General features: G+C 38.3%; 15 protein-coding genes, 1 long non-coding RNA gene and 1 pseudogene across 17 annotated transcripts; 9 read left to right on the top strand and 8 right to left on the bottom strand.

Moving 5' to 3' along the window:
* Positions 1–1209: 1209 nt before the first annotated feature.
* Positions 1210–13020, top strand: LOC139744095 (protein Njmu-R1-like; the record flags this gene model as incomplete). The annotated part of the gene is made up of 9 exons (XM_071654552.1): positions 1210–1311; positions 2660–2785; positions 4106–4261; positions 5568–5625; positions 6402–6518; positions 7855–7919; positions 9414–9616; positions 10844–11018; positions 11989–13020. Coding segments are annotated over 9 exons (1159 nt in total), but the record flags the coding sequence as incomplete, so codon positions are not given.
* Positions 13021–19167: 6147 nt separating this feature from the next.
* Positions 19168–30108, bottom strand: LOC139744105 (dynein intermediate chain 3, ciliary-like). Its single transcript, XM_071654562.1, has 14 exons — positions 30056–30108; positions 28630–28829; positions 27907–28068; positions 27142–27260; positions 26489–26631; positions 25970–26083; positions 25113–25252; positions 24438–24560; positions 23674–23853; positions 22817–22860; positions 22203–22338; positions 20931–21173; positions 19939–20097; positions 19168–19228 (listed from the first exon to the last, which is right to left on the bottom strand). Exons 2-14 carry the CDS (start codon positions 28810–28812, stop codon positions 19178–19180), a joined length of 1797 nt encoding a protein of 598 aa, XP_071510663.1. The 5' UTR covers positions 28813–28829; positions 30056–30108; the 3' UTR covers positions 19168–19177.
* A 225-nt stretch (positions 30109–30333) lies between these two features.
* On the top strand, positions 30334–53663 carry LOC139744104 (AP-5 complex subunit zeta-1-like). The gene is made up of 18 exons (XM_071654561.1): positions 30334–30389; positions 32467–32604; positions 34218–34422; positions 35512–35656; positions 36577–36683; positions 37120–37489; positions 37977–38014; positions 38920–39070; positions 39639–39826; positions 40616–40699; positions 41819–42024; positions 43131–43217; positions 44049–44171; positions 46522–46654; positions 49428–49505; positions 50879–50989; positions 51631–51785; positions 53198–53663. The coding sequence occupies exons 1-18, from the start codon at positions 30334–30336 to the stop codon at positions 53322–53324; spliced, it is 2502 nt and encodes an 833-aa protein (XP_071510662.1). The 3' UTR covers positions 53325–53663.
* A 4341-nt stretch (positions 53664–58004) lies between these two features.
* LOC139744103 (uncharacterized) lies at positions 58005–62695 on the bottom strand. Its single transcript, XM_071654560.1, has 3 exons — positions 61942–62695; positions 58990–59155; positions 58005–58231 (listed from the first exon to the last, which is right to left on the bottom strand). Exons 1-3 carry the CDS (start codon positions 62395–62397, stop codon positions 58035–58037), a joined length of 819 nt encoding a protein of 272 aa, XP_071510661.1. The 5' UTR covers positions 62398–62695; the 3' UTR covers positions 58005–58034.
* Positions 62696–66321: 3626 nt separating this feature from the next.
* On the bottom strand, positions 66322–76167 carry LOC139744094 (cytochrome P450 2J5-like). Its single transcript, XM_071654551.1, has 7 exons — positions 76004–76167; positions 75462–75658; positions 73219–73475; positions 72376–72615; positions 69988–70221; positions 67065–67293; positions 66322–66506 (listed from the first exon to the last, which is right to left on the bottom strand). The coding sequence occupies exons 1-7, from the start codon at positions 76165–76167 to the stop codon at positions 66322–66324; spliced, it is 1506 nt and encodes a 501-aa protein (XP_071510652.1).
* A 6562-nt stretch (positions 76168–82729) lies between these two features.
* On the top strand, positions 82730–127720 carry LOC139744093 (katanin-interacting protein-like). Its single transcript, XM_071654550.1, has 42 exons — positions 82730–82817; positions 83868–83938; positions 84177–84247; positions 85043–85212; positions 85624–85736; positions 86444–86507; positions 87402–87589; positions 89177–89425; positions 91070–91126; positions 91694–91889; positions 92526–92553; positions 92825–92928; positions 96125–96312; positions 96756–96979; positions 97326–97482; positions 97666–97896; positions 99737–99886; positions 100723–101596; positions 102360–102510; positions 104892–104954; positions 106068–106117; positions 107020–107107; positions 107718–107821; positions 110348–110350; positions 110754–111002; positions 111479–111548; positions 112263–112404; positions 113254–113451; positions 114055–114149; positions 115432–115474; positions 116310–116456; positions 117839–118037; positions 118642–118819; positions 120245–120410; positions 121235–121413; positions 122184–122248; positions 123107–123217; positions 124492–124631; positions 125276–125377; positions 126038–126198; positions 126940–127040; positions 127668–127720. Exons 1-42 carry the CDS (start codon positions 82811–82813, stop codon positions 127718–127720), a joined length of 6000 nt encoding a protein of 1999 aa, XP_071510651.1. The 5' UTR covers positions 82730–82810.
* Positions 127721–131161: 3441 nt separating this feature from the next.
* Positions 131162–136280, bottom strand: LOC139744102 (cytochrome c oxidase subunit 6B1-like). 2 transcript variants are annotated; one of them, XM_071654559.1, is made up of 3 exons: positions 136170–136280; positions 133771–133974; positions 131162–131751 (listed from the first exon to the last, which is right to left on the bottom strand). In XM_071654559.1, exons 2-3 carry the CDS (start codon positions 133963–133965, stop codon positions 131698–131700), a joined length of 249 nt encoding a protein of 82 aa, XP_071510660.1. In that variant the 5' UTR covers positions 133966–133974; positions 136170–136280; the 3' UTR covers positions 131162–131697. The 2 variants fall into 2 exon arrangements, with proteins under 2 accessions (XP_071510660.1, XP_071510659.1); XM_071654558.1 differs by having other exon boundaries at positions 131164–131751; positions 136174–136269.
* Positions 136281–145104: 8824 nt separating this feature from the next.
* On the top strand, positions 145105–204410 carry LOC139744108 (ras-related protein Rab-40C-like). The gene is made up of 5 exons (XM_071654564.1): positions 145105–145433; positions 183331–183391; positions 190685–190823; positions 199528–199750; positions 203621–204410. The coding sequence occupies exons 1-5, from the start codon at positions 145280–145282 to the stop codon at positions 203854–203856; spliced, it is 813 nt and encodes a 270-aa protein (XP_071510665.1). The 5' UTR covers positions 145105–145279; the 3' UTR covers positions 203857–204410.
* Positions 204411–216379: 11969 nt separating this feature from the next.
* Positions 216380–241456, top strand: LOC139744092 (chromosome transmission fidelity protein 18 homolog). The gene is made up of 24 exons (XM_071654549.1): positions 216380–216461; positions 218040–218152; positions 218811–219047; positions 219627–219910; positions 221058–221144; positions 221970–222022; positions 222806–222947; positions 223420–223587; positions 224293–224423; positions 225625–225748; positions 226222–226340; positions 227001–227094; positions 228727–228825; positions 229726–229853; positions 230400–230563; positions 231603–231655; positions 232116–232286; positions 233989–234138; positions 235147–235277; positions 236618–236702; positions 237479–237534; positions 237911–238037; positions 239033–239093; positions 241323–241456. Exons 2-24 carry the CDS (start codon positions 218065–218067, stop codon positions 241454–241456), a joined length of 2886 nt encoding a protein of 961 aa, XP_071510650.1. The 5' UTR covers positions 216380–216461; positions 218040–218064.
* A 5973-nt stretch (positions 241457–247429) lies between these two features.
* On the bottom strand, positions 247430–287463 carry LOC139744091 (TPR repeat-containing protein DDB_G0287407-like; annotated as a pseudogene).
* A 2392-nt stretch (positions 287464–289855) lies between these two features.
* LOC139744106 (aconitate hydratase, mitochondrial-like) lies at positions 289856–329653 on the top strand. The gene is made up of 22 exons (XM_071654563.1): positions 289856–289916; positions 293745–293810; positions 294621–294767; positions 295291–295401; positions 298161–298241; positions 299524–299616; positions 302487–302645; positions 303181–303232; positions 310640–310738; positions 311158–311262; positions 312084–312175; positions 312684–312789; positions 313195–313288; positions 314111–314248; positions 316266–316377; positions 318828–318950; positions 320170–320325; positions 321356–321453; positions 321927–322020; positions 325173–325305; positions 326628–326749; positions 328302–329653. Exons 1-22 carry the CDS (start codon positions 289884–289886, stop codon positions 328437–328439), a joined length of 2352 nt encoding a protein of 783 aa, XP_071510664.1. The 5' UTR covers positions 289856–289883; the 3' UTR covers positions 328440–329653.
* Positions 329654–346146: 16493 nt separating this feature from the next.
* On the top strand, positions 346147–351078 carry LOC139744090 (fibrinogen-like protein 1). The gene is made up of 4 exons (XM_071654548.1): positions 346147–346267; positions 348305–348441; positions 350001–350262; positions 350822–351078. The coding sequence occupies exons 1-4, from the start codon at positions 346147–346149 to the stop codon at positions 351076–351078; spliced, it is 777 nt and encodes a 258-aa protein (XP_071510649.1).
* Positions 351079–409412: 58334 nt separating this feature from the next.
* On the bottom strand, positions 409413–423646 carry LOC139744089 (muscarinic acetylcholine receptor M3-like). Its single transcript, XM_071654547.1, has 2 exons — positions 422199–423646; positions 409413–409470 (listed from the first exon to the last, which is right to left on the bottom strand). The coding sequence occupies exons 1-2, from the start codon at positions 423644–423646 to the stop codon at positions 409413–409415; spliced, it is 1506 nt and encodes a 501-aa protein (XP_071510648.1).
* A 10865-nt stretch (positions 423647–434511) lies between these two features.
* On the bottom strand, positions 434512–436053 carry LOC139744088 (muscarinic acetylcholine receptor M2-like). The gene has a single exon (XM_071654545.1). The coding sequence runs from the start codon at positions 436051–436053 to the stop codon at positions 434512–434514; it is 1542 nt and encodes a 513-aa protein (XP_071510646.1).
* A 14160-nt stretch (positions 436054–450213) lies between these two features.
* Positions 450214–458696, top strand: LOC139744101 (uncharacterized). The gene is made up of 5 exons (XM_071654557.1): positions 450214–450513; positions 452767–452872; positions 454430–454536; positions 455846–456018; positions 457278–458696. Exons 1-5 carry the CDS (start codon positions 450396–450398, stop codon positions 457551–457553), a joined length of 780 nt encoding a protein of 259 aa, XP_071510658.1. The 5' UTR covers positions 450214–450395; the 3' UTR covers positions 457554–458696.
* Positions 458697–464189: 5493 nt separating this feature from the next.
* Positions 464190–475895, top strand: LOC139744100 (uncharacterized). The gene is made up of 2 exons (XM_071654556.1): positions 464190–464261; positions 473324–475895. The coding sequence occupies exon 2, from the start codon at positions 473454–473456 to the stop codon at positions 474978–474980; it is 1527 nt and encodes a 508-aa protein (XP_071510657.1). The 5' UTR covers positions 464190–464261; positions 473324–473453; the 3' UTR covers positions 474981–475895.
* Positions 475896–491677: 15782 nt separating this feature from the next.
* LOC139744099 (uncharacterized) lies at positions 491678–495511 on the bottom strand. The gene is made up of 3 exons (XR_011711806.1): positions 495440–495511; positions 492357–492493; positions 491678–491777 (listed from the first exon to the last, which is right to left on the bottom strand). It is a non-coding gene; the product is annotated as an uncharacterized lncRNA (long non-coding RNA).
* Positions 495512–506339: the final 10828 nt, after the last annotated feature.

Below are 506339 nucleotides of genomic sequence, written 5' to 3'. Positions count from 1 at the left end.
CGCTCGTATGTAGTCGTTATGCAATTCTCCTGATGTTGCTGCCAGTAATTACCGGCAGTTGCGCCCGTTGCGCCCACCCCTCTTTTATTTCCAAAGCGAAAAAATATGGCTCCAAATGGCAGTTTTGGGACTGTAAAATGTCAAAATTTCCAAGCTCGCTCTCTTTGCTCGCTCGCATTTAATTATCATGCCATTCACCTGATATTGCTGCCAGTAATTGCCAGCAGTTGCGCTCGGTGCGCCCCCCTTAGTTTACAAAGCAAAAAAAAATATGGCTACAAACGGCAGTTTTTTGGACTGTAAAATGTCAAAATTTCCAAGCTCGCTCGCTCCGCTCGCTCGTATGTAGTCGTTATGCCATTCCCCTGCCAGTAATTTGTCGTTTCACACCGTCATTCCATAATCCATTTATAAGGGATGCAACCCTCTCCGGCACTTCCACACCCTCCTCCCCCCCCCCCCCCCCCCCCGATGAAATCCTAGCTACCGGCGCGCCGTTGCCCTTTCCCCGCTTGGTTTCCCTCAAAAAACAGTAAAAGTCTAGGGATTGAGAGCTTCCTATATTCCAAATGTCTGTCCAAAAAAATCTCGTAAACATTTAGTGTCAAAACGCACCCCCCTTGAAAAAAAGCTGGTGACGCCCCTGATGAATGGAAATCACCTCAAGGAAAGTAGTGCTAAGCTTATCTCAGAAAGCAAAATATAGAGGTAATAAGTAAAGCCATAACGATCATTCGTGAGAATTTGACACTTTGAAGAGCAACAATAGATTCTCTTTTCTTGCCTTGTCAAATGTAGGTCAATTGTACATGGTCCATGGTCTTTTCATTTACCTTTCATGGGGTTTTTTTTTTCCACACACACACACACACACACACACACACACACACACACACACACACACACACACACACACACACACACACACACACAAATTGTTTGTGTATAATAAAAGCATGTAATAGACATATGGGTAGTTAGGAATCAAGCATTCAGATCATTATGTAGACATTGCTGTTCGGAGTAAGAGTTTAGACACTTCCTGGCTGGAGTATTTCACTCGACAAAATGATGACATAACAGCAAAGTCCGCATCTGTGACCTCATAAGTGTACTGTGTCTATCTGGTGGCCTTTACTTCTGTGGGTTTTGTTTTTTTCGTTCTTCTCTACTTCTCATCGCTCATCTCTTCTCTGCATTTCATCCCAGACCCACTAACCAGGAGCTAGGACCGGATGGTGACAAAGACGCCAGGAAAGCCTCGGTGCCAGACTTCCTTCAGAGAGAAGCGACCTCCAACAGAGATTTCAGGTCTTGCCCTGCCCCGCCCTGCCCTTACCCCCTGTTCCTTCCTCCTCCTCAACCACTACCAACCCTCACCCCCCCTTCTTCTCCCAGGAAAAGAAAAAGACAACCCCCTCCCATTATGGCACTGTTTTCCATTTCAGCATGAATGCAATGTTTCATCTGTTTCCACACCATTTCCACACCGTTTCCACACCTGCACAAACCATTTTTGATCCATGCAAGCATGCTCAAATGAAATAGAACTTTTTCCTCACTTCTTCATTCATTCTTTGGTAATACTGCAACAGTAATCATATGCACCTTTTTGTCAAAATGTATTTGGAAGCACCTTCTTATTCAACAGCCTGACAATGTTCTTGAAAACATCTTCAATCAAAAAACAAAAAAAAACCCAGAGCAAAGCATCTTTAGAAAGCATATTCAATATCATCTTTCCTTTCACAGTTTAATAATAAATAGATGTATTTCTCATCAAAAGCACATATTTTCTTGTCACTGACACTTCTGCAAGTGAACATGCAGAATTCCAAACGAGGTGTGAGCAAATTCTGTGCAATGTACCAACCTTGCAGGATGTTTGAACATCCAGGCTGTTAAAACAGACTGCGATGTATGCACACTCTTCTTTTCCCACCCATTGTCCTCTTTTTGTGTTCCAATGAGGTTACCTGTTAGGATCGAGACATGTTCCGTCTAGATTTTGTGTCAGCAGAATTATCATGTGATTTCAGTATAAGTTATACTCAGTACGTAAGTAATGCTTGACTGTCAAATCTGTGTAAAATATGTTTGTTTCTGTCACAATTTGTTTGACTTCTGGATGTGTAAGAAGTTTGATTTTTTAAGAAAACAGGATTATGCATCTTATGGATGTTGAAAAGTTCATTTACCACCAACAGCTCTTATTATTGTTGTCTTCAACTGTAGCCTCTTCAACTGCTGATAATAGCCATGTCCCGTGGTCGTTACTGATTTTCTTATCTGACATGACTGCGTACTCATCCAGCCAAGCAGCATCCTCTCACTTGTATTCTCTCTCCCCCTCTCTCTTTATATTTCTCTCTCTTTCTTCCTGTGCATCTGTCTGCCTACTGATCCATCCATTTACAGCTATCTATCTATCTATCTATCTATCTATCTATCTATCTATCTATCTATCTATCTATCTATCTGTCTATCTGATCTATCTATATATCTATCCATCCATGCATCTATTTGTCTACCTACCTATCCATGGAATTTTTCTGCCTGTTTTTCTATATTCTTCTCTTTGTTTCTCCCTCACTCAAACAGAGATCATCTTGTGACGTCTGATCATTCATCTCTCCATGTTTGCCCTCTTGTTCCATAGCTTGTCTGTCATTGCGACGGACCTGACTGCGGAAGACGAAACCGACCTGCGAGAATTCATCGCCAGGAGACTGTCCCGAGGCACGGTGTACGGAGGAGTCGGCAACGTCAATACGGTGGACATTGGGTCAGTTGCGTAGTGCTAAGACAATTTTGCAGTGAAGTGTGAATGCTGCATCAAATAATGAAATCGTAGTTACATAAGATCACTTGCACAATAAAGTAGATGTCATGTGGGCATCATAATGTGTGACCTGCTACATCAAAAGGATCCGAAAGTCGGGGAAGGACAATTTTCTAAAAATGGCATGATATTATTTCCTTACTCTTCTTTAATTTCATATATAGCACAGCTCATAAAAGTACTCGGTTGCGGAGATATCGATGATTTTATTAGCGCATTAGAGTTTCGAGAAAAAAGCCTTCAAAGTTTTCCTTCTGACGCTATCATGATCAAGGGGAGATGAGACAGTTTTCACCACTTGACAATAGAAGGCATGCTTCTAGCGACCCCTGTGATGTTCATTCAAGCTTAGCGCCAGCGTCTACACACGACCAATCATTAATCAGGATGCCACGCACTGACCAATAAGGTCACTCCCTCGTTGCTAAGGGCGGAGTCTAGCTGCAGCGCTAAATCCAAATCTTCAGACATGTTTCGGTTACATTGAAAGTCGAAAAATCATGGCCCAGAAAAACGCTGATTTCTTGCCTTTCCTTTGATCATTTAGCTTGGAAATTTTGGCAGATGATAGACAAAACATTAGACTACAAACTAATGCCGAAAACAGAAATCCAATTGTTTTGACCAATTTTGATGATGCAACTTTAAACTCGATTTCCTTGGCTCAGCCGTCTGCAACTTTAGGATCCTTTTGTTGTAGCGGGTCACATATCATCAATTGAAATTTCCCATGGTGGAGAAGAGCTCAGACTAGCAATGAGTTGACATAAAGTACCATTCAACAGTAACTTTCGAGAAAAGAAACACAAGCTCTTTAATGCTGCATACTAAATACACAAATACACATGTTTACCAACTAGCACTACGTACAAGAGGTGGTCAGTGGAATTGGTAAGATTGAATATAGGCTGGTAAACATCTTCTAAAGTATGAAATTAAAAGTTTTCATTTTCTGTACTCCATGTAGATACCTTGAGCTAATTAAATTTCTACTTACGAATCACTGAATTATTCAAGTTTCTAATATTTGGTGTGGAGATGATGCAATCTTCAGTTGCCTTAGCAATATACCAGTCAATGCTCTCCTAGAAGTAGATGTGTATTTGTACCAGTATATTATTCTCATTTTGCCTTTGCTCGGCAACTGTCTAAAGGTCACATTGTTCTCAGTGTATCTATAATCTTCAACAGCAATAGATCAAATTGATGTCTTTCTAATCAAGTCAAATGAACTGACTCTGCCTCTATGTCTTATGTGCCCAGGAGCCGTGTGATGGCGTGCTACTACTGTCTGCTGCGTCAGGGGGCGCACCCGGACATAGAGCGGGAGCTGGAGAGCACCATGGACCCAAACTCCTTCTACACCTCACAGGAGTGTGTCATGTGCTTCCTGAGCTCTCCCACCAGTGCACTGGAGCTATATCCTTTTCTCTCTCCTCCTTCTCCCTAGAGGAGCTGGGTTACCATGCCAACCCATCTCAGAATATGATTGGGGGGGGGGGGGGGGATCTATTGCAAGTGTGTGTGGTTGTTGACAGGGGTCTAGGGCAATTACCTCCTGGGCAATTACCCCCTGAGGAATTACCCCGGACCCTTCCCATGACTCTAACCCTAATTGTAATCCTGAACCTAATCATAACCCGAACCCAAATTCCGAACCCCAAAACCTAATCCTAACCTTAATCTTTACTCTAACCTTATCACTACCCAGTATTTAGCTGGGGGTAATTGCCCTGATACGGTTGCTGGATCACACAGTGAAGATTTGTCTCAATGCCCTCTATGGCTGGAAATGATTATGTGTGCCAAGCGTGCGCACGCGCGCGTGTGTGTGTGTGTGTGTGTGTGTGTGTGTGTGTGTGTGTATGTGTGTGTGTGTGTGATGTATAAGTTTGCTGTATTGTATGAATTAACTACTACTAGCTAAATTTGTGGTTGAATCTCATGGATCAGAGTATGGTAAGCCAGCATGTGCAGTGGGTGAGGTAAATTTCTTGTATTTCAAAGTTACATCATGTCTCTTTCCCTCGTATCTGGAACTGTGAAGTTCATAGTAACATTTTTTGATAGTTGCTAAACAAGTTTGTCATATTATCATTTTAGTGTTCATACCGTGGTGAATATCTCTGTCTCAGATTGTGTATATGAAATGAGATGACATGTCAATAGTGATTTTGAACCATCTTTTTCCCCTTTACATGTCAGAAGTTATTGTATTGTGTTGTAAGGGAAAAGAAGCAATGGCTGCTTTAGCCTCAGATATGTCAACAAATTGGATTAGATAAGAGTGTGTTGGTGATGGGCTTACAGGTGGTGCCACATGGAGAAATCTCTGCACATGAATGCGTGCTTCTTTGATTTAGGCTGTGCCATAATATGATATGGATTTGTTGTTGAAAGTGAGAAAAATAGTAAAGGTCTTGTAAAAGACGGAAGGCGTGATAGTATGAAGCCAGTGTATAACACATTGACATTTCACTACCAGTGTCTCTTAGTCTGCAATCAAAGTACATGTTTGTTTCTGTGGTATTTTAGAGGATGTATCAAGACTCTTCTCCATTATAAACAACCAAGTCAGTTATTTTAGAAGTAAGTACTATGAAAAGTGTAGCAGGGAGTAGCTATTTCATTCACTAGTTACAGAAGAAGCAGACAGGATATCTAACATTTACTCTACAAGTGAAAAAATTCTATGACCATCATCCTTAACCATGATGATCTTCACATTCCGACCAGAGCTTGATCTTATAAGTGAGGGTGTTTTACCCCTTATGGAACAGAAGGTAATTATAATCTGACTTCTCAGCGTAATTTGTTTAGGGTGTGGCTTGTCGCTGAACCATGTTTCCTCAATCAGTGCCATTTCTTGTGTCTTGTTTATATCAGTTATATTGCCGTGGTAAGTTGTTCGGTGGTATATGGTGTAAGATAATGGATGAATACAAGCAGATTCAATAGCCTGATCTTTTCCTTCACTTGGTGAGGTAGAGCTGATATGGAATGTAAATGATATAGATGTCACTGGCTTGATACATTCTTCTCTTTTTGTGTCTGCTTTTATAAATCATTCCAGTGTGCATTTTGCAATGAGATTTGTATTGTCTAATTGATATTGAAAGGTATATTCAGAAAAAACAGTCAAGCATGACAACTGCATCATGATCAGCTGATTACCACATATGTACTTCAATAAGCTTTGTTATCATATTTTAAGAGACGTGAAATTAACATTTAATCTTTAATATGCAGCTTCAATTTGTTGCCCTCAGTATAGAATGAGAGGAGTTGACCTGTCTAAAATGGCCGTCATATTCTAATGGCAGTTTAAGCTTTTATGGCGATTCTTAACATCAGAAGTAGGTACTCGTAAATGTTTCCATTGACTTTATCTTGGCTATTGTACATGATGCCTCCATCAGCTTTAAAAAAAGAAAAGATTTTGAATGTTTTAAGGATAGGAGGTTTCAAGAATTATGATGAATGATGATGAGGATCCATGATTTCTCATAAATTTGATCTCTCTTTCTTTATCTCTGAAAAAAATAAATGTGATTTGCAGTCTGCTGATCCAGCTCAGATTCAGACCCATCTAGAGAACTGGTACGACAAAGCCACCCAGTATGTCTGCCGATGTGTGTCGACTCTCAGGGAGGATGTGGCATACCTCATCAATGCGGTGAGTTCTCCGTTTCCATGGTGACCTAACCCAGCCATCAGCCATTGACTAATACCCACCCAGGACTTGGGTGTACATGAAGTGTATATATTGTTGCAGGGATATGCAATTGTATGATTAGTGTCTTCCATGTGTTGATTTCCATTGGGTAACATTAAGAGTGAAATAATCTTAATTGATATCTCAAAACAGACAGTTTTATTAAACTAAAGGAGGGAGGGCAATCTATGCATGTCATGTGTCATATGTAAGTCATGTGTTTGGTCTGTTTGCGTGTTTGTACAAGCGAATAAGGTGTGGTACATGTATTTTCTTTCAGAGATATCATAGTGAGATGAGTATTGCAACTATTTTGATGTTCCCAAGGAAGGCTGTGACTCAATTAATCAACTTACTGGTATTGACGGTCAAACAGCCTTAACCCTAACCAGGCTGGGCTTTTTGGCCTCTTCTGTGGCCGGGGGAGGATTGATTCAACCCTCCCCCCCCCCCACAAGATCTCGGCCGTCGATCTCGCAGTTGCCCTAAAAATTGGCACGTACATTACCATGTAACTTGTCATGTAATCTACCAAACTATAAAAGAAAAAAATTGAATATTTCATTTTTGATATTTTATATTAATTAATATGCTTGAAATCATAAATGTTCCTCTAATTCTGAAGAGAAAGCTAATGGCATCCTAATTTTTGGTGACAATATTCCTTGTAGCATTCCTAACATTGTACTTGAAAAAAATCTGGTATCAAAGTTAGTTTCTTATCTATTCTATAGTTTTATTAATTTCTTATGCACCGGTATTTTTTTGTTTTTCGACCTTCTGTGGTTTGTTTGTTTTTTTGTCTTTTTTTTCAAAATATTTATTACAGAACCTATTTCAAGCATAATTATGCTAAAATTAATTGATTTCAGTTTCCTGATGAACTATATTGTATACTGGGTACACATTTATTTCACAGGTATAATACTGCATATTGGGCAGATATGAGATAAGTTTGCAAAGTGGTTTAATTCCTTTTGAAGAACCACATTCACAAAGAAAGAAGTTATCACTTGTTGAGGGAAAAATGTGTGATTTCCCATCTTGGAGATGATATACTCTACATACAAGATATGGGAGGCATAGTTTTGAAGTTATTCAAAGTCATGACTATTAGTGAACTTGTGAAATTCATTAAAAGAAAATATGCTGGGAATATACCACTTATACAGTACTAATAGTAGATTTGATTCTGTATGATGGTTGATGACTGTTGAATGACTTTTATTTCTTCTCACAGATTGATAAATAATCAAGAATGTATGAATCTTCCTTGTTTAATCTGTTTCAACTACAGGCACTACTTGAAATTCATATCGAGATCGTGGGTGCAGAACAGTCATTCAAGACTGATATTGAAAAGTAAGTAAATATCAGTTAGAACATTTTCCATTGCAAGTAGCATCATGCAGATGAAGGTTTGTGACATACTTTATTACACTTCAGATCAAGTCAAAGTGACAGTGATCATTTTGCCCTCCCTTTTTTTTTCCCCTTGGCTTTTGTTTTTAGGATCAAATGCACTGTGTATATCTTGTGTAATTTAAACATTGTACTGTGATTCCTGATGCTAACATCAGTTGAGAAGCAGGATATTAACTAAACAGATGTTGTTTGAAGCTATTATTTCCTGCTGTAGCACATTCAGATCTGATAAGATCTGAATGAAATATACTAGCTAATATATGTATGTTTCCAGCTGTCATGCATAGCAATTAAAAGCAATGGCCCCAATTCACGAAGGTGGTACAATTGAAACCATGGTTTAAATCATGGACAATTTGTGTGGAGCGCCAAGTGTTGCATGGCCTATTTTGATACAAAATCAGTCATTTCGTTGACAAAATTACCATTTCGTTGATGAAATGTTCGTTTCGTTGACGAAATGTTGTCATTTTGTTAGGAAATGACTGATTTTGTAACGAAATAGACCATGCGACACTTGGCGCTCCATACAAATTGTCCATGGTGTAAACCATGGTTTCAATTGTACCACCTTTATGAATTCGGGCCAATATGTTTGCGTACTGAATATATTGTAGTTAGACATTCAATGCCAAGGACTGTAGACAGTGTGCACAATTCTGTGGGTTTTTTGTACCAATTGACACTCAAAGCACATAAAGGATAAATGAATAGGTACTCAAGGGTATTATTGATAATGAATATGATTGATATTCTTACTTTTTTTCCCACAATGTTCCCTAGCACACTTTTGTAGATGTAATAATGTCTCTCTCAGATCATTTGTTTTCGTAAGTCTCCAAGCTCTTTATTACATAATTCAGGGCTCGACACTAACGGTGGCCCGGTGGCCCGGGGCCACCAGAAATGAAAGTCGGGCCACCAAATTTCAAAAAAGGGCAAATTTGGTGGCCCGCCTCGGGCCACCAAAATTTTTTGAAAAGTATGTCAATAAATTCGTAACTTTTTGCGCCGGATATTAGCAGTTAGATGTGTTCAAAGGATGGATGAAAAGGACTGAATGAATGCCTGAGAGTGAGTGTTGCAAGTTTGTTGAAGTTTATTTATGAGTAGATATGTCCAACTTCTAATTCTTACTACCATAAATCTTAAACATTTGACTCATTAAAAAAAAAGGACTTTTAATGTTTTTTATTGTTTTTTGGGGGGACACCAAATTTTTCTCTCGGGCCACCAAAAATTTGAAATTTAGGATTTTGTTGGCCCCATCGGGCCACCAAACAAAAAAGTTAGTGTCGAGCCATGCATAATACATGAAATTTAGTGCTGGTAAAGCAAGGAATGAGTGTTTGGACGTGAGCTTTGCCCCAGTCACGCTTATGAGATACACTGGTCTCCTCTTGCCCCACCCTGCTCATCCTCTCCTCGTAGATTCATGAAAGCCTGTAGTCTGTCCGACCTGCTTCAGCAATCCTGCGATGCCGCCTCCCAGGCCACGTCTGGAGCATCGGACCCGATCCTCATCGACATCGACGAAGCGGGCAACGCGCAGGCCAACATCAGGTCACCCTCTAGGGCTGCCCACAGGAGCAGGCTGGTGTTTGAAAATGACCTCCACCGCTTCGAAAATGCAGGTGAGGCGCCGGACTGCTTGTCTGATTGGTTCTACAGTGTATCAATATGTGTGCAGGGTGTATATGTGTGTGTTTGTGTATAGTATGTGTGCATGTCTTTACGTGTATGTGTATATTGGAGAATGACTGTCTAGCATTGAGACAACCACACAGCTATCACAACTACAGTCAACCTCACCTATTAAGGCTGATCTAGTACAAGTGGAAGAAAAATTATTCCCTGTATTGATATGAACATGTTAATTATATTGTGTAAGTTGAATTTGTAAAAGTCAGAGGATTTTTTACGGTACCTTTGCATTTGACTTGGGTGTGGTTGAGTAGATATCAGATCTGCCCAAGTGAATTAGTTTGTAAAACTTAGTGGGCTTATCTTTTTACTGTCTGCATGTATTAACCCGTTCCTTACGGGAACCTGGTTTACCAGGTTCCCAAAATGAAGACAAGGGTGCCTGCTTCAGTGGCCTAAATTCATGTTTCTTTGTGTTAAAATGCTCAGAAAAGTGGGTTTTATAAAAAGGTCAGAGTTTATTCTATCAGGATTTGTTCTCCTGCTGTTTAAAAAAAAGGGGTTTTACAGTATTATGTACCTTTTCCTGATTTAGTTTTTTGCTTGTTCTGCTGTAAACTCGTATGAACATGTACATAATGATCAAGGCTGAGATCAGTTAGAAATGCGGGTTCGCTGACCCCAGTCACCTCATTCAGGTACCTGGTTTTGTGTAGAACAAAAGATTCTGAGAGCTCATCAGCGTACGCTCTATTCATACCTCGCACCCGATCGATATTTCCATTGTTCACGGGCACATGTAGTTGACTGCAGAAAGGGGGACACAATGAACCGCTTGACTACCTTCACACAGCTGGATTACCAACCTGTGTGCCTCTCTGTCGACGGGCGAAAAGAATCTCGTTTGGGGGCATTAAAGGCACTCAGAGAATTGCGGAAGGAACGGGTTAATAGGAAAGAAATGTAAAAATGCATTCATTGACTTTATTCTATAGTGCTGTGAGTTTTTTTTCTGAAACCTCAGTTTGATAAGAATATTTCATAAAGGCATAAAATGTAAAAAGTCAAGTTCTTTCTGTCATACTTCTTTTTATAGCCACGTGTCATATCCAAGAGATACACACACATTACTGGTTAAAGGACGTAGTAATACTCTTGGTATCTTTTGGGCCTAATAGATAACCATTGTGCGTGTCATGCTACATCCATTCCCCCAGAGAAGTCCTGGTTCTGTGAGGAGTGGTCCAAGACCCTTCTGAAAGGGGGCGACACGCTGAACCCCGCCTTCCTCCGCCAGGTCATCGAGGACTACAAGCTCCACACCATTCAGGATCTCAACACACTGAAGCGGCTCATCAGGCAGGCTGAGACTGACCACTACGCCCTCTACAGGTCAGTATAGAATATGCATCGCCAGGAGGTGACTGTGCAGGCTATAGTTTCAAACTTGAAGGTTTGTGGTTCTAGCCCCACCTTAGCACCAGTGTCCTTGAGTAAAGCCCGTGATAATTGAATTTCTGAGGTGTGTAGATGGGTGCTCAGTAGGATGGTGAAAGTTGATGTAGTTAGAGTTAGTATGTGTGCATCATAAGATGTGGTCAGACTGGCAAAAGATCAAGAAGTTTAAGATCATGAAGTTTTCACGATCTTTTGTTGTGTGGTCACACTGGCAGCCAAACTTCTCGATCAAGATGGAGAGGGTTGGATCACTAAGCACACTTGCGCAAGGAAGAAGAAAGAGCGCGCCCTGTGATGGCTAGTGATTGTGACATAACGAACACCTGTACATCATAATAGTAGTGCGGTTCTGAGGCGCCGCCGGAAAACAGGTGGTTGACCGATCACATGACAAAGATCGCAAAGTTTCAGTTTTTAGTAGTCACACTTGCAAAAGATCAAGAAGTTTTGGGAAATTTCCCTGGTTTGAGTGAGAAGTTTCACAAGAAGTTTTATAGGAAGTTTATGGCCACACTGGCAAAACTTTGAAATCTTAAAGATCTCAATCTTAAACTTCTCAATCTTTTGCCAGTCTGATCATTTTCAAAAACAGGGTAGAGTATTGCCTTCCGAAGCAAAACTGCACTTTATGCTACTTCCACGGTTGAGAATGGATAATTTTGCTATTAAAAAAAGGATACAGTATATGTTGATACCTATTTGTCAGTCTGTCATTGTGATTTTTCAATTTGGAATTCAATCACTCACAATATTGTCTTCTAATTTTTGAGAATTGTTTACTTGTGAAATAGACAGTATGTCTAATGTTTTCCCTCTCCCTTTACAAATCTCATATAGAATATAACGTGGTACAGTCATGATTGTGATAATTCTTTCTTTTTTTTTTATTTACTCGCCAACCCAGAGCCTACGCTTTCCTGCGTGACTGTGGTTGCGGCGCCATCCTGCTGCGCCACATCTGGAAGGACGAGAACACGGTGTCGGCCAAGGACACGCAGAACGTCCTGAACGTCCTAGAGGAATTCATCTCAGAGACGGACAGTTCGACGTTGGCTGCATGAACGGCGAGGAATGAATATATTATGAACAGAATGAATAACTTACATCATTAGTGCACAACTTGTCTCATGAAGTTCATGCAAGTGTACCAAGTATATAGAAATTAAGTGAGGACAGAAATGAGTTGGAAATGTTCCAGCGAAGCGTAGAATCGGTAGCTGCTGAGCATGCTCCACATAGAGCAACTTGATTAAATTGTGCAGGAACATCTTCTTGTCTGCGATTGTTTATTACGCTTCCAAAATGATGCATGCTACAGCAGCAAGGAGGAAGTGATTTTTTGTTGTTGCATATGAACACCTCTACATCTACTTGTTTATGTGCATTAATGAAGCCAAAGGAGCATTGGAAGTGGTTCAAATTGTCGCAGTCTAGAAATCTTTGCTACGTGAAAAAATACACCGACTGTCAGCATATCTTGCCACAGGTTAGCTGTACTCTTGTACCTGTACTGAAGGTCTTTTAACCATTTTACTTTTAATTTGTTTTGATCAAGCAACCATTCTTTGTATAGAAAGAGGCCAAATGCGCAGTAACAGTATTTATATCAAGTAGATGACTCGGGCATTTAATGAAATATCTTGGTTGCTTTCCTGTATGGATGGAGATAAGACATTGATAATTATGTGTCTTTGTGAGGATACAAGGTGTGTGTAACTGCTGCATGTGGTTCTTGTCTATCTGTACTCTTTACGTTTTTCACCCCGAAACTCTTATATCTGTAGTACAATAATGTACATACATACCATCTATATAGATATAGAAAAATGATTTGTGTAAACGTACTCAGTGAGTCAGTTGTTTACACACTAAACCAGCATAGATGTGCTGTCAGCTTGGAGCAGTTAAAATTTGTGATTTATCATGAATCCAGTGTTTTTAGACCCATTGTAGTGTGATATTTTATGAAGTGTACCACGAAGCGTGCTATTCAAATGCAGTGGACCCTGTCCTTCAATTCTTTCAATATCTACCAGCCTGTATCACCCACCCACACACACAAATTATTTTGTTTTGTATTGTTTTGTTTTGTTTTAGGCATAGAAGTGAACTTTTTTCTTGTCAATATTGATGTCAGACTTGGCATCACTTACGGTATGCAGATCTTTTGATTGTGTTGTCCGTACTGACACTGGGAAATCATGAAAGGGTTCTTAGTCAAATCATGAACACTAGTAATCTGGCATGTGTCAACCTCACACAAATTACTGTGAAACATCACAACAAAAATGTACAACACTGGGAAATTTGAGTTGGACAAGTTGGACAAATGCTGAAGTAATTTAACCTTTTGCGTTCAATTTGATATTGATGCCACTGCCTATAAAGTTGCTTAACTAAACTTTCCTTTTATAGAATATTATCAAGTTTAAAAATGTTTAACAATTCATAGGTTTGTGCTTAATATATTTCCAGTGTGACAAATAGAAAACAAACACACACACACACACACACATACACACACACACACACACATTAATGTGCATATTTTCATTAAATTGCCCCATTAATCAACCAGAGAGATATGTGATGATTCTTTTGAAAGTATATCAGTCAGTATCAGGTTAGACAGTGGATCAAACCAGAAAGATTCATCTCAAAATCCTGAATTGTGTGTATCATTTTCCCCTGGGTGTTCTGCACATCTGCTGTGAGGAGGAGAGACCCACAACAGCACCTAAAAAATGTGCCAAGAATATTCAGTTTCAAGTCAACTAGCGTGGACTTGAAAGTGTTTTTATTTCAACTGTGACTTCTTCTACTCATCGTAGTCACTGGGCGAGCTGAAGACAGGGAACAACAACAAACAGAAGTGTAATAAGATCCAACCTAAAATGAATTTCAGTCGGTTGGACCGAAAGCAGTTCAAGTTTTGGCTATCATAGAATTCAAAATATATGTGATTCATACAAATTGAAGACAGTGAAACCATGTTGTAAAGAGTTTGAATATGAAAGAAATGCTCTTATAGCAAGGTAATTTTGCTGGTCCTAGCTCTTTTTATATACATACATTGTATTTGCACTTGTACCCCGATATAACAAGCTAGTTTTTGTGGCTTTTTGGTCCCTATTAAAATGAGGTTGCCCATACTACAGTCTCCTAACTCTGTCCCATTATTTTATTGACCTAGATTTTTCTCATTATATGGAGGAAGAATATGATTTGCTTTGATATGGAGGTCTCTAAGTGTATTGTGCTCATTGCAAGTGATAAGTTAGGTATTTTTATCACAAAGTATATTTATGACATTCCATATAATATACATGTACTATTAGTTTTTAAAATCAGAATGATCTGAATGCAACCTTCTATAGCCCATGGAGACATTCATACAGATGTACATTTGGTATGTAATTCAACTCATATTGTGCAATGGAATAAAAAAAAAATGTGTACTATTGTTGTCATATTTAAAATGTGTACATGTATATGATCACGTGTTGTTGCAAATGTAAATAAAATCTTAAACTTTCCATAGACATGTGTTTCTGAACCCTCATTTACTTTTTGTGTTGTCTTTACATGCTCACACAGAAAGTTGAGGAACGAGTCTTCTTGTGTATTACAATAAGTGACTTACACGTTTGTCGTCCAGATAGTAGATATGTTGTATTTCTCTCCATAGGACTGCAGTGTTTGCATGTGCATTTTTTTTTTTTTCGTCATGACACAAATGACCATACTGCATAAGTGATGCACATATTTCATTCAGACATGACAGTGACAAGGATTCTTTGGACATTTAGAAGGTTAGGAATATGTTACGGGTAAAATAATGGAAATGCTATCTAGTAGTTATTGTTGAATTTATCAGTGGGTTGTGTTGTGGTAGTCCCTACTACTCCAGGGCTATGTGAACAGAGTAGGTTTTCTAGAGAAACTGAAGGTTGTGAGGAATTGTTCAATGATAAACAGTGAGAAAAGCTTTAATGTATTTTGCTTCTTGTGATGAGAGAATCCCACACAGTTCAAAGAGACATTCTACAGTCTTTATGAGCCAAATACAGTTAAACTCGCCTAAGTCGACGTCGCATATGTCGAATAATCGCGCAAGTCGAAGATTTTAAAAAGTCCCGATTTTTCCCCATTGACTTACGTGTATTAATTCACTCACAAGTCGAATTTTTTAAGTCGAATACTCGCCTAAGTCGATGAAATTCCAAGAACACTTTCACGGAAAAACCATTGAATTCACTGTGCCTAAGTCGAATAAGATTTTATTGTGTAATAAATCACTGTCAAAATCACGAGACGTCAGTTTTTTGTTTACATACAGTATTACCAAAAGAAACTTTTGCGTCAATAAACATTAACGTTTCATTAACGCAAGCGGTTTCACCTGAATCGTTATTAACGCAAACTAACGATCAGGAAAATCAACGTTTGTAGTAACGATGAGTAACGATCCCAAGCGAAAATTAACAATGTTTCGTTGACATTAAAGATAGGTAATGCAAGAACTCACGCGAGATTTTGGTTTCCGTTACCCAGACCTGGTGAAAGGACGACGTAGCCCCTGCCGAGTGTAGCGCGCGATCTATGCCTTATATACTTAGCGGAGTCTTTTCGCGAATCGAATCACGATTTCGCGAATGGTTTTATAATACGCGACCGGGGTCACCAAAAACGCACGCCGGGCCACCAAAAAAAAAAAAAAAAGAGCCGGATGTTTGCCTTCAGTTTTGGAAATGAACAGCGGTAACAATCGGCTCCATAAGATGCTAGAATAAATGTCAGATGTTTGCTCTTCATTTTTGAAATGAATAACTGTAATATTCAATGTGGATAAAGTGTCTTGCTGAAGGGCAAATATCGGGCACACCGCTCCAGCTCTCGGCTCCAGAGTAGACAACATACATGTACATTATACATGTGTACGCGTGGTGTAACTGTAAGTCGATGTGTTTTGCTCAGTCCCGAGAAGATCGACTTATGCGAGTTTAACTGTATTAGCAATGCACATTTTGGTAAGTGGGACGAGAAGTCTGTTAGAGTGATTATTTTTCCAGTAGATGGACAATTTGTAAGTTGGGAAGTGTGTCTTTTTGGTCACAACATACATCTGAACCTTTGGTATTACTAAGTAGGACATGTTTTCTTCAATTCCCAATAATCAATTGGAATTGTTCACATCACTGCTAAAGTAACTATAGTGGGTAATTGATATGCAGATATTAAGGGAAAAGCACTGACATATATGAATGCCTACCCTTTAAGAAATACCTTCCCCTCATTTACACTGCATCTCAAATTTACATTCCATTGATAGTGATGGTGCCCCGAAAGAAATATTCTTAGAAGAGTACATTAACATTGACCAAAGGAATTACATTACCACATACAATTATTGTATGGGTAAGTTTTCTGAAAGCCTGCTCACAAACATGGAGAAACATGCATATGACAAAAATTACAAAATAAGTGGAACAGGTTGCACTTAATCCATATTTATTTGAACAACTGTACAAATACATATTTTCATATTCAAGGACAAGAAGAGTTTTCTTGTACCATTACAGGTAAGTAGTACACACAAAGTTAAATTGTACAGCAGGAGTACAGTTGTACACTGCACACACAGTAAACAACTTCCTCATTGATAATATTATTTACACTTTGTCAAAAGTTTTGTCAAAATATAGCAAATTTGACAGAATCTCACTTCTTTTTCCACTCAGTCATATGGGGTGGTCGGATATTTACACTGGTTCTTCAGTGCTCTAATTATATATATACATTTTTTTTTCCTTGACAAATTCTTCAAATAAACCTTCGAATGTAAATGATGTCTACTTTCAAGGTGCTAGCAGGATGTGGTCGTGGTGCAATTGTTTCCAACACTTTGTCTTTGCATGACTAATTTTTTCTTCGTGCATTTGTGATGTACACACTGTAACTTTCATGTAATTGACTTGCGTCTAGAATACAACAAACAATTAGCAGTAGTGAGCCTGATATTTCAACTGCACTGAATGTCCATTGCAGCGATAAAACTGCATTCAATTTTGCTGCATGACTTTCATACAATCATATGCTGCATGAGTTACAAATAATGCTGTAGATGCGATTCACAGACTCCTGCTATGGTGTGCACGTACAAGACCTTCATTCTTCAAATTGGCAGAGCATTTGGTTGTATGCCATGAGGTTATTGCATGGTTGTCTCAGTGCTTATCATACAATGAGCTATGAAACTCATACAATGAGCGCACGCAACAAGATTATATCAAGATCTACACATTCTCAACTATAATGGCATGCATGCTTTGTTTGTGTACTAGGCAACAGGCAACACAAGACAGGTTTTATACATCAATCTACTGGTATGAAGACATTCATACTGGATGTGTTATCAACATGTAGGGCCCTATCCTTGTTAACAAGTGGCTGAAATTTGGTTGGGAAATTTTGATTTAAAAATAAAAACCCTAAGACTTAACACAATGTTTATCTTAGTTTCTCCATTCCCACACTGGAGGAATGTCATGTAATGGCTTGTAGTTTGTATAAAATTTTGTACGAAGCTTTGAGTTTTTAAAACATTTAACCACAGAGACATCATCACATACTTAAAAACTGGAATTGGTAATTTAATGATACACACTGCAAAAGCACTTGTTTCACTCATTTTGGAATTGCAATACAATCAAACCCTGGGTGTCTGTAACTGACTAAATCACAAGGGAAGGGTTTTACATCAGCATGTATGACTTCAACCCTCTAAACCCTGTATCCCTGGTACTTTACCTACTACGCTCACCAATATGGTTTCTGGCTTTAGACAATATCACTGAACCAGAATGAGAGGGCACAGAGTCTGCAGTTTTAAGAGCTAGGAGGACACTATGTCTGGAAAGGGTTCTTTTAATCCCAGTGTTAACATCCTTCTAGCTCTCAGCAGAAGGCACTAATGTTATGTTGTGTAGGTAATGCACTGATATGAATGTGTGTCTTGGCCATTCATTAAGATATCCACACCACAGAGGAAAAGAATGAGAATGTGCAGCAAGGATGAGAAGACTGTGGTCAACTCTGGCTCGTCATATCCTGGAAGAGAAAGTAACAAATATATCATGAGCCATCCAGTAGTGAGATATATCCTCTAGATGCAATTCTAGGTGTACAATCATCATATGCGGAATAATACAGTGCACTCCCGTTATAACGAACACGGCTAGAACAAATTCCAAGTACAACAAAGTAAAAATTCAGGCCACAACATTATTTGTTCTATGTTTTTTATTGTTTATTTGTTTGGTTGTATTGAAATTTTGACATAACGAAAGAAAACTGCCGGTCCCAAGTACTTCATTACAACAGGAGTCCACTGTACTGTAAAAGTGGATATTTTCACGCGACTAATTTTTCACGCTTGGCCGGTAAGAAGAGTTTTGCGTGTTTTAAATTCCGCAGAATCAAGACACCAAGTACAGGAACATTTGGCAAGCAAAAATGTTCACGTGCTTTTATTTTTGCCCAAGTTTCTGGTTGCGCGAAATGCGCAAAAATTTCAACACCACGAATATTTCAACACCGCGAAAATTTCTACTTTTACAGTATTGCAAAATACTTGAATTATTGGAGCTGTTCCTTGACAGGGTGAATTCAATTACAAGTTATGGCACGCTACATGTATATCAAGTCATAACCTATCATGGAAGTTTAAACACCCCATTTTTTGACTTTTTACATAAAGTGCTTGAAAATCCTGATAGTACACATTTGTCGTTTTTTACTTGACACAGGAGTGTTTGTACCTTAAGGCATACTACCTTCAAAGAAAGTAAATTGACAAGAACACTCTAATGGTCACTGCATATTTTTCACTTAAACTTTGTCACTGCATATTTTTCACTTAAACTTTAACAGCACTCTTGCCCTGTCTTCATTACCTTCATGCATACATATCATCTCCTTTGAAAAGATTCTCCTTTTTATATAAAATCAGTTTCGCTCGTAAGACTCAACATCAGAATTCATGCACTTTTCCTAAAGAAACATATTTTTCTAACCAGGCTTACCTTCCCATCTTATTTGTCCTCCTTTTCACCATTTTCCGTGTCCTTCTTTTCACTGCCATTCTGAAAGAAAAAACCATAAAGTTTCTTGTTTACAAAAATGTCATCACACAAAAATTTCAGAACTATCCTGTTTCTTTGTCCTCGCTCCGTGCCAGAGCAACACTGCCTCCTTTTGATTGGTCAACAATTTGTGCACAGACTGAACTACTTAAAATTGCTTACAAAAAAAATCTGACATTAGACGAGAGTTTGAGCTCACTGAGTCAAGACTCTTATGATAACTTTCATATTTCTAATGGTCTTCCTGATCTTTGCCTTTCAGCTTTGCTTTTTTTTTTTGTAGTGATTTCAACTTTGTGCTTATACACAACTGAATGAACCATTCTATTTGTGCTCACTCCATACAATACTACCACTTCATATTTCCTTCAGCAGGAACTATTACGGCAACAAGCAATCAAATGCGAGTAATGGTCTGCTCATGTGACAGCTAAATCAAACATTTTGTGCGACAATTTGTGTTAGCAATCAGATAACGAGATGTGGCACAAGATTAATTCAGGGTTTGCAGTAGCATTTGACAATGCAGGTTAAAATTTGGAATCTTTACAAGGACTGTTTTGGCCATTCTTTTGTGAAAGAATATTGTCTCCATCCTCTTCTAAATCATTTGTTTTGTTTTGTTTTTCGATGTTTGCCCAAGCGGGTTAGACTCTCACGCATCACCATTAGCCCCCTTTCTGTCTCCGTAACAATGGCAACCAGCTCACCTGCTCTGCAGCCTCTTCAATGGTCTTGTTGTCCTGCTCACTCAGCTTGGCCTGCTTGGCCTCAAACTTCTTCTTGTCCGCCTGCACCATCTTGAAGAAGTCCTCCTCAGCGTTGGCGACGAGGTCCTCCTCCTCCTCTGGTCCTCCTTCCTCATCCTCCTGCATCATTCCGAGAAAGAAGATGTTACATAACTATCACTTTCAGATCCATGCGTCTACAGAGTGCTAAATTTCCATAATTGGCCCTTTGATACTGGTCCACACTGAACAGCACTTCAAATAATTTTCATTATTATATCATACACAGAGACAAAACAAATATTTCCATGCCCATCTTCATGACTTCTTTTGTGGTATATATGTTCTTGTGTTTTTCAGGAGCACTGTCTTTTTGGTGACTTTCAATAAATCTCACCAGCTTCATAGTAGACCATTTTCTCCTTCAGCCCCTGCATGGGACAAAGGTGATAAGTCTGATATATATTGCAAATCTTAGCTGTAAGTTTAATCAAGGTCAAGTACTAGGAAGCGTCACAGCCTACATTGCCTGCTTAATATACAGGATGTAATTATCATACGGTGAAAATAGACCAATTTGCATTCCTATTTTGTCTGTGCAGCACATGTTATAAAGTTTAAATCGAATGTTCAGTCTTACTGCTTCAGTCTGCAAAGCAGCACTAACATGACGTAAAAAAGAACATGACTTAGCCATGATCCAGAAAACCATCTGATATTACAGATTTATTAGATATTGACTAATGACTTGAGGGATTGTTTTTTTTTTTAACAATTCCTCTTTCATGGTCTAATTGAATATTGAAAGACATTTATGATAAATCATTAGAATTAAATTCATCTGATCTCTTGCAACCATTGAATCAATGAATGATTCTATTTCAGATAACCAGTTTATGATAAAAAGATGAGGCTTTTGAAAGGAAATATGATATAGGAGAAATACAGAGAAGGATTAGAGTGATGTCCCCTACCTCATTGCCTTGTCCACTGGCTGTCTGCCTCTTGAGTCTAAGTTCCCTCTGGCGGGATTCCAGGATCTTCTCACGCTTGGTCTCCCTCTCAAACATGGCCGTCACCAGGGCCTTCTCATTGCGCTGCATGGTGCAGAGACCGCTGGACAGCTCCAGCAGGGTGGTGGTGCCCGAGTGGGAACCCGTGGCGATGAGGCGGCCCTGGTCCTGGACACGCAAGCTGTGCAGGGCATCGTCGCTGACCTGTGAATTTCCACAGAAGAAGACATATTAAAATCATATCAATTATATAGACCAAAGTTGTATTTGTCAAAATGAATGTGGTACATTGTCTGCCTGATAATGTCTGCACTACAAAGATAGGAGAGTCGAAACAAAACTCATATTGAGTGAAAGAAAGTTAAAGGACAAATTCACCTTCATAGACATGTGGATTGAGAGAATGCATCAATATCAATAGAACACATCAGCAAGAGTTTGAGGAAAATCAGACAATCCGTTTAAAAGTTATGAATTTTTGAAGTTTCTGCTTAGTCACTGCTAGATGAGAAGACTACTACAGCTTGTGATGTCACATATGTGCTAACGACATAAAGAAAATATAAAGAAAATTCAAGATATTTTCACTTTTCTCGCATAATAAAAGAACATTTGACCTTCCTCTTTCAGAAGTCAAGGAGGAATAATATTACCCTTAACATATGTCAGTGAAGAGTCAAGGAAAAGTGCACTTTTTTTCAAAAAGTTAAATTTTGTTAAATTCTCTTTATATTTTTCTTATATCATTGTACACATGTCACATCACATACTGTAGTAGTCTTCTCTTCCAGTAGTGACTTAGCAGATACTTTAAAAATTCACAACTTTTAAACGGATTGTCCAATTTTCCTCAATCTTTCACTGAAGTGTTCTACTAATATTGCTGCATTCACTCAATCCACATTATATAATTTATGGTGGACTTGTCCTTTAAAGAAAGAGATTATTTTCCAGTGAAGGAATTGGTGTGACAGAACATTGGAAGGCAATATAAGTGCCAAACAAGGATAATCTCATCCTCCTACAAAAGAAGACTATTTCCTACTTTGGTCATCACCAAACATTCTCTTTCAAAAACCCCTTTCTAACCATCATCAGCTAATAGGACTAACTGTAAAAAGTTTAATCACCCATTATTACACTTATCTAGCTCCCAGTCCCATTTTTGCAACCCATCAAATGAGAATACAAACATGATAAAGATGATAATGCCTGGACTTGAAGTGACCGTACCTGCAGGCTGAGGGTCGGGTCTTTCTGCTTGAAGAGGTAATCCCACACGTCGAGGGAGCCGTCCATCTTGGTCGTGAAGAAGACAGCCGGCCTTACAGGACTCCAGCAGCCATCAGTCAGGTAAGACATGTGGTATCTGCAACAGATGGGAATCAGAGGGTTAACAGCCATCACTGGTTTTCAAGATAGGTCTACGCAAGTGTTGAGTTGTGGGCTGCAAGTCACTAGGCACTGAACTGTTTGATTCCTTAGTTCTAGGCTTTACTCTAATTCATTGATATGCTGGATTTTTCAACAGTATATCAGTCCATCAGGGTTCCTGCATCTTTTACAAAAATAAATTCCATGACTTCGATGACTTTTCCATGTTATTTGATAAAATGTTTTCCTTAGAAACAAAATTACATTGCAAACAAAAAAGAGGATCATTAAAAGGCAAAAAAAGAAAAAAAAATTACATTCCCATGACTTTTCCATGATATAAATCTAATTCTACATTTTCCATGACATTTCTAGGCATAGAAAAACATTTTCAAAATTCCATGACTCTTCCAGATTTACATGACCGTGGGAACCCTGGTCCATAATGAGTTAAGAAGTACCATCATACTTACTTTGTCCACATGATAGATGAGTCCCTGATATCTTCAGACCAGATCTAAGCAAGAGCAAACAACAAAATGAGAGAGTCAGTCTGGGAAAAGCTCATGTTCTATCATGTCAAATCAGTCAAAATTTGACCAAAACAGAGATGAAATGTGTCAAAATTTTGTCAATTCTTTGCTCATTGAAAAAAACAAACAAACAAACAAAAACAAAACCCAAACATTTAAAGATCAAGGATACAGTTTTAACTTCAGCAGCAATTGATACTGTAATATCTTCTTAATCTTTCTTGTAACTTTCAGGTCTCAATACCTGTTCATTCATTTCATCAATTAGCAATAAGGACCTGCCAATCAATCCCATTCACCACCATTACCGTCATTTAATCATAAATGCATGCTAATCACCTTATGTAACACAGAATTCACCTGAATGGAAGTGAACTGATACATCAGAACACCACAGAGAATACAAATTTTGGTGAAGTACTTGACCCTGATTGTATTTATTACATGGGTATAACTCCAATGAAGAGTCACACTAGTATTTTCTTTCAAGCGGCATAAAATCAAAGTCTCCGCACATTGATCCTGACAGATTGATTGTGAAACATGAACCTGATTCCACTGTTTTATGCAATCCCTAAAGCATTCTAATTCTATATTTTTGCATGTTCAAGAAGTCAATTGCTGGCAGCAATCAGTGTCACTCATTTTGAAACCCCAAATAAGTCTTCAGAATTACAACCATGGCACTTGTCTTAAAACTTAAAGGGTATATTCAAAGGATTTTATTAAAGTTAGAGCCACATTCTGTTCACGATTCCAACATATATTTGCAATAATGACTAGGCACTGGTTCTTACCCTCGCCGTCCAATCACCAACAGTCAGGAAGTTCTTGGGGAAGAAAGGATTTCTCTGCAGTGAGTAGACAGGGCCGATGTGCTCCCTGTACATGGCTACAATCTTCTCAGCCGGTGTTTTGGCTTTCCTGTTACATGAGATGATGGTGCCTTGCTCAGTACCAACCATGAACTTTGTGGGCTGTGGGTTTAGGAGAGAGAGAGAAATATTATATCAGATGGGACAAATGCAATTCTTGAATTCTTTTCATCATCAAGACATATTTTCTATGGATATCTAAATAAAAACAAAAGATGCCTAATCATTTGAATGGGCACATTTTACTTAATAAGGGTTTACTGTTGCTTCACATAATCATGAAAAGCCAGCAGAACTTTTTTTTTAAATTCCAGGACCTGGTACACAAGTAATTTTGCATGATATCAGAAAAGCAAGAAAAGAGAACCAAGATGTCAATACAATTCAGCAAAATGTGATATTCATTGAGAAGAATCAAACATTTTTTCCAGAAGAAACTGAAGACATATGGTAAAAAAACAGTTGAAGGAAATAGGAAAAGAAACTAAACATTCTTTTGCTGGGCAGGAAAATTTGATAGTATCATGAAATTTGGGCATTGCTTTCCAGTAGCAAAATATATCTACAACCATAATCAGACAAGATTCCTTAAAATGCATTCTTTCATAGTTTGAGAACAGCGAGATAAAAGACATCAGACTTAGGATACATTCTACTGTTTGACTCTAGAGTAGAAATTGGCTTACAATTGTGGGTTCATATTCCAGGGCAATGACTCCTTGTGCATTTTCCATTTTGCCTTTCTTGGTTGGGTCCATGACCAGCTTCTCCGTTGGCTCTCCCAGCTTGCGTGTGTCCCACCATAAGACCTGTGTGTCACAGAAAGAAATGTACATTCAGGTGACTGATAGCTAGGAAGACATCCTATAATAACACATCCATGCTTGATGAAGACTTTCCCCACTTAAGTGTCACCTATCAATGACAGTTTATGTGAACGTAGCTATTGTGGGAAAGGAAAATGAACTACTACACAGTGTGTGTCCCCCAACACGATGCAACTGAGCACACTGAATAGTCTGAACATTGGAAGGTGAGGTATCTTGATAAAATTCATGTACGCTGTCTAACTGTTCATAGGAATGTACGAAAATTGGAGATTGCTTGGGACAATGGAAAGTGAAACACATTCTTGTACATCACACTGAGTTGTTGTTTCATATCTTAGAGTTTGTTATCATCTGAACAAAGGCTCCATCAACTGATATTCTGTATAAATTGCATTATTTCAGCTGAAAGTCCTACACTTAGTTGAGGTTGTCTCTCCTCACATAACAGGTTATTTGGTGTCCAGAGCAAATGTCTGCCATGAAGATAGATTAATAGATAAATGGCATAGACGGGCATGCTGTGTGCCGTACCTGTCCATCTGTGGATGCAGAGAAACACTCCGTGCCCGTCTTGGATTGCAGCCAGATGGTCTTATAGACGGGGTCGTGGTGACTGTGCTCTACCGGTGACATCTCCACTGCCTGAGATCCTTTCCTTGTGTCCCAAAACGCTGTAGGTGACCACAAGAGTATGAGAGATAGAGATTGCAGATTGTTACATGTACTGCTGGCCAAGATATAGTCTTACCGTCAGAAATCTTAATCAATCTTATTATTTTAATTATACAAACAAGCGTAGCCACAAACAAAATATAACCCTAATTTCCCACGCACTTCTTATGGAGTCTAGCATGATTCACTACTGTAAAAGTGGATATTTTTGGCGACTAATTTTTCGCCCTCAGCCGGGTAAGAAGAGTTTTGCATGATTTTAATTTTGCGGAATCAAGATATCAACTATTGGAACACATGTCAAACACAAATATTCGTGTGCTTTTATTTTTGTGCTAGTTTCGAGTGGTGCGAAAATTTCAACACCGTGAAAATGTCCACTTTTAGCAGTTTTATTAGAATAAACGAGCAACTGCATACATTGTGCATGCATTCCCGACAACAGAGCTTATTACATAAAATCTCTTCATCTATGTACATAGAATTTTCTCGTCAATATTAATGGAGTTACTGTCCCTCGTAAATTAAAACAAAAAGCGACCTGATGTTCACGAATTGCAATTTCTAATTCCCATCATTTGATACAGTGTGAATGACAACATCATGCGAATGTAAATTTATCAAAGCTTGTCTCCTAATAACATAACTCCTTGTTATAGCAAGAAATGACGTAATCAACAATCGGCATGGCAGGAACCATTCCCTCTTCCACTTACCGACTTGTCCATTGTAGCATCCTCCGATCAAGACGTGGACATCTTTTGGGTTGTATTCCAGGCAGACAAGGGGTGATACTGGCTTTAGTACAAACTCTGGCTTGTTAGGGTTTTCTGGTGGCAAAACGATGAAATACACAGAAACACAGGGTGAAACATTCATCTAAGTTCTGAAATTGGCACATTGATAGTACCATTTACAGGGTTTCCAGTGTATGAACCAGAAATGGTTTTAGGCAATTCACACGAAGAGAATCCAAGACGTGATTCACATCACATACTGACCATCATTTCATACTCCTGGTACAGACATGGAGAAAACTTTGTACCATGATTGGCAGTAATATGCAGAAAAACAAATGAAAGTTAACGAAACGAAAGGAAATGCACTTCAATATAAAAATGCTTTAATCAGTAGGACTACTGTCAATGAAAAAGAAAAAAAAAACACTCTTGTTTCTACATATAGATCTCTCTTTTCATATCAGATGATGACATGAAGTGACATGGCCAACATACCAATGTCCCAGATGTATGAGTCGAGGCTGGTATCTGGCGATGACCTCTGGAACTCGAGACTGGAGTAGGCTACGGCTAGTTTCTTTGGTCCATCTGGATACCAGGATAGGTGAGTGGCTGGCCTCTTGATTTCATTTGGATCTCTGCAGCAGAAAGCAAAAAGAAACGTGTACAATACACATGAAAAACAGGACTGTGATGGCAGATCATCAATTTCATTCAAACGAAGAGATGTTATGCACTAACAGAAGATAAAAAGGACATAAACGTTATGTATCCATCACTAGTACAGCTGTGGTAACTCAGTACTTTGAGTAACATGATTTGATATGCTCAATATTGTTTTTTGAAAAAGGTTAAAATAGGGCAAGGCAAAGTTTGCAGATACAATTCAATTCACTTTATTGATAATCACAAGAACAGAAATATATACACAATGTACAATGTGCCAAGGAGTTCACAAAGAAAGCCAAAGGCTTAAAACAAATGTGATCCCCTTGTGACAAATGAGGCAATAATCAACCTTCTCATGGAATGTGTATACACCTAATCAGTAGATAGCTTTCATCTTCACGATCAATGAGAAAAGAAAAAAAAAAGTGATTCCGGAAAAAAATCCACAGCAAGTTAAATCTTCTCCACCACTCACTTACCTGAAAACATTGATGGTTTTGGCAGATGGCGTCTCTTCTACCTCCTCAATCTCCAGGTCTGCAAAGTAGTCTTCATAGATGTCTATTGCATTGTTTTGTTGAATACAGTGTTCCATAACCTGTGTCAGAGAGAGAGAGAGAGAGAGAGAGAGAGAGAGGCATTGTTAATTTGTTTACACAACTTCTACACTAGTCATAGGTAACATGTGATTATACTGCAACTAATGCCATGGGGACTGAAGATCCCATATCATTTTCCCTTTATTTTAAAACTGTCTGGTTCCAAAGTGAAGTTAATTATTATAAACAATCAAGGCAACGCTTGAAAGCTCTGTATTTATGGCCTTATTGTGTTGATAACATGATTATAATATCATGCAAGATACAGATGGAAGAATATTACTACCTATTAAATATAAAAACAGCAACAAACTATGAAAATGCCCACACGAAACAAAGGAAGGAAACAGAAAATTACAAGTTTTTTTGCCAAGACATGCATAAACATGCCTGGGCTTCACTTCTGCAATGAATTGTAATTCTGAATCACCCTCAAGCCACTTTGACTGGCTTGATTTTTCCTCGAAATGGAGCTAAACTCGACATGTACTGTGAATATGGAAAATAGAAATATGTTGAGAGGAAATTTGCATCATTCCTTCGCATATTGTGATGAGAAAAACTTATAACCAATACTCTGATTCCCATCTACAGTCCAAGTATACTCAGGCCTACTACTTTACAACCAAAGAGGGCAAAACTTACACTGGCCAAATTCAGGATGGTGTTGATGTAGTGCTCATCCTTCTCCACCTTCTTTCTGAACCTGATGACCTGCTCCACCTCCTGTGGGTTGATGTCCTTTGGCCAGCCACCCTCGGAATGGTTGATCCCTCGACTGTCCGTTTCAAATCGCTCTGTGTTCACCTGCATGGGCAATTTACATGGAAAGCAGTGCATTATGAAGAGACATCGAGACATTTTTTTTCTCTCTCTCTGTCTCTTGAATCTGAAATATCAGTACTGCATGCGAGAGGCTTTTATTGTAGATGAAATCTGTCCCACTTTGAAGAACTCATTGACCTCTTCCACAAAATCAATTCTTACCCTGTTTATGGAAATCTAAACATTGTGCTATTTGAGAACAAAATGTTCAAATGTTTATATACACAGTGAACAGTGGACTACAAAAGGTTAACAATCTCATTAGCTCAGTTGTGCCTTTAGGTCTGGTGAGCTGGAGATAACAATAATATTTCACATTCACATCCCCTGAGATGGGTCTAAAGCCTGACATGCTAACAACTAAAACATCAGACACAGCAACAGAGAGCATTATCAGCATAACAATGTCAAGAACCCTTGCTACAACACAATCCTAAGTCTCTGAAAGAGTATTTGGCGACCTTATACACATGGAATTTTGTTATATGATTGATAAACAAATGTCAGTAAAGTTTACCAAAGTATGATGTTAAATGCACTCACATCATGCTCTGACATTTCCTGCACACATTGTATCCCCCTGTCCACTGGATTCTTCTCTATGAAGTTTGTCAAGAGGCTTTCATCTGGAAGGATGTCCACATGAAGCTCAGCTGGGCGATCAGAGAAGTTGCACTGCCGCCCAAACTCATTTCTCTTTTTCGTGTACACGTACACGATCTCCATGGTGCTACCTTAGTTCGCTGCAAAAAGACATCAAGGGTTGAAACATGAAATAAAAATATACTCAATCCAACTACAACAACCTCTAACATTCACAATTCATGAGACTTTAACTAACTAACATTGTATAAAATACCGGACAGCATGGTAATTCAGGACATGCACATTTTGCATAATGACATTCAAATAATGCGCACAAGACTTTGCAGATGAGCCTCACAGAACGTTGTATGGACCAAAATCGCAAAAAAAAAAGAAAAAAAAAATAAGAATGTGACATAAACCTGTAAAAACGCGAAGAAATTCACATTACACCTCAGATTTGGAAGGAGTTATCAATTTTTCACAAGGTTTTATCATGTGAACTGTTAGAAATGTTCAAGTAAGACATTTTTTTACCGTAAGATACGGAATTTGAGCCTCATTTGCTGATTTTTTGTCTTTATCGTCCACTCAGTAAGAATGTGTACAGTGAATGGAGGGTATGAATTGTGAATCTGGTGCAAGAACAAGGTGCGAAAGATGTTGATTATTCCATTACAAGAATTGTGCCCGGAAATATTATGAGATTTCACAAAAGAAAAGACTTTTTAGTTTTTCTTTTGCAAAAGACGAAAAAAGAACAACTTTTTGGAAAGGGGTGTATTTGAAGTCTTTTTTCCCAAAAATTGGAGTGAATAATTTTCATAATTTTGCCAAATTCGTAATTTTCAGGACTTTGTGAATAGCTGGTGCCATTTTTGGCCGAAATGTCATCCTCAGAGTCCTAGCCAAGAAAAAAAAAGCGTCCAGTGATACGATCAACTCTCCTAGACCTTAGATTCTTAGAACTCGAGAAGCCTCCTGACTTGTTGTCGTAGGGATCTGGCATTTTCTTTTTAGATAAACTAAGCATAATCATATATACTGAAAATCAAGGACACATAGGAATTTAGAAAAACATTTTTTTAGACCTAATGTTATAGCTATGCATTAAGTTAGCATTCTCTTCGTGACTGAGTGACTCCATACCAGCATTATTGTCGCATTTGATTGAGCATCGCCGCCATCAGCATCAATAGACCCTATTCATCAGCCATGGGGCCGTGGCTGTGCTGTGCACAGTGCCAGCGACCACAAACAGAACTTAAATATGTGAGTCTTTTAACTAAAATGCTACTTCGATACTGTCTACGAATGTTATGAATTACCAACTTATTCCCCGGATAGGTGATAGTGAAAAGATATACAGATGACAACAATTTACCTTTGTGTAATTGGTAGTAGAATTAGTATCTCCCGTCAAAATCTGCATCAAAGCTTCGCTGAAGCTGTTGCCAGGGTACAGCGGCAGTCTGAAGAGCGCATGCGCACATGACCTTTGCTAAAACTAAAAAATGATAAAATACTTATATACAATGAAAAGAAGAAATATGGCATTAAAATAATTGTTTTGATTAAAAAAATTATTTAAAAATTCTATATTTACTTAAATTTATAATACCGTCCATAATTTTAAAAGTAATATGAAAAGCTTAAAAGAAAATGGCAGCGCCCATGCAGAGAGTAGAGAGAGTCCAGTCACTGCTCTTAAGAGAACGGTGAGACATTAATTTCTAATATCTGTGTATGTTATATGTGTGATCACTTAATTAAGTAATTTTAACAATCGATTAGCTATCATTATTGGCGATATATTGGTAATAAGATTGCAAACAATTGATTTTTCAAAGGCGAATTGCTTTTGTAGTCCCACTAACTTCCTTCCATGTTATTGTTCAATTCTCACGTTCTTGTACATAAACGTACGCATAGCTAGACTAGAACCCTACATAATAAGATATTTATATGGTTGTCGTGTCGTACGGATGAACTGAATTATCTTATGAATCCAACAGATGCCCGGTCCTACTTGTACTCTAAAGAACAACTGAAATTGTTATTTATGCTTCTGTTCTCAATGTAGATCTAGACCTAAACTTAAGTTAAGTAGACTAGTTCTAAGATCTAATGACACGTTAGAGTAAAACCCCCAATTTTTCGGCCGGCCTCCAAAATCCGGACAGGGACTACATAGGACTTGTCACTTATCACACGCCAGCAAATTCTACCATCACAACACACGCATATCACATCGTTTCACATACTGGCACACTCATTCACTACAGGAAAGTGCCTGAGTCACCTAAAAAAAATCTATCTAAAATCCCAAATTTTGCCGTCAAAAACACAGAATTGGCGCAACTTTTCCAAAGCACACGCGAATTGGGTCCCGTGTAAAGAATCAGGGTCACCGAAAAGCGCTAAAAATTGAAAAATTACACCGTTCTGTCACGAGATTGTTTGCTTATCGCAAGCTCAGAGTTTGATGGTATCCTCAAAAACACAAAAGAAAAACAAAATCTACGTACGTGCTGATGCAGTGAATAGATGTACAGGGGCTGAATGCAATTAAGTGCCGAGTCACCAAAATTCAGACACGAACGGGTGCCGCAATGTCCCCTATGCAACCTTGCGCAAACAAGGTATGGCGCGCACTCATTTTTCAGCGGCCTTGTGTGCGTATCTACATTGAACGCGCACAGCGCGTGTCCGAATTTTGAAGAGGCTATCCGAATTTTGGGGAATTGACAAGGTTATGATATTTAGGAATTTTGTGAAATTTTATGATGTATTTTACAAAATCAATATTTGGAAAAAGTAGGTTGATGTATTTAACATATATTGTTATAAATTATATAATTTTGTAGAGTATTATTTGAGTTGAGAAAATATTGCAGAAAATCTGAAGTGTCCGAAAATTGGTGCTTTTTACATTAAATATAAATCATAGAATAGCCTTTGCCCTTTCTATTAAACTTTAGTCAGACGGAAAAATCTGTCTCCGTCTGTCCAGAGGAGTCAATGACGTTTTGAATTTTTACTTTATCGGCTCTCATAGCTCTCCTCCGTGCCCGTGGAGGGGATTCCGTGGAGCCAGACGCAGTTTCCCCGTAACATATCCCCGATGACCAGATACAGACCAATCTTTCGGTCAACGTCTCTCAAATTCTAGACCTAGATTAAACTTAATTAGAAATGCTTATAAACTGACTTTATTGATCATGACTGCAGCTGTAATTAAATGGCCAGTGCAGTGTCAGTGGTGGATCCAGAGGGGGGCTCACTGGGCGCGCACCCCCTCTTTATTTTTTTGTTAAAACAAAAGTGAAAAGTAAAAATGGGGGGGGGGGGGGTGTGGGCGCCCCCTTTACGGAATTCCGCCCCTGAGTGTCTAGCTAGTCGAACACTACTCCCACTAACAAAAGTAACACTGTGTACAAGTTCTACCCAAGAGAAGTGTCAGACCTAGCATTGCTTCTGGCATGTCTGGGTCTATTCTAGAGTAGACTCGTATTTCTACTTCAAGATCATGAGATTGGCCATCATTGAGATGACTAGAAGTAGAACTAAACTTAGATAGTCTAGTAAAATTTAGTAAATTTAGTGCATTACAATAGACCTATTTTTGCTTACTAGGTACAAGTATGTGTATTTCTATTTTACTTTAATGTACATGTACCTGCAGTCATTCTCAGTTTGTGGTTGCTAATATTCACTGAAGGTTTTAATTAAATTTTATGTCCAGTACAATTCACAAAATAGTTATGCTCTGTTGTCACTCTTTCCTTTTTTCAGAGGTTTGACAAAGAGGGAGCTAGATAGCATTTACTCTGAAGCTCACCGTGCCTTACTGCCAGGTACCCCAGCTGCCCAATGCATCCAGAGCTTGAGAAGACTTCTCCTGACAATATCATGCACAAAACATCACAGAGAGTACGTAAAGTCCTATGTCTTCATGCTTGTAAAAAAATAAACATTTTTACAGGTGCATCTGAAACTGTTTGCACTGTATGTAGATAATTGAAGGGTGACATCATAGACATTCATTGCCGTGAAAACTGGTTCAAGACAATTTTGTGTGGCCTGAATATCTGTGAGCACCTTGGTTGCTAACCATACTCAAACAAAAGACTGTAACATCGTCACTTCACTGCTCTATAATACACCATTATTTGCTTTGCATTTATACTAGAAAAGGCATAAGGGCAATTCCATGAAAATGAAAGTTTTCTTAAACATAAATCTGCAATGATTTGAATAATGTATGAGCTACAGGGACAAATTTAGTAATAGTATCAAATTGTAGAACTCGTCAAGTTCTTTTATTTGAGTGGTAGGCATATTTTGATACAATTGAAGTGCAATTAATCATTCTTTTCTTTAAAAAAAAACACATTTGGGGGCAATATTTTTTATATTTTTGTAAAAACATAATCTTTGACTCACATTGTTCCATATTCATCAATACTTCAGAATTTATTTCAAAAGAAAACACCAGTAATAGCCTTGTCTTAGATAGATACTGGTACTGTGTTTGAATAGGAATATCAGGACTGTAAAAAGTGGACAAGGTTGTAATGTCTCTCATGCTAAAATTGTAATGTCTGTAATGCTACACTTGTGAACCTGTAGACTAAATGCTGAATCTGTTGTACACAATTATCAATCTACAACTTGAACAGGACCTAATCACTCATTTCAGAAAAAAATAACTTGTTCTTCATGCTCAATTTCATAAGTTTTTCAACACATCCAAATGCAAGTGAATGATTATGTCCCAAAAAATATGATGTCCATAATGGCAAGCATTTTTGGGGCTATATCTACCAAATGATTTATAGTGGCTAACCAAAACTCAGACTGTTAACACTTCAGGCTGAACGCTTTATAACAATACCATGAATGGGTTCAGAATGATCATGTTGAGTTGTTAAATAAGCCCACAAATTCACAAAAATATTCTTTGAATGTAATGTCCGTAATGCTGGAATTGTCTGTAATCCAGATTTGTGTGTTATCACTATGACTATCGGTACATCGTATCATATAGTGCAGATAATGTTGATGTTGATATTGAAATAATGGTCAAGTTTTACTTGTGCATTGTTAATGAGGTTGCTGTAAATTGAATGTAAGCTGTTTTTAAAATCTGTCTATTATGAAATAAACTGACACAATGTTATTGTACATATTTTTTTTTTTTTTGGGGGGGGGGGGGAACAAATTCTCTCTTTACTCAGTGCAAGTGCTCTGCAAACTCATCTTTATACTACAATGTACAATAGTATTGCTACTGTGATATCAAACAAGAAATATAGAAATAAGATCAAGCACTGGATAGTGTTAACTTCATTCATATGAAAGAAGCTTGTATGATGTTTCCACTTACCACATTAGATTGCTAAAAACATTTATTTTATGCCTATGGTATATTGAGCAATATAAATTGTTGAATGAGGATGAAACTCCAAATGAAATGAAAGTGTTTGATTGATTGTCATTCTTTGTTTGCTTGTTTTCATTTTCCATCTGATTTCTTGCTCCAGATTGCCCAAGAATCTCCTGCGTGCCTTGTGCATCGTTGTTCTTGGCACCAACACGAGCCTTTCCCAGCTGGAGCCTGTGAGTCTGCTGTGCAGTGCAGCTCTGCAGGAGTATGGCCCCAGCCCCCAGCTGGATGTTGAGCTGGGGGCAGGGCAGGCCAGTGACCTCCGACACGTACCATATCTACTTCCTGTCATCCTGGCCCAGGTGAGATGTCCCAGACTAGCAAACAAAAAAGAAAAATGAAAACATCAATTTGCGTATTCTTGGATGTGCTTATCTGCGGACAGTGAGTAGAGAAAATTTGGGTTCAGTTGATTTATTGCTGTTTTGTGTGTTGCAACAATTGGCATTGTGATTCTGTTGGTTCTGTGCCATGGTAAATGATAACATCCTACTGTACAAATGTAAGAAATGTTTATAAAAGTGTGATAGATCCAATATATGAAAAAGAATATGCAAATGGCAACAGAATACCCAAAATGTGAATGATTAAAAAACAGAGACAAAGCAACAAAAAAAAAGTTGAACCATAGATTCAAAGACCATTACCTTAAACATATTTGAGACTGTGGGAGATTTGATCTCATAGCAAAATAGATGTAATGTGATTTGTGTGTTCTCAATCCTATCTATCTATAAACTATTTTAATTTCAATTCTAATAATGATTCATTGGGACAAGAAAAATAATGATATCTGCACCAAGTAAATGTGAAGAAAGAAAACAGCTTTGAATGTGCCTTTAAAAGATGACCTCTCTGGTTTTGTTTACTGGTCAGTTTATTACCCATGAGAAGAAAGAAACTGTCACATATAGAAAAGATAAAACATAAATGCTCTGAAGACAGCCTCATTTTTTTCTTATCCAAATTTGCAATATGTCTGCTGTTGGAAGTGATTCAATTAGTGTTTAAAGCAATCTGTCTGCAGTGATGAAGTTATGCATGAGTCTCAAGGCCATTTTACAATTACTGACCACTGCAAACTATTGGATGGAACACTGTTCTACTAGGACAATGTGAAAACCATTTTGTCTTCATGTCCGTCAGTTAAGAATGATTGAGAATAAAAATAGCTGTGGCTAATCTCAAACATGACAGTAAAAGTAAGAAGAGATTAATTTGTATGTAGCAGATTTTGAATTTTACTCAAGTAAATTTAATAATGTGATGCAGAAATACATGAACTGAAAGACAAAGACAAAATATTTCAAAGTCAGTCTACGGGACTTTGCTGTAATGAGAGTATAGCTTAAATTCTTTTATTGTTAATGCTCTTATCCATCTTCTACCAGGGGAGGAACTACAGCAAGCTAGACAGGCTCGTCTCTCAGATGGTCAAGTGGGTGTCTACTGTGGGATTTGATGTGGAAATACAGAGCAGGGCTCTGGCTGGTCTGGTCACCATAGCAACCCATCAAAGAGATCTTCTGTCAAGTGGTAAGCAAAGTTTGAAAGTCTTGTGTTCATGCTTTGCTTTATAACATGGTTACGTTAGGCAAATGATTGAATGCAAGATGGTATCCCTTCTTTGTACAGCTTAACACATTTCAGAAGAATGTTTATATGTGAGAAAGAGGGAGAGAGAGTGAGAGTCAGCGCCAGTTGAGACTGGACATGGAGTGGCTGACTGAGGCATAACTGTCATGGTAACTTTTGGATGCGGAAACTTCAAACTTGGGCACATTGTGCTGCATCTCACTTCCAGAGCACTGTAAATGCTGATGCCCATTTATACAGAAGTTAGAGTGCTTCAGGAATGTTCTGGAACCTACCAATAAGAGGGACATTCAAACTTTAGAGTGCTTCAGAGCCACATTGTCTGTTTAGACAGAATTTAGAATGCTTCGGGAGTGCTCTTGGAAGGCTCTACATGCTCTGTTTAAATTAGCCTATAATCTAGGCAGAGGATGGAGCTATTCTCTGTGCTGGGTAAATGTATGAGGTGGCGAGATTATTGCCTTTGCTAAGTAGTATGTCTGATGCGGCGAGACTACCAACAGTGGAAGCATCCACCATCTATATCCACTCGTCTTGCTTCAGTCGATAATAAGAAAACAATGACTAGAAGTGAATATAGGCTGGGGATGCTTCGCACGCATCTACTGTTCGTAATCTTGCTGCATCAGACGTATTGGTCACTCAGCAAAGACAATAGTCTTGCCGCATCGGATGTTTAGCGCAACAGTATAAGACTATAGCTGCATCCTCTGCCTAGATTATAGGCTATGTATAAATGGGATATGAATGTCTCTGTTACTGCATACAATACTCTGGTATGTAGACATATATATTGCTTTGTTTAGTTTTCTATGAAATATATATACCACCGCATCTTGCTTCTTTCTCTTTTTCATTAGAGCAAGTCTATGTGGTAGGATCCCAGCTGAGTGACTGGTTGTCCAATGCCAGTACTCTCCAAGCTCCCAGTCCCTACAGCAAGCAGAGGTCGAGCAGACAAGATAGTGTAAGCCTACCTCCTAACTGCCATTTTTCTCTCTGAAGTTGTTGCATGATATCTCATTGTTTGGTTGGCAGTGTCTCTGTGTGAGGCACCCTTCTTATTCATCATGCCCAGTCATTTATTCCATAAGTATTCTCATTTGAAGCTAGCAGTTATCACTGCCAATGTATGTGGAAAAGTGTACTGCACACTGTGTCACATTTTTTTTTTTTTGGTGGTCTTTTAAGTTGTTTACTTTCCTAAGTGCTTTACATCTCCAATATATTTCTTTGTTTATATTTCTCCAATAAAAGGGAAGGTTTGTGGAATCTGACAGTGTTATCACAAGAAATACAAAATAAAAACCATAGGTTTTGCAGGCTTTTGATTTCAGCAATATATGATACCATGTAGCCAATCCTATTGACTGTGAGATGTTGAATTTTGCTTTGTTTGTTAGGTGACAGAGATTGACGGCAAAGACTGCCAGGACTTCTTCACGCTCCTCAGCCTCGCCCCTTACTACGGCCCCGACCAGCGACTCAACATACACACATTCTCCTGCCTCCGATCCTGGCTCCTCGCCACAACTTCCACCGGCACCGGTCAGATGGGCGGGGCAGCTCTGCAGGGACCTGGGCGGAGTCTGGAAGTGGGTGGGCGGGGCCTGCCCAATCTAGGAGAGAGGAGAAGAGTCAGCGAGGGAGGTGCGGCCTCAACCTCGCCAGAAGGAGGAGGAAGAGGAGGGAAGTTTGCCAACAAAGCCAGGAGGGCACTGATTGAGAAAGCATGTGAATACTGCCTCAGGGTCATTGACCTTTGCCACAGAAGTGAGTAAACCCGCTTTTTTTAGTAATTCAAGTCCTTTGGTCTCTTATTCAACTAGTAGTCTATTAGAACAACTGACATTTTATTCCAGTGTTCCAGCTAAGCTCACTCAACATAGAATGTGTGACTCAAGGTATTTGCAGAAAACCAAATGCATTATGCAACTGAAGACAAATTTGCACCTATTTTACTAAGGAGTGGGCAGTTAAGGTAAGAACCGGATAGACGCTTTTCGCAAAAGAAAGGTCATATGTTACCCAATTATGACTTTTATGTGATGAAACATTGCCTAGCAGACAATGCTAATTTTCAAAGCCTCCATCACAATTGAGGCTTTGTTAATTTTGTATGTTGTGAGCTGCTGTTTCTCTGTAATCATATTGGCCTTCCTTAGACTGATCATCAATATGTACAGCCTTGAATTGTATTATTTGAAAGATTAATCAAATTGTTAATACTATTTTATTTGTTACAACTTTTCATGCACAGAACCTGTCAAGAGCCAAGATCAAAGCCTGATTCAAGCAGTGAGTGTTGGAAGTGTGGAAGAGATCTGTTCTCCTATACTTGAGTTGGTTTTGATATTAACTTATTTTCTATTGGTCACTGTATATCTGCTCTTATGGCTTTGTTTGGTTTTGTTGTTTTTTTTCACTCAGTTTGCATTCACATCTTTTAATGTAGAAGATGTATTTATCTCTCTCACATAGATTTGCTGTAAACTTTGATTTTATTTTTGTCAATCAAAATAAGAAACTGACTTCTCCGAACTGCATTAGGGGTCCTCTATTTCTCCTTGCCTGAAATAGAGCTGCCTAGGGATATAGCATATAAAATGCAACAGCAAGTTAGTATAATCAAGCAGTTCAAGATCAACATCCACTAGATATATCCACTAGATTGTACTGTTTGGCAAGGCAAAATGTTCAAAATGTCAAGATGGTATGTCATGCGTATGCCATACAGGTTCATAGAAATGTTGATATCATGTGAAATATTATGTCTTATTCATTATAGGAGATATCAGTCTTGGTCATATGAAACTAGTGTTCAATTCGTTGCCAGTTTATCAGCTGGTTGTAGAATCATTATGATCTTCCCAAAGATATGTTGTTTTAATTCAGCAACCGATGATAGATTTCAAAACATGTTAGAGAAGATACTTCACATCACTGTTATGATGTGTGTATGATATTACTCAATATCTTTTCATGCTTTGTTTTTAACCCAAGAAGTAATAATTTTGCTAAGCAAACACCAAACAAACGCACAAACTGTTTCCAAAGTAGTACCATAGTATTAAATAGTTCTTGCCCTTATCGTATGTTACGAAGCATACAATGTAGTTTTGTCATGCATGACTTACGTATAACATACATTCTGTGTAGCAGTATTGTAGAAGCACACAGTTTTATCTCATGTTGTCCTACAGTGCCTGGTGGAGGCCATAGAAACCCTGATAGTCATCTGTCGGCTGGATACCTCCCTTGTCTCCAAACTCTACCCAGCCATCAAGCAGGCCCAAGCCAACCTCAAGTGGCCCAGGGTGCAGCTAGTCATCCTCCAGTTCTTCCTTGATTACAGTACGTCAGTTCGTGCGAAGCTAACAGCGGGCATTTTGTGAATTCATGTCTATACACTCACAATTTAATTCAGTCATGTTTTTTCAATACTTACACTTTAACCCGTTGAAGACTAGTCCAAAGTCCTCGACTTAACATAACTTGCATGTTTCTGTGATATTGATGTGAGTAAAAAAAGACATGGTGAGGGAACACGCAAGATATGCTCTGTCTCTGGAAGCGTGCATTCCAGTGTCATTTGTTAATCATATCAGTACTTTAGCGATGATTGGCAGAGGAGGTTACAACCAGAATCTTAGTTTGGAAGGTTTTTTGGTGGGCATATCCAAGTAATCTGTGGAAAAGTAGAAGAAAAATTATATTTAAAAATGTGGATTGTTTCTAGATATTCATTTCACAGCAAAAGTTATGTGGAGGGTATCATGAATCAACACAAATTAACATGCATTTATTTGTCATAAAACCTTTAACCTGTGCTTTAAACATGTCAAGGCTTTCCATTCATGCAGTGTAAGCTTTGGACAGTCCTTACCACTCCATTCCATGTCCTGTTTCCACTTATTTTCAGATGAAGCCCTGCACGTTGCCCTGAATCCCAAGGAAACGACTTCTGCCGACCTCTTTGAAGAGGTCATAACAAAGCGCATGTATGACGACACTGTGACCTTTGACATTGTGACCTTTCTTCTCAAGAACCTGACAAAACTCTGCCTGGAGACAGACCTTCTGGAAAGGTTCTTTCCAAGCATTCTCAGGGTGAGTTTCAGGTCAAAAATTAAAAGCAGACACAGTGGTTGGCAAGTTGTTGTTTTTTTATATATACATCAGAACAAAGTGATAAGTGCATGAGTGAAAAATGACTTTCAGCCTTCCTTGCATAGATGATTTTATTACTAATAGGATGTTTCCTGAAATGCTGAATTTGAGGCAAATGAGGGCACACTCTGGCTGACAAATTGTAGTCAGAAAAGGAAATGAAGCAAATGACACAGGGGTCGATTTGATGATGCATTTCCATGGAACTTGTATTTCAGCATTGTTTTCACAAATGGTTAATTTCAGAAAAAAAAATATCAAATTGGAAATCAGGCAGTCAGTACAATGGAGTTTAGGTCAAAGGTTAGATTGTCAATAAAGAGCAAGCAGTTTATCTTTTTTTTTTCTTTCTTTGTTACTGTTGGAGTAGAATGGCTGTGCACCTGTATATAGACTATGGCCTTCCTCTCCTTGATGTTTCAAAGAGGCTTTCTTTTCATATTCCACCACTGTATATTTTGCAATCAGAATCAAGGCAATTCCCCTTGCAAGTAGAACATATTTACATAGAATAAGTGGAATTATGAATAATAAGCCTCTTTTGAACATACTCTCATTTGTGTGTATTTAGCAAGTTTTGGAACATTTCATATGGTTCTTCATGCTGCTTTCAATGTAAAAGTATTAGGATTAATGCATAAGGAAATGTGAGCAGATTCATATTAAATTCTTTGCAATCACAGATGCTTTTGTGGACTTTATTTTTTACGATATTTTTTCATGATTTAGATCCTGGCGTGGAATCCTCGCACATTCCTGTCTGACTTTGTGGAGATCTTGCCAGCCTTGATATCATCGACAAGTGCCAAAGAGGTACATATTGTATGAAAGAAGCGGAGTAGATTCTAGATCATGTTTAACACATAATATGACTGCAGCTGTGAATTGAGGTTAACCCATTGGCCCGAATTCACGAAGGTGGTACAAATGAAACCATGGTTTAAACCATGGACAAAAACCATGGAGCGCCAAGTGTCGCATGGAATATTTCGTTACGAAATCAGTCATTTCGTTGATGAAATGATTATTTTGTAACGAAATGACAACATTTTGTAACTAAATTAAAATTTCGTCCACTAAATGATAATTTTGTTAACGAAACGGTCATTTTGTCGACGAAATGACCAATTTTGTAACGAAATATTCCGTGCGACACTTGGCGCTCCATGGTTTTTGTCCATGGTTTAAACCATGATTTCATTTGTACCACCTTCGTGAATTCGGGCCATTGAGGACAAGTCCCGAGTATACTCGGGTCTGTCTGTCCTCAATGGGTTAAGGGATCCATGCAGTGATGACGCTCAATGGACTAAATGAAACTGTTTTTTGTTTTTTATGTGATTGCATTTTCTTGAACCAATACTAAGTTTGCCAGCCCCAAACTGAAAGCTGTACACCAAGTAATGTGACATTACATTAGTAAGTCCCAAAACACCACGTGAGCAAGTGCGTTTAAATATATAGACTTCACGCATGTTGTGGTTTTGTTGTAGCCTTGAAGTTTGTTGGTTCCACACACAGTTTCTCCTAGCCTGGGAAAGAAGATTACCAGCTAGTATTTTACATGTACATGTGTTTGGATTCATATTCACATCAAATTTCTTTCCCAGTATGATTTTTTTTTAAACAAAAAAATTGCATCAAATCATTGTGAAAATACAAAATATGTAAGCTTATATTTGAAAGTGGCCAAAGAAAATGAGTAAGCGCATGTTTACGTGTAGTTCATGTTCAGTGGCAGATCCAGGGGGGAGCACCCCGGGTGTGCCCCCCCCCCCCTTTATTTTTTGCCAAATAAAAGAAATAAAAAGAAAAAAAATGGGGAGGTGGGTGCGCCTTCCTTTAATTTTGTAAAGGCGCCCCCTCTTTATGGAACTCCTGGATCCGCCCCTAATGTTCAGTGGCATCTGTATGCACTATAATTCTGTTCAGATGCTGCACACCTTGCTGGACCTGCCCTGCACCACAGCAGCCCTGATCCTGTGCCACCGGGAGAGGCAACTCCGGCTGAACCCTTTCCTAGGGGAGCGCCAGCCGTCATGGCTATCCTCCATCAGTATCCTAAGGGAGCAGGCACACCAACCCTGGTTCAACTTTGTGCTGAGGTCCAGGTCAGGGGCCGGAGATACGGTGACAAAGTGAGTCGTGGCATGTGACATAACTGCAACAATCTGTCCGTCTGTTTATCTATCTAGCTAGCTAGCTACCTATCTATCTATCTATCTATCTATCTATCTATCTATCTATCTATCTATCCATCCATCTATCCATCCATCCATCCATCCATCTGTCTATCTATCCATCTATCTACCTATCTATCCATCTATCTATCGATCTATCTATCTTCCTTTCTTTCTGTCTGTCTGTCTGTCTATCTGTCTATCCATCCATCCATCCATTCATCCGTCCATCCATTTATCTATCTATCTATCTATCTATCTATCCATCTTTCTCCCTACTTACCTATCTATCTATCTATCTATCCATCCATCCATCTATCTATTTACCTATCTATCTTTCTTTCTTCATTTCTTTCTGTCTGTCTGTCTGTCTGTCCCTCTCTCTCCTTCCTGGCTGGCCATTTTCTTCTCTCTTTTTTCTTCAAGCACCTAGTCTCTTTTCATTTCAATATAATGCATAAAGAGAACACAAAGACACATATATTTTATGTGTCTTTTCTCATTTACTTTTCATAGTTAGACTTGTAACAAAACATTAAAAATACATGTACATGTTTTTATATAATAATTGTGGTTGTTGTTGTAGAGGGGCTAAATGGTGCTGGTCACATGTAAAGAACAAGTCTTGCAGACTTGAAGTCCTAGGGTGTGCTATTATATTCTGGGGCTGTTTGCCCTCAGAAGAGTTCCCCACTATGAACATAATTTGCATGAAGAATATTTGCATCTTTGCATGTTCACATTAACTATGAGAACCATAGAGGTAAATGGAATGGAGGAGGCCAGCTAAAATGTAAGAACCTAACTCACAAAAACTACACAGAATGTTGAACAAAAGAGTCAGATGTAGGGAATCAAGGAATGGACACATACCGAATAGGAAAGGAATGAAAGTGATGAAAGGAATAAAGGAGAGATCAATGAAAATGGGTAACAACCTAAAGACCTATACAAACTGATCTAAATACCAAATTAAAGCTGGAGGGAAGTTTAGATCAAAAGAACACTCTAATGTCAACTTAGCTGTCTTACATTGTTTATTTCAAATGCTTCCATCATTGCAGGTTGGAATTCTTCTATAAGTTGATAGGTGGACTATCTACCCATCCCCGAGTGGTCATTTGCTCACAAGCTGTCCCCTCACTCATCAGGTATGTAGCTCTGTTGATCACTTTCATGGTCAGTGTCCTTTTGTGATAAATTTGTAGATATTCAATCAAGAGAAAATTGGGGAAAGTTCCCCCCCCCAAAAAAAAAAAAATAAAAAATAAAAAATAATAATAATAATAAAAAATGAAATGAAATGAAAAAATGAATGAATGAATGAAAAAATGAATGAAATGACATGACATGACATGACATGACATGACATGACATGACATGACATGACATGACATGACATGACATGACGTGACGTGACGTGACGTGACGTGACGTGACGTGACGTGACGTGACGTGACGTGACGTGACGTGACGTGACATGACATGACATGACATGACATGACATGACATGACATGACATGACATGACATGACATGACATGAAATAAGTGAACTGTATTTATTTAATGGCAATGCAGTCTAGGCAAAGGGATAGAGGTTTCCCAAAGAGTAAATTGTTTTCTGTTTCAGCAGGGAAAGGAAAATTAGAGCAAGAAAGAATGTTCTGTAATCCTTGTTCTGCAATCTTAAAAAAGGAGGGGAAGACAAAGGGGATAACAATTCACAACAGACATGTCAGTATAGAGGGAAGTGGTCACCAATATTGCAGAGTGTGGCACTTAATGAGGACTTTTCATATAAAAGGAACAGTAAAAGATTGCTGCTTGAGTTTTGATTGAATTTTATGTAAACTGCTGTCCATGTGAGTCTATGTCAGTATTCTCCATGTATAGTATTGTGTGTGTGTGTGTGTGTTTACATACTGGTAGATTTGTATGCGATCAATGCAATATCTCGCCCCTATGTTAACCTTTATTTCAGGCTGTACTTCAAGACTGTGCTCCAACACGCAGATTATGACCTCGTGTCACAGCTTGTTCCCATCATCCTGGAACGATCAGCCATCATATACCCGATAGCTTCATTCTCCAAGGAGGTTAGAGAGTAAGTCGTGCGTATGATATTTATATTACGTTATCATTAGATACGTTTTGTTAAAATATGTTAAAATATAGCCCATACTCGATAGGATCAAATCAGATCAGATCATTGCAGCGGTCTGTAACAAAATGTGAAATTGAAATGAATTGCATCAGATTGGCATGGATTGGATTACATTGAAATGAATTGTGTTGGACTGGCCTGGCTTTCATATTTGTTATGTATAGGCATGGCTCGACACTAACGTTTTTGTTTGGTGGCCCGATGGGGCCACCAAAATCCTAAATTTCAAATTTTTGGTGGCCCGAGAGAAAAATTTGGTGTCCCGAAGAAAAAACAATAAAAAACATTAAAAGTCCTTTTTTTTTAATGAGTCAAATATTTAAGATTTATGATAGTAAGAATAGAAGTTGGAAATAATTATCTCCTCATAAATAAACTTCAACAGGTTTGCAACATTCGCTGTCAGGCATTCATTCAGTCCTTTTCATCCATCCTTTGAACAAATTTAACTGCTAATTTCCGACGCAAAAAGTTACGAATTTATTGACATACTTTTCAAAAAATTTTGGTGGCCCGAGGCGGGCCACCAAATTTGCCCTTTTTGGAAATTTGGTGGCCCGACTTTCATTTTTGGTGGCCCCGGGCCACCGAGCCACCGTTAGTGTCGAGCCCTGGTATAGGCATTACATATGTGTATATCACCATTTTGCCTATAAATCTATGTGTAAAAGAATACTTAACAACTGCCTGCAAGGCTAATATACACTGTGACCTGCAGAAATCTTGTGTCTTGTTATTCTCATTGTGAATCAGAAAGACACTGCAAATTGGCCAATAAAAAGATGGGATTGCCATCTTTTAGAATGTGTCAGATAGATGCAGCCAAGCTATAGTCATAATAAGTCAATTAGAATGCATGCTTTGTTGCACTATTTGTTTGTTTCATTTTCCATCTAAGAAGATGGCTGGATAGCCCATATTCAGCTGCAATAGCTGGTCTTCCATTGGGTCCAGTTGTATGTAAGGCGGGACCACTTCACAGGGCTAAACACCCTGCTCTTTGAGATGAATAAATGAAGTGGGATCTTTTACGTGCATGAGTTTTGACTCTCTCACACACGGGACCTTCATTTTTTGTCCTATTTGAGGGATAGAGTGTTTTGCCTCTTACAAGAGGGGACGGTATGATTACACACAACATTGCTCAGTGGGACCTGGGTATCGAACTGGGGTCCTTAGAATCGTGAAGCAGACGCGCTACCGACTGAGCCAAACCTCCGCCCTACATTATTTATACTGGTCAAGTTTACATTTTTTATTGTTTTACTTTGTTTGTCTTCTGTTTTGTGATAACTTAATTCATGGCAACCTCAATCCCAAGTTGTAATAGTTAAGTATGGTTTGTAATTGGAATTATTTTGAATTGTCCAACATGTCAGGAAAGCTTTGTCCTGTTTCTCTCTTTCTATAACTGAAAGCCAAAGTGAACAAACGATCTAAAAATAAGTCTATCATATGCTTAGAGTAAGTGTGAGCTGTAATAGAACAGTTGCCACCTTTTTTTGACAGTGCTATTGATAGAAGCACAGTGTAGGGGCTGCTTTAATTTGTGTCATTGTTTAGCTGTTCTGCCCCATAGGATCACACAGGGTGGGTTTTGGGGCTTTTCACAGTCTATTGCTCTGTAACAATGCACTGTTCAAGGCATTGAAGACCTCTTTGTGTTGGACAAGAAAAGGTCAAGTATTGATTGATAGAGGGAGTTTTTGTTTACAACTATCTCAGCTTAAAGAGTCCTTTATGCTTTCCATCTTAGAAATACAATGTAGCATGAGAAATGGAATGGTGGTATCATGATATGCTTAAAAGTTTAACTGAATGTTGGAAAGGTTTTTAAGGTGAAAATTTCTTCTTTAAAGATTACAGCGACGGGAGTCTAATTTTACGTGCAGTATATTTGAGGAGCGAAGGTCAAATAGACCTTCCATTCAAACATGTGACATTCATGTTTGTGACCCACAGACATTGATACAGTATTACTATAATATCCATTTGTATTTTTGGAGCTGATAGGTCTATATACATTTTTTTTTAGATGGCCGACATCAACAACACCCCTACTCCAAATGCACTGTATATCACATGCAAGTTAAGAAATCACAAAACAGTTCTCCTTGACATAGATAATACATAATCACTCTATTACCGCCGTTCTTGATTGCAAATTTGACCACTTACAAAATTGCCTCATCAAGTCCCAATATTGCAAAGTATCATGCTTGCAAAACATTGTGCTGTATGCATTATACAGTTATGCATATGCTGGGGTGTTTTTTTTTTTTTTTGGTAGGGTTCTGAGTAGAGAGCTGTTGGAGATCTTCCGTCTCTATCCCAGCCTGGTGGTGGACCAGAAGACTGAACTGCTGGACTTTATAGGTGCTCTGGGACACATCACAGGCAAAGAGGATTTCTTTGCACATGTGGTATGATTTTTTTTTTTTTAAATTCACACTTCATTTCATTTCATCTGTCTTAAAGGTACTGTTTACCATTGGGAGCAGTGATTTGAAAAATGTTTGAGGTATTACATTTGATGCCTATGTGTAGGTCAGTTGTATCACAAAACATCCTGCCATATAAAAATCTTGCAATAAAGCTGAAATATAAGGAGATATCACTCTATTTCTCACTAAACCGTAACTGTAGAGGGTTTAGTCTAGAAACCATTTTATTATACTTATTGTTCACATTTTGTGTATTTAACAATATTTGACATTGATTATACTGAGCAACTTTTATGCACCGGTTGTTTCTATCCCTAACTCACTTTGGAACTATTTTGAGGCACTAAAGCTGGGTTTTTGCTTCATCTGCAAATGGTAAATAATGCCTTTAAAAGGGGATGTTTTTATGTGAGTAATCTTATTGTGCTCGGCCATAGACGATGAGTTCACCTGTTTCTAATACTGCGAAAGCAAGACATGAACTACTTGCAGGGGGACTTGAACCAGGGCCCTTATGATTGACAGTCCCATGTCTTACCACTAAACCACAACACCTCCATCATAATCAGCCACACTGTAGGAAAACTATTATGAGTCACGTGTTCTTGCAAAGCATTAGAGGAATCAATTCACCAAAGCAAATTTCCAATCATGAGCAGTCATAATGCACTCAGTAGCAGGCTCTTCATCCAACTGATTTGATATGTTAAGGAAAAAACATCTTGTACTATTCCAGATCTAGAGGAAGTTCTTTGAATTCACATCCACAGAGGTTACAGGTATAGAGAAATGTGACTAGTATATCCATTTGGCCCACACTTACAACTCATTAGTTTTCAGTCAGTCTGAATTTAGAATGCCAAGTGAGTTTTGAGTTACACTTTGTGATGATCACTGCTTAATACATTACTTTGATGAATTGCCTGAAATAATTTGAGAAGGGAGAGTGCATGATATGCTTACTACCACTGCTCTCCTCTCTTTGGATATCACAGTATTTTTATGCCTCCGCCACGAAGTGGTGCCGGAGGCATTATGTTTTCGGGTTGTCCGTCCGTCCGTCCTTCCGTCCGTCCGTCCGTCCGTCTTTCCGTCCGTCCGTAATGAATTTTGTGGACAAGGTAACTATCAAAACCTGTTGAGGTATCCTAATGAAACTTGGCATGTATGTGTATTAGGGGGTGAAGTTGTGCCTATCAACTTTTGGGTGCACGTGCTCAAGGTCAAAGGTCAAAAGGTCAAGGTCAAATACATAAAATTTCACTATTTCCACCATATCTATGCAATGCCTGAAGATATTTTCTTGAAACTTAGTGTATACATGTATTACCCAATTTAGATTCTCTGGTGAAAGTTTGGGTCATGAGGTCAAAGGTCAGAGGTCGAAAGGTCAAGTAAAAGTATTAAAACTTCTTTTTTTCTCTGTAAATTGGAAAATTGTTCAAGGTATCTTCATGGAACATAGTATATACATGTACTGACTGGCAATGATTATCTAGAGAATGTAGGGTTCAGGGGGTCAAAGGTCAGGGGTCAAAGGTCAAGTGCAACACTTCAAAATTTTACTATTTCCGTCATGTTCATGCAATGCCAGCAGGATTATTTTTTTTTAACACTTTGTGTATGCATGTGTAACCTAATAGAAATTCTCTGGAGAGTTTTTCTTTTTCTTTTTTGCCTCAAAGGTCAGAAGGTCAAAGATCAAGTGAAAGTGCTGAACTAACTTTTTCTTCCATATCTCGGAAGTGGCTCGATTTATCGTGAAACTTACTGCATATTTATGCATGTTCTACCTGAAAGTGATAATCTTATGAATTTTAGGGTCAAAGGCCAGATGAACATGGTAACAATTTACTATTCAGTACAGAAATTGCACTTTTTCTCCATACCGGTACCATGAAAATTACTCAATGCATAAATGTATGAATGGGTCAAAGTCAAGTTAAAGTCCTTAAATCCCCAAATACATGCTCTCCTATTCATCCAATTAAACCAAGGTCAAGGAAGGTGAACATTCAACACATTTGTGACAAACTTGTCATTTCAATATTTTGCCAGTTTTGTGAAAATGTAATCACACATTGTCCACATGTACTATCTACATTAGACCTACTAGGAGAATCATGCATTATGGCGGAGGCATACCAGTCGCCATAGCGACATTTCTAGTTTTTTTTGTAAGTCTGTGATTGGGTAGTCTACTGGCAGAAATGAATCTAAATTTTCTATCTGTCTTTGTCTCTGTCTCAACAAATACCTTTTTGTCTGTTTATCTGTCTATCTGTTTATCTATCTATTTATCTATCTATCTATCTATCTATCTGTTTATCTATCTATCCATCTATCTATCTATCTACTGTATCTATCTATCTATCTGTTTATCTATCTATCTATCTGTTTATCTATCTATCTATCTGTTTATCTATCTATCTATCTATCTATCTATCTATCTATCTATCTTTTTATCTATCTATCTGTTTATCTATCTATCTATCTATCTATCTATCTATCTTTTTATCTATCTATCTATCTGTTCGTCTATCTATCTATCTATCTATTTATCTATCTATCTGTTTATCTATCTGTCTTTCTGTCTATCTGTCTATATCTGTTGTCTCTCTATATATATATTTTTATAATACATGTGTATGTTTCTCTCTCTCTCTTTCTTTCTCTCTGCAATATCCATTGACCAATGTTAACAGAGTTTTGAATCAAATTCACTGTCATTACTTCCCTCATACACATGCAGGTGTGGATAATAGGCCAGTACACAGCATCCATGTACGACAGACGCTGCACTATGGAACTCATCATCATCTACTGTGAGGTGAGTGGAGCAACTTTGCTGGAAAAATACTACGAGGGAAAGAGCGGGTCTATCCTTCCATGATTTCGTTATGTTTCCTATGTCACAGAGATGCTCTTTTTCCCCACTTCTCAACCAGTGGGCTGCACGCTCTCGCAGGTGGGCTGCGATGTTCGCCAATAATGAAATAAACAAGATTTGCATTCAATCTTACAGGACCTCAAAAAATTTTGTAGGGGCCAAAGTTGGCCTCGGGTTGAAAAAGGTTGAGAAGAGCAGCTCAATAACACTGGATGCTCCATTACTGGTGATCTGCTACTTTCACAGATGAGGAGCATTTTTGTATCCAGGTAGATTTTAACATATCAAGTTATATTCAGTGGAGCAGCAACATAATCATCAGGCTTTTCTGGATTTTGGAAATACCATGGGAATAGAAAGAACACATTCACATATGTAATTGTTGGAAACATTGTCCCTACTGTAAAAGTGGATATTTTCGCGCGACTAATTTTTTTGCGCTTGGCCCGGTAAGAAGAGTTTTATGTGTATTAAATTCCGCGGAATCAAGACATCACGCACAGGAACATATGGCAGGCAAAAGTATTCGCGTGCTTTTATTTTTGCGCTAGTTTTTGGTTGCGCGAAATGCGCGAAAATTACAACACCGCGAAAATTTCCACTTTTACAGTATTCAAGATTCAACGGGATACACAATTATTTGATGTCACAAGGAGCATTTTTTGAAGAAATAGCTTTATATCAAGCCATGATGTGCTTTTGCTCCCCAGTGTAGTAAGGAATCCTTCTTTTTCTAACAGGGTCAATCCTGCCAGCCAATGAAATTGATTGACTGATTGTCCAACTTTTATAATCCATTGAGTACAGCAAAGCCGAAGTAATGGATATGTATCCTAATCTTGCCCTGCCTACCTCTCCCTTGAAAACAGAAGTAGCAGGTTCACATGGTATTTAGAATCACAGCAATATAATCTATGGCCCTTACCAATTTTAAACTCATCACTGTAACAACCATATTGTGTGTGTGTATATATATTATGTATGAAAATGCTGTTCTGACATGGATACTTTAATTGTACATGATATATGATAGACTTTTTCTGATGGATTTAGTATCTCATAATTCAGATGATTATTGATGGAGAATATGTCTCTATAATGGTGCATAGTATTTAAAAGCAGGCACCTGGCTCATCTTTTAAAGTTTGCTAACATTGGTCTGTAATCAACTTTATGGGGTTTGTTTGTTTGTTTGTTTGTTTGTTTCACTTAATTTCTCTTGTAGCTGCTGATCACATATATGAACCATGTTGTTGAAGATATTTTCTCTTGGAAATGTAGGTAATGTACTTGTATGATATCTTGATTCACAGTCACTGGAGACCCTGCTCTACGAGGTTTCGGTCTTGGTCCTAGCCTCGTCGGAAGGCACGCCCCCCTATTCGGTCAGACTAATGGCCATCATGATGACCACTCTTGCCAAGGTGAGTGGATGACCGATGGTCAGGCAAAGAAAGGATTTCTAATCATCATAGATTGTGATGCCAGTTTTTTCAGACCCTCCCCCTTCCTTCTATTCTAAGTTCTTGATGTATCTTAGACATCTTGATGCATTTTAGTATTCATTTCCATGGTGTAAGTGAGCACAGAGAATTAAAGCAAAAGGACAACTTTTGCAGTGTATTTTTAAGAAAAAAAAAATTATATGTTCACATTTGACATATCGTGTCAATACAAACTAAAGCAAAAGTTTTAGTGCAAGCTGATGCATGCAGAAATGTGAGGTATTTTAGTTATTTCACTTTGTATTTTTATGCTGATATAATTGTATTTGCCTTAACTTCTTGTTTCATCATGCTGTAGTTGAAACAGTATGAATAATGTTTTTGAAAGAAAGTAAGATAAATATGCATGTATTACCTAGTTGTCTTGCTTCTGTCCACTCTTATACTTTTGGTTTTGTTGTTGTTGTTGTCTTTAACATGGAAAGTCATGCCCAAAAATGATCATGGCATATAAGCTACAGAATGTGAAGCTGATGCTTTTCATATGTGTCTGTGAATGTATGACTCCCATATGAGTGAACACTGGAATTTCCCCCTCTCCTCCCTGGGCTTGGTTCCAGCTGGCCTCCCGGTGCCAGGACCTGATTCCAAGAGTCATTCTCTGCCTGACCAAGATCTCCCAGCAGCAGCAGGCCAAGGGCAAGTTTCCTGAGGACGACAAGGCGGTCCTCCTCGGCCGGGCCCGCGAGCTTGTCAACCTCCTCAAACTGCCTGAGTAAGGTCCTCCCCTTTCTCTTCTCCTCCTGCAATCTTTCCCCTCAACCTCCAGGCAGCCACACCCAACACCCAACACCACTACCAATGCTCCACTCCTCATCTTCCTACCTCTTCCACCATCCCCCTCTCACTCCATCCATCCCCTCCCCTTTCACTCCTTGTACACATATCTGTGCCTTTGCTCTACTGTAAAGGGTCATAAGGAACTGGGAGGACTAGGACGATTGACCTTGACACCCCCTCCCACCCCATCCCGCACCCTGAAAAAAAAATATATATACCGCTTCCCCTGCACTGTGTGATTATTTATCCAAAAGTGCACCATGTGTTACCAGGGGGGTGTTTCATAAAGCTGTTCATGAAGTTACGAACGACTTACGAGCGACTGGTGATCAGTTCTTGTGCTGAATAATGGAAATTCTGATAAGTATAGCACATCAGAACTGATCACCAGTCGCTTGTAAATTGTTCGTAACTTTATGAACAGCTTTATGAAACAGGTCCCAGGGCTGTGTTTATGAAAAAAAAAAAACAGTTTTGGAGAGGAAAATTTATGTAGGTATACCATACATTTTATGTGTGTATATGTATCACATGCATAACTTGTAAGTGTGTTCATGTATTATATTTATAATTTGTTATTATTGACCTCTTAAGAGGAGAAAATGAATATGTAACATTCTGTTTTGCCACTGACAATTGAAGAAATATAGAAGTGTGAAAGTGTACTGAAATTTAAATATATTTCTGAGTTAAAAACAGACACTTATGACTATGCTTAGAAGTGGGTAAAACTTTTCTCTTCCTTTTCAGTGTCTGTGAATGATTTCAGTCATCCAGGTAAAGAAGATCATGAACTATATCAGTAAATCTAGTCAACTGGACTTACTTGTATTTTGGAGTAGCGATGTTTCACCTCCTCTCCAGGACGCTTCATCAGGCCAACTGATCTTTGGCGGCAGTTGGTTGTTGACCAGTGACAGGGTCGGGGAATTTCAGAAAGCACCAAGAAATCTTTTGAGGTTATGTCTAGGTTGTGTTGCAGGCCCCCTCCTTGGTTCATTGGAACCGAGGAGGGTGCCTCAGACACAACCTAGCCGGAGCCTACAATCCGGCAGTTTGGAAGATTCCTCAGCGCTTTCTGAAATTTCCCAACCCTGTCACTGGTCAACAACCAATTACAATCAAAGATCAGTCGGACTGATGAAGCGTCCCGAAAAGGATGTGAAACGTCGCTACTCCAAAATACAAGTAAGTCCAGTTGACTAGATTTACTGATATAGATCATGATCTTCCTTTTTAATCCAAGTGTAATGAGATTGTACAGCAATCTTAGCATGGTCAAATCAATTTGCATCTCTTTCCTTTCGCAGTGATTCCCTTTCTTGATTTTTGCTTATCTCCCTACAGTGTGGCGTCAGCAATACTGAGTCCTCCACCGTCCATTGTAGACGGTAGGTGGCATTCTGACGTCAATACCTCAGTCCCACTCCTACTGAAGGCTGCTAGTCAACTCATCCAACCAGAGACTGCGTGAGGACCAGGAACTCTCGCTCATGGAACAGAATATGATCCCAGCTCCCTCGACAACGAGATGTTGGACTAGGACCAGTTGGCCATTCCAGAAGCGTAGCTCAATCTCAAGTCTTTTTATAGCGACAAATGAACAAGAGGCTATTGTCTCTTCAAAGAATAAAGGCCAATCCTAATCCCCTATTAGTACCCAGAACTGTGGTCTATTTTAAGAACATAGCCCTGTCCACATTCCCTTCAGGACTCAGAGTTGTTCATCAGGTCATTGCCCCATCCCTCTTCCTGTTGAATAATGTGCTAAGCCGTGCATTCAGCCAGAAACCTCACAAGGAACAGAAACGGTGTCCTCAGTTCCAAGAACACATCCTAATACTAATCCCAATTTTCCACAAGGCTTCCTGTCATCTCATGCAGCTAAAACGATCTTTGGAGAGGACCAAATAAAATCATCTGTACCAATGTTTGGTACCTCAACTGCCCAATGTGTTAAAGACCTTGTGAGTTGAAATTTTTACTACAGTATGTTCAAAATATATATTTTGTTTACTGAATATCCTGTCTTGAATTATTCCTGAGCAGGTAGCCTTGATGTGGCTAGATCAGTGGCCTTTATGGCCTTAGCAAGGCACCTTGAAGTGTTTAGCTTTATGCATCCTTACGCAGGCGTCATACTGTCCTGAAATTGAACCGAGATGGGCTCACGCTGAAGAAAATATGCAAATTTGATTCTGATCGTGCAAACATTGTGTTATTTGTAAGGGCATTTTAAGCAATCGCATATGATTTTTCCACATGCTTGAGACCACACTGCCATTTATCTGATGTTCAAGCAGTCAAACAGCCTTGTTCCAGTGGATAGTCTATTAATGCCAGACATGTGCAACAGTTTCCTCACTGCCCAATCTCTCTGGATTACCTTATTGAACTGAATACTCTTAAAGAAGTAGTTTGTCTCCTTGTGTTTTCATCTCAAAGAATTATTGATGTCAAGGTATGCTTCTTTTGAGACAGAGAAAGGACTAGTACATGTTCATTGCAATAAGGTAAATGTGCAAAATCTATTATCAGGTACATGTACATTTAGTCTCCTAACTAGTTTTTTTTTTTCCTTTTTTGTAGGTGTGTGTACTCATGTTCTTATAGTCTTGAATATGCCATATATCCTATTCATTAGGGTACAATTACTACAGAATGTGATGTGTATAGAGGGTATATGAATATACGTCAAATATTATGCAGAAAGAGATGATATTTTTGTATGGTAGTTGAGATATATATAGTGCTGAGTATTGTTCAGAGCTGTTGGCGTAGAGGTCATTTTATCATGAAATACTTTTTCCATAGACTTGTCATTTATATCTCCAGCGATCTTTGTATGCTGTATGTTGATATTCAACTGAATTTCATTGTTCATGATATAAAGCCCATAATGGGTCATGAATCTCAAATTAGCATGAAAGCATAATAATCATTCAATATATTTCCTTCAAGTTTTCAAAAAGTAGTATTTCATGCAGACAAAGGGAAAACACAAAAAGAAAACATGTGCAGAATAAAGTATATGGCATTAACTTTGTGTATTTTTCTTCCACATACTGAACTCAACATACAACAAACACATTTCATCTCATAAGAAGAATGCAAGTTTCACATAAAAATGATTAAAAATATATAATTCTCATCGGCTGATGTACATGTACATTGACATTATGAAGAAGACTTAGTTGCTGCATGCTTGTGGCAGTGGAAGTATTGATTTAAACAAAATCAATTAACACATGAGAGCAGGTTCAAACACTCGATTCAGAATACCTGAAGTGAGTGAAGCCTGGGTGTAGGCAACGTTTCGGGTGCCATAGAATGTGTTTGCAATCCCTGATGCAGACAATAACAACCTAAAGTAGAGTAAAACTTGCCATAGCAACCACCTTTTGTCTGTTATTGAAAACAGCCACTCATGTAGCGGCTAACAAAGCTCCTCAATGCAAGCAAACATTTTCATAACACATCAATCTGTCTATTAAAGTCTACTGCCTGAAATCATCTTATGTTTCCATTTTTCATGGCAACCATTTTAAATAGCTTACTAAATGTTTGTTGTGTTAACGCAAAGTTAACAGCTATGTTTGACAGTGAAAGCATGGACATACTGACTATTACCATTTAGTAGCTCCATGGAAAGAATTTGCCAACTGCAAAGTGAAAATCCTTTTGTGTCACAGAGACTCCAACCCCAAGCACCTTCTGATCTGGAGATTCTCCCGCCCGAAACCCCTAACAAACGGGAGACTCCAAGTTGATGTGTGCGAAGCGCGAAGTTCCTAGGGTTTTAGATGTTCTCTGGTGCTATCTAAGGCTTAGTTTTTCAACATACAATAGCAATAAGTAAGAAATCCTTTCTACCGGGAGACACAGAGCCAGGGCGGGAGAAATCAAATCTCAAACGGGAGAACGGGAGATTTTGCGAAAATGGGCTTTCGGCGGGAGATCTCCCGTCGAAAACGGGAGGGTTGGAGTCTCTGGTGTCATGAACATTAATGCAGTGAAGACCATTCTGCTTTTGAGCTTGTGGCCAGTACAGATTAACAAACACAGTTTCCATCTCTATTCATGTTCCAGATAAAGGTTGTTGGTCATGAATTGTCTATCAGTTATAGCCACTGGATGTACATGTATTGTACTACAATATCTATATAGAGACTAATGCTGGGGAAGAATGTATTGTCTCCATTGGTTTTTATATCATTGATATTGAAAACCCTTCCATATCCATCGTGGCATACTTTGTACTAACAGTATGATGGTGTGTATTTCTTCTGTTTTACTTTGCTTATTTGGCCATGCAGAACAAGCACACTCCCACACAATTTTCATTTATTGAAGCATCGAGTGTGCATTTCAGTATTAAACATACTGCCATTATAATAATATTGTAATTCTTGCTACTGCTCTTCCTCTTCAGAGGATCTTGTGTGGAATAAATTGTAACTTTCCACATTTAAATTTCAGCTACTCATTCATTTTCTTTCATGTTCATGTAAAGCAACAATATTAGACATTCCCTTGGAAATGATAAAGTAAAATAAGTGTCGTGTAATCTGTGTATGAGAACTTCAATCCAAAGACATGAAAGGTGAATGTATGATCAAAAGTTGTGATTCTGTGTGTTGGCGATCAAAGAGTACAGTTAAATTGCTCTGTTGGGTGTTGTGACAATCTGTGAGAATCTGTGGGCATTATGGTATGCAGTGCTCACGGCAGTAATCATTCAAAATTCTTTTCTTTTCTTTTCTTTTCTTTTTTTGACAGTCATGCAAAATGCAAAATGGTATGCCACAATCAAAACACATCATTCCACAATCTTTTTTTTTTTTAGATAACAAGCAAATAGCATTAGGTTTCTTGCAATTACTGTTCATAATCACTGGACTTGGTTCCTATATGAACCTAGTGGCATAGATCTCTTATTATGATGATTTAACTCCACACTTATTGCCTAATTTCTGTGGATGTTTCAATTAATCTTGTTTAGGATATTTTTGTTATATTCCCGATACATATCAACTCCCAAGTTGTATGAGACAAAATTGATGCCTTTGACGTGATCTATTCATAAATATTTGTACACTTGTATCACTATCGAAAAGTCCAAGGCATTACAACATTGATAATGGCAATGTAAGGAGGAGAAGGACATGAAAATGAAGAGAAAAAGAGAGAGGGTGAGTAATAGAAGTGAGAGATAGATAGTTAACAGAGATGACTGAAGAATACAAATAGATATGATCGAGGCAACAGGGGCCACCTTTTCACTGTGAATTGTAGCAGTCATTAAATCAATTGCAGTCTGCCTTGTAGCTTTGCTCTGTCAGAGAGTGTACTGTAGATAGATAGATAGATAGATGAATATATAGATAGATAGATAGATAGATAGATAGATACATACATAGACAAATAGATACAGATACATAGACAAATAGATAGATAGATAGATAGATGGATGGAGATAGAGTGATAGATAAGTACTATGTATATGTTTGCCTTTTTAATGTCTGATACATTGCGATTCACACAAGCGTGAAAAATATTAGTTATCAAAATTGTGACGTAAGCCTCAAACATGTCAAGTCAATCATGAAAAAATTCATTATGTCAAAAACAAATCTTTCATAGTGATCAGTCGCATGTTGCGCCTCACAATGCCATCGAACCCACAGAAAGTGTTCATATTTCCATCGTTCATTCTATGAATCTGGGAGTTAGAGCGGCTCAACTGGATGGGTCCCAATTAAATTCGTCCATGACATGCACCTTGGTGAAGCATTGTGGAATGATTGAAACTTGTTGACCAATCGGCGCCTTTATCCCGGACGGATAGAGGCGTTGTGCAGCACAGCATCATAGTACTGCATGGAGTTAAATCATAAACTTTCTTCCGAGTTCGCCGTAAATACAGGACAGGTGCAGTGGACGGATTTGCGGTATCTTATGCAGTATGAGAGGTATCCCAACTACCTATCACAAAGTAGGCCTACTACGGTTTGACCGCGACCGAAAGTGCAAAATGTACTATAAGAAGTGTCGACGCTACACATTCTGCAGGACACGCGGTACTTTGCAGTACAACGCGGTAGGTTGCAATACGTTGCGTCATCTGTTGTCACTGCAAGCGGTAAGAGCGGTAAGACCGCTAATGAGATAGACCTACGGATCCCTATCTTCTACTGTTGCTTCCATCGTCAAGGTTGCTCATTGACTTGCTTCCCAGTTCCATGTCCTTGTAGCGGTTGTTTCGATTTTGTTTGACCTTGAAGGCGCGCACCCACGGGGCGTCCCTCTTACGCTGGAGTCCCGTCACCTCTGGGGCGGGCGGAGAGCGGTGGGAAGTTCGAGGAGAGTGGCGCACGGCGTCTGCAAAGAGAAAGAAGTAACGGAAGGGGATGTCAACGAATGTCTTCTTCATGGAATCATGATGAATTAATCGAACTGTTCATCTTTTCTAACATTTCGATCAGTCGATTCGATTGATCGATTTCGATTTGACTGACCTTTTGGCAGATATGTCACCTCGAAATCTCTACATCTTTGTCTATGGGTCCCCAAATGAGATAAATCCCAGTTCGTGTGAATGTCCCCATCTGTAACATACAATGTTTAGGCCCTATGTTTATCGTAGCTTTGACTTCTGGCATGTTAGAATTCAACTTTTTGACATTAGAATTTGGCGTCGAAAGGAATGCTTTGTAAGTGACGAATTCAACCCTGCGATGAGCACCATATTCTTTGATTGTTTAGGTGAACTCTTGTCACTTCATTATGAAAATAAAGTGGGCCTATATAATTATCTACTTTTAGTGTTACGTTACGATTTACATTGGACAGCTTTAGATCCGCGACGCTGTGATCTCACGATGCGCCTATACGAAGCAAAACATGTCATGCACGCGCGACGCAGATGTTCCTGATAGAATTCTCATCGTCCGACTGGGAGGAGGCGCGTCGCACCATTTGCATCACATATCTGAAGCTGTCTTAATTATAATATATACAAGCTTGTATGTTCTCAAATCTCAATTACATATACATTTAAATCTTTGCGCTCTACAATCTGTTCTTGTCTTTTCATCTTCCTTTCTGAATGTAAGAAAAGGATGGGTGGTCCTCATCACCTTGAGAAGGAGGGGAGTTGTTGATGCTGAGGCTATCTGGCTGGTTGTTGTTCCGCCTGTGGAGCCAGTCGAGGCTTGGTTGACTGCTCGGTACGCTGTCCGGGCCTAAGTCGGACTGGTACGGGGCTAGCTCCACGCTAAACTGGGACGACGAGGCATCAGGCTCCTGATTTCCGAGAGAGGGATGGGGACACCAAAAATCCAGTTATAACTTTAAAAGTGTTAATAATCAGAGTACACTTCGCAACAACAAAATAACATTCCACAAGAGTAGATTAAAATAATGTTCACAAGGAAACAGTGTTAGCCATATAAGGTATCGTAATATGTTAACAGGTGCTAGTGGATACTATGTTTTATCCATTGCGTTTGTTCATTTACGTATTTACGTAATAGGCCGATAATTGAATATAAACACACTGTGTATATATTTACTTGGCACCGAGTTAACGTCGAAGACCAATGTATTTGTTATAATCATATATTTATTTGATAAGGTAAAATACAGGAGATGAGTGGCACCTTGTAGATTTGATTATCCTATTTCCAACGCAGGCTAATTTTCATCATTCAGTCCCTTCTCACTCAGATTTGGTCTGTGGCGCATACACTATGGCCACATTCATGCTCAGATGTTCCGATTTTCAAAACTGTTCTAACTTTTGATGATATTACACAAAGAGTAGATTACTATCAATGCGCTCTTGTTTTTTTGCCGATACGACGGAGCTTTGAAAAATGACACGAAACAAAAATGTAATATTCAGATGTTTTCCATGATGGCAAGGCCGAAGAAAGGTTTCAATTTCAAATCATTGTGTGTGTACACGTATGTGTATGTGTGTGTGTGTGTGTGTGTGTGTGTGTGTGTGTGTGGTTGTTTTGTTGTTGTTGTTTTTTTATCAAGAGCTGACTAAGAGTCACTTCAATCCCCCACATTGTTACGTATGATAAATGAAACCATATTCACTGTGTTCAATAATAGTCATTAAAAAAGAATCATGGCGTTGAGTTAGAAGAAATCAAAAGTGGTTCAATTCTTTTCATCTTTTATAATAGTGACATATATATAGGAATGAAAGCTAAACTGGAACGTTGTGTTTCTCTTTTTGTAAATCCCTCTCTTTTTTTCTCAGCTAGGCCTAATCAAACGTATCATCACCTCAAAACAATGGTCTAAATTTGGAGATCTCAGCGGGCTCATAATCGATTTATCTGGTTATCTTGTCGAAACAAGTGAACCCATTCAGGCGTCGAATCTTTGGGGTTAACGTACGCTTCACTTTCCAGATGACTTTACAAATGCAAATGTGCATGGTCTTTCAGTAGTTAATGATCTAAATCTATGATTTCAAATTTCTTGAAGAAAATTACAGTTTTAGCTAAGAAGAAAAGAATAATCAAACACTCACTCCCCAATGACTTGGGTATCTCAACGCCTCGAACCCCTTCACGATTCCAACGGTTGGATTTTCCACGACCGAAATAATAATATTATCTATAATACAAACTTCAATATCATATTCCCCTATCTTCAGATTCCCAATACCCTTCTCATTCTAGCTGCTAAATCCGGCTTCTTAAATCCAAAGCTTGTCTGAAGCGTCCTACACATAATAGTATTATATGCAATATCAAATCACCATGGTGATTAACACCCTTCATATTTTCACATTTTCTTACGCATCAGACATGCCTACATCCATCATCCCGACGTCGTTTGTAACCTCTTCTTATCACATCAAATGTATTGTTTACGCATTCACAGCCGTGGTTCCGGCTTTCCTGTTAGTTCCATTGTGTGTGTGTTGTTTTTTTCCAACAATGATCTCACATGGCAAACCTTTTACGCAATTATGGCTTGCTTCAACACACTTACGTAGATCATCTACAATTCTGTATATGGACTTTCTCTTATTACAGCTGAAGCCAATTGCTACAACACTCCACCATAAAAAGTGTGACATCCAGTTCATAATGGAGTACGATACAATGGAAACGACCAAAGGAACGTTTCAAAGATCATATCCACTCAGGCATTTCAAAATGAAGAAGGGGTTCATTCACCTCTGCCTTGGCTCTATTTTGCACGTTGCCCCTGGTTATGACCATTTCATGATATCAAAGTTGCAATCGATTTTTATGGTTCAGTCGCCATAAACAAAGTCCACAAACCATACCAGCGCATCAATAGATGATTGGTACCAATCATAAATCATGCAGGTTAAACTTCATCGCGTCTACAGAAATGAGAATTCGACATACGCAGATCATGTGCGTCTGTTTTATGTGTTTATACTCTCTTTAGAACTGTCGTTTGCTGTGATGTTTGTAAACATTTATCATAACAGTGCTGTAAACGACTATAAGGACGGATGTGCAAGTGTGTTACCTGCATAGTGTGTGTACAACATCCAAGTACATTGCCGCCGATTTTTGGAGCCAAACACATGAAAGTTTGACATGGCCAAACGGCATATTCACCAATTAAACACTTCCGCAATTGTCATGAAGATTTAAAACGCATCTTGTTCCGTTTACAGCTGTTACGGAGAAGATGCATGTAACAGAGAGCAACAGGAACCGCACTGTATTAACTAAGATAGATTCTCATAAATAATACAGTGTATATGACTATATAGTCAGAAAGGGTAGGGCGTATATGCATACTGCGTCGATGCCGATATACATATGCAGCGGTATAGGCCCTACTTCTTCGGATGGCAAAGTAACTATAAAGGACAAAATACTTGTACGTGCAAACGGCGCCATTAGATACTGTGTGAAACGACAACATTACTATTTGGGATTGAGTGGAAAGAATAATAATTGTGTGCCATTATACAGTTTATCACCGTAATTATGCATTGATAGGTGTATACGATAGATGGTGGTTTAACATTCTTGATTTCAGGTATCTGGAAGGATCCTGTTTGTTACCAACACACCTACCTGTGTCCCTGGCTTCGTCACCCATGCGTTGGACATCGGTTCTGCTATGACAAATTTTCCCGCTCCACCGCCCGACTTCATCTTGAGGGGCGGGAAAAATCCATCAATCCCGCGGACATGCATCCTTTCCCGCGGGTGGAGAGGGACATCCCCAAAATCGACGATGTTAGTCTTTGCAGGCTGTCGGCTGGGGCCCGTTCTCGTCCGACCGACGAACTCGTTGGTGACAGCCCCGCCGCTGCCACTTGGCGCAGTCCTCACAATTCTCGGTGACGGGGCCCTATCCTTGCGGGAATTGTATTTGCCATATTTGGTGAAATCCTCGACACCTTGTCCCTGAGCGGGAATGGACCTGTTCAATGCCGTCTGGAGGCTCTGCCGCGCCACGGCGGCGCGGGGACTCTGCATAGATGGGACTGTGACGCGTATGGTGTGCCTCATACTCGATCCATCCATGGCCAATCTCCCCGCCTTATTCCGTCGTCACTCTTTCCATGCTGACAAACTTCAAGTTCTCTATCGGAGTCACGAATTTGTTCTCACAACTATTCCTACGAGAGTGGCAAATAGAAAACTTGATCACACCGCTTGTTAAACTTTGAGACAAATTTGCTCCCCTCTCGTGTTGATAGTTTGGTGAAGAGAACCCCCGGCCTGTGTGTAGGTACATCGGTGTCCCGTTGCCCTGGTACAATGACGCCACGGGATCTCCGATCAGACTCATTAATCTTTCAGGCGTAGCGCTCCTCCTGCAACAATGGCTTATTGACACGGTCTAGCAGTCTGCATGTATCACGAGAGAATCGAGCGAGCGCTGTAACCATCATTTTAACTCCTCTGTTTCTCTCAGGACGAGTTGCAACAATAGCGCCAGGCCTCCTCGGCAGGGGCAATTTACAAAAGGAGTAACACAAAAGAATTTCAGTGCCTCCTTGAGCGCCCGAATACCAAACGTCAATAATTTTGCCTACCGAGAACAAACGGTATCAAAGGGCATTCGTGTAGCTGACAAGTCGAAACAGTGAACGTCGTTTCTTCATTTTTGTAATTCAGCCTTAATTATATCGATTGGCTGGCGAATAACTTAAGGTGTACTCTCACACTTCAATGAAAATTCCCCACAGTGGTGACACGCTCTCATTGTTTAGTGTTAGTTTTGGTTGATAATGAATAATGCAAAAAAAAAGAATAACTAGACTGTGTCCATGATAGTCGGTTTTTACGTCCATAGACAGGCTGTTGTGACCTCGAGCACTAATTGAAGACGGGTGGCAATTTAAGTTGTTGCGTTGATATCTACTATGGTTGATAGATAAAATGCGTATGACAAAGGAGATGCAACATTTATCCAATTATCAATGAGAGAAGGTCAGAAAAGGGCATAAAGAGAAGGGGAGAGAGGTTGCAGAAGAGACAAACATGACCTACAGATAACAAAGAGATGTAGCGTGTTATTACGATTTAAATATTTCTATCCGTATTTAAGCATGATCATCTGCATGAGAGCTGTTGCGGTAATTTCATCTACCAACTGCATGACAATTATAGTAGTCTCAGTAACGGATGAATCCGATTATGCTTGTAGGACATTTATAGACGAAACCTGTCGAGTGCATTGATGAAGCCAAAACAGAACCCGCACATGTCGAATTTTGCTCGCAATAAACACTCCGTCGAGAATGTTTGGCCACGTTGCCATGGAGATGAACTCAGGGGGGGCTTCTCATTCAAAATACGGAGAAAAGACTCCGAACCCCGCACCGCAGCTTCAGTTGAGGCAGTGCGTACGACGTGCGAAGTCGATAGAACGTCGGAAAGTAGAATTGGCTGGGGTCGGAGGGTCAAATTGTGAAACTCGACTGTGGTGTACAGAGAAGGGGAAGTGGATTAGGGTGTCACGTGAGATGTGAAATCATTGAGGACGAATGTTTATAATATTTTGACTGATAATTGTATCGTTGAAGTTCTGTATAATTCCTGCCCAAGGATTTTCCTGGAAGGATCATCTTTTCTCTTCACAATCCTCTCCTCCAATCGTTTTGATAAACTTTCAATCTTCCCTTCTTCATTTTTTTTTTGCAATGCATATATCCTGTCTACCACAGTTCTTTTTCTGTTATACTCTTGCTCTCTCTATTCTCTCTCTCTCCCTCTTTATACACATACACACACGCACGCACACGAATACGCATTCGTCCGTTGTTCTAGATCTATATCAGGGAGGTGAGAGAAAAGTCTCGCCTCCCTGAGCGGAACAAATTCTCTCCCGTGGATTGCCTATACCGTCTGCTGACTATCGCTGAACAGATGGGTCGATTGTATTATCATTTTGATATCATAATAACATTGTCCATATTACCACACTTTGAGAGTCGAAACCTTGTGAAATTAATAACCAGTACAGAAACGATTTCATATTCCAACGTATATTTTATTTCCGTAACATTAACACATTTCAGGCTCTATACGCTCGGTCCCAAACTTTTAGCCCTCTCAGCGAATTGTCTCTATGTGATAAAGCTATACGAACCACCTCCCCCCCTCCACTTCAATGGCAAAACTACCAAGGCAAAACCATACAAATTCCCATGTTGTTGTTTTTTTCATGTGATTCCATTTTCCAAATTTTGCAAAAAAAAAAAAAAATAGTGTGAGGGTGGGGGACTGCAGCCCCATTCTGTCGTCCCTGTTAGTTGCATATGGTAAGTATTTGGGTAAATTTGTCTGTACTGTATTTGTAGAGTAAAGGTAAAACAATACATACTATACATGTACTCGTATTTTTATATGTAACGATATAGTTTCCGACAGTAGTAATTAAGGAAACTCCGTGAAAGACGTTGTTTTAACGAATTTTTGCTCATAGCAGAAACCCTTCGCCGTTTTTCATACATACATAATGTGCGTGTGTGTTTGTATGTATACGTATGATTTGTCTTATTTACATGTAGGGCCCTATGTATTGCACTATATAAACATACTCGTTTGTATAACTTCACTTTGTTGCAGTGTAATGCGAGGGTTCGTTAACATAAAGTCTAGAATATTTCAACTGAAAAAAATAAAAGATCCAATTTGATAAGAAGTTGAGAGGGATGAAATTTACATAATATACGGTATGTAAATATACGTGAATGTAAACAACAGTCCCCAGCTATTTAAATAGGCAAACTCACAATATCGCCTGATTAATTTCATGATAGCCGGATATATAATTTGAAGCATGAAGAGAACTATACATTATCGTTGAAATTATTGTTTCAATTATCGAATTACATGTGGTTGGAAAAGTTAGCCTATGATGCACCAGTCAGACATCAGCAGGTCCAAACAGATGACAGAGAGAGTATGATGAAGTAAATTATTGCTATTATAAACATACTCGAAATCAGCTTGGTACATGGATTGTCATATATTATACTTGGTTTCAGTCGTTGTAAGTTTGAGCAGGCCGAATTGCAAACGGATGATAGCAAACGGTAAGGAAAAAAGACTCTAAAATTCAAACGACAGTAATAAACTGTCATCATAGAGTAAGAGAATCATTAACATGGCATATCAGCAGATAATACTCTACAATATATCCTGTATTCACACAATGCACTACATAGAGTTTCAGCCGATAATCACATTCGAATCGAAGTTTCTTCAATGCCTTTTGAAACTAATTATTGCTAGAAGGCAAATAAGAATACAGGTTTATCTGAAATGCTTGTTAAACTGGTCTGTAATGAATATGATTATTAGAGGGATGGCATATAGCATTGGTTGAGGTGAGGATTAAGTATTTAACTTTCTGCGAAATACTTAGAAACCATTGCACTTAACGAGCTATCAAAGAGCATAGAAATCTAAGAGGAAATCAATTGATGAAAATCAGGTGTGAAATGACCGAGATATAAAGAAGGTAAAACAAAGCGATCCTAATTAAAGACGGCTCCCGCCTTTTATTAGGACCGCTTTATTTTGGATTTCTCAGTAATTTCAAAACCAATTTTCATCAAATAAACTTTGAATTCCTCTTAGAATTATATGGTCTTCGATATTTCATACGAGGTTTCTCATTATCTCAAAAATTCATCATAAAAAAGGAAACGTTAGAAACTTGAAGCCCCATCTCAATCAAAACTATATCTTCCTTATCAGGTACACCTCCACGCCATGACATTACACTTTCTTTGAAATTAGATACATTCGTCACGACTCTATTACACTGTTGTATTTTGTAAGTCATCATATGCAGTGTAATATGTACGTCAGTTCTAACTGTATTTGTAAGACTGGACTGACCAGTTGTCCAGATGGTGATCATCCATACAATGTTAGTCCAAGATCATTATTGACGTATAGAATGGTTTATCCGTCACATCGTCATCTGGTTTAATTTTGTCTGGCGATGACACAAGCTTGGAAGGGCCCCGTGTTGAGGGTGGCACCCAGAACTCCTCGGTGAGAGATCGTGGGCGAGTGGTCCGGTTTCCTGATGGTAAATTGGTGGAGAAGACTGGAGAAAAAAAGAAATGTCTCCATCCGTGCCAGCTGCTCGCCCAGACATACACGTCGTCCTGTAGTGAAAGAGAAGATTAAGCGCAAAATTACATGACGTTGAGCATAAGCATGATCACACTCATTTCCCTATCTGTCGAAGAGGGCGTTTTATTTCTCAAACTTTACAACATTCAAGATCCGAGGACACTGGTTTCACACATCACAATCTTTGGTCAATGCCTACACCTATCCGTCTCTCAAGACCAAACAAATTAAAACTCGACTTAAATATTAGCCTTATTCAAAGTTTGAAAACAACTATTATGTATCTGCATTACTGTGCATTTTACTTGTCTTTGCTTGCACCTTTGCAGGGCTTTAGAGCGACCAATTCATCATGATAAGTTTAATCTATCTGTCATTGTTTAAACTGAAATTGAATCACTGAGTTAAACAATGATATATTAATAAATTTTTGTTGACTACAATAATATTCTGAAAGCAACCTTTTGCAAGCCGATTGCAGACACTATCTCTTGACACTGTGAGAAGGTAATCCTAAATAGGGTTTCATTTTGAAAACAAACAGACAGAAAGTTTTTTTGTTTTTTTGTTTTTTTGAAGATTATTCTCACCTGTGCTGAAGGGAACAAAGTCATCTGGTTTCAGGACACGCCCATCTGGTCCCAGGAACCGATCGGGATCAAATGTCTCGGGGTTATTCCAACACCTCTCGTCGTGGAGAACGTGCCAGATGTTTGCATAGAGAACGGTCCCTTCCGGAACGTGGTAGCCGGCCAGGGTGGTGTCGGCGGCGGCCTTGTGCGCCACACCCAGGGGCACCACGCTGCTGAGCCGCATGCACTATAGACATACAAGGGCAACATAACAGCCAACATTAGCAAATTTCATCACTGTCACGATTACCAATTCAATAACTTCTTCACCATTATAATTATCATCATCATCATCGTCAACATCATCATTAGTATCATTATCCTTAACATCATGATCATTAAAGCTGGTCTTCTACGAAGTATTACACCTGCCTACGTATACGATAGCATGGCTATCTAAACATAACGATGCCAACGGAAAGAAAAAAAAAACGTGATATGACATTCATTACAAGTAAAATGCTGCTCTTGATATTGCTTTGTCTATCGACGGTTTCAATTCTTCAGTTCTCAGTGAGACCAATCTAATGTCCCTCCTTGATTAGGTTTTGTTACTGGTTGCGAGCTCCATGCCCTTTCCGATGGATTTATCTTCTTTATTTTAAAGGTGACAAGACAACTTGAATGTTAAATGAGATACTTCCCAAATCTTCCAGTATTCGCACTAGAATTCATTACGGTAAGAACAATACATCATCGTTTGCCTTGTTTCTACTTTGTTTATTCATTTTGTTTGCTGCGCGTCGCACGTAATTTTTGTTTTGTTCTTTTCACGGCGTCTAGGAAACCTGAGCGTGGTACAAAAGTGCTTCTGTTTTCATCCCTGGAAATATCAAACTGAGTTTATCATATTTGTTTGATAGATACTTTATTTTCTGCAAATCAATATACATAAGTTACATAATCATGAAGATGCAGGAAATATACAAAGTAAATTTTTTATTATCTACATCAATGATTTTCCCAAATCTTCAAATGTTCTTTCTTTTATATTATTTGCAGATGATTCTAATCTTTTCTTTTCTCATTCAAATCCTCATACATTAGTTGATGTCATGAATATAGAATTGAATAAGATAATGCAATGGCTAAGAGCAAATAGATTATCGCTTAATTTGCAGAAAACAAATGTGATGTTGTTTAGTAATACCCTTGATAAATTGCCACATGATATAATTTTTGAAAATGAAGTGATAAAACAGGTTTATTCTGTTAGATTTCTTGGTGTAACTGTAGACAGTAAGCTTTCTTGGAAACAGCATATAGATTGTATATGCCGCACTATTTCCAGTAACATAGGTGTAATTAATAAAGTAAAGTTTTGTTTTTCTGTTAAAAAGTTGCTAATGTTATATTCAACGATAATTTTACCTTATTTAACGTATGGAATTATAGTATGGGGAAATACACATTCAACTTATTTGGATAAATTATTATTGTTACAAAAAAAGCACTTCGAGTAATATGTAATACCTCCAAATATTCCCATACTGACGGATTATTTGTGGAGAATAAGGTTTTAAAAGTAAGGGATTTGTATTATTATTACCTTGGTCAATTTATGTACAGTTTGTATAATAAGTCACTTCCTTCAGTTTTTGAACATATGTTTAATAAGAATAAAAATATTCATAAATACCCCACTCGTCAAACAGATGAATATCATTTGCCCCTTACCCGAACTCTATTTACAAAATCCACGTTTATCTACAGTGGCCCAAAATTTTGGAATTCCCTTGAGAAAGATATAAAAGATTCCATTAGTTTGAAATCGTTCTCTAGTAATTTAAAGAAATATTTGATTAGCTCATATGTACCCCATGATTAGTTTGACTGTTTGGAATTGTTGTTCTTTTTCTTCACCCTGTATCGAGAATGTTGACCTGCCCTTCGCTCTCTCTACTCCCCCTCTCCCCGTCCCGCCCTCTCTTTCCCTACTCTCTTCTTTGTGTGCACAATGTATGTGGATGCATACATGTGTGTGTACGTGCGTGTGTGTGCGTATGTGTATGTGGGTACGTGTGTGTGCTTGTGTGTATGTGTATGTGTGTGTGTATGTGTGTGTGTGTATGTGTATGTGTATGTCTATGTCTATGTCTATGTGTATGTGTATACATGTGAAAGCGTATACACTGTACTTCATTTAACCATCCGATTTGATTGAATGAAAACTGTATACTTTCAATGATTAGCTTGTACGGTACATGTATCGTTGTATTGTGTTATAAAGTCATATATAATTAATGTATTGTAGTAATGTAACGTAAGTGAGGGGACTGCAATCTACAAGTTCGCTTTTTAGCAGCCCCTCAATTTCCATTTCCATGAAGTTCTTTTAAGAACCAATATGTATTATTATGTTCCAATATATGTAATCATGTCAAAGTGTATTACCTGTGTTTGATTGGAAATGAAAATAAAAAAACATGCATGTGAACATGCATGTGTGAAATGAAATGAATGAATTCAACGCAGAGTCGTTTGACTTGCATAAACCACGATACATATAAGTACATAATCATGAACATGTAGGAAACATATAAAATAAATTTAACACAGTCTTTTGACTTGCATAAACAACGATATGAAAGAAATATAATATACAATATGCATGTCTATGCAGCAGTGATAAGAATAACATTTATAGTTAAGAAACGATTATGCAGAGGGCCGCCAGTATAAGCATTGCTTGAAAAGATGGCCGGCCCATCCGTGCCCGCGTGATCCTTAATAAAACAGCATCTGTTATTTTATCACGCTTAAAACGCTGTATCATTCATAGTCGGTTGGATAATTTGTGTGTAATCACAGAATCCGGCATCAATTTTTTTTTATTGAATGTACCTGTATGAAAAGTTAAAAACAGCATTTTGAAACTTGCCTCCAGTATGACTGCGTTTGTGTAAGGTAAAATCTTTCTGTCCTGCAAGGTCGGAAGGCGATTTCTTCCCACAACGAGGTCGAGCTCGCTCTGCACCTTAGACTGGACTTCGGGGTTCTCCATCATGTAGATCATCGACCACTTCAGCGTGGTCGTGGTAGTCTCCGTACCGGCCAAGAAGAGATCATTGACCGCGGCCTTCAGATTCAACAGCGCATTCGACGCTTGGCTCTCCTACATGGGGTCGAAAGAGAAAGGTTTAGATGGACTTGGTTATTTGGATTATTGTGGAGATGAATGAAGGAATGCCCTGCTTCATAAAGAAGTACATGAGGCTGATGAAGACAAATATTAGTCATTAGTGTCGTTCAAATTACTCATTCACCCTTCAGTATACCTTCGATTCCCTTTTGTCTCATGACAAGGACGAAAATGATAAAAATCTAATAAACAAAATGATATTCTATTTATAACAATAACAAAAATTATGAGAAAAGAAGAGACAAAAAGAGATTATAACGTTAACGGGTGTGATGATGATAACAAAGAGAATTTTTGCAACCATAACGACCCTACGGTATTCAGCCAGAGCGTCCTGGCATTATCAACCTCCTAGCAGCAATAGGTCATCCCACGAGCCTGACGGCCAACGAGCTCAGCACTACGCAAATAAGGCCCGTCGACTGGGCTCGACACTACGCAAATAAGGCCCATTAGTCCGACACTAGGCAAAAAAAAAAAAAAAATCCTCGAGACCAATGTTAAGCTCCGCGATGTAAATTCGATCTTTACTGATGAGCCTTTAATGATGAGAGTAGGAGCAGGGAGGTGCCCCCTTCCTGGTAGGAGTCATGGGCCTTATTTTGCGTAATGTCGAGCTGGTGGACCGTATAGCTCGTGGGTCTAAAATTGGGCGCTGAGTGTCTATCTCGTGGGCTGTATGACTCGTGGGTATCGGAGTCAAGACGTACATTCGCAGCCACGCCAGGCAATCATATTATATTATATCTAAATTAATTGTTTTGCTGATGTGACTTTATATATATATACGCTCATTCTGAGCTTCAATGTACAATTTTTATCGATAAAAAAAAAAGAGAACAACACCCATAATGTCTGACTTGCATCATAGTTTAAATTCATGCAAGGTCAGGGTGTTTCTCATTCTCCCTCTCTCTCTCTCTCTTTCTCTCTCGCTGAACTTTTGATTTTTAACCAAATCTCTTGTGTCACGTGGCCCTGATATACTTAAATATCAGTTTGTCTGTTCACGGGCCTTTTAACAACAAACTCGTTCTGTATTCAGTTTACCATCTGCATGTCAAGGGGCGGCTCCAGGAATTCCGTAAAGAGGAGGCGCCTTTAAAGAATTAAAAGGGGGCCCGTGCCCCCCCCCCCCCCCATTTTTTCTTTTTATTTATTTTGTTTTACAAAAAAATAAAGGGGGCGCGCCCCGTACGCTCCCCCTGGATCGGCCACTGATGGCGTACGAATGTCAACAACACATGCTTTCCTGCGGTATCATGCGATGTTGTCACAATCGCACATGCATGTCGTAATCGATCGACAACGCTTACTACTGGTTCCAATCTTCATTACAAAAAAAGAGGAAGTTTATGCAAGGTAACAAGGACAGCTGGGAAAAGAATTATGACGACGACGCTATAGCCCAGATAAGAGGCGTCATTGCGAAACATACACAGTGGGTTGTACATGGTCGCTGATTTATAAATTGATTCAAAGATCCTTCCATTTGTTTGTCAATCACGGCGGATTCGCGCGGTGCCTTTACATCTTCCCCGCATGGACATTACTTTCATCACTTCAATGCAATCAAGCAAAGTCAATTGACACTCAATCGAAAACGTAGAAATGCGGTTGGGCCTGAAATAGCCAGCCCTCCTTCCACCATTCCCGGAGTCCACCGGCCTCTGCACATATCCAATCAGGAGAACAGATCAAGTTTGTTTGTTTGTTTTTTTATAAAATAAAATATGGCCTTCTCTAGTGGTGTTACGACTTCAACCATTTTCTGTATGCTTCCTCCCTTATTTTTTCCACTCTTTGAAATTATAAATTGTATATTGTTACTTTTCGATGAATTTTTCAATTGTGATGATTGATAAAGACCTACTGATCGAAGCCTTACATTTTCCTTGACATATGCTTGATGTGTATTAGCTTAAAATTGCTCAGTTTGTATCCCTCTTTGTCTTTCTTTAAGACAAAAAAAAAATGCTCAATTACTATATGAAAGGAAAAAGTATGATTATGATCATGATTCATAGCATTTACGTAAACAGCCACTGACGTCATGACAGAAAGACCAATAGGATAGGAGAATAGGAAGGAGCTCAACTGCTGGGAGTGACATCATCAAATACTCACGGGCAGTTCGTTCATCCTATGGAGGTAGAGATCGATGAAATCGCGAGTATCGTCTTGATCGAACGTCTGCTGATGTGACCGAATCATCTGCCCGATAAATCGGTCTATATCTCTCATGCACCTCACCAACCGTCGGAAGGGACCCACGGGGAGTTTCGCCATCAAGGATAGGAGTGGGATCTGCGAGGTTGTGCCTCCGGTGCCAACCAGCTCCATTAGGTCCGTCAGACTATTCAGGATCTGCATTTGATTACCAACAATAATCATATAATATGATTATGATATGAGAAGCATTTTGTCATTAATCCACTTGATCTGTCTTTTCATTGATTCACATTTCCATGAGCACTTGACAGAGAATAAAGAATTTTTAATCCAAGTACTACGATGAAATGAAAAAAAAAAACTCGCAAGAATCAATACTCATTATAATTATGATAAATTATGTTAATGATAATCATCACCACACCATTATCACCATCTTCCTCCTCATCATCATCATTTTCATCATCACGATCATTATCATTATCATTATCATTATCATTATCATTACCATCATCATCGTCATCGTCGTCGCCATCATCATCGTCATCATCATCAACACCATCGGCATTATCATCATCATCATCATCATCAACATTATTATCATCAACATCATTATCTTTATTAATATCATCATCAACGCCATCATCTTCAGTAATATCATCATCATCATTGTTGATATTATCATCATTATCATCATCATCATCATCATCATCATCATCATCATCATCATCATCATCATCATCATCATCATCACGACCTTTCTATAAACTGCAATAGCTAAGGGAAATCTTGAATAACCTGACAAAATTCTCGGTCCGAATATGTGTACTGAGTTCCAAAGACCACAGAGCATATTATGTTGGACACGGCGCTGTTTAGGAGCGCATGGGGGTCGAAGGGGCGGCCCCCAAGTTCCTTCATCGCCGCAGTCAATTGCGAGTTCTCTGCCGCTATGATATCTTCGTAAGTTTTCTTCCCCACGCCGAGTCTGCGGAACACGGAATGCACGAATTGCCGCTCGTCTCGCCATGTATTTCCCCTTGAAAACAGCACACCTGAGAGACAGAGAGAGAGAGAGAGAGAGAGAGAGAGAGAACAAAAAATATATATATATATATTTGAGTGCCATCTGCACTTCATGTCATGGGAAGCGAAACGTTTCGACAACCAGAAGAAAATAACGCATTTTGCAAACAACATAAAAAAATGAATTGAAAATAAAGACACAAGCAGTACACCATCTATACTGAAAACCTACAATTTTCTTTACATTCCCATCCCTTCCCCGAATTCGCCATTGCCCCACAAAGGAGAATAGGTACATGAAATGAACAATTATGATTGCATATGTTACAGGTACTTAGAACATCATTGAAAACTGAGTAGACCTACCATCTATACCTGAGCGTATTCACAAGGTACCCGATCTGCCGATATAGGTGTTACATTTTGAAGCAAATTTAATTGAAAGATTTAGTGTGATTATCGTCATGTACTTGTATAAGGTTCATGATCTGGTCAACCTAACTTGGAGAAAATTCATACATTGTGCAAATATGTCCTTGTTGAATGATGTAAACGAATTATATCTACGGAAAATAAAACAAGGGAAGCTATAAAAGCATAAATTCACAGACAAATTATGCGGGTTATTCCCACCACCCCTCACCCTTGCCGATGGGTTCGTCGTTTTTGTTTTCTTTATTTGTTTATTGCATTTAGGGGTTTAACCCCTTTATTTATTTATTCATTCATTCATTTATCAATTTATGTATGTATGTATGTATGTATGTATGTATGTATGTATGTATTTATCTATTTATTTATTTATTGTAAAATTATTCATGTATCAATTCATTTATTCTTTTTTATTGCTTTTTTTTCGTCATCGGATTTGGGGAGAGATCGAAGTAGCAGCAAAAAAAAAAAATAGTAATAGTAATAGTAATGGTTTGTCCTGACCCACCGTCATTGGGTCATATGTCTATCCTGTATTACCATGGCAAAGGCAAAATTTGTTGTCAATAGTTATTTAGAGTAACTCGGAGATATTGGATGGGGTTCTTAGTGTCCCCCCGTCCTCTCTCTCCTCGTTTTTGTTACATTAGGATATGACGAAATAGAATATTGCAGGGATCACGGATGGGGTATGATGGGATAAGACAGAGAGTGAGATAGGACATGAAGTATAGGATGGGACAATCAATAATAATCAATGCGGTGATCAATTAGATTTTTGTCAATTACCAAAATTTGTAAATATCACTACATTTTAACTTGTTCTCTGACAGTTTATCAGTAGAGAAATTATGCAAACAATAGGAAAGAATCAAACAGGATAGGTTAGAATATTGGATAAGATTATTATTTAGGAAAGAGGATGAGATGTGATAAGATATGAGATAGAATAGGATATGATTAGACAGGCCAGGGTATGTAGAATGACCTATAGCAGAGGATTATTATATAATATGATAGAATAGGATATGATAAGATAGGACAGGACAGGATAGGATAGGATTATCAGAAGCGGACCCCCCCCCAAAAAAAAAAAAAAATAAAAAAATCCGGGGACCATTTTTTTTTATCTTATCTTTTTTTTTAAACTTGTAATTTTATCAAATACACTGTAGTGGTGTTTTAGATGCAAGAAAACGCCATTTTCACACACAGATTTTCAAAAATTCTCCCTACTGTGGGAGGGGGGCCACCCCCTCCCACACCCTCCCCCCCCCCTTTATAAAAAGCTAGATCCGCCCCTGATTATGACGGGATAGTATAAGACAGGATAGGAGAATATGATAAAATGAGGATAGGATAGGAATAAGATAGGATAGGATAGGACAGGATGCGATAGGATACGATACGATACGACAAGACACGATACGATACGATACGATACGATACGATACGATACGATAGGATGAGATAGGATAGGATAGGATGGGATGGGAGTGGTAGGATAGGATTGGACGTACAGGATAAGATAGGATGAGATATAGGATAGACTGGATGGGGATGGAATGCGACAGATGCCATACCGTGATTGCTAGTTCCCACGACATCTCGACGCAGCTCGCTGTTCTGTCGGTTGTTCAGGAGTGGGTTTTTAAACGCCTCTTTCATGACGTCACTCGTGTTAAGCAACATGATGTTGGTAGGACCGAACCGGAAGTGAACGATGGGCCCGTATTTGTGGGCCCACGAATCAAACAACGTGAGTACATCCTTTCTCGACCTATAGCATGTACAACAGCAACAGGAACAAAACATGAATGAATTCTGTAGAATTAAGTCTTGGCTCCGTTCAGACTTTGTGTAAGAAAATAATAAATGCGTAATGCCTTGTCATTGTATAGATCATAATCAAAAGGAAAACTTCCGCCGAAATGACATATCATACTCGTGACATCTTACATGTGCAGATCGTTTGTGACACCACGTTAGAGCATATAAACGGTAATATTAGTGTTGTTTCTCAGTTGATTTATGGAAAAAAAAAAGTCCTGACAAAAATATGGGGTGATTGATGTATTGGAGGCATGGACTGATGGGATGTTCATCATTGGGACACATTTTGTACCTGAAGAGTTCCCATGCGACACCAAGGAAGGGTAGCCCCAGCGGGCCGGGGGGAAGGTTCTTGGTAGTTCGCTTCACGCACAGCTTCACAACCCAAGCTACAAACAACACCACTGCTGAGGTCGTCAGTGTGTGAAATAGGCTAGCCGAGGCTATCAGGTACATCTGACAGAAAAAAAAAGAATGAAACAACGATGGATATCACATTTAACCGCTTGCCCTATATCATTAAAGGAAATTGATTTGGTATAGAAGAGGTCACTTGATCGTACATATAATAACAGTGGCGGGTTCAGGCGGGGCGCGCCGGACGCGCGCCCCCTTTATTTTTGTTAAAAGAAAAGAAATGAAAAAATGGGGGGGGGGGGGGGGGGAGGGCGTGCGCCCCATTTTAATTTTGTAGATGCGCCTTCCCTTTACGGAATTCCTGGATCCGCCCCTGCATAAGGAAAGAACATAACACATGTCATATAATTGACTCGTTCGGGATCCGCCCCTGCATGAAAGGAACCAACATAACACATGTCATGTAATTGACTCGTGAATGCGACTGTCGATCAAATTGCTTAGTATATCGGGGATACTTTTAAAGTTCCAAAGTCAGCTAACGGAAATTGTCGTGGTTTTAATTGACATTGAAAGTAATGTCCTTGAACTTCTCTGTGAGTGTAGAATTGTACCCCTCATATTGTTTCGCTCGTGAAATGACACCACCGTCATAATGTCGCGTAAAGAAATGTTCCCTTTTATTTTCAGGGAGTGAACCATATACGTTTTTTTTTTTTTTTTTTTTTTTTGTCATGTACATCAATGCAAAGTGAAATGTATGCATTCGTTTCGCACGTTATGACAAGGAAAACTGCAATCAGATATCATCTATCAAAATGGGCATTAAGTGCCTCTTGAGAGCTATCCACGCTTTTGTTTGTGTGTGTGCTTGTGTGTGTGTGTGTGTGTTTGTGTGTGTGTGTGTGTGCGTGTGTGTTCTTCTGAAATGCATTTCTTCATACAAGAGTGTATAAAGTAAGTTATATTGATGATCGACTTTGTGCACGAGATAAGTGAGAAGTGAGGCGAAAGGAACGACATGGTCACAAACATGACTGGAAAGGCTACCCTGTAAAAGGCTTTACCTGAGAACCGGCCTAGTATAGATAGTGCTACTTTGCTAACAGTCAGGCAAATTGATAACGCGATCATTTGCCCTTCTTGGCAGTTACACCATTCCCTGAGGCCAAGTGGTTTTTTTTAAATATTCAATTCAGTTTTTATTTTTCATCTAACAAAGAGTAAAACAAAATATAATTTAATGCATCGTAGTACAAAGCATGCGTAAAAGTATCACATTGTTTGATTAATTTCAATCAAGGAATCAAAGAAAACAGAAAAGTTGGTGATGTTATACTCCCATCTTTTCTCCCCCATGCATTTCTTGATTATCTTACACACGGACTTTAATGTTTAGTGACCTGTTCGTGGACGGAATGCTTAACATCTGTCATCTCAACTTGTATATGGATTCTATTAGTGATTTTTTTTTTCTACAGTATTTGTAGGCCTAAGTGACTTTCAACCGCTTTGTTCTTATTGACACTGTTAATAGTGTTTTTTTTTCCTGACACAAGCGACTCCCTATACATAGTGATTGCCATGCCCTCCCATCCGAAAATCACACACCAAAATATCCGTTTACTAATTTAGCAGATGAATATGTATAGGTGCTTCTCTGAGTTCGAAAGACAATACAGTAATGGCTTATAGGCCTCACCTTGACTTGTACTGCTTTATTTTTGTTAAAAGTAGTGCGGCCGTTTCGCCTGTGAATACGATATATATATAGGTGCGTTAATTAGTATTGATCCCGAACGTATTTTTCCATTTTTAATTTCTCCTCACTGCGGCCACATTTTGAATGTACAGCACACAATTTTAAAAAGATGAAATGAGTTCGCATAAGTAGATTTCTTTAAAGAATGATTTTGTCACAATTCAAAATGCTTTCACTTTTGAAAGAGCACTTGATTAACAGCTTTCAAAAAGCAGGGGAATACCATTATTACTACCCTTAATATTACTTTGTAAATATCAAGTTGATGGAATGTGTAATTTTCATTAAAAATGATTTTCTTTATATTGTTGTTCACACATAACGTCATGGACTCTAGTAGTCTCTTTATCCAGTGATTACAACACCAAAATTTTAAAAATTGATAACTTTTGCATCGATTGTCTAATTTTCCTCAAACTTTCACCGATGTGTTCTGCTAATATTGCTGCTTTCACGCAATCCATACTGCTCTTTGTGTTTTGGTTTTCTTTAAACGAAATTACCACGTGCTACAGAAGCCTCTTCCCACGACAAGCTGAGACACCAGTCAGTGACATCATATACATTTTGCTTTGTCTTATTAATAATAATTATGCCACTTGCCCGCACCGACTCCATGGAATCATGAACGCTATACAACTGGAAATTGTCTTCTTGGCCAAAAAGTGTTCATCTAGCTGCCTTATGATAGGCCTTTCTTCCATTTCACACTCTCCTGCCCACCACTCAAGATGATACAAGAGAAACTAACCACAACAAAAATAAAACAAAACAAAACAAAACAAAACACAAAAACACAAAACACGAGAAACGAAAAACAAATTTAGAAACAGTATGAAGTTTTATCACTGTCTTGTTTGGGTATCGAAATCTTTCAAGAGCTAGTACAAACGAATACATATGAATTATTATCACCAGTGACTACTGAAGGTTGTTACTATAGAGTCTTTCGCAGTTTCCTTTCTCATACAAGCTGCAACTCATTTTCTTGACGTGTGCAGTCAGACCAGAGTATATTGTTTTGCCCTTGTTCAGAGAGTAAATATCCCGAGTGTAAAAAGTACAGTCTGTCTGCTTATACTACAAAACAATTCCTCCACCATCCCTTATACAGTAGTCCTAAAGTTCTTGTTGCCTACAGGAACAAAATATATTTACTGTACATTATTTAACTTAAGAATGTTTGAGTAACTGGTAAAACTTGAAAGCTCAATCAATTACTAAAAAAAGAGAAATCATATTTTCTGTAGAGATATGTCAGTGTGAATAAACATTCCCTGCACAAAATAACTCATTTTGTCCTTTTCCTGTATGCGTTTCAAAACGTGATCCGCGCGGAACATTTGGATATTTTATTTGAATCGCTGTGTAAGAGATGCTTTATGAAAGCATACGATCTGTCAGTTACTCTTTCCCCCATCCCATTGTGTCATGCTTCAATGGAAATCTTTGGATTCTTCGGACTCTTCGGATTCAGTGTCTTCCCAGGAAACGTAATCATAACTTAGCTTGATGGAGAGATCACGAGGAACAGTTAATATATCTTAATATACCTTTTTCATACCCAAACATTGCCTATATTTCTGGCAGGTTTAGAGTCAAATCAGAAAACCCGTATTGGTCCAACTCAGAGAATATTTTTCGCTCAACTATTAACCTGTAAGCAAACTCACAACAGCACTCTTTAAAATAGATTTGGTTGAGGTGCCACTGAAAGACAAAAGAAAAGAGGTTTGACTCAGAATTGCGGGATCAATTGAAAAAAGAAGCCAGTTACTTACGATTGATGACGGCGAATTGACGGGAACTCTCCGAAACAAAGCTGGACGCAATGATCTGAAGTCACATGGACAGCTGGGCTTTTGTCACCTATATTTATCATCAAGAGCTAGGGAGGGACTCCGTCACTGGTATTATGCCTGTGCGGTCCAAGAACTATTGCACTTTTATAGTACACAGCAATCGTGGTCGTTATTATGATTGGCCCCAATCAAGGAAAACTGAGGGCGATGTAAAAAAAAGTGAGTTTTTTATTCACTTTTATGTTCTTTCGTTCGTCCAGGAAGCGAGGTGTCAAAACGATAGATAAGCCAATAGATGTTGGTAGATCAGTGAGGTGAGCTCAAGGACACATGAGTGAACTTTGTACAGACTTTTAGCCAGTTGTCAAACCTTTGGTGACGTCGCTGTGACGAACTTATTTCCATGAACTGTTTTTTTACTCGTATCTTCCCAAGTATCTTCCCTCTCATTACATAATTTATTTTCAAAGAAATGGAGCTTGCATGATCGCTGTAGAGAATGAATTACCTGACGCACCACAGAGTGTTCGTTGGTTATTTTTTTTTAACCTTATTTATAGGGCTTTACACTCCGATACCGCTTTCCCTGAAAGGCATGATTTACCACTTGCAGATGAAACAAAAGCCCAGCTTTAGTGTTTCAAATTAGTTCTAAAATGTCAGCTGTGGATAGAAACAACCAATGTAAAAAAAAAATCATCAGAAGTATTGTTAGATATACAAAATGTGAACAATAGTTATAATAAAACTGTTTCTTAGAATAAACTCTGTATCAATACAGGTATGGTTTGTAGAGAAAAAAATAATGATATCTCCTTATATTTTAGGTTTTATTTCGAAATGCTTATTGGATTATGGTAGGATGTTTTGTGATACAACTGACCTATACACATATGCATCCAATGTGATAACTCGATCATTTCTTTTTAAATAACGTACTGCTCCCAGTGGTAAACATTACCTTTAAAGGGACATATCCAGACCAGTTTAAAGATTCTGAACTTAACAGTTAAGTATGACGAACACTACGGTGAAAATTTGATCAATATCGGAGTATTAAAAGTATGGAAGATATGGAATTCCAAAGATTAGTTTATTTTTGTACAACAGTACTTGAGCAGCAATTTGGTAAATGAGTGAGCTGATGATGATCACGCGATGTTATCACCGAACAATTTCCCATTGTTCGTGAAAAACAGCGAAAATGTATGTTGTGGTTTTTTTTTTGGCTAGTGTAAAACATAATTATGTATGAGAGGTATTCTTGTCAAGTAACTTCAAAATAAGGACCCTTTAGATAGGCTCAGTGGCGTATCTAGGGAAAACGGCGCCCGGGGCAAGCGCGAAAATTGCGCCCCTAATTTCTGAAAAAGACTAGTGTTCAACCCCAACCCCATCCCGGTAGGGACTCTAAGCAAAGTCCACATGATATGCTTTTCAAGCCCTTAAAAGGGTCTTTTGAGGGTGATTTAAATGTAATGAATTTTGATAAATTTTGGCGAGCGAGCGCAGCGAGCGAGCCGAAAATTTTTGTATTTCAGCTGACAAAACATGGCATTCTTGTCATTTTTTGCTTATCAAATCTTACAATTCTAATCAAGATAGTGACGGCCTTATAGATAACGATTTATCTATATCAACAAACTGAGTACTTTAAAAAATATTCTAAAGGGGGGGGGGCATTTCATGAAGCATTTTGTCATGAAGCAACTTGTCGGACAAAATTTGCTTTCAGCCAATCAGAGGCAAGGATTTCAGTAGCTTTTAACAGTTTGTCAGACGAAATATCTGACAAATTGCTTCATGAAATGCCCCCCATGGACGCGCGAGTGAGCCGAAATTTGTATTTTTATTTCCGCGTCATCATCACGTTTTGTTCTTGATAAATTTTGGCGAGCGAGCGCAGCGAGCGAGCCGAAAATTTTTGTATTTCAGCTTACAAAACATGGAACTCTTGTATTTTTTTGCTTATCAAATCTTACAATTCTAATCAAAATATAATGACGGCCTTATAGATAACGATTTTTACCAACAAGCTGAAGACTTGAAAAAAATACTCTAAATTAGTACGAGCGAGTGAGCCGAAAGTTGTACATTTCCGCGTCATCAGTACGTTTTGTTCTTATCTTGTTTGATTTTTTTTTGGCGCCCCCCCCCCCCCCCCGTATGTTCGAAACCGTTGGCGCCTTCTTTTGATCCAATTAGCGATCGCTTCAGAACGAAAGAAATTGCAGCCGCTGCTCCGTGAAACATTTTGCCTGCTAAATATAAAATGACATGTGTGAGCACAATAGACATTGTCATTTTGTCCGCGTCATCATCACATTTTGTTCTTACCTTCTTCTTCTATATGAAATTTAGAGAGCGAGCGCAGCGAGCGAGCCGAAAATTGTTGTATTTCAGCTTACATAACATGGAATTCTTGTATGAACACAATAAACATTGTCATTTTGTCCGAGTCATCGTTATGTTTTGTTTTTATCTTTTTTTTATTTCGTTTTCTGCCCCCCCCCCCCACCATTCTTCCTCCCCCCCCCCCCCCCCCGTTTCCGGTGAGTTTCTTCTTCTTCTTCTTCTTTTCTTTTCTTTTTCTTTTTTTCTTTTTTTTTCTTCTTCGTTTTTTTTTTTTTTTTTTTTGCGCCCCCAAGGAGTGGCGCCCGGGGCACGTGCCCCCCTTGCCCCCCCCTAGATACGCCACTGGATAGGCTCACATCAGGATTTGAGACGGGGCATAACTGTATTTGATCACAAAAACGGGAAATTTCATGATCCTCCCTCCTACACTTCTGTAGGCCTACTGTGTGGCGAATTGTGAAGGGATGACTCAATTCACTATTTTGCATACGTAATTCTTATTGCCTGCTAAAAAACTGTTCTGTGAAAACTTCACAATATCATAACCTCCTTACAATTTAATCCTGTTATAAAATTCAGAATTTGGTACCGGTATTTCCTTTTATTTCGGGCCTCTACATTTCGAAAAAGCAATTACACAGTGTATATTGATTGTTGATGGTGTTGTTTTTAATTTTTTCTTTCATCCCGTATCTATAGACCATCGCTGAGGACGCTTTGAATTCATTGCTCGAATTCCATACAAACCCTACAGACAGGAGGCAACGAATATCTACCGATGTTTCTCAGCAGTTTGCATCTTCAATGAAGCTTCCGAGCCACTATGGATAGTAAGTTTAGATAAAGCGAAAGATATGATGTGCGACGTAGGTGTTTCCCTTGTGATTTAATTTTCCTACTTGTAAAATATTGATACATTTCAAGCTAATTGATTCGGATTCGCGCGAGATCGTGTATCAGTCCCACATGCTCAAATTTGCGTTGTCTATTATTATGCTTCTATAGGCAGTGCAATGAAATGCGATGCGATGATATGTGCGATGCGATGCCTATCAAATTGTCGACTTGAGACAATTCAATTAGGTATATTTGACTTTAATTAGGTTCTGCATGCGCATAAAACTAAATTTAATGACCGGAGCCAGTCTACAAAGTAACGTCAGCAGCCCAAACGTTGAGGAATGGTAGGAAACGGCAGATCTACCTTTTTGTGAGTATGACGTGTATATCGAGAGTGTTAATTTAATTGGAAGTGTCTTAAATTTACTGTCATCGTCGACTCATGTCGAGGACATGGACCGGACATCACCATGTCCATGCCAAGCAATTTACAATTCCTTGGTTGGGCACTGGCATTAAGTTGGCATTACTGTGTTGATGCTCAGCATTATACGATTAATAATTTAATGTATCCTGACTGGGAGTGAGAAACTGTGATTTAGGGAAGTAACTGAAGGGGGAAGTTGTTTTTTTGTTTGTTTGTTTGTTTGTTTGTTTGTTTGTTTGTTTGTTTGTTTGTTTGGTTTTTTTTGGGGGGGGGGGAGGGGGAAGGAGCGTTCTTCCCCCTGCCCCCTGTGAGCTTTGAGACGTGGCTTTCATTTGCAACTTTATCAGGGTGACGCTGTGATGGGTTAGGCACATTTGGACACACCTCTGAGTCTGAATATTGGCTCTTGGTATATTAAAGTTTAAGGCATTATCACGAGTACAATATCAGAAGAAAGTGGCTGGGAAGGGGGGGGGGGTAGTTATTTAAGTCATATTTTGTTAACAAACTTATGGAAGAGAGATTTATGTGAAAACAGAAGTGACATATGTAAGACTACTGAGAATTAAATGATTTATGACATGTGATTTCCCTTTTTCTGTCTGCTTTCTAGGACCTGGGGGCTATCGTAAACAGTGGCAAAAGGGAGCGCCAAGTCCCCCAAAGATGGCTGATGCAAGTCAGGTAAACTTGGTCTTGATTACTAATGGATACCATCAACATCACTTGAGAGGCAAATTAATAGTGCAAATGAGAATATCTCAATTTGCTTTGAATGATTGGTCATGCTTTAATTCGATCAAAGTCCTTTTGAAAAAAAACAAATATATATGTTTTAATATGAGACCCAGACTCTAAAATTTATGTTTAGTCAACAAAGTGTTTGATGATGAAGATATCAATATGTGTTATCATTTCACAGACCCCAAGGGGACAATATGATGGGCCTGACAAGTATGATGAATACTTGATTAATCTGCAGCATAAAAACAGGTAAGCTTGTTGTAAAATTGATTATTTTCTTGTTATTAACTTGCGAGTTGATCTATATGTTAGAAATAGGGATTTGGGCAAATGATTCATTGAGCTTGCATTAAGATGGCCCCATTGAATAACAAGTGGATTATTGTTTTTGCTGATTATTTGTCGAACAAAAATGATAATTTGATCATGCTACTAGACATAAGACATTATTTAAAAAGTTGGCATTACCCTTCCTATCCATACAATGGGATTTTGAATATTAAGGTGTCTTGCAAACAGATACTCGGGCTGTGAATGTGGTACTTACAGATCATCATTGTGAAATAAAGAATCAAGAAGGAGACAAATATCCTTGTGAGTGACTGGTCAACTTTTGTCTATTGCCCATCAGAAGATTAAACACACAAAAATAGAGTTGATACGAAATGCTTAATGTAAGGCTTATATGCATGTCTTTAAACAGGGCAAGATGAAAATTTCCTACCTCTGATTTCTCCAGATAAACTTTGTGCTAAGAAGTTTGATGAATTAACCTTACAAACAAGAGCAGCATCATTGACAACAACTACAACAACAGCAGTTACATGGGACAAAAACAACAACAAGCAGCAATAGCAACAACAAATCACCTACCTATTTAAAACAGACCAGTGTATATCATAATGCTGGTTGAAAGATACAATATAAATTATAGTGTACTTTTTACTGGCTTGTGTTTGGAAGAGAAGAGAGGGAGGGGGACGAGAGGAATCATTTGTGGGGAGATACACCATGCTTTCAATTTGATTTCAATATGTGTTGCAGGTTGCTGAAGCAGTTAAAAGCCAAGGATCAGAAGCAGATTGATCTAGAGAGGAAGGAGCAGGGCTTTTCCCTCTACGTCAATGGGGCTAACCTGGGGCTTGGGGCTGTTGGGGCAGGTGTGAAGTATTCTCCCAGACGACCAGCCACAAAGAAACCCAAAACAGCTGGAGGTAAGGCTAATCGGCCAAATGTTACACGATTTGTAGACTGACTACGAGAATGTAGTACCTCTTCTTGTTACAGCCTTCAAATACAAGCTAGTCTTGTTTTGATTTAAGGGTTCTATCATGTAGTTTTTGTTTAAATTAAAGCATTATGAAGTGATAGTAAATTTCTTTTTGTGAACTCATAGTGAGTGATAATTTCAGCAGAAAAGCAGTGCGTTTAAAGCTATCTACATAAAATTTGAAATTGAGATTACATATAAGTGAACTGTGAATTCATGTACGTATGCATCTATTAGTATGTCTGCATGCACTTGTACTGGTACGTTTTGTGTTAATGAATGCATACTATGTCACTGATGTATGATGTATTGCCTATTCTACCATACTAAGTAAACCATTCAACACACTCACCAGATTACCCACGCCGAGCTCTCCTTGGTCAGCTGGATGTCAATGAAGAAGGCGTCGCTGACCAAGATCGAGCCAAGACAGCACCTGGGAAAGTGCATCGGAAAAACTGGACACAGGTGAGTTCCCTTTCCTTAGTGCTTAGGATTGTGCTGCTACTCCTGATAACTTTGAAAATTGAAATAGTGTATGAAGAATCATAGATAATGCACTGGTGGTGATGATGAGAATGATGATAGTGATCACATTATCATTTCTTACCATCCTCATCGTAGGGAGAAGAAAAAATTAGGGAAGAAGGAGGATGAGGAGGAAGAAAAAAACAATGAAAGATATTGAAAATATATGGAAAATGTGATATGCTATTATTTTGTGTATCTCGCAAAAGATTACAAACTGAATCAGGTGTTGATTTTGGCATTGTAAGTTCTGTTGTTAGTGTTGATGGCAATCAGAAAATTCCCGATAGAGCTATTCATCAGTTTCATCAAATGGCATATATTACTTTTGTAAAGAACTTGAAGTGCAAGTGCAGGCAAATCAGGCATAGGTTTTTCATCTCTTTCTCTCTCTCTTACTGTTCTCCCTGTGGCTGCTAAATTCTGATTATGTCAGACACTTGGCAATCTGTCAAACATATTTATCTATCTATGTATCTGTCTGTCTTAATATCTGTCTATCTTGCTATCTGCCTATTTGACTGTCTATTTTACTTTCAGTCTGTGTGACTATTTATCTATCTATATATGTAGCGATCTATCTGTTTATCTCACTATTTGTTTTATTTATCATTTTGTTGTTTTTATTTACATTTTCCTGACCACAGGCTTCTGTGGATATCAAGACAGACAGAGGAGAAAGAGTGAAGCTGAAGTCAAGACTAGCTCTTGGTAAGGTCATGTGACTCTCGGGTGTGAAAGGAAAAAAAAAAACTATGTATGAAATGGACTCGGCCTATAAGTATTGCAAAATGTGAAATAGGAATCAAATGGGAGTCCAACAATACTAGACAACGTGATTGGTGTTAAAATCTGTGAAGTATCTGTTGTAGGATTGATTTACAGCTTTCACTGTGTCACATGAGAGCAAACATATACCAATATATGAAAGTTTGATAGATAGAAAAAGTTTTCATTCACAGATATTCCACTGCTTTAAGACTCCTCATTATTCATCATGATGAGTTTCACAAGTACAGCGTCAGTTGTTTGCAGCTCAGCTATATCCCTTCCACCCATCAAAAAAACGTTAAAAAAAAAGGAGAAAAGAAGTAGAAAAGGAGAGAAAAAGAAGACATAAAACCATTACTTGCTCTGCTGGCTGAAAAGAAAACTATCTGACTGATACTGTATGTAAGGCAGGATATCAAAACTCATGGTTGTATCTGTGTAGGTGTATTGAGATTGACTGAATTACCTATGATGACGCCAAGTAAATCAAAGACTTGTAGAGGGCCATTCAAAGGATCCAATCCTGAGCCTGAGGAGTTCAGTGTAATGTATCGATGGAGTGGTCAATTTATGCAATTTGGATTAAATACATCTTACATGCAGTTATGCATGCATTATACATAATATAATTATACACACAGACATACAGACATACAAAATACACGCAACATGCATACATGCCTGTATATATGTATGTATGTATGTGTGTATGTATGTATGTATGTATGTGTATATGTATGTATGTATGTATATGTGTATATATGTATGTATGTGTGATATGTACATGTATGTATGTGTGTGATGATTCTCACTTTACCACTTGTACTCACTTAGCTGCAGATTACTCGGACGACTTTGAAGTCTACGAGAGCTTGATGAGCCAAGGGGATGATGGAGAGGGGGAGGGAGATGATGAGGACGAAGGGGAGGAGGAGGATAAAGGCGAGATGGTTCAGGAAGTAGATGAGGCAGAGGAGGAACTCGATGACGATGAGGACCATAACCCAGATGACTTCGCAAGGGTGAGTGTAGTTGTCTTTCTGTGTGAACATTGGGTGATCTTACCAAAAGATGTAAAAAAAGACAGACCCTGCTGATTCATGTTTGCATGGATGTGTCTTAACAGTACGAAAAGAAGTTATCGTCTCTATGTTTTTGAGGAGCTACATTGAGGAGACCTGGATCTACCTATAAAGCATCGCTCTTTTGTTTAGGTAGGGGTGGCTACTTCCATGAAGTTCATTGGTACATGTAGGCTTAAGTGCTCTGTTATTTTTGGCGAGTGAACACTTGACAAAATAAGATGTGAGCATGAGAAGTAAGCAAATGGCCAGGGATCCATTGTTTAATAGAACTGAAGCTGAATATACTTGAGCTTTATAGCTTCTAGCTTGTTGGCAATTCTCTGAAAATGGCTACCGAGGAGATTTTGAGGTTTATTGTGTGCATTCCTCTTAGAACACTATGTCTCACCCATATATTAAACAGATGTTGACTTTTGTTGTTATTGTTGGGAAAGAGGATACAGAATGTTCTGACCACATGGTTGCAAGCACTATTTCGGGAAATTATGAGTCATGAGAGATGATCACGGGACTTTGAAACTCCCTCAATACCATTTCAAACCCTCCAGGTGGAATATTTTGTAAATTCTCCCCCATGCCAGTCATCATGTACCCATCATAATACAATGTATCACCTACAACCAAGGAGAGGATGTAGCTAGTGCCATCTGGTCTATGTCACAGTACATCCTGTTTGTAGGAATTGGACAGTATGTTCCGACCACGCGGTTTCAAACGCTATTTCGGGAAATTACGAGCCATGAGAGATAATCACGGGACTTTGAAACTCCCTCAATACCATTTCAAACCCTCCAGGTGGAATATTTTGTAAATTCTCCCCCATGCCAGTCATCATGTACCCATCATAATACAATGTATCACCTACAACCAAGGAGAGGATATAGCTAGTGCCATCTGGTCTATGTCACAGTACATCCTGTTTGTAGGAATTGGACTGGCTTCATGATTGTTGAGTTGTGTACTTTAAGGGTCAAAAGTGCAGAGCAGCATGCAAGGCATGCCAGATAATTTCCTGATCCACAAACAAGGCGCAATAAGGGCTTAAGGCCATACATACATAAACAGTTTACATATGTTCTAAAACCTTGTGACCCAATTTCGAATATCAAACAAACTGATTTAGATTTTAAATCACTATAATATCACTGTAATCCAAAACCGTGTTTTTACATTATTTGATTTAAACACTTATGTTATTTTGCAAAAGTGTTTCAAATATGAAAAGGTTTTTTGCTCTCATGAAATTGTAAAATTTTTGAGATGCAAGGCAAGGCTGCACACTGGCACTGGCCCGATGGTCCAGACCAGTAAAAAATCACTGTTTACCAGTAACTTTTTCATGCATGGACTAAAACAACTGAACAACTGGGTACCTACTTGTCCAACAGGGAAAGGTCAGACCAGTGGAAAAATTGGGTTAGAATGCAGCCCCGTACAAGGTTCTTTATAACATTATATGTGTGGATATATGTACAGTATGAAAGACGGTTGATGTGTGTCTGCCCGTCCTCTGATGACCCACAGCTGACCAGAGAGATGACGGTCATCCTAGAGAGGGGCAGCGACGGCGACAGTGATCTGGAGATCGACGCCAGCCAGCACAACAAGCAGCCACCGCCTCGGCGGCACAAGCAGAAGGCGGAGAAGGTCAAGGGTAAAGGTCGGCACAGGGTTCGTGGTGATGACAACAATGATAGTGACAATGAGGAGGATGAGGAGGAGGATGATGACGGTGTGAACCAACAGCTGCTTCTCAGCATTGAAGATGTGAAGGTATTGGCCTTTTATCAGTACAAAATTCAGTGTAGATTTGTAGTACAGTAGACTCCCGTTATAACAAAGTCCTCGGGAATGGCAGTTTTCTTTCGTTATACCGACATTTTGTTATAACCAAGCAAATGAAACAATAAAAAAGATAGAGCATGTAATGTTGCGGCCTGAATTTTTAGTTCGTTGTAACAGGAATTTCGTTATAACCTTGTGAGTTCTAACGAGAGTGCACTGTATAATGGAAAACGCGTATTAAATTCTGTGAGCACAAAGAATAGAGTATTTAAAAGCCATAGTTGGATACCTCGGTCAAGATAACAATAGGGTTAATACGGGAAGCAGTGTCTGTGTGCATCACTGTATTATTTAGTGTAAATACTTGATGTATCAATCATAATAGTCAACAGTATTGAAAAACACTTCAAATGGTCAGAAAATTGAATGCATTGAAATCACGCATCATTTGAATTTAATGGTGAGTGAGGGAAGAATAAGCATAAATACAAGCTGTTTTGAGTACATGTAGATGCTGTGTTGATTACAGCAGCTTATTGACGGATGGTGTCAAAGCTATGACTCTGATTATCCTTTCGGCCAGTCAAAAGATCTATCTCTGCCATGTGATGATGACATTTCCTGACTACAGAACTTGTATGCAATTACCTTGAACATGAAACATGGTGTCTGTGACTCCCTAGTTAACCCTATATTAACTGGGGGAGGGGGTCAAATTGACGCCCCCCTCGACATTTCATGCCGCGATTCTGCAACGCGCAAAGATTTTACCGCGCCATTTCATGACTTTTTTCCTTGAAGTCTCCTGCATATTTTGAGATCAAATTTGCAACGTCTGGGTACACCGTTTTGAAGTTACATAATGTTTTGCATATGCATGTCGACCCCAAAACAGCTAGAATTAATGATATTGTGTGCAAATCCAATGCAAATTGTGTTTTCTTGTTAAATTGATATAGATGAGATTATTTCAACTTTTTGATCATTGGAATTAATCAAATCTAATGTAGATAAGCTTGGAAAAGTGCCTGCAACAAATTTTGGCCAAAAAATAATAGAAAACAAAAGATTGAAAAATCAGTGAAATACATAAGAAATTCACAAAACAATAAAGAACAAAAGAAAATTGAATTTGATTTTGCTATTCTTTTTTTGCACAAAAATTGTTTGACGTGTCTTGAGGAATTCTGACACAAAAATTTAGCAATCCTTCAGTCCTCTTAACAGAGTTACAGGCGAAAATATGATTTCAAGCATAAATTTGCATAATTAATTTACTAAAAATAGAAAATCAATATTTTTCTATTGTATGACCATATAATCTTGTAGATGACATCTGGCTCTATGTTTGGGTGAAATTTTGCAGCAATCGCACCATCGGCGGCCGAGATCTGAAGGGGGGGATCAAAATTGACCCCCCCCCCCCCCCCAGTAAAAACTTAGTCTCAAATAACCCAGTTAGAATAGGGTTAACTCTCTTGTATTCACTGGAAACCACATGCCAACATCACATAGGCAATGAGCACATTTCATGATTCTGCATGTTAATGGGAATTCATAGGGTAGCCTACATGCATCATTCATATCAGTGATTTCTGGCAAAATTCATCCTTTTACTCTCCTTGCATGCAGACACTACGACGGAGTCTGGAAGCTAACCCACACATCCGGCGGAGCATTTGTAAGAAGGTGAGAAATTGTGTGTCACATGACTGATATTTCTAGTCTCTGTGCAAAGTGAGCAGTAATTTTGTTGTGGTCTTGAATTGTTTCATGAGATGAGCTGAAGCTGCAGCCAATAACCCTTACACTGATGCAATTTCATTGCATCGGAAACATTTAATTTTTCTCCATCCTTCCATTGAAACTGATATTTTCTGTGCTGTTATTTTGGTATAATCTTCAAAGGCTTCTTACAGTCCTTGGAAACCCAATGATATTATAGCATAATACCATCATTGGAGAGTGATGTTAAGTAATTTCCAGATGATCACCAAAATGGCATAGTCTCATAGGCTTGTCTAAAACTGGGCAGCTTGATAAAGAAATGAAATAGAGTTTGATTGTTACTTCAATTACCTCTAATCACCTGTAGAGGCCAGTTGGTTTTGGCACAGTGCTATATTAAGTCTTATTGTCACAATTTTTAGAATAGCTGCTAGCTTTAGATATCCTTATAATGTATTCATTACCTGTTGCCTATATGTGCATATTCCATGACGTAAAGGTGCCATTTGATTTTGCTGTGCTGTACAGGGCACCGATTCAGATGATGACTCGTCCAGTTCAGAGGATGACATCGAGGAGGAAGATGAGGAGGAGATTGAAGAGGACATTGATGTCCCCAGTGATGTCCAAAAGGGCAGCACCAATGGCAAGGGGGGTCAGGCGGGCAAGCTGAGCATCGAGCCCGGTGACATGATCGTTCTGGACTTTGCCCCCAGTGTAAAAAGTGAGTCGTTGTTGATGTCATGATGGTGGTGGTGGTGGTGGTGGTGGTGGTGGTGATGATGATGATGATGATGATGATGATGATAAGGAAGATCATAATGATGATGATGATGGTGATGATAGTGATGATGATGATGATGATGGTGATGATGATGATGATGATGATGATGATGAGGAGGAGGAGGAGGAGGAGGAGGAGGAGGAGGAGGAGGATGGTAATAATGGTGATGATAGTCTAGTGATGTTGATTACAGTGAGGATTATCAATATGATTAAGATGAAGACAGTGATGATGATGAGTATGATTGTCATTATTAATGCCATTTGTTTTAATGTTGTCTCATTGTCATCAATGTTATTTCTGCTTCTTCTGCAGGCAGACAATATGTGTAGTACTACCTGAAACAATGCACTGATTTGATTAGGGTTGTTTTGACCGTTCTAAGCCAAAACATGTTTTATGTGCCTTAACCTCGTATATCTACAAAATCTGTGATTCTCTTTCTAACATGAACCTTATTCAAGACTTAAGGAGAATGCAATTTTGGAGGGTTATGCAAAGAATACAACAGATATGCATATGATTTCAATAATACTTACACTCACCGTATGCACTTATCATTTTATTTTTCTACAGCTTCAAAACGACAAGTTCTTGCTGCAAAGTAAGTGATACAAAATATATACATTTGTACTATCATTTGAAATGGCATTAATAATCCATAACCCAAAGGTATGAGAAATCATTTTTATGATCTAGTCATTTGTATTTTTTGTCAATTTACTTCTGCAAATGTTTGCAAGTGTTCACTTTAGGTAGATCATCTCCTGTGTTTAGATCCCTTTTGTGACAGATAGCATTTCAAGTATCAAATGTACAAAAAGACATGTTCTTCAAATTCAGTTAGTAATCTTCTCTTTTTCTTTCAACTTCAGGAGAAAAGATGATGCCGATGAAGTCTATTTTCCTCCAAGGCAGAGTCAAGAAAACCTCAGTAAAGCTGATTCAAGGAAGCACCAGGACATTGTACTGGATGCAGGTAACATTTTTATGCCTCCGCCACGAAGTGGTGCCGGAGGCATTATGTTTTCGGGTTGTCCGTCCGTCCGTCCTTCCGTCCTTCCGTCCGTCCGTAATGAATTTTGTGGACAAGGTAACTATCAAAACCTGTTGAGGTATCCTAATGAAACTTAGCATGTATGTTTATTAGGGGGTGAAGTTGTGCCTATCAACTTTTTGGGTGCACATGCTCAAGGTCAAAGGTCAAAAGGTCAAGGTCAAATACACAAAATTTCACTATTTTCACCATATCTATTGAATGCCTGAAGATATTTTCTTGAAACTTAGTGTATACATGTATTACCCAATTAAGATTCTCTGGTGAAAGTTTGGGTCATGAGGTCAAAGGTCAAAAGGTCACGGTCAAATACATAAAATTTCACTATTTCCACCATATCTATTGAATGCCTGAAGATATTTTCTTGAAACTTAGTGTATACATGTATTACCCAATTGAAATTCTCTGGTGAAAGTTTGGGTCATGAGGTCAAAGGTCAAAGGTCAAAAGGTCAGGGTCAAATACATAAAATTTCACTATTTCCACCATATCTATTGAATGCCTGAAGATATTTTCTTGAAACTTAGTGTATACATGTATTACCCAATTGAAATTCTCTGGTGAAAGTTTGGGTCATGAGGTCAAAGGTCAAAGGTCAAAAGGTCATGGTCAAATACATCAAATTTCACTATTTCCACCATATCTATTGAATGCCTGAAGATATTTTCTTGAAACTTAGTGTATACATGTATTACCCAATTAAGATTCTCTGGTGAAAGTTTGGGTCATGAGGTCAAAGGTCAAAGGTCAAAAGGTCAAGTAAGAATATTAAAACTTCTTTTTTTTTCTCCGTACCTTGGAAAATTGTTCAAGGTATCTTTATGGAATATATTATATACATGTACTGACTGGAAGTGATTATCTAGAGAATGTAGAGTTCATGGGGTCAAAGGTCAGGGGTCAAAGGTCAAGTGCAACACTTCAAAATTTTACTATTTCCTTCATATTTATGCAATGCCAGCAGGGTTATTTTTTTTTTAACACTTGGTGTATGCATGTGTAACCTAATAGAAATTCTCTGGAAGTTTATTTTTTCTTCTTTTTTTGCCTCAAAGGTCAAAAGGTCAAAGATCAAGTGAAAGTGCTGAACTAACTTTTTCCTCCATATCTCGGAAGTGGCTCAAGTTATCTTGAAACTTAGTACATATTATGTATGTCCTACCTGAAAGTGATTATCTTATGAATTTTAGGGTCAAGGGCCAGATGAAAATGGTAACAATTTACTATTCAATTCAGAAATTGCACTTTTTCTCCACACCTGTACCTTGAAAATTACTCAATGCCTAAATGTATGAATGGGTCAAAGTCAAGTTCAAGTCCTTAAATACCTAGATACATGCTCTCCTATTCATCCAATTAAACCTAGGTCAAGGAAGGTGAACATTCAACACATTTGTGACAAACTTGTCATTTCAATATTTTGCCAATTTTGTGAAAATGTAATCACACATTGTCCACATGTACTACATGTATCTAGACCTATTGGGAAAATCATGCATTATGGCGGAGGCATACCAGTCGCCAGAGCGACATTTCTAGTTTTTTTTTTATGCCTCCGCCACAAAGTGGTGCCGGAGGCATTATGTTTTCGGGTTGTCCGTCCGTCCGTCCGTCCGTCCTTCCGTCCGTCCGTAATGAATTTTGTGGACAGCGTAACTGAAAAACCTTTTGAGGTATCCTAATGAAACTTGGCATGTATGTATATTAGGGGGTGAAGTTGTGCCTGTCAACTTTTGGTGCACATACTCAAGGTCAAAGGTCAAAAGGTCAAGGTCAAATACATAAAATTTCACTATTTCCACCATATCTATGCAATGCCTGAAGATATTTTCTTGAAACTTAGTTTATACATGTATTACTCAATTAATATTCTCTGGTGAAAGTTTGGGGTCATGAGGTCAAAGGTCAGAGGTCAAAAGGTCAAGTAAAAATATCAAAACTTCACTTTTTTCTCCGTATCTTGGAAATTGTTCAAGGTATCTTTATGGAACATAGTATATATACATGTACTGACTGGCAGTGATTATCTAGAGAATTTAGGGTTCAGGGGTCAAAGGTCAGGGGTCAAAGGTCAAGGGCAACATTTCAAAATTTTACTATTTTACTCATATTTATGCAATGCCAGCAGGATTATAATTTTTTTTTTTTGCACTTGGTGTATGCATGTATAACCTAATAGAGATTCTCTGGAAGCTTTCTTTATTCTTCTTGTTTTTTGTTTGCCTTATAGGTCAAAAGGTGAAAGCTCAAGGGAAAGTGCTGAACTAATTTTTTCCTCCATATCTCAGAAGTGGCTCAAGTTATCTTGAAACTTACTAAATATTTATGCATGTTGTGCCTGACAGTGATTATCCTATGAATTTTAGGGTCAAAGGCTAGATGAAAATGGTAACAATGAACTTTTCAATACAGAAATTGCACTTTTTCTCCATTCCTCGGAAATTACTCAATGCATAAACATATGAATGGGTTGAAGTCAAGTTAAAGTCCTTAAATCCCCAAATACATGCTCTTCTATTCATCCAATTAAACCTAGGTCAAGGAAGATGAACGTTCAACACATTTGTGACAAACTTGTCATTTTAATATTTTGCCAATTTTTGTGAAAATGTAATCACACATTGTCCACATTATGGCGAAGGCATACCAGTCGCCATAGCGACATTTCTAGTTAAATTTACTTCCTGCCCCCTTGTCCCTCCACCCCCCCCCCCCCCCCCCCCCCCGGTAAACAAAAGGAAAAAAACAACTAATTCTTCATTAAGTTAGATTTTTGTTTGTATTCCATCCTAATATTTCTTGTATTGTCATGTTTGTAGATCTCTTTTGACCTCCTTTGGCAATAGTGCTCTGGTTGAGTTCAATGATGTATATCTAATTTAAGAAATGCTTCATTTTGCTGTTCCTCACCTCTTGCGGTTTTATTTTCCAGTTGCACAAATTCCTTCAGCTCACTTTAGTCTCACTGTAGACATGAGTAATTGGTAGGTGAGACAAAAGACTGTAGCAAAATTTGAGGTTGTTTTTGTTTAGTCTTGTTTAGTTTGAAACATGATGAAAATATGGTGTAGTACATTGTGATCAAGGTATGTTGCATTTCTGTTTCTTCTACCTGAAGGACCCACCCCAAGAAAGTCCACATCGCTCTCTGCGCAGAAGAAGAGGAATGCCTCCCCATCACAGTGGGCCCACAATCCAGCAGACAACGTCTCGGCCATCCAGAAAGCAATGGCGGCAGAGAACAGGGTTGCCACGGCAACCAGAGGCCAGAGTGGTGCGAGGAGTGCCCCAGTGGAAGAGACAAGGGTATGCTTCATTAGATATCTTTGGAGTTATTAAGATATCTTGCATGCAATGATTTCTTTTACCAGTACCTATTGAAAAAAGGGCTACTTTTACTCTTGTAGCTATGTCAAACAGTATAGGTTGGACTTCACATTCTTCTTTGTTGATGCTATTTTTGAAGTATTCTACAATGTTCCAGACTTGTATTTCAAGTGCCTGTTAGATATAACATTGTTTTGATCAGTGAGACTTCTTCCATTGTATCCAATTGTATGGGACCAATAAATGCTAATCCACTGATGCACTATTTGATATCATGAAACAGTGATAAAGGCCAATCATGTCTGAATTAAAAACTGTGACTCAGTAAGTGCTCTTTAGCCACTGATAGAAAATGTCAAATAAATCCACTTGTTAAACCTCATGTTACTTGATGGAAAAACCTCTGTCTTTATTCATTGCAGTCAAAATCACCAGTCCCGGCAGACATGCCCAAACGACCAGCAACGGTCATTCTGCGGTCTGCCCAGGAAAGTGAGAAACACATTGAGGAGGTGGCCAGAGAAGAACCTGCCCACCAGCCAGTGACCTCTGACCCCTTAGAGACTGACCCCCTTTTGAACTCTCAGAATCTTGATGACCTCAAGCTGGCCATGGCTCTAGAGAAAGTCAAGGATATGGATTCTAAGTAAGTTGCACTAAAATGGTGTTTTAGCAATGTGTAGGGCCCTATGGCATTCTTTTGATTTACCATGGGCATAGTGTGACCACCCATATTGATTACAATATGAGTCTCTAGAATACTTTAATTATTTTGATAATTTCCTGAAGAAAAAGAAATCCAAAAGCATCAAGGAAGAGTTGATATTTCAATAATGCTATTGACTTTAAATAGTGGTGGTGGTGAATAATGATACATGTGTGATAGTTGACTGCAAAGTATTTGATAAAGTGGCTCATGTTTATGGTTAGTTTCATGACAGTAAGTGCTTAATATCACTCAAATATTCAATTCATTGCTTTGTAAATATCAGGTCACAGAGGAGACTTCTGAGAGTGCTGGGTCGGCTTGAAGAGTCCACCAGTCCCCGTGCAGGGAAGGCCACTCCGCAGCGCAGACAAGTGCCTCCTGGAGTCGACGCAGGAGACAGTGATATCTTCAAAGGACCCAAGTTGGCGCCTCGATCTAAGGTTAGCATGGAGTTTGAAAAGTAAGCTTGCATATGATCAGATGTGCAATGTACAAGTAGGATGAGATCACTGACTAGAATGCTTTTCATGCTTGTTGTTAAAAATATATAAATGTTTTTATTTCTGTTATGGCTTATTGCAATATTTACAGTATTCTAAAAATTCCTATGTCCTTTCTTGTAGAGTGCAGCCAGCTCAAAGTCCAGCTCTCTAGAGGATTCTTCGCCTGACCTGTTGGAGGTCATCGTAGAAGTTGCCTCAAACTGGGGTCATCCCTTGAGAGTTGGGCTGACCGAGGTGCAGTTCTTTGATGCAGAGGGGCAGAGGATGACCCTGCAGCCGACACATGTCAAAGTTCACAATGGAGATGAACACATTGGGTCGCTCGGCAACATTGTGAATGGGAAAATGAAGGTATGTTGTCTGGAGTTAGTGGCTGCGTATTTCAATGAAACCAGAAGCTGTTTCTTGTGCGCTTAGCAGTTTGGGAAGTGAGGGGCCAAAATCTGACAATGAATTTGATAAGGATATGGCTTTTGTCAAGTGATTGTCATTAAATTATTGCATCATGTCAAGCTGTCAACCCACTTGTTCTATGATTAAAGAGATAAAGAAGTTCTATGCTTTCAAATCTACCTTATACATCTTGTGAAAGCCTACCTTAGTCCAGCCTCAGACTGAACCCAAAGACGGTACAAATGCACCATGCAAAACTTCAGTGTAGCCTTGATGCTACGGTGACCCTAATTCTCTTAATCTCATAGAGTGGGCCCTAGGTCAGCATAGGAATCAAATGCTCAGAATGTTGACCGAGTCGAGGCTTTTTAAACACTGAGTACATTTTTTTTTATACCCCCGCCAAACGAAGTTTGAAGGGGGTATATAGGAATCAGCGGACGGTCGGTCGGGCGGTCGGTCGGGCGGTCGGGCGGTCGGGCGGTCGGTCGGGCGGTCGGTCCGTTGCAAATCTTGCGTCGCGAACTACTTCCTCAGTTTTCAACCGATTCCCATAAAACTTGGCACAGATGTGTGCCTTGGGTTGTAGATGTGCAAGACGTATTTTTTGACAGTACCCAAAAGTACGTTGCCATGGTAACGGCATATTATCGGCAAAAATGGGTACAAATCTTGCGTCGCGAACTACTTCCTCAGTTTTCAACCGATTCCCATAAAACTTGGCACAGATGTGTGCCTTGGGTTGTAGATGTGCAAGACGTATTTTTTGATAGTACCCAAAAGTACGTTGCCATGGTAACGGCATATTATGGGCAAAAATGGGTACAAATCTTGCGTCGCGAACTCCTCCCACAGTTTTTGATCAATTTTTATGAAATTAGGTACAGATGTTCATCTGAATATGTTAATGTGCAAGACACATATTTCCGCAGTGACAAAAAGTGCGTTGCCATGGTAACGGCATGTTATTGGTAAAATATAGGGCAAAATGCTTCATGGCAAAACTGCTTCATCAGTGTTCTTCCAATTCTCATGGAATTCATATTGAATGTTTGTCTTAGGATATAGGTCAGCATGACACATTTCTTGACAGTGACAAAAAGTATGTTGCCATGGTAACAGCTCACATATTATGAGCCAAAATGATGGAAAATTTTGTGTTGCAAACTACTTCCTCAGTTTTTGCCCAATTTCCATGAAACTTGGTACAGACGTGTGCCTTTGGTTGTAGATGTGCAAAACGCATTTTTCGACAGTACCCGAAAGTACGTTGCCATGGTAACGGCATATTAATGGCAGAAGATCAAGGAAAGATCTTGCGGATTTAACTACTTCCTCAGTTTTTTGACCAAAGCTTATCAAATGTTGTTTTGACCAAAGTTTATGAAATGTTGTTTGACGGGGGTATAACCAGTCGCTGTAGCGACATTTCTAGTTTCTTTTATCTATAAATAAAGCTGCAGTGACATTGCATGTTGAAAAGCTTGTGGCACAGGAGTTACAGAGTGCTGCTAAAGCTAGACTAGGTGCACGGCAGTTTTGGGATCAGGAAATGAAAAAATAGCTAGTTCAAATACGTGTATACATTCTTAGTGATTGGGCTATCCTTAGATAATTGACTAATTGTCACTGGACTCCATGAGACCACTTTTATGGTCTTGCTGGAGAATTCTATGAGATAGTGCTCTTTGGAATAGAGTATGCCATTTTGTTATATGCATGATTATCTTCCCAAGAGTTTGTATTCATTACTTGAGATTGTTCTCCTCTGAGCTCAGTTTGGTTGTCCTTTCTTTAGACTACGAAAGAGAGGAACATGTGGAGCTGTGAGTACGAGAAAGGAACACCAGTCTTGCTTCACTTCCAGGTCCCAGTATCTACCTCGCTGTCGTCACCCTGTTCAGCATTCTCTAAGATCAGGATATGGAACTTCAACAAGAGCTTAAAGGTGTGTGTGTGTGTCAGGGATTTCAGTCCACACCAACATGCCCTCCTGCAGATTTTGAGTACCTTGTTCATTTGCTTACCCCAGCCCATTGAGGACGGGCAGATTTTGCTTTAACACGCATATCCCAGAGAAGCTTTACCTGAGTATACTCGGGACTTATCTTCAACGGGTTACTCATTCTAGTTTGTCTGACTGAATACTGGCAGGCTTTTGAAACATGTCTTATGTATGCAATAGTGCATTGTCATGTATTGAGTGATATTCTTTGGAATTTGTTAATGACTTTAATATTTTTTTTCAGTCTTTTTAGTTTCAGAGTATCAACGTCCATTTCCTTCAGACTCAGCCGAAAGTGTTAGCGTCTGTGACTTTCATAACTTTGAAGGCAACAATACTCTTTTGCAAAGGTCTATCTTTCCACAAAATCTCATTTTAAGATGAAAGACTGGCTTATGTGTCAAACTGCCTTGAAGCAACAAAGTCATCGATCTGTTTGAACTTAAAATGCATGTCAATTTAAGCTGCAATAGTTGCTGATATGTGAGGTAGATTTTACATTCTTAGTGTGAATTTTGTGTTGATATCACCTGTGTTGATAACACATCCACCTCAAGAGCTTCCATCATGAATGAAAACAAACTACTTTCTCTCTGACGCCCTTGAGAAAATTTGCTGACATGGGTAGTAGTTCTCAGAGGGAATCAAGATACTGGAGCTGGTGTGCATGTATCAGTTCTTTCTAGGGGTGGCAATTTGGTTTAAATCGTCGGCAACTGGATGATAGAGCTGTTATTATGATGAACCCAATGACATCTGCTGTCACCTTATATCCACAGGATCTGAGCATTGGGATCAAGAAAACCAGGGTATTAGTTGGTGGGGAGGTGGTCTGGGAAGGGACAGTGGATAAAGGCTGCGGCAACCAAGTCTTTGACTACAGTACCACCATCCCCCTTGCCCAAGCCAAAAAGAGTGAGGACAAGTCTGGTACTGAACAATCATCCAGAGTGCAGGATGCCCTGCCAGCTCAGAGACAGGTTAAGACGAAGCAGAGTGCTGAGAACAAACCACTGGAGCGGAGGTTGCCTGAGGCCAGTGACCAGAGTAAGACTAGCAAGGGCCTTGATTGGGAGGGCCCACTGGCAGAGAGGTTGTCATCTCAGATGGGGAATCCAAACAAGAGCAACTCAAACAGCAATGGAGGTGAGGACGAAAATGACGCGGGGCTCCGCCGCAGCATCGCGTTCGAAGTCAGCTTCGACCTGCTCCCTTCAAAGTCGGAGTCTGCCAAATCATCAAAAGCAACGACTGACAAGCCAAACAGAACAAGTGCCAACAAAAAATCTGCTGAAGGTGTTATTACGAACAGACAATCAGCCGTCAAAGTTGATGGACACAGTTCAAGTACAAGTGCAGGGCGTGGTCTCGGAAAAGACCAAAAGCAGACAACGCCCGATTCAGGCTTAGGAGGTGATAGGGATGATTTTTCATCTGCCTCGCTGCAGTCGGAGAAACAGTCTGTGGACTTTTCCAAGGAGCTGAACGTCGAGTCTAGCGTTTCTGCCAGCTTCAACCCAGACGATCCGCGGCAGACGATCCGCTGCGAGACCCGTGTGCTGATGAGATCCACAGATGACCTCGATCTCCCAGTCGTAGATGATTCCATTCAGATCTATGCTACACCGAGATCATCTCTTGCCGCAAGCAGAGGTGAGACTATTAAATCTTACGCTTCTAAGTCTGTCAAAGCTCAGCTTCAATGCCCAGTTAGTAATTTTATCATTATGGAGATGATGGCTGTCTTGAGGGAATGCCTCCATTTTTCATGAAGTTCAACCAAGTGAAAAGTGAAAGGCTTGCTTAGTTTTACACTAAGCAGATTCTTGGTCTGGCCACAAAAATGGTAAAGATTGCAAAAAAAAAAGCTTTGAATTTGTTTTTATACTAGTGCATATCTTGTAATCAAATTCAATTCACTTCCCATGAAAGTGTTGCTTTTCATTACAGTACATGAATGTTTGTAGAAACAATTTTTAATCTCTTGTGAACTTCAACATGTACTACAATCACTACAAGACATAGTTCTTGATGCTCTGTGACATTTTGATTTCTGTTGTATTCAAGAGTAAGAAATCAAAGAGAATGGTATGCCACCATCATTTTGTGTGTGTGTGTGCGTGTGCGTGTGTGCGGACTTGTCCATTGCAAACATGATGGGATGTAGCTCCCTCTTTTCAATTCTTTGCTAAAAATAGAATTGTCAATACACAATGAACTTAACCATAGACATCGTATGTATTTCCACCTTAACTCACTTATATAAATTGTACATCATAAAATACTTAGTTTCAAGAAAAAATATCATATCATCAACCTTTTGGAAGGCATATTTAGTATACTGTATTTATTCCCAGTATTGCCATGAGGCTGTGTCAAAATATGTCGTATTATAAAAAATGTCATTTCAACACAGATAAGACTCCATGCGCTGATGAGACCACGCCCAGGGCTGTTGCCGTGACAACATCAGCTGGTGCGAAAAGAGTTCCCCTTGTGAGTGACCAGGACTCCAGTGTTGATTCTGATGACCAGTGCATGCTTGACCAACTCAAGGAGCTGTCCATGTAAGTACAATGTATGAATAGTTTGATGGTTCCATTTGTTTAAACAGTGGACATCAGTTACCATAGTTCCACTTTGCTGTGTGAAATGTAGCTTTGTCATTGTAGTGTTATTGACATAGATTTCATTCTAACTAGAAGTCAAAATCAGAGCCCTATGTACTGAAAGGACTTACAACATTTTCTGCAGTTGTATGTAAGCCAGCTGTGGCTTTGGCAGCAACAGCCTCAAATGTTCTATGCAGTGTGACATACAGTTGCTATTGGGTTTTTGATTGCTGGATATTATAACTTTGTATTTACCTCTCATGGCATGGGGCTCTGAATTTGTTTTCTCCATCACCACAGTGTGATGACATAGTCTTCCCAGTCAGCGGTTTGTAATGTTTCTTCAGTATACTTATCTCCTGCATGTACAATGTATCAGATGGACTGTGTAGTTGTTTGTGTAGTAGCCCTCATTTGTGGACATATATCTTCCTAAATATCAATCTAATTTCTCATGCACATCAAGGAACTCTGCAAACAAGTGGTTGTAATCAAAGCCATTATGACAGGTTGCCTATCAGATTGTCATTTTTAATCAAAATGCTCCTGCACTTTTGTTTGTTTGTTTGTGTTTCCTATTCAGTTTATATGAACCCCATTTAACTCCAGGAGCATCTTTAAAGTTTGTGAGCAATTACCTTCATATCACGGTTATGTAAATACCAAACCATGACCAAGCATAAAATGTTGATGTCCTGATGAGATGTTATCATTCTGGTTTATTTGAACCAGTTCCTAGGTTTTCAAGTCACTCTAGTTCCAAACAAAATGAGGTGTGCTACATCGTATTCAATGTTCCAACATGTTGTAATGTGTATGATAGTGTTGTTTTAACTTCTTATCCTTTTTATGATGTCACTTACATATCATGAGTAACACAATAGAGTCTGTTAACCCATAGTAGAAAACAAAAGTGTATTATTTTGTCCTCTTTGTAACATATTATGTGTATGTTGCATATGATGTTAGCCAAAGATACATGTATTTGAATATATTGTGTGTAATTTGTGTTCTCTAAACAGATCTATATACATTGCATACCTATTAATGGTCTTTGTGTTTGATGTCCTTTGAAAATCAAGATATGACAATCATAGTTTTAGAAAATAAATCTAGATGGTTGATGTGAACATGTTATCAAATCAAACTTCCATCTCACTTTAATCACAATCAGTAATAACTCATTAGTCATCCATCCTAATTGTCATCAAAGGAATATATCATATGTCAAATGACAACCCATTGTGTGCTTGTATTTTTACTGTGGTACACTTTATCTCTTTGCTTTGGAGCTCACATAGATGTTGCTGGTACTTCTTTTTCAAACTAGAGATTACACTCAAATGATAAGCTGTGATCTCTCTGATGGTTTACTATGTGTTGTGTAGAATGTCCTTCACTTGTAGTACACTCAACCGGGACTTTGTTTTCACTGCCTTGGAGGTTGATCCTCACAGTTGCGATGTCCTCCCAAAAATCATCAGATTTTAACCAGCAGTCCACATCACAGGAGCCATTTCCATTTGCAGAGTGGAGAAAGATAATATTGTTAAAAACAAACTTTTACCATGAGCTGATATCCTGGAAGTTGACATTTCACATCCTTGACCAGCGGAAGAATTAATCCATGAAGACATGGAGGCATTTTACTGCAGAAATTATCTTATTTTTGTCATTACATTGGCAACTCTGAATTTCACTGCATATATTATATCTAATCCATTGAGGATGAGTCCTGAGTATACTCAGGCAAGTATCCAAGGGAAATGTGTGTCGTAACAAAATCACCCCGTCCTCAACGGGTTAAGGATCAACATGTCTACTGGTTAACTGGTAATCAAATTTGCACAAAAATCAAGGAGAATCACTTGATATTGCTATTCAAAGTAGAGCCGTGAACTTCAAATATTTTAGATTTGTTGCTAATTCAAATATAAGTTAAAAATTTTCAAGTAAAAATTCTGCAGCTGACTAAAATTAAAGAACAACTGAAGACTTTTCAAGACTTGTCCTATTTGTATAGATCTAGTCATCTGGGAAGTATTCTTTCTTGTAAAGAGTTTAGTTGTGTGGTAAGTGCCATCCACTTTGATAGAACATAATCAGCTCAAATAGTGGGTAGAGATCAAAACTGAATGCTGATGCAATGCAGGCAAGCTTGTCAACTTACAACAGAAATGAGTAACCCTAAGGCAGTGAAAACAAGGCTCTCTCTTGTTATTTCCTCTGACTTCTCTCTCTCTCTCTCATTGTTTATATTTTCTGTCCTTGCTTCTCCACTTTCACTATCTGACCTCTGCAATATGGTGGTTGTCGTCTTCTCTGACCCCCTCCAGAGGGCGTCCTCCTATTTCAAAGCCTCCATGGCTGACGGAGGATTCTTCCCAAGGAAAGAGGGCGTAAGTCTGGAAAAGTTTGCCCGGGGAACAATAAGCATGATCCCTCTTTTCTAGTGTATATATATTTGTATAAGGATGATGGGCAACCTCCTTTGACTTTAAAATGGATCAAGTGCAAAGTTTGAGACCCCCCCCCCCCCTATTTTCAGACACTTCATGATGCCTCATGATATAACACTTGATCCATGATGATGTCTTCTTACAATGTGTGTAGACAGAAATTACCCCTACCCCCCTAAAAAAGAAAAAAAAAATGAAGAGCAGAATAGAATTCTTAACCCGTTTAGGTCGAGTCCCGAGTATACTCGGGCAGGTGTCTATGGGAAATGCGCATTGTAGCAAAATCAGTCCGTCCTCAACGGGTTAAAAGAGAAAAAAAACACCTGTGATATTAGAACATGATATCAAACAGTTTGTAACAATGGTGGGTCTATAGAATTAAATGTCTTGAGATAATTAAAAATATTTGTTCTATTTGTTTAGCATCAAAATACAAAGTTCTGTATATCTATTATAGTTTTAAGCTACCGTTGTGTTTCAAAGCTACTTGTATGCAGAGTATTCTTAACGTTTCTACGAATTATAATGTCTTCATTTGTTTTCTCTGGTTGATACACTATTGCTGTGTTTTGTGACAAAGAGCATGTACTGATTCAAGGTATCTGAAATGGAATGTAAGTGGGCATTGTGTGAACCAAAGTAGATAATAGTGCAATGCACTCTGATACTACCTTTCGTACAAAGCAGTTGACAGGAAAAGGGTATGGAAGAAGAAAATGAAAGAAACGGTGAACTAAATCTTTGAGAATGTGACAACATTGCCACTTTCATTTCACACCCTTTTTTCGATAATTTCCTGTGCAATGGCACCACATTATCATCTTTTCTATTCATGTGTGTGCATGTTTTTTCTCGCACACCAGTTATCAAACTGTCAGGCGTTTAATCAATCAATCTAACTGTTTTGCATCCTGAAAGCAAGTATAATATCAGCTGTGCAGGAAAGGTCCTTGAAACAAAAAGGAAAGGGGAAAAAATCCAAACCCCAAACATCAGACTGACACAGTAACCCCACAGAAGTTCAATCCTAAGTTCTGGTTCATTTCCATACAGGGGTGCCAAGCCCAAGCAGAAGAGACCGCCATGGCTTGACATTACCACTGGTAAGATTGATTTCATCATTAAGTTTTTAGTGAATATCTTAAACACACCTTCTAAGTGGTTTGATTTGAATCGTTCCTACTACTCATTAAAAACAAATTAAAGGGGTTTGATTTGTAAATTGAAAAAAAAAAGAACACATATTTTGCTGTGGTAAAATGTAAAGTTGTTCTTTTTATTAATCGTTGATATGTTTCCTCTGTTTAAAATTGAGGATCTGCTGGAATTGAAATCAAGAAAATTAAAGTAAATTAAATTAAATGCTTAGCATCTTCACTGCAACTTATGTTACATCCTACTTATAACTTTTTTTATCAGATATCTTGTTAAGAGAAAGAGTTGATTTGGCTTGGATACAGGTTATCATAGACGTATCACCAAGTCTTGATGAAGTCAAAGCTGAGAAAACTAACAAATGCAACTCGTCAAGCACTTTCAATTAGAACATTTTTCTAAAAGTGGTAGAGAATATACCCCCTTACATTCACTCTTTACTTCCTTCTTTTATACAATGTCATGAGTTGTCCCGCACAGAAATAGTATTGTGTGGCACTTGGGCCACCCGGGATCTTTGCCGTATTCACTCCATACAAAAGTACAGTGGTACTCCCATAGTTCTGGATTTATGTGAACTCAATGTACTGTAGTAAAAATTCATCGTTCATGTATGTATTGTGGGGCTCGGGGTCATCAACTTCTTATTACATCTTTAAAGAGAGGGGGCGGTGTCTATTATCATCGACGTAATAGAAACTTACAGTTTTTCTTTAACAATTTTGAAATAAATACTCCACCACCTGACATTTTCTGTAAGTCTTTCATTGCCACTGACAACCAGTTTGTATACAGTTTCAGTGATACACTGCAGTGATGGTCCTTAAAGAGTTAATTGTTTCCCTTTCAGGGGAGGAGGAAAATCCAAGAGTTTCCAGTCGGATAGATCAAGCTGACGATTCACTTGATATAGGCAGTCCATGGCCTGGAACGAGCAGGTGAGTTTGTGTGATAAAGATATTTCTGTATTTGATGAGCCTGTATTCAAACTCGAAGCATTGTATAAAAGAAAAGAAATACTCCCCCAGCAAAAAAAAGAAAGAAAGAAAAGAAACAACACCAAAAACCAACACGTCTTTATTTCATCACTGCATATCCCTATTACCTTGAATGTAATTGTTCATAGCAGGTTTGTGACATTTTATTGTGGCTCGATTCACTTTGATCTTTTCAATGATTAAGAAACTTGAGCTAGTCCTGTTTACCAGAAAGGCATTTGACTCACAGTTTGCAGTAAATTAATTATCAGGGAAGCATTCCATGGAGGATAAGTATGTTTTTCCCCAATGCTCACGTGATAAATCCAAGTGAGTTCGCATTCTACTTTCTACTGTGGACCCATCTGTACCCTTTTGTAGAGGAGAGTGTTGTTGATCAAGTGTCTTGTCCTCAGGCCCAAGTGCCATGGGATTGTTTGAACCCAAGACCTCTTCACTGAAAGCACAGAGCAGAAACCACCAGACCACAACACCTCACACAAGGACATAAATCACATGCATAGATGGAACTGTGACACAGCACACAGTTGTCCTCTAAATCCCCTTTCAGGAAATCCTCTGATGACCGTGTAGATTACGATGACCCTTTGACCGCCAAGGACCCCCCTGGGAGAAGAAGCAGGAACCAGAACCCAAACCAACCCAAGATTTCAGGTATTATGATTGTAATGATGATGATGATGAAGATGAATAAGAATATTTGTTATTTATCAGTATTATTAGTATTGTTCTTGTTCTTATAATTCATCTTCTGCTTCTCCTTCTTCGTCTTATTCTAATTATCATTATTATTATTATTGTTAATATTATTATTATTATTATTATTATTATTATTATTATTATTATTATTATTATTATCATTACTATTATTATTATTATTATTATTATTATTATTATTATTATTATTATTATTATTATTATCATTGCTATTATTATTGTCCCCGCCGAACGAGTTCGAGCAGGGGACTATGAAACGGGCTCCGTACGTGTGTGTGTCCGTGTGTCTGTCTGTCCGTCCGTCCGTCTGTCTGTGCGTCCGTGTGTGATCAAAATGTTCAATTTGCTACTTCTCTGTCATTTATGAGCCAATTTTAATTCTGTTTGCTTTATATGATAGCACTACATGGGAGCTTTGAAACTTCTACACAGAATTTCAGTTGTGACCTTTGACCTTGACCTTTGACCTATATTGTACATTTTGCTTCAAAATGCTACTCCTTCGCCATTTCTAACCCGATTTCGATTCCGTTTGCTTTATGTGATGGCACTAGGTGAGGGCTTCAAAACTTCTACACAGAATTTTGACCTTTGACTTCTTTGACCTTTGACCTTGATTTTTGACCTATATTGTACATTGGCTACAAAATGCTACTCCTTCGCCATTTCTAACCCGATTTCGATTCCGTTTGCTTTATGTGATGGCACTAGGTGAGGGCTTCAAAACTTCTACACAGAATTTTGACCTTTGACTTCTTTGACCTTTGACCTTGATTTTTGACCTATATTGTACATTGGCTACAAAATGCTACTCCTTCGCCATTTCTAACCCGATTTCGATTCCGTTTGCTTTATGTGATGGCACTAGGTGAGGGCTTCAAAACTTCTACACAGAATTTTGACCTTTGACTTCTTTGACCTTTGACCTTGATTTTTGACCTATATTGTACATTGGCTACAAAATGCTACTCCTTCGCCATTTCTAACCCGATTTCGATTCCGTTTGCTTTATGTGATGGCACTAGGTGAGGGCTTCAAAACTTCTGCACAGAATTTTGACCTTTGACTTCTTTGACCTTTGACCTTGATTTTTGACCTATATTGTACATTGGCTACAAAATGCTACTCCTTCGCCATTTCTAACCCGATTTCGATTCCGTTTGCTTTATGTGATGGCACTAGGTGAGGGCTTCAAAACTTCTACACAGAATTTTGACCTTTGACTTCTTTGACCTTTGACCTTGATTTTTGACCTATATTGTACATTGGCTACAAAATGCTACTCCTTCGCCATTTCTAACCCGATTTCGATTCCGTTTGCTTTATGTGATGGCACTAGGTGAGGGCTTCAAAACTTCTACACAGAATTTGACCTTTGACTTCTTTGACCTTTGACCTTGATTTTTGACCTATATTGTACATTGGCTACAAAATGCTACTCCTTCGCCATTTCTAACCCGATTTCGATTCCGTTTGCTTTATGTGATGGCACTAGGTGAGGGCTTCAAAACTTCTACACAGAATTTTGACCTTTGACTTCTTTGACCTTTGACCTTGATTTTTGACCTATATTGTACATTGGCTACAAAATGCTACTCCTTCGCCATTTCTAACCCGATTTCGATTCCGTTTGCTTTATGTGATGGCACTAGGTGAGGGCTTCAAAACTTCTACACAGAATTTTGACCTTTGACTTCTTTGACCTTTGACCTTGATTTTTGACCTATATTGTACATTGGCTACAAAATGCTACTCCTTCGCCATTTCTAACCCGATTTCGATTCCGTTTGCTTTTTTGTGATGGCACTAGGTGAGGGCTTCAAAACTTCTACACAGAATTTTGACCTTTGACTTCTTTGACCTTTGACCTTGATTTTTGACCTATATTGTACATTGGCTACAAAATGCTACTCCTTCGCCATTTCTAACCCGATTTCGATTCCGTTTGCTTTTTTGTGATGGCACTAGGTGAGGGCTTCAAAACTTCTACACAGAATTTTGACCTTTGACTTCTTTGACCTTTGACCTTGATTTTTTACCGATATTGTACATTTTGCTACTAAATGCTACTTCCGGCGGGGACATATTTTACGCACCGCGTAATTTCTACTTTTCCTTGTTATTATTATTATTATTATTGTTATTATTATTATCATTATTATCATTATCATTATGACCATCATCACCGTCATTGCTGTTATCATTGTTATTATCATCTTACTTACATGTACATTTGTAGCATAGTCACAAGAAGTAAAAAAGAAAAATATTCATGGCCTCATTTCATTATGTAATGCACAGTGTATAATGCACAAGAGCCATAGGCTGAGGTGTACGATGGTATTAAGTGACCTGGGTTAAAGAAAAGCCAACTTATGTACCCCAAAGACCTCCTGCACCTTTATACTGATCCAGATGTATCAGAGCCCAATATCCATTCCTTTGAGCTAAGTTTCATGGAAGCTGGTGAGATGTCGTTCAGCATCATAGTTTTACAGGTCCCCATGCCTGCCTGCAATTGGTTGAGATGTAGGTGGGTTATCTTCGCTGGTTCTAACCTCAGGGTAATGGCATGAAATATTGATCTTGATATCCATATCCGTATATTACACCCAAATTCATGTTTTTGCGATGTTTTATACAAGAGACAAATGACCTAATTTAGTTAACCCATTGAGGACGAGTCCCCAGAGTACTCGGGCAGGTGTCTATGGGAAAAGCGTGTTGTAGCAAAATCGGTCCATCCTCAATGGGTTAAGACCTGAAGAGCTGTATGATATGTTTGACAAGTCAAATGTGTTTGCCCAATACTTTAATTGCATGAATGTAATACTCAACAAGCTGTCAACCTCATTACTTTTTAAACCAGTTGCAGATGACTTGGAGGAGCTGCGATGGCGGCAACAGGCTGCAGAGGGCGCTGTAAGTGATGACGACCCTCTCTCACCCCCAGGCCAGCTGGGGGTAGGCGCGATGGGAGGCGGTCCCCACGAGAAACGCCCCCACCAGCTGCGGAGCCACCAAGACCGCAGTCTGGAGGAGTCCTGGACGTCCCTCTCAATGTTCGACAAATCCCAGAAAGGAAGACTGGCCCCGAATGTCAATTTGGATGTTGAAGGTGAGATTTCACTCCCTATGTAGAATCCTTTGTGTGCATATGATACCTGTCAATTAGAAGCTTGTCCATAGATGGTCAGTTGAGAGTAGAATATTGTGTTTTGAATTCAGATCAAATGTCTGCCTATACTAGCTTCACAATGAGAGGTTTTTGTTCCATGATAGTTTGAAGTGAAGGATAGTATTGTATTTTATTGTTGAACAGATTGGAGGAGAATATGTCAGGTTGTGTAATTATTTCCTCCAATTTGAAAATGTGGTCACCACTGATATTGCTGTTTCATGAAAACATGCAAAATTTAAAATTCTATGACTTTCTCATTTATGTCTCATTTTTATGGAACCACTACTTTCCTACATGTTTGACCTCTTCTGTTTTTGTTTTTTTAAATCCAACTTTAGCAAGGTGTGGAATTGCACTTTAAACTTTTGACTCTTGACCTTTGACACAACAAAATTTCCTGCTCCCAATCACAGGTGATGCCCTGGATACCATCCTGTCGGGAAGACGATCAAAGATGCAGGATGAAGCTGATGATGATAGCAGGTGAGGGTGGAAAGAAGTCCGTTTGGATGGTCACGATATTCAAAGGGCGGGGCAACCCTGACATATGTTAATTTTCTTCTCAAGCTCATTGATGTAAGAGTGGGTAAAATTTTGCGCTGGATTGACATCTTTAGTGGGAAACTTTGTATTATCCATGCTGTCACTCCTTCTGCAGCAGTTGAAATTGACCTCATTTTTTAATCTTCTCCCCAGCTGAATTTTATACGACAGGGCAGTGTAATACATGTTAAGATATCTAAAATCACCCTGTTTCATACTCTGAAATATTCTCAATAGCCCAGATATTTGATGTTAATATGGAAGCAGTTCTTTTTTTTTTTTGAAGTGTTGGCAAAGGAATATGTTAAAAAGAGGGAAGGGGGGGGGGGGAGTGAGAGAGAGAGAGAGGGAGAGAGAAAGGGAGAAACAAAGGGGGTAGTGAATGTACAGATATGCTTGAAATGAACTAGATTCTGATATGCTTTTGTCTTTAAAACCTCATGCAATTGTCAGTTCTATTCATTTTATGTGCTCATATTGTGCAGAATATTTTTCCATGCAAAGAATTTTTCTTGATACAACCAGAAGATAAGGTTCATTTTCTGATATATTAATCAGAATAATTGCAGCCATGAGGAGTTATTCTCTACTTTGATAACACATTTGCTGTAACATCCGAAGAGGTTTTTTTTTAATTAAATTTCTCGTCACCAGTGATGAGTTTGAAATTCCTGTCATGCCAATTGGGCAGTGCATGACGATCAACGTAAGGACGACATGGGGCGACCGACACTACGTTGGACTTAACGGCATTGAGGTGTTTCAGAGTAACGGAGAGCATGCACCAGTCAACAAAGTGAGTTAGAGTAGCCATCTTTGCATCTTTTTTTTTAATTGTCTCTTTTGTTTTCTCATATTTGATTTGTATACATTTTGAATTTCAGTCCTTCTGCAAAGAATGCTAAACCCTGATCAATCAAAAGGAGTCACAATAATTTCTTGTATATCTTGATAAATAACTATGCAACACATTAACTGCATATTCTTGTCTTTTAGACTTGAAAGACACCGATAACATTTTAATGTATTCAGTGGATCTAAATGACTCGTTTATGGACTTTGTCGTTTAGATTGGTAGCACAACACACAGACTGAGTTTTCCTCTGGACTTGTTGTCCAAATATTTCTTTTCGTAAATGTGGAAGAACAAATCAGAGTTTCTCTTTAAATCATGCGTCTTCTGTTTCAGTTATGTGACATGAAGTTTTTTGGCCATGCCAGATGGCATTTAAGATATAATGTGATGCTAAGATGAAAACAATAATGACCTCTCCAATAGCTCCTATAGGCTGTTAGATTTGCATCAGGAGGAATTTTGTTCATGCAAAGTATAGGTTCAGATGTTATCATCACATTGAATACCTCTATATTTTGTATTCTTCTTCTGTTGTATGATGCAGTTCCAAAGGGGAGATCATAGCCTTGTAGGTTAATGTCAGAGTTGCTGATATCAAGTTGCTGATGTCAATTTTTAATTGTGAAAAGGTTCTTAAATAAGATGGGAAATATGAGTAGAAATATTGAAATGGGGAAACAATATTCAATAATCATGTGATAGTTGACATTGATATTGATATCTGTTTATAGACAGTATACATTACCTCACAATTTAATTCTCTCTCGCGCTTTCTCCAATACTCCACAGATAACTGCAGAGCCAAAGGACCTGAACGTCCTGCCAGAGTACACAAACGACCCCAGGGTGATTACAAACCTGATTGATGGTGTGAACTGCACCAGGGACGACACACACATGTGGCTGACCCCGTTCACACCCGGTAGAATGCACCTGATCACTGTGACGTTCGAACACCCTGTCAAGATAGCAATGATCAGAATATGGGTGAGTGCAAGATGGATAGACTGATGAGGATATGTATCGTAGTGTGCTTTTGGAGGATAAAAATAATGGTAATGGGTTGTACCTTGTCCATTTTCAGCTATTACCAATGTATTATTCAATAGTTTTGTCAATTTTGTTAGGATATTTACCTCCACTAAGGAAGTTGGAGGTTAAAGTGATCATCGACATTGGTTTGTCTGCTTGCAAAATAACTCAAGAAAGTTGTGAACGGATTGAAATGAAACTTGCATGAAAAGTCAATATTGACACAAGGAACACCTCATTTAATTTTGGTTGTTATCCGGGAATGTGCATGGATTTTTGAAGGATTTGTCATCTTTTGGCATATAAGGTCAATGAACTTGGGGTTCAAGCCGCGGTACTGGAAGTTTACATACGCGCACTAAAGCGCATGCTCTGCTCGGGTGGGCAATTCTGCAAGGTGCCGTGCAAGGATGTAAACAAAAGGCTTCTGTTTTGGGAAGTACATGCATGTGTGTAAGGATCCGGGTGGAAATGAGTTGCTGGCTTGGCTGAAGTCTGTGCTCTCCAAGTGCTTTTCTAGTTTGTTATTGCACTTTGTGTTGTCCTGTTCCTTTTCAGAATTACAACAAATCTAGGATCCATTCCTTTCGGGGAGCCAAGGATGTGGAGATCTCACTGGATGACACCTACATCTTCAAGGGTGAAATAGCCAGGTGAGTCATTTGTCCAACTCCAAGGATTCTGCTTTAACCCGTTGAAGACTAGTCCCAAGTATACTCGGGCAGGCATCTATGGGAAATGTGTGCTGTAGCAAAATCAGCCCGTCCTCAATGGGTTAAAGGGCAGATTGTTTTACAAGCTGTCTACCATACGTACTGTCATAAGGATAGCAGCAGGGCAACAGCCAATCAACAGCAAGCATTCCATTTGTAATCATAGTAACCAACACTGATTGAACCTACGGCAATAGCAGATAATTTTACGATACGGAGCCCAGGTGCTCTTGTCTATTATCATGTGATTTAACCCTAAAAAGACTGGGCTATTTTGGCAGCTTGAAAGACTGGGGGGGCCTCAAGGGCCCCCCCCCTAAGATCTCGGCCGTGGATCGCGCGATCGCCGCGGAACTTTGCACAATGGTACTGTGCGATGTAATCTACAAGATCGTGTTTTTAAATTTTAGAAAATAGTCTTCTTTTATTTTATTTTGATTAATTATGATAATTTATGCAAGAAATCAGAATCTTTCATCTAAATCAGTAAATAAAGCTCCAAAAGTGCTCATTATGGTATAATTACTCTTTGTTGCATTCTTAGCAAATGTACTTGAAAAAAAATTCGGTATCAAAACTAATTTCTTATTTATTTTATTGTGTTTCATGAATTTCTTATGTATTTCTTTGTTTTTTCGACTTTTTGTTTTTGTTATTTTTTGTCCTTTTGTTTTTGTTATTTTTTGTAACAGAATTTGTCACAGACACTTTTTGAAGCATAATATTCCTAAAACAAACTAATTTTAGCCATTGAGAGTTAAAAAAAGCATAGTTATATGAACCATGCGAAAAAACTCAATTTGCATTGACTTTGTACACAAAATCACATTTTTTAGCCATTTTTGGCCTCACGTGCATGTACAAAAGGTCATGTAACTTCAGAACCGAAACCCCAGGCGTCACAAATTTGGTGTCAAAATGTGCGGGAAACTCAAAAGAAAAAAGTCATGGAGCATCGCGGCGAGAGCATTGCGTGTTGCAGAGTAATCGTGCGAAATGTCGAGGGGGGGGGGGCCTCCGAGGCCCCCCCCCCCCAGTGCAGTTAGGGTTAATAGCCATGTGTCTTTCTCTATGTCTGATGTGTATTAACTCATTGAAGCTTAGTCCTGAGTATACTCAGGTATTTATAGGAATTGCATGCTATATCAAAATCAGCTCATATTGAATGGGTTAACATGGGAAGTTCATCTTCTACTTCCATTGATCTTTGTTCATTTCACAGGGCATCAGGAGCCCTCCAGGGAGACCCAAGTTCTTTTGGTGATGTGAGTATTTTCAGCATATTGACGGAAGAATGACCTGTTAAAGGGGCATTCCAGATGATTTTCATGATTTCACTTCATGTAGTACATAAATCGACAGCTCCGTTTATAGATTTGTAGAATTTATTGGGGTCCTTGAGCAGAGAAACCAATACTTTGAAAAACCTTCAACAAATTATGTTGTTGTGGCCACAGTCCTCATAATATGTCAAGCACTCAAATTCACATTTCCATAATTTAGCTTCAGGTATGAGCATACATTGTAGCTTGAAATATCACTTACCCAGGGGTATGTCACACAACTGTGGACACAATTGTAACTGAGACTATGTGGTGAATGTTCTTATATGTTCTTTACTAATATAATCGTGCAAATATGTGAATTGAGTACCAAGTAAGGCAATGGTGAAGGTGAATACCTAATAGCTGTGTTGTGACATTGAATTGCATATTTGCATTCCTTTTGCTCTCAGGTTTGTGTACATCTTTATGTAGTATGTGATATCATTCTTTAACCTTCTGTTTATCCTACACTGTGTTGTACTCTCCATCCATTCATTCATTCATCCATTCATTTAGTCACTCACTCATTCATTTGCTGGTTCATTAGTTCGTTTGTTCATTCATTCTTTCATTTATTCATTCATTCATTCATTTATTCATCCATCCATCTATCCATCCATCTATCCATCCATTCATCCATCCATTCATTTATTCACTCACTCATTCATTCATGTATTCATTTGTTTGTTTGTTTGTTCGTTCATTCATTCTTTCTTTCTTTTATTAATTAATTAATTAATTAATTAATTCTTTCATTCTTTCTCTGTCTGAACAGACCATACTGTTCACAGAAGATGAGGAAATCCTGGAGCTGATCTCCAGGAATGATGAGGTCTTTGTTGCAGCTGAGGAGTGGTTCAGCTCCAGTCTGGATGAAGACGCTGCTCCTCCAACTAGGCCAAGGACTGCAGACATTGGAGAGGTACCCAGGACCCTTTAAAAAATCCCTGAAGATTCTCTGGATGGCTCCTGCAGAAAATTGGCAATCCTCCTTGAAACAAAAATTCTTCTATATGTTTGAACAAATTTATGGATGTGATATTTGAAGGACATGTCGACCTTCATATACATGTGGATTGAGTGAATGCAGCAATATTAGTAGCACACATCAGTGAAGGTTTGGAGAAAATCGGACAATCCATTCAAAAGTTATGCATTTTTAAGGTATCTGCGCAGTCACTGCTGGATGAGAAAACTACTACAGTGTATGATGTCACATGCATAGAACAACATACGGAAAATATAAAGAGAATTTCACTAAATTTTACTTTTTGAAATAAGTGCACATTTCCTAGACTTGTCACTTATGTATGTTAAGAGTAATATTATTCCCCCTGCCTCTGAAAGAGGGAAGTCAAGTGTTCTTTTATTATGCGAGGAAGTGAAAATATGTTAAATTTTCTTTATATTTTCTTTATATTGTTGTACACATGTGACATCACAAGTCTTTAGTAGTTTTTTCATCCAGCAGTGACTGAGAAGAAACTTAAAAAATTCATAACTTTTGAACGCATTGTACGATTTTCCTCAAACCCTCACTGATGTGTTCTAGCAATATTGCTGCATTCACTCAATCCATGTGTCTATGAAAATGAACTTGTCCTGTGAAAGTGATATATGTAAAACTGACAATCTGTGTATAATACATTGTTGTGCTAATATAACAAAGCAAAGGGGCGTGACTCTGGTTTTCAACAGGTCTTGCAAGTAGGCTACTCAGTTTAAAGGGAATCTTAGAATTGCATCTTTGTGATGAAGGATACAATCGCTGTAATATTTTGCCCCATATACTCCCAGATGTAAACTATGAAAAGAGTCACCCGGTCCAGAGTATCCTTGGTAACTAAGTGAAGGATGACATGCAAAAAATGTAATGATATGCATCATGTGCCGTAATAGTCAAAATGTTTTGCCGTCTTCTAGGAGTAAGCTAGACAAAATTTTTGGAGCAAATTACAAGTTTTTAGAGCACGAAATTAAAGTGTTATTTCAAGTTTGTCAATAGATGCACATATCTCTAAACTTTTAAAGTTCTTTTTATGTACCCAAACTCGTATATGCATGTATATGTGCACCTTCAGAAATATTGTTTTGTGTCACATAACATGAACTGGTAAAAGCAACAATAAACAATGTTTTCATCACTTCACCGGTATTCTTGGTATTCACATGCACAGGTAATTCCTTTACTCGATGTTTGTATTATTCTTTGAACAATTTGAATCCTTTGAAGTTGTGCAAAATTTTCTTTTGAAATGATACAAACAAAAATATTTCATACCTGCATTGTCCATCTTTGTCCAGGAAAGACCGATGACCACTGCCCGGCAGAACCGAGCCAGGCAGGCCAAGTCCGAACCCATGGTGGTCGCTGAACAGGTGGACGATGACCGGCACACTCCTGCTCAGGAGTCTGCTGGTGGTCATCGTCTGGTTAATCCTGGTCAGCCTGACATAGCAACGTCCTCACTTCAGCAGCAAGGCGCAGTGTTCACAGCGAGGCGTGAGTTCAAGTCTGACCAATGCCAGAAAAGTAGACCTCATTTCTAAGTGTGCACTCATCCGTCTCAATGTGAACTGTTGTAATGTTACAAAAGTGACGATATTTTCCTCGAGTATACAGGGTTGTAATGTCATATTGTATTAGTTCCTCGAGTATACAGGGTTGCAATGTCATGTTGTATTGACTGGTCGATGCAGATTTTCTTTTCTTTTATGAGATCTAGATTGAGGTGAACTTGAGAGCTGTTTAATATCAGCCGATGCTTTGAACAAAACAGAAGATACATTGACATGTGTAACACCTTCTGCTCATTCTGCCGTGATGAATTTATTAGGCTATGGTTACATTTTTAGAGCAGTGTTTTGGCAGTGGTACTCTCTTTTTTTTTTTCTCCTTTTAGGTCTATTGTGTGACTGCAGACAGTCAATAAATTTCTCGTGTAAAGTGCAGTCCCCATAGTGCTTTTACATTATTGTACTCCTACTACTAATAGATTAATACCAAAGTAATTGAATATCTCTATCGCACATGCCTCTATTCTTAGTGCATACCATTGTTAGTGCATGCCACTTTTAATTTTCTCTTGTTGTTGTTATTATATTAGATGTGCGTCTGAACTTCACTGTGACATGGGGTGATCTTCACTACCTTGGTCTGACTGGGTTGGAGGTCATCGACGTCGAAGGGGACGGAATACCGATGTCCCTTGACATGCTCGATGCCTCACCCCGCGACCTCAATGACTTGCCGGAGTATGACATGGATGACAGGACTCTGGACAAGTGAGTGCCAATGAGGGAAAGTATTTTGTGATGTGACAAACTTGCTAGACACAATAATAGACAATGGAAAAAAAATGTTGGCTTTAGAATTTGGCTGAATGTACCTGGTATACTTGTTTATCAATCATCACATCTTTAAACTTTATAAAAAATAAAAAATAAATTCTCTTCCATGTGCATAGTGTATCAGCACTTATCCCAGTGGCACATTTTTGTTCTCCTTTTTTTTAGTGAATAACATTGTAACAGGACTTGCTTTGGGTGAGTTTTTTTTTTTTTTTTTTTCATTGTCCAGTTGCAATGTTACTGCTGTTTACCTTTGGGAGCAGTGATTTAAAATATGTTCAAGATATCACATTTGATGCACATGTGTAGGTCAGTTGTATCACAAAACATCCTACCATATAAAATTTTTGCAATAAAGCCTAACATATAAGGAGATATCACTTTTCTCATTATACCATAACTGGAGACGGTTTAGTCTGGAACATTTTCATTATAGCCATTGTTCACATTTTGTATATTTATCAATACATAACATTGATTTTACTAGTTCATACATTATTTTTACATTGGTTGTTTCTATCCCTAACTCACGTTTTAGAACTATTTTGAAGCACTAATGCTGGATTTTTATTTCACCTGCAAATTGTAAATTAGGCCTTTAATAGTATTCAATGGTTCTTAGAAAGAAAAAAATTGATTGTAACATTTACTCCACAGTTTGTTCGATATAGACAAGAGGATTTTTTTCTGTAAAAGTGGTGCTGATGACATCAAATTCTGAAATGGCTGCATTCAAAGACAAAATGTGTGTGAAGAAGAACGGCGTAAATCATCAGGTTTTTTTTTTTCCCATTAGCTATGGTCAATCTATGCATACTTTTGTCAGCTCTTTGCGAAGATGAATTTGACCTGAGATTCCCCCTGTCTCTGACTGATCTTTCAGAGAAGGCATGAGAGTGGTGAAATTAATACAGATGTATCTTGAGAAGGAGGAATACAATATGTTTCCCACTGAATTTTATGGATCTATTCATACATTTATCAATTGATACTTTCAGTATTGTGTTTGATCTCAGATTGATGATGATGATGACGATGATGACGATGATGACGATGATGTTGATGATGATGATGATGATGAAGATGGTGATGTTGATGACGACGATGGTGATGATGTTGATGATGATGATGTTGATGATGATGATGATGAAGATGGTGATGTTGATGACGACGATGGTGATGATGTTGATGATGATGACGATGATGATGTTGATGATGACGACGATGATGATGTTGATGATGGTGATGATGTTGATGTTGATGATGATGATGATGTTGATGTTGATGATGATGTATTGATAATCATGATGATGATGATGATTGTCATTGCTGTTATCATTTTTAATCTCTCAACAAAAGGCTCATAGATGGTACCAACGTGACATCATCAGACGAGCACATGTGGATGATTCCATTCAGCGAGGGGTGTGACCACGTCCTGACGATAGACTTCGGCAGGGATGTTCAGATGACAGGACTTCGGGTGTGGAACTACAACAAGTCACAAGAGGACACATACCGAGGGGTGAGCATTGACAGGAGTGATTCTAAAATGTTTCCATCACCTTTGTTTAGTTCATAATCTGTTTAGGGTAAGGGGAGAGAAGGTGAAGGGTTTTTTTTCCAGTAAGAACTTTGGATACTTTTTTTTTCCGTTTATATGCCTGTCTGTACACCCAGGTGTCTGGAAGTTGATAATTCTGCAATCGAGTGATTCATGGTATTGGGATAGGAATACCTCAATGCTCCATTTATTTCTGTATGTTTGGTGTAACAGTCCTAGGCTTGTGATCAGCATTTTGCTGTTGAGTTCAGGAGAGATAGGATTGATGTGACATCTAAAGATCCTTTTGATGAACTGTGATGGCCATGGAAACTTCTCTGAAATTTGTGTGGTGTAATTGCCTGCAGTATTTCAAAATGTGCTACAGGTTGAAAGGGAATTGAACTCTTAATGAATGGTCTTTCAATGGCAATTATCTTGGGAATATTTGGAACGCATCACACAGCTGCTGTGTTTAAAGTCACATAGATGTCACAGCAAGGCATTGTTTATAGAGTACTGAAGTGGGACATCATAGCCATTTCTTACCATGGAAACTGGTTCTAAACAATCTCACACAGCCCAGATATCTGTGAACACAGCAGATGCTAACCAACAATGCCCATACTTGCATTCCAACCCCACTGCCCCAAGTCTTGTGCAAGTATATTTTGTTTGGAACCAGCACTGAGCTTTAACAGCAGACTCTGACATCATCACTTTGGTACTCTATGCACATCAGCAACCTTCATAGCAGATTTAGATATTTCAGCTCATGTGCATGCTTGAATGTTTCATTAATCCAGGCAAAGATTGTCCACGTCTGGCTAGACGGTCAGCAAGTGTCACCGAGTGAGGGCTTCCTCATCCGAAAGGGCCCCGGGAACTGCTTCTTTGACTTTGCGCAGGACCTGAGCTTTGCTAGTCAGACCAACTGGCAGACAGCTGCTAGCAGGAGACACAAGGCTATTCCAGACACTCTCAGGTATGTGACAAGGGGGGGGGGGGGGGGAGGGGGGGGGGGGCGGGGGGTGTTTCATAAAGCTGTTCTTAAAGTTACAAAGAACTTAGGACCGACTGGAACATGTTCTTGGTGTGCTATACCTACCAGAATTTCAATAATTCAGCACAAGAACTGATCACCAGTCGTTCTTAAAGTTGTTTTTAGCCTAAGAACAACTTGGTGAAACACCACCAAGGATTGTTTGTCATTATATGCTCTGTTAGCTGTCTCCGTCACTATCTTTCAGTTTACCACTAGGAGGGGTTAATTTCTCACACATAACTCGGGTCAGCATCACACCTCTTTGCAGCATCTTTGAGTTTACAACTTATTAGTCCTCTGCATTTCACATGACTATGATGCAGGAGGAAACTCTATTCCAGAGAATCAACTTATGCTGAATGACAGCAGTTATTCAAGAGTACAGTGTTATGGAACTGTGATTAATCAGATAAATGATGAGAGTGCTATGATTTTTTTCCAGTGGTAGTCACGCTATCATTCTACAGATATGTTGACGAGATGTTTTCACCAACTTGGTATTGGTGCCATAATGGAACACCTTTTAGGAATTGAATCTAATTGGAATTATAAATTGAAGAGGACTGAGAAAGGAAGTTTACATGCTTTGTATTATGCTGAAGGATTAAGAAAAATACTTTCCTTTATAGAATGCTAATCACATTGAAGGATAGCTACAGATGTGAAAAACATTTTCACAAGCTTTATTTCTCTCCTCTTTCCTGAAACAGACAGAGCCAGGTTGCCATGGAGATTCCAAGCCAGGAGTACATCCCAATGCACATGCCTTGTGGCTGTATCCTTTCTAACATCGTTTTGTGAAGAAAAGAAAAGAAGATTGTTATGAATGTGACTTTAGTAAATGCCTCAGAAGGAACAAAAGATGCAACGTTTTCATACAGCGGGTCCTAGTTGCTTGACAGTGACATGTCTTTTCCCATTTAGTATAATTGAAAAAGCATCATGTTATGCTATATGTGCACATTCTACAAAGAGATGTTAGGTACACAGATATTTGGAGATTTCATTATAGGTTTTGAACCTCTGGATTCTTTTAAACATAGAATGTCATATTTTGAAAGTTTTTACTTTGCGCTCATCATTTCCTTAGCCACTGCACGTACTACACTGTAGGTACATTTATCTCTATTATGAAGAATTTTAAAAGATACAAGTTTGATTTTGTTTCCCGTTTCATCGCAGTTCTTGTGTCCTTTCCTTTCTACTCAGTGATGTGAGTGTGTCTTTTTGGCCCTGAGAGATGAAACATTTGTAGGTCATGTGACAATAGTCAGCCAATCAATGACACCCTTTGTACCAACTCCTGCAGTAACTGACAGGATTAGTGTTTGCTTCACAAGCCCATGTGACTTTTTCCGTACACCGATTTCCATAGCCTATTATTGTACAGCAAGAACAACGTACCAATTTCTTGCTTTTAATAACCTACGTTGTAACCAAAGCTGTAATCAAGCTTGTAACTAATGATGTAACCGAACTTGTAGCCACTGATGTAACTGACTTTCGTTGGTTATCATGATTCCACTAGTTTTTTTTCTTTTTATTTGTTTTCTCTGAATGACAATGTACTATTTAAACAAATATGATTGATATGAGAGTCCAGTTTTCTTTGACTGCATGCAAATGCTCTCAGTTGTGTTTCAGCTCCAGCTGCTGTCTACTTACGGGGATCTCTACTACATCGGTCTTAATGGTCTCGAGTTCTACGACGCAGAGGGAGAAAAGATGGAACTCACAGAATCAAGTATCCTTTTTTTTTCTCAACCTGACACTGGACCTGTCTGCTTTGATAGGAGATGTTAAAGGAAAACATTTTGAATACTCTACCAAGTTGGGGTCTGAGAGTGTGCATATAGCAATATGACCAACTGCCAAGTGTTTGAATCTGTGGTGTTTTAATTGGGAAGATACCTTTTTGTTACCTTTATGATCATTACCAACTTTTTTTTGTTGTAATCTGTTGTGTTTTAATTACCACTGACAAGATGCCCTTTTGTTACCTTTATAATCATATTGGAAATATTTGGAAATGATGGATGAACTTCGCAGCATATAATGGAGCTGCAAGTCTTCCTGATTTTGCAGGAGGTTTCAATATCTCATCATGTCTGGATATCAAAACAGAATATAAAATCTCCTTAATTTTGGGCATTGAGATCCACATAGTATCGCCCTGATTGCTCTATGTAGTCTCCCTGATTTTCATGAGTGAATTTTGGCAGCTGTGATATAACCTGTTACAAAGCTGATGTACTTTAAGAGGCATTATGTGTACAAGTATATTTCAAAGAACTATCTTATAGTGTGATCCAGCACCATATTGGTTTCCATGTTTGAAAGAACCATCCTAATTATCAAATTTAAGATTGAAGCAATATGAAAGAATAAAAGCGTTTTCAAAGTGTTCATGTATAAAATAATTTGTCCAAGAATGTCATTAGGATGACACAGCACACTGGCTATGAGTCAAAGTAAAAGTGTGTGATGAATTGTGGAAATGCATTCATGATGGGATTAAGTTTTAAAGGTGCATAGTCCCGGTGGTGTAGAGGGCGCTGTTGATGATACTGCCGATCACCGTTTGCATTGATACGAAGATTACAGAAGTTGAGCTGTCATCAAGAGTAAACAGCGTAGGTGTTGCTCAGTAACATTGCCTTCGTTGTCTTCTCTGTGCATTGCGCAGTCTGTAGTAATGCCAGGGTGCGTGCATATGTGCTTCTTATTATGACATCACAAAAGAAGTTTGCTAAAGCTGTCATCCCCCTCAGCCGAATCATGAGCCGAACTGTGATCGGACCACTACCTACAGTGAATCGTACTTCTTCGGACTAGGGGAAGTGGGCCAAAGTGTAAGCGCCAAAGGGGAGTCGATAGCATAGGTCTCTATAGGAAACTTGCGCGACGTGCGCCCGCGTACGAATTTGACTAATTAAAACACCGGGACCATGCACCTTTAGTAAAAAGCCAAGCTTCCAGAAAGCAGCAGTTCCTGAACCTCTTGCCACCACCTCCCAGACATTGCCGCCTACCCTCCCAGCGTGAATGTCTTGGAGGGAGTCACAGACGATACCAGGACACCAGACAAACTGATTGATGGGGTCAACGACAAGCCGGACGGTGGCCACATGTGGCTAGCCCCTATACTACCCTCTATGGTGAGATATGGAAAAGAAAGCAAACCTGGTACAATGATATACTTACACAGTGTCATGAGTGAATGGTGATCACTCAAACTGGTATCTCTTTACTAGACAAAGTAATTATTTGATTGTATCGCCAAAACCACAAAAAGATTAAAAGCCAAACTGAAGGATATAAAGTTCTTTTTTTTTTCTTCAGAGTATGATAAATGGAAGTTTCCATGGTAGCAGTTTGGCGAGAGCCAATCAGCAATACATTTGTATTTTGTATTTCAGTTGTCACTCTAGTTGTCTGGATTTTTTTTAAAGTCATAGTCTTTGATGAAACCCAAGTCATGTTTAGTACATGATACAATAAAAGATGTTCTGCCAAAAAATTGTGCGATATTATGTTTTGCAAAATAAATTAATCTGTGGCTATGTATAAGAGTTCTTCATCAAATTTTCCCAACCTTGGAGTACATTCAGACAGACTCATGACTATCAAATTGTGCCACCTGATTAAGCAAGGTAGATAAAGTTTTTCACAAGTTGAGCCATATCATTTTACATGTGGCAATGTAGAATATGAATTCTTTAAACCTTGCATTTTTTTAAAAAATTGAAATTCTCTCCTTTTCCCTACTGTTTTTCTCTTTCATTTTGTCTTTTCAATTCAGATTAACCGAGTCTATGTGATCTTTGATGAGCCTGCCACTGTCTCTATGATCAAACTCTGGAATTACAGCAAAACACCCAGCAGAGGGGTCAAGGAATTTGGGGTGAGAATGTTTTTGTTGTTTTTCGTTTTTCATTTGTCTTTTTTCAGTACTGATGACACCAATTCATAACATGCATGTGCATTCTTCCTGCAGAATGTGTTAAAGTGCCAGAGCCGTTCTGAAAAGTACCTTCCATGGACATTCCCCCCCCCCAAAAAAAAAAGAAAAAAAAGAAAAGAAAAATCAGTTTAATCTTTATGTAAATTCCTCAGCTTTGATTTTAATGTGTGAGGGGGTTTTTTGTGTTTTTTTTCTAAATCATGATTTTCACTGTAAGTTGCCAAGAGTCAATTTCTCCTTTTCTTAGTATTGTCCCTTGCAATATTGTTGTTTGCAAACAGTGTACCAACCTCTATGGGTATCGTATGTGGAAGTCATAAACTCATTTTTATTATCCCCCCCTTTTAAACACTCTTCTTTTTGCTTATATTGACCTTTTTATTGAATGCACTTTTTATTATGAATTTGTTTTGATTCTGAAATTGATGAATACTTGACCTTACGTGGCAATACAGGATCAAACTTGTGCCAATTATTCACCTGAGTGTTCACAACTGTATGTGAATTAGTCCTCCTTTAAAACATTAATATTTGTGGTGCTTTTTGCATTCTAAATAAATGGCGACTTACCATGACTTGATGGAATTATCATTTTGACAGCTCCTTGTTGATGACCTCCTGGTCTACAATGGCATTCTGGGTCAGGTGACCAGTGCAGCCAGGGGGATCCTTCCAAGCCTGGACGTCCCCACTCCTTACCACACCATCCTGTTTGCTGACAATGATGAGCTCAGAAGAAGGGAACGACACACCATTCTGCAGTACGCATTTTTATCAGTGATAGCCTCTTTTCAGGCTTTTCACTCTTAACGATATGCCTTGCTTGGGATGTGTGCTTGTTTTTCATTTGATGAGAAAACCCCTCAGTATCACCAATGTCCATGTGTAAACCCTCAACATTTTCTACTAGTCCTGTTGTCTTGTATGTTACATGATTTCCCCATCATCATTATCTTAGGAGAGAAGAGCACAAATCTTGTGGTTGTATTTATATTACTTATAATATTCTTTTTAATTTGGGGGAAGAACAGTCAAAACAAGTTATCATTCTCTAGTAAGAAATATGCACTTATTTGTCAGACAACTGGGGATACCTTGGAAATACTTTTTGTTGCATGACGATGATGATGATGACATCAATCAAAATGAGACATATGAATGTAATTTCATTCATTGTCTCTTTACAAGCAATGGTAGTATCTTTGCAATTATTACCACTATCCATCAGATACATTCCAGCTATGTCAACCACATGCGTACCTTGTCCACACACTGGAAAGCATGTTGTTGTCAGCTGTTATTAATCACAATCAACATTCTGTATAGTTCCTGTAATTGCATAAATCTAGAGTACCATTATCTACTGACATCTGTGCTAGTAGATTTGTCAATCAATAGAATATCCTTATGTTGAGAAAAACCTGTACCCATAACACTGGTTAAACTTTGTGCAATCTTGGTGTGAAATTTTCCAACATTTGCGGATCAAATTGCCATTTCAGAAATCAGCAACAGGAGCAGGACGTTCAAATGACCGACGACCGCCAGGTGATGGCACACTTCAAGAACCCCAAGAAAGCATCGAGCAAAACTGTAGATCAAGGTAGAGCTCTAGCGTAGTGTAGAGCAAAGGGCGTCTCTTTTTTGCAGTACAGTCAATTGTTTCACCCACTAGATTTTATAGGAATGTGTGGATTTAACTTCGTAATTTGTTCTTGTGATTATTTTCCTGCCTTTTATTTCTCCACTTTGAGCTATTGATTTCAGTGTAATGTTTTGTCATGAGAATTAGAGATGGTTCCATCCCTGTTGGAGAAAAAAAATTAGAATTCCATCTCCTGTGAGTGCCTATTGTGTGAATGTTGCCAATGGACTATAAAACATGTTTTCATTCTATTCTTTTGTTATCCTTAATTTCTTTGTTTTTAGTTTTTATGCGAATAAAAATCCAAAATGAATTTAGTCATTAAATGTACTGTATTTATGGTACATGTACTGTGCATAGCAAATTTAGTGTCACTCTAATCTTTCAGATGGCAACCCCCCCAAAAAAACCAAAACAAACCAACAACCACCAAAACAACAACAACCCAAAGACAAAACAAAACTGAAGATAAATGTTGGAGATAATATATTATGTACAATGATGACTGGATTATGTTTTGCATGCCCCTATTGTGTTTTTGACATGTGTGTTGATGCAATCTTGCGTGCAATCTTTTCTTTCCAGCACTGAGACCGAAAACCAGTGTCCACACTCAAGCAGCGCCTCGCCGAAGATGATAGTGCCTCCCAACCACCATTTTGCCACTCTCTCGTATATGCATCCCATTTATTGTGAGAAATGAATGGTATATGATTGATGTGTAGATTAATTTGTAGCTTGTACTGAAATAGAATGATTACATGAAGGTGCAGCTTATTTTTGTAAATACAATCTAGTTGAGTGAAATTAATGTGTAGAAACAGGTAAAAAATATAGAGGATGATTGCTAGCATACGCCTTGATATTGATAAGAGGTGTGGATCTTGGTCTGGGCTGTTACTTAACTCTTTGGATCCCATGAAGAGAGCATCAGTGTGAGACTGCGATGGATGGTCGGAGAAGATGAACTCTCCAAAGAATTCACTGCAATCGTTTTCAAAGTGGAAATAAAATTTGTTCCAGCAAGGTTGGCACAGATTCAGAGGAAAGATAACCCTCCTCCTCCACCTCCGTGAAGAAAAAAAAGCATAAAAGCAAAATAGTTGGCATATGATTGATTTTTACATTTCATTGGAATGTATCAAACCCATGTAAAATTCAGCAAGATAGGGATAGAGGGTCAACCACAAAGAAATTTCCTCCGAGTTGAAAATGAATAAAAGTAGACAGTTATATGCATTAATATCGCCAGTAGTTCATATTACTCTTCACTGAAAAATCATATGAAGTCGGGAAGTTGACATCAATATTTGCAAATGCACTGCATGCCAGATTTGTATATATTATACTCTAAACCTTGCAATATTATTACTAATGCATAGCAGTTTATTTGAACTTTGTATATACATATATACGTCTATACAGACCTTTGTTATTTATTCAAAGAAAGCTATGTCTTGTATTCAAAACATTTCCAGTATGTATAGTAATGTGTGTAGTCCGTCCGATGTATTAACCTTTTTGACAGTGCATTCAAACTCGATTTTTTGATGCACCCTGTAACTAGTAGTTATCAAGCAAAGGGTAGTATGTGTGTTTTGGAATTGCATTGTGTGTGTGTGTTGTAATCATCACCTAGTCTTTCTCAGTGCATGTGCCTTGTATATAACAAGTACAGTTCATGTTTCATTACTACTCTAAATAAGTGCAAACTATGGATATTGACATATCTCTTGAAAGGACATTTTAACAAAATGAAAGAATTAAACGTGTTCAAATTTTCTAGTTGATTGACTTTCGCAATCATCACGTATCATAGGTGTTCACTCAAAACACAAACTGTGCATTTCATGTGTTTTCATAAAACTGCTTCTATGCATGTATTGCCAGTTGTGTACGCTCAGAACTTGGCACGTGTACTCATGATCCCATAGTTAGCATTCTCTCAGAGGAAATGTCCATTTTATGAATGCAAATACATGACCTGGCAACAACTTGTGAAGGGTAGCCCACTTACCAATTAGCATTCACGATATACAGAGAATTTCACAAATCTGTATGTCATCGTTGAGCATATGAGTGAGACTATAATTATGAATTGGCAAACAGTAATCAATAAATCTTCCTCAGGATTTCATTAGCATATTGTATTCTGGAGCAATTAGTCACAGACTGCTACAGTACACTAAATGAAAACACTCGTCCTTTTTTTTTATATGAAGACCAGAAGGCCCACCGTAGTGTGCTCAATGCATGATTATCTTGTCAAAAATGGCAACTACACTCTACATGATTTGTGTTTCTGTGTGTGTGCCTGAAAACTTGGACAGTATATCATTATGAGTCTACAACATTACATTCATACTCATTTAAGCTTTGCCTATACATGTACAATGTAGTAGTATATTTCAAATGTGAGATTAAAATTGCCTCCTTGTTGGGCAATGAGAAATTGAAGACTGTGCTGATGTTCTTCTTTTTTTTTTATCGTATTCGATGAATGCTTTTTTAGAGTGTCATACACCTTTAGTTGTGAAAAAGACCAAATTACCTGAAAACATGCGAGTCTACTCTGTCAATCATTCAGATTTCAAGCATTTCTCATCATGCATGGCATGTAATATCCATATGAATTGCCATCTGGTTGCACCTCGGACTTCAAATAGTTTTTGGAAGAAGTGATAATAATTACTTTGCACCAAAATTATATCTCTGTTGAAAGAGAATTCACCCGATTGTTTCAAGATCTCAACTGCCCTAGAAGAATGAGGTTGTCTACTTGACGATTACATATGACAAAACTTCATTTTCCTGTGAATGGATGTGAAACGGAACCGTTTTCATTATGTTCAGTGGGAAACTGATGTGCTCATGATGAGCTCGTGAATACCATTCTACAATAATCAAGTGTTGTTTTCCTGAACAAATACACTGTACATGTACACTAGAAAGGCAAATGTACTGAAGTATTTCCACTCTTCTGTATGCTTTCAGCTTCCTAATAAAACTCTACACTGTACTTGTGCTACTGTACACATATGCCACTGCACACACACACACACACACACACACACACACACACACACACACACATAACACACCCATTCCAGAATGTGGTAAAAAGCTTGTGCCCCTCATATACACTAATTCAGCACGTTTCGCAAGTGTCTTCTTTCTCATTCTTCAGTTAGTGGACACTGCAAAGTTCTACCAACACACACCACCACTAGATTCTGAATTCATAGCAAGACAGAAATGAAGCTTTGGAAAGCATGGAGAGTGAATCTGCGAACGAGTACTATTGTATAGCATACTATTGTATGACCACAGCTAAATTCAGCTGTGACATTGGTGTTATCATTGTATGCAGGAAGAGCATTATCAACACCAGCTGCACACATCAATACAAATCTGCATCTACATGCAATCAATATCAAACCCCCCTCCCCCCCCCCCCCCCCCAAAAAAAAAAAAACCCACACAAAAACAAAGAAAGAAAGAAAGAAAGAAACAAACAAACCCTGTGGCACCCTGTGTACACATACATGTACAATACTTGTAGTGCATATTGGTGTCACTTTGTTTGATTAGGCTTATTGTCTAACCCCTTCAGTGAATCAAACAAGCTACAAATGTTCACTGCTATTGTGCTTTATCTGGATACAGTACTGCAAAAGTGGAAATTTTCGTGTAGTAGAATTTTTTTGCACATTTTGCACAACCAGAAACTACCACAAAAATAAGAGCATGCAACTAATTTTTGCTTTGTGTATGTACCACTATTACATGTCTTGATTCTGGAGAATTAAACACCATGAAATCCATCTTGCCCAGCAAAGTGTGGAGAATTACTCGTGTGAAAATACAACTGTCTCCACTTTTACAATACTGCTTTGCATTTTTATGACAAACATATTCTGATGAATGAATACCACGCAAAAGGAAAGAAGATTCATGCATCATTCAGAGCTTCTTTCTTCAAGAGTCAAACTTTATTCAAATACACTTTCAACTCTTTCAAACACAGTCAGATAAATTAATCCAATTTCATGACATCTGACAAAATGCACATTCAGACCTGAAGAAGACCATCCAGTCATACACTGGTTTGGTCAATCTGTCATATTTACAAAATATGGCAACGAAGTCCAATCCTGTTTGCCAGTTAAGCTTAGTTCCAGTAACTACACAATCACAAGCAATTACTCATGAAAAATGCAGTTACATGTAAACCTGATGTAAACTTTATTTCAAGCTGTCAGACAGCATTTTGTAAAGATACGACCTTCTAGCAAGTAAAGTGCCCATTTAGTAGACAAATGGGTCTTGCTTTTGTGGAATATAGAAAATGTTTTGCATCTGAACACCAACGCACCTCTGATTGAAAGAGGGCAAGAACAGAGAAATTATCCAAAAAAAAAAAGAAGGTATTTTGAGAAAGATATCTACATCACATGTTAGACTTCAAGAATTTAAAACCAGTTTCATTTCATGGCGATGGGTACGATGTCTGGAACAGGGACCTCGGGACAGAACCAGTGATGACTCCATGGACAGATGTGGCGATAAAAATCAAGTAGACTATTACAATCTGTATGTACAGGACCACGTCACATCAAATCTTCGAGGCAAAGGTGCCCTCTTCTCTCTGGGTGTCCCAGTTCTCCACCTGCAGGGGATGAGAGGCAGTGGGTAACAGTGGGAGTGGGGGAGAGGATAATTGGAGCAGATGAGCAAGAGACGGGTCGCCATGGTGACGAAAGAATAGGTCATGGAATGACAAATAAAATAGAGAGCGAGAGGCAGAGAACAAATGAATGGAATGAGAATAGGAAACACAGAAAATTAGTGATTGGAAGGGGGGACAAAGAAAGAGAAAAAGATTCAATGTTGGGTGTACAGGAATATGGTAGCTTGAAGCACCCAGTTATGAAATGACATCAATGTGCATTAAAGCAGACAGTCTCACATTTCAACAAACAACCACTCAATCTCCTGTTCAATAGGAATAACTTATCAGAAATTCAGTTAATTGCTGTGAATATCATTGGCTGAGAGGGATGCCAGCAAATATCAATGCACTACTGTATACGCTATATATTTCGCGTGGGTTTTATTTTCGCGAATTTCGCGAGTCGGGAGCTATTCGCGAAATTAACAACACGCGAAAATATTACCTTCCAAAATGAATCCCTTGCCTTGATGATACGAACATTTCAGTACTAGTATACCATGTCACGGCTTACCGAACAGACCATACTGGCTAAGCTTGTTTACGCACGTCCACGTCTACTTACGAATACTGTAGAGAGCCAATCCATTATCGGAAGGGGACCACTCGTCAGAAATCTAGCGCGATGGACTTAACCACTTAAAAAATGTTGAATTCTAACTTACTAGTTCGCAGAGTTTGGTAAGTTTTTTTCATGCTGTGTATAACTAGTATCATTCTTATTTGCTAGTAAGTTGAAAATTCACACTTTCTTTGCCACTTCATATTTTCTCTGGTCCCCCAATCGCGAATTTAACCACTCGCGAAAATGTGTGACAGCGGCAATTCGCGAAAATGTATGTACGCGAAAATTATAGCGTATACAGTATCCTTTTCAATTTCCACAAAAGCTACATTAAAATTTCAGAAACAAAAACATTGCAGCACACATCAATGATTTGGATATCGATTGCACAGTATAACATCAAGTGGGAGGGATATTTCTTCAGTGCACAAGTTTAAGTTCTGGTAAAAATTAGGTAACTGAATTTGCACACTGCAGAATTTTCTATTATGTTTGAGAAAAGAATTCCATTGATGTTGCCAATACTGTATTCCCTTGACACCAAAGGAACAACAACACTCTTGATTAGAATGATTAAGAGAATTATTCAAAGTGCAAGAATAGCTCCTTTTTCATATATCATTGCTTGGTTAATCAAATTACAGTCACGCTTGCTTAAGTCGACCTTGCATACGTCAAATAATCGCCTATAAATGTCAAAGGTCTTTCAAGCCCTCTTCTCTTTACATTCTATAGATTTTGATCCCTCATAAAATTAATTTTTCTATAAGTCAAAGCTATTTCTTCAGTCAAAATAGATTTGATTAATGCAACGTTGACTGTATGTGAATAATGCATGGTTTCCTTTTCCATGTCATGTCAGAATGGAAACTTAATGAAGTTGTGTGTGCACATCAATGGGGATAATAACATCATTATCTCTTCCAATCTGCATATGTAGCTGTAACTTATATCTGTTTCATATAAAAACCCTACAATTTTTAAGTCTTGTAACTTTCTTGTTTCTTGATAGATTGATGAAACTTTTATCAGTCCATTTATTTTACTTTGATTTTGATCATATCATTCTACTCACTTCTTACTAAGTTCTTGAAACTTGAGTACAAAGTGGGATCGCACTACAACATGAACATTGTGTTTATCTTCAAATTTGTGTTTCGCTTACTTGGGTTAACATAATGCTGTCTTCTTGCTGTGGAAGCATCAGGTTTTTACGAGAGCATGCATTACAAGTCTTGGGAGGTGTACCCTGCTACCTAAACAATTAATCATGATTCTCCACAGGAACATTAAAGTGAAATGTTTCCTGGAAGTGTTTCTGGACACTCAACATCATAGCAATGCTGTCTCAAAGTGTACAAGGCAAATGATTATAATGGTAAAGCACTCACCCATTGGATGGGACATAATGACTTGTAGACTCTCCTGAAGTATTCGCATGCCTCAAAGTCCTCCCCCTTGATCTTCTGGCAACGGTGGAAGTCAACATAGTTTTGCCAGCAGTTCTTGGTCTGGTTTGTATTCGGGAAGCGAGCATCAAATGGAGCCGTCTTGTAGTTGTCTAGAATTTCCTTGATGTCACCCATACTGCTGGTCTAATGTAAGAAAAAGAATGGATTACAGGCACACATTCATTTACAATAAATGCCTAAATGCCACAGCATGTAATTCTAATCTTACCTGTAAGTATGTAAGCTGGTAGAATCAACCAATCTAATACAGAATTTGTAACACTGAAGTGGGAACTTGGAATAAATTTTCATGTAAAATTGAGGATTCTGAATATCTAATAGACATCTATTATACTGGGCTTAACTCTTCTTCTTCAGTCCCACAGAAAATATCTTTTCGTTTTCACCATTAAGGCTGCTGACAGTATAAAGTCCTGATATAAAATTGAAAACATTTCTCATTCCAAATTCCCTAGCTCACTTTATTAAGTTTCTTCAAAGTATGTGCAAAGTAAAGTAGATCTATGACTACTACTATGGAATACCACTAGTAACTAGCCAGAATTCGGACACCAATGGGCGCTGCAATGTCCCCGATGCAACCTTTCGCCAACAAGGTATGGCGCAGCGCATTTTTCAGCAGCCTTGTAAGAAGTTGTACTCGCGTACTCGCACTGACATTGAACGTGCATAGCACGTGTCCAGATTCTGGTGGATTATCAGGGTGATAATTTTTTGGAATTTTAATTGTGAAATTTTATGACATATTTTAACAAAATCATCGCGGTGAAAGTAGTTTGATATATTTAACATACATTGTTGTAGATATAAAACATCTAATTTTGTACGTATCATTTGAGTTGAACAAATATTGCAGAATAGCTGCCTTACGCCTTCAGTTAAGTGTCCAAAAACTGGGGCCTGTCTTATAAAGACTTGTGATAGAAATCAATCACAATTTTTGTGTGTGCTGCAATGCAAGTTGCGATTGATTTGGGGACTTGTGATTGATTTGAAGGCTTTATAAGACGGGGCCCTGGTGGTTTTACTCCCCACTCTAAATAATTTACCCTACTGTTGATGAGCATAGTGATAAGGGGATGGATTCTGGCAGGCAGTCAAATGATGTGTGTTTTATTTGTTCATTGCATTAAAGCAAGTGGCCCTTGATTCATCAGGGTTCCATGAATCACCCACTCTTACAAATAAAAATTCACTGAAATTCATGAATAAAAAATGGCCCATATCAAGTGCGAAATTCAAACTATGCAACTATCTCCACACGTGTTCCGAAGAGCACAACAGTGGGCCACGTCGCCAGACCCCCGAAATCATTAATCGAACCCTCCCGAGTCAACTCGCACAAGCAGTTCAACGGGTAAGTACACAGGTGAGTAAAGTTGCATAGCAACACATATAGACTCGTTTCATTCCAAGTTTTGAAGTTACTAGTCCGTTTATTGGCATTGAATCTATACTGCAAGTAAACTTACAGCCATGATTGCATCCGTTTTTGAGATAACTTGAGCGTTTACGCCATATCTATATTTTGCATGCCACCCGTGCCGGCATTTGCTGTATCTCCAGTGTTCGATCGCAACGTGTTGTGAATGCGTTGAATCTCTCGCATAGCGTGCGAGTACATGGATAGTACCGCGCATTCGTAGTGCGGTATAGTACAGTACGTGCGTAGCACGCGCGCTGATAATTCACATGGGTTGGGCGAGCGGACCGTACGTCGCGCATGTTGATCCACGGACATAGGGGGCCGAACAATGCGTACAGGGGGCCGAACGATGGCCACAGCGCAAGCGTTCGGATCATGCACGCTATTTTGCTTCCACTGCTTAGGATGGCGAACATTGGGCCACTTGCTTTACTGTACATATGGAAGTCTTTCCAGTTCCACTGATACCGCATGAACGGCGGCCCGCCCCGGTCATAAATCGCACCCTCGTCGCCTCGCCTCGAATTGCATCATTAAAATTTACTATTTAGGCCTAAATTTGCATCAACATGATCAACAAAGTGGCAAAAGTTTCACACCACGACGACACCCAGGGGCAAATAAGTTTGGTTTAACTTTACGCCCACTTCCAAGGTATAGAAAATATCCAAGAACAAAACATGACTTTCTAGGCTAACTACGGACAGCGACAGAAGAGTATCACTAACAGCAAATCAAAGGAATGGGACTGCACTGAGGAGACCACGTACATACCGGTGTTCCCGTTAACACTAAAAAAAACGCACAAATTCATATCATCTGGATTGAAATACAATTCATTCACTTGAATTTTAATCATGAAATAAAATTCAGATATTAGATGCAGTCATACTTGCCGGTATTTTGTTGATATTTTCACAAAATTAACCAGAGAGTTTTCCTCTCAAGACGTGCTCAGGATGACGGCAAAAATGGCGAAAGGTCAGAGTACTTTGCAGCAGTGCTCTTCGATTGCTCGCTATATCAACCAATCACAGTGCCAGTGGATAGCGTCAAGCCATTTGTTGTGTAAGTCGCAATTCATGTTCAACTCACGTGTTCGACTTCCACAATGTGTTGGAGAGCGGTACATATTAGACTGGAACATGCAGCTCAGGGAGTTGGGTCTCTCCTATTAAGAATTTTACCGTGCGGTGAAGTAGTACTAGCACGGTCACATCAAATCAAATCAAATCAATCTACGATAAACAGTTTTGGAAAAGACCCTATCCTATGGAATAAACATATTACAAGATCCATTTCATATAACGAGATATGTTAAACCTGTAATGAATGACATTGAGCAAAATACTGACAAATTCAATGCTTCAAAATCATCCATTAACTCGCTTGCTACCAGTATTGTTTTGTATTTATAACGTTTTGAATGAAGAATCTCTTTCTGATACTTATAAGACTGGAAAATAATGTATCTGATGCTTCATTGTAGGATTATGTGTTTGAAAAGTAAGATCGCCCTGTATTTGATTTGATCACAAAAGGGCATGAGAAGTATATTAGTGTATAAAGTTTATATTTCAGAGATCACGACTGTGGATCTATCTAGTTCTTCAATGTATTTCTAAAATAGACTAAAACGTAACAAAAATGATAACAATGTATTTGCCAGTAATATAGAACAAATTTCTCCACAGAATAGATACTAACAGTTGTTATCAGTTTCTTTTTATACCTTTACCAATATCAGGCGTTATTAGGTCCAAAAAAAGAAGATATTTTTTTTTAATGAATCTGAAATTGAAGCTATAAAGACATTAACTTTCACATTATTCTTTCAACTTAAATTCCAAAATATTACACCAGTTATAATTATTGTTATTATATTTGCATTTCATATGTTTTCTTTCAATATGATATGGTTTATTTCATTGAATTCCAGTTGCATATTTCTGAATAGATTTCCTTTCAGTGGAGGGTATGTTTCATCATTCTTATCTGTTTTGGTAAAAAGACCCTTTGCACGGCAATTCTATATTGAGCATATTGAAAAAAAAAAAAACAAACATTACCCGCATCCCATTAAACTAGTTTTTTCTCAACTAAATTACATAGGCCTACTTACGATAATTTCATTGTTCTTTACTATTGCATTATCACCAACAATGTTTGACTCTCTGGTCTGGTTCTTAACCATAATTTCTGTACATCTTACATTATGTATTTAGCCATATACTAGGGGCTTTTTTGGGAGTGGGGGCAATAATCATATCATTACTTTTGGTAAAGTCACTCGCCTGACATTCTTCAAGACGCTTCCTGGGTATATGACCTACGCGATGTTATAAACAAGTCTTGATTGAATGAAAGTTTCTAGAAGTTTAGGCATACAGTTTTCCCCTGACGTATATTTCATCAGGTGTCTGCAGCACTTTTCTGATTCTGATTACTAAGTATAGGTTTCTCATTATTTTTAAAACTATTTCATCCGACCAATTTAACTCACTACAATACCTCGACTATGCTTGCTGAAGTATATTTCTAATGATTTTACACATCTATCTGTCCAATACTTTATAATATAACACTATTCGATTGGCCCGTGAAGTTGCATAGTACCTAAACGCGAATTTGAACATTGCAACCGAGCATCAATTTGGAGAGTTTTCTTTCCTGCCACTTTTGAATTTCATAATGACTACCCCTTTCTTTCTCTTTCATTACAATTATTGATTAACACATTCTTTGACATCAGTCCAGAATTCTCGGTTAAACTTTGTCGTAACAGTGAGACGCTGAACCAACCTCAAACTTCAGAGAAAATATCCATCTTGCTGTTATCAATCTTGCCAAACTTCAAAAGAAGACTCCAAAATGGGAAACCCATGTTCGGATTTTCATGTTTCACGTGTTCTTACATTGTGCTCATAGCAGCTACGTTCATTTCATTATTTTGTTGTTTAAATTTCGCCATTTTGTGTGCATGCTTGTGTGTGTGTGTGTGTGTGTGTGTGTGTGCGTGTGTGCGTGTGTGTGTTTGTGTGTGTGTGTGTGTGTGTGAAATTTGTTGATTGCGAGATTATTGATGTTAACAATGATAATGACGGTGATCATGGTAGAACTATGATAATAATAAAAATATGGTAATTATACTGTCAACACTAAGTAATGATAATGATTATAATAATAGGCCTACATGCAATTACCACAACAATGACAGTGATAAGGAGGAGAAGAAAAGGAGAAAAAGAAGAGTATGAATAAAATAAGTCGACAACATGGTGATTTTTTTCTTGATTACATCAAACTGTTCTTTTAATGCCACACCAATGAGGGAATGCTGCTTTTTTTTTTTTTTTTTTTTAAAGTGGATATGTCATGGTGGCCGATAACACTTGGAAAAGGAAAGTCATGTGATGCTATACACATGATGAAATTTTGTATACTTTCTCATTAATTTTTTGAGTTGATACAGTGATTTCTTCTTTCCAAGATTTTCATGCAACTTCAATCATGACTTGATTATAATGGTGCTATTTTTGAATAAAGGTGTTTATTCTTTGTATTTCAATTAACTTTGGAGAAAATTCAAACCCTCGTAATAATTAATCAAGTCTAAAAGACCAAATGAATTAATAAACAAAACTGGACAAGGTTTAAAAATGTTGAAGCTCTGCAGTATACCGAATATCTAAAATAAAAGATTATAATTAACCGGAGGGCCAAACCCCAAAAAGTTGCTTACTTAACGAGTGAGTTGCACTCTCTCTACAAACTAAGTAGACCATGCTTATTTTCAAGTCTTTATTGCAACAAACAACATTCCACTGGTCTACCTCAAAAAATTTGTTGCGAAAGCCTCCAAATCCAAGATGGCGTCCAAGATGGCCGCCATATTTACTGAATTTGTTATTTGAAAGATAGAATTTGATTGAAACATCAGATTTCAACAAATTTGATGTCATGTGAAAGAGAATAAAATTTTCTACAAGTTGATACTATTTTTGTGGGTTATTGTGATAATTGGATTGAGATTTTAAGGAAAAAACACTCATTTTTTGATATTTTTCTGAAAAAAAGGAAAATCATGAAAATGCTTGATTCAGCATAAATCAAAGAAAGACTGAAGGATTATCTTGAAACGTTTCAAGAATTTTGTTTGACATATAATTAATATTTGGAGAAAATTAGGGGTCAGTACCGTTTTCGGTTCAGGAGTTATAATGTCTCAAACTTGAAAACTCACTATGTAAAAATGGCCACTTTAGTTGTGACAAGACCTTGTTGGTCGTAAAAAAAGCCTGCGCGCGCCAAAACTACTACACGCACCACTGCCACTGGCGCTTGTAGCAGTGCCGGTGGTGCGTGTAGTAGTCTTGGTAAACGCAGACTTTTTCTTTGACAAACAAGGGTTTGTGCCTGCAAACTAACTTTTCATACCAAGTGGTAGCTCAGGTGATGCTGATTGCTATTATTTCAAAGTAGATTGTTCTGAAGCAGATGAGATGAAGCAAAAAATATCTTTCAAATAGAGGTAGAAGCTTGAAAAAAACTTGCTATAGAAAGTTTAAAACAAAATTTGGATCAATCACTCAAAAAATTCAAGATTGCAGGCCATCAAAGCTGACATAGTGTATTGCGCCAAAGTAAATGTATCATTTCGATTTTGATACAATTTTGTCTGTTTTGCTGTCTATTTATATGGTTTTTATGTATTCTGAACATTTTAATGCCATTTCAAACCATCTTAGGTTTTTATGGAGACATTTTTCAGAATGCACCATGAATATTTCTCTAAAAAGTAAAAAAAAAATAAAATTAAAAATGTTGATGGAAACCATGCAGAAATTAAAATCTTTCCCATATAATCAATATTTTGAGAAAATTAGAGGTCAGTATTGTATTTGGTTCAGGAGTTATAATGTCTCAAATTTGAAATCCCATTTTCCATAATATGTTATTTTCACGCATCTGTTCCCAAAGACGTCACAGAGGGTCAAATCCAAGATCGTGCTTACTCTTCGAGTTCCACTCTCTCTATAAACAAGACCATACATAATATTAAGCATACTAAGCAATGTTCCGTAAGTACACCTCAGTAGATTTGTTGCAAAGTACAGATGCGGTCCAACAGGGCCGCCATTTTATCGAAATTAACATTTCAAACATAAAATTTGATAGAGACATTGGATTGCAACAAATTTGATGTCATATGAAGGAGAGTAAAACTTTCTAAAAGTTGATACCACTTTAGCTGTGTATTGTGATAAATGGGGGGGGGGGGGTGTTTGCTTCTCTTTTTTGGGGGGGGGGATCCATATTTTTATATTGTTTTGAAAAAAGGAAGAAATGTAAAAATGCATGATTTAGTATTTATTAAAGAAGAACTGAAGAATTATTTTGAAACCTGCGATTGAGATTGAGATTTACTGAGATTGAGGCATAATTCATATTTCTGGAATTACAGGTAATATCATACACTGTTGACAAGTTAACATCTAAAACTTGAAAAAAAATTATATTTATGCATTATAAATTTTGCTTACAATGTGTTTACATGGTCACATGTAATATTGTAATGGTCTAGTGACTTGCAAGTACCTGCAAACTAACTTTTCATGCCAAGTGGTAGGTGACGCTGGTCGCTATTACTGTAGCATTTCATCATAGTAGATTGTTCTGAGGCAGATAAGATTGAACAGAAAGTATTTTCCAAAAAGAGATAGGAGCTTAAAATGTGGCACAAATTTTGCCAATGTGTAATATTTAGCGATAAAAATAGTATCCACACAAAATTCAAGATGGCGGTAATTAATCGAGGTTGTCGTTCAAGGCATTATTTACCATTGTGCACGTAAAACAAAAACCCAGCTTTACTTTATTCCTCAAACTAGTTCTAAACTGTGAGTTAGGGATTAATGTACAAACTTAAATCAGTATAATTAATGCTAAATATTGTTAGATATACTAAATAGATCTGATAAGAATATTTTTTTATGTCAACAGTTATCATGGTTATGGTTTCTTGAAAAGAAATGGTGATATCTCCGTATGTTTTAGGCTTTATTATAATTTTTTTACATGGTAGAATGTTTTGTAATACAACTAACCTGCACATATAAATCGAATGTGATATCTCTCCCAATGGTAAACAATACCTTTAGTGTTTTGCGTCAAAGTTAAATCTCAACTTATAACTTATAATTTGATATGTTTTTTTAATCTTCTTATATTGCTGTCTATTACATGTTTCTATACATCCGAACGATATTGTACTAGTGTAAACCATATTGAGGGTCTTTTTTTTTTGGGGGGGGGGGGGGGGTGGAGCTCATTCCAGTGTTTGGGTAAGGCCCAATCTTTGATAAAAAAGAAATGCTTCTGTATCAAAGATATGCTTTTTTACTTGTATGTTACTCTGCTGTTGTAGAAACGTGAATGATGATGGCTTATGTGTAATAATGTCTGATCCGTAGATGTCCTTGAAAGCCCTTCTGATCCGAACCCCCCCCCCCCCCAAAAAAAAAAAAAAATCCAACCGTATGGCGGCAATTTCTCAACTTTGCTCTTAAATGTGTCGTGCGAAATTACTTTTCAGTATATTGTTCGAATAAAATTGTCTGTATATTCACATTTACAAATAAGCATGCTGAAACTGTATTTTCCGTTATCAGATTTTTCTTACATTGTTTTTAGGCTGATTTCATGTGGGTTATAGTGTCACAATTGATCTGAACTTATGCCATTGGTAGATGCTTTCCTGTATTAGATATCAGGGTCACTCGAGAGTGAAAATGTTCATTTTCATTCCATTTTAGAGTGACCTCGGGGATCACTCAAAGAGTGACGAGTGATCCCTATAAAGGCAGGGCTCGACACTAACGGTGGTCCGGTGGCCCGGGGCCACAAAAAACGCACGTCGGGCCACCAAAATGTCAGAAATGAAGAATTTGGTGGCCTGATCGGGCCACCCAAAAAGGGCCACCAAAAAAGGTCGGATATTTGCCTTTGGGCCACCAAATGTAAAAGTTAGTGTGGAGCTCTGCCTAAGGTCACTCTAAAATGAGTGAAAATAAACATTTTCACTCAAAAGTCACTCCAATTTCACTCTAAATTCACCGTTTTCTGTTATTCACTCCTCACATCCAAAGTAAAAACTTCCACTCGATTTGTTTTTTCTTTTTCGGAGAGTAGAATATCACTGGTTTTAAAAAATGTGTCCATAAAAACTTAAGACGGTTTAAGATAGCGCAACAGACAAATTTGTATCAAAAACGAAATAATACGTTTAATTTGGCGCAATACACTATGTCAACTTTGATGGCTGTCATCTTGATTTTTTTTTTCTTTTTTGAGCGGTTGATCTAAATTCTGTCTTAAACTATCTATAACAAGATTGGTGCCAAGTTTCAAGCTACTACCTCTATTTGAATTTTTTTTTTTTTGCTTCAACTCATCTGCTTCAGAACAATCTACTTTGAAATAATAGCGATCAGTATCACATGAGCTACCACTTGGTATGAAAAGTTACTTTGCAGGCACAAACCCTTGTCTGTCAAAAAAAGTCTGCATTTGTCAAGACTACTACACGCACCACTGGCACTGCTGCAAGCGCCAGTGCCAGTGGTGCGTGTAGTAGTCTTAGCGCGCGCAGACTTCTTTACGAACAACAAGGTGTTGGTCACAACTAACGTGGCCATTTTTACATAGTGAGTTTTCAAGTTTGAGACATTATAACTCCTGAACCAAAAATGGTACTGACCCCTAATTTTCTCCAAATATTAATTATATGTCAAACAAAATTCTTGAAACGTTTCAAGATAATCCTTCAGTCTTTCTTTGATTTATGCTGAATCAAGCATTTTCATGATTTTCCTTTTTTCAGAAAAATATCAAAAAATGAGTGTTTTTTCCTTAAAATCTCAATCCATTCATCACAATAACCCACAAAAATGGTATCAAATTGTAGAAAATTTTATTCTTTTTCATATGACATCACATTTGTTGAAATCTGATGTTTCTATCGAATTCTATCATTTAAATAACAAATTCAGTAAATATGGCGGCCATCTTGGACGCCATCGTGGATTTGGAGGCTTTCGCAACAAATTTTTTGAGGTAGACCAGTGGAATGTTGTTTGTTACAATAAAAACTTTAAAATAAGCATGGTCTACTTAGTTTGTAGAGAGAGTGCAACTCGACCTCTGTTTTTAGCTTTTGGCCCCCCGGTTAAATGGTGACCAACAGAGGGCGACAATCCAATTGCAGACCAGAGCCAATTCAAAGCTTGAAGCTGACGCGAGATTTCCTTTTAGTATTTTTTTAGGATAACTTTTATAGTGGTGTTCTACGGTCTCTTCTAGAGTCAAGGTAGAACACTAAAAAATTTTGTCTCCTTTACATTGGTCCATAGAGACAGATAAGACAGAAGAAAAATACATTGTAAAATGTGATTGAATTTTAGGTGAAGACTCAAGGTTTATCCTACAAATTTTTTGCTCTCCTTTCTAAACAAGCTGCAACTTGGTTGTTTATTACCCGATTTTGTTTCCTTTTTAGTTCACTGATTCGTTAAGACAAACTTTGCTGTATATACATGTAACTGGAAATAATCGTTTTGACAATTGGGAATGTAGGTTCCTACATGTAATTCTAAAGGAGGGAGAGGGGAAGAAGGATGAAGAAAGGAAGGGAGGGGAGCTGCAGATGCGGATGATAGAGTGACTTTTAGACTCCAATTATTATTTTTGTCTGAAGCTAGCTGACATTGCACTCTGTCGAAGAAGAAATAGATATTTTGTCCAAATCATGCGCTAAGTCGTAGATCATGAGGATGAAGCACTGCATTAGCTATGACAAACTACATTTTACATCCCTGGTTTGGCCGGCCCTCCCCGTCAAAAATTTACAAGATACGCACATACTAGTGGTAGGTCTGGAATACAGACTGCAGAGAAGTAGACTCCTTGACAGCCGAATATTCCCCGTCATCGTCAACACTAACGTTTTATTTGGGTGTGAAAGGCTCGGCATGCTAGTGTACCACTGCACCTGTACCTACAGCTTGTACTCGAAATCGTACCCAATCTTGGTGGCGCAACTCAGACTAGGCGGAGACTACGCTATCCTGCGCTTCGTGAAGAAACATATCCGCTACGACTGAAGTGACTTTATGCCTGAATTTGATCGTTTATCTGCCAGCTTAGGACGCCTGTTTCATCAAGGAGAGATGGCGCACGCCATATATCGCAGATTTAGTAAGAGCTAACGTCTACAAGGATCCCTGTTAAAGACCGAATAAACAGATAAGTGGTTTGTGTTGATCTGTTGTAGGTTGTAGCTACCCGCACCACCACACAGTGCAGTGTGTATTACCGTGAATGATTATACTCGACTCGTCACTTCATCACATCACCAGCAGCTCGCGCAGTACAGTAGAGCAGTAGAGGGGCCGGTTGCGGAAGGCTGCTGCTACACACAGTCAAGAGACCGTGTTGGCTGCCTGCTTGTGGTTGTGTTGTGGACAGGATGGTGGATATCTATGCGACGGCTGTCGATTTTAGACGTGGTGCTGGTATGCACTGGTAATCATAAACTACATCTGTACTTCTTGCTGTGATAATAACACTACAGTCTGTATTACTGTATCAACCTAGCAGATTAATACAAAACAAAGTACGGTAGGAACAGAAGTGCACTGAAACACTCTTGTTCATTAGACCACTTCATACTCGTACTTTAAACGCTAGATAGGCCTACCAATACCATACTAACGTTAGGCCCTACAGCTAAAAGTAAAACTACAGTCTACCTGCAGTAAACACTTCGTGGAAGTGGTTTGACTTTGAGATACAATCATGTAGATGGATTGATCATTACTTTTGTGAATTCATTTTATACACACTGTTGTGCTGGATATTGGAATTGCAGCTGCATTGCCATTACACAGTCACGCATCTTCATTGTGAGATAAATTACCAGTCCAGTGACACACCAGTTCTACAATGGATAGCCCACCGAGTTCTCCGTCTGCGAGATCGTATGATTATCTACTGAAATTTCTCCTGGTCGGCGACAGCGATGTCGGCAAAGGGGAAATCATGGGAAGACTCGACAACAGTGAGCCAGGATCTCCATATTATGGCAATCTTGCTACAGGTCAGCAATCAAATCACATTTGATATATTCATGAATTTTATGTATTGTTTTGTGCATTGTTTGTTTTATCAGAGATAATACACAATGCATGGAAGAAATAACAGTATGCACCACACTCTATACACATGTACATGTCCTGATGGTTTAAGTTTTGCAAATTTTGTGAGTCAATTGATATTCATGAAATTACTTTCTTCAGAATCTTCAGAATGTTGACTGGACATCTCTGTCATCAGCATCACGTCCAGACAAGTGTGGACACAATTTAATTTGCTTCCAAGGAGGATTGAAATATTTCATAAATAAGATGGCATATTTTTGGTTTCAATAGGCAGGGTGTTCCAGTCTTTGATGGTTTGTGGCCAGAAACTATGACGGTATGCTTGGGTTCTACACTGTAAGGGTGTAAATCTATTGTTGTCAGAGCTCCTCTTCGCTTTTCATAGGGTGGCATGTCTACCACACTTTCCCTGTGTAATGTTTTATAGAGTAGGTTAAGTCGAAAATGACATCTTTTCAGCTCAAGCGAAGTCGGTTGTAGATCTTGGAGCATGGCTGTGACACTGGAAGTCCAGTGGTAATCATTCTTAATAAATCTAACGAATATTCGTTGGACCATTTCTAATTTGTGTTTAAGGTTCAACTGATGGGGATTTCATACAGAAGATGCCTATATTCCAACTTTAGTCTAACTATTGGGCGAGATATGCTATTTTCTTTACAGATTGATCACACCTGGCGAGATTACATCTGATAACTCTGAGTGTACGGTTGGCATCATTGGATATTTTATCAATATGACTTTTAACAAAGTCAAACTATTGCCTTCTATAATAACAGTTTGAAATACAATTGATATCATTTCTGAGATGAGACATTGTTGAGTATGAGTTTTTTTTAATGAAAAGGGATATTTATTTTGTCTTATTCCGTTACTCTGGCCAGCCTTTGATCACAGATTAAACCATGTGCACAATTTCCTATTACATCGTGCACAGTAAGTCCTGGGCCCCGTTTCATAAAAGATGTTAGGATGTCAACTCTTGCTGGAATGACAACTTCCTATAGCAACAGCCAATCAGGAAGCTGCATTCATGTCGTTACTATGACAATTGACATTCCAGCAAGAGTTGTTATCATATCAACTTTTTATGAAACGGGGCCCTGATTTACAGATAACAAATTTTACACTCAAGTACAATGTTCGTGTAGTGTATTAGTGTACAGTATTGTGTGTAAAGTACAGTACAAAGTGTAAATCATAATACGACTTACAAGTAGACATTTTTTTCTGTTGACGAGTCATGCGCTGCATTCTCATACAAATTGCTTCCAAGTTCCAGTGAGAATGTGTTCAGTAGGATGTTGAGATGTCAAGCTTCATTTGCACATAAATTTTACAAATTTTGTAATATTTATCCCTTGTGTTTGTGTTGTCAACTCTGTGGTACACATTTTGCACATTTTGAATTTGTCCTATGTGTTGCATATTGATCTCTGGGTTGGGCAATTAATAATAATAATAATAATAATAATAATAATAATAATAATAATAATAATAATAATAATAATAATAATAATAATAATGATAATGACAATGATAATGATAATAATAATAATAATAATAATAATAATGATAATGATAATGATACTGATAATGATAATAATAATAATGATAATTTTTAATAATTATAGTAATAATAACAATAATAATACTAACTAGAGAAGCACTCTGAGAGCACAGACCTCTGCCAAGCAGCTAATTTCCACCAATTACACGTATCTTGTTCTTTCATCTGCTGTACGTACGTATGCATGCTAAAAATCGCCCGAATTCACAATACTGTAGTATACATACAATGTACAATTGTACAGTGTAGAAACCTTTTGTTACGTCATAAACCCTCAGCTGCATGGCACGCCTCGCCCTCGCTGAAACTAGAGCACACACTGCGCGTATGAATACCTTAAAAATGCGCAGCTTGAACTCCCAAGTTCATTGACCCTACCTGCCAAAATATCAAAAATCCTTCTATAATCCATAAAAAATTCCGGATCACTACCCAAATCTAATCATCTGTTCCTTGTGTCATTCTCAACCTTTCCTGCAAGTTTCATCCGAATTTGTTCACAACTTTTTGAATTATTTTGCACTAAGACAAACAAACAAAGCAAAGGTAATGAAAACATAACTTCCTCCCTTGGTGGAGGTAATAATAATAATAATAATAATAATAATAATAATAATAGTGTATACTTCTCTAGCGCACAACAATACAGTCAAAAGGTCCTTATGGTGGCTTTAGGCTTTAAGGTTAAAAGGAAGAAGAAGAAAAAAAGCAGAATAAGGGGCATGTGACGTTTTCCTTTTTTTTCTACAACATATTAAACAGATAAGTCCCCTATATGTTTTTAGAGATTTTTTTAATAAATGATTTTTACTTGATTACAATGACTTTCTTTCGCTGAGCCGTATCAGAGCAGACTAAAATGGTGTATAATATTTTCATTGATGGAAGAAGAGTTGGCAGCGATTGATCGGCAAATTGCAAATGATATAAGAACAGTTGAAGTTAAAGTCTCAGAAATTAGTGTGAAAATTCAAGTACAGGCCAAAGTAATATAGCGTACAACATCATACTTGATGTGTACAGCGTAAATCAGGAATTTGCACGGAAAAACAGCTAATGTACTGTACAGTAATGAAGTAAAAAGAAAAGGAGCTAGAGCATCAGAGGCATTATTTGATGCTGAAATGTGTTTTACTGTACTTTTAAACCTGCAGAGAAAATGATCTGCACATATTTGATATCCCATGGAATTGGATATCAAAGTACATGTACAATTGTAGTACCATCTCCAGTGGAATGTAGCTGATGCTACATATTACAGTATGGGCATTTTTAATAGACAAGAACCACAAACCTGTGTTTTACCAGGGGACACCCCATATTAATTATATTGTCAGTCTGTGATAAACGACCACCTTTGGTACCTGGCTTGCGTACATCGTATGCAATCAAATAATTTCCTGTTTCACTCCAGAAGTGTGACTAGAATAACTTGTGAGTGTTCCTTGTGAGTGTTACTTGCCAATGCCAACTTTATTGTCTCTCAAAAAGTAATTAGCCTTCTGATACAAGCCTTCTGCAAGTTGCAGATTGCAGATCCCATCTGGCGATTGAAGTGGCCGTTGAAATTTTACATGTACTGGGATCTCACCTATATGATATCTTGAGTAAATTGAGTACCGGTACCTCTTCTGTAGTCTGTTGTACAAATGTACATTTATGTGCATACATGTGTACATATAGTACATGAAATAAAGTCCATTCCATGTAAAAATTTTTGATGTGGTTTATGTGTGACAGGAAGGATCATAAATTGCTTTCTGTACACTTTCTTGAAAAGAGCAGAAAGGGATCGGGAGTGTGTTTGATACAGGCTCATGTCATCTCTCACCCGTGTTGGGCTGGACAATCAGCCATCAACGGGTCTGCCAAATGACTGAAACAATGTCCTCTGTGTTGATTTTCATGCCATGTCCGTTTTTGTGCCAAGCGAAAGCTAATCTCCGCACTGCCTCCGTTCTTCTGTCTGATTGTTGACATCCTGTTGTGTCCGGCCAAAAATACATGCATCCCCCGCTGGCTGTGGGTTGCATTTGTTTTGGGGAGCTTGCACCTTGAAAATAGACTTGAACTTTACTTTTAATACAACTATATCATGTGCTAATTAATCAACACGGTATTCTTTCTGTCTTGGTGTGTTCATGCTATGAAAAGCTATGGGATGATATGGTTGCTTGTCATATTGAGGTAATCATGAGACCAGGCACGATGCTGTTATATGGCAGTAATATAGAGGGGCCTCCAATAATATGTTTTCATTACAGACAAGGTGGTGGTGTCATCAGCAGTAATGTACGTCAATATCTTTATGCCTACCGTGATGTACCTTGATAGAGGGCAGATTGCTTTTGACTTCATTGAAGCTCATAATGATGTCAGCTTCTTGCCAACTTCTTTAAGTAGGTAGTGTTAGATAGAAGAACTTGACAAACATGTTGACATGAGAAGATGCAATTATCGTGTTGAGCAACTGTATCCCCCCCCCCACCCACCATGATGTACAAGACTACAATGTGTGCTGCACATCAACATTATTATTATTATTATTATTATTATTATTATTATTATTATTATTATTATTATTATTATTATCATCATCATCATCATCATCATCATCATCATCATCATCATCATCATCATCATCATCATCATTATTATTATTATTATTATTATTATCATTATTTATTCGGTATTTGCAAGACAATATAAATGAAACCTGTAGATAAACAGACAAAACAAGCAAAATACAAGGATACCAGATGTCAGGCTTTCCCTGGTGCTGCAAGTATACCTGTACAGTGTGTCTCTAAAAAAAGTAAACCCAACTTCAACGGCAAATTTTCAGAAAACTATAAAATATTTACACATTATTTTTTTCATGGTTGGATAGTCCAATAAGTCCTCTGTCCAATGATACCACGTAGGTTATGTAACTCTCATGCATGACTGAGCATGATTCAACTTAGTGAATGGGTGTGAAATCATCACTGTGGCAAGTTCTGTGATCAGCATACTTTCTCACATTGTACCAGCTGAGATGGCTCTTTTTGTTGGAGGCTGCCTGTCGGGGAACTGCACCCAAAAAGCCTCTTGAACTTCCACGAAACTTCTTGTTTCCTGGTATCGAGTTACTCTCTGCTCAATTGTTAACTGTACCATGTTTGGAAAGCATGTGAAGTGTGCCTGTGTCAGGAACAACCTTTGCTGAAGTTGTTATGTAATCATAGGCCTAACATATGACAAAAATTTAACTTCAAATATGCCCTGAATGCATGACAATAGCAAGAAATAACTTGCCACAGCGACGATTTCACACCCATTCACTAAATTGAATCATGCTCAGTCATGCATGAGAGTTACATAACGTACGTGGTATCATTGGATAGAGGACTTAAACCATGAAAAAATAATGTGCAAATATTTTATAGTTTTCTGAAAATTCGCTGTTGAAGTTGGGTTTACTTTTTTTAGAGACACCCTGTACACTGTACAAAATGTAGTAAGCCACTATACAGTATGATAAGCAGACCTGTCTATCCATTGTGGTCATTGTATGGTCATTACATAGAGAATTATGACCTGGCCTCGAATGATCTTGAAATCTCCCAGGAAGATTTTTGACCCTTGTTCGTTGACAGTGTGCTCTTGTAGAGCACAGCATGTACAACACTGTGTAGTGTGCACTGTTCAGAAACAAAAGGAGAATGTGGAATACTAAGGGTAGTACAAATTTGTACATGTAATGTGTGAACATGGCAACCAAGGAGTGCATCTCTTCGATACATTATTCTTGATGAACAGTACATGTACATGCAGTAGCTTTTAATGATAACAGTTCAAAGTTTTTTGACCCCATCACTCATGTAGAGAGTTTCCTGTCTCTCCCAAGGACAGGGGAAGCTTAATGTTAATGATGTGTGAACACTTTCGCTGGAGAGAAATGTGAGGTACACAGAAGAATACATGTACCTGATATCTTGAAGTTCAATTAATCGTCAGGCTACACACCAAGTTTACCTCATAGAACTGAAATGTTATTCATGTACAGTAGACATTTAACAATTTGATCAATAGGGTGTTATCAAACATTGAAAATTTTAGAGGTTCTATGAAAATTAGACTTCATACATGTATATAAAGTTATGGCATTCTTGATAATTGGTTGCAAGCACATCCACTGTAGGGTCTACACTGTACATTGTACGTATACAATGTACGATACATGTATGTACAGTAGACCTACAGTATACAACATGTAAATGAGATGAGGCGATACATTACCTTACTTTCAATCTCCAATTTACCAACGCAAAGAGCTTGTGCAGCTGTAGAATAACAAAATTCATGATAGAAATGGAGTAAAAAAAATGTTGACTGTGTATACTGTATCCCTTGCATCAAATCAATTGTATCGTAATAACAAACTTTTACACCCTACAAATGTAACAACAATGGCCTTTTTGCAGTAAGAAGTTGTGGTTGCCATGTATTACTGTACAAGTGGACTTACAGTACTGACCAAAAGCTTACTAGATTCTTTTTTGTTGTTGTTGTTGTTTTGTAGGGGTTGTTGTTGCAAAGTTCTTGACCAACAACAGGATACAGCTGTACATTGTACGTAATACTTTTGTGTAAAAACCACTCAGAAAAGGTATGGGACATTGACAGCACCTTTACCACCAAAGTCCTTTTCTTAAAAGAATGGGAAACTCTGGAATACTAAATCACAGTACCAGAGGTGTTCTTTCTTCTCTTTCAGTACACATGTCTCTTTTAATAAAAACAAAGATTGATATGAAGGTGGCATAAAGTGTAGCAGTGCACTTGAATGCAGCATGGGTGAGCATGTATTATGTTTTTGATGGTTCCTGATTCTTCTCCGAGCCTACATACAATGTAAATTAGACCAAAGAAGGTAAAATCTGAACGACCTGCACAAAGAACAAAACTTTAAATTTTATTTTTAGAGGGAAAAACATGTGGAGACCATTAGATTTTGTGTTTGTGCAGTGGATACATTATTGTAAGATGACAAATTCCTTTTTTTTTGGGGGGGGGGGTGGCATAGATGATGGGATTATTTCAGAACTAGGTTAGTGCTACAATGCTGAAACTGATGTGTCCCATTCCATTTGCTGCTCTAGATTTCACAGCTGGTTTGGACAAAAGAGGAATGTGAGCATAGAGGCTGAAATGCTTTCACACTCGCCAGAGAGTCAGTAAAAAGGCTGTAATATCAAACAGCTGACTGTTATTTCAGAGAGACGGGTAAAATTTCAATCATGTTGCAAGTACCCTCTCACTCAGTTCAACTCGGTGTGAGTTTGCGGGCTACAATACACCAGACTGAAGCTCTGTCATGTACAATTGTAGGAAGTCTCATATCGGTTGACTGTGCCAGGAGTGAATACTGTAAAACATGATATCTTCGCGACATGAATTTTTCGCGAATTGGAGCCGACGGCCACTTTTGCGGCATGAAATTTTCGCGAACTGCCACTGGCATTAAATGCATACAGTGTAAACAAGAACTTTCACACGCATTTTAATTTCGCGAATCTTGGCGCTCGCGAAATTCGCGAAATTAAAATGCACGCGAACATTCCTTGTTTTATTGTATGCAGTGAATTTCTCACTTTTAGACCATTTCAAGTGCAGAAACATTAATGTGAAAGCATTTTGAGACGATCTAGTTTCCTGTTTCTTCGTTATTAAGTAGGCCGACTATTAATTAAAAAGAAGTATACATATTATTGTGATCATTTTCATTTGATCATTTTCATCATTATTATTAGCATTTATTTAGTAGAAGTAGTAGTACTACTACATTGTACATGTATACAGTGTACAAGTTGTACATTTATTATTAATAATTCTACTAAGATAATACTAGTGATGATAAGAATGTAAACAAAAGAAACCACATTGATATGTTCACGTGTATGCTAATTTATACATTGTACATAAGTTACTAGTAGCATGTCTTGTGGGTAATAGCAATCATCAGAGACTACTGTAAAAGTCAGAAATTGTCACACATTTTGTGAAGAGCTAAGATTCACAAAATTAAAAGGCATGAACAAGTTGTCGTCTGCCAGGGTGCTAGGTGCTTCATAAGCACTTGCCTTATTGCCCGGGGCAAGTGAAAATCAAATTCAGGCAAGTGTTTTTGAACAATAAGATCAAATGCTTGCCCGAATTGGGCACGCAAACAGTTTTGAAGTTACTTTTTTTTCCACTTATTTCGCCCAACAAACCCACAAAGCCAACCATACAGGAGCCAAAAGAAAATGGCTGTTTAGTAATGCAATGCACTTTCATTTCAGCAGGGCACCTCCCTGATTTCAGCAACTTTCCAACACTTTGTGTACGTGAAGAAGCCCCAATACAATGCAGCAGCAACACTTGATCGGACAAAGTTTTTGTTACTCCATTGTGTTTAAGCGTGCAAATCAATGTGTGCTCTTTATTCCAACGATTGTGTTTTATTATGCCCTTGACTAAACACGTAATTTTCTATATCATTTCCTAATATTTTGGACTTTTTTTGGGCAAGTAAAATTAATGTTCGGGCAAGTGTTTTGCAGCAAATTTGAAAATCTGCTTGCCCGACCGGGCAAGTGGTAAAATGAAATTATGTAGCACCCTGTCTGCACTATGCATTGAATGCCAGTGGCAATTTACAAAAATTTCATGCCATGAAAAAGGCCGTCTGCTCCAATTTGTAAAAATTTTGTGCCGCAAATATTTCTGGTTTTACATACTGTAACATAATGAAATTTGCAACTGTTGTCTCTCATGGCTTTTGTTTAAATACTTCATGCCTATGTCACAGGAAATAGGGGGGGGGGGGGAGAGATCTTAGTGGTAAGAAGTAAATAATGTGTTTTGCCATCAGTTCCCCTGGCCATCAGTTCCCCTGGCAGTTGTCAAACAACCCACAACCCCTGTGGTCTAGGGTGCAGCTCCATGTACACTGTACAGTGTAGCACAGGCGTCAGCGGTCCCACATGTTCTGACTTAATACAGAGATGATATGAGCAAATAAGGCAGCGCAGCTCCTTTTTCCATGGGACCCCCCTTCCTGAAGAAAACAGGTCCAGACAAATGGTACTTTGTGGAAGGTTCTCTGAGCGTCCCTTCATGCTGCCCACAATCATGTGACTGTACGGATGATGATTATCTACTGGAATGCAAATGTAGTTCATTAGGCACATTTTAGTTAATAACAAATGGCTTTCTTGGAGCAAATGTATTTTTGCTTTTGAAGTATTGATAAAAAAGACTTGGAAGATTTGGGAAACAAGGCCCCTTTTCATGTGAACATATGACAAAATGTTTAGGGGGAGCATCATATGTTATGTAAGTTATTCCATTTGAAGGGAGAGATAAAGATGGGTATGTTCCATCAGTGAACTCATACTGAAAACCAATCCATGCTTTGCTGCCTGGCAGCTGTGCTGACCTGGGTGACAGGATAAATACTAGGTATTGCATTTGGTAGGCTAGCAGTGGTACCCAGTATCAAACCTGACAAACTAGAGAATACTAGGTGCCCCTAACCAACTTCAGATCAATGCAACTCAAAGTCCATTTGTAGTGGCACAAGTTTACTGTAGTGGAGCATATATATGAAAAGACATTTTCAATAGCAAGCAATGTGGTACAGTGTACAAGTATGTGCTTCATCATCATTTGTTGAAAATAAGAGTAATAAAATTCTTAAAGATGGCATGCTTTCATGGAACAAAGGTATTGAGAGTTTTCAACTTCATCATACAAGAGATGTAAAGACATGCAAAATACTAGAAGAGGTGCTGATGCTATTGCTTTATAACCCAAGTCTCCTTTTGGCCTGTACCGGAAACTTCTCAGATTTTCCTGATAGTATTTTCACAATATCATTAAAGTGATGTCCAGATGTCAGTGACTACAAAGGACTGCTACAATGTACAAGTGTATGCTGTGTACATGTACAATGTTTCATGAATTAAGTGCACATCATGCATTTGTGTTGAATTCTCTTGCTTCAGTAACTAGATACACATTGTGCCCTTCTCACACAAATTTGTCTAAAATAATGAATGGTGACAGAGCAAAAACATAACCATACAAAACAAGCATATATCACATTAGTATTCAAACTAAAGCAAACGAATAAGCATATTCTACCACTTCATAAAAGTTACCTCAAAGATATACATGTACCGGTACCATGTAGGAATTGTTAGGGCTGACTGACCTGCATTTTACATGATATTAAGCAAACAATAACAGCCTACAGCAGGTAAGGTTCCTGTAAACCAGGATTTGCATATTTTGCATCTTTCCAATGGGTCAATGTCAGCAGTTACAAACTATTGTGATTGAAATTTGATATAAACTGATGGGCATTTACATTTTAATTGCAAGGAACGATAAAACTTTTGAAAGATAATTAAAAGAGTGCAAAAGAAAGATCAAAACATTGGTAAGGTTTTTCTTCCCACGCTAAAGCTATGTATCTACAACTACCCAGTTACTGTGTCAATCTATCACGTGTGTACAGGTGCATTTAAATGTCTGTTTTAGCCTCGTTGTTTGAGTTGAAGCTCACTCCCTTTTGAAAACCAATGGGTTGCATGAATTATTTCTGTCAGTGTTTAATGATAATGACCTTCCTATCAACAATGGCAAGCATGACTAAATTGTGTGGGAAATTTGCTCAGATCTGCTCCCCAGACCACCAGAGAAAGGTTAAAAGTAACCACCTTTTCCACATACAATGTACAATGAATCTGTCAAATCAACCCAGGTTGTATGATGTAGACCTATAATCTGAGGATAAAATTTGATGTCAGAATATTATCATCATGCATCAACGTTTTGAAATTCTAACAGTTTGCCTTGTGCCTTTTTGTATTTGGTTTATAATGGCCATTAATGTGCGGGTGGACTTATCCACCAGGGACCCATTAATATGTCACATACATTGTAATCAATCCTCTACTTTAAATGATGGATATGATCGTTTTGACTTTGATTTGTAGTACACATACTGTAGTTATTGTAAGCTAAAGTGAGCAGCTATTTGTCTTGAGGTCCCCCTTTGTGACTTGGAAATGATGGCTTGTTTATCTCTGAAATGGGCTAATGCGATGCAATTTTTGTGAAATGCACCATTTGTGTTGCTTCTTGTATGTGCTGTAGTAATAAAATGTATAATTGGTGCTCTCAAAGACCATTAAAGTATGAATTGTCAATATTGTACAGAAAGCATGAGTTGCATGGAAATGTTCAAGGCTTTGTACATGTAGCCTAATGATCCATGCTTAATGACTATGAATGAACAAAGTGCACTGGGTACATTGTACACTTATGGTCCACATCTGTCATTGGTTCTACCTACTTGAATTACACATTGTAAGTCGAGACATAATCCCACACAAGTGCAGTGTAGATCATGTAGGACCTACAGTACAGTTCATTGCTGTAGCCCAAAGCTCGCTCTGTGTATCATGTACACATCAATATTTGTGTGCTCAAACAAATATTCCATTACTCAACCAGCCTCTGCCATTATGATGCATTTATTCTGGGATGGGCCGCTGAATACTGGAGTGGAACATCTTGTCTGTCAGACAGTCAGAGGGGGTTTCAGACTACACTGTATCTAGTATTCTTATTTGTAGTCATGTTTGTGATGTACACATTCCTGATCATTGAAATGCTTGTAAAAGTTGTTTCTACAATCATGTTCAGAATTACGGTACCAGTGTTCATACACTGAAATTTGCATTCTTGCTTTGGGACTGCTAACTGCAAACAGAAGGATTAGGCATATCTACATGGACTACAATATCTTTAAAGCTCATAAATGCCAGAGTTCCTAGTATCATTCATTCATTTATTCAGCCATTCAATCAGTCGAATCTCCCTGTATTATACATAATTTTATGTAGGTCTATAGTCAGCCAAGGTACAGCCCGTAAGATGTACAGTTTGTATACCGTCGGTACCATCAAGAGAAAAACCTTTTTTTTCCGCACCTGACTAACCACTAATTTTAATCCTTTCCAATCACGCATTAGGTTTAAGATTTGACTTCTTCTGGCTGCTTTGATGAGGGTAATTGCTGAGTTGCTAAAGGTGAAACATTTCCAGTATTTACAAAATGTATGTTTCCATTGAGGAAACACATTGTATTGTATACGGTGCACATACCAGGCTTCCCTTCAGCAGGATACGGATGAAATAATGTGTCTCCAGTGCCTCGTGAAAGTAAAAATACTACACTTTGTTATTCATGCAGAATTTGACTTGCTGATGCTCATTAGGTTTATATTCATCCAGCCTGAAAGGTCCCAGAGGATTTTTTTTTTTTTTTTGGGGGGGGGGGGGGGGGAGGTGGGGGAGGGGTATCTGTCCATCTCAAGTTTGTCTTCAAGTAACATTAATATTTCAACTACAACAAAAAAGTTACGTTGAGTGGAGTATCTTGTTGCGTTGATGAACTTATTACTTGCTTTGTTTCATTTTATTTTGTAGCATTTTCGTAGTCTGAGTTAACAATACAAAGTTTGTGAAGTAAAAGAAGGAATAGTCATGTTATGTACAAGCTTCCACATGTGCATGTGTAGCATGATCATTCGTATCATGTCTGCAATAACTCTTGTAATTCCTCATCTGTGATTTGAAATGAAAAGACACTCTTGCAGATCCATATTTGTTTCTTTTTGAAATTGTTTGACAGAGCTGTGCTTGACTTGAAGCTAAGAGCTCATCCTGCTAGTGCTACAGTTGCAAGGGGAGTGTTCTTGTAAAAGAGAACTACAGTTGTTACCTCACAAGTATCATATAAGGTTCCCCTAAAGTAAACAGAGATTTGACATCTAAGCACCAAAGCAGCTCCCTTCTAAACCAGCTAATAGTCTCAGTCCTTCCGCAGTTCAAGGAACTACTCCAGCCGGGTGTAATCTAACCCCTTCCTCATCTAATTTCGGCTTAACATGATTGAAATACCTGGCGTGACATCACTTCTGTCAGATTTCATTCCGCCGTGCCTCCGTTCGCCCTCAGAATTAGTGCCACTGACGTCATTTGCCCAGCCGTTTCCACTTGTTTCTTCCCAATCCTGGAGAGCATGCAGTGCCCAATGAGATTATTGTCCTTTGCTTGCACGCTGAATTACAAATAACTTTGACGCTGTAATTTCTGTCAAAGTAAAATTGATGGACAGATTCCGTAGCGACTTGTGTTTACATTAGACTGAGACAGTAACTCTCTAATTGGTAGTGGATGTGTCTCCCTAGAACTAAGTATTAGCAGTTAAAGCCCAATAAACTTTTACATTTCGTGAAGCTTTGCATGCCAGTAGAAGGCTTTCAAACTCAACAAAAGTTTCTCAGAATGATTGATGTTGTTGTAACTGTAAATCTCCTTGCATAATGGGTTTGTTTTGCCTTGCGTAATGTTAACAAAATAAATTATATTGACCAGGGAAATTATCGTCGCAAGGCCTGTTCTCATTGGGAAGTATCACGGCTGTCAAAATCTCAGTGCTTGACCTCTCTATTTACACAGCTATGAAAAATCGCAAAGTTGTGGTACTTCAAGAAAAACTTTTAGTTTTTGCTGCTGGTGATGTGTAGTAGTTGGCTTGGTAGTCTGCTGTCAGCAATTGCCGGGGTCCCATTTCGTAAAACTTGTTATCAGTAAAAACTGCCACATTTTTATGACAAATTTGCTATCAGCAAATCAGATGCAGAGATTTTAGTAGCTTATTCAACAACTATTGTAACTTTATGTATGAAACCCTGGCTGGCTGGCTGGCCGCAAACTTTGTCTGTGGCTGCAGTGAGGGATCCAAACATCCCTCAGAGGTCACATGACCACATTGTCATTGAGAGGTCACATGACCAAATTTTTATTGGGGCAGCAAACTTCATGCAAAGGTAGAAATATCAAATTCTTCAAATGCAGTCATTATTATTATTTCTATTGCATGATGTTTTAGATAGTGTTTGGTACAGTTACCTAGCAACTGCTGTCACAATATTGAGATTTCTCCGTTGTCACAATTTTTCACGGTCAGTATGAATGACACATTACAGCAGTGACTTTGTGGGACAAGGTTCAGATCTCTGTGAATTTGAGAATTGGTGTTGTGGACATCATGTTCCAATCAATTTGATTGTATCTTATCTACGTGTAGGTACAATGTAGGCCTTCACATGTAGGCCTAGGTTAACAACAAAAGGGAGTCCATCATTCTTTGCTGTGTGCTAATACCCAGTGCATTATAGTGTGTCTAAAAGCAAAGCAACAAAAAAATTGCTTCTTGATCATTCATTAACAAACAACTAACGCCATGTAGCCATCTGATTCACAATGCACTAAAAGTAATATCACGATGTGAATTCTCTCTCTCTATCTCTCTCTCTCTATTTTTTTTATGCCTCCGCAACGAAGTGGCCGGAGGCTTTATGTTTTCGGGTCGTCCATCCGTCCGTCCGTCCGTACGTCCGTACGTCCGTCCGTCCCGTTTTGTTTTTGTCGATATCTCAAGAACCGTGTGGTGGTTTTACATCAAACTTGGTATGAGGGTATATCCTTGGGGGATAATACTTTGTGTGGATTTTAGGGTCACAGGGTCAAAGGTCAAAGGTCACAGGTTATTTTGTGAATTTTTTTTGAAATTTCATGTTTTTCTCCATATCTCGCAAATGGTTCAAGGTATCTTCATGGAACTTAGTATATGCTTGTACCGATGGGCAGTGATTATCTAGGGAAGTTGGGGGTCATGGGTCAAAGGTCAGGGGGTCAAAGGTCAAGGTCAACTCCTCAAAATATCACTACTTTCCTTAAAATGCAGTATGCCTGAAGGTGTTTTTTTTAAAACTTGGTGAATGGTATGTATTACCCAATATATATTTTTGGGGAAGTTTCTTGCCAAAAGGTCAAAGGTCAAAAGGTCAAAGGTCAAGTGAAAGTGCTAAATTGCACTTTTCCTCCATACCTCGAAAAAACTCAAGGTATCATCATGAAACTTACATATTTATGCATGTTCAACCTAACAGTGATTCTCTTTGGAACTGTGAGGTCAAAGGTCAAAGGCCAGGTTTAGATAATGCTATTTTCCCATTTGATACTGAAATTATACTTTTTCTCAATACCATGAAAATTACTCAATGCATAAACTTATAAAAGGGTCAAAAGTAAAGTAAAAATCATCAGTTCCCCAAATACCTGCACTCTGACATTTTAATTATTCATCCAATTGAACCTAGTTCTAGGAAAGTGAACATTCAGCACATTTGTGTCAAACCTGTCATTTTAATATTTTGCCAATTGTGTGAAACTGTCATCACACATTGTCAAGACATTGTACTATAGACCTACATTGTATTAGGAGAACCATGCATTATGGCGGAGGCATATCAGTAGCCGTAGCGATATATCTAGTTTAATTTATTTTTGTGTGTGTGTGGGGGGGGGGGGGGGAGGTGTTATTATTCAGTGGTTGATACACAAGTGTACACTGCTTGTCAAGTAAATCTGAACTGTAGGTGTCACTTAGATCAAGAGGAAAAAAAGAAGGGCTTCTGTATCACACTGAAAACCACTTTAGTGCACAGACACATGGATATGTAGGATGTGGGACAATGGAAAAGTTAGAATTTTGTTTGCTGTTGTTGGAATCTGCAATACTGATCAAATTAGCTGTCGACTTCCCCTTGATATTTTTAACCATTAGACACAGAATGTATTTTACGCTATAGTGACGTATCATATCCTTTTGCTCATTCAAACACAATTAGATTTGATGCCAGTAATGCTGACTATGCGATAATGACGGATTCATTAGGCTTGATGTCTATAGTATCCTGCGACTGCAACCTAAAATTGGTATGGGAATTAGTTGTCCATAAGCTGATACCTAGTGAGCAAAGCCCATTACAAGTTGTGGATAATGAAATGGTGGACTCTACAGAAAAAAAAAATAACAAAACAAAAACCAACCGACATAAAACCTGTAAAATTCATTTCGATGAGTTCCTGATTACAATGCTAATTTCCTTTTTTAATGATGCACAGTGTAGAGTGTATGAGCAAAATATGAACTTATTTGGGATGACATGATGAGAATAAACTTGTTGACCACAGACCACAAATACTGAAATGGGCCTGTGAAGCAAGTTAAAGATGACAAGTAATTTTTGTTTGACAGAAGTAGTACTGATTGTAATCACAAGCTGTCATTTCCTTTTACCTTCATGCTACTTTCTCATGTATAGTCAGCAAAGATGTAAATTGATATTAGATGTCCCACCATCTTTCTTAAAAAAGAAATATAATCAAAAGTATAGGGGATGCTTGATATTTTTATTACCTGGTGCCACAATGTTGATGTCTTCATGTATTACATCAAAGATTGTATTCCTCCTCAGCAATGTAATGCTTGAGTTGTAGACATTGAGCCCTTACAGCCACTACATACAAGAAGTGAAAGCCCAGTGTATTGAGGCTGATGAATCCATAACTATTGATTCTCATAACAGCCAAAAGTAATAAATTTGTTTTGTGAAGTTGATTTTATAGTATTTTAAGTTTGACAGCTACATACTAACTTCCTGACCTCCTTTTTACTTTTTATGCCTCAGCCTCGAAGTGTCGCCGGAGCCATTATTGTGTAATCTTAAATCATTGTTCCATTTCTGTGTTCACTGTTGTTAATCTACTTCCTTTTCTTGCTTCATTTTGTAATTAAACATTGTTTGAAAAATTCACATCTTCTCTTCTCTCTCTAATCTCCATGATTTTCCAACCTTCTCCTCCTTCTCTACTTTCTCCTTTCTTTCTGGTTCATCTTTCTCCTTGCACTGACTTCTCAACTGATTCTCACTCTATTCTTCCTGACAATTGCCCAAGTCTCCTATCCTGTCTTCCACTGCTCTTCCACTGTCACTCTTTGTTTTGCATTTTGATAATACACCAAAGAGCTTGCTTACACACTCTTTGGCCTGAATTCACGAAGGTGGTGCAATCTTTGTCCGTGGTTTAAACCATGTTCATGGTTTAAACCATGGACAAAGACCACAGTTTTGTGTGGGGCACCAAGTGTCGCATGGCCTATTTTGTCAATAAATCAGTCATTTCGTTGACGAAATGACCATTTGTTAATGAAATGATAACATTTCATTAATTAAATGATAACATTTCATTAATGAAATGACAGATTTCGTAACAAAATAAGCCATGCGAGACTTGGCGCCCCATACAAAACTACAGTCTTTGTCCATGGTTTAAACCATAGACAAAGATCTTACCACCTTCGTGAATTTGGGCCTTTATGTCACTTCCCTTCTTCCCTCTCCTCCTTTTTGGTTTTTCTTTTGCGAAACAGCGGTCCTTTGAAGGACGACATACTGTACACAATGTTTGAATATATAGCGCAAATCTCTCCACCTCATTTACGTCATCATGAAAGCTTTCAAACAATACACACATGATTTTAATTATTGTTCTTTTAATTTTTTTCCATAGCATAAATGTTTATGATGGTAGATTGATTTTTAGTGTTTCTTATAATAGCAGTTTTCCCTCTACTTGGCGCGGATATGAAATATGATGCCTTCCATTCTGTTACTGTGACATAAAAGCTAAATATAACAAGAAGATATTCAATATATGGTTCATTTCCAAAACCCTACAAGCACTTTTAACCGTTCTAACTCATAATCTTTCTCATGGTAGGTTAATTATGTTTGTACAAATGTAGTTGTCGCTCTCAGCCAATATGAAATTCAATCTTGCCAATTGTTTCATGTTGCTAATTCAGAGTATGACATGTACAAAGTGTACATACATACGTAGTGTACCTGTATATTTGTACATAAATTTGTATTGAATTTTACTTTGTACTGCTTGAAGAAAGTTTCATTAGACACACCATAATTGTACACATTTTTATCTAACCTGTGCTACAGTCATAGTGTGTTGAAATTCTCTTCAAGTCTGTAGTGATTGATTTGCCGCGTAAATGTTATCAATGTTGTTTCAATAACTCTATGTATTTCTCTCTTTTTGGGGGGGTTTAAACTCGGATTTGCCTTAAGGGTGGGATCAGTTTGGTGTGAGATGATTCTCTCCATAATAAAGTAGATTATGACCCCTCTCCCCCCCCCCCCCCCCCCCCGAAAAAAAAAAATAATTGTGAAATCAGAACAGAAGAGAAAAGTGATATTATTCAGGACAAACAGTACATGTAGGTGAGTCATGAGGTGACATCATTGTCTTGCCTAATTTGCACGTTATCGCATATCATGTGATTACATGATAAATACAGGCATGACATTCTGTAGAGCTAAATCTGATATCAGATTTTTTTCTCTTTCAAGTCTGTACACATTTTGCTATTTTCACCTGAAAATGCTGATTTCCAATTTTTTCAAAAAACTTCAATATCATTCAGGCTGTAAATATTGCTGTTTCAAGGTAACACGCTGAATTTAGAAATGCCATCCATGACATTTTAATGGTCAATTCTATTTCAAGAAGCATTGCTAGTCCCATTATATTACCTTTATTCCTATCAAATAATCTTGAAGACAGCTCTCAAGAGTTTTCCTTGCAAACCACACCCTAGATTTCAGTTTGAGATCACTCGTTCAACCATCAATTCCTTGTCAGGCTACAGAACTGTGAAGATTTGAAGGTTGTTTCAGGAGAAAGCATTTTTCCATTGCGGAGATGACAATCTTTGACAGGCAAAAAGAGACTGATGATGCGGTTGAGCCGCCCACATCTGGATTCTAACCCCGCTCTTAAAACAAAGATGAAGACAAGATTGGGGGGGGGGGGGGGTGACAGGAGCTTAAGCCCTGATGCATACTGGTGACACACACATGCATTGGGGTGCCCATCACTCACTGATTGGGATGAAGTTCAGAGATGGAGCCCTTGGTCCCACAGCAATGAATTGTTGTACCCCCCAAGGTTCAGTGCCAGTCAGATGCTTGGCATTCTTCATGGCATCAGTCAAGGACCCGTGGCAAGATTGATCACCGCATCACCGTTGATGCCTGCCTAATGATGGAGAGGGAGGAGACGGAGGAGTAGGAGGAAGAGAATGCACCACCCTGCCCCTCCACCCCACCCCCCTTGAACATGAGATAAAAACCTCAAACATGCAGTTCCATGCCCTGATTAGGAAATGACATTACGTGTTTAAGTAGATAAACCCCAAGTTATAATAGGAACATACTGGCCCAAGAATTTAATTTATGACTGCAAGAATTTATGTACTTATCATTTTGTTTCAAAAATTGCGATTGCTCGCACAAGGCCAAAAGATGTCATTCAATGAAGCACTTTAGATATCCAAACTTGCCTAAGCAATAACTGGAGCATGACCCAGGCACGCTCATTCTAAGCCTAGTATAGTGAGTTGCATCATTGGGTTACAAAATCATGCATTAAAAAGTTGATTTGTGCGAGTGGAAACAATCATGATGCAAAAATCCATCAGTCTTGTTCTTGTTCTACAATTGATGCAATATTTGGTACCCTGGGGTACCAAATGAAAATTCGCCATTTTGTTGAATTAATTATTTTTTTTTCAGCGCTGTACCCTGGCTTACCAAAAAATGTGTCAAAATATTTTTTAGTTTTATTTTAGTATTATTATGCACAAAAATGTTTCCTTATTTGTGATTATGCAACAATTAATGCATGCAACTGATAATTATTTTCTGCTCTGAACCTTTTTCTTTTGCATTTCATCTCTTATTATCGACCATTCGCGCACGCGTAGAAGATTATAAAGATGGCAGCCCCCATGATCAAATTTTGAAGAAATACAGTTGATTTTGGGGTGAATTTTCTGGGCTTTCGGTGATTTTTTTTTTCTGAAAATAAAAGTTACGGTAGATGATGTTTACAAAACGGTGTGGTGCTGGAAATTACTTCGAAAAACACCTATGGTGCTAGTTCATTGCGACGACTTTGCCGTATCCGAATTCGGAATCGGCGTATCTGAATTCGGATACGCATTATAAATAATGGGCATGAGATGGCGCTACACAACGCGGTACCCCGGGTTACAACGGTACCCCGGTGTACGGCGTGCCGAATCAAATGTATTAATCCGTCACAAAACTTTACCATGTGCAGTGTGTATTAACAGCATGTGATGAAAACTCGAGATTTTTATCCCATAATGCAACTCGCTACCCACACCTGGTCCCAAAGACTATATCTGTATATAAAGGTGCTTTTAATCACCGTCCAATCATCATTTAGCTGTACATGGTTCAGAGATGTATCAAAAATGATGTGCTTTCATTCCAATGAGTATTTTTTTTCCCACATATTTATAATGTGAATGCTTGCGAATGAAATTAATTTTTACATCGCAATGCAAAAACAGATAAATCTTGTGTCTTAATGGGCCAATAGAATGCCCTTCCTCTGAGTATGTTGCACACAGCATGTCATGTTACAAACTCCATCTTGTTCCAATTATGCTGTGAGAGCAGCATGCCATGAAAACTTTGCAAGCATACTGCCCCATCGATGCAGTGTTTAATACTGTAAGAGTCCCGATAAAGCAGTGCCGACTGTACTCATACTTGCTATGAAGTTATTTCCACTCAAATGCATTGATTGCCTTGGATGGGATGCCAAGAGAGGCCGCCATTTCTGTCAATAACTCCTAATTAGTGTGTTCCCCTTTTCCTCATCCCATCAGAACAAACAGAACAGCAGGAATAGGAGAAACATTAGAGTCAGATGAATGAATGAATGAATGAATGAATGAATGAACTAATGAATGAATGAATGAATGAATGAATGAATGAATGAATGAATGAATGAATGAATGAATGAATGAATGAATGAATGAATGAATGAATGAATGAATGAATGAATGAATGAATGAATGAATGAATGAATGAATGAATGAATGAATGAATGAATGAATGAATGAATGAATGAATGAATGAATGGAAGAAATGAATGACTGGAAGGATGGAAGAAAAGGGGATGGAAAGGAAATCACCCAGCTTTTGGTTTCATCTTTTATCTGCCACAAATGAAATGCACCTGGTTGAAGTGATTGGGATACGTGATGTTTATTCACATTTTATCAGCTAGTTCCACTCTCCCATAAATCAGGGAAATGGTGACATATATTTATGTGAATATTGAAGAAACAAAACACACACCATAAACATAGAGCTACTCTACTGTACCAAATTCACACCGCAGATGTACCACTACCAGCATTCTCATATCTCCTCAGATCAGGTGTACTACACCAATCTTATAAATGGTGTGGAACATACCATTTTATCTTTAAAAGACAAGGCACTTCTGCTTTCACATTCATACATACATGTACATTGTATGTGCGCGGTTACTGTGGTATGGTATTTTTTTTTTTTGGTATATTTGGAGGACATAGTACAGTGTACAGTAGATGTACAACGTACTCGCTGTAAGTCTTACACAAGGAGATCCATTTGACCACCGGTACAGATAGAAGTCCATTTGTTCATTTGTGCTTTATATTGTGGACTTGCGTGCCAAAATCGTGCCCAATCTAATCAAACAAGACAATATAGCCTCCAGGCTTTTAGGCAGTAAGGACGCTGCCCAATTACATGCGGATTCCACCCGTACGTCCGGGAGATCGGATATTGACCCTATTTTTGTCCGCAGAGCACGGACTGATTTTGACACCCTACTCCTGTCACGTGAGATTCATTGTGGGTAAAATGAAAGACACTCTTCCCCCTCACTCCCTGCCTCCTGATCAATAATTCACTGGGCTGCCAAATATATTAAAAGATAAACCATAAGAATACTCCCCAACATAACAAGAACAGAACTCATAGCTGTAATGCAGTATTGTGTATGTTTGTACAATGTATGTGAGTGTTTGTGTTTGTTTGTATGTGTGTATGTGTGTGTGTGTGTGTGTGTGTGTGTGTGTGTTATCATGTAATGAAAGTAATGAAGCTGTACATTCATTGGACAATTAAGCTTTCATATCATTCAAGCAGGGTCTGTAAAAAAAAAAAAATCTAGGTCAAAGGTTACTGAAATTACCTAGAACTGTCATTTTTCAGTTACATCAATTTAGGAACTCTGATAATGATGTTATTTTGTATGGTGCACACTACAATCAATTTGAAATTATGTCAACCCTCAATTCAGTGGTCAGGATCAGTGAACTTATTCTGAAATATATATTAAGGGCCACGTGGCTGAGTATAGAGTGATTGTGTGAAAAGATAGAGGCATCCCAGCCAGCTGCACCCCAAGTATACTGAAATGCTCTCATCACTTAAAAATATCTACGTATGGCATGTCTTCACTGGCACATACATTTGCTATCCAAAGCAATATACAAATTGTGCCTCTCCCTTTCATTTTTGTGAGTCATCGTCAGTATGTTACAATTATGGGAGGGATGTGAGTAGTTTGGGGTGCCAATTGCAAAATCGTACAGTAACTGTTAGAATTGTCCCATGCAATTGTTGTCATTTGAGATATCGCTGTAAACCACGTGCGCAGAACTGTAGCTGATGATGAAAGTATTGAATTGCTAGTAGAATATTGCCCACACGATTATCAAAGTAATGTTTGAAATGACTTCCTCGTTTGTCATGGTAGTTTTTTGTTTTTTTTTAATTAGCCATGACCTCCACATTCAAATCATAAGGAAACAATCGGAACCTGACAATAATCTATATATAGGTCTTGAATTCAGAAAAAGTTTTAAGTCAGATTGTGAATCCGCATTTGAAATCATATCCATCTGCTCCATGAGTAACATCACATCAAACATGTAGTTTCATTTTCCAGGCCCAGACAGTTCTGTTTTGACTTTTTGGCAAACATGTTGTCAGTGCTTCCCGGAAGTTTTCTCTTTCGTCATCACTTTATATAGCCGTACCCTCATTTTCAACGGCAAGATCATCCATGAACAGTTTGCGTGAAATTTAGATGAATTTGGTCTTCAAACATTTGCATTTGTTTAAATGTGATTAATGCATTGCAGCAAAGAGCATGTGATATGATATTAGACATTAGGCTCCCAGTAATGTACATACATCCTCCAATCAGTTTTTTTTTTTTTTTTTTTTTTTTTTTTTTAAGCTGCGGGTGCTCTATCTACAAGTTTCACCGATATACCCTCGATAGCGTGCCATCCTTTTCTGCGCTAATTATCCCCACACAATCAGCTTCATTAGGGGCTAATGTGCATCCCATTCTGAGGTGAGCTTGCTTGATGAGAGGAAGAGGGGGAGAGAGAAGGAGAGAGAGAAGGAGAACAGAAACAAGGGGAGTTGGATGAGGGAAAAAAAGAAATGCAAATTGATTGTATTGACACAGTAATTTGGACAGGGCCTGTCTGACAAAGCGAAGAGAATGTTTGGCAGGAAGGACAGGTGACAACCTTTTGCCACTGGGGTGCTGGCAGTGTGGAGGGGTTTTCACACTTGCAAGAAGAACTTGTTTAAAGTTACACTCACTTGTTTAAAGTTACACTCCTGTATGAGCAACAAGCTTTTGGATGTGTCTTGAGATTTAATGTGAGTGTAGAATATTCAGGTACATGTACTTTAAAATCATGTTTCTTGTCCACCTGCCCCCTTTCCACCACTTGCTGCAAACAACATTACATAGATTGTACTACAACTGTTCCCTCAAAGTCCATGGTATGTCAATCGAACACACAACTTTACAGTGTAGATCCACTGCTCCCTATATGTAGGCCTAATGTATGCATTGAAGAGATATTGAGCTCTATCATGATTTGGAAATCAATTCGTTCAGACTGCTCCTCCACGCCCAGATGTAAGAAAAATGTGTGTGCTTTATCTTTCATACCATGATTTATCAAACATGATATGAATGACATGTTATGAGAAGATGCTGCCTTAAGCATCGCCTTGATCATCGCGTAAATGCAAACCAACAAAAAATGGCAAGATTAATGTGGAGCATGTGTTCAAACCACAAACAAGATATTTTACCAATCTGAAATGGTTCCTTGACAGGGGGATGGAGGGGGGGGGGGGGTTTGGAGAAAGACCAGGTGACATCATTAAAGGCCACTTGGGTGCCAGCGGTGATGGCATGTGTCTTGAGGAAGGATGAAGTGAGATTTATCGATGTAACTGACGAGATGAGATTTTATTATCGCGTCACAAACGATTGAAAGGGAGACAAGAGGATTCAAGGTAACCAATGCATGGGAGTGATGGGAATTTGGATGAAATGTATGCAGGAGGGGTGGAGGTTAAAGACCCGGCAGCAACGTGGGGATACCACGGAAGTGCGAAGGCTGGCCTGGCTCGGATATATTGGAGAACCCCAGCAATGAATTGTGTACAGCTTAATCACTAAACTGTATATAACTACGCACACAGCCACAGAATCTTGACTGGCATCGACTGTTACTAATGAGCATCCTGATACATGCTTCGATGCCCATATTTTCTGATCGATGCTATTTGAGGTTTTTGAATGTACCCTGGTAGGCAGCGAGTGAATCCAGCCACACATGAACCCTCACGGTACTGGGTCTTAACTCCATATAGGGGAAAAATATGGAGGGAATATATTAGAGACAACGCTGCCCATTCCTTACAAAGTAGGGTTGAAGAGGAGCATATTCTGATTCATACATTATACATAGTATGTGAATATGATCATTCAACTTGATTCACCAAATTGGACATGTCTTGAAATTGATCCATGAAAATGTTAAACAGTGTTTCTATTAGTGATTTGCTCTTTGAAAACTTTATGAAATTTGTATAGGGGGAGTTTACCTACAGAAAATCTGCTGCATCAGGATCTTTCAGGCCTAGAGCAGCAAAAGGTCATTGCATTCACAGTACTTGCAACTTTCTGCTTCTCAGGCAGTGATTTTCCTTTTTCTTTGGCCCTGTATTTTGATCACAATCTTATTCCCAAATGATCAACACACACAGTAGCTGGTAAAGCAATATTGTATCAATGCAGATGTGTTTTGCCTCTGATAAGTAGACATGTTGACAGTATTTCAGAGGAGCAGATGATTTTTTAAATCTTGTCTTGAAATCAAATGACTCTTGAAAATCTGAGTTAGGTTTAAATTGCATTTCTTTCAAAATTTCCTTGGAGGTGGGGTCTGCTATCCTTAAAATGATAATACATTAGAAAAGCAAATGCTATTAGAAAAAAACCCCAAAAGCCTCCAGTTTTAAAACTATGAAATACTGAAATTCCTTCATTTGTCACATCCCTATTTATTTTAGTCATCTTTCTGGTTGTATGAAAGAAGTACAAATGTACACAATTTCTTATGGTAAGCATCACTTTTTATTTATCCAACAAGAATTATTTCATGTATGATCGACAAGAATTAGATTTAATCAATATGATTTCTTCTACACGCTTTTTTTGCTCCTCCCATTTAAATTTCTCCTTACCTGTAAAGTGTAATTGTTTGTGTACATGTGTGTGTGTGTGTGTGTGTATGTGTGACAGGTGATGTGTTATAGCTGCTTCTATATGGGAGGGGGGGGGGGAAGAGAACAGGGTACACATGGATGCAAGGCATGGGGTAATGCAAGCACGGGATAATGTCTGTAGTGCACAGGGTTTAGAACGATGGGATGACAAGAGAATGATCTTTCTCTCCAGAAAATTATGGCAGGCAGTATCTTAGAAAAAAAAAAAAATCAGATATATACTAGCACTTTAAACTCAGGAGGTGGGAGGCATGGGAGGCGGAAATCTCTCCAGAGAAGACTGTTGATGATTCCACCATGCTAGCGGTACCCAAACAGGTAAACAAGTGCTCTTGAAGATACCACAATGTGGATCAAAGCCAGAGTATTGAATCTCCGGGTCACGGTTTTTCGTTGCCGATAAGAGCGATTCCTGTCCGTGTTTTATGGTTTTTCTACAGGTTGTGATGATGGGATTGTCCTTGAAACAGGACCACAGTGATGCATTGTGCATGAAAAGTCTCCCGTTTTGAGGAAAAAGCAAACATACCCTCAATGAAAGAAAAAAAAAAAGAGTGGTATAGCACATGAATATGCACCTGTTTGTTTAACTTTTAAACAAAAGATACACATTTGTGTGTGTGTTTAGAGTTCTGCTTTATTAATGCAGAAGCTGTAAAGATAGTAAAGTGCTTTGGGCTTTTAGTAGTGCATGGTACACATTAGAGGGAATGAAATAGTTGATATGAGAGGTTATTACAGGTGAATCAGTGAGGAACTGCAATCTATAAATATTGATGTGATGATGATTGTTGTATCATACAGTTTTGTATCTGAGTAATGTGGTAGGCCTATATCAGTATGTATGGCAATGATGATGATGCAATAACAGCACATGTCTGCTACAATATTTGTACTACCCTCTTTTACTACTACTGCAGCTACTACTACTACTACTGCTGCTACTACTACAAGATCTACAGCAACAACAACAACAACAACATTACTTTGTAGTGCTGTAGGCATACTGTACAATGCAGTATGCAGTGTACTGTATGGGTGCTGTTCGTTATTCCGAAGGGTCATTAATCCGAAACACGCAAATTCCCTATACCTAGAGGTTCATCAATCCGAAAATGAAAAAGGGTTCGTTAATCCGAAAATTTGTGGCGTTATTCCGAAGGTTCGTTACTTCGAAGATTGGTTAATCTGAAAATGAAATTCGGAACAATGAACCTTCGGAATAACGAATCTTAGGAATAAAGAGCCTTCGGAATAATGAACCTTCGGAATAACGAGCTGTAACCGTACTGTATAGTCAGGATCGATGCTTTCTTGACCTTGTGTGTCAATACATTTTCTTTGAAAGATAATGTGGCCCCACCGGATGAATAATTTACCATTTTGAATGTCTGCCAGGGCAAATAAAGGCATATTATGAGGGGTAATTGTGTGCACACACAGATAAAAATGTGATTGTATCAGGGATCTGTGTGCCCTGAGTATTGTAATATGACACCAGTGCTACATGTAATATCACTTTTATGGTACATGCAAGTTGTATTACATCAAGTGGCTGAAATCATTCACCCCTTTAAGGATTCTTAGAAAGCCTTTATTGACATGACGATTGTAAAGGTTATTTATATTCACTCTGTGGAAGAAAAAAAAGGAGGGAGAAATGAAGTAGGCCTATTGCTTGTACATGTATATGTGCACATCACTGTATGTCAGTATTATTTCATCAAAACTGAAGATTACATTTGGAATAAAGCTTGCATTTCAATTGTCAATTGGTGCTTGCTGATGTGCCATGTATAAATCCTATGGGGAATTAAAACAAAATCTTTGGGGCAGAGGGGTTGATACATGTAGGATGGGTGCTGTTCGTTATTCCGAAGGTTCGCTATTCTGAAGGTTCGCTGTTCCGAAGGTTCGTTAATCCGAAACACACAAATTCCCTAATAAATACCTAGAGGTTCGTTAATCCGAAAATGAAAAAGGGTTCGTTAATCCGAACATTTTGTGGCGTTATTATTAAAGAAGGTTTGTTATTCCGGAGATTCATTAATCCGAAAATGAAATTTGGAATAACGAACCGTCGGAATAACGAACCTTCGGAATAACAAATCTTCGGACTAAAGAGCCTTTGGAATAACGAACCTTTTGAATAACGAGCTGTAACCGATAGGATACCTTGCTTCTTCATGATTCGTGTGTTTTCCTTCCCTCGGCTTGCTTTGTTTTTTTATATATTTGCTTCACTTTAATTCTGTGTGGTCTAAAGGTATTATAAGAGACTTTGTTTTAACTTTTCGAATTTGAATAAGACGTACAGACTGTACATGTGCTTACTGTACGGTCTGCTTCTAAATAAAAGATGACAGGTTAGGGTTATGATAATGAAATTCTTGAATTGAATTGTTTCACATTGCCACTCCAACAAACAGCAATGTATGCTTATAGGCAAGCAACTGCAGAACCTACATTGTATAGCATAAAAGTCTCCTCTAAAAGACTAGGATAAAGTACCTTGCTAATGGGCACAACTACTGCAGCCAGGGGACTTGAACCAGGGACCTTATGATTGATAGCCTGTGGTTTATCCACTGAGCCATGACAGCTACTTGGATGGTTTATGAACTCACTTCTGGCACAGAATTAAGGCTTCCAAACAACTTTCAGCCTGGAGTTTTTGGCAGTTGATAGATGCAAAGCTGTTTTGATTATGGGGTTAGAAACATGTATCTGAAACACGGAAGAAAGCGCGATCGCAAACGCATTTGAGCCAGAAATGGGTTTCTGTAGGATTGATAAATACGAAGTCATTTTGAAACATGTTTATAGCTCGGATCTGCCCTTGCCAACTACACATCTCAGCTTCTTACATCAAACTGTGCAATGGAGCTGCGGAGTAACAAGACCTCCCAATCGACTTTAACACACTGAGTTGATAAATGCAGCAACTTGAGAAACATGATCCGAAAGGTGTTTGTAAATGCATTTTGATAGTGGGTATTGAAACATGTTTCAAACATGGGAAAGGTGATGAATGCAGCCCTTGATAACAGTAGTAATTCTGTACACTGTACATCATAATTTTTTTTTTTGTAGTTCTTATGAGAAAAAGGTGGTAGCAGCTTGAAAAAGATCAGAGATTTGCTGTTTTGGGTATGAACTGTTTACTCTTGACCGTATGTATGTTGGTGTTTTTAGGTTGTTATTTTCATAAAGCCCCTGTGTCGTTGATTCTAAAGAGAGCTTTTTTGTAATAAAATGACTGGTCCGTGAATTTTTTCTCCCTTACGACCGAAACTGCTACATTGGAGCCCAGAGGTGAGCTGAGGAAAAAGAATCTTGTGAAGACAGAGCAGGATTTGGGCTGGCATGTGGGTTGCCTGTGTAAACAAAATCTTTGCCAAGGAATTGAAATAGGAGAGACTGGAAAATGCAGAATGTTTAAAGCTGCATTGTAATTTTGTAAACTTTGTCTTCTCTAAATATGTAGAGCACTTGAAGCTGCACTGCTTTGCTGCATTATTGGATCTGTGAGTTTGATTTCAACAAGTTTTAGATTGCTAGTGACACGTTGCTTTCTATATCGGAAAAGAAAATGTCTTCAAAACATGAGAAAAATGCAATTATAAAGAAGTGTAAACAGTTAAAGAGTCATAGATCATTCCAGGTTCTTCTCTTGATGATTCTAAAGCTTGAAATTTGGCAATATCTGTCTTTTAGAGTTTACTGGTTTGAAAATACAGGTGCCTAGTCTTTCTTTTGTTCATTTTATGAGCATGCAGTGATGGAAGATCTCTCTTCAGATCTTTCTGAGATCGTACCAGTCTCCTTTTGAAATGTTGTTTTGTTTGCTTTTTTTTTTGCAGCATTCCCCAATCAAATTTATGTTTCAAATATCCTAAACTTGAAGCATTTTTTTGGTTTTAAAATTTACGTGAAAACAGTATTTTCTGCATTATGATTCTTTAAAACCAAGAGGATAGTATAACCATGTCAACATGTTTAATACTGATAAGGTTAGTGTTGCTAGATGGTTTATTTCAAGACTACAATAACTTATACACAATATGCAACTTGCTCTTCATCAAATGTAAAAAAAAAAGTGAAATAACAATTTATGTACAGATCAGAGGGGAACTTACATGTACAGTGTATACAATGTTTGTAAACTGCTATATCATCACTTCCTTCAATTTGAATAGTACGTTCATGGTTTAAAGTATCAAATGTATATTCTTACATCGGCGGTGGATAAACAGTCCTTTAAAAAAAAAGGAGCAAAACTCAAGGGAGTTTGTTTCTGTAAGATGAAAGGAGAGAGTTTAATAGTGGATTATATAGTATATTGGATATTTTTTTTTTCATTATGTTTCCCAGAAAAGACTGGATATGTGCAAAGTGATCTGAAACCTGAATGTTGATTAAAACCGATGTGATCAGATTGAGGAAGGCTGTCTGTTGCAGTTTGGGTCTGTGATGGAATGACAAAATATGGGTCGGCGCTGCAAGGGGCAAGTAGCGTGCTCTTCTTCACGAGTGAGAGTGGTCTTGACCCTTGACCTACATCCTGCCTGGCAGACAGGTGTCTGTCATGCTCGTCAGGGTTTCTTTTTTTTTTCTCTCGCCTTCTCTGATGACACCAGAAAGATGATCTTCGGGACAGCATCACCCATCTGGCCTCATGTTGTGCTCTTGGGTGTGAACAGGGACATCATCCCCAGACGAGCTGTGCCAATCTCCGTGGGACATTTGATATGTTTCTCTTTCATATCATACCATCTGTTTTTGTTCTATCTCTCTGCATTTCCTGCATATATCCATCCTTCCATGCTGCTGTCTAAATTATTTGCTGAAATTCAACTTTTTGAAAGGTGTGAAGTGTATGTCCGTCTGCTTTAACAAAGTCTTCCCTGTATTTGATGTTATTAATTTTTCTGTCCATGCATTCATTTCACCAGTCTTAATATTTCAATCAGTCTTCTTTCAGTGTCTTCATCTGCAGCATATCTACTGGTATTATCTATCCATATATGACTTCTCTATGTAGCCTTCTCTATGTCTATTTCTTCATCATACATTTGTACATGTACAAATGAGTATTCATTCACCAGTAGTGTCTTCCCTGTGTCTGACCAAAAAGCTTTTGTGGCATCATTGATGAATAGATAAAAGGGGGGGGGGGCACCATGGGATTCCGGGAATTAGTATTTGCTTCCTGGATCCATTATATAGTATTAGGCTGGTGGAAAGTATGGAATTTCTACAGGCATGTGTATAATCAAGATGATGATAAGGAGAAGGAGGAGGATGACCTTCGTTGGCATGACAACCATGCTGTCTCTGGGAAATGGCAGCATTCTGAGTAACAAAAGCTCTCCTTGCAGCCGTTGGAATCACAAGTTGACGCAACAGTGTGTTTGCATCACAAAGGGAGCAATTCAAATGTGGATGGTAGAGCGTTGGCCGTAAGACTCCTCTTATCAGAAGACGAGTACATGTTCCCATTGTAGTCATATTCTCCTTTTTTCACCGAGCAGACAGGTATATTTGTTTGACATGCAATATCAACCTCATGATGACTAGATATGATTGATGGTACAGATGGTACAGATGGTACAGAAAGTCCTGTTTGCAGGAACCGTGTCCCCCATAACAAAGAAAGTGGTTTACTTGAATCTTGTCTGCTTTTCAGTGTTATCGCAACACTCCCATAACTTTGTCGTTAAGAAAAGTATTAAAGACAAAGAGACACCAGTGGCAATTTACCGCCACTTCCTGTTACAGTCAAGCCATTACTATCATTCGTGTCTAGGGTCTCACAACATTCTGTCCCAGACCAATGTGCCTTGGTTTGATTGATGGCTTTGAGATCAAGCAAAGACTGTCATTTTCAAAGGATTTAGGAAGCAACTATATGTTTTTTGTTTAGAGATCAGTGAATTGCTGAATTCAAGTTTCCTTTACAAGAGGCCCATTATGTTCTTGTCTTCAAATATTGCATTAATAGTTGCCGTATCTATCTTTGTATCATCAAATATTACAATGAAAAATTGCAATGTTGCACTTGATACATATATACAATATGTATAATATTTGATTGTTTTCTTTTGTGTGTGTGTGTTTTTTTACTATGATTCGCAGTAGCAGTTTCCTTGACAATCTGTGGCCTGCAACTATGGCTGTGTACGATGTTCTGCTTCAAGGGACTTTTATATAGGCATAGTTGCTTTGCACCTCTCAATTGTCAGGCAGTATTAGAGTAAAGTGTTTTGTTGTAGTGTCAAGAGATTTGTCTTCAATGCTGTCATCCAGCTGTCATTGGTTTACATCAAAAGAATGTTTAACATCAGGGTCCTGTTTCATAAGACTTGCTATCAGTAACAACTGCCACATTTCTATGACAAATTTGCTCTCAGCCAATCAGATGCAAGGATTTCAGTAGCTTACAACAACTATCGTAACTTGTTTTTGATAACTAGTTTTACGAAACGGGGGCCCAGGTTTTACTGTTTAATCAGTGCAAATCTTCATCTTCATGATTGTATCTTTAGTTGGAGTTATGATTGATTGTCAGTTTTGTACCGAATAGTGATGATTGCAAAGATTGTTTTTGTTTCATTGGTCAGTATGGGATAGAACCGCAAGGCTGTTATCATGTGGACATTTGTTGTGTGCTTGGCAGGTTGAGATGTAACCATTTCCTCTCAGTGACACAATGGAGTAAGAACATACCTGGAATGTATTCTAGCTTAATCATGGCTGCCATTTTTTCTTTCTCCTTGTACCACGTGTTTGTACACGTATTCCAGTAGAATCTATCATGTCAGGTTTCTGAAAATGTGCGAGGTCATCGCAGCATTCGCAGATAAAGTGTTTGTCGTGTTTCCTGTTTTTTTTGCATGGACAATTGTTCTGTCCTAGGAGGGTTGAACTGGACTGTGGTCACATTGAATCATGTTTGGACACTCTTAGTCATCACCTGATAGTGCCCTGGCTGATGCGGTGGGCAAGCTACAGAATGCACTGTACATTATTGTACCTATTTCCTGCGAGGTTGGACATTATCCTCTAAGGACACTCTGATAGGGATTTTGTTTTTGTTTTCAATTGTTTTATTATCACTATTCTTTTAAAGTGACTCAAGTTGTACACTTTGTGTGTGTGTGTGTGTGTGTGTGTGTGTGTGTGTGTGTGTGTGTGTAGGCCTATGTGTATGTGTGTGTTTGCTTGTTTAACCTTTATTACTTTGTTGCCAGCATATTACTTGATGATATTTCACTAAAATGTATAACAATGATGCAGCATGTTTTGACATTTATTCGGTTATTTTGGGGAAAACAATGTTACTATAGATATCATGTCAAATGAAAAGTTATTTCTTTGAAATGTTTCAGCAAAAATTCAGGATATATGCTTAGCAAATTTGGCAAATGTGGTTATGACAGGACAATACATACAATTTCACCTGTTAGCTTTCTGACAAATGTCTGCCTGAGGTCAATTTAATGGTCTCTTTATTTATAATGCATTAAAAGCCCTCTGCTGGTTCACACATTTCTCAAAAGATGTTGTATTATTGGACAAGCAATGCAATGTTTAGCAAAGTAAAGGGAAGGTCTGTATTATTAGATGCCTGCTCATAATTGGGCTGTAACAGCATGATGTGTCAGGAACCAAGATGTTCAATATTTGCCTTCCAATGTGATGCGGCCATCGAGTGATGCTCCTGTAAGCCACGCCCCCACACGGGGGTAATCTGTATTCCTGCTGTGCTTTGTAGACACATGAATTACCCGAAATTGGGGATCGCAAGTGCGAGGAGTGAGTCATGTGACAATTAACGACAACCTCATCCCCAATTTTCCTTGCGGACATTTCATGATACAACCAGTGAACGGCCAGCTCTACATGATAAGGCAGTGCACCCTATGGTAATATTAGATTGATCAAAAGAAGATGAGTTGTGTGTTGGTACGATATTGATAGTCTCAGGCTATCATCATACCTTAGTTTCTCAGAGTGCTACAAGCTTACATCATGTCTGCTTGCTAGCTTCGGCAAGTGAACTAGGTAGACACTTTAAAAGTACCGTACATATTTATAGGGCAAGTGAGATATTTTCATGGTTCTGCCTCAAAGTGGTACCAGAGGCATCATTTTTAGGTTGTGCGACTGTCCATCTGTCCATTCGTTCATCTGTCCGTAATCGATTTTGTGGACAACGTAACTTCAGAACCGTATCTAAATAAGACTTGGCATACATGGGATGTATGAGTAGAGGAAGCTGTGCCTAGCAACTTTTATTTTCTTTTTCTTCAAAAGTGTTGGGCAAACGGCCAGAGTTTTAGTTAACATTATTGGTCAGTTTGAGTATTTCATATTAAGTGAGCATATGAGAAAATGCTTACTTCTGTATCATTAGCATACATAGTATGTATACATGATGTACTCTGCCCAGGTGGAAGCAAAACATTGGATCTCTCTCTCTAAAAAAAAAATGCCTTTTCTTTCTTTCTTTTTTTTCCAGAGAAGTCATGTGATCAAATAAATAGTACTTTTGTCATGTCATGCTGCATTGGATGTTTGATAAATGAATCAGCTCGCTAACTTTGGCAATGTGTTGAAACAATCACAAACGCTGTCATGTCATGTTTTCCGTACGGGGGTCGTGAGTGAGAACGCCAGAAGGGTTTGTGGTAATTCTACCTTGTACCCCTAAACAGAGCTGTCATCTTGTATGTTTGTATGATAATTACCTTTAAATTTTTTTTTCCGTGTTAGAAATAAGAACAAATAAGAAAGCAGTTTTTTTGAAAATGAAATTGTATGTTTTTCTGTTGAATTTTGATATAGTGTGTGTATTAATTCAAAATATGATTTTGTGCCCTTGAACAGATGCAATACTGTGTGTACATATAATTTCTTTTTTTTTTGTAAATTCGTATCTTACTGTGCATCAATACGTTCTGACACCTGCAGAGGTTGGCTAGCAGCGCTCTCTGCATATATTATATTCTCTGCATACCATTTTTCGGTCACATTACCATTAGAAAACTCTGGAGGCATATATTGTGATGTCAGAAATCGTGCATGCTATTTGGTTCTACCAAACTCCCCCCTCCCCACACACATACGTTGATATAACGCACACTCATGAATTATTCGAAGACACATGTTGTTTCTTTTGTTACCTCTGCACTAATGGGGGAGCAAGGTGAGGTGATGTGCCCAGCAGTGATATGAGAGGGTGGTCACATGACCAGTACGGGCTTTCCTCCTGATCTTTGTGGTTGAGTCACACTGTGTCCAGGCTTTGACCCATTATAGGGCTCACACCCGTAAATACAATGGAATGTCCGAAACCCCTTCACAAATTCGTACCAAAGATACCAAAATAAATGAAGAAAAAAATTAATTAAAAATCAATGATGCAGTTTGGCAAAAAACTGAATAGCTGTAGATATTGAGTATGAATTCCTCTACAAATTGCATTTTGGTTAGAAGATGAAAGCTTTTCTGGTGGAATTTGAGGGGACTATATTTCATTGGGTACGTGCACGGAAAATGGGTGACTTTTTGAGTGACAAGAACTCGTAGTCTGGCTTTTCGTACCCCTGAACAGAATTTGAACTGAATTATCCACCCAGAGAATTTGATGGATGAAAGGGTACATCTAACTTATCCAGGTTAGTGAAGCTGAAACACCTCATTTCTCCCAGCTATTTTACAGAATTTTTTGAAATTTGATTTTTAACACACGTCCCTATGGGGAAATATTTATGGGTGTGAGCCCTATAGAGGATGCATGCAATGCACACAAGTCTATGGGAAGTATTCATCCCATACAAATTCTGCTGGTTTATGTTGTTGTATTGTGTCAGATCTCTTCCTCCCTCCCCCCTTCCCCTTCCTACCCCCCCCCTTCTCCTCTACCCCCCCCCCCAACTCTGTTTGGCTATAATTTGTTTTCTTATTATGTTGTTGTGTTGTTGTGGTATAGATAGACCTTTGTACATAGCAGTCATCAGTATCACACAACTTTGAATGACTGTGTTATTTTAATGTATTTCTTTGTTTGGCTACCACTGGAAGAGGTCAAAATTCATAAAGTTAGTCTGTTTGACAGAACAAAGTCTTTTCAAGTATTTTGTAGGCAATAATGTGATGATGACACCCCCATAATCAAAGATTACTGCCTGCTTCTAGGTATTCATCTTATGAAGAACTGATCAACACTACATTTTTATTTCTTTAAAAAACCTCAAAGGGTGTGAGTTTCAAAAGTGTCCCTTTGAGAAGCTTTATAACCCTAGAATGTGTAATTTCCCATATGATGTAGGTGCAAATATCATCAAAAACACATTTATGATGTTTAAAAGTCAAATGAGAAATATGACCTTCACTATAGAGGATGCATGCAATGCACACAAGTCTATGGGAAGTATTCATCCCATACAAATTCTGCTGGTTTATGTTGTTGTATTGTGTCAGATCTCTTCCTCCCTCCCCCCTTCCCCTTCCTACCCCCCCCCCTTCTCCTCTACCCCCCCCCCAACTCTGTTTGGCTATAATTTGTTTTCTTATTATGTTGTTGTGTTGTTGTGGTATAGATAGACCTTTGTACATAGCAGTCATCAGTATCACACAACTTTGAATGACTGTGTTATTTTAATGTATTTCTTTGTTTGGCTACCACTGGAAGAGGTCAAAATTCATAAAGTTAGTCTGTTTGACAGAACAAAGTCTTTTCAAGTATTTTGTAGGCAATAATGTGATGATGACACCCCCATAATCAAAGATTACTGCCTGCTTCTAGGTATTCATCTTATGAAGAACTGATCAACACTACATTTTTATTTCTTTAAAAAACCTCAAAGGGTGTGAGTTTCAAAAGTGTCCCTTTGAGAAGCTTTATAACCCTAGAATGTGTAATTTCCCATATGATGTAGGTGCAAATATCATCAAAAACACATTTATGATGTTTAAAAGTCAAATGAGAAATATGACCTTCACTATAGGGCTCACACCCGTAAATACAATGGAATGTCCGAAACCCCTTCACAAATTCGTACCAAAGATACCAAAATAAATGAAGAAAAAAATTAATTAAAAATCAATGATGCAGTTTGGCAAAAAACTGAATAGCTGTAGATATTGAGTATGAATTCCTCTACAAATTGCATTTTGGTTAGAAGATGAAAGCTTTTCTGGTGGAATTTGAGGGGACTATATTTCATTGGGTACGTGCACGGAAAATGGGTGACTTTTTGAGTGACAAGAACTCGTAGTCTGGCTTTTCGTACCCCTGAACAGAATTTGAACTGAATTATCCACCCAGAGAATTTGATGGATGAAAGGGTACATCTAACTTATCCAGGTTAGTGAAGCTGAAACACCTCATTTCTCCCAGCTATTTTACAGAATTTTTTGAAATTTGATTTTTAACACACGTCCCTATGGGGAAATATTTATGGGTGTGAGCCCTATAGCCATTGACCATCTCTCCATGGTCAACCTCCATGCTGTGAGAATGATTTCATGTTACTGTAGGTATCCACATGTATGCTCTGAGAAAACATAAAGCCCATTCATTCTGGTAGAAGACAATGGCTGTATTATTTATGGTATGCTGACTTCATCGGTGCAGCCCTCTAGCTCTCGATAGCTACCATCATTGCATTTTAATTATGAAAATTCAGGTGGTAGCTATTATTCAGCGTTCTAGTGAATATATCTCTGTGCAAATCAGTTTACTTTTGGACTGTAGAGAGAAAAATGTAGCCCCAGGAATACAGTCCTTTGTCTATCAAACACACATATTACATGAGCAAAAATGTGATCGTTCAGTACAATGCATCTATCTGTGCACTCTTGGAAAAAAAAATGTGCATATTATATACGTGTGACAAATTACAGAAACAAAGAAACAAATTCCTTTTAAATTATTTCAAGGATGTAGTATTATGTATTGATGAGTTATTGTAATCATGATTAAAGGTTTTATTTTACCGCTAACTATTGTGAGTGATCACATTCACACACAAGCTACTGTATGAGCTGAAATTTTCGCGGTGGTTTTATTTTCACGAATTTCGCGAATCGCCTTTGAACCGCAAAAAAAACAACACGCGAAAATAACAACGCACGAATAGCTAAGTTCAGTTAGACCCTCGCAACCGCGAAATTAACAGCATGCAAAATGTCCTCTATGTAGCAATTCGTGAAAATATCTGTACGCGAAAATTTCAGCTCGTACAGTAAATTCTCTTTCTACTTTTCCCTACATTTCCTTAATAGCCTGTCCTACCCAGAGAATTAATATATGGTATATATTGTCTTTGTGCTAAAGTTTGTGATATACAACACTGCAATATTTACTAGTTGAAGCTTAGTTTCTAGTGATGGCTATAACTTACACATGATGCTAGGGTGCTTCCAGTTGACTTTGCACGACATTTCCTTGTAATAACAATCTGATTTTTTGTTTTTATTCTTGTTTTTTTATAATATGGGAATAAGTGAAATAAAATAATACGAAAGTCTCTGTGTTCTATGTAGAAAAGCCAGGAATAAGTGGCAAAGTAATTAGATGCAGCTGATTGTGATTAATAAGCAGATTGAAGTGTGTTCTTACCAAGAAACCAATCAGGTGGAAATATCTCATGTCCCTTTCAATTCTACAAATTGTATCTTGTTTGATTCATCCATTCTAGCCTTTAATATGCTTTTTTATTTTATCTCCTCTTCCCTTTTCCACAGGTATAGACCATAAGACTACCACAATTCTCCTGGATGGGAAAAGAGTGAAATTACAGCTATGGTGAGTGGAGATCAAATTATCCTTTGACGCAGCGAGCCAGTTTCTGAAACATGAGTATCGCACAAGGACGAAAGCTAACGTGAATGACAGCCATCCATTATATATGCTGTTTATGCATCATTCATGGATTAAAGCTTAAAGGAAATCAAAACCCCTCATATTGACTTAACTCCATGTTAGAATTATTTACTTTTCAAGAAAATCAGCGAAGGTATGATGAGTAAACTCATTCAACAAATAAAGTGGTTGCGGCATATTGAAATAGTCTCTCGCTCCAGAGGATGGTTAAACTGAATTGTAGACAAGCTGCAGGCAGCTCTGTGGATTAATTTTGTTAGCAAAATTTTATTACAATTTTATGCCCTTCTGATTCACTTCTTCTCATGGTCAAACTTCATGACTTGTGTAAAGAGTGATGCATTGCTGTATATGCTCTGCATGGAAACTAACGGTAGAGATCATCTCAATCATGAGAAAAGTGGAAAACAAGAAATTTTATGTACAAACACTATGGCAAGTTGTCCACGGCTTGGCATACAATTGTAGTACATTTGGAAATTGTCCTTGGGTGATCGCCAAATTGCTAAAAGCTGTAAATTTCTGATTCCTTGCCCAGTTTTGTTCAAATTTTTCACAGATTTTGTGCCATTTGTTTCAGCTCCGCATTATACAAATTTGATTGTTGCTTCCGGACTGAAGAACTCTGTGCTCTGATGTAATAAAAATAAAAATGCTCCATGCTTGATTCCATGCAAATTTGCCAATCATTAGAAAATCAAGGGGGTGGGGTGGAGATAGGGGTGGTTAGGATTATATTAGCAGCACCCAGAGCAAGTAACATGCCTCCAAGAAGCATTAACAGCACATTGTGGCTTGCTACAACATGATGGCAATACATGCACCTTTGCCGTGCGTGCTTGTTTACATAATATCTCGATCATGTGTGCATTGTCATTGGTTCACGATTTTACTGCATGCACCAAGCACTCCACAGAGGGCAGATGTGCTCCAAAGGTACATTGTAACTACTGTGAGTTTGCCAAAAAAATTCTTGGGAGGGGCTGGTCAACTTTGCTGAGAGTTGCCAGTTGAAGCACCCTCAAAACCATGATGATGAGAGGGCAGCTTTAAAATGCTACTTGATATGGAGGTGATGTTCTCCTTTTATGCTTGCACTGTGCACTGCTAGGGGCAGCTTTGTAGACAGTGACATTCTCCTTTTAGTTTTGGTTGAGATGGAGATTCAGATTCTAACTTTTTGCGAGATAATTTGAAAGCACTTATATGAAATATTAAAGGCATACAATTCTATGATTTCTATGAGGAACTGAAAGTTCATTTGATGAAAATCGGTTTTGAAATGGCTGAGCTATCCGAAAACAAAGCAAAAGAAGGTGTTTTGGGATATAATAGCTCAGCCATTCTAAAACTGATTGTCATCAAAGATATACTATCAGTCTCATAGAATTGTATGCTCTGTAATAATTTTCATATGTGGTTTCTAAATATCTTGCAAAAAGTTCAAACCTGAATCCCCATCTCAACCAAAACTATACCGTCCCTTTAATGCTCTGCTCAAGATGACAAGGAAATGTTAGCCAAGGGCATTGTACTGAGGGAGACTGTCCAATTTTTCAAGCACCGATGAAACCTGATATCTCCCCCCCCCCATCTCTGCACTTCAAGTTTATGCAAATGCCCCTCCCCTTCAACTAGGAAACATAAAAAGAATGAAAATCAGCATAAGATGTTGAAGTTATTTTTGGTTCAGTCCCTTGCCAATGTCTACTCAGTTACAACCTCTGAACAGAAGCATTTCAGCACGATCATGTCACTTGCGTCACTATCATGTCTATGATAATGATTAATACGCTTTTAGTGTTAGCTATAGTGACACTGCAGGTAATCTTATATGCTGTTGCTCTTGAGAGAGATAGTTTGTAAGCTATTAAAGGCATTGTGTACCATTTGCAGATGAAACAAAAACCCAGCTTTAGTGCTTCAAAATAGTTCTAAAATGTGAGTAAGGGATAGAAACAACCAATATAAAAGATTGAATCAGTGTAATACACAAAATGTGAACAGTACATGTAGCTATTATAAAAATGTTTCTAGACTAAACTGTATACAGTTAGTGGTTTATTGAGAAAAATAGTGATATATCCTTGTATTTTAGGCTTTATTGCAAAATGTTTATACACAGGCATGGTAGGATGTTTTATGGCACAACTGATAGATTAGACTACTGTTAGACTATGCGTCAAATGTGATATTTTGGACATTTTTAAAATCTCTGCTTCCAATGGTAAACAGAACCTCTAAAAGCAAACTTTTACAGTGGAATAGTTACAAAAAAAACCCGAACTGTTTATGGAAACATTTCATTTTTTTTTTTTACAATTTATCAATGTGGGCATCCTGTTGAGGCTGACTTTCATGATGGAGGGATTGGATAGGATGAACCATCTCCGATGCCTGTGTAGAAGAGATTTTTAACACACTTATATCATGTGCACCCACCCCTCAAGACTTGATTGGTATACTGCATTAAATTTGCCTTGCCCGCAGTTTGCTCCAATTTGCCTCCAAGCTTAGCATTATATGAGAATTACTGCAAGTTATTTAAGAAGATGGCAAGAAAATTGGAGTGCTCAGTAGACTGCTAATCCATTCTTGATGATACTACTACTCTGGTAATTCACCCCACAACAAGTGATACAGTTGTGCATTTAGCATTGCCTTGGGATTAGTTTCAGATAAGCAGAATGTGTGCTCAATTGCGGTCTGTGCACTTTCTGTGCCTCGGAAATTTTCCACCACAATTTGCAATCGGTCAGTTTGCATTGGCAAGGATCGGCCAGGGAATTGACCATTGCGGCAGGCCGAAGATGAGTGAACTGAAGCAGAAATGAACACAAACCAAGTTTACATCTAGGCCTGATGACTGGCTGTGCACGAATACCTTCCTCAACTACACCCCTCTTCTCCCCCTTCTATCTTCATTATGTTTACTTCACTTCTTTTTACACCTAGTTCTGACTTTGGTTGTTGCTGTGTTTTTCTTTTCTTTACTACCACTTTCATCTTCCACCTTTGCTGCTGTCTGTGATCCTCTTCATTCTACCCCTAATAAGGCGTGTCTTCATTAGCCCGAAGTTCAAACTAGCGGGACATTTTGCGGTCTTAGTACATAGCCCGATACAGCAAATGTGCGTCTTCATCAGCTCGAACAGCCTGCTTCGGGAAAAATTGTCCGAAAATTAACGCATGCGCACTTTACAATATTACTCTGCCTAGCTCGCGGTTTGAAAGTGGATTTCCCTGCTCAAAATCTCCTATATCACCGTATGTACGTACGATACTACAACCAGGGAGGTGGGCGGTACAGCAAGTTCTCTCCAAAGGGATATCAATAACGCTACTCTTTTGTCCAGTGAGGCATCTTATATGAAGTGAACGAATTGCAATGTTTAAACAAATCAAAAATACACACAACCTGCAAGAATCTTCAGCTAAGGAAGAAGTTTACAAAAAACAGCTAGCATGCACGGCACTGAGTTTTATTAGGGAGGTGAGAGAAATCACCTCCCTGGTATTAATGATGTCAACAACAGTAGGCCTATATGTGATCCTGGATGAATACACCGTGCGTGGGGGTAATGTACTATACACAATTACTAGCTTGTACATGCATTTTCCATTGCCAGCTGGCTAACCAGAAGCGTGGAGGGATCGAGAAAATTTCGGGCTGATGGAGACGCACCCAAAATAGCGAGCTATTTCACGAATTAGCGCTCTAGTTGACAAACTAGACCAAGATTTTTGGGGAAATTTTCCTGATCAAATATCGCACTATCTGCGTCTTCACTACACAGATAGCGCGCTATTTTGACATCGGACTAGTTTGGTAACCGCAAGATAGCGCGCTATTTTGAAACTTCGGGCTGATGAAGACACGCCTATAGAGCAGTCCGTAATAAGAGGTTTTCAGGTCTTACGTCAGCCAATTTGAATGTTGTGTGCTGGTATAGGTTGTCAAACTTCAAATGTATACAATGTAGCTACTCAATACGTGGAGTTTGGTGATTATGTTGCAACGTTTTGATTCATGAGTTTTAGCGATTGTTGATTATGTGGTTCCATTTGATTGAAGTAGTGGTGTGGTTTCAATATCATCTAATTGCATTTTGATTGTCAAATGTTTTCCCTGAAATACTGTTGTTTCAAAGCCTTACTCTCAAACCCACAAATGCATGTACATAGTATCTAACCGCAACTACATGTCTGTCTCTATTCCTTTTTTTTTCTTTGCATACTGTATGCAATTGTATGTTTTCATCATCCCCTTCTATTATTTTTTAATCCACTCCTCTCCATTCCTGTCCCCCCATCTCTCCATTATCCAGGGCCCTAACTCTCAGCTGCCCACCTCCTTCCCTCCCCCCTTTCTCCCCCCTTTCTCCCCCTTTTTCCCCCCTTTTCCTTCTCTTTCTCTCCCTCCTTGTCTCTTTTCCTGCCCTCTCTCCTAGCATCAGTCTATATCAGTGTATCCTTTCATTTCCATGGCGATCCGTCTCCCGTGGATGCTTGTCAGGGCATCCACGGGCAAAAAGTGCACCTCTGAAACACAGAAAGTCAACACAAGTAAATGTTAATGCATTGATGTATGCAGCCACCTGCCTGCGAGCTGTGCCACTTACGTGGCCGATGCACCCCTGCGTTCTTGTCTTTTTTTTTAAAGTGAGATGAAACGAAGTATGTCCCACATTCAACAAGGCTCATCTAGAGTGGCCTGAATGTAGAAATAGCCGGGATAAATATTTCATAGATCTACGGGGCTGTGCCTCAACCAGATTCAGCCAGTCAACATAACTATATACAGATCGATCCATTGTTACTGCAGGCATTTATGAGAATGCTCACCATGGCAACAAGTAGATTAGTTATGATTTCTCTCAGTTGTTTCCCTTATGATGCATAATTTAGTCTTGGAATATTTCAGAGTTTGTACCAAGGACATTATGAAATTTTATATTCTCGCCTATAAAAAAGTGGAGGTAGGAGTTAGAGATCTGAACTGCATTGATCAGTCCGTTGTCCATCATCACTCCTTGATTGTCAATCACGTACATTAAAAGTGACATCCTAGACTCTCCTCTGACAAGTGATACCGTATAAGCTGTTATTTTTGCGAGGGTTTAATTTTTGCAAATTTCGCGAATCGCAGTTGGATTGCGAAATTAACAACACACGAAAATGTTGCCATGCACTGGGTTAACAGTGCATTTATGATAGCGTCAGTGTCAATTCGCAAAAAACAACATCTCGCAAAAAATGTTTGCAGTATATGTATGTATACAGTAGTCCAACCAGCACTCAAGGTCTTAACCAAACATGAGACAGGGATGGCACCAAGGGGATTTCCCAGGTCAAAGGTCATTTAAGGTCACATATCAAAGTTCACCTGCTAGACTCTTGTGACAAATAAATATGCAACAACTACCCACTTTTGACCAAAATTTTATGAGACATTATACACTTTGGGGCTCTTTCTGCTATAACACTGTCCAAGGTCACATGCTATCAAAGGTCAAAGGTAATTTATCGGGCAAAATGAAGAACTCATTTATACCTCGCATGATATTTGGAACCTTCTCAAGGAGATTTGAAAGCCTGCCAAAAAAAGTGGTCTCTTTTCTGTTTACACTGCTCGGGCCGCCAGCCCAAAGCAGGACCTGACTTGGTCCATCTTCATTGTAACCGACTTCCCCTCTGATAAACTGCGTGGTCTTTTGAAAAACTGCTTGATTGAGGGCGAAAGTGTGCAAGTCGTGTGGCGTTTATCAGCAGCGGTCAGTCTAAATAGCTGGTTAATTTACGCTAGGTGGCGATGACCTTAAAGGGACGCGAGTCCTCATGAAATTAAAAAAAATATGTTGTTGTTGGTACCTCCAATGAACTACTTTCACCAAATAAGCTTGTAAATTTTGGTTGAAAAAGTGTGACTCTGCATGGTGAATATGCTAATGAGCAAGTCTTGCCGGAGAGTCATACGTCATCGATGCACAACTCTTTCCAGCGGTGTTCTGCTCGTCATGCGTACGCTCCATAGTTATTTATAAATACATGTTTACTATTTATTTTTATATTAATTGTATATAAGCTTGAAATATGTTGTTTGAAATAATAAAACCACATATTGTCACATTTTATGAAAAAATCAGATATGATCATTTTGAACACTTAAATTGGTTTTCTGAGGCACGGCTGTCAACTTGAGAGTAGGGCATCAATGACGTTGCACCTTTTGGCAGGCTCTTACACGATCGCTTGCAGAATTATTTTTTAAAAATCACGTACGGAGACAATTTTTGATGTCCACGCGTATAAATTGGTGAAAGGTTATATTTTTTTACTCTTCTTAATTATCAGTACAGTGAAAATCTCAGGACTGCTTCCCTTTAAGAGATTAAACTTCCAGATTGTCAAAAAAGCCACTTCTCAAAACCTGTAACATTTATACTAAGTACTGCGGAGCCTCTTCAAGGGTGCTATGGGAGGCTGTGAACCACCTCCTATCATAGGTGGTTTCAGAGCCCGATCGGAGTTGATCTCCTTTTCTGCATTCTGTTTGTTTAGAATAGTGAGCTGGAAGACTGCTCGAGGCTGCTTGAGTTGAGGAGGCTTCAGAACACACTTTTGTGTAGTATAGTATATAAATGAAGTAGAAGTATATCTGACAAGTTGATCTTCACTTTACAACTATTGTACTCCAGTTTTGACTGAACTTTCGTCAGGATGTATTTACAATAAATCTGTTTTTACTTCTCTTTGTGCATGTGCTGAACATATAAAAAAAATAGTATAATAAGTAATAAAAAATATAAAACCACATAGAGTTTCTGGGAAACTTCCCCTTTGAAAAGGAATCATGTTCATGTGATGACTCTGTAGCAACATTATTTTAAGATGCGTTGTATTTTAGAAAGTGTCCTTTTCCTCTCCTAGTTTTCCTGCTCTGGACTGAGAAATTTTGATCTAATATTTGCTCATTGTACATGATAGTAAATTAGGCATACCCATGTGATTTTGCATTATCAATTCTTTGCTAAAAATGTCCTTTCAAGCTTCTTGTGTGTCCTTTTACCCCCAAGCATGTTGCAAGTGAATGTTACATGAAAGGTTGTCATGCTTAATATGGGCAGAATTCAAATCAGGATCATGTGATGTATGTATGTTTAGTTCTGTGTTTACGTGTGTCCTTTCGCACTTGTCTCTTTCCATCTTTTGCAGGGACACGTCGGGACAAGGGCGGTTTTGTACGATTCTGCGGTCGTACTCACGTGGTGCCCAGGGAATTCTCCTCGTCTACGACATCACGAATAGGTGGTCCTTCGACGGCATAGACAGATGGATCAGGGAAATCAATGAGGTACTGAAATTAGAACTGTCAACTTGGTTAACCGCGACAATGTGATGAGGGGGGTGGGTGTAATTGTGTTTGCGGTATCACGTAGTGTAAATAAATCTCCTGCAATGTGGCAAAATGTTATTCTTGTAAAAAACTTCCTCTCCTGAGCAGGGCTTATGAGAGAGCACTTTCCAAGTTTCCCAATGTGAGGTAGTGTGTATCCTATATATAAATTTTTTATCATTATTAGTTTTGCGGTCATGCTTGAAACAGTTATTATTGAAGTACCTTTAAAGCTACTTGCCAATTTTGAGCTGCCAGAAATGTAATGAGGGGGATGAGATTGTGGTGTCACGTGATGTGAAAAGATCTCTTGTAATGCTGCAAAATGCTATTCTTGTCTTCCTTTTGTAGATCAAGTAGTTCTCAGAATGAGTAGTTATCCTACCAGAGTGACTTTTATGGAGACATATTTACAGCAGCTGGCCATTATATAAAAGGCCAGCAGTAGATAATAAAGATGACATGGAAAAAGCAACATCATTTGAAAATAGTCATTGATTCCTTCCCCCCGCCATGGCACATTCTTGTACTGTTGGCATTGGCTACATTTAAGCTGCATATAATGTATGTCTCAATGTTCAGAGATTACAGCTCTTTGACAGAAAATTGTGAAGATTTTGAAATTATCCCTGCCCAAGCTTGTTATATAACCTAAAAAACATCCAATAAAGAATGGTGCTACCATTAAATGGATCCCTGAAGGGTCAGTCTAAAGAAAGTGAAGCAATATCTGTGGGGGAGGTTTTTCAATTTCTTTATACTGTAGCTTGAGTCCTGTTACCAGTGGCTGCCTTTTGGCCAGCGGTTCATCAATCATCGGAATTGTTCATACGAGACCAACACCCCTCTGAAATGTGAGGCAGTGTTAAGTGAAAGTGTTGATGATCCTGTCCTGCCCCTAGTTGACCTCCTGGGACACGGGCCTCTGTCGCTCGTGCCGTGATCTCGGCTCTCGAGATCGGTACGCTTTCATTTGTCCATTGCGGTGACGCACATTGCTGTCATATCGCCCTCAATCACCTGATCCAACAACTGATTTCAGGGACTGAAGCTTCTCTGACAGTTGGCTTTTTTGCCTCCGACAAGGGGAAGGGAGAAAATGTGAAAGGATCGAGAAGAAGAAGATGAGGGAGATAAAGATAGAAGATGATCAGTGAAGCAGAGAAAGAGACGGAAGAGGGAGGACTGAGTGGAAGCTTTATGCAAGTTGACGGGATAATTCCGCGGAGTGGGGAAAGCGACACGGAGGAGTTACGCAGCGGCGATTTGTCCTTGTTTACTCGAGATGCCTGCCTCTGCCAATGACATCACCCGTGCAGGCTGTGCGCGGTGTCCTCATTGTTTTACTTTAAGGGTGGTATTCAGTGCATGCGGCATAATATCAGCAAGTGCGATGCATCCCCAGATAATCCGAAGGCCACGCTCGGAACTTTAAGTGCAACCCATCCATCCTTGATAGCAAAAGATAACAAAATGTGACTGTATTGACCTGGAAAAAAGCATATGTTGGGTCACAAGCAATTTGTATTGTTTGTTTGTGTGGTTTTTTTTAAATTCATTGTTCCATATTCCTCATTTCATACAATTTCCCATTCCATTTGTTTTCAAGAGATGAGTCCAGCTCAAAATAATCAATTTCACATGGAAATTAATGAATAAGCAAACATCAGTAATACGCAATATGAGGAACCTACCAAAAAGAAGAAGCTTGTAGAATGTAGGTTTTATAGTGATGATATAAGAGTTGAGTACAGTTTATAGATGATGAAAAATGGCAAACCATACAGGAAGACAGAATGTCGATAATGTAATGTTACCTAATGCACGAAAATATTAAATACAGTGTTCATAATCAAACCTAAGGTAACAAAGCTCAGTAACAATTTGATCAAACAAATCTACTCACCCGAGATGACTACATGCATATCAGGTCCATCTATCTGTTTTTTAAGGTAATGAATAGAAATAATATGGATGGTTGTAATCCCATTTTTCAAGCACCTTTAGTTCCACTCTTTTTCTTCTGGTCATGGCACACACTCTGTGAGATGAGCTTGTGTCAAAGTTCAAGTCCATTTTATCAGTTTCAGGCTGTGAGAGATGAGGCATTCCATGCAAACTGGAAAGTTCATGTAAATCTCTATGGCATTTCCTAGTCAGTGTCAACAAAGAAGCTTTGTCCATATTTGATAAAATGATTATGATAGAAGATACATGTGTATACTTTCTATATACAGTCCTTCCACATCGTTGTGCTTGAAGATCTTTATGACAGATATCAGTTATCATGCTATATTAACAGCATTTTTCGAAAATACATCTTTTTGAGTTACTATCTAAGCCAATCTATTTTTCCCCTCCCCCCACCCAATCTAACATGGACAATACAACATTTGTACCAGTAAGATTCTTGAAAATGACTTCTATGGGTTGATATCCTTTTGATGTTGGCTTTACATACATCCTCCCTCTCACCACAATCGTAGGCGAAGCATTACATCTGTAGAAGGATGCGAGCTATTCTCTCTCACACAAACACCCAAACACACACACACATCACTCGAAGGAACCGGAGAAGATTTGATGAAGATATTCGATTACAGAGATTAAATCACTCAAATTCCACCCAATCGTCCTCTAATGCCAAGTATATTTCACCACGGTGGAGTCGTGTTGCAGGCTCTGATTTGCTCCTGCGAAAGAAAAAAAGAAAAGGAGAGGGGAAGCAAATGATGAGGTGCGGGAGGGGAATTTCATCTCAAGTTTGCATTGTGTTATTACTTTCCAACAGCAGTTGACTTTAAGATGCAAATTGATTGAAATTCTTAAATCAAATCTGAGGGGCTACGCGCCAGTTTTCCCTTGGGTTGGTGTAAGTTTGATACATGGATCTACATGCACATCAGGTAGGATGTTCCCACACCCTTTGGCAAGGAGTGTGTCAGAATAAGGATTTCCCATTCATACAGATGTTGTCGTTTTCGTTTCATTGTAATAGACTCTAAAATTGATGTAGACTCACAATAGAATGACATACTAATGCACATTTGATTCCACTAATTATGCATACAAATTCAACATATTTTTCATTGCACTGGTGTGTGGCACCATTTTGAAATGCACTGTTTATATGAGTGTATGTGTGTATGTGGTTTTATATGCTTTGTATTCCAAAATGATGCCAGGTTCCCTAGATTCTTGTATTACTCATATAAATCTTGGGCATCATCCTAATGAACATCATTTTTCTATCATGTCCAAAAAAAAAAAACCTTTCAAGTCCCCTTGCAGAAACTAAACAAGTGTCAAAAGTCACAAAACTATTAAGTATCACTTCAGTCAATCATTGGGAAATTGAAACATTGGGAAATAAATACCCTGTGACTGGTACTGTACATGTGATCACTAAACTCTGAGACAGTTGTTTTTAAGTTGTAATTATAAAAGTAAGACAGAAAAATATGAGTGCTGATTTGATTGTTCTATACCAGAGGTTACATAGCTCCACTAAATTTGAGAGAAATTGCCCTTGAAATGTGCATAAGTTCCAACTATCCTATTAAAACTCTAGTTGAAGTGTACCAATACCCTGGAAATAGAATTTGTGTACAGCTAGAATACACAAAAGACAACCATAATTCACTTGTGATAGCCCCTGAAAGTATATTTTGATAAATCAGATCATATTTCTATAACATCTTGGCACTTGTGCTCTGTACGTTTAAGTTCTTCTCTGTAGGGACCAGTACTGATGTGTGTGAGCGTTCTAGCTATATACGTGGTTAATGTTTTTTCCGAATAATATCAAGATTCAATATCCATCGGATAGGTGACTGCGCACAGGCATTGCATATCACTATCGTTCGAGGCGTATTTGGAATAACAAATTTGATAGCGTGCGATTGAAGGAATCGGATGATTGACTAATCTATTTCAAGTCATTTATGTTTTTGTATATTCTTTAAAAATTACATTTAAACCCCAGTAAGTAAAAATCAGAGTCACAAAAAATTCTAATATTTTGCATATGGCATGTCTTAAAGGTATTTAGCCCACATTTGCAAACCCACGGAAATCAAAACTGCATGAAACAGGTCCAATATGACTTCAAGTACAAGTTATAACAGTAACATACCTCACCTGTTGCTATTTGTCTATACCATTCGATAAAAGAGAGAAAATCATCGTTTTAAAATCAATTTTCAAACCGGGTCAACCCGACCCAAAATCGAATTACGAGCGCGGGCTAGCTACGTACATGTATCGCATGCATGTAGTACGTACGTGGACTGGACGCTAGCGAGCGTTATACGCATGCATACGGTGCATTTTCATTTATTTTTATGAAAGTAATGGACTAATTGGAATGAAATTTTGCACAGGTGTTACTGCAATCATACCCAAACTCCATGCTAACTATGAGACCAATTGCTGCAGGTTTACAAATGTGGGCTAATACCTTTAAAGTATATTCTACAAATATAGCAAACATAATACTCAGAGTATCGGTATAACCCACTATTAACCCGTTGAGGACGAGTCCGGAGTATACTCAGGCAGGTGTCTATGGGAAATGTGTGTTGTAGCAATATCAGTCCATCTTACAATGGGTTAAACCTATGGAGCTGTAAGACACAGGGGGTTGGTGTCTGGTGCATTGACTGATTTTACATTCAGATGAAAGTGGAAATGACCTGAGGAGCTTTAGAGACAAAAATATTTACTAACAATAGATTGTTTCTTCTCAGGAAATCCTAACTTGAACTAACTAGAACAGAGCTCTAAGGATTGACTGACAAAACCTTTGCCAGCTGTGTGTGCACAGGAGATAATACAGTGTGTGTGCAATGTTGGTCTACATAGTATATGTATGTGTAGACAGTAAAAGGGATACAAAGAAAAAGAATACAGATCTTTTAACTCGTTATAAAATCCATCATTACATCCTAAAATAAGTTTTCTCACAGAAGACATGATGACATAAGTATAGCGATCTCTCCTAAACTTGAAGTCTATTTTAAATGAATATGGTGATACTGTAAGCAGCCAAATCTTTGCAAAATCTGGCATACATGTATGTATGAGAGTGTTTTAGGCTTTATGCACATAATGCATGTTTGTTATTTTGCACAGCCCCACTGTCATTAAAAGTTTCTTCGTCTTCGTAACAGCTTCTGTCAGTACGTTTCAGACATGTTCAGCATGTCATTATTCCAGTATATGTGCCCATTTCAAACAGTCATGAGGTATTAAATTACATCGATGGCAGGATTAAGAACAAAGGATTTAACCCATATTTTGTTAATCAGAACTTAGTCAAAATTTCCATATCCTGTTTCTCTAAATTTTTCTGGTTCTATAAAAAAAAAAAAGATACTTCCCATTGAAATTTCATGTAATTTATCACCACATATTACTCTTAAGTTGTGTTCATTACAATTTGAATTAAACATGTACACATGTAGAGTAGTAAGTATATACTCATAATAACATACAATTTGCTGATTGAATACATTTACTTGTAGTCTCATTCTGGGCCACCTAAAATCCATTTAGCCACCCCGAAACTCCTGCTCAGGTGGCCCGGCTGGCCACCTGGGAAAAAAAAGTTACAGCCATTATAAAGCCCAGGGGGGCATTTCATGAAGCATTTTGTCCGACAAATTTGTCGGACAAATTTGCCCTCAGCCAATCACATGCAAGGATTTCTTGTAGCTTGTAACAGTTTGTCGGAAAAATATCTTACTAAAACGTTTCATGAAATGCCCCCCTGAAAACAATTTGTTCAACGAAGACTTGAAACCTGAAAAGTCGCTGTATCGAGAGATTATGATGGTTTCCTGAAGGGCAGGTGTCATTTCCCTTTCAAACAAAAACAAGGCTTATAGGTCTGCTAGTCCACTGGTCACCAAAAACTGGAGCAAAGTAAAAGCCAGAGGGGTAGCGTTAAATGCTCAAACTATTTGTGTTATCCCAATATATAACCTACCAGTACCAGTTGCTGGTATATATATCTGATTTTCCTTGAAGAATAAAGTTGTTTAATACAATTTGTTGAAGATAACTGTGTATGTAAAAGTGTTTTGAAACTAATGGAGCTCACCATAAAAATTTGTTGCCTCTTTCAAAAAATTTTTCCACCCACATGACGGAAAGATAATCATTATTGACCTGATTTTTTTTAATGCATGGATGTTTTTTTTTTTCTCCTGAACAGATGAGCTTTCAATTTATGGAGTCTGAAATACAGAAATCACTTTGTTTCTCTGTGCTCGCCACAGACCTCGCAAAACATTTGTTTTCACTTTCTGCCGTGCCTCGAGCTTGATCCTGAAAGCTTGATCCCTGAAATTGGGCCCTTCGTCAGGAGGTACAGTACCTACCCAGCTCAGCTGCAGGGACTGGCGATGTTGATGTAGTCCCTTGCGGAGAGCGCATCTGTTCAGGAAATGAGATATGAAAATGTAGAAAAACAAGAAATACAGTCACCAAAAAACTCTCAAGTTTCAGTCATGTAAGCATAGCACAAGTGCTAGTACAAGTACAAGGGCCAAATTTGAATGCCAAGAGTGCATCCGCTGACAAACTAAGAGAGAGTGATGGATGAAGTGGTCAAAGAGTTGCTATTGCAATCACAACTATTTTTAACTGTGCAATTGTGTCACAACCATTTGTATCAATCATGTACATGTGTTCCTGTACTGTGACGATGGCATTTTGAGACATTAATGCTGAGAGGGCTATTGCACCAATACTGTACACAGAAATTCATGCCGTACATTAATTTTTGCATATGTCATGCAAGTTCTGGCTAGCGCAAATTTTAAAACCTCTGAAAATTTCTTCACAATTTCCTCTGCACATTGTGAGGGGGTTGATAATTGCACAGCACAAATTCAGGAACCCGCAAATACAATATGTTTATGAGCAGCTCAGCGTGAAAATTAATCACGCGAAAAAATCAGTGTTTACAGTAAATGTCATTCTTGAGTCAGGGCCATGTTGCATAAAAGTTGAGATCAAACATAAGTGAGATCATCAAACATTAGTTTGTGAATGCTCAATTCTGATTGGCTGATGCAAGATTTACGATTGATTTTCTGACTTACAATATATTTGAGTGCATCTTTTTAATTTATGCAACAGGGCCCTGGGCAAGAACCTTCACTTGTGGAGCCCTACAAAGTGTATTCAGTGTTGACCTGAAAGTTCCATGCCTTGGTGTGCGTAATCATGCCTGAATTTGCCTTGATAATGGTCTTGGGTAATACATTTGTAGCTGTTATTTCAAGTGGAAGTGTGTGGCAGATGCAATAGGCTTGTTATATTGTGAAGGAAGTCAGCTGATTTTACTTTGATTATGACATTTCTGCATACATGTATTTTCTGTGCCAATATATCAACAAAAGGCATTTGAGCTGCTTCTACAGTTTACGAAATAATGCCATGCTTTTATTTCATCTACACAAAACAGTGAAAACAGTCCCTTCCATTTTCTTTTCATTTTGTATTTTGCCACTGATATCTAGCTCAGTGACCAACTTCCAATTTATACTGAAGTATAGGATATTTAATACTCTATTCAAACTCAGAAAGAAATCTTCATCTGTAGGTCTTCCTTCTGTACAGAATTACAATGCTGAGGCTTACAAATATTTTGTTAAGATAGTGGGATGTTCCACATTGTGGTGTGTGAGCAATCATGGGCATACCGCTAGTACAATAAACACCGCTAGATTTCATGCATTTTTGTATACAGTTTTACATTGTACATGATGGTTTTAGCAGGCAACCATGCAGCCCTGGCCCCAGGGGCACAGAACATGGTGGGCAGTGATAAACGGTTGTTTTTTTGTTCGAGCATTTGTACATTATCATTTACTTCTTTTCTTTTTTTCCCTTTTTTGTGTAACCAGACTCTGTGTAGTGTGCTAAATATGCACGCCTGGTATCTCGTGCTTCCAAACAGGAAGCTGTCCTGTGGCTGTCTGTAGCCCCCACAGCCCAGGGGAGTACAGAGATAGAGATGGAGAAAGAATAGGGCAGTTTACATTTCAAAACAATTGTTGTGAAATTCTAAGATTTATATTAGCCTCGCAATCTCGGGTAGAGTCATGTGTGTGAACATACGCTTAAATTTTATACTATGGGGACATTCCTTATGGAGAAATAATGTCGTGTTATTAAAATGTAAATTTCTGAAATATTCTGTCTGTAAATAACAAAGAATGACAGTGCAAATGTCTTGTCTGTTGAGTCTGCTCTGTGTGGGCAGAGTATGCATGTACAACTGTATAGCCTTATCCAATTTGGTATTAAGTTCTTTTAAATTTATAGGCCATTCCAGTTACCTTCTAAAGGACACACACGAACGTTTGAAGAACATGAGGTCTATATGTAACATCTATGACGGAAGTTGTGTAATACCCTGACATCATAATTCATACTACTTTACTTTTGTGAGATACTATAACCACTCCCAAATGATATTATGCAAATAGAGGCTGCTACCCCTCAAGGGTAGTTCTGTTAACAGAAAGCAACTGTGAATGTGAGGTTTTTGTCTCTTGTTCACACTTCCAGTTTTAGTCCAATTATGGTTTACACCACCTTAAAACTACCCACCAATGATTGCTCCCTTGGTTTCATTTTTAAACTCCAGCATGCGCCGGGTGTGCCCAAGATCCTGGTAGGCAACCGCCTCCATCTTGCCTTCAAGAGACAGGTCAGTGGAGAGGAGGCCCAGGGGTACGCCCTGCGTAACGACATGGCTTACTTCGAGGTCAGCCCGCTGTGCGACTTCAACGTGACGGAGTCCCTGACGGAGCTGTCTCGCCTCGTCTTGAAGCGCAACGGGATGGAGAGGTTGTGGAGGACGAATAAAGGTAATGATGATGACATTAAGGGTTTACTACTGGCAATTCTTTTAAGGTTAATAAGACATTTCACAACCTTTGGGAATAGCACTGTGCTTTTTAGCTCACCTGAGCCGAAGGCTCAAGTGAGCTATTGCGATCGCTCTTCGTCCGTCGTGCGTCGTGCGTCGTCCGTCGTCCGTCGTGCGTAAACTTTTTACATTTTCATCTTCTTCTTGAGAACCCCATGACAGATTTTCACCAAACTTGGCAGGTAGCATCCCTAGGGCAATAGGATCTCAATTTGTTCAAGTGGGCACCATACCCCACCTGGGGGGGCCCCAGAGGGGCCCAAATTCCCCCAAATTAAGGAATCTTAAAAAATCTTCTTCTCTAGAACCAGAAGTGATAGAGCTAAGTTAATACTATGAATTAGTACATTGATGACTGTAGTTTCAAGTTTGTTCATGGCGGAATCAGGGGTGCCCCCCTTGGGACCCAGGGGAGGGGAGTTTGGAGGGGTCCTAATGGGGCCCAAATTGTACATTTTCATCTTTTTCTTGAAAATGCCATGATGAATTTTCACCAAACTTGGCAGGTAGCATCCCTCAGGGGAAAGAATCTCATCCCCATCAAATGGTCACCATGCCCCACCTGGGGGCCCCAGGGGGCCTAAATTGGGACCTAAATTGTGAATTTTCATCTTTTTCTTGATAACCCCATGATGAATTTTCACCAAACTTGGCAGGTAGCATCCCTAGGGGAATAGAATTTCAATTTCATCAAATGGGCACCATACCCCACCTGGGGGCCCCCCAGGGGTCCCCCCCCCCCTTAAGGAATCTTTATTTCTCTAGAACCAGAATTGATTGAGCTAAGTTAATACAATTAGTATATTGATGACTGTTGTTTCAAGTTTGTTCATGGCAGAATCAGGGGTGTCCTCCTTCCCCCCCCCCCCCCCCCCCTCCCCCGGGACCCAAGGAAGTGGGGTGGGATGGGTCCAAATGGTGATGTAAATTGTGCATGTTCATAATCATAGGAATCCCCTTCATGAATATATACACCAAACTTGACAGGTAGTATGCCAGCTCTCAAAGCTAGCTCTCAAAGCTACCCTCCACCATTAAGTTTCCAATGTTCTCAGGTAAGAGTCTGCAAAAATGCATGAAAGGTGAACTTGCGAGACTCTGGTGAGCGCGAGACCCCCGGGTCTCTTGTTTAATAAACTTAAACAGTGGACAAAATTGTCATCTGTTCACAAAATTATACAATGCACTACCACATAGACAAGTGTAGTCAGTCTTCTGACTACTACATAAAAAAAGGAAGAGTGAAATTAGATTGAACTTCCACTGGTGTCTTCACCAGAATTCATGGTAATGAGCAAGTAATAAATGTGGAGAACAATATAGGAAGCCTTCTGATCACATTTGAAACTCCAGAGAAAGATGCATGATTTTTACACTGCATCGTCCACCTGCAGTTTAAAGCCCAATTCTTCACTGTGTTTAAGACTTCAGTTTTGATTGTGACTTGAATTACATCTGTAGTAAAATCCCGGCAAACGGAATCAGAGACTCCAACTCTCCCGTTTTCGACGGAAGATCTCCCGCCGAAAACCCATTTTTACAAAATCTCCCGTTCTCCCGCTTGAGATTAAAATTCTCCCGCCCTGGCTCCGTGTCTCCCGTTGGAAAGGATTTCTTACTTATTGCTATGTTGAAAAAATAAGCCTTAGATAACTCCAGGGAGCATCTAGAACCCTAGGAACTTCGCGCTTCGCACACATCAACTTGGAGTCTCCCGTTTGCTAGGGGTTTCAGGCGGGAGAATCTCCAGATCAGAAGGTGCTTTGGGTTGGAGTCTCTGCGGAATGTTAGAGGTTTTATCAATATGAGACCTGAAAGAAGAAAGATACAGAACTTCTGAGTTTCACACATTTTTTTTTTTTTTATTGCTTTCAACCACTCATGCAGAGTACAAGAGATGGTGATGTCATTATCTCCCAACTATCCTTTCACATTTCTACACAAAATTTTAAGAAATTATGTTTTTGCACCATGGTTATAAAACCATCTACCACTTCTTTTCTCCCAAAAAACTATCGGGTTGATTTCATATAAACAAAATAATACGTTGCGGAGGATGCAACTTCATATTGATTTCACACATATGCACACAGAAATTATTGTTGCTAGTGTGTTATTCACACAGATATAACTTAGATACCCATCTTTGTTATAAAAAAAGAAGAAAAATTGCACCATCTTAAGTGTTGACAACAATACATGTAAACAGTTTTCTCCAAATTCCTTTCAAATCACCCAAACTGCAGCCCAACCAAAAGGTGATATCATAACCCTTTTTAGAAGTGTTGGCATAATTTGCTGTGAAGGAATAACCTCACATTGATATGAAAATATGACTTGAGAGAGAAATTTGGAAAATTTTATACAATATGGTCATTGACATGTCAAAAGGTCATCCCTGGCCGTTTAACCACTTCCTGTTGACGTTTAAGGTGCAACAAGCCTATCCATTTTTGTTTCCATCTTTGGATCGATTCTATTTTGATGTATCATCATGCACTCGGCCATTTAGGCTGTTGACAATGATTAAGCTAACTTATTATTAGAGTGGAAGGCCTTCATCGAGCGATATTGTCAAAGCCTCAAGAAGAAATTGGCTTGTTAGCATCTAAATAAATAACAGCTCTTGTGGTAAAAAGAACAGCAATGAAATTGCAGCGTCTATGTGACACAATTTGAGCAATGACGTAAACCATTGTAACCCATGGCAACTTTGAGATCAAAGCATTCAAAGCAAATTAATCATCTCACAGATTACTTTTTGCAGTTCGAAAGGTATAGAGCTTGTTATCTGTCACAGTTTAGGTGAGTCTCCATCAGCTCGAGCTTGAAGAATAGCGCGCTTATGGGGGATCAGAGAAATAAGCCTGAAGTCAGCTGAAATGTGCAATCGCGTCTTCACCAGCTTGAGCTTCAGGCATGGCACTGTCGGGTATATAAGCTCGATGCTGGCGCGAACACACTCTGACCCGAGTGCCTACGTTCCTGCGTGGTGCGCAATGCATGCAGTGCCGATGTTTAAGCTCGAGCTGATGAAGACGCGTTAAGATTAGCGCGCTATTTTGCAAATTAGCTGGCTATTCTGCAAATAAGTCCAAGATATCTTTGGCTTATTTTCCGATCGGAATAGCTCGCTATTTCGGTCTTCATTGCAAAATTAGTGGGCTATTTTCTGATCGGGCTAATTCTTTGGATCAGAAATAGCGGGCTATTCTTCAAGCTCGAGCTGATGAAGACCCACCTTATAGGTGAAAAAGAAATCTTGGATTTATTTGCAAAATAGCCAGCTAATTTGCAAAATAGCGCGCTAATCTTAGCGCGTCTTCATCAGCTCGAGCTTAAACATAGGCACTACATGCATTGTGCACCACGCAGGAACGTAGGCAGTCGGGTGGGAGTGTGTTAGCATTGAGCTTATAGACCCGACCGTGCCTGAAGCTCAAGCTGGTGAAGACGCGATTGCACATTTCAGCTGACTTCGGGCTTATTTCTCTGATCCCCCATGAGCGAGCTATTTTTCAAGCTCGAGCTGATGAAGACCCACCTAATATGAACATATCCTTGGATGATATATGTTCAGTACCCACTACATGTAGCAAATCTTGACGTCTCTTTCCAGCATGGCTTTTGTCTGAGCAGCTGCTTGTTTATCATTTTCATGACAGTATTGGTCATACAAGGCCATTTGAGCAATATAGGTCAATGTTAGTGGTATTGTGTAAAAAATGGATTTTATGTTTTCAGACAGAAAAAGAAGAATTACAAAGGAAATATAAATTTTTTCCCCTCTACTCCTTGCTTCTCTCAGTGTTGAGTCTTCAGGACTGTTGCTGTCGCACCATTGTGAACTGTACTTCGACCTATGCCATTGACAAGCTGCCAATCCCCATTTCTCTGCGATCGCGGCTGAAGTCGTTCGCCGACGCCAACCACATGCACCGGTACATGCTGCCACCGCCGGACATCCGCTCCAAAAAGCGGCGGACGATTCTCAATGCCCAGGACCCGCCGTATTCAGCGCGAAAGAGCTGCGTGGTGTCGTGACGGCCGGAGATGTCCAGTGGTTAACCGCTTGACCCTGGATCCTTGGAGAGCAATGGACTCTTGTCTTGAGAGAACGATTGTACAAACACAGAAGCGAGCCATTTCTTAGTGTTTTGTAATTACTGTTTCCTTCATAGAAAATGCATGTGCTTTGCAATATCTTTTTTTTTTCCTTAACTGTATTTTTTTCTCCATTTCCATCTTATATGGGAAGATGCGATTTCCACAATTTGCCACTTGGGAATCAATCCTGTGCGCTCTTGAGTAGTTTACCCAGGAAGCCTTTGTAGAGCGATGCTGGATTTTGAGACCATGATAGAGCGTATTCTCTGCCACAACATCAAGATGCAATCATCTGTTATATTGAGATATAATTGGAGCATTGTTGTTATAGTGCCCTTCTTTGACATTGTGTGAAGGGCATGTTACTAGATCATGTGCCATTCTTAAGGAGTCACTGTGGGGGCACAGTGTTGAGCTCATTTTGTGGTTGATGTCAGATCATTCATTGTGATGTCATCAGAACCTTTTGTTGTTGTTGTTGTTGTTGTTTTTTTTTTGGGGGGGGGGGTGAGTGTTCTTTGTTTTGTTATGTTGAGAAAACTTCCTCTTTTACAAACCTTCAAAGTTTTACTTAGAATTTTGTAGTGATATTGTCACAAAACTAGGGAATGCCCCTGTTCTATTAAAACCCATCTGAGAATGTAACAGTTCATGATTCTGTCAATATCACACAACAAGGAAATGGTCTGGTTGTCACACATCATACCTGTTGTGTGTACCAAAACATGTTTTCATGCACTGTAATAGCCTGGGTGCCATCTTTTGAATGCCTCAGTCTTTGCTGTGTGGTATCTTCACTCATCGCGTTGCCAATTTGCCAGATCCTTTCAATCATCAAAATGTAATACATTTACGTTAGAGATACAACAGTTCTAGGGCTGAAAGAAAAAAGAAAAGTATGTGCATACCTGCTCTTGTGTAGATAGCATAATAAAATGGGGCAATAAACATTCATTTCACTTGCCCAATGGAGCAAGTGATTTTCATTTGCCAAATCAAAGAGAAATGAAAAGAGATGTTAATGAAATACATCTGGGCCCCGTTGCAAGAAAGTTGCAATCAATTGCAAATAATTGCTAATTTTGAAACAACCATTCTGATTGGCTCAGGGTCTGCCCTATTAAGAAGACATGCATGCAACAATGATTGTGATTGGCCAGTGACAATCAGTTGCAAGTTGCGTTTAAACGCAAAGTTTCTAGCAACGGGGCCCAGAACATGCAAGATGCGCATTGGTTATCACTGCGAAGGGAGATAATGTTAAGAGTGCACAAGTAGTTAACTACAGGAAGGATTACATTCCTCCACTTTCAGACCAACCAAATTATAGATGCCTTTCTTTTCTGTCATTTTATTTATTTATCCTTTACGTAGGATGGTCGTAGCACTACGAACCCCTTCAAAATATGAACAAGAAATAAATGGATGCACAATTTAATAATCAAAGATCCTTTCCAATGAAAGCCTGAAGAAGTTTGAAATGTTTGTCATTGCAATGAGTGAGCTCTTTGAGTCATCATACACATGCACAAGACGCATAGTGTTGTGATTCCAAATGTCGATGTGTGGGCAAAATGGTTGGAAGTTTAGGAGACAGTGCTCACAAAATGCGTATAGGCACATGGACATCATTGTGAAATATGTTGTTTTTACTGTAACAGTAGAAGTAGAAAGGCACATTATAGGAATGTAGCGAGCATTCACATGTTGTATTTTCAGTGACAACCCCAGAAGCAAGCACTGCCAATCATTGCATTGCAGTCTGAAACTTAGGCCAGAGAAATCTTGTGAGGAAACAGTGCTTTTCCCATGATGTTGTGTGACTGCCAAATAAGTACATTGTATGTTCTGTCCCCCCCCCCCCCCCCCACTTGCATTCAGACTTCATAACTCTGACAGTGCCATGTAGACTATCATTTTGTAGACTAGCTCTGTTGCATACCATGCTAAGCACATCTCTTGCCATGCAAAAGAAACAAGCAAAAAAACAAAACAAAAGAAAATTGACAGAAAACAAGAGAGACAATAAAATGTAGTGTGAAGAAATTGTGTGAGTTGCATAAATAAGTAGGCATGAATTCTTGTAGTGTACTGGAGGCATTTAGTGCAAATGAGTACATATTTCCTATATCAGTCCAGAAATTTCGTCACGAATAAAAGTGACCTTTCAGATACTAGTGAAAGATGTGGAAAAAATGTACGAAACAATTGTATGTTCAAAACAAATTTGTTTCTCTGTAAGTGACTGGAATTTTTTTATCTCCTTAATCAGATGAAATTCTTTTTGTTTGTTTGTTTTGTTTATTCTATTATCAGTTGACATCAGGTGACCCGTCATATTGTTTTGGCAGTGAGCCAAGAGTCACCACGTGGAGCTAAACGGGGACTGCTCATTGGATTGGTCTATTATTAGCCTTTCACACAGCCACTTTGAATATGACGCTTTTTAGACTCTGGGGCTCATAATAGACACAAAAAATTACGGCACTACTGTGGTCACAGCTTCAAGTTTGGCAGCTGCAGTTGTCAAGCTCAAAAGAGTCATCAAAATGTTTTACGAGGCCCTGTGGTGTGATGGAGGGGGGCGGGGGGTAGGGATGCAGAACTGAAGTGACAAGAAAATAGTACACTGTATTTTTTTCTTGGTGGATGTCATGTCTATGAATAGAATATTCAGTCATGTGGATTGATTATATCTCTCTTTTTGCTTGTGTTACACTGAAACCAAAATAAATCTGTGGCGTTTACCTTTACTTTTCCTTTACTTTGCCAGACACTCCCATTTTTCCCTCTTTTTTTTTGGGGGGGGGGGTGGATGTTTTTGAGCTGTCAGTGCATGAACATGAGATCAATTACAGTGATGACAATCAGAATGTGATAGAGAAAGGAGTGCCTTTAGTGGTTGCATTCATTTTATTATTTCCATTTGAAAGTTGATATTCTTCTTCATCAACTTTTTTTGAAGTAAAAAAAAAGGTATCTCTGTATTGTCTAACAGGATCAATAAGGAATCAGTGATTGAGGAACTGACGGGTGGAACAACCAAATTTGACAATACATTCTCAGCAATATATTGATACATTGCCTGGTATGAATATTGTCAGTTTAATCAGGCATAAGAAAAAGAATGTTGTCTGTACTTTCCATCCATGTTCTCTTGGCTGTGGAGAATTTGTCACTTGTGTAGAATTTGATATCGATGTTGTGTGATACTTTCCTTTTTTTTTCAAGACATTATTATTCAGGTGGAAATTATGCAAGAGGTTATTTGACAGGGTTCTTGTGAAGTATGAACATAACTTCTGTACGTGCTTTCTTTCTTTGGAGAGTGGTAAACTGAGTGATGGAGAAAGAGAGATTTTGAGATATTTTTATGAGTGGATGAAGTTTTGTGTCGTGTTTATCATCGGAAGGTGGCTTGCATAACAAATGAGTTTTTCCTTCGCCACGTACCTTGTTCATCTTCCTATCGTGTCTTTAGACTATTGCTGGTCCAACATCTCTTGTCTGCATGGATATACTCTGATATCATCTAAATTCTGGATGTCTGGGTTTAGTTTTGTCTCTTTTTCTTGCTTCTTTTATCTTTATTTATTTCTATTTATTTTTTTGCCTTCTGCTGTGCAGACACACAGAGGAACTACTGTATAAGTGGAAATTTTCACGGTGTTGAAATTTTCACGCATTTCGCGCAACCAGAAACTAGCGCGAAAATAAAAGCACGCAAATATTTTTGCTAGCCATATGTTCCTGTGCGTGATGTCTTGATTCCGCGGAATTAAAAACAAGCGAAACTCTTCTGACCCCGCCAAGAACGAAAAATTAGTCGCACGAAAATATCCACTTTTACAGTATTTTAATAGATTGCCTGTCTGTCCTGTCAGTAGGTCTCATAACTACAATAACTTGACATTTGATTGGAACTTGGTGTACGTGTTTACAACCATACAACAGTGAATGGAGTAGACTTTGGGCTAGTATATCAGAGGTCGTGAGTGAAGGGTCAAATGTCGATCTTTCATATTACCAGCAATAATTCAAGCATTTGAAGAAATTGGGACAAACTTTGTTATGAGAACAGGACAAAGACCAGCAATCAAGCATCAAGATTGTATTTTGAACATTAACAACATTTGCCTTACCTTCAAAAATATTTGAGGAAATGAAATTAAACTTGATGCAGTTACAGACAGTAACAGTGCAGTTTTCAGCTTATCGTTGAGACAGATTTGATGATGGTCAAGGTATTTATAGCCGACGGTCAGGGTATTTATGGCCGACATTCAAATTCTGAAATCATCGCAATAACTCGCAAAATGCAAGACTTAATTTGGTCAAGTTCAGTCAATGGTTCTGGTGTGTTGGGGGCCAATGGGAATATTTTGGACAGATTACTCTGATTATAGCTAATTGCTGTCATGTAGCAATGTGACTGTGGGAGTTTAATACCGCATGGTACTAGGGAAGCATGCTAAATCATTATCATGATGTCTTGTAGCGGAATGCCTCTGGTTTTGTATTCATATGGCTCTGTCTGCCAAAACTTTTTTTCTTGTCCCTCCCTGTCAGATTTGCCTTTTTTCGTGGTGGGAACCAAAAGATATCACTGAATACCGGTACTACCTCGGCTGCGGACACAATGTCTCTTTCTTGCTTTTTTCTTATTTCCGCTATGTCAAGTCAGTGGGGACATTTACCATCTCATTTCCTTTTGTTGTCACGTAATGTACAGATCAACTTGGAATGTGCATCTTCACATGTGTAAAGAAATTGTTATTTCTTGGTTGAATGGCAGATTTCGCTTACAATACATTGTATTACATATGTTTTGTTGTTTGTGATTTCGTTTTTGTCTTCGTAATGTGGCCATGATCTGTGTCACTCGTAGCAAAACTGCTAAGGTTTACTATCCACTTGTAGGGCCAAAAGTAAAGCTTGATATATATGAAATTTTTTGATACTGACTTGTATTGCTGTGTAATTACTTTAATAGCGATTATGAGTTGATCTGAGGATTAATTTTTCGTTTGTCAATGTTGAATGAACATTCTTTTTTGCAAAAAGCCAAATACCATAATTGGAGCTCTCATACCTGTTTCCTGTAGTAACCAGCCCTTTTTCAGTTTCCCTTTTCCATGATTTCCACAACCAGTGTTCGTCTCCTTTAGTTTTTACACCCTCATATCGTCGGGTGCCCGTGCATTGGCCGCTAACGCAATACAATTTGTATTGTGTTAGCGGCCAATGCACGGGCACCCGACGATATATACTGCAACATGATGCAATATTATATAAATAGTGCTTGATCTCACATGCACTATACTACTGTAGGTTATATGCACAGCAGATATGTAATAACCCCACATGCCATTCCTTGTTTCACTTTGGCCTTGGATCAAGTGAAATAGCTTTGCATGAGGGTTAATTGCACATATTTAGATGACCATACACTATATAAATAATGTATGATGCAGTAGTTTCTAGAATGCATGAAGGGAAACATGTCTATGCAACATGTGGCGTTCTTGAATGGATTTAAGGGGCAGTCATTTCCCTACCAAAAGACAAATGGTTTGATAAAGTTGTGTGTTTTATGTTAACCACAAGAAACCTAGAAAAAGCCTCCCCCTAAAAAAAAACACTTGTTATACAAGATCTGAGATGTGGCTGTGCATAGTGCTCCCCTATAACTCCATGCCATAGAACTTTGACGAGCTTGCCATGATTTGGGGAATATTGTTGATACGACACTCTTTACTCAAATCTTGATAGATTACTTGCCCACATAGTTATGTTCTTTTTTTCTCTCTCTCAATCCACATGTATATTAACCCTAACTAGGCCGGGCTATTTAGGTAGATGATAGAGAGCCGCCGGGGGGGGGGGGGGGGGGGGGGCCTCCCAAGCCCCCCTCCAGATCTCGGCCGCCGACCGCGCGATCACGACAAAAATCGGCACGCACATTGCCTATGACGTAATCTAAAGTACCATGAAGTTAATTTTTTTTTAAATTGTCATTTATGCTAAATTATGCTAATTTATGCATAATGAGGCGTGAAATCAGACAATTTGGTATAAATTACAAAATAAAGCTCAAAACAGGCACATTTTTTGTGTAAATATTCTCTTTAGTGTCTTTAGCAAATGTAAGAGAAAAAAATTGTGCCATCAGAAAAAAATTCTTAAGTATTTTATTGTTTTTTGAATTTCTTATGTATTTCCTTGTTTTTTCGACTTAATGTTTTTCATTGTTTTTTCAATGAAATTTGTCCGCGACATTGTTCCGAACAAGAAAATATACTATCAATTGATTTTTATCAGTAAAACCCCAAAATAATCATGCTTTTATGAAATTTGCCTGTAAGCACAGTTTGCATTGAAATTGTACACGAATTCACGTTTTTGAGCAATTTTTGGTCTGACATGCACGTACATATTTATGCGCAACTTCGGAACCGCGCACCTGGGTATCGCAAATTTGGTGTCAAAAGCTGCGGGAGACTCGAAAGAAAAAAGTCCTGAAACGTCGCGGCGATAGCTTTTCGCGATAGCGATACATCGCGCGGAACGTCGAAGGGGGGGGGGCCTCGTAGGCTTTTCCTTTAAAGCATGGTTACAAATGCTAAGTGAAACAGACTCACATAATGCTGACAAATATTCACTAATCAGTTGTCACATTTTAACTTTCTTCACACAACGAAAATAGACCCCCCCCCCCCCCCCAGTTTGTGAAAGATGGCAACTATCTGAGTTCAATGCAAATGAGAGTTACAATGTATTAGATTTGTGATGTACCATCTGCACGAACATTTAACATTTTCACCTCACGAATGGCCTGACTACACCGGGGAAGATTGAACTATCAAGATCTAGACAGCAACAAAATTAAAGACTCTACGGTAGTTATGACTGTGAAACATTTTTGTGTGAATGCTTCATCTTTAGATGAAGGGTAAGATTAGGAAAAGCATGTTTCCCACTATGATAGAAACACAACTTCAAAATACATCAAAGGTATCATTAATTTCATTGTCTTGCTTCTCATCAATCAATTCATGATGAACTCAATTATGCAATCCGATACAATTTTTTAAATTTCCAATGCAACATACTTTCATAAATGATGTGCTGTACTACATTGTATCTCTTGTTTTTTACTTAGGACATGTTCACAATGTTGTGCACATAAAGTAGGCCACATCTAATATCTGATAGTTTTAATGCACCATGCATGCAGCACACATTTTTCTGTTGCCGTTACATTGGTGGTGGAAATCAAACGCGAATGTTGTCAAAACTGTAGTTGTAAAAACTTAGACTGTGTTTCAACGATAAACGAGGGATTCATATTTGAGTGTCTAATGCAATGAGGACCCAATTATTATAACCTGCGGTATTGAGAGCTGGTGTTTATGCATTGGAAGATGTTTTGTTTGTTAGTGTTTTCAACTCAAATAGTGATATCTTTAAACATGTCACTAGATGAAGTTGCACATCTTTGACATACTTTAATTTAAATACTCTAGGATTTTGTCAGTTATATTCTGTAGACTTTGCAAAGTATGTTATTACTTTTTTCTGCCATGTGCTTGTTTCTGCAATATGCTTTCTCATGAGTTGATCCTATTGAGATGCAAGGGAAATGCACTTTTTAGGAGAAAGGGAGAAGCAAAATGAAGCCAAATTGCTATGTCTTTGTATCACTGTCATCAAGTGTTGTGTGTTTCATGCCCATCAATTGCCGCTGTGTAAATACTCAATGTCTCTGTTGTTGTTTGTGTTTTATGCGTCTGTCAGTTGTAAAGTGCTAAAGATGTTGCCAGCAAGTAGTATCACATTTGCAAGAAAGATTCAACATGTTATATCATTTCCGCATAGTTTGCGTGAGTGGGGAGACCCACCACTTACATGTTTTGTCCCCCTTGTTCTTTCAAATCTTAAGTCCAGGGGCATGACATGGTTGTCTTTGCGGTCTTTGAGATTCTGCAGTCCACAGTGCTAAAATCTGCACTTCAATCCACAGTGCCAAAATCTACACTTCTCTCTTGTTAAACAGAAATCCTTAACCCGTAAACTGCTGAGGGTATTTTTAGTTTTGGTTAAACAAAATATTCCATTTGACAGTGAGTCCAGAAGGATTCTTCCATTGTGAACAAATATAGAACACGTATCTTGTTCACCATTTTCAGGATGGTTGGTATTCATGTGCATATAATACATCACAGAGTATTTGGATGATAATTCTGTTAGAAACCCAGTAAGATACATGTATGTCATGGTGTGAAATAATGTTGATAATAGTTACAATGATGATGATGATAACAAAAATAAAGATTATATTTATGTAATTCATATTGCACCAAATTTCTCTATAGAATGCTCAAGGCGCACAAATACAGAGCAAAATTTAGACAAAAGCAGAAGAGTTTTCAAATGTTTCATGAAGGAGTCACTTGTCATAGGATCTTGTATTTGACAATCTAAATGCAAATTGAGTTAATTGAACCCTCCATTTTTCTTCATATTCTTTCAACACATCTCCTTATTAAAGATGATAAATAGAACTATAGGTTTGCATGTACTTGTAATATTATCAAAAAGGTCACATTATAAGGTATTAACTAGTAATATGCCCCTGAACATCCCATCCCCTTCCTGGCACCTGCAGTCATTTAAAAGGAATCAGAGTTTAAAATACAGGGTTTTATGTGGTACATTCTTACAATAATTATTATGTTCCAATTAGTGTAAAACTCCTCTTCAAAGTATCATTTGTGCAAAATGAACCTATTGCGTCATGTGTGTGGTGATTTCAAGTAATGGTGTGATTGTGGTTTGCGTATGGGACAGACAGAACAAGCCATCCTACGTTTTGATTTCTGATATGTTAATGGAAAGAGAAGTGCAAGATAATCAGGCTGTCTGCAAAGCTTTTTCTTCTTGAAATGAAATCTCTAAATGTTTGCATCTATGCGTAAAACTGTTAAATGTGCTTGTTGGTGGTTTTGTGCTTTGCTATGCATCTTGTGTTTGTTGCATTTTGCCAGTGGTTATTGTACAGTTAAAGAATGGCCAAATATTTTGTACCATATTAAGTATATAATATGTACATAATGTGAATATTTAAAAAAAATGAAAGAAAACGTTGAAATAAAAAAACTCAAACTGAATTGTTATGATTGCTTTGCTCCAGTTTATTTGTGTATGTGGTACTTTACCATTGAGATGGCTGCCAATGTTAGAACAAGATATAGGCGTGAGACATAGGGTAGTAGAAAAAATTGGATGTGGGTCTGTAGAATACCAAAGTGTGATGTCACAGCCATTCATTGCCATGGAAACTGGTTCTAAACAACCTCACCTGGCCTGAATATCTGTGAACACTATTGTTGCTAACCATGCTTACACCTGGAGCCTGTTTCATAAAACTCGTTATCAGTGACAACTGCCACATTTCTATGACAAATTTGCTCTCAGCCAATCAGATGCAAGGATTTCAGTAGCTTATCACAACTATGACAACTTGTCACTGATGACAAGTTTTATGAAACGGGCCCCTGGTTCCAACCCAAGCTATGACAAAAGACTGTGACATCATCACTTTTGTAGGCCTACTTTGTGTGTGGATGCACAGACAGTGTCTGTATTTTTTGTGATAGAATGATGTGTTGAGGTATGATGCAGCATGCACCATAATATTTTGCTGGGTTTTCGTTTTTCATGAATTTTATGTATAGGATGCTACTTGCAAATTTAAGAACATGCGAAAGTTACTATGATCCTGACATGATAGCGACATGCTGACATACATATAGGGACTTACTGGTATGCAGTATGCAGATTGGTGGCCTTCATGAACACACTCAACGATATGTGACCGTGCATCACAAAACAAACAAAAAGTCGCACCCCTTGATTTTACGTGAGAACTCAAGAAAGGTGAAATAGGCCAACCGAGTCAGTTTTGAGTTTTCCATATTTTCTGAAAGAGCCATTCGTCTTCAACATCATCCCTATGTTTGGGATCATAAATTGAATGTAAAAGCTGGTTTTCAGCAGTTTTTCTACAACCCCCTTTTTTGGTAAAGTAGTGTGATCAGGTTTTTCTTAGAGGCCCCTTATAATTTCTTCAAAATCATTTCACTCTTCACTTTCAACTCTGATAACTTTTGAAAAGATGATGCTACTGCTTTTAAAGTTGAGATTTATTATGAACAGAATGTGTTGATTAAGCATGCTCATTTTCAGCTTAATCTCATAATCCCTTCATTGTTGTTGCTACAATGATTTACATCAAGTTTTTTTGTCCCATTCATGGCACGGGCTGCATGGCTCAGTAAAGATTAGGCACTTGAATAGACCCAGTACTTCACAACCTCTTTTCTCAGTTCAAACTTTTCCAGAGTGTGTGCTTTCTTTCCAATATTTATATAGGTTAGGAGAATCCATTTGACTTGAGTTATACATCATTTTAAAGCTTAGAGTCTGCTCTTTCAGATTCTGCCATAACTAAAAATCCATGTCTGGCAACTTTTTGTGTGTTTTGTGGTGCAGGGTCACATATAAAATTTGTGACCGCCAAGCTCAAAATTCACAAGAAGTCACAGACTAAGATTCTCTATGATAGACCAAAATATGTAATTTGGGTTGACTGACTCAAATATTTCAAGTTTGTCTTACCTGGGAGAGTAGTCTTTCTCTATATGCCTACTGTCCAAATTTTGCATCTTCGAACAAAACAAAAATCAAGATAGTAACAGTTTTTCTGGACCATACTTTTTCAGATAGATGCTGTTTCACTGGAAAATTGATACTTCTGCACAGCTCACCTGAGTGACCCTAATCTTTAAATCCTCTTTTCTTCCTTTGCTATAAAACTGTACATTCTAACTCTCTTATTTCAATCAATATTTGAATGGGTAAGGATGGTCTACTTTACACTAGTTACATATCATTTTAGAACTCGGAGCAAACTCTTTTAATCCATGTAGAAAAATGGAAATTCATTTAAATGAATTTACATGCAATATTTTTGTGGGTTTTGAGCTGGACAATCACATTTAAAGAAGAAATTCACTCCAGAATTTTATCAATTTCATAAAGAGAGAATATTCCCTGCAGAACAGTGCAAAAATAATCAAAATCAGATAATAAGAAAGTTATGACATTCTGAAATTTCAAAACTTTTTGGAAAATACGTCTTGATCCGTCGTTATGAATATTCAAATCAGCAAGTTGATGATGTCATGCTCTCACAATTTCTCATTCATTTTATATACAGAAATGACGAAAATCTTGTATTTCAGCTGTATAACTTTACTCAAAACCATCCAAAATAAAAAGGAACAAATGTTAACTCTCATATTGTTGGGCAGTTCCGATTTGCACAGAATAAGACTTGCTAAATATGTCATGGCTTACAACAGTAAAGTGAGTATTATTGCATGCACCTTTCAAACTCTCTGATGCTACGGGATTCAATTTAGATGTACAACTTATGTATTTTTGTTTCTGTGGTTACAAATTTTCAGGAGCCGTGAATTTGAGTAGCTGCACATTCCTCACATCGGTTGCAAGCACATAGGCCTAAAGGTCAAGCTACGTGAAGAATTTAAACGCAAAGTCCGATATATCCACTTTTATCAACTTGACATATTTGAGATCGTATCTGAGGGAAAAAAAGGAAATAATCAAAATAATTATATAAACAAGATCTTTACAAGTATTTCTCATTACCGGTATGTAATGAGTGTAGTATCATTTGAAAGACATTACTTTTTTTTTCATTTTATGTCGACCTTACTTTAAAAACTTTGAAAATGGCATTTATCTGTTGTTTTTTTTTTGTTTTTCCATTCAAACTCTTCATTATGTTGGTACTTACAACATATCGGGTAATTTTTCCACTCAAACATAAGATTTGGAAAATCATTTCACAAATAATGCACTTTGAAAAATGTCATAAGCAGTGACATCATTTCCCGAAACAGACAGCCAATGTTCTGAAATAGTTGGAAAAAAATTAATCATATCGATCTCTTTCAACCAATTAGAGGATTGATTTTTGATCCAAAATATAACTGTTGTTATGACCTAGTATCGACTAGTAAGAAGGAATGTACTAAAAATCAAGTTTATCGGGAAAAACTGGCCGAGCGAAGTTGACGTCGATAGAGGGCGTTTTAACACTAATGGTTGCGATCATCGACGTACAGTAGCTAGACGGCGCGGGAAATTCATGTGTTAACGCGCGCGGCGGCGGCAAGCGGCATCCGTGCAAAGAATCTCTTTGAATCCGTGGCTCTAGCTCTTTGGTCAGCTAGCTAGCCCTGTATAGACCGGGCCCCGGGGCGCACAGGGCAGGGGTACCGCGTTGACCGTGAGGCAGCAGCAGCAGGTACAGTACGTTTACGCTTACGTATTGTTATCAGCAAGAGATAAATGTCGGCCATTGCATTGGTCAACAGACGCAAAAAAGGGAATTGACATAGTTCTAGATTCCATAGCAAGCTGATGGCAACATCGTATTCCTGATTTCAGCCGTGAGTACAGTTAACTAGTCAGAAAGTTTCCACGTTTTGCTAATTTTGATCGTGTTATACTGTAGCCACAGCACAGGGCTGATTTTCGCTTCATTTCTGCCATGTCTCGCTCGGCTCGGCCCGATGCGGTGGTTGTGTGTGCCCGTTTTGGACTTGTGCACACGTCTGTCTGCATCTGGGTGATGGTTGTATTTAATGAAAACAGCACGAAGTGAAGCAAAGTTTGAGTTTATATGCGCCAGTAAAGCTTCTGCTTTGGCTGTCGGGGACAATTAAGGTAAATGTAACAAAGACTGCGATCATTTGACCACACCTTTCATGTTTATCCAACTAGACCACCATGTAGACGGTAGACCGGTGTGGTAGTGAGAACATTCCATGAAAGCACCTTTGGCCTTTGGGGTTTGCTCTGTACAGTACTAGAACGTTGACAATATTTCTGGTCTAGCTATTGAATCTTTACTGCAGGACAAACAACCTAATAACTTGGCATTGGTGACATCCACCTCCCTGGTATGACAAGGCCCCTGTCAAGATTACATGCTATTCGATGTCTAATGGCAATGCCAATGGCCAATGCTAATATTAATTACTGTCAGTGAATCTGTTATATTTGTCCCATTCATAGATGAGCATGTGATTAGGCAATAACACTGTGTATAACTGTAACAGGCAGATCCAGGAATTCCAGAAAGGGGAAGCATAAAGGGGGGGGGGGGTGCTCATGCCCCCATTTGTTCTTATTATTTCTTTTGTTTTAACAAAAGATAAAGAGAGGGCGCATGCTCGGTGCTCCGTCTCCCCCCCCCCCCCCCCCCCCCCTCCCGCTCTGGATCCGCCACTGATTTAAAGGACAAGTTCACCTTCATAAACATAAGGATTGAGAAAATGCAACAATATTAGTAGAACACATCAGTGAAAGTTTGAGGAAAATTGGACAATCGATGCAAAAGTTATGAATTTTTTTTATTTTTGTGTTGGAACCGCTGGATGAGGAGACTACTACAGCTTGTGAGTCATATGCGTACAACAGTATAAAGAAAATATAAAAGAAAATTCAACATATTTTCATTTTTTCGCATAATAAAAGAGCAATTGACTTGCCTCTTTCTAAAGGCAGGGGGAATGATATTACCCATAACATTTATCGGTAACGAGTCAGGGGAATGTGTACTTTTTTCAAAAGATGGAATTTTGTGAAATTCTCTTTATATTTTCCTTATATTGTTGTACGCATGTGACATCTAAGTTATTCATACACTGCAGTAGTCTCCTCATCCAGCGGGTACTGCACAAAAACTTCAAAAATTCATAACTTTTGAACGGATTGTCTGATTTTCCTCAAACTTTCAATGATGTGTTCTACTAATATTGCTACATTCTCTCAATCCTTATGTTTATGAAGGTGAACTTGTCCTTTAAGGATGAAATCTAAGCTTCAGATGTAGTAGACTAGATTTTAGACCACCTATTTTTGTTTGTTTGTTTTGGTTTTGATGTTAGTATCACTATCAGCTACACGTACCACTCTACCAGCTTCTTAATAATTACCAGAATTTTGTTCTAACTTCTTTGTAGTGCATGTTGATTCAATCCATGCGAGATGGATCCTGCCTTGGAAGCTGAGTTTCAGGATGACTTTGAAGACCGTTTTGCTGATGAATTAGATGCGCTGAGAGACCTTGAAGATGGTAAGACAACTGACAAAATTGAGGATTGGGCAATCATTATTCAAAGAGATTCATGACCAGTCTGATACCATGAAATTTTTAATTCAACTGCTTCTACAGCTGTAGGCCTACAGTAAACTACACTTTCCTTGATTGTTCATGTCATTGGTACATATTTTGATCTAGGATTCGTAATGATTAAGGTGGGTTCTACAAGCAGAGCTGGCTTGAAACTGAAACATTTTGTGTGGAATTAAAAGAATGGAAAGAATGAGCGTAGACCACAATCTATTTATACATGTAGAGTCTCTATACAGTTATAATTGACCTACTATTGAATGTTTGTATGCACTGTATGAACAATCTATGAAGTATGAATTATCAAGTATTGTAGTATAATTTGTGTATTTATGCTGCATTTGTGTAACATACTTTGCCACTTTGTTTTTTTCTCATCATCAAACTTTGTGATTAGTTGCTGTGCTCAGCTTAGGCCATGCTTTGTAAAATGAAAATTTAATCTCAATATCATTTCTACTTTTCTGTTGTCAGTGCTGTATAAAAACTTTTATTATAACTATTATTTGTATGTATTTTTCTATACGAACATTCTACAGCATGTAACACATAGGCCCTGTTGCTAATAAATTTGACTTATATGTAATTCCTGATCATTCAGAAGTGGAGAACACCCAGGGAATTGCGTCCAAACCCAAGCCATCATCGCAGCTCTCGGCTGTGAATTCACAGAGCCAAAGGAATGAGAACCCGAAACCAGCCAGCAACGATGCAAAGACCGATGGCAGCCTGTCGGGCCGGAGTAGCAGGAAGCGTGATATGTACGAGATGTTTGGGATCATGTCAGACAGCGAGAGTGATGGTGAACTCGTCATTGATGCTCCCTCTCCTATCAAAGGTAAATATCACAGAATTACCTGTAAACTTTATGCATGACAAGAATTATGTTCTCTTGTTATAATATCATGGGAGTGATTAAAAAATTGTTTTTTTTTTCTGTGCTCTCAAACTTAATTTTTTTTCACCTGCGCACCAGGCTCTGAACGTTGAGTTTCAGTAGTCATTTATATATCAATGGACCAAAAGAAACTGAAAGCAGATGTTTGTGTAGTGCAACAAACAACACATATTGAAGATGGGGGGGGGGGGGGGGGGGTTGACTGTGGCATAGTGAGTGGATGAGACTCTGGACTTGTTACATTGTATTTATGTGTAAGTCTAGGTTCCTTTCTGAGTACAATGTATATATATATCCTGGGGCAAGATGTTTTTACCCACCATGTCCCTCTTGACCCAGGTGTATAAATGGGTACCAGGCAACAGCTAGGGTGATAATAAAGGCAGAGCCCTGTGGTAGAGCTGTGCTAACATGGGGGAGGCTTCCTGTGGTACTTAAAGTAGTATTACCTTGGTAGCTAAATATCCGTGGATGTCTCTCTCAATCTCTTTCATTTTTGGTTCGCCGTGTTCCCTTCAGATCCTGATCCTAAGCGCCCCAGGAAGACTCTCCTGGACAAGTTCAGGGACAACGCCCTGGAGAGGCGTGGGGAGAAGAACCTGCGTGACCTGGAGATCACTCCCCCACCGACACCAGACAAGGGCCGAGGGGATGGAACTCTTCCCTCCAGAGCCGGAGGGAAGAGGTCCCTCAGAGTGCTGACCAGACAGCCAGAGGGCGAGTCAGTTAAAGTGACCGGACAGGATGGGCAGAGGGTCTTCCTCAAGATGAAACTGGAAGACGATACCTGGAAGAATGGAAAGGTATAATATTTAGATTTTATACATATCTCTGGCTCTCATAGTCTTTAAACGTTGCATTATTAAAACAGGTTGAAACAAGTCCCGAGTATGTACAGGCTGATGCTTTGTTATAAACTTGATTTGTTGAACGTAATATTGAAAGAGAAGTCATGTGAATTGGTATGCAAATGGTTATTGCATGTTTATCGTGTCCAAATAGTCATTAAACTTTTGTTGTTTAACATTTGTTGTTAGCAATGTGATTTTGATTGATAAAGTAGTCAGTTGTAAGAATGAAAGGTAGTCTTACAAATAAATCGCACCTCAAAGAGGGTAGTGCTAACAACTTCCTTTTCCACACATGAGTTGCCAATTTGCTTATTTGTTAGCATTTAAGACTTTCTCAATGTCTCTTATTTCGTGTAGTACTTGCCTTTTACAGAGGAACAATCACTGATTTTTCAAACTCTGGCGTTAATGCACAGTACTTCATTATTTGCTTTAATACATGAATACTCAGGGGAAGTTTAGACCAATTAGGTTTTTTTTTTTCTTGTTGAATCATATTGGAAATGTAATCTCGAGTGCTGAAAAGAACCACAAACACGCAAAAACAAACATTACGACAGTGTACATTGTGCAGTTTCATGTGTGTATTCGATAGTTTGACATCACAAGTGTTAATAGCCAGGGCTGTGAGAGCTCAGATTTTAATCTGATTTCAGACTTTTTTGCTCTTTCCCAAACCCCCCTTTTCAGATTTTTTACAGTTCAGACGTACTGAAATATTTATAGTTTAAGGCATTTCAGACTTTTTTCCATAAGTTTTAGATTTTGTCAGACTTTTTTTGTGGAAGTACTCTCACACCCCTGAATAGCAGACCTCCCAACCATTCTGAATTTGGAGGAAAGAATCTGAATTTTTGCCATTCCCAGCTCTTGTTTCAATAGAAATTTCCTATTTTTCTTGATAATTTTACTACACACTCCTGTGGGAACTGCTCTTTATTTCCTGCTTTTGAGACAAATCATCCCTATTTTTCTGTCAGAAAGGTTGGCAGGTCTGTAATAGGTCTCTTATATCAGTAATTTCAACATACCTGCAAGCTGAGAAATTGATTTTTGTACCTGCATATATGTTGTAATGAATTGGTTTCTCTTTTTGCAGAAGTTTGTCTCAAAGTACAGTACCAACCACACAAAGGGTCTTCTGACATCCTCCTATGACACTCTAATCAGACAGATTGATGATGAGGTATATCCCTTCACTTATTTTTATATACAGTACTAACCTGTTAAAGTGGTTATTTTAGTACGAGTAATTTTTCGCACTCGGCTGGGTGAGATGAATTATGTGTGTTTTTGATTCAGTGGAATCAAGACATTTATTAGTGGAACATATGGCAAGTAAAAATAATTGTGTGTTTTTATTTTCACGCTGGTTTCTGGTGGCACAAAATGCACAAAAATTTCCACCTCATGAAAATTTCCACTTTTTCAGTAAAATGTTTTTCCTTGACCATGTGTATTATCATGGTAATTTCAACTTGTACACATATGCACAGCTTCCATCTTTTTAATGGAAGCAGATTTTTTTTTAATTCTCTATCTCCTTTCTCAGAGTTATCATAACTCTGATGAGATTTTAAGACAAAGATAATGAATTGAACAGCAAATCTGGAGAAGCATTGTAGCATTCACAAAAATAACACAATAAATCTGCCAGTAAAATACAGTGGCTGTACATGCATACACTCTACCAGGGGTGGATCCAGGAATTCTGTAAAGGGGGGGGGGGGGGGGGTTGTGCAACTAATATTTCTGGTGCCACTTCAGGGTTTCATTTCATTTTTTGCTTTTTATTTCTTTTGTTTTTAATGAACAAATAAAGAGGGGGGCATGAGCCGGTTGCACCCCCCTCTGGATCCGCCACTGACTACCATGTGAATAATATCATTGATGCTTGCATGGTTGCAGTAAAATGTAAAAAAAAAAAAAGAGAAAAAAGAGAGAAAAAAAAAGGTTTTTGTGGAGACATGTTGTTGGTGCCTGACATTCATTTCTAATTCCTGCTTCACAGAACCGGAGGAAAGTCATTGAAGAGTCAACAAGGGTCTCAGAAAAACTGAGAAGGTGAGATTAAATAAGTCATTTTCAAGGGAAAACTACATAACACCAACAAGCTCCTTTCTTTGTGAAATAATGTTTTTGCCATGTATTTTGTGAGTTAAATGTTTTGACAAACAAGAACTATAGTAATAATGGACTGAGATGTACAGTAAGGACTATACCTTTTTTGAGGGAAGCTAGTGATTTCTGACGGTGGAGGCGATATACAGCATGTTTGTAATGTGGAAGGTGATATCACGGGGAATTGTTAATTTTGGCCAATAACAGTTGACTTGTGAAATTTGTCAAAATGAAAACACCACCTAGATGTTCAGCAGCAATTGCGCTATTTCTTGTGCATTACTTCTACAGACTTAATGAACTGACTAAAAGTTCTTGTCACTGGCACTGTACATGTGTAATTTGTAGTTTCTCAAGATGGAAAAGTTTGAGATGCGTATCTCCCAATTTATTGATGCTAAATGGCCTGTTACCAGCGTGAATTGTCTTTATCACGCCATACACTACTAATATTAATATTTTTTCAATTTGTTTCCTTGTTTTTATGTCCATGTCTGTTATATTAATGTTACTATTTTTACTTCATTTGTCACACTATTGTTGCAAATGGAAAATATTTTTTTTCTAGCCTTTATGTACCCCAGTGCCTATGTTTGGTGATTATATACCACCTCATGACTGCTTGAAACTAAGGAAAATTTCTCTGCATTTTATCTCTTTGTTTGGTTTCTCCAAACTTTATTTGGCCCTTGTAATCATCGCTGCTTGCTGGAATCCGCCCCTCAGAGAGTTGGCCAAGGAGTATGAAGATGAAGAAAGCGACGAACTGGTGGTGGGGAAGGCACAGGAGGATGATGGGAAGGAGAACAGGGGATTGTGGGTAGACAAGTACGCCCCGAGGCACTACACGGACTTGCTGAGTGACGATGTACGGATGATGTCACAGTTCTCGAGTGTCAAGCTATTTATGCATTCAGCCACATTCATTATCATTACCATTTATGATTGTTTACAGTATCCTAGCTTTATACACTCCTCACTCACAATGCGATCACTTTGTTTTATGGCAATATTGTTTTATCACAAGTTAAAGTTACATGGCTGGAAAATAAACATTTAATATTTGTATATGATCTCTTGATAGTTTTTGTGAATGTGTCCACGTATTAGCAGTATGTAAATGTGCATGTGCTGCAATGTACTTGAGGGAACCTTTAAAATGTCTTTTGCAAAATTCTTACTGCAACCCCCCCACCAAAAAAAAAAACAAAAAACCAGAACAGTCTTATTGAGACAATTTTTCCATGAAGACTGCATTTCATATTTCTCTTTTGAGATCTTTGTAGAGAGAGTTGACCGTACAATGCATTGATGAAACGCAATATTTTGTCTCTACTCAGGGAGTGAATCGCAACCTACTGTTCTGGCTAAAACTGTGGGACTACGTGGTGTTTGGGAAAGAGCTGAAGCAGCCGAAAACCAAGGGGAAACATGAAGGCGGCATCAAGGGAGTCGGGCAGCAGCCGAACAAGTTCAAGAGCAAGTTTCAACCAGAGGAGCTGACTGTGGTGAGGGCGCCAGATCACGTTATAATCCTCTCTGAAAGTGGGAAATTGTCATTTCAAATGATTGTACATGTAGTTGCCTGTTGAAGACTGAAACTAAATAACATAGATTTGTTTTAAACACTCTGACTGTTTGGTAAAGATCATTGTGTGAAATCTTTTGAGGAACACATATCTTATACACAATATCTTTATCCCATACAAGGTATATGTGTGATTTCCATTCTGAAACTCAGTTTAATAAATCATATACAACAATGTTACCTCATACATTGTTTAGTATATTGATAAACTCCAAAACTTATTCTGTAACTTTGTTTGCAATTACGCTGCAGACAGATTTTATGAAAAATACACTGTGCAGCTAGTGTGCATATTTTTTCTCTCTTGTTACTTTCAGTGTTTACTTTCTGACATAATTCATGTGGGTTAGACTGCTTGAAGGACCAGGAATAGACTAGGTTACAGACATGTGTAAAACAGAATGCTTGCATGAGCCTGTCTTGACAAAGCAGCCACTAATGCTTGCAGTGGAATCCAAGTATGGAAATATCATTGAGTGGGAACAGCTGAATCTACAAAAGTAATTTTCCAAAATTGTGGTAGAAACAACATATATTTGAATGCGTGAGTGAGTTGACCAGCCTACTACTGTAAATAAATTTGAAAGCTTTCCAATAAGCAAAGCTCCGTTTGTTTGTTTGCCAGGAACTGGACGAGCAGAAGCGGCCAAGGCTGAAGGTTGCCCTTCTTTGTGGACCTCCGGGGTTGGGCAAGACGACACTAGCCCACGTCATAGCCAGGCATGCTGGGTATAATGTGATAGAGATGAATGCAAGGTGAGTGACGGAGACAATGCGTACAAGTATTTAAGGAGATGGCTAGTAACTGATCAGTGGGAATCAGTGGGAATGCTGGGGGATGATTGTTCCAATCCTTGTGGGATTCATTTAAGAGTATATTATATATCTATTGCTGCGTGAAAATTATTTGCTTCAGAATGGTCTCATATTCAAGTAATGTGCAGTTTAATGTTTCCAGGTTAGCATGCCTGTACTGTGACGGGGCGATCGTTAACAGGCCGTTAAGCCACCGTATGATTTACACTAGTCCCATGAGCTGCCTTTGTTGTGGACTTCCATTCTCTTTCAGTGCCTACTGACTGTCATAAAATTATCTTACGGTACTTTCCAGAGACTGCTCGAGAACCCGTCCTTGTTATATCCGATATTCATTCTACTGTCAAACATGGAAGGGGCTCATTTTTTTGGTGTAATTTCAAGGCATATGCTGACAATGACTCGTTAATTTACTCTTGCTCAATCAACTCTTCCTTGCTACATCCGATATTTCATTTAAGATAGCATCAAACATGGAAGGGAGTTGCTTTTCCAGTCGTAATTTCAAGGTACATAGGTAGTACGCGAGCACTGCTAACGCGTGAGCATTCTCTATACTGTAGATCATTCAAGAACCCGTCCTGCCAAGTAGCAATTTCTATTAATAGCAGATACGCAAACAATAGCACATGAGCTTGCACGGAATGCTGGAGAACCCGTCCTCGGTAAATAATGACTTTGTTCTTACCCGTTCTGCAAACAACAGTGAGGTTTCCGTTATTCCTCCTGTGTAATGGGAGATAATGGGCCTTTGTTTCATTAAAGTATCCTGTACTAAACTTGAGCAGAATGCCAGTAGCAAAGTTCTGTGGTGCCTTACTGAAGTTTAGTGAGTTTGTGGGGAATAAAACCACATCTCTGAAAGTCAACATTATATCAGGGTCATCAGGAGGTCTGCTTTTTGTATCTTTAAGTTGCGATAATTGCAGTTACTATATATAGCAGCCAAGATTAAAGAAACTATTACTTTTGGAGTGTTTAACACATTGCCAGTGGGAATCTGGTGGTTCCTGCACGAAGTGTATAATGTAGACTTGAGACATTGTGAGATGTAAGGTTTAACTTATATATACCAAGAACCTAGCTTGCCTTCTGTAATGCTTGACCCTGCTGTTGATCGATATTGTCCATCCCTCTGCAGTGATGACCGTAGCCAGGAAATCTTCAAGACACGCCTGCTGTCCACCATCCAGATGACCTCCGTCCTTGCCCCTGACCAGAGACCCAACTGTTTGGTCATTGATGAGATCGACGGAGCTCCACAGGTGAGAAATTTGACACATTCCGTATCTAAAGCTTTGCAAACAATAAGCCTACAGACACTTGCATGAGGAAATCAACCTCTTGTCTCTTAGGTATTATCCATGTTTTATTTTGGTTTGATTGTTTTTTTTTTTTGGGGGGGGGTTAGGAGATCACAAAAAAGCAATTTAAAAGAGGATTATGATGTGAGATAGGTACAATTCTAAAGCTTTCTTGTACATTGTGTCTTTTGGATCCCATTAACTTGAATATCTATATACACAATGCTGGGAACATTGTAGTATTGTTGTTATCATTAGTTAATTCAGAATGCCAAACTTTTTCAACTGTTATGGTTTTGTCTTTGTACAATAAGGTTAGGGTGGTATCCTTTTTTTCATGGTCAAACTTTTGTTTATGGTATTAACTTCACCAAAGTACTTTTCTTCTTATTCCTATCTGTGGTACTTGATTGTTTTTTCTTTTTTTGGTTTAGCCGGCCATCAACTGTCTGATCAATATCATCAAGGCAGGTAGTGATGGTAACCAAGGGGGCAAGAAGAAGAAGGCACAACCTCCTCTCAAGCGCCCCATCATCTGTATCTGCAATGATGTGTAAGTAACAAGGTCTTTAGAGGTTTAGAGCATACACTATACTCTTTGGAGTGACGAGCTCTCCTTGGCTTGGCCGTCAAAGGGAGGATATAATATCCATCTGATGCTTCTATGTCATCACTGATACTTTAAACATCATTATAGTTTTATTCATCAGCATCGTCGTCATTACCATTTGATTGAGATTATCAGGATCATCTTGATTGTTATTGCTTTTATCAACATGTCGCCGTCTCCAATTGTCTAAAATGCTATGGTCATCATCATTGTCATTGTCTTCATTTTCATCACCAACATCATCATCACTACTATCCCTATCATCTTTATTGTCATCACCAACATCATCATCATTGTTGTCGTCATCATCAACACCACCACCATCATCATCATCACTATCATCATTTTCATCATTGGCACCATGGACATCATCATCATCATTGTTGTTATCAGCACCACAATAATCACCATTACCATTATTCTCACGCCAACACCTCCCTCATCATCATCATCATCATCATCATCATCATCATCATCATCATCACCACCACCACCACCACCACCATCTCCATCATCTTCTTCATCACTGTTCAAATGATTTACGCATTTATGGAAAAGATCTCTTGTTCTCAGCCAGTCAAACTCTTTGGTATTTTGTTACAGGTATGTGCCAGCCCTCAGACAGCTGCGTCAGCTTGCCTACGTGACTCACTTCCCTCCCACGGTGTCTGCTAGGCTGGCTCACAGGATGTATGTGGTGAGTTGCCGTGCTATGCGCTGTCCTTTTGCAATACATCCATGGCAAAGTTAGCTCAAAGGGCATGCTATTTGTGATATAACCATTAAAAAAAGTAGCGTATTGATTTAAGTTCAGCTGCGAACCTACGCTGTGAAATGATGATGAGATCTCAAGATTGTTTTGAGATTTATGAAAATTGCATAGTGCTGAGACATAATGGAACAAAGTGAGGTTGGGATATATGACTGCTCAACTCTTCATTAATGTCATTCCATCATGGAACGTATTTAACATCCCTAACACCATTCACAAAACCTCAACCATTCTTGGTGCTGATGTGCCCACTGACCGGGAATGTAGGTGTTATGCTATGCTACATTTGGATGAGAGTGTGGTGTTGATACGTGAATTATGTCACTTGTCAACAACAGACCGGTAGATTCACTGCAAGTATTGTACTACATTTTTATGCCTCCGCAACGAAGTGGCCGGAGGCATTATGTTTTCGGGTCGTCCGTCCGTCCGTCCGTACGTCCGTACGTCCGTACGTCCCGTTTTGTTTTTGTCGATATCTCAAGAACCGTGTGGTGGTTTTACATCAAACTTGGTATGAGGGTATATCCTTGGGGGATAATACTTTGTGTGGATTTTAGGGTCACAGGGTCAAAGGTCAAAGGTCACAGGTTTATTTTGTGGAAAAAAAATTGAAATTTCATGTTTTTCTCCATATCTCGCAAATGGTTCAAGGTATCTTCATGGAACTTAGTATATATGCTTGTACCGATGGGCAGTGATTATCTAGGGAAGTTGGGGTCATGGGTCAAAGGTCAGGGGGTCAAAGGTCAAGGTCAACTCCTCAAAATATCACTACTTTCCTTAAAATGCAATAGGCTGAAGGTTTTTTTTTTAAAACTTGATGTATGGCATGTATTACCCAATATATATTTTTGGGGAAGTTTCTTGCCAAAAGGTCAAAGGTCAAAAGGTAAAAGGTCAAGTGAAAGTGCTAAATTGCACTTATTCCTCCATATCTCGAAAGTAACTCAAGGTATCATCATGAAACTTACATATTTATGCATGTTCAACCTAACAGTGATTCTCTTTGGAACTGTGAGGTCAAAGGTCAAAGGCCAGGTTTAGATAATGCTATTTTCCCATTTGATACTGAAATTATACTTTTTCTCAATACCTTGAAAATTACTCAATGCATAAACTTATAAAAGGGTCAAAAGTCAAGTAAAAATCATCAGTTCCCCAAATACCTGCACTCTGACATTTCAATCATTCATCCAATTGAACCTAGTTCTAGGAAAGTGAACATTCAGCTCATTTGTGTCAAACCTGTCATTTTAATATTTTGCCAATTGTGTGAAACTGTCATCACACATTGTCAAGACATTGTACTATAGACCTATTAGGAGAACCATGCATTATGGCGGAGGCATATCAGTAGCCGTAGCGATATATCTAGTTTTTTTTAAAAAAGGGGGAGTCAAGAGTACATATTCTTGTATGATAAGATGTTTAAAGTGCTTGTCTGTGTCATATGTTCAAGTATACCCTCACTTTCATTATCATGAGATGGTATGGGGGTGAGGTGTTCAGGTGGTTTGAGGAAAACATCATTGCAACCCTCTTGACTCTTGACAGATCTCGAAGCGTAACCAGCTCCAGACAGACCTCACCACACTGATGGCTCTCTGCACGAAGGCGGAGAATGACATCCGATCCTGCCTCAACACTCTCCAGGTATCTGTCTCCTCACTGACGTAATAATGTCATCAATCTTTGTATCATAGTACTGTAATTATGGTAGGAAGGACATTGCTTTTAAAGTTAGCACACATTCTTCTAGGCAGAGAAACATAGATTCATTCTGCACAATTTTAAGACAAGTCATGTTCAGATTTGTTGGTGTTAAGCAAATGGGCAATGCTGCTCTGGTCTCCAGACAGAGATAGCAATTGCAATATCCCCATAAGATGCAGTGTTTGCCAAGGGTCTTTGAACTTTTGTATCTTACAGTAAATGCATGGCCTGTTTTGTTTCAACTTTAACTGCTCTGATGCTATGATTTCATCCTCTTCATGCTATGATTACTCCACTGTATGTGTCATGGTATCTAAAACATCTGTCTCCCCAAGAAAAAATGTCCTCCACCAAATTCCTTTCATGATGGTGGTAATGATGATGATACAATGATGAGAAAGGAAGGAAGGAAGAGAAGAAACATATAATGCATTTTATACTAAAGAATATATTACGAATCACACTTGTCAAACCTGCAAAGGCTCCTTATTATGCAGAAGACCTTATGAAATATTACAGATTTCTTGATGCCGTAACTTGAGAATAAAGAAAAAAACCTTCCTTGATTTGTAAATGATAAGCACCTCTTATTATATGTGTTTATCACACAGATGCCTTCCTAATGGATCCTTAGGGCCTCATTGATTTTGGTGTATAGATACATGCAGCTTTACATTATCATTGTGCTGCAGCCATTGATCTTGTTCACTGCAGAATGTACTTTTGATTTGAATCATGATTGTTTAGTCATCTATTTCTAGATTTGTATACATGGAGAAAGTATCTCTTTTTAAAATCAGAGGTTGTTCTCCTTCTCATTCTTTCTCCCCTGCTATATAGTTCCTCCAGCAGCAGGGAAAGCCAGTAACCCTGAGCCTGGTGCACTCCCTGACGGTGGGCCAGAAGGACCAGCACAAGAGCCTCTTCTCTGTCTGGCAGCAGCTCTTCCAGCTCCCCAAGCCCAAGAAGTGAGCCGTCTCAATCTAAATCGTGACACAAAATCCTAGATTTGGCTATAAATTTGGGTTATGAATAATGGATTTGTATAGAAATCCACATACCGTACATGTATTTTACTAATAAGGTACGGACTAGCAAAACAACAACAATAGGACGTAAGAGAAAAATATGCTGTAAACTTTAATCTCAATGTAAATCGTGGCACAGGATACTAGATTTTGCTATAAATTTGGGTTATGACTAATGGATTTGTATAGACATCCACATATGTCACTAATAAGGTGTGGACTAGCAAAACAACAACAATGGCATAAGAGAAAAAAAGATGCAATAAACTGTTTACATTCATAACTCAACCATTCCTGATATTTATTATGGATATGACAGACAAGTACAGCATTGCTGATAGGAGTGTGACTGTTGGTTAGAAGTTAATTTTGAGTAAAATTAAAAAAAAAAAAGTTTTATTTACAAGGCAGTTATTCCCATAACAAGTAAAAAGTAAATACTCACATTGTCATTGTTTCATTTATGTTGTGTGTGTGTATCTACAGGAAACAATACACCAATCCCCACGACTTGAAGCAGGGGGGAAGGCTGGGGGCGTCACTGGACTCCATGCAGGGCCTCGACGGGGACATGACGTCCCCGACGGCCCGCTTCCACCACATGCTCCATGTCATCCAGGCCAGTGGGGAACACGAAAAGCTCATGCAAGGTGGGATAACAGACAAACAAAGAAACAAACAAAATGACGAACACATACATGCATACAGTGTACATGTACTAACACACATACTGTAATACACACAAATATACGTAAACATAATAGACAGAGAACAAACAAATACTTAAAAAGGAATTTGGAGAGACACGTGATGGATTTGAACATGCTATTTATTTATTTCTCCCAAATCTTTTCGTGAAATTGGTTCTTTTGCATGTGCATAATCTGTCCTATGTTTACAAAATGGCATGTTTACACTAAAAGTCACTGGCATTTTTATTTGCCAGTGGCAGACATAGCATTCTTAGCATTTTTGGCATAGAGGTCTACAAGTGTATTAATATAGATGACCTTTTTCTATCCAATAAGTTAAATTTTTAAATTGTTTGCTTACTTAATGATCCATAAAGGCATTTTAACAGTGGAAATCGGAAGATCCCAATGCGGCTACTACGGTGGATTTTTAAAGTCTTTTTGGTATCAAAGACAATCATCAGTTAGCACAGTGGATGCGGGACAGTCGATTCATTGCAAGTGCTATGAAATATGAGGTGTGCAATGATGACTGCAGAAAGGTGATGAAGGAAGATCAGTGTTTCGGATATGTGTGGTCATGTAGAGGATCTCAAAATAATTTGCATGATTAGAGTTATTCTGAACTCATTTCTCCTTTTTCATGAGCAGAAAACAAAGTATTAAAGATAGCCAACTTGTAGTATTTTAGTGAAAGACGTTTATCCTAGGATGTTACCCTTTTAATACTTTGAGTGTTTTAAATGCTGATTTGCACAGAAAACTCCATGTATATTGTACACACTGCCCAAAGTCCCTGGCTCAGAATGGGTTAAGTAGTCCTTCTATGCTAGTCATTCAAATCAATGGTGACCTATTTCACCTCACCTCATTCCAGTGAACACTAGTCACAAATCATGGTTGCCTTCCAATATTATACCATCAAATGGTAACATGCCTGAAGTTGCTCTGTTTCTGCATTATTTTGTTTGTTTGTTTGCTTGATTGCTCATTTTAGGTGTCTTTGAGAACTACTTGGATGTCAAATTTAAGGATCCGCACATGGATGCAGTAAGTATTATGTCAGTAAACATTGCAGGCGACTGTCAGTGTACAGCGTTTACAATGTATCTTATATCCTGTAGCACTTAGTAGGATTTCAGAAAATATTGCATGACCTGGGCCACATTTACCAGTTTTTTTCATTTGCATTTTTTCAGGGCATGCAGAAAAAAATTATCTGCAAGTTGCATAATTGTTCCTTGATGCCTACAGAATTACAATTTGAAGTAAAAAGTAGCATACATGTTTTGCATTTTGAGAGGTGTAGTATCGAATGAAAATGTTTGTTAGTCTAGGCCATCAATCTATTGGTTGTTCCATGTATTCCTGTCTAATGGTGTGTTAGCTTCAATGCTGCCGGTGACCCTGTGTACATTGACATTGCAGCTTTGCAGTGTGTGCCTTTGAAAAAAAAAACAAACCACCAAGCATTCAAACAAACGAAACTCTCTCTTGTTCTTCTCCCAAGATCAACGCAGCCTGTGATTGGCTGGTCTTCTCCGACAAGGTCCAGACGAAGATCGCCACGACGCAGAACTACACTTTCGGACGCTTCTTGCCGTTCGTGCCCCTCACGTTTCACATGCTGTTTGCCTGTGTCGCATACACCAAGATTCGTTATCCCAACACCCAGTATGAGGTGAGGAAATTTGTGGAATTTTGTTTATTTTCTGTTATCAAGTATTTGGGTATTGAAATCTGATGCAGCACAGGAGCTTCTTAAAATGTCACCATCAAAAAGCACTGAGGTAAAAATTTTGAACTCCAAGAGATTTATACGGAGAAATGCCTACATTTTGTATTCAATATCAGTCACTTCAATACGTATATATAAGACCACATAAGACCTGCAATTTTTTGCTCCTTTTTGGTTGTAATCTCATCTTACAACTATTATGTGAAAGGGCTGTATTTCTGTTCTCGTTACTTGGTAAGTTCAGATACAAAGAGTTTCCACTCCTTTCCATTGTATGTGTGCATCACCAAGTGAAACTGTATTTTCAGTATAGTAGCCTTCTTGTCTTAGTTCACGCAATTTCTTCCACAGTTGGCCATGTCATGTATTAAGTATCAAAAACTACGGTTCCATTTGTCATCAGCTCATATCACATAGTAGAGCTTTGAAGGAGAATTATTTTTGAATTTTACGTGGCTTTTTTTTTCTTCATGCTTACAGCATCAGTCAGAGACTGTAATTTATCAATGTAATGATGCACAGTGTGAGCAAGAATTCATCATAGTGGTACATCAGATACACCAGCTTTCATATCGTTAAACCACAAAGAGCAAGCCTTAATATAGAGACTAATCCTGACATTGTGTGCAGTCTCCAGTCAAAACATGTTACAAAACTGTATAGGAATTGTAGAAGTGGCTATGTAGATGTTCATTTCTAACATTTAACCCTAACTAGGCCGGGGGCCTCCGAGGCCCCCCCCCTCGACGTTCTGCGCGATGTATCGCAATTGCAAAAAGCTATCGCCGCGACGTTTCATGACTTTTTTCTTTCGAGTCTCCCGCATCTTTTGACACCAAATTTGCGACGCCCAGGCACGCTGTTCCGAAGTTACGCATAAATATGTACATGCATGTCAGACCAAAAATTGCTCAAAAACGTGAATTACGTGTACAATTTCAATGCAAACTGTGCTTACAGGCAAATTTCATAAAAGCATGATTATTTTGGTGTTTTATTGATGAAAATCAATGAATAACATATTTTCTTGTTCGGAGCGATGTCGCGGACAAATTTCATCGAAAAAACAATGAAAAACATAAAGTCGAAAAAACAAAGAAATACATAAGAAATTCAAAAAAACAATAAAATATTTAGGAATTTTTTCTGATATCACAATTATTTTTTACTACATTTGCTAAGGACACTAAAAAGAATATTTCCACAATAAAAATGCCTGTTTTGAGCTTTATTTTGTGATTTATACCAAATAGTCTGATTTCATGCATCATTATGCATAAATTAGCATAATTTAGAATAAATGATAATTTTTTGAAAAATTAACTTCACGGTGTTTTAGATTACATCATAGGCAATGTGTGTGCCAATTTTCGTCGCGATCGCGCGGTCGACGGCCGAGATCTGGAGGAGGGGGGGCCTGGGAGGCCCCCCCCGCTCTATCAACTACCTAAATAGCCCGGCCTAGTTAGGGTTAAAGCACACATTATTCACATTTCTGTGTGGCCCAGGCTGAGATAAGGTGACACTTACAGATGTAATTCAGGTTCAGCCATGGACACGAATTTAGCTGGCACATAGAGTGAAGTAAAAGTATCGCAGCAGCTGTAAATGTAACACGTTTTGTGTTGATTATTTCTTTTTGCAGGTGAAAACAAAGAGGGAGCACATCAGTAACCTGGTGGATACCATGTGTGCCGAGAGCACACCCCATGTCCGGCGGGGTATGAACCTGACACTGGCTGTCACCGAGATCCTTCCTCCTCTTCTCATCATCCTCAGGCCAGCCTTCAGACCGGTAAGAGGGATGGGGGATGGGGATGGAGACACTGTGGTCTGTTTGATGGTGGTAGCAGCAGAGGGCTCAGTTGTTTGTTTGTGTGTTTCATTTCCATCTGAGAAGATGGCAGGATAGCCCATATTCAACTGCAGTAGCTGGTCTTCCATGGGGTCCAGTTGGATGTGAGGCTGGACCACTTCACCGGGCTAAACACCCTGCTCTTTGCGATAAATAAATGAAGCGGGATCTTTTACGTGCATGAGTTGTGACTCTCTTACACACGGGACCTCCACTTTATGTCCTATCCGAGGGACAGAGTGTTTTGCCTTTTGCTAGAGGGAATGTTATGATTACACATAACATCGCTCTGTGGGACCCATGAATCGAAATGGGGTCCTTAGGATCGTGAGGCAGACGCTCTACCGACTGAGCTAACTCACTGCCCCTGTAATAGAAGTGCAAGCCCCAGCCAAGACAGAAATGTGCTTTTAAAATGAAACTTTTGACCTTTTTTGAAAACCCTTGTGCTATTGTTAGGGCCGAGAGCAACTAAACAGAGTCAAACACTCTTCCTTTGTGTACACTGTTCTTCAATCAGCCAACACACACTGTCACCTAGGTGGAGAAGACTAGTGAATATAAAGTTTCTTCATCTTAGGCATAAAATGTGTGCATGTTTATACTCTGTATTACGAGCATTAATCTATGTCCAAATGCCTTTCCAATTGACTGTCATGCCTCTACATGACCAGTCAAATAGTATCCACCAAATATACTTTTAACATGTGACAAAATGATGCTACGACTGTCAAAATTTAGCAATTTAACAAACCACCCTAGAATTGGTTATTGCCATGCACAGCATGTGCATGACATGGCTTTTCTCTTGGGGGGATTTCTTAGTAACTGCATATGGCTGATGGCAGCTACAGTCAGATGAATTCTGAAGGCAGGTTTGGCTGTATTTTGTTGAAACTTATTGTCCAATATGATCTAGTGAGTGATTTACATTTGTTTGATATCCAGATCAACACACAGCTGTTCAGTGTGTCGGAGAAGAAACAGCTGAAAGAACTAGTTGACACCATGATAGCTTACAACCTGACATACCGGCAGGAGAGGAGTGCAGAGGGAACGTACAACTACAACTTGGACCCGTGAGTGTTCTGAACTTGGCTCTTGGTCACCGCTGACATGGCGATCAACTGTAATAGCAAATATGTGTCTTGGTCTTCTTACTTTGATTGAGATTGTAGTTGATATCATCTTTACCTTTAGTGAGAAATAAAATAAGAGAATGAAATACATTATGTTTCTTTTGATGATTACAGCAATAATCACAATCACAAATGAGGAATTTCATTCTGTATGATTGCATTGACTTTGCAGCTGTAACAAGGATAATCACTAGAGGGGAATATAAAATGTTTGGGGTATGATTATTTTTGTTGCATACTGGTAATTGTAAATACTGTTTACACCTTATACTCTGAGTATAAAATCTTGTAAATTGGAACTTGAAAGAATTATGCAAGTACAGTGGACTCTCGTTATAACGAAGTCCTTGGGACCAGCAGTTTTCTTTCATGATATCAAAATTTTGTTATATCTGGACAGGTAAGCAATTAAAAAAAAACACACATAGAGTGGATAATTTTGTGGCCTGAATTTTTACTTCGTTGTAACCGGAATTTGGTTATAACCGTGTTTGTTATTACAGGAGTGCACTGTACGGTGGCCCTGAAGTACGCTCGACAACAGGTCATGTGCGCTGTGAATTTTGTGACCAGGTCGCGACTCGGAACACAAATTTCATGACCCGGGACGCAGAATTTGCGTCCTGTGGTCATGAAATTCGCGACTTTGGGTCGCGAAGTTCGTGACCACAGGATGCGAATTTTGCATCCCCGGTTGCCAAATTTGTGTCCCCAGTCGCCAAGTTCGTGTCCCTGGTTGCCAAGTTTGTGTCCCGGGTCACGAAATTTGCGTCCCGGGTGACGAACTTGCCGTCCCAAATCGCGAATTTCGCAACCTGGTCGCAAAATTCACGGCGCACATGACCTGTTGCCGAGCGTACTTCAGGGCCACCATAGCACTGTAGTTCAATTTAATATTGAGAAGCATGTTGATGGAATGAGAAATACTTACATTCACAGCAAAAGAGAGAAATCTCCCACCTTAGAGACAATGTACAATACACGTATAGATTTATTTTACCGTGGGCAATATTTTTGCATGCTCTTAATTTTCTCAATATTGGTCATCTTGTAAAACCCATGAAAGTGAAAATTTGGAAATATTCCGTACCAGCTGGTACAATAGAGTTGCATTCTTCACCCAGAGATTTAGTGGAGATGAAGTGGAAACTAGAGTTGTCTAGATAACTTGACAGATATTATGATATGATGATAATGAGAATAATGATGATCCATGTTTGAAAGAAATGTCGGCTCTCCTCTAGTGGTCTTTGTAACCCTTGAACTTCTTCATCCCACAGAAATCTTGAAGTTGTCACACGGTTCTCAGACTCTCCGCCCGTCAGACCAATCACCTATGCAGCAAAACAGCTCATAGCCAGAGAGGTAAACAACTATTAAACTAAATTCTGTCCAAAATTCATGGCAAGTTGTCAAGTCTCAGATACCACATTTCCATGGTTTAGTGTTGTATCTTTTTACTATGATTTTTACTGTTCATTGTCAGTGTATCATAAGGAAGAGTAAAGAATAAATGTTTGTTTGATGCCCTTTACTTTGTTGTTAACATACAACTGCTTCAGTAGCAGAAGTTTTCGAAAGCCTGTTGATTGCTTCAGTTATAACTGATTGAAAAAAAAAATGCCAACGAATTTTGGAAGATTTTTGAATTCATGTCCTTGTCTCAAATTGTTGTAAATTTCTTTCTGAATTTTTGCAGGCTGCTGATGGGGCTGGAAAGAAATAATGTGTGTTTATGTTGACCACATAATACAACAAATAATGCCTTGTTTGTGGTTGTAATTTTGTAACACTTGACAGTCCCTCAAGAATAATACTTTCTCCTTGAGTCAATATTTCTCTCAGTGCTGCATGCTGTGGGTAAGATATAATCTCTTGGGGAAAATGTAACTCCCTCTGAGATGTTAACCCCTCTTAGAAGGCATTATTATATATACTACAGTGGACTCCCGTTATAACGAAGTCCTCAGGACCGGCAGTTTTCTTTCGTTATATCGAAATTTCGTTATAACTGAACAAATTAACAATTAAAAACGTAGAGTAAATAATTTTGCAAGCTGGATTTTCATTTTGTTGTAACCGAAATTTCGTTATAACCGTGTTCGTTATAACGGGAGTACTCTGTATTATCCATTTTGCAGATTGACTTGGAAAAGATGCGGCGGAGTGAAGCAGCATTAGAAACAAAGAGTGAAGGGTGAGTCCCAAATGATGACCATACATATATAATCCGCTGCAAAACAAAATTGTGCCTGTGAGGGTTTGATGGAGAGTGATTATAGTTTTAAGGATGATAAGGATGTTGGTTATTGTTGCATGAACAGAGGGCTGAAAATTGATGCAAATGTGTGACATTTATATGATCACAAATTAGATTAGATGAAATTTTGGTGGATAAACTGTCATTCCAGAGAACAATTAGCTTCTCTGAGTGGATTAGACCCCCCCCCCCCCCCCCCCCGCCCCGCAAACAAATTACTGACAATTTCAGTCTTTGAATTTGTCTTTTTTTTGTGTAAAAACAACATTCATGACAGTTTTGCTTTTTGTTGATGTCATAATTGTTTTAACAGTTCAAAGACATCGGGACTACCTGTTCAAAAACCAGTCAACGCCAAGGACAAAAACCCCGACACTGCTGTTCCGCGCCACAAGCAGAAACTGCAGGCAAAGAAAATTGATGTGGAAGAGGAAGAAAAGGTGAGTGGACAGAATATTCAGTCAAGTTCAGATTTGTCAGATAAAATATCAAAGATATTACTGCCCTTAGAACTGATGAAGTTTGTGATTAACTTTATATAATTGGCAGAACTTGTACTTTGTGATAATTCATTATTGCAATCCCTTTAAAGGGACTGTACAGTACTAATTGAGGTGGGTATTCATGTTTTGAACATTCCTAAGTGAGATAATGAGAAACCTCTTATGAAATATGAAAGAGCATGTAATTCTAAGAAGGATTCAATGTTTATTTGATGAAAATTGGTTTTCAAATGGCTGAGATATCCAAAAAAGTGATGATAATAGAAGGCGATAGGCCACGCCTTTAATTAGGATCTCTTTGTTTTACCTTGTTTTTGGATATCTCAGCCATTTCAAAACCGATTTTCATCAAATAAACTTTTGATACCCCTTAGAATTGCATGCTCTTTGATATCTCATAGAGTGGTTTCTGAATATCTCGCAAAGCGTTAAAAGCTAAATCCTCACCTCAACCAGAACTGTACACACCCTTTAACAGAAGGGAAAAATCTTGGATATTGGCTCCTGTGTCACCTGGTGAATGAGAACACGTATCAAACCAATGATATTACTCGCAGAGAAGTTCAGAAAATATCTTGTGAGATATGTTTTTGTTCGTGTAGTTCCCCCCCCCCCCCAATACAGGTGTTGTCATTCTTGTCTACGGTTCCCTGGAGTAAACATGCATTTTAATTGTAGTTTAGAGTTGGATCAAGGGCAAACAGGCATTTTACTGTGGTATAGGGTTGGATCAGGGGTGGACACTTGTCTTGTGCTTATGATTATTCAAATGGTTGTGTGCATTACCTCTGGTTGACCAGAAAGTGGACATCTTTGAAATCTTTGAAATCTTTGAAATCTTTGTCATTATCAGTTATTTAACTTCTGTGGCTTTCTGATGGAAGGAGCAGGATCAAGTCCCTATTGATTCCTTTTGATTGTCTCTCTTGCAGCCCATGAGAGATTTCTTTGGAAGGATCATCCAGGTTCCAGCAGGAACAGGGGACGGCCAAGGTATTATAAAATGAACTAGAAATGTCGCTATGGCGACTGATGCCTCCGCCATAATACATGATTCTCCCAATAGGCGTATAGTACAATGTCTTCACAATGTGTGATCCATGACAGTTTCACATAACTGGCAAAATATTGAAATGACAGGTTTGTCAGAAATGTCTTGAACTGGGTTTGCTTTAATTTTCTAAGAGTGCAGGTACACATATTTGGGGAATTGAGAATTTTTACTTGAATTCTGACAGACCTTTTTATAAGTTTATGCATTGAGTAATTTCCAAGGTATGAAGAAAGAGTGTAATGATGGTACAAAATGGATTTTTTTTTTTTTTTTTTTTTTTTTTGGGGGGGCATTGAAACCTGGCCTTTGACCCTTGACCTTTGACCTTCTGGCTGGAAATTTCCCAGAGAATCTCCATTAGGTAATGCATGTATTAAGTTTTGAAACTAATAATGCAAGCATTGCATATACTAGTATATGAAGGAAATAGTAAAATTTTGAGGAGATGACCTTGACCTTTGACCCCTGACTATTGACCGCTGACCCCTATATTCCCTATATAATCCCTGCCAGTCAGTACATGCGTATGTACCAAGTTCCACGAAGATACATTGAACCATTTGCGAGAAAAGTGATATTGCAACATTTTCACCTAACCTTTGACCTTTTGACCTTTGACCTTATGACATGAAACTTTCTCTGGAGAATCTTCACGCAGTAGTTCATGTCCACACCAAGTTTCAAGAAAATACCTTCGGGCATTGCATAGATAGGGGGGAAATTGCAACATTTGTAGCATTTGACCTTGACCTTTTGACCTTTGACCTCTTGCCAATGTCACTAAAATCTACTCAACTAATTGTCCCATCATACATCATCCTTGGACCAAGTTTGGTGAAAGCTGCTTCATCCAGTTTTGAGTCATCACATAAACAGATAAATTTCAGGATTTGACCTTGATCTTTGACCTTTGACCTCTGTCTGATTTCACTGAAAAACTAATAACGTAATTGTCCCATCATACATCATCCTCCAACAAAGTTTGGTGAAATTTGCTCTATCCAGTCTTGAGTTATCGCGTAAACGGATACAATTTCATGATTTGACCTTGACCTTTGACCTTTAGCCGATTTCACCCAAAATCTAATCAAATAATTGCCCCATCATACTTCATACTTGGACCAAGTTTGGTAAAATTCCAGTAAATATTACTCAAGTTATCGCGTAAACGAAAGCGGACGGACGGACGTACGGACGTACAGACGTACGTACGGACGGACAACCCGAAAACATAATGCATCCGGCACCACTTCGTGGCGGAGGCATAAAAACTCACGCACATTGCCGGGATGAGGAGGACTCTTGTCAGATGTCTTACTCCTTAGAGTTGTCCGATTTTGTAAAATTCAAATTTCTCGTGAAGGGATTGTATCAGAGTAGCTTGTCTTAAATGGCTACTCACCCAGCTTTGTAATGAAAGCCTCATTTGCTGCTCATGCTCACCTGAGTCAATACTACGGTGAGCCATTGTTGTGTTGTGTTTTTTCATAATACATCCACAAACTTTTTACATCTTCATGATTTCATTTTCTCCAAGCTTGGCAGGTATTATTCCTAGGACTATAGGATATAATAATGATAATTGTTTTGGATATAAACTCCAAATCTTATTGTCCGAAAATGGAAATTCTTTTTTGCCCAATTGATCTTGGGCCCGGCAGCCACTGAGCAGCGCCAGATCGACGTTGCTTTAACCTTTTCAACTGTTGAATGGCAAACAAGGTAGCAGCAACTCCCGTCTTTTAACGTCTTTTGGTATGACGCAGCCGGGGTTCGAATCCACGACCTCCCGATTGTGAAGGCAGCCGCTCTACTTACTGAGCCAACACATCGGTTTTTTGTTCAAGTAGCATCCCCCTTGGATACAATACAACATTTGTAATTTAGAATAATCAAACATGTAGTACAAGGTATTTAACAGAAAAAAAAAAATCATAGCAACACATTGGCATGAGCAGTAGCTACTTGGTGAGCACAATATTGTTGTTATAGTTCCAGTTGTAGTAGCTTAGAATAATTATCATAAAACATGATTTGGGTGTGTGTTAGGTATCATTTCGTACTTGATTGTTATGAGGTGTCAGTATAGATGCCATTTCAGGAATGGGTGTGACATGTCGCTTTTGATGGATAATATTTTTCTCCGGTAATCTCTGATTTTGATGTAGGAAACGAAACCAATCAGAACAAGAGGCAGAAGCAGCCGGCCAAGAGGCGGCCAAACAAGCAACTCTGGTACAACTTTAACACCGGCTACACCAATGCTGTCAGGAAGCACATCAAGATACAGGAGCTCCTATGAATGACACTGTGTAAAATTATTGGTGTAACCCTAGGAGCACCTAATATATGACACACTCTGCGGTACTACTTTTAACACCAGCTACACCAATGCAATCAGGAAGCACATCAAGATACAGGAGCTCCTATGAGTGGCATTCTGTGTGAAAACTATTAGGTGTGACCCCAGGAGCACTGATGACAAACACTCTGTGTTACAGCTTTTAACACCGGCTACACCAATGTTGTCAGGAAGAACATCAAGATACAGGAGCTACTATGAATGACACTCTGTGTAAAACTATTGGTGCAACCCCAGGAGCACCTATGACAAACACTCTTGTGTTACAACTTTTAACACCAGCTACACCAATGCTATCAGGAGGCACATCAAGATACATGAGCTCCCATGAGTGTCACTCTGTTTGTAACTATTGGGTGTGACCCCAAGAGTACCTATGACAAACACTGTGTTATAACTTTTAACACCAGCTACACCAATGCTATCAGGAAGCACATCAAGATAGAGAAGCCTCTATGAGTAATACTCTGTAACCATTAGGTTAACAGGAGCACCTATGAATAATACTGTGTGTCTTTTAGGTATGACCCCACAAGTGCCTATGCATGACACACTGTGTAACTTTTAGGTGTAACCCAAGGAGCACCACGGGATGTTGGCGGTGTAATAGAATTGAAGGAAACATTCTGATTTCCTATCAACTTAACCTTCCAGAGTCTTTGTGGTGTCAGGACAGCATCCATCACATTTCAGCTCAATTCACATTTTGGGGGTTGGCATTGAAGCACACAAAACTGAAAAATGATCCCAATTGACATCTGTAGAAACACACTGCACTGTCTCGACATTCATATAAAAAATACTGTAAAAGTGGATATTTTTTGAGCGAGTAATTTTTCGCACTCAGCCAGGTAAGATGAGTTTTGCGTGCTTTTAATTCCACGGAATCCAGACATGAACTACTGGAACCTATAGCAAGCAAAAATATTTATGTGCTTTTATTTTCGCGCTAATTTCTGCTTACGCAAAATGCATGAAAATGTCCACTTTTACAATAGTCACCCACTCTTTCCAATCTCTATCTTTATTTTGAGATAAATATTCATTAAAGGGCTTGAATTTGTATTGCAATAGTACTGCTATTCAGGACAATAAAACTTAAGCCCTAGACTGCCAACTCTTCACAATACCAGATTCCAGTTTTGTTTTGTGTCGTCTATTTTTTCAGGTAGAGGATCAGTGTCAACCATGGTGAGTTTAACTCTTTATGTGCCACGTTCACACGCCCGACTCGGTCGACGGCGTGCCAAGTTTGCATATTCTGCTCAAACACACAAACCCGCCCAAACTGATTGATAAATCGCCAAATGCCACAGTACAATGAAAGCTTCGCAATTCCGTTCCTTTCGCAAATAGCTTGCATTTTATGTGGTGAATGACCAGCAAGCGGTGTTCCCTACTGGACTCTGCATTTAAATTATAGGTTTCTGTCACTGTTTTGTGTGCAAAAGTCATGCCTTTACAATAATGTATCTCTTAGTCATTTGAGAGAAAAACAGATTTGTCATACAGTTTACATCACAGTGAAGCTTGGCATTTTATCTACATTACTCACTACATGTCCTGCTTAAAACAGAAATCTATAAAAATTACATAGATTTGAAAAACACAATGTTTTCCCAAAGCATAACGGTGTTGCCGTCTCAGAATAATGTGACACACAGGGGGCGTACACCATGGCACATAAAGAGTTAACCGTCTCCTCGTGTATGGTAGCTACATGTATATAGCTTCTCGTAAAGAAAACAGAGAATATAATTACCCTAATATATCTTTGTCTTTTATATAAGTATGTCTGTAGATTAAAATAAAATGAGGGATCATGTCAGAAGATAGCATATTACATAAATGTTGCTTGTATCTACATGTAAATTTGCATAAATTTTGCATAAATTTTGCATAAATTTCCAAAATAGTATGGAATGTATGAAGTGCATTTGCAAAGATGTATTCTGTCATATGCTGTGTTTTCTATTGTGAACCATGAACCTGCTTGAACATCCATCAGAACAAAAAATGATACACAGAGATATTATTGTACGAAGATATTCCCAGAGCAGATTTTTTTTCCCCCTGTTAAATCCCACATCTGTGCCACAACTCACTTGATAGAGGCATAGAGCAAGCAAATTTTAGAAAAACATAACAAGATTATGAACAAAAGAATTATAACAGATTTTGCTATAAGGAGAAAAATTCTGCAGTCCCGGAGTATCTTGTCATACAGTGTAGTGGCTTTATTGGACCAATATTTAGGACAATTTGACAAGGCATGATCAAGGGGGCATTTCATGAAGCATTTTGTTAGATATTTTTTTCTGACGAATTTGCTCTCAGCCAATCAGGTGCAAGGATTTCAGTAGCTTTTAACAGTTTGTCAGAAGAAACATCTGACAAAATGCTTCATAAAATGTCCCCCTTGGGGAATGTGTATGTGTACAGACTGTGCATCGGTGTTTTTAACAACACATGTTACATGATGTACTTGACTTAAAGAAGAGAAATCACAAGTCAACACAGTGAATACACACTTTCCAAACCAATGCTATTTTCTTGTCTTGCTCTTGAATTTAATGGCTCAGTACAATGTATGTACAATAAGACTCACTGTCCATTTAAAGAGGAAATCCAGTCCAAATATAAGTTAGTCTCACAAAAAAGAGTAAAATCTTATGAGTTCAATGGTAAAAATTTGACTGGAATCGGATGAAAAATAGGGAAGTTATGACATTTTGAAGTTTTGCTAATTTCTGCAAAACAGTTCTTGTACAGTGGATATGAATATGCAAATGAGTGAACTAACATGTCATACCCTCATAATTTTCCACTGATCGTGCACAAAAAAATGATGAAAATTCAATGTTTCTGTAATTGAAGTCTGAAACATGAAATTATTCCTAGTTGAATAACTTCAGAATAGTGATCAGTTAGATATCCGAGGATTTGAGCCTCGGGCATAATTGCGTTTGAATGAAAAACTGGAAATTTCAAAATTTTATGTACAAATTATATGGTAAGTTGTGAGGGAATGACATGCTCACTTTTTCATTTGTATATTCATATTGACTGTTCTGAACTGTTTCCCTCCAAAATAACAAAACTTCAAATGTCATAACTTCCTTATTTTTCATCCGATTTTGATCAAACTTATACACTGTACCATTGAACTTGTAATATTTTACTCTCTTTCTTATCAGACTAACTTATATTTGGACTGGATTTCCCCTTTAAAGGGCTGACTTTAGTTTGTAGAAATGGGACTAAAAAGCATGTGCAATACATGTATTTAGTTTTCTATTTACCTCTACATGTATAACAAAAAATAGAAACTACAAATGATGTGATCAAGGTAGAATTTAGGCAAGATGATTGGTATGACAATATCGTTGTATTTTGACAATCTTATCAATGACATCAAAAATATAAAATGAATTATCATATGGTCGGACACATGTTTATGTATCTGTGCTTGTTGTCGGGTGAAATAATCTTTTAGAAATTTTATGAATAATCCACAATAAAATTCATAGAGAAGTTTGGATTATTAGCAGACAATGATTTGGAGTTAATATAGCAGCCATCGGGAAATGAGTAATCAGCAAATTTTGAGCTGTTCCTGCGGTAACTACAATTATCATAACTCACAATGTAAAACTCCTCTCACAGAATAGGTCCAACTGTCCAAATCTACTTATGATTCATTCACTTTTTGGCAAAATATTACAGGTCACATTAGACAAGCAAATACACGTAACATTCAGGGCCAGGACTCCCGAGAAGCAATGTGTGCTCATAATGGGAGCCCTTATTCTTATCTATAAATAAAAATACATTTTGTTCATCTCGTGTATAGACATTGACCGTAACACCCACAAAGAGATGTAAAGCTAGAGTTTAGTTTGGAGAAAATCTTACTAAAATAAAGGACATTATTACATGATACAAGAAAACAGGAGTAATTGTACCCATACCTAACATTATTACATTAAATCACTTCCAGTAAAACCCCACGAGTTTGTACAAAGATTGTTGATACTACAACTACATTCAGGTTACAACAGTCCACTTTATCGACACATCTACACATCAACAGTAGGTCCTCGGTGTGAACGAACAAACCAAGTACTGTAAAACATGATATATTCGCGGCATGAAATTTTTGCGAATTGGAGCCGAGGGCCTCTTTGGTGGCATGAAATTTTCGCGAATTGCCACTGGCGTGCAATGCATACAGTGTAGACAAGAACTTTCGCGTGCATTTTATTTTCCAAAATCTTGGTGCTTGCGAAATTTGCGAAATTAAAATGCACGCGAACATTCCTCGTTTTGTAGTATGTTCACATGATCAAGAGTGTACAAATATTCCTTTATTTAACCTTTTACATTAATTACTCTTTTTTTGTAATTACTGCATAAATACTAGGGTTATAAACATTCATCCCAATTAACAAAATAGATTTGCATCTGTAGTGGTTTATTTTTATTTCATTGCTATTTTTAAATGAATGAAAGACATTTCTGGGCAGTGCCAGGTGCACAACTTGGACGATTCACAAAGTAAGGCATGTATGTACACTGTATGTACAATAATGGTGGAACTGGGAAAGTTTCTGCCTTAGATAGTGCGATTCCATGGCATCATAAATGATGTCACGCTGATTGTGCAGCAGAGAGTTGAAGGTTTGTCGGCAGACGGGATAATGTTCAATTTCGGATTTTACTAACTGTAACTGCAGAAAGAAGGCAGAAGATGCTCTACATAAACCTTTGCTGAGAGGAGATGTACTCAACATTTAACCGCACTGCTACTTCTGTCTGTATATGTATAAATGTAAACTGGTGATGGGATGTCACGTCACATCGCACTATATTAAGTCATGCTACGCTCTGCTGTGCTACACTATGCTACTTTACAACATTACATTATGTTACGGTACAGTTATAACATCATAATTCAATTTTTTCTTCGAGGAAAAAAGTATACTTACATTACGCTACACTGACAGATATCTGCTGCATAGAATGTTTCACACTTACAACTGCCACACACGGCACAACTCAACACAAAAGTTTCAGCAAATGTCAACATGCCACAAAGAAGTGCACAAAACTACATATTGTACACTGAACATGGGGTATGCAGTGGCAAACATACACGTAACACTCTTATCCCCCAGTCAAAATTACAACTTCCCAAGCTATGCTTTGTTTTTGCTATGACCTCTGCTATGGGACTGTGAGCCTGTCAAAAACAAGTGCTTTTTTTTTTTTTTACTTTCTCATCTGAAAACAACACGTAACAGTCCATGTGCAGGAATATACATGTAGTGTGTTTTTAATATTGCTGGCATTGATCATTGTACTGCAATGTGCATAGATGACATAAGGCAGAGCTTGTAAACCTTTCCAGACTCACAGACAAACTGACGCATGCTAAAAAAAGAAAGAAAAGAACATTGTGACGGTAAAAACAAACATTTGGTTGGTAAATACAAACAGAATTTCAGAAAAGAGAGATCATATCTGTGCCATTACGAAAACACATTTTGTTCTTCAGTGTGGATGAAAAATGAAACATACTAAACATAACACAAATGTGTTTGTTGGCAGCTGTGATAAGGCTGTAGCCTTATGAACACTAATGCAGAGTGAGAAAGGCAGTGAGATACGAGAAAGAGCCAACACCACACCCTGTACATGGGGAGTTTTCACTATAGAGTAGAAGTAGAATCTTAGAATGAAATACAGTATAGGGTTTCTGCTACTATGTAGACAAATTGTGCAATAAGTAACATCAATGCAAATGTAATCAGTTTTTACTTCTCTTTACATAAAATAAATTAGATGAGAGAAGCACTTTGAGAGCGCAAACCTCTGCCAAGCAGCTACTTTTTACCAATGATCTTGTTCTTCCATAGAGATCAGTGATTTCCACCCATATGTATGCATGTTGAAAATCAGAAATTAGAGCATGCACTTAAAACCTATAAAAATTAGCAGCTTGACCTCCCAAGGTCATTGACCTTACTTGCTAAAATATCGAAAATCCTTCATAAAATCTAGAAACCTTCCAGATCACTACCAAAATTTAATCATCTGCTCCTTGTGTCATTTTCAAGCTTTTATGTAAGTTTCATCTAAATCCGTTCCCAACTTTTTGAGTTATTTTGCACACGGACAAACAAACAAACGGTAATGAAAACATAACCTCCTCCCTTGGTGGAGGTAATAATAACATGCAAAATGAAATTCTTCCTCATGAAGCAATACCAAAAATTCCATGACAGTGAAAAATGAATATAGACACTGACTCTTAGAAGATCAAATACCCTCAGTCGAATTCACATTCCCTAAACTAAATTTCACAACTGCACCACACATTCTGAAATGATGAAGTGCCGGAATGCTTAATCAGCAAGGTTGAGGTTGCAACAACAACAACAACAAAAAAAAAAAAGTAGAGAAAAGACTGCTTACACGTCAAATAAAATTTTGTATTTCAGAACTTCATATTTCACACTTGTAATGCATTTCTGGCCTAGACTACGGACGGCTGAACACCAGCTATAAATTTCTTCATAACAGATCAAACAAAAATGATCATTGCACATTTGGCATTCCATGCAAAATGAAAGACAGAGTTGACCATGTACCAATATCACAAGATTCCTCTCACTTCCACCAGAGTGACCTGTTCTCTGAGTTGTATGTGAATCTCCTACAAACTAAACATCACGCTTTACACAAAGTCGCAAGTAGAAAACAGAATTCAAGAATGAAGAGAATTTGACCGCTGATTTGAACTCCAAGAGATTGACTCAGTGTCAAATTCCTTTATTGAATTATACCTCTTGCATTTCTAAGCTAAGTTACACTTCATCTTCTTGGACCTTCTCCTACAAAATCATCTCTTCCATCTTGTGACAGATGAGCTCACAGTACAGCAGTGTACACAGATTCACCACTGATTTGCCTGGACTCTTCTGAGGGGGTTGACATCTTAGCTGCCTGTTGGATTGCCTAGAGTGCTGGCAAGGGATTCGTCAATGACAGCCTTGAATTGCTCCAACTAGATGTGGCATGGAAAAAAAAAAAATTAAGGTCACATGTAACAGTATTTTTTTTTCTTGTTATTTTACCATTCATGCAATACTGTAAAACGAGAAATGTTCGCGTGCATTTTAATTTCGCGAGCGTGAAGATTCACAAAATTAAAATGCACACGAAAGTTCTTTTGTACACTATATGCACTGAATGCCAGTGGCAGTTTGCGAAAATTTCATGCCGCAAAAAAGGCTGTTGGCTCCAATTCGCGAAAAATTCATGCCGCGAATATATCATGTTTTACAGTATACTTCTCATTCCAAACACAATTTTTTCCACTACTACTACAACTACTACTACTACTTCTACTACTACTACTAATACAGTACTATTGTGCAACATTCTTTAAAGAGGAATTCCAGTTATAAGTTGGTCTGATAAGAAAGAGTAAAATATCACAAGTACAACAGTTTAAATTAGATCAAAATCAGATAAAATTGGGGTAGTTATAGAGTTAATCAAGAGTAATAAATGAGGTTATTCCTGGTTGAATAATTTCAAAAGAATAATCAGTTTAATAGATATATCAGGATATGAGACTGGGGGCAATTGCATTTGAATGAAAGACTGGAAATTCTGAAATTCATATGTACAAACTATACGGCAAGTTGTGAGGGGATGACATCATCACTTTACTATTAGCATATTCATATTGAGTGTTCAATAACTATTTCCTGAAAACAAGTGAAACTTCAAAATGTCACAACTTTCTCATTTTTCATCCAATATTGATCAACTCTTTAATTGCAGCACTAAGAAAAATGTTACTCCATCTTTTCAAGCTAACTTTCAACTGCACCAGAATTCTCCTTTAATGTCTAATTGCTACCTCAACTTGGTTAATATAGTACAGGAAAATGCAATAAAAAAGAAAAGATAAAGAAAATGGCAGTGATATAAAAGAATCTTCAACTCCATCATTTATTGGACTTATTTTAATTTGCTGAATGACTTTCATGGAAAGGAATACATCCTGTTTCTCGGATATCTTTTGTAGTATCGGTAGCTTTCTTTTGGCCTACCTGTTCGATGGTCTCAACAGCACCCATCTCAGTGGCTAGAGGTAGACCAACGTCGACCAGGTCCCGGGCCTCCCTGAGCCTGTTTCCGAGCCCTAACATCCGTACCCTCAGTGCCAGCAGGTCCAGGTTCTTGCCATCCACTGCCATGGCCTGGTCCAGGACATCAGCTGCCTTGTCAAACTCTTGAAAGCCACCACACAACTTGGCCAGGTTCTCCAAGACAGTCTATTATCATGGTGGAAACAAGTATAGGAATATTCAAAAAAAAAAAAATTCTTTTGGTGACATATCAGTAATAAAATATTTTACTAAACTGAGCATTTGAAAATACAAACAGAACATTAGATTACTCATCAGATCTATGTCTATTTTGGGCCACAATTTCGTTGCAAATGATTGCTTGCAGAGATATACTGTCTGTTCAGAATGATTTTAACAAGAAAGACGCTATAATCTTGATCAACATTCGCTTGGATGCTGCTAAAACCACGATCTACAAAATACATTTATTGCATAGCCATAAATCAGCCAAAGATTGTAAGGTCTGAAATTCTGCAAAGGGGCAATTGATTTTGTCATTTGTGACCCGCTACAACAAAAGGATCCGAAAGTCGGGGAAGGTCGATTTTCTGAAAATGACACAATATTATTCTCTTACTCTTCCACTATAATTTCATACATAACACAACTCGTAAAAGTACTCGGTTGCAATGATTTTATGAGAGCACGTCGAGTGGTTTAGGAAATCAGCATCTCTAAACTGCCTTCAAATTTTCCTTCAGACACAATCGTGATCAAGTGGAGGCAAGACAGTTTTCACCTCTCCACTAGAAGGTATGCTAATAGCAACGTTACCCACGCGATGTTCTTTCAAGCTTAGCGCCAGCGGTCTACGCACGACCAATCTGACCAGGATGCCACGCACTGACCGATAAAATCACTCCATTGTTGCTAGGGGCGGAGTCTACATGCAGGGCTAAATCCAAATCTTCGGACACGTTTCTGTTCCTTTGAAAGTCGGAAAATCATGGCCAACAAAAATGCTAATATCTTGCTTTTTCTTTGATCATTTAGCTTTGAAATTTCGGCAGATGATAGACGATAATAGGCTACTAAATTGTGCCAAAAACAGAAATCCGATGGTTTTGAATGATTTCGATGATCTGACTTCAAACTCGATTTTCTTGGCTCAACTGACTTTCAGACCCTTTTGTTGTGGCAGGTAACATTTTGAAAGAGCAAGAGAATCAATTTCATCAACTTCAGCTTCTTCAAAGAGTATGATATCCATTTGGAAATATGAAATAACAACAAAAGAAAAATTCATACCGTGTCCTCGGGGAATTTTTCTGCAGCACGTTCCATGATTCTGAGTCCCTCTGGTTTGTGGTCACTCATGACAAAGTCTTGGCAGCACAGGTTGTAGGAGTTGGCCTCAAAATTTCCGCGCTCGAGAACGGCCAGCATCTCCTCTACTCTGCCCTGTGGGGCGAGTTGGGTGATCTTCCGACCCAGTAGCATGTCACTGTCAGGAAACCTGCAGAGAATAACCAATGAATGATTGATTAAATAAAAAAAATAGCCCTTTCTCATTGGGAGCTATTGTGGCTTCCAAAATCACAATATGTGGGCTTACCATTCATACTGCAACAAAATCTTTGGAAGTTATGGCACTACAGCAAAATTTTTAGCTTTTGCAGATATGCACAACTGTCTCAACAGTCTGCTGCAGGCAACTATGATTATCGGGTAAAAACAGCTTGGCTTACATACTTTGACTGTGCCAATGGAGTGCAGAATTGGAAGTCACATGACAGAAAATACAATTCTATTTACTTATCTATTTTTTTTTGTTTTTGTTTGGCAAGAGTTGTCTTTGCAACTGTCACATCAAACTAAAAGTAACGATAGAAAAATAACATTCTGGTCTTTAATTTCAAATATTACCTTTTTATTCGGAGGATGTTTTGAGTGGCTTTTGCGTAATTGCCCTGCAACTTTCTTACAAATGCTTCAATTTGTCCAATGTTGAAACTTTCTACTGGCATGGTTAAAGGCCCTAATTATGTATGTCTCAGAGGCCCTGTGTTGTCATGAACTTCGATGATTTTCGCGGAAGATTCAAGTTCATAATGAAAATAAGCACAAGAAAATGTCTCCCATATTTAACAAGCTATTTTGACACTTAAACCACAAACACCAATATTTCTGCATCAAAAGGTTGTCTAACTTTTCAAGTGCAAAATCCACGGAGTGTTCATATGGCCTGTTGGGTCTCTCGTCCAGTTTGCTGTCAAGGTAATCGAGGGCAGCGTAATCACGGGCCGTTGCAAAGGGAGCATCGACAACCCGCACGAGGGCGCTGTGTGCATCAGGTTCTCGGTCAGTGGACAGGTAGTAGGTGATCATACGGCTGTTGAGGTAGGAGTGTGAGAACATCATGCGGCCCTGCTTGTGAAGAATCTCACCTGTGGATTTAATAGTGCAGACCACACTGTCCATTACACATGGGACTACATCTATGGACTACACCTGTGGACTAGGATCTATGTTTAAAACTACAATTGGTATCAAACTTGCGGATTACACCTGATGATTGCAATGTGTAGATTGGCATGTGTTGATTACATAGTGGCCAGCACCTGTGGAATACATACTTGTGTGTGGATTACATGGTGGCTTACAATATGTACCTGTGGATCACACACTGATAATTGATTACATGGTTGCTAGCACCTGTGGATTACAGTGTAATTACCAGTATGTGGATTACATGTTGGCTAGCTTCTGTGGCTTCCATACTGGCATGTGGATTACATGGTGGCTAACATCTGTGGATTACATAACAGCATGTGGATTACATGGTGGCTAACACCTGTGGATTACATAACAGTATGTGGATTACATGGTGGCTAACACCTGTGGATTACATACCGGTATGTAGATTACATGGAGGCTAGAACCTGTGGATTACATAACAGTATATGGATTACATGGTGGCTAACACCTGTGGATTACACACCGGTATGTAGATTACATGGTGGCTAACACCTGTGGATTACATACCAGCATGTGGATTACATGGTGGCTAACACCTGTGGATTACATACTGGTATGTAGATTACACGGTAGCTAGAGAACACCTGTGGGTTCCATACCAGTATGTGGATTACATGGTGGTTAACACCTGTGGGTTCCATACCGGCATGTGGATTACATGGTGGTTAACACCTGTGGGTTCCATACTGGCATGTGGATTACATGGTGGTTAACACCTGTAGGTTCCATACTGGAATGTGGATTACATGTTGGCTAGCACCTGTGGGTTCCATACCGGTATGTGGATTATAGGTGGCTAGCACCTTGGATTACATACCATGGCCCAATTTTACCAAGAGATATGATCGATTATAAATTTCCTTACCACACAGGCTGCCATAGACTTACCATACAAATCAACTATAATCAATTATAACTCTTCACAAAACAGGGCCCAGTAAGCCTTTGTGATTTACATGATGGCTAACATCTGTGGATATATATTGGTATATAGATTACAGTGTGGCCAGTCTTTATACACCTCCTGATAACATATCTATGTGTATGGATAGCAGCCGTTTGGGACTCTTTACACTTTACACTGCCAAATTCAAGCTCTTTTATGTGAACATAACATGCACATTTATTGCAATGTCTTCATTTTACCTGCTTTGTGGTAGTAATGATGAGCCACATCAGGTTGCTCTTTCTGTAGGTATCCCAAGGCTATATTCTCCAGTATCATCAATGTATAATGGTGTTCTGGCCCATTGGCAATCTACATTAGTGTAAACCGTTGAGAAGAAAGACTCTTCAGTGCCTTGCGGATCAACGGTCATGAAATCAACTTTGTAGCCTGCACTTGTTGGAAGCTGATTTGAGCACTGTTGTAAAATTCTCAGCGATAAAGATGTACCATGAGAAACACTGGTGAAACCTTGTGTTTCTCTCCAAACTAATGACTGTGCAATTTTTGTCAAAGTTTCAGGTAAGCAGACTACCAACATCGAAGCATTTTATTTTTTTCTCCTTTTTCCAGTCAGCAGATCATTTCAGCTGAGGATTACATACAAAGAAAGGTATAAGTTGAAGTTGTAATATCGTTTTTGAAAATAGATAATTATCACAAGAGTGATTTAACATGGGAGAAAGATCTGTTCTTCACGAGCGTTCTTGACTGCACTCTTCTCACACACAATGAGCTGCTTTCTCTCAAATGTTAAAATGCAGTATGAAAACTTGCAATACAGTATTTCTTTGTGTTCCTGCTACTATCTTTCAAAGTGTGAAATTTTGTAATATTTCTTATGTGTGTTCCTGCTATCTTCCACAAAAACAAGCGCTTAAATGATGTACCTTGTTAACTCACAAGACATCAATTACAACTACAGAAATTATATTTGAAGCTGTGTTTCATATTAAGGTTTCCATTTCGAAATTCCTCAGACATTTTGTCATTGAATTTGTAAATAAGCAGACACTTAACTATTACAAATCTGTAAGGGTACTGCTTGATATTGAAGTAAACTTACATGTTGCCATTCTTAGTCTATGTTAATTTTGTCAAAATTCATCTGGGACATTGGAAGATTTCAATCTTATGACTATCAATACCTCTGATATTTTGAGGGCATCCTTGGTCATAGCTAGCGCCCTCTCTAGCTGGTCGATGCGCATGAGATAGGATCCATAGCTCAAGTATGTCTGCGCCACCGTCGGATGATCTGTTCCGAGGGCATTGATGCGGATCTCAAGAGCTCTGTGTTATTACACAAGCAAATGAGAAGAAACGGGTGTGACCCATGCTTTTAAGAGCTAACACAGCACACATTCTACAATCTTAGAGAAGGAACCATACAGAGAGCCTGCACTGTATCATAGGATTCACAAATTGAGAAGATCAAGCTACAACTTGTGATGGATGCAGGAAGGCCACCTCTGCACACCAATAACACACAAAAGAGCAGTTAAAGAAATTTTTTGGAGGAAAAAAATATTTTGGTTTAAAGTGGGAGTAGTGCAGATACTAAGCAGTTTACATCAACTTTCAGAAAAAAAAAAAAACCCAACAGCATACATTCCAGAGACATAATTTATTTCTACAAAAAAAATAGATACTGAATTTTAAACAAAGTATGCCAGTTAGAAGCACTGTGGACGGAATACACAAGTACTTGATTGATAGAATTTAATGACACCTCCAGTATCAAATGTCAACTAGAACTATATTACTGAATTAATGTGATTGATGGAAGATAAAGTTTGTGCATTTACATACTATAATAGGGGTCACATGCGCCAAATTTCAAGTCAAATGCTCAAAACTGAGGTAGTTGGCTCATTACACATATTTTTGTATAGAAAATGCTGTTGCCATGGCACCACAATAATGTATATAAGTCCCAAATTCCAACTCAAATGCTCAAAACCTGAGAGCAGTTGGATCCACAAAATTTTGCGTGATTTGTACAAAAACTGCTGTTGCCATGGCAACAGATTTCTTGATACTCATGAAAAAGGTGTCTTGCACAACTACACATTACACTGATCACCTCTGCCGAATTTCGAATGAATTACTGTACTATAAAAATGAGAGAGCAGTTTCAATTGGTATGATTTCTATGAAAATTTGTCATTACCATGGCAACACATTACTAGATACTGACAAGAAAGGTGTCTTGCACATTTACATATGACAGCAGTCACACTTGCCAAATTTTACATGTAGGTCAATTGCTCAAAAAATGAGGGAGGAGTTTGATCCACAAGTTTTTGCAATGGACAAACTGACCGTCCAACCAGCCACCCAACCTCCAGATGATTTCTATAAGCACTACAACTGTATGTGTGAGTGAGGGTATAAATACGATACATAGTAGCTTCAAATTGAAATCAGTTGTACCCTACCACACTGTAATCAGGAATTTTCTAAACCTTTTATACAGCGGTTCCACGTCTTCCATTCCTTTATCTGCAAGGCGCGCTGAACACATGGCGAAGTTCATGTATGTTCCACCAATGTCGGGGGGAAGCTGGCCGAAGAACACTTCCTCATAGATCTGCAGTTGGTGTGTCAAGCGAGGGCTCTTGTCAAGGATTCGTATTAGAAATTTCTCTTTCGGCATTTACACTGTACATGTACTTGGCCATAGTAAGTAATACTGATATACATAAGATCAGGGAGGCGTCTCACCTCCCTGATAAGATATATATGTGGCATGTCCCTGCACCCCTGCATCATTAAAGGACAAGTCCACCTTCATATACATAAGGATTGAGAGAATGCAGCAATATTAGTAGAACACATCAGTGAAAGTTTGAGGAAAATTGGACAATCCGTTCAAAAGTTACAAATATTTTAAGTATCTGCGCAGTCACTGCTGGAAGAGAAGACTACTACAGTGTATGATGTCACATGCGTACAACTATACAAGGAAAATAAAAAGAGAATTTCACAACACTTTACTTTTTGAATAAAGTGTACAGTTCTTCGACTTGCTACTGACGTATGTTAAGGGTAATATTATTCCCCCTGCTTTCTGAAAGAGAGAAGTCAAGTGTCCGATTTTGCTCAAACTCTCACTGATGTGTTCTACTAATATTGCTGCATTCACTCAACCCACATGTCTATGAAGGTGAACTTGTCCTTTAAACTAGTTTAAAACATGGTTTTTAGATATATATGTGGAAACAAATGCATACGCTTAGAGGGCTTCCCACGTTTTGACAGTTTTGTGAATCTCATATTTTGTGTAACCTTAATGTCAATTCAGTACAATTTCATTGGGCCAATTCTGTTCTGGCAGATTTACCTCTGAGCATGCTGAATAACTGATTCAAGGTGCATTTTCTGTTTTCTCTTTTTATATGTGAAAGTTTTATTTCAAAAAATATGGAGGGAAACAGAACTCCCAAACAGTCAACTAAATATGGAAAGGTCATCTTAAAATGCCACAACATATGCAAATGATTGAATTTGAAAGCATGATTTTGTCCTTCTATAAATGTCATGCAAACATCAATCATTATGTGACAACACACCACTAACAATGTTCTCCTATGGGCAGAATATCCTTGGATGTTCTGCCCATAGGAAAACATTCACGTTAACAACAGTAAGTGATAAGAAATGTGGTGGTTCTTGCCACAAGGTTTTCACATGATGCCAATAGCTTTTTGTTGGACTCGAGGAACTCTTAAAATGTCCACTTAACCCATGCAATATCATATTGTAGTAAAAAGGTCAAGTATAACATGCGTTCTGATTGGTTAGATTGCATCACGTGATTGTATAAAATTTTGGTATAGGGCATGTCTGTACCCTATAATGTTGATTTTGGCACGGTGAATCCCGTGTTAATAAACAGGAGATGAGTCAATTGTTTGATTGCTATCATTTGGGGATCAAGATTTCATTGGAATTTCAGCGTTCCCGGCTTTGAATTTCAAGTTTTTGTTGTTCAGAGTGTTTCAGCATTGAAGAGCTGACATCTGGATTTCGGAGTTCATTTTGTAATTAAGGTAAGAAACTTTTGTATCTCAGATCTAAACAAAATCAGTAGTAGATCTAGTAGGGCCTAGACCTACAGAAAATGCATGTAGATGGAGGGATCTATTTACTATAACAATTAGCACATGTTCTATTGATGCACCAGCACTGGACTACAGAACTTTGAATACTAATAATCCCTTGTGCAGTTCTATTTCACCGTGGCCTGTGGCCTTCGCAAAACAAAATGGCACTCTGGATAATTTAGTATTTTGTTGTTCTATAATCCAGTATAGTGCATGATACAGCATGCACTAACTGTATAACAAATGACTAATATGGGAGGGGACATACAAGATGTTCTAATCGTAGAGTTTACAATGCTTTTCTTTGGAGGCTATTAGTCCCTCAACAGCATTTCAAGTCCTTCAGACAGATCATTCTGTATGTACTATACTGCATGTCCCCCCAAAAAATTAGAACGGGACCCTCTGAAATAATAGCCTTAAAAGCAGTGACTCAACCCAAATACAATTTCAGGGTATGAAACTAAAACTTATTGCCCACATCTTACAAAAGACCCCATCCGATTTGCTTCAGTGGTCAAAGAGAAATGAGGAGTTTTGTAGAGCATATCAGGAATCCCTTCCCTCCAAGTTCTGTCCATTGTGTTCACACATTAATATGCAGTTCCAAGAGCATCTAAGTGCTAAACTTGGAAGAATCAGACCAATGACATGTTTTACAATGATCCATATTTCTCTGTAACCACTTTATCAAAGTGAATGGGGTTTTCCGCAAGATATGATAGTAAGATGTTATGTTTTAAGACCCTGAAGTAGCACTTAGACAGTTTGATCACATTGGAATGTTATAAATGCGAAAATCCAATTGTAATTTTTTTTGGGGACATACTGTACAGTATGTTTGACTTCACTCTATCCATCAAAGCTAATTCGGACATGGATTGGCAATTTAATCCAGTGATCACGGTGGGGGATAACAATGATAAAGATGATCGACAATGTGTTCACTGTCGTTGCTCATAAAGGAAATGACAATCATTGATAATCACAGCAGCAAAAAGATCCCATTACCTTGAGACTCTTTTCCAGGACAGGGTAAGCCCCCTTGTAGTCTTCCTTCCCATACAGCACCATCCCAACGTTGTTGAGGGCAGACGCCACCAGTTCATTCATCTCACCGTGAACTTCTCTGTGCAGCTCTACAGCACGCCCAAAGCAATCCTCTGCCTGCTCATACACACCACAAATTAAGAAAATGTTCCTTGCAGCACAATGCAAATATCCCGGGAACAACATAGATTCACACCTAGCTTTCACGCATATCGAGAGGGCTTAATTTGAAACACAATTGTAGTGACGCATAACAAGAATTGTGTTTCAAATCATCAAAGCATTCTTGCCGTGTGAATGCAAACTGGAATCGCGGAGGGTGATTTGAATCATGATTCCAATCGTGTTTCAAATGACGGTCTGGAGGTGTTTTCCAATCATGTTTCCACAGAATTAAGCAATGAAACAACCGTGAGAACGTTATTGACCTCCAATCGTGTTTTGGGGTGGAGCTTATGTTGACCTTTCAACCACTTCCCCAGAAAGACCCCACTCCTCACATGTTCACACTACAGTCAAAGCATGTGCTAATTATGGCTCAAGAGTTTGATGGGAACTTGTAAAACCTCCCCTCCTTGCTCTGAAATTAAAAACTGCAGAATCTGCAAAGTCTTCCTTGGTCGTATGAACGAAAGATGATTCGAATCGTAATTGCAATAGTGTTTGTAATTCAGCAAATTCAAATTAAGCACTCTCAGTATGTGTAAAAGCACAGTTGGTTGCACAAAACTTTTATAATACACGTTAGAGCTGGGGCATTCTTTCACACTACATTCTCCTTAACTGAGTATCAGTTTTACTGGCTCATTGGATAACACCACATACTCTCAAAACTTGAGTTCCTTTGAAGCAGTGATAAAAATAGACTTACACCATGAAACTCCCAAAATATTCAAGAAGAAATTATAATAATCACAGCTAATCCCATTGCAGGTGATACCAGGAAACTGAGGAAACATCTACATCTACTGTAAAAGCTGTTATGCTCGCAAGGGTTTAATTTACATGAATTTCACAAATCACTGTTAGGCCGTGAATTTAACTACATGCAAAAATACAGCCATGATGCACTAGCGGAGTAAACAGACAAGCATTAATGAACTTAAGAGAGCCTTGGTTTCAAATAGTGAAAACAACATCTCATCAAAAATGTATGTGAGCTCTTCATTTGTAAAAAAAAAAAAAAAAAAATCTGTATGCAAAAATAACAGCTTTTACAGTAATTCAATCTGCATTTCTTTCTGCTGCAATGAATTCTTGCCAGACTGTCTCTACTCAAAGTACCGGGATGCCAATCCTTTAAAACCCACAACCAAAATAATAATAGCTATTCTTCTGCTGTAATAGTTAGAAATAGTTGCTAGTAGTGAATGAAAAAGCTCGAAAGGATAACGGAAAGTAGCCAATTTCTTTTAGTTTGCACAGTCCCACCTCATCAAATTTATGCTGTCGAAGAAAGATGAAGCCAAGATTGTTGAGGGTCACAGCAAGATAGGACTTGCCTTTCTCCACCCTGTCCACATGCCTGCAAATCAAAGTAATCGTTCACTAATGTAAATGTGGAAATACTGTGCATTTCACGAGAGACATGAAACAAGCATAAAATAAAAGTGCACAGATATTTCTGCTTCTCATATCATTAACAATATTCAATCTGTTTCATTCCACGGAAATAAAAAAGTGTGAAAGTCATATTTGTACCCAGCCGACTGCAAAAAATTATTCACACGAAAATGTCTACTTTAACAATATCATCATCATAATCATTTAAACTTATTATTATGATTAATATGATTACCAGTATCTTTACCATTATTGTTACTCTTATCATCATTATTATAATATTTAGTATTTTGTATACATGATAATGTCACTTTGATATTATTATACATAATTATCCTCACAATTCAATTATTATTTTCATCATGGTTACTACCATCACTACTACTGTTACAATTTTTCGGTGCATGTTTTATGAATGACTGCTACCCTCAGATAACACATAAAACCAACCAGCAGCCTACACTGCTTACATGTTCCAAAGGAATATCACTGGACACATTACATTACTATAAAGGTGCCTACTTTGTCTTTTGCACCCTTTTGTAGATGAGGGCTTGTCAAAGAAGTGCCAACTTCTCAGATTTCTTAACAGGGTTCTTGGTTTTTCCTCTGCAGTATGTGACTGCCCCGCTCAAAACCGACAAAAAGTAGGCCAAAATGAATTTCCACCTTCCCACATAGTTTAAAAAAATAAGCTCTAAACTTCAAAATGATGTACAACTAGTTAAAATTGGACTATCTCAATCCATCACAAAAAATGGTTGAAATAAGAGAGAGCATGGAGGTGCAGTTTCATAGAAATGGGAGAAGAGAGGATTTGAATATCATGGTCACTCAGGCTTAATGTGCTGCAGTTTCAATGAAAACACGTTCTATTTTACAGTTAAAGCAGCACCTGTCTGAAAAAAAAGTGGTCCAGAAAAAAATACTGATATCTGGAATTTGGTTTTCTTTTAAGCCACCAAATTTTGACAGTAGGTAGAGAAAAGATTATTCTCCCAGGCAAGATAAACTTTAAACATTTGAGTCAGTCAACCCAAATGACATATTTTAAAGGACAAGTTCACCTTCATAGACATGTGGGTTGAGTGAATGCAGCAATATTAGTAGAACACATCAGTGAGAGTTTGAGCAAAATCAGACAATCCGTTAAAAAGTTATGAATTTTTGAAGTTTCTGCTCAGTCAAGGCTGAATGAATAGACTACTATAGCTTGTGATGTCACATGAGTACAACAATATAAAGAAAGAATAAAGAAAATTCAACATATTTCCATTTTTCTCGCATTTCAAAAGAATACTCGACTTCTCTCTTTCAGAAGGCAGGGGGAATAATATTACCCTTAACATATATCAGTAGCAAGTCGACGAAATGTGCACTTTATTAAAAAAGTAAAGTTTTGTGAAATTCTCTTTTTATTTTCTTTATATAGTTGTACGCATGTGACATCATACACTGTAGTAGTCTTCTCTTCCAGCAGTGACTGCGCAGATACTTAAAATATTCGTAACTTCCGAACGGATTGTCCAATTTTCCTCAAACTTTCACTGATGTGTTCTACTAATATTGCTGCGTTCTCTCAATCCTTATGCATATGAAGGTGGACTTGTCCTTTCATCTGCAATTTTCTGTGGGTTTTGAGCCGGGCGGTCATACATTTATATGCCTACATAATTTCTCAAACAGGTAAAGAACGTGACAGCCTGGTTTAAAGGGGATGGCTAGTAACTGATCAGTGGGAATCAGTGGGAATGCTGGTGGATGATTGTTCCAATTCTTGTGGGATTCATTTAAGAGTACATTATATATCTATTGTTGTGGGAAAACTTATTTGCTTCAGATTGGTCTCATTTTCGAGTAAAGTGCAGTTCAGTGTTTCCAGATTAGCATGCCTGTACAGTGACGAGGCTTTAAACTGCACATTAGGCCAAAAAAAAAAAATTGTTGCATTGGCGTAACCCGCCCGACCCTAAAAATTCCGCCGACCCCATGTTTTTTTATTATTTTTTTACTAGCCATCTCCTTTAACCCTCTCCACAGCAGGGACTTTTGACAGTGTATGGGGTTTTCTGTGCCCATCAGCACACAAAACACACAGAGGGTTAACGTACCTCTCTCTAAGGTCCAACACTTCTCGGTGGATCTTGGAGGCCTCATCAAACCTCTCTGTGCTGGCGTAGTGACATGCTAGCTTGGTCTTCAGCTCACAGTAGGAGTCCAGGGCGTCCACATCCCTCTCCACCTCCTCCATGTTATATCTTGCTTTCTGTCATGAGGTCACAAGATATCGAGAATGGAAGCCATTACTGAATATTCACTCTCTGAAATCACAGTGTGTTATATCTTTTCGTGAATCATACACCATGTTTTCGGTATTAAAAACTGTAAGTGTGACCTTGAATACATACACTAAAAAAAGAAAACATTTGCCACAAGTTGCTGTTCAATAATCTTACTTCAAGGTCAGATCTAGACTTATGAAATCTGGATATTCCTAGTGAATTTAAAAAGGAAAATGTAAAGACCTTTGAAGTCAATGGCCAAATGAAGTGTCCTGTCTCACTCTTCGCTGTACCCACATTACCAGGGTGATTCAATCCACAGCATCTATTACATGAAGGGATCATCAGATCGTCCAGATACTTGTCAAACTCATTAAGCATATTCTACTCGTATCTCTTCTTCAGATCCAAATTTACACAAGTTTTTCTCAAGGTTTAGAGTACATGTTCATACTGTTCACGGACAGAAAAAAAAAGGACACATAGTATGACAATTATTCTCAATATCGTGCAGCACAAGCATATGATTTGTTTTATGGACAAAGATTTAAAATAAATATTGTTAATCAAAGATGTGAATTTCCAGGCCTACTAGAATATCAATCTATACAAACCTTTGACAAATACCCTGCATGTTTGTTTTGTTTTGTATTGTATTGTATTGTAATATATTGTATTAGTTCAGTCATTGTTTTGTTTCCTGTTTGCTGTTTCCATCATAATATATTGTTGATTTTGTAACGGTCTCTAATCTAAGTTCTATTTTTGATATATATATATATATATATATATATATATATATATATATATATATATATATATATATGTATGTTTCATTCAAAACTGTGATTTTAAACTATATTGTAAAGGTAATCTCCATTTCCAAGCCCTAGGCTTTTGCGTGATTTCCTCCTTTGACTCACACATTTATGTAAATATTTTATATGTGATTTTATGAAATGAATAAATTGAAAAATTGAAATTGAAAATGAGTGACTTTTGGTGCATTTCATGAAGTAAAGTTACAACTGATATAACACGTAAATTGTTCCTCACAGCAGCAGTAAATGGATTTTCACTTTGAGTCACTGTAATTATAAAACACACAGCATCTAGTAGCACATATGGATTTTATAGGAGCAAGTTCATCATTGCTAAAAGAGGTGACACTTAAAGAGCACTGAATTCCAACACATAGTGTGGATTGTAAAGAAGGTATAAAAGTGTGCAGTGTGCCACTGTGAGTAGGCTTTCATGATCTTTGAGCAAAATTGCTTTGTGACAATATTTCACAAGTAATGCACTATTTGAAAAAATGCTGAAATAAAATTTGACATCATTTTCAAAGTCTATACCATGGAGTGTCAAACATGCCACCATTCTGAGATAGTTTAAAATACACATGATATTGTGTGAAACTCTTTCTACCAATCACCAGAGGATAAATTTTAGATCCAAAATAGTGTAATATTAATGATAGGTAGATACTGGACAAAATCCCCAATGTGTGGTTTTGGGTGCTTGATGGATTTAGTAAATGGTGCTGAAACATTAGGGCAGACTACATACATGCATCTTGACTAGCCTCAGCAGGATCGGCTCCATGGAAAGGGTGTAACCAGCCTCATCCAGAAAGTTTGTCAGTTCCACCAACACCGGCAGCAGCTGGATAAAGGGACAGAGGAGTAGGTTAACTCTCACTTTACCACAAGAAACAGTATTGCATACTATTGTATGTGTTTTTTAAAGTAAATAATCTCTAATGGGTTAAAGTAACTTTTAACACTCTAAAGTTACTGAGTGAGGTTCTGCTACTATTTTTGCAATCCATGGTATAAGTAGAATTATATGATATTTAACTAAGAAATGTTGCATGGCAGGAGAAAACTACAATGAAACTACGCAACCTCCACAACAGTGAAGGTGTGCAATTTCTCTGTTGTTCCATGGGCTTAGAATTTTAGAAAACCTGATAGCTTTTCCAGTTACAATCAACTTTTCATCTTGTGTTTTACCAACCTTACAAAACTGAAATGAAGCCTTTCCCCCATTGCAAAGAAGAAGATATGACATATGCATACAAAGTGAATGTAATTCACAACTTAAGGAAATAAGGTTCAACACTCTAACACAATTACAATCATGTGTATTCTTCAAAATCTAGCGATAGTTTCCCATGCCACCAAACTCTACACAGTTAACCTCCATGCTACATCACAAGTTCTTGGCACTACATTTCTTCCTTGCCCCTCACCTGTTCTGCTGGTGTCTGCTGGTTGTCACCTGATGCACCCCTTTTCTCTTTTTCCAGGTACAAAAGGGTCACTTGGTCATCTATGATGGCTAGCAGCCGCTGGACAATCTGATCACCGGGCAGACCGGTCGCCATCCAGTACTGCATCAGGTCATACTTGGCTTGACCACTGCACACAATTCAGATACAAAATCTCCTTCATTTCCTTGCAACTTTATTCTATTACGGATATTCAATGAAAAGTTACAGTAACATTACATCACACGATTATAAGAAACCCAATCAACGAAGGGGAAAGATAAATGAAGCTTTGATGTGATTCATGTGGAGATATAAGCAACTTACAAATGGTATGTCAAGACACAAACAATTAAAATAACAACACTCATGTAGTGCATAACACAGTGTAACAACAATCTGCACAGTATAATTTACCACTTCTTCTGATCTGATCAGACAGTTAATGACTGAAGTCGAAAGTGTTTCATCCAATTGTAGCCCTACTCCAAAGAAGTCAGGGAACTATACATCCTACCTATGAAACCAAATCCTTTCCCTGTTATAATTCCTGCCAGATCAGATCTGAATGCATTCTCACGAAAATGACAAGAGGGTTATGCTAATAAGTGAGGAGACCCCTAGTTAGAAAAATCACGAAAAAATGCTAAATTTTGCTCAACAATTACACAGTACCCATACACTATCCCACAGAATGTTGCTCTCCACAGAGTATATACAGTACACTATCAAATTGTATTTGCAATGTGGCTTTGCTCCACAGCTTTTTATCTTGAGATAAAGATCCTTCATGTCCTTATACAAGTTTTGGGTCTTTTATACCTATCGTGGGCTCCCATGGAGGGCCACCTAAACCATTTGAACAATTTTGAATTTCCTGTGACTTAAAAGAATGATTCCTGCCAAGATGTGGAATATGATAATGTACCTCACAGGATAAGATACGTGTCGGACTTTAACCCGTTAAGGATGGGCTGATTCTGCTGCAACACACATTTCCCATAGAAATCTCTCCGAGTATACTCGGGACTCGTCTCCAGTGGCTTCATATATCTTGGGCCCCATCTCGGATGAATTTTAGTGAAGAATAATCAGTAAGGTAAGATGCATGTGACAGGCAGAGCTGCAGATGGTCATGATAATCACATAATATGGGAAAAAAAGGAGAAAAAGAAACTGAAGAGGACAAAGAAGAAGACAGAGAATATGACAAAGAAGGAAAGAAAGAAGAGAAGCAGGAGGACAGAGAAGAAGATAAATGTGACCCTGCACCTCAAAACAAACAAAAAGTCGCCAGACATGAATTTTTAGTTGAGACCATATTCTGAAAGAGCAGACTTTAAATTGCTTTAAAATGATGTATAGCTCAAATCAAATGGACTCTCCTAACCTATCTAAATATTGGAAAGAAAGCAAAAACTCAGGAAAAGTGTGAACTGAGAAATGAGGCTCTGAAGTACAGTGTCTATTCAAGTGCTTAATCTTTACCACACCGTGCTGGCCGTGCGATGAATGGGACAAAAACAGGAAGTAACCACCAGAGTAACAACAATGAAGGGATTATCAGATTAAACTGAAATTAAGCATGCCTCATTAACACATTTTGTCCATAATTAATGCCAACTTTCAAAGCAGTAGCACTATCCTTTCAAAAGTTATTAGAGTTGAAAGTGAAGAGTGTGGAGAAGATTTTTCAGAAATGAAAAAGCGATTCTAGAGACACACCTTATCACACTATTCTACCAAAAATGTTCGAGATAAACTGCTAAAAAAACACACTTTCCTGCCCGTTTTATGATACCAAATTTTAGCATAATGTAAAAGAAGACCCGCTCTTTCAGAAAATATGAAAAAGTCAAGTTCGGCTAGGTTGACCCATTTCACTTATTTTCAGTCCTCATGCAAAATCAGTGTGTGCGACTTTATGTTCGTTTTGAGGTGCACGGTCACAAATACTCAAAAAGGAGAATAAACAAAATATACTTTCCTCCTGTTCTAGAACAGGAGGAAAACTAGAGAAGCACTATGAGAGCGCAGACCTCCGCCAAGCAGCTATATTTCCACCAATGATCTTGTTCTCCCAATCCCTCCATAGAGATCATAGTCCAGTCAATCTAGCGATTTTTAGGGGGTAACCCACCACTAATTGCAACAGTAGGAATTTCACTGTAGTGCAAGTCGTTGAGGCCTCCTGAACACCATACTAAAAGTCCCAAAAAATCCAGCGGGGCAAAATAGTAAAATTTGCATAATATGCAAATTAGCTCCTGAAATGAGAGGAAATTGACAGATCTCAGCTTCCCGTTATCCAATTTTAAAGATTTAAATGTATAAACTTATATTTTGTGGGTCACTGAACACGATAGATGCCTTTTCGAAATGGTCGTACAAAAATAATTTACATAAAATGCAAATTAGCGGTAAGTGTAAAGAGTACATTCATAACAACAGTACTCACGTTGGCATAATGCACGTTTTGCATATGGGGACGCGGGGTTGAGGGGGTAACTTTGGGCGCCTCCCAAGGGACCGCTTTAAATGTGCACCACGTTTTACTATATAAGTATTGTAAAGCAATTATGTCTCCTGTATTGATTACATTGCATTTCTTGAAAACAAAAATACCCTTGCTATAAGGCACGATCGAATTTTGACAGTATGTACGTTTGGAACATATATATTCGCGTTATATGATATTATATGTTTTCTATATTGCCAAGAGGATAAAGGGCATTTCGGGGGCCCACAGGGTCGCCCTTCAATAAGCACCCTCTTTATTGTGTAGATCTTGTAAAGCTAATCTTCTTCTATCATTTTCATGACTTTTCATTTATGTAAGAGTGTATTTGCTGTATTGCTGGACCTACTTTTAAAACCATTCACGCTAGAACAACTGCATTTGCTTTGCAATTATCCGTATTTTGTCATAAGGGGGCGTGAGCGTAGGTGTAAAATTAGGCACCTCCCCAGGGATTACCTTTGCATGTCCACCTTTTTGACAATGTAGTTATTGTAGAGCAATGTTTCCTCTATTAATTAGTTGCATTTTTTGGAAACAAAAGTGCCTTTGCTGTACGGCACGATGGAATTTCGAAAACATGTACGTTTGGAACATATATATATTCGCGTTATATGATATTATATGTTTTCTATATTGCCGTGAGGGTGGAGTATTTCTGGCACATCCCGCAGGGCTGCCGTTTGATGCGCACCCTCTTCAGTGTATAGATCTTGTAAAGTTAAGTTTCTTCTATCATTTTCATAACTTGTCATCGATGAAAATTGTATTTGCTGTATTGTCGGGACTACTTTTACAACCATTCATGCTAGAACAACGGTATTTGCGTTGCTAATGTCTGTGTTTAGTAATAAGGGGGCGTGAGCGTAGATGTGAATTTGGACACTTCCCAAGGGATTACTTTTGAATGTTCACCCTTTTGACAATATAGTTATTGTAGAGCAATGTCTCCTCTATTGATTAGTTGCATTTCTTGGAAACAAAAGTGCCTTTGCTATCCAGCACGATGGAATTTTGAAAACATGTACGTTTGGAACATATATATATTCGCGTTGCATGATATTATATGTTTTCTAAGTTGCCGTGAGGGTTGAATATTTTTGGCACATCCCACAGGGTTGCCATTTAATGTGCATCCTCTTCACTGTATAGATCTTGTAAAGTTAAGCCTCTTCTATCATTTCCATGACTTTTCATTGATAAATAGTGTATTTGCTGTATTGCCGGGACTACTTTTAAAACTATCCACGCTAGAACAACGGTGTTTGCGTTGCTAATATCTGTGTTTTGTCTTAAGGGGGCATGAGCGTAGGTGTAACTTTGGACCATTCCCAAGGGATTGTCCTTTAATGTTCACCCTTTTGACAATATGGATATTGTTAGGGGATGTCTCCTCTATTAACTACAATGTATTTTTGAAAACAAAAGTGCCCTTGCTGCATGGCATGATCGAAGTTTGAAACATGTACGTTTGGAACATATAGTATATTCGCGTTTTCTATATTGCCATGAGGGTGGGGTACTTTGGGGCACATCCCACAGGATTGGCATTTAATGTGCATCCTCTCACTGAATAGATATTGTGAAGCAATGCTTCTTCTATCATTTCCACGACATTCATTGATATAAAAGTGTACTTCTAAGACCATGCACCAAAGAACGTCAGAATTTGCATTCATGGTATCCGTGTGTTGCAATTACGGGGCTTGAGCGGAGGTGTAACTTTGGACACTTCCCAAGGGATTGCTTTTAAATGTTCACCCTTTTGACAATAAAGTTAAAGGGATTGTACAGTTCTGGTTGAGACCTAATTTCAGGTTTCTAACATTTTTAGGAGAGATAATGAGAAATCTCATATGAAATATGAAAGAGCATGCAATTTTATGAGGAATTCAACGTTTATTTGATAAAAATTGGTTTTGAAATGGCTGAGATATCCAAAAAAAGAACGATTCTAATAAAGTGTGGGACCCACACTTTGTAACGATCACTTTGTTTTACTTTGTTTTTGGATGTTTCAGTTATTCCAAACCCGATTTTCATCAAATAAACTTTGAATTCCTCTTAAAATGGTATGCTCTGTGCTATATCATAAGTGTTTTCTTGGTATCTTGCAAAAATTCAAAAGCCTATTTCTTATCTCAACCAAAACTGTACTATCCCTTTAATGTAGAGCAATTTTTTTCTTCTTTTAATTATATTGCATTTCTTGAAAACAATAGGGCACTTGCTGTACAACCTTTGGAAAATTGGAACATATTCGTGCTAAATGATAGTGCATGTTTCCTATATTGCCCTGGGGGTTGGATGATTTGAACACATCCCACTCGGTGGCCTTTGAGTGTACACCCCTTTGACTATATGAATATTGTAAAGCAGTGTCTCTACTATTTAAAAATCATGAAAAGTAAAGTGTTTTTATTTACAACCCGGCAAAACGACTTTCTACGTGCATGTAAAACTGAATTTGCTTTGGCATATAATGCATGTTTTGTTAACCTGTTTTGGGACCACGAAGGTCAGGGTAGGGGTGATTTGGGCACTTCCCAAGGGCTTGCGTTTCAATGTCCAACTTTTTGACAATATAGATATTGTAAAGCAACCTCTCCTGTATTACCTGAATTGCATTTTACGAAAATAAAAGAGTATGTGCTAGACAGGCGGAAGAACTTTTCAAAGGCATGTACCCATGGAACATTTTTTCGCTGTTGTATATACTGCATGTTTTTCATTGCCTTTAGGATGCGTTGGGTTACTTTGAGCACCTCCCACAAGGTGGTCTCTGCAAGTGAACCCTTTGGACTGTATAGGTATTGTAGATCAATGTTGTTATTTTATCTTTACTCCGGCAATCTTTATAGAAATAAAAGTGTCTTGATATGTCAGGAATTCAATTCAATTCTTATTTCATTTTTCGACAAGAACATAATATAGACATCATTTTTTTTTTTTTGTAACAGAAAAATTGAATGAGGTGCGTAAAACTATGTAGGATGAAAAGAATGTTCAATGATTGTAGCACCTTACGATAATTATACAAAGTCATAAAACTCCAGTGATAGTCAAATTAACTCAGGGAACGACCTTTTTTGAGATATGCACTTTTGGAACGACTGTATCTTGTACGCTTAGAACAACGGAAATTGCGTTGGTTGATGCATGTTTTGCAAATGGCCATGGGGATATGATCGATGGGGGTAACTTTGGTCACTACCCACAGAGTTTCCTTTGACTGTGCTATCTTCAATATCTCAAAACCCTCAAGGGTGCAAGAGCTGAATCATCCAGATTCGAATAAGCAACTCTCCAAATAGAGTTCATTAATTACAAAATTGGACAAGTTATAGATGTTGGCAGTTGTTTAAATTCATACTTTGATTCTACGTAATTAATGGATTAAGCTATCATTATCTGTCTGATAACAAACTATTATTCGCTTAAAATTATTCATGCTAGGTTTCTAATGCTGAAAAGTTTGTTTTTGGTGAAGAGAAACTGAAATATCACATTTGAACACTGTTGATATGCTCATATCGGGCACTTTGATTAATTTGAATATTCCGTTGGCTCGGTACCCTTTGCATATTATGCAAATGAGGCCCAGATTATGTACATGGAAATGTTTGCATCGCACTAACTGACATTGCAAACATAGGTTTCAACACTTTCGGTGTTCCAAACTGAAACCTAGAAGCATAGTTTTCATGGAAACACTGTATTTTTATCATTATTGGAGCTAATTTGCATATTATCCAAAATGAGGCCCAGAATATGTACATGGAAATGTTTGCATCGCACTAACTGACATTGAAAACATAAGTTTCAACACTTTCTTTGTTTCAATATAAAACCTAGAAGCATAGTTTTCATGGAAACACTGTATTTTTATCATTATGGGGAGCTAATTTGCATATTATGCAAATGAGGCCCAGATTATGTACACGGAAAATGTTTGCATCGCACTAGCTGACATTGTAAACATAGGTTAAAACACTTTCGGTTTTCCAATCTGAAACCTGGAAGCATAGTTTTCATGGAAACACTGTATTTTTATCATTAAGGGAGCTAATTTGCATATTATTCAAATTTAGCCACTTTACCCATTGGATTTCTTGGGACTTCTAGTATGGTGTTTAGGAGCCCATAACAAGTTGCACTGCAGTGGAATTCGTACTGTTGCAATTAGTGGTGGGTGAAACCCTATTTTGACTGGACTATCAGTGATTTCCACCTATACATATGCATGCTGAAAATCTTCCAATTTCCCAATATAGAAGCATTTTGTTATGTCATCAGCTTCCAGCTGTGCAGCGTCTCGCCCTAGCAGAAACTAGAGCACGCACTTTAGTTCCTGTATATGTATGAAAACCTCAAAAATGCACATGTTGAAGTCCCAAGTTCATTGACCCTACCTGCCAAAATATTGAAAATCCTTCATAATAACACAAAAATTCCTGGATCACTACCAAAACTCAGTCATCTGTTCCTTGTGTTGTTCTCAATCTTTCCTGCAAGTTTCATCCAAATCCGTTCCCTACTTTTTGAGTTATTTTGCACATGGATAAACAAACAAACGGTAATGAAAACATGACCTACTCCCTTGGCGGAGACAAACAGGAGAAGCACAAAAAGAGGACGAAGACCAGCCTTATATGAAGAGTTTATTTGCAAAAGGAGCTACATCCACTTCTAGTACTTTGGAGATAAATTGGTTTGTTTGTGAGAATTTGTACACAAGTGTATGGAAAATCTAAATCTAATTTTGCGATGATTTCTATTCAAACGATTGTCAGGGGTTGAAATCTTCAGTGTAAACAACTCAAACGGAATTCTGTGCGGTGATGCTAATAACTAAATTTTCATCAAAAATGGATCTAGCCCCTTTTACAAATAAGCTCTTCATACGTACAATGTTTTCTACACTCACACTGACAATGCATTGAACATGCTCAAAGAAGACAGGCAGTCCACAAGGTCATTTAGTTGTTCCGTTTTCTGCAGCTGCCATGGTAACTCATCAGCAACCCGCTTTGGCACTTTGGTATCAAATCTCTCATCCAAACCCTGGTGTAAGGACACAGAGTAATTTCAAGACTATTTAATAGGTAAGAGGTGAAATACACATTATGATTGATTTCAACATTCTTGGTCAATCTTTTTTTGTTTTTTTTTGGTCCCGCTGAGATATTCATTATTCTGCATCAAACATATATTCATCTAAACACATAATATATCATAATATTTCAAACAAAGTACTTTGAAAAACAGACCATGAAATATTGTGACACACACCATATCATACATATCAAGAGAACAGGTGTCTAAACAGACATCATTTTTTTTTTCTGAAACACTTGTAGCTTATGATTATTTCTGGCAATAAATTTTTCCTTATCATAACATTTCCTTATACTATCTTTACATAAATCAAAACAATGAATTATTCCTTCTATCTTATAAATATGAATTTCATATCTCACAAGCATAGTGATACAATTCAATGCCGTATTGTTAATACCCCAAAAGACGAATAATTTATTTTCCGTCGTAAATGTTATTTCTAACCCAGCATTAACACTAATCTATTCTCTTACTTCATTTATTCATTTCATCATCTTGGTAAAACTTTGTGTATACAAACTGAATATCTTTCCCCACAATACTTTCTTATCAATTGATGACTCACACATTAACTTCCTGTGATGAGAAGGCAGAAATTCACTGGTACTTTTCAAAAGAAAGAAAAGGAAATGAAACAAAATGAAACAAAACAAAACAAAACAAAACAAAACAAAACAAAACAAAACAAAACAAAACAAAACAGAAGACAGAAATTCACTGGTAGTTTTCAAGAGAAGAAAAGGAAAAAAAAGGAAACAATACAAAACAAAACAAAACAAACAAACAAACAAACAATCAAACAATCAATCAATCAAACAAACAAGCAAACAACATATACCCCAAAAGAACCACAACAAACTTACATTCAGTTTCAGTAATACGTTTGCTGCAGCTAATGGGCAAATAAAGCAGGAGACAGATCCAACTCTTACGGGGTAGGTGCAATATTAGAGAAGCAAAATCTGGCATAGATTGATGAGGAGGACTAATACCACAGATGTCCCGGTTAGCAGCCCTGTCTGAGTTTGTTTAATCTGGCAGACCATAAATCAGCCCTTAAAGACTTTCTAGAGACTTTTCAGGGTTTTAGCATAGCAAGCTGTTTGGCATACGAAACATTTTTCCTTTGACAGATTTATTGCATGCTGGGTGGACAAACATTATGTGGAAGAGGAGAGGTATGTGTGTAGGTTAATTACACTCACAAAACTAGTCATTTTCACATCAATCACACCAAATAGTCAAACATACATACACAGCCAAGGCATTTTTTGTGACAGTCCCCTGTATGTTCTAAAAACAAAACGAAAACAGCTAATGCCATTTAACTGTAATGCCAATGACTCTCTTGTGATCACCATACAGCCCTGTATGCTAGTTTGTTGTATATGTAGACCTCTGCCCTTCAGTAATTCACTTCACCTTCATTTGCACAGAGACAATATTTCCTCATTAATTTCTAAAAATTGTATTGCATGCTATTCTCATTGAACTTTTGTTGTTGAATCTATGACTGGAAAATTATAGTATATTTTTCTACCATATCTGGTGATACTTGACCATCTTACCTCAAATCTCTATTTTCACTTTAATCTAATCTCTAATTCTTTTTGACCATCCTACCCTATCATAGCACATTATTGGACACTCCAGTTCAGTGGCCTTTGACCTTTGACCAAATCATGCATCTTTACTTGATGTGGCAAAGCACCTGCAGCATCATTCCACTGGTTTTGAAATGAATTGAGTTGAAAGGACAAGTCTACCTTCATATACATGTGGATTGGGTGAAGGCAACAATATTATTAGGAAACATCAGTGAAAGTTTGGGGAAAATCCGACAATCCATTCAAAAGTTATAAATTTTTAAAATATCTGTGCAATCACTGCTGGAGGAGAAGACTACTACAGTGTATGATGTCACATGCGTACAACGATATAAGGAAAATAAAAAGAGAATTTCACAAAACTTGACTTTTTGAATAAAGTGCACAATTCTTTGACTTGTTACTGACTCATGTTAGGGGTAATATTATTCCCCCTGACTTCTGAACGAGAGAAGTCAAGTGTTCTTTCATTATGTGAGAAAATTGAGAATATCTTGAATTTTCTTTATACTTTCTTTATTTAGTTGTACTCATATGACACCACAAGCTATAGTAGTCTTCTCATCCAGCCATGACTGAGAAGAAACTTTAAAAATTCATAACTTCTGAATGGATTGTCCGATTTTCCTCAAACTCTCATTGATGTGTTCTACTAATATAGCGGCATTCACTCAACCCACATGTCTATGAAGGTGAACTTGTCCTTTAAGAGAGTTGGGTGACTGAAGACATGAAAAGAAGATGAAGAGGACGATGCCTTGGGCATGGAGGAAGACAGAGATATGAGTGAAAATGTTTGCATATGATGAGATGATGAATTGAGTTACATGTGAGTACCTTGTTGTTTTTATTGTTCAATATTCCACATTCCAACAAATACATAAAACATAGACATTCACAATACAAAAGCATGAATGAATTGTCAAGTGCAGCTTATAAGACAATAAAACATGTGAAATATGAGGAATCTTCATAGAAGCATTGCTTGCAGGGTGTAGATTCCCAGATGCGGATGTGAGATTGATTCTTACTTTGTACATGCAATTGAAGGAATGACAATTTGTGAATTGGAGAAATATAAACGTCGAAGAATAAAAAAGAAAGAGAAAAAAACAAAGAAAACAATGTCCGCGGCCCAAGACTTCTTGAGAGTTGCGTGATCACCCGAGTGAGGTACAAGTCAGATGCAGTGTACAATAGCAGAGATACCAAGATGTGTACAAAAGGAAGTTCAGGAGATAATACAGAAATCATGAGCGAGGCACATGTTACATAATTGATAATGACAGTAATGCGAAGTATGAACAGAGAATGTCGAGGAGGATTGAAGAATAGCTATAAGTATGAATTCAGAAAAACGAGTTTAAGTTTATGCTTAAATGAATTAAGAGACTGAAATTAGATTTTTTTCTCTATCCAACTCATTCCAAAATTTAGGTCCTGTAGTGGTTATTGTTTTTAAAGCAGATATGATCTGTACAGGAGAAAGAAGAAAAGAATCTTTTTGTCTAGTAAGGTAAGAATGAACTTCAGTATTTTGACAAACATCGAAGAAAACACATCAGGGAGACCACCTGAGTTTAACTGATACATAAATGACCCGATAGGACCTGATATACCTTGAAGTTGGACATGAAGTATTTGATGAGGAGTTGCCTATGATGCATTTTACTCTCTGCTGATGGGCAGAATGAGGCTTCAACTGCCGAGGCTAGTTCGCTAAACGCAAATCTGTCGGGGGAGGGGGTGGGGTGACACCCAGACACCGTGTGCAAAAAGAGGGGAACAACCATTCACATGATTAGACGTGCAAACGCTGGTTCAGATCAAACGTTAAAGGGTGTGTACAGTTCTGGTCGAGGCGAGGATTTGGCTTTTAACGTTTTGCGAGATATTCAGAAACCACTCTATGAGATGTCAAAGAGCATGCAGTTCTAAGGGGTATCAAAAGTTTATTCGATGAAAATCGGTTTTGAAATGGCTGAGATATAAAAAAACAAGGTAAAAACAAAGATATCCTAATAAAGTTGTGGCATGTCGCCTTTTATTATTAGCACTTTTTGGGATATCTCAGCCATTTGAAAACCAATTTTCATCAAATAAACGTCAAATCCTTCTTAAAATTACATGCTCTTTCATACTTCATAAGAGGCTTTTCATTATCTCACTAAGGAACGTTCAAAACATGAATCCCCACCTCAACCAGTACTGTACAGTCCCTTTAAGGTGTGATGTTCAATATGAAGTTAAATACACGTCATGCATTGGTGACGTTCAAGCAATATTTACACTCAAAACGGGGGAATGAGATTGGAAAAATTGTATTAATTCAAACCACTGAAAAACAGGATGCTAAAATTCAAGCCCACAAAAATAGGGAAAAGAAAAACATTATGTGAACATAATCCAAACTCTTATTATGATATAAGAAAACCACTGGAAAAGGTGTCAAAATATCAGAATATCAACCTCAAACAGTGTGCAACATAGACTTATTATGAAACTGCAAATTGACAAAAGTGACTGAAAAATGCAATCAAAAGAATTTCAGGGTGACAAAGGGTTAAAAAAAAAAAACTTTGGGGCATATCATTGTATGTGCAAAAGCCTTTTTCACATTGTGAACATACGTACCATTTTTCATTCCAAGTGGATTATATCGTCTCTTTGATAGTTGACAGCTGACACAATGTGCACTTCATATGCACACACACTCATACAAACACCAGTGAATGACACAAATCAAACAAAGGTAAATGTTCGTTAGTATTTCACTTCGATAGACCCAAGAATATTTCTCTCTTCTTCACATCATGACTGGTTGCATCTACAGCAACATGTAAACACAGGGTAGATGGAAGGACCACCTGATCTCTATCACTGGCTACAACAAATTTAATGCATAATAATATCAAGTGCAAAGTAGCAGGTCTAGGAGGGTAAATGATGGATGCAGGGTATCATCAATAGAAGTGAGTATCACCTGTAGAGTCCTTCGGCCTCCAGGAGAAAGTCATCCATGGCAAAGAAGAGTGACGACCACTCCTGGTTGGTCAGTCCTACAATGGCCTTGAGCTCATTCTCCGACAAGCCGCGGTGGGCCAGCAATAGACAGCACATCACCTGTGGAAGACAAGGAGTGGAGTGATCACACAAAATCATTCAAAAGTCTTTCACCATAGTCACCACATTACTGGGCAAACTCCTCATGGCCAACAAATAATACACAGCCATCCATGGTAATTCCTTGGTCTCCACACAACAAATCTAAATCAAAGGGAGGTCGACATATACAATATACTGTCTGGCAATTTGGCATCTAGGTTCAAGAGCCTAACCTTACGGGGACACAATTCTGTTTGACAATCTAATGCAGTCCAAAGTCACTCCGGATTGTTTTCAAATTTGATCTACTGGAATATGAGCATGATTTGATATATGCTATTGCATATCATTACAGGATATCAACAAAAAGGAATTGAACCTTAAATTTTACTATAATCATTCTTCTGCCATAAAAGAGCAAACTGGCAGAAATATTTTGCTTTTTCCCTACACCTTTTGAAGTTTGGTCAAGGGGATTCCGAATAACAAATGAACATTAAAGGCATTGCATCTTTACATACCCCCTTAACAATTTCCTTTCCTTCTGGATTGTAGTCTTTTTCAAGTCGCTGGAGGAATTTCTGAAACAGATCCACAGTGCTATTAGAAAGACAAAACAAAGCAGAAGAAATGATGAAAGGTCAACCAAAAGCAAAAACAAACAAACAAGCAAACAAACAAACAAAAAACATCCTATTATTAATACAAGATAAAAGACTTAGTGGCAAACATTTTATGAACATAGCCATTTTCTGTGGCCATTTTAAGGAGGCACTCTTAAGCCACCACATGGACAGATGGCTCGGAGGTTTACTGTATTTATGAAGCAATTTTAAGTTGCATGGCTTCTGGTCAAAGGATTAGCATGAACTTGGATTCATGGCTTTTTGTAGCATTTCTTAACCTATATGCTATTGTGTAATGGACAATGAGGATAAAGTGTCCTGCCCTTAGGGCAAGACTGCTGCAGCCAGGGGACATGAACCAGGAATCTCACAACTGAGAGTCTGTGGTCTTAACCACTGAGCCGGAACAACTCCTCACTTCCTGGACAAATGAGCATCATTCTTTTCCAGATGGCTTACTTGCAAAGGAAGGGCATTTGAAATATATGATGCATTTATGTGACTTCTAAAGAAAAATATAACATTCAACAGAACATGTCATATCTCACGTGTCTACAGCAACAAATAAAGAGCTTTTAACAACACAATACCTTACCAAAGATCATGTACATACCAAAATAATACAATGAATTAGTAAATTTGAGCAGGGAACACTTGAGCATACTGTAACAGAATTAAGTTCTTTACTACAAGAATACAAATTGATAATCTTCCACAGTTTGGTGCTTTATTTTTTCCCCTTTCTTGCTCCAAAGCTCATCCACTTACATATATCATTTCATTTTTTATAGGGTTGGAGTGGGGGAGTTGAGATGAGTTGAGTAGAATTGAGAAAAATGCCTCTTTTCACAAGATGAAACATGTTTTTCCTAAGATAGACAATACAATTTTCAATTTCACAGCCTGACCTTGCATGGGGAACATATTATGTCATGATCAACAGGCATACCCTGTAGATGTAAGCATGAAGTCAATGTAGTCATCTAGCTCAAAGAAGGAGCCAAAGCTGCACAGCTCCTGGTGACATACAAACAAACAAACAAACAAAACAAAACCTGATGAAACTGAGTATGCTCTGCCAGTAAGGAAAGAAAAATGGTATCCTCCTGGGAATGGGAAACGGGAAGCGAAATCCTTTAAAATGATTGACAAGTTCAAGCAAACAGTTCAGATGGTGCGGACTTGAAAAGCATGATATTCTTAATTCATTTTTAACTAGGGAGACAGAGCTTTACAGATACCATTGACTGCTAAAGTTGTAATTCTAATAACTTCATCCCGTGACTCCTTTCCTGAATCATCAAAATGATTTTATGGTATGGACTGGAGTTTTGAAAATATTGGACGTAAAATGAAAATGCTAAGGGACTTTCTATTTCACATGTTTTTACTGAACAGTGACATTGGGCATAACCAAATATTCAATCAGATATTTAAAGTGATAATGTCACTTCCCTACAGCTCTCCTATTGGTTCGCTCACAACAATATCACAACAACCTCTATTTGATCAATGATTCAGCAACTACTTACTTATCCCCCTTAAAAGTTATCATTGATGGGTTTTGAGTCCAATGTTATTGAACTCGCTGAGTTATTACACAATACTTCGATGTAGCAGACTTGCCTTCTCAATCTCATTTCAAAGAAGGAAATCACTCATGAAAATATGTTCACAGATCAATGGGAGGCTTGCATGGCAATGGCATCATCAACTCATCTCATTAAAGACAGATGACAATGTTGCACAAAGACACAAGTGAAATTCCATACCTTTGTCATTTTCAGTCCTAATTTCATGAAACTCTCATAATTTTGTTTGTATGACATTGCTCTATTAATTTCAGTCAACTTTAGCATGGGATAGTCTTGCAATTCAAACATAATACCGGTAACTATATTATGGAGATTCATTCACTTTTAAGTGAATGACAAGCGTAATACAAAAGAACAGTCACATGGCATACATACGAGGGGCGCAGCCCTTACCTGTAAGAGGATGTAAAGGTAAAGGGGGTTTCCCGTTTCGGCATGGGCCAGCACTTTCTCCATCTGTCCCGGGGACAGCTCCTTTCCCCTCACCAGCAGCATCTTCTTTGTGACCTCTGACCTCAGGTCACGGGTCAGCTGGCTGACCTCCAGGCTATCGTACTGGCGTGCATCGACGAGCTCCCTGATGTTCCTGGTGTCGGTGTTGGTGGTGGAGAGGATGATGTGGGCGCTGGATGATGCCACCTTGGGTAACCAGTACAGCTCCTGTTGGGAGATTACCATATGGGTACCGTAACTATACAAGCTAGGTATGTAACCATTAACTCATCTCTCCTTACATAAAAATGCACAGATGGGATTACGGGCAATGTTGTTGCTTACATGTACACTGTCACAATTTATTTGTATTCTCAACTGTAACCATTTTGGAAAACTCAGCCCTTCTTTGGTGATACTGTCACATTACCTCAGTGATTTTCATTTCTTTCCTTGCTAAATGTGTCTGGTTTATTGTGGCCTCAACACTTGCATCACACCATATTTTGTACATTCTTTATTTTCATTATTTATATCATCTTCTAACTTTTCATTGTTTGTCTCTTTCAAACTGTACCTGAACATCTTTCACTTGAATTTATGGTAATTACAAGCGAAATAAAATTCAGGTGTCTCCAAACCAATGGCTATCCAATGTTATCACCAGTACTCATATGCTGAATTTGTGAATGCATGTACACATTCAATAGTGTATTGTCTAAGGTTTGTAATTCAAGCCCCTGAGCTGCTAGTGTTTACAAAATAAACACAGTATTGTGCAGGATTGTATGGTACCATCTCTCTCAAGTCATGAAAACTTTTTTGCACAGAATCAGCAGTGTCATTTGTGGTGAGTCTGGTATGGGACACACAGAATATCGTGACCCGCTGTGACAGCCTAGCATGACACCTGAAAAAAAAAAAAATAGGATGACTGGAGAAAGGGTAATATCATTCATGAGTTGGTGAAAACTTTTGTGTTATCTATCTGAATGGAACAATGTTCATACTTACTGCAGCAGAGATGGCATAGATTGACAATTGGTAATATTTGCATTCAATCTGATATGAAATGCTGAAAAACAAAACCCTGCAAAGTATTGTTTCATTTTATTATTTCTTTTACTAAATGTGAAGCATCAGCGTAACTCAGAAACCTTCAAAAATATTGCATAAGAAGGCAGAAATGCATGAATTTTGCACAGGAACTCTCAGTTACCTTCACGGCCCGCCCACCAGTGTCCACTTTGTCCAGCGCATCGATGACTATCACGACCCGCAAGCCTTTCTGCGACACATCGTTGATGAGCTTCAGAAGGAGCTTTTGCATGTCTCTTTCATCCTTTGTCTTCTCAGCTTCCGTTTCCCCGTCACCACTGGTGGGCAGACTGCCGCCTCCCAGTGCCATCTCTATCTGGTAGCAAACGTGTCGGAGGATGTCCAGCTCGCCTGGTTTCCATAGCAACAAAAAATACTGTCATATCCAAGTAAAGTGATTTCATCAAACTGCAGTCATATATCTCGTGCTGTTTTCAATAAAGTACACCACCTTCAACATCAAAACTCCACATACTTAGAAACAGCTATTTATGCATTTGCAGCAGGGGAATGTCAAAAGTGAGAAGTGAAGAAGCATTAGATTTTTTTTTTCTTTTTAAATACATACAGTGACTGATGTCTACGTGACCACTGCTGTAAATCATAAATGATGCAGGATATGCAACAAGAGATACATACATGTATTTGGTGAATATAGTTCCTTTGCCAGGGATACAAACTGCGTGTTGGCTAATCATGGGGCCCATTCCATGCTCACATCTTGATATATTGAAGTGACTGCATCACTACTTGATTGCTTCAATATGGTAAACCCTGGGAGAAAAAGAAAGATCCTGTAACAATCACAGATTCCTGTAGAAGAATTCACTTCAGTGTACTAGAGGAGAGATAGTGCTACTTACGAGTGCTGTTGCTGGTGCAGCCAATGAAATGAAAAGCCAAGATGTCATCATCATATTTTCCCAGATGACGTTCCATCCAATTGGCAAGAACGCAAGACTTTCCAGAACCTGGCAGGAGGAAGAAAATTATAATTTTACAAAAAATTGTGAACAATGAAAGCATCAGTGGGGGCCGTCGCAAAAAATAAATAAATAAAAATAAAAATAAACAAGAGACCCGCGGGTCTAGCGCTCACCTGAGTATCGCAAGTTCACCTTTCACGCAGTCACTAATCTAAATTAAAATTTGACCAGGCATTCTCAAGTAGAAGATGAAAATGTACAATAAGGGCCCAATTTTTTAAAGATTCCTTAATTTGGGGGGATTGGGGCCCCCTGGGGCCCTCTGGGTGGGGCATGGTGCCCATTTTGATAAATTGAGATCCTGATCCCCTAGGGATGCTACCTGCCAAGTTTGACAAAAATCCATCATGAGGTTTTCAGGAAGAAGATGAAAATGTACAATTCAGGCCCCCATTTGGACCCTTCCAACCACCCCCCCCCCCCCCTACCCAAGAGGGGCACCCCTGGATCTCCTATGAACAAACTTCAAACTACAGTCATTAATGTACTCACTCATAATATTATCTCAGCTCTATAACTTCTGATTCTAGAGAAGATTTATAAAGATTCCTTCATTTGGGGGGTTTGGGGACCCCTGGGAGCCCCCTGGGTTGGGCATGGTGCCCATTTTAACAAATTGAGATCCTAACCCCCTAGGGATGCTACCTGCCAAGTTTGGTGAAAATGGGTCATGGGGTTTTCAAGAATAAGATAAAAATGTACAATTTAGGCCCCATTAGGACCCCTCCTCACCCCCTCCCCTGGGTCCCAAGGGGGGCACCCCTGATTCTGCCATGAACAAACTTGAAACTACAGTCACCAATGTACTAACTCATAGTATTAACTTAGCTCTATCACTTCTGGTTCTAGAGAAGAAGATTTTTGCGGATTCCTTAATTTTGGGGGGGTTTTGGGCCCCCTGGGGGCCCCCTAGGTGGGGCATGGTGCCCATTTTAACAAATTGAGTTCCTAACCCCCTAGGGATGCTACCTGCCAAGTTTGGTGAAAATGGGTCATGGGGTTCTCAACAAGAAGATGAAAATGTACAAGTTAGGCCCCATTAGAACCCTTCCCCACCCCCCTCCCCTGGGTCCCAAGGGGGGCACCCCTGATTCTGCCATGAACAAACTTGAAACTACAGTCATCAATGTACTAACTCATAGTATTAACTTAGCTCTATCACTTCTGGTTCTAGAGAAGAAGATTTTTACAGATTCCTTAATTTTGGGGGGTTTGGGCCCCCCTGGGGGCCCCCTGGGTGGGGCATGGTGCCCATTTTAACAAATTGAGTTCCTAACCCCCCTAGGGATGCTACCTGCCAAGTTTGATGAAAATCAGTCTTGGGGTTTTCAAGAAGAAGATGAAAATGTAAAAAGTTTACGCACGACGCACGACGGACGACGGACGACGGACGACGGACGACGCACGACGGACGCCGGACGAAGGGCGATCGCAATAGCTCACTTGAGCCTTTGGCTCAGGTGAGCTAAAAAGCACCGTCGATATTTACACTCCTAACAATCATATATAAAACACAAGCAATATTTTGTATAATATATATAATACCATTATACAGTACCCCAACACATATGCATCTCTTATTGTACCTCCAGCCACCCTCCTATATTTACAGAGATTTTTAAAATCAAATATTAAGAGGACTTATTCAGAACAGAAATACACACAAGCACAAATTAAACATGAATATCTAGAGGTACCCTTCACTGCATTTAACACTGATTGATCCACTACTGATCCACATCCATAGCCTAAACAAAGATACTGAGACTACATCATAATCTGTACTTCCAAAAAATTGATTTGTAACTCACCCTTTAAAATACCCAGACACACACAGATACACCCGCACAGATACATACATAAACACACAACTCACTCATATATTTCCCCTTGCCCGGCAGAAGGGCCCTAGCATGAAATTTTGAAACCAAATCGAATTTTGGTTTGTGACATATTTCGACAGAGTTTTGTGAGCTCTTTCATGTGCTTAAATTTTATTCATTTATTTATTTATTTATTTATTTTTTTTGTGTGTGTACGTTTCAAGTATGTAAGCCTTAGGACCCTTCTGCCAGGCAGGCGACAATAAATCAAAATGACACTTAGTAAAAAAAATAGAAAAAAAAGAAATCACCACACCTGCATCACCGAGGAGTAGAAGATGCTTCCCGTTCCCCTCCTCCTTTCCAATGACATGCCGATCTATCTCCTCCAGGTAAGCCTCTCCTCCCACCATTCCTCCCCCCATGCCACGCCTGGTGACCAGGAACGTCTCGTGCTGTGCGTGTTCTTTCTCCATCTCGCTGCTAGCCTGATGAGACTGGCCCAGGATGCTGCTGAGGTGTTCCCGTACCGTCTCAAACATCAGGCGAGCCCCAACCTCAGGAGTTGTGTAGTTCATGTGCACCGCGAGGCACTATAAGGGCAACACAGAAATAGACACTTCGTATATGGCTGTTCTAAATGCTGCCACTTACCACTGCTAATGCCAATATTATTACCTATACGAGAGTATTCCAGACTATTCATATGATCCAAATGCAGTCCCATACATTTATATCCCTGTGCATATGTTTATCAACTACAAAGAAGCATTTGCAAATCAGCTATAACAACATCCTAAAATATGTTTGTTTTGATAAAGAGAAGAACAAATTTCAGATATGTAGGTATTACAAGTGTACATACTAGCTTCATTATTTTTTTTTTTTTTCCTTGGGGTGATCTTTTAGTGAGAACCAATGCAATTTTTCTTGAATAACGTTTACACTCATGAACAAAAATGAAGTGATGGCTTGCTTTGAAGAGACATCATACCTTGTCTTTGGTGTTGTTCACCCTTTGCTTGAGGTTGTCTAGATGCTCTGCCGCTCGTGGCCCATCCGAAGTTGACCGGAACTTTCTCTGACCGCGTTTCATCTCCAAGGGCAATACATTCTGCCAGTTTGGCATCGTCATAGGCCTGGATATTGGGCACAGATATTGGGCAGAAAGGAATGAATCCACTTTCAATGACCAAATGAGTACGTGCATGACATGTTATGTCATCCAGCATGATAAACTGTTCCTCATATACATTGACTTGTACATCACATGTCCAAGATTGTTTGCACTCAAGCAAAGTTGCTATAAAATATAACTTTCCCCAATGTTCAAAAAATCTTTTGATCAGAAAACACTGGAATGCAAAACTTCAAAAGCATAAATTCATAAAACAAACACTAAATCTGTAATACACATCAGTCCATTATATTCATTTACAATGTCAAACTTTACTTTGCTCCATATCAAGTAGTGCACTTAGTGCAGAGGGCATGGCACCACAGGGCCATATAAAATGGGGAAAAATGGGAATAAATGGGGGGAAAAAAACCCTCACCGACGACTTTCTGAAGTTTGGTATGTCCGTACAAGTCTTAGGGGGTAGGGGTACATTAATCCTAGACATCCAAGCCTGCAACACCCAAACCCTAAACAAGGAAAAGTAGATATTACGCGGTGCGTAATATATGTCCCCGCCCAAAGTAGCATTCAGTAGCAAAATGTACAATATAGGTGAAAAGATCAAGGTCAAAAGTCAAAGAAGTCAAAGGTCAAAATTCTGTGTTGAAGTTTTGAAGCCCTCATAGTGCCATCACACAAAGCAAACGGAATCGAAATCAGGTTAGAAATGGCGAAGGAATAGCATTTTGTAGCCAATGTACAATATAGGTAAAAAATCAAGGTCATAGGTCAAAGAAGTCAAAGGTCAAAATTCTGTGTAGAAGTTTTGAAGCCCTCACCTAGTGCCATCACATAAAGCAAACGGAATCAAAATCGGGTTAGAAATGGCGAAGGAGTAGAATTTTTAGCAAAATGTACAATATAGGTCAAAAATCAAGGTCAAAGGTCAGTCAAAGGTCAAAATTCTGTGTAGAAGTTTTGAAGCCCTCACCTAGTGCCATCACATAAAGCAAACGGAGTCAAAATTGGGTTAGAAATGGCGAAGGAATAGCATTTTGTAGCAAAATGTACAATATAGGTCAAAAATCAAGGTCAAAGGTCAAAGAAGTCAAAGGTCAAAATTCTGTGTTGAAATTTTGAAGCCCTCACCTAGTGCCATCACATAAAGCAAACAGAATCGAACTTGGGTTAGAAATGGCGAAGGAGTAGCATTTTGAAGCAAAATGTACAATATAGGTCAAAAATCAAGGTCAAAGGTCAAAGAAGTCAAAGGTCAAAATTCTGTGTTGAAGTTTTGAAGCCCTCACCTAGTGCCATCACATAAAGCTAACGGAATCGAAATCGGGTAAGAAATGGCGAAGGAGTAGCATTTTGTAGCAAAATGTACAATATAGGTCAAAAATCAAGGTCAAAGGTCTAAGAAGTCAAAGGTCAAAATTCTGTGTAGAAATTTTGAAGCCCTCACCTAGTGCCATCACATAAAGCAAACGGAATCAAAATCGGGTTAGAAATGGCGAAGGAGTAGCATTTTGAAGCAAAATGTACAATATAGGTCAAAGGTCAAGGTCAAAGGTCACAGCTGAAATTCTGTGTAAAAGTTTCAAAGCTCCCATGTAGTGCTATCATATAAAGCAAACAGAATCAAAATTGGCTCATAAATGACAGAGAAGTAGCAAATTGAACATTTTGATCACACACGGACGCACAGACGGACAGATGGACGGACGCAGACGGATGGACACACACACGTTCGGAGCCCATTTCATAGTCCCCTGCTCGAACTTGTTCGGCGGGGACAAAAAAAACTGTTCCGTGCCCCCCGAGTAAGTCATATCAAAACTGTGTATAGTGTAAAGAAATGCCATAATGTAGAGAGAAGTCTGATGACCCAGGAGACATACAGTAGCAGCCAGACCTTGTCTCTGAAGAAGAAGCATGCTGGTCTGGTGCCTGGCTTGTTCAGATGGCCATGCAGGAACTCCAGTTCGGTGACGGACCGATCTCTATACTGGTCTAGCCAAGGGTACCGGGGCACCGCGTGGTCGAACGTCTTCTGAAGGAATTCGTCCTGGCTTCCATGCCAACCATAGCGCTGTACATAGCAATAATCGTGCATTGCATGTTATGAAGAGAATTATATCCATTGCTTAGAAGATCTAAAGGTACAGTGTTGCAGCCTGATGCTGTGTTCTCCTCAAATACTCATGAAAGAGAAAAAAGATCACCATTAAAAGGAGAAAATCTATTTTACAGATGTCAAAAGGAGATTGCCACTGCCTCTGTCCTATTATCATGTGATCTGCATCAAAGTCACTTTTAACACTTTTTTTTAAAAAGAATAATTGACATTGAAGTGAAATTCATCAAACATTTGCCTAGCACCTGCACAGTTCTCCTGTTTTGCGTAAGTGTTTTGAATGCAAATGATTGCATTGCAATTACTTTACACACAGATTTTGACTTCTGTACAAAGTCCCTTTCCTCTGGCATCAAAATTTAACAATCAATTCTCATTAATTCTGCCCTTATGACCAATACAACATCAGATATCAAATGTAATTTTGAAAAAAAAAATATATATATGCAAAAAACTAGATACTTTCCATTAAGGCTGCCTTCCTTTAAACTTGTTTGACTTACTGGAGTAAAAAATTACACAATAACTGCATTTGAGTTTGGTCATGTTTTCCCTGCATTAATCCCCTTGTTTGCTGCATCGATGTCATTTTGACATCCTGAGACGAAGGAGGTAAAGTGAAGCCAATGAATACCTGCCCAAAGAACCCAACAATCATGTCAGACCGGTCCAGCTCCCGGAGACAGATGGTGATGGTGGCCGCCTCCTTGGAGAGCTCCGAGGTGATCCCCCAGCGCATGTCGACCGGGCACAAACTCATAGCCAGACCGCTGGCAGAGATGAGCCAGCTCCGGCCAGTACTGCTTGGTCAGAAGTTCACGCTCCTCTTCCAGCCCACCGAATGGGGAGCTGAAAAACACCCGCGCCCACATTTTCCTCCTTCGTGCTCCGAGTCTTGTTCCTTCTGCCTTTCATGCCGGCATCACTTATCCTATCAGAGAAACAATAAATAGTCTATATGTGATTGATCTTTATGGAATTATACAGATTTCTCTCTCTCTCTTTTTTTTAATGCCACAATCACTATCATCATTATTATTATTATTATTATCATTATCATTATTTATTCGGCTTTCAGTCCCAGTTAGTTATGAGTTAAGTGAGGTGTTTGGGGCAGAGGAGAATCATACAACCTTGCCACAAATGATTGACCATTACCGAGATTCCAGTGCAGTGATTGCTCTTACTGTATGGAAAGACCTGTTCTAAATCTAACATTAAAATGTTAACTTCTAGAGCATATTTATCATAATTCAAATTGTCATTTTCAGTGAATATCACGACAAGCACATGACGGCTGATGGATAGATATGGAGCTAGTCCAACTACTATTTTAAGTCTCTTGGTTATTATGATATTCTACCTATCCCTCATTTTTGTAAAACCGTCCTTAATTCACACTCCATCGTAATATTATCAGTAATTCCTAACTGCACCCAGCAACCCAACACGTATGTGTCGGTTACAGTACTGCCTCATGATCAGAGTTAACTCTATCCCTGATGTGCATTGCCCCCCCCCCCCCCCATGACCTATTATAAGCAGAAACATTATTATTGTAAGCATGCATGGCCTGGTGAGCATTGATGAGATGGGGCCTACTACTGCCTATAGTCACCTACACGAGGCGTGTAAGCCTGAAATTTTTAAAGAAAAGTAAGTAGAATCTAACCATGTCCATGGGATGGTAATCACTGCTAACGAGTAATGTTAATTGTCATCTATTCAATTGGGTGCCATCATCGTATCAGAATTGGTAATGATAGGCCTTGGGGAGGTTCTTTTAATCTTGGCTCGAAATAGATGCTCGTGGCCGTGTAGCGTGTCTGCTGAGTTGTGAACATGATGAGCCAAGCAACTGGTAACGTAATCTTTCTTAAGTTAGGTTAATCAATAGCTGAGCCGAGTACATACAATAGGCGTTTTCACATCAGCCTGATAAAAATCCAAGCTCGAAATATTTTCCGCGATTGCGAATTAGAGCGCTATTTCATTTCTTATTCACATCAGCCCGAAGAGGGGGTAGCCCGAATAGTTAAAAATCTTCAAATAGCTAATTCGACAGCTGAGTATGTGCAAACAGCATCAGTAATGTGTGTGCCCTCTCAAAAATTCCTCATGATTTGTGTGCAGTTTTTGCCTCGATCGATCGGGTCACACACGCTAGGCATGATGGTATTCATCGCGCTAATTTCTCGAGTCGTTTTCACATTAGGCGTGTTCACATCCAGCCCGATGTTTCGAAATAGTGCGCTATTTTGCTGACTATTTTCTGCGAAAAATATCTCAAGCTTGGATTTTTATCGGGCTGATGTGAAAACGCCAAGATCTAGCTATGTCCAGTATTATCAAATAGCGCGCTACTAAATCCCGCTACATTTGTATTTCAGAAATTTCCCGAGTTGGAGTCGACAAATTTTCTCGATGAGAGCGATACAATTAGCGCGCTAATTTGTGTTCACATTATCAAATAGCGCGCTATTTCGCTATCGGGAAAATTTCCCAAGTCAGAAAATAGCGCGCTATTTCGAAACATCGGGCTGATGTGAAAACGCTAATAGCTCACTCAGCTCAGAGGCCTTCAGTAGCTGCTTACCCAGCCAGAACTCTGGCGGCACATCAAGTAATGTCCGCTCCACGGAAGCAGCGCCTGTATGTAGCTCTTTCTTAAATGAGTTGATTAACAATTACACTTTCTTGACACCTTTTCGAAACACCTCAGTAGGATTGATAATACTGCTATAAATTAACACATTGGCTAAGGATCATGAGATTCTACGAATGCAATATTTACCGATTTTTTAGCCACGCCAAGACACTCGATATGATCCGCTGCTGTCTCCCCAAACGAGCTCTGAGTCAAAGTATTTTTGCATAGACTTTAACCTAGTTGCTTAGGTATTTTCATTCTTTTTCTAAACAAAACAATAATAAACTAATTGGTATCTACTGGATAAAAAACATTAAAATAGGTAAGATGATCTTAGAAATGACAATTTCTGAAGTCAAAATTAAGTCATGGTGCATTAAATTGTAATAATTTCATCACCTTTTTCCCTTTTCCCCAAATAACGGCTGGTGATTTCTCGACATACCACACTATTGCGTCACGAGATACTACTCAGCGGATGTTGTGTACCCGTCGAGTAATGTACAGGAATCTTCGTACACAAGGCACACACACGGCGTTACGATTGGTGATACACGACACAGTACACGTACGTTATACACAAACGTACAGCTAGGTACGTACACGAATACCGTTGGCTTCTCAAACCGGTGTCACGAAGAGATGGCGTACGCGGTTAGAGCATCTGCTTCGAGGGTAATTTTAGCATTATATTTGCAGTTTTGTAGCTGTATACTTTGAATGGTGGCGTGTGTAGTTAGTGGAGAACTCCAAAATGTGCTAGATGACAGCATTTAGACAAATATTTGAGTAATAACAGCGTAGTGGGAGAGACAAATTTTTCCGTTTTGTCGTGCGTGTTCTGTGACTGTGTGAGTGAGTGGAATGAGAGGAACGTGCTTAGGACTGCACTGGCCAGCCATGGCCAGCCACAGCGCAGTGGCGCAGCTACAGTGGACAACATGTGCAGTGGAGTGAATTGTGAACAGTGAGTGAGTCACAGCACAGTGCTGTGCGAGTGTGCAATAATGTGTTGCTTCTGTCCCCTCCAGCCGGTATCATGAGCATTGGCACCATTGCATTGACATCAGATAATCCCTTTTGGCACCATACTCGGGTAAATTACAGAATACCGGCAGCCAATCACGGAGAGAGCAAATCGCTCTGAAAAGAGCGTAATTACGCTTGCCGATAGCAACCATCTGAAATATTAATCCGATCTGCGATACGGTCTGTGGTTCGGTTGTCAACGATTACATTTGTTTACGTGTGTTTTCTTTGCTCTGTGCAATGAGAAGTGTGGTATTCATACGTTGTTTACGGGGGTTTTTCGGGGGTGTCCCCCGATAGCGATAATAATGTAGTTCTAGATCGTGACGATGCTTGTCTAGACTAGCCGTTAAAATTTACCCAAATTTACGATGTATACTCACGTTTTTAGGAGTCGAGGATAGTCCATATCCTAGAAATCGACAGCAATTTAGGTGAGACTAGAAAACAATCACTTATCTAATTGCTGGTGCTTAGCTTACAGTAGAGCCTACGCACTGTGTGGGTGCCCTTGACAGCCCACCATGTTGACTCTATGCAGTACCCTACACATAACAGCTTATGATGCGTACGTGTGCAGTGGTAGCGCGTATTGAGTCTGCAGAACGCGCGCATGTTTACTAGTACAGTGTACAATACGTATAGCAGTTGAGAGCGCACTTGTCTCTTGACAATACGCGTATACGCGCTGCCTTGCCAAACTAGTGTGTTATCACAGTAGTGTGATTGATCGTGAATGACTTGTGTCGAAAAGAGATGAAGGAAGGAGGATGCCAGCTGTGATGAGTCATCAGGTTTAAAATAGTTCCGTCAAAATCGGCTCGATTTTCTTTATCGACGATTTACTCAAGTTATCTTGATTTAGAGCAGTTTTCCTCTGAAACCACTCAATTTTCATAAAAATTGTGTGGTGAATCTACTTTTTGACGGCCGTTCTGTTCCCGGGCTTTTTGGGGGCCCCAGACGACGGGAAAGACGAATTTCAGCCCTTCGGGCTGAAATTCATCTCTAAGTGAGAGCAGCTGGAGGCGGGGCCGAAGGCCCCGCCTCCGGCGGCTCTTATACGCACCAATATGCTAATTTATATGACGCAAAACCGGTATTCTGTAATTTCCCCCCATACTCCATACACCCCTACTTCTTGTAGCTGCAGATCGAGAAAGATTGACGGCTCTTGGGGATCTTTTAATTTGGGATAGATAGACATATAGCCTAACCAAGAGGGGCAATTTATTGTGCACTTTACGGCCATTAGACTGTATCGGTACCCTACGTCTTTATTCGTCGTATGCCAATTAAGGTGATATCCCATGAACCACCACGCAATTAGCAGCTAGCGAGCTTCTCTTGCTGTATGGAACGCCGTTTGACGTACATACAATTGATACTGTGTAAGGTCACTAAAAGCCCGCCTCACTCACTGCGCTTCTGCGGAGCTAGCCGACACATCGAACACCGTGCGATCGCGATTTTGCGTGCTTTTGGCTGTTCTCAGCTGCAGGATTATCAAGCTTTACATAAATTTCTACAATGTTGCATCACAGAAAATAGCCATGATCACTGTGCAAAGTGTGAGAAAGCTGGCAGTAGTACGTAGTCTGTGTTACTATATAGATTACGTTTTTGAACACCCTAGTTTGCGCCCGCTCGCCACAACAGTTACGTGAATATTTTCATGCCCCTTCATCCATCCCGATCCGACCCCATCACAAATCGCGCAAACCAACCATGTGGGCGAGGCTTGTGTGTGTGTGTCCATGTAGTGGCTGCCCGTAATTCAGTAGAGCATACACACTTCTCGCTTCGCACGGTGTCTGGTAACTGTGTAGACGAAATAAACACTATCAGACTGACGAATCGGGATAAGATTTTTTTTTTTTTAATTTTTATTTCAAAGAATAATTTCGCCAAGGCCGCGAATGGACATATGTCCTCTGCAATAGGTTAATTAGTGATTCCCTGCTTAAGATATAATGCAAAATTCACTCATTTGAAATCATGATTGAAGCACAGAAGTTTACCACTCGTTGTGTTCCGTTGTGTGCCAATGCACAGCATCCTGTTTGTCTGGGGGTCACGCTCGATCACACCGCGCCGCACAGGGAAGGGCGTTAGCGCAACCATGTGGCGTACCGTAAGAGCTTTCATCACGTACAGGAGGCACGTTGACACATTCATACACACACTGCATCTCAACGCGAAATCTCACACACATGTACATAGTGCCAGAAGACACGCTGTCCACCTGTGGTGCCTGATAGGTACTTGAATTCGCAAGCTCTGCTCGATTAGGGTAAAATCTCGCACCGATAATATAGGGCCGTAAAGTGCACAATTTCCCTTAGAGGCTAGACAGGCATAACTTGACTGAAAGATCGGTCTGTATCTTCACCTTGTCATCAGGGATATGTTCCTCACTCGGATCCCTCGGAGCTGAGACTACGTCTATCATACCCTTGTCTGGCTCCATGGAATCCCCTCCTATCTTTGGAGGAGGGCCACAAAATTAAAGAAAATGATTACGTACGGAGATTTTGCTGTTCTTTTGCATTTTTGCAGATACTGTCTGACTCCTAGTCTGAGCTTCAGTTGTGTCGTAGGGTGTGGAAGTGAAACATCTCGCAAGAGAACAATGTATTTCTCAATTTTTTTGTGCTTAATTCGCACACACTTTGGAAAAGTTGATTCTGCATTTTCGATGGCAAAATTTGGGATTTTGGATGGATTTTTGGAGGTGACTAATTTTAAGGGACTTTCCCATTGTGAACGACAGTGCCAGTATGTGAAATGATGTGATTTAGTGTTAAAGGGATAGTACAGTTTTGGTGGAGATGAGAATTGGGTTTTTAACTTTTTGCGAGATACCAAGAAAACACTTATGATATAGCACAGAACATACCATTTTAAGAGGAATTCAAAGTTTATTTGACGAAGATCGGGTTTGGAATGACTGAAACATCAAAAAACAAAGTAAAACAAAGCGATCGTAATAAAGTGTGGGTCCCACACTTTATTAGAATCGCTCTTTTTTGATATCTCAGCCATTTCAAAACCAATTTTCATCAAAGAAACGTTGAATTCCTCATAGAATTACATGCTCTTTCACATTTTATAAGAGGTTTCTCATCATCTCACCAAAAATTGTTAGAAACCTGAAATTAGGTCTCAACCATAACTGTACAATCCCTTTAATTGTGACAATAGAATTTGCTGGCTTGTGTAAAGTTGTGATTAAATTTGTAGTGATAAGTTATTGAACTCCAGTAGGCGAATCAATTGAGGAAAATACCTTTAAACAACTCAGAGCTTTCGAATTCAAACTTATTTGCTAGTGGATCATGTTTGATCATTTCAAATTTTTATTTCATATGTTCAGCCAATGTGATGTGTATAGATTGTCAAAGGGCAAGCATATAGATAATGCAGAAACATGTGTGTCACATTTTTATTAAATTTTTCTCTGTCTTTGTTTAGGTGAAGGCCCTCATGGCTGCCGGCCTTCGGGCCAGGCTGTTTCAGACTTCAGCAGCAGCAAGTCAAGTAAGTCTGATTTCCTTCTTGATTCTTGTGAGTTTGATTATGTAGTAGTTGTGGGTCTACCCCAACAGTAGTTGTGGGTCTACCTAAACAGTAGCACAAAGGAAAGAAAAAGAGAGGTGAACAGCAGTATTGATAGAAGCAGAAACAGCAGCTGGTTTTGTAAATGGGAATTATAGGTCTTTGGACTGTACACCTGTCTGTTTTGATGGCATTAGACCTGATCTATGTATCTATCTATCCATCCATCTCTGTGGCATGTTAAGTGAAGTATTACACTGCTTTATGTTGAAACTGTAAATTGTATTTTTGGTGCACTAGAGTTTATAGGTTTCTTTGAATTCTTGTCAATGATTATATGTCTTTATGTTTGTTTGTGTGTTTGTTTGGTTTTTTTTTTCTGTAAAAAGAAACCAGAAGTGAAAAATTAACATTGAAGCTGTAAAGGAAGACTTTGATATATACAGCTAATGTTTCATACTGCTTGTTTCATGTACTCCAACAATTTTACCAGCATGTGAAACTCTCTTTCCAGCTTTACAGCAATGTTCAAGGCAATGTTATTTAAGCCGTTGAGGACGGACTGATTTTGCTACAACATGCATTTCCCTGAGACACTTGCACAAGTATACTCAGGACTCGTCCTCAACAGGTTAAGTGCTGCTGTTTATGCTTATTCAAGAGTGATCAGAATTATTAGAGAAAAAATGCAAACAAATTGTAATCTTTTAGTACATTTGTTCCCTATGCTGAGCGATTTGATAAATATCAAATGCAAGAAATTGCTTTTTTTTTGTCTTTGGTGCCCTGCAGGTGGCCATGAGCAAATTTGAGCAAGATAAATTCATCAACTATGACAAAGTGGAAGCAAATCTAACAATTGTGAAGGACAGGCTACAGCGACCCCTCACCCTCAGTGAGAAGATTGTCTACGGTCATCTAGACAACCCCAAGGAACAGGTAAGACCAACTTCACCTCCCACCCACTTATCACGTCTTCAGAGATATTGAGTGTTTGATAGGGCAAGATGTCTGTGTTTCATTTAGATTGGATAAGCAGCAATCTTTCATGCAATCTTGCTGTTGCAATTGATCGACAAATTGCCTGATTGATGAATTGCCCTACATCAACGTAAATAAGCACTGAATTAATCAGTGTTTAAGTGGTAGCCATGATAAACAATGTGAGGCAAAAATTTCATTAATTTGAACTTTGCCATTGCTGGTGTTGAAGCAAGGCATTGCTGACCATGCTCAAGTGTACAGCGTCAATGCATGTCTATGTACATGACTATCAAAATTTGATCCCCAAATCTCCTGTTTTATACAGAACCCAATCCACTGTGCTGCAGTGCTCCAAAATGAAGGAAAACCATGCATCACCAAATGAAGTTAACATTTAAACTGCATGCAATAATAGAAACTATGTATATTACTGTTTTTCTGTTGCTCTAATCTTTGTGGTTTTTGTTTTGGATTACAGGATATCAAGCGGGGTGAGTCGTACCTCAAGTTGAGACCGGACCGAGTTGCAATGCAGGATGCCACAGCTCAGATGGCTATGCTCCAGTTCATCTCCAGTGGCCTACCCAAGGTGAGTGACCGAGTGGCCATTATTATACCCCCGCCAAACGAAGTTTGAAGGGGGTATATAGGAATCAGCGGACGGTCGGGTGGTCGGGCGGTCGGTCCGTTGCAAATCTTGCGTCGCGAACTACTTCCTCAGTTTTCAACCGATTCCCATAAAACTTGGCACAGATGTGTGCCTTGGGTTGTAGATGTGCAAGACGTATTTTTTGACAGTACCCAAAAGTACGTTGCCATGGTACCGGCATATTATGGGCAAAAATGGGTACAAATCTTACGTCGCGAACTCCTCCCACAGTTTTTGATCAATTTTTATGAAATTAGGTACAGATGTTCATCTGAATATGTTAATGTGCAAGACACATATTTCCGCAGTGGCAAAAAGTGCGTTGCCATGGTAACGGCATGTTATTGGTAAAATATAGGGCAAAATGCTTCATGGCAAAACTGCTTCATCAGTGTTCTTCCAATTCTCATGGAATTCATATTGAATGTTTGTCTTAGGATATAGGTCAGCATGACACATTTCTTGACAGTGACAAAAAGTATGTTGCCATGGTAACAGCTCACATATTATGAGCCAAAATGATGGAAAATTTTGTGTTGCAAACTACTTCCTCAGTTTTTGCCCAATTTCCATGAAACTTGGTACAGATGTGTGCCTTTGGTTGTAGATGTGCAAGACGAATTTTTTGACAGTACCCGAAAGTACGTTGCCGTGGTAACGGCATATTAATGGCAGAAGATCAAGGAAAGATCTTGCGGATTTAACTACTTCCTCAGTTTTTTGACCAAAGTTTATGAAATGTGGCACACACCTTGATCTTGGTGGGAAGATGTGGAAGACATATTTTTCGGACGTGTCGGAAGCTGCGTTGCCATGGTAACGGCATATAAATGGCAGAATATCAAGGAAAGATCTTGCGGATTGAACTACTTCCTCTGTATTCGACTGAAGCTCATGAAATGTGGCACACACATTGGTCTTGGTGGGAAGATGTGCAAGACATATTTTTTGGACGTGTCGGAAGCTGCGTTGCCATGGTAACGGCATATTAATGGCGGAAGATCAAGGAAAGATCTTGTGGATTGAACTACTTTCTCAGTTTTTGACAAAAGCTTATGAAATGTGGCACACACAATAGTCTTGGTGGGAAGATGTGCAAGACATATTTTTCGGACGTGTTGGAAGCTGCGTTGCCATGGTAACGGCATTTAAATGGCAGAAGATCAAGGAAAGATCATTCCTTGGGTAAGACTGTCGTCACGGGGCGGGGGTATTAATCACCTTAAGTGATATTTCTAGTTCTCTTTGACATTGACCTCCCTCCCCCCTCCCCCCTCCCAAACGATCATGATTTGTATCCATGTGAGTGCTATTAAAGACAATTATTGGCAGGGTACAGCCGAGCAGCTGAGAGCACTTTATATTCTTGCACGTATAGATATTGTGTAGATCACAATTCCTGTTCAGCTGTTCAGGTGGAATGTTCCTGAGGTTCTTTTCGACCATGGGCATAAGTTTGGGCATTTTAGTCACTGCATTGATATTACAGTTACCGTGACTTCACAATACTGCTGACCATTTGTGAAAAGGGCCCAGACTTTTTTTTTTCGTTTTTTGTATGAAGCACAGTTGTAAGTTGCTGGTCCTGATAGCTGTATTGGCTGTGAGGATAAAAGTGCTGAAGATATTTGAAACAGTAATCAGTATCAGTAAGCGTCAAACAAATTGTGACCATGATTATGAGTTCTATCTTTCACTCCAATCCATTGTATTTCTTTTGTTGGATTTTATGTTTGCGTGCTAGGATGGGCAAGACCTACCTGGTGTGTCTTAACCCTAAAAAGACTGGGGGGGGGGGGGGCCTAAAAGGCCCCCCCTCGACATTTCGCGCGATTACTCAGCAACACGCAATGCTCTCGCCGCGATGCTCTATGACTTTTTTCTTTCGAGTTTCCCGCACATTTTGACACCAAATTTGTGACGCCCGGGGGTACGGTTCTGAAGTTACATAACTTTTTGTACATGCACATGAGACCGAAAATGGCTCAAAAATGTGATTTTGTGTACAAAGTCAGTACAAACTGAGTTTTATCACATGGTTCATATAAATATGCTTATTTTTACTCTCAATGGCTAAAATCAATTTGTTTTAGTAGTATTATGCTTCAAAAAGGGTCTGCCACAAATTTTGCTGAAAAAAACAACAAAAACAAAAGGTCGAAAAAACACAGAAATACATAAGAAATTCATAAAACAATAAAATAGATAAGAAATTAATTTTGATACCGAATTTTTTTTCAAGTACATTTGCTAAGAATGCTACAAAGAATATCTAGACCAAAAATGAGCACTTTTGGAGCTTTATTTACTGATTTAGATAAAAAAGTCTGATTTCTCGCATAAATTAGCATAATTAATCAAAATAAAATAAAAGAAGACTATTTTGGAAAATTTAAATATACAATCTTGTAGATTACATCGCACACTACCATTGTGCAAATTTCCGCGGCGATCGCTCGATCCACGGCCGAGATCTTAAGGGGGGGCCCTTTAGGCCCCCCCCCCCCCCCCCCCCCCCAGTCTTTCGAGCTACCAAAATAGCCCAGTCTTTTTAGGGTTAATCCAGGGTTTTTGTCAGCAGGGCTAAATTTTGTTCATAAAGATGAATGAGGCTTGAAATTCAAGTGTTGTGAAACAGGTCTTGGAGTTAATGTTGCAGTCTCACAGACTCTATGTTGCTTTTCTCTCCATCTGTCTAGGTTGCAGTGCCATCCACCATCCACTGTGATCATCTCATCGAGGCCCAAGTTGGAGGAGACCAAGATTTAGCCAGGGCGAAGGTACATCTTTCTACTTCTAACATCACTATGTTGTATTTTTGTCCATCCCATTTTGTCCATCCCATAGAAATCCTCACTGGACTGCTTCAAATATAAAAGCAATCATTCTTGTTGATGATATGGAAAACATAAGGTAAAGAAGAAGTGTGAACCCATTGGAAAGTAGACCATGAGTGTCACATCTGGTAGAGTCTAAAGCCCTGGCAAGGGTCTGTTATAAATACTGTCTTCAGAGAGAATCTGCTAAAACATGTTTGTAGTCGCAATGGTATGGATTTGTCAAACCAGCCAAAATTCAAAATTGCTTCAGACTATGATATGCTTCATGTCAGACCATGACTAGATAAATCCCTGAAGCAGTTCTTTTTGACTGAACTCCATACAATTGCAAACTTACACTTAAACACTACTACACTCACAGATTGCGATATGCAGGGGAGACATTGTGTGGCGTTTGACTTGTTTGTATATTTATTTTCTGTCCTTTCCCTCCTCAGGTGCCATTATCTTTGTCTCTTTCTATATCATTGTCAAAACAAAACACATGCAATATATTTTCTTGTAGTTTCTTTTAACTGTATCGAGTCTTTAGTATGTAACATTTTTGTTAATTTGACATTTCTTCTTCAGGTGTCCCAAAATCTAACTTGTGTAGTTATAAATTTTAGAAATGCTGGTACTTTCACGAAGCCATTTGCAATGTAATGACTCCATGTATTACAATGCTCTGAGATACATTTGCTGGTACTTCTGACGGCAACTTCACAGATCTAGAATGATATAAACATACTTTTATCAGCTCGCTGTTATAGTTCTTGTGGTGTTTTCCCACCCCACCATCAACAACACCCCACCCCAACCTATTCATAGAATTAAGAGGGCAGCATGACCTTTGGTAATTTGGTATTGTTGGCTGCAAATATGTAGATGTAAATTACCTTGTAAGTCAGTAATAAGATGCATTTAAATGTCTTGAATTTAAGTCTCTGAGATACTGTACATGTACATTACTGGTGTGGCCAATCTGGGCTTTGTCTTTTATAGTGTAGCAATCCATTGTTATCAATATCAAATTGCTTTTACTTTGAGTCAGTTTTACAACTCACTTTTATTTTGAGTCAGTTTTACCTATTAATAACTTTTGCAAAATCATGTAGAGAGGAAATGAGACATTTGTTGTCTGAAGTCTTTTCATTACTGTGAATGTTTGTGGACAAAAGATTGCCAAGGTGTCATCATTCTATGTGTGTATATTCACATTATTTTCTGGTTGCCGTGGTAGGAGCTGAACAAAGAGGTCTACAACTTCCTCTCCACGGCTGGTGCAAAGTATGGTGTTGGCTTCTGGAAGCCCGGCAGTGGCATCATCCATCAGGTAAGGGCAAAGAATTGATCAGAAGGATGCAAAGCAAGCGGGATGTTTACAAACTCTGACCTTGCTTTGACTATTGGTACTGCAGTGTAGTGGTACTGGAAGCAATGTATGTTCTTGGGTTGTTCACGCATGCCAGAGGTACAAAATGTACTTCTGGTTTTCCTGGTACCTTAGAGTTAGAATTATATAAGGTATCATACAAAAGTGAAATCCTGCCATTTCACTCCTTTTGTAAGCAGACACTAGTATTTTCTGCTTTTAAAGGACAAGTTCACCTTCATAGACATGTGGGTTGAGTGAATGCAGCAATATTAGTAGAACACATCAGTGAGAGTTTGAGGAAAATCGGACAATCCGTTCAATAGTTATGAATTTTTGAAGTTTCTGCTCAGTCACGGCTGGATGAAAAGACTACTATAGCTTGAGATGTCACATGAGTACAACGATATAAAGAAAGAATAAAGAAAATTCAACATATTTCCATTTTTCTTGCATAACAAAAGAACACTTGACTTCTCTCTTTCAGAAGGCAGGGGGAATAATATTACCCTTAATCATACGTCAGTAGCAAGTCGAAGAAATGTGCACTTTATTCAAAAAGTAAAGTTTTGTCAAATTCTCTTTTTATTTTCCTTATATAGTTGTACGCATGTGACATCATACACTGTAGTAGTCTTCTCTTCCAGCAGTGACTGCGCAGATACTTAAAATATTCGTAACTTTTGAACGGATTGTCCAATTTTCCTCAAACTTTCACTGATGTGTTCTACTAATATTGCTGCATTCTCTCAATCCTTATGTATATGAAGGTGGACTTGTCCTTTAAGTTAGATGTTGCCAATTGTTGTATAGTATATCATAAGAAATTATTGATCGGTCTGATAAGAACATATCTAGAAAAGTTATATATTGCATCTATATCAGAAATACAAAGCACCGAGAACTGCATAACATGTTTATCAATGGAATCAACATCTTGAATTAAGTTCAATCACACAGACATGTTGTGATCAATTGTATGAAGGCATGTTTATAAAGGGAGTAATGGTCTGAATGTTATGACATTCTGGATAATGACTTCCACATGGTGACCAGTGAAATTCCCTCTCTGCCCAGTCTTTACATGCTTGCATGTTGATTGGTACCGTGCACTGAGGAGTTCATTATAGTGTCACCAAGATGAAGGGAGACTGGTGATCAGATTTCACAGTCTGAAGGCAAGCTCTCGTGCATGTGTGTGAGTGCATGCGATGGCTGTGAAAGATGGGGAACCAGTCCAAGGGTAGCTACAGGTGTAGGTTGTGTGACCCACAGACCATGGGCAACCTATGTATGCTGCTGCCTACATTCAATGTTTCTTCTATTAGTGTTTCCCCTCTGTCTGCTTTACAGGGTTTTTCTACTTTGCTTTGACAATGTGTGTACACCCTTTAAATTTTTAACTGATCCATATTTTTCCAAATTGTACACGTCAATGTTCTCAGCAGATGTGATTAACAACAACAACCATAAAGATTTTGAGTAAAATAGAGATTAAACACTCCTTATTAGTTTTGGTGCGGGATTTGCAGTTCATGAGGTGTGTCGATGACTCATTTATCAACGAGATAGGTATGAGTGGAATTGCATTGTGTAATAGATTTAGGATGTTTTGCATTTTGTTTTTATATTAGTCCAAAATATACCATTTCGTACTGAGTTGAAGTATTTCATGTGGTTGATACCAACGTGGTCAATTTATTTTGTTTTTGTTTTGCATTTTCAAATCTGCCTGACACTTAACTTAATCATGATCTGTGTGCATCTGCAGTCTACATGAATGTACCATAAAAGTGGGTATTTTTGCAAAAGTAATTATTCACAATCAGCTGAGTAAGATGAATTTTGTCTACTTTTATTTTTGCTCCAGCTTCTGGTTGTGCAAAATTTCCACACCGCGAAAATTTCCACTTTTACAGTAATGATGTCGTTGCCTCTTTTACAAATTAAAGCGGCATAAATGCTGCCATAGAGTCTGGGTGGTATTTGAAATTAAGGGAGTATGGCATTCAGTCTGGATATGAAATATTGAATATGAAATACATGTACAATTATGACTTGTAATATAATGCTGCTTTTATGTCAGATGACAATATACAGAGGTAAAAAAAAAAAAAAAAAATCAATGCGTAGGTGAAATGAAAGAATGAATGTGTGAAAAACAAGATCAACATGAAACTATCCTTCCTGCCAGTGTGAGGTGCCAAGGGTATCAAATAATGATGATTAGCTTGATGGGCTTTCAGTGCACGCAAATTTTGTCTAGTTTTCATGCCTATAAAAGCAAAATGGACATCAATAAATGATAGCGCTTTTAAACAAGGCGACAAACCCAACAACAAAAAGTATGAATTTCCAAAAAGCCTGGAACCAGCTTAGTACAGTCTGTACTTCGTTTCTTTTGTATTGAGACGGTTTCACAAGTTGATAAGTTGTTGATAGAAAACCATAGCCACAAAATGAGAAATTGAGTGTGACCCCTTTCCAAGAAGCAAAGTTTTATTAGTTAGCAATTTCCCACTTCAATAATGATGGTAAGTTGCATTTGTATTCTCCATTACAGGAGGAAAATATGTTATGTTTGTATGTTGGTAATGGCTATGCAGATATCAGTTCACTTTACAAACTTTGTAAAAATGAAACCACTGTGAAATACATGGTGTGTACAGTAATGAGAGTCTAACTGCATTAATGCTCTCTTGCCTGAAACATGACATCATAAAATATACCAGTATCGAAGTATACCAGTATCAAAGGATGCAGGTACAGAATTCATGTTCACATCACAATGACAATTACCAGAGGCTTGAACACCCCTATTTGCCCAATAGATCATCCTGGAGAACTACGCATTCCCTGGTGTTCTGCTGATTGGCACAGACAGCCACACTCCCAATGGAGGGGGGTTAGGAGGGGTCTGCATTGGCGTTGGTGGGGCGGATGCTGTCGATGTGATGGCTGATATTCCATGGGAACTCAAGTGTCCAAAGGTAAGTGAGGAATTGAGGTTATCGATTCTGCCTTAAAGTGCCTAGATATTAATGGATTTGACAGGATGGAACGCTAGTGGTATCAACTTTGATTCGAACTGCCTCCCCAAAATATCTTGAACTGATGCATTTGCTGTAATGTCACACTCTTTGATGTGGATAGACTGCAGAGACTGAAGATGGACCAGATTATGGATAACAAGATACCAAAGATGGTCGCACACGAAGTGTTCACTCTGCTACATTGGTGTGGTGTTTGGTGCAGTGTGCTCTGTGCTTTTTGCTATGAGAAGCACTGCACAAAGTGAAAATTTGACATCTGCATACTTTGTAGAGCTAGAATTGAAAGTGAGAAATGTTTTAGGCCTCCCACATTGTAGCTTGCAAGATGTCAAATCAATAACCAGTTAAGATATCAATTGCAGTCCTTGATTTCTATTTGCCCAATAGATTTTGTGTTTCTTTACATGTGAGTTGTTGTTTGTCTATTGCACAAAATTGTTGTCTTTACATTTTTGCTTTTACTCTCTCTTAGGTCATTGGTGTCCACTTGACTGGTCAGCTGAGTGGATGGACGTCACCAAAAGGTAAGCCGTCATATTTTGCATTGCAATGTGCTGTTTTTAGGAATTGACATACTGCTATATCACCTTCATGGATGTGGTTTCGATGGACCTTGACAACTTTGTTCCCCACCAATATTTTGATGTGAAGTAGTATGTGATTGAAATGTCTTGACATCTGCACATACTGCTCTTTTTGCAAACTCTAAGCATTTTTTTTTTTTTTAAGGTAATTGATTTTATTCCATAAACTAGGTATTTTTCTGCCCAAAATGATTGATTTATCATTTGACTCATTGAGGATGGGCTAATTTTGCTACAACACGCATTTCCCATGGACACCTGCGCGAGCATACTTGGGACTTGTCCTCAACAGGTTAAGGAAAGTTCTCAAATTGTTTCGAAGGAGCTTTAATGTACTGTAGTTGATGTGAGAATCATTCATGACATAACATGTCCATGACAGGTTGCATTATGACACTTTCTATCAGTGAAATAATATTTAGCATCCCTGTACAAAACAGCAAGGCCTTGTGGACTGTGTACCCTTCATAACTACTGATATTGGGTATGAGTACTTGAGATAAGACATGAAAAAGTAAATATATGTTCACATGTATGATGAATACATCATTGGATTTTGATCATTTGAATGTCTAGAATTTAAAGGCACATTTTATAAGATATCTAGTCATATGCATTCATGTATAATATAGCATTTATGAGGTCAGAGAGTTCAACTGTAAAACTATAGATTAATTTTTTTTTTAAATCCTCCAGAGAGTGGCCTCCAAGTACTTATGCAAACATTTATTTAGATTGCATGTGTCTCATAATAGCATAAGATTCTCAAAATGTGATTTAAATTTGAACAGTTGATCTCTGAGCTGAATAAACAATGTGGTTGTGCAAAGTAGGGGTTGTTCCCTACTGGCTACATGTTTTCAGCTGACGGGTGTATTTCCTTTGATGGGTTTACTGTGCAAAGTATTGTAATACACTATATATTTTGTAAGCTTGCTTTTCCCCCAAATACTGCAGGTTTAACCCTAATCAGGCTGGGCTTTTTTGGCTATGCTATATCTGGGGGAGGATTCCGCCCCCCCCCTTCAGATCTCGCCTATGGAACGCGTGATCGCGCAGAAAATCGGCACACGCGACGCCCGCGACGTATACTATCAAAATGTATGGTTGCTCTCTCCAAAAAAATTTTCTTATATTTTATATTAATTAATTATTGTAATTTATGCATAAAATCAGTTTTGGGCTCTAAATCACTTATTAATGCTGTAATTAAAGGCAATCGGTCGTCGCAGGCGATTCGCAGCTCAGTAGAAAAGCACGACAAGCTGCTCCTCCCGTTATTGTACCCCCGTACGTACCGAATGCCGAACACGACGCTACGCAGCGCACCAGCGAAAACCAGATGGGGCACGAGAGCCGTGCGAGCCGTCCACTGTAATTTCAACATGGACGCCCGAATACCTACCGAATGGGGCCGAATGGGTGCACGCACAAAACCGCACAACAGCCATGTGCATGAAAATCTCTCCTACGGGTCCCCGTCGCGACACAACAGTAGAGCTGTGTGGTGTACGTACGTACGTATCTGGCTGCAGTCTCTGTTTATTTGCACTATGGTGCCAATTTCAGCAATCTAAGCAATAATATTTCAAAATGTCTGAAAATATTATGTAACAATATTTTAAATCATTCATATATTACGTTGTTTAATATTTGGTATTTATAAATATGCTTTGATGAAGAAATATTAAAACTCTAAACTTCATGTATAGCAAGTTGCAATGCTCATGGCCATATGGCGGGTTGTTTTGATCTCATTGGCAATTGTCTGCTGCGTCAGCTGTGTTACAGTATGTTGGGCCGGATCGGAACATAACAAAGTTGGTATAAAGTCGTCGGTACCGGTATGTCAATATCAATAATGTGTGTGGTATGCGTGTACTGTTTCGGATTAGCCTTGGCTTTGGTTTAGTAATGAAACCTCACAATGGAGATCAAAACAGCCGTCCAACTCGAGTAAAACGTATCTACTTGTTTGACGCTATCGACGAGTGGAGAACGCAGAGAGACGTGTTCGTAGCATGCTTAGGACAGGGAGGTTTCCTCTCACCTCCCTGCTTAGGACAAGTAAGAGACCAGTGGCAGAGGGGGAAGCTTCAGCGTCAGCGTGCCGATGAAAAAATTTGCTTTCCACTTGCTGGAGTTGCATGAACAGTTTTGCAGGAATTTAGAATGTGCAAATTTGTGTTACGGCAGGCACGGTGGAATTGTAATGCCACGGCTTACGCCAATCAAGCAACCCCAGCTGACCAAGTCAACAACTTCAAGGAATCCAGATCCAGATGATGTGTAAGTAACGTTAGAAGTCTATTACATGAATCAATGATTGAAGTGGAATGACTTTTTTCTAATCTATCTTTAACTGCTAGGGCCTTTGCGTTTCATCGACAAGTAGGCCTATTTTTCTATGTATAATTCCGCGAAAAACTTCTCTAAGTTCTCATTTATGTCAAATTATGATAACGCCGTAATCGAAATGACATTTGCTGGGTCAGTTTATCGCTTCTTAAAAACTGACCCAGCAGTAGGCAGCAAATGTCATTAGTCAGAGAATCGCAAGTAGTGGTAAGTTTTTTGTCATCACAGTATTGAGAATTTAAAGTATTTCATGTGCAAATGTAGAATCTAGATAGATACAGAGAGGTCACTTTCCTGAGCAGCTAGCGTCAACAATCCAGGTTAAATTTGCATAGCCAGATTTCATGGCTGCGATTCAAATACTGTTTGTCCCCATTGATTTAACTGTATAGCAAAGTCTCCTCTTTCATCATATTTAGGGGCCCTACATTTTAAGTTTGGTTAAGGAATTTTGATAAAGATTGTAATTTTCATAAGCTTGGCAAAAGTTTCAGGCATCTATGTTGCATTTTTAGTCAAACTTCCAATGCATTTGGTCCAATAATTTGAAACCAAATTCAAGTGATCCAGTGAAGTGTACATCTTTTCATGTGAATTTCTACAAGTATGTTGAAATGTAAATTCTGAAGAAAAAAAAATTGATCCTTTACAGTTGAAATTCGTTAAAGTTTGGTTACACCGACAGTGTCAGGTCAGTGGTAGTAAACTACAGAGTTACAGTAGTGTACGTACAATACCCTTGTACGTGAAAGTTACAGTTTTATTTACCTTCACATCTTCATATAGGAGTGGTCTAATAGGGATGTTGATTGGTGTGGAAGTTGTTGATGAACAACAGTTCATAAGAATCCATTGTTTTAATTCTAATACAGATATTGGTCATAGGTCAAGGGGGCAATATGAACCTATCAGTTTCTAACATGCTAATATGTACAGGTATGGGCTTCCATCAAGTACGATTAATTGGTATCCGTGGCACATCCCTTATTTGTTGATCAAAGGTACGCCTCTGATTGGTATTTTAATCAGTGTTTGGTAGAAAGCTAACCCATTACAATGGCTTTGCGATGTTACACTGAGTTGACTATGGACAAAGGTCTACTGTCCGCGATTTTCATTAATTTGTAGTTCATTTTTCACACATAACCTCAAATACTGATACCTGTGATAGGTTTATTTATAATGGTTATCCTTCACACTGTATTGTTGAGACAATAGTGTTCTGTTTGTTTGTGTAAGAGGGAGATAGACAATAATTGTCCCCGCCGAACGAGTTTCGAGCAGGGGACTATGAAACGGGCTCCGTACGTGTGTCGTGTCCGTCCGTGTGTCCGTGTGTGCGTCCGTGTGTGATCAAAATCTTCAATTTGCTACTTCTCTGTCATTTATGAGCCAATTTTGATTCTGTTTGCTTTATATGATAGCACTACATGGGAGCTTTGAAACTTCTACACAGAATTTCAGTCGTGACCTTTGACCTATATTGTACATTTTGCTACAAAATGCTACTCCTTCGCCATTTCTAACCCGATTTCGATTCCGTTTGCTTTATATGATGGCACTAGGTGAGGGCTTCAAAACTTCTACACAGAATTTTGACCTTTGACTTCTTTGACCTTTGACCTTGATTTTTGACCTATATTGTACATTTTGCTACAAAATGCTACTCCTTCGCCATTTCTAACCCGATTTCGATTCCGTTTGCTTTATGTGAGGCTTCTTCAAAACTTCTACACAGAATTTTGACCTTTGACTTCTTTGACCTTTGACCTTGATTTTTTACCTATATTGTACATTTTGCTACAAAATGCTACTCCTTCGCCATTTCTAACCCGATTTCGATTCCGTTTGCTTTATGTGATGGCACTAGGTGAGGGCTTCAAAACTTCTACACAGAATTTTGACCTTTGCCTTCTTTGACCTTTGACCTTGATTTTTGACCTGTATTGTACATTGGCTATAAAATGTTACTCCTTCGCCTTTTCTAACCCGATTTCGATTCCGTTTGCTTTATGTGATGGCACTAGGTGAGGGCTTCAAAACTTTTACACAGAATTTCAACCTTTGACTTCTTTGACCTTTGACCTTGATTTTTTACCTATATTGCACATTTTGCTACAAAATGCTACTTCCGGCGGGGACATATATTACGCACCGCGTAATTTCTACTTTTCCTTGTTTCTTTATGCTCCTGTCTGAAGAAGGCATTACATCTTATTTGTCATGTACTTATCTATGAGTTTTAATGTTCACTTTGTGTGTGTGTGTGTGTCTTTTTTTTAAAGATTATTCACACTAGGCTAAGCTGACAGAACTATAACTGTGAGTTTACCTAGTCAAATGAAAGGGTTTGGGCATTGCTTCTTACATATAGTATATTCCAGGCAGGTGATACAACGCTCACCTTCTTCATATTAGTTAGTAAAACAATGAAGAGTGCAAAAATACTGCATAAATGTGCAGTGCAACTGTGGCCGTTGGCCGTTGGCCCTGCACGGGCACAGTCGCTTCCCCGTCCTGAATTTATGTACACACGCCAGGGCAAGTACATGATACAGGCAGGGTCTCCGACCCAATCGTCCGCGTTCAGAATAGACAACTCGGCGGTAATATCCGCTACCCATGACGATGTGTCATCGTCCATGATGGCCACCCTATCTATTATAATGTGGTCTGCACTCACTAATCTGATCTGATCTGATGATTACAGTATAGTTGACGAGTGACGACGATCGACGATGCGATGAAGAGAATGCGTAGTCGTACGAAGTATACGCAGCTAGCTACTAGCTCATAGATCATGCGAACATCACTCACATTACACAAAACGTACTGTCCCGCGCTCAGCAAGCGATCGCGAGCAATCGAGATACTATAGCGCGATACATTGCTTTAGGGATGTCTTGCGCACACACACATTTCGCTTCGTAGCAACTTCGGAAGCGAGTTTACGTGCTGCCGCCCGCGGCTGAAATATGTCCATGTATCCTCGCGACTGGGTGTCTTTAAGCTAATTTCTTTTTATGCCTCCGCCACGAAGTGGTGCCGGAGGCATTATGTTTTCGGGTTGTCCGTCCGTCCGTCCGTACGTACGTCCGTCCGCTTTCGTTTACGCAATAACTTTTATGAGTAATATTTACTGGAATTTTACCAAACTTGGTCCAAGTATGAAGTATGATGGGGCAATTATTTGATTAGATTTAGGGTGAAATCAGCTATAGGTCAAAGGTCAAGGTCAAATCATGATATTGTATCTGTTTACGCGATAACTCAAGACTGGATGGAGCAAATTTCACCAAACTTTGTTGGAGGATGATGTATGATGGGACAAGTACTTGATTAGTTTTTCAGTGAAATCAGATAGAGGTCAAAGGTCAAAGATCAAGGTCAAATCCTAAAATTTATCTCTTTACGTGATAACTCAAAACTGGATGAAGCAGCTTTCACCAAACTTAGTCCAAGGATGATGTATGATGGGACAATTAGTTGAGTAGATTTTAGGGACATTGGCAAGAGGTCAAAAGGTCAAAAGGTCAAGGTCAAATGCTACAAATGTTGCAATTTCCCCCATATCTATGCAATGCCCGAAGGTATTTTCTTGAAACTTGGTGTGGACATGTACTACTGCGTAAAGATTCTCCAGAGAGAGTTTCATGTCATAAGGTCAAAGGTCAAAAGGTCAAAGGTTAGGTGAAAATGTTGCAATATCACTTTTCTCGCAAATGGTTCAATGTATCTTCATGGAACTTGGTACTGTGTGGCAGGGATTATCTAGGGAATTTAGGGGTCATGGGTCAATAGTCAGGGTCAAAGGTCAAGGTCAACTCCTCAAAATTTTACTATTTCCCTCATATACTAGTATATGCAATGCTTGCATTATTAGTTTCAAAACTTAATACATGCATTACCTGTAATGGAGATTCTCCAGGAAATTTCCAGCCAGAAAGTCAAAGGTTAAGGGTCAAAGGCCAGGTTTCAATGCCCCCCCCCCCCCAAAAAAAAAAAAAAAAAAATCTATTTTGTACCATCATCACTTTCTTTCTTGATACCTTGGAAATTACTCAATGCATAAACTTCCCCAAAATTCCCCAAATATGTGTACCTGCACTCTTAGAAAATTATAGCAAACCCAGTTCAAGACATTTCTGACAAACCTGTCATTTCAATATTTTGCCAGTTATGTGAAACTGTCATGGATCACACATTGTGAAGATATTTTACCATACGCCTATTGGGAGAATCATGCATTATGGCGGAGGCATCAGTCGCCATAGCGACATTTCTAGTTTAAAATGTTTCTTGTATCATTCTCCTGAGACATAGGGTAAAAAAAAATCTGTATCGAAATTAATTTCTTATGTATTTGATTGTTTTTTGAATTTCTTATGTATTTCCTTGTTTTTCGACTTTTTGTTTTTGTTTGTTTTTTGGCCAAAATTTGTCACAGACATTTTTCAAAGCTTTATTATGCTAAAATAAATTAATTTCGTCCATTCTAAGTCAAGATATGAATTTTTATGTGAATTAATTGAAAAAACACAATTTGCATTGGATTTGTACACAAAATCACGTTTTGGAGCAATTTTGGGGTTGACAAATTTTTTTCGAACAGGCGTCGCGTCAAAACGGTACGCGCGGGCGCAACAATTTTGGTCTCAAAAGTTGCGCGATACTTGAAAGAAAAAAGTCTTGGAACATCGCGGCGGGAGCTTATCACGCTGCGAAGATATTGCGCGAAACGTCAAGGGAGGGGGGCGGATTCCGCCCCCCCCTCCAGCCTGATTAGGGTTAATGGACATTATGCTGTTTTTCTCAAATTATATAACTACACATGTTTATTGCAGGAATGGTAAGATACTGTTTTTCCACCAAAAAGATTCTTTTCAGTCCTCAGAACACTGCAGTGCTGTTGGCATCCCTGCCTGTGATGTTCAATGAAATATTTTTAGGCACATTTTTCCCATTTATTATTATTTTTTTCCCTACCAGACGTCATTCTCAAGGTGGCAGGTATCCTAACAGTCAAGGGAGGCACGGGAGCCATTGTGGAGTACTTTGGACCTGGCGTTGATTCTATCTCCTGCACAGGTACAAAAAACCAAAGACAAACTACTTTAAAAAAAACTACTGTTCCTCCAAAGTGCTAAGAACTAACTGATGTAAAATAAATCATTGAAACATATGTTATGCATGCATGACTTTGTTTTATAACACTCAGTTTATTGTAAAAGATAGCATATGATAGGAATGATAATGTATAAAACAAATAACACTCAAAAGGCAATGGAACTTCAAGCAAAGATGTCCAGGTGAGCATTTCTTTATTGTAAAGATGTGTGACTTTTGAATTTTTATTTGTATTCATACAGTTTAATGACTTGGTAGATATAATTATGCTGTACCATTAGTGAGCAGGAAAAGTATGGAAATCTTAGCAGAAATAGAAGTAAGTATTACACATGAGAATGTCTGCAAAGTTGTGACACCAGACTTTCGTTGCTTCCTAGGTATGGGCACCATCTGCAATATGGGTGCTGAAATCGGTGCCACAACATCCATCTTCCCATTCAACAAGAGGATGGAAGACTATCTGGTTGCCACCAACAGATCAGGTAAGTCTACAGTGTGAGTGTGATATTCATCATCATCATAACCATCATCGTCCATTATCATCATCTATAATTACTATCATCGTCTTTGTCACCGTCGTCTTCATCATTGTCATCATCATCATCATCATCACCAACATCGTCATCATCACCAACATCATCGTCATCATCATCATCATCATCTTGCTTTTTGTCTTTCCCTTAATTTTCAAACGCTAGATATATATTTTTTCAATCTGGCTTTGTCTTGTTTCTGTCTTTTGTTCTCTTTTTCTGTATAAGTCATTGTTCAAATGAATACTAAATATTTCAAAGTTCACTGGTGGATAGGTAGGTACAAAAATTGTATTTTCAGTCGACAATTTTTAGATTGATAGTTCTAAAGAGTTCATAATGTATATTCCGTGCAGTGCATCATATGTGAATGATATTGTCATGCTTTGCAAAGATAAAATGTATGACAGTGGTCACTTTTACACAGAATAGGTTTTTGACATTTATAGTTTCCATCTTGTACTTCTTTATGTCAAACCAGTAAATGGTTGGCTGGCAGAGTGAATGTCAGCTATCTCGTCCTATCTGAGCTCCGGTATGGGCCCCGTCGTGTTAGGCATTTTCTATCAATGAAATCTCAGAACAATTGCAGTCACCATGGAAACTATCAGGCAGCAACCAATCAGCTATGAGCAATGTATAAAGTCACTGCTGTAGTAACTGCCAGCACCTGTACCATGATTGTAAACATCTTTATGGAAAGAGGCCCCCGGGATATGCTTTGAGCAAATGTTAACCTCATCTTTGCTTGTTTTATATGATGCCTCCAGATATTGCCAACTTGTCGAAGAAATATGCACACATCCTGACAGCCGATCAAGGTGCGGAATACGACAGCGTCGTCGAAATCAACCTGAGTGAGGTAAGACTGTTGGGAGCTATTATAGTGTCTTAAAGATCAATTTTGATGGTAATTTACAACACATGCCCCAGCAATGAGCAAGGGGATCATGGTGCAATGCTTGTAGAGAGAAGCTGAGCAAGTCTTTTGGTCTCTTCTGTTATAATAGGAGATATAATACTCATTTCGTACGATTGGACATTATATTGAAACAGTATCTGTAGTAAATACACCAGTAAATAACATTCGTAGGTTGCTTGGTTCACAGTAATGTCTTAATGATATACAGCAAAGCACATAATATTAGTGATAGAATTTATTTGTTTCAACGGTGAGTACAAGTATTTTAATGTACAAAAGTTGGCCTTTTCTTTGTGAAATGATGCATTCCATATCTTCTCAGGACCATTCTTCATTGATGCTGCTTGGAGCTCTGCTGATTATGTTTTTACTGTACTTCATGTGCTACTGCGTATTAAAAGCGTGTAGTCCTTACGCATTTCACCCTCTGAATTGATCCGATTGTCAGCTGGAACCCCACATCAATGGACCCTTCACCCCTGACCTTGCAAACCCTGTGTCAAAGGTTGGAGAAGTTGCCAAGGAGAAAGGCTGGCCTCTTGACATCAGAGTCGGTAAGTGCGGCTGTTGTGTGCCAAGTAACTTTCAGTCGGCGAGATTGCATTCTGATCTAAAAGGTGTTAATGTAGACCTTTTTATTTCCAAGATCAGTGAGTGTCCAAGCAGTGCTGATTTGTGAAATGACTGGAAAGGCCTATAAATATGCTAATAGAAATTATATGTCTATGATTCATAATGTATCTCTGCTTTTGGAAGCAGGAGTAGATAATATTATGAAATACATGTATTTAAAATCTGATGTGACAAAACGTTTTGTGGACTATAAATGAGAACCCTCCCCCCCAAAAAACAGACAAACAAAAAACAAAACAAAACGAAACAAAACACAAAGAAGTGACTGCAAAATTGGAGAAAAAAAAATTGAGATGAAACATTGTGTGACTGTGATAATGTTCCAGGTCTAATCGGGAGCTGTACCAACAGCAGCTACGAAGACATGAGTCGGGCCAGCAGCATCGCCAAGCAAGCTCTCAGTCACGGAGTCAAATGCAAGTAAGTAGTCAATATCTCTGGTGATATACCTTACGGATCTGGAAGGCACTTGTCCAAATATGAGACTACTGACCTGTTTTGATATGCAAGTATTGTTTTAGCACTAGAATTATAAGGTGGGGCCAGAACACCATACTTCTTAAGAACTAACTGTTTCTGTTTTTATCTTTCTGGTGTGAAATCATTTGTGTAAATGTGTTGACAACATCGACACCACACTTCTCTTTTGCTTTTGCATTCGTGCAACTATCAAAGGGACACATTACCCCCCCCCCCCCCCCCCCCATACCTCATAAGATGAGAAAGGGAAGTTATTACATTACTCTTTCTTCATTGGATCGAATATATAAAACCAATTCATACAAAGATAAACAACAGAAAGATAAATGTATTATTATATTATTATTGCCGCCCACTAGGGTACAGTGGAAACCGCGTAAAGCGCCGATCATCCATGTGTCTGAGATTATGTGCATCGAAACTCACACTGATCGGCAATGGTCTAGAAGCCTGTCAAGATCCTTCGGCTGTGTGTGTACTCACAAAGAGATCAGTGATAAAAGTTGTACACAATTCATTATGGTGATTCTGAAATAATACTCAACAGGGCCCACCTTTTCACTCCATGAATTCCCATGCTAAGGGGTCTATAAACCTTTGAATTTCCATAATTTTTACATGATAGGGCCTGTTTTAATGAGACCTTGTCATTCTGCTCATCAGATTTTGCTCTCTCTATTAATGTCGATGTCAATGAAACATGACATAGCATTTTACAGTGACGTTTATGTACATTGTGTTCGCTGTGCTTCTGTTTGCCAGGTCTGCCTTCACAGTGACTCCCGGTTCGGAGCAGATCCGTGCCACCATCGAGAGAGACGGACAGGCGGCCATTTTCAGGGACTTTGGTGGCATTGTCCTGGCTAATGCATGTGGTCCGTGCATTGGGCAGTGGGACAGGTAAGTAAAGAATAGGGGGGGGGGGGGGGGGAGAGATGAGCTATCAAGAAAACTTGGTAGATAGATAGGTAGATTGATGGATGGATAAGATTAATAGATGTTTAGATTGATTGAACAGCTGGATAAACAAATGAAAGGAAAGGCGGATAGATGGATAAATGAATGATTAGAAAGTTGGATAGATGTCTACATATAGTTTATGAATAGAGAGAAAGAGATAGAGTGGTAACTGGATGAATTGATGAACTTTGAAAAGAGAGAGGGGGGTAAATAGATTGATTATGGAATAAGAGAAAGAGGAGCAAGAGGGAGAGATTGGTGCAGATTAAATGAGAATGTAACAGTAGTATTTAAATGAGACCTCCGGATGATTTTCAGATTTTTACATTTATACCTATTCTAACGGGGGGTCAATTTGACCCCCCCTTGACATTTCGCGCCGCGATTCCGTAACGCGCAAAGATTTTGCCGCGTCGTTTCATGACTTTTTTCTTTGAAGTCTCCCACATATTTTGAGACAAAATTTGCGAAGTCTGGGTACACCGTTCTGAAGTTATGTAATGTTTTGCGTATGCATGTCAACCCGAAAATGGCTCAAATTCATGATATCGTGTGCAAATCCAATGCAAATTGTGTCTTTTGGTTAAATTGATATAAATTAGATTATTTCAACTTTTAACCATTGATATTAATCAATTTTAGTGTAGATAAGCTTGAAAAAGTGCCTGCAACAAATTTTGGCCAAAAAACAATAGAAAACAAAAGGTCAAAAATACAATGAAATGCATAAGAAATTAACAGAACAATAAAAAACAAAAGAATCTGATTTTGATTGTGCTATTTTTTTACAAGAAAATTGTTCAATGTGTCTTGAGGAACTCTTACACAAAAATTTAGCAATCGTTCAGCCTTTTTAATGGAGTTGTAGGTGAAAATATGATTTCATGCATAAATTTGCAGAATTAATTTACTAAAAATAGAAAATCAAAATTTTTCTTTTTTATGACCATGTAATCTTGTAGTTGACATCCGCCTCTATGCTCAGGCAAAATTTTGCGGCGATCACGCCATCGGCGGCCGAGATCTGAAGGGGGGGGGGGGGGGGTAAATTGACCCCCTCCCCAGTAAGAACTTGGTTTCAAATAGCCCAGTTAGAATAGGGTTAAACACCTATAAAATTAGTTATGCTGAGGACAGAGTTTCAGAATTTGTGATAATTGGGATGAAGAATAAGAATATTTTCAAAATTTAAAACAAATTGCAATGAACAAGGATGATGACATGGCAGAGTCACCATAAGAATGCATGAGTTGGGGCTCAAGGAAGCAGAACAAAAGAAGAAGGCATGCATAGATTATACACAGGGGAACTCGCAAGCAAGCTGTATTGTAATGGAATTACACTGCTACACTTCTCAAATGTGTGAACCTCCTATGTCATCATCCTTGTTCAGTGTAATTTGTTTAAGATTTTTCAAAGTATTGTTTCTCTGCTCAAGAACTACAATAAATTCCACAAATCTACACATGTAGTTGTCGATTTATGTACTACGTGATGGGAAATTATGAAAATCACCTGGAATGTCCCTCTAAGATTGAGTATGTGAATGTCTTGTGTTCAATGCAGAAACCTGTAAAAGAACATTTGTGATACAAGCTGAGTTATAAAGATGTAAGACATAGGGAAGGAGAAAGAAAATGGAATGAAAATCTGGGAAATGAGTGTAATTATGATTTAGGAAAATGACTTTTAGCACTCTTGGCTAGTTTAGCATGTTTTTGTTTTACTGTGAAATCAGAGAGATGCTAGACATACAGCATTGTTCATCTATAAATCAACCAAATTGATATGTTGCTGAAAAATCACAGGGTTTTGCTCTCTGAACATTGCTCAGTTTCATTATTAATACTTGCCAACCTGCATTTCAGTGGAACTTGATGAATGTTTCTGTGCATTCATTTGAAAAAATATTCAAGAAATGATTGCAAGTGTTTTCCTTTGTGTCTTTTGCCTGCAGGCAAGATGTGAAGAAAGGGGAGAAGAACACCATCGTCACTTCCTACAACCGCAACTTCACAGGGCGCAACGATGCCAACCCAGCCACTCACGGCTTTGTGACGTCGCCTGAGGTGAGCAAAGCTTACTGCTTCCATGCAACTCTGTGTATACTGGAGTGACTTTGTAGTGAAGCATACAGATCAATTGGGATGCTTGTGGATTCCTTGAAGAATGGAATCGTTAAAACACAAGCAGCTCAGATTGCTAGGCATAGACGATGACCATGTGCTAATTCGCAAGACAAATTGAATGTGGCACACTGTCTGAGGCAAGCAATGTGGCATGTTGTGGGCTGGTGCTGCTGTAGCTTGAGTAGGTTCATTTCACATGATTACTGAGAGGGAGTATTTTAGGATGTTGCGTAGTCAAAAAATGGAACTGGTCGACAAATTGCCCTCCATCAACGTAATTTGTCAATCAGTTGCAATATATACAACTCAACATGTGAGTGTTGAGTTGTAGGGTTGGACCTACTACTCATCGACCGCCTAATTGTCCCCGCCGAACGAGTTCGAGCAGGGGACTATGAAACGGGCTCCTTACGTGTGTGTGTCCGTCCGTGTGTCCGTGTGTCCGTGTGTCCGTGTGTGCGTCCGTGTGTGATAAAAATCTTCAATTTGCTACTTCTCTGTCATTTATGAGCCAATTTTGATTCTGTTTGCTTTATATGATAGCACTACATGGGAGCTTTGAAACTTCTACACAGAATTTCAGTTGTGACCTTTGACCTTGACCTTTGACCTATATTGTACATTTTGCTACAAAATGCTACTCCTTCGCCATTTCTAACCCGATTTCGATTCCGTTTGCTTTATGTGATGGCACTAGTTGAGGGCTTCAAAACTTCTACACAGAATTTTGACCTGTGACTTCTTTGACCTTTGACCTTGATTTTTTGACCTGTATTGTACATTTTGCTACAGAATGCTACTCCTTCGCCATTTCTAACCCGATTTCGATTCCGTTTGCCTTATGTGATGGCACTAGGTGAGGGCTTCAAAACTTGTACACAGAATTTTGACCTTTGACTTCTTTGACATTTGACCTTGATTTTTTGACCTGTATTGTACATTTTGCTACAAAATGCTACTCCTTTCGCCATTTCTAACCCGATTTCGATTCCGTTTGCTTTATGTGATGGCACTAGGTGAGGGCTTCAAAACTTCTACACAGAATTTTGACCTTTGACTTTTTTTAACCTTTGACCTTGATTTTTGACCTATATTGTACATTTGCTACAAAATGCTACTCCTTCGCCATTTCTAACCCGATTTCGATTCCATTTGCTTTATGTGATGGCACCAGGTGAGGGCTTCAAAACTTCTACACAGAATTTTGACCTTTGACTTCTTTGACCTTTGACCTTGATTTTTGACCTGTATTGTACATTTTGCTACAAAATGCTAGTTCCGGCGGGGACATATATTACGCACCGCATAATTTCTGCTTTTCCTTGTGTTTATTTGCTTGATAAGAATGTTTAACACTGTAATTCACGTAAAAAACTTGACCTACGTGATTGAGAAAATCCAGCTCTATCAAATGCCGTTGTTCCCTTTTCGATTCGAAGTTTCAGTGCAAAAATATCGCCGACGAACTTGCATGGCCTCGTTTCAGCTCCCCGCGGTAAATCGCGTTATTAGGATCGACCGCTGTTTTTGCATTGACAATGCACGCAAACCGAGTTGTATTGAAACCGTGTTGTACGAAGCTTTTTAGAAGCCTTTTAGAAACTTCCATAGACATTACATTGTGCTGTCATTACGATTCGGTGAAAATATTCATTCGAAATTTTGTCCTTGATTAAAACCATTAATGAACAGTGAATTATCGCGTTTTCCCACACCATCCTCATCTAGCATTCAAAGCCAATCCATTTTTATGTGCTTTGCGCGCAGAGAAGTGCGTACTAAGTGTTCAGTGCGCGAATTATACGCGGTCGGTTTAAAAGAAGGTGGTCGATATGTAGTAGGGCTACCATATATATTGACGCCCTGACTGTAACTGTTTCAAAGTTTTTGGTGTTCAGTAATTGTACTTGAATGTGTGAGCTCTTGCTTGTGGGTAGGTTATAGATCCACAGCATGTAATCTTTACATTCATGACTGATGATAATTTAAGACGTTGCAACTGATTGACAAATTGCCCTACATCGACGTAAATAAGCACTGAATTGATCAGTGCTTTAGTAGTAGCCATGATGGAAAAATCATGGGCGTACATACTAGAGCAGGATTCGAACCTACGACCTCCTGATCTCCAGACAGGCGTCATCTCCACTAGACCACCGAGCTTCCGCCCGACAGCAAGTGTTGGTTCTAATCCTTATAGCATGCAGCGGGTACTGCGTAATTATTCAAATTCATGAAATTCTTCCGTCGAGATGTTTTCATTGCAACTGATTGACAAATTGCCCTACATTTCAAACGTGTTAACAATGATACTCCCATCATGCTGAATGTCCACTTTCACAGCTGCATTCCATACAGATACCTATTTTGTCTTCAACGCTATCCCACAGATCACCACTGCCTTGGCGCTAGCTGGCAGACTGGACTTCAACCCGGAGGTTGATGAGTTGGTTGGGGCCAATGGAGAGAAGTTCAAACTGGACAGTCCATATGGCGATGAACTCCCCAGCAAGGTAAACCCTGATCTAAGTGATAAAAATATTAGTTGTATCTGTGAATTTAGCTTCCTGTGAAGATACATCTCTCTTCTTAAACTAATGTACTGTAAAAGTGGATATTTTTAGGCGACTAATTTTTCGCGCTTAACCGGGTAAGAAGAGTTTCGCATGTTTTTAATTCCGCGGAATCACGACATCACGCACAGGAACATATGGCAAGCAAAAATATTCACGTGCTTTTATTTTCACGCTAGTTTCTGGTTGCGCGAAATCGCGAAAATTTCCACTTTTACAGTATAGAATGTGTCGTGTATGTGCAGAGTTCTTTTTGTTTCTTTTACCTTGAACCCTGGATGTCTGCTTGGTTGAATTAATTTGAGGAAAATTGGACAATCGATGCAAAAGTTATGAATTTTTAAAATTTTTGTGTTGGAACCGCTGGATGAGGAGACTACTAAAGCTTGTGATTCATATGCATACAACAGTATAAAGAAAATATAAAGAAAATTCAACATATTTTCACTTTTTTCACATAATAAAAGAGCACTTGACTTGGCTCTTTCTAAAGGCAGGGGGAATAATATTACCCATAACATTTGTCGGTAACGAGTCGGGGGAATGTGAACTTTTTTCATAAGATGAAATTTTGTGAAATTCTCTTTATATTTTCCTTATATTGTTGTACGCATGTGACATCTAAGTTATTCATACACTGCAGTAGTCTTCTCATCCAGCGGTTACTGCACAAAAACTTCAAAAATTCATAACTTTTGAACGGATTGTCCGATTTTCCTCAAACTTTCAATGATATGTTCTACTAATATTGCTACATTCTCTCAATCTTTATGTTTATGAAGGTGAACTTGTCCTTTAAGTTCACATTGTATACAATTTTTGCATTTCTTTGATTTCTCTTTTTTTTTTGGGGGGGGGGGAGGAGGGAGGGTGTCTTGCTTTCCTTTGTCTTGTCTTCATTGTTGTATCATATCATCTCATTGAATATTGTTTGAAACTGTCGCTATGGTTCACTTTCTTCAAACATCTCACAATTTCCAGTTACAAGTATTACAGTTTCTCTGACACCAGCTAGTAAACTGTTAATTGTTTGTGAATATCTAGAGATGTTGCTTTTGCATTGGCAGTGATAGTATCTTTACAAGTTTGAAAAACCGCCTCCCAAAATGTGTCCTAGTAAAAACTTTGACGACACCCCTGCCACCCCATTTCATTGCAGGGCTTTGATCCAGGCCAGGACACCTTCCAACCCCCACCAGAGGATGGTTCCAGTGTCAACGTCGATGTGGATCCAAACAGCAAGCGCCTGCAACTTCTGTCTCCTTTTGACACCTGGAATGGTCAGGACCTCACAGACATGGTGGTCCTTATCAAGGTATGGTCTAATAAACTGGAGAATGATATACACTCGTGTGTGTTTCCAAAGTACGGTTGCAAATGGTTGGAAGTATCACTAACAGAGTACTGTGGAAGAGTAAGCGAGTGATGAGGCAGTGATGAAATGTTTGTAACACTTTCCGACCATAAAATGGAAACTTTATGTGCAATTTATTGTTTTCACATGGCCTACTCCAATGAACTGTCTGTGTAGAAATTTGTGTGAATTTAATGCAACCACAAAATTGACATGTTAGTATTTTCATGAATTCATGAAAAATACTCATGTATAGAGCGCTGTGTAGAGTTAAAGGAAGACAGGACTGTGTTGAACTGCATTTAGAATTTCTGACAGAGCTCTCTGGAAAATTTGATAAAAGACTTGGCAGTGGCATTGTGTTCGTTGTGCCACTGAAGTGGAGTATGTGACCATGGTACACTGTTTGTAGTACCACTGAAGTAATGTGAAGTGTGACCATGGTGTCGTGTCTGTTTTACCCGTGACAAAGTACTGGAAGTTGTGACCTTAGTCGTGTTTGTAATACACTTGTACAACTAACAAGTTCTGTGAGATGTGCAGTTTGTGTAGTAATTCTGGCAAGAAACCATTGATGGGTTGATAAATGTCTGACAGTAATGGAGCAGTTGGCTGTAGTTCTATCATCATATACTGTAAAGAAAAATTGATGAGTAACTTGCCTATGATGAAATGTTTGTAAGACCACCAACAAAATGCTGCAAAGGGTTAACTGTAGTATGTGTCATCGTAACAGTATAATTCAAACTGTTTTGCAGTTTAAAGAGACAGGAACCAATGTCACAATGTAATTGTGTTGGATCCACTTCTTTAATTATGTGCAACCTCCGACAGAATGTAACCTTGTACTGTGTGACGCAAATCCACTCTAGTTCCTTTCATCAACAGAGCTGCTAACTAGGATTTTTTTTTTGTTTAATGAAAATTTGTGACTTGTAGACTAGAATGTGACTGGGCATTCTACACCTTGCTCCTCCTTGAATATTTACAGGTGAAGGGCAAGTGCACCACAGACCACATCAGTGCAGCTGGTCCCTGGCTGAAATACAGGGGTCATCTTGACAACATCTCTGACAACCTGCTTATCACGTGAGTGCAGTTCCTGAACTATATTACAAGCTGTGTTAACCTTTATTAGTGTGTGAAAACTGCACAGCTATTGCACACATTTCCCGCAGTTAGCCTTGACCTGAAGCTTTCTATTACTGATAAAATCTCACTGGGAGGAAAAGAGTCTGTCATCCAGTTTGATTTGAAGCTGTAAATCATCTACCCATGTTTCAGGGTGTTCTCTTTACACTTTCATGTATTTCCTGTTTTAATCTGACTAGTTTACTGTCTGTTTGGGTTGAATTGTAGATAGGTCTGCATCAGTGATTAGAGCCAATAATTTCCGTTTTTGCTCAATCCCTGGAGAATAAAACAAAAAAGAAGAAAAGAAGGAATGAAGAAGAAAATTTGTGTTTTGAGAAAAGTAGATGTAAGCATTGACAGAGACTAGCCAGAGTAGATGAATTTGTTACAAGTGCTGACTTGAGTGTCGTTGCATATTTTATCAACAGAGCCACAAACAGTGAAAATGGCGAGATGAACAGTGTTCGAAACCAGCTGACTGGAGAATTTGGTGAAGTCCCCAAAACGGCGAGGCATTACAAGGTAGGCAGCAAGTGCTAAGTACTTGTACGATGCGAGCATAATGCTGTTTGTTAGATTCTTTGGTGTTCTTTTTTTTTTTCACGATCTGTTCCCTGAATTTTTAAACAGTTTGTTTGCTGCTGTTGAAATATAAATTTTTGCACTTTCACAGACCTTTGTTGTAAGCGAACTTATTTAGATGTTTGCTTGAGAGTAAAAAACGTGCAAAAGGGAATCTGGTGTCAATTTTCATCATGTTGAAATGGCAGATGCTCTCCATTGAAGTGAGTTTTATATGAGGTACATTCAACTTGTGCAGTTCCAGAGTAGAAAGATATCAGGTTGGAATATGCAGAAAGAATAAGTACAGTTCAAGGACAAAAATTCAGGGGCCAAATCAGTATCCAGAAGGAATTTTTGTCTTCTGCTGCCTCCCTCTTGCCCATTTGGTAGTAGACCTTGGGTCATATGGTTCAAGACTAATATTGTTGTGCAAGAAAGTTAGATATCTGTAACTGTTCATATAAGGATTGCGTTCCTGCGTGATATACGTTTACTTTGAAACAAATAAATGTTGATTTTAAATAGAAGGAAATAGACAGTTACATTTATTGCAGGTAAAATGAGCATCAGATAGGCAGCGGAACAAGCGTAGTGAATTCAGTACTATGTAGTCACATTAGTCAGGGCTCGACACTAACGGTGGCCCGGGGCCACCAAAAATGAAAGTCGGGCTACCAAATTTCCAAAAAGGGCAAATTTGGTGGCCCGCCTCGGGCCACCAAAATTTTTTGAAAAGTATGTCGATAAATTCATAACTTTTTGCGCCGGAAATTAGCAGTTAAATTTGTTCAAAGGATGGATGAAAAGGACTAAATGAATGCCTGAGAGCGAGTGTTGCAAGTTTGTTGAAGTTTATTTATGAGTAGATATGTCCAACTTCTAATTCTTACTATCATAAATCTTAAATATTTGACTCATTAAAAAAAAGGACTTTTAATGTTTTTTATTGTTGTTTTTTCGGGACACCAAATTTTTCTCTCGGGACACCAAAAATTTGAAATTTAGGATTTTGGTGGCCACATCGGGCCACCAAACAAAAAAGTTAGTGTAGAGCCTTGCATTAGTGAAAGGATACGATGGCTGATGGGTATGCCTTGTGCCAAAGTGGTGTAATTCTTTTCTTGTCTTATCTTTATGTCAGTGTTTTTATGAATTTGTTAATTCTGAGTGATGCTGTTTCTCAGGTAACATCAGTGTTTTAAAACATTACATTTTCAATGATGGACATGCCCGTCTGATAAATCATCCAATGGACTGTTTCACAATGAAAGATAGGAGTGTTTGCCCGATGTGATAAGATTGATCTTTCGATCAAGCATGATGTAATGGCAGGGTATGAACACAGCTGGCAAGTATCCCTGATTTTATAGGGATCCTTCTGAACATGTCAATACCTCTTTATGTCTTGATATGAGACTCTCTAAAGTACTACCAGCATTGGGAATCATTTTGCTCATTGAGCTGTGTATAACACAAGTATCTCCATGATTGCTATGTGGAATCTGTTGGATTCGGATGTGTGAATGTTGTCAATCCTGATATAACTTACAACTTGAAAAGGACAGGGTAGACTGTGACACTGCACCAACTCTGTACCATATGTGACCCTGCATCACAAAACCGACAAAAAGTCGCCAGACATGGAGTTTTAGTTAAGCTCAGATTCTTTAAGAGCAGACTCTAAGCTTTAAAATGATGTATAAATCAATTCAAATGGACTCCCCTAACCTTGCTAAGCACAGTCTCTGGAAAAGTGTGAACTGAGAAAAGAGGCTCTGAAGTACAGGGTCTCTTCAAGTGCTTAATCTTTACCCAGCTGAGCTAGCTGTGCAATAAAAGGGACAAAAGACAGGATGTAAACCACTGGAAGAACAACAATGAAGGGATTGTCACATTAAGCTCAAATTGAGCATGTTCTATAAACACCTGTCCATGATTAATGCCAACTTTCAAAGCAGTAGAGTTACCCTTTCAAAAGTTATTAGACTTGAAAGTGAAGAGTGCGTAAAGGATTTCAAGAAATGAAAAGGGGACTACTCTAAGACATATCTGATCCTTCCTGTACTCCCCCAAAAAAGGGTTGGAGAAAAACTGCAGAAAACACACTTTCCCATTCATGTTATGATCCCAAACTAAAGAATAATGTAGAAGAAGTATAGCTCTTTCAGAAAATATGAACAACTCAAGATTGATTCGGTTGACCCATTTCACCTTTTTTGAATCCACATGTAAAATCAAGGGGTGCGACTTTTTTGTTCATCATGTGATGCACGGTCACATATGTGAAAAAAAGAAAAGAAAGAAGAACACAGTGGACTCTCTGCCACAATGACTTTAGAAAGAGTGAATCAATCAAGGTGCAATTTCAAGATATGAACATATTACCTACATCTTACAGAAACCCCATTTGGTTTGCTTTAGTCGTCACAGAGAAATGGAGACCTTTGTAGTGCATGGGAAACCCTTCCCTCCAAGTTTTGTCCATTGTTTTAACACCTTACGAATACACAGTTGTTCATTGTGTTTTGTCTGCTGTCATAACACCTTACAAATACACAGTTGTTCATTGTGTTTTTTACATGTTAATATCTCTTTTGAAAGAGTGACTGCTTGATTTCTTTTTCGTTTTGCGTTTTTGACTAACGAAATGAATAATTCGTTAATCAAAAAGAAAGCAAATTTTTATTGAGTTTGCAAACGTTGATAAGGTGTGAAAAATGAATGATTATGGAAAGATGTTGAATTATTAACTCATGGAAGCTTGAGTTCAGCTCGTCCTCCTTTTTCTTTTCTTTTTTTTTTGCTCTCTGTTTTCTATTCTCTTTTCCTTTTCCCCCAGATTTGTCATCAATATCATAATGAACAATATTATATACATATTTATGTATTTGCATATTGATATAATGTAATGCAAGGACAATGATCAACATTTGTCTGTGACCACTTGACCAAATTAAGTGGGGTTTTTCTGCAAAATTTAGGTAAGAAGTTATAGTTTCGTACCCTTAAATAGCTTTCAGATTGTTCAATCAATTTGAAAATCATCAATGCGGAAATCTGATTGTAATTTTTTTTTTGGACATACTTTATGATTGTGTACTATCTTGCAGGCAAACAACACACCGTGGGTGGTGTTTGGAGATGAGAACTACGGAGAGGGAAGCAGCCGTGAGCACGCAGCTCTGGAGCCCAGGCACCTCGGAGGAAGGGCAATCATTGTGAAGAGCTTTGCTCGCATTCACGGTAAGATTATAGGAGGACGTAACGATTGCCATCGCGTTTAACATGTGCTTATGTAGTTTCATTTATGTATTTATGTCCATGTGCAGATATATACATGTCCTGCAAAATATTAAGTATATGAATGGTTGGATCCGCTATTACTGGGTAGTTAGAAAGGCTGGATTTGTATTGGGTGGTTTTTTTTTCACATCCTTTTTGCAATCGCTGAATTGGAATACTGAAAATGTATGAAATAAATGTCACAAAATTGTTGTATTTATGCTTTAGCTGTGATAGAGAATCTGTGTAGATTGTTTTGCTTGATACTATTAAAACTTTCTTTTAGAATGTCTTTTATGTTGTCACGGGCTATCTCTCCGGAACATAGTCGTAGTGGTACAGTTATTAGGAGATTGTGATTGTGATGTACTGGGTCGGAGAAGTGTGAGAAGACATGTATTGTTCCTTTGAGATTCTGTGATAGATGACGTTGGTAGTGGGCCTCACGGACTGTAGAATGGATGTTGAAGCATGACAGACTGCACTAAGACTCAAGATTCCGGTTCACAATGACTTTATTAAAGCAACATGACACTCGCCTGCTCCACATGACGTTCGGTACATGAATAGCATATAGCAACTCTCCAAGACGAATACATGTATACAGTGCAAGAACTTCTCACAAAACTGGCCTAATCTGCTCCGCTCTCTACATCCTAACTCTGGTCTCAATCTGTAATCTCCAATCTGAATCCAATCTCAGAACTGCCTAACAAAGGGAAACGCTGCTCTATTTATAGTGTCCTTGGCAGTGACCATCCGAATGGCTAGCTGTCAATCACGTTTACAAAGCAGATGGTCAAATTAAACACACCAGACTCAGCGTAAACAAGAAACATAGAATAAGAAGGGAGAGGAGGAGAGAGAGAGACTAGATGGGGAACAAAGAGCAACATAGGAGAGGGAAAGAGAGATGGACTGGACGAGAACAAAGAACAACATAAGCGGGGGAGAGAGAGAGACGAGGCGAGAGACAAAGAACAACATAGACAATAGACGAGCTAATTAAGTCGAAGAGAAGAGAAGAGACAGAGAAGACGCTGAGCTGGCAGTGTACCTCGCTTACACAACAGAAACACACAGAGCATATTACCTAGCTTACGCAACAAAAACACAACAGAGTGTATTACCTAGCTTACACAACAAAAACACAACAGAGTACTAAACACTATACTTACTCATATAATGTATAAATGTAAAACCGTTACACTGTCTAATAATGTATTCTGATCAGTTTTGTGATTAATTTTCTTCTCATTTTGCTTTTTTCCATTGGTGCACAGAAACCAACCTGAAAAAGCAAGGGGTCCTCCCACTGACCTTCTCCAACCCTGCTGACTACGACAAGGTCAGACCGGACGACAGAGTGTCCCTCCTCGGCCTGGCAGAACTTGCACCGGGCAAGGTAATTGATGAATCAGATTCAAGTGATTAGCCAAACTAGAAATAAAATGTAAACTCAATATAACGTATCAACTGTTGAGGTCAAACCCCAGGTTACTTTTGGTGGGTTATCTTGAGAATTATCTTATGCTTTCTACTATCAAATGTAGCACATAATTCTTGCATAGGCAGGCAACTTACAGAATCAAATTTCAGTATTGGTAAATCTCTTGTTTAAATGCCTTATAGTTCAAGAAAAGAGTACGTGTGTGTAACATGAAATTGGCATTATCAATATTGTATTACATGGCAAGCTCTTCAGGCAGCTAATGTGTGACTGTGCAGAGCTACTGACACAAATGTCAGTGTAGCATTGACCTGAAGTCAAAATCATGGTAGCTTGCACAGGTGTATTAGTGGATGGTGTGACATCCTAGAAAGTGAAACTTGTTGGCAAACTTAACCCTAAAAAGACTGGGGGGGGGCCTAAAAGGCCCCCCCTCGACATTTCGCGCGATTACTCTGCAACACGCAATGCCCTCGCCGCGATGCTCTATGACTTTTTTCTTTCAAGTTTCCCGCACATTTTGACACCAAATTTGTGACGCCCGGGGGTACGGTTCTGAAATTACATAACATTTTGTATACGCATGTGAGACCGAAAATGGCTCAAAAATGTGATTTTGTGTACAAAGTCAATGCAAATTGAGTTTTTTCACATGGTTCATATAAATATGCTTATTTTTACTCTCAATGGCTAAAATTAATTTGTTTTAGGAGTATTATGCTTCAGAAAGTGTCTGCCACAAATTTTGTTAAAAAAAACAACGAAAACAAGAGGTCGAAAAAACAACGAAATACATAAGAAATTCATGAAACAATAAAATAAATAAGAAATTAATTTTGATACCGAATTTTTTTTCAAGTGCATTTGCTAAGAATGCCATAAAGAATAATTAGACCAAAAATGAGCACTTTTGGAGCTTTATTTACTGATTTAGATCAAAGAGTCTAATTTCTCGCATAAATTAGCATAATTAATCAAAATAAAATAAAAGAAGACTCTTTTGGAAAATTTAAATATACGATCTTGTAGATTACATCGCACACTACCCCTGTGCAAATTTTCGCGGCGATCGCGCGATCCACGGCCGAGATCTTAAGGGGGGGCCCTTTAGGCCCCCCCCCCAGTCTTTCGAGCTACCAAAATAGCCCAGTCTTTTTAGGGTTAAGATGAAGACTGCCCATCTCCCAAAGGACCACTTGAACTAGACCATCAAAGTTTTCCAGGGCTCTGGCAAGCCAACCACTGATTTTAGAGACTTGTGATTTACAGTGCACTCCCGTTATAACAAATACGGTTATAATGAAATTCAGTTACAACGAAATAAAATTCAGGCCGCAACATTATCGGCTCTATGCACTTTTATTGCTTATTTGTTCAGTTATAAGGAAATTTCGATATAACGAAAAAAAAACTGCCAGTACTGAGGACTTTGTTATAACGGTAGTCCACTGTACAATGCTAGAATTTCAGTATCTACTAATTGTCCTTGTTCCTTCCCCCCTTGCAGCCTGTGGAGTGCGTTCTGAAACACAGTGACGGCACCAGTGACACCATTCTCCTCAGTCACTCGTACAACGAGACACAAATCGAGTGGTTCAGGGCAGGCAGCGCCCTCAACAGGATGAAAGAAGCGCAGGCATCATAGCGACCAACTTGATCAAAAACAAAAGCAAAGTCTGTCTTCTGAATTGAACTAAAAATATGCAGAAAATCTGACAAAAAAAATATGAAGTTGTTGTTAATACATAGTAATATAATCATGTGGATTTTCCCTTTATTTTGCTTACTGTTTAGTCTCATTGTTGAGACAAATTTTTATGCATGGGATGTACATTTGAATTCTGTGGTGTGTACCCAACTATTCATTAACTACAGGTCACACCAATATGCCAGGTAGACAACTTTTTTCTCTCTTTTATTTTCTGGTATGTGACTTCACTGAAGCCACTAGATGGGCCAGAAACATATTTACATCGACGGAATATTAAAACCTATCATCCTCAAACTTGAATTTGTGCTATTTGTATTAATGAAAGTTTGTATGCGACTTGCCACACCTTAAACCAATTTCCCATGAACTGTGTTCTGTTCTTCATTCTGATTTTATTTGTGATTGCTATATAAATAGCCTTAATGAAATATGGAGAGAGACAAAAAATGAAGAGAGAATGTATTGCTTGCAGCGAGTATATCTACCTTGAATCATTAGGCACCAATTTTTTTCTCACAAAGTCGTTTCAGGTATGGATTGGTTATCACATGTATGTCTCTGATGAAGTGAAAGTCATTGTCGATATGTTTAGATCCATGTAGTCATGTTCCTTGTCACACATTTGTAATGTGAGTCAACTTCTTTCAATACCCATATGGTTTTGATTTGCGCACAAAATGACATTATTCATTTAATTATGATAACTTCCATCCTACAGTTGTTGAGGACATATGCAGAATAAGCTATGACTTATTACTAATATTCTTTGTGATATCAAGGCACAATGTCAACCTTTCATAGATATATACATTATATCACTGTTTGAGCTCTTCACCTGTTACAATTAATGAATATATGGTATCATTCTTTATACAAGTTTGCTGCAGTGACTTGGTATGGCTGCGTTCGCAAAGCGCATTGTAATGCTCTGCCTTGTTCACACTTGTGCTAGTCTCGGCATGAAAAGTTGGAGAGAAGTTTTACTGTTAACCACTTGAAATAATATTGAGTGTAGCAGGTCCATTGGTATGCTTGGGTGTCAGAACACAGCTTCAGGAAATATGAATGATGCAGAAAGCATAGAAGTGTACATGTACTGATGTGGTCATTATATTTGAAATATATGGACATTAGTCCCAAAAACTATGAACTGACATTATTAGCGTTGCCTGTGGCTGATATGCGTGTATGTGTGTTTCATATTGCGAAGAACAAAATTGTGTTTGGTGTGCAGCTGTTGTTTCGTGTGTGTCATTTTTATACGTCCATATGCTCTGTGACTTCAGTCTAGCAATTGTTAGTTGTTTTTTGTATGCCCTGTGTGAGTGCAGTTTATTATGCAACTCCCTCTCCATCAAGGGTTACAGTGAGATAAAACCGTGCAAAAAATGGAAGAGCTTGGTCCATATAGGGCTACCCATTCAGTTTCTTTGGACTGTAATTTCTCAGTTTACTGTCCCTTACGTTTACTCATGGCCTTATGTTTCACACTGCCACCCCTTGTGTCAATTATCACCTCTGCCAGTTAACATATGGCCGGACGGAGATTATGTTTTTGGTTCTGTATGTTTGTCTGTCTGTCTGTATGTTTGTGTGTACAAAATAACTTGAGAACGGATAAACCAATTTCATCCAAACTTAAGTGCAGGTTGTGTTTATGATGGAGTGAGAAGAACAATTGCATTTGAAGTTATGAGGTCAAAGGTCAACGATCATAGGGTCATAAAGGACAAAATAAACAATCTCCCAATAACTTGGCAATAAAATGGGAATAAAATGGTTTTAGAATTTATACTTGGGATGAAGAATAAGAATATTTTTGAAATTCATAACAAATTGCAATGAACAAGGATGATGACATGGCAGGATCACCAAGAATGCATGAGTTCGGCTCAAGGAAGCAGGACAGAAAAAAAAAGAGAAATATATGCATAGATTATACACAGGTGAACTCGCAAACAAGCGGTATTATAATGAATTACATATTGCTACATTTCTGAAATATGTGAGCCTCCGATGTCATCATCCTTGTTCAGTGTAATTTGTTTAACCCTAACTTACCTGGGGAGGGGGGGGGGGGGCATAATCCCCCCCCCCCCCCGACGAATTCCGGCTATTCCGGCGCGCAAATTTTTTTGACCGCGCCGCTCGCCGACTTTTTACTTTCAAGTCTCGCGCAACTTTTGAGACCAAATTTGTCGCGCCTGGGCATACCGTTCGGAAGCCACGCTCCTTCAAAATATTTTTGTCAACCCCAAAATTGCTCAAAAACGTGATTTTGTGAAGTCAATACACATTGTGTTTTTTCAATTAATTCATGTAAAGATTCATATTTTTGATTTTCATGGCTGAAATCAATTTATTCTAGCATAAATATGCTTCCAAAAATGTGCATGATAAATTCTGCTGAAAAAACAACAAAACAAAAACAAGTTCGAAAAAAGAAGGAAATACATAAACAATTGATAAAACAATAAAAAACAAATTTTGATACTGAATTATTTTTTTACACACAAATGTTAGGAATGTCACTAGGAATATTTACACCAAAAATCAGCATTCCATAAGCTTTTATAAGCCAATTGCATATATTTGCATAATTAATTGATTTAAAATAGAAAATGCAAATTTTTGGAAAATTTAACCTAACAGTCTTGTAGATTACATCCGGCTTTATCTTCATGCAAAATTTTGCGGCGATCGCGCGATCAACGGCCGAGATCTGAAGGGGGGGGGGGGGGGGGGCATAATGCCCCCCCCCCCCCCCGAATTCAAGCTCGCTTAATAGCCCAGGTAAGTTAGTGTTAAGGTTTTTCAAAGTATTGTTTCTCTGCTCATGGCCGTGAATTGTGAATTGTGAGTTTTATTGACTCTTTCGACCCCCTCTCGGGGTATGAGAGTACAAACAAAGAATGTAAACAACGATATGACAAACCAGTGAATACGATTGACTTGCAGATTACACATAATGACACAAAAGATATACAAGATAATGATAGTGTATATGAGAATACAAACATACGTAAAATAAAAAGATACACAGACAATCTACATGAAAATATAGCAGAATACAGTATTACAAATTTAACAGAGGAGGTTGATGCACTAACCTACCGCTACGTGTCCGCGGTAGGACCAACTCTTTTTGTACCATCTAGGCATCTATGGTGCTTGAGCGATTATCTTTTTTTCAGAGTTTTTAGAAAATTGGGACATGATAAGACGAGTAAATCTTGCTAAGTTTTTCAACTGAAAGGTACTTTTGGTATCAAAAAGCTCTGTCATGTGCAAAGGCAAAGCACTTGGAAACCTAATTTTGGTTTACATTTTGGGCAGATACAAACGTCATTCCCTTTGGAAATAAGGACAAACAAAAATATAATGAAACTCATCACCTATGTGAGATGACAAGCAGAATGTGCACTGCATATCACAATGTGATGTGTTCGCATTAAATCGACCATTGTTTACAGGTGATTTATGCGATCTACACCGAAACTTACATAAACTGAAAACATCAGATTTATTTAGGGGGATGAAATAATTTTCAAAGACATGGTTGCATTTAAATATTTGATAATTTGTGCATACACGGTTCAACCATACTGCTGCTTCCCATTCCTGACAAAAAAAAAAATATCATTCAGTCTATGTTTTAGCAAGTTAACATTTAAACACAATCTAATATTTTCGTTTTGGCCTAACGAAACATTTGATAGACCAGCTTGATTACGTGTGTCTTCAATGAATCTTAACCATGAGAAGTTAAAGTCCAAGTTTTCATCTTTATGAATGACGAATATGAATTTCAATAAAACATATAAATATTTATACACTTTACCTCACAATATTAAGAAATTAATAACTCTACACTTTACATGGTTTAAAATCAATCCTCGACCAGTTTCTCCATAAACCATACAGTCTGGGGTACAGGAACCTACTGTTAATTAAGTTCTAAGGAATTTACTATGGGAAACTTCAATTTGCTTTACATCTTCATATCCCCAGACTTCACTACCATACAATAAGATAGGCAATATCAAATGATCAAATAAGCTGCAATGAGTATCAGCTGACAGCTGCATTTGCTTTGCTTTAGTCATCATACTGTATAATAGAGCTTTTCTGGCCTGCCCTACTTTGCCTCGAGATTGCCTTTTTGAAAGACCAATTATAATTGAATTGTACGCCAAGATAAACAAAGTCACAATAGTATGGAAACGCATGGAGTGCGTATTGCCTGCGCTTCTATACTCTTTCAATAATACTGTATCATAATTGGCTGAAAGCTCACGACCGGTTAGTTACGGCACATTTTATGGGTGCACGTCATGAGACCGACACCCACGAGTCATACAGTCCATGAGTTATACAGCTCACGAGTCATGCAGCCCATTAGTTCGACACTAAGCTAACAAGGCCCACGAGACCGACATATTAAGCCCCGTGTTGTATCTGTCGAACTCGTGGGCTGTTTTTACCTAGTGTTGAACTCATGGGCTTTATTTGCCTAGTGGCGAACTCATGGGCTGTATGACTCGTGAGCTGTGTGACTCATGGACCTGTTTTCAGTGTCGAACTCGTGGGCTGTTATAATATAACTCGTAGGTGTCGGTCTAGTGGGATGACCCCCATAACTGTACATTTTGGTAATTTACCAAAATGTGCAATTTACCAAAATGTACCGTAACACGGTCGTGGAAATTTAACATGTCAAATTTCTACGACTGGCACTAAAGCCCGCCGCAAACTATAAACGATCAGACCGGTCGTACGATCTTAAGACCAGAGGTGTGACATCACTGGTCAGCCTTGCCAGTTTCCGGTTGTGCGACTGAGTCTTCTAAACGGGTGCACGTCACGATACCGACATTACCCATGAGTTATAGCCTACAGCCCACGAGTCATACAGCCCACGAGTCATGGACAGTCCATGAGTTATACAGCCCGCGAGTCACACAGCCCACGAGTCATACAGCCCACAAGTCATACAGCCCATGAGCTCGACACTAATACATACCGCCCATTCCACAGATATTTTCTCTCATCGGTCTCTCTCATCGGAGTCAAAGTTCATCGCTTTCGGCCAGCCAACGAAGTGTATCGAATCATCGTCAAATAAATCCAACTTGTGTTGTTCATCTATCAGGTCAGTGTCAGACATGTTGGGTGGTGATCCGCTGAGGCAAAATCGTGCGATTAGGATCACGCGCCACACGTCGTCTGACACTCACCTGATAAGTCGACCAACCGAGTCGGATTCATCAAACTGCGATCCGATACTGAGTGGCAGGAAGCAGCAAACTTTGCTGTGAGTGAGTGAGTGACCGATGACGAAAAAAACACTCTGTAGAATGGGGGTACATGTATAAGCAAGGCCCACGAGACCGACACATTAAGCTCCGTGTGGTATCTGCAGAACTCGTGGGCTGTTTTTACTTAGTGTCGATTCTGTCGAACTCATGGGCATTATTCGCCCAGTGTCGAACTCATAGGCTGTGTGATTCGTGAGCTGTATGACTCGTGGACCTGTTTTCATTGTAAAACTCGTGGGCAGTATGCCTCGTTTGTGTCGGTCACGTGGGATGACCCCGATTCAACGACCTGACTGATAATCGAAGTGGCATCAACAACTACAGTTTTATTTATTCATTTCCTTTTCTTTACGTTGATCTTTAATTATTCACGGACATGAAGTCCGCTGGCATGGCTGGGGTGAAATTAATAGGGTTGGCGACACCAGTGTCGCTGGTCGTGATACGGTGGACAACAACAATGTACAACCGAGTGTATAAGAGCACTCGATGTGCGACAGAGGTTGCACTTTAAACTGATTTTTCGTCAACGCGTCATCATCTCCAACGACACGCCGCAAATCGCCATTAAATCCAGAAGCTTGAGAGGAAAGAAGTTCTAAACAGATGGCAAGATATGAGGTCATCAGAGTTTTCGTCCTTCTTGTCATGCTCCACGACATCTACGGTAACGTCTGCAGTCACAAATAATTTTTTCTTAGTCAATCAGTCCGTCAAAGGCGTTTTATACAACGTCCAAGTAGATCCTTGTACAATGTAATTTGATTGGAGGATTGTTGGTGACGTGATAGTCAATAAGTACTCCATTCAACGCGCCGTGCAATTTTGGTTCTATTTTTGCGTGCAACTTGGTTCGATTTTTTCGTTCTCCACGGTTCGAGAATAGTACGGTACTGCATGTACTGTGTGTGTTGCATATTGAGGATCGCATGCAGCTAGCGCAGTGTACGTGTGCGGTATCATGCGCGTATGTAGGCCTACGTAGTGCTAGTGTACATGAGCGCTAGCTGCTGTGACCTGTATCTACACTGATTGCACAAGCCAGAATCGCAGTGGATCCACATGAAAGTATGGCTATATTTTTCATACATATATAGACTTCTAGTTCTACTTAGACCTACCCAACAATCATCCAACCAAATAAAGATCAACTTGAACGTTGTATAAAACAAATAGTGTATGGTCTTTACTCGTGCAATGGGACAAGATTTCGCACTCGGTGAAAGATAGGGCGCACTACTAGTATTCAACTCGGTTTCGCCTCGTTGAATAGAGCGCCTCTATCTTTCACCTCGTGCGAAATCTCGTACCATTGCACTCGTGACCATTCACTATTTGCATACAATTCAATTCATATATAATTTTTCACTATCGCATTTTTCCTATACAATGACAACGACGTATGAATGTAATGAAAAAATGTATAACATGTACTGAAAGCGGAAGTAAAATGAGCACGAACATGACCTATATGAAACTATTTGTTAAAAATATTAAGTTAATTGAAAAAGTGTTCTTAGTAACGAGTGGCCCACGTAAAAGACAAGCTTGTAGTGGTGTGAGTCACACAATAAATTTAACTTATTTTTTTTTTTGTTAAAAAAAGGTATTTAGAGTAATTGAAATCACAAAGACGTATATGCACACCAGACCTAACAAGTCTCACGCCTACGGCATGAGTCTTACTCCCCAGCTGCAACCCGTCTCTTGCTCACTCTCCCAGCAATCATTTTCTCACGCCACCCAGAAAGAAAATAAAAACAAAAAACGAGGCATGTAAATCAATAATGAACATCGGGCGACAAGCCCGCCATTGAATGCTGAACTGAGTGAGGCAAACATTTTCCTGATCTTCCATTCGTTGGCTTGAAAAGTCATCATGGCTGTGTCTCTTACAGCTATTCGCTCTTCTAAATTAATAATCCAAAGGGGTCTCAAAATTGTGCATCTACTATTATATTACAGTCATGTCTATCATTCATTCTAGAATCATTCATCCTTGGCCAAAATTTTCCCACTCACCCCCCTCCCCCCCCCCCCCCCCCAAAAAAAAAAAACAAAACAAAAAACAAAAAACAAAAAAACAAACAAAACAAAAATGCCCGAAAGAATGTCATGCAGGATCATTTTCCATATAAATATCAATTAATCAATGAAAAGATGAAAAATTTGCAAGTCAATTAGAATCAAGCCAAACTGCATAACTGTGACCTTGCACCTCAAAACAAACAAAAAGTCGCCAGACATGAATTTTTAGTTAAGACCATATTCTGAAAGAGCAGACTTTAAGCTTTAAAATGATGTATAACTCAAATCAAATGGACTCTCCTAACCTATCTAAATATTGGAAAGAAAGCACAAACTCAGGAAAAGTGTGAACTGAGAAAAGAGGCTCTAAAGTACAATGTCTATTCAAGCGCTTAATCTTTACCAAACCGTGCTGGCTGTGCGATGAATGGGACAAAAAAACAGGAAGTAAACCACCAGAGTAACAACAATGAAGGGATTATCAGATTAAACTGAAATTAAGCATGTCTCATTAACACATACTGTTCATAATCAGTGCCAACTTTCAAAGCAGTAGCACTATCCTTTCAAAAGATATTAGAGTTGAAACTGAAGAGTGTGGACAAGGTTTTTCAGAAATGAAAAAAGGGATTCTAAAGACACACCTAATCACACTATTCTACCAAAAATGTTCGAGATAAACTGCTAAAAAAAAACACACTTTCCTACCCGTTTTATGATACCAAATTTTAGCATAATGTAAAAGAAGACCCGCTCTTTCAGAAAATATGAAAAAGTCAAGTTCGGCTAGGTTGACCCATTTCACTTATTTTCAGTCCTCACGCAAAATCAGTGTGTGCGACTTTATGTTCGTTTTGAGGTGCACAGTCACAACTTTTTATTCCAAAATTGAACAAAAGCTCAATACCGTGGGGGATCCACTCCATCCCCGCACCCTTCGGTTGCTTTGCTCCATCACAGTTTCTCACCTCCAGTTAACTGGCTCTCTGGCACACACAACAGGGGCGAATCCAGGAATTCCGTAAAGGGGGGGGGGGGGGGGGGCGCAAACAATTATATTTCTGGTGCTACTTCTACGTTTCATCTCATTTTTTAATTTCTTTTGTTTTAACAACAAATAAAGAGGGGGCGCGCGTCCGGTGCGCCCCCTCTGGATACGCCACTGCACAGGCACAGCTAGGAACCAAAAGACGAAGACAGGACGAAACATCAGGGGACATCGGGAAGGGGCTGTTAACGAGAGAAGGGGGGGGGGTATATTGGAGAGGAATAGGGGAGCGCAGCACATACAAAGCAAATTGTCAGACATTATTCACTGGCATGGGCTCAGTAATTAGCAACAAATGCAAATCATACAAATAAGGTAATAATGAGCAAAAACATAATTAAAATAGTCTTAAGAACCGATAAAATTTTTTCTTTTACTTTTGTGTGAATACCGCGAGACTTTGCATTTATGGATCATCACTTGATTGCATGTTGGCGTTATGTCTGTGTATAATCATAAGAATAAGTGGGTTTTTTTTTTCAACTGCATCAAAGATTTTGGACGCCTGATGTTAATTTACGACTATTTCTTGACGCTTTGACTTTGCTAGTCCTATAACCTGTTAGAAATATTTTTTTCTCTTATTTTTTTCCATCTTCTTGTCCTGTCCGTCAGAATTACATCAAACTATAGATCGGCAAATTGTGGCAAGAAAACTCCTTGATCATACTTTTGCAGAATTAAAGTCAGAAGAAGAAAGATAAAATGATATACTACCATGGACTGATGTAAATTCTTCTCATCCAGTCGAAGTACAAGATCAATAATTAGTTGAATCAAGAAACTGGAAAGCAAACTCACTGTTGCGACGTTTCGCCAATTATCAATTGGCTTCTTCGGGCGAATGAAGCTCCCGATGATAGAATGGCCCTTAAATAGTGCGAGATTGTGCAGAGCGCACTGGACCAAATGTCTCAAGTTGTTAGAGGATAAGAAGACCTACAAGAGCATAGGTTACAATCCAACCAGTGGATATAGAAAATCTGTAACTGGTGTCATCAATAAGATTCACAAGGATGGTGGTTTCAGTGATAGACAAAAATAGTTCTTGACTCCACCTACAAAACCTACTGTATACCAGGAATTTATGGCTTGCCTAAGGTACACAAACCTGACCCCATTCCAGTGAGACCCATCGTTAGCTGCACTGGCTCTGTGACTTACAACCTTGCCAAACATGTTGCAAACATTATAAGCCCACTGATAGGAACGTCACCTCATCACGTGAAAAATAGCCAAGATTTCGTTGAGAAGATTTCACACCTCAAACTAGAGGATGATGAAACCTTGGTGTCATATGATGTAAGTGCTCTATTTACATCGATTCCCGCATCAGAAGCAGTAAATGCAGTAAAGAAATGTCTTACTGGAGATAACAGTTGGAAGGATCGTACTACACTCTCCATAGACCAGATTGTTGAAGCCTTGTCTGTATGTTTGAACACAACCTATTTCTCCTTCAACGAAAAGCATTACATACAACAATATGGATGTGCTATGGGGTCACCAGTTTCGCCCATAGTAGCCAACATTTACATGCAAGAGTTTGAGACCACAGCTCTGAGGACCTACTCCGGACACGTTCCACGTATCTGGCTCCGTTACGTGGATGACACCTTTGTAATCCTTCGTGAAGAAGAGAGTGCTTCCTTCTTCAGTCACATCAACTCCTTGGACACACACATCTCCTTTACACAAGAAACGTGCAAGGATGGGAATCTGGCATTCCTATAAGACGTTGAGGTCCACGTCGAAACTGATGGCTCCCTCTCCACTTCAGTGTACAGAAAACCAACCCATACAGACCAGTACCTGAATTTCCAGTCACATCATCTCTTGATTCACAAACTTGCTGTCATCAGGACCCTTTTCCATAGAGTAGACACCATAGTTCACAGCTCAGCTGAGGTCACAAAGGAAAAGACCAACATCAGAAACGCCTTGGCCGGATGTGGGTACCCTGACTGGGCTTTCTCTAAAGCTGACAACCCAAAGCCACCAAACAAGAACACACGGAGAGCGCAAGGGGTACAGGGACGGAAGGTCACCATCACTATTCCGTTCGTACATGACTTGTCAGACAAGGTCAAGAGATTGTTCCAGAGACAGGGCATCACCACCGCCTTCAAACCCCACAACACATTAAGACAGAGATCGGTGCATGTCAAGGACCGTGTAGCAAAAGAAAAGCAGAGAAACGTGGTCTATGGCATTCGACGTTCTCAGGAGGATTGCAATGACTTCTACTATATGTAGGAGAGACTCAACAATCACTGAGAGCTCGCATGAACCAGCACCGAAGACCCAGCAGTTCAGAGAGTACGTATCCCGGATTCGGCAGTTTACACACATACCAACACAAGCAACCACTCATTTAACACCAGAGAAGTGATTATCCTGGACAGAGAATCCAGATAGTTTGAAAGAGGCGTAAAGGAAGCCATCTGGGAAAGTGTGGAAAGACCCACACTCAACAAGAGAGGAGGTCTCCGGTTCAATTTATCGCACGTGTGGGACCGGGCCGTTCGCAAGATCCCAAGCCGTCTTTAAATCGCGCGCTGGACAAGGTCCAGTGCGCTCTGCACAATGTCGCACTATTTAAGGGCCATTCTATCATCGGGAACATCATTCGCCCGAAGAAGCCAATTGATAATTGGCGAAACGTCGCAACAGTGAGTTTGCTTTCCAGTTTCTTGATTCAACTAATTATTGATATACTAGCATGTCACCCTAATTCTAACACCCTTCAGGTGGCCCTCATCTCCGCCTCCCGCTAGCTCATTAAGGTTAATCTTCTGTAGGCCTACTATAATGATGTTACTACCCCTGGTAAAGTGAGATGAAGTTGAGTGAGCACGTTGGTGATCGTGTTCTAACCCAAGGTTGACACCTTCACACAAACCAACATGCGTGACGCGATTAGTCATGCAGTGGAAATCACAGTGACATAGAATCATAAGTTTTCCTACCGTTTCATTTCCCTTATTTTGACGGGTGCTGTTCGTTATTCCGCAGGTTCGCTATTCCGAAGGGTCGTTAATCCGAAACACACAAACTCCCTATACCTATAGTAGAGCAGATAAGCCCTCAAAATCACGTGAATTGTGCAAAATTTGACTAAAGCATGAAACTTTCACCTGTGTTAGTACATACCATAAGATTTATTTTAAGATCGGGAGGTAAGTCTGATTTGACCTCTGATGACCTCCAGAGGTCAATGTACTTTAGATATCAGAAAATCGATATTTTTAGACATTTGCGAATGATATATGTGGTTATGTTGCACTAAACATGCATTTATACCACAGAGAAATCATTTCCAGATTCAACAGAGCACTGACAGGTTTTTACCTTTGACCTCTGATGACCTCCAGAGGTCAATGAACTTTAAATATCAAAATATCGATGTTTTTAGACATTTGTGAATGATATATGTGGTTATGATTCACTAAACATGCATCTATACTTCAGGGAAACCATTTTCTGATTCCACAGAGCATTGACAGGTTTTAACCTTTGACCTCTGATGACCTTTGGAGGTCAATGACCTCAAAATATTATATTGATCTGTGATGTCATTGGTTAATGGTAACCATCGTTTAGATGTAAAAAACAAGCATATCTGTCTTACAATGAAATTGTCTTTATATTCTAAAGAGCAGACAGGTTTCTACCTTTGACCTCTGATGACCTTGAGAGGTCAATGACCTCAGAATATTGAAGTATGACATCATTGGTGAAAGGTCAAACATGGTAAAGATGTACAAAACAAGCGTATCTGTGTACAATGACATCGTTTTCATATTCCAAGGCACACAGACGAGTTTCTGCCTTTGACCTCTGATGATCTCGAGAGGTCAATGACCTCAAAGTATCAGAATAGTTTGGCATCATTGATTAATGGTAAACATGATGATGTTCTAGAGAGCACTCGTAGGCCCTGCTTATTAACGAGCCATTACCGTTCACCTATGAAAATCACACAAGGTCAAATACCTCGAATGAATTGTGAGGATGTTAATATTGATATTGCGATAGTTAATAGTTGATAATTGTTTATAATGTAGGGCTTACAAACCATGCATTTCTGTTACCAAAAAAGTGGCTACTCATTCCGCAGAACTTATCAGGTAATAATCTAAGTCGGGTATGTGCACAGAGCAAGGGGTGTCGATCTGTTTTCACGTGGGGGGGGGGGACTTGGAAAATATGTAAAAGCAAAAGTTCATGGTGAAAATCAATGAAGCGGAGGGGGAGGGGGAGGATGTGGGTGAGGGATTGGATTTTTGCAGGTTTAGACCTGAAATCAGTGATTCAGTGTAGCTCTTGTTTAATGTGTGCGTCATCACTTATACGGAAGTTGATGGGGTGTGGGCGCATCTCACCTACCCTCCTCCCAAAGACGAAGTTTTTTTTTTTTTTTTTTTTTTTTTTAGAATCTGATGCATACGTTTTGGGGAATATTTGGAAAATTATGGATCACCAAGGTGTACCAAGTCTATATGGATGGGAACCCAGCAAGCGCAGCGTTGGCGAGGGTAGGGTATTCCACTCCCATTCGAGAGAGCTCTTGTATTTTGAGAAATGAGATTCAACGACCTGGCACACAGGCACTTTTGAAGGAATACCTCGAAATTTGTATCAAAAAGGTGTAGTAAGTCAGCCATCTATGGAGAAGGACCAATCAACAGAAGGATGTGGGTGGAGGTATCCCCCTCCCACATTATGGAGCTTTTGCATTCTTTTGTTTGCAATTTAATGATCTCGTGCCACTCTTGGTTGAACTACCATTTAAAAAAAAAAAGTCCATACCCAAATGTGTAGCCATAATCAATGCATGGAGGAGAGGTTGATACAGCGAGAGGAGGGTATGAAAGGGGCTGTCCCCCAATCCTCCCCATGCGAGGGAGCCTTTGCAGTAAGAATAGAAATGTAAAAAAAAAAATCTAGTATACACATTTATGATGGAATATTTTGGAAATTATCAGTAAAAGGAGTGTACCAAATCTAAGGGTAGAAACCGAGGAGGGATTGTTAATTGAAAGATGCACTACCCCCTCCAACAAGAGGGATTTTCTTTAATATGTCGGAACTGAAATTAAAGATCTAGTACATACTTTGTGATGATATAGAACAAAAATGGGACAAAAGCACTGAGCGTATATGGAAGGGGACATAACGAAAGATAGTGTGGGGGAGGGGGTATGCAAAGGAGATTCTGCCTTTTAATCTGGTGCATACTATAGCTGAAATGTTCAGTGACAATTCATTTTCTGTCAAAAAAGTGAAGAAAAAAAAATCCCCATGTCAGGAAATACTTGGAGGCAGAGTTTGATGTCCCCACCATTCCCCCTCCCATATTTTCTCGGGAGGCGGGGCAAATGCCTCTTGCCCTCCAAAATGAACAATCGTGCATATATAGGAAAGCCTTTTCATCTTTGGAATTCAAATAAAAATATCTCTTAAAATTTTTTTTCATAGAATAAGGGAAATTATCATTCCCCAAAGTACGTTATATCTGTGGAAGGAACCAAGCAGGGGGAAGGAGTCTATTGAAAGGAGATATCCCCTCTCACAGAAGGGAGATTTTGCATTTCAGAATTAAATTTTAACAATCCGATGCACACTTAAAGTGAAACTTAAAGTGAAAGTTTTCTGTCTAAAAGGCAAAACAAAAACAAAAACAAAAACAAAAACTAACAACAACAAAACATAGTCCACATCTCAGAATTTAATGGGGTGGGGGTCAACTATCCCTGCCACCACCCCACCCCTCCTCCGAACTGATGCCCCGGTATGTGCATGTGTTTTATTCCACTTGTTGAAAGAAGAGAGAGTTTTAAGAAAAAATATTGTTCAGTGGTCGCTATCCCAGTCAAGTAAATTGTTTATCAATAAGGTGATTTCCTTCACCTGTATACCTTAAGATGATGTAGGCCTGGTATTTGCCTTGCACGTTATTACATCTATTTCTTTTTTAGTATTCTCGTTTATATTTTGATGTGAAAGTTGTTTACTTTGCCACGATTTTATTTGTACATAGAAAAAATAATCCAAGACTGAATATTGAAACTGATACAATATTTAATGATTGACATGATGCACATATTGTGTATTTCAATAGCAATAAAAGTGAGCAATTCAAAAGGCGTGTACTCATTTCATATGAACATTAGCGATGATCCTCTGACCTCCGGAGGATATTGAAAGATATGCATCAAAATGTAAGAATATTGATGTCTGGTCTCATTGGTTTGTAATGGCCAGCTGCTTATGAAATAATAATTATATTTAAAAAAATGCATTGTGTGTGTGTGTGTCCAAAATTGTATGCAGAGTATTCCACACACAGTTCAATTTTGACTTCCATCTAGGACAATGAGCGGTTACTTTTTTCTCAACTACACTGTAATATCAAAATCTATTGGAAAAACACGGTGGCGGCTGGGTCTAACACATTATCATTCCTTTTCGTTGGAGATCCATGCGGGATGGTCAAAACAAACATAAAAAACAGATATCTCAGACCTAATTGTTATAACAAAGCATCATATCCTCATATACCCAACCCAACCCTCTATGCCCAGACAATGTAAACCACCCCATGGACTTACTTGGAGCTTTAGAATATCCTTTGTCAACAGAGAGAGACATCCAAACTTTGCAGTGCCGACTAAGATCTGCCATGGAACTGATTGGTATTGGCACTTCATCATTGACAGCAGATCTCGTTTCCTATTCTTCTTCTTCTTCTTCTTCTTCTTCTTCTTCTTCTTCTTCTTCTTCATTATACTGTGTAATCTTGTAATATTCTGCCATGGAGCCTTTTCTTAATTGGTTAAAGAAGGTATCCAAAGAGCTATATGAAGCAAAAAACAACAAACAAATGCAAAAACAAAAAAAGAGACATATGTATCTTTAATAACAGAGCTGAATATTGAGTATCTCTCTCCTGAAGTGTTTCAAAGAGATACAAGAGACAGTGGCCGAGAGTAGCCGCCACCTTTTTTTGGGAGTATAGGCCTACTTTGTGTTCTTGCAAATGATGCCTGACATTTTTGGTCATTGGCCCTTTTTGAAGAATGCAGCAATAGAGCCACAACTTCCTGCGGAGTGGATATTGTGGGGTTCTTGATGCAGAACATCATCGCTGAATTTGCCTGTGCTGTACTTTCTTACAGGGATTGCCATTGTAGTTTTGTTTTGTTTTGCTTTGTTTTGTTTTTCAAGTGTGGCTGTAACACTGCTTGTTTTGCATATGATGGTCATTGCAGCTAAAGAGTGCATATCTTCTCTGGATCATTCCAAACTTCATTATGTTTCACCTGGGTGAATGGATCCCAGATGATGCATGCATATTCCAGGACATTCCTGAGCGGCATGGAGTAGCAAAACACCTGAACTTTATGATACTCGTATCTTCGTCTGGAGAGAGTTTTTGGTTGAAGTATAACCTTTTTAAGCTGCTGTGGCGATTTGATTCCAGCTGAGCCTCCTATTGGAACTCCAAAATATTTTGCACAATCCGCTTTCTCCATGGTTTGCCATGAATGCTTATCTATTCCCTGGGTAGGTCTCGGATGGCAATAGCTAGTTGCAATACACAGGATTGCTTCATGTGGAATGCATGTTGGGCCTCACAGTATGTCGAAGTTTTCAAGATGGTCCATGATGTCGCAGCTGTGGACTGTATACTCCAGGACCATGAGTCATTCATCGCAGTCATACTGTAACAACCCACCAGCTTTACACTGGCCAATACAGGCCCACCAGCTGGAAACTATGCAAATATCGCCCATGAGCTTGACACTAATAGGCAAACCAGTCCCATAATGAGTCCGACAAATGGGGGAAAAGATCTATGAGACTTACACTGAATAGATTAAACACTCTGTATATCAGTCTCGTGGGCCTTGTTTTCCTCGAGTGTCGAGATAATGGCCATATTTGCCTATATTTGCTAGTCTACATAACTAACCCAAACATAACAGTTATATTTGAGGTCACTGCCATCACTCAAGAAACTTAAGCTTTATTTCTGAAGTAATTGACCTCTCACATTTCAGAGACCTGTTACTATAAACCAATGCTCTGTGGAATGTGCATACATACTTTGATCAAAACGTCAATGCGTGATATGTACATGATTAAGCATTTACGATTACACCAATGAAGCCAAACATCAATACAGGTAAGCCTACACATGTGACCTCAGTGACCTCTCATTGTCCTGAGAGGTCAAAGTTGGATATAATGCACAGGCTAATGACCAATGTTCCATGGAATGACAAGATTCTTCTATTATAGCATAAATGATTGTACATCGGGTATTACAAAGTTGACCATTGACTATACATAGAATATCAATATTCTGATATTTTGAGGTCACTGACCTGTCACCTTCCTCAGAAAACAAAGGTAGAGACACGTGAGTAATTTCTCTTGCTCCGTGGAATAGGAAAACAATTCAATTGTATGAATGAATATAACATCTAAATCATGATTGTCATCAACCAATTGCACCAAATATCAATGTTCAGACATTTTGAGGTCATTGGCCTCATCATAGGTCATCTGAGGCCATCAGAGGTCAAAGGTAGAAATCTGACTCGAAAGGCTCAGTGGAACATTGAGGCAATTCCTCTTACAAAAATTAGTTTTTAGTACATAATTATCGTGTTTCAGTTATGAGTGACGCATTAGAATATCAATTTTCTGACATTTTGAGGTCATTGACCTCTGGAGGTCATCAGAGGTCAAAGGTAGAAACCTGTCAGGGCTCTGTGGAACATAAAGACAATTTCACTGTGACAAAAATTAAGTTTTAGTACATCATTACTGTGTTTATCATTAACCAATGATGCAAAATATCAATTTTCTTAGATTTTGAGGTCATTGACCTCTAGAGGTCATCAGAGGTCAATTCAGACTTACCTCCCGATCTTAAAATTAATCTTATAGCATGTACTAACAATGGTGAAAGTTTCATGCTTTAGTCAAATTTTGCACAATTCTTCGGCTTATCTGCTCTACTACTAGAGGTTCGTTAATCAGAAAATGAAAAAGGGTTCGTTAATCCGAACATTTGTAGCGTTATTCCGAAGGTTCGTTATTCCAGAGATTCGTTAATCCGAAAATGGAATTCGCTAAAATGAACCTTCGGAATAACGAATCTTCGGACTAAAGAGCATTTGGAATAACGAACCTTCGGAATGTATCCATTTTGACAGCACTCTGCGATGTGAAGATGGCGCTACGGGAGCTAGAGCTGGAAAACGGGGAGAAATTTACAGCGCAGTATATCGTGCGGCCTTCGGAGACGTCGGGATGTGTGTCAACGACTAGGAATCTCATCTGTACTATATCCTGTAAGACAAACTTCCAACCTTCAATGAATTAGATGATTAATAAGTAAACGAGTATAGGGATATATACATACATATACATCAGTCACACTTTTCTATAAAGACAGCTCAAGGTAACCGCCAAAAGTGGTCGTTATACACAGGTTCAACCGAGGCGACCATTCAAATCCATCTAACGTTACCCTATGTACAGGAGCTTGTCCGTGGCTGATACCCGATCGCTGAAATGATGACGATCCAAACGCCTTGAATGACTAAATCAATCGATAATTCTCCAAATTTATTTTCTTGATTGACTTTATAAAATCCTACACGATTGCAGTTGCATGTTTGTGTATGTGTGCGTGTGTTTGTGTGTGCGTGTACCAGGGCGACAAATGAATGCTCAAATCTGACATATATATTATTGCCACTTTTGATTTCGATGATCCCTGCTGGATTTGAATGATACAGTACAGTGTGCCACAGTGTGATCACAGTGTGAAATCTCTTCACACTGTTAAATTCGAGCGTTTTAACAGAGTGACCTCGTTGTGAATCATCAATTCACAGTGTGAAACAAAGCATTAGTATGTGAAAACTCTCTGAAAACCATCCACGGTGTGAAATCATCTTCACACTTTAAGTTCGAGCGTTTTCACATAGTCGACTATATGCACACACTGTGAACACATTGTGGGACACTGTGTTCTTTCCAGTAGGGATTATCACTATACATTTTTCGGAAAAAAAAGAGAAATTAATACTCTCTGAACTGCCATATGTAAGTTCCGACAACTTTAATTCTCTTTTGCCTGATTTTAGTCTATTCCATAAGGTTACTTTTAATATGTTGTAGACTGGCGTTGTTTTTGAGTGTGTACAAGGTTCTCCATGGGACGTTGAAACTGTTGTTTTGCCAAATCTGCAAATAAAAATCACAACCATAATATGAACCTTGCGAAAACGAAAATCGATTGTGGGACAAATCAGCAACCTGAGACTAAAAGAAAATCCGAATCTAAAACGTGCTAGACAAAGAGGACACACGACCTAAGCACAGTGTTAGAGACGGGTGCACGTCACGAGACCGACACCCACGAGTCATACAGCCAACGAGTCATACAGCTCACAAGTCATACAGCCCACGAGTTATACAGCTCTCGAGTCATACAGCCCATTAGTTCGACCCTAAGCTAACAAGGCCCAAGAGACCGACACGTTAAGCAACGTGTTGTATTTGTCGAACTCGTGGGCCGTTTTTACCTATAGTGTCGAACTCATGGGCTTTATTCGCCTAACTGAATGTCGAACTCATGGGCTGTATGACTCGTGAGCTGTATGACTGATGGACCTGTTTTCAATGTCGAACTCGTGGGTTGTATGACTCGTGGGTGTCGGTCCAGTGGGATGACCGCATATAGACGAGGTTCCGTGACGTCAAAAGTTTGTAATGGTCAATTTGAACCTCGCGATCACGATGTACTCTATTTGATATTTGCAATTTCAGATGCAGATGTCTCTAGGAGAGCCGAGGATGTACAAGTACAAGAAGGTAAACTTGTTCCGGATAATATGTCTGTAAAGCACTGGGAAATCAGGCAAACGTATGGAAACGTAAAAAGTATAGTAAGCATGTCATCCAAGCTTCATCAAAACAGGGAAAAAGTGCATTGGAGCAAAATATGAAAAGAAAGCAGACACTGATGAAATAATATGTGAAAAACAGAGTAAAAAAGATACAGTCAGACAATTACTTTCAGTGTTGTCAATGATTATGCGAACAGAGTACGTACGAGTACCTATATACCTTCCTCATTATCAACTGACTGTGGCTCGGCGGAGAAGAGTTGACATCATTTAGGTTGGATGAGAAAGCTGATGAAAGTTTAAGAAAAACAATGTATTCCAGAAAGTTGGTTTGCAAACAAGACTTTGGCCGTAAAAAAAGGAAATATCCTTATCCACGAAACCATTTTCTGCATTTTTCTGCTTTTCTCCAGTGTTACCATGCGAGTAACGGGAATTCTTTTTTTTTATTGTTAATATCATACATGACAGACGTGTTTCCAAGGGACTGCTCGGAAGTTGCGAAGAGTGGTCCAAGAGCTAGCGCGAGCTATTTGATCAGGCCAACGGGCATGACACATGCGTTCGAAGTTTATTGCGATCTGAGCACAGATGGAGGAAATTGGACGGTAAATACATGTGATATTTTGTGTGTGTGTGTGTGTGTGTTTCTGCTCACTTCGAATTAAGAAATTAAAAACTAACACTGTTTAAAAAAGTTCAAATACAGGTACTGCATTTTGCTGTCTAGACAGAGAGAAAATATAGGCCTATGTAAAGAGATAGACAAGCAGAGAGGGAGAGAGCAAACTAGAGAGAAAAGAGGGAGCAAGTGTGTGTGTGTGTGTGTGTGTGTGTGTGTGTGTGTGTGTGTGCTTGATATGGAGGGGGGGGGGAGGGCAGAGACTTTGGAATGGTTGGGAGGAGATGAAGAATGGTCTTAATGCCGGGCTATGTCCCAATGATTCCTTCACATTTTGCTCCAGCGACAATGATATTACTTCCATGAAAATTCTACACGCTTCGCACGCTAATCCTAATCCTAATCCTCACACCCAACTAACCTAAAACCGTATAACTCTCACCCTTACCTTAAGTCATTGGAGAAAGTAACACCAGCGCAATTGTGGCAGGAGCTTAATGTCGTGTCATTGTATACCCAATATAATTATGTTTCTCTACTTCCCTCCATCGGGAGACGTCCGTTATTGCAATCGTTTGTTAATTCGAAATGAAATAAGGTTCGCTATTCCGAAGATTTACTTCGAAACACAAACACTCTAGAGGTTTGTTGAATTGAATAGATAAGGTCCCTCGTTCCGATGATTCGTTTCAATCCGACAATGAAATTTGGGGTTTGCTATTCCGAAGGTTCAGAAAATAAAATAAGGTTCGTTTTTCGCAGGTTCGTTAATCTCAAAATGAAAGAAGGGGAGTTATTCCGAAGGTTCGTTATTGCAAAGATTTGTTAATCCGAAAACGATACATAATGAGGTTTCTTATCTGGAAGATTCGGCAATCCGTAAATGAAGTAAGTTTCTTTGATCCGAAAATGTCATACAAGGTTCGGTATTCGGGAAACTGGATAACGATGATGTAGAAGAAAGGGATGATGGCACATGGACTGACGGGAGAGGGAAGGAACATAATAATTCGTTTTTTTAATCAATAATACAATCGCGAGTTACCATCGATTGTATTCCAGTTTGTCAATAGTATGTCGTTTATGTTTGTGTGTGTTGATATACATGTCTGTTTGTTTGGGTGTTTGTGCAAGGGTGTTTTCATTCTCCGTGCATTCATTTTCTGATATCCCGCCTTATTTAAAAAAGAAATGCAACACCGTATTTTTTAAATAAATAAAGTTTATTTCCACTCTCGGAATTATACGAACCTCTTTTCATTTTCGGAAATACGAATCTTCGGAATAACGAAACTTAGATCATTTTCGGAATCGCGATCCTCCGGAATAACCAACGTACCCATTCTCACCATTCAAATTCAGGGGTGATATTCATCGTTTCGAAGATTCATTACTCCGACGTTCACATAGTTGTGCAATAAAGATCAAATTTTGAGGCACCTTGTGTAACAATGATCTATAAACTTTCATACAGTATTCAATTTAATTTCGGCATTTTCAACCTCATGTTTGTTTGTTTGTTGTATGTTTGGTTTCCAAAACCAGCTTTTGCAGCGCCGAAAAGATGGCTCGGTCAGCTTCAATCGCCTGTGGGTCGATTACAAGTTTGGATTCGGCGATGTGTTGTCAGAGCACTGGCTCGGCAACGACAAGATCTACCACCTGACGGCACAGCGTGACTACGAACTACGGGTCGAACTCGGGGACTTCGAAGGGAACGAGGCCTTTGCTATCTACAAGTCTTTCAGGATCGATAACGAAACGCTGAATTATCAGTTACACGTCTCCGATTACTCCGGCAACGCAGGTAGAAACTTACTGTCATTAGTAAAGATGTTCAGGTTTTTATATAAGTAAAGAAATCGGTATGACAAAATGCAGATCATAATGACAACGGCAATCGAAATTTCGTACACCTTTCCTACTTTATATAATTCTTTTCGTTTTTGATTATGCTATTATCATTTTTTCGTCTCTACAATTTTTTTAACGAGTTTTGTACGAAAAAAATCGTATCAGTCTAATTCAATTTTACAACGAGTATAATACCCAAGGCTAAACCACACAAACAGTTCTCGGGTATTTCATGAAGCGTATTTTGCTACATATCTGAAATAAATCATATCGTCACAAAATGTGGGCCTACCCATCAAATATAAACAAACGAACAAAATTTGACCGAACATTCTGCTTACAAATGTTCGGATAGAGGTCTCACTATACAGTACACTCCCTTAACTATTTTTTTCTTTTGCTTTAAAGTCAAACGTCTATGTCAAAGGAGGGGCGCGTGAGGAAGCGTTTGATGCATCCGTCGAATTTATGGTTTCTTGATGATACCTCTATTCTCTCCCTTCCTTTCACAGGAGACTCTCTTAGTGCACACAATGGTCTCCTTTTCACTTCGCAGGATCGTGACAACGATAATTACGAGCTCAACTGCGCTCTGGAACATGTAGGCAGTGCTTGGTGGTACGACCACTGCCTCTTTGCCAATCTGAATGGTTTTTATGTCACGAGCGACGTGGTTACGTCCACTAGCCGCCTTGGAATCAGCTGGTACAACTGGAAACTAAACTACTACTCCATGGAAAGAGCGGAAATGAAAATTCGGCCCACATGACCGTGTTGACTCCCCATCAACTGATTAAAATGAAAATATCACATAAAATTGCCGCCTTGGAATCAGCTGGTACAACTGGAAACTAAGCTACAACTCCATGGAAAGAGCGGAAATGAAAATTCGGCCCACATGACCGTGTTGACTCCCTATCAACTGATTAAAATGAAAACATCACATAAAATTGGACATCCATTAAACCTAACTCTTTCAGAACTACCACACACGAGTTTTAAGTAGTGTTTAGAGTGGAAATTCAAAAAAGATTACAACTTTGCTCAAATTACATGCTGTGTTAAAGGTAGAATCTCGGAAATGACAAAATTTAAGACTTTTGCCCAGTCCACAAAGGGGAAGGTAACAAGAGCAAATTAATGTAAGCACTTTTGGATAAATTCGGGAAAATTCGGCGAAGATTTTACTGACGTCAAAGGATGGACCAACTTCAAATGTAACAGACGACATGTCACAGCTAACATATACCACATGTGCATTCATTGGTACTGAAAAAAGAGGTTAAATCAATTCGAATAAGGCTAATTGTGATGTCCTTCGAAAGAAAAGGTGGCAAAACAAATAAACAAACAAACAAACACGCTAGTATACCAGTGCCCAGCATAGAAGACATCGCTGGAAAGGTATTATTAAGATTTTAGAGTGCAAGGGTCATCGCGTTTTCGAACTTGAAAAGCCCGTCTAACAATGGTGAATTTCAAGGAACAGCAAACCACCCGGTGCAGCAGTGCGGCTGAATAATGCAGCCCTATAACTTAAGCAGTAGCAAGACCAAGCAAATGCTGACAATGACTTTTGCCGAAGTGTTCGGGGCGGGCAAGTGCATGAGAGACATGGAATTTTACCTTTTATTTGAAAGATTGTCGTTACTCTTTAATTCTTTTTAGCAGATCATTGAAATGTCACGGATTTGTGTTAGATGCACTTTAAATTGGCACATCATTTATCCCGGCTAAATATCAATACAACGCTCATCTAGGAAAACAGTTGCACCTTTGAACCTCTGCAATGTCTTTAGGACGTCGTATGTGTTTGCTTCGAAATGAGATAATTGTGATGTTATTCGAAAGAGAAGGTGGGGGAAAAACGCTAGTATACCAGTGCTTGCTGATTCCATTCAGTGTCGCAGATATCAGGCGTGTTCGGCGAGTTTTGTTAGGTTTTCGAAAGAGAACGGAGGATAGTATTCTCCTCGCTTATGTTGCACAAATCTTTTCCGTGAGATCGGGAATCGTACTAACTGGAGTTGCCTTAAACTCTATTTACAATTTCATGAAATATTTTCATGTCTTATATCTTTGAATGTACACTCTAAAGAATTCCTGCTTTGTATTTTTAGTTTTTAATGTATTTTAAATATGAAGGAAAACGTTTGATCACATAGGTCAAACTTAAAAAAGCGATAGTAGATTGGACTTTGAACTCCTCGTAGTGTGGATTTAATCCCAGTTCTTTCTACTCTGAGAACTCATAGAATTGAAAGGGAATAAACATAGAGCGTATACGCTGTCGAATCAAAAACTTATTTGTTTGTTTGCTTGCTTATTTTATGAACAGTAAAACTTCCTCCCCAACTTTTGATTACGAGGAGTTGGTGTCTATAGTACGTAATTTAAATCCACTATCACGATCTGGACCCCGATCTGTCCCGATCTAGCAGATCAGGAGAGAGCGGCAAAAGCGTACGGGGATCGGAAGCATCGTAGCAGCAGCACTTGGTGGTCGGGGTTGGAGCGGGCATGTTTTCAGCTCGGGAAGAAATTTTGAACCTGTTCAATTGAACCTGTTCAAAATTTCTTCCCGATCTCCCCGATCAAAACTGACCTATTTTCAATCGTACGGCAAGCGGGGAGAGCGTAGTGACAGCGTAAACACCGCGGGATGAGCGTAACAACGTCTTTCTGAGCGTAGTAACATCGGCACAAGAACGGGAAGTGAACTTAGACATCAACGTGGTCTCGCTGCTGCGCCGGTCTTTCCTGATCAACCAGATTACGCACGTCTTCCGCTCTCGCCGCTCTAAAAGGGACACAGCCGATACGCTGGACATCGCAGCAAAAATGTCTACCAAAAGAAGATCAAGGAGATCGAGAAGCAAAACTGTTGAAGAGGAGGAGGAAATTGTCTCTGCACCTGTAGGGGCAGAATATGAAGAAGAAGGAGCTCAAATTTTCGAAGAAGAAGAAGAAGAAGAAGAGATGAAGAAAAAGAAGAGAAGAAAGCAGCGAAGCAGCTACCCAAAAGGCGAAGAAAGAGAGACTGCACGTGATGCTAAAAGAGGAGGAAGAGGACATAGCAGAATTTTGAAGAATATGAAGTCATCTACAACTGGAGGAAGACGGACTATAAAAGCAAGGGCATCAGGAAAAAGCCTTAGAAAGATCAGCACGTCTTTGATTATAACAGTGCATTGCTGCAAAAGAACCGTGAGTTGAGGAGCCTCTTCGAGGTCCACAGTATATTACTTTGGTTTTGCATGCTAATAAGTTGACTGACTGCGGATCGACAGTCGAATCGGGTACATGAGAGCACATCGGGCACTTTTCAGCTCTCTGAACGGGGTAACAGCGTGATAAGATCGTATAGATTGTTCAGAGCGTAGATACAGCGTGCATCGATCGGATAACATCGGCAACATCGCACTGACAGCGTAGCTACATCGTTCTAAAGCATAACTGCAGCGGCAGAGATTGTAATGTCTCATTCCCGATCATCGTAGTAAGAGCGTAGCAAGCACGTGGTAGGCGTGCCAGGCGCGTGGGGGCTGACAACTCATAAATTTATCTAAAGGAAGGGCAGAAGTCCAACAGAAAGGACAGAATGTCATTATCTTTGCCGCGCTGACCGCATACGGGGACTGCGAAGTACCTGCGTGGGAGTTGCCTGCGAGGTGCTGCTCAAAACTTGGCTGCGGGTAAATCGGACTTGCGTGCGCAGCTCCGGGCAACTACAGGCTAGATAATTTTCCTGCGTGCTGGAAAAAACCTTACTCGCAACAAGCCCGCGTAGCTTGCCCGGAAGGGTGTGACACGGCCTTTAGGCTGCCGAACTCATTCGGTGGGGACAAAAACCAACTGCACTTACAATTTGTGTTTGTGATGGTTGTGGAGGAACAGAAAGTTACCAAAATATGCCGTCAATGTCCTGCACATTTTGGTAAATTTACCAAAATGTGCAGTTACCAAAATGTGCCGTAACGCGGTCGTGGAAATTCAACATGTCAAATATCTACGACTGGCACTAAAGCCCGCCGCACACTATATACGATCAGACCGGTCCTACGATCTTAAGACCGGAGGTGTGACATCACCAGCCTTGCCAATTTCCTGTCGTGCGACTGAGTCTTATAAACGGGTGCACGTCACGATACCGACACCCAAGTGTCATACAGCCCACGAGTCATACAGCCAACGAGTCATACAGCCCATGAGCTCGACACTAATACCCCCATTCCACAGATATTTTCTCTCATCCGTCTCTCATCGGAATCAAAGTTCATCGCTTTCGGCCAGCCAACGAAGTGTCTCGAATCATCGTCAGATGAGTCCAACTTGTGTTGGTCGACTATCAGGTCAGTGTCAGGCATGTCGGGCGGTGATCCGATGAAGCAAGATCGTGCGATGAGGATCACGCGCCACACATGGTCTGACACTCACCTGATAGTCGACCAACCAAGTTGGATTCATCAGACTGCGATCCAATTCTTTTCGGTGAGTGGCAGGAAGCAGCAATCTTTGCTTCCGGTGAGTGACCTATGAGAAAAAAAAAACTGTGGAATGGGGTACATTGTATAAGCAAGCAAGGCACACGAGACCGACACATTAAGCTCCGTGTTGTATCTGCAGAACTTGTGGGCTGTTTCTACCTATATAGTGTCGAACTCATGGGCTTTATTCACCCAGTGTCGAACTCATAGGAAACGTCACATGGGCGGACTTAAATAATACTCAATCACACTCGTGCCATTCACTTTAATGTACAATTTAATATGACCGTTTGTGGAATATTTACAGGACTGAAATCAAGGAGTTGTGACCAACATAAAGTGCAAAATCAAAATTCTGAGTGAGATAAATTAAATTTCAATACTCTTATATTCGACAACCATGTGAACGGGACCCTGCCTTGGTCCGGTTCCACCTGTAATTTTGGCTTAACACTTGTTCAGAATAATTATAACAGCTTCACTATCAATTCGTTATCCCTGACAATACACTATCTGCTATCAAGCGCAACACTATTTGGTTCACACCACCGTAGTGCTGTAGACCAGCCTGCACGCACGACGGTTTACCGCGGTTGTAACATCTGTCTTCAACTACACTGCTTCCGTTTACCTCCGGGTTCTGTGCTACCCCGCAATTATCAGGGAGTGTATAAATACCAATATTTGAATTATGTTCACATTATATCCATCTTTTTACCAATTTAAGATGACCTTCATCTCTCTACTTCAGCGACACTTCCATGTCATAACCAATCATATCTACAGGGTGTCATGCACCCGCCAGGTTCATCGCTCACGCGTTGTCCACTGAGTCACATGAATTGTCAAACTATTCGCTTCCAGAACATAACTGATTCGTGGGTGGAGCGTCCTTGTATGCGATGTTGCTGTTCCAATTAATGTAAGCACTTTTGGATAAATTCGGGAAAATTCGGCGAAGATTTTACTGACGTCAAAGGATGGACCAACTTCAAATGCAACAGACGACATGTCACAGCTAACATATACCACATGTGCATTCATTGGTACTGAAAAAAGAGGTTAAATCAATTCGAATAAGGCTAATTGTGATGTCCTTCGAAAGAAAAGGTGGCAAAACAAATAAACAAACAAACAAACAAACAGCTGTTCCAGCTCCAAAGTGTTGCGAGGGACCCGCGTTCCGTATTCTTTGGCGTCCAAAGTCCTCCCTAGCGAGGGGCGAACACAGTCGCTCTGCTGCGAATGCGTCGGCCTGGGAGTAGGCTCGACCTCGGCGCCATCTACAAAATTATTTAAATGTAACATATAACAATGGGGTGTGTTCTAATCACACACACACAAAGGTTATCAGCTTAAAATCCTAACATCACAGTGAAAATTTGAGAACTGCATTATTATCCAATTAACATACAAAATTCACATAATGAAATGTTTCAAACATTGGAAATATAACAGTGCATTTTATAGCTTATCAAACATCACCGCATCGTGTGACTCGTGAGCTGTTTGACTCGTGGACCTGTTTTTAGTGTCGAACTCGTGGGCTGTATGCCTCGCTTGTGTCGGTCACGTGGAATATGACCCCGATTCAACGACCTGACTGATAATCGAAGTGGCATCAACAACTACAGTTTTATATATTTATTTCCTTTTATTTACGTTGATCTTTAACTATTCACGAACATAAAGTCCGCTGGTATGGCTGGGGTAAAATTAATAGGGTTGGCGACACCAGTGCATTTTTAGTTATGATGTTACGATCCGTATCCGGGCAATTACCCCCAGAGGGCGATCCCCCCCCCCCCCCCCGGCTAAATACTAGTTAGTGGTAAGGTTAGAGTTAAGATTAGGGTTAGGGTTAGGTTTAGGGTTAGGAGTTAGGGTTAGGGTTAGGATTAGGTTCAGAATTAGGATTAGGATTAAGGCCAGGGGAAGGGTCCGGGGTAATTGCCCAGGGGGTAATTGTCCTAGACCCGTTACGATCATATGCACTTCCGGGGTCGCAAATTGGTATCTTCTCATGGTCCAGCTTCCGTTTAAAGTGAGAAAAGGCCTGGCCGCTTTTGGTAATGTATTTAGCCTTTTGAGCGCTTTCATTGAAATAAAGGCCGGGTTCAGCCCATCATCATTTTTTCTGTAAACAGGGTTTTATAAACTTAAGGCCTATTCAATCCGTTATGACGTTGTCGAGCTGTCGCTACTATACTGGTCACGGCGCAGAGAGAGAGAGAGAGAGAGAGAAAAGAATCCATTAAAAAAAAACCCGCGCACTTACCGTTATATATCACGCGCAGGAAGGCCAGGTGGTATGGTCGATCGATTTGTGTTTTACAAATCTTTCTGCAACGACTACTGAAATGATTTGTTTAGATTCCTCGATTCGTGCATGTAGTGCTCAAAACCATCTTAGCTTTGGTATCGATGCAAAGGCTGTGTTCAATAACTCTCCGGCCAGTATGTGAAGTTGATGGTGTTGAATCGCTCGGACTGCCCGTGGTGTTAACACGGTGTATACAAGACCGGCCACAGCCCACAGTATACAGTGGCGGATCCAGAGGGGGTTAAAACCAAAACAACAACAACAACAACAAGCATGACGAGCATGCAGCGCTTGCATAAGCCTGCAAAATCAACAGATCTGCAGCGGCTCCATCATGTTCATTGAGCCATTAAACCGCCCAGCGAGACGAATCTTTAATGGAAGATTGTAAACAAACTGTATTATCTTTATGAATACCAGAAGTTTAACTATTCACGAATGAATAAAGGATTATAGTGTTATGGCGACGCTGTAGCGTCGTGGCTCGTAAAATTTGGAGGGTTGCAACTCGTATGCCCGAGATTACAGAAGAACTCAGTGCACGACAGAGCAACAACTGACTTTTCATCACTGCCAGACTGAAGATCTCAGACAAAACGCCAAGAAATCAAAAGAAATTGTCACTATCTAAGCTCCCGATGAAAAGAGAGAGGGGTAGAGAGGGAGAGAAATGACGAGACACGTGGCAATTAGAGTGTTCGTCCTGCTCGTCCTCTTCAACAACATTTACGGTAAGTTTCCGGAATTTCATAAGAAATTGAAATTTTGGGTATGTCGACCAGTATCGCGTGTGTCGTCCTCGTGTCTGGAGGATTTATGCCAGTAGTGTATTTTCAGCTGCTCTGTCAAGGCGCCTGACTCTTGGACGTTTTCTAAGCAATTTTGTTCCTGTCAAATTATGATATGTGTTGTATTATTAATGTCTGTCTGTCCTTTCTTTCTGTCTCTCCTCCCCGTAGTTCATTTCGCGCTATTATAAACAATCGAAATAGCACCAGATTTTGGATTGTGAACTTGCTGAAAGAAAAATTGCTTGATGACTATTATTGCCATTATTATTATTATTATTATTATTATTATTATTATTGTTATTTTTATTATTATTATCTTACTCAGACGAGTAAATGTCGAATGGTAGGTTTGCATGGCACCCTAATTCACACACCCTGTTTCTCTGTCCCCTCTCCGCCAAGGTCACTTTCATATCGTATGTAATCAATATCGGCACTCCATGTTAACTCGGAAGTAGTTTATAAGTTGTAATAGTAGTCTTTATTTTCCGGAAAACGATAAAAAAGAAAATGGATGGATTGCCCGTATTTAGCTTGTCAGCATGACAAAGCTGGTCTTCCATGGGTCCCATACAAAGAGTACAAACATATTGTAGCCACTAAACAAATTCAAACCATATATTTTTATGTTTATATTAAGCAAAGACAGAAACTGGTCATAACAGACGAATTACAGAATAGAAATTACCAAGTGCTCATATACCTACACAGGTAAACGACGTTAAGTACGTCTTTGAAATCACTGGAAGTATTATAATGATAACAAAAGATATTATAGGTTTCCCCGGTCAATTTCACACTTTTGTCATTCCAGTTCATGAATGTGCATTCAAATTCACACAACGCACGTACGCGAAAATATTCGGGCATTCAAATTTAGAATCCCAGCGCTCAATTTCATTGATGAGAGTTCTTTTTCGTTTTCGTCAAATCAAATTCACACTTGGCCGTTCAATTTTCAAATGCGAGCACTGCAGTTCCTACTCGTGCATTCAAATTCCCGCGATAGTCATGTGATAGTCCAGACCCGTAGCCAGGATTTTTCAAGGGGGGGTGCGGTCACTAAAAAAACGGACCTTCGGTACCAATACCAATGATCACACACACACACACACACACACACACACACACATTATATATATATATATATATTCTTTGGACGACCGAACTACAAAAGTTGTATAAGAATTTGCGCGCGAAGCGCGCCGCAAATTGTGAATTTTGACTGTTTTAATGACGTTTTAAAGTCTCGAGGAAATTTGTATTTTTGTCTGTTGCATGCAATCGCGTTACGGTATTTCATCTTGGAAATAGTAAAAACTCATTTTGCCAGGAAGTTGCAAAGTTTAATTGTGTTCGAGACTCTGCGCGCGTAGCGCGCCGCAAAATTGAGAATAGTGATTTTCCTGGTGTTGTTTTAACTTTTATTTTTTCTATTGTATACCCGCGTTAGCAGGCCTGAAGCCAGGATTTTTAAAGGAAGGGGGGATTGCGTTAATTAACAAAACGGTCCTTTGATACTGTCCCGGGAGGGGTAGCGACAATTAAAAGGTGGACACCATGCTCATACATGGACTTTCAAAATGGCCCCTAAACGAGTAATGATCATATGATTTTTTCGGGCCTTAAAAACAAGTATTCCTTAAATGTTTCCTGCACCCTAAAGAAGTACTTCATCATGATTGAACAATATACCATTTTCCCAAATTTCGGCCTTTTTGATACCCTTTGATTATATACGCTCGTACATTACACTTTCCATCTAATCCGTGAGAAAAAACGACCCCTATTACGCGTTTTCTTTAGCGAGTATGGTCACGGTGTCCACCTTTCAGTTGGAGTTTTCCATCCCATTGGATGCTGTTTGGAAGATGAAACATTCACTTTACTATACAGCCGTTGGTATGCTAGTTTGTCAAAAACGAAAATAAATAAGAAAATTTTTAAAACAAAATGAATTGTAAATGTGAACCATTTATATTTTGCATCCTTTTGGTAGGATATTTCCAGCATTTCCGAACTTTCAAATAATCATTTTAGATTTAATAATATTAAAGGTAGTAGATCCGATTCGCAAACATCTCCAATATCAGTCAAATGTCATATTAACCATCATGCTAAGAAGGTTTTCTTTGTGAAATTTGGAGGTCAGTGAAATTCAAAAATTAAACATCCGTTAGCCATTGGAAGAAGTTGAGTGCAAATTCAGACCTCAGGCTTAGTGCTCAGATGTTTTCCTATTTGATTTGATCTGTCTTACTGTGCACACTAAGATACATACTGGAATGGTTATTTCTTATTTATTAAATAATAGTAGCATATTTGGTTACTAGCTGTCTCTAGGCATTTTCGAATTTGGGCTGCAAAGAGATCCACTACCTTTAAGTTAGAAGAGAGATAAGTAAATAATGATAAAATAAACAAACAAAAAAGAATGAGTTTCTTTTGTAATGCTATCTGACAAACTTTTTACTTTACCATTTTACTTCATAGCTCAGCACTTTCCATTCTCTCTCATACCCTCTTACCCATTACATTTAAATGAAATACAACTAAAATGAGTTTGCGTGCCTGCATAATACTCTTTGGAAATTATAAGTGAGAATGTTCTTAGGTTTTGGCTCACTTTAAAATGAGAACCAATAGAACTGTCACAACATGAGAAAATGTATAAGTAATAATCAACAGTACATTTCCGAATTTGGCCTGCAAAGAAATCCGCTACCTGTAAGTTAGAAAAGAGATTAGTAAATAATGATAAAATAAACAACAAAAAAGAATGAGTTTCTACCGCCGTATCCAGAACAGAGCCTGAAACGGTGCAGGCTCAAGAAATCGTTTGTACTAATACGTCTTGAAGTACTGTGTGATACTGTTGACTCAGACTTCTACAAAGCTGTAAGTGAGAATTTTAACCCAATCCGGCTCATTACCTGTGTTTTTTATGAAAAATATGAATAAAGAATGTAAATTAAATAACGACGCGTCACAATGCAGTCTAACGCTCTCACAATGTTATCATACATAGGGTTTTTCCCTGACTGTTTTTAATCCGGAGCTCTTGCAATATTCAGGCTTTTGTAATACTATCTGACAAACTTTTTATACTTTACCATTTTACTTCATAGCTCAGCATTCTCTCTCATACCCTCTTACCCATTACATTTAAATGAAATACAACTAAATTGAGTTTGCGTGCCTGCATAATACTCTTTGGAAATTATAAGTGAGAATGTTCTTAGGTTTTGGCTCACTTCAAAATGAGAACCAATCGAACTGTCACAACATGAGAAAATGTATAACTAATAGAGAACTGGAGTAAGACAGGCCTTTCATTTTGTTTTGTCTCTCCTGATCGTTCGTAAGAAATGCTAATTCATGACCACCTTTTCACAATTTGATTGGAGCATGCATTCATAATGGAAAATAGTTGACATAATAATCTATCCCCAGGCATTATCATGCCAACATGTACTTATATATACATGTACTATATCTTTGTGAGACGTAGAAAATGTCTCAGGTTTTCGATTATAGTAATTTCGAGGAAATTTCTTTAATTTTTATCATATATGTAAACTTGAGGCTATTAGATTTTCATCCACTTACCTCTGTTCCTGTGAAAAAATGCAAATGTCAACCTCAATGTCATCCACGAATCGCACGTACTCGGGCGGCCAGTGGAAAAAAAAAAACACCGGTCACACGCGCCAAGGGCCATGGCATGCAGTGCCAATATAATAATAGCTCGCACAAATTGATACATAACATTTGTGTTTGTGTGCATGGGGACGATCCGATGGTTCATACAACAAAAGGGTTTCGTACAATTATTTTTAACATTGTTAAACGTACTCTTCCACATTTACGTAGCATATAATGTGTCTTTATATTTATTTGGATTGTTATCTTGAGAATTGCTAAAAACCCGCGTTATTATGAAAAAGTGGACCTTTCAGAATTTGGGGGGGGGGGGGGGGTGCGTACGCACCCGAAGCACCCCCCCTGGCTACGGGCCTGTGCAGGGGCGTCACCAGCTTTTTTCAAGGGGGGTGCGTTTTGACACTAAATGTAACGAGATTTCTTGGACAGACATTTGGAATATCTATAGGAAGCTCTCAATCTCTATAGACTTTTACTGTTTTTTTTTTTTTTTTGGAGGGAAACCAAGCGGGGAAAGGGCACCGGCGTAGCTAGGATTTCATCGGGGGGGGGGGGGGGGGGTTGTAGTTTGCGAGTGAGCGAGCAAGGGGGGGGGGGAGGGTGTGGAAGTGCCTGTTGTCCCCCCCCCCCCTCCTCCCACAGTGAGAACTTTTTGCATTTTGATGTTGTAAATAGTGCAATTTGATGCAGGCTTTTTGTGTGTTTTTATCGATTCGAAACAGTCCCACTTGTTTAAGGTAGCAGTACATTTTGATGGAAATTGTTGTTGAACGATGTGCCTATTAACTATATCATTTCGATAAACTTCTTGTATTGATTCTTACACAGATGTCATGAACGCGACCGAGCCCGAGCAAGCGAAGCGAACGAGGAGGGGGGAGGGTGCCAACCCCCTCCCACGGTTAGAACTGAAATTGCAATTTGATGTTGTAAATGAGCGAGCGGGCGAGCAAGGGGGGGGGGGGAGGGTGTGGAAGTGCCTGTTTCCTCCTTCCCCCCCCCCCCTCCTCCCACAGTGAGAACCTTATGCATTTTAATGTTGTAAATGGTGCAATTTGATGCATGTTTTCTTGTTTTATCGACTTGAAACAGTCCCACTTGTTTAAGGTAGCAGTATAATCATTTTGATGTAGATTATTATTGAACAATTTGCCTATAAAATAGTATCATCGTAATAAACTTCCTGTTTAATATTTACACTGAATATCATGAACGCGGCCAAGCAAGAGCGAGAGGAGTGAGCGAGGGGGAGGATGTGGGAGGGAGTGCCTCTCTCCCACGCTGAGCTCTTTTTGCATTTTGATGTTGTAAATAGTGCAATTTGATTTGATTTTGCGTGTTTTATCGACTTGAAGCAGTCCCACTTGTTTAAGGTATTAGTACATTTTGAAGTAAATTGTTATTGAACAATTTGCCTATAAATGGTATAATTTGAATAAACGTCTAGTAATAATTCTTATATGTACGTCGTTATACACTGATGTCATGAACGCGACCGAGACTGAGCAAGCGGAACGACAAAGGGGGGAGGTTGTGGGAGGGGGTTGTCCCCCTATAAATGGATTATGGAATGACGGTGTGAAACGACAAATTACTGGCAGCAATATCAGGAGAATGGCACAACGACTATATGCGAGCGAGAGGAGCGAGCGAAATTTTGACATTTTACAGTCCACAAACTGCCATTTGGTGCCATATTTTTTCGCTTTGGAAATAATGGGGGGGGGGGGGCGCACAGGGCGCTCCTGCCGGCAATTACTGGCAGCAACATTAGGAGAATTGCATAACAATTAAATGCGAGCGAGCGGAGCGAGCGAGCTTGAAAATCTTGACATTTTACAGTAAAAAAACCTGTAACTTCATTTTTTCGCTTTGGAATTTAAGGGGGCACATCGGGCGCAACTGCTGGCAATTACTGGCAGCAATATCAGGTGAATTGCATAACGATTAAATGCGAGCGAGCGAAGAGAGCGGGCTTGAAAATTTTACATTTTACAGTCCAAAAACTGCCGTTCTTAGCCATAATTTTTCGCTTTGGAAATTAAAGGTAGGGAATCCCATTTGCACGCCTTAAATGAAGAGTTGTATAAATACAGGGGTATGTTGAAGAGAATATCATTTTAGAAACTCCCATAAAGTATTGAAAGTGGCAGGTAACATTTAGTACATTTTTTTGACGGTTAGATTTTGAATTGAATTGTTTTCGGGGCTCACCGTAAATTCCAGTACATTTCTAGGCTACCTTTGCAGACCCATGTACTGCATGTGTGTCCATCATGTATATTTTGTGAAGAAAGTTCATCAACACTTACAAACATTTCTATACATTCTTACCACACACTCTATATGTTATTACATCAGCTCTTGTACTTTTAGATTTGTGTTTATAGATCACAAATACAGAAGAATGCAACAAAAAGGCTTAAAAGTGTGGCTGACACACAGAACTACTGAGTAGTTGAGTTTTGTGCATTATTCAAATTTTAGATAACTGTTGACTTCCAAATTTCTAAGCAGTGGCCTAAGCAAGTCCCCTGAGGTTCATATTTAATGTTTTGCTGCATTTTGGGAGGTCTGTAAAAGGTATCCCCTACCTTTAAGGGATGGGGCGCACCGGGCGCAACTGCTCGCAATTACTGGCAGCAACATCAGGTAAATTGCATAACGATTCAATGCGAGCGAAGAGAGCAAGCTTGAAAATTTTGACATTTTACAGTCCAAAAACTGCCATTTGTAGCCATATTTTTTCTCTTTGGAAATTTCGGGGGGCGCACCAGGCGCAACTGCCGGCAATTACTGGCAACATCAACTTCAGTAGAATGACATTACGACTAAATGCGAGCGAGCGGAGCGAGCGAGCTTGAAAATTTTGACATTTTACAGTCCAAAAACTGCCGTTTGAAGCTATATTTTTTTTTTTTCGCTTTGGAAATTAAGAGGGGGGGGGGGGGCGCCCGGTGCGCCCCTCCCCTTGGATCCGCCACTGGTAGTCAAGGGTGTCGGTTTATGTTCATGAGTGGGGAAGATAATATTATGACCGGCGAGGTGGCGTCGAAGTGACCAAGCGGGGAAAGGATGTCCAAAATCTGCACTTTAACCCTAATTGTGCGTGTTTGTTTGTGTGTGTGTATTATATACATGGAAAAGTTAGGAATTAGCCTTTTTAGTTAGTCTTTTTATTGGTAATGCAAGACATTTTTATATAGACTAGTATGTAAAGCAACACTGCAAAATCAATGATCTATCTTTGATATAACGAAGCGCAAGGTACAAAGGTGTACATTCTACATCACATTGCGCAACATTGTAGCGACTCTTTTTGACTTTCGGATGTTTTGAGTACACTGCGCACATCCTGCTTACATGCAGAATGCCAACCAGGAATCACGCTGAATCACAATTTTTTGTTGGGTCCGGGCTTTTTGAACAATGTTTCACACTATACCTATTTAATTAAGGTTAAAAAAAATCATAGAAAATATCTTATTTGTTGATCACCCTTTCATTCAAAAGCAGTTTACTAACCCTTGAATTACTATTTTGGTAAGTCTTTTTTTTTTAACCAGCGGATTGGGGGGGGGGGGGGTGGGCACCCCCCCCCCCCCCTCCGTAGTTACACCACTGCTTTTGGATGAAATAATTGGACAGATTCCTAACAAAAAAGCAAGAAAATCTTTCATCGCGGGAATTATGATCATGTGGGGAAAATGGTGCGCTTATACCTTCCAATATTTTTATGGGGGCAATATTTTTGTTTTCTTTCAAAAGCAAGACAATCTTCTCATGTCGGGAATTATTAATTATAGGGGGGGGGGCAACATTGAAATATGCTTGCCCCTCCGATATTTTTTATTGGGGTAACTTTTTGTATTTCTGTCAAAAAAAAGGTAAGAAAATCTTCTCGTCTCTGGAATTATGGAGGGGGGGGGGGTGGGCAAAATGATATGCTTGCCCCTCCATTTTTTTTTTTTTTTTTTTTTTTTTTTTTTTTTTTTTTTTTTTTGTAATGAGGCTAAGGCTCACTCTTGGGCTGGCAGTATGGATTGGTCAGAAGTAACGTACATAGACCCTACATACTTGTAAGTAGCACACGTACATGCAAACGCGTACGTGCTCCGTATCGTACGGATGCACAGTATACGGTCAATAAATAGTAAATACTGTATAGAATACTAGTAGATATGTATCAGTGCTGCCAGAACCAGGGGTGCCCACGATTTTTTTTTTTTTTTTTTTGGTCCCTGGTGCCAAATAAAAAAAAAGAATAGAAAAGAATAATTATTATTTAGCGTCCGGCGTTGAGGTCGCACGCAGACTGAAGTTTTTTGTTTGTTTGTTTGTTTGTTTGTTTTTGTTTTTTTCAGGATCTGAAGGGGGGTGCGTTCGCACCCAACGCACCCCCCTGGTGACGCCCATGTAATGATACATGATTATGAACTGAAAATGGACATAATGTAATGAATGTGAAATCAAACTTTTTGAAGAAGTAAGACCCCTGAGACAAAAATAGTGTGACTGAATTTCTCCTCGACTTAACTAGAACGTCATTACCCAGCATCCGTAAACATGGAAAAAAAAACTTTTTACCGTACATGTCAAACATTATGAATATTATAGATTGGAACTCGGTCCTATTATTTCCTGTAGAATGAAATTAATCTCAATTTTCTCAGATTTTCAGAACACAGGAAATTGCAAAGGGAAAACGGAAATATAGATTATGTATAGAGAGTATAGTTACAGCTCCTTCTTCCGGAGGGTCATTGTTGCCAAGGTTTGTAAATCCAAAGCTGAAACAAGTTTCGTTATTATGAAGGTTCGTTAACCAAAATGGAATGAGGTCCGTTATTTCGAGCGTTCATTGATCCGAAAATGATTAAAGGTTTTATATTTGATTTGTCATTTGTCCCAAATCGAAATAAGGTGCATTATTTCTAAAATGAAATAATGTTTCTCAGTCCGAAGGTTCCTTAATCCAATTGTTTGTTCGCCCAAGAAATTGAATAAACTTCCCAATTCTGAAAATGGCCTAAACTTTAATAAGATGATAAAATCCGGCTTTTTGTTGAGATAAATGACGTGAAATGCAATGAATAACGCCACAAATCTTTTGATCAATGAAGCCCTTTTCTTTTATGAATCAACGACCCTCTAGGTGAAGGGAATTCGTGTGTTTCGGAATAACGAACCTTATTTCATTTTAGGATTAATCCATCACCTCATACTATTTTTGGATTAAATATTCTTATTCATTTTGGGTAGACAAAACTTTCGAATAACGACCTCTATTTCATTTTCAGGTTAGCGAACCTTTGGAATTGCAAACATTCGGGATCCACCACAAATGCTCTTATTAAAGAGCCCTTAGGTATAGGGAACTCATGTCCTTCGGAAAATGAACTTTATTTTAAGTTGAATTTGCAAACCTTCAGAATAACGAACATCTCCAAGAGAGTATGTTGTCTTCTACGAAATATCGAATTACAAACTTATTCCAATGCCTCTGTCACGAAGTGTTGGCGGAGGCATTATGTTTTTTGGTTTGACCGTCCGTCCGATATCAATTTTGTGGACAGCGTAACACAAAAACTGATTCAGTTATCCTAATTAAAATTGATATATATGTATGTAGGGACGAAGTTGTGCCTATGAACTTTTGGATGCACATGCTCTAGGTCAATGGTCAAAGTTCAAGGCCAAAGTTCATGGTCAAATTGTCACTATTTTCCCCTCTATCTATGGAATGCCTGAAGGTGTTTTCTTGAAACTTAGTGTATACATGTCTTAACAAGTAAAGATCACCTAAACAAAGTTTTTGGCCCCGGGGTCAAAGGTCAAAGAACAAGTGAAAAGGCTAAAATTTTGCCTTTTTCTCCGTATCTGAAAATACGTAACTTAACCCATGCATTTGTGTTTTATAAGATATCATCAGAATATCATTAGTTGTCATGGACCTTCCAGACGACATGTGTATGAGAGTCATTTGAATATATCCATGTCTGCGCTGCACTTCTACAATTTTCTGTACCACGGCACCTTATGCCAAAGTAGTGATGTTTCATATATTTTACGAAAATTTCATGTTTTTTCGTCTCAATGTCCTACCTGTAATATTACTATCATTATTAATAAAGAGACAAACTTATCATGACAACAGTGCACTATAGTTAGGGTTTGTTAGAGCTAAGGCCTGATTCGCCCAGGAGTTTGATGCAATAATTGTACATTGCACATACAGTTACTATGAGAACCCTTGCAATTTGTCGTTTTCTTGATATCACTGCTATTTTTGCATCTTACAATAAAGTGCTATGTATGGGATGCTAGTTTTGTTCTACATAAGTAGGCCGTAGATAAATCATTTCATTAGTAAGTAAGGAGATGAAGTTTAGAAAAATAAACTTATTTTTCATGAAACTGTTCACATCCAGGAGTATTGCCTCCATGTTGAGCATCGATCGTGTTTTCTATTGTATCGTACTATGTGTTTGAGTATCTGACAGTGTTACAAGCTCTAGGTTGATATCACGAATAGTTTCTATAAGGTATTCACATTTCATGTATTCAGCCCTACTTCAGTCTAGAAAAAAGAAATTACATTTAAGTCCGAAACTAGAAATCTTATACTTAACCATTTTGATGGAACATTGTGGTTGTTCCGTTCGCAGCGTGACATCATCTGTTGTAATAACTAACTGATAAGTTAAAGGAATACGTTACAAAATATTTGTTTATTTAGTAAATGCAGTGATAGAAGCCAAATAAAGAGAATTTAGAAGAATGTTAGGCAATTTGGTCAAATGTTATGGATCTGTAACGGGTTTATAGTTCCACGATAGATGGTTATAAAGTGGGCAACAAGTTCAGAAGCGATTGCAAAGGAATACGCAAAAGGAATTCCACCATTTTTTTTTTGTATAGCAAAGTGACATAGCACTTGTCTATATTCTTGAGAAGGTCGAGGGAATTTTGGTTTAAAAAAAAATCTTTGTTAATTTTTTTTTTTTTGTATTCCCTAAATGTACTGTTCCATCACAGATACAGACACAGTCTTCATGAAGAGAAGCTGAAGATTTCTTTTCCAGCGACGAATGCACATTTCATTAAATGCAAATTCTGAAACTCTAAACTTTTTAACGGATTGTCCGATTTACCTCAAAATTTTCTTTTGCGTTTTCCATATAATTTTCTACGTTCAGTGATCGCATGTATATGTTTATGGTGTAAACCCTCCTGTGAAACTGCTTTGGTCCGTCTATCACGTTCATTACAATGTCATGTGTCCATATTTGGTAATTTCGGTCACAAAGAGACAAATAAATCGATGAAAAGGAAAAAAAAAGAAAGGCTCAGTTTATTTAATGAAATCTATTATACAAGTAATGCTACAATAGAGGAAATATATTTGTGCCGCAAATATCTGTCTAGTAATTGCGCAATGAAATTTTGTATATATCCATATAAGTACATGCATACATATACTTGTCTATTTATTTATTTATTAAACAAAAAAAAATGAAGCAGATTGCTTTGGGTGACAATAATGGCATAATCAATCTGGTGACTGAGATAATAACGCTATAACCAAAACGGAAACGATGAAACAACATGATTAAATAGCACAGTCTTGTGCAATATCTTGTGTACATAACAGAAATAGATCTTGGATGAGATATGAAACAGAAGACTACTATCGAAGAACAAAACAAACAACTCACAGTTAGAAGGAAGATGTTGGCATATAAACTCTAATAAAAGAATTTCACGCACAAAAAAAAAAAAAAAATCAGTTTAACTTGTGTTTTCCCTTGACAAAGAGTGTATGTAAAATCAATGTTGTACGAAAGCGCAAGAAGAATTGAGAGAAGAACTGTTATTCATGAAAGATCCATATCTTTATAGTTACTTATACATCGTATGAGCGTAATCGAGCTACGCTATCGTTGCTAGAAAGAAAGAGAACATCCTCTTTAATCCTATATAGCCCAAGCTATTTTGACCCCTTCCAGGCCCAAGGGGGGGGGGGGGGGGCACATTGTGCCCCTCCCCCTGTATAACTTCTTTATTATATGATGTATGACCGTCATATTTGGCACATGGGTAGAGCAACTCATACTCTACATGACCCGACATTTGAAATTTCTCAAGGTTATCCACTGAGGGCGCTATTTACCAAAATATAAAGAAATACATTGGAAATATGCTAAAATCATGTTTTTTCTTTTTATTTCTTTATCCCAAGTATATATGTTTCTATTGTATGTCAATCATTTTTATATTTACCATAAAGGAAAAGCAAGTCAACCTTCACTCTATGTAATGGTTGGAATTTCTCAAGGTCAACATGTGGGGGCGCTATTCATTACAATATAAAGAAATATATGAAACCTATGATGTATTGCTTGGAATGGGTACATAAATTGGTATCACATTTCAGATTTCCAAAATGAAATTTTGAGTTTGCAGATTGACAATATGATAAACAAATGGTATTACAGGCAAAGCTTGAGTGAAAATAAACCAAAAATAAAAGGGTAGTCTTTGAAAAATGCTGTATTTTCGATTATTTCTATTATATCTATTGTTTGATGCCTATGTCGTATAAACATAAAGGAAATAATAAGAAGAGCATTTTAGGGCAATTCATAACCATTATTACTTCACATTTTGGTCCTTCAGCAAATTACAGCCAAGAAAACCCCCATTTCATTCATTATTATACTGTTAACTGAAATTGGAACAGAAAATCACGCAAAATCTGACGAACATGGTTGTCAGTTTACGGTTGCCATGGCAACCAGCAATATCGGACATAGCTAAATTATATATCAAAATGTTTGCAATAAGATTCTAGGAAAAGTCACCAAAATTGGTTGAAATCGAGGAAAGGGTGTGGGAGTGGAAAACGAAAATATGGTGGGGGCACAATGTGCCCCCCCCCCCCCCCCTTGGGCTTTATAGGGTTAAAGCATGCATGGCTTTACACGGGAATTAGTGAAATTCAGATTGGGTTATCCTAACTTACTCTCGAAATTAAATCATAAACAGATTCATGTACGATATGAACTGCATCGAACAGATTAAATGATAATTTTTTTTTGACTTTGTAGAATTGCGTTGCAAGCACTGAAAAGTTTGTGGCGCAGAACATAACAAGGATGTTTAACCTCTAAATCTCTACGAGTTAGAGTAAGATAACACGAAATGTATCAAAGAAACATATCACGTGATGAAAATGTATGATCAAAACGCATGATAGTTCTCTTGAACAGTGACACAATCAAATAGTTCCACGGAAAAACATCTTTATGATGTTGTATATCGTATATAAGGGCCTGCGTGCTGATGAACAATCAAGGGATATTATGCATTCCTCAGGCACGATAATACGAAAGATACAAGGAGTATAAACGAGCAATTCAAACTAGCAGTCTTGGACAACAACCATACAAAGATACGAACAAAATTGAAATCGTCATAATGGAACAAAATTGAAATCGTCATAATGAAACAGAAAAAGTAAACAAAATAGAAGATGAAAATCCCACTCTTACCTCTGTATTCAACAGCGGCTGGTGTAAAATATATGATAGCACCTTCTCTGTACCCTCTATAGCGCTTGCTGTACAACTGGCGACAAAGATATTGATATCATCCGCATAGGGTATAATTCTGAAGTTTTGTAGTGTGGGTGTCAGAGTTTGATGGTCACCAAAAATTTACAATTCCAATAGAATCATTTCCTTATAAATGGTGAATTAGTTGAAAGTAAATTAATGGGTTACCCTCTTTTCGAAGATGCTGAATCCAATTCCGGATGAGGCAACTCCTGCATCCTAAGGTTTTGAGATGTTTAAGACTTTTGGCAGTGTTTGGTGGTGATTTTGGCAGCCATCTTGAATATCTCAGAACCCCTAAAATGCAATAGTTTCATCATCTAAATTCGGATTAACCACACCTAAAATAAGGTGAAAACCCTCATAATTATTTGTTTCCAGTTTTCCAATTTTAAGGAAACGTAATAGGAATTTTAGATTTTGGCAGCCATTTTGAATTTCTCAATCTCCTCAAAGGATGCGAAGGTTTCATCGTCCTGATTCGAATTCAGCACGTTCCAAACAGGGTAAAACCATCAAAAAGGGGGAATACGTGAGATCAGCGTCAAGATCAAGACGTATGTGTATGTTAATTATATTTTTGTCTAATGCATAGAATACTTTTAAGTAATTCAGTTGCATAGAGCAACGTGCAGTTTCGTGAATAATGTGCATGAAGTATTTCGATTGGGAAATACCCACACAAAGCATAACCTGCTATTGAAAAAAAAGAAGCAGTTCAAAAGGCGTGTGCAGAGCTCGCGTCATGATTGGGGGACAGTGTAAGGAGTAAACGGGATTCGACTCGTATTTGCTTCCGAAGAGGCCATTATGATAGCGGTTCTAGTGTTTTGAGCAAAGTCTTGTCGTGTAGAATACTAGCTTTAATAATTAACCCTTTCTTTGCCAGGGACTTTGGACAGTGTATACAACGCTACAAGATTTTTTTGTGCCAATTGGTACTCCAAGCACATACGGGGTTAAAAAACTACCGTCCTTGATAAAGTCACTTTAAATGTCACTGCTCTCCTTCCTTTTTTTTTGCGTGCATCATAATCGCAAATATCATACAGCATGAACTACTACCAAGACCACGCAAAGTACGATGAACTGATCATGGAGGAACTGACGGGTATTTTCAATTTCAGATGTTAACAAAAATAATGTAACAGGTGCATTTCAGTGAAGCGAGAGGCCTTTTGAAACAGAAATAGTCAAAATTTTGAAGAAAGTACGGTATCATACAATATATGCAATTGCCGATTGTAATTTCTCGTTTTAAAGAGCAGAGATTGCAAGTTGTTTTTTTTTCTATTTTGTTTACTACATTCCTCTCTCTCTCTAAAAAAGTAAAACAAAAGTCGCGAGTTTAATAACTTGAAGAGGCACAATGAAAACAGACAAAACGAAGAACAATCGAATCGTTACATAAAACGAACAAAATGCTTTTATTAACTTAACTTTTCTAAAAAGAAAAACTTTACAACTTTGTTTGGATGAGAAACGTATATAATCAAGAACCAGGAGATTGTCTTTTTAATGGAAGATTGTAATCTAGTTACCTTAATTATTTACGTGAGTAAGTATTTTAACTATTTATGAACAAGTCTACCTGAGTGAGATTCTCAGTGTCGACAACGCTGCGTTGTAGTGTCGTGACTCGTACAATTATAGAAAACTTTACCAGGTACGCCCAAGATCATAAAGGAATTAAGTCAGAGCATGAAAGAGTTGGAACTGATTCTATTTTCTTTTATCACCGGTCCTACGCAACGCCAAAAATAGAAAAGAAATCAAATCAAAAGAAATCAAAATTAAAAAGCTCCTGAGAAAAGAAAAAGCAGATGGGAAGACACGTGGTAAAACACCCCAGTAAAACCAAGCACATAATAGATATTTTTATTCATTTATTTATTCACGTTTTCTTTAAAGGAATTGTATAGTTTTGGCTGAGACCTAATTTCAGGTTTCTAACACTTTTCATTGTTTTTGGTGAGATAATGAGAAACCTCTTGTGAAATTCCACGAGGAATTCAATGTTTATTTGATGAAAATTGGTTTAGAAATGGCTGAGATATCCAAAAAAGAGCGATTCTAGTAAAGTGTTGGACCCACACTTTATTACGATCGCTTTGTTTTACTTTGTGTTTGGATGTTTCAGTCATTCCAAACCCGATTTTCATCGAATAAACTTTGAATTCCTCCTAAAATGGTATGCACTGTACTATTTCGTGTTTTCTTGGTATCTTGCAAAAAGTTAAAAGCTTAATTCTCATCTCCACCAATACTATACCATCCCTTAAAAAAGGGAGGTAAGTCTGGGGCCTGCTTTTCAAGAGAGCCCTGTAATTATACAGATACATTTTGCGTATAATGATAAAATTATGCGATGAAATAAAAGATGATATAACAAATGAGAATTCAAAATACGAAGGATTAAAGAACTAGACATTGTCAAAACCTTACACAATTATAATATACACACACGCGCATAAATACTCATGCGCGCATGCTTATCATACACACACGCACACACGCAGACAAACAGACACACAGACGCACACACGCACACACACAGACACATACGGACACAGACACATCTGTCTTGAGAAGATATCCATAATAATAGATAATGCATTTCATTAACATGTTACAATATACACTACTGCCAAATGAACTTACTACAACATTAACCTAAATGTATAAAGAGCATAATTATGCTTATGTACGAAAAGGACCGTTTCTTGAAGTCAGCACGCGGGTGCGGAGTGAATACTACGGTAGTGGACTATTGAGGGCGTGTCTGGTATAGTACAACACAGTGCGTCTTTCAACTAGTGGGTTTAAATACGGAGGGGCTAAACCGTTTAAAATTTAAAAACTCTAACACAATACTAGTATTTAATCTCCCATCTACAGACTGCCATTTCAATGAGTTTAGTAAAACAGCTTTTGCAGTAATATAATCGGTTTTCAGAATTAGTCTTTCGTATTCATTTTGAAGCCTTTGTAACTTTAAAATATCACCTTTTGTGAAATTTCCCCATACCACTGCACAGTAATCTATGTGAGATAAGATCAGGAAATAATATAACTGTATGAAAATAAATATTAGGTAAGAATTTTCGAATCCTCCTTATACATGATATAGCTCGAGAAATTTTGCTTATGATTTGGGAAATATGTTGTGACCAGTTAAGATTTTCGTCAAAATATACAACCAAATATTTTAGACCATACACACGCTCTAAATATTGACCTTGGTAATATGATGTTCTTCTATTACAAATAGACCACGCTGCCCTGAATGCGAACTGAATTGTTGAGAAATTACTTTTGTATTATTAATTAGGTCAGCGTGGTCTATTAGTAATAGAAAAACATCATATTCATGAAGAATATACTGGTTTATTTTCTTCTACAGGCGAGAGTTAAAGACTGAGAGTCGTGTAGGTAATATGCGCGACCATAGGACACGGACGATCGTATCTCCGCAAAATTCGAACAACAAATAAATGTACTGTCAATTTTCGATTGACCATCCTGGTGAGAAGTTTGCTATGTTGGGTTCCGAGGATCGTAATGTACATACAGTACATCTCGAAAGTTCATAATCTCCGCAACGAATTGTGGGCAGCTTTTATGCAGCACACGCACAACTGAAGAAATGAAGAGTTGGCCGTTAACATTAAGCGTATGCTCTGGGTCACATTATTATTCGCTGGCGATTTTTTTTTTCCATCACCTGTGCTGGTCTTGGTTCTTCAATGTACGTGACAGCGGTTGGCAGCGACCCATAATGATGGATTCAGTCGAATACCCATAATATCTGACAACCGACTCACCTTAACTCCATCAGGTCCAAGTTTATTGCATAAGATGACTCAATCAAGCAATGGGAATAAGTTCAGAATATTTCTTTTAACTCGGACGACAGATTATAAGATTATGCTTTACAGATCAGAATATGAAATTTCACAATTTTGTTAACTTGTGAGACAATGGTACATCATTACGCACGGCACGCAAAATTTATCGTTATCTTTATTCTTTATCGTTAACATAATCTATATAGCAAACGCTGATCCAGATCTCTCCAGATCTCCTTGTTTAAACGTCATCACAAACTATTGTCAGGGGCGGATCCAGGGAGGACCGCAACCGGCGCACGCCCCCCCCCCTTTATTTTTTGTTGAAACAAAAGAAATAAAAAGAAAAAAATGGGGGAGGGGTGAGTGCGCCCCCCTTTAATTTTGTAAACGCGCCTCCTCTTTACGGAATTCCTGGATCCGCCCCTGATTGTGAAAGTGCATCACAGTCAGTGATGGCATCTTGACAAGTTCCGAAATCTAGGAAAGTACATCTCAGATAATCCACAAAATACATGTAAGCCATTAGTACAAAACTCCGAAACGCTAAAAAGTTCGCAAGAAATGGAAATTGCCCAAGAGTATGCATATTAAATGATCAGGGCACTTTTACATAAGTTGAGATCAAATATAAGTCAAAAAAATTGAAAATAAGCCTTAGGATACTCAATTCTGATTAGGTGATACCTGAATAATGTTTGATTTCCTGACTTGTTTAGTTGCATCTTTTATGCAACAAGATCTAGACACAAGAAAACCCACTTTGAAACAACGCTAGTAGGTCTACAAATGCCGCTACACCTTTGAGTCCCTTATAAAGGACTACTCTCCTCATGTTTATGATAATAGTAACAGTGATGGTTGTTTGTTCGTTTGTTTATTTGTTTGTTCATTTTCCATCTGAGAAGATGGCTGGATAGCCCATATTCAGCTATACTAAGCTGGTCTTCCATGGGGTCCAGTTGGATGTGAGGCTGGACCACTTCACCAGGTTAAACGCCCTGCTCTTTGCGATGAATGAATGAAGCGGGATCTTATACGTGCATGGGATGTGACTCTCTCAAACACGGAACCTCCATTTTATGTCCTATCCGAGGGATAGAGTGTTTTGCCTCTTGCTAGAGGGGACGGTAATACGGTATGATTACACACAACATTGCTCAGTCCAGACTCGGGTTCGAACCCAGACGCGCTACCGACTGAGCCGACTCACCCCCTGGTGATGATGAAGACGAAAGTAATAATGATAGTATTAGTAATTTTGATAAGTAAAAGAAGAAGGCGTTTCGCAGTCATTTTTCCCCTCATAAGACATTTTTATCGACCTCGCGGTGATGCGAAATGGCATCAATAATCACGAGTCCTTTCCCAATTGAAAGCTGTGAACCAGTTATCTGCATTATTTACGTAGATCTTTAACTATTGACGAACTTTCAGGTTACTGGAGGAAAATTCATGGGGCTGACATCAATAGTGTTGTGCAATGACACGTGGAATGATGCATGACGCTGCAATGTGCAACCAGGGAGGTGGTGCAACTGAGACTGTAAGAGTAACGGTGGGCGACAGAGCTTGCTCTTTGAACTCATTTTTCATAACAACTCCACTAGAATGCAGAAAAACTCAAAAGAAAGCGCTACTGTATCAAGGAGGTCCCAAACAAAGAAAATACACATGACGAGACGTGTAGCCATCCGAGTTTTCGTCCTTTTTGTCATGTTCAATAACATTTATGGTAAGTTTCTGGAGTCTCATGAGAAATGCTTTTTGTTATATATATTTTTTTATTTGTTTGGTTTTTGTTTGTTTGTTTGTTTGTTTGTTTTTGTTCATTTGGTTGGTTTTTTTGGTTGTTTTTTTATAATGAAAGTCCGTCTAACGTATAGGCGCTGTTTTGCGTATAACGTACATTACTATATCTATCCCCACCCCCTCCAAAGCGATGTTTTCTTCTGACGGCCACCCCCTGAAGTGTATCGTATCACAGTCCGATGAATCCGATTGAAGTAGGTCGACTATGAGGCCAGTGTCAGGCGTAATCGGGCGAGATCGCCCGACGAAGGAACGTATACCCCCATTCCACAATTTTTTTTCCTTGTCGGCCACTCAATTTTTTATTTATTTATTTTTTTTTTTGCTTCTGGTCATCCGCCGAAGTGTATCGGATTGTTGTCTGATGAATCCGACAAGCGTTGGTCGACTTTCAGATCAGTCCCACACAATGTCGAGCCTGATCCAATGAGGCGAACCAATGAAGGAACTATATGCTCAGAGCTTCGTTCGCCATCGGACGTCACTTCAGGCAGCAAGTCGAGTCACCGTCGGAAAAATGCCGAGTCAATCCGATCAGAGAAGTGGGAAGAAAATTGATGTCAGATTTGTCATGGAAGTACCGTGCGTGTCGAGCCTGTTGAGTCTGTTGAGTGCATCCGATTGCAATTAGCGATCTTTCCCCAAGCAGTGGCAGCCCCAAGCAGTGCCAGCACAAATTCAACCAACACTCCTAGGAGGGCAAACAGTGATATAACGATTTTAAACCTATATACATTTATATCTATCATTCAATACACTGTCCTTCATTTTAAAAATATCACGATAAACATCATCGAATGTAATAATACTTGTAAATCAGCAACTTTGATTACTTCTACAAACATCGATTCTAGAATTGGGTACTGAACAGTAATTTATAAACAATACTGAAGTAGAACCGTTTATGCATATTTTTATGCAAGTAAGTTACTTCCAATTGACTGATAGAGTCATATTCAGTAATTTGAATATTTGAATTGTTTTTAACATATATGGCAACAATTCCATTGTGTCTGTCTCTATCCTTGTGAGTTATTTGATGCAACCTTTATCATTGAAAACAGTTTCATCAAGCCGAGTTTCACTAATGGTTTTACATATCAACATCATTAATATCTAAAAATAATCTAACTGCATCAAAATATTCGACCAAACTAAAAACATTTAAATGTGCAAATTCTAAATCGTTCTGGCTTGAAAAAGATTAAGAGAAATTGAGACCTTTCCCTATTATTTTTCACTGGGTCACTGAATTCATATTCCAAAGTGTCAGTATTCTGGAAAGGACACAGGAAAATATGTATTTACGGCACTGCCAACTTCTGACATTTTCAGTTTCTTCGTCATACACATTTTCAGAAACTCTTGCACGGGGGAGTGTATCAGTTCATATCCACTCAGTATATAATGGAGATCGAGAGAGGGCGCTTGGAGTGTTACGACGCTTTTTTCACTCTCTTCGAACTTTGTTCAACAAAATCGTCCTAAATCTGTAGAAATACTTACCATCGGATTTTAATTTGGAGAATTCTATCGTGTTCAGGAACAAACAACTGTTTTGTGAGGATTGTTTGACATTTCAACCAAAGAAATCGAGACTTATTGGAATACGCCCATGGTGCTTGGTTCTTTGCCTCTCTACCTGTTTTCATCATGACGTATGCTCAAACGGCTTCAAACTCCGACATGTTCCGAGGGCCTAAACCCGTTTTCTTGCAAACTCGGGACATACCCAAAGGAGTGGCACCAATCTCAGGTGAGCAACATTATATCTGCCTAACCAAATCTGTGCAGAGTGATGAAATAACAGGAGTGCAAAGAATTGGTGGATTGTGGCGTATTTACCTTAACTCTCATGACAGTCGTGTGAAAGTGATAACCAAAGGACTTGAAATACGGGGTGCCACTGTACCAGTATATGACACTAACCCGTTCACACAAGCGAAAAATGAACATCTGACCCGTGTGACAATCAGAGATGTCCCCTTGTCAGTTAGTGACGAACTCATATCACAGACACTGTCCAAACTGAAATGTCAAGTACGTGGGGAAATAATGAGGCAAAAGTTACGTGTGAACGGGCAGCTTACTAGCTGCCTGAACGGTGACCGTGTGTGCTTCATTGAACCCCCATCCCAGCCACTACCCAGACAAGTGACTGTTGGCAACATGTTTCACGCCAAGCTTTTTCACATCGGTCAACCACAGTCAACTTCAAAGTGTTCAAAGTGTCTTGCAGACGGTCATTCAGCACCTCAATGCCAGAATCCAGTGAAATGCAGAACATGTCTGAAATCATTCCATATGAGTAGCACCTGTCCCATGCCGATCACTGAGGAGTTACGTAACGCGCATCAAAGTACTTCTGCCAGGGTCCGTGACCGTGACAGTGAGAACACACCTCGCAGCTCATCGTCCATCGATCAGGCAGCCACATCTGACACCATGCGTGACGACTCATCGGCTCCAGCCAATCCATCCACAGGTGCGATCTCTTGACCAGGAGGGCAGTCGACAAGGAGGCAACTCGAGAGACGAGAAGGCCACGACAAGTCGACATCTCAGAGTTTCTTCGTCATGCGAAGCAGACCACCCAACAGGAAAGTAACCAAACACAGGCAAAAGAAAGCGATGTAGAAGACTCGGGAGATAACGATGCAACATCCACAGGGAGCGACAGCGACGAAGCTACCCCATCTCCCCTGTCTCCAGAAACACCAACCCCCCCTAAACAAGATAAAGGCGCCAAGAAAAGGAAACGTAAGAAGCGAGAAGAGAGAAAATGAATTCAATGATGAAACAAAAACCAAGTGAAATAATACCAATGTAAATGGAAAAGAAAGTGATTTTGATGACAGAAATAGAAACGCAACCAAAGGAAATTAAATCACTGGAAAAGAAAAACAATGTGAGTGTTATGTCAACAGGTGAAGTAAAATCAGTGAATATCAAATCAGTGGAAAAGATAACCCAAGTGAGAAAAAGGAATGATCAAACATGTCGCCAAAAAATTGATTGTGGTCAAATAGTACAGTTTCTTGCAATATGTCAATTTGAAATGCCTACTTTTGTATACAAAATCATGGTTAATATGTTAACGGACTTATATCGAGGAGAAAACAAATCATTTTTTGTATATCTCGAGAATATTATAACAGTAAGAACTAGTGTTGATCATAGTATACCGATACCACTTACTTATAATCAACATGAATACTGCAGAAAAACGGAGCATTACATTGTTGATGTCTTTTATGTAGCGTTGCTTAGCTACACACGCATTCCGCAAGGAAGTGATTTGACTCGGTATGGATCAGGTGCACATACATTCCTATTTTGCATCACCCCTCACGCAATAGGTGAAGGATCTGGCTATTTGTGTATGGATGTTTTTGCCACAGCTATTGGCTTTCACATGTTCACTGAAAATCAGCGCGTTTTATGCACGGAACACATATCACGCAGGGAGTTCTCGATGCATGACGTAGTTTGTAATTGTCAGCGTAGTTTGTCACAGGAACACAGAAGACATGAAATATCAACGTTTTATGTTCACTGGTGAGAATCTGATTCATATTATATCTCTTAATGTAAGAGGATTAAGAAACAGAGAGAAGAGAAAAGAAATATTTCTTTGGATGATTAATCAAAAAGCTGACATTATACTGTTGCAAGAGACTTTTTGGACGAAAGATATGGAAAACGTAATAAAATCAGAATGGAAAGGTGCCTGTTACTTTGATAATGGTACAAACCATTCGAAAGGTGTGGCAATTTTGATTGATTCCAAACTTTCGGTAGATATTATATCAGTTGTTGCGAAAGGCGATGGCAGAGCTTTGGCTCTTAAACTTTTCGCAGGGAAAGATGAATATTGTATTATCAATGTGTATTCACCAACGAAAACGTCTGATAAAGACATATTTTATAAAGGTATAATTTCCTGGGTTAACGTTTTAGATATTTCGAAAAATAAACTGATATTTGGTGGGGATTGGAATTGTGTCCAACATGGACAGTTAGATACGCAAGGTATATCCCATCCGTATAAACCCCAAAAATGGTTTCTAAAATTTATTAAAATACTGGATTTGATAGATATTTGGCGATTGGTTCATCCAATTAAAAAACAATTTACATGGCGTCAATTATCGCTCGGTCTGTTTTCAAGATTAGATTATTGGCTTATTTCGTCATCTTTACGATGTGTTGTTCAGAATACTGATATCAGACCATCTGTTCGTTGTGATCATAACGCCATTTCATTGAAAATTAAGATTTGTGATACTACACGGGGAAGAGGTTATTGGAAATTGAATAATTCTTTATTGTTAGATAAACTGTATAGGGAACGTATAATAAATATGATTGGTAAGATGCGTTTTGAATATCAAAATTTTGATTCACAATTGAAATGGGAGATGTGTAAGATTAAGATAAGGGAATTTTCACAAAAATATGCAAAATATAAGGAAAAAATAAGAAATCAGTATTTGGTTAAACTTCAACAAGATTTGAATATGATTGAAAAAAAAGTTGATGAAGACCCTACAGAGATAAATATACTAAGAAGAATTAAAATGAAATTAGAAAAAATATATAGAAATAAATGTAAAGGTATTTTTGTTCGATCCAGAGAGAAATGGATTGAAGAAGGAGAAAAATCAACGAAATATTTTTTGAGGTTAGAAACGCAGAATGCAAAGAGAAAGGAGATTAACGCTGTTTTGAAGAAAGACAAAGTTATTGTTGATGAGAAATGTATTTTAGAAGAGATTTATTTATATTACAGCAAATTATACCACTCAGACAAGTTACATAATTCTTGTGAATATCTGCAAAATTTGAATTTTGTTACTTTGGAAGAGAATGACAGTTTAAGTTGTGAGGGAATCCTTACAGAAAAAGAATGCTTTGAAGCCTTGATGTCGATGGAAAGTAACAAATCCCCCGGCAGTGATGGCTTAAGTGCTGAATTTTATAAGATTTTTTGGGATTATATTAAAGATTTATTGTTAGACAGTCTGAATACAGGGTATAGAAATGGTACATTATCTGATAGCCAAAGACACTCTATATTAACATTGTTGTTTAAGAAGGATGATAAACGAAAACTTGATAATTGGCGCCCAATATCTTTGCTGAATATTTATTATAAAATAGCTACAAGGGCGTTAGCGAAACGTTTACAAAATGTAATTCCGAAACTAATTTCTTTTGATCAAATGGGTTTTATTAAGAAAAGATCAGCAGTAGAAAATATAAGACTTGTACAGGATTTATTAGACTTTTGTTCGCAGACAAACTTACCGAGTATTTTTATTTTTCTTGATTTTAAGAAAGCTTTTGATAATGTCGATCATGATTTTCTGTTTGAAGTTTTGAAACGGTATAATTTCGGAAAATCGTTTATTCAGTGGATCAGAACTATTTACAAGAATGCAGATTGTAAGGTTTTGAACAATGGTTGGTTGTCCAGAACGTTTCCTATTACTAAAGGGGTTCGCCAGGGCTGTCCTCTTTCTGCATTGCTGTTCCTTTTAGTTGTTGAAGTACTTGCAATGAAGGTACGAAATAATGATAACATCAAAGGTATATGTATTCCTCATTGTGAGCAGTCAAATTTAAAAAAAATCAAAATATCTCAATTGGCGGACGATACAACGCTTTTTGTTGATTCTATCCAATCGGGAAATGAAGCGATGAAAGAAATTGAAGCGTTTGGTGCATATGCTGGTCCAAAATTGAATTTTATAAAAACACAAGCTATATGTTTAAATGGAAATTGTGATGACTGTATTGATGGTTTACAATGGTCCGAGGAACCGGTCAAGTATCTTGGAGTGTTTTTGAATATTCATGGTGAAATTTTTGAATATTTGAATTGGTCCAGGAAGATTGAAAAAATGAAACGCATAATCAATATGTGGAAAATGAGAAATTTAACATATTATGGTAAGATAACAATCATTAAGTCGTTATTAATTTCGCAAATAATTTATGTAGCAACAGTGTTTACGATTCCTCCAAGCTGTATAATTGATATTAATAAGATTTTGTTTGCATTCCTTTGGAACTCCAAAAGAGAAAAAGTGAAGAGAAGTGTACTAATTAATAATCCAAAAGCTGGGGGTCTTGATATGGTAGACATTGAGTCAAAAATAAAAGCACTCAGATTGTCATGGCTGTCCAAACTTATCGATAATCATCCTCGCCCCTGGAAAAATATTGCTAGCTTCTGGCTTCAAAAAGTTGCAACACCTCCCACATGTTTTGTGATAAATTGTTCCATAAAAGATATGTTTTGTTTATGTAAGAAATATAAGATCCCATCATTTTATAGAGACCTATTGATCTATTGGGCAGAAATACGATATGTGGATCTGTTGCGAGTTAGAGATATTGGCGAGGAATTTTTATGGCTTAACAGTAATATTAAATTTGGAAAAGAAATGTTTTATTTTCAAAATTGGAGTAATAATGGTATAAATGTAGTGTCTGATGTAATAGTAAATGGATCTTGGGTTGATCAAACCCAAGTTAATAATAGTTTGCAGACTGATAATTTACTTGTTTCTTTTCAGTATCAAAAATTGAAACACGCCTTCCCTCATTTTTGGTTGCATAAACTACGTAATCAAAAAATTGAATATGAAATTAATAGTCAACAGATGTTTGAAGTGTCAAGAAGTAATGTTTCTGATATCCTTAGCAAAAAAGCTAAAATGTATTATACCAGTTTAAAAGAAAAGAAGGTTTCAGAACCAAATATGATCATCATTTGGCAACGTAAACTTGACCTGCCTTATACATTTGATTGGGAGTCAGTATTTGCTTTTAAACTGTTGAAAGTGAAACTCGACAAGATAAAACAGTTTAATTTCAAAGTGATAAACAATATTGTACCTTTTAAGGATAATCTATTGAAATGGAAAATTACCACAAATGCACAGTGCAAATTCTGTAATGAAAATGAATCATTAATGCATAATTTGTTATATTGTCCGAGAATAAGAAACATCTGGGCAAGGACCAGTGACCTTATTTTTGAATGTTCAAGAAAAAACATCATAGATGAGAAAATCATAGTAATTGGGTATGAAATTTGTGAGAAAGATTATTTCTTTACCAACGCAATAATCAATTTCATGGAATATGCAATTTATAAGGTATATCTCATGGAAGAATACAGAAATCAGCGATTTACTGTATCCTTTATTGTAAAAGAATTCAAATGTGAGTTTCTGTTATATTGCAATGATATCTCTAAAAAAAGAAGTATTCGAGAAATCGATGATAAAATCCGTTATATACAGAATTTTCATTTGATGTAAATTGAACTATGACTACAATTGTCTTATGCTTGTATTGACTTATGCATGATTCTGAATAATTGATTTGAATAAAGTCCCTCAAATTGAGGACAAAAAAAAAATAATGGGGCATTTTTATTGTTTTGCATAAATCGCCTGCAGCAACTGCAGGGAAAGGATTTCATCTAATTCGACAAATACATTGAAAATATGAATACATAATAAATAAAAAAGACAAGAAGAAATAGTGAACCCTCCACAAAACAAAAACAAACAAACAAACAAGACCTCCCAGCTCAAGGGACACAAATACAAAAGAAAGAACAACAAACAAACAAACTTTGGTCAAAGATTGAAAGACCAGAAATTTGTGAAAACGGCTGACAGATATCGGGCGTCTTCAAGTCTCCCATCCGATTATCCCGATATACATTGATCCATGTCGGATTTTTATCAGATTCGCCAGAAAAAAAAAATATAGGCGTAAGACAGTGTAATTAGTATTCCACGGGAGACGTAGCTTCTTTTTCCTATTTCTTGCATATATCATATTCTTTTTTATCATAATGATGAAAATCCGATGGTCAGCGGCAGGAGGGGGGGGGGGGGTTCTTTTCATTTGCACCAAATTCACCGGAAACATAGTGTCAATTTCCAACCGTCTGTCTACTGCTTTGATTTGGTCAATCCTGTGTTAAAAGCATTTCGCTTACTTTAGTACTTTCCTTTCTTGTCGTCCTGCCTATCAACATAGCATTGGCAAATTGTGGAGAGAAAACAGCTTATTATGATTTTCTGGAAGTCAGAAGAGTTGATAGAATATGGTAAACGCCATTCCAATTCGAGCAACACCTGCCCCTCATATCCCCCATGTAACTTCTTGAGGTCAATCTTCCGTAGTATATACCTGTACATTGGTATATAATCTACAGTTTAATTCAATTTATTTTAAATTTTCTTCCGCAAAACATAAAATAAAGAAATCACAAAATAAAATGATCTTCATTACTTACTGGCTCACTGCAATCTACAAACGAGAGTGTCATTGATATAGCAAAAGCATGTATAGTATACAGAGCTTAAAACCAAACTTATCTATCTAATATAGGACAAGACAGAAGAGCAAAAAGGAAAACGCAACAACATGATATTACTGTAGATGAAAATTCCCTTAAGCTGACGATGAGGAATCCGAAAAGGATTGAACAAGGAAGAAGCACGGAATACACCCATACCATGCAGTTGAAAAACTGTGCTAAAAGGTGTGTATTTCATTACCTGAGGCTGATGATAGCTGATGATATTTCAAATGATTATCGTTGGTTAATTTGAAATACTTCCTCAGTATAGGGTAAAAAGAAAAGTTTCAACTCACATTCTTAAGAATTCAGTTAGGGAGTGATTGCCAGTTCGCAATCTATAGGGAATTCGAAAATTCAGGGCCTGTGTATATGGATACATTGTGAGCTATTAAAGTTTTTACCAGAGATAAATGAAATACATTAAACAGAATATTAGGAAGTTACTTAACGATTCGTTTCTCGAAAACATAATGAAGAAAATACTTTGGAGTGCATTATAATCATGATTAAAGGTATTGTTTATCGTTGAGAGCAGTGATGACAAAGAATGTTTGAGATATCACATTTGATGCATATGTGTAGGTAAGTTGTATCATAAAACATGCTATATTAAAAAAAAAAATCGCTTAAAGCCTAAACAATGACATATCACCATTTTTCTCCATAAGCTATAATTAAAATAATGCATTTTAACATGAACTGACCCAGCACAAATAAATACAAAACATTTGATTTTGCATTTTTGATAGACAAAAGTGGGTTTGAATCGGAACTTTGGGCGTATCGGAAAAAAATCGTAGCGCCTACTGTTATAACAGTAATCCATCTAACAGATTAGTCCGTCAGCTAAAGTCAGTGACATAGGGGAGATTTGTATGTTTTCCCTCACATTTTTTTCCCTTTTTCTTATAACAGCCCACTGCGATGGGAAAGTGGCGCTGTGAGAACTTAAACTGGCAAACGGGGGAAACTTTACGGCGCAGTATGTCATGAGGTCTTCGACAAGCAGATGTGTATCAACGACTAGGAATCTCATCTGCACATTGTCCTGTAAGAAAAACAAAACGATTTGCATGAATTCGTATTACGGAGGGCATGCGCGTATTTCCCCTTTCTTTTCGCACGTTTCACCCCACCTACTTGATACTGGATCTCTTGGGAAACGTGATGAATTGAAGTACACAGGTAGGCCTAATTGAATCTGTAAAGCTATCGGAGGAACGGAGGAATTCTCTTTGGAGATATAATTTTACGACTCAACGGCGTTGTGTTATCTGTATTTGGCACCAGCTTTCAAAACAAAACAAAACAAAACAAAAAACATGCTGGTGCGCAGCACCTCCCCACAATGATCGTTACATAGCGACTTACATCAGAATGTCTGCGGAGAAAGATGTATGTGTGTGGGATAGGGCCTCTTGTTGTGGCCACTGACAAAGCTACCCTACTGAAACAAAACAAACAAATAAAACAGTTAATAAATAAGAAGTATTAGTTCAAGAAAAAAATTTCCAGCAAAATCGAAGAAACGAAGAAACTGCCTTGAAGAATATGTAGGATGACACGCTAAATTTAATCAGGGAGGTGAGACGCCTCCCTGATTTAATGATGCACATGCTCAGTAGGTTATCGGTAAATTGTTATTATCATTATTCACATTTGCCATGTTGCGCTCATCTCCACGCATCACTGGCATGGAAATTTGGCCAAAAATAAACTTGATTCCTTTTCTTATCTGAATAATCACTGTGTTACTCATTCTTTTAATCAACAAATTATTTTCCTCGTCACTGCGATCAACTTTAGTACGTAAAATCTTTGGCAAAAAACAACAACAACCAAACAAACATCAGCAACAACATGTTACTCTCTCAAGTTCATATCTGTGTTATCTAAATTGAGAATGTTTTCTATTCTGTTTTGTCTGGTTTTGCTCTAGTTAGTGAAATCAATTTGAGAATGGTGTTTATTATTGCAAAGGTAGACTCTTATTGGTACTTTTAAACTGTTTGTTTACCAAATCGGCAAAGGAAAATTACAATCATAATTGTGAAACAAACCAAAAATGAAATCACTCGCGGGCAAAGTGAGCAGACTTAGATATTAAAAAAAAAATGGACGAAGAGAAAAAAAAAAGAACTAATGATCAAAATATTTCTCAAATGGTGTGATTCGAACAAATGATTTTTGAAAATTCAATTGACAATTCAAAAGCACAGTACAATGCTTCCATCCATTCGTATGATGTAACTTTCTCCCTGCCTATATATGCTACCATGTTCCGTTTGTCAGAATAACTCTATTTGTTGTCGTTCAACATTATTATAAGACGAATTGGGAAGTTATCTATCTCATATCCGGGACACTGGACCTAACTTTGGTTTTCCAGTTTCAGACTCAGATGTCTCCAGGAGAGGTGAGGATAAACAAGAATGTAAACTTAATACAAATGTGTGTTTCTTGGTGGAATATGTTGCTGGTCTTTCATTGCCGACATAATTTTCCTTTTAGATATTTATCAAAAATTCTACACTCTCTCAAGTGGTTTCTTTATTCTTTACTGAGCTCGTCATTGTAACGATTTTACAATGGTAAAGGTAATCGCGATGATCAGGTCGATTTTGAATGCGCTATACAAGATTTAGTTTATATATAAAGAAATAACTTTCAACACGACTCAATTATTCGAAATGATAGAGACTGAAATCTGGGCCTATACTAACCACATGAATAATGATGGTACAACTGCGTTTTTCTTTTTGCAAGTTCAAAGCACGTTTCCACAAGACTGCTCAGAAGTTGGGGAGATTGGTTCAAGCGCTAAAGACATGCCCTATTTCATCAAGCCAACCGGCATGACACAGCCTTTCAAAGTTTATTGTGATATGAGCACAGATGGAGGAAATTGGACGGTAAATACAAGATAACTTGTTTCTGAAAATTCAAGCCACAGACTATGCCAAAGAGAATGAAAAGCGAATTAGATAGAAAGATAGATAGATTGAAAGAACAGAAAGATATAGATAGATAGAGAGAGAGAGGGAGAGAGAGAGAGAGAGAAAGAGAAGTAGAGAGGTGATACATTCTATGTCCATGCACTTTGTTCTCCGTCCAGATGTCCATATTCGGGTAGTTCACTAGAATTGTACTGAGATATGGATTGCTTTTCGTAACATTATAACATTGCTCTGCCCGAGGCATCGCAATTCCATGCCTGCATGCGTAGACTTGAGCATGGAGTTTAGCACGGAGGGTCATAGCATGGAGTTGGAGTGCATCGCGAGGGGCAACAATAATCATATCAAGTACGCCCCTTGATAAGAATATTCATATCAAAATGATATACATGAATACTGGTCAGTGATTGATAATAATGTAATCTCAGTGACTAATGCAGCCAGAATCGAGATCGTTATATTGATTGTGGTGACGTCAAGTCAGATATAATCTAACTCCGAATTTGATTGGTTGCCAACGGGGCAAGAATGAAAGATGTGTATCTACGTAGACCGCTTGATAGATGCCTTGTCTGTTGTTTTGATATAGGACCTAGTACTTTCCCTTGGGAGTCGTATTTTCCCCCAAGACAATATTTTCCCTCATCAGCTGCTTCTGGAAAATATAATCTCTTTGAGAAAATATAAGTCCAGCGGGATGTCAAGTGTTATGAAGATCTAAGAAGGCACTACCTATTCAATTTAGATAGCGAGTTTACAGTACCTAAAGGTGCTGCATAGTTTGCGATCTCATCGCACACTGCAGGACACGGGCCACCTCCCACGTTGTAGAGGCCAAGCGCTTTCTACAATACAGTCATGTACACACGACCTCCTATGGGTAATGCGTGTGTACCAAAATATAGAACAGTCTAGTGCCATATGGTGATTTGGCACTATTATATGGGGCAGCTGTCGTTGAATTGCGCTACAGGCAATAGTAGAATTTACCACCTTAAATCAAATGACTTTTATATCATTATTTATTATTCATATTACACTATGTAACATGAGATTACAGGTTTGTTGCATAATACATTATGCTCCCATAAGCAATGACTTTACTTGTATCACGTTTTAGCCTCACGTTATAGTTTCCTGTATTTCATTTTCCCAACCTGAAATCAGCTTTTGCAGCGCCGAGCAGATGGCTTGCTCAGATTCGATCGCCCATGGAGGGATTACAAGTATGGATTCGGCGATGTGATGTCAGAGCACTGGCTCGGCAACGACAAGATCTACCACCTGACGGCACGTGACTACGAGCTACGGGTCGAACTCGGGGACTTCGAAGGGAACGAGGCCTTTGCTATATACAAGTCCTTCAGGATCGATAACGAAACCATGAAATATCGATTACACGTCTCCGGTTACTCCGGCAACGCAGGTACAACAATCTCCATGTAATAACTATCTCCCTGTCAAAGATTTTTAGTAAAGCAGTCATGCCACCGGCGTCATATAATGACATTCTTAATACAATTTCAATAAACTTCTTGTATCACCATGATTTAGTGTCTTTTCAAATGGGCATGTTTGTCATGTGTTCATGCTCGAAAGATTTATTGCCTTTTCTGTCATTATTTTTTTTAAATTAGATTAATACAAAACTCGTTTAAAAACTAGATTTAGAAATTTGTCAAGACTGCCTATTCTAGTTATCTGCTCAATTCGAGCTTAGGGGAAATGGGCCATGCAATTTTCAAAAATGTTTATATAAAAAAAAAACAAAGACAGGTTTGACATGTATTTCATATCGACAACGGCGTATCAAGAATTACTAGCGTGAAGATAACGCGTGAAATAATCAAATTATACGAAGTTCATTGCAGTAGTCCTTTCTTCTCAATGATGACGCTATCAAACTGATGAATTGTTGACGTAATTTGCACAGATAAGATGGCGTCTGATTATTAACAAGTCGTTTATCATATGGAATGAGCCATATAACGTGGTCTATATGTGTGCAAAATGTGGTGTATTAGCCAAGATAATGACCAAAGTATATATTTGACCTTTGAAACTTTTTCCACAACCAACAGTGACCAAGATAGCGTCTGATCAAAAAGTCGTACTTTTATGAAACAATTCATGTAATAAGAGTTATATCTGCGCAAAAAAAAAAAAAAAAAAAAAAATGGGTCGATTGAGAATGTTTTTCCAGACACGCGAGAAAATATTCTAAGATAGAGAAATAAACATTTTTAGCTTTTACCGTAACTTCCAAAGCTGAGAAGAATTCGTAAAGAAAAAGAAGGTGATCCGTGATAATACATGAAAACCAACATGCAAGCAAAACAATTTTGCAAAATGTGACAAAACACCCTGCCATCAAATCTCACTATACTCCCTTGACAATTTTGTTCTGGGGTTCTGTTACTTTAAAGGGGATGGCTAGTAACTGATCAGTGGGAATCAGCGGGAATGCTGGAAGATGATTGTTCCAATCCTTGTGGGATTCATTTAAGAGTACATTATATATCTATTGTTGTGTGAAAATTGTTTGCTTCAGAATGGTCTCATATTCAAGTAATGTGCAGTTTAATGTTTCCAGGTAAGCGTCCCTGGTCAGTGACGGGGCATTAATCTGCACATTACTTGAATATGAGACCGTTCTGAAGCAAATAATTTTCACACAACAGTAGATATATAACGTACTCTTAAATGAATCCCATAAGGATTGGAACAATCATCCCTCAGCATTCCCAATGATTCCCACTGATCGGTTACTAGCCATCCCCTTTAAAGTTTAAATGCCTATGACAGAGAGAGGGGATGCTTAATGAATCGTCTGATGCGTCCGTCAGATTTATAGTGTGTGGACGATTTCTCTATTCTCTCCTTTCCTTATACAGGAGACTCTCTTACCGCACACGATGGTCGTTTTTTTCACTTCGAGGGACCAAGACAACGATATTTACGACAGCAACTGCGCCATAGTAAATTTTGGCAGTGCCTGGTGGTACGACCATTGCGTCCTCGCCAATCTGAACGGATTTTACTTTCAGCCTGGAACGGTGAACTACTATGGAGTCTGCTGGTACCACTGGAAACTGAGCTTTTACTCTATGAAAAGAGCGGAGATGAAAATTCGGCCAATACGACCCTAAAGTTGACATATAAAATGCAAATTCTTTGCCTCTCCCCACTACATGACAAGAATGTAACTATGATAATTGTAAAATTGAAGTCTATTCATATCTAAACACACATGAGTAAAAAAAAAAAGGCATTTCTTGCCTAAACTTCATAACCCAGCAGTTGTAGATAGTACAGATTGGACCTTCGACCCAGGATACTCTTAATAATAGCAGTGTGCATTTGATTTAATTTCTTCCGAACTTTGAGGACACAGAACTGAAAAATGAATAAAGATACAGAGAGCACGCTATCTGACGGCATATAACAATTTACAAAGTTATTTGTTTGCTTTTTGATTTTATTCGATTTATTGTTCCACATCTCAAAACACAAATAACATGACACAATCGATTTGACATAAGACTGAACATAGCGTCGTAATGACAAAGAATATAAGAGAAGACAATTTTACAAACATGAAATGCGGGGACCTACCAAAAAAGCAAAGCTTGTAATGTATAGGTCCCTGTATAGATGAAAATGTTGGTCTTCTTAAACAACCTGCTTTTTGTTTTATTCTCGGCAAAGCCTCCTCCCAAACTTTGGAAAAATAGTGAGTATACTAATGTTTAGAATACGTATCTTGACACTCGCATTTGTGTTTGACATCGTCAAAGAGAAAATGTTATGAACGTTCCAGGCGATGTGTGCTGTGCATATAGGAGTCGCTTGGAATACAACCATAATTATTTATACTGCACTTCGACCGTTTTCTCATACCGTATCGCCTGAAGCCAAAGTAGAGTTGCTTCATGTCTTTGACGAAAATATCTCAATATTTCTTTTTCGAAGCGAAGAGGGTATCTATTGTCTCCATTATTCATCAATTTATATTACATTGTAAAGAGAGAAAAAGGGGATGATTTTTATGACGTTTCCTAAAATAAACAAAAATAATTCATAGACCATTTTCAAAATATACATTATTCAGTACACAATATTCCTGTTTTATATCTTACAGTGTAAAATTTGTAAATCCAATAAAAGGCTATTGTCAAAAACAAATATAAATTCAGCCTTTTCTTGAGCTATTAAAATACATTCCTTTCATTTCAAAATCCACACTATATATGAATTTGACTGTAGCTGTCAAGTATGAAGTTTCTTTAAACAATCACACACAATAAATGGACTTAAATTTTATTATAATAATTTACATAACATTTTTCATGATATATTCACTACTTAGGTACATGTATTGTACAAAATATTAATATTGAATTCCTAGTATTTCTTTTCTCAGCAATAAGAAAGGTTTCTTTTAGATATATTCATCCAATCAATGATGGGTAGATTGTTTTTCCCCAATTCCGTTGTTATCGAGACCATGTGAACACATACGTCTCTAAAATGTTTAGTTGGATCATCATGAATTGATATTTTTGATTTATTATTCCCGTTCTTAGCTTAGGAATTTCTGATAGTCTGTCACTAAACTTGAAATATAATGCCGTGTATACAGTTGCTTATCCATGATATTGGAAAAGCCTGGTGAAGCAAGATAAAACTAAAAATCAAGATTTGCTCACAATTAAATCAAGTTGAGAGAAATGTCTTTTGAGAGTATAAAGCTGCAATTCTTGAAAATGTCTTTTAAAATTTGAACTCCATTTTGATACCACTTATCATTAAATAGGATGTTATGTGAACATATTCTTAATATGTCATAGAACTTCATATTGTATTCCTAGAACGATACTATCGGACGGTATTTCAAACAATACCATTCTTAGTATCATTTAACCAGGTTTCTGTTATTTCATGTAAAACACTTGGAGTTGATTCTTACTTATTATTTCATAGTATTATTAGAAGAATAGCAATTTGAATTTGAAAACAAAGTACATTTTACTCAACATTTCGTTTTGTTGCACCTGCATCCCACTCATGCCAGTCGAAAGTGGAGTTTTCTTTTAGTACGGAGGTCAATCATAATTCACCTGTCCGTTTTAAACCCGTTTAGTCATTATAATATTATAGATTATTTTTAAGTGGTTCACGATATACAGACATGCTTTTTATTTGACCTCTCAGTTCCTTTTTTACGAAACATAACTTTGTATTTTGATGGTATATTTGTGTATCATTTTGTTAACTATCATTTATCTTTAGCACAGTCGAATGAAAGCCTGTGATATAATTCGATATCTATTGTGTGCTATTTCTTATCTGAAAAAAAAAGAGTGAAAATGAATTGGATTGAATTTATGATTTGTTTCACGTTTTCGGTCTTTGTTTGCCGAATAAAAGTAAATTACCAACTGTTCAATCTTTCCGCTTTTGTTCAGAAATTGTGTCAACCATAAGTATTTTCACCACTTACGTAATAATCTGTACAATTTCGTGACTTTGATTTGCCAATTTAGATTTGTGTTTTATCCGTATCAGGCGACATATAAAGATATTTTGTACGTGTGACAGTCTACACTAGTCCAAGATCATTCAGTAACCATCTAAATTTGGCAACCCCCAGCCACATAACTGATGATTAACTTATATTCAGTTTTGGTCCTACTACATTTCCAAATAATTCCAGCTCTTCATGTACTATTTCTAACGGCCTTTTATCTGACACATACATAAACACACACAGACATACACACACACACACACACACACACACACACACACAACATGCCAAAACAAAAGGGCTTTAAACCACTTCCACAGTGATGTCAAAACGCCCTTAAAACCATGAACTTTGTACACTATTAGTGTCCTTTTGGCATAACAGTGGAAGTACTTTAAGGCCCTTTAGGCATAAGGCTCACGAGTGTTATCTGCATCATTGCAAACATTTTACTTCAAAATGTCCCTCCTCTTTTCAAACAGAGGCACCATTCACACAGGCCCGAATTCAGTAAGGTATTACAATCTTTGTCCATGATTTAAATCACAGACACAAAAAACCCTAAGTTTTGTCGAAATGTTAACATTTCGTTGACGAAATGACTGATTTTGTAACGAAATGGGCCATGCGACACTCTTGGCGCCCCATACAAAACTACGGTCTTTGTCCATGTTTTCAACCATGGACAAAAATTGTACCACCTTCGTGAATTCGGGCCTTATTGTTCCTTATTCGGAAAACATAATTCTATGATAAAGTACAATATAAACAAAATAACAAAAACCAAAAATTAAACTGAAAGTGAGCAACCTTGTCTGATTCCCTTTTCTATAAAAAAAAAAAGACTCAGCTATCCAACCATTCACTATCCCTGAGCTGCGAATATCTGTAGGCTATATTTTCATCTCGGTCTGAAAAAAAAATCAAAAATTCATTTTCAAAGCATTACACAAAACCAACATTAATAACATAAAAAGCATTAGAAAAAATGCCATCATCATGATATTGCACCATCTATTCTGTTGTTGTCATATATTTAATTATACCAATTGTCAGACAGTTATTGTGAAAGCCGATATTAAACATTTTTTATGTAACCAGTTTGATCTTCGTTGACAAATTCACCGATCAGTGATTGGAAACGTGTGGCTAGAGCTACGACTATCTCATAGCTGAATTTCAAGTTACATGGTCTCAATTTTCTAAATATTCTCCTTTTTAATTAATCATTGTTATGGGACATTTTTTTTCTTTAATTCAAAACATTTCTTTCTTTGAAAATCATTCATTAAGAAAATTCAACCAAGTAGGCCTATATGGAATTTCAATCTAAAAAGTTTTGGAAAAGAATTATTGATACACCATCAAAACCTGGTACTTTGTTTTTACATATCAAAAATGGCACCTTTACATTTGGCAACCATTGGTAGACTCATCACATGTGTTCCCTCTTAACTCAATCTTCAAACTTGAACTGAATTAATTGACCTATTTGTCTAATTTCCGTCGATATGAGTCAAGTAAGAATAAATGAAATTCCAGTACTTACTGGATTATACCTGGATATGCTTTTTTTGGTACAGAAAATAATTGGTGTATTTATTTTACTTATTTATCTTTTGGTTTCTGAGTCATATTTTTCAAAACCTAGAAAATAATTTGTGTAGTTTCTCCTTTTTCTAGTCTCCTAAGTCTTAATCTGGCAGCAGCCCCTCTGCATTAAACAGATTTTCCTTTCATGTATTTCTCAACGTAAATATAGAGGGGTATTTAGGTCACCATTTAAATCAACTTGGTTTTTTTTTAAGATCACAGAATATCCCTTCTAACCATACTTTCCCCTCTTTCTTATTTTGAAGCTTTGTTTTTACAGTACTGTAGCCGGAACTCGCGTAATGAGTTCCGATGTCTGCGTAAAAGAAAAGCTCGTACTATCTGAAATACTTCTGATACGAGATTTGAATTCATCTTCGTATGCTTCATCTGTTATTACTTCAGTTTGGACGAAAGAAGTACAGACAGTCATCCATAGTAAATGGAGAATAAAGTGTTTCTTTTCATATAGCACCGGTCACCCTTGTGGTGTTGTCATTCTTATGAATAATAGATTTGATAGCCTATAGAAATGAGCAAGATAGATATAGAAGATGATGGAAGAACTTTACTTTTAGAAGTCAAGATAGAAGTTTGATATTACTCTCGTAAGTATTTGTACAACTCCAAAAACAAAAAAAGATTTTTTTTTTTTTTTTTAAAGATGAAAACTAGTGACGGTTAAATTATCATGATACTTCAGATGATGGAGCCCATCTTATCGTAGGTGGTAGCCGAAAACTCATATTGTAAGACTCATTAAAGTTAGTGATAACTTTGTAAGCATTAACGGTCCGTCTCAAGATCTCACGCATGGCACCCATTTTTCTCACGCATCGGGAGCATATAGCTTAAAGGATTAAAGTTAGAGTTGCAATTGAAGGCATATCTCCCTTTTTTGTCTTTCAAAATAAGTAAACAACAGTCACTTATGCATCAGCTTGCACCATTAAGAGCTAAAAATTGAAAAAGCTCCCTACCGTGGGAGGGGGGACTCCACCCTTCCACACCCTCTCCTCGCTCAGTCGCTTCGCTCCCTAGCTTATGCACATGCACGTGCGCCGAGACGATGAGGTCATGGAAATCTCACTCATATAAATCTTTTTTTTTTTTTAAACTTGGCATCTATGACTGCAATGTCACTTTTTTTTTTAATTAACTCGACAGCTCAGCTGTATCAGCCTTTATACGAATTCCTATAGTACAAGTTTGTGAAAACGTGGATCCCGGTATTTCGTTATCAGCTGAATTGCTATGAACGTGCAACCGGGAGTATGGGGCATATATCCATGTTGAAACGGGTGCACGTCACGAGACCGACTCCCACGAGTCTTACAGCCCATGAGTCATACAGCTCACTAGTCATACAGCCCATGAGTTATACGGCTCACGAGTCACAAAGCCCACGAGTCATAGAGCTCAAGAGTCATACAGCCCATGCGTTATACAGTTCACAAGTCATACAGCCCATTAGTTCGACACTAAGCCAGCAAGGTCCACGAGACCGACACATTACGTAAGCACCGTGTTATATCTGTCGAACTCGTGGGATGTTTTTACCTAGTGTCGAACTCATGGGCTTTGTTTGCCTAGCGTCGAACTCATGGGCTGTATAAAGACTCGTGAGCTGTATGACTCATGGACCTGTTTTCAGTGTCAAACTCCTGGGCTGTACGACTCGTGGGTGTCGGTCTAGTGGGATGATCCCGTAGAACCGGCCATTTACTATGTACAGGGTTCGATCATGCACGAGAAAGGACAGGTGCAGACAAGTACATCAATGTCTGCCGATTGGAAAACATCCACGCCTATATAGCATCGTGAAGTTACCGCGGGAATGTATGACGGAAGTGTTGCTACGAGTTGTGCTGTGTCGGGCTTATGCTGTGTTCGGAGACCAGTGTGAAAGGGTGTCCTGAATTTGCGTCATGTTTACACAGGCAGGGATCGTATTTTACACTCCTTTCTTACCCGGATACAGACTTAATGTGTTGTACCAGCACGCCAATATGAAAGTGATACTAGTTTAAATAACGATGTCTTGAAAATCAGCCTTTATATAATAAACCTTTAACCGTCCTTGATGAAGCCACGTCAGCGGACTGCTATAAAACGGAATAATAATAGAATAATGATAATATCAATGAATAAAGCATAACCGAGGCCTCATCAATGGCAAAAACTGTCAATGATCCGGTCATGCAAAAGCTGACATGGGTTATAGAAAGAGACTAAACAACATTCGATACTTTTTATCCTCACAGTAGCCTCTATTTTCATAACAAAGATTAGGAGAGGGTTTTGTCTTTGTTTCTCTTATCTCTCCCTCTCTTCCTCTCTCACTCTCCCTCTTTTTCTCTCCCTAAACACATTTATTTCATAACAATTGTGATGAAGAACTATGGCAACAAATGGACACGACAAAGCAAGTCGAAGCACAAAAAGGTAGGAGGAAAGTGATGTTCAAGTTTCTTCTCTTGGGGGAGATTAAACAACAGCTACAACCGCAATGAGGTGCGAAATGTCAACAACCATTAATTTTTTTGCTTTTTTATGACGACTGTGAGCAAGTTATCATGAATATTTACTAATACAAGATCTTAACTATTCATGAATAGAGTTATGTGCATCGATGTGCAGATCAGATTGTTGGCGATGGTTGGTTATGTGCTGTGTCATTTCTCGTAAAATAGTGGATGACTACACAAGGTCGATACGAGAACTTGGTGAGCGACAGAATGATATGTGATACTAATTTTTCGTTAGCTCGTATGAATCTCCACCGGAGCGCCGAAAGAAAACTCTAAGCGAATCACCACCAAATCGAAAAGCTTGTGAAGAAATATTATCCAAATGGCAAGACATGTGGCCATTAGATTTTTCACGCGATTTTCCATGTTCAACGACATTAATGGCAAGTTTTTGCAGTAACGAAGAAATTCATTTATTATCTTTCTTGGTTTTTTTTTTTGCAATGTCAATCAGTTTGTCTCCCATGTGTCTCTGTTATTTTGAATTGAATTTGAACTGAATTGAATTTATTTTCCATTTCCATGACAACATGAACAAAAAACATGATACTTAACATTAACACACAAGTAAAAATGCAAATTACATAAACGGTTGCAAAAAAGACAATATGAATGGCAAATGGATGGATCTACAGAAAGTAGTAAAATAACTTATAACTTGCAGATCCAACAATAATCACAAAGTATAAGTTCTTTTTTTGTTTAAAAAGAAAGGCGCAACATACATTGACATGCACTTCAAGAACATCAAGACATTTGTACACACACACACACACACACACACACGCAATAACTCAGCCTGATTTAAGAAATCTTATCTAATTATTTGATATAAACTTTTGTAATAAATATCTTTTCAACTTTACTTTAAAACTTTTAACAGCACTGCATTGTTTGATATTTTCAGGTAACATATTCCAAAATTCAGGTGCTCTGCATATGATATTAGAGTTTGTAAATGAAGATCTTCCATATTGCACACGAAAGTCATTTGCACATCTTGTATTATAATTGTGAATTGACCTATTTCCCACAAACAAATTATCAAATACTTCTGGTAACATATCATTAGTATATGAATGCATAAAACAAATCACTTGATAATCATAAAGTAAAAATACTGGCAGTATATTCAATTCATAAAACAATGGCTTTGTATGGCTATCATATGAAGACTTTGAAATGATACGTACCACTCTTTTCTGCTATAGGAAAATACGCTGCAATAAAAACTTACTACAAGTACCCCAGACAATAATATCATATAACAAATGAGGAAGAATTAATGAATTACAAATGATGAAAAGAATACATTTTGGCAAACACATTTTTAATTTACTCATAAGTCCAATGATCTTAGATATCTTTAACAATATATCATTGACATGTGTCTTCCATTTTAGCTCACAGTCAATACTAATGCCTAAAAATTTTGTTGTCTTTACATTTGTTATTACATGACCATCAATAAATACCTTCAATATACTTATATCTTTCTTACGAGAGTTAAAAATCATCATATGCGTCTTTTCATAATTCCGTTGTAACTTATTTGCACTTATCCAATGTTATGTGTGTATCATTTAATGTCTGTATATTCTATTTGTGTAAGGTCTAACTGTTATATTATCAATAAGGTACTTGACTCATGGTATAAATATTTCTGCCTGTTGCTACGGTGTCTTGACTTTTTCAGTCCCACGAGTAAAAAAATGTCGCTTTTCTTTTCTTTACTTCCATATTTCTTTCTTTCTTTCTTTCTTTCTTTCTTTCTTTCCTTTCTCCTTCCTGTCCTCCCCATTAGAACAGCACCAAATTGTATAGATGGGAGTATTATGACAGGTAAACTAAAGCCCTGTGTGCTCCCCTCCCCCCCCCCCCCCCCCCCCCCCCCATGCAGTCAAACTTATGTAATTAATGTCGGCACCCCTGGTATATCATTAATTTTGTAATTAAGTAATCGCATAACAGATTGTGTTTTAAATGAAAGTTTTCCCCTTTACAGCAAAGTAGAGATTGTATGTGACGCGAGATTAGTCCTTTGGCGAATATCTATGACATATCTACTGTATACGCCATATATTTAGCGACTCTAAACTTTTGCGAATCGGGACTTCCCGACGATTTCGTGAGTGGACAAATTCGCTACCAAAGAAATGTAACTTTTTTTTTCCTTGAAAAAACAAAATAATATACGCGCTGCGATTGGAAAGTGGCGTGGATGGAACTCATGCTGGCAAACGGGGAGAAATTTACGGCACAGTATGTCGTGCCGTCTTCGAAGATGTCGAGATGTGTATCAACTACGCCGGTAGTCTCATCTGCACGTTGTCTTGTAAGACAAACTATTCTTTCAAGAGAAAACATGATTAGCTAGATATATAAGCAACTGAGTTTTGCTAAAAGATGATTATATATAAAATCTTCGAGTTGTGCTTCTTGGAAACTGTGTGATAAGTTGTCGAATGTGTAATTCGTATTTCTTTTGTGGGATGGAAATGAAGTGCAAATTGGATTGAATTTAAATGTATGTATAAGCATATATATACATATATATATATATATATATATATATATAATATATACAATGTATATATTTATACATAAAATAAATGTGTGTATATGTATGCATGTATGTACAACTCCCCACTCGATCACACTGGAATTACTTTTGAAAAATAAGTTATGAGCAAAATAATTTCACGGGATATTCCTACCCTTATCAGAATGTTCCATTGACCCCCAGAAATGACACGATCCTTAATAGTGACTTTAAAAACGAGCATTTCGTTTTCAATCTGTGCTCACTTACACATGCCAGAACTTTCACGCAAAAGCTCATGAATTTAAAGTAGAATCACATGTAATAAATCATATTGCTCAAAATCCTGTTTGATATATATATACATATACACTCAGCAAAAAAAGAAAGTAAACACTTTTTCGAGGTCATATTTGAAATAGAAGATTGTGATAAAAATCAATGTGTTATGTACCATATTAAAGGTAATTTAATTGGCTATTAAGCTCATAAATTGATTAAAGAGAAAACTTTACGCATGAGTGAGCACATTCGTTTTTGTCCTTCAAAGCACAAAATCAAAAATTGCAAAAATTGACATGTTTTCTTTCATGGGCAAATGTCCTTCAAAACAACATTGACAACAAAAGACCAGTTTAACACAATGAGAGACATGAGTGAAATAGCAAAAACAAGTTTTCAATCTCTTTATCTCTTTATGACCTCTAGGAAAAGCAAAATGGGAAATTGAAGGGGAAAATAAGAATTTTCTGTCAAGTCAAACTTCAAAGGACATAGGGAATAATAAGCAGACAGATGATAAAATGAGTAGAATTTCTTTATTCATTTCATTTAATCTAGTGGTTTAAGAATTCATGAGACAAACTCAAGAACCAAAATTTTATTTACAATTTCCTAATTTAAAAAAAAACCCTCAAATTTCTACCATTTTTGATAATTATTACATCTTTTTTTATTTCATTTGAATTTAGATTTGTCATAAGATTCTTTATTTTCATGCTTTATTTTTAGCCTTCATTGATCATTTGGGCTGAAAAGATATCATAGAGATCAAAGATTTATTTTTGCAACCTAATTCATCTTCCCTTTTGTGTGAAATTTGCTGTTTGTTCTTATTGTTCTATGGGAGAGCACATACGCATGAATGAGAACTTGTGCAGTTTTGCAATTTTTACTTTTGTGCCCTGGAAGAGATAAACAAAGGTGTTCACTCATGCGTATAGTTCCCCTTTTTGTTGACCTACCAAGTTGATAGCCAATTAAATTACCTTTAATATGGCATATAATACGTTACCTTTCAGCCAAATATTCTGTGAGAAATATAAACTTGAAAAAGCGTTTACTTTCTTTTTTTGCTGAGTGTATATATATATATATATATACGATAGTATATAATACAATGTATTGATATAAGATGTGATATTATAAAATGAAATATAATATAATGTAATGCAATATGATAAAAATAACATAATGCTAGTCTGATATACAGATGAAATGCATGTGAGAGTGGGAGAAAATAATTCATGCAGAATATCAGAGACAGACATTTAATTATTTACATGCATTCTTAAGGGCATAAACAGTCCCCTCTCCATGCCTTGCACTTTTCATTGTGTTTTTGGGAATGCGAAACTTAAAAGTCTGACAATCTATGTTTAATTCTTCTTTCTAAATTTTAGACTCAGATGTCTCCGGGAGAGGCGAGGATATACAAGAAGGTAAACTTGAGGCAAATATATGTCGGTAAAGTATTGGGATATGATGCTCGCATAATTATGAGAACGCGAAAAGAATGCTTTGAGGTTCATAATCAAATCAAGACGAGAAATAATGCAAAGGAATAAATGAAAACAAAAGAAAAAAACCGTAAAAGTTTAACGAAGAATCGAACTATACTAAGAAAGAAAAATAGTAGCTATATTTGGAGAGTTATACTATTCATTAAATTTTGCTGATCATTTATCTCTCAATATTATAGAGTACGTTAGTAGGATACCTGTTTATCTTCCCATGACGCCCTCTGTCGATCAAGATTTGAGCAAGGATGCACACACACACACACACACACACACATTATGTTCGTTTTCAGAAGACTCTGTAACGTGCATGCGAACACATTAGTTATGTCCAATACATTTACACAAAATGAAAATATATCGAGAACATGTAGGCCTATTTTTTATCTAGTTCAATCAATGGAGTCACCTAAGTACCATGATTGGTAATACAAACAGATTTTTTTTTCTTTTTCAGAATGTTAGTATAATTCCAACAATAATTCATTACTGACCGACAGCCTCATCCGCCCACTACTTCGATATGATAAAGGCTAAATTTCAGTAAGACCCATGTCTGGAGTGTTTCGCTTGGTGCTTTGATTATTACACTTATACATATTTATAGGAGTGTTTCCTCTGGACTGTTCTGAAGTTGCGGCGAGTGATCCAAGCGCTAGTGGGCGCTATTTGATCAAGCCAACCGACATGACACAGTCTTTCGAGGTTTACTGCGATATGAGCACAGATGGAGGAAATTGGACGGTAATTTCATTGTGTCTGTGTGTGTGTGTCTGTGTGTGTGTGTGTGTTTTATTCCTTATTTCAATTGCAGTGTTCCAAATCAAGTCGTGGACAGTGCCTTTAACATAAATGAACTGCAGAAAATGAGAGAAAGTGTATGTGTGTGTATATTTGTGTATGAGAGAGAGAAAGAGAGAAGTAAAGAGAGGGAGATAGTTGAGAGGAGAATGAAGAGTTTAAGAGACCCCGTTTACAGTGCGAGGCTCGGCCGCGGCCGTGCCCAGCCCCGCTTCAGTGTAAACGCGCAAAAGGCCAAATGCGAGGCCAAAATTGGCCTCGCATTTGGCCTCGCTCTGGTGTAAATGCAAACTGGGCCAATTGCGCGGCCAATTTTAGTCTGGCTTCCAAACCCTCTGCCTGTATCTTTCGCTATTCAGGATAAAAACTCCCCTCAACGTCGAAAACTAGTATAGTTTAAGGTGGTTTTGTCCTGCAAAGGATTCTTTCCTTCGGCAAAGGCCTTTGCCCGAACGGCGACTTCGTCGCCAAGGAATTCATTTGGCAAAGGGTCTGAAACCAGACAATACCAAATGCATTTGATTACAAGCAGAGCGCCACTACGACAAAATATTGAAAGGTTTGAATCAAAAGCGCGGCCGAGCCCGGCAGTGTAAACGGACAAAATTGCGGGGCCCGGCCTCGCAATTGAGGCTGGGCTCGGCCGCGGCTCGACCCAGCCCCGCACTGTAAACGGGATCAACTACTCCATGAAAAGGGCGGAGATGAAAAATCGGCCCTTGAGACCCTGAAGTTTGTATACCACTAATGAGTCAGATTGGATGTTTGCTGATACTTCTCGGCTTTCCTACCGACATAGCAGACTGACGTCGAAAAGACGTCTTAATTTGGTGGCAACTGGTTAAACTGGTCGCACGTCATATACAGTAATGACCAAAAATGACGTGAATTAAACGTCTTTTTGAAACGTATTTATCACGTCATGTTAGGGACCTCCCAAAGACGTTAAGTCTAGGTCAGTTTTCCGACATATTTTTTACCTAATGTTAGTAACGTATTACTGACGTAAAGTTTACGTCAATTTTGCAATGTATTTTTCGCGTCATATTGACGACGTGTTAATGACGTTAGATCTCTGTTGCTTTGCGACGTATTTTCTAGTCTATTTGTATGAGAAGCAACAGTGCGCTTAGAAACGTCAGTATGAAGCGCCATATAAATGCAATTATTGTTATTATTATTATTTATCACGTCATGTAAACGAGGTATTACTATTAACGTCAAATTTACTCTGTTTTGTGACGAATTCCTGACGTCATATGAGCGACGTATTAATAACGTGAAATCTACGTTAGTTTTGCGACACATCTATGACGTAATATAAGCGACGTACAGAAGACGTAAAATTTGGGTCAGTTTCGGGAGTATTCTTCATGTCACATTAACAACGTATAACTGACGTAAAGTTTACGTCGCTTTGCAACGTATTTATGACGTTATATTTGCAATGAAAAATTAAAATGAACGTCATACACATGTTCACTGACGTAAAATATGTCATATGTGGTAAACGTGCCTTTTCAGTTGACGGTGCTCTACTGTGGAATAGCCTGCCACCCCCATTGCGAAATGCCCAGAGTAAGAACGCTTTTTGTTCACAGTATTTGAAATGGTGTTCAGGGTAATAACTGTCATCATTTATTATACCCCCGCCACACTTAGTGTGAAGGGGGTATACAGGAATCACCGTGATGTTGGTCTGGCGGTCGGGCGGTCGGTCGGTCTGTTGCAAAATCTTGCGTCGCGAACTCCTTCTACTGTCTTGAAGTAATTTAATTGAAACTTAGGGTAAATGATGATATTGAGGTATAGATGTGCAAGACATGTTTTTTTTTTGTGTGTGTGTTTGTCGGACAATGCGTTGCCATGGTAACCATAATTTTACCAAAACTTTGTGGATTGAGTAACTTCCATATTATTTAAGCAATCAATTTCAAAATTGGCATCTGTGTTGATCTATAGGTGTAGTTATGCAAGACACTCCTTGTGTTTGTACTTGACAAAGCGTTGCCATGGTAACCGAATGTTTTCTCCGAAATCTTGTGGAGTGAACAACTTCCACAGTTTTGGGAAGATGTGTTGCCCTGGCAACCACTCATTTTTGTATCAAAATGTACCATTCGGGCTGTGAAGGTTAGGTTTGGTGTGTGTGATGGTAGTTTGGGTGTAGCTATGCAAAATGTCCTTTGTGTTTGTATCAGACAATGCATTGCCATGGTAACCACACTTTTTACCCAAACCTTGTGGAACTCAGTGTCAGCTCTGTGGTTGTGCAGTAAATTAGGGTTATTTTGTTTTTGGTTCGACAAGTGGACAGACATGATGTTGACATCATTGCCTTCATGGCGTCACATATTATGGGGCAACACTGGGGGGTAGAAGAAACAAATATTATGTTGTTGAATATTGTAAGATGATTGATGTTGTTTATAACTGATTTTTGTTATAAGAAATGAATGGAGAATTTTGAGGTATATAATATGATAATGTATAAGTGAAATAAGAGCTTAGTATAGATAATAGTTATTGATTTTGTATATTGATAGAAACAGAATTCAATGGTTGTGTACTTTTTCAGGCACGTATATTTTGATACATATGATATTCCCATAAGGTTCATTTTTTTTTTTTTTAGAAACCCAGTCAGTATTTTTTTTTCATTCTGGTTGCAAATTGATGCATTTAGTCTAATTCTTTATTTTCTCATTTTTATGAGCAGTTCTGGTCTGTATGATGTGGACCTATTGTGTTATGTTAATGTTATTTTTTTGTGATTGTTACCTTGTATGTATGTGTGTACAGGGCCCCCTGGAAAACAGTACTTGATTACTGACGGGGCCACCCTGTATAAATAAAACGAAATAATAATAATAATAATATTTTTGCTCAAATAGAAGTACACCAAAAGACGTCATATTAGGTGGTCATGGATAGAGAATTCCTAATGACGTGTAAATTACCATTTTAAAGTCAAGATATCACGTCAGAATAGCGTCATTAACACGTCGTTTGCACGTCAATTCACGCCTTTTTAACGTAAATTTGTAAAAAAAAAACCAAGATAGACGTCTTAAAGGACAAGTTCACCTTCATAAACATAAGGATTGAGAAAATGCAACAATATTAGTAAAACACATCAGTGAAAGTTTGAGGAAAATTGGACAATCGATGCAAAAGTTATGAATTTTTTTAATTTTTGTGTTGGAACCGCTGGATGAGGAGACTACTACAGCTTGTGAGTCATATGCGTACAACAATATAAAGAAAATGTAAAAGAAATTCAACATATTTTCACTTTTTTCGCATAATAAAAGAGCACTTGACTTGTCTCTTTCTAAAGGCAGGGGGAATAATATTACCCATAACATTTGTCGGTAACGAGTCAGGGGAATGTGTACTTTTTTCAAAAGATGGAATTTTGTGAAATTCCCTTTATATTTTCCTTATATTGTTGTACGCATGTGACATCTAAGTTATTCATACACTGCAGTAGTCTTCTCATCCAGCGGGTACTGCACAAAAACTTCAAAAATTCATAACTTTTGAACGGATTGTCTGATTTTCCTCAAACTTTCAATGATGTGTTCTACTAATATTGCTACATTCTCTCAATCCTTATGTTTATGAAGGTGAACTTGTCCTTTAAAGACGTTTTTTGAAGAAAATAACAAATAAAATGGACGTAATTTTGATGTCATTGTTAAGTTGTGACCGCTAGGCTAAGTAGTATTTCATTCCAAGATCTAATAAAGCTGTAACTCAAGGTACATCCATGACACGAATCCAACCTACCCTACTCCCAATGTTCTAAATCGTGTATCTACGTCTACCACCTATTCCCGTATAGTTGCAACTCTGTTGTATCACGTTTTATATAGGGCCTACATATTTGATGGGCAAAAAGATTTATGACATGATTACTAAACTAGTTCACAATATGTAGGCGCAATTGAAATAGAAAATATGTGTTCATAACACAAGTTGAAAGTTTGAATAACGTAACAAAAGAGTGTACAATTTCTGACAATTTGATGATTTTCACCAGAAAGTTTACTTTTTCAGACGTGAACAACGACCAGCTTTGATCTCGCTTTCATTTTCTTTCAGAAAAAATCTTGATAATTGTTATTTTTTTAGCATGCACAAGAATCTTAAATGGTATGCTGCACACCTACCACACCCAAAACACACAAGCACATAAACACACAAACACACAACACCCATACGAATACACACACACACACACGCACACACATAGACACTCACACCATGTGCATGCGCATGCATGGAAGGTGCAATCATTGCGCTGTCAGGCGCCCGTTGGTTGTCGGTACAAAGAAAAAAAAATGCAACATTGCTCACGTAAGATTCCATACTTTTGTCCAGGCTTGGTATGAAGCTACACATAGAACTCTATATTGACTAAAATATCATCATTCTTGCAGCGTGCAGTGATAGATTATGTCAGTTTCCTATGAATGTATCTTGAAAACTCGTCAGTAATCGTTTGTGCTCTGATGTGATGCTCGATGTTCCGGCTAAATGAAAAGATCTTGAATTTGGTTAATACCGGATAAAGTAGCTTTATTTTGATTATTTACCATTAGGGCCTAAAAATGATGTTGTCTTTTGCCAAATGACAACACATAATAAAACGATCTTTTCACATCGCTTCAATAAATGTGTATATTACTTGCGAATCGGAGATGTTGGTTGATTTTTTTCGTCTCTCTCATGGCAGACAGGATATGGTTCTGCTGATATATTAAAGTTCATACGGGTGAGGTGCTATCATAACACCATTTTCTCATCACGTTCTATATGCATAATATTCCTTTGTATGTGTTTATACGATATTGCACGACTTCGAAACAAGAAATCATGAATGACTTTCTTGAGTGTCAGTCGACGACAATAATGGTTTGTGGATACACATTTAAACTAATGAACCTAACTGGAAATCTGATACCAATAAATGCTAGTTGGAACTTGGCTTCTGATGGTTTCTATATCGATCATTAATTTTCATAAAAAGGGACGAGTATATGCATGTAATTATCGTGTATAACATTTTTAAAGTGTATCTTAATACAGTCATGTATATAGGAATTAAACTCATTGATAGTCCAAGTATCTTTTTTTGTAAGACGTTTGAAATATCGCGCAGCTAGATAACAATAACGACATACTCAATTTGTAATCGAATATGAATTATGGAATCGAAATAAATTACACTGTTGGTCAAAAAGGTGGAATAATTTTGTTTCGAATAAAAGTCGACCGGTTTGTTCGTATTTAAAAGGCTGTCTGTAGACAAGCTGGTTTGTTATTGATTACGTAATGTTACCCCATTATTCAAGTGATATTTGAACATGAGGAATGTGTTATTACGTAACGAAGTTGCCTTGTGCAGACTATAAATCCCTGTGCAGTTAAAATATTGCCTTTTTTGCTGATTTTGCACCATGTAGAGAAGGTTTATTTTTTCCAAGTTCCATGTTTTGTTTGCATTAAAAATCGGTACAGAATCCCCCTAGACTATGCCTGGTCCAATGCTGACGGCAATGCGCGAGAGAGTGATAGCGCTTAGGCATGAGGGCTACAAGCAGACTCGTGTAGGAGAAATCCTAGGGATTTCACAGGGTGCAGTCTCTAAAATCCTTAAGCGTTATCATGAGAGAGGAAATGTACTGGCACGGAAATCACCAGGACGTCCAAAACTGATAACGAGTAGAGATGATCGCCAACCGTTGAATCTTAGCCGCAGAAACCGGAAGTTACCCGCGAGTCGTCTTCAACTCTTGTGGAGGACACATCATGGAATCAACGTCTCGAGATCAACAGTCAATCTCAGATTGATACAACATGGCTACCGAGAACAATGATTGGTTAGATGTCCACGCCTGACGGTTCGCCACGGGGTAGCTCGTCTCCTTTGGGACAGGCAGCGCAGGACGCTTCAACTGGGACATTACCAATACGTTATCTTCATGGACGAGAGCCAGTTCATCCTTGACCGTAGATGGTAGAGATGAGAGACAGCGAGTTCGTCGGCCAGCTGGGGAAAGCCTTCGGGATGACTGTGTCCACGAGACAACCCAAGGTGGAGAAGGCCCAGCGATGGTCTGGGCCGGAATCCATTACGGGGGAAAAACGCCACTAGTGGTGCCGGATAGCACCACTAGTGGCGTTTACTTATCTAGTGAATGCCGCTGCCTGCAGGGAGATAATGGAGTTCCACTGCCTTCATTATGAAAGACATGTGTATGGATTCAATTTCCGACTGCAGGATGATAACGCTAGACCGCACAAAACAGCTGTAGTTAGAGAATTCCTAGAAGTAGAGGGGTTGAGCAGTTGCCATGGCCAGGTTGTTCGCCAGACATGAACCCCACATAACATGCATGGGATGCCCTAGGCCGAGCCATCAACGGCAGGGAGGTCATTCCTCAAAATCTGCAGGAGTTGGCAGCTGCGTTGAGGGAAGAGTGGGAAGCCATAACTGTAGATGTTATCAACAACCCGATGGACAGCATGCCACAACGTCTACGCGCTCTGATTCGTGCTAGGGGTGGATATACCCGGGGTGGACATACCCGAAATGTCCATCCTCAATGTGAAATCTTAAGAACAATGACTAAATTTGATGTGAACTTGTCAATGGAATCACAAAACAAGTTATCTGGAAAATTGAATGACGTTTAAAACAAATATTCTCTTGATAAAGCTTCCTCTGTAATATTATCAAAGTTGCTTCATGCCCATAGTTTATAATGATTTAGACATATACTTGTTAAAAATCACTGTGAAAGCGTGTAAGCGGCATGATAACAAAGTCAAGTGATTGATATACATCAAACATATTATTCTCCAAGCACATTGTAAAAGATATGCCGTCAAAGTTTGAGAAAAAAATATTCCACCTTTATGACCAACAGTGTATTTTTAAACAACATTTAAACGAATCTATAATCTGGAAAATATTGGACATAGAAAAAAGACAACAAAATACTTATAAAGTTAAAATTGAATACGTTACAGTTGTTAGATCAATTTTCATAATTAAATCGTTATGTACATGATTTTTACCAGTCTTAATGATTGTGACTGGTCGTAACGACGTCGTAACGAGTTCATAATCACGTCATACGATTCATGGTTGTATCGATCATGAACATTCATGAGATTGAATTTAAAATGCAAAAACTAGTGAAAATAAGGAAAAACATTAATAATCACAGTATTTATGCTGGGTTTAAACTCTAAACTGTGTCAGAAATTGTACATTTTATTTTTATCTTATTCCAACTAATCCAACCTTGTGCTATGGAGACATGTTTTCATATTCAATTGGGCTTCTCTCAAAATTGTGACCTAGTTTAGTAACCATGTCATGAAGCATTACAACTTTTTGTCCGTTTACTAGTATATAGAAACGTGATACAACAGTCAAGTAACTAGGAATAGGTGGCAGGCATAGCTATAGGAATAGGATTTAGGACTTTAGGAGTAGACGGTTAGACTCGTAGGATTGTACTTGAAGGTGCCTACGCCTTTGTTAGATATTGTAATTAGCGTAGTAATTAATGTATCTCGGTTTAGAAACGACGTCAAACTGACGTCTTTTTTTTTCCTTGCTTATTTTTTGTCAAAGTGACGTCTTTTTTTTTCTATACGAATACACGTACAAAAGGTCGTAAACTGACGTGTAAACCACATGTTTATGACGTTGTTCTTAACGACGTGAATAAACAAAGTTAATGGACGTCATTTAAACGTCTTAGATTGACGTCAAAATGTCACGTCACCTCAGCGCTGTCGTCAGAAAGACGTAAACTCGACAAAAATACGTCATTTTGCTCAAATAGAAGACGTCAAAAAGACGTCATAATTGTGACGTCTGTCTGACGCCTAGGTGGTCGTACAAAGACGCTTTTCTGACGTCTAAATATGACGTCTTTTTTACGTCTTCCATTTGAGCAAAATGACGTATTTTTGTCTACAGTTTACGACGTCTTTCTGACGACAGCGCTGACGTGAAATAGACGTCATTCTGACGTGTCTCTGCTATCAAGGTAAAGCTTTTATACCAGTAGCCGTTAAGAAGGAGGAAAACGTTCGATCACATATGACAAAAGGATGGTGGATTGGATGTCGAAACATTATACTAGTATTTCTTGCAGTATGGATTTAGTCCTTTTTTTTCCCTTTCAAGAACACAGAGACTGAAAGGGCAAAATAAGAATACAAAGACATGGTATCTTCAACAGTAAACCGAATTGCTATGTTTTATTAATGTTTTTTTGTTTTTTTAAGCGCAGCAAAAACTCGGCTTCCTTCCTACTTTGAACATACAGGAAGTTAAACAGGTGTCTAATTGACACACGCTTTTGTGTTTCACATCTTCAAATACAAGTGGTCGTGGACCCAGGTCGATGTGTGCGTTGAGTAGGACCAATCTGTAGTGCCTTTCTTATCTTTTCCTCCACCATGCCGCCTGACACCAAATTGATAGTGCTCCATCATCAGTGATGAAAATTATCATCACGGTATAGTTTTTCACCTCGTCGCACGAGGAGTACATCATTTCTGAAGAGGTAACTTAATTCTACTGTCAGAAATGTGCACTATTTTGTTAGTTCTAAATCAAAGTCTTGTTTCACTTGCCGTTTGCAGTCATTGTACGTACATTGCAATTTAAGTTATTTTGGCAACAAGTGACATACTTCTTGTTGATTGATTATTTCATGGCTGTCATTGCCATGCATGCATGCGTAATGTTTTGTTACTTGAAACAATTCCTAACGTCATTGTGAAACGAGGGCCTGGCTTTAATGATTAAATTTCAAAATGAATTCCATTAAGAAAGTAACTAGTTACAATTTAAACACAAAGAATATTGATCTTCTTCAAACACACATGCATAATAAAGCTGACAATTTATTCACAGCCAGTTATGTCTTCATGCAAAGCATCGATCGTGGTCTCCATCGATCCCAAGTATCTGTCATATACTAGTAAGATTCTTTGTACTGATTTACGAACAAATTTTCTTTAAATGCTCATATTTCATGTACTTGATTAATCTCAATCTAAAATTGCACCAAATTACACTGAAGATGTTGCTACATCCACATATGTGTATCCATTCGTTTAACATTAGGATTGGTGTAATGTATTTGCATTGTGAACACATACACTTTTACCCGGGTCAAGCTAGTTTGATATTTCACCCCATTCGGATGGAACACCTTTTGTTGGTGTTAATGAACCTACAAGAAAAATTTACCCAAGATATGGTGGATTGAGTAAATTAGCAGCAATATCAGCGGAACACATTCGTCAAGATTGAGGAAACCAAGGCACTTTGAAAGGAGCGCCCAACGCGCGACTGCCCGTACGCAGGATCTTCAAAGTCAACAGCGCAACCATTATGACACATTAGCTATGTGTGCATGGTTACTATGGTAACACAAGTGTTTAATATCTTATCCCGTTACCCTATGCTTCGAGCACAACATTTTCGACAATAAGATTGCATGCTTGTCATCTCTAAAATGTCATCCTTTGAAATGCAATGCAAATGATATTTAGTGTATAAAAGGAATTATAGGATGAGGCGGAGATGGAGAGGTTGAGAAGAAACAGGAGAAGGTAAAGAGGAATATTATATGAGTAGAAGAAAGGGAAGATGAAGAGGTGGAGGAGTATAGAGGGGGAGCAGAAGGAATAGAAGCCGTAGAATATGTTGTGTTCCATTATCGGCAATATATGAGTTTAGAGTCCGGGTAAAAAAAGTGTTCTAACTATACAAAGAGGGTGATAAAGGTGATGGGGGCGAGGTAAAATTTACCAACAATGCAAATTTTTATTTTCTATCGAAACAAACACACACACACACACACACACACACACACACACACACACAAAACTAAACATGATTGAGAAAGATCCCCACCCTGCATGAAAAGCCAACTTCTTGCAATGTTTGCAACCCCAATAATGAGACGTTGCCTGGAAATACGGAATTTTACATGATCAGTCTTGGAAAAGGTGCATTCCAATGTGTTTTAGTGAAATAAGTACTTTGGCAGTGATCGACAGACGATGTCACCATAATGTTTATATATATGAATATTATATTATACTTTATTTCACTTCTTGCTGGATGGAAGAATAAACTGAACTGAACTGAACTGATGTTTTTTTTTTTTTTGCGGTCGTATATCAACGTCATAATGATGCAGAAAAATGGTAGAAAATTATAATAAAATATATGAAACCTATATTTGCATATTCTTGTGGCCACATAAGGTGATGTTCAGGATATTACAAGACAAAACATTGAATGGTATGTAATTCCAATGAACTAATCCCTAATTGTATTATGATTACATCATGATTATTGCTGTACAACAAGCACGTTCAAAAAATTAACACCATTCCGGTAAAATGAGACAGTCTTTATCTGAAGATTCCTCTTATAATCATAAAACGGACAGAATAGATATCTTACTTTCATACACAGTGATCAGGTGGGTTTTCTTTTTCTATTCAATGTACATAAGCTCTTCCCTAAAAAGCTCATATGAAAAGTGAGAACATTAATATTTGAGGGGATGCAGCATCTATCCATGACAGATGTAATGGCTTCGTGTCCAATTTATAACTCACGGAGCACAAATCATGCAAATAATGCAAATTCGATTTATTTGTTATGAAAGGGAAAAGATCAGGAATCGTGGTATCAGAAAAATGAAACGATGTACTCCGACGATGATGCACACAACTGTGACATATTATATACCCTAACACACACAAGCGCGAATGTTAAATGTCTCTCTCCCTCGCAAGCACACGCACACACACACACACACACACACACACACACACACACACACATACACACACAAGATATGAACGTACTGGAATACTTTTATGGTATTGGTTATGATATGCTACAGCAAGAAATGCCATCAATTTTATATCCAATCGTATACAGCTGTACATGATCTGCGAGAGAAGAATCCTCCATTATAGGGATTTGGGGATCTCATTTTCCTCTCACGCATCTAGTCGTATTTAAACTAGAAAAAAAAAATCAATCGTACGTGACCATTAATTTGGTTGGGCGATACATTCAGAATGTAATGCCTGATGCAAACATGAAAGAAATGTCTATAGGATTGTGTCACTTGTAATGCGCTTGTTTGAGAATTCTGTTTGGTTTTGGTGAATCTCATTGTCGTGCTGTGCAAATGTCAGATGCCACAAGCACTGTCTGATTGAGAATCTCAGAGCACATGGATTCACGTCATACTGTATCAGCAATCTGTCACCTTGCAGTTAGGTGAAGTAAACATTATTCAATTAACGATAGCTGAAAATAAAAACACAATCAGTAGTTACCATTATTTTTTGAAAAATGTTTACCATTTTTTAGTAGTAACTTTTTTTTTAGCAACAGTAACGTACCGTTTGTTAGTAGTAACCAAACTTTTTGTTAGTAGTAACAATTATGACTATTTCGAAGATTTTTTTATGATAATATGCAGAAATGGAAAGAAAAATAGACTAGAAAGTATGTGGAATCAAAAAAAGGAACAATCTGACCTGACAAGATTTTACTTGTGTACATGTTTAATTCAACGTCACTTTGACATAAAACATACAGGTGTAACTAGGGATGATAGGATGTATAAAATATCTGAAAGAAGGCACGTGAAACTTCCTTTTTATTAATCTTTTCACAAATTTAAAGATTTACGACAGCATGCCTAACAAATAAACCGTGATATTCATTGAAATGACGTTACTATTAAACATATTTAAACAGCGTCTATATTTTCTATTTTAGGGTGAACACCGTTCGCATAAACACATGCCTAAAAACTTTTATAAAGGCTAATACATGTATAGGCCTATTATCTTAAAAGCCTCAACAAATTATGAACTCACTCTCGACGGACTTTAACACTGGTCACTTCAAAGAAATTGAATGTGTACCGCCAGATAGGCCATGGTCAGTTAATGAGTAATTTTTCGGTGGGGGGGGGGGGGGGGGGGGATAGCAGGTAACCCCTATGGTTTGCATGTTCGAATTTCACATGGTTTTTGTTTTGGATTGTTTGTGCGAATCATCGCACACTCACACGCGACGTCACATGACCATCAGACTGTTGACCAACTACTTGGTCAAGGTAACTGCCTAAGATTGCATGATTCTTGTGAATGAGAGTCCACTCCATATCCGAACTGACGTCAGAGGAAGTTCAGTCATGTAAAGGGAATATATTCGGCAAATGACACAGTTTTATGTGTGTCACTATATAATGAAACACATTGTATCAATAAAATTTTGTACTCAAGCACTCTGTTGATTTTTGAGACTACAATTAGTACAATAAGGTGTCAAATGCAATTCAAGTGTATCACTTATTCTATGAGGCGTGTGACATTTTGACATTTAATAAATTCTTATCTTCTGACGGATGTCAATGAAAGTTGTAATTTTTGTTTGTATGATGCTACCCCATGCATCGGGTAAATGCGAGTAAATCTTACAGGAGTAATTTTGGAGGATTTATCAATCGTCAATTACAAGAAATAAACAAATCAATATTGCAACAAATTTCAAACAAACACGCACCTTAAAGCTACAACTGTTTACCATTGGGAGCATTGATTTAGAAAATGTTCAAGATACCACATTGATGCGTAGTCGGTCAATTGTGTCACAAAACACCCAAACATTATAAACATTTCGCAATAAAGCCTAAAATATAAGGAGATATCACTATTTTTCTCAATTAACCATAACCGTGCAGACTTACATTTTAGAACTATTTTAAAGCACTAAAGCTAGGTTTTTGTTTCATCTGCAAATGGTAACAAAAATACATGTTCCCGCCGGAAGTAGCATTTAGTAGCAAAATGTAAAATATAGGTCAAAAATCAAGGTCAAAGGTCAAAGAAGTCAAAGGTCAAAATTCTGTGTAGAAGTTTTGAAGCCCTCACCTAGTGCCATCACATAAAGCAAACGGAAGTGGAATCGGGTTAGAGATGGCGAAGGAGTAGCATTTTGTAGCCATGTACAATATAGGTCAAAAATCAAGGTCAAAGGTCAAAGAAGTCAAAGGTCAAAATTCTGTGTAGAAGATTTGACGCCCTCACCTAGTGCCATCACATAAAGCAAACGGAATCGAAATCAGGTTAGAAATGGCGGCGGAGTAGCATTTTGTAGCCAATCTACAATATAGGTCAAAAATCAAGGTCAAAGGTCAAAGAAGTCAAAGGTCAAAATTCTGTGTAGAAGTTTTGAAGCCCTCACCTAGTGCCATCACATGAAGCAAACGGAATCGAAATCGGGTTAGAAATGGCGAAGGAGTAGTATTTTGTAGCCAATGTACAATATAGGTCAAAAATCAAGGTCAAAGGTCAAAGAAGTCAAAGGTCAAAATTCTGTGTAGAAGTTTTGAAGCCCTCACCTAGTGCCATCACATAAAGCAAACGGAATCGAAATCGGGTTAGAAATGGCGAAGGAGTAGCATTTTTTTAGCCAATCTACAATATAGGTCAAAAATCAAGGTCAAAGGTCAAAGAAGTCAAAGGTCAAAATTCTGTGTAGAAGTTTTGAAGCCCTCACCTAGTGCCATCACATGAAGCAAACGGAATCGAAATCGGGTTAGAAATGGCGAAGGAGTAGTATTTTGTAGCCAATGTACAATATAGGTCAAAAATCAAGGTCAAAGGTCAAAGAAGTCAAAGGTCAAAATTCTGTGTAGAAGTTTTGAAGCCCTCACCTAGTGCCATCACATAAAGCAAACGGAATCGAAATCGGGTTAGAAATGGCGAAGGAGTAGCATTTTGTAGCCAATGTACAATATAGGTCAAAAATCAAGGTCAAAGTCAAAGAAGTCAAAGGTCAAAATTCTGTGTAGAAGTTTTGAAGCCCTCACCTAGTGCCATCACTTAAAGCAAACGGAATCGAAATCGGGTTAGAAATGGCAAAGGAGTAGCATTTTGAAGCAAAATGTGCAATATAGGTCAAAGGTCAAGGTCAAAGGTCACAACTGAAATTCTGTGTAGAAGTTTTGAAGCTCCCATGTAGTGCTATCATATAAAGCAAACAGAATCAAAATTGGCTAATAAATGACAGAGAAGTAGCAAATTGAACATTTTGATCACACACGGACGCACACACAGACAGACAGACGGACGGACACACGGACACACACACGTACGGAGCACGTTTCATAGTCCCCTGCGAGTTCGGCGGGGACAAAAATGCCTTTAAGAAAGCCATTAAGATGTCTTTTTTTTTTCGTGGTGATAGAAAAATCCTGACACTATGAGCAAAGTTGAAATTGTCGCTATTTCTTGCTGCTTCTGTGTGAATCCATCCTGAAAAGAAAAAAAAACTAGATAATAATAATAAAAAGAACACACAGCTGATATTCACTCTCCAAAGAGTATTGAAAAACAGATCATCTGTCTGGTACATTTTAACAAATAGCATAGAAAAAAAGAACAGTACATTTGAAAAGCTTTCCCGCGCGTCAAAGGAATCAATAGCTCCTCGACCCTACTTTCTACGCACAGGTCTGAGAAAACGGTAATAATAATTGCCCTTTTTAAATGAAAGCAATATTTGTCTATTATCCTGAATTTTCGCTAATGGACGGACTCACAATACCTCGAAAAGGTATGAATTGCCTTTAGTGAATATGCGAGTATCCTTGAAAAAAAAAACACTGAAAAAAATATATACACGCTGAGACAGATTTTTTTGTTTGCTAAGTACCTCGTAATGTGATACTTGAAAGTAGAATATTGTTATATCATGGAACTACTCATGTCATACATCCCAAACCAAACCATGGCTGAAACTAGACATTAAAATGAGTATCTTTTATTTTCTCCTCAGTAACGAAAATGAAAGTGAAAAATAGAATATCTGAAACACCAGGAAAGATACCTGTAGGAAGATTTCTCTCTTCTTTTCAATTTGATTTTATTTTCAACGTACACTTCGAATTTGTCGTTTGATACTATAACAAATTTTGACTCCTTTACAACTTTTGACAACTTTTTATTACATTCAATATACAGCCGCCGAAAAATAAAAACTAATGGAGGACTTGCCGTAGTATAAAATTGATGGGCACTACAAGAAGATACAACCTCAGTCAAGTTGTCAGTACCCTACCAACCGTGCCTATACTGCAAAGCAATCCCCTTCTACCAAATTATTTTTTTTCTCAAACTACTAAAAATATACATTGTAAGTTATCACTGTCATAAGTGGTCAAGGATACAAGGCAACTTTTCACTTATATATATATATATATATATATATATATATATGTATAATTATGACAACGTAAGTCAAAATTTGCCTTGTATCCTTGTCCACTTGTGACAGTGATGTACACTTCGAATATGTAGTTTGATACTATAACAAATTTTGACTCCTTTGATAACTTTTGACAACTTTTAATTCTTGTTATTTATTTTTTAACTTTTGACAACTTATATATATATATTTATATACTAAAATGCACTACCCTAACAAAACAAAGCATTCAGAATAGACAATTTTTATCATTTTGTCTGGTAGCATCGCAGAAAGCAGACTGCTTGTCGAGCAATGTGCACACACAATGAAATAAAGGTGAATGTTTGACACAGACGGCAATATCAATAGCAACCAACATAGATGAGACATAAAAAACACTGATAAAGATTATAGACATGGAGTATCACATGTACAATACAATGATTCATTGATAAATTTAACATGAAGATTGATGTTTGAAACACGTGGCAATACTAGTATAGGTTTTCCCGTCTAATTTCATCAGATTTGCATTCGATTTAACGATGCGATCATTCAATTTCGAATGAATTTAAATGGACACCAAGATCAGCCTTCAAAAAAGTAACTAGTTCATTCAATTTAATTCCATCAGCATGCAATATCATGAGTTTCTCAAATAAGCGTGTCAAAAGGGTGTTCAAATTAAAAATGCATGTGTAGCCAACGTGCAGCGCATTCAAATTCCCATCAGCATCGCCGTGAGAAAAGTGAAGGAATTCAAATTCACGATTAGGCAAACATTTACAACATATTCCACAATGACACATGGGCAGTATTTTCCGTTGTTTCTTCAAATTGATATATTCTTTATAATTACTAATCTGTTTGAACAATATGCTATTGTAAGGCAAATTGAGACTTTTGCCTTATGAAAGCTAATCTAGCTCGTATAACTCCACTTAAAAACACAAACATGTACACTTCTTCATACACGACCTTAAAGGGTGTGTACAGTTCTGGTCGAGGTGAGGATTTAGCTTTTAACGTTATGCGAGATATTCAGAAACCACTCTATCAGATGTCAAAGAGCATGCTATTCTAAAGGGTATCAAAAGTTTATTTGATGAAAATCGGTTTTGAAATGACTGAGACATACAAAAACAAGGTGAAAGAAGGAGATCCTAATAAAGTTGTGGCCTGTCGCCTTTTATTATTATCACTTTTTGGTATATCCCAGCCATTTCAAAACCAATTTTCATCAAATAAACGTTGAATCCTTCTTAAAATTACATGCTCTTTCACATTTCATAAGAGGTTTCTCATTGAAAGAAGGCTATTATTCAGAGGGGTGAAGGTTCAGGTGTAAGTTTCTTCAGTTTGTCTCCCTCTACAAATTTACATAACAATGTCGGAATCTCGGAGCTTGGGTATTTGTTCCATGTTCATCGTGTCACTGCCGGCAACCAGGGACAGCCTGGTGGTAGTGTCGCTGCCCGGAAAGCAGTAGATGACAGGTTCGAGTCCCACTGGTTCCTTTTTTGCGACATGTTTGTTAATTTACAGATCAGGTTTCTCATTATCTCACTTAGAAATGTTCAAAACATGAATCCCTTACCTCAACCAGTAGGCCTACTGTACAGTCTTTTTAACACTGCTAGAAGAGTATACATGAATATCTCGGATAGGCCCTACTGATAGAATTGGTGGGCAAAGAATTGACAACAAGCATGACAATGTGACTGGCAATACCGTTTGGTTAAGCTGGTCTACGGCTGAGCCGCATGTGGCAACTTGTGACTTGCTGTATTGACAGGGAGAAGGTATAGGAATAGAATAAAAATGTAAATAATGAACGTAGACAGAATTCTGAGATATATCCTTCCTCTTATCTTAAGTTATAATGATATACTGTAATGGCATGAAGTAAAGATGAAAGAAAGGTCGACAGGCAAGAATACACACATTACAAATAGACTTAACTGAATAAATGATAATGGAATCCAATATATCGAAGCAAAAAAAAAAAGACACGCAAAACGCTTAGGAACTTTTTTAAGTTGATAGAATTCGAATGTGCAAAGTGCGAAGTTGTTTTCTTATAAATGAAATTGATTTCGTATTTGGGACGAAATTGAATGTCTATCCAGCTGGCGCAAAATTGAATGTCAACTTTGAAGAATAAAGAAAGGAATAAGTGTTAGGCATGGCTCGACATTAACTTTTGTTTGGTAGCCCGATGGGGCCGCCAAAATCCTAAATTTCTAATTTTTGGTGGCCCGAGAGAAAAATTTGGTGTCCCGAAAAAAAAAACATTAAAAAACGTTAAAAGTCCTTTCTTTTAATGAGTCAAATATTTAAGTTTTATGATAGTAAGAATTAGAAGATGGACATATCTACTCATAAATACACTTTAACAAACTTGCAACACTCACTCTCAGGCACTCCTTCAGTCCTTTTCATCCATCCTTTAAACAAAATTAACTGCTAATTTCCGGCGCAAAAAGTTACGAATTTATTGACATACTTTTCAAAAACTTTTGGTGGCCCGAGGCGGGCCACCAAATTTGCCCTTTTTTGAAATTTGGTAGCGCGACTTTCATTTTTGGTGGCCCTGGGCCACCGGGCCACCGTTAGTGTCGAGCCCTGTGTTAGGTAACAACAAAAACAACGAAACAATAAAAAAAAGTACAGCAAAAAAAAAAAAAAAAGAGGAAACGGAACAAATACCTTTAACATGTTATTTCACAATATCAAATAGAGACAGAGAGAAAAAAAAGGAGAGAAAAAAAATCCTGGGCAGTTCCTTAGGCTACAGCAGAGATATGTCAAGTGCTGGTTTGAAACTGGACAGAGAGAGCTTACATTTCAAATCATAAGTTAACCGATTCCAACTCTGGACTCCTCTATAGGAAAGAGTTCTTTTCCCAACTTCTGTTTTTACCTTACATAATATGAATTTCTTTACACTGTTTCTCAGAAAATAATTTGTTGTATGTTCTTCAAAATATTGCAATACATATTCTGGAAAAATTCCATTAGAAATTTTATATATAACATGTAATAATTGTTTATATCTTCGTTTTTCCAAAGTATCTAATGACAAACGATTATAGATTGCTGAGGTCGAGTACCTTGGTTCAGCCAAAAAGGACAGTTTTCAAAACTCTATTTTGAATAATTTGCAACTTTTCATAATCCGTTTTTTCTCAGATTACCCCATACAACGCTGCAATTATCGAATTTACTCTGAATAATGGACTTGTAAAATACAAATGCAGTTTTTTTCAGTTATACAAATCGTATTCTTTTTAATAAATACAGACTTTTCACTGTGATTTTTATCACCCTATCCACCTGTTGGCTCCATTCAGGATGTTTGTCAAGATAAACTCCTAAGTACTTACAGCTAGTAACACGGGGAACCTCAGATTCATCAATGCTGACTCTCAGCACCTTGTTCCTAATCCTCTTTCTGGAACCTCGCTTCACACTTTTTCACATTCAGAGCAAGTGAGTTTACTTCCAACCATTGTGGCAAGCACGTCAAGTCGTTATTGAGACCTCTTTGTATTTGACCGAGATCTTTGCCAGGTAAATAAAGACATGTATCGTCAGTGTATCACTTGATTGTAATAAATTGCCCCTGAAAGAAGTGAGAATTGTTATATTTTTTTCATTCGCTTTGTAATGGAAATGTAGCCTAAGTACGGATGTCATGATGGAGAATTTTGTTTTTGTTATGTTTGGTTTTGTTTTTTACATTTTTATTACTGTGTTGCTTCGATTTTCCGCAAAATAATCGTTTAATAACCGAACGGAACAGGGGCTGGGCCATAGCATACGCTACGGGATTTATGAGACTGTTTGAGTAACATATCCACCTGCACGCCTGTTGAACATCAGAGATGAGCGGCATGATGGGTAGAGTGTTCAGCCAGTCTCTCAAGAACGCATAGGTGATCAGGTACACCGAATTTGGTAACCACGTGATAAAGAATGCCAGCAGCAGGAGAGTCAATGTTTTCATGGCTTTACTGTTGCGGGAGTCGGATTTGTGACGAGCGTGCCGCGGCCTCGATTTCACAAGAGCTGCACGGATTGGCGTGGTCTTAACGAAAGAAATATGGGATGATGGGAGTTCTTCTAGGTCAACTGCTGGTGTAGTTGAGATGCAATCTCTACGATTCCTCGTGGAGTTTACTTTCTTCGCCTCTATCGTACTGCTCATGTTATCACTGCGGTCCGGGAACAATATCTGCCAGTTGACGTCCTTACCATCATGCTCACTCTGCAGGTGCAGAATACACAAATCGGCGTCATCTTTGCCACTCACAGTTGCTGGCAACGGAGTTATTGTATTGTTGGCGGTTGCCATAGAAATGGCTACACTACTGATATCGATAGCCTTACTCTCAATATACTGTCTAACATGGCTGGTGTTTTTATTTGCATTCTCCTCCACTTTACGAGGTGCTTTCGATTCGTTTGTGCTTGGCTTAAGGGTTGTTTCAGACATATCGTACACATTGTATCTCCCATAAATTGCTACGTGACTACCAACGTTTTCATCACGTGAACTCTTCTTAGATTGTTCCTCTTTCAGGTTGTCGGCGAAACCAGCGGTCACTCTTTGGCATCCTGTCGACTTTAAGCGGTAATACACACACATGTAGAGAATGAACATGAAGAGAAAGGGGCAAACCGCTCGTAGCATAACGACACTCACACTACTCCAAACATTCAACGCAAAGTTCGGCATGCACCATCCGGTTAATGCCATCTGATAGTTGGGACGAGCAAAATCCCAGGCGATGCTCAGCCCCGACCACAAGACGAAAGGCGGGAGCCACGTAAAGACGTTAACCACTACGGCCGTACCCTTGCTCTTCTTCTGGTGGTGTCGTAACGGAAAGAAAGTAGCCAAGTAGCGATCAACGCAGATTACCACCACTCCTAGGACAGACACTCCAAGAAGCGCGTTTTGCACACCGACAAAGATAATACAAAGCCTCTCTCCAAACATCCATTTCCCATCAGAAAGGTAGATAGTGGCACGAATGGGCATACAGACAACGCCCACTAGAAAATCTGCGACGGTTATGTTGAAAATGTAATGGTTTTGGTAATTCCATAACTTCTTCTCCATGGCAAAAGCGACCAAAATCAAGCTGTTCGACATGACAGTCAAAAGAGATAGGACGAACAGCACCACAACGGTCACAGTGACTTTGGCGTCTTCCAAGCTGGAACATGGAGACGTCGACACGTTTAGGTCACCGGATGCCAACGGAAACGAAATATTGCAAGACGTCCGGTTGAATCCCCCCATACTCAACAATGGGACGTTGCCATTCACTCTGAATGAATGTGTCACTGTGTCACGAGAGGGTATAAAAAAATGACATTTGGACGAAGTGATATCATAACAATGATGGACGTTAGGAGCTTCACCAAATGAACAACATTAAATAGATCTTAACCTTTTTCTTTGTAGGTCTATAATTGCCAGTGTCTTTGTTGTGTTCATCAATCGTCCATGGAAAACAAATTTTAACTCACATTTAAAAAAAAAAAAAGATTGATCACAATCGATGCTTTCCAGTAGTAGAACAGTGTCATCAAATACACGAATTAAACAAAACCTTCATAATAATAATAATAAGGTCTTATTTACCCAGGGTAGCCTCTTCAGTGGTACCACTGCTCTACCAGAGGGCCCTGCTATTATTATTACCCTAGCGTTGCCAGGTACCCCTTTATACACCTGGGTCGTAGTTACGTTGGTCTTGTTGGTCTGAGTGACGTAGAAGAATAGGCTTCATAATCAATTTATTTTTTGCCGGATCAATAGCGAAAATGATTTCAATATAAATTGATATCGTGATTGAACGTAAGAAAGCATTATAAAATCATTCATATTCACAACGTTATAATAATTTTTCCGAAAAAAACCCCCGATGACAATCAAAAAGCCCTTGGAAAACACAAAACCTCCGCCAGACACGTAGGCCCTATGGCAATTTTGCCACTGATTGCCAAATTGCCCTACATCGACGTAAATAAGCATTGAATTGATCAGTGTTTTGGTAGTAGCCATGATAAAAATCATGGGCTTACATACTCGAGCAGGATTCGAACCTGCGACCTCCTGATCACCGGACAGGCGTCATCTCCATTAGACCACCGAGCTTTCGCCCGACAGCAAGTATTGGTTCTAATCCTTATAGCATACAGCGGGTACTGCGTAATTATTCAAATTCATGAAATTTACGTCGATGTAGGGCAATTTGGCAAATCAGTTGCAATGAAAACATCTCGACGGAAGAATTTCATGAATTTGAATAGGGTAATTTTTGCCAAGGAATAGTATTGTCCGCCTATCCTCAGAATGATTGTAGAAAGAAGAAAATTTTAATCCTGGTCGAGATGCTAATCACCATCGAAAACTAATCACCTGTTCTCCTTACAACATTTGTTGACCTATCCTGAAAGTTTCAGAAAAATGAATAAATACGGCTTTTAGTGAATCAACAAAGTCATGTTTTGAAAAAAAGTAAAAAAAGAAAATATGAAAAGCGGTGCGAGCTAGGTTGCACAAGTACACACACATTCACACGCACAATGCCAGATTGGTAACTCCAATCATGAACGTGGTATGTTCACCTGCCAGACGCCCTTCCTTGTTCTTCTAGTGATGTGAGTGATGGAAAATCAATCGATTGAGATACGATTAACAAGTTCAGAGAGGCCGTAGAGCATTCCACCAACTGATGCTATTACATCACAACTTTCTTAAATCGTTAAAATCGTTAAACTTCATGTCCGCGCATCACTAAAACAAGAAAACGAATTCGCCGTTTTAGGAGGGTCTCGAAGTGGCTGGCGGTACGGGCGTTGCCGGGAAAGGAGGACACACAAGCGACGTGATCCAGAAACGGTGCTTGCCAATGTTTGCTGTGCAGAGCTTTGCACGCTCCTCAAGACACCCGTGCATAACGAGGGAGACTTTTTCGCGCACGCATGAAGATCAGTTACGTAAATGAAATGTGGGTGTTTTTTTTCCTTTCCTTCTTACCAATTTCTGCTCAAGTCGAGATAGAATGCTTGCAAGAAAGCAGAGGTTGCTGTTTACCAACCCATCAAGGGGACGGGGTGCTAAGGAAAGCTCAGGAAGTGAGAGGGCTCACGTAAAATCTAAAAGTAACTCCATTTTTGCTTATTCTTTCTGTCCTTTTTCCTTTCCTGATGTGGAATCATTCCCTAAATTTATAATGATATAGAGTCAGTGAATAAGACCCTATTCTGTTCCGAAAGTTATCGATTGATAAAATAACGCCCTCTCTTTCCATCTTCTCTCAATATTCCACGGAAGAATAAACACACACGATGATAGCAATTAGATTTCATTATGCACCAACTCCAACGAGCAAAGATATATATATATATATATATATATATATATATATATATATACATATATGTATATATATATATATATATATGAATTATGAACATAACTTTAAATTACAACACACACAGCCCACAACCCAGCACCCACATCAACTGAAGGTAAACAATAAAATCTGTATATATTCTGTATTTTCAATGTTTTTGCTGATTACAGACCAGCAACATCAAGATTTTGCATAACTAGGTTATCATCATGATCATCTTGTTCTGAATGATAATATGTCAATGTGTTCTCTGTATTCATTGGAGAGGCTATGTATATTATATGATAGAATTATGTTGATACATTATTACTGTGTGCTATTTTATATATAATCGTGTTTCTTTTCAAAGTTAATTTAAGTTCATGATTTCAAGCGTATTCCACGCACTGTAGCTTTACATCCCACATTACCAATGTTTTAAGCAGAGTGATGGTGTGAGGAGTCCCTTGATCTACATAAGTATCTTGTATGTTAACGTAGCCCTGATGAAGGTAGGCCCTATACTGAGTAGTCGAAAGCTCGGCGGCCATTAAACCTGTTGAAATCTACAGCTACGCCTATACCTCTCCTTTCAACTTCTCATTATAATTTTATGGCTATTATGAAGAAGCAACACTGCGTCTATGCGTGGTACAAGCACTTCATCGCACTGTATGCTATACATAATGTACTTTGTATAATATTATTTCAAGAATCGAATGGAGAGAATTCAAGAACACGTGCACTTTAGAAATTAAAAATTAAAGGAAATTGCCTCCCCCTCAAATTTTCTGAACTCTTGAAAGTGCACGTCTCTGTACTTTTAATGTCATTTCATTACTGTAAACCTGATCCCGCTTCAACAGGTATCGTACGTTTGCGTTTGCTGACGCTCCTGCAATTTGTGTACGTATACTTGGTAGCATCATGCTTGCAAAGTACAGCGACCCTGCATTGATTGCTAGGGTCCAGTTTATCGTTTTTAGTGTGGATCGATGTTATTGAATAACATATAATCGTGTGATTGAATCATACTGATTGTCAGGTTTCAGATGAAATGTGTTCTGGGTCATTCAAAAAAAAGTTTGAGGTTGACCTGGATATTTTATGGGGTTTTCAATATCCCCCAAAAACGAGTAATAAGAGAACTTGTGGAGCATTAAAATTTGTTAACGGAAACTAGCATAAAAGAGGGCGACACTTATCTAACTTTCGCTGTAATCTACAAGCGTTTATATAATCTCGTGTATGTAGACTCATATGCATACTGACTTTAGACTGATAACGATGAGAAACGACTATCTTGAATTTTCTCGTAACGCATTGAACATCTCATTCCAATAAGCCTACAAGTAATCAAATGTACCCTTATACCCACTAGATCTACATCACCTTGAATTGAAGAAAGTTAATAAATCATGGATGTCAACAGAAAACACACACACGCAAGAAATGCGTTTCAAGCCAACAAACATCCACAAGTACAATGCAATACTTCCTGAAAGTAGGGCGTGATTTTGGCGTCTAATATAAACTGGAGCACTTTGTATGCTTCTTGCTCCGAAGTCAGTTGGACAATAAAAAAAGTCAAATTCAATATCAATTCTTTATTAAATACACAAAACGAAGACCATAGTATATCATGGATAACTCAGTAGTCCATTTGTCTCCTTCTGATGGTCAACTTTCAGTCAACGTGGTAAGTGGTTCCCAACGAAGTTTTTGTGCAGAGTGCATTCCTCCTGAAACTTATTCAGAATTTTACAGTTCGGAAAACCTTCGAAGTATTTTTGGCTTGAAAAAAAGCTTTGCGTCATTTACTTGAACAGTTTCTGTACATTCTGTAGGGCCTATATACATATAGTTTTTTGATCAATGTGATGGAATACACAATTTTTGCAATGCGGATCTATAAAAAAATACGTAATCATACAGCAGTTCAGGGACAAAAATGCAATCATACCTTAGGTCATGTTTAGCTTGCAGTGAAGATGAATTACGAGAACGTCCGTGTCATTTCCTATCTAGGCAAAGATGATGTCAAGAAACGAATGTAGTACATGCGGGATTTGCTTTTCTTCTCATGTCGGGATCTGTAGGGTCTTGATAAAAGGCATGTTCATTATCACAAAACCACAACTCATCTCCATAGTCACGAAGAGTTCCCATTTTTGCATTGCTGCATTTTAATGTCTTCATTTCTGTTTTTTTCTCTCTCTTTTCTCCACTCAGTGAGTGGTGACTAGAGTATATTCCACTTAATTTGTCGTTATTATTTTCCTCGTCAGGTGTTTACTTATGATGATATTCTCCTGTATTTCTGCTGTATCTCAAAATGTTGCATAATTTGTCTTCTGAACGGCAAATAAGTGTGATTCGTAAGTTTGTATAATATGCCTAAAATAATACTTGCTCGTCTTCATTTTGCATTATCATGGAATAATGTCGTATACTTGAATTAACCTCTTTTCTGTTTCAACTGCTAGATTCAAATAATGTGAATGTTGTGCTCAATTAATTTGTTAAATCAACTTTATGACCAGTATACATTAAGATAAACCATGACATATGATTATGTACGCATTATTCACATAATTTATATTCTTGTGAGTGCTCTTGTTTATATATTCATGTGAAAATTTTCGATTTTGTCGTACTGACTTCTCTCATACAAGTGAAGAAATAACACTTACTCAAATTGAAACCGTAGCTGGTCTCTGACAGAATTTGATGACTTGCATACATTGATGGACGCCTGTTTCTTCTCAGTCTCAGGGTCAGCTGTCACGGATCATATCGGGACGTTGCTCCATCATGTTCATCTTGTAAATTATGTCAGGTGTATGTATCGTCTCAAAGACCTAGCGCAAGGACATAAGGGCAGATAGCCCATAAACGGTTTGAAGAACCGTTCTTTCCTAAGAGTCGTAAAGGAGTGTCGCACGAAGAGCATGTTCGCATTAAAGTCTTTCAAACGTTATATACTCCGATGATTTCCAATACGACCTTTTTGCTTACTTCGGTTCCAAATAAAAAGATCCATCCGTATTCAAGTAAAAGTTCACTTAAATAAGTAAAACCGATTCACCATTATCGAGCGCTCAATGTAAAAACATCGAATGGTGGAAGGATCACAAATTTCAATTATCTATTTAGTATTTTATAATTATATGCATATACACATTCATATTGAACCCCATGGAAAAATAGAATCATTCTAATAATGAATCTGAAATGGGCAATCGATATATTTTGTAATCTTTGATAATTTATGTATGATTTAAGTTTTCTGTGTAATTTTTAAATGTGAAATGGAAAATAAACAAACAAAACAAAACATACGAATATATCATAAACATAGTATAGTAAAATGTTTGAATATGCGACTGCAACTACTGACTTCATATCAAGTTGCTTAGGTGGCTCTTCTTTTGTGTTTGTAAATCGTAGGCCGTATGGTCTTGTATGTATATATGGCCTTATATAGGTTCTATATCGAACAGCCTCTTGTAGTGTTCCACTCACATCATTCGTTACGTTGTCTTTGTCCTGGATTATCTTTGTACAGAAACTTAGAATGAAAGAAATGTCTGCAGTCAAAGCATTTTAAGTATGGCTATCCAACTGTCTTGGCTTTTTATAAATCAATATTTTGTGCTGTTGTTTGTATGTTTGCGTGCATCATCTTTGTGGCAGAATAGTTTATGAAAAACAATTCAAAACATGGAAACAGAGAGAGCGGGACAGTGTTATGAGCCATGGCATGCATGTTTGTCAAGAGGATCATGTGTGCATGCACAAAATTGTTTTAATGGCTAGAGAACGAGAAAAAAAAATAGGACATACCGCCCGATTTCTAGGTTTGAGTAAAAAAACGATTTCAAAAGATGACGTCATTTAGATTCATGAATTTAACACATTTCAGGCCTGGTCATTAATTTTGGCCTATTGTAATGTACATTTCTTTTATCAGGTTTCAAACATTGGTTTATTTCATGCCTTGACATGAACAGAACATAACTTGGAGTCGCACTGTATGGAATCATTGAGGGAGTTTATTTCCAGGGAATCTTTGTGAATCTTTGTTCAGTTCAATTTCATCTAAATTACATTTCCACACAAAATTGATATTGAAGTCAGCTGAATTAAATCAAATCGAGTGGATATTGCATAAGAGCACACCATTACACATAAAGAAGGAACCGTTCATCGTAGACTTCATGCTCAATATAACGTTCGACATTTCCATATTGCTGATAATTGTATTTTGCGAGAGGTTCTATGGTGCGTGTAATCATTTACCCCTTCATACATCATGAAAGTATTCTGTCTACGAATACAACAAAGGATAAACAATAAAAGATGGTGAAAGGGATGTTTTTATCAAATCTATGGACATCATAATGCGAAGGTTACTGTTTGATTATGGCACTATCATTATTCATTAATTTACACATGCTAACACAAAAACAAGATACCAGTATACTTGAACTTGAACACCATTCCCTAGCTATATACAAAAATTACTGGTAAATAAATATAGGACTTCCAATTTCGAGGTGGAGTTCAAGCGCGAATATCTCCCCCAACCCTCCATTTCACTTGATATTTCTATTGGAAAATATGGGCATTCCGTTTTAACTGAGAAAATTTAAATTTTTTTGAACCTGAATTCAAACTCGAATTCAAATACCTTGATTAAAGCGGTGCAAAGTATTTTGCAGACTGAAACTATATTTTTATCCATTATTAAAATCATCTTGTGTCATGTTTCTTTATCTTTCCTAGAAGCGTACAATGCAGTCAAATATGCTTTAAGTTATGTTCAGTGACGTGTTAACCTATCCATATATTATGTAAGAAATGAAGTGCCTCATATTGTGCTTCCTTCTAATTATTATACACAAGGAATTCTCCTCTTGATTTATTCCGCATATAAGTAAAAGAGAACCTAAACCTATTGTCTGCCTTATACACTGATTTTTGTTTTCGGATTCAAAATACATTCGACGAGGTAAGGTATAGTATGAGGTATTTGTGCTTCTGTCACATCGTTTGGACAAGGCAATGGTCAGTTGGTCAGTTTTGATGGATGAGGCTATATATAATCATGTTGTGGTGGAAGTAAGATATTCGCAAGATATTATTTTGTTCCATCGTGCTTTACAATGTTGGTAAAACGATGTCTCTCTTTTGTCTTTATGTGTCATTTGAATGTTGTTTACGTAATCGTATTCTATTTTTAAAGCATGTGGACAAAACAAATATCCATGATATGGTCAATAAATGATTGAAATGAACTGAAATGAAATATCTTACACCTTCGAATCCATTGTATAGTTGATATGTTACATTTGGATTGCATTATGCTTGGTTTTTGCATCATCTTTACCGACAATCAGAGTACAATCTCTATTTATTGCTAGTTTAGTACAGTATTTTGACAATTCAACAACTGCAAGAGACAAGCAAAAAGTTATAGCACGACCGACAGAGAAACTACAGCTTCATAAGCAGATTTAGATGTGCTTGCAGCACTTGGGACAATTATTTAGATAAATTCGACATATCGATAACATGTTGGTAACTAATCGAGAGAGGAGGCGGAGAAACGGGAAAAAAAAAAACCCGGCAGATGATATCCCGCTTTCTTCTAGAGAGTGATTTCGTATAATATATCTCTGTTAAATATACCCAATATGTAGATGTAGAATCCTATCATCTTGCTTTTATCCTTGCCCAAATTGACTTCAATAAACCAGAAAGACTGTCTTCTCAAATTCTCAGGTAGATGAATTACGTCCTATATATGAAGAGTTTGTTTGCAAAAACCGATAAGTCCATATTTGCCAAATGGAGATATTTGCGATTAAAGGTCAAGAAAAATCATAGAGAGAATAATAAGAGAATTTTTGCTTCTTTTGACCATAACTTCAAAAATGTACCTTTATATGTAATGACCAATATATCATTTAAAAGGCATTATTTTGTACTTTATGACAGGGCCCGTACTTCAAAATCTTCAAAAATGGACTTATCGGTGTTTTGCGAACAAACTCTTCATATGAACTGCGGTGAGGGATAAGCTGTCATGGGTGGTCATGAATACATTTTGGCTACTTATCGTTTTGTCTTATGACGACCAGATGGTCTAATTGTAGTTTGTCTGTCTGGACATCTTCCAATTTTGTCTACTGTGAGTATTAGACGAAGTGAGCATAGCCCATCTGGAATTAGACCAACTGGAAATGAGGCTAAGTGACAATTTGACTAAATGGTCATTAGACGAACTGGTTGTAGACGAAACAGGATTAGAATATGTGGGTTGAGACTGAAATAATGGCTATTAGACATGTTAGACAAAGTGAGAGGAGACCAAGTGATAGGTCACCCTATCTTATCGCCGTTACCATATCTCACTTGTTTTCTCTGATACTTTCAAGCTTCCTAAACACTGAGCGGAAAGATGAGTTACCAACCATACATCTGCTCGATATACAAAAACCTCGGCGATCAGTAAGACAATGAAAATTATTAATTAGCGGGAAGGTGATGTTGCAAGCTTGCCGCCCATTAGAATGCTTCGTTGGGACTTGGAGTCACTCGGCGCCGGGTTATGACGCATGCTGACGAGTTGGCAGATACTGATCGCGTACGTTCGTAACTCACTCGCCTCTTAGCTCGTCATTCAAATCATCAATTCGATGAGAATTCAATCAACTCTGTCATTTTTTATTAACTTAACACAAAGCATTAGCTGGTATACGACGGTGCACAACTGAAGTGAGTACATTTGGGTCAATAGATCATGGGGAAATTTAATTGACAAACGGCAGTGTTTGGCCCCTCAGTTGCAAATATTTGGTGAATAATGCAACAGTTACATTCCAAATAGCAACGTCTTCTCTTTATATTGATCTTTAGACACTGTATGCACTATTGCATTATGATGGATAAGGGTCTATGTCAATCTCCAACTCGTTGCGGCATCACCATATGTTTTCTATTTATAGAAACATCAAACACTTTCCCACATCATAAATTTATGCATGTGTGCGTTCTATATTACAGGTGCGAATATGAATATTGGTTTGTCCTAAAATGCGACATTGGTAATTATGTGACTCTACACACGTAATTCTATGATACCCACAAATGTGTAGAGAGAAGAAACACCAAAGGCAAACGAAAAACAAAACAAAACAAAAAGCAAAACAAATATGGTATTGATTACAATTTGATATTGATACAATCTCTGCTTTGATAGTTTCTACTTTTTTTTATACCGACATGTTTAGTCGATTATTAAATTCCACAAAAACTTAGAGTTGGTTTTCTCGAACAAAATTTTCTGGCATTCAGTCAAAATTGTCTGATCCAGACATCACCAGTCAGATCTTATACAGAAATGAAAAAAAGATAGAATTGGACTATCAACTTTGATTTCTCTGAACCATCATAATTTTTATTACCGAGGTTTTGCAAGAAGAAAAAACAAACAAAGAAAAGAGAAACCGGCCTGTTATTTAATACGAAGTACAGAGATTAACATATTATTAGCTGAAAAAAAGAAAAAGTTATCTTTCGCATGGGAAGCAGTAAGTATGAAATCGTTATCTTACTTTTTAAATTTGTTTCCTGTGTTTGGGAGCAGCAGATATCAATTCTCAGTTGAGATAATATCCTATAATGGTAGAAATTCGAAATATCATCATTTTGTTGTCGACATCCAATGCCATATTGTGCCATGTCTGATAAAATTCCATCTTCACTTCCGCTTTGCACTACGTACTGCATTGAGTCCATCAAAACACATCAATCACACACGTTCAAATAGATTGCGCATTATATGCATGATATTGGACTTTCACTGAAGATTTTTTTTTTCCAAGTGAATCATCGATCTGGTCAATGAAAGTACCCATAATGCCTCAGTCTTGGAATTCATCTCTAAAAGAACATGCGAAACTATTTAGATCAAGTTCAGAAATAGTGTCATGGCAACGCAGAAGTGCGATTCATCGTAAAAGCACTGATATAATCCAATAAACCTTTATTCAGTACGATTCTTCACTGCCCAAATTCTCCTTTGGCTGTCAAATCATCCATCACATGAATTTTATGACTGCGTTAATGTATGAAGATGTAGTTGATGGGGCCTTGCTTGATTTATGAGCTACATGATACTTAGATGTAACCCCCCCCCCCCCCCATCAGCAGTGAAAATGGGAGTAAATATCAACCAACATTAATGTTCGATGTAATACGTTTCTTCGATCTCTACGTGCACGACTGTGAAATGTAGCATCCTGTCAAGCTATTTCTAAGCAAATGGCTGCCATTACTTCATAAACTCTGTCATAAATTATCTATCAGTGATAATCACCACCATTACATTTTTATCTCTACTTTACACTTGACACGTGTGAATCGTTTGAAAGTGATAGAATGGGGAAGCGATATAGCAATAACCATCGTCGTAACTTGGGCTACCTGTGTACTTAAGTGTACCGGCAAACAACTCAAATTTGCTAACGTCATCATCGCTAAGATGTTTTATGAGCCCTGTCATGAACAATTATTTGCTACTCCAAATAGTATTCTCTTTTTAGTTTGTAAAACCTCAAAAAAAGATGATGACAATTTCTCACTCGTCCTTGTACCCTCGTTTTCATTGGTGCGACACAAACAAACAAACAAACAAACAAAAAATGAACGCTGAAGAAATGAATGATACGAATTCGATCTGTCATTTCGGCCTTTAATTTTTGCAGAATTTTCTCTTGATAACGTGGCGAAACAGAGGCTGGGCCATAGCATACGCTACAGGATTAATGAGACTGTTGGCGTAGGATATCCATCTGCAAACCTGCTGAACTTGCGAAATAACAGGCATGATGGGTAGGCTGTTGAGCCAATCTCTCAAGCAAGAATAAATGATCAGGTAAGCTGAGTTTGGAAACCACGTGATGAAGAAGGCCAGCAACAGCAGCGTGAGCGTCTTCATGGCCTTGCTGTTGCTCGACTCGGACTCGTGATGAGCGGGACGCGGGGAGAGCTCGACTTCGGATTGCAGGGATTCGTTCGACATCGATGGCGTGCGGGAGAGGGCAATCGTAGTCGGGACATTTGCAGAAGTGTCGAGACATGCTCGCCCATCGAACCACTCGGATCCTTCTCTCTTGGACGTACCAATTGGGAAAACGACTTCAGGACAGGACGCTGTAGTAGATGATGGCGGATTTATTCCAACAGCTGCTTTGTTGCTCGGAGAAGTGTGAGAATCATGATGTTTGGGAACGCTGTACGATGGAGATAGATCCAGTTTTATTTGGTCACGGGTACAACTCGTGTGTACAGAGGTGATGGCTGATATGATGCAGTCATGCCCAAGACTTCTGATTCTGTTGGTTTCCTCGAAGGTGTCATTTTCTGAGTCATGTCGTAGGTCATTGCCACAATGTGTATTTTGATCGGGTATCCCTATCCCACCGATCGGTCTGGTCTTCGGGATGTTATGGTGCCCAAAGCCAAGGTCGCTCCGCTTCAATTCTCGGTCAATCGCATCCATTGATCTAGCCCGCGCCGTACTGGGATATGATCGCCACTTGCCTTGTGTTTGAGCAAGAAGAGCTGCCAAGCGCTTGTTTCGATCCATCTTCAGACGGAAGTAAATGCACAGGTAGAGAACGAGCATGAAGAGGAACGGACACACAGCTCGAAGTATGACCACACCAACGCTGGTCTCGACGGACAGAGCATAGTTCGGCATGCACCAGCCGGTCAACGCTAGCTGATTGTTGGGACGCACAAAGTCCCAGGCGATGCTGAGCCCCGCCCAAAGAGAAAAAGGAATCAGCCATGTGAGAATGTTGATTATCCACGCCGTGCGCTTGCGTTTCCTCCGGTAATGTCTTAAAGGATAGAATGTCGCCAAGTAGCGATCAACGCAGATCACCACCACCCCAAGGACGGACACGCCAAGGATCACGTTTTGCGCGCCGATGAAGATGATGCACAGGGGTTCCCCAAAAATCCAGGTCCCATTGAATAGAAACACTGTGGCGCGAAGAGGCATGCACGTGAGCCCGATCAGCAAATCCGCAATTGCCATATTGAAGATGTAGTGGTTCTGATACGTCCACAATTTCTTCTCGCTGGCGAATGCAAGCAAAATCAAACTGTTTCCCAAGATGGTTATCAAAGATAGTAAAAACAGCATGAAAACCGCTACACTGAATGTCGCACTGGGCCCAGGCACGTCCCCGTCCCGTGAGGCATTGAAATTAGACAGGTTAGCCATCTTTCTTCCTATCGCATCCATGCACTTTATCTTATCTCGATCACATAAAGACTAAACACATCGGATGTCATGAAGCTGCAGAGACCGAGATAAAGACCAGGAGATGATTATTTCTTCATACCAAGTTCCTGTAAAATTAAGAATTTTTCAGAAGTATATTTATTTTGTTGCAATCTTCAAGAATACATGTATACTCTATTTTGATACCATGGCCCGCATTCCCGTAAGGTATATCTTTTGATAACTTTTTTGATTTCACAGACACTGTAAGGGAATCAAAGAGTTAAAGAATAATTACCGGATTACGTGACTATCACATGTATACAACTTCTCTCTCACAAATGTAAGTCAAGAGGTTCTGGTAGCATTAGTATTTTGAATCATCTGACAATTAAAACGATTTCAATACCAACTCGAAAATGTCAAATAGTTCCACCCTGTCCATAGAATGTGCAGACGAATGTGTTTGAATGAACACTCTTTATTTGCCCTGAGAGTGGTTTCACGGAACATGTCTCCAGAACAGATGTTTCAAAGTTACTCTTTTGGACCACCATGCACCATGAAAACTTAAAAAGGAGCGGATTTAACATTTCACATAAATTTGAAACTTTGGAAATGTTAGGATATAATTATCCCCTTTTATGTGCAATGAAACACACGTAATTACGTGTCTAATTCTTTAGCAATGAATTAATTTATCAGCGATGCACTAGCAACTTTAAAATGTAACATCAATACGAACTGACGACAAACTCAAACGACAGTTATCACAAAGTTACAAAAAGTTGCAGTCGTCATACAGAATCGTGTAACTTTACGGAGGATACAGGGGAATTTTGTTCTTCAGGACGACAAAAATATTCCCATCGTTTATATCTAGATTAATCAAATATCACCATCAGGGTGGTCTGAAAATAAATACCGACGACAAATCGAAACTGAGAGGAGGAAAAAATCATACAACTTGAATTTTACCTTAAACTTATATACATTTCAACAAATTGGAAAACGAAAAATCAGAACATCTTCTTTTACTGATGTAAGAGTACACAATGACCATCAGAAAATTAATGTACGCACCTAATACAATTATCTTGTGCAGGAAACCACTTTTCCCAATCGAGAAAAATACAGATGATACCCTCAGTCGACGCTTGTAAGTTCAAGAATGAGCGAAAATATACAGGTGTTGGTCTTTTAACGACCACGTCCGAGGCATCTGCAATAATCGTATCTATCTTTTTTCTTTCTATCTATACACGCTTATTATACACCCTTACATACCTACATACATACACACATAATTCGTGTGGTGGTGCGGGTGCGTGGGCTCGTGTTTTGTGTGCACACGTGTGAGTATGAGTGCTGAGTGAGCGTGTGTGCGTCTATGCTTTTCTATATTTTTCTTATGACGTCACCACGTAGCAAATTTCCGAACTCCTTACCGTGGCAACGGGTTTAACATACCCTGGATCATGGAGAGCATGAAGACTTGTTTCCTCGTGTCCACTGTAGACACATCAAACCGACGACATCGTTGTGGATGCTAATATCTGCGTGCATATTTACAGGAGAATCGAGATTTTTGAATTATAAAGTATATAGTTACAGCTCTCGCTGATAATTACACCATAAAATCATCTCACTTAATTGTAAATCAAGCGCCTGTGGGTTCTGTGTTTGTGTGTGTGTGTGTGTGTGTGTGTGTTTGTGTGTGTGTGTTTGTGTGTGTGTTCCCTGTGGTAATAGGGAACTAGGACCTACGTGACTAATAAAGAAAAAGGCGTGAGTTCAGAAACTATAGCTGTTATTAAAAACGTGACTTTATCGTGTGGCTCAGTGACATCTCAAAGACAGGCAAGACGTATAGGCGTTATGCCTATCTGGAATATCCTACCGTCTTTGCCTGTGTCGAACCCCCCTCCTCCTCCATCCACCAATACAAAAGCGCGCAGGTTACCTCCTATCACACAAATCATGTTTCAGCTCATTGTTTGCTTGGGGACCCGTTTCCCCTAGTAATTGATAGTAATGCGATCTTGAATGTATTTGTCCAAATTCTTGTCATATCCGCGCCAAAGTAAAGACAACACGACCAATAGCATATTGAGTTGGTAATTAATGAGGCACTCTAATGCTGAATCTATTAAGAAGAAAAACCTGTGTAATATTCAGCAGGAGTTGTGCACACATAATCATGGCAGAGGTGTGATGCATTAAGCCCTTCGGTAAACTCTTCAGTTTCATCAGCTCTTACACCGAACTCGAAAATACACTTACGAGCGTTTTCAATCATAAGATTTCTACACTTATAGGGGATTTTACCATGAAGAAACATATTGAATAAGAGATGGTATTATTCAAGCATCAGATCAACCAAAACCTATAGATAGAAAAGGACAAAATTACAGGTTTTGACATCGGTTTTATCATCCATCTCGGGGTTCTCTCGGCAGGTTAAAAGTATCGGTCAAAATGACGACATGATACGCCTCTCAGTCCCTACCTGCCAAAGTCTGTCTGCTCTGTCAACGAAGTGACGAAATTAGTATGTGTGTTTGTGTGTGTGTGTATGTGTGTGTGTGTGTGTGTGTGTGTATGTGTACGAGAATAGGAAAAAGATGTATGCTTCACAACTGGTGTGATGTCTGAATTTTTAAAGATAGACTTGATGGAGTGACAGCGTCGGAGCTATCGAATCATATATCACATCGCGGGCATTGTGGTCACTGAATCATGCATGTAATCAAGCATATTACTTGTATCTGCTCCATTGTGTAAATATACTAGTACTGTGGAAATAATATATTTTCCATTATAGTCACGCCATATAGTCATGAAGGAGACAAAAATGATATGCATCAGACATTGAACACATCGAATGGAGTTACACGACAAAGTGAATACAACACTTGGTTTGTTACAAAATGTTGGCGCCAAAATCCATGCTTTCCCGCTCTGTTTTTGCGATGAGAACAATAGAATGTCAGGCATGGAATTGGTATTATTATCATTCAAGTTGAACAGAAGAAGAGTCACTGATATATGCCACCAGATTGATATACCCATCAACCACATAACAATTGCGCAATAATGATTATTGCTTTGAATTCGAATGTACGCTTTTGTTCTAAGAGTAGCCCTAAGTGTATTTCACACACAAAAAGGAAAAAAAAAGTTCATTAATTAACTAAAACAAAGTACTCACATCTAGGCAAAAATAAAGTTTTTTTTTTTAAACATTGATATGATCGATTGTTTTTCATTTAGTTTATTAAGTTTCCACACAAATTATGCAGTGTTTGGAACATACATCCACAGAGATCAATAAAATGTAACACAATATATTGAGCAAATTCAACATAATTATAAAGGCTATAATTACATAACATAACATGAATTCAAAGTAGTCTAGAGTACGTTATACATTCATATTGGATGACAACGATTATGTGCTGGGAACCCTATCATAGCAGCAAATGCTTGTGGGCGTATAGGTCCGCAGAAAAAAAGTAAAAAAAAAAAACACTTTATTTTTGCCTATGTGAGTACTTTGTATTAGTTAATTTTGCTTTTCTGAAGTATCTATTATTCATTCTTTCTTATATTCTGGAGTGCATTTTACACCTGCATTTGATTTACATCAAATCACTTCCTAAAGCCCCCGTTCCACTATGCCGTTCTCGCTACGATTTGACAATTTTCTCAGGTCGGGAAGGATCGGGTAAAACCTGAGCCGATCTGGACACAGTACGATGTTAGAACGCTCTAAGTACGCTGCAGTTACGACTACCAAGTGCTTGCTACGCTCTTACTACGATGATCGGGACTTAGACATTGCGATCTCTGCCGCTGCCGGTACGCTTTAGAACGATGTAGCTACGCTGTTAGTGCGATGTTGCCGATGTTATCCGATCAATGCACGCTGTATCTACGCTCTGAACGATCTATACGATCTTATCACGCTGTTACCCCGTTCAGAGAGCTGAAAAGTGCCCGATGTGCCCCGATGTACCCCGATTCGACTGTGGGTCAGCAGTCAGTCAACTTATTAGCATGCAGAACCGAAGAAATATACTGTGGACCTCGAAGATTCATTCTTTTTTTTTTACTTTTGATTTTCAAAGTTGTTGTTGCTTCGTTATTCTCACTACTCTTTCTTCATCAGCGAGCCCGTGCTTCTGTGCCTCCAGTGCCCTGGTTATGACCCACCATTTTCCTCTCCTCTCCCCTTCTCCCCCTCCCCCCCCCCTTGTCCACCTCGGACTTACTACCTTCTTCACTACTATATCTTTCTATCCTCTCATCAATTTTTTCCTTACAAGAGAGCCGCCATGTGTTTGTTAATGTGCGTCCGTATGTGTGCATGTATGTGTGTATTACTCTGTCTGTCTTTTCTTTTTTGCTACCGCTTAGGGAAATTTGTTGTTGTTGGTTTTTGCAATTATATATTTTTCTCTATGAGGGGACTGCATTCTAATACTACAAGCTCTGCTTTTTAGCAGTCCCCTCCATTTCCAGCAATATTTTGTATGCATTTACCACAGTGACGTAACTGTTATTTGTATCTCTGTTGATAATTTGCCTGCATCTCTTTTACAATGTTATTCTGTTCATCGCATTGTGGTACTGATTTCATGACGTCTGTGTATATGAGCGTTTCTTTGTATTTTTTATTATTTGTTTGTTGGAAATGAAATAAATCAACTTGAACTTGAACTTGAAGAGCCTCCTCAACTCACGGTTCTTTTGCAGCAATGCATTGTATAAACAAAGACGTGCTGATTTTTCAAAGGATTTTTCTTGATGTCCTTGCTTTTATAGTCCGTCTTCCTCCAGTTGTAGATGATTTCATATTCTTCAAAATTCTGCTATATCCTCTTCCTCCTCTTTCAGCATCACGTGCAGTCTCTCTTTCTTCGCCTTTCGGGTACCTGCTTCGCTGCTTTCTTCTCTTCTTTTTCTTCATCTCTTCTTCTTCGAAAATTACAGCTAAAATTACTTCCCGTTCTTGTGCCGATGTTACTACGCTCAGAAAGACCTTGTTACGCTCATCCCGCTGCGTTAAAGCGGGGTTCCCACTATCGTGCGATCCATTGCGAACGCCACGATTGGACATTCGTAACTGATCGTGGAAAATTTGTTCAACTCGTCTGAAACTTCACGTTTGGATACGAGGTTATGCGAGTCAATACGTGTTGGTTCGCTGGGATGCGATATGGTCACGATTGGTCTATTTCAAGCAATACGATCTGTCACGATGTGGTCTCCGATTCAAATATGACCCGATAGGATTGTCCCGATTGAGTCTACGATTGGTTTCGATCTAACACGATCATTACGATCGAGATCCCCGATCTGGTGCGTGCAGCTGTGTTCTGATACGTTCCAGTACGAATACCGCGAAGCAATGCGGGCTGTTGAGATAAGATACGATATCTTTCACGATCGGGATCAAAAGCGACTCGATTTAAGGCGCGATTGGACCCGAATGGGAATATTATAGTCCGACTGACAATGTCTTTCATTATTTCTCTAACTTCTTAAGAGTGATTAGGCCTATTTATCCACAACCATTGATGATGGCAAGGGTTGACTGAGGATGACGACAACGTGACCTTTGCAATATTGCGAATGACAATTACGTTATCATCAGAGAGAAAGCAGCGCCTATATAGGCCAGCCACAACGTCAGAAATTCCCTTTTCTAATTCAACCTAAAGATTATTGAATCGACATGCTCGGCCTCAGCACCCCCCTCCCCTTAAAAAAAAACAAACAAAAAACAACTGCATACGCAAGATCAAATCATTGCCCCCCCCCCCCCACACAAAAAAAAAGAAAAAAGATAAAGACAAATGTTTTGCCTTCCTTTGAAACACATGAAGAAAATATGAAATGGAAGCTTAAAGAGAGGATTGGATCTTTTTGAATGCTGACATTATTATGTGTTATAGGCTCAGTATAAGAAAGTTGACCGAACTTATTGTTTATGTGTTTGATTTCATATTCGCATAGTACGTATATATGCCTTTCTATTTCAAAATGTCGTTATCTCATGGGGTATTGAAAGTTTGGTGAGTTTAGCTTGATAAATAGTTTTTTTCAACAACGTTTAACAAAACCGATATACACACAACAGAAAAGTAACTCCCCTAATATCACTTTTTAACACAAAATAAGTTTGAAGCAAAATTATTTCGCAGGGGTATTGTTACACGTCTTATCAACTAACCTCTATGTGAAAAATGACAATAGTGACAATGGTCACTTTTCAAAAGTCACAAAAGTTTTCGTGGGGTATGAGAAACATTCTGCTTTCAATAGTGTTATTTTAGGATTCATTGTGCCAGCCCTCCCCTATTCAATCTCAAAAGTACAGTTTTGCAGTTTTTGCTCCATCTTTAAAGTGTACATGCTTACTCAATGAAGACACAACTACTCTTTCTTATGCTCACTTGACATGGGCTGCTAGATCTTGGCTGCATCATCTGACAACAATCCTTAACTAAATGGATTTTGCAGTTTAATAAGAGTAGACACAGCTATTTTCCTCTAAAAACCAAACCACAAAAAAAAAGAAAACATGAAAATTGTTACAATAGATGTGAAGGGGTCAAATGATGGATGATGAAACAACAACAGCGATTGATAATTATATACACAAGAAACAATACTTTACCCCCCCCCCCCCCAAAAAAAAAAAAACCCAAACAAACAAACAACCCAACAACAACAATTACTGTAGTATAGTTATAAAAAGTAATCAAATTTGCCTTTGATGTGTGCTCATGCACGATTCAGGAAATCATTCTCATTTTTATACTGACCTTAGTCAATACGTGCAGACATACCACAGTCATTATAGTTTTGCTCTTTTTTTTTTGTTAAAAAATTACCCCAAATTGATTACGGGGAACTCCGTTTTTGTGCGTCTGTGTTATGGTAAAACAATGTATAGTGATAATAATGATATGTATGAAAATACATAATACAAAATACGTACGATCTTGGAGCAAAATAAGGGCAAATATAAAAAAAGAAGAATGAATATATGTATATAAGTAGGACGGAAGTGAAAAAGTCGATCCCGATCAACACGATTAAGAAGTACGATTAGATGAGATTTGCTGCGTTTTGATACGATCCAAGACAACCTGATGCGATGATCTCGATCAACAATTAATCGTGTTAATCGTAGAAAATTTTTGAACAGTCCAAAATTTTTCTACGATTAATGCGATTGCCACGACTGACGTCAAGATCTGATAAGATCACCACGATTCCTTCACGATTAAGACCACGATTTCAATCGTGGCGCCAATCGTGATAGTGGGAACCCCGCTTTACGCCGTCATTACGCTCTCCCCGCTGCGTTTACGCTGTCACTACGCTCTCCCCGCTTGCCGTACGATTAAAAATATGTCAATTTTGATCGGGGAGATCGGGAAGAAATTTTGAACCGGTTCAAAATTTCTTCCCGATCTGAAAAACTGCCCGCTCCAACCCCGACCTCCACACGCTGCTGCTACGATGCTTCCGATCCCCGTACGCTTTTGCCGCTCTCTCCCGATCTGCTAGATCGGGACAGATCGGGGTCCAAATCGTGATAGTGGAACGGGGGCTTTAGTTTACATCATTAGTTGGTATAACAGTCCGCGTTCAAGTTCCTTTTGTAGTCATATGCACGTAGTATCACAGCTGTTTGTTGCGAGGTGAGTGTCATGTTCTGTGAGGTTTAAAGGAGATGGCTAGTACCTGATCAGTGGGAATGCTGACGGATGATTGTTCCAATCCTTGTGGGATTCATTTAAGAGTATACATTATATATATATTGTTGTGTGAAAATCATTTGCTTCAGAATCGTCTCATATTCAAGTAATGTGCAGTTTGATCGCCCCGTCACTGTACATCAGGCACGCTAACCTGGAAACATTAAACTGCACATTACTTGAATATAATGAGACCATTCTGAAGCAAATAATTTCACACAACAATAGATACATAATGTACTCTGAAATGAATCCCACAAGAATTGGAACAATCATTCCCCAGCATTCCCACTGATTGCCACTGATCAGTTACTTGCCATCCCCTTTAAGATCGTGTGAGTATATAGGAGCATTTCAGATTTGGAAAATATCTTACTTGTTCAAATATCCTCTGGAAATGCAAAGACTGATAGCTGATACTTTAGCGGATCGCCTTTTTTTCATTCACCTTATTTACAATCATAGATCATAGATAGACGTACTTGAACCCAATTCAGCTTCACATAATTATGAAACAACTTATGCCAAGCACAGTCACGACTGCAGCATAAATGAATTGTGTTTCTCTTTGGGGAATTTATCACGAGCTGATGAAGGCACACCGCGCAATTTCATTGTTTTATGCAAATGTTTTATTCATACCAAATCAATTTCTGATCAAACTGCTTGGCCACATCAAATGAATGTGTGTTGGCGTTTCTTTGTGTACTTCGTTGAAGAAGAAAAGCGGTAAGACATTATAATGGGATATAAAAAAACAATTTGAGAATACACCATCCATGGGGTTAAGAATAGAAACATAATGTTGAATACAAGTATAGTTTCGGTGTATTTGTGTTCAAAATACCATCATTCTGCCTAATCAGTGATACTTGAAAAATCATTGGTCATTTCATTCATGGTCTGCAGTAGTCTAATAATGGGTACTGTGCAGATTCTAGGTATCTCAGAATCTTGCAGAATTTAGGTAACGCTATTACAAATTAAATCTTCATAGTCGTTTTTGATTACTCAAATTTCCCCTCACGTTCAATTCAATTCAATTCAATTCAATCATAGTTTATTTCCACTCAACGAAAATCAAAAACATAGTACAATGTATACATGTCATTAAATGATATTGTTCAAACGCTTGCAAAAGATTCATGTAATATACGAGACAAATTATAGAACAACATATATGTACAATAATAAAGAGGAACACTGTACAAATACTACGTGGGCGAGCGGAAAATAAATTCGATCATGGAAAATAGTGATCCACTAAAAAGCAAAGCTTGTCGGACGTGGATCGCTAGATAAATAATGAGTGAATGATATACTATTCTATAACAATATACATGTAGTTATTTTGAGATACACAGGTCGGGAAAAAAATATAGAATACCAATGCTATAGTGCCCGGACACTGTTCATTGAACCACGTGTACCGGGAAAATATGACAAGGACAATACATTCGTACACACATTCAATTACCCACACGCATATACACTGTTGGACGCGAGACAGTACCGAGAGGAGAGAAGACTGTAACAATACAAGTCTACGAAGAATAATAGACAGGAAAGGAAAAGGAGAGAAGAAAGAAGAGAGGTCTGCACACAGAACACGCCAAGTGCTGCGACATCAGGATAGGTGAAAGCTCAAACATAAATTATAGCAATTTAAATTATCTAAGATTATAAGTAGAAAGTAAATGTTTTCTGAGTTTATATTTAAATGTGACAAATTTGGGGGAATCTTTTAAACTATTATCTAAATTATTCCAAAGTCTGGGTCCGGTATAAAGAAATGTATTTTGGGCATGTGCGGTTCTCATTAACGGAAGATGGAATTCGTGGGATCGTCGCGTGGGATAGTTATGAACATGACTGTTTCGATGAAATAAATCGTGGAATATTTTAGGTAAAAAGGTACTGTTGTAATTAAACATAAACTGACCAAGTTGAAACACATACAAATCATTTACTTTTAATATTTTATGGTCAGAAAACAAAGCATCTGTATGTTCTCGGGTATGTAAATTAAAAACAATTCTAAGCGCTTTCTTTTGCAATAAAAGAAGTTTATCAAGTAACATCTGATATGTATTACCCCAAGCAAGAATCCCGTAGTTTAAATAAGGGAGTATCAAACTAGAATAAAGAGTTAATAATGCAGATGAAGGAAGATAATATTTTAATCTATTCATTACGCCAATGTTACGTGAAATAATTTTACATATGTTATCGATATGATTCCTCCATGAAAGCTTGTTATCAACGCAAACACCAAGAAATTTAAAAGAAGAAACTTCTTCTAAGGGAGTAATATCAAATGTTATATTGCCTGGGAGGCTATCTAAAGAATTACTAAAAAGCATAACTTTTGTTTTTTGAATATTTAATGACAATTTGTTTGCGTATATCCATTGTATGACCTTTATCAATTCTTCATTGACTGTTCTTATTAAGATATTTGGGTCAGGGTGGGAAAAAAAAAGATTAGAGTCATCCGCGAATAATATGAATGATAGTTTCTCCGAGGATCTATGAAAATCATTAATATAAATAATGAATAACAATGGGCCTAATAAACTCCCTTGTGGAACACCACATGCAATATTTTTACTTTGAGAGTCAAAGCCGTTGACATGTACAAATTGGGATCTTTCTGATAGGTAACTCGTGAACCACTCCAAGGCCTTTCCACGTATTCCATAATGAGACAGTTTGGCGAGAAGTATTCCGTGGTTAATCGTGTCAAAGGCCTTGGAGAAGTCCAAGAAGATACCTATTGTGTGTGAAAGTGTGTCGAGTGCGTGTGTGACTTTGTCGATGAGGGCAAGTAGTGCGTGTGTTGTGCTGTGATTTTCCCTGAATCCAAATTGAAAGTTTGAAAATATGTCGCAGGTTTTAAGAAAACGTACTGTCCTGATGTGGACTATTCTTTCAAGAATCTTAGAAATAGAAGATAATAAAGATATGGGTCTATAGTTATTGACATCATCCTTCTCCCCTTTCTTATAAATAGGAATTACTTTCGCAATTTTCATGCTATTTGGCACATGGCCAGTTGCAAGCGATGAGTTGATAATATGTACTAAGGGATCCACTATTTGAGGAATTCACTGCAGCTCATTTTTCTCTCCATTTTAGCTGCACATCGAATTGTGAAATGGTATTCAATAAAGTGAAGTGCTTTTTTATAGGCGCTTTCTCATCAAGCACGTTGGAAATATAATAGAGTGGTGAGGTATTGAAGTCAGCTCTCCGAGCCATTAACATCAGGGCCGGCGCAGTGTTTTCAAAAGTGTGGGGGCCTACTTCCGGGTTTCATGAGCTAACAAGCAAGCAAAAAAATAATAATAATAAATGGAAAAAGCCTCCCATTTCTGGGTGTTATAAAAAAAGTTTTTCAGAGAAAACACATAACCATACCGCCGCCACACTTCAAGATCTCTATCTATTTCTATTTTAGTGCCACTTACGTACTTCCGGGTTGAAAAATGTGTGGGGGCCCAAAAGTGATGACACCTTATGTATTCCTTTGTATGGTGCACAAAAAGTGTGGAGGCCCGAGCCCCAACGGCCCCCACGGCTGCGCCGGCCTTGAACATGATTTTAAAAAGTGTGATCCACACAATTACTATTTGTGAGATGATTTACCATTTAGATCATTGCCATCACATTTTCTTCTTGTTCATCGTCGTCGTCTACTTCTTTTTATTCTTATTCTTCCTCCTCCTCCTCCTCCTCCTCCTCTTCTTCTTCTTCTCTTTCGTCTTCTTCTGCTTCATCATCATCTTCTTTTTCTTTTTCTTCTCCTTCTTCTTCTTCTACTACTTGTTCAGCTTCTTCTTAGAAAAGTGGCGCAGCTCTGGCGATGCAATGTTCAGCGTGTCATGAAACCCATCAACGTACATGGCGCCGTCAATCCTAGAATACTCTCCCTTCTGCAGCTAGGCAACAACTCATTCCATTCCATTTTCATTGCTAGGTGCGCTTAAATTTATATACTTATGATAGCTGTATCAATCATTTGCGCCAACGGTGATTTAATACCGACGGTCTTTTCTGAACAGGTTTATGAGAAGCACGATATGATGACAGAGATGCATGTGCGGTGTAACGTGCGATCGAGAAGAGAGCTGGAGGTATCCTGTAAAAGTAAACCAACGTAGAGGGCACAGAATGATACAACATGACAGACGCCGATCTTCTTGGCGGTATCCAGCATAGCTACTCGACGTTTGTCTAGTATACTAGTACTTGATTTTATTTTCTGTTGTATTTTCTATCTTCTTAATTCCAAGTTATGCCATCTGTTATACGAAAATGTGAGATTCTAAACATATCTTTTCTGAAGAAACACACGCATAGAATTGATTATAATAATTTTTTTGTTTGGTTTTCTCACTTATAATAAGAGTTGGCTAGATTTTCTTTTTATTGAAACGGGGACACACAAACGATCATACAAAGAGAACAAGCAATGTAAGAAATGCATGCTCTCTTTTAAACTAATCAAAACAAAATGAGCAGACAAAAAAAGGGTCCTAAAGTCAATATACTGTATAAGAAATTGGTTAATGAAAATGTATCATCAGAGCCGATTTCTTCTGTAATAATATAACCCCTTGGCCTTACAAGAACTCATGTCTACAGGGAAAATGTCTTATCGCGTATTCATACAATTTATTTTAGTCGCTTCTTGGCATTTGATTGAATTGAATTGAATTGAATAACAGAAACTGCGCTGGTCTTACACTGCAGACACAGTGAACAGTTCCAGCACGTTTATTTTCATATTTCACTTGACATCTATACATATACTAAGTAATATAAAAAAGAATACAAGCAGATAAAAAATATGATATCAAAGCGGGTAATGAATGGAAAGTGTGTCAGCATATACATGTACATAAGACAATTCTCTATGACATGTGAAATATGATGGAACCGCAAAAGCAAAGCTTGTAAACGCAGGTTCCAGGAGAAAAATACCAATGTAAATTTATTATGCAATGGAGAAAGGACACAAGTACTAATGACGACACTATGAAAGCTAGAATAGAAAGGTATACAAAGCGAAGAAGAAGTAAAAGAAAAGAATAAGGAAAAGGAAAAAACAAGACCCAAAGAATAAGAACTGAGTGAAAAAAAATAGCATAGGCCTATACATGTACTAGTAGATACACCAAAGCAAACGAGCACATGTCTAGAATCAAGTTCATAACGAGTTCAAATTCAAAATGTAAATACTATACGTGTAGTGATTTTATAATGGGAGCATGAACGCTGGAACCAGAGAGCAAGCAATCGTACACTGCAGGTTGATCCGCCATGCATTGAAAGAGAATAATGCAGATAACAGGTTAAAAAATTCTAAACAGGCAGGTTATAAACTCATTAAGTAACATTGATTTTAATTTTTGTTTAGATTAAAACATATTAGAACATGTGATTAAATCTGCGACAAGATCATTTATTTCGGCACCCAATATTATTTCCCAGGGTGAAATCGCTCCGTACACACGATGCGTGCGAGGAAACACCCATCATCAGGCAGGCACAATCATGACATCACAATCTCTGTAGTTGTTATTACTTCAACAAAGCATGTAGGGCCTAAACACCACACACTTTGGAAAAAGAAAAAAAAATGAATTGATGACTAAATCCGTGAATGAATAAGTAAGCGAATAAATAAATAAATAAATTAATGAATTAATTAATGAATTGATCAATTATCTAATAAGGAGAATAAATTGATGACAATAATGAAAAATAATAGTGTTATAAAGCGTTCCATACATATTTTTGCATGGGGTTGCGTAACATAAATGTACAGCAAACCCGAGTTTAGTGATACACATCAGTGTTGCCAGATGGTGATTTCGGGAACCAAAAAGGGTGAAATTTGGTGATTTTTGAAGTTGTTTGGTGACAAAATTTTAGCCTGGTAGGTAACCAAATCAAAATTTGGTGATTTTTGGTAACTTTTTGGTGATTTTTAGACCCATAAAAAATAATCACACTAATTGAAAAAGAAAATGCATTTTGCCCAAAGTTTTCCCCTTATTTCCTGCAGAAACATAACATGTGCCCCCCCCCCCCCCCCTTTTTTTTTTTTGGTCACAGCGACACACACAAACACTCATAGTCTTATATCCATACACATCGTACACATTTTGCACTTAGTGTGTGTGACTACGGTGCGCCGAAAATTGCACCGAGACTCGCGCAGTGTTTGATAAAGGTTTATTGATATAATTTTGTCTTGAAATTGAAGCTTTACCTACGCTTTTCCAAATTTGGTGATTTTTGATGGCTTTTGGTGATTTTTTACAAGCCTTTTGGTGATTTTGCTCTGTTGGGACCTGGCAACGCTGATACACATGAGTCGAGTGTGCTGATGAAAATCGCGTCTTAAATGACCACCTCTTACTCTAACGACCGTCCTACCGTTGTGTCGAGTACTTTACAGCCAGCAAAACATCTTTTTTACCATTGCTTCTGCTCCAGCCAACTTGTGGCGTCACTCTGAAACCGGTGGAGGGTCTGAGTCCGGACGAAACGATTGCAATGGGGAGCGCGGCCAGTTCGCTGCTCGTGAGGAGCGCCGCCTGGGACCTGGGGATTCAATGGGGCTGCTTCGCCGTGGCCGCTCTGTTGAAGACGGAGAAGTTCTACGATCTAGCAGGTGACCACTCGCACTCGATGCACTCACACACATCGTAGCCTCGCCGTGCTGAGGGCAATTGGCATAGAGTCTACCGATCAAGTCGTTAGACAACGCATGACTTTTTCAACTAATGAGTGTATAGCATAGGCTATTTGAAGTAGCTACAAGTGGACAGTCTAACTTAAGCCTAAGGTCATATATTCAGTGACGATCATATACAGACAAGGGTACGGTAGTAAATTTACTAGTCTGAGTGGTTCAAAGCAAAGAAAGCCAATTCAAGCGGAGCGTAGGCCCTAATCATCATGGTACAGTAATGCTGTCATGCATGGTAGTTCGTGGCATGGCAGTGTTGCAGACTATTGTTGCATCTTCTTCTTCTTCTTCACTAGAGTATAAGCACAGGCCACCATCAGATGTATTTTTGTACTGTTGTGCTGTGCATGCATACGATACAGTGTCTGGATTAAGAATAAGTCTACATGGAACTATACATTTGTATATGTGCAGCTAAAAAACAGGTATCCGTATCTGGAGCTGGATCTTGAGTACCTCTCTTGTTACGCTTGACAGAGAGGTATGGGAGATGGCAGCCTGGGGTAATTAGTTCTAAAGCCTAGTTGCATCTGAGAAGAAACTTCTTTGAAGTACTTGTGTTCGTGGTCATGACCCCTTTGTGAAGAAGGTAGTGATGGTGTCAGAACTGCTACTGGATGGATATCATTGAGTTCCTAATGCAGAACATTGTTGCAACCTTTGCTTGCCCTCTTCTTTCTTGCAGGGATGGCCTTTGTAGTTTTTGAAGCATGGCTGTGATAGTGCTTGTTCTGTGATGGTCCACTTCTTCTGTTTGGCCTCCTTCAATCCGGGAGATTCATGGAGATTTCCATATGTGTGTGTGCATATCACAAGGGCACCCGAGTGTGCAGTGCCTGGATGCAAGGTGCATTTTATATGATGCAAGTGAAATCCTGTTGCTCCATCTACTCCACGTCTTCCATCAGGTGATGACGGAAAACCTCTACAGTCGGTGCCAGGATGTGGAGCAGGCTGTTTATTGCCGTACTGTGCGAGGAAAGGAGTACTTGTTTATGTTGTTCTGTCCTGGAGATGGGGACCAGATAGCCATATGGATGAACTGTCCTTGTTTGTCTTGTGATGGGCTGGATGTGGTGGTCCACGTTGAAGTCTACCAGTGAGTTGTGCATCTTGTACAGCATGATCAGCCTTGAAAGTTCTCTTCTTCTCTGAAGTGAAGGCCAGCCAAGTTGTTCAAGCATTTCCGATACGCTTGAGGCATTATGATACCGGTTTGGCACAAAGTGTGCATACCTTCTCTGAATCGTGTCCAGCTTCATGATCTTTGCCTGGATGAAGGGATCGCGGTCATGGTGTCATATTTCAGAACTGGCAGGGTGAAGTAGCAAAGCACGTTGACTTTGTGTGGACATGATCTAATGTTCCTTTGGAGGAATTGGTGGAATTAGCCTTTTTTGTACAGTACAGTAGTCAAGTAATGTACCAGAAGGTCTCAACAACATTGGTTTTACTAGTACCGTAGTAGTGGTATTGTGCAATAGTCCAAATTCACCCCTCGAGAATTAAAACAAAAGCAACAACCACAGCACACAGCATACATATAGCAAAAATTGATTAATTACTAGCCTTGTTAACTGGGCGAATTGAAAACGTTGTAATCACATAGTCCTCTATGAAAAGCCCCAGGGTATCTCCCTCCAGAGGCTTAATATGGTTAAGCCAGGATTGGTGTTTACTCATTAGGGTCAGGTCAGCAGTCTGATTTGGCCAGTAGGGGGCAAATGGCATGTTTATGGTACTGGTAAGGATGTTATAGTGGTGGTTGTGTATTTGAACATGAAGCATTTAAAAAAGCAGGCATATTTTGTATTAGTAACGGTGTAGTGGTAAAAAAAATACACTGTAGAATCATATTTTGAAGATTATACAGTAAATGACCAAACGATTAAAAGAATGATTATTTTCTGATAATATCGGCGTGTGTTAATGCATTTCAGTACCTGATGTATACCCAAGACTGGTATGATGGTATTATCATGAATATAGCACTTGGCAAATGCAAGATTTCAACTTTGGGCAAATTGACACTCTAACTTTGTACCAGTATTTCTTAGGAGAGTGTGACAACTATAAAAGTTTGTCAGGAGTAGCAAGACAACAATTGAAAACAAACATAAGCTTGAATTAGATTTGAGAAAACATGCATTGTATTTTTTGTTTCTTCTTTTGTAGGGAGTGGGACGTTCTTGTTTCTGGCACTTCAGACGTTGCGTTGGGGAGGAACATGGTATCTAAGACAACGCATCCAGACAGGTCTTGTTTCCGTCTGGGCTCTAAGGTTTGTAGATTTCTTAACTACATCTTACCTTTCCCCTCTCAGGACTTGGTCTGTCCAGGAATTCAAATTATTGACGGATCGAGTTTAATGATTCAAGTCTTTGTGTTCCATGTTCACATGCCTGACACTGTCAATGGCTTGCCAACTTAAGCAACATATTCTGCTCGAGCTCAGAACAATTCACAAGCCAATTTGTTATGAATACTGGCCATTTGCAAGAAAAACAGTCCCAGATTTGTCATAACATCAACATCGAAGCAAAGCTTGCAAATTTCACTACAATTTTGATGTGCTTCATTTCTAGTATAAATGCTTCTATATATGTATTTGGCTGTGAAAAACAGAATGTTTTCCAAAACTGCTCATGCATTGTGAACTCGGATAACACAGGGTTTACACCATGGCACGCAGAGAGTGGACTGAGCACTGAGCTTAGTCAGTCCCCAGATAAGTACTATTAACTTTTGCAGGTTTGACTAAACCTACAATACCTTGGAGTATTGGAGGGTTGGTACTTGTGGCTAAGACTTTCATTCTTTTTTTCTTTCTTCTTTTTTGGTTCTGTGGTCTTGATACCACTGATACCAGTGAATTAGTTATACATATTGTGAGTTTTAATAAATTTGTTTAATTTGCATGATTGTTTTATTAATTTTTTTTATTTGGTCGTAGGAAAAAGCTGAATTTCACTTTAGATCCAAAAGTCTACAATAGTCAGTGACCTTCGAAGTTTTTTATGTCAATTGAAATGGGTACCAAGCTCATAGTATTGTTATCAAGTTTGAACTGTTGCAGTTGTTAGTAAATGAGTGTTAAATGTCAGAATCGATTCTGGTAATGTGCACTTTGTATGCTTGTAATGACAAATGATCACTTTGTGTAGCATTGATATTTATTAAAATTTTGAAATATTATTTGCTCCAGTTTCTTTCTTTTTATTTTTTGGGTGGAGGGAGGTGGGGGATGAGGTAGCCTTTTGTCAAGGCCCTCTCGCTGTATGGTGAAGAGAGCCCAGCTGAGTGGGGTTGCGCGAGGGCCTTTTGAGATCTGCTTCGCATCCTTTTGTTAGCCCTTTGAATTACCAACTTTTGCTCCCCGATTTCGGGAGCAAAAGTCGACCAATCAGCGTGTCTGTCTGCTCGAACCCGATCTGCTCGAACCCCACCGCAGACCTCACAGAACTCTACACACAGAGTGTGTAGAGTTCTGTGGCAGACCTCTGCGGGTGGTCAGTGATGCATGCGAACAGGCATGACAACACCAAGACTGAGGATTCGGGGAGCGCGCCATTCCATTGGTTGACCGGAACCCGTTAAAATGAGTACTAGTATTCAGAAGGGTTCACGTGTCATGAATAATAATGTGTGAAGCAGATCTCAAAAGGCCCTCGCGCTGGCGAGCTCGGCTGGGTTCGCTTCGCTCGCCCATTACAGCGAGAGGGCCTTGACAAAAGGCTAGGGATGAGGTGGAGCACCTAGAAATACATCATGCAGTAACATTCAAGTGACCAATTTACTCTGTATGTCATACTCAGGAGTATCTTTATTTGCCTTGCAGGTTAGGATTGTACCTGTTCTCGAGAGTTTTAGCAGACAGTTTTGACAGGAGGTTTAACAAAGCAAGGAACAGCCCAGCACTTTTCTTCGTGTATTGGACTATCCAAGGTACATTGTGTGATCCATGTACCATTCTTCCCATTACTCTTCAAGTGAAATATGCTCCCTGCAACCAAGCATGTTATTCAGGCGATAGTATATGAATTTTACATGCATATCTCTACTGACAATGGAAGAAGCCCTTTATTAAAGGAAATACGCACTTCAATCAGATGGCTACAGGGTGCTACATATTTTACCGCTTGCACGGGCCCTGTTTTATCAAGATAAAGTTAGCGTTGATTGTGAACCACTTGCGTTGATTGTGATATCAATGCTAACTTTATCTTGATAAAACAGGGCCCTTGTCAGGCAAACTGATTTTCAAATTTGCAGCAGAACACGTACCCGAACATTTTTTCTTGCCCAAAAGTCCAAAATATACAGAAATAACACAGAAAAATCATGTGTACAAAAAAACTCTTTGGGGCTTCTTCACAAAATTGTTGGAAAGTTACTGAAATGAAATAGAAAGTGTGCTGCATCATTAAACAGCCATTATCTTTGGGCTTCTGTATGGTTGACTTTGTGGGTTTGTCAGGGGAAATAAGCGAAAAAAGAACTGGCTTCAAAACTTTTTGCTTGTCCACTTCGGGAAAGGATTTGTTCTCATTGTTCAAAAACACTTGCCCTAGGCAATCGGGTTACTGTTTATGTAGCACCTGGGCTATCTTCTGAACTTTGTAATATGTTGTGAATATAGGGTGTACCGGTATATGTGCTGAACAGTATGAATTATTTGCTCTTGTTATATAGCCATGCATATTAGGGCTGCTTTTGTGAATGATGGTCATAATGTGATTAGGTCATAATTGTATGAACATGATATATGAAAGTTTAGTGATTTTGTTAAGAAAAAGAGAAACATTTGATTCATGATCCCAATATTGTATAAAATGAGACCTTTTTTTTTGTTTTTAAGATCTTGAAATTTTTGTCACACTTGTGTAAATAAGTCCCGAGATAACTCAGTTTCAGTTAAGTCAAGTTTGATATTTATTCAAGAAATTCAATCCGGTATTAAAGAATGTTGCATTGATATTTCAATACCTTGTTTGAGTAGTTTTCATTTTCTTAACAATTGATAACATTGCTCATATGCATGCATTTCAAAGTCAGCCCGTGAAGTTAATGTTAGAAGATATAATGACCACAGTTAGAGCTTACTTATTGCTTACCCAGTGTGAATTCTCTCTGATACATTTGATTTTACCGCTTCTTTCTTTGTAATTACTTTACACGCATATAGAGATGACTCCCTGTTTTGGAGGTCTTCACTAGTAATGAGTAAATCTTCACCAATCATTTACCCCAACAGCTTTATGGGTGTGGATAACCCTGTCTCCAACCATTGTCCTCAATGGAGTGAAGAAGGACAAGCCCCTCTGCGTCCGTGACTACGTTGGATGGGGCATGTGGGTAGTGGGATTCCTCATGGAGGTCATTGCTGACAGGCAGAAGGCAGTGTTCAAGGGCAACCCAGATAATGTTGTAAGCTTTAGTTTCTTGAAGCAGGGTTTAGTTTGCTTCATTTTATCTCCCTATTTCTTTGTTTCTTTGTTACTGTTATTTTGTTGTGTTTTTTGGAGAGGAATGTTTCATGGCTAATGACAATCATATAGGACCTGTTTTCATACACTTTTTGACCACACTTCAAAATCAGTGCTATTGCAACATACTGTCCTTTTCAAAATGAATTTGTCATAATGAAACGGATATGAGTGGGGTACAAATAATCTACTTTGGAATGCTTGATTGACCACAATTCTAATGAATATCTACCTTCCTAGCAAGGTAAAAAAAATCTGTTATTCTATGAATTTAGGCCATCCAATCTACATGTGTATGGATAGATTAATGTTAGATAAATTGCTTCGTTGCTGTTGGGATGTGAGCAGCATCTTCACTACTCAGCAGTACACTTGACAAGCCATTAGAGACTGCCACCTTTGAGGAGTGGTATGCACATGTGCTAGCTAGGTAGCATTACTTATGTCGAGCAGTGACTGAGCATTTCAAACCCTATTTTCTGCAATTTAATCCTGCAGTTGAGGAGTAACAAAGGAATCGTCATCCTTGCCCTGCTTGGTGCTTTCAGGATCAGTGGTATACAAATAGTGAATGTTTATGAGCGCAATGGACAGAATATTTCATGAGGTGAAATATTCTGTCTACTGCACGAATGAAAAACATTCATTATTATTTTTTTTTTTTTTTGTAGCACCGAAAATTGATTATAAATAGGTTATCAATGACCAACCTAAGATGTCATGTGACCATAGATTTGAGCTTGCCCGCCCTGCAGGTTGGACCTACGTACCTACATCAAACCCAACTTCGAACACAGTGATGAATGAGAGTAACTTGAGCCCTTGATAGCTTCCTTCGAGACATTCAGTTCAAATGTCAGTTTATTTTCTCTCTTTTTTTTTTCTTTTTTTGAAAATGTGGTGGTGGATTTCATTTCAGTCTCATTTCTGGGTGGACAGTTAAATTAAGATGACATGAAAGCTGAACCAGCACCCTCAGTAGGTACATGCTTCAAATCTGATAATAATGATAGTTGACTCTGTGTGAAAGTGCAGTAGGTGACTGAACTCTCAAGAATAGAATTTTTCAGTTACTCATTTTTGAAAACCAGTCATCGAGAGCTTGTAGCAATGTTTGCAGACAATAGTGTTGTCCCTCCTCTATTGCCTGTTTGCCACCTCATCTTATTCCTGACCCTTGTTTCTTCTCAACATCATCAGGGCAAATTTATCACGACTGGTCTCTGGAGCATCAGCCGACACCCAAACTACTTTGGCGAGATCCTCTGCTGGCTCGGCCTCTACATCTCCGCTTCATCCGCCCTCTCTGGTTGGCAGCATCTCACGGCAGTCTCCCCCATCTTTGTCACCTTCCTCCTCACCCGAGTCAGCGGCATCCCACTCCTGGAGAAACACGGGATGAAGAGGTGGGGCAGTGACCCCAAGTACCAGGAATACCTCAAGAAGACCGCTGTGCTGGTCCCGTTCCTATGGTGATGGGTGTTTGTGTTTTTTACCTCTTTCTCTGAATGAGACTGACGGTCTGTGTGTGCATGTGAGCAATGTTGAGGGAATGGGATCACCCTAACATATATTATATGTGTGTGACTATTTTTGGATAAAAATTAGAATGACTTTATAATGATGATTGTTAGTAAAAGTTGGAGAAAAGTCTCTTAGCCACTTTTGCAGTGAAGGGAAGTACTGTCCCTTTAAGGCATGAAAAAGCTGTAGGGGATATTTAGTAGGCCTTTGTCAAACTGATCTTTATGACTTACTCTCTTGTATAAAAGCTTCCATCATGATTGTGTATGATTGACCAAATTGGTACATCTCAGGGACAATCAAAAAGAAAAATTGAAATCTCCATTTTTAAGCAATTCTTTACTCTCATGCTTTATTGTTCTCTTACCAAGCGTTTTCAGAGAATATAAATGGAGAAAAGGGCAGCAAATATAGTAAGGTTCAAGTATGATTTCAGTGTCAAGCAAATGTATGCACCATTATATTGTGAAAATTCATCAGTCTGCACAAGTATTATAAGCTCAAAAGAGCAAAACAGATCTTTGTATAATGAAAAACCACTGCCTTATCGCATTGTCCTGATACTTCCCTAATGAATGTACAAATCTTATGAAATTTAGTGTACCAGATTCATCACCGAAAACAAAATAATGGAAATGATGTTGCGCTTGAATTCTTCTGCAGTCATAGCTGATTTACTTTGTCATATTATCACCATGTAAATAATAGCAATTATAGAATATGTAACCTGATTGTATAAGAGGCATTAAGTACTTTGCAGGGTTTCCTTTTATGCACTGTGGCAGGTGAAGTTTGCTTACTTTCACATCTACATGTACATTCATTTTTTTTTTCTGAATGGAGTTGGCATAATATGATACATGTGTATATGTTATCCTATATTTACACCTATACATTTATATGTACTCACAATCAAATGGACAAAATTAGCCTTTATAGGATAAAAGAAAAAAAGAGAAGTGACCTTAATCTTGAGCGAGGAATAATTAAGTGAACCTTGTGTATGTGAAAGTGTAGTGGATTAATTGGCTGAGGCACTCTCAATGTAATTACATCCAAAAGTGGTAATTGCAAGGACATAGATCTGGAGTCATGTGATGGGAAAATGAGAATGCTTATCATGCCACAATCTGGATGTCACTGTTAAATGGTGGGTCTGACTTTAATTGGAGTTTATTCTATGTTATTGTTATTACTATTTTTTTTTTACTGTGAGCTATAGTGTAAAATATGTAGATGTCAAATCTTACCTTAGTGACAAACTGACTTTCGTAAGTGATTCTTCACCCCTTCATTTGACTGTTTTGTTTTGGTTTTACCCTCTTTTTTTTTTTTTTTTGGCATCAGCTGTATTTTGGTAGAAAATCCTTGTCAACCAGTTCATTTTCTCCCTTTCCTTTCCTGTCATCATGATGGTCTGGTCACATCCATCCAATATTTCACCACTTAACCTCAACACTGGGGGGGGGGGGGGGGGGGGGGGGGGGGGGGTGTTTTGTGAAATTCATCAACACTGAAAAGTTTATTGCAACTGATTGACAAATTGCCCTGCTTTGGACATAAATAAGCAGTGAATTTATCAGTGTTATTAGTACTAGCTATGACAAGCTTCTTTACGCTATTGTAAGGCAATTTGTCAGTCAGTAGCAATAAAAACATCTTGACGCTGGAATTTCATCAACCAAATAATTTGTCATTTCCCGACATTTTGGTTTTGATTGCACGAGAAACTCTTGTCACTGGCTGTTACCATGGTGATTGTCAGAGGTTGATAATTTGTCCAAACTGCCAACTTTCATGAAACGGACCCCTGTTCTTCCAGGGGTCTTGGCTATTAGTCTTTATCATACCACAGTTGTAAAGTCTCCCAGATTTTGCGGGAGGCTGCCTGCAAACCTCAAAATCTCCTTGTGTCTTCTTCTTCTTCTTCTTCTTCTTCTTCTTCTGGTAAAGTTTGCCTTCTCCAACTAGCTAAAGATTCTTGCAGACCAAATAAGAGAACATAAAAATCTCCCTCATCCAGGAATTACAGTCAAACCTGCCTTAGCGGCCTCATGTCTGTAGCGGCCACCTGTCTATAGCGGCCACTATAGACAGGTTTGACTGTACATGTGTTACTTTTTTTTCTCTGTTATTACAGATGTATGAAGCATGCAAGCTTCTCTTTTGATTGCCCTTTAAAATCTCCTTGATTTTGCTGCGGGAGTATTGACAGACCTTCCATAGCTTTGGTCTGGGTCTAGAGGGACATACAGTGTAGTGGGTGAAATAGCTTGTCCATGGATGTAAAATGGGCTGGACAAATCTTGAACCTTGCTCTCCCTGCTTAAGGGCCAAAACCTTAATCCAGCATACCTTAGTAATCCCCCTCCAATAGAAGTTAACTTAATTTGGCAAAACAGCTTTTAATATCTTTAGTGTAAAAAAAACCCCAAACATTCCAATTAATAGTTCAATTACATATCTCTGTCTCTCATCCATCTTGGCTTCATAAATTTTGAGAAATGTAATTCTTTCTCCTTCAGGTTGAGACATACTTGGTTAATCTTCTATTGTAGAGGGGCTCTTTGTAACATGAAGTGCGGGCATGCCACATTCAATCGATGGATTGCATAGTGCATATTACAGGGAATAATTTTCAAACTCAAATTTGATTAGCAGTTTCAGCTGATGAACAATATTTCACATGGTATCCTGTACATTTCTATGGAAGAAAACTGCTACACAAAAGATAGTTTGTGTAGCAGTGGTGTAAAAGTGCATAGCAAATTGCGATGCGATACCAGGAAAATTATTCCCTGCATATTATATGGTGATAGAGTAGCAGAAATTTTGTTGTACTCATTAATGTGTGTTTGTGTATATTCACTGAAATCAAGTGATGATATCAAATTAAATCTTCAGGAAGTATTTTCCTCGTACAATTATCAACTTGTACATGTACACTGTACTTATGCATTGTTTGTTTGTTGTTTGTAGGTTGTTGTTTTTTGAGGGGGTGGTGTGGTGGGGATTGCAAGCAAATGGGGGTCAATAAAGGCAAGGATGAATAACACACCCCACCTCCACTCCCTTCTGCTTTCATGAACAGAATCTACAGGCGGAACCCTTGGAAAGTCATGTACAACCATTTTGTTGTCATTGTGTGTGTTTAATTGTGGTATGTGTCTGTGTGTGTGTGGGGGGGGGGGGGGGGGGGGGATGGGTCAGCCTTCTCCACCTACTCTCGCTGATCTGTGTAATCAGACTTGAACCCATTCAAAGGTAGACACACACTACCAGTTGAGCCACATCATGGCCCTATGTCTATAGTCCAGTAGACGGTCCCATAGACCGTGTACATGACCTGGAAAGTACACTTTTGGTTTTGGTGGTGTTGTTGTTGTTGTTGTTGTTGTTACTTTGTATTCTAGAAGGGTATTGAAGTAAAGCCAGCTTGGTTGCCACCTTTGCAACCTTGGGCAACTTTTTCTTATTAGCATAATTAGCATAATCATATAAATTAGCATACATTGTAAATGTATGTATGATACATAGTAAATTGTTAATTTTTATACCAGGAAGCCAGAAAACATAGAAACTACAACTTTTTCAAGGGTTTATTTTCATTTCGTTTTGTTTTGTTTTATTAAAGAAAAATCCATTCCTAACAACAGTATCTGTTTTGAAATTATGCAAAATGTGTTAGAAATCCAATGAGCGTAATGAGCTACTTTGCATGCGTGCAATAGTCTGGTAGATGGTACAATATACCATGTACAAGAAATATACCATGTACAAGAGGTAGAAAAGTTGTTTAATGATTTTTTTGTTGTTGTTGATGTTGATTCTTGCTCTAGATTGATATTGAAGTAATTTAAGCTTGACTGCCACCATGGAAACCATGCTCAATTATTTTTACTATTAGACCTATGAAGCATAATCAACTTATTAGCATAGTATGTTATATGTTGCTAATTTAAATCCAGGAAGCCTGAAAACACGGATGAGGGTATTCTACGATGAGGAATCCATTCATAACAGGTTTCCATTTCGAAATGATGCAAGTACTAGGTGTTTCAAAAAACATTTCCCACTTTTGATCATTAATAGTTCAAAAACTATTCATCCGATAAAACTGTCATTGATATGAGCAATAGCTGAATAGTGTACAATTTGGTTGAAGGTAATTTGCACGTGAAAGCATAAATCAGTTTCATTAAATCTAAGATTGATTTTGAAGTAAGGTTTCAGATTTTGGTCAAATTTTAACCCTCTGTACAAAAATTGAACTTTGCACAGGAACCAATGATGTGTATGTGAGTGTGTGCTGACAATGGCCCTGAACAATGGACATGCCTGAACCACCTGTTGACTAGGCGTCAGTCTCGCGCTCCCTGGCCCATGAATGCTTAATCAATAATTCATGTGGATTGCCCTGGGCACTGCTAGTCTGAATTCATGCACGGGTAAAGTGCTTGCAAACACCACATTTCGTTCCAGCTGGCAATCTTTTTCAAATTTTGCTTCACATGTCACCAAATTTTGGACATAAATAAGAATAAATTATCTAAAGTTCCTCATTTTGATACAACTGTCTACTGATTAAATAGTCTGACAAATTTTTCGCTTTTTCGATAAGAAGAGATTATTTTTGGTAAAGAGTTCAGCAGCACAAAGTTATCATTGGGGCGATTTGTTTCACAGTAGATTAATTTAAGGCTCCATATACACAAGTGTATACTCTTTGCTTCCTGTCACTATGTTTACGACACTGAACAGAAGGTATTCATTGCAATTTCGTTTTTCAGAAGTAGGGAGAGCACTGTCACGACTCAGCGACAGTATCGGCAGGCGTTTGACTTTACACAGATACTGCCAGAGGCTGAATAAAGACTAGTTGTGATAGTGGAATTTCTCATGAATAAATAATGAAGCATTCAAACCCTGGCTATTGTTCAGGACCATTGTCAGGGTGTTAACCACACACTCACATAAACACCCATAGACCCCTGTGCAAAGTGAAATTTTGTACAGAGGGTTGAAAATAGAGCAAAATCTGGAACCTAACTGTGAAATTAATCATGGATTTCATGAAACTGATTTATGCTTTCATATTTAAACCACCTTCAACCAAATTGTACACTATTCAGCTATCACTCATATCAATGACAATGCTATCTGATATATAGTTTTTTTAATTATTAAGAATCAAAAGTGGGAAATGTTTTCTGAAACACCTAGTATCTTAAACGTGCAAATTAGCCAATTGTCCAAGGCTGCCAAGGTGACAAACAAGCTTGATTTACTTCAATAACCATCCAGAGCACAAATCAACAGAGAGCCTTCTACTAAACAACATTCCATGTCATGAATAATTATGGTATATTGTACCATCTGCTGGACTCTTGAACATTATGCAGATTAGCTCATTTAACTTAACTGCATGTGTAAGACACTTGCATCATTTAAAAATAGAAATTGTTGTTGCAAATGGATTCCTCTTCAAAGAAAACCCTGAAAAGTTGTAATATCTGTGTTTTCAGGCTTCCTGGATTAAGATATGCAACATATTGCATATTATGTTAAATAGCTAAGTATGCTAATTAGGTTGATAATGACTATTGCCCAAAGCTGCTGAGTTGACAACCAAGGGTAATTTACTTCAATACCTATCTGAAACAGAAATCATCATCAGCAACAACAACAACAACAGCAGCAACAAAACAACTTTTCCATATATACATAGCATGGTACCATCTGCTAGTACTAGACTGTGTACGTAAATATGCAAATTAGTCATTGCATTGATTTGAATGTTCAAGACACTTAAGTCATTTCAAAAAGGAAACTGTCGTTATAACTGGATTCCTCCTCAAATATAGAAAACCCCTTTAAGAGTTGTACACCGGAATGTTTTCAGTCTTCTTGGATTAAAATTAGCAACATTATATATTATGCTAATTAGCTTGATACGCTTATTAGACTACTATAATTGCCCAAGGCTACGTGCAGGTGGCAGGCAAGCTTAATTTATCTCAATACTGTACTTTCTATTATCTACAACACGATTCAACAAAAAATGCTTTCACTAAACAACTTTTCCACGTCATATACCACCGTATACTGTATAGTACACAGTTTATGGTACCATACTAGACTGTGTACAGTGTGCATATGCAAATTAGGTCATTATGCTAATTTGACTCCTCATCATAGAAAACCCTTGACAAGTTGTATTATCCATGTTTTCTGGCTTCCTGGTTTTAAATTAGCAATGTATTACATATATTATTGTTCGTATACGCTAATTAGGCTTTAAAAAAAAGTTGCCCAAGGTTTTAAGACGGCAATCCCAAGCTGAATTTAGGCCTACTTTCATACCCTTCTATAACACGAATCAACAACAACAACAACAACAACAACAACAACAACAACAACAACAACAACAACAACAACAACAACCTTGTACATTGTACTTAAAAACTTTACTTTTCCAGGTCTGAAAACGTCTTGACACCGACTCCAGCAGTCATATGATACAGAGGGAATTCCCCATGTACTGCGCAGTATACTAGCAATACATAAATACTGTGCGTTTTACAAACGTACGTTGTGCTACTGCGGGTGTGCTAGCAGGTCGTTCCAAACTTGGGAGAACAGTGATGATGACGATCTGTGGTAAGTGTAGTTTCTGGATAATGACTTTTATATGTTGAAACTTCATTCTGTCGAATTGTATCCATTGTCTGTGTGTTGTGGGTGCTTCGCTGCATAAACGTGCAATGAAATCTACCAAGACATTTATGGTATGAAGGCACTCATCCTTAACGCACATAAGTGAATGCGCAGAGCGCATACTATACATAGTAATTCTTCTCTGCTCCGTTGTACGCTATATAATAGCCATAAGGGTTACTCCAGGTAATACCTGGAGTATCACGGTTTCAGACATCGAGTGTTTATCGTGCACGAAATGCTCCGGACAAAATACCCTTTTTACTGTTGAGTATTCAAATAATCATATATTTATAGATGTTTGAGATCGAGATCATATCTGTCTCCTTATTTTTCAAGCGTCAGCAAAAACCGACAAACCTGCAAAATAGTAGCAGCATTCTGGAATCACACAGCCCTCCTGTACCTCATTACTTAGATAAAAAAGAAAAAAAGAGAGAGACTTAAAGGCTATTATGCTCAACATGACTGCAATCTACACTTTCTATAGCTGTGGCATATACCAATAATTGGGTTCTTCTATAATGATATACAAGATCAAGTCAAGTTTATTCATATATTTTTGTTCAGACTTATTTGTTTATCATTTTTGTACTTTTTATATTTGTCTGTTCCTGCTTTAACTGAACCTTGTTTCAAAAATATGAACATGAAATTCATATTTCATAACAAAATATAATTTGCTATAAAATACCCAATATCATTTGCAGAAAGTACAGAAATGAAATTCACCCTTTTCATTTCGTTTATTCATTGCAATAAAAGATTAGTGGTTACAAAAAAAATCAAACAAAAAATTAAATCAAGCGCATTATTCAGGCAAACAAAATTAGGGTTCACATATTTGCCATTTCAGGCAGTATCAGAAAATTAAAAGGAGAAGTAGAGAAAAGCCTTGAGTATAAGTTCTTTCAACCTTAAAAACAAGAAAAAATAAACAGAGAAAAAAACACCAAGTGAGGATTCAGTGGCTAATGTACATTGATCGACACATTGTCATGTCCACTGACTATAGGCCTACCAGGAATACGAGCATGATATAGAGTACATGTATATTGCACTGTGTGTGTGTGTGTGTGTGTGTGTGTGTGTGTGTGTGTGTGTGTGTGGAAATTCCCCAGCAGAAGAAGACCGGAAGTGAATGTTCCTTGACAACAAGCCAGTTCACAGTTCATGTGTTCATTGGTATCGATTACCTTTTTTTTTTCCCCTCAGTTGATTAGGCACTTTCCTCGTTTTCAAAGCAACATAATACATAGCCTTGCCCGACGTAACAATGCATGGAATTCATGTTCAAACAATAAAATGATCTTGCTTATAGACAGGTTGACCAGAATGATCGTCAATTGTTGACACTGCGGCAGGCGTCCGTTTTATCGTTTTGTACCGTATGCATTAGCAATCTTTCTCTATTTATACTTAACAAGTACCAGGCTTGCTGTCGGGGTAAATGTGCTAGCCAAGCACCATTTATGATGATTACAAGTCATTGATAAAAATTATGTTACGGATGCTTATCTCTGTGAATTTAAAAAATGACATGCCTTATTGTACAATTACTGACCTTATCTGCTCATGCACAAAGTGGAGTTGTGAACTGGCTTATTGTTGCCAATCATCTTTTATAGTTTTGTATGTATCTTTTTTTTTTTCCTCTGTCCTCTTAAGAGCCATACACACTACTTGGTCGGCTACGTTAGCCCTATACAACATGTATAAAGCCCAAGCTGTTTTGACCCCTTCCAGGCCCGGGGGGGGGGGGGGGGTGCCTATTTAACTTCATTATTACATTATATATCACCATCATATTTGGCACATGGGTAGAGCAACTCGTATTGTATATGACCCAACATTTGAAATTTCTAAAGGTCACCCATTGAGGGCCCTATTCACCAACATATAAAGAAAAACATAGAAAATATGCTAAAAATTAATGTTTTTTCTTTATAATTCTTTATCCTCAACATATATACATGTATATATATTTTTCATATTTGCCACAAAGGAAAATTAAGTCGACCTTTACTATAAGTTATACTAGTAGTTGAAATTTCTCAAGGCCAACTTGTGGGGGCGCTATTCATTACAGTACATGTATAAAGAAATTATATGAGACCTACACACTAAGAAAAGATGATTCATTCTTGCACCTTTTAAGGGTGCAAAGTGATATCACACTGGTGGCTCCCTATGGGTGTTATCTTGCACCCTCAAGAAATGAGTGCAAAAGTGGCACCATGCGCATGGGTATAACCTTGCACCCTGTGGGTGCACCTTTGCATCTCCAGAGAGGGTGCAACGTTGCATCTTTCATTGAGGGCGCATTCTTGTTCCCTTGGATGCATCTTTACACCCACACGATTTGGCGTTAGGTTGCACCTTTTCTTGGGGTGCAATCGTTTGCCCTTTACGTTACGGCACAACCTCGCACCCAGACAAAGTGTGCTATCTTGCACCTTTTTTGAGGGTGCAATCTTGGTACTTGAACTTTTGGGAGCAACTTTGATCCCTTCGTTGGGGTGCAAAGCAGTCCACAAAGTTCCAAAATTGGGCCTTGGCTTAGGGTGCAATCTTGGAACTTTGGGTGTTGCTTTGTACCCGCAAAAAGGGTTCACACCTGTACCCTTGGGATCAACTTTGACTCCTTCGTTTGGGCGCAAAGAAGCACCCAAAGTTCCAAGATTGTACCATCTCTTGAGGGTGCAAGTTTGTGCCTTATATATAGGTATAATGTTGCACGTATGTGGTGCTTATTTGATCGCGAAATTCGCGAAAATTAAACTCTCGTGAAAATAACAGCTTATAAAGGTACTTGTGGCGTGTATATAAGTCCATGTGCATCCTTATACTAGCACCACTCATGCCCCTTATACTCACATTAGAATCTTAAGCAGCATTCCGGAATCATACAGCCCTCCTGTACCTCTGTATATATAAGTATATAAGTATATATATATATATATATATATAATATATATATATATATATATATATATAATTATATATAACATTTAAAACAAGAAAGGAAAAAAGGGGCTCAAGTATATTATGCTCAACATGGCGGCCATCTGCACTTTCTATAGCTGTTACCAGTAGTTAGGTTACAAGACAAACTCAGATTTATTCACATTGTTATTTTTTTTTATAGAGTTATCGTTTGTTATTTCTGTACTTTATTGAGTTTGTCTGTTACTGCTTTAACAAAACTTCGTTTCAAAAATATGAACATGAGATTCATATTTTATAACAAAATATTATTTGTTATAAAATACCCAATATCATTTGCAGAAAGTACAAGAATGAAATTATCCATTTCATTTCTTTTATTCATTGCAATAAAAGATCAGTGGTTACATAAAAAAAATAAACAAAAAATGAAATCAATCGCATAATTCAAGCAAACAGAAACAGAGTTCAACTATTTACCATATCAGACAGTATAATAAAATTAAAAGGAGAAGTAGAGAAAAGCCCTGAGTATAAGTTCTCTCAACCTGAAACACAAGGAAAAAATATGAACAGAGAAAAAAAAAGGTGAGGATTCAGTGGCTAATGTACATTGATCGACGCATTGTCATGTCCACTGACTATAGGCCTACCAGGAATACGAGTATGATATAGAGTACATGTATATTGCACTGTGTGTGTGTGTGGTCAGGCGAAGGAAATTCCCCAGCAGAAGAAGACCGGAAAAAACATGACGACGTGAATGTTCCTTGACGACGAGCCAGTTCACAAGTGCACTATTGGTATCGATTACCCTTTTTTTTCCTCAGTTGATAAGGCACTTCACTCGATTTCAAAGCGACATAATACATAAGTATTGCCCGACGTAACAATGTATGGAATTCATGTTCAAACAATAAAATGATCTTGCTTATAGACAGGTTGACCAGAATGATCGTCAATTGTTGACACTGCGGCAGGCGTCCGTTTTATCGTTTTGTACCGTATGCATTAGCAATCTTTCTCTATTTATACTTAACAAGTACCAGGCTTGCTGTCGGGTTAAATGTGCTATATAGCCAAGCACCATTTATGATGATTACATAAATAAAAATTATGTTACGGATACTTATCTCTGTGAATTTAAAAAATGACATGCCTTATTGTACAATTACTGACCTTATCTGCTCATGCACAAAGTGGAGTTGTGAACTGGCTTATATTGTTGCCAACCCTCTTTTATAGTTTTGTATGTATCTTTTTTTTCCTGTGTCCTCTTCAGAGCCATACACACTACTTGGTCGGCTACGTTAGCCCTATACAGTATGTCCAAAAAAATTTACAATGGGGCCCTCCGCAATGCTATCTTTAAAAATATTGCATCAATCTAAATACAAATTCAGGGCATGAAACTGTAACTCATTGCCCACATCTTTCAAAAAACCCCATTCGATTTGCTTCAGTGGTCAAAGAAAAATACGGAATTTTGTAGAGGATGTCTCGAATCTCTTCCGTCCAAATTCTTTCTATTATTCACACGCAAGAGCATTGAATTGCTAAAATTGGAAGAATCAGACTCATGACATACTTTACAACAATCCACATTTCTCTGTGACTGCTTAACCAAAATGAATGGGGTTTTCTGCAAAATAGAGCTAAGATGTTATATTTCAAGACCCTGAAGTGGTTTTGGGGGACATACTGCAGTAAGTTGCCCCAAAAATTACAATTAGATTTTCGAATTGATAACACCCAATGTGATTGACCTGTCTAAGTGCTACTTCAGGGTCTTAAAATATAACATCTTAGCTCTATTTTGCAGAAAACCCCATTCAATTTGGTTAAGCAGTCACAGAGAAATGTGGATTGTTGTAAAGCATGTCATGAGTCTGACTCTTCCAATTTTAGCAATTCAATGCTCTTGTGTGTGAATAATAGACAGAATTTGGACAGAAGAGATTCCTGACATCCTCTACAAAATTCCTCATTTCTCTTTGACCATTGAAGCAAATCGAATGGGGTTTTCTGTAAGATGTGGGCAATGAGTTATAGTTTCATACCCTGAATTTGTTTTTAGATTGATTCACTCTTTTTAAAGATATCATTGCGGAGGGCCCCGTTGTAATTTTGTTGGGGACATACTGTATAACATGTATAAAGCCCGAGCTGTTTTGAGCCCTTTCAGGCCGGGGGGGGGGGGGGGGGGGGGGGGGGGGGGGGGGGGGTTGCCTATTCAACTTCATTATTACAATGTATATCACCATCATATTTGGCACATGGGTAGAGCAACTCTTACTCTATATGACCCAACATTTGAAATTTCTAAAGGTCACCCATTGAGGGCCCTATTCACCAACATATTATGAAGAAAAACATAGGAAATATGCTAAAAAAATCATGTTTTTTCTTTATAATTCTTTATCCTCAACATATAATTATACATGTATATATATTTTTGTCCCCGCCGAACGAGTTCGAGCAGGGGACTATGAAACGGGCTCCGTACGTGTGTGTGTCCGTGTGTCCGTCCGTCCGTCTGTGTGTCTGTGTGTGCGTCCGTGTGTGATCAAAATGTTCAATTTGCTACTTGTCTGTCATTTTTGAGCCAATTTTGATTCTGTTTGCTTTATTTGATAGCACTACATGAGAGCTTTGAAACTTCTACACAGAATTTCAGTTGTGACCTTTGACCTTGACCTTTGACCTATATTGTACGTTTTGCTTCAAAATGCTACTCCTTCGCAATTTCTAACCCGATTTCGATTCCGTTTGCTTTATGTGATGGCACTAGGTGAGGGCTTCAAAACTTCTACACAGAATTTTGACCTTTGACTTCTTTGACCTTTGACCTTGATTTTTGACCTATATTGTACATTGGCTACAAAATGCTACTCCTTCGCCATTTCTAACCCGATTTCGATTCCGTTTGCTTTATGTGATGGCACTAGGTGAGGGCTTCAAAACTTTTTTTTTGGGGGGGGGGGGGGAGGGGGATTTGTTATTTCACTTTTATTCTATGTAAAGAAATATATCTATTGAGATGACTTTATTTCATTTTGATTGTCTGTATTATGATAAGTATTCATGTGTGTAGATTTTAATGTTTTACTGTTCAATAATGTATGAAGGTTAACTTTGTGTTACGATGAATGTTTATGTATTTTTATCATGGGCAGGGCTCTCTGGAAGAGCAGGACCTGCTGGTCTTGATGAGACTACCCTGTGGAAATAAAACTGAAATAAATAAAAATAAATAAATAAAATATCTTCTACACAGAATTTTGACCTTTGACTTCTTTGACCTTTGACCTTGATTTTTTACCTATATTGTAAATTTTGCTACAAAATGCTACTCCTTCGCCATTTCTAACCCGATTTCGATTCCGGTTGCTTTATGTGATGGCACTAGGTGAGGGCTTCAAACTTCTACACAGAATTTTGACCTTTGACTTCTTTGACCTTTGACCTTGATTTTTGACCTGTATTGTACATTTTGCTTCAAAATGCTACTCCGCCATTTCTAACCCAATTTCACTTCCTTTTGCTTTATGTGATGGCACTAGGTGAGGGCTTCAAAACTTCTACACAGAATTTTGACCTTTGACTTCCTTGACCTTTGACCTTGATTTTTTACCTGTATTGTACATTTTGCTACTAAATGCTACTTCCGGTGGGGACATATATTACACACCGCGTAATTTATACTTTTCCTTGTTCATATTTGCCATAAAGGAAAAGTAAGTCGACCTTTACTATTTGTTACACTAGTAGTTGAAATTTCTCAAGGCCAACTTGTGGGGGCGCTATTCATTACAGTATAAAGAAATTATATGAGACCTATTATGTATTGCTTGGGATAACTATACATAATTATATTGTTATCACATTGCATATTTCCATGATGTGGGAATTTTGGGTTTGCAGATTGATAATATGTCATGTAAGGATAAAGGGTAATTCACGGTGACCGTCATAATTATTCCACAAAGTTGGTCCTTTAGCAAATTACAGCCAAGAAAACCCCCATTTCATCCCTTATTACAGGTCTATCGTAAACTGAAACTGCATGGAACAGAAAAACATGCAAAATTTAATGGACATAGTTGTCAGTTTACGGTTGCCATGGCAACCAGCAATATCAGACATAGCTAAATTAAATATCAAAATGGTTGCAATAAAATTTTAGGAAAAGTCGTCAAAGCTAAAATCGGGTAAATCGCGTGGGAGTGGCAAAATTAATGAAAACATTATAAGGAGCACAATGTGCCCCACCCCCTTGGACTTTATAGGCTTAAAGGGGCATTCCAGACGATTTTCATTATTTCACATCATAGTACATAAATCGACAGCTCCATAACAGATTTGTGGAATTTATCGTGGTCCTTAAGCAGAGAAACCGATACTCTGAAAAAAATCTTAAAGAAATTACACTGAACAGTGTTGATGACATATATAGGAGCTTCACATATTGCAGAAATCATAGGCAGTGTAATTCCATTACAACACCTCTTGCATACACATGTTCACCTGTGTGAAATCTATGCATGCCTTCTTCACTTCAGTTCAGCTCAGTTCTGCTTCTTTGAGCCCCAACTCATGCATTCTTATGGCGAGGCTGCCATGTCGTCATCCTTGTTTATTGCAATTTGTTTTAAATTTTGAAAACATTCATATTCCTCACCCAAATCACTATAGACTATGAAACTCTATACTCAATAGTAACTAATTTATTGTTGTTGAAATGCAAAGGTCTGAAAATCATCCGGAGGTCTGCTTTAAAAACTGAAACTTCCGTCGTACTTTGCAGCTGTATTGGCTATACTTTGTAAATGGTATTGTCAGCTGAATTGTCAGCTTTTCTAAAAAAAAAAAAAAAAAAAAAAAGAGCGATAAACCAACAACATGTGTTTGCTAATAAAAACGATATGGCAAAGTTTTCAAATGCATTCAAATGTGGATAGTCAAAGTAAAAGGGGGAGGGGTGGCCAGACGAAAAAGTGGAAGAAAACAGAGAATGCGTGGGTGTAAGGAGTAAACTACATATAAATGATTCTTCGTACTGAAACTGAAGATATGTAACAGAGGGATATAGTTATATTGTTTGAATTTCAATAAGTAAAGCCGATATTGTTTCTCGCAGGTGGTTCAATGAGCATGATGAGTTGATTTGTTAGTGAGACCATGACGTCATAATGAGCATCTCGAAATTTGACGTTTAAACAGGGAAATCATTTACCTCTCTCTCTGGTCTCTGCATTACTTGATATGATTCTGCTTCCTCTCCCTCGCCTGGCGGCTTTTGACAAGACTTCGGATAAGCCTATCAAATCAAACACCTGGCAGAAAAAGAATATCACAGACACTTTGGGTCTGAGATCAGGTTCACGAATGAATTTTCTGGCTACCCCTCTGCTCGGAGTCTTTCCATATTGGTTGTTTCTGTTGGTTTATCGAGCTTGCAGGCGCTTCTGATTTCTGTTACCCATAGATCGTCTGAAATGACATGCTTAGATTCCTATGGGTAAACTTCACCATATTTTAGTTAACTCGATGTTGCTTTAATCTATATCGGTTTTGCGTTTGTTTGCATTGCCGGTTAAGTCTGCATGGCACTTCGTCAAATGTATTTTCTATACGTCTGGTCATTAAAGGTGTCTTTCTCCAACGGAAAAAAAATAAACAGTCACAAACTCGACCTATCAGCATCCAAATGCGTAATCCGTCTCTTAATAGCGTGCATAAAACGGATGTTATTTAGTTTCCATCATATTTGTGAAGTGCTCTGTTTTCAAATATCTAAGGTGTGGAATTATTATAATTGACGAAAACACTCCCCTGTAAGCTGATGATACGCATTACCCGACTCTTTGAGAACCAAACTGGTGTGTACAGAAATTTAGGTTTGAAGACAAAAACTGAAAAACACAAAATCATCTCTGAGTTGGAGGAAAACTCCAATAAATACACTCATCAAGAAAGTATTTGCCATATCGAGATATAATGCAATGTGGGATAGAGGCTATAGGTTTAACTCAAAGTCACTTCCTTCTCCTTGGCAGATGATCAATCCTACGCCTATTGTGCCACTGTGCAGTCCTGAAGACGAGAGGGAACGGAAATCTTACAACATATATACGGCTGTCAAAGACAAGTGTCTGTATTTTACTCGGAGTTTGAACATTTCGCATCATGGCAACGCTAAACATCAAAATATGGAAGTGGATTGGCTTTGTTGTTTGTGCCCTTTTAGTCGCCTCTCCAGGCAAAGCCTTCTCGTGTGAAGGTGAATGTAAATGCACACCCTCGAGTCACACGGCGTTGCAGAGAGACCAGGTGATTGGGAAATGCGTCTGTCGCGAGCACAGTTTTCTTCCCAGAGAATACGCCGACGCCTACGCTCTCGAAGTAGAATATATCGATCATGCAGTCCTCGGAGATTACTGCGGACAAACCTTCCCTCACCTCCTGTATCTCAACATATCTGGATTCCAATACATCTTGCCCGGGAGCTTTACAGGACACCGCAAAGTAACGCATCTCCGCTTGCTACATGAATTCATGCATGTCATTGAGCCGAACGTCTTTACTGGTCTGGACCTTCTGGAAAAGCTCTGGGCTGACACTTGTGGCATCTACGTTCTCAAGGACGGAGCGTTTTTTGGATTACCGAAACTGAACACGTTGAGTCTGAGCAACAATTCAATCTGGAGCATTCACGAAAACTCGTTTTCGAATTTAAGTAGTCTGGTTAACCTAGATTTATCCAAAAATGAAATTATAGAACTATCAAAGGGACATTTCAGACATTTGTCTAAACTCCAAAAGTTGAATTTGTCAACGAATATTATCAAACACATTGAACGAGGGGCTTTTCAAGGACTGACAAGCCTTCGAGTTCTTGATCTGGAGGACAACCTACTCAAGGTCGTACCCCAACCAAAATTCTTTATGGGTGAAGTGTCACAAGGTGCCCCGTCCTTCGTGACATCGCAAGTTTACCTTCATGGCAACTCACTTCAGTGCTATTGTCAAATGAGCTGGATCTACAACTGCATTAAAATCGACGGGTTTATCATCGAGGGAACATGCAGTACTCCCACAGAGGTTGCAGGACAAACTCTGCGCCAAGTCTACGGCACCTCGATGGACCAATGCAAGCCGAACGGCACTGTAATCAACGTGCCCTCAGGAGCTAAAGCCGAACTGCCGTGTACCATTGCCTACGCGGCCTGGCTTCTGCCTGACGGCACCAAGATCACAGAACGCGGTCAATACTGGGATGAATTGTTCCTCACCGACAATAATTACCTGGTTATTTGGAATACCAAACGTCAGCACACAGGGACCTATGTATGTCAGTCTCCAGACGGGGAGAATGAGTTGTTCTATAACGTTGTAGTTCCGGAGAAGTCTGGACTCTCTGTTGGCATGTGGGCGATCATCGGGTCCGTTGCCGCAATCGTCGTAGTCGTAACGGTCATCTTTCTCACTGTTGCATATTTGCGCCGTCGGAGACGCAGTTACGAGGGTCTACCCGACAATGTCCCCCGGCCGCAGCCGATTCCTCCCGATAACGATCATTGTGACCCGGAAGGTAACGATACTTACCAAAACAATTTTGTGCAGGCTATAAACAACGGAAGTAACTCGCCTGGAGGAAGCAGACCTGAACATGGCACATTCAAGTACAATGACCTTCTTAAGCATGTCCATTGACCTATAAGAGACCTGTATTGTATTGTCAGTGCTCACAGACGATGGGCCAGGGATCTCTACATATCGATACCTGGTCATTAGGTACACAATCACGTTCCAATAATCATTAATGTTATTCCTTGCGTATAATTTCTGCCATAACGTTATTTAAAAAAAAATATCCTTTCATCAAAGGCCGTATGAAATTTATTGGACAGGGGACAGTAAAAAAGGAAAAGAGAATCACTTCCACATAAATAATAAAGGGACAGACTACCATTTCTCGCATTATTGGCACAAATCAACAAAGGGGGGCACATTTTGCACGGTTCAAAGCTCTGGCCCACGTCACAAAAGAGAGGGAACATACTAAAACGCACTTTTTGGACAAGAATAATTATCATAGTAATAATATGCTCCTTTGTCGAAGAATTTAAGAAAAAAAAAAGTCGTTTCCCATACGTATGTTTTGACGCCCCGTTGGGGGCGACAAAGAATACAGGAATTTAGAAAAGAAGAAGTAAAATAACTTTCAGGGAACAAGAGACATAAAAGACATAGGACTATAGACAAAGTTTAACTTTATTTGATATCATAAGGGCAGCTACCGATTAAAGAGCGAGAAGAAAACGAACACTTAATGCTTGTTGGATCCGCCGTTCCGCCGCCCTTATCGTAAATTTGATATGAAATGAAACTATGAGATCCTCTTGCACTGTATAATATTGTAATATTTGTAAATGTATTATGATCATTTTTTTTTGGTATGTTCATACTCCAGAGTTGCGTACACGTTATGCTGCCTGTGCCTGTAAATAATTTACATTTTACATTGCTGTGATATATGCAAATTTATAGAGAACGAGAGAAACAGAGACAGAAACACTTATGACACCGGGACTTTTATTTCTATTTTAAATCCGTAGCAGAATTAATGGTCATGACGTCTTATTAGGCCATTTTCAGTTCGCTGTGCAAAACATGTGATATCCCGACTAGGCCGGCACACGGTTATCGCTGCGTTTTCATCTGTTTTCAGTGAGAAAGTTTATTAAACCAATTACCGTAGTAAACAGCGATTCCCTTGTAAATACTACACAGAGTAAGAAAGTATGATTATGAATTTCGATAATCTACGACTGGTGGTCTGATCAGGTAAATGAGAGAGAGAGTAAATAATAGTTAATAATAGAGTAAATAGTAGTTGTACATATCAATTATGAGAGTTAAAAAACAAGGAAGAGAGAAATACATATACCCGGTAAGAAATTCAAAAATAATTCAACCAAAAGTGCAAAACACAATGCCTTGTGTATACCCCCGACACAATTTCAGGTGAGTGTCATCATGAATACGTCGTGTATGAATGAACAAAATATTAATGTTCGTGATTCCAAAGATTCGTTAATCCGAAATCGAAAAACTGTTCTTAATTCCGAAGGTTCGTGAATATCCACCTCTTCATCTTAACCAGTGTCCTTCTGAATAACGGGCTAACGTTCTAATTAACAAACCCTTTTCTCATTTTCTAATTAACGAACATCATAGTGTATGAAATGTGTGTCTTTCGGAATCACAAATCTTCGGTATAACGAATCTTTTCATTTTCGGAGTAACTAATCTTCGGTATAACAATTTCACCCCGTTTGTTACTAAGCCTTTGAAGGCGACCAGTAACGAAATGGTGGAAAACTGAGGTTGGTCTGTGGGATACCTGTTTGGCCAACAGACGCAGTGTGCCATAATGTAGTTTTCATGCAACAAAAGCAAAAGCAAAACAAATATGAGATTTATTACACGGCAGCTTGTATACACAGTCCATGTATAATACTTAATGTATTTTGATTACCGCACTTGAGAATGCCAGTTGAAAGATGATAATACTATATGCACATGTTTGTATGAAAGTACACGGCAGATGTGTCATTACATTTCGTTGTTTTTTGTTTTTGTTTTTGTTTTTTGCTAATATTATGTTTGCATTCTTGGAACATGAGGGGTCATGAGTGAGGCATGGAAGACTGTCTCAACGAGATGATCTACTATTTTAGAGTACCTGTCTTGAAGAAAGCATGCACACAGTACAATGTATATAACAGTTTGGAAGGTATACAATGGTGAATGACGTAAGCGAGGAAAACAAAACTGTTTCTGTTAGTAATGTACCCAAGAGTTGACAGTTTGTATCCAATACTGTGCAGGTCTCTCAGGAACGAAATAAATGAGAGACAGAGAGAAATTGGGATAATATGGAAAATAGATAATTCCACAGGCAAAAAAAAGTATGCACATAAACATGATACGCTATATAACAACTGCATATACATAAATTATGTGGTGTCTAATTCAATATTTTTTTTCTTCTTGAAGAGCCGCAAATGCAAATGATTACAAGATTGTTTTGAAGAACTTATAGCTTTTATAGTGTAAATGTTTACCTAGAATTAGACCCGTTTACAATCCTTTGCCGAACGTGCTATCATTTGGACTTCGTATTGTTAAGAAATTTATACAAGCGAGGAAATTATCATAGTATAAAAACATCGTATAATCATGCACGTATATGCCTGTTTCTTGTCACTTATATACTCGGAAACGATTGTGCCTCTTACCTTGTACATACCCAGAATGACATGATAAAAAGTCTCATAATGTTACTGTTGTATTTAGAATTTCATGTGAGTCTTTATGAAAAATACGTGCACAAAGAAATAAAATGATTACGTGTAAGTACAGTGAAGAACATGTGCATTTCAATGTATTTGGCAACTGTACACTTTCAGAGAATACAGGTGGGAAATGATTTTTTTTTTTTATATAGCATCAGTGTTGTTCTGTGATAAGCTTAGTACTTCTTTGTAAAGAAAATATATCAGTCATCATACATATCTGTATATCATGTATATGTTAGTACTTTGAGTGTCACTGCAGAGTTGGCAAGTCTTCCTGATTTTGACTGAGACTAACTGAAATCAATGTCTATAATGCAGTAAAGCACATGCAATGTAAACCAACCTGACTTCAATGTGAATAAACAGCCCGCATTGCAGCACAGTGAAAGTTGAATATTTTGCATTTTATTCATCGTCATTTAATTCACTAATGTTATACATCAGTTCAAGTTGACAAAGATATTATTTCATAATATGCGGTAAACATACACTATACACGCTAATGAAATTTGGAGATACATGTACAACATACATCGTTTATCATTACACATGAGATTTTTCATCACATGATTGATCTTTTTGTGGCTGGCAGTAGTTTTAATCCGGAAGTTAGGCGTAAAATAACTATTAACAAAGATCAGTTGTGTGGGTATGTGCGTATAAGTTTGTCGGCATGTGTGCTTGCGTGTGTGTGTGTGTGTGTGTGTGTGTGTGTGTGTTTGTTTTAGAATGGTATACTGGTTTGAGAATAAAGCGTGTTATGAACATTATTTGTTATCAGCTCTATAGCCTATATCCCAGCGCATGTGTCCTTCCAGTCACGTCTGGCTATTGTTCGTATAGTGACAATAGCATTGATAGACAGTATCGCAACAACACAGCACGCCTCCAGCATATCACATCATTTCCTGGAATAGATAGGCCTGTATCGATATCAATATATTATACAAATAATGACTGCTATGAAGGGCTCAGTTAAAATTATGGGCCCAAGGTGATGTCAAAACCATGATTATGCCCGAAGCGAAGCTGAGGGCATAGTTATGGTTTTCACATCACCGAGGGCCTACATAATTTTAACTGTGCCCCGAATATCAAGCTGTCATTATTTGTTTTATATACCGAAAATATAGATTCTTCTTATCTGATTGGTTAAAAGGTTACCTGAATTAAACAAGCTCGTAATCAACGCTGATCGACAGCGCGGCGGTCGTATCATTGGTGCGTATACCATTATGAGTGATCTATGTGTACGGGGTTACGACTGTCTCCAATCCTACAGGGCACAGTTGATTCTATGCCCCGGGCACGGTAAATCATGACGTCATTTTGATCAAAAATGGGGCACAGCTATTTTCATGACTCCACTTTTAACCAATCAGATGAGAGGAATCTATATATGAGGTATATAAAGTATTATATGCTGTGCAGAGAAGTCGCAAAGTTCAATTTATACGCCATCTAACAAACAGTGTTGCGAGTCAGGAAATAATTCAGTTGAATAGAATTGAAATGATGTTTCACAAAATATCAGGTGTGTATACGCAGGTACGATAGAATATAAATGAGGCACAACTTATATACAACACAAGTACTAGTAGTATACAGATATAGACAACGCAATTTTGCAATGATGTATTGTAATAGCTCCAAAGATCATGATTATAACAAATTTTTTGATTGAGTTAGTCATCATGTCGAAATTTGTGTAAGACAAATGAGATTCTCGTGGAGAATATTGATGAAAGCACAGTTTTTTTATGGCTAGATCGATTCCACCATGAGTATCGATGATGACCGAAGGTGTGGTCACTCAGTTTTTCCTCAAGAAAACCTCTATCGATAGTCAGACTTTATGGAATGACCTCTCAAAGACTGACAAAATTTCTCTTCTCTGTAAAATTCCATCGACCATTGTAGATTTTAGTTGATTCGTGAATGGATGTTAATGCCAATATAATATCCCAATCCTCATGTCAACGAGGTAATAACTTGCAGCATTGCGTACCCTCCGTGAAATGTAAACATATACTTTTACTTATAATGTATTACTATCGTAGTTTGTATAGATGGACATAATATCTACATGCGCTCGGATTATACTGATTATACTGTTCTACATACACATACCTGGACATAAACATAATTATACATGAACAACAAAGATATAGATTATTCAAATTCATGGTTTTCTTCCGTCGAGATGTTTTCATTGCAACTGATTGACAAATTGCCCTACATCGACGTAAATAAGCACTGAATTGATCAGTGTTTTAGTAGTAGCCATGATAAAAAATCATGGGCGTACATATACTCGAGCAGGATTTGAACCTACGACCTCCTGATCACCAGTTGCAATGAAAACATCTCGACGGAAGAAAACCATGAATTTGAATAACAAAGCAGTACCCGCTGCATGCTATAAGGATTAGAACCAACACTTGCCTTCGGGCGAAAGCTCGGTGGTCTAGTGGAGATGACGCCTGTCCGGTGATCAGGAGGTCGTAGGTTCAAATCCTGCTCGAGTATGTACGCCCATGATTTTTTTATCATGGCTACTACTAAAACACTGATCAATTCAGTGCTTATTTACGTCGATGTAGGGCAATTTGTCAATCAGTTGCAAAGATATAGATTATCTGAGAGATTGATTACAAGATCTTATTACAGCGATTATTATTTCTGTAAATGTCATATATTGTTACTTTATCTTACTTTCTATTCTACTAGAGAGCGAAAAAAAGATAGATAATACTGTGTGTTATTATATAACTACATGGATATAAACATAAACTATATACCTGAACAAGAAAGATTAACTAAGTGGGTTTTTTTTTTCAACAGCGACTATTATTTCTGTAAACATCATTGGTACAATTATTTACTTTCTGCTGTGCCATTTCAACAAGACGTGTAGATAAGAGAAAGAGGAGAAACAATGCACCAAACTGTTTTATTGTTGGACGCGCTTTATAATGTGGGGAATCGAAAGGCGAGTGTGTTACAGCGCGATCCCATTGTAACGAATACGATTATATCGAAGGAAATTCCAGTTACAACGAAGTAGAGATTCAAGCCGCTATCATCAGCTCTATGGTTTTTTTTTTTTAATTGGTTATTTGTTCGATTATAACGAAATGTCGATATAACAAAAGAAAACTGCCGGTCCCGAGGATTTCGTTATAACGGAAGTCCACATGCTATGTAGTATTATCATGGTGGATGGGTGATGGGTGGGGCTTTCAGTACTACATGAACAGTACACGTATCTGGATGGCGGAATACACGAACCATTTCACTCGGTGGAAATGTCCGTGTTTTGTGAAGCTGTGCTGGAAAAACAAAAGTTAGGAAGGATGTCCCGTCTTCAGATAAGATCAATAGGCATTACGAAAACAACGATCGTGTTAAAGTGAAAGCAAAAACTTGACCTGTTAAGTAGGCCTACCGGTAATCTTAAAAACCCGGTATTGTGGGGTTACCATGCAGTGGGAATACTGGTCCAACTAGGATTATTATAATACGAAATTCTCTGATCTCTTTGTATCATAGGAGATTATTTGAGAGTATGTGTGTATAGGCCTACAACATGATTAATGTGTATTTTTATGTTGTAGGAATGTAACTTTCTAGAAGTTATTTTGTAACTCATATGCGTGTTTTAACGTGTCATTCATTTTGCACGAAACGTTGGACGTGGTGCTTTCATGTATACATTGGTCCATTCACTTTGCCTGAACTTGAATGATGTCATGATTTGAATAAAGTCCTGATTAAACATACACAAATTACACCCGCACATACGCCCGCACATACGCAACCTAAGAATGTCGACTGGAGAACAACGTTACTGAGGGGCATGCTCTTCGATGCACATGTTCGCAGACGACAGTGGTTCGGTCTCTGGGTATGTTCGACTGGGGGCGCTGTTTCCATTCTTGCCTGCTCGTAATGAGAGTTTGACTTGACGGCGTTTGGAGGGGCGAGATCTTGCAGGTACAGGTGAGGACGAACGTCTGACGTCACTTCACTGAGACAGAGAGGTGTTTCGCCTGTAACTTGAATGGACCAGGAAGGATCACCTCCCTGTGTGGACGGAGTGAACGATGTCTCCCACTGCCCTGAGACGTGGTAACATTCCGATGATTTTGTGTCCTCAGTCCACGGAAATTTACCAGTCCTGATAATCTTAGCTACAGAGAGAAATACAGATGAAAGGATGAAAAATAAGAAGAAAATACATGGACTGTTTTACTGTTTGTACTGGCGCTTAGGTGCTCCAAAGTGTTAGTTCCAGTGAACAAAAAAAGATGTAATAAAATGGAAGTAAAACCTTGGTAAAGGAGGTCTGACAATACCTAATGTAATAGACTCTTCCTTTAGGCCTCACTGGAATAGGTAAGATAATTGGTCTCCTTCATTGTGACTCATTATTGTTGCAGTTATCATCATACTGTTATTATCATGACATTATGGCTTCATTCATTCAAGCGTATGGCACAATGTGCCTGGTTGATACCGTTTGCAGACTTTGAGTTTGAATTCAAAGAATGTATTATGACAGATGTGTGAGGGCATGGAGGGTGCACGGACGTCCTTTAGACGTTGTCAATAATGATGGTATAAACCAAGGATGGCGGGTATGTAGAACCAAAAAAAAAAAAAAAAGACACTCTCACTGTCGAATGAAGTGTGTGGTGTGACAAGCAGATCACTATGGCAACAAGATTTAAAAAAAAACAACACAGCAATGATGAAAAGGGAAGAAAGCTTTTAGATATCCGGTTAAAGCATTTTGTGGTCTTACCTACTTTCGTGCTTTTGATCAAACAAGCATGTTGTCCCCTTCTTACTGTCACGCTGTCAGTGTCGGTCTTTATCCTGTCCCATTTCCTCTTGTAACTGTAAGTTATAGATTTAAAAATCCAGACAGGCAAGTCGTTATGATAATAATCTCATCCTGTAATGATTTCCAGTAGTCCCTACAAGAGGAGTATAGCTTCATTGGTTGAGAGAAAAAAAGAAACAGAACAGGAAAGTTTCAATGAACAATATTATAAACTTCTATGAAAAGATTCGAAATCGATTGACATATATACTTTGATATGTGATGTCTTCCAGCAATAGTGGCACTTTCAAAACTTGGCCTCACTGAAAATATTAAGTTTTTGTGTTAGTTTCTACAGGGCAAATTCAACATGCTCAAACCATTTCCGAACTTTTAGACACAAATTCTAAGACATTATAGTTTCATCTCAAAGCGAGTTAACTCAATTCCTATCAATTTGAGGCATTTGTTATCTGTTATAAAAAAAAACAAGGAAGGTAATGATGAATATGTAATTTGTTTTCCATCAAAACTTCTAGAATGTTCTTTGTTATGTTACAAATAAAGTATTAATGGTAAATTTGCTTTGATGACGGACTTACTTTAAAATATTTTGAAGTGGCTCTTAATCCGTTTTGCAATTACAATCCTCATTGATTATCATGTACAAAATAATATATATAGGCCTAATTATATAAGCAGTGATATTACAGCAATCCACACATGACTCTTGTTCTTATCATTTTCAGTTTGAAGTTACGAGGGGATGAAATATTTATCATTTATGTGTATGTTTGAATATGTTATTATACATTATAGTTTTCAGCATTTCTGTGTACTGAAACCCCATGGAGAAACAGAATCATTATGATGATAATGAATCTAAAATGGGCAATCCGTCAGTTTTGTAAACTTTTTGTGGCTTATGTATGATTCATGCATTGTTCTGTGTATTCTTTTAATGTGAAATGGACAGTTAAACCAAAATACCATCAATGTCATCTCACCCGTCGAGCCTGAGCGAAGAATCTTCTAATGTTCTTCTTATCACTGCAGACCGTTTATCCATTCTCTGAATGACGGCTTGTAGGCGCGTTATGAGTTGACGAGACTGGGGCAAATAGAGGGCGCTTTCCATTTTCTCCTACAATTAGAAACATGAACAGAATGTAAATTGTATCTTGGAAAACAACAACAACGACAGCGTCGTCATGCAAGCTTTAAAGGTATTGTTTGCCATTGGGGGCAGTGATTTAAAAAATGTTCGGGTTATCACGTTTGACGTATAGGTCAGTTATTGTATTACAAAACATCCTATACCATATAAAAATTTCACTGAATAAGGATTACATAGCAGTTACACATAAAAATGCGATTGGATTCTACACAGGTGAACTTGTTACGCAAGTGACATAGAAATGGAATACATTGCTACATTAATGGAACATGTGAGAATCCTGTGTCATCATCCATGTTTAGTGTAATATGTTTGAATATTTAGAGTACATGTATTGGTTTATCTGGTCAAAGACCAAAATGAATTCCATAAATCTGTACATAATACCACCATAATGAGATATCACTATTTTCTCAATAAACCATAACTGTAGACGGTTTATCCTATAGAAACAATTCTATCATAATGAATATTGTTTGCATTTTGTATATCTAACAATACTTAACATTATTTCATAGTACTGATTAACATTTTTACATTGGTTGTTCCTTTCCCTAGCTCACATTTTAGAACTATTTTGAAGCACTAAAGATAGGTTTTTGTTCTACATATGCAAATGCATGGTAAATAATGCCTTTAAAGAAGAATACTGCTCTTATGGGTAATTAAATCATTTGCATCTTTAACGTAATTGATGATGATGATGATGATGATAATGATGACGATAATGATGACAATAACAATAATCTGTGACCCTGCACCTCAAAACAAACAAAAAGTCGCCAGACATGAATTTTTAGTTAAGACCATATTCTGAAAGAGCAGACTTTAAGCTTTAAAATGATGTATAACTCAAATCAAATGGACTCTCCTAACCTATATCAATATTGGAAAGAAAGCACAAACTCAGGAAAAGTGTGAACTGAGAGGCTCTGAAGTAGAGTGTCTATTCAAGCGCATAATCTTTACCAAACCGTGCTGGCTGTGCGATGAATGGGACAAAAACAGGAAGTAAACCATCAGAGTAACAACAATGAAGGGATTATCAGATTAAACTGAAATTAAGCATGCCTCATTAACACATTCTTTCCATAATCAATGCCAACTTTCAAAGCAGTAGCACTATCCTTTCAAAAGTTATTAGAGTTGAAAGTGAAGAGTGTGGACAAGGTTTTTCAGAAATGAAAAAGGGATTCTAAAGACACACCTAATCACACTAGTCTATGTTCGAGATAAACCGCTAAAAAACACACTTTCCTGCCCGTTTTATGATACCAAATTTTAGCATAATGTAAAAGAAGACCCGCTCTTTCAAAAAATGTGAAAAAGTCAAGTTCGACTAGGTTGACCCATTTCACTTCATTTTCTGTCCTCACGCAAAATCAGTGTGTGCGACTTTATGTTCGTTTTGAGGTGCACGGTCACATTATTATTGATAATAATGATAATGATAATAATGATATGAATAATAATGATAATAATAATGATAACAATAATAATGAATACTTTTTATTATTATTATTATTATTATTATTATTAGTAGTAGTAGTAGTAGTAGTAGTATCATTATTATCATTATTATTATAAGATTAGCATACTAGTAGTAGTATTAGACATAAAAAGGAAAATAGAATCACAGACATACTAGTTGACGTGTGCAAAGGATAAATAATATTTATGTCAATTGAAAAAATGATATACAATAAATTCCTAAACTGTTTGATAGGAATACGTGTCTTTGATTTTCAGTCATATCTGCTTCTTTTTTTCTGTATCCAATAAGCGACCTGTAAAACAGCTCTCTTGCTTTTCCCTCTGTCACCAGGGGTAAAGTCATCTGAAAGAAACATCGCAATGAATAATGGAATGCACCTTATCGTGACTAATGCACAAAGACAGGCCTCATAAAACGACTCGTCAGATATTGATGTGACAGTACCATCATAGCCCTCGCCATGTGGAAATCGTTCCAGCATTGGCATTATGGAAAGAAAAATGTGGGATGGCACTTTATGAAACCTATCTTTATCTAATCCAATCTATAAGCAGAGGTCGTCAGGGACCCAGGAGCGCACTTGGATGTCAAGAAGCTGCTCTTTAAAATACTTTATACCGGTAATAGCAAGAGTGTAGTAGCGCCCTCCTCCGGAGCTTTGGCGGCAATGTATGCCTAATTATACAATTTCAATGGACATAATTAAATACATGCAGCAAGAATGTTGAAAGCATGCATACATAATCATGCGTTTAACATTGGCTCAAAGTTTGAGAGAGAATGTACTTGATGGGACTTTGACTCGGCGTCTGGAGCGCGATCGTCGACGGGAGGACGAACGTCTGACGTCACTTCGCGTAGACAGAAAGGTATGTCAGCAGCTTGAGTGGACGGAGTGAACGATGTCTCCCACTGCCTTGTGACGTGATAACATTCCGATGATTTTGTGTCCTCAGTCCATGGAAATGGGCCAGTCCTGATAATCTCAGCTATTGAGAAAAATCACACAGATGAAAGGAAAAAACACACAAAAGAATACACGGACTGTTCTATTGTTTGTAGTGGTGCCTGGATGCTCGAAAGTTTTAGTTCCAGTGAACAAAAACTGTTATAGAATGGAAGTAAAACCTTGGTAAAGGAGGTCTGATAACATCTAATGTAACAAACTCTTCTCTTGGGCCTCACTGGAATAGGTAAGGTTGGTCTCTTCATTGTGACTCACTATTCTTGCAGTACCATTATAATTACTGTTATCATGACATTATGGTTTCATTCATTCAAGTGTATGACACAATGTGCCTGGTTGATACCGTTTGCAGACTTTTGCTATAGTCACCTGGGGCGAACCCCCGGGGGCGAACATCGAGAGGTTGGCATCATTCACCCGTGACAATGATGATATCAAAGACATATTGAAAAGGGAAGAAAGCTATTAGATATCCGATTAAAGCATTTTGTGGTCTTACCTACTTTCGCGCCTTTGATCAAACGAGCATGTCCCCTTCTTACTGTCACGCTGTCGCTGTTGGTCTTTATCTTGTTCCATTTCCTCTTGTAACTGTAGATTTAAAACCCAGATAAAAATTCAAGGCACAGGCAAGTCTGTTATAATCATAATCTCATCCTGTAAAATATGAATCATTTCCACCAGCCCCTATAAGCTCTAGTCTTTTCTTAAGTGCTATAAACTTTGAGAAAACATTTATCTAAAATATGGGATACAAAACAAGAAACAAGTCCAATTGCTTCACACTTTTCATTCGAGAGATAAATAAAAGAGGAGTTTAGTTAACTTCATGTTGAGAGAAAAAAAATAGAACAGGAAAGTTTCAATAAATAACATTATAAATTTTTATATAAAGATTCGAAATCGACTTTCATAGATAATGTATACTTTAATGTCATGTCTTCCAGCAAAAGTGGCACTTTCAGAACTTGGCCTCACTGACACTATTTTTGTGTTAGTTTCTACAGGGCAAAGTCAACATGCTCAAACCATTTCCGAACTTTTAGACACAAATTCTAAGACATTACAGTTTCATCTCAAAGCGAGTTAATTCCATTCCTATCAATTTGAGGCATTATCAATTGTACGTGCTCATAAAAAAAGGAACGAATGTGATTTTTTTTTATCAAAACTTCTAGAATGTTCTTTGTTACGTTACAAATAAGGTATCAGTGGTAAATTTTGCTGTATCTGATGACTTACTTACTTTAAAATGTTTACTAGTGGCTCTTGATACGTTTTGTCATTAAGATCTTCATTGGTTGTTATGTATAAATGCATGTATAATCATATAAGCAGTGGTATTACAGCAACCCAGCACGCATGACTCTTACTTTTATCATTTTCAGTTGTTAGTTACGAGGGGATGAAATATGTATCATTTATATGTATGTTTGAATCCGTATGTTATTATATATAATTTTCAGCATTTCTGTGTATGCTGGGCTCATTCTTCTTTATTTTTCTTTCTTAGCATCACCTGTGTACATGACCGTGTATGTTTTGTTGTGTGAAATATATGTATATATTTTTTTTTTTGGTAGTTAAGTAACTCGATAGTTTGTTGAAACTGTTTATTTCTTTGTGTATGAGGCCCCAATATTAAGCTCGGCTTATTTGGGATCCTCCTGTACGGTACCTTGACCTTCTTTTATTATCATTATTATTATGTCTCCGTTCTCTGTCACAATGACTTGCTTACCTTTCATGTGCAAAATCAGCCATGAATTATTATGAACCATGTGTATATTTCTGAAAGTGATCACAGTTTATTATTTGTACCATACAGAGACTAAAAAAAAAATGGATGAAATGAAATGAAACTAACATGGAAGAACAGAATCAGTATGATAATAATTCTGAATGATGGGCAATTCATCAATTTTGTAATATTTTTGTGGTTTATGTGTGATTCATGCATTGTTCTCTGTATTCTTTTAATGTGAAATGGAGAGTAAACAAACAAAAAAAAAACAAAAAAAAAACCTCAATTCATCTCACCCCGCGAGCCTGAGCGAAGAATCATCTAATGTTTCTCTTATCACTGCAGACCGTTTATCCATTCTCTGAATGACGGCTTGTAGGCGCGTTATGAGCTGACGAGACTGGGACGGATAGAGGGCGCTTTCCATTTTCTCCTACAATTAGATACCAAGAACAGTGAATTCCATTTATGTAACCTGTATCTTGGAAGAAAAAAACCCAACAACAATAGCGATGAATAACGAATGAGAATTTATGACGCACCGTTGTTGCTGTTTTGATTTCCATTAGAAAAGGTTAGAGCTCATGAAGCGTTTTCACATCAGCCCGATGTTTCGGAATAGCGCGCTATTTTCTTACTTGGGAAATTAACCCGTTCACGAAATAGCGCGCTATTTGATAATGTGAACACAAATTAGCGCGCTAATTGTATCGCTCTGATCGAGAAAATTTCTCGAGTCCAACTCGGAATGAAATAGTGCGCTAATTTGCGATCGCGAAAAATATCTCGAGCTTGGATTTTTATCGGGCTGATGTGAAAACGCCTTGTGATGCCAATTTATAAATACTGTCAAGAAGAAAGACACCCTTCTATCAAATGAAAACTTTATTAGGATTTAGGAGTGTCAAGGGGAGGTGGCTTCCGACTCCAACCTTAAGTGTAGAATAGAAATGGGTATACAACTGTACTTCTATATTCTGATGGCAATGCCGGGGCTTAAGGTAACCCCCAGATGATGTTAGACTAAATTTTGCATTTGAAATTCAATTTAGTTATGCTAGGTACAGAGTTTCATAATTTTTAGTGAGTGGGCTGAGAAATAAGAATGCTTTCAAATATCGCATAACAAATCACTATACACAAGAATGATGTCAGTATTATAGCAGCTACAAATAATAATGCACAATTGGACTGCTCAAGGAAGCAGAACAAATGAAGAAAACATGCATAAATTCTTCTCTAGTGAACTTGTAAGCACACTGCTACATTACTGGAATGTGTGAGCCCCCTGCATATGTCCTCATCCCTGTTCAATGTAATATGGATGGGTTTTTCAGAGAACTGGTTTATCTGCTCGAGGGCCGTAATAAATTCCACGACTCTGTACGTAACAGCACCATCGACTATGTGCTAACTGATGTGAATTACATAAATTGTCTGGAATGCCCCTTTAATTTGTAATCATGACAGGGCTCTACAGAAGAATAGTGCCAAGCGCGGAAATTCCTGTCCTGGTTAGATAACCATGTGTATCATAAAGAATGATTATGATGATGCTGATAAGATTGTAATAATAATGACAATGATAATGATAGAAATAAAAGATAATACAAATAACATGAATGACAATGATAATTATGATAATAATGCTAATAGTGGTAATGATATCAATAATACAATTAATAGTAATAATGATAATAATAATGATAATAATAATAATAATAATAATAATAATAATAATAATGATGATGATTATGATAATACTAATGACAACTATCATTATAATTATCATTATTTCTCTGATTATATCTTTACTGTTATTATAATAGGTTATCGTAAACATCATCGTCATTATCATTTCATATCATCATTATATCTCACAATGATTTATCTCTTCGTACTGCAAATCAAGTGATGGAATCATCATTGTTGAGATGGTAACTCATGTTGTTTATACAATGTTTCTACACGCCATTCATTATGATGATGTTGATGTAACATTAACATTCTGTCGTCAATGATAAAGTTACTACGGAAAGAGAAGCACCCAAATGCCCAGTGGTATGCACCTTACCTTGACTAATACACAAACTCACAATAACAAGACAGGTCGTGTAAAACCAATCGTCAGATATGACTATTACAGTTACATAATAGTCCTCGCTATGTGGAAATCGTTCCAGAATTGAGAGTATGGAAAGAAAAAAAAATGTGGAATGGTACTCTATGAAACATATCTTTCTACTTTGAGCCGGTGGGCATGGTTATGACGAGGTGTATTAGCAGTGATTAAGTTGAGGTGTTATGCATTTTCAGCTGATTTTACAACTGATGATATCTTAGAAGGGGAGAAATTTTGAGGGTTTGAGCTTTTGTAATAGTTTGCACAAAAACTGAAGACTGAAATGATTTAAAAGAAAAAAAACATCCTGCACGAATCTCCATCACTATAAATAATTCCTAAATTTGTGAATTTCTGAAATGAAAACCTTTTTCACACCATGCGCAGCAGAGGCCATCATGTACCCAGGAGCGCACTTGGATGTCAAGAAGCTTTTTTTTTTTGTTTGTTTGTTTGACATATTAGATAGATAGAGACACTGGATAGAGAGAGAGTATAGCGCCCTCCTCCAGGGCTTTGGCGGCAATGTATTCCCTTGTGGGCCACCGTATGTATTCTTAATAAAGAAATTCAGCAGACGGTGGTTTAGCAAGATTGCCGATAGCACGTGTGTACATAATCATGCGTGTAACATTGGCTCCAAGTTTGAGAGAGGATATACGTCGTATATAAGAGAGAAACCGAAAGCGCGAGGAAAACGGAGAGCAATAGAGACAAACAAACAAACAAACATACAAACATAATCTGGAAAGAAAGATAGTGAGAAATAAATAAATGGAATAAATATATACATACAGACATACAGACAGAATCCCATGACATAACAATGATAAGGATGTCAGTGATGAACGTGATCAAATGACTATAATGATATTAATAAGAATAAGACTGATAATCATCATTGTTCACGGACAAGTGGAGTGAACGATGTCCCCGACTGTTCTGTGACGAGGTAACATTCCGGTGATTTTGTGTCCTCAGTCCACGGGAATCGACCAGTCCTGATAACCTTAGCTATTGAGAAAAATCACACAGATGAAAGGAGGGGAAAAAAGGCAAAATACAGATGGACTGTTCTGCTGTTTATACTGTGCTCAAAAGGTTTAGTTCCAGTGGGGGAAAAAAACTGTTATAGACAGATAGAGTTAAAGGGAAAGCTTGGTAAAGGAGGTCTGATAATACCTAATGTAAAAGATTCTTACCTTAGGCCTCACTGGAATAGGTAAGATTGGTCTCCTTATTATGACTCATTGTTGCTGCAGTTATCATTATAATTACTGTTATCATCATGAAATTATGGTTTCATTCATTCAAGCGTATGGCACAATGTGCCTGGTTGATACCCGTTTGCTAACTATTGCTAGTCACCTGGGGCGAGGGACCCCGGAGACGAACCACGAGGGGTCAGTGGCATCATTCGCACGTGACAATGATGATAACCATCAAAGACATGTTGAATTCAAGTAAAGAATGCATTATGTGTGAGGGCATGGAGGGGGCGCAGTCCTTTGGACGTTGTCATCAACTTTGGTGAGAGTAATGATTAATAAAGAGTGGCGGGTGTGTAAAAAAAAGACACTCTCACTGTTGAGTAAAGTGGTTGGGGTGACAAGCAGATCACTATGAAAACAAGATTAAAAAAAAACAACACACACACAACAATGAAGAAAAGGGAAGAAAGCTTTTAGATATCCGTTTAAAGCATTGTGTGGGCTTACCTACTTTCGCGCCTTTGATCAAACAAGCATGTTGTCCCCTTCTTACTGTCACGCTGTCACTGTTGGTCTTTATCTTGTTCCATTTCCACTTGTAACTGTAGATTTGAAGCCCAGGTAAAAGAAACAAATCACAGACGATGGTGTTATAATAGTTACTGTATCTTATTCTGTGAATCATTTTCACCAGACTATAAAAGAGGAGTAGTTTAACTAAATTCGTTAGTTTAGAGAATAAAAAACAACAACAGAATAGCAAAGTTTCATAAAAAGCATCAAATTTTATGTTAAAATTCAGGATCTACTGACGAATGCTTTGATATAATATCATGTCTTTCGGCAACAGTGACACTCAAAACTCGACCTTACTGAAGTTGTTTGTTGTCGTTGTTGATGTTGTTGTTGTTGTTGTTGTTGTTGTTGTTGTTGCCGGTTTCTCCGGGGTAACCTCAAACTTCCGAACTTTAAGACACAAGGTGTGATTTGGATTTTGGATTTGGACTTATTCATTCAAATCCAAAATCCAAATCCAAATTACACCCTGTGTCTTAAAGTTTGGAAGTGGTTTGAGGTTACCCCGGAGAAACCGGCAACAACAACTATAATATAATTCATACATGTCTTAGGCAGTAAAATTGCAGCAATCCAGACACATGACTCTACAATATTCATCTCACCCGTCGAGCCTGAGCGAAGAATCTTCTAATGTTCGTCTTATCACTGCAGACCGTTTATCCATTCTCTGAATGACGGCTTGCAGGCGCGTTATGAGTTGACGAGACTGGGACGAATAGAGGGCGCTTTCCATTTTCTCCTACAATATTAGATAATGATTGTTATGGACAGTGAACCTGTGAATACTGTATTTTAATAAAAGTCGTCAATTAAGCTTTTAGATTGAATTTAGCACGTAAAGTTGTTGTTGTTGTTGTGGTGGTGGTGGTGGTAGTGATTGTGGTTCCATTAGCGTTCATTGAAGCCATTAACACTATCACGAAGAAATCAACTTATCAAATAAATAAATAAATCAACAGAAACTCTTCGCTCATAAAACATACTTGTGACAGACTTTGTGAAATGGATTTTACTTCTCTTTGAAATTTCTTATCGCTACAAAATATGCAGTTGCTGATATTATAAGCAACTTTGGTCATTCTGAGATTTATGTAAAGACTTTATTTATGTGATTTATGTGATGACATCAGGTGTATCAAGGGGTGGGGGGGGGGGGTGCGTGGCTTCCAACTCCAAGGGTGTACAAAGAGATGGGTATACTTCTATGTTCATCGTTGTTCATGTGGCAATGCCGGGGGTTGAAGGAGACCTCTAGGTGTTTCGTATCTCAATTATCACTTGATAATCATTATTCCTTGATTTGTAAATTTGTGATATCTGAAAACCTATTCACATAATGCGCAGCAGAGGTCGTCATGTGCACAGCTGGAGCGCACTACTCAGTAGTGTGCATGTCAAGAAGCTGCTCTTTCTTTTTTTTTTTCTTTTTTTCAATAGCCAGTGCTTAATAGCAAGAGTGTAGCGCCCTCATTCGGGGCTTTGGCGGCAGTGTATTCCTGATACTAGTAGATCAGTTCGTGGTCCATTTTGCGCAAGAGCGGAAGAAAAAAGTCATTTGTACGAAGATGCATATTGGTTTGTAAATTCACTGAGTTAAGCATATGTGATGTGATGATTACTCGAGTATTCATGTGACCCTTATAAAAAGTGCTTTCCAGCATATCCGCCAGACATCAGGCCTGGTTATTTGGCAGTATTAACTAACATACAAAAAAAAAATCTTAGTACAAACAATGGAATAATGCTCTAATCCCCATATGTTACATTGACAGATCATTGTGGTCACCCAGCTGCTCTGCATAATTCTTCGTTTGGTCATGAATTCCATAAATTGTTACGTCAGGCAAGCCCATTCATTATGCTGCTTTCAGATCAAGTGAATTGCCTAGCCAAGTGAAAAAAAAGAAAGGTCATTTGTGCCAGTATACACAATGAGCTAATTACGAACTGACTTATTATACAAATTCATGAAAGGTTTCCGTGGCGAGATAAGACGTTCGGTGGTGGAATGCGTAACGGTGCACCACGTATTCTTTCTTTCTTTCTTTTTTGTATGTATCATGTATATGTGGCCCTGAAAGGAGCCTACCCACTCTCCGTAGGCAGGGGATGGGGAGACCCATTATAGGGCCCATACCCAAGAAAGAACATGTGGTGCACCGTTAAGCCTTCTGTATAACTTCAATGGATAGAATACCAGCAGCAAGATGGCTGAAAGCATGTCTTAATAATGCTTGTAACATTGGCTCTAAATTTGAGAGAGGATATACTTAATACGAGTAAAACGTAGTAAGCCGAAAGCTTTAATAGTAAAACGAAAGCCCGAGGAAAACGGAAAGCAATAGAGACCCCCCCCCCCCCGCACACACAGCCAGAAAATAAAATACATAAACTGGAAAGAAGGAGAGAGAGATAGAAATAGAATGAGAAATAAATACATACATATATACAAACATAATCCTATGATATAAATGATAAGGATGATTATTATTAATAATTATCATTTACAGACAGATGTAGCACTCGTTTCATGTTAATTATTTCTTCATTTGAAAGGGATCATCGTGTGTCTGTATGTAATTATACCCGTCATCAGTGACAAGTTGTCATACATGTGACAAGCTACTGAAATCCTTACATCTGATTGGCTGAGGCAAATTTGTCATAGAAATGTGGCAGTTGACACTGATAACAAGTTTTATGAAACAGGCCCCAGGAGTTTCGGGCCTCGGACACTCGAATTCTCACTCGTCATTTTTGCTGCTTCCTGCACTTCAAAGGAAGTGACGTCACGGTCACAGACAGCTATATGAATGTTATACTTGACGGGACCCTTTTACAATATATATTTATATTCATGTTGTTTTTTGTTGTTATTCAATACATAATATGTAAATTGAGGAATAGACTGATGGGCGCTACTTCTGATACCTATCCCGAGACATTGTCATGATTGCAGGAAAATCAATATCATTAAACAATTCAGGCTAATCGTGTCACAATATAGGGCATGTAAACCGCCACATTGAGACTTAACGTTGTAAAAAAAAGAAAAAGAAAAAAGGATTGTAAAAAATTCAGGCATTATTTCAATTTTTTTCAATGCATTTATTTTCATTCTTCTTTTTTCTTTCAACAAAAACATAACACAAGATAAATCAGGTATTACATCTAATAAACAAGAAAAACTTTGCAATAAACAAATGATATCGATAAACATAAGAGCGCATACTGGCAAAAAAAAAAATTCAAAGTCATGCTTCAGTTGAAAAAAAAAAGGAAAAAAGAATAGAGAGGTCCACTAAAAAGCAAAGCTTGTAGATTATGAACCACTCATAAAACTTATGAATTACTTATTTACAAACACTTGTGACAAATATGATATACGATATATATATTATGCCTCCTCAGCTTGTCTAGAGAAATGGGAATCTAATTTTGAAAGACATGAGATGTAACAATAAGTAACAATAGCAAAGCGATAACAAAGAGCAGTTAGTTAATGCAGGAACAAATCAGATATAGATATTACATTTGAACCCCCCCCCCCACACACACACACATACGTTCTTATGGTATGTGATGGAATAATAGTTACTTTAATTATGATAAGCAATATGCCAAGCAATTAAGAAAAAAAACACGGCAGAACGAAAACAAAAATCATTCGAAGAGAACAACTCACCAGAGGTGGAGATCCTCCTTGCTTTCTGTATAACACGGTGATCATCCAAAACCCAACTGCCACGGACGAAAGTAACTCTGAAATGATATACAGTGTACGCTATTTTGTATTGGGCAACATAGCGCCAGAGTTTAGTAGGGGAATTCCCATCCCAGGGTTTTTCTCTACCTTCTGAAGTTGTCTTATAATATAAAAAAAGAAAATAAAAATAAAACACAAGTATTCGTCTGGTGATCATAACACGGTGATCATCAAAAACCCTACTGCCATGGACAAAAGTAACCTGAAATGATATACGCTATTCTGTATTGGGCAACATAGCGCCAGAGGTAGGGGAATTCCCATCCCAGGGTTTTCTCTACCTTTCTGAAGTTGTCTTATAATACACCCCCCCCCCCAAAAAAAAAAAAAAAATCACTCAAAACAAACTAAAACAAAGGAGCACTCAATCGAACCGATCCGACTCGATGACAAACAATGACGGGAGGGGGCGGGGGAGGAGAGACTTGAGAAGAATTTATGAAACATTTCGGAAAGAATGATATCGAAAAGCCCACGGTGAAATTCATGTTCCCTTTTTTTCAACTTTGTGTTTCCCCGTCTTCCTCTCTGTCAATGGCGAAGGCACTTGAGTTTGCTTTGTATCGCTTTGTTCCTTTCCATATCTTCTGCTAACAGAATTATGGCTAACAGACAGCTATGGTGAAATCTTTGAGGAAATCATGAGCGTATTGCACAATCCCATTGTTCTCAGGGCAGTGCATAGTGTGCCAAGGAAAATTTGGAAAGGAAATCTCCTCCGTCAGCTAAGGGTTCCGATACATTGTCAGCCTTGTCAGCTAGCAGTCTTTTCTTAAACCACCCTCTTCACTACCTTGTGTAATCAAAGTCGATTTCGTGATTAAAGTGATATTGCATGAAATTTTCTCCTCACTTTTTTTCTCTTTTCACCCCGTAAGCCCGCACTTACCAAAGCTTAAACTGTTCTGTATGCGCTTGAATTTCAAATTTCTCGATTTGATCAAAGAAAACTAAAACATGGGCAGCATTTTCATTTTGAAAACGTAGTTTAAGTGATGAAGATTTGATCGAATATAATTCCTAAATCCATGTTTTCTATTACGCATTTTATTTGATAAGCGGATCTCTGTGCTCATGAGCCACAACATGGCCACAATACGTATTTTTCACAATATAGTTTCTCACTTTGAATTAGTCAGTACAAGATTTTTTCGGTTTTTTCCCTTTTCCGACACTATTCAGCTCGGCTAACCAAACATAAAAAATTATAAGTATGACACAATGAGCAGGCTCTGCATATAAACGCATGCGTGGCATAGTATATATCATATAAATAAATATATGTATATATATATATATATATATATATATATGATATTTTTAGTTACAATCACGTTTTCAAAAAGTACTCTATATATGCTGATATTAGATGTTTTGCACGGCAACCTCCCGCATTGCATAAGATGGCCAAAAAAAATTATATTTATATCTTCAATGAAACTTCAAAATTCGCTCAGTAGGACTATCTCGTCTGGTGCACGTAATCTACCCAGCTATTTATTAATCTTGCAAACAAACAAACATAAAAAAACAACTTTACAGCGACGATTCATTGATTTTGAGTGTTTGTTTGTTTGTTTGTTTGTTTTTCCGTGCCTGTAAATGTTGAATAATCACGCTTTTGCGTGTACTCCATGTGCTTCTTCTCGTACTTTATAGCTCTATAAGTATTTGTTGTTTAGACTGCTCATGAAATAAACACTGTCAATAGATATACCAGCCATACCCTCACTTATGCCTGTTTTTGTGATTACATGAGTGCATGTTTAGAAGCTAAATCTGAAGAGACAAAATACTGTAAATGCTTTCAATCAGCATTCCTTACGTTTACAAGTTCTCCTCATTTTAACTTTTGTTCTTGTTTTGCTTTTTGTTTCGTTTTTGCTTTGTTTTTTGTTTGTTTTTATAGGGGGAGGGCATGTTGTAGTCTGTAGTGAAAACCCACAACAGAGAAGACCCCACCTCAGCTTACTCGCGGAAATTCCCTCACCATGTAGGCTTCTGTTTACTTGGTGCCGTCAGTTGTCTGTTGTTGTTGATATCGTTGTTATTGTTGTCTGCACCCGGGATAAGAATGGCATCTTTATATTATAATTCCACTACCTATTTTCCCCTATCCTCACTCCTTTATTTTCTTCATGTATGTCGGCATTGATTTACTGTTTTTGTTGATCTTGTATCTGTTGTAAATTCGCTATCTGTTTTCATGTTCTAAGGTTTCGATTTAGTATTTACTTGTATCATTGTACTCAATATTGGAAGCCTTTTTGAAACACATACTTCATTGCGTTTTTTTCTCTAGTAAAAAATACACTTACCCATTAGAAAAAGCTTAGATACACCGTATCTGGGAAGTATTATTCTCTGTGCTCTATTGAGGTGATGTGATCCTTCGAAATCAAAGAAAAAAAAAGTTTTGCTGAAATTGCTTCATGATATATTCTATAGGTCGGTTCAATTCTCTAGCATAACAAATTGTTGTAGAATTCACATGTAGAGAAGGCGGTATATGAAATTCACCAAACTTCCATGATTCATGATAGTTTTTCGTGACTTAATCGAGTATGCGGTTTTCCTCAAACCTTCACTGATTTATTTAGTAAACTGTCTGCATTCGCTGAATCCACACAATACATGCTTCGCGAAAATCCCCTTTAAACTCAGTTCGAACATGGAGGGACGGAATGAATAGGGATTCAGCAGGATGTTATGATAATATGTTATAACATGACCATTCCTTGAAAGAAGGGTTTGCCAGGCGCATTCTTGTTTGGTATGCATAATAATGAGAAATGGATAAATGATTATAATGAGATGTTGATACCCGTGGATACTGTCACCAGACACTACGCACGAGATCAGGATTGGATGCCTTGGTACATGTAACACCAAAAGACAGCTTTGGAGTCGGCTGCCATAGCAAGTATAAGGTTAGTATGATTGGTCAGTGTTGCAGCCGCCCAGTTGATTCTATCATTGTCATCACCACTAACGCATCGAATAGCAGGGTTCTTCGATAAACATTGTACATGTATCATTTAGTGTTGACAATCCGAAGTAATGTTCTGAAATGACACTTTCCTAGTCTAGCACAGAAACTGCACCACTTTCATACTTCTTGGAAGATGACTCTGTCATATTAATTTACACGATTACATTATTCTAAAACAAATAGTTATCAGTAGTGATACACAGAAAAAAAAAAAAAGAAAATCCCCTAAGCTTGGTGATGTAGGACATTTCAATTATTTGAGATTTGAAGAGACCTTGAATGTTCTTCATTTGTATCCGTTGTATTTTTTCTTCATGAGTAGCTGTACCACATTCCAATCTTTCTGATAAGAAAGGTCGAAAAGGGGAAGAGAGAGGGAGAGAAATCATTAGACATTAATCAATCTTATGACGATACGAATATGACATGATTACGATAGAATTCACACGTTCTCAAAAAGGAGCTGATTCTATATGATCTTCATATACAACGTTGTTATTTTCTTTTTATCCCCTCCGCCGATTGCATTACCAGCTCATACGCATATAGTGAGTGCAGTTCAATGAACAAAGAAGGAGAACAGAGGGTCAAATAAAAAAGAAGAACAGGGTTAGACAAAAAGTTGTATTCATGTCAATCATGTCCATGGCTTTCCTGATGGGGCTTAACTGACCGGGTCGTCAAAACATCGACTTGACTAGACATGTATATCATACAGGAAAACATTTCGCTGGTAGATCGATCATTCGGGGGACAGAATAATAAATCCGGAACAAGCCTATCATGAAGACAATAAACTCTGGAAGTGATATGAAAAGGAAGGAGTTCATGCGACACTAAGTATAGGCCTGATATCATTTAAGTGTAGTAGAGTATAGTTCAATTCATGAAAAGTCGGGAAAAGAATGGTTCTATGTGTGCTTCCATTCACCTGACGTTCTTTGTCGATGATGCCAATGGACAGCAAGTCTCACAGACAAAGACAGAGAGAAACTGGCCACATAGAGACAGACAGACAGACAGACAAATAATCAAATAGACAGACAGATATGCAGATAAAGATATGATATAATTGACCGAAAGATAGGTAGATAGACTGAAAGACAGATTGACTAGATAAATGAATCACGTGAGAAGTATTATGGTACGAATATACTTTATGCTTTAGTATACCAAACAAAGAAATTGATATCCAACGCCACATATCACATTCGACTGACAGAAACAACAACAACAAGCACGAAGGAACAAAAGAAGGGGGCATAAGAATACCCAAGATTATGATAGCTTTGTGCGTATTATTTGCGCTAAAAGAGACAGAATAGAATTCCGTCCTTCAAACTACTCTCATCACAAGTGTTCGCGCTTTAGCTCTAATGGTCTCCCAAGACGTTATTGCAAGGCCAAATCACAAAGCTGAATATAGTCCAATCTTGTAAAGCGATGCCCACTTTAAATAGCGGTAATCGATGACATCGGTGAAACGCGAATGAAACATCCCTGAACAACAAAAACAAATACCCCTGTATGGCAAACCACAGTTTTTTCGTGTTCCACTTGTGGCTTACATGGGTACAGCGTGTTTTGTGTTTTGTGTGCTGCATGTCTAACCCTTGAGGCAATAAATCGATTTTACAGCACGGTTTTTGTTATGAATGGCTTTCCTCCCAATGAGCATGAGAAGTGTTTCCCACTGAAAAGTTTGTCGCCGCAGCACGCAATGACACGAGGATTGGACAGAATGACATCGCGGGAAAGAAGAGAGTGGTGTGAAAAACAGAGATAGCAAATGTAAGAAATAAATTCGCTAAATTAATAACCCTTTGGTTGCTATGGCTCTTGAAAGTCTGGTGAAACCTGTTTTATTCATCTCAATGTGAGAAAATGAAAGCTATAATCCTCTTGTTAAAATGATAGGGTCTATACTCCTCAAGTAACTTCCTCCCTACTCTTCCCGGAGGGTTATCTTTCCTTATACATTATAGATCATGATCAGCCATGGTGCTGTTGCTACAAAACTGACTGAAAAACCTATCGACTCTGGCTGCCACAGTGCCTGTGATGTGATGTTGTAGGTTTAAAAAAAAGGAGACAGCTTTTTGATTGATTTCAGTTTGCAGTTTTGTAGCCTTTGAGACATGTCACTGTAGCGCGATTTATACTTAACTCACATAATTTTTCTTTCGACAACAGAAACTCTTTAAGCTACTCAAACGCCACAAAATACTTAGAATTGCACTTATTTTCCAGTTTGCATAGGGAATGATAGCATCAAAGGGCTTTGATATGAAGATAATAATGAACCACTAATCCTATACATTTTGATCACAATTAAAAATGATGGCATATTATGACTTCAACTTCGAGCTGATTACACTTGCACAGACACCTTTGTATCTCTGGTGTGTATCAGTTCAGACATAGAGAGAGGGGGAAAGGGACAAAGGACATAAGAAAGAGAAAAAAACAATTAAGTAACGTAATAGATAATAAATAATAAACGTTATGGGAAAATCTGTAAAATCGATATCAGCATTTTGATAGGCATCTTTGATCTATTTATACACATCATCTTTTTCTATACAACGACCTTGGCGACCCATTATAGAGAAGATCAATTGATTTTCATTTTGTTATCAATCGCAATTTGATGACCATCAGTACGATACCTTGAGAGCGAAGGTTTAATCTCAAATGTGTCCAGGGGCTCTTACGAGCTTCATACAGATACGGAATGCAGTGCGTGAGAGACAATGGGAAAAAATAATTCTTAAATATCAAAAATACAAACTGTTGCTAAAATGGAAAAAAAATACAAAGACAATAAAAACAACAAAATTACATGTGATAAAAACAACAATGTAACTAGCATTGCAGCCATAAAACACCACAATGGCTTTTGTTTAATCTTATTTTAAACCACTTCAAAGTCTCCGATCTCCAATGGCTAGATCTTCGTATTTTTCTCTGTCAAGAGTTACCTGGATGGAAGGGGGGGGGGGGGTAGAGAAGTTTTCTGATTAGAGCATCCGCACTGCAAAAAGGCCGGTGTTAAATATGAAACACCGAGCTGGTGTTAAATTTCCGGTGCTCATTCATGGTGTTAGATTAACACCTCCGGGTGTCATTTCAAAATTTTAAATTGTTTTTTGAATAGTTTCTTAGTTACTGCACTTCTTGTTAATTTTGAACTTCAACAAGACGATTAAGAATTTTCCGATAAAGTACTTGATTTTTGAAAAAATCTGTAAATACATTTACACCACAGTAACACCAGTTGGTGTGGTCCCCTATTGAAGCTGGACGGGTGTTATACCATTGAAATTAACACCACCAATATCAAATCAACACCATGCGGTGTCATTATTGAATTAACTCTAGCGCAGTGTCAAAAATATCACCAGCCACAGTGTCAAATTAACACCACGAAGTGCCAGGCGAACACTTTTTAACACCGTCACAATACATTTTCTACACCTGTGGATGTGGTCCTCTATTTAAATTTGATCGATGTTAGATTTAACACCCATGGTGTTAAATCTAACACCGACGTTTTTACAGTGGGTGTTTTTAAGTGTCACATGATTCAGGAGCGTGAGAGAGTTGCAAGAAAATCAACCCTGCACGTATGTAGGCCTACTTCCGGTTTTTTTTTTCCATAATATAATTTGATGCTGTCAAACTTTATATCACTACAAAGTCACACTCGCACAAACATATCAGGTAATAGTGTATCACACATTATCACTGTACACACACACACACACACACACACACGCACACACACACACACACACACCAGCACGCACACACACACACACACACACACACACACACAGGCCCTATATACATATTTATACATGTATACATACACGCACACACACGATAAAAACACAACACACACAGACACAAGTACGCTTGATATAGAAAATGACAAAATACCATGCGTAATCTTATGCCTCAAAAATAAAATCTACTTTGAACTACATGTCTTACAACCTTTCAGGTTAGAATGTTGTGTGAAAGTTGTTATAAGCATGGATGCGTCAATCATTGGGATGTATAGGCAAACTTGTAACACTGTTATGTACGTGTATAGTGAAAAAACATCAACGTGTATGTAAATGTAGTAATGCCTGAAGATAATTATAATAGGTTTACAACCACAAGCTACAGGTGTTATGCTAGTATATCATCATGTCATGCTTGATGTTTCTTGTATCTGTGCCTTTAAATCTGGGATATGTATAGTCACTGGCTAGCGCGCCAGCAGGCGAAGATCATTGTCGAATAGCGGATAAGACAAAGTTTTTTGTAAACAGGACCTTGTGGGTTTGAGCCCTCACTGGCACTTAGATTCTTTGACAATATTTTGTCGTTTCGTTTCTACTTTGCCCCTCTTGACTTACGTTTCATAATCATTGCTAAGTTGATATCGAAGTGGCGTCTATACTGGTCTTATTTCATTATCTGATTAATATCTAAATTACTAAGATAATAATATTGAATAACAATCGTTATCATTATCATCATGACAATAACAATAACATCACCACCACCACCACTAATTCTACACTACAGTACTGCAGCTATACTACTACTACTACTTCTACTACTACTTCTACTGCTGCTACTACTACGACTACTATACTCTCTACTACTACTACTACTACTACTACTACTACTACTACTATACTCTCTACTACTACTACTACTACTACTACTACTACTACTACCACTACTACTACTACCACTACTACTCCTGCTACTGCTACTACTACTACTACTACTACTACTACTACTTCTAATACTACTACTACTACTACAATGTACTACTACTTCTACTACTACTACTACTACTACTACTACTATTACTACAACTATACTACTACTACTACTACTACTACTACTACTACTACTACTACATGTACTATTTACTGCTGCTTCTACTACTACTTCTACTACTTCTACTACCACTTCTATCCGTACTATTATATACTTATTACTGTATCAATTGTACAATAGTGATGTATCTATGGGTATTTTTTCTACTTTATAGAATGATGAAAGTGTGACATGCAACTACCATGGAATAAAGTTTACACAGCAACATTAGTTACTGTAATACGCAGATCGTAAGTTCTTTGGCATGTTATAGTGCAGCAGGGGCAAAAAAAAATAGTTTTTATACAGTATAGTATACGTTACATAAAACTTTGTATTGCTCAGGGCGGAAAGTCTGATATTAGCGACATTTTGATTTTGCCTGACGACAAATGTCTCTGGAGCAGACATCTAATGCATGTTTTATATTCATGTCCCCTTCTTTTTGTAGGCATTTTTTTTTTCTATACGCCTATCCCATCTCACTTTCTTATTGAATATGATTGACATTTTGTGAGACGATTCACAGAGACGATGCGAAAGCAACAACAACTACAAAGATGGTTTTACTTTATCAAAATCTTGAAATCCTTCACAATTTCTGTTTCATTAGTGTATCAGAGTGTACTTTGCATCAGTGGCGACACATGTACATAGATCGAAAGCGTTGTAAGTGTATGATGTATATAATCATTGTGTGTTATTAGCAAACGACTTTTACAATCCATAGATTCTTGAGTAAATATTATAGGCATCAATATTAGATAAGCGTAAGCTATCTATGAGAAATACAACGCGCGCGTTTATGGCAGGCTTATCCATATGTTTATCCGTACACTGTGTAAGAAAAAAAGAGAAGAAAAGAAAAGACGATCGAAATGGGCTCAAAGTCATGTCCAGTGTTGTGAATAGATTCTTCTCTTTATTAGTGTTCAAACATTGCGGAGCGGAAGTACGTGTGAATACAACTTCGTACATGTAGAATGACGACATAATAAACGAACAATACTATAGGCTATAAACCAGACCCGCATATTGTGACAAAGGCAAGCAAACGACAATACATCACGTGACATTGACCTACAATACGTACAGCACAACAATGGTGGCCGGGTCCCCCGCAAGCTGCACTACATTGTGTACGTCACCGTGACGCACACACACAATAAAATGCCTAATATTCAACACTGTAACATCAATGGACGCGGACCACACGCAGACACCAGCCAGTGTGTCAAGAAAATATACTCGTTTCTTCCCAATAATACGAATAAAAAGATCAAAGTTAGAACCGCATCACCCCTCCCCCTCACACAAAACCCCTCATCACAACATTGTATTGCCAGTTACCCCCTCCCCCCCCCCAAGTCGCAACCTTTTTTCTGATTATGCGTGTTCAGAGATATCTGTTCTAGTTGTACGGAAACTACTTTCATTCTAGTTAAAATAAATTCTGATTTTGGTGTAAAAGCTAACACAATGGGAAAATATACTGTTCATTTGCATCTCATCACATCCCTTAAAAATAGTACATGTACTATTGTATTAAACGATGAATGATAAGGCCCTAAGATGATACTTTTGATCCGAGTATGGCTGCAGGAACGACCAGTGATTATTAACAAAATATGTCCAAAACAGTAACATGTTACTTTAACAGATCAAACCTGATAGTCTTCTTACTTTAATGGAGAATACACGATTGATAAAATGCGACGCTCTGAAGTAATTTGGTGGCTACATCGTGGTGTTAGAGAGTTCGATAACAGAAGCAAATTATTGTACATTATTGCCATGCACAAACATCAAGGCACAGCTGGAATTGTATCTAACCACAACCTTTGTAACAGTAGCCCGCAACAAGATTTGGCCTTTGATCAAAAGGTGCAGGGTTGAGTTATCATGTTGCCATGTTACATAATGTGTATACATGTACATACAACCTGGGTTTTGCATCTGTAACGTGATGAGGAGGTTCCTTTGAAGAACATGTATACAATGTATATCCTTACACCTCGACAACTAGAACAAAAAAGCACACCGTGTTTGTCTAAAATATCAAACTGATAGCAGCGTCTCTTCGATAATGCGGAGCGTGCTACAGATACCATTACGGCACAATACAGCCTAACACTTGAAACTTGAAGCGTAATTATAGTCGCCAAAATCCTAAAGCATGAAATTGTATCCTTGATTGAGGGTTGGAATTACCTTTCATCTTTAAGGGCTACGGGCTACAACGCTTTATAAAATCATATCTGTACTGTTGTAGGCCTACATGATATACCAATATACCTAATTATCATGAAAGAGAGAGAAAAAAGTATCTTCTCGTTAAAGATGACGAATCGGGAAGATCCTTGGATTGTCTGTTGTGCCTTTCAAAAAAGTATATTCGATATAAATATATATTGACAAAGATTTAAATTACATCAAAAGTAGGCATAATATCATCAATACAGACTTCGAAGAGCAAATGCACGTTTTGAATGGTAGCTCTCCTTCGTGTGGCTTGCATGATACATGTGAGGTGGCAGTCTTTTAGCTTCTAAATCTCGATTTATGCCGAGGACGAGTGAAAATGGAAGAAAGGCTCCTACAAACAAATGTCAAACACAGGTATGATTGGCAGTATGTCATAATATGATATCGTGCTAAAAAAACACGTGGCAGTACCGGCAAGATCTGATTTGTTAGAAAATCATGACAATAACTTTCTACACTGTATCAATGAAGAACACAATATTGTATGTCACCAGATTATCTTCGTCTAGAGTGGTCTACGTTGAACATTATCCCCCTTTGGGACGCAGAACTTTCAAAAGTATGTCATTGTTGACATGTTTGAAGACAAAAAGGCCGTACAAATACAATCGACAGATAGGTGACACCCCTGTTTACCGTTAACTATACTCTTTGTAACACAGTTAACCATTCTTTGTG

The sequence above is a fragment of the Diadema antillarum genome, unplaced genomic scaffold (genome assembly GCF_040938485.1).
Source record: "Diadema antillarum isolate AM-2024a unplaced genomic scaffold, OU_Dant_1.0 seq00001136_RagTag, whole genome shotgun sequence".
NCBI classification, from domain to species: Eukaryota; Metazoa; Echinodermata; class Echinoidea; order Diadematoida; family Diadematidae; genus Diadema; species Diadema antillarum.
Note: the sequence above shows the minus strand (reverse complement) of the source record. Positions and strands in the feature narration are given on the sequence as shown.

What these genes read in the sequence shown, in the direction of transcription:
- LOC139744101 (XM_071654557.1), top strand. Translation starts at nt 450,396, where the DNA reads ATGGGGAGCGCGGCCAGTTCGCTGCTCGTGAGGAGCGCCGCCTGGGAC. An exon ending in GTTTCCGTCTGGGCTCTAAG is followed by an intron (nt 452,873 to 454,429) that starts GTTTGTAGATTT and finishes TTTGCCTTGCAG; the next exon opens with GTTAGGATTGTACCTGTTCT. An exon ending in AGGGCAACCCAGATAATGTT is followed by an intron (nt 456,019 to 457,277) that starts GTAAGCTTTAGT and finishes CAACATCATCAG; the next exon opens with GGCAAATTTATCACGACTGG.
- LOC139744100 (XM_071654556.1), top strand. Translation starts at nt 473,454, where the DNA reads ATGGCAACGCTAAACATCAAAATATGGAAGTGGATTGGCTTTGTTGTT.
- LOC139744108 (XM_071654564.1), top strand. Translation starts at nt 145,280, where the DNA reads ATGGATAGCCCACCGAGTTCTCCGTCTGCGAGATCGTATGATTATCTA. An exon ending in TTATGGCAATCTTGCTACAG is followed by an intron (nt 145,434 to 183,330) that starts GTCAGCAATCAA and finishes CCTTTTCCACAG; the next exon opens with GTATAGACCATAAGACTACC. An exon ending in GGATCAGGGAAATCAATGAG is followed by an intron (nt 190,824 to 199,527) that starts GTACTGAAATTA and finishes TTTAAACTCCAG; the next exon opens with CATGCGCCGGGTGTGCCCAA.
- LOC139744106 (XM_071654563.1), top strand. Translation starts at nt 289,884, where the DNA reads ATGGCGTACGCGGTTAGAGCATCTGCTTCGAGG. An exon ending in TTAGAGCATCTGCTTCGAGG is followed by an intron (nt 289,917 to 293,744) that starts GTAATTTTAGCA and finishes GTCTTTGTTTAG; the next exon opens with GTGAAGGCCCTCATGGCTGC. An exon ending in ACATGGTGGTCCTTATCAAG is followed by an intron (nt 320,326 to 321,355) that starts GTATGGTCTAAT and finishes GAATATTTACAG; the next exon opens with GTGAAGGGCAAGTGCACCAC.
- LOC139744094 (XM_071654551.1), bottom strand. Translation starts at nt 76,167, where the DNA reads ATGTACCTGATAGCCTCGGCTAGCCTATTTCACACACTGACGACCTCA. An exon ending in GTCGCATGGGAACTCTTCAG is followed by an intron (nt 75,659 to 76,003) that starts GTACAAAATGTG and finishes TACATGCTATAG; the next exon opens with GTCGAGAAAGGATGTACTCA. An exon ending in CGTGGGAACTAGCAATCACG is followed by an intron (nt 73,476 to 75,461) that starts GTATGGCATCTG and finishes TCTGTCTCTCAG; the next exon opens with GTGTGCTGTTTTCAAGGGGA.
- LOC139744090 (XM_071654548.1), top strand. Translation starts at nt 346,147, where the DNA reads ATGGCGCTACGGGAGCTAGAGCTGGAAAACGGGGAGAAATTTACAGCG. An exon ending in CAGATGGAGGAAATTGGACG is followed by an intron (nt 348,442 to 350,000) that starts GTAAATACATGT and finishes TTCCAAAACCAG; the next exon opens with CTTTTGCAGCGCCGAAAAGA. An exon ending in CGATTACTCCGGCAACGCAG is followed by an intron (nt 350,263 to 350,821) that starts GTAGAAACTTAC and finishes TTCCTTTCACAG; the next exon opens with GAGACTCTCTTAGTGCACAC.
- LOC139744092 (XM_071654549.1), top strand. Translation starts at nt 218,065, where the DNA reads ATGGATCCTGCCTTGGAAGCTGAGTTTCAGGATGACTTTGAAGACCGT. An exon ending in TCAGACAGATTGATGATGAG is followed by an intron (nt 221,145 to 221,969) that starts GTATATCCCTTC and finishes CCTGCTTCACAG; the next exon opens with AACCGGAGGAAAGTCATTGA. An exon ending in GTCTCAGAAAAACTGAGAAG is followed by an intron (nt 222,023 to 222,805) that starts GTGAGATTAAAT and finishes TCCGCCCCTCAG; the next exon opens with AGAGTTGGCCAAGGAGTATG.
- LOC139744088 (XM_071654545.1), bottom strand. Translation starts at nt 436,053, where the DNA reads ATGGCTAACCTGTCTAATTTCAATGCCTCACGGGACGGGGACGTGCCT.
- LOC139744089 (XM_071654547.1), bottom strand. Translation starts at nt 423,646, where the DNA reads ATGGGGGGATTCAACCGGACGTCTTGCAATATTTCGTTTCCGTTGGCA. An exon ending in GATGTTCAACAGGCGTGCAG is followed by an intron (nt 409,471 to 422,198) that starts GTGGATATGTTA and finishes CCCTCAACGCAG; the next exon opens with CTGCCAACTCCTGCAGATTT.
- LOC139744103 (XM_071654560.1), bottom strand. Translation starts at nt 62,397, where the DNA reads ATGGATGGATCGAGTATGAGGCACACCATACGCGTCACAGTCCCATCT. An exon ending in TGACGAAGCCAGGGACACAG is followed by an intron (nt 59,156 to 61,941) that starts GTAGGTGTGTTG and finishes CTCGGAAATCAG; the next exon opens with GAGCCTGATGCCTCGTCGTC. An exon ending in CAACTCCCCTCCTTCTCAAG is followed by an intron (nt 58,232 to 58,989) that starts GTGATGAGGACC and finishes TTCTCTTTGCAG; the next exon opens with ACGCCGTGCGCCACTCTCCT.
- LOC139744093 (XM_071654550.1), top strand. An exon ending in GAAGTCAAGACTAGCTCTTG is followed by an intron (nt 86,508 to 87,401) that starts GTAAGGTCATGT and finishes GTACTCACTTAG; the next exon opens with CTGCAGATTACTCGGACGAC. An exon ending in GCTATTCCAGACACTCTCAG is followed by an intron (nt 121,414 to 122,183) that starts GTATGTGACAAG and finishes TTCCTGAAACAG; the next exon opens with ACAGAGCCAGGTTGCCATGG.
- LOC139744102 (XM_071654559.1), bottom strand. Translation starts at nt 133,965, where the DNA reads ATGGGTGACATCAAGGAAATTCTAGACAACTACAAGACGGCTCCATTT. An exon ending in CATTATGTCCCATCCAATGG is followed by an intron (nt 131,752 to 133,770) that starts GTGAGTGCTTTA and finishes CATCCCCTGCAG; the next exon opens with GTGGAGAACTGGGACACCCA.
- LOC139744105 (XM_071654562.1), bottom strand. Translation starts at nt 28,812, where the DNA reads ATGGAGATCGTGTACGTGTACACGAAAAAGAGAAATGAGTTTGGGCGG. An exon ending in AGGAAATGTCAGAGCATGAT is followed by an intron (nt 28,069 to 28,629) that starts GTGAGTGCATTT and finishes TTGCCCATGCAG; the next exon opens with GTGAACACAGAGCGATTTGA. An exon ending in ATGCTACAATGGACAAGTCG is followed by an intron (nt 25,253 to 25,969) that starts GTAAGTGGAAGA and finishes GGTCACCTACAG; the next exon opens with CGTTTTGGGACACAAGGAAA.
- LOC139744104 (XM_071654561.1), top strand. Translation starts at nt 30,334, where the DNA reads ATGGCAGCGCCCATGCAGAGAGTAGAGAGAGTCCAGTCACTGCTCTTA. An exon ending in AGGATTTCTTTGCACATGTG is followed by an intron (nt 46,655 to 49,427) that starts GTATGATTTTTT and finishes ATACACATGCAG; the next exon opens with GTGTGGATAATAGGCCAGTA. An exon ending in TGATGACCACTCTTGCCAAG is followed by an intron (nt 50,990 to 51,630) that starts GTGAGTGGATGA and finishes GCTTGGTTCCAG; the next exon opens with CTGGCCTCCCGGTGCCAGGA.